We start from the raw sequence: 541005 nt of genomic DNA, 5'->3' as shown, positions 1-541005 counted from the left end.
TCTAATTCCTTCCCTCTTTTATTTATTTCCCCTTTTCCTATAAATAGCCTATTTTTACATAGTTGTTTGCATACTATCTCCTCCATGAGATTGTGAGCTCAGCAAGGGCAGTGACCATCCTTGTACTTAATAAATGCTTATTGAATAAATTGACTAATTGATCAGGGTATGTGCAATAGAACTCCCTATTCCTGGAAATTATGCCCCTCTTAATATAGTCCAGGATCGCATTAGTTTGTTTATCAACAATTCTTCCAAGTTAAAAAATGGCATTCCATAAAAAATTTTTTAAAAAACCCCAAAGACTAATTTAGCTTGCAACTCAACCATTGAGAAAACCATTGGACTTTGGTATACAGCAGAAGTGCTGTATTTGTTCTTCCTGTTTCATCATGCAGAGTATTAAAAAGATATGTTCTCAAGACTCAGGTTTTAATCAAATTAATAATATTTGTTGTTCTTCAAAGCCCTTAAATGAAACCAGCTTTTTTTTGCTTTTAAATTATGAGTACATGGCAGGAAAGAATATAATGATTATTAACAGTTTGTTGCCACTGCCCGGATTTATGCTAAGGCACCAGCAGTTTTATCCACCATTTTTTTCTACTATTATGACAAATGTCAACAGAGTAGTTCCAAGATAAACCACAAGACTCAAAAATTTTATTCAACATTTTGAATATTTCAGCATCACTTCTCTTTGTTGCCAAGCCTTCACATGAAAGAAGTTCTTTTTCAATGATTAGTTGGTGCGGATACTGGATGAATACAAGCAACAAGGCTCATAGATTTCATACATTTGCAAGGCAAATGGATAATTCTGCAGAGGAGCTAGTAGCTTGGTCTTCCTGTTTACAGTTAAATCTTTAATTCTTAGGTCATGCAGCCCCAGGAAAACTCGTCTGTACACTGCGAGAGAATGAGAGTGTTTTAAAAGGGCAAATAATTTCTTAGTATTATTATACCCACTTGAAAGGGTACCCAAGGGTCTGTGGATCACATTTTAATAATCATTGAACTAGATCAGGACTTCTCAAACTCTTTCCACTCTCAACCCTTTTTTTTGGCCAGTTGGCATTGGATGCCCCGAGGGCATGCATGGTGCAAAGTGCACATGCTTTGATTCAGAACCAAAGCTGCAGTAAAACTGTGTGATGCCACATGGGTAAGCGCTGCCAGAAACGCCTCGGATTCATTACACATTTGGTTTTTAATCATTTTTGGTCATTGTGAGTTCAGAAACCTTTTACTGTTGCCAAATTTTTTATGACCCCACATGGGATCATGACCTACAGTTTAAAAAGTACAGAGCTAAATGACCTCTAACGGTGCCTTCTGGCTCTGAATTGATGATCCTATTGTCCGGAGGCAAAAAAAAAAAATCATTGAGAATATGCATGGCAGATTTATTGGGTCATAGGAAATTATAAAAAGGACAGCTTCATAGAAACCTTAGGAAGATTCCTATGAACTGATGAAAAATAAAGTGACCAAGAACAAGGAGAACAATTTTTAAAATATTTTTTCAAGAGGAGCAATATTGTAAAGAAAAACAATTTGGAAAACTTGAGAACTCTAATGAATGCAGGGACTAATCACAGTTCCAGAGGACCAAGCATGCTACCCATCCCCTAAAAGAGAAGTGATGGACAAAAAATGAAGAATAAGGCATACAGTTTTGGAGACAGCTCAATGGGGGAATTTCTTTTGTTGATTATGTATATTTGTAACATTTATTTATCCTCCCTTCCCTTCCTCCCCTCCTCAATGCCTCTCCTCTCTTCTCCTTTCTTCTCCTCTCTTTTAATTTCAGGGTTATGGAAGGGAAGGAGGTAGGTTAGAGACAGGGTAAACAAAATTTTAAAAAAAAGAAAAGGAGGAAAACAGGGACATCAAAACATTTTTTAAAACACAGAAGAGAACAGAAGGGAAGTCAGAAAGAATCACAGACAAGCAGGGAAGCTTTGAAATTACATGTTGAATTTACCACATGTTTTTAAAAGAAAAACAAGCTGTATATAACAGAGATTTGCAGTTATATGTACAATCTTTTTTGGATTATTTTACTATATACATGAAAATACCCATAATGTTTGATGTTTTGTTAAACTAAGAATTAAATTTAAAACAACATTGACAAAGGAGAGTGCATGTAACTGGAAAAGGAGGTGAGTGGGTCACATATGGAGAATGAGAAACTACAAATAGAAAGTTCAAGGGCTACCCTAAGATATGGAAGGGAAACAGAGACAGTCATCTGGGGCCATTAGGTAGATAGTTTATAGAGAATGTATGTAATGACATGGGCAAGAATATCCTAAGAGAAGAAAGCATGGAGGATTTAGGAGCTACACCAATAGAGGGAACATACTATGGAGGAAATCATAGATAGGAAGAAGGGAGGGGAGGAAATAAACATTTATTTAATACCTACCATATCCAGGCACTGTACTAAGAGCTTTTTTTAAAACAATTATCTTCTTTGACCCTTACAACAACCCTGCAAAGTAAGTGCTATGATTATCCCCATTTTACAGCTGAGGAAATTGAGGCAAACAGAAGTGAAGTGACTTGCCCAGGGTCACATGGCTAGCATGTTTCTGAGGTCCAGTTTGAATTTGGTTCTCCATGACTGCAGGCCCAGCTTCTATCCATTGCACTACTAGCTTCTTCCATGAAGGTATCTAAGTGTTTAAGCTGAGTATTTTGAGAATATTTTGACTTTACTTCTATTTCCTGTTAGTATTGTGGTTCACCATTTGATTAATACAGATTCCTAGAGGGACCAAGTTGATCTTTCAGGTCAATTAAGGGTATCAAAGAAATGAAAAAAATGAAGGCCTTGAGACAAAGGTTTCCAAAGCTTGGAATGAAGTTTCTGATTCTTATTCCTTTAATGAGATTCTTCCCTTTGTTGTAGAATCTGATGAAGGAGAGGACATTCTTTGCCTCATTTCTTACCTAGCCTTAATCACTGAATGGGCACTGCCTCAGTCATACTGAGACCCGGGAAAGACCTTAGCTTAAAAAGGCCATGGTCTCCCAGTGCTTCCAGGGCCGTCTCTAGTTATCATGAACTATATTTTACCCATGGACCCAGATGGCTCCTGAGGAGAAATTGAGACTGGTGACTTTGCACAGGCCTCTCTCAAATCCAATTCACTTGCAAATCATGACATCAATTTCCTGATGTCCTTCCAGAAGGAACAACAAACAACCACAGGATCCAGGATGAGAAGGGTTCTTTTGAAATAAGCCACTTTGGTTAGAGGCACAAAGAGGTGTTGATACTAGTGAATTCAAAAGCTTGCTGTTTACACACATGTCCCCTTAGAAGAGACTCTCAAAACAAACTTCAGTCTAGAGGATTTTTACAACTCTCCATAAGAGTTTACCCATAACATTGATATATTTGCAGTCAGAGGCCTAACCTTCCAGTCTACACTGCTCCACTTCCTATTTGTGGGGTTTTTGTCAGGCCATTTAACCTCTGTTCCCCTTTATAAAATGAGGGGGCTGAATTAGATGGCCTCTAAGGTCCCTTTCAGCTTGAATGTGCCAACCCTGTGGTTTTTGTAACACTTCAGAGAGACAGTGATGATCCACATATTATCTCATCAGAGCCTCCTGACAAGCCTATAATAAGTAGGGCAAGAATGATCATCACCAGTGCATAGATTTAGAACCAAGACTCAAAGAGATTGTGACCTGCCCAAAGTCAGACAGTAAGTGATCGCACTCCTCTGGGGCTGACCCTCCTAGCTTCTCCAGTTTTTGTCCATATTGCTGACTCAGACCATGGTGTGGTAAAGCTGAAATGCTACAAAATTGTAGCCATTTCTGACCTCCCAAATCATCATGTTCATTAAAGTCTAAATTTTAATAGGATCGGAATGAAAACTATTAGTCATACAGCCAGAGTCCAATGTCTTCCTATTACTGCTAGGATAATATAACAAATCTTCTGTTTAACCCTGAAGGCCCCTCTAAATTTGGCTCCAACCTATTTTTCCGGGATGATTTCATATTTTTCATTCCTCATATGCCAAGTTGGTCTTCATTTCCCTATTCCTGGTTTGGTTCTTGCTTCTAGATTCAAAATCATGTCTTGTATCATCGTGAAATTTCCCTCAGTTGGTGGGGTCACCTCTCCTTGGAATATCCATCTTCTCTGTGGCCTTCTCAACCTGGATTATCCCTCCCTAAGGTTTGCCCCCTTCTACTGCTGGTGAGTTCTTCCTGGAGCCTCCGTTTTGTGGACTGTCCCAGATCTACCTTTATTATTGTTCTGGACCTGTTCTGGCTTTCTAAACTTAAATCATGTCCCCACATTGAATACCTTCATTTGCCTATTCCTCTTCTCTCTCCCTACCCATCTTTTAATTTTTCTTTTTATGTGTGTGGTCTTTGCCTTGGAATGAAAGCTCCTCAAAGTCAGGGATTGTCTTTCTTCATGCTTATATTTACATCCCCAGAGCTATCACAGTGTCTGGCACATTGTGAGTATTTAATAAATGCCTGCCTGCCTTCTTTCCTTCCTTCCTTCCTTCCTTCCTTCCTTCCTTCCTTCCTTCCTTCCTTCCTTCCTTCCTTCTTTCCTTCCTTCCTTCCTTCCTTTCTTCCTCCCCTCCTTCCCTCCTCCTTTCCTCCCTCATTTACATTATATGCTAGTTAAATATGCTGACCTCCATGCTACAAGGGTACACAATATATCATCTCCCAATCCTGGAGTACCCTTCTTCCTTATCTCTACCTCTTGCAATCCTTTAACACTTATGCCACCTCCTACCTGAGGTCTTTCTTGATCTCACCAGTTGTTATTGCTCTCCTCTCAACCCACTTCCAAATCACCTTTTATATATTTTATATTTTCTTATCTGAACACATGTGATTTTCCCCCAGTAGTATGTAGATTCCTTGAGGACAGGGACTGTTTTGTTTTTCTCTTTGTAACTCTGACACTTAGCACAATGCCTCATGTGTAGTAGATTGCTTAACAGATATAAGTTAAATTGAATTGAAATAGATTGAATTTAGTCTTCTACTGTGGGGATGGTAGAAAAGGCATTATTATCTAATTTTCAGATGAGGAAACTGAGGTACAGAGAGAGTGAGTTTTTGTCACCCCACAAAGAGTTCTTAATTCAATTTCCAGCTGGATCAGTAGTTCTATATGTAACCTCAAGTTCATTCTGTCATCACCACCTTTTTCCTCTTTCTCTGGGAGAGGTACTAATAAGCTTTGGAAAGCAAGAGAACCTAAAGGCAGGAAAATTCACAAACTAGAGAGTCAGGTCCTTAATAACATCTGCCCTTTTTGTGAGGATCTCAAAATGGTAACTTCTCTGGATTAAGAAACAAAAATGGAAATAGAAAGGGTACATTCATTTTGATGCAAAGAGGTAGAGGTCTTGTTTTCTTTTGTTTTGTTTTGTTTTAGTCAATGAACAAAAGTCTACTTTCTTTCTTTTTCACCTCCCTCCCCTTTTCCCTACAGAGAAAGCCAGAAATATAAAACCATTGTTACAAATATGTATATTCAAGTAAAACAAATTCCCACATTGGTCAAGTCCAAAAAATATGACAACCTATGCTCTGAGTCCATCACCGCTTTATCCAGAGGTAATATGTTTCAACTTAATGCCTCTAAATCACTTTGATCAGAGTTCCTAAGTCTTTCAAAGTTGTTTGTCTTTATAAATATTCTTATTACTGCACAAATTGTTCTTCTGGATCTTCTCACTTTATGCTTTATCAGTTCATGCAAGTCTTCCCAGGTTTCTATGAAACCATCCCCTTCATCATTTCTTATATTACATTATTTTTCCATTACATTCCTATAGCATAACGTGTCTAAGTGTTTCCTGGCTGATGGGCACCCCTCCCCTAGTTTCCAATTGCTTGACATCACATATAAAAAGCTGCTATAAATATTTTTGTTCATATGTTTCCCCCACCCCTTTCATCTCTCTCTCTTTCTCTGTCTCTCTCTGTCTCTCTCTCTGTGTCTCTTTCTCTCTCTGTCTCTCTCTGTCTCTCTCTCTGTCTCTCTCTCTCTGTAGTAGCGGTAACACTAGGTCAAAGAGTATATGCACAGTTTAAAAGCTTTTTGGACACAGGTCTAAATTCTATTCCAGAATGACAGGACCAATTTACAACTCCACTTATGCCTTAATATAAGAGGTTAGCTTTGTAAGACACACTCCCAGAGGCTAATACATCTAGCACTTTTGTGCCTCCAAACTGCCACCAAGTGCCTGGTCACAGAATTGCAGAATATCAGAGCTGGAAGGGACTAGGTAGGAATTAACCTAATGAAAAACATAGCTGAACATGAATCAAACCTTAACATCCTCAATACTTACATTTGAACATCTGTTGTCAAGTGATGGGGGAAAGTCACTACTGGAAGAAGGAGCCCATTACATTTTTGGACAGCTCTAAATATTAGGATTTAAATAATAGGCGGCACCTGGGTGGTGCTGGGGATAGAGTGCTGGCCCTAAAGTCAGGTAGACCTGAATTCAAACATCACTTCAAACACTTACAAGCTGTGTGACCCTGAGCAAGTCACTTAACCCTGTTTGCCTCAGTCTCCTCATCTGTAAAATGACCTGGAGAAGGAAGTGGCAAACCACTCCAGTCTCTTTGCCAAGGAAACCCTAAATGGGGTCACAAAGAGTCAGACAGAAATGGACAACAAAATATCAGGAAGCTTTCCCTCACATGAAGACAAAAATCTGTTTCTCAGAAACTCCTACACATTTACTGCTCTTAGTTCTAGTCGGTAGGGACAAGCAGGAAAAAAAATCTAATTTCTCTACTCTAAGACAGATTTTCAAATAATTGAATAAGTTATCACATAATTCAAGCAAAGTGTAGTGTCTGGAGTTTCGACTTTGAAATCAGGAAGCCCTGGGTTCAAATTTTACCTCAAACATTTAACAGTTATGTAAATGTTAATTAGTTCCCTCATTTGGGTAATAGAGATAATAATACCTGTCTTAGATAATACTTAAAGCATTTAGTGGTTCAGCGGATAGAGTGCTGGACTCATCTTCCTGATTTCAAATCTGGCTTCCGATGCTTACTAGCAGTGTGACTCTGGGCAAGTCACTTAACCCTGTTTACCTCAGTTTCCTTATCTGGAAAATGAGCCGGAGAAGGAAATGGCAAGCCACTCTAAAATTTTTGCTAAGAAAACCTTAAATGGGGTCATGAAGAGTCAGAAATAAATTAAATGACTGAGCAACAACTGGGTGATACTGGCATTACCTTATCGGTTGGTGTTAGGATCAAATGAGAGAATGTTCATAAAGTGCTTTCTTTGCATACTTCAAAACATGAAATATAAAATGTCATTTATTTCCAACCAGATTGTTGCTGTTTCCTGTACATGACATTCCACCTCTCATCTTTGTATTGTATTAGACTCTCCTTCCTCACGTCCATCTCTTAGAATCCTTAAGTTTCTATTTTGTATTTTCTTAAGTGTGCAGAGTTTCTTCCTAACAAAATATAATTTTTTTGTTAGTACAGGCAATTGTTTTGGGTTTTTTTGTTTGTTTGTTTTGTCTTTGCATCCCTAGCACCTAGCACAATGCCTGGAACATAGTAGTCAATTAATAAATGCTTGGTGAATGAATAAATGAGTTATTTTTCAAGCTAAGCACATACAGATCCTTCAGTTAATCCTCCTATTGTATGGTCTCCAGCTTTTTATCCAACCTGGTTACTGTTTTTTCCCGACACACTCCACTCTTTCAGTTTCTTCCTATTGAATGGCACCCAAGATTGAATACACTACTGCATTATGGCCGATACAGTAGGATTATCACCTACCTACCTCATGCTGATCCTGCTTCTATTAAAACTGCTAATAATTCTATTATTTTGTTTGGCTACCATTGCATATTGTTGACTCACATCGATATCTTTTTCATATTAACTTGTTTCCTTATATATTTTAGTATTTATTCAATTTTCATTCATTAAACAAAATAATTATTGATTTCCTGTTACCTGTTGTCTGATGTGTTGTAGGAAGGATTCCTTTTCAAATAGAGGTTGGATTGGATGGCTCTGAGGTCCCTTCAAATGCTAAAATTCTTTCATTCTGTAATATTTAACCATGTCTCAGCTAATATCTGGTGACGTGGTAGGCATGCCAATACATAAAACTAATAATCTGTACTTTTGTGAAAATGAACCTCTTTTGAATTTGGAGAATGTGATCTGTCCAAAGTGGAATTTCCTTCCCGATCTGCCAACTTCCATACTCTTGGACATAGTAGGTTCCCTTTGACTAGAAGTCTTCTGAGAGAGGCTAAATGAACATTTCTTAATAATGTTACAAAGATGATTCTTGCTCATTAAAAGGTGGAACTAGATGATCTCTGGGTTCTGTTCTAACTCTGAGAATATGTGATTTTGTATGTAAGTCTTCCTGGGACCTATGTACCACAAAGCAAAGAAACCTTTGGAATTTTAATGACACAATGGAGGTTTCCAGCTCGGCTAGGTGATGATCCCCATAAAAGGCCTCAAATTGAATAATCATTTAAGCCAGAATATTTTCTTTCCTACTCCCAGTGTTTTTTAAAGTATATTTATTCCTGAACAATGAGTATGTGTTTCTTTTTTTAGTTAAAGCACAACCTTAATATTATTTTTAAAAACTCTTTAACCATGCCCAACACTCCCTTTCATAGAAGCAGTCATTTGCTTTCAAGATTTTCTGCATTTCTGCTTCAACAACCAGTACCATTTTTTTGGTCCAGAATCAGCTAAAAACAGCCACTTTTACTGCTTCTCCCTTTGCTTCTTAAATAAATTATTATAAAGGTCAATGAAGATTTAATCAGCTGTTCTGCCTGTAGCAGAGACTGATTGATCTTCAGCTGATGTCTAGAATTCAGGGGTGGGGAAAGCCACAGGTGGCTTTCTCAGTCCTTGTGTGCAGACTTTTGACTGAGTCCAAGTTTTGCAGAACAAATCCTTATATTAAGGGGATTTGTTCTGTGATGTAGGTTCCCCATCCCTGAATGGTTGAAGGTACCCATCACCATTTATATCATGCTTTTACTACAAGTTTGTAATCTGATTATCCAAAACACATTCTTCCACATTTGAATATACTCTCATATATTAACATATTGCATTTTGTTAAAATTACAGTATTAATGAACACTAGTCATACCTGTATAATCAACTTGTAAAATGATTACTTGGAACCAGATTTAAAGATATTCTAAAACAGATATCTTATGGCTTAAAAAAAAAGAAAGATAAACAATACCTTATTATCCACTTAAGTTAACTCTGATTTTTCAAATTATTTTTAGAAAATTATTTAACCTGAATCCCAGGAGTTACCTTCTAACACTTTCTGGTTGCTCCTTCTGTCTCTGTCAGAGGATGTCTAAGCCATCACCTGTTTGTAGTTCTGTGATTATAGTCCTTAGGCTCTCTTTTTTTTTCTAGAAAGTTCCCACTTTCAGATTCTCCCCTATCTCTTTGTACAAAGAGGAATGTCTTTATTTTTCCCACATGGTTTGGTGGCTCCATTCCTGCTGTCCTTTTCCTCCTTACTGGCTAAAAATAGTCTCCCCAAACGTAGGGGTTGTTGTTCAGTGGTGTCCAGTGGTGTATTTGTGCCGCTGTATGGAATCTTCTTGGCAAAGAGACTGGAGGGGTTCTTCCTTTCCTTCTGCAGGAATTAATGCAAACACAGGGTAATCGACTTGCTCAGGGTCACAGAGCTGGAGAGTGTCTGAGGCCAGATTTGAACTCAAGTCTTCTGACTCCAGGCCCAGCACTCTGACCGCTGAATCCCCTAGTTACCTCTCAAACGTAAGGATAGATGCTTTATTGGTCTAAATATTGGCTATGCTCAAATGAACTTTATTTGAAAAGAAAAAAATTAAGTATACACTAAACGTAATTAAAGTACTATTATTGTTGTTGTTCACCATTCTCAAAGAGGACCAATGATATCAGGAGGGTGATGTCTTGACTTGCAAGTGAATTGGATTTAAGTGAGGCAGAGCTGGGCAAAGTCATCAGCCTCACTGTCTCCTGTAGAGTTATTGGAGTATATACATTGACTGTTAAAATATTTTATTTGAATCCAATGAAGATGAAAACTCAACGTTTTCTCCATTTTAATCACTTGCATTGGCATTGTCCTAAATGTAGGCTGGATTCAAGTTTTGTAAGAGCTAGATTTCAAAGTATGTGGGAGGGAAGGGGGAGGGAGAGGAGCACACAACTAAACAGGAGTAAATGGCCAGTTATATAGATAAGAGCTTCACTTCATCACTTCTGTCTAATCTAATCGTAATAAAAAAAAATACTTCTCCATGGCAGCAACTACTACCATGGTCCATCATTTTATCCTGCTTCTAGTCTGACAGTTACCAGCATACAGCCCCATGCAATTACTTATTAACTATTAGCCCAACCTGCATGAGTGTGAGGGTTCGAGAAATATTCCCACCACATTCCAATGTCTTTTTAAAGGGACTTTGCCCTTTCCCTCCATCTCAACTTTTCTTTTTGAAATATATTTTAAATGTAGCAGAACAGGTAAAATTTCAAATGGTGTTTTCCTCTAAATAAAAATAAGAACTAGCATTTATACAGTGCTTACTATGTCCCGGGCACGGTGCTAAGTGCTTTACAGTTATTGTCTCATCTGATCCTCAGAACAACCCTGAGAGATAGGTACTGTTATTATCCCCATTTTACAGTGAGGAAACTGAGGCAAACAAGGGTAAATGACTCACCCAGGGTTACACAACTAGTAAGTGTCTGAGGCTGGATTTGAACTCAGATCTTCCAGACTGTGGGCCTGGTTCTTTATCCACTGCTCTTCAAACAAAACAAAACAATTTTTTTTAAACTGATGAAAAGCCTGATAATTACCACCATTCTTTCCAAGCCCTAATTCACCACTAGGGAGACAAAACATGGCAGAAAGTTTTCTGTAGAAAATAAAAGATGACCCTCTTTTCTGGCTAGTTTTTCTTTAATTGATATTGCCAAGAGGTTAGTAGAACAAGGCCAGAGTATCGCCCCAGCATCTCCCCAGGATTATTTAGCTTCCAGCAATATCTCTGACTGTGGGAGATGTGAACAAAACCATCTCTCTAGGCTGCTCATATAAGCTGTAGCCCAAGTGTGGAAAGCTAAAGAACAAAGATAACCATGCTATATTTAGGTGAGGCTACTGTCAAGGCAGTCCTGAGGGACTCGTGATTTTCTAGAAGTATTTCCTCAGTCAGAGATCCCCTGAGGGTTTTCTTGAATTATGTTTATTGCATATACTCAACTTCTCTCTGCTCCTACCCCCTCCTCTGGTTTTAAAGCTAAATAAGCTCAGCTTTCTGAGATAACATGAGGATTATAGATGTCATAGTAAGGCATAAAGAACACTGGATTTCAAGTCGGGGGGGTCCACCATTTTTTAATTATAACTGTGTTACCTTTATGTTTCTGGGCCAGTTGCTTAACTACTCTGGGTCTGTTTTCTCATCTATAAAATTAGGGCGTTGGGCTAAATAAGTTCTTAAAATCCCCTCCATTTAAAAATCTGTGATATTATGACATAGCCCCTATTTTTTTTTCAGGTCAAAACCTGTGTAGATAGCTCCCATCATGGAAACTCCCTCCACCAGGATAAACTGATAATTCATCCATACAACTAATAGTTTTATGGAGTTATCTGGAATATTCAGAGCCAATTTTATTTTCCCTGGCTTGCAAAGGTCACAAGTATCAGAAGTAAGGATTTGAATATAGATCCTTTGGCTCCAGAACCATTGAACCAGAGCTGACTGAAACACTGAGTGTTTAAGTGACTTGTCCATGATCACAGAATTAATATGTGTCAGAATTAAGACTTTAACCTAGGTCTTCCAAAGTTGTAGGTCAACCTTCTTTCTATTATGTCAGGGCCAATGCTTATTATATTCCCATTCATAAAATCATTAATCCAATGACCTCATGAGTCTTATCATCAGTATTCAGGATCTGAGTGACCTGGGATCACTTAGAATGTAGTGATCCCTTATTTTAAGTTTATTCAAAATATAAAGAATTTCATATTTATAAATAGTGGTCAAATGGGGAACTCATTTATTTTATAAATCCCAAGACTTCAAATTTTATATTAACAAGAGATGTCAGCAATGGTAATAGACTTTAGGGAAGCAACAGTGCTCTATTAGATATTAGAAATGCCCAGAAAAAGAAGGGAAAAAGAAATGAAGCTAAGAGAGACACAGGTGAGAAACCATGCTTTTACCAAGTACGGAAGAAGGGTGAAAAAAAAGATTGTTGAGATAACTTACAGAGAACAGCGGCTGATGAAATCCACTAGGTGGCACTTATGTCGAAAACTATCTCCTACTATTTCAATCCTGGTTGCACCACTGGCAAAAAAGATTTGAGGGGCATGCCAGGCAATGGGCAAGGATAAATTTGGATATTAAAATCTAAATTTTTATTGGGATGGATTTATGATGTCTTTCACTTAATAGGGGTATGCTCTGTGAAAGTATATCCCAACTCATCCCTTCCTCCTCATAACATTCATGGTTCATGGCCATATCTCTCTAGAAATGCTTGGGAGAAGCTGCTTAATATACTAGAAGCCTGTTTCTGGCTCTTTAATAGTGCATGCATATCAATACACTATTCAGGCTGTCCACCTGATATCTACTGCAACGGACAAACCTACTATTCTGGAACCACATCTCTCTCCAAGGACTTTATTCATGTGTGAATCATTGCCAGTAATGTGTTACATTCCACTATCTTCCTACTATTCTTCAAGTCGCTAGTAAATTTGATTCTCTTGAAAATACGTTGCTCCATGATTTGCAACCATAGGGTTATCACCAGGAGAAGAGTTATGTTGCAGAGGAGAGAGGTTTAGGATCATTGGAACTTTTACACAATTTCCTGGATAGAATGCAACCCATTCCATTCTTCCAATTAAATTCTGAAATCAGATAACAACAACAGTGACAACTATTTGTGCTTTAAGGTTTATCAAGTGTCTTACAGCTGTCATCTCATTTGATCCTCATAACAGCCTTAAGGAAGGTGCTATGATATCCTTATTTTACAGATGAGGAAACTGAGGCTGAGAGAGATTTAGGGACTTGCCAAGGGTCACTATTTTGAAGTAGGCCTGTATTTTGTGATAATCTTCTGGCATAAAGGAATCCCTCCTGGAAGGACATAGGGTTGCCCTGTTGATTCTTACCTTCCATAACTGGACTCACAGCTCCATGATCCCCCAGGGTAGATGTGGCTATCATCAGGTTAAGTTCTTGTAAGACTATCCAGTTTATGTCAAGGAGAGGCCCATGGACCAGTCAGAGACATCCCAGGGAAAACAACCCCTTACTGAGTTCAGATGTTGAGAATAACATGTAAAACAATGGGAATCAGTTCAATGCAAAGCTTTATTGCAAGAAATAGGAAGAGTGGGAAAGGAGAGAAGAGGATCCAATTTATAACTCAAGTGCACACAAGAACATAGAATCAGACTCATGAAGAACAGTGCTGTGTTGGGGAGCACAGGGATATGGGCCTATTCAGCAGGAAGGGCAAGCTTCAGTGGGAACATGTGCTCCCGATGGAGGGGATGGTGTGCTCCAAGGTGTCCTGCTGCAAGTGAGGTTCTTATATTCTAATTTTGGGTGCTTCCCTGGAGCTAGCCAATTTGCATTATTTGGGGGCAGGGTGAAATATTATTTTGGGGGTTTGTTAATCAGGGAGAATGGGTAACTAGGTGGCAGAGTGGATATAATGCTGGGCCTGGAGTTAGACAGTAGATAGAGTGCCAGGCTGGCATCAGAAAGACATCTTCCTGAGTTCAAATCCAGCCTCAGACATTTACTAACTGTGCAAGTCACTTAACCCTATTTGTTTCAGTTTCCTCATCTATAAAATGAGCTGGAGAAAGAAATAGCAAACCACTAAAATAACTGACAAGAAAACCCTAAGTGGGGTCAGAAAGAGTCAGATGTGACTGGAAAACAACTGAACAACATTATCAGGGAGAAAAATGAGCTGACGGTAAACAAAATATTATTTTGGGCACACAGCTATACTAACCTTAGAAAAATGTTATTGTCAATATTTTTATATGAGTATATTCTATAAGCTACAGCCTACATTCAAATGAGACTGTCATGGTCTTCTTAAGACCACCAGGGCTAATCTTTATAACAGCCTGACTTGGGAAAGTCCTCTGACCATTTAGGTTAGATACCAGAATGAAATGAGATGCTCTTACGCCTTTCACCACTTAACAAAAGGAGACTTAGCTGTGGCAGGGAAGGATATTCAACAAAAACATGCATCATCAAGTGAAATGAGCAGAGCCAGAAGTACTTGATTCACAGCCTCAGCAACATTGTGTGATAATCAACTATGAATGACTTAGCTCTTCTCAGCAATACAGTGATCCAAGACAACTCCAAAGCACTCATGACTGAAAATGCTGTCCCCCTCCAGAGGAAGAACTGATAGAATCTGAATGCGGATAGAATCATACTATTTTCACTTTTTTTAATCTTTTTTTCTTTTCGGTCCATTTCTTCTTTCCATGACTAATGGAAATATGTTTTACATGATTGCACATATATAACCTATATCAAATTGCTTACTTTTTTTAGGAAGAGACGGGAAAGAAAGAAAAAAGTTTGGAGCTCAAAAATTTTTTAAATGAATGTTAAAAATTGTCTTTACATCTAGTTGGAAAAAATAAAGTACTATTAAAAAACAGAAACAAACAAAAATATGCATCAAAGGTACCATGAGTTGATTCAATTGAATGAAACTTCCTGCCTCTGAGTTATCCATTATGGTCAATCAGAAAAACCTCAGGGGCAGGCTAAAACCTTTCTAAATGTTTTTACTTAGGTGACCTGGAAATGAGGCCAAACACCTAATCCCGTAGATCCATCCAGAGGATGGTCTCAATACCCTTTAAGGAAAACTAGTCCAAGCTACATGGGGTCTGGGCGAGAAGAGATAGTTTTTAGGATATTGTTCTCACCAGAGTCACACAGCTAATAAGGCTGAGGCAGGATTTGAACTTGGGTTCAAATTCTGGCATCCTATCCATCATACCATATAATTGGAGCTCATGGTTCATCTGCCAAGCTTATGTTAATTCCATATACTAATGGATGAACATAGTAGACTTTACCTCCAACTATATGAGACAAACCAAGCAATATACATTTTTCATCCATTTGGTTACTTTCTGCATGGAATTCTAAGACAATCTATCTTAAGTGGCTGTAAGCTTCACTGAGGAGGCCTTTAAGTATTTCAGAGATCAATGATTCTGCAAAATACTTTCTGCAATTGCAAGTATCTGAAGACTATCACTATCTATTCTTTTCCATTAGACTTTGTGTCTACCCTCTATAAAACTGTTCAGCACCTTTGGTGAACATATATTCATTTATATGTCTGCCTCCAAAGTCGTTTCTCTCTATTCTTGAAGTCTGGATCCGTGTCTGCCCTGTCTGGAGGCAGGAAGGATGAACAATTATTCTCTCCGCTTTTGCACAGGCACCTAGCTTAGTGTCATCATTCTCTCTGCCAGTGAGGAGAGTCTTATGCAGATTCTCCAGGTTTGACCCTAGGATTGCATTCATCTCCTTTTTGAAGGTATCACATAATACAAATAATCAGAATCATTGAAGAAAGCCAACTCTATGCTTAATCTATCAGGGAATAATGTATCTTAATAGATTCGTAGCAGAACCTTGGAGACTGTCTTTTGCACTACTAACTCAAATGTGGTTTTATAATCAACAAACATAAAAATATGTTGTGTTTTCTACAAATAGTCAGTTGTGGGACTGTGAAGATGCGGTCTGTTGTAGAAATGGTCTATCTAAGTCCATCTCTTCTCTCCTGTTTTTTCATTAAGGTTACCCTTTATCCATGCATTGACCACTCTGCTCCAATGAGATAATATACCTATAAATGTTTGGTAAGACTATGAAATTTCACCTATCATAAAGCTTTTTCATGGAGATAAGAAAATAAAGCATATGGCTGAGTGGTTGTTAAAGTCTCCTCAGTCACCTTTTTTGGGGGGGGAGGGGAAAGAAACAATGACATCATTCTCTTTTTTCTTTCATTTTTCATTCTTTTCAAGTCTTCCACATTTTGAGTTATCTTTAAGATAAGTAGATGGCAAAGTACCTTTAAATAGTCTTTCTCCCAGTATGAATTTCTTCTGTGATCATTTGTTTGGAAACATCTGCCAGCCCTGACCCCAGCTTCTTAAATGTTGTTTGTGAAACTTGAGTGTGTTTTTAAAAAATTTTAGTGATTAATAAAATGGTGATTACTTTTAATATATTAATGTGTTTTGTGCATTTGTGAAAAAGAGATCAAGACACAAGCTGCCTTCTGTTTTGTTAAGCAACATAAAGTGCCAGGAGGTAGAGGGGGATGTGAAGAACTAAGATTTTTTTTTAGAACTCTGGTATAAGACTGGGGGACAGTGGGAAGTAATAGAATAGCTAAAATGAGCTATCCAGAATCATTTGAGAAATAGTCCAACCACAGAACTTAAGGACAAAAGCAGAAGAATGGGCATACATATCAAGGAAGAAGGAAAGGTGTATCAAGAAGAAAAATTAGTCAGATCTTTTCTGTGGACAGAAACACCAGACCCTGTCATGAAGCAGGTACCTTCAGGTTTATGAGTTTTGACCAGAAATTAAATGGAGTAGACTTGGAGTCCCAACTAGAAGGAACCTTGTTCCTCTAGAAACCAAGAGGACCACAAAGAAATAGCTCAACCTTGGACTGAAGTGGGACCTATGGATCCACTAAAATCAAGAATCTGGACCTAGAATTTGGATATCCAGAATTTAATTGGAAGGTGATAACAGGAAAATACTTCAAAGGGATGTAAGACTTTTAACCTGACCCAGTTCTCATGGAATCAACCATGAGATTGTGCTTTGTGATTTGTCTGCTGTATACAGTTTGGCATTCTGAAGGCTCCGTAAGAAAAGTTCTTTGCTCAACCATGATTCACAGAGGTTTAACTGCTCTTCCACGTTCAGAGACTTTTGCTGTTGACGTCAGAGTATCTAGCAGGAAAGGAATCATGTTCTGGCTTGTAGCCCTTCTGTTATTTACTATTACAATAATTGCATCGTACCATGTGAGGAAATACAGGAAATATATTTTCTCCCTTCTCATTTGTGCCCAGTATCACATCTTGTAGCTATAGTATTTAAACACTTTATATGTTTATGAGTGGCTTTTGCTGCAACACTATATATGTATCATGAGGACACTTGACTTGAGGTAAAGTTACAAAGCCAGCAAAGTTTACCTTAGGGAGTAGGTTTGGAGTCAGAGAAACCTGAGTTCAAATTGTACCTCAGACACTTATTAGTTGCGTTACCCTTGGCAAATCACTTAATTTCTCTGAACCTTAGTTCCCCTCTCTGTAAGATGGTAATTGAACAGCAGCATCTACCGCACAATATTGCTGTGAGCATCAAGAGAAATACTATATGTGAAGCACTTTTCACAACCTGAAACCCCACCTATGTGTTAGGTATTAACATTTTTAGGTGTTCTATTTCTTTTGGTTCCTTTCTCCCTCCCTGCTTCCTCCCTTATATGACCTTTTGCTGTCTTCTGACTGTCTCTCTTATCTTGCTCCTCTCACATCTGAAACAGTTATGAACAGAAAAAAAATAATAACTAGTGATTCTATTTTAAGTTTTAGTTTTAAATATTTTTATTGTTTTAAAATTTTCAAGGCACTATATATAGTTTATCTCATTTGACTTTTGCAATAACTCTGTAAGTCAGTTACCCCAGTTGTTATCTCCATTGTAAAGATGTAGGGAATTGAGGTTCAGGGATGTCAAATTATTCTGTCAGTGGTCACATAGCTATAAAGTGTCGGAAGCTGGATTTGAACCTAGGTATTTATAGCTCTATGAAATTTACCAACTATTTTACATACTTGACAACAGTCTTTCAAAATACTATTTTCCACATGTTACTGATGATGCAACTGTAGCCCAAGCTAAGAAACAAGTAGTGTCACATAAATATAATAGAACATGAATGCCCCATAAGAAATAATGAATATAATGAATGTAGAGAAGCATGGGAGAAAATATGAACTAATGAAAAGTGAAGTAGACAGAGCCAAGGGGAACAACATACAGAATGATTACAATAATAATAATGTGAATGGAGGGAGCAGAGCCAAGATAGCAAAGTAGAAGGATAGACCTACTCTTGGCTCCCCCAAAACCCATAAAATACTGGTAAAAAATAACTTTAAACAAATTCTAGAGCAGCAGAAGCCACAAAACAGAGGGAAAGAGATTTCCAGCCCAAGACAGCCTGTAAGGCCCAAAGGAAAGGTCTATTGCACTGGGCTCAGAGTGGAGTGCAGCCCAGCATGGACTGAGTGGCACAGCAGGGACAGGACCAGAACAGACTTCAGGGTGCCACTGGCAGCAGCAGTTCCCAGATTGCTCAACACACAAATGTCAAAGACAGCCTCAAAGGTCAGTAAGAAAGCTCTTTCACTTGGGTGAGAAGGGAACATGGTCTGGACCTGGCAGCATCCCTTTTGGGAGCCCTCCACCTAAAGCCCCTGGGGGAATCCAGCAGCTGATCTGGGTCTCAGCCCTGAGTGGCTCCCCTGGGTTGAGGAAGTAGAGCTGGTGGAGGCTCTGGAGAGGGAACCCTACTAGAAGATCCAGGACAGAAGAGTGCTTGTGGTTGATCCCAGACCAGAGCTCAGGCCAGGAGAGAAGTAAGCTCCTCTCCCTTGACTGTGCCATCTTGGAGGAATTGAGAACTTGCAGGTCCCCAGAGTATACCCTTCTCTTGACAAGGGACTCAAAAGTCATGTAACTGACTGAGAAAATGCCCAGAAAGGGAAAAAAATAAGACTATAGAAACTTACTTTATGGTGAACAGGTATTCTCCTCCATCCTTTCAGATGAGGAAGAACAATGCATACCATCAGAGGAAAATCTAAAAGTCAAGGCTTCTGCATCCAAAACCTCCAAAAAAAATATGCAATGGTCTCAGGCCATGGAAGAGCTGAAAAATGGATTTTGAAATCAAGTAAGAGAGGTGGAGGAAAAATTGGGAAAATAAATGAGAGTGATGAAAGAAAATCATGAAAAGCAAGTCAACAGCTTGCTAAAGGAGACCCCAAAAAAAGCTGAGGAAAATAACACCTTTAAAAATAGACCATTTCAGTTGGCAAAAGAGATCTAAAAAGCCAATGAGGAGAAGAATGCTTTTAAAAGCAGAACTAGCCAAATGGAAAAGGAAGTTCAAAAGCTCACTGAAGAAAATAGTTCTTTCAAAATTAGAATAGAGCAGATGGAAGCTAATGACTTTATGAGAAACCAAGAAATTACAAAACAAAAACAAAAGAATGAAAAAATAAAAGATAATGTGAAATATCTCATTGGAAAAACAACTGACCTGGAAAATAGATCCAGGAGAGACAATTTAAAAATTATGGGACTACCTTCGCTGATCAAAAAAAGAGGATAGACATGATCTTTCATGAAATTAACAGGAAAACTGCCCTGATATTCTGGAACCAGAGGGCAAAATAAATATTGAAAGAATCCACTGATCACTTCCTGGAAGAGATCCAAAAGGAGAAACTCCTACAAATATTGCAGCCAAATTCCAGAGTTCCCAGATCAAGGAGAAAATATTGCAAGCAGCTAGAAAGAAACAATTCAAGTATTGTGGATATACAATTAGGATAACACAAGATCTAGCAGCTTCTACATTAAGAGATCGAAGGACTTGGAATATGATATTCCAGAAGTCAAAGGAACTAGTATTAAAACCAAGAATCACTTACCGAACAAAACTGAGTGTAATACTTCAGAGGAATACATGGTCATTCAATGAAATAGAGGACTTTCAAGCATTCTTGATGAAAAGACCAGACCTGAATAACAGAAAATTTGACTTTCAAACACAAGAATCAAGAGAAGCATGAAAAGGTAAACAGGAAAGAGAAATCATAAGGGACTTTCTAAAACTGAACTGTTTACATTCCTACATGGAAAGATAATATTTGTAACTCTTGAGAGTTTTCTCAATATTTGAGTAGTTGGAGGGATTATATACATATAGGCAGAGGGCAAAGGGTGAGTTGAATAGGAAGGGATGATATGTAAAAAAATAAAATTAAGGGATGAGAGAGGAATATATTGGGAGGAGAAAGAGAGAAATGGAATGGGACAAATTATTTCTCATAAAAGAGGCAAGAGAAAGCTTTTTCAATGGAGGGGAAAAGTGGGGAGATGAGAGGGAAAAAGTGAAGCTTACTCTCATCACATTTGGCTTAAGGAGGGAATAACGTGCACACTCAATTTGGTATGAAAATCTATCTTACACTACAGGAAAGTAGGGGAGAAGGAGGTAAGTGGAGTATGGGGGGATGATAGAAGGGAAGGCAAATGGGAGGAGGGAGTAATTAGAAGTAAATGCTTTGGGGGAGGGACAAGGTCAAAAGAGAGAATAGAATAAATGGGGGACAGGATAAGATGGAGGGAAATATAGTTAATCTTTAACATAACTATTATGGAAGTCTTTTGCATAACCGCACATGTATAACCTACATTGAATTACTTACCTTCAAAATGGAGATGTGTGGGGAGGGAGGAAGGGACAAAAGTTGGAACTCAAAGTTTTAGGAAAAAATGTTGAGAATTGTTTTTGCATGCAAAAATACATGCAGAAATACAGGTAATGGGGTATAGAAATCTATCTCGTCCTACAAGAAAAGAGAGAAAATGGGGATAAGGGAAGGGAGGAGTGTGATAGAAGAAGGCATACTGGTGTAAGCAGTATTCAGAATGCACAGTATCTTGGTTGGAGGGAGGGAAGAGATGGGGAGGAAATTTGAAACTCAAAACCTTGTGGAAATTAATGTTGAAAACTAAAATAAATAAATTTAAAATAAAATAAAATTTAAAAAAATAATGTAAATGCAAAAAAGTTAAAGTGAAATACTGCAATTTCGCTGACCAAGGTTGGCTCTCAAGAAGAGATAGGACAATGTTCCTCTGACAGATGAGAGACTGTGGCTGTTAAAAGATCCATAGACTATCAGACTTGGTTGATCTGTTGGTCAATTTTGGTGAACTGCTTTTATTTTTCTCTTTAAATAAAACTTTTTTTTTTTTATATGGAGTGGTTGTCTGGGTTAGGGAAAGGTGGTACAAAAACTAAAGATATCAATTAAAATTATTGAAAATGAAAATAGCTGAGCCAGGACTGTAACTCAGGTGTTCCGTTCCATATCTAGAGCTCTTTCCACTAATCAGTGAGATTTCATAGCCCTTTATAATTTACCAGTTGCTTTACATACATTATAAATTAGACCCTCACAATAAGCCTTTGAGGTGTTATTATCCTCATCTTACTGACTAGGAAGCTGATGTTCAGAGAGATTCAATAATTTGACAATTGCTTACACAAGTGGCATTCCCAGGACTAAAGGCTGACTACAAGTCTGACATTTTTTTCTATAACACTATTTTCTCTTTGATGATTTGAGTCTTTTTGTTAAAAAAATTTTTTTTTTAGATTAAACCTATGATTTCACTGTTATAGGGAACTGGGGGCAGTTGGATGGCACAGTGGATAGAGCACCAGACCTAGAGTCAGGAAAACTCATCTTCCTGAGTTCAAATCTGTCCTCATGCTCAGCTGGGTGACCCTGGGCAAGTCACTTTACCCTGTTTGCCTCAGTTTCTCATCCATAAAATGAGTTGGAGAGGGAAATGACAGTATCCAGTATCTTTGTCATCAAAACCCCCAAAAAGGGGTCATGAAGAGTTCGAAACCACAAAACAACAACCGAAAAGGCAGGCCAGTGCTTGCTCTACAACTCAAAGTCTTGGAGAGTTGCCTGGGACCACTGAGGGAGAGGTTAAATGATTTGCCCAGGATCACAGAACCAGCATGTGCTTGAAAAAGGGCCAGAACTTAGGTTTTCCTGACTCTGTGGCCTAATAAAACTAATTACTACTCCACACTGCCTCTCTGATATAACTAAGGCTCTCTGAGATCCTTAATGGGACTTTAATAATTTGTGGTTTGGTTTTTAAAGATTCCAAATTACCTCCTCTCAAGTGAGTTCTACTTCCTTTCCGTGACAGATTTCTTCATAGGTCTTGACCTCTTCCTCCGTCTGAATAGGCAACGTGCCTATTTGTTAGGGTGCTGGTGACAGAAGACTTCAAGCGATTGCTAAGAAAAGCACCTAATATTTCCTTCCCACTTGGGTGGGAGGATTTCTGCAGACGTCACTTGGAGGAAGTACCAGGTGTCAGCATTTATGGTAAGTAACTAGTGACTCAGAGCATTGCATAAAACCAAAGAAAACACAGCTTTTGCTCTTGCTGCTCGAGGAAGGATGTGCGCTCTAAGGATTCAGGGGGTCCTGGGTGGGCGAGTGTTATACGAATTAGTTGAGCTTTTTGGATAAACAGGAAAGTGGACTAGCCTAGCAAAAACTGAAAATACCCACTAGATCCTATCGTTCCCCGGCCAGAGCCAGGGAATGAGGTAGCATTCCATAAAGATTCCTTCACGGTGTTGGAAATTCTTCCATTTCTTTATCCCCCAAGGGAGGTTTTAGGAGCATGGGAAATGAGAACCTGCAAGATTAAGTTACTTGCCCAAGGTCATATAGACAATGCATGGTAGAGCTAGGACTATTGCTATTATTACCGGTAATAATAGCTATCATTTGTATGGTGCTTTAAGGTTTACATTGCACTTTACAACTATTATCTCTTTCATACAAGAACCCTGGGAAGTAAGTGCTATTATTATCATTATTTTACAGATGAGAAAACTGAAGCAGACAGAGATTAATTGATTTGCCCAGGGTCACACAGCTGGTAAATGTCTGAGGCCAGATTTGAACTCAGGAAGATGAGTCTTCCTGTCTCCAGGCCCAGTGCTCTATCCACTGCACCATCTAGCTAGATGCCTTATCTTGTACCTCTATACTATTCCATTTGATTATCTCATCAACTTCCATGGCTTCAGTCACCATCTCTACACAGATAGCTCTCAGATCTCTTTATTTAGCCCTTACATTTTTGACAGTCAGTACTGTATCTCCCACTGCCTTTTGGACAACTCAAACTGGATGTCTTGTGGGCATCTTTAATTCCCACAATTAAAGATCATCTTTAATTCAACATGTCCCAAATTGAATTCATTACCTTTTTCCCCAAATCATCTCCTTTACCAAACTTCTAAGTAGCTATCAAATCAATTCCCATCCTCCCAGTGTCCCATGTGTGAAACCTCAACACTTCACCCTCTCTCACCCCCATATCCAATCTGTTGAAGGGTCCTGTCAATTCTACCTTTACAACATCTCTTATGTGCCCCCTTTCTCTCTGACCTTGCCACCTCCTTGGTTCAGGTCTTCATCACTTGTCCCTTGGACTGTGGCAATCTTGCTCTTTTTACCACAAGACATCATCCGACACTCAGCTTTCAAAGTGCTCTTTCTAAAGGGCAGATCTCACCTTTAGTCTCTTCCCAATTCTATGAATTTCAGCCTTCCCTCAGTACCTCCAGGATCTAATAGAAAATCCTCTATTTGGCTTTTAAAGACCTTCCTAACCTGGCCTCTTCCTACCTTTCCAGTCTTCCTACAATTTATGCCTCTTTCCCCACTCTCAGATACAGGTACACTGCCCTCCTTGCTGCTCTTTGCACATGACACTTGGACTGTGGAGCCTATGCCTGGTTCTTTCTCTTGTCTGGAATACTCTATATCCTCATCTCATCTCCTGGATGCCCTGGCTTCCTTTAAATCTCAGCAGCCTTCCCTGAGAGGGGCAGCTAGGTGGAGCAGTGGATAGAACACCAGTGCAGGAATCAGGAGGACCTGAGTTCAAATCTCACCTCAGACACTTGACACTCACTAGCTGTGTGAACCTTGGGCAAATCACTTAATCCCCATTGCCTCATCCTGGGTCATCTCCAGTCATCCTGATGAATATCTGGTCACTGGATTCAGATGATTCTGGAGGAGAAGTGAGGCTGCTGACATGCACAGCCCTCCCTCACTTAAAACAAAGTCAAGTGCAAGTCATGTCATCATTTCTCTGATGGCATGGTCTTCCTTGGCAACAAAGGATGAATACACACAGCCTTTCCTGATCTCTTTTACAGAATAGTAATATCCTGTCACATGCATGCACTATGATTTGTTTAGACATTTCCACACTGATAAAGTATGTAGTTTGTTTCCAATTCTTTGCCACCATAAAGTGTTGCCATGAATATTTTGTATGTGTATATATGTACATGTGTGTATACATAATACATATACATGTATACAAACATATATCTTTGCTGTCTCAACTTTCTTGGTTCTGCAGTAGGAGTGAGGGGAAGAGGGCATATCTCTAGGTCATATTCAAAGCTGATACCACGATTCCTTTAGCATTGGATTCAGAACTTCCTCAGGCTCTGAGAACAATACTGTCCTTGGGCAGAAGGAATAACTAGAACCCTAGGCTAGATGTTGTTGGAGCTCAGCATAGTTAAGTTTCTTGATAATCCTATGCTAACCAAATTCTCTAAAGAGTTTCTTGTCTTCTGTCACAATTGTAACACTCAAGTTCCTGTCCTGTTCCCCTGTTCCTGAGCACCTGCTTTGGTTGACTGCCTGGTATCCCAATTAAGCTTGCTTTCAGATCTTGCCATCCTCCTTATCTATTGGACTTATGACTAGAGTTTTGCTGAATGCTACTCATCCTCCCCTACTCTGATTAGCCACCTATCTGAACCTTTTAAAAAATAATATTTTATTTTCCCCCAATTACATGTTAAAATGATTTTCTAACTTTTAAAAAAAAAAAGTTGAGTTCCAAATTCCCTTCCTTTTCTACCCCCCTCCCTGAGATGGTAAGCAATTTGATATAGTTCATGCATGCACAATCATGTAAAACATTTCCCTATCAGTCATTTTGTACAAGAAGACTCAAATTTAAAAAATGAAAGAAAGAAAACAAGGTGGAAAATAGCATACTTCAGTTGTCTAGACCTTTTTTAATAAAAGGAAAGAGAAAAATATTTATGTAGTGCCTATTATAATGTGCCATGCACTGTGCTAAGCATCCTACAAGTATTATCTCATCTGATCTCACAACAACCTGGTGAAGTAGATGCAGTTATTATGCTCATTTTATCAATTGGGGAAACTGAGGCATCAAGTAAAGGTTAAATGACTTACCAGGGTCACACAGTTAGTGTCTAAGGCCAGATTTAAACTCACATCTTCCAGACTCCAGAGATAGTGCTCAACTCACTGTGTCACCAGCTGCCCAATAACCTGTTTCTTGTGCCTTCTCAAATTCCCTGCTTTTCATGTCCAACTTGTCCCCATTTTGTCTCTTTCTTCCACTAACTGAGATCCCAAAGTGCACAGATCCCAAGTCCTTTGCCTGAAACTGGCTACTCAGACCAAACAGCAATATGTGCTGGGAAGGAAGAAGGGGATTGAGTTACCCAGAAGAGCCCTCTTGTTAGATGTTATTTTGTTTATTTCAACACATTCTATATTTTCAAAACTTATTTCCTGGTCAAATATTTGACCCTATTATTAATTCTACTTTAATTATTTTTCTCATGTTAAAATCCTATCTGACTCTGAAACATATCACAAAAAGATCTGATAAGTCCTCAGTGTAATAAAATTCAAGGCACAAAAATCAGAGAAAAACCAGATAACCCCAAAGACTGCCATTTCCTTCTGTTTAATACTAGAAAGACCAGGCATGTCCATCGACACAAAATTTTTACTTTGAAACAAAATTTTTCATTCTGTCAGGTTCAGCAATCAAAGAAATTTTTTTCTTTGAAATAAAAATGTTCATCCTATTGTCTTTTCTTTATGGATAAAGATTGGCACTGCATTGACACAGCTAGGTCCTTCCAGGTACTCTTTATCTGCCTCTGCTGGTCACTTCTCGGTCCCAGAGTTCATTCTGTTCTGTATTGCATGCACTCACAGCTAAGGGACTTAGTAGACCTGGGCCTGGATGCCAGCTTTACCACTTACTAGTCTGAGCACTTTCAAGCCTCAGTTTCCTCACCAACAAAATGGAGATAAATATACTTGTATTTGCCTATTCACCTTATGGGGCCACTGTGAGAAAAGTCCTTTTTCATCCTTTCAGGACTATACAAATGACACATTATAAATCCTTCCACCAAGGTCCTACTCTGCTTCTTCATCATAGCATGGAGTTCTTGAAGTTCCTCAGTTCTTGAAGACACAGTGGAGTGCAAGCTCTGGCACGTTCTACTAAACTATTGACACTTTGGATGTGGACCCAGTGACAGATCTTTTTTTTGCCATGTAAAGGCCAGTCTAGACAAGTTTATCTGGTCCCAGCCAAAGGGGTTTTTATTACAGCTGCTCTTGGAGATCTTCGACTAAATTGTAGAGAAGTTGTGATCTGTATCCAGCAGGAGCAGTACTCACCCTGACAAAATCATAGATGCATGAAGTATGTAGATAAATAGGGATATAGATAAATAGGGAGCCAGTGTGGCTTAGTGGGAAAAGCACTGGAGGGAGAAGGGGGGCCTTTGCTTTGAACCTGGGCTCTGTCACTTGACAGCTGTGTGATATTGGGCAAATCACTTAACCAGTCAGTCAATCAATCAACACGTATTTATTACGCACTTTGTTTTCCTGTGTTCCAGGAATTCTGCTAAGTGCTGAGAATACAAAGATAAGCAGGAAGTTAGTCCCCACCCTTAAGGAGCTTATATTCTAGTGAGGCGAGATAGCACACACAAAAAAAGCTGAGGTGGGGGCCACTGAGGAAGGGATGAAGGGACCCAGCCCAAGGGGTATAGTAGAGAAAGTACAGAGTGAAGTCTGGAGTAGCATGAGAATATGACTGGCCAGGATACCCTCCTGGAGGATCTGGGAAGAGCTATCCAATCAGAGAGAGAGTCCAAAGGAGTACAGGTCCTTCCAATGTGTCCATTACAGGGCTAGCGTGAATTTTTAAGATGAAGAGGTTTCAGAGAAATGGTAGAGAAAGTCTGGGGTACAGCTTTGGTTTCCTCATCCGTTAAATGAGAGTCATCCTCTCCTTCTGTCTCCCCCTCCCCTTCCTTTGGGGTTTACTGGCTAGATGTCCTTCCTCCATCCCTCCCTCCCTCCCTCCCTCCCTTCCTCCCTTCCTCCCTTCCTCCCTTCTTCCCCCCTTCCTCCCTTCTTCCCTTCCTCTCTTCCTTCCTTTTTTTCCCCAAAACCTTAAGCCCAGTGTACTCTGAAGCCCATAGGTTGGACAACAATGGGTCCCTGCCCAAGCTCCACTTAATGACTGCCTTAGAGTGATTATCAGTAGTAACAGTTTCTGTTCCCTTCCAGCTTGATTTACTTATCTTTTTCTCTTTTGTTCATTAAAAGGGCCATTCCCTGACTACTTCTTAAAGAGGCCTATTTACTCAATGGCCATTACCTCCCTCTAAGTGAGTACCTGAAAAGGCCAGCCTAAAAAGGCTAAGGTTTCCCATTGCATCCTGGGCTTCTCCAGTCATCCTGATGAATATCTGGACCCAGATGGCTCAGGAGGAGAATGTGAAATTCGTGATCTTGCACAGCCCTCCCTCACTCAAAACAACTTCAAGTGCAAGTCATGTCATCGTTTCTCTGATGGCATGGTCTTCTTCGAAAACGAAGGACGAACACAACAAATGAGGGTATTGCACAAAATGGGCCTCTGAGCTCCCTTTAATCTCTGCATCCAACATCTGATAACTTCTCTGGACCTTAATTTACTCATCTGAAAAATCAGTCATCTGCACTATACTAATCTTTTGTCATTATTACAGTTACAAAGATTGACCAAGAGACAGATGAAGATGTAGGGATGGAGCACAGAAACTGGGGTCAGGAAGACCTATGTTCAAAATGAACCTGGGTTGACCCTCAGTAGTTACATGACCACAAGAAAGTTATCTAACCTCTCTAAACCTCATGCAACTCTCTAAGTATATAAATTCTGGCTAGATTGTCATCCTCCACCAACAAAATCACAGGCTACTGATGCATGGAAAAAGGCAAACCAAAATGACATGTTCAAATTAAAAGGTAAATGTTTTTTCTCCAACTCTGGACACCTTGAAGTATTCACCCCTCTTTTCACACCGTATTTAATCATACCTACCCTTGGTTTGTACCATTCATTAAACAGTGCCCTCTTCTAGTGCAGTGCAGTAGTTAGAGCTATAAAACTGAAAACAGAAAGAGCCTCAGACACTTAATAGCTTTGTTACTTTGGCAAAGTCTCTTAACCTCTCTGGGTCTCAATTGTGTCATCTATAAAATAGATACCTGGAAAGAGAGAGAGACACACAGAGAGACACAGAGAAAGAGAAAAAAAGAGGGGAGGGGGAAGAAAGAGACAGAGAGAGAGAGAGAGAGAGAGAGAGAGAGAGAGAGAGAGAGAGAGAGAGAGAGAGAGAGCACTTATAAAGCATTTATCATGAGCCTGACACCAAGAGCTGGCAATACACATATCAGGAAAGACAATACTTGAACTCAAGGAGCTTACAGTCTGATTAGGAAAAGACAACACAAAGAGAGGGGCAGAAAAGATTCAGGGGACTGAGACAGACTCAGTTCTGAGCTAGATGAGATGTCTAGGAAGTGGGCAGCTAACTGGTGCAATGAATAGAACACTGGACTTGGAATCAGAAGATCAGAGTTCCACTCCGACCTCATATACTACCTATATGACCCCAGACATAACCTCCTCCTGCCTCAGTTTTTTATGTATAAAACGAAGATAATAATGTGTGTGTGTTCGTCCTTTGTTGCCAAGGAAGACCATGCCATCAGAGAAATAATGACATGACTTGAACTTGACTTTGTTTTGAGTGAGGGAGGGCTGTGCAGGTCACCTGTCTCACTTCTCCTCCAGAGCCATATGAATCCAGTGACCAGATATTCATCAGGATGACTGGAGATGACCCAGGATGAGGCAGTTGGCGTTAAGTAGCTTGCCCAAGGTCGCACAGCCAGTGAGTGTCAAGTGTCTGAGGTGAGATTTTGAACTCAGGTCCTCCTGACTCCTGCACTGGTGCTCTAGCCACTGCACCACCTAGCTGCCCCTAAAATGAAGATAATAATAAACCTGCCTTAAAGGATCGTTATGAGAATAAAATGAGTTAATATTTGTAATATTTCACAAAGCTTAAAGTGCCATACAGATTCTAATTGCTGTGGTTTTTGTGGAGGGTTATTGTTAAGATAGGGCAGCTAAGTGGGGCAGTCGATAGAGGACCAGGCCTAGAGTAAGAAAGATTAATCTTGAGTTCAAATTTTACCTCAGACACTAGCTATATGACCCTGGGCAAGTTATTTAACCCTGTTTGCCTCAGTTTCCTCATCTGTAAAATGAGCAGGAGAAGGGAATGGCAAACCACTTCAGTATCTTTGCCAAGAAAATCTTAAATGAGGACAGAAAGAGTTGGACAGGACTGAAAACAACAAAACTTGGCAAGGTAAGATAAAAGCTTACCTCACAGAGCCTGGGGACCCAAGATTGGGTGGAATCCAACATTCTAGTAGGAGGAAGATGAGAATGAAGATTGGAGATCATGGTGGGGGGATGACCAGGTACCTACCTATGGTTATTGTGAGGATCAATCCAATAAATCAAATACTTGTATGTATCCTGAACTGTACTTAGCATAATGTATATAAAGCACTTTGGAAACCCTAAAGCAGATGCTATTAAATTTTAAAGAACTAATATTATAACCTCTAGCTTACATAAACTCTGCCCCACACAAATCACCTCCTTTTGGAGCTTTCTGTCTATAGTCTGCAGCAACACTCTCTCCTAAGCAGCAAGGGCCACTCTTGTTTCCTCATCTGTAAAATGAGCGGGAGAAGGAAATGGCAAACCACTCCAATATCTTTGCCAAGAAAAATCCCAAATAGGGTCATGAAGACATAATTGAACAATTGAACACAACTGAAATGGACACAATTGAAATGACTAAACACCACCAACAACAAAATCTATAGTAAACATTGACTCTCCTCCATAACCAGCAAGGGCCACTCAGTAGGTGCTTAACCAATGTTGGTTGAATGGACCAGAAGGACTAGTTCCTCTTCACTGCAAAGTTTGAGAATGGGGAAGTAGTTATCTATTAGTATAAGATTGTTATCTTAAAAGAAAATGTATGGGCATACCTGATAAATGAGTTGGCACGAACTTGTTCGCTTAAGTCTCAACTTTAAGGTTCTTTCACCTGATTTACATCAGTTCCTTTCCTAATATTACTGCTATGAAATGGGCACTTTAGGAGATCTATTTTTCTCATTTCACTTGAAAGAACTGAGGCACTGAGAGAGGGATTTGACTTCTTCAAAGTGAATCAGGTAGGAGAGGGACTCTGTTCAATTCTTTAGGCGTCATGACATGATGCTACTCTCACATTACTCAAGTCAAAGGTTTGGAAACTTTTGATGAGTGGAAAAAAGAGAATGAGGATCCAAGTCAGTCTCTCCTTTTTCTTCAAGGAATTCAGTGCCTGACTTACCATCTTCCTTTCTTCCTCAGCTCTTGCCTTTATATTAGGGGACTTCAACCTTCATGTGGACACTCCCTCAAACTAACTTCCTAAACCTTTTTTAAATTATATTTTATTTTCTTATTAATAGAAATCTATTTTCTCTCTCTCTTGTTCTCTACCCAACTAGGGAAAAGAAAAAAGAAAAACAAATTATTCGTAATAAATATACATAGTTAAAAAATGATAACTCAGACATGTAAAAAAAAAGTATATATCTCATTCTAGACTCTTAATCCATTACCTCTGTTTCAAGAGGTAGGGAGCATGCCAGTTGGAATCATGGATGGTCATTGTGTTGATCAGAGAGAACTGATAGTTCCAAAGTTGTTTGTATTTACAGCATGGTTGATATTGTGTAAATTGTTCTCCTAGTTTTTATTAATTTCATTTTCTATCAATTTATGTGTCTTTAATTAAAACTGTTCATTTTTATCATATTGATGTTATAGTAATAACTTATTTTTGTGATTCTATTCACATCCTTCTGTATCAGTTCAGATAAGCACAATAATATTCCATCACATTCATATAGAAATCCTCAGCCTCTTTAAATCCTGGGATTTAATCACTACTATTTCATTCTAATTTAGCCACATGTTAGCAGTGGCCATACATGGAATCTCATCATTTCTCATATGTTCCCCCTTCCTAATTAGACATTCTTATGACCATTAATTCTTACCATTCCATGATTCCCTTTGCCTCATCCCTCCTCACCATATTCTTCACACTTGTGGAGATTTCCAGTCCCCCCACTTCTCAGTACTTTCCCAGACCTTTATCCTAGCTCAGACTTCACTTTCCTTCTTTTCTAATTCAGAACCTACAGTTCGTTAATTCAAATCTGCACTGTTTTGTGTTTTCATATCCTTTCTCCCCTTGTCCTGTTGCTACTTGGCCCTTGCCAAACCTCAGCCCTGGATTACTCTAACATCTGATTCCTACCAGAAGTCTTTTAATTGTTGAATCTGATAATCTTTTCTCATTACTCATGACCTCTCCAGATTGACACTCTTAACTACCTTGACCTCCCAAATAATCTCTCCTCTCTGGTTTTATGACTTGCTGTCTACTAGTCTTCCACCTACCTACTTGATTACTCAACCATCTCCTTTGCTGGCTCATCATCCATATCATGACCTCTAACTATGGATTATTTTCTACCAATTTGTCCTAAAGCCCTCTTCTCTGCCCCTTTTCTCACCAACTCCTGTTGACATAATTATCATCTCCATGCAGATGGCTTCTAGATCTATGTACCTGGTCCTAGTCTCTCCCCTGATCTTTAGTCGTACCTCACCAATTCCCTATTAGGAATTTTAATCTGAATGTCCCAGAGACATCTTGAACTCTACATGTCCAAAACTGAACTCATTGTCTTTCCCCCAGATTTTCCCTTCTTCAAAACTTTCCTATTTTTATTGAAGGTACCCCGATGCCTTCAGGTTCATAACGTTGCCATCATCTTTGACTCCTCTCACTCAACCCACGTATATTAATCAAGCAGTTGCCAAATCTTGCTGCTTCTACCTCCCCAATTTCTTTCATATCCCATCCCTTCTCTCCACTCACACCATACGCTTCTCTCCTTGTTCTCCTTGACTCAAGTCTCTCCTCACAACAGACATCCTCCATAGTGCTGTGAAAGTCATTTCCCTTAAATGTAGATCTGACCAGACCCATCCCCTACTCATCTGTGTCTCTAAGATAAAACATTAACTCCATCATTTAGCTTTCAAAATCCTTCACAATCTGTCTCTCATCTATCTTTCCAGCTATATTGAATGTTACTTCCTCCTCCCATGCTCTGTGATTCAGAGAAACTGATCTTCTCTCTGTTCCTGACACAACAGACTCCATCTCCCATCTCTGAAACTTTGCACTGGTCAGCTTTCATGTTTGGATTGTATTCCCTCCTCATCTCCACCTCACCCGTAAAATTCCTCCCTTCCTTCAAGACACCACCTTCTACATGAAACTTTTTCTGATCCTCCAACTGTTAGTTCCCTCCCTTCCAAACTACATTGTATTTGACTACATTGTATTTATCCTTTTCATATTTATTCTGTATGTTCTTGAGGAGCTAGTTTGTATGTTTGTTTGCTTGTTGCCTCCTTCATTTGACTGTGAGCTCCTTGAGGGCAGGGGCAGCTTTTGCATCTTTCTGTATCCCCAGAACTTAAAAGCACAGGGCTGGCACATAGTAGGTGCTGGATAAATGTCTAGTGATTGATGAGCTGTGTTTGACTCTAGAGATGACAGGATCCTCCTAGAGTCCACTGAGTAGTGGAAGGGAGTGAAATCAAAGCTGTGCTTTGAGAAGAGACTAGGTTGAACTGGAAGACTGTTGGCCATTATCCCCCTAGAAGTAGGAGCCTGGACAGACACACACCTTTGCTCCTTCCTTTCCAAGATCTGCAGGTGAGACTGGCTCAGAAACTTCCTCCACATCCCCCTGGAGATCAGAGAGGTCGACAGAGAGAAGGGCCCTGAGACATCAAAGGTGGAAGACTCCAGGGGAGGGCACCTCACCCCTTTCCTTTCCTTTTTCAATCTGTTTGATAAAATATGATGACTGTAGTTGAAGTATATGAGTCTCACCCCTCTCTTGGCTCTCTGCCACTTCCAATCATCCCTTTGTCTGATGCTAAGGAACTTCTTGTTTGTACTCTGCTCTATCTGCCCAGAAATCCTCCAGTCTGGCCCTTGTTGGCCTCATCTTGTTCATTTAATGGGCATTATCTCCCTGTAAGTGAATACCTGAAAAGACCAGTCTAAAAAGGCCAAGGTCTCCCATTGCATCGTGGACCTTCTCCAGTCATCCTGATGAATATCTGGTCATGGGGCCCAGATGGCTTAGGAGGAGAAAGTGAGGTTGGTGACCTTGCACAGCCCTCCCTCACTCAAAACAAAATCAAGTACAAGTCATGTCATCATTTCTCTGATGGTATGGGCTTCTTCAGCAATGAAGGACAAACACAGACAGATAGGTGGCAAAACAATGGATAGAACACAGTAACTACAGTCAGGAAGACCTGAGTTTGAATTCTTTTTTTTTTTTTTCAATTTATTTATTTTTAGTTTTCAATATTTACTTCCATAAGTTTTAAATTTTCTCCCCCTCCCTCAACCATCTCTCCCCAAAATGGCATGCGTTCTGATAAAGGATCTGCACATACATTCCTATCAAACACATTTTCATATTAGTCATGTTGCATAGAAGAACTATAACAAAGTAGAGAAACCATGAGAAAGAAAAAACAAAACAAAACAAAATAAAACAAAAAATAAAATCGTCTGCTTCACTCTGCATTCAGACACCACAGTTCTTTCTCTGGATGTGGATGGCATTTTCCATCTCGAGTCCTTTGGAAATCAAAATTGATAATAAGAGTTAAATATTTTGCCAGTCTTGCATTGATGAGAAGGGCTAAATCTATCAAAATCAGTCAATGCACACTGTGTGTGTCTATGAACAACGTTCTCCTTGCTCTGCTCACTTCACTCCACATCAGTTCATATAAGTCTTTTCAGAAGTCCACCTGTTCATCATTTCTTATAGCACAATAGTATTCCATTACATTCACATACCACAACTTATTCAGCCATTACCCAATTGATGGGCATAACTTCAATTTCCAGTTCTTGGTCACCACAAAAAGAGCTACTATAAATAATTTTGTACATGTACATTTTGTACATGTACATGTGAGTCCTTTTCCCATTTTAATCATCTCTTTGAGATACAGCCCTAGAAGGGGTATTTCTGGGTCAAAGAGTATGCACATTTTTATAATCCTTTGGGCATAGTTCCAAATTGCTCTCCAGAATAGTTGGATCAGCTCACAACTCCACCAACAATGAATTAATGTTCCAACTCTCCCACATCTTCTCCATTATTTATCATCTTCCTGTTCTGTCATGTTAGTCAATCTGATAGGTGTGATGTGGTATCTCGGAGTAATTTTGATTTGCACTTCTCTAATCAATAGTGATTTAGAGTTTTTTTTCATATGACTACAGACAACTTTAATTTCTTCCTCTGGAAACTGTCTGTTCCTATGCTTTGAACATTTATAAACTGGAGAGTGACTTGTATTCTTGTAAATTTAACTCGGTTATCTATATATTTTAGAAATGAAATCTTTATCAGAGACACTAGTTGCAAAATTTCTTTCCCAGTTTTCCGTTTCCCTCCTAATCTTGGTTCCATTGGCTTTGTACAAAATCTTTTCAATTTAATGTAATCAAAATTATCCATTTTGCATAATGTTCTCTATCTCATGTTTGGTCATAAATTCCCCCATTCTCCATAAATCTGACATAAACTATTCCTTGCTCCCCTAATTTGCTTATAGTATCAGCCTTCATACCTAAATTGTATACCCATTTGGACTTTATTTTGGTATATGGTGTCAGACGTTGGTCTGTACCCAGTTTCTTCCATACTATTTTCCAGTTTTCCCAGCAGTTTTTCTCAAATAGTGAGTTCTTCTCCCAGAAGCTGGCTGAGTTTGAATTCTGCCTTAGATGCTTACTTATATGTGTGACCATGATCAAATTGCTTGACCTCTTGACAGCCTTACTTTCTTCATCTGTAAAGTGAGGATAGTAATAAAACCTGCTTCTCACAAGGTTGTTGAGAGGGTCAAATGAGTTAATTCATTCTTCTCCAGATTGTACTACTGACATAGAACTTTGGTCTACTTCACTAGTTAGAGGGCAATAATTACTCATATGTAATGTAATATATATGTGTGTGGGTGTATGTATGTGTATATGGATGCATGGACACTCCCTCTTCTTTCACCTTTTCCAGTTTCCTTTTATGAGTCTTCTCTCCCCTCTACTCCTCCTCCAAAAAGCAAGTTCCTTAAGAGCAGGGGCTTTCTTTTTGTTTGTATCTGGATTCCCAGGGTTTTAGTACAGGGCCTAGTATTTAGTAAGTCCTGGTAGACTCGACTAGATAATGTGTGTAAAGAGCTATGCAAACCTTAAAGGACTACATAAATTTGCTGCTGTTAACATTATAGGCAGGTAGATGGTTCAGGGGATAAAGCGCCAAGCCTGGAGTCAGGAAGACTTACCTTCCTAAGTTCAAATCTGGCCTTAGACATTTACTAGCTATGTGACCCTGGGCAAGTTCCTTAACCTTGTTTGTTTGCCTCTGTTTCCTCATCTGTAAAATGGGCTGGAGAAGGAAATGGCAAGGCACTCCAGTATCTTTGCCAAGAAAACGCCAAATAGGGTCATGAAGAGTCAGATGTGATTGAAACTACTAAACAACAATTAACATTACATTATTATGTCTCCCCTCTTAGAGAACGTAAGCTCCTTATTGGACAGTATCATTTTGTTCTTTGTACTTGTATTCCATTGTAGGTAGGCTTTTGATTATTCATATAATGCTTTTTGATGGATTGACTCTTTGGCTCCTTGGAAGCAATGGATGTCAGCTCTCCTGAGCCATTAAAAATGGGACCCATTAAGGCATATGTGCTATGCTTTATGGACTTCTCCTATATGGGAGGACCACTGAAGAAATATAGAAAAAAGAATGGCATTTAAATGGTATGAATTATCTGGGCAAAAGATTGCTTGGTGAACAAAAAAAGGAGAGAGGCAGCTAGAAGGTGGCTAGACCGCTGTGCCCGAAAGAAGGCTTAAGTTCAAATCCTGCCTCACTTACTTTCTGTGTTACTCTGGGCAAGTTACTTAGTCTCTCTACACCTCAATTTCCTCCTCTGTAAAACTGGGGATAATAATAGCACCTACTTCACAGAGCTGTTGTGATGATCGAAATTGATAATAAGTGTTAAATATTTTGCCACTCTTAAAATGACAAATGAATGCTAGCTATTATTATTTTGGAGATGAAAGAAAGGCTTTGACCTCTCATTGAACTCCAAAAGGAGGTTACATGAAGAGATTTCCTATCATTAGGTTCCTGGAAAAAGAAATGTTACACATAAAATATAATTAATTTGATGAAGGATGGGAAAGGGAAGAATAGGGTACATTTCCAACTTGGGGCACCCAAAATTGGGCAATTGCCCCAAAAGACTCTGCCTGAAAAGCTCCAATTTTTTATCATGGCAAGTTTTATTTACTTTACTACTAACGTGTCTAGGGGATTAGAGATAGGTTGTGTGTCAAATGATTCAAATGCTCCTGGGTCATTTGCTTATTTTTAATACCAGAGAACAATGGTCCAGAATTCTTACTCATTAATATTTTTAATTCCTGCTGCCCATGACCATGACATAATGGCATTTGGAATTCCAGAAACACTCGCCTACTTCAGAAAGTAAAATACTTCCTTTTAAGCAACATGGAGATTCATTCCAAGACGATTGTTTTTTTCTTACAGGAACTTGTCCCTAAAGGATAAGTGCCCTTCACAGAGAGGAGCTGTATCAATCAATCATTCAATTAATCACCATACATTAAGCACTTAATGAGTGCTAGGAATAAGTAGTTTAATACTAAGAATAAAAATAGCTTTCATTTATATGATACTTTTAAGTTTTGCTAAGTGTTTTACATATTGTCTCATCTGATCTTTACAACAACCCTGTGAGGCAGGTGCTGTTTTTATCTCCATTTTATAGATGCAGAACCTGAGGATGAAAGGTTAAATGACTCACCCAGGGTCATACAAGTAGGATTTGAACACAGACCTTTTCCAGCTCCAAGTTTAGCATTTCATCCATTGCACCACTTATAGAACTATTCATAGATATTATAATATGTATGTGTAAGTGTATAAATATGTATGTATATGCATGCATATGTATACATATATACACCACATACACACACATAATAATTGAGATTAAATGACTAACAATTGGGAGAATCAAGAAAGACAGCTAAAAAGAGGTGGATCTTCATTTGAGCCTTCAAGGGGGTCAGGGGTTCATTGATGCAGGGGTGAGGACAGAGAACATTACATCCATGGTGGTGTCCTTAACAGAAATAAAGAAGTAAGGAAAAAAGGTATAGCTACAGAGATATTGGGATGATTACAAGGTCACATAGGAGTTTGGGAAGCAAAAGCAATATAAATTTTCAGGCTATCTATTTCCTTCCCTCTCAGCTAATATTCCCCAAGTCACATGGCAGCTAGGTGGTATAGTGGATAGAGTGCTGGATCTGGAGCTAAGAAGATCTGAGCTGATCTCAGAAACTTACTAGCTGTGTGACCCTGAGCAAGTCACTTAATCTCTGTCTCAGTTTCCTCAACTGTAAAATAGCACCTACTTCCCAGGGTTGTTGTGAGGATTAAATCAGTAGACACTTAAGAAATCCTTCCTTCGTATGAGAATAAAAATAGCTATTGAGTAGTAGAGTCTAGCAGGGGTGGGGAACCTGTGGCCTAGAGACCATAATATGGCCCTCTGGGTCCTCAAGTGCAGTCCTTTGACCGAATCCAAACTTCACAGAACAGATCCCCTTAATAAAAGAATTTGTTCCATAAAAGTTGTTGTTGTTATTGGGTTTGTCCTTCATTTTTGAAGAAGACCTTGACATCAGAGAAATAATGACATGACTTGCACTTGACTTTGTTTTGAGTGAGGGAGGGTTGTGCAAGGTCATCAGCCTCACTTTCTCCTCCTGAGCCATCTGTAAAAGTTGAACTCAGTCAAAAGGCCATAGCGGAGGACTAGAAGGTCATGTGTAGCCTTGAGGCTGCAGGCTCCCCATCCCTGGTCTAGAGAATGTAATGATATAAATAGGTAGAATTCTGCCATGGCAGAGAGTACTTAGGTGAAGGACAGTGCAGAAGCAAAGAGGCAATTTTGTCATCAGAATATAATACAGACCACTTAGACAGAAAGAAGACAGATCAAAGGCTAGAATCATAGGAGACTTTACTTATAAAGACATCTTTGGGGACTCTTTCTGCTAAAATCAAAATGGCTAATTATTTCCTGACTGCTGCCAACAAACATGCCTGTATCTCCCCCAAACTGTTCTAAGTCTATGTTGGGTGTACCACAGGGCTTTGTTTTGGACCATCTTCTCTTAGCATCATAGAATTATAGATTTAGAGAATGAAAACACCCTCCAAGGCCATCCAGTCCGAATCCTTCATTTTTATAGATGAGGAAATGGAGGCCAGAAGAGGTTTAAGTGACTTTCACAAAGTCACACAGATAGCAGGTAGTAGAGCCAGGATTTGAACCCAAGGTTTCTGAATCCAAATTCAACTCTTTTTCCACTCCACTACATTTTTCTATATACAATCCTGCTCAATCAGGTAACATTGTTTTAACTGTCATCTTTATGCATAGGAATCCCAGATTTCCCATCTAACCATCTTTCTCCTGAACTCTACTCCCACATCACCAACTATTTCCTTGGCTTCTCAACCTCGATGGCATCTCAAACTCAACACAATCAAAATGAGCTCAAAAGATATTTGCCCCTATACTCACTTCCCTATTTTTATTGGGACCAATATCCTTGCAGTCATGCTCATTCACTGCCTGTATCTCCCCAACAAATAACAAATTGAAATCTTCGATGACTTTCTTTTCATGATTTTCTTTTTTCTTTTGGGGTCTACTTTTCCCCAACCTCTACCATTTCTCCCATTTCTTCACTCAAAAATGAAACCTTTGTAACAAATCCTCATAGTCAAGGAAAACACATTGCAGTATTTGCCATGTCCAAAAATGTATGTTTTATTCAGCCTCTTGAGTTCATCACTTTTCTTGTCAGAGATGGTTACCATGCTTTGTCATCAGTCCTCTGGAACTGTGTTTGCTCTTTGAATTGTTCTGTATTCGTCTTTTACATATTGTATTTTTTATTTCTCTGTGAACATGATGCAGTCTGCCAGTAGAATATAACTTCCTGATTGGTGACATTGTCTTAGTTTCACATTACTATAGAAGGGAGTGATTGGAGGAAACCCCTGATTTTTTGGACTGGAGCATCTCTTAAGGAGTGTACATACATGGGAAGTATTTCAGTTCAGTTAAGTAAATCAGGAATTTCTTTGATCATCCCTGATATTATTGTGTGCCTAGTGCCTTCTATAGTTTCCGGCACATAGTAGACACCTCAGTCATGTATATAAATTGATTTAATGATCTGTCTTAATTATGATTTCATACTTCAAAATGTGCAGGAAGAAAGGGAAAGGAAAACAAGGGATTCAATAAAGCTAAACTATTTATATTCCTACATGGGAAGATGGCATTTATAACAGATCGGAGAAACATACATAGAGGATATAGATATAAGGTGAATTTGAGGAAAAAGAGGAATAGAAAGGGTACAGAAGAAAGAGAGAGATAGAATGGGATAAATGATCTCACAGGAAGAGGAGAGAAAGATCTTTTACCCTGGAAGGAAAGATGGGAGGGTGGGTTTATATGAGCCCAAGCAAAGTAGAATCTTTTTGCTGTTTTTGTTTATACCAAGAAGTATAATGCCTCTGAATAATGGGATTAAGGAGGACCTTTCCCATGCATTGTTGGGCCTGCCCATGGAGGGAATCTTGATTGGGGGAGTTGTTTTGGAGGAGGGTCCCGAGTACTTTTTCTTTTTTCTATTGAGGCACTGGTCATGCCCTCTGGCTCTGAAAAGTGTGTAAATACTCTGAGAGTGAGGTTTTATTTTAGTGTTTAATTTTTGGAAGAAGGTTTGTGTACTAGATGAGAGACTCTGGGAAGCTGCTAAGCAGCCCCCCAGTTTTGAAAACCCAGGTGATGGTGCTTCCCTCTCTGGTAACTATGGTAAGATAGTTGGACTTGTCTGTTGAATTGTGATGTATGTATTGATTATGATCAGACAGAGGAAATCATGTCTGTTGATCTTTGATTTCTCTTTAACTGAATGATACCTGTGCTTAAATAAAGCTATTATTAACCCCTCAAAAGTTGCCTTTTCTTTTAGAGAAGCAGACCAAAGAACCTGCACTAGATTCTGAAAACAGATTTCAAAAGGGTCAGAGAAAGGATTGGTAGCATCCCATGAATGTAGACAAAACAATCGCCAAAGAGATGAGAAGCCCTTATGAATAAAACTCTGTATATTTCGAAATGAGGAAGAAAAGGAGCTTCTAGAGAGATAAATATGGATGCACAGCGACTCAATGAACAATTTATATTTTAAAAAGATACATAGAAGATGCAAGCAAGACAATTAACAATGGGTGAAAACAAAATCTGACATGTTCTGCAAGAACTATATCAAGAGTATCAAACCTCAAAATGAACTGAGATTAGAAAGAAACGCTAACGAGCACCTAAAAGGGCTGTTTTAAAATAATTTTTTATTGATTTTTTAAAATAATTTTCTCTTGCCAAAATATCTGTCCTTTCTATCTCTCCCAGAGAACCATACCATAGAACAGAAAATTAAAAAGAAAAAAATTCAACAAAAGCAACCATATTAATCAAATCTGACAGTATATGCTGTGTTTCACTTCTATTGTCCCCCATTTCTTCAAAGAATGGAGGAAGGTTCACTTTTATATCTTTATTTTTTAGAGCCAAGTGTGGTCCTTATAATTATAGTGTTTAATATCGATTTTGCTATATTGTTGACTCTGTTTTGTTGTTGTTGAGTCATTTCAGTGATGTTTGACTCTTTGTGACTCCATTTGGGGTTGTCTTGTCAATGACACTGAAATAGTTTGCCATTTCTTTCTCCAGCTCATTTTACAGATGAGAAAATTGAGGCAAACAGGGTCACACAGCTAGGAAGTGTCTGATGTCGGATTTGAACGAAGAAGGAGGCATCTCCCATTGTGGCACCTAGTTGCCCTGATTCTATTGACATTGCTACAATCATTGTGTATATGATTCTCCTGGTTTTGTTTACATTATTTTGCATCAATTCATATAAGTCTTCCCATATTTCCCATATCTCCCATATCTCATTTTGTATTTTGTAGTAATATGGCATTGCACAATCTGCTTAGCCATCCTCTATTCAATAGGCATGTACTTTGTTTTGAGGTCTTTGCTATCACAAGATGTGCTGTTGTAAATATTTTGATATAAATTAGACTTTTCCTGTTTTGTTTTGTTTTTTCCCTTCTTGGAGACTATAAGTGGGATCTCTGGGTCAAAGGATTATTGACATTTTAGCCACTTTTTAGCATTTTTAGCATTTGCTTTCCAGAATGTTTAGGCCAATTCATAGCTTCATTAACAATGTATTAGCATTTCTGTGTTACTACAATCTCTTCAACACTGCCCCTTTTGTCACTTTTTTAAAATAGCTTAGTGTGATGTTAACCCTCAGAGTCATTTTCATTTCCTTTTCTTATATTATTTTGTTTTGCCAGACAATTGGGGTTAAGTGATTTGCCCAGGATCACACAGCTAGTAAATGTCAAGTATCTGAGGCAGGATTTGAACTCAGGTGCTCCTGACTCCAGGGTTGTTGCTCTATCCACTATGCCATGTAGCTACCTCCATTTATTGTATTATTATGTGATTTGCAGCAACCTTTGACCTAGTTGTCAAGTTGGGGGAGTTTAGATATATATGGGAGATAGGAAAACCAAAGAATCAATAAGATTAAATAATAATATTAGAATAGATAGAATAATAATATTAGATGACAGAACTAGACAAAAGCTACATAGCTCTTATTTTGTTTCCTATTTGATTGTTTTGGAGACTTCAACATGTAGAACAAAAATGGACAATGGAGAGTTGAAGCCCAGAATGAGAAGGAAGATGGTAAGAGAAGACCTAGTTACCATTTATAAGTTCAGGCTATTGGGACCAAATTAATTGTATATACTAAGGTAGTAGAAGAAATGACAGAAGTGATTCAGAGCAGTACTCAGCAGTGATTTTTGAAAGATTAGGGAGAACAGGAGATGAATCTTTGTAATGGGGAAACGCAAATGTCTCAATTTTTGACCCAGAGTAATATAATGGCAACTGCAAATGATAGGCAAATGAACTTAATTTTGGTTGGGAGTAGGAGGAGTAGGGGAGGAATTGGGTTATATTGTTAAAAGAATAGTTAGGTAATACTTAGAGAAAAAGTAGTCACCAAGAGCTATCATGGCTTTATCAGGACCAAATCATACTGGTACTATCCAATTTATATTACATATTTAATGTTAAACCAATGTAATCTAGGGCTCAAGTTCCTATGCATAAAACTCTCTTCCTTGGTGGAGATTGATTGCTCAATACTTTCTACTTGTGTGAGGAGAAGAAATTGGTAAGAGGAAGGAGATCTTTGCTTTGGCTTCCAACTTTGAGAGATGAGACACATGGTTTGAAATTTTCTTCTAGGTGATGTCCTGGAAGAAAGAGAAAAACTCAAGGAAAAAGCCAACAAGTAGAAGAAGTGGAGCCTCAATCATGTCCTTATCCCAAGCTTACCATAGTGAAAACTGCAGTGAATTCCCCTTTGTGTTAGATCTGGAACTCTTTTTTCATGTTTGAAATGAGATATTTCACCCCCAGTGCAAGAGTTCATTCATACCGTGCATTGTTTGGTATATTCTAATCTGTATGATTTTCTTGATCTTTGTTTGCTATTGGCTTGGATAAAAGGATGTGTTTATTCTTTACTATATGTGATAGTATGTATGTGGAACTGGCATTTGGTGGGGAGAGAGTCAAGCCTTTGGCTACATAGGTTAGAGCATTCCTTCCCTATTAAGGGATGTAATTATAAGCATAGCTTAAATCTAAAAATAATTTTCCCTACACAAACATTAGTGTGTGTGTGTGTGTGTGTGTGTGTGTGTGTGTGTATGATGGAAGTGGGAAGGGGTAGGAATGATATAATCTTAGTCAAATACCTTTTCTGTCTGAGGAGAACAGAGTAGCCAGCATAGTGGTGCCAATCTCCTACTCCAATTCTGGCAAGAATCAAGGTCTCCTTTGGAGAGGGGTGGTCTGAAGAGACTCTAAAGATCTCTGTTCTCATCTCCCTGTGAATCACATCTAAATAGATCTATATGGATACACATATACTACACTGGCAACATAAACACACACCTACGCAGATACCTCCCTATACACTTCAGCCCCTACCCACACTCCTGACCAATTAAATGTTGTTGTGGCTGATACTCTTTGAGACTCTATTTCCTATTTGGGGTTTTCTTGGTAAAGATACTGGAGTGAGTTACCATTTCCTTCTTTGGTTCATTTTACAGATGAGTAACTGAGGCACAGTGTTAAATGATTTTCCCAGGGGCACACAGCTAGTAAATGAAGCCAGATTTGAACTCAGGAAGATGAGTCTTCCTGACTCCAGGTTCTGTGGTCTATCCATTTCACCACCTAGCTGCCCTGATTGCCACAACCAATTCAGACCCTCATTGCCTCCACCCTAGACTATTGCATTAGCCAATTCATTGGTCTCTAGGCCTCAAGACTCTCAGTACTCTAGCCCTTCCTCCACTCAGCTATCAAATTAATCTGGCTAAAGCATGGATCTGACCATATCACTCTCTTATTCAATAAATTCCAGTGGCTTCCTATTACCTCCAGGATCAAATATGAAATTCTCTGACTTTCAAAGCCCTTACAATCTGGATTCCTCCTGTCTTCCCAGTCTACTTATACCTTACCACAGCCCCTCCCAAGTACTCTGTGATCCAGTGACACCGGCCTCCTTGCTGTTCCTCAAACAAATCATCCTATCTGCAGATTCAAGGCATTTTGACTGGTTGTCCCACAAGCCTGGGATGTTCCCCCTTCTTATTTCTGTTTCCTGGCTTCCCTCAAGTACTAGTTAAATCCTGTCTTCTAGAAGAAGTCTTTCCTGATCCCTCTTAATAGTAAATCTTTCTTTCTATTGATTACTCTAATCTATCAAGTATATATCTTGCTTTGACACAGTAGTTTTTTTTATTTTTTAGATAACAAATATTTTTATTTTTTAAAAAATTTAAAATACATTTTACTGCTGTCTTTTGTTTTAACATCACCAGTTTTCCCCAGTGTCCGTTCCCCTTCTATGTAACAAATAGTATTTTTAAAGACAAAAAAAATAAAAAAAGAAAAGAAAAAGGAGGCAAAAAATCAACATAAACAATGAAGATATTTAAAAGATCCAAAAATATATGCAATGTGCAACGTCGGTTGGCCTCCAACCTTCATGAAGAAATAGGTTGGGGATCTCTAATCATATTCCTTCATTCGAGGCTTGTTTGAGCTTTATAATTTTGCTACATTCACTTCTGATCTCTTGTGTGTTTCTGTTGCAGTTACTGTGTACTTTGGTTTATTGGCTCTGCTTACTTCAGTGCATCAGTTCATATAGATCTTCCATGCTTCTCTGTATTTATCACATTCGTCATTTCTTATGGCACACTAATATTCCATCATATTCATATACCACAATTTGTTTAGCCACAAAATGTGCTGTTATAAATATATAAATAGAATTATTTTGGTGTATGTGGGGATTTTCTTCTTATCAATAGCTTCTTTGGGGCACAAGACCAGTAACGTAACAATATATACAATAACTATAGAAATTTAAATGAAAATAATACTGAAAGGAAGCTGAACTCTGCTTAGCTGTAATGACTAATCTTGAGCAAAGAAACAAGATTGTAAAATACAGTTAGTATCTCTCTGTGGAGAGCAAAGCCGCAAGTGAAGCATGTTCCTGAGTTCTTTCTTTTTCCTGAACTGTTTTTCTTTGTTATAAGGGAGAATTCAGTATTTGCCTGTCTGTGGGAGGAGTGTAAAATCAGGAAATGACTGACATAAAAACAGTGTGTGGATGACTGGTAAAAACAACAGTAATTACCACAAGAGGTCATGCCAGGCTTCTTTTTAGGCAGGGTCATTAGGCAGGTTGGTCAAATCAGAACAAGTTAACAAACACATTAAGCACTTACCATGTGCCAGATAATGTGCTAAATGCTAGAGGTACAAAGAAAGACGAAAAATTGGAGGAGACAATATGTAAACAACCTCGTTAAAACAAGATAGGTACAGTATAACTAAAGATAATCAACAGAGACAATGCATTAGCTTGAAGCAGGGTGAGAAAAGACTTCTTCGTGAGGTGGAGTTTTTAGCTGAGACTCGAAGAAAACCAGAAAAGCCAGGAAGCAGAGATTAAGAGAGAAAATTCCAGGCATGGCGGATAGTGGATGAAAATGCCAGAGTCAGGAGATGGAGTGTCTTGTGCCAGAAGGTCAGTATCATTAGATGTTGCTTCTGTTTTAGCAATTCTTTTTGACAGAGCTTTTCGTAGTATTCTTGAATAGAAGACCGAGAAATGGAGGCTAGATGACTGTGCAGTTTGGTAGATTTGGAATTGTTTGAATGACCAGATGCAAAGAGTAACTATTCATTGTCTGATGGCAGCTAGGAATCCGTTGCTTGCCCCAGTATGGCATGATATTACCAGTTACTTGAATAAAAGCAGGGAACACAAATTTGGGAAGGATAGCTAACCATTTGTTGAATCAACCAAACAATAAGCATTTATTAAACATAAACTACATTCCAGGAACTCTGCTAGATACTGTATATGCTAAGACAAAAATGAAACAGTCCTTGACCTCAAGGAGCTTACATTCTGTAGGGGGAAATATGCATATAAAAGTACATATGGTATGCGTGTATATTTATATACAGTTGTGTCCATAAAATATGGTACTAGGTGGCAAAATGAACAGAATGCTAGGCCCAGAATCAGGAAGACCAAATCCAGTCTCAGGCACTTCCTAGCTATGTGACTTTGGGCAAGTCACTTAACCTTTATCAGTCTCAGTTTCCTCAAATATAAAATGGGAATCATAATGGCACCTACCTCATAAGAGTTGTTGTGAAGATTAAATGAGGTAACATTTGTAAAGTGCTTAGCACACTGAGGCACATGGTGGGTATATAATAAGTCTTCCTTTCCTTCCTTCCTTCCTTCCTTCCTTCCTTCCTTCCTTCCTTCCTTCCTTCCTTCCTTCTTTCCTTCCTTCCTTTCTTCCTTCCTTCCTTCTTCCCTTCCTTCCACATGTATATGAATGCATGTATATGTTTAAATACATATGTGTATAAAAAATATTGTGTGTGTGTGTATGTGTGTGTGTGTGTGTGTCTGTGGAGAGAGAGAGAGAGAGAGAGAGAGAGAGAGAGAAATAATTTCTTTTCAGCTAAATTGGTGACCTGAATTGGTATACAGAGTGTTTTCATCTGAGATCTTTCAATGTCAGTGGAATCCTAGGTTCAGTCTTTCTTCTATCCTATGAAGTTCATGATGAAGAAATTCTGTCTACCACTTTAAGTCAACAATTTATCTGCAACTTACAGTTTCTGAGAATTATCTCGAGCATTGAAAGGTTAAATGATTTATCCTGAGTCACATAGCCAAGATGTGTCAGAAGCAGAACCTGAAACCAGGGCTTCCTGGCTCCTCGACCTGCTCCTTCACTACATCATGTTGCCTTTATAAGGAAAGACATACAAAGATACAATATTTTGTACTGGCCATTCCCCTGTGCCTATAATTTTCTTCTCCCTCACCTCTAGTCCAAAGTAGGCTGGAGCAGCTCCTTATCTGGCTGATTGTCAAAATTTCAGTGTGAGCATTTACACTGTGGAAATCAGCGAACATTACAAACCAGGGCTTGGTTTATTGTTTAGTTGAATGTCTAGACTTTAAAAGGTGACAGAGAAAATAATAGTAATAATAATGCAAATTAAACTTAAAAATTTTGTGTGTGCTTTTTTTTCAGAGGAAGAATTGATTGCTAAATATTTACTAGCATATTCCTATCTCCACCTCTTGTATATCCCTTACTTCCTTCAAAACTTAGATCACATACCACAATCTAGTCTAGAGGCAACCTTATCCAATTCCCCCAGTGGCTAGTGCCCTTCCTCCTCTAATTACCTTGTAGTCTATCTGTCTGTATATACTTATGCATCATAATGCCAGCTCCCCGAGAAGAGGGACTTGTTTCATTTTTGTCTTTTATTACCAATTCTTACTAAGCATAGTGCATATACATGGTGTTCATTCAATAAATGCTTGTTGATTTATTTCCTTAATTGAAATTTTGTCATTTTGATTCAGCTTTTCAGATAATGAAATCATTATTCTTGTTTTTAATAACATATTGTAATTCTGTGAAAAATAGTAAGGATTTGGTGAGAGATTTGTTATAGACAGTTATAGATTTCACCTCATACTTCATTAAGTCAACAGAAGACATGTGCTATCCCTTCCCTGCATCATACAACTCCTCGACATCATTCACCATTCTTTTCTTTACTCCAATCTGTAATGAAGTGGCCATTGACCCAACTAAAGGCAATCCCTTTACACGTACCTTTGAGTCCATCCTTTCCTGACTTTTCCAATAGATCACTCCTCCCTCTACCCCCAATCATCATTCTCTCTCTCTCTCTCTCTCTCTCTCTCTCTCTCTCTCTCTCTCTCTCTCTCTCTCTCTCTCTCTCTCTTTCTCTCTCTCTCGGGCACTTTTTGGCAGCAAGCATAGTCAAGTTTCCCTCACCTTACAAAAAAAAGCCTCACCACTAATCTCATCCAATATCATCATACGTTTCCCTCTTGTTCTTAGCAGAACACCTAGTAAAATATTGCTGCTTTCATTCCCTTTTCTCTCAGTCATCAGCCCTTTAGAATCCAGTTTCAAACTCAAATGGAATTACTTTGGTTAAAATTTTCAGTGATCTCTCATTTGCCAAATACAATAGTCTTCAATCAATACTTATACTTCTTAATCCAGCACTTAGCACAATGCTTGGTATATAGTAGTCCCTCAATAAATGTTGATCTCTCTGCAGCTTCTGACACTTTTGTCCATGTTCTCCTCCTGGAATCTCTTGTCTGGGTTTTCCTGATTGCACTCTCTCCTGTCATCCTACCTAATTACTCCTTCTTAGTTTCCTTTGCTACATCACCATTCAGATCATTCCCACTCAACATGGGTCTACCCCAAAGCTTTGTCCTTAGCCCTCTTCTCTTTGTTGGCTTTCTTTAAGTTCCAACTCAAATCCAGTCTTTCAATAGAAGCCTTTCCTGTTGCTCAGCTTCATGCCTTCACTGTTATCCTCTTATTCTCTCTTATTATCTCCTATTATCTCTTATTCTCCCACCCAACATATTCAGTCGGTGGCCAAAGCTTGTAGGTTGTTCCTCCACATCACTCTCATTTGTCTCCTTCTTTGCACCCACATAGCCACTACCATAGTTCAAAACATTTGCTTCTCAGCTAGATTAAGAGCAATAACCTTAATGAACTGCCTTCCTCAAGTCCCTCCCTGTTCTAATTCATATTCAACATAACTAGCTTCAAAAATAATTTTTCTAAAACATAAGTCAAGTCAAGTCATCCTCCTTTTCAAAAAACTCAGTGACTCCCTATTCTGGAATCAAACAGATGGCTCTGGAGGAGACAGTGAGGCTGGTGACTTTGCACAGCCCTGCCTAACTTAAATCTAATTCACTTGCAAATCAATACATCACCTTCCTGATGTCATTGTTTCTCTTCAACAATGAAGGACAAATGACAATCTGTGAGTAGTAATGATGGGGTCATGGGACCTGAGGCCCTAAAAGGAAAAGACTATGTCTTTGGGACTTGAACCCCTAAAGACCCTGAACTTTCCCACACTGGCATAAGACCATGTTTTTACCTTGAACTTTCCTATACAGTTCAGAGGCCCAGGTCCCTGGCATTCACCTGAAACATCTGGCCCATCCCAGTATAATCCTTTTACCTGGCTTTCATTGTGGCCCTACCACTTAACTCCTTCCATTGTCTGAACCTGGCCCACCCAGGATACTTACCACTCCTTAATCCCATCGAAATCTTTTCAGTCTTTTTCTGTATAAAAGTACCAATCTTACCCCTTCATGGGCAATTTAACGATTACAAGGATTACAATTTAATGATTACACAGATTCTTAGAATCTGACCTGCTTGTATTGGCATCACAAATACAGCAGGCTTACTAGAAATCTTGCCCTCCCAATTGGTGTAAAATAAGGAAGAAGGACTGAGTGGTTGAATTCTTACAAGGCAGACCTGCCCTACCATGACCTTGTATTTTAGGGTTCCAAGCACCCCAAACTTCAACGGTAGTAGCTGCCCCACTGGGAACCCAACCACCCAGTTCCAGTTGGGCAATGCTGCTCCTTTCTTTCCTTCCTTCTTCTTTCTTCCTCCTCTTCCTCCTCTCCCTTCTCATCCTCCTCTTCCTCCTCTCCTGTCTGCATAGGGAATCATACCCTTACCTGTGTGTGGTCTCCCCAAAGGAATATAAATTTTGATTACTGAAACCTCACAAGATTTATGGACTAGATCAAGTTTATGGACTAGATCTCCCTCTTTTTTTTCTCTTACCTATTTATTTATTCCATCATTTAAAAAAAATGGGACAATTAACTCTTTTGCCCCATGTGGTTTCCTTTGTGATTTCTTGCAATACTGTATTGGGAACCTAGGCTTTGATAAAGTCCATTTGAGATTCAAATGTGGCTACTTGACCATACCTCAAACCCAAATCATTCTGGCTCTCACTGATTGGACAATAATAGACCTCAGCTGAAGCCTCACTTGGTCATTGTTTGAGTTTTGATGAGTGTAAATAACAATTGTTTCTGTTTTGGCCAGAAACCCTGAGGATCTTCTCCTCCTAGACTGATTTTTTTTGAAGAGGTGAAAGAGGCCATTTTTTGCCTCATTTCTTATCTAGCCTTAATAACCGAATGCGTGTAGCCTCAGACAGACAGCGACCTGGAGAAAACTTTATCTTAAAAGGCCAAGCTCTCCCACTGCATCCTGATCTATATCTTACCACTGGATGTAGATGACTCTGGAGGAAATAGTGAGGCTGGTAACTTTGTACAGCCCTGCCTCACTTAAATCCAATTCATTTGCAAGTCAAGACAACCTTTTCCTGAAGCTATTGTTCTTCTTTGAGAAGGAGGGGCAAATAACAATAATGAGAACCAAACATAAATGCCTTTTAAAATATGTATATATATATATTTAAAGTCCTTCAAAATCTGACCCCAACCCACTTTTCTAGTTTTCTTATGTATCACTCACCTTTACACTCCTTATGGTCCAGTCAAACTGATTGTCCATTTCCCATCTCCATGCCTATGCTATCTAACATGCCTATCATGCACTGCCTTGTTCCTTCTGCCTCTTAGAGTGTAAACCTAAACTTGGATAAATTCAACCTCTCTGACAAGAGTCATGACCCAGAAAATCAAAGAAAGCTTGAAGTCCCACTTCTCCAAAAGACCCACTTCAGAGGGAAATGATAGGATGACTCACACTATCGCAGCCATCCTGACTGCTATCCATGTGACACATCATACTTGCCTGTTGTGTTAAGAAAATGTTTGTTTTAGTCAATGTCAATGGTAAAGCCCTATCTTTGTCCCTCCCTTCCACAGAATTGGATAGGTGGGGCCAAAGTACCAGGTCTGCTCACCCACTCAGGAGGCTGAATCTTATAAACTCAAAGCTCCATACACATTGGCAACAAGAACTCATATATCTGGCATTCACAGGAATCAGTGACTTTAAGCACCTGGATTACAGCCTGCTGAGTCCCTAGAAGGTATGCTTACTGAGTTCAAATGTGATTAAGATGTTAGTTTAGATTGAGCTGGGTTCTCTACTTATGAGTAGGGAATGAGAGAGGGCAGTTCTGGGTTTATGTTGCCTGAACCTTCAAGGTAGAAATAAAGAGCACTGTTGAAATTTAGTGCCATTATTGGTATTTGTGGATGCATTTACTAAGACCTAGTCTTGTGATAGGAAGTTCTGTGTCTTCTCAGGCTTGTCAATGAGAGACGGTATCATCTAGAAGAAAGAGCTCTGGATCGTGAAAGAGGAGACTAAAGCTCAAGTCTGATCTTTAATAATTATGTGACCTCAGGCAAGTCTTTCTTGGCAGTGGTTTTCCCATCTATGAAATGGGAGTAATAATAAATGTATTGTCTGTCTCATAGGAGTATTGGAAAGACAGGTCAATGTGGTGCAATTGAGTGTTGGTTCTAGGGTCATAGGATCTGGGTTCAAATATTACCTGATATTTCCTAACTGTGTCACCTCAGGCACGTCATTTAACCTCCAGGAGCCTCAGTTTCCTCATCAGTAGTATTAAGGGGTTGAAGTGGATGACCTCTGAGATCGTTTCTTTTGCAACAGTCATATGAAATGTGAAGCATTATCACCTCATAAAGGCAGAGAGAAGCCAGAAAGAGAATCACTAGGGATATCATTCCCAGGAGGCTAAGTATTTGAATTGTGATCTTTGGATACTGATGGGCTGCTGGGCTAGATTTGACTCCCTGTGTGAAAACTGCTTAAGAGTCCCTGGCAAGGGAGAAAGGGCAGGTGAGGTCTCTTACAAGAGATGTGTTCTTGCACATGGGGAGTATTAATGGGATGTGATGCTGGGAAGTGACCCATCACTTAAAAATCAGTAAGACCTACCTAATCATTCTAAATTATTACACTGAGCTGTTAAAAATATTGGGATTGCCTAATAGAGGAGAAGATACTGCCTTGGGAGTTGGAATTTGATTCAATCTCAGATCTACCATCTACCACCTATGTGTCACTGGACAAGAAATTTAACCTCTCTGAGCTTTAGTTTTCTCATTTCTAAAATGCAGAATTTGGATTAGATAGTCTCTAAGGTTCCTTCTAACTTAGCATAGTGCATGTTGCTTGGTCAGTCCTTTATCAAATGCTTTATCATCATCATCGTCAAGTGCATGGTACATGGTAAATTCTTAATAAATGCTTTATCCTTATCATCATCTATTATTATTATCATGGTCATCATCCTTATTCAAAAACACCCCTTTTCTATCACCAAAGGTGAGTTCTAGACAAACTAGAATAGAAATGATTTTGTCTGGCTCTATCATGAATATATTTTGTGGTAGTCCCATCACCTCACAGTTCAATTTGTCATTGTTTTCTGTGGTACAGTGGATGAGCCATTGATGATCAAGGTTTCATTCTATTTGGAAGTGGGCTCAGATTTTGATCAGGTCAGAATTATTGCATGGTTCGATGATTAAGGCTGTGGCCTGGAAGTTGGGATGCTCTGGTCACTTGTCAGCTAGGTAGCGTGGATACAACACACAATATTCAGAGGGAGGCCAGATCACCATTGAAATCTTGACTCAGATATTTAATTAGCTATCTGACCCTGAGCAAGTCACTTACTTTTGTCTACCTTAAATGGGGATAATAATAGTATTCATATCTCAGTGTATTGTGAAGGTCAAAAGGAGATAGAATTACGTTGAAGTGTTATATAAATTCAAACTATTACTATTATTACTACTATATAAATTCAAGCTATTATTATTACTATTATTTCTGAACGATTACAGTATTTCACTTAGGCCTAGAGTCATAATACTTTTCATTTTTAAAAGGTCATTCTTATGATGCACTCAGAGCTATAACTAGAATAACTAGCTCCTGTCATCTAGATCTATAAGCATAATTCTTTTTTTTTTTTTTTTACTTGGGGCAAAACAGATGTTTTGTGGGAAAGAATGAAGGTTGATGAGTAGGGAGTGCATGGAACACAATCTGACCACAGATGTAGTCTGACCAGAAGAGGGAACAGTCCAGGTCTATTCTCTTAAGAGGTTATGGGAAAAGTTGGCCTGGAAATGGGACCCTGTAGGTGGCAGCTGCATTGTGTGATGGTGGGAACTGGTGGTAGAGCATGAGTGCAAGGATGGTAGCTACTGTGGAGGGGAAACAATATCCTGCAGAGAAAGCCTTAGATATGCCCAGCATGTAGTAGCAAGACCTCATTTGTCTTGTAAGAGTTACTGTCCTGTCTTTCACCATCTAGCCCTGTGAAACTCTCCCCAAGAAGCATTTTGACATGCAGGGATAAGGAGCTATGTAGTATAAAATCTGGAACTTTTTTGGGTCACACACACACACACACACAAAACCCTAATGGGACTGGATTACAAAACCATGATTTAGCCAAGGAAGCTAGGGGTGGGAATTCTTCATAATCACCAGTTCATAACCTGCTTAATAATTTTCAGGCAAGGTTAAACCTCCCTGAATCTCCATCTCCTCATTTGTCAGTCAGTCAATAAGCATTTATGAAGCACATACTATGTGCCAGGCACTGTGCTAAGTTCTGGAGATACAAAGAAAGACAATAGACAGTCCTTGCCTTTGAGGAGCTCACATACTAAAGAGAGAGATGACTTGCAAACAGCTATGTACAAACAAAATCTCTACAGGATAAATAGGAAATAACCCACAGGCTGAAGGCACTAGAATTAAGAGGAACTGAAAAGCTAGAAGGTGGGATCTGAGTTGAATCTCGGTGGAAATCTGGGAAGTCAGAAGGTGGAGATGAGAAAGGAGAAAGTTCCAAGCATGGGGGAAATTCCTGGAGCCAAAAGGTGGAGTACTGCAGAAGTTTTAAATCTATCTGTGCCCGTACATATTGCCTCTCCTGACAGAATGTTGGGACTGTTGAAGTTTTGTTTTTGTTACTCCAGTACCTAGCGTCCGGGCAGATAGGTGGCACAGTGGAGAGAGTGCTAGGCCTGAATTCAGGAAGACTCATCCTTCTGAGTTCAAATCTGGTCTCAGACATTTACTAGCTATGGGCTCTGGACAAGTAACTTAATCCTGCTTACCTTAGTTTCCTCATTTGTAAAATGAGCTGGAAAGGGAAATGGCAAATCACTCCAGTATCTTTGCCCAGAAAACCCCAAGAGGTCACAGAGAATTGGATGTGACTGAAATGACTAACAACTACAAAAGGGATTGAACAAATGTTTGTTGATAGATTATTGAGTGCACTACCCATCTTCCAGTAGCCCAGGTTCGACCCTCACTGTCATCCCTGACTCCTCACTCTCATTCACCCCACATATCTAAAAAGTTGCCAAATCATATTTCTACCTCCACAACATGTCTGGTGTCTGTCTCCTCCTCTCCACCCATTGGACCACCATCTCATCTCCTTTGATCTGCACTACTGTAATAGTCTTCCTCATTAGTCTTCCTACTACATTCCACTAAATTCTCCATCCATCTACCAAAGAGATATTTGTAATCATGTTCCTCCCCTGCCCAATAAACTCTAGTCACTACTTATTGTTTCTAGTATCAAATGTAAACTTTTCTCTTTTAAATATAAAAAAAGACTGTCTTGTACCCATTCTAACCTGATTCTATGGCTTTATTACACATTACACTTCTTCATACAACACACACACACACACACACACACACACACACACACACACACACACACACACCCAATCAAGCCAAACTGAACTTCTTACTCCTCATTCAAATCATTGCATCCTTTCTCTCTGAATCTTTATACAAGCTGCATCTCATTTATAGAATATAACTCCCTCTCTTCCTCTGCCTCTTGGAATGCCTACTTTCCTTCAAGGCTCAGCTCAAACAGTACCTTCTACATAAGTCTTTCCTGATTCCCATCCCTTACCTGCTAGTACATTTTCCCCTTCATCCTATCCTATCCCACATAGATGTCGTATACCTCTGTTACATATATGTATTTATATATGTATGCATATGTGTATGTATGTGTGTATGTATATATTATAAGGCTGTGCTGGTGAATATTTAACTGGCTTTCCAGAAAGAAAAGGAGAAAAATGGCATAGATTTTAAGTTTAATCTGTATTATTAACATTTACCCCATCATTTTCTTAAGTCTAGACCATTAACAAAACAATAAATCAAGGCTTGACTTACAGCATTTGTTGATTTTTGGTGTGCAAATATACTGGAAATTTAACAATCTTTCTAGCTGGTAAGAGCTGGTTCCAGCACACCACTTTTCCTATATAGATATTGGTATCTGTGGTCTACTCTCACCTTCCACCTAAATTGTAAGGGCCTTGAGGTCAAGAGTTGTTGCCTTTAGTACCTAGCCTTTATTAAGTGCTTCCTTGCTGTGGATACAGATACAAAAGGAAAACAGTCCCAATACTTGAGACATTTACTTTCTGAGGTGAAACAATACACATGGGAATTGTGGCCAGGAAAGGACAGTGGTCTGGAGAGATTCCAGAGACAGGTGAGAGAGGGTGACAGATTGATGTCTTCCTTCTAGAAACAATGGTGAAATTTATTTGATCAAGTTTTATAGTAACAGAACTGGAATGAAGGTGGAGGGTAGGGAGTGGGTATAGCAAAGGAGGAGTAGGAGATAACCAGAGAGAAGATAATCCTTGGAACATAGTAGGTACTTAATAAATTGACTGATTTATATTTGATCCTAGAGACGTTGTTGTTTTTGTCCTTCATTCTGGAAGAGGACCATGACCTCAGGAAGTTGATGACATGACTTGCAGTTGACTTTGATTTGAGTTAGGAAGGGCCATACAAGGTCACCAGCCTCACTTTCTCCTTTAGAGCCATCTGGATCCAGTGGTCAGATATTCATCAGGATGACTGGAGATGGCCCAGGATGCCATGGGAGACCCTGACCCATTTAAGCTAAGGGTTTTTTTCAGGTTCTCATTTTGAGTTAGGTAACACCCATTCAGGGAATAGGCCTCTTTAAGAGGTGAGTCAAGAGATGGCCCCTTTAATAAAAATAAAATATCAAACTGGAAGGAGAAGACCCTCAGGGTTGCTGGGCACAAGAGAAACAGTTCCTATTTACATTAACTTTGAGCCAAGAGAGCTCCCAAAATAGTCATTAAATAGTGCTTGACCAGGGACCTATTGTGGTCCAATCTATGAGCTCCAGAGTGAATTGGGTTTAAGGTTAGTGTGCCAGGAGTTTATTGAGTTGATTGATAGTGGGGAAAGGAGAAGGAAATAGTAAAGATTATTCCAAGTTTTCAAACTGGCATGACTAGAAAGCCCATAGTCTCATTGTCAGACATGGAGACTTTTAGTGAAGATGCTGTTTTGGGAAGGAAGTTGTCTGTGTCTGTTTCTACCTGAAGTACCAGTGTCAGCAGGGGCCTACATCTCCTCCTTAGCTGATAAACTCATTGGAGGCCTCCAAAAGAACACACACACACACACACACACACACACACACACACACACACACACACACACACACACATACACACACACACACACACACTTGGACCAGCTGGATTATAACCCTGTGCATTCTGTTCTGACTTCTCAAGCCTAAACTTCTCCGGTAACATCAGCCTCTCTGGCTGGAGTCATGACCTGAGAAACCAAAGAAGACTTTGAATTCCATTTCTCAGATGTGCCAATACACTCTGGATTAAAATGATAAGATGATTCACTCCATTTCACCTATCTGTGGAACAAATCTTGCTTTTGTCTTGTGTTAAGATAAAGTCTGGTTTTACATAATCCCAGCAACAAAGCTCTGTGTGTATATGACCCTTCTTTCCAGAGAAGAATTAGCCAGAGCCAAAGTAGCCAGTTTGTCCACTTACTAAGGAGGCCAAAAGTCCCTCCTTGCCACTACCTATTAGGCTCCTTAATCTCCTTCAGAATTCAGGAGTCTTGACGTTAATCCCTAATCCACAAAATTAATCTCTCTTCGGACTGAAGCAGCTGCCTGTATGAGGTCTTCCATGACCTATGTCAGTTTCTAGAGTTTGCCTACCAATACGGTCTTGTTTCAACTTTATATATGCCTATAAATGTATGTATTGTTTCCTCGTTTGTCTGTCAGCTCCTTGAAAGAAGAAAAAGCTTCACTTCTATCTTTTCATCCCTAATACTTGGCCCATAGGAATCAACTTGGGGTCTGTGAACCATACACACACATGCACACACACACCTATACATACACACACACACATACACACACATATAGCTGATTTCCTCTGTAATGCTATGTATTTTATTTTATGCATTTAAAATATTATTTTGAGAAGCAGTTTGCTAGATTACCAATGGAATCCACAACCATAACAAAATAACAATAATAACCCCAACCTGGCCAATAGCAAATAGTAGGTTCTCCATAAATGCTTGTTAATTGGTTGAATCAACAACTAATTATAATACATTGCTAGGCATTGTGAGTTATATAAAGAAGCCTAGTCCCTTCCCTCACACTAAGAGGGATAAGACACATTTTTTAAAAAACTGAAAATGCAATACCGTATGTAATCAGAAACATAGGAGCGACCAAGTTTCCTTAGGAGTCCAGAGGAGGGAGAGCTCAGTGCTGCTGGATTCATTTGGGGAAATTTTATAGATTCATGAATTTAGGCATGAAGGGAGCCTTAGATGCCATCTAGTTCAACCTCCCTCATTTTGCGAATAAGGAAACTGAGGCCCAGAGAAATGACTGGGCCAAGGATACACTGCTGGAAAGTGGCAAAGCCAAAACACCACATCAGAAGTAGTGAGACTGAAAGGTGGAGGCTAGATGATGAGTTTTCAAATCAATTTAATCAAAATTTATTGATATTAGTTTTGCTAATATTGATTGTTCTCACCATCACTTGCCCACTTGTCTAACATAAATGACTTCAATAACAAGTTTAGAAATGCTGATTCCATTACTGAGTTTTCTGGTACTTGTACACAAGGTTATATTTATATCCAAAGAAGGCTATAGATGGGTTACTAGGCTGTAGGGATATATCAGGGCTACTCAACTCAGATCATACAACAACTGAAGACAGGAATAGCAAGGCTGCATGGAGGGCCATGAGCTTTATGGGACGATCCCCTTACTAAAATTAGAGTCTTGACCAAAGGAATAAAAAAGAAAGATATTTATTCAACTTTCTCGAGAAAGGGCACTCCCACCTGCACTCAAGATGGCGATGGCTGAGGAGGGCGAGGGTGTGCCCTACACAGCAGTTCTTATAGACCCTGACCACAATGCCCCCACCCTAACCCCTTTCCTCTTAGCCCATTGACTGAGCCTTGAGGGTACAATTTATCCATGGAAAATCTACCCCCACAACAAGGAATATGTATACAAGAGCCATTTTTGGCAAAGGGGGATAAGGGAGTAAGCAACTTTTGTCAAAGACTGTCACATAGCATAGAGTAATGTCTGGGAAAGGAGATACAGGAGAGAGCAAAGGCAGTCTCTGCCAAGGACTATCTCCTAACACAAAAAGAATTTTAAGAAAAACAGAATCTCTATTATTTGGTTTCTCAGGGCCAGGTGAGACAAACAGGGCTGATGCAAGGAGCCCCTGAGGGGTCTTCACTAAATATACCTGTTCCACTCAAACTGAATGATCCTTTTCTTTCTCAGTGGACCAAAAGCAAAATGCCTCGTAAAGCCTAGAGATTAGCATTAGTCCTCTTTTCTTTGGTTTTTTCTGTGATGGAGCAAAGGGGGTATCTCTAAGGCCAGCAATAATACTCATTTTGGTTAAACATTTTATTGTGTGTGTGTGTGTGTGTGTGTGTTTATATATGTTATTTATAAATATATGTATTTAATATATATAATTAGTGAATACATTGAATATTTGTGTTATGTTTAGTCCAATAGTGTTTGGCTATTTCTAAAACATTTCATTAAGTTGCCACTGTGACGATATTTCCGTGCCCTCGTATTCTGCTCATGCCTTCTCTGCCCACCGTGGACAGAATGGTCCTGGGTTTAAACCTCAGCTCTGGAATTCTGAGCAAGTTAACAATATCTCTAAGTCTCTCTGTCAAATGGGAATTCTGTCTACCTCAAAGCATTGTTGCGAATAAGACTTCCCGCCTTGGCTCACCTTCAAAGATTGGGTGGAGGAAATGTTCGGGGTTTGCTAGAAGGTTCTCTCTAGTGGCCACCCTTTTTTGTACTTTCCCAGCATGGGTAGCCCTTCCCTAATATCTTGGGGAAGTCTGCCAGGCAACAGGGGTATTTGTGTTGTCTGGCTCTGCGGATTTTTTTTTTTTTTTCCTCTGGCAAGGGGAGATGTCTCTGCCTTGAAAGACTTATTCAGAATTGGCTTTTTTCAAACTGCACTGTGGTTCTTTCTATGGGAAAACACCAATAATATAATAAATATTTATATAAGCACTTTAAGGCTTGCGAAGCTATTATACATACAGAGGTATGTATATATAATACATATGTAGTATGTAATACACATATACACATAAACATACGTATCTAATACACACATGTGTGTATATATAATATACATATATTGTATATAACACACACACATACACACACACACATTCCTTTTAGCCTCACAATGACGCCAGGAGGTAGGTAATATTATTCTGTTTACATCACAGATGATGAATTTGAGGTTGAGAGATATTACATGACTTGAATCATATAGCTAGCACTGGCTAAGGCAGGATTTGACGTGTGACTTTTTTTTTCTGATAAACTGGTTTTGGCTGAATGACCCATATACTTGGACAATGCAAAACCACAGCCTAAGAATTTTAATTTCAAAGCGCTTACCTCATCAAATCCTGGGGAGGGCAGGTTCTTGCAGGAACCAGCAAAATATCCTCATTCTTAGATCATTTTTTTTAACAGTCTGACTCTGGTGGAACTGCTGATGTAAAAAAATATTCCAAAAATATCTGTTCCTGAGGCCCTTTTACAGAAGTCCCCAGAAAGTTTAGGAAGAGTTCACAAGCAACTCAGATTTTCTGACACTGTCACTGAGAGCATTGGAGCTGTTTGAGAAAACTTGGGTTTGAGGATTAGCAAAGTGAGGGGAAGAACATCGCAAAGACAGTGCTACAAAGCAACTCCTCCCAAACCCAGCCAATGGGGAAATAAGGAGAACAGGCTTGTACATAAACATCACTTTTGTCTGTCTGTCTGTCTCTGTCTGTGTCTGTTTGTCTATCTATCTATCTGTTTATATTGACAACTGGAAATTCAGGTCATGAGGTCTGGTCCAGGGAGGCTGAGCTGAGCAAAACCATCAGCCTTTCTCCACCTATGGTGCCATATCAGCTATTAGTATATTATTGGAAGACACTGAATCATGATGCTTAGAGGACTGCCATTGGAGTCAGAACTGGATTCAAGTCCTGCTTCAGAAATTTACTAGCTATGTGATCTCTCAGTGTTTGAGACAAGTTGCCAAGAGTATGAGTTACAGATGATTTGCCAAAGTACTTCAGGGGAGGGAGTCTCCACACTGGAAGATTCCTATATCAATGCAATCACAGATCAGGATTCTTATTGTTGTTATATGACTGGGCCATCAAACATGTTTGCTGCTATTATGGAGAACACTCAATGCAGAGTCCCAGTCAAAGAGGGATTCCACAAAGATAGGGAGAACCTTCAGATTCTCCTGTTTGAGGAAGACCTTGATCTGATGACATCAAGCCCTGGAACATTACTGACTTGTCTATAATCACTATAAAGAGTATTGATTGACTATCTAAACAGAAAAAGTAAAATGGATGAATAATGTCTATTGCCCCAGGCTGTGATATGCAGTTGAATGGACAGCCTTATAGTGCCTTACTTACAGTGGCATGGAAGTCACCCAGGGTTCTCAAAGGCTATGGTAGTGGGGCACAGCTTCTGGTAGGTCCAGTTATTATGGAAAGGTTTGGAGTGTAGACATGGCAATAGACAGTCTATTTGTTGTCCAAGGATCAGCCTACTCAAGCTTATAGTAGAGCAGCAAATTTTTCAGCCACAGTAACTTGTTAAGACTATCTACTAACTTGGGGAGATGATGTGCTTTGCATCAATGGAGGAAGTACTCACACAAACATTATTAAGTGTCCAGTTGGTGACCTTGCTGTTGCAGTTGTTTGTTTGTTTGTCCTTCATTTTCAAAGAGGATCAATGACATCCAGAGGGTGATGTCTTGACTGACAAGTGAGTTAGGTGTAAGTGAGGCAGAGCTGTGCAGTCAACAGCCTCACTCTCTTCTCCAGCATCATTGGAGTCCAGTGGCAAGACATAGGTCAGGACACTGGTGATGGCCTGAAATGCAGTATAAGACCTTGACCTCAATTTGTCTAAGGCAATTCCCATTCAGTAATTAAAGGGTAGCTAAGAATTGAGTCAAAAGATGGCCTAGTTTGCCTTCATAAAAGAATCCATCTGGGAGAGGAGGTCCTTAGAGTTTCTGACCAGGACAGAAACAGTTGCTACTTACATTCATTCTGAGCCATCAAAACCCAAAGAATGAGCAAGAGAAACTTGGGCTGGTGATTATTGTTGGCCAATCAGTGAGAACCAGAATGATTTGGATTTAAAGGGATTGTCAAGTAGCTTTGAGTCACCATGATCTTTAACAAAGTCTGTTTTTCAAAGCTATATTTCAAGAAGTCATAAATGAAAACTACATGAGACAAAAGAATTAATTGTCCTAGTTTTTAACCTGGAGCTAATCCAGAAGAGAGCAGTCAGTATGATAAAGGGCCTATTTAGTCTGCGGGAAAGGTGACTTGATAGATATTATGACTACAAGGATTAAACTAGCTCTGCTTAACCCCAGAGGACATAAATAGGGCCACTGCATGGAAGCCAGAAAGAAGGAAATTTGGGCTTACTGTAAAGGAAAACTTCCTAAAATTAAAATTGGTCTTAGCCTGTTTTTAAAGGGAATTCATTCAATGGAGATTTTCAAGCAAAGTTGGGGTGACACTTGTCAAGCATATTATAGATGAGATTCTTCTGGAAGTTCAGGATGGTCTAAATGGCCTCTGGTGATTCTGTGATACTGTGTGCACAGAAGAATTTCACAGAGGGAAGCATTCACATTGAGTTCCTCAAAGCTCCCTGGTGGTGACTCAGAACTGTGGAAGGAGGAGGTGAACCTGGGCTGAATGCTGAACCCAGGACACCTTGCATATTTGGTCACCACACTGAGCCTCAGAAATTTTTGTGTGTGCTCACAAGGCACAAGGAAAAACACTTCATATTCTGGGTATATGCCTTTATAACTTGGGGATGCTTTCTCATAACTGGTTACAAATGTTCATATAACAGGGAGAGAGAGAGACACAGACAGAAATAGAAAAAGACACAGAGAAAAAAGAGATGAAGAGAGGGAGGAAGAGAGAAGAAGAGAGAGCCAGAGGCAGAGACAGAGAGAGTGAAGAAAGAGACAGAGAAAAAAAGAGAGAGAGACAGAGAAAGATAAAGAAAGGGAGGGAGAGATAGAGGAAGAGAAAAGAGAAAGAAAGGGGGTCAGAGAGACAGAGAAAGAGGGAAAGGAATGAGAGAGCTGAAGAAAGTGAGGGAGAGAGGAAGAGAAAAGGAGAGAGAGGAAGACAGAGAAAAAGAGGGAAGGGGAGGGGAGGGGGGGGAGGGAAGGGGAGGGGAGGGGAGGGGGGAGAGAGAGAGAAGGGGTGGAAGAAGGAAGAAAGGAAAAAAAATGGAATCGATCTGGAACAAGCCCTAATAAAGGACCCATATTAGGAATAGAAATTTGGGGGAAATAAGAAGCCCACAGGAATATGATCTGGATTATCTCTCCCATATTGTGGCAGGAGGGGTAGGGGAGGTAGTCAGGTTCTTCTCTTCCTAAGTAGTGTCAACCTGAGAGTTTGGTTAAAACTTTACGGCTAGGTGGCATAGAAATGCATACTGTTTATTCCCTTAAAGCTAGCAGATACATGTACACAGAGTCAAAACTTTAATTCTGACTGACTGATAAAAGAATGAGAAGCCTTAAATACGTTTTAGAACAATCCCAACACAGGATGTCAGTGTCACTCAAATTTATGATCTCCATATATGTTTAACCATAGTATGAGAAAGGAATTTTCTTAATTGAATAGGTCGTAAATACAGTAAGATAAGAAAGCTGATAGAGTGTCCATTGAAATTACAACCCAGGATATCTGTGTTTCCTTTAACATTAACATGACATAATATAATATATGTCCATAAAATATTAAGATAAGAAAAGTCCCATTATTTGAGGTAGTGTCTGGTCAAGTCACCTTGTCTTTGGTAGTCATTAACAGAAGAATGCTCTGGTCACCTTCATCTGGCCCTGAAGTGCTGACATAGGAAGGGGCATTTGGAGTTCACTCAAACAGCAAGGCATGCCTATTACGCAAGAGTATTGCAAAGCATTATGGTAGATTAAGCTCAGAGTGGGCCACGATGCCTTTCCTGATTGGCCATTCCAGGTTTTAGGCCTTTCTCAGTTCTTGGGGGTTCAAAATGGTTTGAGGAAGGGTCTACAATTCTTTGGAACTTTCCAGGGCACAAGGAGATTAGTCTGACCTATCACTGCTTCAGGAGAAAGATCTTAAGGAGCAAGCATTTTTTTGATTCATTTCATTTCAGTTCAATTCAATTCATAAAACTAGACAGCTCGAACTAGAAGAGATTTCTGAAATCATCCAGTACAAAAACTGTCTTGTAGATTAGAAAACTGAGGCCCAGAGTCACCGAAGATCAAAGTTACTCCAACTGTCTGACTCAAAATCCAGCATTCTTTGTAGTATTCCCACACTGTTTCCTTGTCATTTTAACAAGGTTTAACTTTTTTGCCCTGTTAGGTTTTCCTGTTAGGGAGACAACATGGAGTAGTGACTAAAGAGCTGATCTTGAAGTCCAGAAGACTTCTGTTTTAATTAACCCCAGACATGATGGGACCCTAGGCAAGTTATAAGCTATCTGATTAGAAAACCTCAGGTTACTCATTTCTAAAAAAGGAGAATACTTCACAGGGTTGTAAGAGAGCATGTAGATCAAGTGCTTGGCAGACCTCAAAACACTACTTAGATAAGAGCTGTTATCTCGATATTAGCCATTATATCAAAGGCAGATCTACCATGCTCAGGTAGAGTGATTACTATGTGTATGAGGTAATAGAGAATAAGTATCCCATATAGATTATGTAGACAAGATGCAATTAAGTGCCAAAATTTTGCCCAGACAATGAGTATGATAGGATGTCAGAAAGAAGAGAAATAAGTATGAACCAATACAGTCAGGAGGGCAACTAAGCAAGTCAGAGGATACCTGGAATCAGGAAGACTCCTCTTTCTAAATTCAAATCTGGCCTCAGACACTTACTAGTTGTGTGACCCTGAGCAAGTCACTGAACCCTGTTTGTCTCATTTGACTCATCTGTAAAATGAGCTGGAGAAGAAAATAGCAAGCCATTCTAATATCTTTGAAGAAAGACCCCAAAAGGGGTCACTGAGTCAGACATGACTAAAAAATGACTTAATAACTATAACAGTAATGTGATCAGGGAAGGTTTTGTGAAGGAGGTGACGTAGGAGGATGTTAGATTTGGCTAGGTAGACGTGGCAACTGGTAGATTTGACCTTAGATAATAGGAAAATAGAAGGTGAGAAGGTTAGGGAAGTTCAAAGAACCTTTTTCCCACTCCAGTCTGAATCTCTGTGTATTCCACTCTTTTCTATCTTCGTTGGGGTGGAAAGGTGTGAATGGCACTGGGACATAAAGGATAGAGTGCTAGACTTGGGAGTCAGGAAGACATGGGTTAAAATTCTTCCTCACTCATTTATAAGCACTATGACCCCAAGCAAACCCCTTCACATTCTTTGGGTCTCAGCTTTCTCATCCGAAAATGAGAAAGTAGGCCTTGATGAACTCCAAGGTCTCTCCTAGTTTTAATTCTCTGATCCTATGAATAAACCCACTATAGAAAACCAGTTACTGGGAGACAGCTTGGCATAGCTACACCCAGCTGGGCTGAGTGGATGTGATTTAGTCAGTCTTAAAGGGTTCACAGTTTGGGGAGGGCTACTGGTCTTGAATAAGTTTTTCCCGGCATTCCTCCCAAAGACAGTAATTGATGTCAGTATGGTCATATTTGATTTCTATAGCTATAAAATAAAAAGGAAACCAATTATATTGAAATATAATAATCAAGATTTTTTTAAACTTGTTCCTAGACCCTACACTAAGAACTACTGAACTTGAAGATCTTTAAAGTCTCTTCTAATTTCAGTGATGCCAAATATGTGATATTTCAGATGACAGTGGCCAATGAAAACATAACGATAAATTATTAAAACTATGCAAAGTTATACTGGATGTCCCAAAAGACTTAGGGCAGTTTTAAGCCTAACTTCTTTCTTCACACATAAGACGCCATCTCCCATCTCCTTCACCCTAGGTGTTCCCCTGGGCCGTGTCCCCTTCTCCCCTTTGTTTCCTCATATCCCTGGCTTCCTTTAAGACTGAGAACAAATGCCTTTCTGCAGGAGGCCTTTCCTGCACCTTCCCCATCCCCCTAGCTGCTCATGTTGTCCCCCACCTTGTATTGCCCCTCTGTGTATCCTGAATGCCTCTGTTCAATACAGGCAGACCTCGTTTTACGGTGTTTTACCTTACTGAGCTTCACAGATATTGCAGTGTTTTGGTTTTTGTCTTTTTTTTACGAAATGAAGGTTTGTGGCAACCTTGAGTCAAGTAAGGTTTGGGCACCTTATTTATTTATTTTTTTTGTGCTCACATTGTGTCTGTGTCACAATTTGGTAATTTTTGCAATATTTCTAAACTTTTCATTATTATTATTCGTTATGGTGATCTGTGATTTGTGATCTTTGATGTTACTGTCATAATTGTTTTGGGGTGCCACGAGCCATGCCCATGTAAGATGGTGAACTTAATCAATAAATGTTGTATGTGTTCTGACTGCTCCACTGACCTGCAGTTCTCCACCTCTCCCTCTTCTCAGACCTCCCTATTCCCTGAGACACAACAGTATTGAAATTAAACCAATTAATAACCCTACAATGACCTCTACATGTGTAAGTGAAAGGAAAAGCCAACCGATGAGGCAAACTTCGTGGTTATCTTATTTTAAGAAATTTCCACAGCTATCCCATCCTTCAGCAACCACCACCCTGATTAGTCAGAAGCCATCAACATCAAGGCAAGACCCTCCACTAGTAAAAAGATTATAGTTCACTGACACCTCAGATGATAACATTTTTAGGCAATAAAATACGTTTTTAATTAAGGTATGTACATTTTTTAGACATAACACTATCATACACTTAATAGACTACAATATAGTATAAACATAACTTTTTTTTGCGGTGGGTTACCAAAAAATTTGTATGACTTGCCTTCTTACAATATTTGCTTTATTGTGGTGGTCTGGAACTAAACCCATAATATCTCTGAGGTATACCTGTTTATGGTGTCTTTCCCAGTAAAATTTAAGCTCCTTGAGGGCAAGCACTGCTTTTTTAAACTTTTATTTTTTGTATCCCTAGTGCTTAACATAACTCCTGGCTCATTGTAAGGACTTAATAAATATTTATTGATTTATTGGCTGGAGAGAATTTAAGGAAAGAAAGATAGAATTTGGCCCAGAGGATAGGAATGTCACAGAGACTTGGGTTTTTATAACTACCAACTTAGCTGTGTACTGTAGACAAGTCTCATAATCTATCTAAGCCTCAGCTTTCTTATCTATCAACTAAGGAGCGTTACTAAGTTCCCTTCTGGTTCAAAGTTTCCGCGTGAGCTTTGGAGGCAGTGAGGTATCATAGAAAGAGCTTTGGATCTGGAGTCATCCACCCAGGTTAGAACTCTGGTTCTCCTTCTTGTTATCTGGGTCCATGAGAAATTAGCTTCACCTCTTGTATGTGTTCCTTCATCTATAAAATTAAGGGGTTGGATTCTAAGTTGCCATGTAGCTTTAAATGCTATAATCTCATAATTCAAAAGCAGGAGAAGTCAAGTGTTATGTAGGGAGTGAGGCAACATATATTTATTGATTGTTTCCTGTGTGGCAGATACTGTGCTAAGCAAGGAAGATATACATACAAGCTAAAAGAAGGATAATTCCTGACTTTGGATTTATATGCTAATGGGGGAAGCCAATATGTAAAAGGGAGGTAAAAAGATAAAGGGGATAGAGAAAGTATTCTCACTGGGGGTGAAATTCAGAGTCAGGAGAGGTAGAAGCATAGCTAGGAAGGGAGCAAAGCCTGTCTGGCCTGGACCTCTCCTTGTGTACAAAATGGAGGCCCTGGAAGGAACTCATCAAAGGGCAAATGGGGGGCAAGAATAGTGGGAAGTAATTCCAGGGTGACAAAGCCCAGGCCTGAGGGAAGTTTCAGGGTGAGAAGGCAGTTGAGTCATGGCTATAAAGTCTTTAGAGTCAGAAGCACACGGAGAGGTGAAGTAAGAGGAGCCTGAGGATATTCATTCTTCATCACAGACCTAAGCTATACCAACTCTTGCTCAATGATAATTCCTAGGTAGGCCTGGCTCAAACCAACTAAACAAGAGCTCCAACACTGGCTTTCCTGCCTCTTGCCCTAATGGGAGAGTGATCCCCTTACTTTGGAATCATGGAGTAATAAAGGAGAATCTTTCCATTTCAAAAGGTTATTTTGATGGCAACCTGGTGTAGAGGACTAGGTCTGGAATCAAAAGAACTAGGTTTAAAATTTGTCTCTACCACTTTCTACTTGTGTAACTTTGGGCAAGTCACCTAACTTTTGTAGGCATTGGTTTCCTCATCTGAAAAATGAAGGGAATGGATTAAAGAGTCTTAAGTTTCTTTTATGGCATCTAGGTGACAAAGTAGATAGAGTGCCAGGCTGGAGTCAGGAAGACTCATCTTCCTGAGTTCAAATCCAGCCTCAGACACTTACTAGCTAGCTGTATGACCCTGGGCAAGTCTTGTAACCCTCAGTTTACTCATCTGTAAAATGAGCTGGAGAAGAAAATGGCAAATCATTCCAATATCTTTGCCAAGAAAGCCCCAAATGGTTATGGAGAATTAGTAGACATGACTGAAATAACTCAACAACAATAAGCCCACAAGTTTCCTTTCAGCCCTGAATCTATGATCCTGTAAGTAAGGGGGCCTAGCTTTGGTAATCCAATCATTCTACAATCCTTTGGCTTGAGAGCTTTCTCTGATCATACTAACTTGTTCTATGTCATATCAATCATCTGACAGGAACTCCATTATTGTCTAATAAAGTCAAGGATCCTATTACTCTGTCAATGTGTGAAATCTAGACCTCTGGCTGATAAGATCTGAAGTCAGTCTCTTTTAAAATAGCTTTTTCTATAAATAGCTTTTTCTGTCCTCAAGTCATCACTCCTTCTTTCTCCTTCATATCAAACAAAAAATAATTATTTGTGAGAGTAAGGATCTGAATCAGTGATTTCATTAAGGTTAATGAACTTCTAGTATGGTAGCTCCATCCACAATGCTGATAGGTCACTAATTAGTTAACTTAGAGGTATCTGGGGCATCAAGACATTAAATGACTTGCCTATGGTCTCAAAAACAAATTGACCTTTCATAATTCATTTCAGGTACAGATAACAAGTTTCCTTGTGGAGGACCAACTGCCAGAAACAGCTCTCTCAGTCTAGCCAGCCATGTCTTTGTTCTCATGCCTGGAGGGGAAAAGTCAGAGTCCCCGTTATTCCTCTTTTAGGAGGGAATCTTTTGGAAGGCCCTATCAGCAGCCGTACCAAGACTACGAGACCTTGCTGGAAACATGCCTGAGGAACAATTGCCTTTTTGAGGATGACAACTTTCCAGCTGACATGAGCTCCATAGGCAGAGGGTCCCTGCTGCAGAAGCTGCCCCCAACCCTGCAGTGGAAGAGACCTACTGTGAGTGACTGCCTGACTCACCCGAAAGAAGGGTATATCTTTTCAAATGCAACCTATCCAGGACCTTTCTTTGGAGAAGCTTAGGAAATTTCACTTTCCAGTCTTTAGTAGAAACATTAGAGACAGAAGAAAAGAACTAGCTTTGGTGTCAGGTGACTTGGGGCTGAGTTTTCTTTGTTACAAATGACCCGTACCATCTCAGGAAAGCCACTGAATTTTTTGGAGCCTCAGTTTCCTCATCTATAACTAAGGAGTTAATACATATATTACTTACTTCACATAGTTGTGAAAAACACCTTTGTAAATCTTAATATTCTGTAAGTCACGATAGCAGTTGGCATGTGCGATCACAGTTTGATAGCTAACAATTTATATAATTCATTAATATTTATTAAATATCATTTATTTATTAAGTTTATCATTTAAATAATAGTAACAACTATCGAGTGTTTAAAGACTTACAAGATATATTATGTATACTATCTCATTTCACCCTCATGACAATGCTGTGAGTCTCTATTATCCTCATTTTACAGATGAGCAAACTGAGGCAGAGAGGGCTTAAATGATTTGCCGAGGTTGTCTAGCTAGTAAGTCTCAGGGGCAGAATTTGAACTCAGGTATTCCTAAATCCAAGTCCAATACAAGCTATTACACCAAGCTTCCTCTTCTTTGCCAAATATGTTCGATATATTATTTCATTTGTGCCTGACAACAATATTAAGAGGTGAATGCTGTAGCTACTGTTATCCCCCTTTCACAGATGAGAGAACTGAGGCTGAGATAGGCTAATTAACTTACCCATGGTCATATAGCTAGTAAATGTCAGAGACAAGTGATCATTAACTTCTGTTGAAGATCTCCAATAAAGGGGAGCCTATTTTCTGAGGCTGTCCTCATACTTGGCTATAGCTCTGCCTATCAGGAATTTTTTTTTGTCACATACCCACCTGACATCTGCTTCTTGGCAGCTTTCATCCATTGCTTCCAGGGGACCAAGCAGAACAAGTCTAATAATAATCCTTTTTTCACCTGATAGTCCTTCAAATCCTTGAAAATGGTTTGGTGAAAGAGTAATAGTGGACTATCACCTTGACACCTGTCCCATCTCAGAACCACAGAACTTGAAAATTACAGGAGTCTGAAAGGCCATTTAGTCCAACCCTTGTGCAAAAAGGCCCACCCCACAATCCAACACTTGCTGAAAAAGTCAGGGAGGAGGAAAAGGACAATGCAGATCATTCAGAGCAAGGAGAGGTAAAGACCATACGTATGAGAAATGCTTCTGTTATTGCCTGAACCTCCAGGGAAATGAATTTCCAGGGTCAATATGGGATTATAACATCATAGAATACTATAACTAAAAGAGACTTTAGAGATCTATTCTGTCATTTTACAGATGAGGAAACTGAGGACCATAAAATAAGGGCATCAAGGCTGCACTGGTAATAAGTAGTAAAGTCAGGATGTGAACCCAAATCAGCTGACTCCCAGTTTTGTGTGCTTTCCATGACACTCTCTTACCTCCAGAGGTTCTGAAGGACAAAACTGCATATCAAACTTCTGACTTGTACTGGTTATAAGAAGGAAAAAGGAGCTTCTGGTATGTGACTGTTTTCTATCTGTTCTCCCAGGAGCTGCATGACAACCCTTTATTCCATTCAGCCAAAACAGGAAGAGTGGACCTGTGCCAGGGAGTAGTAGGTGAGTCCACTTCTACTCTCTTTCCCCTTTCCTTTGCTCCCAATCCTCTTCTCCAATCTTTTCTTCCCAAGGAACCAGCAGGGATGCATCGAAGGGTTTGGGAGCCAGGAAGAAACTGGGGATGTTAAGAAGAGTTCTGTTTACTTTAGATGGCTTTACTGCTACCCTGCTAAATGTCTGAACACCCTAAGGCTCAGGCCACTCTCTATCCATTGTTTTTTACTCCTCATTCCCCTTAGAAATCCCTCATAACACTCACATAGCTACATCAGTGGGACTGCCCAATCGGCATCTCAGGCTCCAATCTGTCTCCTGAACCTCAGGCCTGCTGGACATTGCCATCAGGATGGACCTCAAACTCAACATGTTGAAATACAAATTTGTCTTCTCTTCATATGAATCGATATTTTGCAATCGTGACACTCTGAACTATCAAGGCTTGAGATTTTGGGATCATCTCAGACTTTCCCCTTTCTTCCCCTCCCAACCTCTTAGTTGACAAGTCCTGTCGAAACTTCTAGGACATTTTTATATCCATCACTTTTACTCCATTCTCACTGTCAGCACCCTAGTTCTGGTCTTTGTTTTTTCTTACTTATCCTATTAAAATTAACCTCTCTAATGAAGAATAATAGCTTACATTTATATGTCAATTTCCTTTAAAGTTTGAGAAGCACTCTCCTTATGATGAGATTAAGAGGTAGGTAGTGCAAACATTATTATCTCCATTTTAAAGAGGAAAAATTGAGGCTCAGAAAAATTATGTGACGCATTTGTATTTTTTTGGAGGCAATTAGAATCATGGGACTTGCTTGATCAAGATCACATATCAAGTAGGGGTCTGAGGCTGGATTTGAACTCAGGTGCTCCAGACTCCAGGGCCAGTGCTCTATCCACCATGCCCACCACCTAGCTGCCTCAAATGACCTGCTTTAAATGAATCTTAGATCTCATTATCTGTATCACAATAGATCATTTAATAGCACCCTTAAATTTGCAAAACACTTTGCATACATTAACTGATCTAAGTTTTGTAACCTCTCTATGAGATGGTTACTATGAGTATCTACAAACATCTTAGAGACAATAAGTGACCTGTTTATGGTCACAGAGATGCTACCTATCAGTTTGCATGTCCAGAGCTGCATCTACTTCATTGGGCTGCCTTGAAGCTCTGGAGTGCTTTTCTTTTTCTGTGATTTCCTTGATGTAGTGAATTTCTAGGGAGGAAACTATTCCTGTTCATGCAGACTGACACCTGCTCAGCAATTTATAATCTGTCTAGGTTTTGCTTTTGCATTACAAACATTCACAGATTATTCCCACTCAGTGACTGGTCTTTTATAAGAGGCCACAAAACATTTCCAACTATATTATTTAATTTGACTTTCATATTAACGCTCTGAAAGGAAAACAAGTAAGCCAACATCCACTACTCCCAATCCCTTCCTAATTTCCTGTAGCAGTATTGTCTAAATCAGATGTCCTTGTGCTGTTACATTTAATTCACTACATATTTTGTTTAAAGAGAGTCAACATGGGGGAAGCTAATTGAGAATTGGCCTCAGAGCCAGCAGGTCCTTGTTCCTAGGCCAGACAGGTAGGTAGTGGTGCAGTGGATAGAGAACCAGTGCAGGAGTCAGGAGGACTTGAGTTCAAATCTCACCTCAGACACTTGACACTCACTAGCTGTGTGACCTTGGGTAAGTCACTTAACCCCAACTGACTCATCCTGAGTCACCTTCAGTTATCCTGATGAATATCTGGTCACTGGATTCAGATGGCTCTGGAGGAGAAGTGAGGCTGGTGACCTGCACAGCCCTCCCTCACTCAAATCAAGGTCAAGTGCAAGTCATGTCATTATTTCTCTGATGACATGGTCTTCTTTGGCAATGAAGGACGAACACACACAGCTTCTAACATATCCTGGCTGTAATGACCCTGGAAAAGTCAGTGCTTGGGGCACTGAGACTATACATTACGGAACAGGTTCATGTTACCTGCCTCTGTAGAAGGAACTTCCTCACTGGGAGTCCCTAAGACTAATGAAATCACTGCTCCGGTTTAAAAAAAATAATGTAGCATATACTGCTTTTGAACATCAGTATCATTTTCCTGTTTGCTAGCTGCCTTACTAATAAGAGGACAAGCTCTTGGAAAGCAAGGATTTGTCATGCAGTTCTCCTATAGGCCACTCGATGGTTTGGTGAATAAAGTACTGAACCTGGATTCAGAAGGTTTGAGTTCAAATCCAGTCTCAGACACTTAATAGCTTGTCATGTAACCTCTATCTGCCTCAGTTTACTAATCTGTAAAATAGGGATAATTGCCCCTATGTCCCAGGGATTGATGTGAGGGTAAAATGAGATCATCTTTGCAAACCTTACAGCTTTGTATAAATGTGAGCCATTGTTATGGTTGTGACTATGGCTGATTATTCTTATTAGTTCAGTGCCTAGTGTCTGAAAGACAATTCACCTCTCAGGTAATTGTGAAGATTAATGATATAATAACTGCAAAACATTTAGTATAGTACCTGGCTAATAATAAGTGCTATATAAATGTTAGTAATTATTATTCTTTTTCCCTATGTTACATTGCCTTGCACAAAACAGATGTTTAGCAAATATTGGTTAAAGGGAAAAAACGTGAATTGTGTGTTGGTTTGGTCCAGGAAATTGCTGGTTCCTGGCTGCCCTAGAAGCTGTCACATTCCACTGGGACATCCTGACCCGGGTGGTGCCTCTGAAGCAGAGTTTCACCAAGAAATATGCTGGCATCTTCCTCTTTCAGGTAAATTTCCTTCCTGAGCCTGTAAGAAGGTGACAGGTGGAGCTCTCCCCTACAAGGGTCTGGCCTGAATGCCACCAGGTGGTGTCTTGGATGGAAGCCTTGTGTAACAGCTGGAATGCTCCATCTTCCCCACAGACCCATTGTCACCAAGCATATCTGGCTCTCTTTCCAGTTCTGGCATTTTGGCGAATGGATTCCTGTTGTGGTTGATGACCGTCTACCTGTGAATGAGGCTGGTCAACTGGTCTTTGTCTCTTCCACCTGCAAGAACTTGTTCTGGCCAGCTCTACTGGAAAAGGCCTATGCCAAGTAAGAGAAGCATTAGAAATCCAGATGGATAGATAGATAAGGATAGATGGATAGATAAATAAAAAGATGGATGGATAATTAGCTAGACAGATGGACAGATGGATGGATATAGATAGAATATTAAGCTCTTGCTAGGTGTCAGGCACTGTGTAAGCACTGAAGACATAATTCAAGCAAGCAAGGACATTCTGGACCTTTAATGGGATAAGGAAGACCACAATTGCTTCCACCCTCTGGGATATTCTTACCAGAACCATAAAAGAGAACTGGGAAGGGAATACAAATGGGATATGGGAAGGACAGAGGAAGGGTACTTGTATGGGTGCCAGACACTATTGAGGAGGAAGTGGATTTCAGAGAGAGTACAGGGATAAATGAGAAATATGGTCAGGGTCCTTCCTAAAATGGTGGACCTTGGGAGGGAGTTGGCAGTAAAGAAAAGCGGACTCCAAGGCAGAAGTTTTACAGGGTGACAATATGGTAAAAGTAGAGAAGGAGAATTCTGGAAGAAGTCTGGTTGTAAGTGGACTCTTATCCCCTTTTCTGTATTTCTCTGTATGTGTCTACATCTGAGTGTCTCTAATTGTCTGTGATTCTCTTTCCCCAGGTCAAAAGATGTTGATTCAAATCCTGGGTCTGATTCTTATTTATGTGGCCTTGGACAAATCACTCAACTACCTCAAGCCTCTGTTTCCTCACCTGTAAAATGAGGGAGTTGAGTTAAATAACCTCTGAGGTGCCTTCCAGCTCTAGATATGGGCTTTGTTATAATCTATGATCTATGCCCTATGTGCTTTCTCTGTCTTTCTTTCCCTGTAATTCTCCAGACTCTGCTTCAGAAGCATAGACGGGAAAATATAGGGAGGAAAACTAGGTCAGTGAGCAGAGAAGTGACTTAAGCAATTCACCAGGGTGATGAGACCCTGGATAAGAATTCCAGAATTGTGATTCATAGTCACTAGATTTCTTCTTTGTTTGTTTTAAAGGGGACTTGTATTTTTTTCAAAATAAATTCACTTTGTTTAATGAGAGTCTTCCTTTTCTCCATTCCTCCTTCCTCCCAGCCTTTCCCTTTTCCATTAAGATAGAAAAAACAAAACCCCTACTACAAATATGTATAGTCTAGAAACAAAACCATGCAGTAGTCAAGTTCCACCTTTATTCCTCAGTCTGGACTCTGAGCCCATTATCTCTTTGTCTGGAGGTGGGTAGCATGCTTCATCACGGCTTCTCTGCAATTGTCCTTGGTCCTTGCTCTGATCCGTGTTCCTAAGTCTTTCAAAGTTGATTGTCTTTAAGGTGCTAATGCCATTGTATAACTGGTTCTGCTCACTTTACTCTTTAGCAATTCATACAAGTCATCCCGTGTTTCTCTGAAACTGTATCTTTCATCATTTCTTTCATGCAGGAAGACTCATATCCGTGAGTTCAAATCTGACCTCAGACACTTACCAGCTGTGTGGCTCTGGCAAGTCACACAGTTTGCCTCAGTTATTCATCTGTCAAATGAGCTGGAGAAGGAAATGGCAAATCACTCCAATAGCTTTGCCGAGAAAACCACCAAACGGGGTCACAAAGAGTCAGACATGACTGAAAATCACTCAATATAATATATATGTATATATACACACATGTATGTGATGAGTGTATGTATGTGTGAGTATATGTGTACACACATATATACACATATGTATATACATATCTATCTATGCAAATATGTGTTCCACTCCTTTTTTTAAAAATCTTTTTGGAGTATAGACCTGTTAGTAGTATTGCTGGGTCAAAGGGTATGTACAGTTTAATAACTTTTTGGCCATAGTTCCAAATTGTTTTCCAAAATGACTGAAAAGGTTCGTAGCCTTGCCAGCAGTACATTGATATAGCTCTTTCCCCACAGACCCTTTGGTATTTGTTATTTTCCTTTTTTATCAACTTTGCCAGTCTGATGGGTGTGAAGTAGAAGCTGGCTCGGAATGCTTAAAATTTATGTTTCTATAATTATTAGTGATTAAGAGTTCATAGGGCTATTGATAGCTTGGATTTCTTCTTCTGAAAACTAGCTGTTAGTACCCTTTGACTGTATAAAAATTGAGGAATAGCTTATTCTTATAAATTTAAGTCAGTTCCTTACATGTTAGAAATTAGATTTTGATCAGAGAAATTTACTGCAAAGATTTTCCCCCACATATCTGTTTCTCATCTAACTTTGACTATACTTAATTTTCAAATTTGATATAATCAAAATTGTTCATTTTACATTCCATCTCTCTCTTACCATTCTCTCTATCTCTTGTCTGGTTATAAACTTTTTCCCTATCCATGGATCTGACAGTTAATTTCTTTCCTCTAATTTGTTTATGATGTCATTCTAGGTCTAAATCTTGTACCCATTTGGAGCTTATCTTGCACAGTGTGAGATGTTGGTCTATATAGACTCTATACCTAGTTTTTGCTAGACTGCTTTCCAAATTTTCCCAGAAGTTTTGTTGCCTGCTTGTTGAGTACTTACCTCAGTAGCTGGGATCTTTGAAATTATCAAATAAAAGGCTGCTGTGTCTTTTAATTCCCTATATTGTGTACCTAATCCATTCCACTGATGAATGTATTTCTTTTTTAACCAGTTGCAAATTGATTTAATGATTATTGCTTTGTAGCATAGTGGTACTACTAGGTTATTTTTCTTATTACTTTTTTAAAAAATTATTTCTCTTGAGATTCTTGAAATTTTAACCCTTCAGATCAATTTTATTATTATTTTTTCTAGCTGTATAAAGTAGCCCTTTGGTAGTTGGAATGATATAGCACCAAATCAGTAAATAAATTTAGGTAGCATTGTCATTTTTATGATATTGACTTGGACTACCCATTAGCAATGACTATATAAAGAATATTTTGTAATTGTATTCATGAGGCTTCTGTGTGTGTCCTGGAAGATAGAGTCTGAAGTAGTCATACTTTCTCTAGTTGTTTTAATTGAAATTTCTCTTTCTAGCTTTTTCTGCTGAATTTTGTTGGTAACATACAAAAATTCTGATGATTTATGTATGCTTATTTTATTGAAGCTGTTAATTGTTTCAATTAATTTTGTAGTTGACTCTCGCAGGTTCTTTAAATAAGCCATCATATCATCAGCTTCTGTTCTCTTTTCCTCTCCTCTTTCCATCACCCTGTGCCCAAACACACATTCTCATCCTATCTTATTTTCCCCTTAAATCCCTGTTTGAGATCCACTCCACTTACAGTTTGTTTTGCTTCAGTGCAATCCCTCGCTTAATCTACTCTTCTTATTCCCCTCTCCCTTTCCCCCTTTGCCTCCTGTTTCCATGTTGAGTGAAATATACTTCAGTACCCAGTTGTGTGTGTATGTGAATTCTTCCCTCCTGTGATGATTTTAGATGAAAGTGACATTCAAGGATCACCCATACCTACCACCCCTTCCTTCTTGTCTATATAATCGTCTACTTGCACATCCTGCTTATGTGAAATAATTTCCCCCACTCTTCCTCTTCCTTCAAAGGAGACTTATTTTTCTGAGTATGCTTTCCCTTCTGTTTCCGGGTAGGAGAGAGTCAAACACATATTCTTAGAGAATCAAAAATAGATTGCAGAATGCAGTCACAGAAAAACAAAGCTGGAAGAGCTCTCTGGAGAGTGCCCAGATACGATGGACAGTTTTTACAAACTGTCTTCTCCATTCTGCTCTTTCGGCAGGCTCTTTGGTTCCTATGAAGACCTGCAGACTGGGCATGTTTCAGAAGCCTTTGTGGACTTCACAGGAGGCGTGACAGCTACAATTCAACTGGCAAAGGCACCTGCCAACCTCTGGAACATTCTCACCAAAGTCTCTTCCAAAGGATCCCTCATTGGCTGTCAGACCCACTCTGGAGTGAGACTGGGTCTTGGACCTGTTCTGATACTACCCTCCCTAGCAACGTCCCTGCTCACAGTCTCTGTGACCTCCAATTACTTCCCTTCTGCTCTAATGCACTTACGCTACGCAAGGTTTCCATGGGATAATAATAAGAAGCTAGCATTTATATAGCACTTTAAGGCTTATGATGCACTTTACAAATATATTCTCACTTAATTCTCACAACAACCCTGGGAAGTAGGTGCTACTGAGATAAAGTGACTTGACCAGGGTCACACAGCTAGTAGGTACCCAATGTCAAATTTGAACTCAGGTCTTCCTGACTCCAGATCCAGACTTCTATCTATTGTACCATTTAGTTGGTATATCGCTGAAAATAGCTCCTATTTTAGCTTTCATATTAGTCTGTCCCACCCTAGCATTGTGGTACAGTATATAGAGCACCAGTCCTGGAATCAGGAGGACCTGAGTTTAAATTTGACCTCAGATTCTCAGGGTTTCTGGCCAAAACAGAAATAATTTCTATTTATATTCATTCTGAGCTAATCAGGGCCCAAACAATGACCAAGTGGGGCTTAGCTGGGTCCTATGGGTCAATCAATGAGAACGAAAGTGATTTGGGTTTAAGGCACTGTCTTTAAGAAAGAAATATAGCCCATAAACCCCAGGATAGCTTGCAAGGTTTCAGGGGTCAAAATTTACATTCCTTTAACTAGAGCACCCACACACAAGGGGCATGATACCCTATGTGAACAGAGGAAAGGGGAAAGAAGAAGAAGAAGAAGAAGAAGAGAGAGAGGGGGGGAGAGAGAGAGAGAGAGAGAGAGAGAGAGAGAGAGAGAGAGAGAGAGAGAGAGAGAGAGAGAGAGAGAGAGAGAGAAAGAGAGAGACAGAGAGAGACAGAGACAGAGAGACAGAGAGAGAGGGAGACAGAGAGAGAAAGGGAGAGGGAAGCTAGGGAGGGAGGAAGAAAGCATTTATTATGAGCTTCCTGTGTGTAAAGCATTGTACTAAGTGGTAGGAATACCAGTGAAAAAGAAAAGTAAGATGACCCCTACTCTAAAGGAGCTCACATTCTCCTCCCAGATTGATTTTTTTTTTGACTAAGTAAAGAAACCATTCTCTGCCACATTTCTAACCTAGTCTTAATCACTAATTGGAGACCAGTTAAAGACCTTAGCTTGAAAAGGCCAAGGTCTTCCACTGTATCCTGGGCCATCTCCAGTCATCCTGATCTATATCTTGCCACTGGACCCAGATGACTCTGGAGAAGAAAGTGAGGCTGGTGACTTTGCACAGCCCTGCCTCATTGAAATCCAATTCTCTTACATGTCATGGCATCACCTCCCTGATGTCATGGTCTTCTTCGAGAATGAAGGACAAACAACAATACATGCATGCAAAATATATACATGTATGTTTATATATATGTATATATATACATATATATATAAAAATAAACACAACATAATTTGAGCAGGGAGGAGGGACTGAAAAGTCTTTGGATCAAGGTTGAGCCTGGCTCTCAAGACTTTGTGAGAATAAACTCCTTGGGCTGATATTCAAGACCTTCCACAATCTAGACTTGATACTATGAATTTATTTAATCTTAACTCCTTTTCTCTCATAGCAATCACTTAACCTATAAGAATCCATTAAGGGTTCTATGAGGACAGAAGAAAAAAGTAAAAATAGTTCCTATCTTTAGGGAGCTTATATTCTAATGGGAAAAACAGTGTGTACATAAATAGGCAAAGAGAAGATACGTATTCATTGCAACCCAACTGGTGGACTCATCCCTTGTACATATTCTGCACCTGACAACTGACAATTTTATTTTGTCTTTGCAGAGGGAAAGAATTCTGAATAATGGACTGGTGGATGGTCATGCCTATACTCTCACTCAAATCAGAAAGGTAGGCAAAAATTATTTCAGCCTTTCTCTACTTTCCCACATGTGGGTTTAGCCCCAAAATCAGTTCTCCCCCTGAACAGAGGCCTCTTTGCTGATTTAAATAGATTCTCTCTAGCAGGTGTGTAAGGGATCAGACAAGGCTTTGGTGGCTTCTATTATCGACCATTTCCTTCTCTCTGGCTACCTTCTTTAATTTTAAGACAAGAAAGTCCTTCTGCTCTAGACAGAGAGCACTGTGGGGAAAAAGATATCACTATTCTCAGTATGTTCATGATCCTTTCCAGAGGTAACAACTGTCTGAAGAGCTACTTCTGAAAATAATATCTGCTGGTCCAGCCCCCACCCCCACCCCTCATCTCTTTCAGTTGTGCATCAAGACAGAGCTACATTGCCAGCAAGCCAATTAACTTTACCAATCTGGGTACCCATCTCTTGAGGATGAACCTATCTAGCCATATTCCACTCTGTCTCTTTCTCCTTATCCATTTCCTGACCACACCTCCAAACTCAGTATTTTTCATTCAAATTTATTATTATTCAATAATCCCATAGTTCTGAAGTATCCCAGTTTCCCTGAAGTTCTGATGTTTTCTACCTTATCCCTATCATCTTAAATCTTCCATTACTGAAACTCCTTCCCATTAAGCTAATATCCTTCAATACTAGCCTCCTTTCTGGAACTTATCCTACCACCAGCTTTCCCCATATTTCTCCATTCCATTGCCTTCCTTTTCTGTCAGTCATGTACTAAACTGATCATCTCTGTTCATCAGTCAGCCTTCAATTTCAGTATCTCTCTTCCATCCACAAACCCCAAGTATACCCAGGCACCTAGAGCCTCCTGCTGACATAAAACTTTTCTTTAACCATGGGCTGGCCTGTCAGATCTGGCTTCTTTCCAGCCAGATTAGAGAATTTTTGAGGCTATTGGAGAGAATAGGGGGTATTATCAGTTTTCCTATGCTGACAGGGAAACAATATAGTCTGCCAAGTGGCACAGGAGATGGCACATGGGAACTAAAGTCAGGTAGATCCGAGTTCAAATCCTGATTTGTATACTTTATTAGTTCTGTGGCTGGGAAAATCACTTAACATCTGCCTTTTTATCTGTACAATGAGGATAATAATAGTATCTATCTCCCAGGTCTGGTGGAGATAAGATGAGGTAGTATTTGCAAAGAATTTGGGGAACCTTAAGGTGATACATAAATGCTAGTTTTTATTAGTGTAGGAAGAATCACAAAGTCATAAATGATTGAAGTTGGAAGGGAAACAGTACAGAATTTGGTACCAGAAGTCATGGCTCGTCTATTTTGGACCTTAGATAAGTCCCATGACCTCTATGAGCTTCCATTTCCTCATTTCAAAAATGAAGATGGAAATGATAATATTAGATAGTATGTTCTAATGGGAATAAAATGGTAGATATGGAGTCAGAGAACTTGGGTTCAAATCTCAAATGTCACTAACTATTTGGTTGACCTTGAATGAGTTATCCTCTTTTTTAACTGAGTTAAAACCTCAGTTTTTCCATCTATAAAATGAAGGGGTGGTCTAGTTGGACTTGAAGGTTCCTTCTGGCTAAATCCATGATATTAGCATTCTACTTTCTCTCCACCGACTTCACAAGACTTTCTGTACAAATTAAATGATCTAATATATGTGAAAATGCTCTATAAATTTTCTAGCCCACATAAGTGAGATTATTAACTCATCTTTTCCTTGTTTTGTACAGGTGACTTGCCAAAGTGGACCTGAATACCTAGTAAGGCTGAGAAACCCTTGGGGAAAAGTTGAATGGAAAGGAGACTGGAGTGACAGGTGAGCTTTATCAATTACAGAAGAGATAGAGGCACAGGTGGTCATAGAGGGAAGGAGAAAATGGAGGATGCTATCACTCCCAGGCAAAAGTCAGAAAACAGCAGCACCTACCTTGGCACAAACACAAAGCATCTAGACTCTGAGAAAGGACCCTTAAAGAAACTTACTGGGCTGGAAAATGCTGATTTGGAGAAATCTGAGCTAAGGTACATCCCTACAATATAGCTCCTGCTGCTGAGGGCCAACCCCTGAAATTTGTTTCTTTATGAAGAAGAATGACAGAATTGGTGGTCAGGAGCTCTCTTTATTAGATCACTTACAAAGAGCCATGTGATTTTACCCGTAAATATAGAAATACATGAATATGCATGTGTTTGTGTATATGTGCACTATATCCACATGCCTATGTGCATGTCTATGTGGACCTATGTATGTGTGTATATATACATGCATACACACATGCGTGCATAGGTATAAGTATATTATATATGTCCATATGCACAAGAATATACATTGTGTATTGTATAGTATATGCATGGACATAAGCATAAAGATATGCATGCACATGAATGTGTATATGTTCACATGTGTTTATGAATGTGCAATACATGTTTATTTGTATAAGCATGCATACATACATATATGTGTGAGTATATGTTATATATGTGTGCTTGTATTATGCATATGTTGGTATCTATACATGTGTCACCTTTCGCAGAGCAGTGAAACTTTGTCATTTATTTCCTTTTCCGAGAGACAGGGGTTTCCTGACTAAAAGAATGACTGAAGAGTGGAGAGTTTAACTCACCAGTTCTAGAACATGTGGCCTTTTTATTCTGGATTCCAGAATCCCGGAATCTCAGAGTTGTAAGGGACCTCAGAGAGCATCTGGTCCAACTCTTATCTGAAAATTAATCCGTTTAGCATTTCTAACAAATGTGTTGTCCTGAGTGGAACTAAAGCTGATTGATAATTGATAATTAGCCTCTGCTCTGTCACTCATATGTGATGTTGGACAAATATCTCTGTCCTTTAGTTTCTTTTTCTATAAAAATGAGGTGGTTAGATTAGATGACTTCAAAGGTCCCTGTCAGTTCTAAATATATGGTTACCTATCCTTTCTGGGAAGGCCCATGGTAATTGTTCATAAGCGGTCAAGTGGCACAATGGAGAGAGTGCTGGGCTTGGAGTCAGGAAGACCTGAGTTCAAATTCATGCTTAGACTTCCTGGCTATGTGACCCTGGGCAAGTCACTTACCTTCTGTCTGCCTTAGCTTGCTCATCTGTAAAGTGAGGCTAATAATAGCTCCTTTCTCCCAAGGTTGTTGTGAGGATAAAATGAGATAATATATTCCAAGCACTGTGCACATCTTAAAGCACTTATCTAAATGCCAGCTATTATTTTTATATGGTGCTTTAAGATTCAAAAAGTTCTTGGCAAGTTATTATTATCCCCATGCAATAGAAAAAACAAACAATCATGAAGGCTCAGAGAGGTTAAGCAATTAACCTGGGACCATATAGCTAAATGGCTGAGGCAGAATTAGAACTCAGGTCTTCCCAACTCAATGTCTGGTACTCTTTCCAACAGGGCATCTGCTACCTTTGGGTTCTATGTATATATGTGCTGCACTGTAAAATGTCAATTTATCTTGGTGAAAAACAATTGGGTTTGCATGGTAGAAAGGGAGAGAAGCAAGTTGGTATGGCAGAAAGGATTTGGAATGAGCAGAAATCTGGCTTGAATCACACCTCTGTGTGATCCCGAGAAAGTCTTCAGCTCTCTGAGTCTCAGTTTCCTCAAGTATAAAACAGAGATAACAGCACCTATAGTAATTACTTCCCAGGATTATGGTGAGGTTCAGATGAGATAAGGCATTTGAAGTATTTATCAGTCATCTCTGCAAGGATACTCAGAGAGCTAAAGCTAGAAGTAACCTCAGAGATCCCATAATCTAATGCCCTCATTTTACAAATGAGGAAACTGAGACTTTAAGGGATGCTGCTGCCAAGGTCACACAGGAAATAAATGCTGGAGCTGAGATTTGAATTTGGGTCTTGTGACTCAAAATTCAGAGTTCTCTCCACTATACCATACCACCTCAAGTACAGTGAACCATTTCCCAAAAGTTTTTTTAATGAGCACATCACCCATAACATTTCATTTCCTTTCCCTCCCATTCCCCAACCTCTTCAGGTCACAAAAATGGGACCTCCTGAGTCCAAAGGAGAAGATTCTGCTTCTGAGGGATGATGAGGATGGAGAGTTCTGGTAAGAGGACTGAGCACAGAGGACTCCACACAACCCAGACCCTGGGTTTTCCCCCATCCATGTTGGTTGTCTTTCATTTCCTTTCTATTACTTTATGGACTAATTCCCTGTTAATGCATATACTGCATTAATGGATCTCTGTCTTCTTAATATCTCTAAGCAGTTCTATGGGGGGCAAGCACTTTGAAATCACATCCTAAAATTTAGAGAGCCCTAACAGGACTTACATTCCTTTAGCATTGCATAACACTGAATTTAGGACCTAGAAAGCAAGAACCATTGGTAAGAATAGGAAGCTACGTAATCTAGTTGTATCCTGGGGACTCTGTTCACTTGAGACTGGTGTCCCAGATTCATTGTCTTCTCAACCTCTTACCTTGCAGTTGAATTTGCTTTTTAAAAGTTGTTTGAAGGGGGATTTTCAAGGCCTTTTGTCAAGGTGGTGGAGAGAGAGGTGGGAGCAATGCTATTCAGGGCTTTGGTTCTAAGAGAGGGAGCAGAGAAAGGTGAAAATAAGTACTTACCCCAATTTTGCCAGTAGCTGATCTGGGAAGTCCTATTCATGTCTCTGTGTGTGTTTATATGTGTATATATATATGTATGTATATATATATAAACACACACACATATATATACACATACATACACATACATATATTTATTAATATGTACGTGTAAAAATTGTACTGCCTTCCTCTACCTCTGCACACTGAGTCTACACACTCTTATTTCCAGACGGGAGTATGTATAGTTGATCTTGACTGTCACAGTGGATGCCTTGGGTTAGGAACTGCTCCTGTTTCCCATTTTCACTGTGCATAGTCACTAGAAATCAGTCAACAAGCATTTATTGAATGCATAATATGAGACAAGCACTGGGCTAAGCCCTGGGGCTACAAAGAAAGGCAAAAACATAGTTCCTGTCCTGCAGAAACTCAGATCATTCTAATGGGGAAGACAGTGTTGTAGAAGATTATGTACATGCAGGGGGAAAGCACCTACTGTGTGCTGGGTGCTGTTGAGATTGGCTTTGAAATCGGGATCTCCTGCAACCAGGTGCACTACCCTATCCACAGTTACACAGAAAAAAAAATATATATATATATATACATGTATATATTCTGCATAGAAAATATATTCCATATTTGTAGATGAAAGGCAATCAGAAAGGGAAGGCACTAGCAACCAGGGGGACCTCTAAAAAGGCATCCTACAAGAGGAGAGACTTAGTCTGAGTCTCTAATCCAGGGAAGCTAAAAAGCAGGGATCAGAAGCAAGACTATGCCAGACATGGGAGACAGCCAACACAGAAACATGAAGATGAGACATGGAGTGTCATGGGGTAAGCAACAACACCATTTTAACTCAGGTCTTCATCACTTTATTGCACCTGTTGCAATAGTCTTTTGGATAGTCTCCCTGTCTATGTCTGTTCCCACTCCAGGTCATTCTCCATTCAGCTGCCAAAATGTTCCTAAAGCATAGGTCTGACCCTATCATTCCCCTACTTAATAAACACCAATGGCTTCCTATTACTTCCAGGCTATGGTAATAGGTGCAGTCAGGTGATGAAGACCTGAGTTAAGACAGTAGCCATGTAAGTAGAGACAAGACATATATGAATTTTGTGAAGGGAGAGATGACAAAATTGACAACAGATTGAACATGTGGGGTGAATGTAAGCAAGGAATCAAGGACAGCACAGAGGTTGCAAACCTGGGTAAGTGGGTGGACGGTGGTAGCATCAATAGTAACAAGAAATTTGGGAAAAGGGAAAGATAATGAATTCTGTTTTGGATATGTTCAAAAGGTAATTGATGAGGCTCTAGAACTCGGAAGAGATTAGGACTAGATATATGAGTCTGAGAATCATCTGCATAGATGATTGAATCCCTCGGAATCTATGAGACCACATGAGATAATATAAAAGGTAAGAGAAAAGGCCTGATACAGAGCCTTGGAATTCACTCACAGAGAGTAGGCATGACAAGATCCAGTGAAGATTGGGAAAGAGGGGTCAGGCAGGTAAGAGGGGAACCAAGAGAGAACAGTACCACAAAAAAAAAAAAAAAAGAAAAAGGAAAGAGTATTCAGAAGAAAATAGTGATCAATAACATAAAAGGTTGAGAAGATTTCAAGAAGGATGATGTTTGAAGATATGGTTATTAAATGTGACGACTAAAAATCATCAATAACTTTAGAGAGAGCAGTTTCACTTAACTGATGAGGTAAGAAGGCAGGTGGTAAATATAATTTGCCAGGGAGACTAAAGAAGAGACCCAAGTGAAAAATATCTCATAGGTAAAATGAACAGCAAGTGCTTGGCGAATTATGAGAAGTGAAGAAGAATATATAGTGGATAGAATGCTGGACCTGGAATCAGGCAGACCCAAGTTCAAGTCTTGCCTCAGACTCTTACTAGGTATATGCCCTGAGCAAATCATTTAACCTCTGTTGGTTTCCTCAGTTTCCTCAAAAATAAAGTCAAGATAATAATGATACCTACCTCCTAAAGCTGTTATGAGCCTTTGAACACATAAGATAAAAAACGCATTTTGCAAATTCTAAAGCATTACGTAAATATGAGCTATTGTTTTTATCATCCTTATTACATGAGATTACCAAGGCAGAGATTTAGAGAGGAAAAGAAGATCCTGAGAAATACCCACATTAAGAAACTGTGAAGATGAACCTTCCAAAAAGGTTGGAGAAGTAGAAGAACCAGGAGAGTGTCTTGTCAGGAGATCCTAGATCTAGGGTTAGAAGGAACCTCGGAGGCCATCTAATTAAACACCCTCAGTTTACAGTTGAAAAAACCGTCAGAGTTGAAGATAGAAATGTTGGCCATGGATAGTAAGTGGTAGAGGCAGCTATGGCCCTGAGACTTCTGCCTGCAGATACAGTCATTTTTTCTGCTGTCCTCATGCTCTTTCTAAAGCCAAGGACAGAGATGGTGCCCAGGAGGAAGGGGGTAGTGACCAACATTGCCGAAAGCTGATGAGAACTCATGGAAGATGAGAACAGAAAATAGTTTTGTTTTGTTTTTTTTTTCAAAAAAGGGCATTGGTATCGATGATCAGTTCACTGATAACCTTTGACAGATTTTCAAGATTTTCATAAACCCTGAAGCCAATGAGGATGTGAGCTATTATTATTGTATGGGGCAACTAAGTAACATAGACTAGAAGTATGGAATATCTGAGTTGGAATCCTACCTCCGATCCTTGTTAACTGTGTGACTCTGGGTAGATTACCTCTCTGTGCATCAATTTCTTCTTTTATAAAATGGGAATTATACTAGCACCAACTTCCCAGAGTTGTTATGAGGATCAAATGAGTTAAGATATGTAAAACACTTTGAAAGCCTTACAGCATTAGATAAATGCTAGCTATTACTGTTATTATCATTATTTTTCTTGTAAACTTTTCATATACAGAAAGATTATCTCTGCCAATCCATGGAAACTTCATGAAAAGCAAATTATGCACATCTTTGTATTCCCCATAGGATTTAGCCTGGGGTCTGGTACAGAGGAGATGCTCCATAAATATTCTTTGGTTGATAGATTACAAAATATTTATGTCCTTTCAAGGTCATGCTACAGGGGAAGGAGAGATATATTGCCTAGGAGCAATCCACATATGTTAAATAGATAATTTAATTCAAAGGGCCCTGATCCTTAGTGTAATATACCAAATGATGAAATCTCACTCTAGATTCACTTAGATCTTTCCTTGCAACACCCAAAGACCTCTGTGGATGGGGAAGTTCAATGAATGTCACAGTTTGGAAAAATGATAACTTGAGTTTATATATATAGTGATAAGAGGGCTGGCTTTCAAGTCAGGAAGACCTCATTCATGTCCCATCTCTGATACATATATTAGCTATGTGAGCCTGGGTAAGCCACTTAATCCCTTAGTATCCCAGACAGCTCTTTAACACTAAGATAGTGAACAATTGGCAATCTTTATCAGTAGAGATGTTCTTCACTGGGAGTTCTCTAAACAAAAGGCAGGTAAGTGACTCAACGAATGGAGTTTGGCATGTGAATTGAAATCCAACCAAGACGCTTGGTAAACACACAACTCTGGATAAGTCATTTAACTTTTCTCTGCCTTAGTTTCCTCATCTATAAAATGGAAGTAATAATAGCACCTACCTCCCAGGATTGTGAGAATAAAATAATATTTGTAAAGCATTTTGCAAACCTTAAAAGTGCTATATAAATGCTATTGTTGTTGTTATGCAAATAAAATCACAGTTCTAGACCTCTACCCCTATGCCCCAAGATGAATATACATGGCTTTAGGGTTACAAAACTCCTTTTCTATTTGTGTCATCCCATTCAATTCTCACAACCAGAACTATAACTAATAATTCAATTGAATTATTCAATCATTCAAGACAAATTCAACTGAATAGGATAGGAAGAAGAGACTGAACATCTTTCCCCATGAGAAGGAACCCTATAGATTATAGATTCCTATTTCAACAAATGATCATTACACCCAATTGTTCCTACATTGTAGGTCTATCAATGCTGTTAGTGCCTTCTAAAACTTAGTGCATTGGGATAGCACCCTTATTGCCCCACCCTAGGTACATTTATGCTTACAATCACTCCTGGGGTCTTGTACAAATATTATCTGTATTTTTCACATGAAGATACTAAAAGGCTATGTAACTTGCCAATGTAAGTAGCAAGTGGCAGAGGTGAAACTGGAATTTTTTGACTCTACATCTTTTGACTCCAGGCCCAATAGTCTTTCCACTGTCAAATGTCAGATTTTGTAGTTTAAACTATAGTTTAGCTTCTCCCCCATGTCCCAGCGTCTTGCCTCATCACAGTTTGGGCTTTGTGTCTATTTCCTCAGGATGTCTCTCCATGACTTTAGATTACATTTTGTGTCTCTGGTCATCTGTCAACTGACGCCAGACCTGATGAGTCAGGAAGTGGGAAAGAAATGGATGTGTTCTCTGAGTACTGGGAGATGGGTGAGGGGCAGCACAGCTGGTGGCAGGCTAAGCCATTACAGAGGTAAGTCATTCCACAGGTCAGGTCACAACTTTGTACAAGGTGTGAGCTGAGGGCTCTAATAGTCCTGAGCAAGAGGGAAGGGACAGCAGCCTGAAGCAGGAATCTCTACTCATGTGATTTTCCCTTAGGAAGTATAATGTATACAACAGTACATAGCCAATGGACTCCCAGATACAAATGCCCTATTTTATGAATATTCTGTTAAACACTCAAAATCCTTCGGATGAATTATCATAGACAAATCATTTCTTCTGCACCATGGTTCAGAGTAGAATCCAGGATTAACATTCAATAGAGAGGGAGCAGGCACTTGCTAATGTCTAATTTAAGAAGTGCAGGAAGGCCCTTCATCTGTTATCCCTCCCCTCCAACTTTCCTATTCAATGACTGAAGCCTAAAATTTGACTTCAGCTCTTTAGCTTAAGATTTTGATTCCAGTTAAAATGTAGGAGGGAGGGAAAGAGGAAGCAAAGATCTAGGACCCCTAAAGATAAACTTGGCTTTCACAATGGTCACAGATGACTCCAGGAAGGCAGAGCTCAATTTAAATCTATCTTAGGGATCAAATTTCAAGGAACATTGTTCTCAGTTCTCTTTTTTAAATATTATAATAATAGGGATACAGGAAGATGAGTCAGATCTTCATTTGTGTTCAGTCATAAAGACCTGTAGTGCCAATGCAATATTCACAGTGCTTACAGCGGCTATGAATATGCCAGCACAATTCTGAATTACAAAATACAACAGACTCTCCACAAGAAATATAGAACCAAAACGTTTACTCAAATACCAGAACGCTGAATCCCAATACCAGAAAACCAAATCCATCATAGCAACAAAGACATCTATGCACCATAACAATGCAGGGGGCACCACCATCCCCCAAGGCTTCCCTCTGCTAGGCTTCCCACAAACCAGCTCCATTAAACAAATCTCAAACAGGCTCCCATAAACAAGCTCTCCCATTCAGACTAGTTGCTGCCTGTGCTCTCTTTTCCAGCTCTGACTCACTTCCTGCTCCACCTGTTCAACACACTCCTCCCACCACAGGCTCCATGGGACTCAGATTTCCATGTGACCCAGGCAGGTCACACAGGCCTAGTAGTAGATGGAAAAGATCTTCCCATTTAAATTACCATTAAAGGACCACATTTTAGGAAGTCTGGGCTGTTCACAGAGCAGCATCACCAAGATAGTAAGGGATCCAAAGATCATGTTCTAGGAGAATTGACAGAGGAAACTTGGGATATTTAGACTAGCTGGGGTTCCTAATTTGTGATGTATGAATTTAAAAAAATTCTGATAACTATTTCAGTGTCATTGATTATCTTTGTAATCTTATGTATTCTGTTTCATGCATTTAAAATTATATTAGGGAAGGGTTCCATAGGTTTCACTAGACTGCCGGGGGATCTATAACACATATGCAAGTATATATGGCATATAAAGAAAATAAATACAAGTGAATATGAGGTCGTTAAATACAAGGCACTATGGGAGAAAGAGCATTAGAATTTGAGGAAATAAGAAAAAGCCCAATATAGGAGTTTACATTCTAATAGAGAAATTACACACATTGGGAATTAGGGAACAGGGAAGGGAAATTTGGTTTGGAAATTTGCAGAGATGGGACCCTCGAGGGGCAGATTGACACAATTTAGGAAGGAACAGTGGCAGAGTGTTGTGATCATGGTTTGTGGTTTCAGAACTGGAGATGGGATAAGGAGGAAGAAAGGAGAAAAGGATAGAGTAGAGGTGGTAAAAGAGTTGGTAAGGAGGCTGTGGAGGAGATGGATAGGAAAAAGTGAATTGCCTTATGGCTACAACTTTTCTAAAATGCCTTTTCATGTGAGGCAGTCACTGTCAGAAGAGTAGGGCCCAAGGGCATTTTTATTAATGTCTATGTTGGACTAGATATCCTCTGAGGTCCCTTCAAATGGGGAGATTCCAAATTCTAGGATTCCAGAGAAATCCAGGATAGATTTACTATTAAATCTCTGATAGGTTTAACCCTTCCTTCCCCAGACACATTTTGGATGAACCCACAATTTCAACTTACTGTCTTAAGTGCTGATGAAAACAAGAAGTCTTCAAACCCCTGTGGTGTGCTTGTTTCACTTCTGCAAAAATCTAAGAGCCGTCACCGGAAAGACATGGTTCGCCTCCCCATTGGCATTTTTCTTTTCAGGGTAGGTAAAGAATTTGGATCAACCAAAGTGAGTGATGCTCAGTGTGGGATCAGAAATACATTGGTTTCACTGTCCCAAAGGGTCTCTAATTCTCTTCTGGGATAATGACCAAACATGAATATGGCCTATTTATTGTCCCTCTTCTCTCTCTTCTTCATCAATATTCCATTTTTGGATAGCACTAACTACAAGTAAACTTTTTAAAATTTCAAGTCAAAGTTTGTTTCTCTTTCGTTTGCCCCCTTTGGAATCAAATAAAAAGGACCTAATCTCTCTTCCAGAGTAGCACACTGAAAATTTTGCCTTCTTGTAAAAATATTTACCAAATATTCATAGTTATAGAAGTGAAAGGGATTTCAGTTATAATCTTGCCCAATCCATACACAAAGAGAATCCCTACTATGACAAACCCAACAAACAAATGGTCAATTGCTGCTTTGAGGTGTTTAAGCAGAGAGGATGGGCAACCACTGTATAGGGTATTTAGTGGTGGGCTACAGATTAGATTAGATGGCTGCAGAGGTCCCTACAAAAAGCAAATTCTGTGATCATGTTTATGGCATAGTCCTCTGGAGAAGTGAAATAAAGTGTTTCCCTCTGAGCAAATTGAATCTTCTCCAATCATGATTTGTCTTCTACTTTCAGATGTACTTATCCATCCTTCATTCTCAGTCCCATTTAGATCTAGTTTCATCTGTGTCTCCCATTTGGATGGACTCTTCTTTAGCAGTGGTCTTTGGCTGGTCATTCCCTTAAGACTAGGCATAGAATCAGAGCCTGTTAGTGCTATAAGGAACCTCAGAGAGCATGTATTCTGATCCCATAACTCTAGAGTTCTATCAACTTGGCCTTTGGGTTTGTAGGTTTGGACTCATAGAAGAACTGAATTCCTTGACTAACCTATTATCTCTCTTCTTGTCCTCCAGGTGAATAAGGTGAGTCTTTGACTTGGAAATCAGTCATTCCTAAGGGCTACACCTATGATATGTCACCAACTGTGAAGCCGCTTAACTCTGATTTAACTCTAGAATACTTGTATAACAAGGTCCCAAAATGATGTCATCTGCTATGGGTTTGTGCAATGAAAAGAATCCTGATTATCCTTTTTTAAAATGATTTTTAACATTCTTCTCTTTTCAAATTTTGAATTCCCAATTCTCTCATTCCCTCCTACTCTCTCTGTCACCCACAGAGAAGGTAAGCAATGTGATGTTAAATTATACATGTAAAATCATGCAAAACATATTTCCATATTAGCCATATTTTTAAAAAAGCAAGGTAAAGAAAATTATACTTCAGTTTGCACTGAATTCATCAGTTCTTTCTTTGGAGGTAGATAACATTTTCTCATCTTGAGTCCTTTGGAATTGTCTGGGATCATCGTATTGATCGGAGTAGCCAAGTCTTTCACAGTTGATCATCATTACAACATTACTGTTACTGTGCTCAGTGATCTCCTGATTTTTCTCACTCCTCTGCATCAGTTTGTAAGTCTGGCCATATTTGTTCTGAAACCACCCTTTCACCATTTCTTATAACAAAATAATACTCCATCATAATTATGTGCCATAATTTGTTCAGCCCTTCCGCAACTGATAAGCATCCCCTCGATTTCCATTTCTTTGCCACCACAAAAAGAGCTGCTATATATATTTTTGGCATATAGCTCCTTTTCTTTTGATCAACTTGGGATACAGATGTAGGACTTGTATTGCTAGGTCAAAGGGTATGCACAGTTTTATGGCTTTTTGAGCATAGTTCAAAATCATTCTCCAGAATGGTAAGACCAGTTCACTACCCCACCAGCAGTCCATTACTGTACCTATTTTTCCTTCATCTCCTACAGCATTTGTCATTTCTGATAGTTATGAGGTGATGCCTCAGAGTTGTTTTAAATGCTTTCCTCTAATCACTAGAGATTTAGAAGGGAGTATAGGGTGTTGAGGGGGACTAGCACCTCTGGTATGAGAACCTGTTGAGCCTTTTGCAAGACTACTCATCTATCTTTTGTGTCTCCCATCACCCAACTCTCACTTTTGACTCCAAGAAGCTGTAGTATGCACTTCAGTCATATCCTGGTAAAACTGTCTCAGCAGATGGGTTAAACAAGGTTGAAGGTAACAAACAGGCCTCAAAAGGACCAGTGAGTTAGGGGGATGTTTACACCAAACATGTGAAGACTTTCCCCAGTAGAATGGGTAGCTGAGAACAATTTGAAGGCAGCTGAAGCAGGCACTATGAAATCCTCTCAGTTGTCTTAAATCTTCTATCCTTAATCCCTATTACTCCTAACAGATCACCTGTCAACAACTGTTGCTCATACCCTTTGGGAGGGCACTAGCCTCTTTCCTACTTTGAGGCTTCATGTAAGTTCAAGACAAAAAGAAGGAGAAGCCTGGCCTTAGGATTTGTGCTCATTGTACCACGACGGGTAGGTTATGTATCTTGGAAGAAGGGAGAGTAAGAGAGGCAGATAAGATATTTTAATGGCAAACCAATGAAGCTCTAGGGAGTTCAGCTATCTGAAATGTTTTTCCTGTGTTTCTGTGTTGGTGGTCTCCTAAGCCATCCTTGTCGCTGAGGGACATCTGACGCATTGAACTATACTATAAACTACTTAAGATATGAAGGCTAGGCTACAATTAAAGCTAGGTAATAATGACTCACTGTCCCGTGATTGGAGATCACAGCATTTTGGAAACCAAGGGGTTATAGAACTATGATCTCAGTGAGGAACTTTCCTCCCAGAAATCCTTTTAGCTGCTCAAGGTGAAATCTGAGTCCCACTCAGACCAGAGTCAGTAGCTACAAGATCCATTTCAGAATTTATTGAACACGTAGATGCATAAGAAGATATAGTATTGAAGACTGTCACAACAAAGGGAGAAAGATAAATCACAGTATTGACTGCATTATAAAACCCATAAAACCTGGGTATGTGATATATGGGCATGTCAAGAAGCCACGCAGCATACCTCTTTAAGCGAGAGATGGATTGTGGCATAAACAGAAGGGATGACAGAGACAGAGAGAGCAAAACAGTGAGATAGCAAGAGAGAGAGGCAGAGGCAGAGACAGAGAGACAGAAAGAAAGAGAGATGATGAAGCAATAGTAATAGTAAATTAGCAAGAATAAGTTAAGAAGCTAAAGAATGACAGGATTCATCCTCTGGGGACATTTATAGATAAAACACAAACTAGGATTGAGTAATACTGTTGGGTTGCTACTACTATTACTCCCCCTCCTCTACCTCCCTCTCTCTCTCTTTCTCTCCACACACACACATATTGTATAAATTATATGAACATATTTTACACACATAAATTATATATAAGTTCATATGTATCAATTTAGGGATTATACATCACTTTCCTCATAATAATTCGCGAGCTTGATAAAGTAAGTATCATTTCCTCTAATTTACAGATATGAAAATCAAGGCTGAGAAAGGTGAAGTGATCTGTCCAGAATCATATCCCTGGTAATTACTGGAGCTAGAATGCAAAGCCAAGTCCAGTGCACTACACCTTTGAGTTACTTTAGATTGGACGAAACTAGGACAAAGTGTTTGAATAATAGTATTATTTTACATCAGTTTTTAGAGGTTTTCAGAATCATCTTTCTGTAGAAACACAAATCATGCTTCAAAGACCTCATAACAATTACTTTAAAAATTCCATCATTTAATAGAATACCAATTTAGCAAGTTACTGAGATCACAGAGCAAAATACTGAAAAAAGCAAAAATCTAATCCAATTCTCCTGCTTCAATCAACCAGTCTTCCTATCTATCAGTAGAGTATTTGCAGTATCATGCTCGTTTCACTAGATCAATAATGCTTAAAACATGCCAATTCACTTTTTATGTGTTGTTCTACATTTCAGACATCTTCCTTACCAGAAAGGACCAACTTTTGTATTACCCCTACCTTGTTCCAACTCTGAAATGACTTGCCTATTTTCTAGTGCCTGAAAACCTATCAGCATTTGGGGGAAAACAAAATACCAAAACTACTTCTACTTGCCCACAATCTTGCTCTCGCCCTCGCTCTTGCCCTTGCCCTCCCCCCACCTCACCATTCTCTCTCTCTGTCTCTCTGTCTCTGTCTCTGTCTCTCTCTCTCTCATCTTGGCATCTAGAAAGAGATATCTGGGGGGGGGGGGGGGAAAGGCTTCTTGAAGTCCTTCCTGGCTCCCTTTCTGACTCTCTACTCCTTACTCTGTCCTTGTCAGTGACAGTCAGAATCTAAATATCCACCTCCATTAACTGTTCTCTTTTCTTTCCCTTGAAAAAAGACTGGCTTAGCATTTCAACCATACCATTGATTTAATCTGAGCTACTGATAATAATTTATATGTCAGTGTATGCTATAACCAACATTTTTAACTAGACTCATAGTTTCATCAAATAACAATGCTTTTTGAAGAACCCCCTATATAAATACAGACTGGCAACTTCTTACAGCTTACAGTCTTTGAAAGTCATCTGGAGACACTGAAAGAGCCCCCAGCTCAAATGACTTGTGGAGGGCCACCTAGCTAGGATTTGTCAGGAGAAAGATTTGATTTCAGGTCTTTCTGTCTCAGAAGTCAGAAGTTGCTCATCTCTATAAGCAGAAGGTATTTCTGCACTGATGAAATTACAGGTCAGAATCCATAGCCTCAAAATGTGTCTCGTGTAATAATGATAATAATAACTAGTATTCACATAGTGTTTTAGGGTTTGCAAAGTGCTTTTATATGTATCATCTCATTTGATTCTCAAAATAATTCTATAAAGTCAGTGCTATTATTATTCCCATTTTTGCCGAAGAGAAAAGTGAGATAAGAGAAGTTAAATGATTTGCCCAGGGTCCCACAGCTAGTGTCAGAAGCAGGATTCAAACTCAGGTCTTTGTCACTCCAAGGTCAGCATTCTACACATTGCACCATCTAACTGCCTCCAATAGTTAATATGTAATTATATACTGCAATATACCCTTTTTTTTTTAAATCACATCGATGATACAGAAGAGGGCCAAGCCTTGTTGTTACAGTCCATATTCAACTTTTCTCTATATAATTGTTACACTTCACTTGGGGTGGAACATAACTTATGTTCAGATTTTTGATAATAACCATTTTTTGAGTCCTCCTCTTCCTCCCCCTCCTCTTCCTCGATTATTTGCTTTCGTTGGTGAATAAGGGCAAAATTTACAAATTTTTCTTTTTTTAATAACTTATTTTATTTTTTAATTTGTGGAATAAAACAAGCATTTCTATGATATAGTATAATAAAAAAGATGATTGCACATGACATTGCAGATCTGCTACGTACAACTTGCTATTCCTTTTAAATATGCAGCAAAGTTATCATGTGAGAATTTCTTTTTTCTTCTTTTCCTTCCCCTCCTTTACTCCTTCCCCCTTCATCCTGGATATAAGTGGGTATATTTATTCTTATTTTTTAAATGAGGAGAATAACGTTCAAGAAGTCAGTCAGTCAATGATTTGCCCAAGGTTGCACAGCTAGTGGTATTTAGAACTCAGATATCCAGACTCAAGGTCCATGCCCTCTATCCTGCTTCTCATTTCATTGCCTTTCCTGACTGCTAACATTTCATTTTCTTTCTAAAAACAAAGCCTCTTGAAGGGAGTTTTACTACCCACCCCACTGCATATGAGCCATTGCTAGTGTTTGACTATGAAAATTTTCCATCCCAGGGAGAAGAGTCAGATGGGCTTTCCAAAAACCCAATATACCTTTCTTCCACCATTCCCAGAAGGGCACTCTGCACACTCCTGTCTTTAAAAAAAAATTTTTTTTAAGTATAAAGGAGGTGGGAAATGTCTTTTTTTTAATTTTTCTGTTTAAAAAATACTTTATAAACTTGAACAGTAAAAAAAAATATACCTTTTTCAAAAGTGATGCTGATAAGGAATAGGAATATATTTGCATTTAGATGATTTTAATTTTTCATTTAATGTCTAAATTGATCAATAAGTATTTATTGAGTACCTAAAGAAAACACCCAAATTCCCAAATGTTCTTTTCACCCCATTATCATCTCTTATTCTCTGCTGTTGTGGCAGGTTTGGCTGGTTTCACTACCAGCTAGCTCGTGTGATACAGTGGATGGTATTTTGACTTAGGTCATAATATAACTGGGTTCTAGTCTCAGCCTGTTACATACTCTCTATATGTGACTTTGGACAAGTCACCTCCCCTTCCTTGATTCTAGCTTCCTCCTTTATAATATGAATAATGGTAACAGCTAGCATTTATATAGAGTTTCAAGGTTTGCAAAATAGTTTACAAATATCTCATTTTGTCCGCACCACCCTGGGAGGCAGGTGCTTTTGTGATCCCCATTTTATATGTGAGGAAACCTAAGCAGACAGAAGTTAAATGACTTGCCCAGGGTCATACAACGAGTAAGTATCTGAGGGTAGATTTGAATTCAGGTCTTCCAGATTCTAATTCTAATGCTTTATCCATTGTAGCCCCTGACTGACAGAAGACCTTGACTTAGGCAGCTTCTGAGCTCTCTGGTTCTAAATTTAGAATCCTCTTTTTAGGCAACTTCTAAGTTCCCTTCCACCTCTGGTGACCTATGAGGTTCTGGATCTATTTTGGCCATAACGTTGTGGGGCAGGGCAGGGCATGGGGAGGGAAGATTCCTGCGATTGCTTTACCTGGATTGTTCCTTTCTCATTCAGCAGCTTTGGGAAGGCAATCATCGGCTACCCCAGGAGTTCTTCCAGAAAACCAACCCATCGTTTGTCCCCAGAGACTTTCAGACAGAGAGAGAAGTGAGCTATGAGTTTTTCCTGGAGCCAGGAACTTACCTCATTGTTCCCTGTACCTCTGAGCCCTGGCAGGAATCTGAATTCGTCCTAAGAGTCTTCTCCAGGAAGCATGCCTTATAGTAAGGAAGCCAGTTGACTGCTGTGTGTGTGTGTATGTGTGTGTAGGAGGGGTGAGGTTTCTGCATGGCCTCTCTAGTGAAAGGATAAAGGAGAGAATAGAATACATAAGATGAGCAAGATGGAAAAGCTAGTGACTAGGAAGGCAAAAGGATGACTTTTGTGGTTTTTAATTCCTATTATATGGTCCCTTGCATATAGCAAGTCACCAGTAAATACTTTCAGATTCATTGGTTGAAATGTGGATCCTAAAAACCTTATAAAACTTACAGGGACTTCACCATAGGTCTCAGAGATTATACACCAAAGACTTCTCAGAATAGGAAAGAAAGGGGGAAGGGAATCTGCTACAATTGAAAAAGAAATGGAAGAAAGATTAGAGAGAAGGCAACATATAGGTGGCAGCTATCTATAGGAGGCAGAAAGAGGAAGAATAAAGGGGACAAAATTGATGGTGGATCAAAACATTCTCTGTAGTTTTCCCTTTCCCACAATGCCCCTGAATCTTTTTTTTTTCTTGTTCTCAGTGAAATGGGCAGCGATTGCACCTTTGTTCTCCCTAAGGTGAGTTGATAGGAGAAAGATTGATCAACTTCAAGTCTCTTTTACCATTTTTAGTTTTGGATGGGAACTTTCTCACTTTGCTATGCATGACACAGCCACTCTGCCATATTGACTAATGACCGTCTATCTCTGATCAGACAGACTGAGAAGGATGGTGGCTGGGCTGCCTACCTCAGGGGAGGTACATCTGGTTTCAGTACCATTTCAAACCATCTCATCCTAGGAATCCTGGTTGGGATGAGTTAAATGTCTTATTTTTTCTCCTTCATCTCCTTATGGTCCATTTTATCCATTTCACTTATTGGTAGGTTCTTAATGAAAGAGAGGGCACAAACTACAGCTGTTTGGGTGCTTGTTAGTGCCCAAGGGGGAAGTAAGCATTGATTAAATGCCCACTATGTGTCAGGCACTGTGCTAAGTGCTTTACAAATAGTATCTCATTTCTACCAAGGTAGAAGAACTATTAAAAGAAAAGCTTGAAAATCATATATTAGCTGAAATTTTTATTTTTTCTTTGAGTTTAGGATCATAGAAAGTCAGAACTACAAGGGACATTAGGGATCTAGGAAAAGAAAGGATTTCAGTGGCCATATAGTTGTACTCCTTCCTTTTAAAGTTGAGGAAACTGAGGCCCAGGGTGAATAATGGATTAGCTCAAAGTCACAGGAACAGCTGGCATCAGAGCCTGGATCACTTAGTCTAATCCCCCCATTTTGCAGATGAAAAGACAGAGACTCAGGGAAGTAAAATAACCAGCCCAAAGTCATACGGCAAATTACTGGTGAAACTAGGACTAGGGCTTGTGCCCCTTGACTTCTGGTCCAATGCATTTCCTTTATTTGTCTGCTTCACTGATATTCTATTACCATGAATAATAAAGAATCAAGGATACTGATGTATTTTTCCCCCTAAAAAATTAAAATACTTTCCAAACTTTCTCTATAGATATTTTCCCTCACAATTCACCTTTTGGAAGCACTAGCCTCCCCTATACAGATGGAAAAACTGAGGGCTAAAAAGTGTTGAGTCTAGATGAGTCAATGTCAGCTCCAGATTCCTTGGACAGAAATCAAGTCCTACTGGCTTGTAGCTTATGGGCCATCCTGAATAAGCATGCCACCTCTCTTTATAATTAATGGAAAGAAAAGGGGAGAATCTGGGTTCAAATTCTCACTGTCATTACCTATCTGTGTAAAGTTGGACAAGTCACTCAAACTCTTGGATTCTCAGTTTCTTCCTTTGGAAAATGAGGGGGCGAGGCTACATCAACTTAAATGTCTCTTCCATCTGTATCATTCATGATGGTATAATCATAGTCCTAACAAACTCTCAGTGCAACTAGGTGATTCCCATCGGTGGAGTTCTAGAACAAATGTGAGGGAAGCAGGATACCAACTCCTAACCAGAGATTTTTGAGTAAGAGGAAAGATTAACTCTTGGCTTTTCAGTAAAAAATAAAATAAAATAAGGACTATGTAAAAAGATAAATAATTGAGAAAGAGGGAAAGTGAAAGGTTAGAGAGGATTTTGAATAGATCACTGCCATCCCTCCTTTTCTCTCGCTGGCAGAGATGGTTGGCAGTTCTGAGGAAAACCAAAATTTCTGTCTCTCAGTATTTACTGCTCTTACCCCCAAAGCATTAAGTGGAAGCAAAAGATGAGGAGCATCTGGGACAGGTGAGGAAGTATAGACATTGTCAGTGAATGAACCCCTGTTTGTATTTCTTCCTGCAGGAGATAGTTGACAGATATGAAAGGGAGGAGGAAGTCTTCTCTAAACTGTTTGAAAAAGTAAGTGGACTTCACATGGATGGACAGAGGGAACAGGGCAGAGGTTAAAGGGGAGCAGCTGTTCTTGCTAAGCTATATGTTTGACCCTAGGTCAAGCTGGACTTACCTACCCTCTCCCAACCTCCCGCAGTTGGAGGGGTATGAGAATAGGGACTGCTAATGGGGTACAGGAACTTTTAAAAATATTGGTTTTTTTTAAAAAATATATAAACACACCATACATATATATACAAAAACACACAATATACATATGATATATTTTAAAATATAAATACATTCTTGAAATATATTTAGGTAACTATTTCAATATCGTTGGTTTCCTTTGTAATCTTATGTATTTTTTATGTATTTAAAAATATCATTTTGGGAAGGGGTCCAGAGTCTTCACCCTTCATTAATAACCCTTTGACTTTTTATCAGATAAGATAACTCACACTTTAGCCCCTGAAGGATGAACTACAATAGGGTATTCTTCAGGGAGAGGAAAATCTTTCAATAAACATTTATTCAGTTCCTACTATGTGCCAGGTATTGTGCTAAGTATTGGGGATATAAATCCAAAAATGAGACCTTCACTTTAGTTTATATGCAACCACTGGATAGTCAAGAAGCACATACTCTTCTAGGATGGGATTATAGCAATGACAGACCTGGGGAATCAGGGGTACACAGCACGAAGGAGCCAGTCTAGGTGCACTACATATAGTCTTTGCTCACTTGGACATTTGCAGAGAATTCCTCAGTCCCAAGGACCTTGTATTAGGCAACCTGGGAAAGGAAATAGCTGTGAAAGTCTAATATATCATTAACTACAGAGAAGCTAAATCTAATTAGGAGAAGAATGGCTAAGAATTCTGCAAGATTGTGACCTGATATTTAAGGATTGTCATCCTAACCAAAAGGTTCATGGATCTCTTCCTTATATTATTAACACAATAGGGCCCTTTACCCATAGGCTCTTAGATTTAAATATACAACGTATTTCTCTCCTATTCAGATATTGATTTGCCTTTGGCATTTCGCTAAATTAATCCCGAGGAACTAAACTTGAAACTTTACCTTATATTTATAGAGAATTTTTTCTGTGCTGCAGCTTTCCTGCTCTAGGCTAACTATCTGCACTTGATTTACAATATAACCTCTCTGGGTCTTTTAATGTAATTTTATTTTTTTAATTGAAAAATCTATTTTTTTTCTCTCTCCCCATTCCTCCCTCCCTCCCCCAAAACAAAGAAAAAAGAAAAACAAAAACCCTTGTAACAAATAAGCATAGTCAAGAAAAACAAATTCCCACATTGGTTATGTCCAAAATACTTTGTCTCATTTTGCACTCTGAGTCGATTACCTCTCTATCAGGAGGTAGGTAGCATACTTCATCATCGGTAGTGGGACCTCTTTGTAAAAGTCCCAACTCTAGATTTCGTTATCAATCAAACCTCAAGTTTGCTGGTTTCTTTCGCTGTAACAAGAAAGCCTGGCTAAACAGATGCTATTACTGTCCAGCTGTTTGCTCTCAAGCACTGAAGAGTTCCTTTTCAGAAAAAGCCTTAAAACCTTGCTGAAGAGCCACTGGAGGGGAAAATTTCAGTGGTTTGATTTGACTCACGATTCCTCATAGTGAGCTCCCAGTAGTCAAATCTGATCCAATTAAGCATCTTTTTAAGAACCTTTTACTTGTGAGGCAGTGCTGGGCACTAAGAACACAAAGGGGAAAAAACGGAAAATGATCCTTGCTTCAGGGAGCTTACATTCTATTGCAGGAATAAAACGTGTGCACAAACATACATGTGATCATTTGTAAAGGAGAAAATGAATGTTAGCAACTAAAGGGATGGGTTAAAAAAGACTTCCCATTATAAATGACAGGATCTTGAAGGAAGGCAGGAATCTTAAGAGGTAGCTGTGAGGAGGGAGTACACAGAGGTGGGAGATGGAGGGCCATGTACAGGGAACAGCAAACAGGCTAGTATGCCCAGAAAATAGCGTTCATAACAGAGTATATAGTAAGCCAGGAAAGGTAGGCTGGAGTCACTCAATTTTTTATTACTTTATGTTCTATCTTCACTAATGATAGATAACTCATTCTTTTCTCTTTTGTCCCTCCTTTCAGAATCCAGAAATAGATGCTATCCAATTGCAGAAGATTCTGAACAGCATGACCTGGAACTGTAAGTGTTCCAATCTCTTTCTGTGTGAAAACAGAGGAGTTCTATCTTCCATGAACCTCTAACTCAGAATGTTCCTTTCTGATGTTGACTTGAACACATATCAGACACCTACACTGGTCCAACAGTGAAGGTTTTCTTAGAATCACAGAAACTCAGAGATAGAAGGGACCTCAGAGCACGTCTAGTCTAAGCCATATCCAAGCTGGAACGTATATGATGTACAAATGCCAGTGCAATTTCTTGTTGTTAAAGGTTTAAAACTGAATTAAGACTTTTGGAATACCCTGTATGTTCCCACTGGAAGACCTCCAGGGATTGAATGCTCCTGACCTCTGTAGGTAGCCCATTCTGTTTTTAAACAGCTCTAATTATTACAAAGCTTTTCTTCATGTCAAGCTAAAATCTGTCGTTCTGTAATTCTCATACTTTGATCAGTGTGATTCTCGTGCTTTCTGACAACAAGGCTAATTCCTTTTTCATATGACTGACAATTTTAAAACAACTATCTTGTCTCTCTTAAGTCTTACCTTTTGTAGGCTAGGTGTTATAGATATGAATATAGATATATTCATAAACATGTATATGTATACATTATATATAGATATATGTATGTATGTATATGTACATGTACATGTATATGTATGTGTACCTAGTTTCTTCCATCAAACATCATACCACCAATCTGTATCAGCCATCTTCTTCTGGATAGGCTCTAGCTTGTCAATGATGTTCAGCATGTAATGAAGATTTGAGAGCAGACTGACATCCTGAGATCTGTAGTTCAGAGGGACAAGACTTCTCCTCTCAGCCCTGAGAGTTCTTTGTTGATTTTTTTTAACCCAAGTGCAGGAATTTACATTTTTCCATATTACATTTTATCTTATTAGATTTAACCTATTGCTCTAGTATATCAGAATCTTTTTTAAAAAATTTTAATGCCATGACTGAACATATTAATTCTTCCTCTAGATTTTGCATCATCTGAAAATTTTATAAGCATGTCATCTATGTCAGGGCCCAACTCATTAATAACAATGTTGAACAGAACAGGGTCAATGAAAGATCACCGCAGCACTCCATAGGAATAAGAGATATCCCTCTGGATTGGCATCAATCTATAAATCCCCTTCTGTGGGTCTGGTTATTCATTGAGTTTCAAATGTGCATAACTATACTACTTTTAAGCGGTGAGGTTAGAAATCTTCACTTGCTTTCTTTGCTAGGACATGTAAATATTTTGATAGATGAATTGTGAAGAATGATTATTTTGTTCATTTTACTACTGCAGGAGATATTACTGTGAGATATAGATATTTTTAAAAATTGAATTGTTGAATTAAGAGCTGACTGGTTAAAGAAGTCTGGGTGGATTGGTAAAGTTTTAATACTTACATGCAACGCTGAATAATGGGAGGTAGTTTTTTTTTACTAAGAATTGATGCCAGCAGATAGGGACTCAAGTCATTCCTTCATTTTTACCATCTTCCAGTAGTTATGAGAAATGAGCTTGAGGACAGCAGTGACTATAACCTGAGAACTGTTGAATGGTGCTTCATCAAAAGGGGCCTTTGTATATGACTGAGAAGTCCAGGTGATAATGTGACTTAAATGTTTTTGTCCCAAGTTCTCTTTAAATCAGTCAGTACACAGATGAAGGTCTTTTGTTATTATTGTTATTAATTATAATTAACATGATTATCTTAAATAATAATAATACATCATTAACTCAGATAACTGATTATAATATGATGGGTAACCCCTGAGTTCGTGAAAACTATGTAATGCTTTGGCAATATATTTATTACCCTACATTTAGTTTAGTTGTTTCGTTTATAATGAACAAATAATACAAAGGTGACATTCTGGTCTGGTAGCTGTTCAAATAAAAAAAATCTAGTGTTATTTGACTAAAGACTTACAATGAGCCAACAGTGGGTGTGAATACTAAAAACAGTTAGCGTCCCAAAGATAGCAACATAGTTTGATAGACAGATTGGTCTTGGAATCAGGAATTCTGAGTTAGAATTTCAGTCGACACTTAGAAAGCTACATGACCAGGGCAAGTCACTTCACTTAATTTAGACTCAGTTTCCTCTTCTATAAAATGAGGATCATCATAATATTTGTGTTTGTACTGCAGATTTCATTGGGCTAGTGTGAGGAAAATGCTTTGTAAACCCTCAAGTGCTGTAGAAATTTGAGCTATTATGGTAATATTTGCATTAATAATAATGGTCTCATAATATGCAGAATGAATCAGACCACATCGACTGTTATGCTTAATTCCGTTTACCATATTTTAAAAGATATACAGTGAACTAGAATGTGTCCAGAGAGGGTGACCAGGGTAATGAGAGATCTAGAAATCATGTCTTCTTTGACTTTTCTCCAGGATCTATTCAGGTTCCATGGTTGCTCAATCAATCAATATTTATTAATATTTATCATGCCAGTACTGTGCTAAGCCTGCTTGCTTTTCCAATGACCTTATCATAATAACTGTCATTTGTAGGGTGTTTTAAAGTTTTCAAAGCATTCTCCATGCGTTATCATTTCACACTCACAATCTTGCAAGATAAGTGCTACAAGGATTATCCAATTCAATCCAACAACACAATTTATAGATGAGTAAACAGTCTCATAACAGTTAGATGACTTGCCTATGGTCACACAGCTACTTAGTACCAGAAGTGAAATTTGAACCTAGGTTTTTTCTGACTTTAAAGGCCAGTACTTTTTCCATAATACTCTCAATGAAGTGCTAGTCAATCCATAAGGCTATCCTCTGTTGTGTGCTCTATTCCAGATAATGATGAGAGGTTGCTGATAATTTATCCAGACTGTCTGGACATCACAGACAGGAGACAGCATCCCTGGATGCTGCTTTTTCTATTTACTATCAGAGCTAATCCTTTTCATACTAATTTTCCCCTTACATGTCCCTCGTTTAAGTGACCAAGACACAATTAAATTACTAGAATACCAAAGGGAATGCCCTCTTCTTTACAAAGGGCTGGCACTGTAGAAACTAGACCAAGGAGAATCCTTATGTAAATTTTCCCCATCTCTTTTCAGACTTGTCCAGCCCGCAGCCCACCTTCAGTATGGATGCTTGCCTAGGGATTCTGGCACTGCTTGATGTATCTTTTCCAACTCCAGGAAAAGGAAGAAGAGGAGAGAGGAGGAGAAGGAGGAGGAATGCTGCTCTCAACTTTCAAGGATTCTTCACAGCTCTGAGACAGCCAAGGGGAGTGAGACATAGTAGCAACAACCTAAGATTCCATCTGTAGTTTTTCTGTGATTCCTCTCCTTTATAGATCAGGTGAAGAGGGCACAGAGAAGTTACTTACCATGTAGAGAGAGGGCCATTGGAATCACAGGATCTGAGAGTTTGAAATAACCTTAAAGATCATCTAATCCAACTTCCTCATTCTTCTTATAAGGAAATAAGCCCATGCCTTCCCCAAGATTCTTCATTTGTAGTTACAGTGTCAATGTTGAATCAGAAGACGTACAGTGGAGTTCTTGCCTCAGATATTTACCAAAAGTGGGATGTGGTCAAGTCACTTAACTTCCCAGTGCCTCAGTTTCTTCATTTATAAAATGGAATCAACACCTGATATATCTGACGCATAGGGTTATTGTGAAGACCAAATGCATTAACACATGTAATGTGTTTTGCAAATCTTAAAGTGCTATGTGAATAAAGAATAATCCCAGTTACTCTTATTAAGAGGAAGACAAGATAAGGACAAGAGTCCTAGACTCTAGAATAAGGAAGACCAACCAGATCCTGCCTTTGGCACTTACTTTGTGACACTGGGCAAGTCGCTTCATTTAGCTGAACCTCAATATCCTGTTCTATAAGATAGGGATATTCATACTTTTAACATTTACCAGACAAGGCTACTGTGGGTCTCTAATGACATGATGTGAGATAATATATGCAAAGATCTTCACAAACTTGAAAATATTGCATAAATGTTATTTGCTATTATCTACTTTTAGTTGGAAGAGGAAGCCAGAGGAGAAATTTAAATGTCACCAGATAATCTCACCAAATGATCAATTAACAAGCATTTAATAAGTGTTTCCTATGGGTCAGGCACAAATATCCTGAGCACTGAGATAAAAAATGGAATAGTGTTGCCCTTAAGGATTTACATTCTGTTGGAAGGAAACAACATGAATACATATATGAAAGCACAGATAAAGTACAAGTACCTATAACACACACACATATATATCAGTACAGGGTAATTTGGGGGGAATGATCAAGGAAGCCAAGTAGACTTTGAGCTAAGCTTTGAAGGAAACCAGAGATTCTAATCTACAAAATAAATGAATGTTCCATGGTTGGTTAAGGGTTGATAATACTGCATCTGTGAAGTTCCATCGTTCTTTTTTGATTTGTCACTCTTGACCTTGACTCTTAGTGCAGCTTAATGCTACAGGCACTGTGAGCATTCAAGAATTCCAGTGCCTTTGGAAGCGACTACTGATCTATCAGGTAAAAACAAATCTTCACCAAACTGAATTTTCTGATTTTATTGTTTCTATAGTTGAAATGATTTAACATTGAGTCTCCTAGTATATCTATTTCTGTCATATAAAAAGATGGCACTTATTCTCAGAGGTTGTGTTGAATACTAAAACTAGCATTGGATTGTGCATCCGGAAACCTGGGATCCATCCAGTTCCGACTCTACCACTACCTAGTTCTGTGACCTCCAGACTTGACTTCTCTGAGTCTTAGGTCCTTCATCTGGAAAAAGGGGAAGTGTCTAAATGATCCTCAAGGCAGGACCCTTCCAGAGAGAGTATTTTATGACTCAGTTTTATGACATGGAAGAATGGTGTTCAGAAGAAGGATTCTAAAACTGTCCTTCCATCATTCCTTTATCCTAAAAAGTAGGACCTTAGACAAATTGAACAATTTGGTTTTCATAGGATCTTCTAGTGATTCTGGTCACAGAATCTTAGACACAGGTCTTAGACATAGTAGTTCCTGTGAAAAAGACAAGGGTACAAGGAGATTGAAATAGAAAGAAAAATCCCAGGAATATAAAAATATTTGTAATGGCACTTCTTTTTAGTAGAAAGAAATAAAAAACAGTGGAAATCCTTCATTTGAGGAATGGCTAAAAAAATTTTGGTACACAAATGTAATGTACTGTTTCAAGAAACAATACGAAGAAATCAGAAAAAACATGGCAAGACTTATAGGAACTGATCAACAAAATGAAGGAAGCAGAACTGAGAAAACAATATATGCAATAACTACAGCAATATGGTATAAACAAAAGCAATGAATGAAGCTTGATGTCATATAATTATGAAGATCAAACCTGGCCGTGAAAAAGAGATAGGAAAATGAAACTCCTTCCCTTCTCAGCAGATGTGAGGAATTATGGGTATGGACCACTGCACATACTATTCTATTTGGCTGATGTACTTTTGGTGGACTGCTTTTCCCTCCTCTCTTTTATATTTTTTGTCATAATGGATAGCTGTCTAGAGAGGAGAAAAGATTGGGATATATTTGGAAATAAAGGTGATATGAAAGTAAAAGTTATTAGTAAAAAAAAAAAGATCAAGTTAAGGACTCAGAAACTATGGCCCATGAGGATTCGATGAAGGAACTGGAGATATTTGCCCTGGAGAAGACTACTTGGGGAAAATAATAACTGCCTTCAAATATATGAAGGGATATGTGGAAGTAGATTTGTTCAGTGTGGCTCCAAAGGGAGGAAATGAGGCTAATAGAGGGAAAACCAGGAAGCAGATTTTTAGTTCCCTAAGAAAAAACTTTTTCATAATGAATGTAATCCCCAAATGAATGGGCCATGCCATATTGTCATAGACTTAAGTGGAAAAAAACCCTTAAAGATGAACAAGTCTAATTGGCTCATTTCATAGGTGAGGAAATGGAGGCACAGAGATTTGTCCAAAATCACATAGGTCAGGGGTGGGGAACCTTCAGCCACACTTGAGGACCTAGAGGGTCACATATGACCTTGAGCTCGAAGGTTCCCCCCCTCTGACATACTTCATAATTGGCAGAGCCAGGATTTAAGCTCAGGTCCTCTGACTCCAAATCCAACATTCTTTCCACTATACCATATTGGTCAAGGTGGCATCCTGGGCCATCTCCAGTCATCCTGATGAATATCTGGTCACTGGATCCATATGGCTCAGGAGAAGAAAATGAGGTTGGTGACCTTGCACTGCCCTCCCTCACTCAAAATAACATCAAGTGCAAGTCATGTCTTCATTTCTCTGGTGTCATGGTCCTCTTCAAAAATGAATGATGAACACAACAACAATTGGTCAAGAAAGAGGAGAGCCTTGCAGCACTGATAAGCATTTCTCCATGGTGCTGTGGAAGGGATTTCTGCATGGGGTGGGAGGCTAAACTGGAGGATTTCCAAGGTCCCATCCAACTCTCAGGTCTAATGATCCTGCTTTGGTTTTGGTTCTTAACAGGAAGTTTTCCATAAACAAGACAACCACAAGTCAGGATTCCTGGAATCAGGACAGCTTCGGGCTGCTGCTCAAGAAGCTGGTGAGTTCTAGTATGGTTAATTCTTTTTTTCTAGATATCATTGATTTCAGCAGCATCCAAGAAAGACCCAGGAGGAGAAGTTTGTAGACTAGTAGATGTGATGCCCTTATCTGCAAGGCTGTTCCATAAATCCAGAGGACTCAGGAAAGGCAGATATATTCAGTCAGGAAAAATTCATGCCATCAGAATTCAGTGCACTTTTTCTATTGGTTTTGCTAAACCTAGAACAACAGACTCATTGGGGAAAGGATTTAATGCAAGAAATATTTATTAAGAACTTACTAAGTATAAGGCACCCTATTAGTCTCCTTGCCATCGATTAACTTATATACTGATAGGGGTTGGTTTATAATGTATCAAGATAAATAAATAAAAGGTCACTTAAGCACCAACAACTGGGAGGATCAAGAAAAGTTCTCTTTAAGAGGTGGCACTTGACATATTTCTCAAAGTAAGGTAAGTATTGTAAGAGGTAAATGTGAAGAGGGAGTATATTCCAGGCATGGGAAACAGCCTGTATGAAGGCACAGAAATGAGAGGTAGAATGCTAGGTTCTCACAGAACTTGGCTGGAATGAAGAGTGTTTGAAGGGGAGCAGTGCCTAAATGAACCTGGAAAGTTTGGTCGGGGTCAAATTGTGGTTGGCTTAATAGCCTCTGTTTTGCTCCAGGGTAGCTAGGTGGCTCAGTGGATAGAGGACTAGACCTAGAATCAAGAAGACTCATCTTTCTGAGTTCAAATGTGCCCTCAGGTACTTATTAGCTGTGTGACCCTGGACAAGTCACTTAACTCTGTTTGCCTTGGTTCCTTATCTGTAAAAATGAGTCAGAGAAGGAAATGGTAAACCACTTCAGTATCTCTGCCCAGAAAACCCCCAACTGGGATCAGGAAGAGTCAGAAATGACTCAACAAAAATTTTACTCTAGAGGCAATAGTAAGTCCCTGAATACTTCTGACAAAGGAGGGATGTGGTTAGAATGGTACTTTAGTAAGATTAATTTGGCAGCTGTATGCAGAATGGATTAGAAGAGGGAGGGACTATAATGAGGGAGGCCAATAGGTGGGATGTGATGAAGACACTCTTTTCCTTCTCTGTATTTCAGTGATCTCCTCAGTTCCTATAGATTTAATTATCATCTCTATGATACATAGATCTATCTAGTCCTAGTTTCTCTCTTGGGTTCCATTCCATCTTCAGTTCAGAATCTCTCATTGGATTGCCCTCAGGCATCTCAAACTCAACATGTCCAAAGCATAATTCATCTCTCCACCCTCCCTCTCCCACCCCAAACCTACACCTTCTTCCTAACTTGCCCATTTCTAGTCAGTGATTCATTATCTTTCCGGGCATCCAGATTCAGATCTTGGAATCATGCTTGACTCTTCCCTCCCCCACCTTTCCAGTTAGTTGCCAAGTGTTGTTGATTCTGCTGACACAACCTCTTACATCTCATCTTTTTCCTGTTTTTGCTATGACCCCCCTACTTTATCATGGCTCCAAGGGAGTATGATTTCTGTTGTTTCCTAATTGGTCGCCTTGTCTCAAATCTTTTGCCTTTCCAATCCTTCACACAGTGGCCAAAGAGAGCCCCAGCAGCTCTCTATGGCCTCTATGATAAAAAAACAGTAACTAATTATAATGAATATATATGTAGCACTTACTGTGAGCCAGTACAAATTCCTGTTTGGTTTTTTAAACCCTTTAGGATATGGCTCTAGCCTCCAGTTTGGCTAATTACCCGTTACTCCCCCTTACACACTCTGTGTTCTGGCTACACTGACCTATTTGCTGTTCAACTTGCTAGGTGGAGAAGTGGGCAGTGAACAACCTCCTATGCAGTCTCAGACACTCACTAGCTGTGTGACCTTGAAAAGTCACTTAACTCCATTTCCCTTGGTTACCTTAAGTGTAAAATGGGGCTAATAATGACACCTACCTCCTAGAGTTATTGTGAGGATAAAGGACATGATATTTTTAAAATGCTTAGCATAGTGCCTGGCACATAGTAGGTACTTAATAAGTGCTTGCTTGCTTTTTATCCCTTGCACACATTCTCCCATCCTCTGTCTCCATGTCAGAATGCTCTCCTTTCTTCAACTGAACCTCTTAGATTCCCTGTTGTTGTTCAGTCATTCAGTGATGTCCAACTATCCATGACCTCATGGACCATACCACATCAGGCCCTTCTGTCCTCCACTATCTCCCAAAGTCAGTCCAAGCTCATATTCATTGTTTCCATGACACTATCTATCCATCTCATTCTTTCTGTCCCCTTTTCCTTTTGTCTTTAATCTTTCCCAACACCAGGGTCTTTTCCAATGAGTCCTGTCTTCTCATTATGTGGCCAAAGTACTTAAGCTTCAGCTTTACTTAGAATCCCTACTTTCTGTCAATACTGAGTCAAGTACCATCTCCTATATGAGATCTTTCCTGGAATCTTCTCCTGCACTTGAAACTACTCTGCACTTATTTTGTGTGTATTTTGCATTTTTCAATGTATATATTAAGACCCCCAATAGGATGTTACTTGAGAGCAGCTCTTGGGAGACGAGCGTGTGAAAGGGAGCAATATGAAATGAGCCTAGAAAGGTAACGAGTTGATATTAAGTTGTTTCTGACTCTCTGTGATCCCCTGGACCATAGCATGCCAATACTGTCCATGGGGTTCTCTTGGCAAAGATACTGGAGTAGTTTGTCATTTCCTTCTCTAGGGAATTAGGACAAACAGAAGTTAAATGATTTGTCCAGGATCACAGAGCTAGTAAGTGCCTGTGGTCAGATTTGAACTCAGGTCTTCCTGACTCCAGAGACAGCATTTTAGTTACCCTCAACCTGGTTTGGTCCATCAGCCCAAACGATTTACCAGGATGTAGCCTCTGAGAATGCTGCAGTTTTTTGGATCCACAAGCGAGAGTTGGGTGGAACAGGTAGACACCAAAGGTGGAAAGCAGCCCTGAAAAGGGCTTGGCAGCTTTCACACCAAAGGTACTGATCCTCTCTGAACACACCTAAACCCATTGGTAGGTTAGGGGGGTGTCTATCCCGAGATGTGAAGACTTCCCCTGGTCTAATGGGCGGATGAGAACAATTTGTTCCAACGGCCATGAAGGAAGCTGAAGCAGGCAATGTGGAGTGCTTAGAGCTTGGTTAGACACCAAAGATGCCAAGGTCATCCACTGCATCCTGAGCCATTGCCAACTGTCTTGACTCTGTCCTGCCACTGGACTGTAACGACTCTGGAGGAAAGAGTGAGGCTGATGACTTCATGCAACTCTGCCTCACTTAAATTCAATTTACGCACGAATCAAAAGACATCACCCACACCATTTTACTATTAAACCTATCTCAAAGTCCTGTGGTGACTGGCAAGTGATAAAGCAGCAGGTGTGGATACACTGGGAGCTATAGTCACAACCCTGCACACAGGCGGCCCAGGCCATAGTGTTGTTTCTCACTGGAAGCAGCAGTGGGACTCGGCAGCCCCCTGGGTGTCTGAGCACCCTTTTAAGGCTCACGCTGCTCACCTCCTGGTGTGAGGAAGGGAGTTAGAAAAGGTGCCCTAAAAATTATCTGTTTACCCAACCCTGGCCTGCTCACCATGGCAGGCATGGAATCCCTCTCTGTGATTGAAAGACAAAAAATTATACAAAATGTACAAAAACATCCGCAAAGATGATTCCACTCACCATTGGCACATGGAAACATGCACACACTTATAGACAACACATAATCCAGTAGATCTGAAAGATCCACCCTAAATATTCACACAGACTATCTGTGTCTAATCTGTGGTAGAGTATTCTGAGCTCATATTAGTCTGATCAGCCATAGATGGACATATTGAAACTTGACTTTATCATGGTGATGTCATTTTGGTCCTCTTCAAGAATGAAGGACAACAACCCACCAACGAACCCAGCATTTTATCCACTGAGTCATCTAGCTGCTTCTTGGTAATGAATGAGAGTCATAGGCCTTGGTTTCAAATACTGGCTCTGGTACTTATCACCTGTGTGATCATGAGTGAGTTTCTCTGGGCCTCAGTTTACTCAAATGTAAAGTGAGAGGGTTGAAATAAATCACCTTAAAGTTCCCTTCCAACTTAAGATCTCAAAAAGGAGAGTTTAATTTTTTTGGCCTTCTATTTCCAGTATCCTTTGCAGTAGCACAGTGTCAGACCTAGACTAAGATCTTAGTAAATAATTGTTATTGATGTATGGAGACAAGAGATGACATAGAGATAGACTAAAAGTTCTCAGCATAATAAGGTGGTATATTGGATAGACAACAGAACCTGGAGTCAAGATGATCTGAGTTTGACTCACTTCTTAGGTGGGTGATCTTGGGTAAGTCACTTAATCTCTTTGTGACTGAATTTCTTTGTCTCTAAGATGGGGGTGACAATAGCACATTCCATACAGGGTGGTCGTGAAGATCAAAGGAGTTAACACACTTAAAGTGCTTCATAAAGCTGAGTGCTATATAAATGTTATTACTATCATCATCATCAGTGTGCTTATCAATGTTTCCTTGTAAAAGGAATTTTACTTAGTGATAAAGTGTGCAACCTAATGGCTATTCGATATGGCAACTCCAACCGGAAGATCGGGTTTGAGAACTTTGTCTACTTCATGCTTCGAGTGGAGAATGTGGAAGGTGAGATACCACGGGCTTGCACTGAACCTTCTACTCTGTCACTTTCTATGTCTTATTCTGGGACCAAATCAGTGTTAACATTGCTATTGGAAAGTGTATGATAATCAATTACCTTGTGGTTCCAGTTACCATCCCTGTGGTTTTTCCAAGCCAACATATATATCCCTCACCAACATTTCTTCATATATGTCTCCTACCTTTTAAAATGTAAGCTCCTTAAAGGCAGGGATTATCTTACTTTTGTACTTGTATCCCTAGGACTTAGCACAATACTTACAAATAGAAAGCTCTTCATACATGCTTTTTCATTTCATTCATCCATCTATCCATCAATCCACCAATTTACCTGTTTGGACTGGAATACAGATGACAGTAACAGTTGGGATATTTTACATAATATGACGGTATGAGGCCAGAGACCTCAAAGACCATGGAAAGAAGATGTAGAGAGAATTCTCTTCTTACCATCATATCCCAGAGGGAGCATCCTTCTGCATGTGAAGGGAAAGAAAAGCACACTTTTCACTTATGAGGAAGAATATGGTAGGAGATTGAATGATTAATCAAAGTGCATCTGATCTCTATTACCCACTTTCCAAGGCAAATTTTAGTATCAGCATTCTACCATCATTGAATCCCTTGTTTTTTTGATTTTGCACAGACGCCTTTCGAAACTTAACCCATGATGACAAAGGAATATACCTTTCGAAGTCTGAGGTAAGATAGTTCCAATTAATCTACTCCCACCCACCTAGATGAACATCATCCTAGGCTCAAGTTGCTATAGGGAAAAGTGTCTTTATTTTGGAAATTCTTTGAATTACAAAAACCTGATGGCTAATACCAAATGCTAACTCTGTCTGTTGCATCAACTCCTGAACCTATTTAAAATAGAAAGAATACACCTCATTTCCAGGGGAATTGCCTTGATCTACTTGCTATAGAGATGTTCTCATCTCCTGGAATGTCCGAAGACCAAAATGAATTGTGATATTCAGCATGGGTTTTAATTGTCCTGGTTCAATAAGGCCAGGAAGATTTCATGGACACCCCAAGATATGGAAGGCTGTAATGTCGGCACTTTAATTTTCTTCTTTATGTAATTTACCATCAATATTGTATGCTTTTTTAAAAAAAATAAGGAAGCAACAAGCCCTTCTCAAACTAAGTACTGGAATTTCTTTTCCTACCCATCACTTGAAGACTGAGTCAGAGAGTTGAAAGGACTTGTCCCAGTCTCTAGGCTACTCCAATTTCTGAATATGATACAACTACTAAAGATCACAGTGGCCTGGAACACTTCATGAATTTCTTTAACATTACTCCTTCATTTCCTGATCTCATCCCTATGGTTCTTAGGATCTCTGTCTAATCTCCATGTCCATTTACATAGAGATAGATACACTGAGGGAGTTAGTAGAACACAAAAATGTTTATATAGTCCACCTCATAGACAGATAGGAAGAGAAATGCCAGGCTTCTGGAAATTAGGCAGCTGGGAACTACTTACCTGCTAAGAGAAGCAAGAATCAGGCAATATAGAATAATGGTTGATAGTTTCTGAGTCAAGAAAACCTGAGTTAAAGGTTTGTCTCTGATACTTGCTGACTGTTTGATTATGGACACATAACTTCTGAGTATCCTGGATAACTCTCCAAGACTGCAAATTTGCTCTGCATTGATAGGATATTCTCACCAGACGTTCCTTCTACCAATGAAATCACAAAGCAAGTCAAAAAGAAATGGACATTTTATCCTGAGTCTTCCTTTGGTTCTGTTATTGTTTCATTATGAATAGTAACAAGAGTAAATACAATCATATTTCACAGGGGATGAGAGAAATGTATTTCATGAATATTGTTTTTTTCTATTGGAATCATCATTTATGTGTGTATATCAATCAGCTGAATGTATCCCATAACCAAATGTTTTTGATGTACAATCTTGGATTTCCACCAGTCTGTATATCAAGTTGAATTCATGAAAAAAATTGACGTTGTGAATGAAGTACAAAATGAACCTGTATCTCAGTTGCCATTATTCATAGGTACCATGTGGGTTGACTGTATTTTGGTTGATTTATCTTTAGTATCAGGTGAGGCTTCCAATATGACTAATATGAAGACATTCAGAGAAACAGTCAGCACCATAACCAAAGAATGTGCTGCAACTAGGGGTAGCTGACTGGTTCAGCACTGAGGTAGCAGATAGCAGCAAAGTCTCCTGGCAGGGCTAAGTTCACTGACACTACAGGGGCATGCTGGAGCAGCATGGCTGGGAACATTTAGGGAAGAGGGACAATCACCAGTACTAATACATTTAATTAAGCTGGCAGCCTTCTGTGCCTTTGGGTGGTTTGGATTGTTCACAAAGTGAGAGTAGGGAGACAATGTGACTCAGTGGAAAAACCACTGACTGGAATCAGAAGACTATCTATATGACCTTGTACTTACTTAACCTCCATGGGCCTCAATGTCCTCATCTATAAAATGGGTGAGGGGCATTTGGACTTGAGAAACTATTAGATTCTTTACAGCTCTAGATTGATCCCCTTAAGGTTTGGATGAATCTCTGAGGAAAGGGAAGGGCACCACTGCAGGACCTAAGTTTTCTAAGGAGGACTTTTCCTGCCATGAATGTGCTATTGTGCACTAACTAGAAGGGAAATGACTGGGAAGAAGGGAGTGATGGAGAGACAGGGACAGGCAGAAAGAATAATAGAGAGAGACAAAGACAGAAGGAGGGAGATAGAGACAAATAGAGCCAGAGTCAGAGAGACAGGGAGACAGAGAGAGAGAGACAGAGAGAGAGAAACAGAGAGACAGAGAGAAAGAGAGAGAGAGTGAGACTGTGAGAAAGAGAATGTGTTCTTCCCTTGGGGATGCCTATTACCTTATAACTATTCTTGGTACTATTGCTCTATGGTAAGGATTCAGTGTTATTATAAGGTCAAAACTTCAGATAAGAAGGCCTTTTAGAGACACCTGAAGTGGCATTTGTGATAATATACAGAGACTCTATCACATCATCCTTTGAGTATGTTTTGAATTGTTGTCAAGTCACGTCCAACCCATTTGGGGTTTTCTTGGCAAAGATACTGGAATTGTTTGCCATTTCCTTCTCCAGCTCATTTTACAGATGAGGAAACTAAGGCAAACAGGGTTAAGTGACTGGTCCAGGGTCACACAGCTAGTAAGTGTCTGAGGCCAGATTCGAAATCAGGACTTCCTGATCCAGGTCCAGTGCTCTATTCACTGTGCTACCTAGCTGCCCACAGCACCTAGAGGCCTGATGCTTAATTACAAAACTATCCATTAACTCCCCTTCCTGGAAGTGTCTCAAGTGTAGTGATCACAGAATTATAGATTTCCAGTTAGAAGTGACTTTAGAGACTACTTAGTCCAACTACCTCATTTTACAGATGAAGACACTAAGTCTTAGAAAAGCTGATTGATTTACTCAGTGTCAACCACAACACAAGCAGCAGAGTCAGGAATTGAACCAAGGTCCTCTATCTTCAAATCCAGTGCTCTTAGGGGATCCCCTGCATCACTGGTCAGGCTTACCATGTTGTGTGTAGGTAATGAATGAGTAACCACTATACTTCCAAGTCTTATCCTTTACAACTTCCATTATTTTTCAGTGGTTGATGATGACTCTATATTGCTGAGAAGTCTGGAGCCCAGCCTGACTGCACCTACCCATGCCATGGATTCCACAGATTTTCTTTGGGTATCTGCATATGTAATAGAACCTAACATTTAACTTATCTGAGATTTAGAAATGTCCAAGATTTTGTCAGTCGGTGTGGATACTCCCCTCCAACAATGCAGATCACAGCTCTTCATGCTCCATGAGTTGCCTTGGTTGAAAACATGATTACTTGATGGCCAACCTGATCACAAGTCCCTTTGCACTTAGCTAGTTTGGCTCTTGTAAACAGTCAATGTCAGATTTATTTCTAGATGGGTGAGGCCTACTAGAGTTTGTACTGTATTGGAGTACTATAAGAATATTTAAGTCCTTTATGATCCATGCTTCCAGGTTGATTACACATCACTTCCCCCCAGTCCCCATACTCTCCATTCCAACCAAACCCACCATTCCAGCCTACCATTCCACTTCTCATATCCTGCCTTTGTGTAGGCTTGAAATGATCTAATTCTGCTGTTTGGTTCCCTTTGGCTGGTTCAAATGTAACCTCAAATTAGAAGCCTTTCCTAATTCTGCCATTTATAGGTACTCTGCTGTTAAAATTATCTTCTGTTTACTTTGTAATATTTTGTAATTATGTATTGTCCCCTCCCCCAGTCGAATGTAAGCTTCATGAAGACAATAATTGCATTTTTTTATCTTTGTAGCCTCAGTGCCTTTTACAGTGCCTATCACATAGTAGATTCTTAATAAATGCTCATTAAATCAAATGGAGAATCCTGGTATGCTTCATGCCATCAGAGTAGGTCATTAACATACGTTGACTTATTTGCCGCTTTTATTTTCAGATCAACATCTCAACAGCACCTGCTTTTGTGCTCATAAGAAATCTGTTTTCAAGATCTCACATTTGGATTGGAAATAAGGGGAAGGAAGGGTGAAAAGACCTCTGAATTTGAAGTTAGAAAGAAATTCTCTCTATCACATGATAATTGTGGGATTGTGGGCAAATCATTTAGTCTTTCTGGGCCTTACTTCCCTCATTTTAATATAAGGACAATCATTTAGGTATTAATAATGTAATGTAATATAATTACTAATATAATTATAAACCTGTAGTATATAGGTTTACTTTAGGATCAAATAAGATAGCGTGCAAATGTTTTGCAAACCTTAAAGTGCTCTATGGATAGACTCTGTGAATAGACTTGACCATTATTATAACTAATAGTATTACTTATAAAAGCATACTTTCTAGAGCCTTGTCTGTCTTTTGGAAGAAACAAACTTTCTCATAAAGACCTTTTGTCCTTCCAAATGTCCTCTATTAGATCCATAAGCTGCTGTATTATCTGATCAATGCAACAGAATAAATTCACTACTTTGCAGACATCTACAGACAACAAATGCAGACTGACATGCCAGAGAATGAGTTTTCAGAAGGACGTGAAATGGCCCATTTGAGTTTCTGTAACAATGTTGAGCACAAGAACTCATTTTATCACTTTTTTTGAGAGTTAAATATCTTTTCTCCTTCTTTGAGGAAGTGCCAAGGACATGTTTGCCATCCCAAGGCAGAATAGTTGACTTACCTCTAAATCACGGATGGTACCCTGAAGTCTGGCCAGTTGTCTTGTGATGTACACTCTTGGTGCCAAGGAGTATTTAAGTGGTCTTCGGAAAAACCCTCCTCCAGAAATGGAAAAGCAATTCAGAGTGTCTGCCCTCTTGATCATCATCTCTCTGATGGTCATAGGTTTTCTGACCATTTTACAATCTTGTGTAAAAGTCTTTAGTGGCTCCCTAGTACCTTTTAGACCTTCTACTATATGGCTCCAATCTACCTTTTCAGCCTTATTTCACATTACTTCCTTTCATATGCTCTATAATCTAGTCAAATTAAGTTACTAGCTGTATTCCAAGCTTAGCATACTATATCTTACATCTATGAATTTTGTGCAGGTCTGAAATACATCCCCCTTCCTGCTTCTCCTCACTTTCAGAATTCCTTTCCTCTAAGGTTCAACTTGGATGTCATTTCTTTCAAGAAGCCTTTCTTGACAGCCCAGGTCAAAGTGTTCTCTTCCTTCTCAAATTTTCCTATATTTTGCTAATACTTTCCTTGATAAGGGGAATACCTACTTTTCATTATAATTATTTGTGTACATGTTGAATCCCTGGCTCCCAGTAGAATGAAGCCTTCTTGAGAGCATAAATGGTCATTTTTCTATTCTATTTTCTAGTCATAACCTATGCACATTATTTCTAGAAAGAAATTCTTTTTATTTCTCATTCTTGTATTTATGTAACAAAGTTCTAAACTTCTCCTGATACTATAGTAATATATATGTTACAAATTTGTAAAGTAAAAGGTAAGAATTCTCAAAATTTGTGTGTGTGTGTTTGTATGTGTGTGTGTACGCATGTGTGTGTGTGTGTGTATGTGTAAGGCAGCTAGGTGATGCAATGGGTAGAACACTCATCTGTATGAGTTTAAATCCAGCCTCAGAAAATTACTAGCTGTGTATTGCTGGGCAAATCACTTAACCCTGTTTGCCTTAGCTCCTCTTCTATAACATGAGTTGGAGAAGGACATGGCAAACCACTCCAGTACCTTTGCCAGGAAAACCCCAAATGAAGTCATGAAGAGTCAGACGTGACTGAAACGACTCAACAACAAAAATAAGTGAATATATATGTACGTATGTATGTATGAAATCATACTACATATAGTAACCATTGATAACAATCTGCCTATAAACTTATCAGTTAAACTCATCGCTAGGTAAATAAAAGTAATAGAAGAATTACAGAGAATTGGCTATTTACAGTTACATAGTTCAGAAATGCTTTTTGGATTGAATGGCGGCTGCTGCCTTTCACTCCTGGATTCAAATCATCTGTTACGACTAGGAAGCACTAGATGGCGATACAGCCTCATTTTGAGGACATCACATTGTGAGGATGACACACTATAATGTGTAAAGGGCTTCTCAAACCTTAAAATGCTATGTAAATGCTAGGTGTCATTATTATCCACTGGTGAATCCTTTGTAATAACAACTGTAATGCCCTCCAAGCCCAGCCCATCATCCATGTTATTGTGAAGAGACAGTAGCAAAGTTAGGGAACACTGACTAGAGGAATAAAAGGGAAACTGAGTGCCCTGAAACCACTGTGGGAGTCATTGGCTGGTACTCTGAAATAGCTGTCACTGGGGCTCTGGTGTCACCTTTGATTGGGTTATCACTCAAGCCCATGTGATGCAATTGCTAGAAGGAAGATAGGAAGGGAAAGAGAAAAGCTTTAGAAAGCACCTACTATGTGTCAGTCACTGTACTTTACAAATATTATTTCCTATGATCTTCACAATTACTCTGTAAGGTAGATTCTGTTTATTATCCTTATTTTACAGTTGAGAAAACTGAGGCAGACAATTTAAATAATTTGCCCAGAGTCACACACCAAGTAAGTATCTGAGGCTGGATTCAAATCAAAGTGATCACCTACCCATCTAGTAGCTGATACATATGCATATACATATAGGGATATGGATATGGACACATGCACACACATATAAACATACATTTACATGCATGTATCATACATGTATACACACACGCATACACATATATACACATATACAAAAGAAATACAAGTAAATACACAATTGACAGATGTATATGTGGTATAAAATTGTCATTATATGTACACACGTATAGATATTGACACACTTGACTTATGTATATGTGTGTATATGTATTTCCATCTCTCTGTCTATCCATCTATCTATATCTGTTGATTGTATACCACAATGGAGCCTGTTTTTATCCCATTGATGATGCAGAACAAGACCAACCCTTGTGCCAGAAACCATATCAAACTTTTCTGTCTGTAGCTGTTAACATTGTGTGGGGCACATAAATTAAGTGTCTGAGGCCAGATTTGAACTCAGGTCTTCCTGACTCCAGATCTAGTCCTAAACTGCCTCAGTGAATCTAAGATATAGGCAAGATAGCATTGTAAGTTGACCATACTCAGAACCTTCAGACCTTCAGGATGGCTAGTGTGACACAGAAGTCAATGGAATAAATGGTGGGGTTTTGTGTTCTGGTACCACAAGAAGGTGAGATATATCAGAACAGATAAAAAATGCCCAAACTCTAGCTGCTAGAAATTCTTTGATGTAGATGGCATTAGAACCCAAGTGAGATACGCACAGGTACACATGAAATTGAAAATATTAGTACCTAGTTACCAGTACTACTTCATAACCAACCTAGAATTAGATCTCAGGAATATAGGCAAGGCCTTTCTCCTTGCCTTTTGTCAGTTATATCCACGGTTCCAAATTTCACAATAACGTATTGCCGATCAGTTCATGGCAATATTAAAAAGAACTTAATTCCTAAATGCAGATTATGTGATAGAAGAGTGTACATTGACAAGTTAATTAAATCACAGAAGGTAAAAATTGAAAAACCTGAAGAATTTGAGGAGTCTTATCTAATATGAAATAAATGAGAAAACAATACCAGCATATTTAATGATTTGGAAAAGAGATGGTTAAACTTAAAATGGAATATTGAAAAGCCCTTTGAAAAGTTAAATGATATAAATATGATTAAAAACAACTATACACAAACAATAATTCAAAATAGTTGATATCTGCTATAGCTATTATTAGCAAATTTATTCCCCTACAGTATTTGATAGAAAATACAAAAATATTTAAGGACCTGTACATAGCTATGTGCTGAAATCATCGTCACAGTAGTGATCATAGAAGGACAGGTCAAGCTGTCTAAGTACACTCCTAGGTACAGGCAGAAGTAGATTGAGAAAAGTATCACAAACTTGTGGAAAGACTTTCAGAGATTATATCAAGCAATATTTAGCCAGCATGGAGAGTAGGAATGCCACATTGTCTGATTAAAGGCAATGAACAAGTAACACGTGGAATGGAATCCGGAAGACAAAACTATGCCAGAAAATCAACAATTTAAAGGCAAAGCCAAAAAGTTAGGACGATACAAGGAGTCAAAACAATTCACAGAACAAAATAATAAGTCAACACAAACAAACAAAAAGCAAATTTTACACTATTAAGGTTTGAGAAGTGAAGAAATTAGAGTATATTAAAAATCACTGGGATAAAAGGAGGATGTAGAATGCTTCTGGTCTTCTACATGGTTGAAAGAAATCTAACACATAGGCACAAGCTGGATCAAATGTAAAACAGAAAACTTGTGTGCCCTTAAAATAATGAACGACAAAAATGGTTACATCAAGGGAGGGAGAGGATTGAAATGCTAGCCTCTCTTTAAAACTGGAAAAGTGACGGGCCATTACATGATTCACAATGATTGGCTCAGATACTTCACAGTAATACATGAATTACAAGGCACTTTGCCAGCTTTCTGTCTTACTCAAGCCTGGTGCCATCTTTCTTAACAGAAGGCAGCACATATTTGTTACCAAAAGATAAGAACGTTGACGTCCTCTCCAAACATAGGACATTTACCTATTTATTTACTGTATTGAAAACACTCACAGCTTGTATCACTTAATATGTATGTATATGTATATCACTCTATATTATATATCATTATATACATATATGTGTATGTGTGTATGTATATATGTATGTATGTATGTATGTGTGTATAAAACGTATATAATTTACATAAAAGTGTTAGAGGAGCAACAAGGCTACTGAAAAATTCCAGGACTATAAAGGACAACTTATCAATTTGGTGATTATTAGATAACTCATCCAAAATATTCATAACATTTAATCTTTTTTTTTTAGCCTCACAAAGCCTTTGATTCAGTCTTACCCTAGTGGCTTGTACATGTATTACAAATATATAAAAAAAACCCAATCAGTGAGAATGCTAAAATAGTTGATGTCCATGTAGAAAGTTGTTTTCTCCTTAAAACACAACACTAATACAATAAGGTCAAAAATAATAAAATATAGTGTGTTTTCTAGGGTAACTAGAAAAGCCTACTATGGTTCTGCCTAGCCTTAAATATATTAGCATCATTCCTGAATAGAGTTGAGCATGACTTTCAATTCCGAGACTGAGTCATGCCACAACATGATAATCATATGTGGTACATGGAAAACATCAGGTTACATGGCTCCTCTGAAAAAGCATACATTAAACATCTACTTCAACTGCTTTCATTTGAATTTAGTAAGGATTGGTTTGTTTTTTTAAAACATATGCCAGAGAAGAATAGAAACTTTGAGCTTGAATTTGGAGACCAAATTGAACGAGTGGATGAAACTGATACTTAAAAATACTTTGGTCAGAACACATCAAGCAGGAGAAAGCTGAGGCTTTGCATGTTGAGACCAAAATCATGAAATCAAAGCTTAATGAGAAGACATTTAGAAAAATTAGCACCTGTGCAAAACCAATTTTAATGTATCCCTTTGGCACAGTAAAATGGAGCACCATGGATTTAGAATGTGTCCAAACAAAAAATATTCATAAAAGAAAGTTCATTACCCCAAGGCAATTTTAGAAAGGTTGATACTATCTTATGAAAAAAAAGAAAAGGATGTATAGCACACAATAAACTGGTTAAAATTTATAAACCACCAGACAACAGAAATTCTTACCACAAATGTGAATCCTAAAATATTTTTGAGTATTCAGCAAATGCATTCTAGTGGAATTAGATCATCAGTATAGACAGAGGTGATACCCACAGCTTCTCAGACATAACATTGATTCACAAAAATTTAAGAATACTTTAAATGTTCTATATACTATACACTGATACATTTATAACCTCCAAAGCATGTGACATAAAAGCTTTCAAAATGTGGTAACTTAAAGAAAGATATTAAAGCCATTATTAAAAGCCAAATTAAAGTCAGTTGAGGAAAGGATGAGATTTATGTCATCCTTGTTATCCTGTTTGACACAGGAGTTGTTACTGAAGATGCTTTCAGTGAGTCTATGGAAGATCCACTTGAACCCCCAAACATTTACTTAGTTATAAGAGATGCTCATTTTATCCACTTGCACAACAGGACAAAAAATATTATGTTTAAAAGGATGACAGGCAGTTATGCAGAGTAGTCGATAGAGCTCTAAGCCTGGAGTCAGAAAAGTGTGAATTGTGGTCAGCTTCAGATACTTGCTAATTGTGTGACCCTGAGCAAGTCACATAACCTCTTTCTGCCTCTTTCCTCAACTGTAAAATGGGAATAAATATAGCACCTACCTCCTAGGGTTCTTGTGTGAAGAAAATATTTATAAAATACTGAACACAGTGCCTGGCACTTGTGAAGGGAACTTGCTTGTTCCCTTTCCCCTTTCATTGTCTTTTGAATCTCATAAAATGAAAAAAAAGATGAGAATGAGTTAACAGTAATAATGATAACAATAATTAATAATAGAGAAAGAAGAGTCAAATGGCTGAAGTGAAATGTTTACTTATTGTCAGCTTTCTTTGTAAAATGATGTCTGAATTTCTATAAATTTTAACCAGTTTATTGTGTGCTATACATCCTTTTCTTTTTTTCATAAGATAGTATCAACCATTCTAAAGTTGCCTTGGGGTAATGAACTTTCTTTTATTAATATTGTTTTTTGTTTGGACACATTCTAAATCCATGGTGCTCCATTTTACTGTGCCAAAGGGATACATTAAAATTGGTTTTACAGAAGTGCTAATTTTTCTAAATGTCTTCTCATTAAGCTTTGATTTCGTGATTTTGGTCTCAACATGCAAAGCCTCAGCTTTCTCCTGCTTGATGTGATCTGCCTGGGGAAGACCATAGTATTTTTAAGTATCAGTTTCATCCACTATTTCTGAAGGCTGCAAAATAATGACTCAGAAGCTTTTATATTTTCATGAACTAAAGGAAAAAACATCTATCTCCATGTTATGAGCCCCAGCTACTAAAGAACCAGAAAAGAAAATTCTCCTCATCAAAATTCTTGACACTGCCAAGTGGTTTGATATCAGAAACTGATATTTTATCAGTAGAAAGGTATAATAAAGAATAATAAAAATATAAAGGAGAATAAAGAAATATTACCCTCTGCTTCATAGCTGCATCCTAAGGACCAGGAGACCTTTCCATCTAACTTGACAGTTGAAACTTTCCATATATGTTTTCTCCTCCTTTAAAACATAAGCTCCATTAGACAAGGAACTGTCTTTTTTTTCTATTTTTATTCTTAGCTCTTCTCAGTAGAACTTTGCAGATAGTAAGTGCTTAATAAATGCGTCATTCCTTCATACAAATAAAAGCCTCAAAATGTCCTCTAGAATTCAACAAATAAACTGAACTAGAGTTAGAATATAATTTAAAATGATCACCAATAATCTCCCAGCCATAATAGCCCACAAACATTTAAGAAAGATTTTCACATAAAAAGATCAATAAAACATTTCAAAAAGAAAGATTTTAATAGACATTGCCATACTGGATACTTATAACCTCCCAACTACAGGAAATGTAAAAATTTCAAATTATTGAGAACTAGCAGAAGTCAAAACTATAGAGCAAAAGAAAAAAGTACACATTGTCCCCATTGTGCTTTGCATTCAATTGGACCAAAGATGATTTCAGTGAGTCTGCAAAAGGTTTATCTGAATCCCCAGTACTTTTAGTCAATTATAAAAATTGGTCATTTTATCTACTTGTGCAACCATTTGTCAAATACCAGAAGTAAAGAAATAATAGAATAGTTCCTGGGTCCAGGGCCATTTCTGAGCTACACTGAACATTAAGAAGAGGAGAATAAAATGATCGTAATATTGGTATGTCACTCTGCAATATAACGTGCTTAAAATTTTCTGGACGTTGTTAAGATATGTCTCCCCCTTCTACAGTGTAAGCTCTTTAAGAGGAAGGTCTCTTTCATTCTTTTTTTTTTCATCTGCCTGTAGTCAGTCAATAAACATTTATTAAGCACCTACTATGTGCCAAGTTCTGGAGATACAAAGAAAGGTAAAAGACAGTCCCTGTTGAGACTCACAACATGAGGGAGAGTTAATACACAAACAACTACTTACAAACACGATATGTACAGAATGAATTTGCAATTATCAATAGAGGAAAGACACTAAAATTAAGACAGATTAAGAAAATTCTTATAGAAGGTGGGATTTTAGACAGGACATGAAGGAAGTCAAGGAAGCCTGGAGGGAGAATGTTCCAGGTATAAAGGACAGGCAGGGGAAATGTCCCGAGCTGAGAGAGAGACAGAATTTTGTTCCAAGAATAGCTAAGAGGCCAGTGTTACTGGATCCCAGAGTATACAGTAGGGGGTGGAGAGGGAAGCTGTTCTCTGGCAAACAGCAGACACAATAAAATGCTTGTTGATTGATCTATTAGATATTTTGACAGGGTTTGTCTAAATTGGACATTTTTAACCTTTTGTACGTGTGTCATAGACCGTTTTGGTAGTGTGGTAAAACTTATGGATCCTTTCTCAGAATAATGTTTTAAATGCTTAAAATGTATGGGTTTACAAAGAAAACCAATTATGCTGAAATTCTGTCATCAAAATACTTTTTAAAATAAGTCCACAGATCTCCCATTAAGAACTCGTTTTCTAAAGAAATTTTTGCTTTTGTTTGAAGGTTAAAAGAGAATTTGGGGGAGTAGGAGGCAGTTTGGCTATATTAGTTTTGTCTTTTGCTACAATAGTTTCTGGCACATGAAGTCTCCATCTCAGTGAAAGCTTGACTGATTTGCTAAGTCAGGAGCCGGCTTTACAATTTTTGCCTCTGATTTGTCCTTCAGTTCTACATCCTCACCTTTACCATCTCTAGCTCTAGTTTCACCTGATTTCCTTCCCAGGAAGCCAAATGAAAAGCAACCTCACTCTGAAGGAGACAGTTGTGACACAAGAGAAAACACAGAACTATTTAGGAATTAGAACTAAAGAGTCCCTGAGTCCCAGAATTTGAGAGGTGAAGGAGGCTCACCAGAAACTTAGTTCAACCCATAGGAATCTCCACTATAACATTACTGTTTGTTGTTATTTCTCAAAGCCAACCAGAACATCAGGGAGGTGATGCCATGACATGCAAGTGAATTGGATTTAAGTAAGGGAGGATTGTGCACAGTCTCCAGCCTCACTTTCTTTCCCACAGCCATCTGGGTCAGTGACAAGATATGGATCAGTAAGACTGGAGATGACCCTAGGTACAGTGGGAGACCTTGGCCGTTTTAAGTTAAAGTCTTTAACAGGTTTTAGTTTGATTGAGGCAACGTCCATTCAAAACAAAAATCCAAAACAAAAGTCAATTTGGGAGGGAAAGACCCTCACAATTTCTGACCAAAATGGAAACAAGTGCTATTTACATTCACTCCGAGCCAGTCAGGGTCCAAACAAAGACAAGTGAGGTGTGGTCTGGGACCTATCGTTGGCCAACCAATGAGTGTCAGAGTGATTTCACCATAACATAGTTGACAAATGAATGACTGTCTTCTGCTCGAAGTCTCCTAAAGGAGAGGATGTCACCCCCTCTTAAGGCTTCCCCTTACACTTTTGGATTGCTCTATTTGGAAGTTTTGGGGTTATTTTTCTCCTGACTTTAAGCCTAGGTTTGTCTCTTTGCAACTTCCTTCCATTCCTCCTTCCATTCCTCTACCCTCTTGGGTCAAACCAAACAAATCAAATCCTTCCTTGATATATGAGCTCTTCAAATACTGGGAGATAATTATCATGCCCCATCTCCCCTCCCTTCTCCTCTACCCCTTTTCCCCCCTCCCCAGTCATCTCCAGGCTAAACATGTCAAATGTCTTCACTAACCTTGAGATAAAGTTCCTTCCCTCTCTGCCACTAACAAGCAATATCTTTGAAAACCACTTAACCAACAGAACTTGTTTTTGTTTTTATTAATCAACAAATGCAGATGGAGTTGAACCAGGTTTTTTGTTTGTTTGTTTCTCCCCAAACTCTAAAATTCCATTTAGTGTTACAATCAGTAGCACCATGGCCCTGCGTGGAGAAGGTTCTCACCTGATAACTGATTGGCTTAGGAAAAAGCTTCAGTCCTCCAACCCTTCTTTCTGCCCTTAGCTCCCCCTCTTCTCTGCCTTGGAGAACCCCATGTTGCCTTTTATCAGGGGTGAATTTGAGGACGAGGGACTCAGCCACATTAGCCCTCCAGCCTCCAATCTGCTTTTAAACTAGTCATTTGGGAGCCTTCAGAACAAAATGCTTTCTTCCCAGCAAGAATCCTTGGGCCAAATGAAATGATCAAAATGATTATTGCCTTTGTTGCAACTCCCTCTTGTGCCTCGCATCAAGTTTCCCCTGAAAGGAAGATTCACCAAGCTTGACGTTCAATTCATCACAGCCGTCGGGATTGATTTGTTACATGGGCAATGCTGGCAGAGTGAATGGCTCCAGTTCAGCTTCCTGCTGACAGAACCAGCAGCTGTACATTCCCCCAAACCCTTGGCTGCCAATAACCTCAATCCATGCATTCTTGACATCATCCTTTCCCTTGAAGAAATTGACCAGAGGCCTAGGGGCCAGATAGCAGCCCTTGAACCACATTCGGAACACTCTCTAGAATATAGATTAGTTAATTGGTTTGTCCCCTCAGTGTAACTGGGTTGGTTTCTCCCTTCTCTATATAATAACTGAGCTGGTAAATTCCTTCCTAGTTTCTGGCTCTAGGTACTAATAATTGAATTGTATATGTCTTAAATTTCTTCTATTCTGTTTTTCTTATTTTTATTTTCTTATTTTGGTTTTGCTGACTTCCAGGATAATCATTAAAATGTATTAACTATATCTGAAAAATACTCTATACCCGTCACCCCTCAGAGGTCATCTAATCCAACTCCCTCATTTTACAACTGAGGGAACAGAAGTCCAGGAAGAATATAATGCTTTGCCCAAAGTCACATAGCTAATAAGAGGTGGAACATGGATTTAAATCACATGTCCTTTGACTCTTACATGTACCATGCATTTCTTTGCTTGAATCCAAGCTTAATCATTATATTCATGCAGCATTTAGCTTCCTTCTAGTGTTCTTTCTGTTTTCATTTTGTGGGGTTTGTGTATGTTATATTTCTAGTTCTGTTTACTTCTCTGATCAACTCATAAAAGTTCCTATATTTCTCAGAATTTCTCATATTAATAATTTCATTTAGTTCAAAGATATTCCATGAGATTCAAATGCTTCAGTTTTTTAGACATTCCCCAACTGATGAGCACCCAATTTGTTTCCCATTTTTTTCTCTCTCACATACACATAAACAAATTCTTTCTTGTGTCATGCATGGAATTGATAAGTAAATTTTGTCATTATGGATGTGGTATAGGTGATATTGATTAGTGAGTTCAGTGAGCCCCCTCTGTTAGACTTAGGAAGCTACACGATAAGAGCTGTCCAAGGTGGGTAAACATGTGTAGGTTGAAATTAGCATTATTAGAGATAACTTCTAAATCAATGGAATCACAGTTCCATTTGAGTATATTTTATAGAAGGCTGCACTTAGGGCTACGTCCTGCTATGGCTGGTCTTTTCCATTACACTCAACTTCAAGCTGATCTAGCTGTTGAGTATCTATCTGCACAAAATGCTTAATAAATGTTGACTGGGTTGGGAATTCTGAGCAGCTAAGTATGAGTTGTAGATTTTTTGCGGGAAACTGCAAGGAACACAAGATTAGATGAGCTTGGCCCTTGGTTTGCAGTGATAGCTTGGGTTTCTTTTTGTTTTATTTTTTTTATTTTTTTTTTTTATTTTTAATGGTTTACAATTGCTGCCATAAAATTAAGATTTTATCCCCTCCACACCTACCCCCACTACCCCCCTCCCCCACGACCGCATACAATTCTTTATAGGTTCTACATATACTTTCCTATTGAGTACATCTTCACTATAGTCATGCTATGTAGTCGAACTAAAATAAATGGAAGAAATCATATAACAAATCAAAACATGATACACAAAAACACACATACACACAAACATGATCTGTTATGTTCTGCGAATGACTTCCATATTTCTTTCTCTGAGTGTGGAAGGCATTTTGCCTTAGAAATCCACCACTGGGATTTTTTTTTTTTTAATAAATTCTTGCATTATTACAAAATTCCAAGTCTACCAGAAAAGACTCTCGCACACTGTGGTCATTGCTGTGCACTAAGTTCTCCTGGTTCTGCTCCTTTCACTCAGCATCAGATCATATAAGTCCTTCCAGGCCTCTCTGAAGTCTTCTTGTTCATCATTTCTTATGGCACAATAGTACTCCATTACATTCATATACCATAATTTATTGATAGCTTGGGTTTCTTAAGACAATCAGATGGATTATAGAGAATAGAACTGGAGACTAAGTTCTCTCTGAAGCACCCAGAATGGAAGCAGCAGGACCAGGGTGACTGCTTATCTCAATTCTAAATATTGGCAATAAGTTTGTTCTTCCATAATCAGGATAGGGTTGATGACATATAATTGGGCCTTACTGGGCCCATTTACCTTTCTACTATTCCCTTTCTAATAGGCTTCCTTCTTTCAAAGTTATCATTTCATCAGTTGACTGCAGTAGAGGATAGGCAGGGCATGTTCTAGAAATGGTCACATTGTATAATTGGCAATTGATTGGTACAAACTGTTATATTTTACATATTTATATCAATATGTAATCTCATCAGTGTGGGTTTTCCTAAAGTTTAACAGGGCAAGGCATAGGACAACCAGGTCTTCCAACCCTGTGAGTTGTTCCCTGAATAGGCCATGCTATCTCCTACCTTAATTCTGTATAAGAAGGGATGATATCTGCAGAAGGGAAAGGGAAATAGAAAGGGAAGTAGGATAAAAAGGGGAAAGAGAAAGAGAAGAATAAAGGAAAGATGAATGGAAGAAAATGCCATGGAAAAGGAGGAGGAGGAGAAAGAAAAAAACGAGAAGGAGGAGGAGAAGAAGGAGAAGAAGAAGATGATGATGATGAAGGAGAAGGAGAAGGAGGAGGAGGAGAAGAAGAAGAAGAAGAGAATGGCTGATGTGATACTCTCTTCAAAATGGAGATATTGCATTGATATTCATGCAGTATCAAAAAGAAGTCATGGTTAGGTTGAGACTGACATTACTAGAAAGACTAACCACCTTGATGAGTTCATAGATCCATTGAAGTAGAGAGGTAAACATTAAAAAGTCATTTAAATTTTCTGAGCCTCAACTTCTCCATCTATAAAATGGACATAGGCACTTGTGTGGCCTTGGGCAAGTAAATCAATGTGCCTGAACCTCAGTTTTCTCAACTGTAAAATTAGGAGGTGGACATGACTAGCTAGCCTCTAAAGTTCTAGTCTATTATCCTTTGATTACAAAATTTGGCACTTAATAAACTCTTATTCATACATAATATCTGCATTGCCTACCTCATAAAGTTGTTATGAAGACGGTGCTTTTATGTAGACTTTAAAAATAAATTATAATATCACAGAATTTTAGCATTAGAAGGGACCTCAGGGGTAATCCAGAACAAATCATGCTCCAAAGGAATCTCATCTCTAAGAAAGTAGTCATCTAGCCTCTCTGCTTAAAAATTTTCAGTGGGAGGAAACCTGCAACTTTCAAGGCAGCACAGTCTACTTTTGTGAGATTCTAATTTGGGGGAAGTTGTTATTGTTGTTTTCTGACATTATCATTATTATATTTAATTGGTGACCTAGACTTTTTTTAAGCTTAAAAAAGGATTCTGTAAAACAAAGGGAGAAGCAAGAAGAGGGGGTGCCTTGACAGTCAATTTCAAGGTCTGGATTTCATCTTGATTTCTCCTTATTTAGTGTTTTTGCTTGATCCATCTTTCGTGAAGATACAGCTATGAGGAAACCCAAGAAGCGAGTAGGCGAGTCAGCCCTGTATGATGGACATTCCCTCCATGGTGTTGGCAGAATCAGATCTTCAGCCCCAAGGCAGGGACTTTTAAAATGCCCTTTTGTAACCATAGAAACTTGAACAATAAAGAGAAGAATCTTCTGAGTGTACACAAGGCTCAAGTAGGAACTGAAGAAATGTTTTTGATTTAGCAGCTAGTTTACAAGCATTCTTCAGAGGAAACCTTTCAGGCCTGGCATGAATGCAGAGAAGCCAGTGGCTATACTTCACATATAAAAGAGGTGGTCAGGCCACCCTAGCCATAATAATAGCCTTGCACTTTGAGGTCGATTTACAAAGGGCTTTCCTCTCAACAATCCTGTGAAGGCACTAGTAAAAATATTATGATTTCCTTTAATAGATGAGGAAATTGAAATTCTGCTTTAACAGATGAGAAAACAAAACGTACCTCAAAAGAATCAAGCTCTAAGGAAGTAATCATCTAGCTTCTCTGCTTACAAATGTCCAATGAGGGGAAACCTACAACTTCCAAGGAAGCCCATTCCATTTTTGTGAGGCTCTAATTTGCAGGGGGAAATTGTTGTCTCTCTCTCTCTCTCTCTCTCTCTCTCTCTCTCTCTCTCTCTCTCTCTCTCTCTCTCTCTCTCTCTCTCTCTCTCTCTCTCTCTCTCTCTCTCTCTCTCTCTCTCTCTCTCACACACACACACACACACACACACACACACACACACACACACACAATTTCCAGTCCCTGGGCAGACTTTCATTTACTCATAGAAGGGGATAATATATGTAATTCTCTAAGACTGAGTGAGGGTTGCTTCTGGGAATTGTTCAGGTTCTTGAAGTTTCCTTAACCTGAAGTGAAGTCAGTAAGCATTTATTAAGCAGTTCTATGATGTGCCAGAAAGTGTGCAAAACACTGAGGATAGGAAGGGGGGCAAAAATGTAATCCTCACTTTCAAGGAGTTAACACTTGAGGTATGGTCTGGTCTGGTGGCTGGTCAGGTCCCCAGAGGGTGGTTGTCTTGACTTCTCTCAGATTAGAACAATAGTCTTGAGGGGTTAGAGGTGTTTTTTTTCTGGTGTTAAACCTTGTTAACCCCCATCCATGTACTTCCTCCCCATGATTACCAGTAGATATGCTAGGTAGTACAGTGGATGGAGCACCAGTGCAGGAGTCAGGAGGACCTGAGTTCAAATCTCACCTCAGACACTTGACATTTACTAGCTGTGTGACCTTGGGCAAGTCACTTAACCTCAATTGCCTCATCTTGGGTCACTTCCAGTCATCCTGATAAATATCTGGTCACTGGATTCAGATGGTTCTGAAGGAGAAGTGAGGCTGGTGACCTGCACAGCCCTCCCTCACTCAAAACAATGCCAAGTGCAAGTCATGTCTTTATTTCTCTGATGGCATGGTCTTCTTCAGCAACGAAGGATGAACACACACACCAGTTGATACCAATTAGTCAGCCAGACTTAATTAGCTTTTAGAAAAGTATATTTACTGAGATGATATAGTAAGAGCAGTAGATACAAAACATTCTGCCTGTGCTCCAAAGTCTATGACATAGTTTCACAACAATATAGGGAATCTGCCATAAAGTGAGATCAGCCTTAGAGAAGATATGTGGCAAAGTGGTAACACAGAACTCCTGGAAGTCCTTTTATTGTAGAGTTCAAGATAATCCCCTTAGGTATGGGTAAATTTTTCTTCTGATATCCTTATAGAGCCTTGAATCTAATGATCCTCATGTCCCATTTATCTCCAGCCCCAGATACAAACAGGCCATTAGCCACTGCTAGAATGCCAATGAAAATGATAAAAATCTTCCAGAGTTCAAGAGGTCCTCTCTCTAGGTGGAGTTGGGATGAGTTTGAAACCCTAGCTGAGGTACAGGTGCTCTCTTCTCTCCCCCAAAGTGATTTCATCACAAAAGGCTTGGTTGGAGGCTTCCATCTTTAAAATGCTAGAGGTTTGACTCCTTGGGTTTTGAATAAGATTTTATAGGAGACCCATAGTATGTGACCAAGTCCTTTAATTCAATCTGAACAAACTACCCAGTCTAGTTGAAATGTTTTTTGTTTACTTGGTTGGTACCCAGGTCTTGTTCACACACGGTTCAAAATCTGGTTTATAAATTCAATGAGGTATCTTATCACCTCTATCAACTGATAGAAGCATAAAAGTTAAATGGGGTGGGATGATTACTGTCCCCATCCTTACTCATTCTAATGGGAGAGACAATATGAAAAAACCCCATCTATATCTACACAAGATAAATACAATGTAAATGGAAGGTAATCTCAGAGGAAAGAAACTAGCCCAGAGAGTGGAGCCTGGGATACACATATTATAGCATGTGGGATTTGAAATTATTCTTATTAAACCAGAAGGTGGCATTGAGGAGGAAAAACATTTCAGGCATGGGGTAGAGCCAGTGAAAAGACAGAGACTTAGGACATGGTGTGTCATGTTCAAAGAACTACAAGTAAGTCAATATAGCTAGAACATAGACTGTATGTAGGACTGGAAAGTATAAGACTGGAAAGTTAAGAAGAGGTCAAATTGGAAAGTGCTTTGAATGCCAAGCATATCGTTTTATATTTATATTTTATATATATATATATATATATACATATATATAATTTTACATTTGTATTTATACACTGGAGGGTAATGGAAGTCAATGGAACTGACTGAACGGAGTTGGGGAGGGAGTTCCTAGTGTCATCATCAGACCTCTACCTTAGGAACATCACTTTGGTATCTTGAGAGTGGAGTAGGGAAATATTTGAAGCAAGGAGAACAATCATAAGGCTGTTGCAATAGTTGAGGCAAGAAGTGATGAAGGCCTGGTGGTGGTATGAGTATGTGAGTAGATAGGTAGATAGATAGATAAACAGATAGGTAGATGGAAAGAGAGATAGAGGTAGAGATATATAGAAATACTCTTTCTATATGTATGTATATAATATATATGCTTCTATCAAACTATAGACTATACATATATGCCAGGCCTAGAGGCCTGTATTGGGCTACCCGAGTCTTTCTTACCTGTCCCAGGTCTTCGGTTGGCCAAACTGGATAAACGTATGAGAGAAAGGACGTTCCAGAGTTGAACAGGGGTTGAGCTTTATTACAGGGTCTAGTTACAAGTGCAGGGGAGTCTTCCTTAGGAGGAAGAGGGGGAGATTTCCTAAGGAGGCTAAGCTTAAGGGATTGGAAGTAGAAGTACAAGTGGGGAGAGAGGGGGAGGGGAGAGAGGAAAGAAGAAAGCGGAGCCTACTGTCCTCTTGGCTCCTTACATGCTAAGAGAGAGCTTTCAGGCTTCCTCAATCCTACTTAACCTTCAGCCGCACAGTTTGCATCTCAATACCGTGCTGTTAGGTAACTAGGTGTGCTCCAATCCGGGACAATCTCGAGGGCAGGGAGACTCAACCCATCACGTATCTCCCGGAGAGAGGCGGAAATACCCGAGCTAGCCGAGCTAGCTCAGTCTGACCTTCTCGAATCCCCGCTGTTCATGGAGGGCCTTGTAAGACTCTAAGATTTAGAAGTCCCACTTTTACTTGCCCGAGACCGTCCACACGGAATTGAGCTTCCAATCCCAACATATCCCCTTCTTTGTTTTGCGCGGAGCGCACCTGGCTCTAGAGCAAACAGTGGCTGGAGGCTGAGTGGATTAGGAAGGCCTTTAGCATATGAGTACCCTACAACAAGACTTCATTCACACAGAAATCTGCAGCTAGCACAACTGACAAAGGGAGGCATCAAATAAAACAAAGATGAAACTAAATGGCTGAGTTACAACAGGGGAAGTGCAATCAACTAATCCCAAAGCATATTTTAAGAGGAGCAGGGGGTGTAGGCGCCTTTCATCACCACTCCCTCAGTCATGCAAATGGATCTCAATGGCCAAGCCTGAATGGCCAAGCCTGTGGTATTCAGGTGAAAAGTTGGTCACCCCTTCCCCCCCCAATGTCCTGGGTTTGTGATATCAAAGTCCTCCTTCAGCCGCTGAAAAAGATGCCTAGATGGAATGGGCAGCAATGTTGGGATGAGTGCTGCTTCCTCTCTGGGCAGCAAGGTTAAAGCTGTTAGCAGCAGACTCAGGTGGTGCATGATCCTTCTCCGGGGTCTCCGGGCTCTCCGACATCGGTTCCCACTTACGGATCCTTCTAATGGGAATCCACGCATTCCCTTTTCCTGTGGAGACACAAACATACCCTCGACCCCATATTAGTATCTTAAAATGTCTCATAGCTGGAGTAGTATGTGCACTCCTTGAGACAGCTGTATCAAGCTCTGATTGTATTAGGCGACCTTTTCCCCTTCTTTGTTTAGCGAGGATCGCCTTCAAGGTAAGATTGATAAGAATGCATACTGGCTCTTTACTTAGGTATAGCTGCTGCCAGGTGCTTACAAATGCTTCATTAACATCTGTAAGGAACCTGACTTTCCAAGATTTTTTCTTTTTAACAAACACAGGAGCATTCCAGGGTGCTAATTGCTCCTTAACCAGTAGTTGTAGTGCCTGGAGTTTTTCTGGAGTCAGGGGCCATTGCTCCACCCAAATCGGGGTGTCTGACTTCCAATTCAAGGGTGGGGACTCCAGAGCAACAGCAATGGCCCTTACTAAAAATTTGATAGCTTCATCCCGAGGCGGCTCATAATGTCCCTGCCCCAGATGTTAAAACTAAGTCCTGGAATCACCAACGGCCATACGGTCCCTTGGCGATCCTCTGCCTCCCACTTTACTGGGTGCATTGTCTCTAAGGTATTTTGGCACCCTCCTATTCCCCACACTGGTCTCTGGCTTTCTTTAAGCTTCCAGTGCCGGGGTACTGAGCGACCGCTAAGGCAGGTCCTATCCGCTCCAGTATGGAGCGTGCTATAAGGAGGCGCAGAGGGAAGACACGGTACATTCTCCCCTGCCTCGCCTTTCCCATCCGCTAGATGGAGCTCCGAACCTATTTTTTCTTTATGCTCCTTAACTTTCTGCTCGCCTTTCTGCTCGCCAAGGTCCTCCCCTCCCCTCTCTCTGCTTCCACTCTCTTTCCAATCCCGCCCTGGCCTCTCTGGCCCTTCCTTACAAAATTCTCGGAGGTCGTTTAACTCTATTGTGACCCCCACCTCCCTGCCTTCCCTGTGAAGTTTCTCAGCCCAGACCTCCTGTTCCTCTGGCTTTATTACTGGCAATAGATTCCCCATCTCCGCCCTTTTCCCCGGGGTTTGGGAAGCTTCTCTCCACTTTCTCTTCTTCCGAATCTAGAATTCAGGACTCGCTTCTTTCACAGCCTCTTCCGGGTGTACCCCAAAAGCACCCAGGATTATCTACGCTCCCAATCCCTGTTGGGGCGCCAACTGCCAAGCCTAGAGGCCTGTATTGGGCTACCCGAGTCTTTCTTACCTGTCCCAGGTCTTCGGTTGGCCAAACTGGATAAACGTATGAGAGAAAGGACGTTCCAGAGTTGAACAGGGGTTGAGCTTTATTACAGGGTCTAGTTACAAGTGCAGGGGAGTCTTCCTTAGGAGGAAGAGGGGGAGATTTCCTAAGGAGGCTAAGCTTAAGGGATTGGAAGTAGAAGTACAAGTGGGGAGAGAGGGGGAGGGGAGAGAGGAAAGAAGAAAGCGGAGCCTACTGTCCTCTTGGCTCCTTACATGCTAAGAGAGAGCTTTCAGGCTTCCTCAATCCTACTTAACCTTCAGCCGCACAGTTTGCATCTCAATACCGTGCTGTTAGGTAACTAGGTGTGCTCCAATCCGGGACAATCTCGAGGGCAGGGAGACTCAACCCATCACGTATCTCCCGGAGAGAGGCGGAAATACCCGAGCTAGCCGAGCTAGCTCAGTCTGACCTTCTCGAATCCCCGCTGTTCATGGAAGGCCTCGTAAAACTCTAAGATTTAGAAGTCCCACTTTTACCTGCCCGAGACCGTCCACACGGAATTGAGCTTCCAATCCCAACACATATATAGTCTATAGATATACATATATACATATGTGTATATAATATATACACATATATATGTGTGTATATATATATGTATATATATATATATATATATATATATATAGAGAGAGAGAGAGAGAGAGAGAGAGAGAGAGAGAGAGAACTGCAAAAATAAAAATGAAATATTTGGAAATGAAATGGATTTAATTTGTGGAGAGAGCACAAGTGATATATCAAGAACAACAGAGCCTAGATAACCGAGAGGATGGTGGTACTCTCAAAAATAGTAAGAAATAAGTAATAAGAAAGCTGGGAATAGGAGAGGGTTGCAGGAGAATGGGATGATGAGTTCTATTTCGGACATGTTGAGTTGGAGGAGAAAGACTGGGGTTGGATATCCAGATTTGGGAAACATCTACATAGAGATTATTGTTCAACTCAGAGGACTTGATGAAATCACTGAGATAGTACAGAGGGAAAAAAAAAAAGAACCCAGGACAGAGCCTTGGGGGACAGCCCCAGCTAGAGATCATGACTCGGATTAAAATCCAGGAGTAGCCAGTTAGGAAGAACTAAATCAAGGAGAGATTAAATCAAGTAAACAAGATCTACTATTAAGTATCTACTATGTGCTTGACGCTGGGCTATGTTCTGTGGATATGAAGAGAGGCCAAACAAAAAGTCTCTTCTTTTAAGACGCTTAGTCAGGGAGGCAACATGCAAACAATTATGTACTTAGAAAACACATAACAGGAAACATTGGAATCAAAAGAGAAGGCACTAGCAGTAAAGGGAACTGAGAAAGGCTTCTTGGTTAATGTAGGATTTTAGCTGAAACTCGAAGGAAACAAGGAGAGTCAAAAAACAGAGATAAGAAAGGAGAGAATTCTTGGTATGGAGAACAGAATTCACATGCTGTCTGGAGATGGAACATCTTATTCAAAGAATAGCAAGGAGACGAATGTCACTGGATTATAGAGTAGTTGGAGGGGATTATGGTATAGGAAGACTGGAAAAAATAGGAAAGGGCCAAGTTGGGAAGAGCTTTAAAAGCTAAGAGTATATATTTGACCCCAGAGGTAATAGGGAACCAATGGAGTTTATTGAAATGGGGTATGGTGGAAGGAGAGGGGGAGAACATGGCTAGATATGTCCTTGACAGATGAACGGAAGATTGATTGGAGTGGGGAGAATCTTGAAGTAAGAAGACCAATGAGAAGACTATTTTAATAGTTCAGGTTTGAGGTGATTGGGGTTTCCACCAAAGTGGTGGCAATAACAGAAGAGATATTGGGAAAGTAGAATCAATAGGACTTGGAAATACATTGGATATGAGAGATGAGAGAGAGCAGTAGAGGATGACACCTAGGATGTAAGCCTGGTGACAGGGAGTATGGTAGTGCCCTTAACAAACATAGGGAAATTGGAAAGAGGGGAAGGGTCTAGAGGAAAGATAACATGTTCAGTTTTGGACATGCTGAGTTTCAGATATCTATAGGATATTCAATTTCGGGTGTATGAAAGACTATTAGAGATGCAAGACTAGAAGTCAGGAGAAAGATTGGGGTTAGATAAGAGTCATTTGCAGAGAGAAATTGCATCATGGGAGCCAATGAGATCACCAAGAGAAATAATATAGAAGACGACAAGACCAGGATAGAGCCTTTGGACATATTCACAGTTAGTGGCAACTGGTTCAATAAAGATTCATCAAACGAGACTGAGAAAGAGCAATCAGAAAGGGAAGAAGAGAACCACAAGGGAGCAGTGCCATGAAAACCTAGAAAAAAGAAAATATGAAGGATGAGGAACATCATTTCAAAGGCTGCAGAGAAGTCAATAAGGAGGAAGACTGAATAAAGGTCATTGACCTTAGCAATTAAGAGACCAGCGGTAACTTTGGAAAAAGCAGTTTTGGTTGAATGATAAGGTTGGAAGTCAGACTGTACAGAGTTAAGAAGAGAATGAGAAGAGAGGAATGTACTGTAGTTGACCTTCTCAAGGGAGAAGTCAAAAGGAAGAAGAAATACAGGAACATAGCTGATAAGGATTGACCGATAAAGTGAGGATTTCTTTGAAGAGGACATGGGCATGTTTGCAAGCAGCAGTAAAAGAACCAGTAAACAGAGAGGTTGAAATTAATGAGTGGGGATGATAGAGGGAACAATATGCTGGAGAAGATGATATGGAATATTTGTTGACATCAAGGAGTTTATATTGGCAAGAAGAGTCTTCTCTTCAAATGAGAGAGGGATGAAAAAAAAGAAGGTAATGGAAGATAGTATCTGAATAACAAGAGATGAGGAAGAGAGGAGACAAGGGAACTCTCAGTAAATAGCTTCAATTATTTTTTTTTTATTATTTGTTTTCAGTGTTATACATTCACTTCCATATAACTTAGATTTTCCCCCTCCCTCCCCCTCTTTCCCTCCTCCTCCCTTCTCCCTCCCCCAGCCAGCATACAACTTTATATAGGTTCTACACATACATTCCTATTAAATACATTTTCACCTTAGTCATGTTGCATAGAAGAATCAAAATTAATGGGAGAAATTATAAAACAAACCAAAACATAATGCAAAAATAAAATGATCTGCTACATTCTGTGATCGAATGCCATAGTTCTTTCTCTGGATGTGGAAGGCATTTTGCCTTAAGAGACCATTGGGGATATTTTAAGTCCTTGCATTGAAATGAAGTTCTAAGTCTACCAGAAAAAATCCTCCCACACTGTGGTTGTTGCTGTGTACAAAGTTCTCTGGTTTCTGCTCCTTTCACTCAGCATCAGTTCATATAAGTCTTTCCAGACTTCTCCTAAGTCTTCCTGTTCATCATTTCTATAGCACAATAGTATTCCATTACATTCATATACCATAGTTTATTCAGCCATTCCCCAATTGATGGGCATCCCCTTAATTTCCAGTTTTTGGCCATCACAAAGAGTGCTGCTATAAATTTTTTTGTATATATGGGACCCTTTCCCATTTTTATGATCTCTTGGGGATACAGTCCTAGAAGTGGTATTGCTGGGTCAAAGGGTTCAATTATTTAAAAAAAAATTATTTTTTTAACAAAATAAGAGGGAATATTTTCAGCTAAGAGGATAAAGGGAAGAAGAGTCTTGGGAGAATGGAAGAGGGATGAGGAGGTTTGGAATAACCCCAGTGGTGCTGGGATAGTAAATTAATTAGGAAGGGGTAAAAGGATTACCTGGATGCAATAAGAGTCCAATTGACACTATGAAAAGTAAATTTGTAGTGGACTCATTCAGCACTGTTCCACAATTTTCCCCAGTTATGATCAACATCTAGGACTGAAGAAGGCAGATGGTGGGAATAGCCCAAGGTTGGAGGTTGAAAGGTTGCTTAAATAAGTTAATCAACGATTATAATGAAGTTAAAGTAAGAATGGGTATGCGTGGGAGTCCAGGAAGTGCATGCTGTTTTAGGTGGGGACTTAAAGAGTTTTACATTCTGTTAAGGAGGACTATCACCTTTGGTGTGAGGACTTTCTGAGCCATGCTAATCCACCTTTTGTATCTCCCATCACCCAACTCTCACACGTGGCTCCAAGAAGATGTAGCATGTGTAGCAGTGACCACACTCTGGTAAAACTCTTGGCAGACAGGCTAAACTATGTTGATGGTAACCGACAGGTCTCAAATTACGTGGTAAGTTAGGGGATGTCTACTCCAAGCATGTGAAGACATCCCCCAGTGGAATGGAAGGATGAGAAGAATTGGTTCCAACAGCCATGAAGGCAGCTAAAGCAAGCACTGTGGAGCACTTAGAGGTTGGTCAGACATCAAAGATGCCAAAACGACCCACTGCATATTGGCGCATCCCCAGTTGTCTTGACTTTTGTTTTCACTGGATTTCACTGGACTTTAATGACTCTGAAGAGAGAGAGTAAGGCTGATGACTTCTGGCAACTCTGCCTCACTTAAATCCAAAGCATGCACAAGTCAAGACATTACCCTGTGATATCACTGGTCCTCTTCCAAAACAAAGGACACCCAATTCATCTTAGTTCAGACCCCATCACTTCTTGCTTAGATTATTGCAAAAACCTTGCAATTGGTTTCCATCTCAGGTCTTCCTCCACTCTAGTATATCCTATACACTGCTGCTAAAATAATTTTTCCTAATTGCAGATCTGCTCTTGTGACCTCTATACTTAACCAACTCCAGTGGTTTTTAATTGCCTCTAGGATAAGATATAAACTCTTCTGTTTAGCTTTAAAGAACCTATATCACCTGACACTAACCAAGCTTCCCAGCCTTGTTAGACATTACTCTCCCACTAGCATTTTGTGACCTAGCCAAGTTGACCTTCTCTCTCTTCCTCACACATGACACTCTGTCTTCTTTCTCATTGCCTTTGCACTGGTCATCTTCCATTGACTTTGTCTTTATCTCGCTTCACAGAGTCCCTCTCTTCAGTTAAGGCAGAGCTCAAGATACAGATTCTGCTTTGAGCTTTTCCTGATTCCCCCACCTGTTAGTGCCCTCTCTCCCAAAATACCTCATATCTTACTATTTTGTATATATTTATATGTATTCACTTTCTATTTATCATGTATATTTTTAGATGTATTTGTTGACTTCCTCATTAAGCTCATTATAGATAAGACTTGTTTCATTCTTGGTACTTGTATCCCTAGTGCCTAACACAGTCCATGGCACATAAAAAGTGCTTAAGAGATTTGATAACTGACTGAATGATTTAGAAAAACTCAGATGAGACTGGTGTATACCAGAAAACCAGTGTATTAATGTACAGAAGGGAAAATTTGCCTAATGTTCAAAGCTCCAACTTTGAGGTATCTCCTACTTGCAGCCTCTCCCTTTCCTCCATGTGGAATGAAAGAAACATTTATTAAGGACTTACTATATACCGGGCACTTGGAGATGGGTTTTGACCTCTATTAGGTAAAGTAGTTTTGGGAAAAGAGGTCACTAACCACTGCAGCAAGGAGGGAATCTAGAAAAGGCTTCATGTAGAAAGGTGGCACTCCAGCTGAATTATATAGGAAACCAGAAGCAAGGAGAGGGAACATCTCAGGCATAAGTTTCAGCATAGGGTATGCTTTGTGCAGAACATACAGAAGCACCTGTATGGCTGGACAGAAGAATGAATAGAGGGAAGTATTATATAAGAAGACTGAAAATATAGGAAGGGCCCAAGTTGTGAAGAGCTTTAAATGTTAGATACAAGAATTTACATTTGATTCACCATAGGGAGTCATTAAAGCTTGTTGATTGCCCCTCCCATCCACTCATTAAACTCCCATGACTCTTTATTACTTGATATGGTTGACATGGTCAGACTTCAGGAAACTTTAGTGGCTTTGTGGAAGACAGATTGGAGTAGGAAGAGATGTGAGGCAGGGAGACCAATTAGGAGGCTATTCTGAAGAAGGAAATGACAAACCACTCTATTATCTTTGACAAGAAAACCTCAAATGGGGTCATGAAAAGTTGGAAATGACTGAAAAACAACACCATGGCACCTGTTTCTCCTATTTGGGGTTAAATAAACACAAACTCTTAATCCTTTTATCCTTATAGATCAAGATAATCATTTATCAATTAATACCACCATTTTATATACATTTTTCATGAACATCACCTGTTTTTACCTAGATACTTAGTGGAAAGAGTGCCAGGCCTAGAGGCCTGTGGGCTACCCGAGTCTTCCCTTACCTCTATCGGAGGTCTTCGGTTGGCCAAACCGGATGCTCGTATGAGAGAAAGGACGTTCCAGAGTCGAACAAGGGTTGAGCTTTATTTCAGGGTCTAGTTACAAGTGCAGGGGAATTCTTCCTTAGGAGGGAGCAAAGAATCTCCCAAGGAGGCAAAGATCTTACAATAAGAGATTGGAAGTAGAAGTATAAGTGGGGAGAGAGGGGGAGGGGAGAGAGGAGAGAGGAAAAGCGGAGCCTTGTGTCCTGTCCGCTCCAGCGCCCCTCCGCCCAAGAGAGCTTTCAGGCTTTCCTGATCCTACTTAAGTTCTCCAGTCGCATAGTTTGCATCTGAATACCGTGCCTGTTAGGTGTGCCCAGATCCGGGACAATCTCGAGGGCGGGGAGAGCTCTCTCCCATCACGTTTCTCACGGGAAGAGGCGGAAATACACGAGATAGCTCAGTTCACCTCGATTCCCAGTCATTTCCTGGGGGGGCCTCGTGAGAACTCTAAGATTTAGAAGTTCCCACCTTTACCCGCCCGAGACTGTCCACATGGAATTGAGCTTCCAACCCCAGCAGAAAGAGTACTGAGGTCACACAACCTGAGACTGAATTCCAGTTCTGCTACTTACTCCTTAAGTCACCCTGGTTTTATTAACCCCACCTGGCATCAGTTTGCTCATTTGTAAAGTGAGAGAGTTGGATTAGATAATCCCTGAGTTCCCTTACAGATCAAAATCTTTGAACCTATGATGTTATGCACTTGACATCATTTGCAAAATGAGAGAATTGGATCACACAACCTCTAGGGTCCCTCCAAGCTCTAAGGATATGATCCTTTGATAATATACATTCTTTATGAGTTATAATTTTCAGTCCATAGAAAACATTACATTGATCCTATTACCTCTTGTCTATTGCCTGATGGGACAAAGGTAGGTGTAGTCATCTCACAATTAAACTATCTGCTCATCTCAAGGTGAGAAAGGTGACTTCTGCAAGATTTCTAGAAACAGCTTCTTTCTCCTTGTTTTGATGCTCTCTTTAAAGACTCCAAGGCTATCAGTTTATGGAAATTAGTGTCACTGTCTTGGGGTTGCTACCAACCTTTAGGGGCCTGATTTGTTAATCCTTCCTTTAAGCTGCTCCTCTAGGTGAAGTAGGTTTGTAGTTAAGATCTTCACTCCTTCAAAGTCTCCTTTATGATAAAGATCTAGTGGTAAGATGCTGGGAATAGGGCTTGGAGAAAGGGATGGCTCAAAATCTTTGAGTGTGCATGACTTTGGAGTCTCCAAAGAGAATCTTTCCTTCCCTAAGAAAGTTATAACCTAAATAATTTAAAGAGTTAGTCAGTCAACAGTCAACAAGCATTTACCAAGCACCTACTATGTGCCATATACTGTGCTAAGTATTGGAGATACAAAGAAAGAGGGGAAAAGATGAAAAACTAAATTAAACATGATAAATGGCAAACTACAAAGTAATGGCAACAATTACCTTAAAGAGGGCCTGAATGCTTATTTCAACATAACTTCCATAAAGGGCTCTGCTAGATATTTGTACTTTCTCAACTGGTTTTACCTTGAGCTTTAGGGTGGCACTATCCAAATGCTGGTCTCTCAATTGCTTGTTTAACTAAAGGTTTATCCTTTGGAGACCTGTTATTAGTTAAAAGTATGTTTGAAATTGCTTTTGTCTGTAAGACAAGAGGCTCTTGATTTGTTTTTTCCTCCTTCTAAATAGAAGACATCTAAGGGCTTGGATTTTTGAGTGCTTAATTTGTATTTCAGGTATTTTAATACAGAGTGTCTAGACTTAGAATCAATTAGATTTAAGTATTTGTTGAGATCTCAGGTGATAGAATTCAACCCAGACCTGAAACAAGGATCTCAACTACACATTTATAATGAATAGACTATTCAATCTTGGCTTAAAGACCTCCAGTAAGGGAGAATTACTGACTTGCTGTGGCAGCCCATTCCAATTTGGGGCAGTTCCAATTGTTAGGAAGTTTTTTTTAATGTCACAGCCAAAATTCACCCCTTTGCAAATTCCACATATGGCTCCATCTTCCATGACCAAAATTAAGAAGTCCCTTTTTATTTAACAGGTCGTTGAATATTTCAAATATTTGAAAATTGCTGTCCTTCCTAACTCTCCTTTTCTCCAATCTAAACATCTTCAGACTCAAGAATCCTGCACCATTTTAGTTGCAGAGACTCTCCAGCTTAGTCATCTTCCCTTTGCCAGTTCTCAACCATTCCAGGTCTCTACCAAGTCTCCCAAGCTAGAATCTGGTGATTTGGTTGGCATCAGGGCGTGAGTACCCTGTGCTAGATGCCTAATAAATGCAATCTCAGGGAAGAAGGAGGGGTAAACATGAGTAATAATGCTATCATTTATATTTCAGTTTTTGAAATCAAGAAACCAGTTCTTTTTTTGACACTTTTCCCACCTCTGCCTTTAGGAGCCCCTAGATCCTTCTGGAAGGATGGAGTTGAGACCATTCCTCTGCATTTCAGCTCAGATGCCTTCACAAGTTAAGAACAGTACTCAGTCAAGCAAACAAGCAAAAATACCTTAGAGTAAGTTTGAACAATCTTTGAACACTACTAGATAAAGTGAAATTATGCCAGGTAGGGAAGTCTGTTTCAATAGGCTATGGAATTTGGTCTTGCCTCCAGGCAGAAAAAGTTAGACCAAGATAACTGGCTATGGTGCATTAGGGCTTTCTGAATGCACTCCTATGAAGCCAAATCAGTCACCTACTCCCTATGAGCAGACCAGAACCAGTAGTAAAATATCAAATCCATGAGGATATTGCATCAGCTGGGTGCTTAGCACATGTTCATAAGGACTGGGCACATTGGCTACTTCCCATCATATTTTCAAGGCTCAGTTCAACAACTTCATAAAAGAAGCCTTTCCTGATTCTTACAGTTATTAGTACCTTATATCTTGTGTTAACTGTTTTGTGTACATGTTGCATCCCTCTAATAGAATGTAAGCTTCTCAGTTGGAGAGATTATCTCACTTCTCCATGACCTTGCACAGTGCTTGGAACATCGTTGGTACTTAATAAATGCTAGTTGAATTGAATTGAATTCCACACTGAGCCCACCAGGCTTTGACTTGCGCATTTTCTCCCAGCTACTTGTTTTAGTGCCCTGGGACAGATGAATCTGAAAGCTAGCTTTGCCCAATAAGCTTGAACCCATATGCAGGGAAAGAATCAATTCTCTGGTTAATCAATGCTAGGCATATACAAATTAACTTCAGGGTCTTCATCTTCCTTGGTAGACAAATCACAGACATTTCCATGAATAGTACTGGCTATTATGCAAATTGACTTTCATCTGCTGGTCTGTTGAGAATAATGTTCTATAATTACATTTATTTACTGATGGGTAATCAGTTTTCTTACCCCAGAGTTCCAGTTATAGAGAAATTCCCAGTCAATGCAAGTGCTCAGGTAAGTGGAGGGGGTTAGAGATGCCAAATAAGTAGGGAGGGATAGGATGAAGGGAGGTAGATGGGAAATAGAGAGAGGCAAATTAGATAGAAGAGCAGAGAGAGGAGAAAGGAGGGGAGGGGAGAAAAAGGAAGAGGGGTGACAGAGAGGGAGACAGAGAGAGAGAGATAGAGAGATGTTAGATTAGATTATTAGAGAGATATAGATTAATAGGAAGAACATTGATAAGAAAGTATACAAAGAAGACCGCATGAGATAGTGAAGCATCTAAAGATCAGCTATTCAGAACTGGGTGAAGCAACTGGGAATATTTAACGAGAGGAGTGAAGATTTGATATAGTGGAGCAGTGCATGATTACCATTTGCAAGTATTTTGTAATTTTGTTATATGAGCTCTTGAGCAATAAACTAGCATGGTGAAGGAAGTGTTTAGGAAAATTAATCAAGCAGTAGTGTGAGTAGGATGGCTCAGATGTGGGAAGTCCCGTGTTTACGTTTTGATATCACTTTTGATTTTTTTTTCAGTGTGCTATAACCTCTTTTACTTTTTTTGAACCAAACAATCACCTCAGAAGGTAGGTGAAGCAGGCCTTATTTTACCTTATCTTACTGATGTGGAGACTGAGGTCCAGAGAGGTTACATGTAGGTTCAGTATCTTTGGAGTTGTATTAAGTAATGCCTTGCAACAAGAAGTAATTCAATAATGCCCCAAGATCTGAAAAAGCTCTTGACAATTCAAAGATATTCAGGATGAGTGCAGAGAAGGTAGTTTACTCATACAGGTCATGACCTTTTGTTTGTACTTATTTACATTCTTAAAAATTATTGAGGATGCCCTAAAGAACTTTTATTTATCTCTATCCATCAATCATATCAATCTATCATCTATTCAACTATCTACATACCCATTATCTCTGTCTTTTTCTGTGTCTCAATATTTACCACATTAGAAATTAAAATATACCAATATTTTTGTGAAAATAGTTTTAATCTTGTGGAGCCCTGAAAAGATTGTGGGAATTTGAAAGGGTCCCCTGGATCACACTTTGAGAATTATTGTTCTAATACAGGATGCTTTAATGCTTCTAGTCGGTGATCCCTGGTGCCCTGGAAACATCTGGACCTCAAGAAAGGGGTCATTGGTTCTAGGCTTATCTCTAGCACTATATCTGGGTGATCATGAGCAAGTCTTCTTAAAATCAAATTTTTATTGCTATTTTTTCTTTTTACATCATGCACATTTCCCAATGGATTCATTCCCCTCCCCTTATCTGAGAGCCATACATTATAACAAACAATAAAAAGAGAAAGAAGTTTAGTAAAACTAACCAAGATATTTTAAAAGTCTGATATCATCTGCAGAACTGAACACCCATAATTCCCCATGTCTATGAAGAAGGGAGGGAAGTACCTTCACAGACTTCTTCTTTAGGATTAAACTTGGTTATTACAATTAAGCAGCATTAGTTATTTTGTTGTGATTTGTTCCATTTACATTGTTTTCACTGTGTGCATGTTACTTTCCTTGTTCTAACTTACTTCAGTTTGCATCAGTTTATTCATAAACTTCTGATGCTTTTCTATATTCATCACAGCCATCATTTCTTCTAGTGCAGCAAGATCTAAGAAGCAAATGCTTTGCCCTCCATGAGACTTAATGTCCTCATCTACAAAAGGGACATAAATTATATGTCTTATCTAATTCACAGAGTTGCTGTGAGGAGCTAAAGAGATACTAAACATGTCACCCCAAAGCATAGGTTACACTCTTAAAATGGGAGCTCATTGAAAAAGAGCTGCTAGGTGACTCAGTGGATAGAATGATAGGTCTGAAGTTAGGAAGACTCCTCTTCCTCAGTTCAAATCTGACCTTAGACAATCACTGTGTGACCCTGAGCAAAACACTTAACCCTGTTTACCTCAGTTTCCCCATATGTAAAATGATTTGGAGAAGTAAATGGCAAATCATTCCATTATCTTTGCCAAGAAAAGTCAGACACAAGTGCCAGGGAGCTATGGTTTTGTCACTAATAAGAAAGCAAGACAAATTACTAGTCTCACTAAGCCACCTTCAGCTTTACTAGGGGAAAATCCTAGATGGATTTGATGAACCACAGTCATGATGAGAATAGAAAAGAGTTAAATGAATTTTCTCATCCTAACTCAGGGTAAACTGAATGCAAAGACTGGCAGCTAAAATTAGAAAAGAAAAAAAAGAAAGAGATTAAAAAAGAAAGAAAAGACAGACGATGCCTAAGGGTTTCTCTGACTGGCTAATGGAAGATTTGAAGTATAGAGGTAGCCCATGGATATCTGAATGGAAAAAGACCACACAGCAGTTGAAATTCAGTAGAGAAGCAACAGATGATAACAGTGAAGGCCCACAGAACAGCTCAGTACGCATGCCAGTGGGTGGCATAAGAGGACCTTAACAGTTTCAATGATGGAAGAAAGCATCTCAGTGACATCACCCATTCAGCAATGACATGATGGCACATAGCTCTAGGGGGAAAGAAATAGTAACATCACAAACAGAAAAGGGCTCCAGCAGGGGCATGGCTGTACTAGCATTAATTACTTGGTTCCATCTGTTCCTTATGCATGTGTCCTCTTGTTGTATGGCATCCTGGTCATGAGTATTCCCTGGCTACATACATCCTATTGCTTGTTCTTTCTTCCATTGGTAGTCTGAAAATTTGCAACAAAGTGTATTCCTGTGTGCGTAGGAGAGAATTTTCCTTGTTTAATTAAAAATCTTTTGACTTAAAATTAGTGTGTCTTTTGGATTACTAAGTAAAATAAACGCCAGAGGGGGCTCCTGAGCTATGACTTTGAGTGGAAAGCTTTGATTGAGGGAGACATGGGATAGACAGTGAAAAACAATTACACAAAATTATTCTGATAAAATATTTATGAGGATCTTTTGCATTTCTTTTAATTCAAATAAAGACATTTTGTTCATTTTTGTCTTCATTGCTGTCTTCATCTTCATCCCTTTCATCATTGTTCCCTCACTAATAGTAGTATTATAAGTGTCTGTCTTTTTGAGAGAAAAATACAGATAATATGTGAAAGCACTTTGGAAGTAGAAAGTGCTATGCAAATAGAAAATATTATTACGATTATTTTATGAAAGCTCAATCCCTGTATTTCCCATTACTATACAGCATGTGTAAGCACTAGTTACTCTAATGAGGAGAGATGCTTGAATAATAGCGCAGCACCTCAAGGATGGGTATTTTTTTTTTGTAGTTGGTAATTGCCACAGAGCCTGAAAATCTTCCAGATCTTCTAGTTCTTGATTATGCTCTCATGCATATACATCAGTTACCCACATGCTCCTACCTTGCTCGTTATGTGCAAAGCAATAAAAAAAAAATTTGGAATGGTTTCCTCAGAATGCATCTCCCTTTGAATATATTCCTGTGAAATATTTCACCTTCAGTGCAATAATCACCTCCAGTTGGAACATGTTTGCTGTGTCATCCCAACACGGAGGAAACAGGTCATCTCTTTTTTCTCATCTGTTCCTGCCCTGGCTCCTGCTCATTCTAGGTAGCAATTCTCCCCTAATGACTCATGACAGCTTCATTGAAGACCAGGTGGCCAGCAAGACCCACTTTCTTTGACCAGACAATAAATGGACATCCATCTCAGTAGGACTTGGGAAGGGGGAGGGGGGTGTGCAATGCTACTGGAATGACTGGGATTGTTTTCATTTGCTAGCTCTGCTGTTCTTGTCCTATTCTAAGGGAGCCTCAGCTTTGACAGACTCTCCAAACTGGGCAAATCGATTCTGTCAGTACCTTTAGTTTAGAACTCTCTTGTGCACTTAGCACTTTAATTGGACATTTCAGGTATTTGTGTGCATGCTATGTGTCTGTCGTATTTGTGTCCATCAATCCTCTTGATTTGATTGTAATCTCAGGATTGACGGAGATTGTAGGATCACAGATTCAGAAGAGGAAAGGATTTTAGAGATCATCTAGTCTCACCTCATTTTACAGATGAGGAAACTGAGACCCAGAAAGGTGACACTGTGACCAAGGTCACACAGCTAAGGAGGGGTAAGTTTGAATTTTGAACCCAAATCTTCTGACTTCAAATTCAGTATTCTTCTTCAGGACTACACCACTCTGTGCCTTATTCTATCTTCTTCTGTCCCCTAATGCCTAGCACTGTACTGCACACATATAAATTTAATGAATCTCTACTAAATTGAATTGAAAATGGAAGTCTGACAGAATCATATTAATGATCACTAATATTTATATAATGCTTTGAAGATTATAAAGAACTTTGCAGTCTTGATCTCATTTGAATAAAGCCATAATCTTATGAGGTAGGTACTGGCAATATGATTGTACCCATTTTACAGATGAGGAAATGTCCCTATAGTAGCAAGCACCCTGACACATCCAGGATGGCCTGCTAGCACAGGTCTTAGAATTACTCTTCTAAAAGGAAAGTAACTTTTGGGTCAATAATCTTCTTTAATCACATATACCAACAGAGAAAATACAAGCAGAGAAATAAAGACCAACAGACAGGGCTTCTAACTGTCTGACCATAAGCAATACATACATCACAGATCAACAGACAGATCCAATGGTCCGACCATTACATACATACATAGTTTCCAGAGAGAAAAGCACTGACATCTGGGTTTTCAAAGGCAGGGGGCTCCTTCCTCTCATGAACCTTCTTCCAAAGAGTAAGCTTCAAAGCAAAACCTTACCTTTGGGTATATAAACACTTTTCAGAGCTGGAGGACATCATGAACATCATGACCTACTGCCTCATTAATTAACAAAAGGTGTGGGTTTTCCTATAAAATAAGCCTCCCCTAATCAAGCTCCACCTGAGGCCTATAAATGGGTGGGGAAGATCTTGAACTCTCATTAACATTATAGAAACACACAGCAAGTAAGTGTCTGAGGGCAGATTTCAAACTTCATTTTCTAGAACCTCAGTCTAGCACTCTTTCTAGTATACCATATAGCCTCCAGAGTAGCTAAGGTGCAGAGCAGAGTAGCAGTGAGATATAAACAGGTTCTGGTTTTGGCTTTAACATACCTGCAGATGTAGATGCAGTATCTGAGTCAGTGGTCTTACTTATGTATCTGAGTCAGAAGGGGACACAGCAAACTGAAGTCTGGCCATACTGACCTAGCAGCAAAAGGCAAGAATGAGAAATATATCTATGCAAATACCCTAAAAGGCCATAGTTTTGGGCACACAGTTTAAGTCATAGACTTCCTGACACTTCACATACCTGGAGTTATGATTTCAGAAACCTAAATCTCATTTCCTGCAAGCATCTCTACTACTCAGATTAGGGGACTTTAAAGAACCCTGGGCTGACCTTTTGGATGATGCTTACTGGGACCCCAATTTATTATACCAAAAGAGGGACTTTGCCCTGTAATTGGGCTTGCCCTAATCACCAGCATGTGCCAGGCCCCAGGTAAGCAAGTACTTAGTGAGGGCAGCAGACAAAAGTCAGAGGAATACTTTGGCATTCTCACATATCCCAGGCTTGTGATGAGCCAGCAAGAGCCGTCAGCAGCAAGGAGCAATGGAACAAGTTTTGGTGTTTTCATTCTGGTCATCAAAATTCTGTGGATGCAGAATAATCAAGTGTGACGAGGGAAAAGAGAAAGGCGAGATATGTGATGCAGAGTATATAGTATCAGTGTGGCTGTACCACTCTGAAGAAGAGGGGCCAAACCCCTGGCCAGAAGCCCTAGAACGCACTCCCAGGTGCAGCCCAAACCAGATTAAAATATAATTGGGAAATATTTAACCAATGAGTAAAAATACAATAAAATAGAGATCACATTACATTTTAATACTAAATCAATATACTTCTGCAAAGATTCTTATGCACAAATTAGCAGCCCCCATATCTATTTGAATTTGACATAGCAGTGGTTTTCAAATGGGATATGATCCATGTTGTATTGCATTTTAATTCATTCTGTTAAATATCTCCCGGTTACATTTTAATCTGATTCTGGCACACCGGTAGTGTCGTAAGCCATATGTAACGCACAGGATGACTATTTGACTCCACACTGGCAAAATAAAGAAAGGAAAAGCCCCAAGAATTTTTCTTCCTATGTGTGCTTCCTTGTTTTGGGCTATGGTCCTGGGAAGGTACACACATGTTCTGAATCTGTGGCCCTGTGAACAAGGGCTTTGAGGTTAAACCGATTAAATAGGTCATTGAGCATTTATTAAGCACCTACTGTGTGCATGCAGGGCACATTTAATCCAACTAGGAAATCTATTTTAATCCCAATGAAAATTTCATATGTCGTAGAAACAATAATAGCTGGCCTTTACATAAAGTTTTAAAGTTTTTAAAACATTTTGCTATAGTAATAATTATGATAACAAGAGCTCACATTTACGTAACGCTTTAAAGTTTGGGGAGAGGTTCAAATCCTGCCTCTGACACTTTTTAGTTTTTTGACTCTCAGTTTCAGTTTCCTCACCTGTAAAATGGGGATAATAACAACACCTATCTCCCAAAGTTATTATGAGAATCAAATTAGATAACTTTTATCAAGTATTTAACAGTGCTTAAAACATAGTGCTTAATAAATGCTTTTTCCAACCATCTAAAGGGCTTTGCAAACTTTAAACTTACTATCCATTTATCAGGTATCTTTAGCCACTCTCTTTTGATCCTTGTTGTTTCAATATGTTGGTTAATCACATTACCCTCCAAAGAACTGCTGGTATACTCTTCTGGTGCTCAGGACATACTATGTATCGTCTGGGATTCTCTCTGCCACTCACATGATGCTTCATCTCCAACCACGTTGCCCTTGCACTTGCTGTCCCTCATGCCTCGAATCCATTCCCTCTTCATTTAGGTCTCATAGAATCTCTCCTTTTCCTTTCAGATGCAGTACAAAGACCATTTTCTTCATGAAGCTTTTCCTGATATTCCTAACTGCTAGTGCTCTCCTTCCCAAACTACTTTGTATTTACTTGATATTATTGGTATATAGAGGCATACCTTGCTTTATTTCACTTCACTTTATTGTGTTTGCAGAAACCGTGTTTTTCCAAACTGAAGGTTTGTGGAGGTTTATGGCAGCCCTTCATTGAGCAAGTCTATCTGCGCCATTTTTCCAACATCAGGTGCTCACATTCTGTCTTTGTGCCACATTTTGGAAATTCTTACAATTCAATCTTTTTCATTGTTATGGTGATTCTGTGATCTGTGACCTTTGATGTGACTACTGTAGTAGTTTTGGGGGTGCCACAAACCACAGAAGACATCAAACTCATTGCATAAATATGTATGTCCTACCTGTTCCACAGACTGGCCATTCCTGTCTTTCTCTCTTTGTCCTCAAGCCTCCCTGTTCCCTGACACACAAAAATATTGAAATTAGGCCAGTTAATAACCCTACGATGGCCTCTAAGTGCTCAAGTAAAAGGAAGAGTCAATCGATAAGGCAAAATTCATCGTTGTCTTATTTCAAGAAATTGCCACAGCCATCCCGACCTTCAGCAATCAGTCAGCACCATCAGCATTGAGGCAAGACCCTCCACAGCAAATATATTACAACTTGCTGAAGGCTCAGGTGATGGCTAGCATTTTCGTTTTTTAGCAATGAAGTATTTTTTAATTAAGTTTATGTACATTGTTTTTGGACATAATACTATTTCATATTTAGTAGACTACAACATAGTATAAACACAACTTTTATATCTATTGGGAAACCAAAAAATTCACATGACTCACTTTACTACAATATTTGTTTCATTGCAGTGGTCTGGAACCAAACCTTCAATGTCTCTGAGGGACTTTGCATTTATCCTATATATTTTTAAGTACGTACTCATCTCTCCCATTAGACTGAACACCTTGAGAGCAGACTCTCTTTATCCTTCTTTGCATTCCCAGTGTTTAGCACTCTTCCTGACACATAGTAGGCACTTAAATATTTGCTGAATATTGTCATGATAATCAACTGTAAGACTTGGCTACTCTGATCAATATAGTGATCCAAGACAACTCCAAAGGATTCATGATGAAAAAAATGCTATCCACTTTCAGAGAGAGAAGTGCTGAACTCCAAGTGTAAATTAAAGTAAAATTTTCTTACTTTCTTTATTTGCTATTGCTTTTGTTTTTGCAATATGGCTAATATGGAAATCTATTTTGCATAATTTCACATGTCTAATTGATATCATTTTGCTTGCCTTCTCAGAGACTTGGGGAGGGGTGGGAAAGACATACAAAATTTGGAACTCAATGTTTAAAAAGAAAAAAATGTTAAAAACAAATAAATATTAAAAAAAATAAAACTTACTAGCTGATTGATTCTCACACCTGTGATTTAGCTACACTATGTTATGGCAAGCATACTACAAAAAGAAAAAATAATTAAGGGTCTTTTGTGTACAGAACACTGCTGTAAAAGTGATAGATAGATATATATGATAGATAGAGAGAAAAAGAGAGAGAGAGCAGGCTGCTAGATAATGCAGTGTATAGAGGTTAGATTTGAACTCAGGTTCTTCCTGACTCCAGGTCAGGCTCTCTATACACTGCATCATCTAGTTGCCTATCTATCTGTCTGCCTAGTGCTATTCATGTGCATATCACATAAACTCTACAGAGAGAAAAGGTTGAATGAATGAATTTTTAAAGTGTTTATTACCTATTTACTATGTGCCAGGCACTGTAGAAAGCACTGCGGACCCAAATACAGAAATAGAGACAGTCTCTGCCCTCAAGGAACTGACATTTTGCTAGGTGAAGACAATATATAGGAGACCAATGATCAGAGAAGGGAGTTTTGGTTTACAGTGTCCCAGGGATAGTGAATTGATGCATAAGGCCAGTTGCTTGACATCACCTTCTGAGAAACAATGATGTTATTACTTTGATTATTACATCTAGAGACAAGAGATGGAAAGTAGTGGTGATGATAGGGAGGGGAACAGCTAGGTATATGACTAGACTTTCAGGATGGATGGATGGATAGATGGACAGATGGATAGATGGATGGATGGATGGATAGATGAACTTGATGGAAAGGTGAAACGTGATCTGAGAACCAACTAGTAGATGCTGTTGCCTAAGGGGGCTACTTTGCATTTACTCAGTCTCCATTCACCCGAGTTGGTCCCTAGGGTAGAAGCTCTAAAGATGAGTGCATTAACTTCCCTAGATCCTCTGTTAGTGGAATGTGAAAGTCCAGGACTTAGAAGTCCAGGCATGGTCCAAAAGCTATTGGTTCGGTGGAAAGATGCAGGGAAGCATTAGATTGTGAGCTCTTTGAGGGCAGGAACTATCTTTTGCCTCTATTTTATCTCCAGAACTTAGCAAAGTGCCTCCACATAGTAGGCTCTTCATAAATCTTTATTGACTGATGGACTGACAATGTTGTTATCAGTCCAAGAATTCAGGAAAGTCATTATAGATAAGATGGCTTTAAAGAATCTTCAGGAATTCAATGGGTAAAGAAGGGGATGGGAGACATTGCAGGTATGGGAAATACCATGAGCAAAGGTAGGTAGCCCTGAGACCGAGACATGTATTCAAGGAGCTAAGTGAGGGCCATCCACTTTGGCTGCAGCTTAGAGGGCAGGGAGGGGAATCATATGAGCTATGGCTGGACAAATGCTAAATGAGAGAGTGCCTGGAATTATACATTTACTTTATAGACAACAGGGGTCATTGAAGATTTCTCAGATAAGAACATGGGCAGATCTGTGGATAAGGAAGACTGTTCTGGAAGAAAAGAAATCACACATCAAAGGGAAGGGGGCATAGAGTATACCCTACTCTTGACAAAGGACCCAAGAGTCAAATAATGGCTTGGGAAAATGTCCAAAAAAGGGAAAAAAAATAAGATTATAGTAGATTACTTTCTTGGTGAACAGGTGTTCTCTCCCATCCTTTTGGATGAGGAAGAACAATGCATACCATCAGAAGAAAACCTAAAAGCCAAGGCTTCTTCATCCAAAACCTCCAAAATAAATATGCAACGGTCCCAGGTCATGGAAGAGCTCAAAAAGGATTTTGAAAATCAAGTAAGAGAGGTGGAGGAAAAATTGGGAAGAGAAATGAGAGTGACACAAGAAAATCATGAAAAGCAAGTCAACAGCTTGCTAAAGGAGACCCAAAAAAGTGCTGAAGAAATTAATATTTTTAAAAATAGGCTAACTCAATTGGCAAAAGAGGTCCAAAAAGCCAATGAGGAGAAGAATGCTTTAAAAAGCAGAACTAGCCAAATGGAAAAGGAGTTTCAAAAGCTCACTGAAGAAAATAGTTCTTTAAAAATTAGAACAGAACAGATGGAAGCTAATGACTTTATGAGAAACCAAGAAATAACAAAATAAAACCAAAAGAATTTTAAAAAATGGAACATAATGTGAAATATCTCATTGGAAAAACAACTGACCTGGAAAATAGATCCAGGAGAGACAATTTTAAAATTATGGAGCTACCTGAAAGCCATGATCAAAAAAAGAGCCTAGACATCATTTTTCATGAAATTATCAAGGGAAATTGCCCTGATATTCTAGAACCAGAGGGCAAAATAAATATTGAAAGAATCCACTGATCACCTCCTGAAAGAGATCCAAAAAGAGAAACTCCTAGGAATATTGTAGCCAAATTCCAGGATTCCCAGGTCAAAGGGAAAATATTGCAAGCAGCTAGAAAGAAACAATTTGAGTACTGTGGAAATACAATCAGGATAACACAAGATCTAGTAGCTTCTACATTAAGGGATTGAAGGGCTTGGAATATGATATTCCAGAAATCAAAGGAACTAGGATTAAAACCAATAATCACCTACCCAACAAAACTGTGTATAATACTTCAGGGGAAAAATGGTTATTCAATGAAATAGAGGACTTTCAAGCATTCTTGATGAAAAGACCAGACCTGAAAAGAAAATTTGACTTTCAAACATAAGAATCAAGAAAAGCATGAAAAGGTAAACAAGAAAGAAAAATCACAAGGGATTTACTAAAGTTGAACTGTTTACATTCCTACATGGAAAGATAATACTTGTATCTCTTGAAACTTTTTTCAGTATCTGGGTAATTGGAGGGATTACACACACACACACACACACACACACACACACACACACACACACACACACACACACATATATATATATATATATATATATATATATATATATATATATATATATATATATATATATGGAGAGAGAGACAGAGACAGAGACAGAGACAGAGAGAGAGAGTACAGGGTGAGTTGAATAGGAAGGGATAATATCTAAAAAAATAAAATTAAGAGGTGACAGAAGAATATATTGGCAGGAGAAAGGGAAAAATGGAATGGGGCAAATTATCTCTCATAAAAGAGGCAAGAAAAAGCTTTTCAAATGGAGGAGAAAAGTGGGGAGGTGAGAAGAAAAAAGTGAAGCTTACTCATCACATTTGGCTCAAGGAAGGAATAACATGCATACTCAATTTGGTATGAAAATCTATCTTACACTACAGGAAAGTAGGGAGGAAGGGGATAAGCAGCGGGGGATGATGAAAGGGAGGGCAAATAGGAGGAGGGAGCAATTTGAAGTCAACACTCTTGGGGATGGACAAGGTCAAAAGAGAGAATAGAAGAAATGGGGGGGGCAGAATAGGATGGAGGGAAATATAGTTAGTCTTATACAACATGACTATTATGGAAGTCATAAACTATACATATATAGCCTATATTGAATTTTTGCTTGCCTTCTCAGTGGGGTGGGTAGGGAGGGGGGAAGAAAGAGAAGTTGCAATCCAAAGTTTTAGGAACAAATGTTGAGAATTGTTTTTGTATACAACTGGAAAATAAGAAATACAGGTAATGGGGTATAGACATTTATCTTGCCCTACAGGACAAAAGAGAAGATAGGGATAAGGGAAGGGAGGAGTGTTAGAAGGGAGGGCACATTGGTGGAAGGGGAAATCAGAATGTATGGCATTTTACAGGGGGAGGGGAGAGATGGGGAGAAAATATGGAACTCAAAATTTTGTTGAAATGAATGTTGAAAACTTCAAATAAATTTTAAAAAAGTAAGCATATATGGCAAAAATATAAAAACAAAGTAGTTAAATATAAGGTGGTTTGTGAGGGAGCTCACTAGCCATTGGGGGACATCAGGAAAAGCTTCATGGAAAAGGTGGCATTTAAGCTGATTCAAAAAAGGAAAAGGAGGCTTTAATGAGGCAGAGATGAGGAAGAAATATATCCTAGTGCAAAGGTCCAGAGGTAGGAGATGGTTTACCCTGTATGAGGCACAAAGACAAAGTCAATTTGTTCGTATCAGAAAATGGGAGAGGGGAAGTAAGATAAAAGGAGGCTGGAAAATGAAGCTGTGGTGGAGGATATAGGTTTAGAGAACTAAACATGTTTTATTCTTAAGGAAATAGGGAGCCACTGTAGTTAATTGAGAAGGGGAGAGATTTTTGAGTAAGGAAAATCACTTTGGAACCACAGGTGTGGGTTGGGCTAGAGTGGGGCAAGGCTTGAAGCAGGGACATCAGTTAGGGGGTCATTGCAATAGCTCAGGCAAGAAGGGATATGGGTTTGAATTAAGGTGTCAGCTGTGTGGGTAGAGTGAAGTGTCCAGATGTGAAAAATGTTGTGGAGATAGAAATGGCAAGATCTGGTAACTGACTTGATATGTACAGTGAGTAAGAGTGCAATATTGAGGCTAGCCTCAATGTTATGAACTAGGTAGACCAGAAGGATGGTGCTTTCTATATAGCTCTTAACATAGTATATTTTGTTTTATAGCCCTTTGTGTACATGTCCTACTCCTTCCACTGGTCTATAAACTACTGAAAAGCAAAGACTATGTCTTTGTTTTAAAAACTTACAAACAAAGTAAAAATACTTAGGGTTGCTTTTAAAAGCAAAGACCATGTTCATATTTATACCCACAACCTTATATTATAGGGTCTTGAAAACAGTAGATGTCCAATTAATATCTGCTGAATTCACTTGTTATAGGGGTTTGGGAATGCTGATTACATAATGAATGGGTCAGAGTGCTGGCAGGTAACAGTTCAATGGGGAAGAAAGATAAGTGGATTTTCCTTAAAGTACAGGATGGTTAAGTAAAGTATCTTGTCTAAAAAAAAACCCCAGCAAATATTTAAATCCAGGAGAAAGTGTCATCCATAGTTCAAGATTTAAGATCTGAGCATGTGTGTACTAGATTAGATCAGTAATGTCTCAACCCCCATCCAGGATGAAATCTTTGCTCTGCAACCACTTGCAACCATACTCTTGGCTATCTTCCAGCTCCAGTGTCCCACCTCCTACCCAACACTCTTCCTTCAATCTTTGAGTTTTGGGTTTCTAATTGGTGCACCCTTTGTAGCCTGACCTAGCCCCACCACACTGTTGCTCCCTGACCCATCTCCATGCTCTGCTGCCATGGGTATATATCCTCTATTGACCATTTTCTCCTGGGAACATTATAATTGAATTCATGTGTAAGTCACCATTAAAAGAGAGCAGGACCCCAGTTCCAGTGAAAGCACTGTATTCAACAAGACATAGATACAGAGCAGGCTTTCTCTCACTTTTTAGAAAATGCAAGAGTCACACTTATAGACATTCACTATATTTCTCTTTGCCCCTTTTCTGTATCTTTCCCTCCCTAAAAATGTATAGTCACTCAGGCTTAATAATAAAAGTTAGTATTTGTAGAGCACTTCAAAGTTTGCAAAGTATTTTGCAAGTGTAATATTGTGTCATCCTGACAACAATGCTGAGAGGTAGGTGCTATCATCTTTGTTTTATCAGATGAGGACACTGAGGTAGAGGAGGTTCATCATATGGCTAACAAATGGATGAGGGAGGATTTGGTCTTGGGTCTTCATGACTCCAGTACTCTAGCCACTAAGCCAACTGGCTGTTTGACTTATACTATTATTCAAGGGCTGAAGGTCACCTTCCCTCCCCTTCCCTGGACAAAAAAAATATGGTTGCCTGAGGGATGACTCCTTCTGCACTGGTGAGCCCCATCTTCCCTGGGACCTATGCATTTCTCCAGACCACGATTCTCTAGACCATGGTGGTTGGTTTCCCATAGAGGAGAAATGATTAAAGGTCTATAAAGAGTTGACCCTCCTGTGCTGGACCTGAACAATCCATACAACTCACAGCACCTGTGAAGGGCAAGATTCATGTTGATTCCTCAATATCAAGGCTCTCTCCCTCACTGCTTTTTGGCTCGGGCACTGGCTTATTACAGGAATTCACTGTGGTCAAGGGACTCCTTTGCTTGGTCCAGTAATACCCTCTTTTAGATCCAGAAGCTCCTTCCCTTGGTCCAGTAACTATGCACTTTTTCAAGACTTTTCACTCTGGTTGTACCTCTTCTACTGTCTCTGAGACCATGGTGTTCCCATTACACCAATGTACAGGTGTTCCCCATTCCCACCCCCAGGATCAATGTATTTCTCTACATTTCTCTCCAATAACTCTCTTCCTGTGTCCTCCAGCCCTCCCCTTTTCTCAGAGACCAATTCTAAGAGAGTCGTGCAGATACTAACTTCCCCAGAAATAAAGTGTCATCTGGTGTCGTAAGTAGCCATGAACTTGAAGTTCATCAAGCTGGAATTTATTGATATCCTCTAGGAAATATCTTGTTATCTTTATCAAAAGATTATAGCTGTTTGCTGATGATTAAGTTCACAGAAAAAAAAGAAATAAAAGAATACATTATTTTAAAAATATTATACATGATAGTATTTAACCTTCAAGCTTCCCCTAAACATCAAAGGCCAATGGTCCAACACTCTCATTTCACAAAAGAAGAAACTAAGGCCCAGAAAAGTTAAGTAACCATCAAGATGACACACACAGTAAGCACCAGAGACAGGATCTGAACTCAGGTCCTCTACTACAGAGCTAGGAAATATTAACTGTCTATGCCAGAGTGAGTGTAAAACAAGAACATCAGTACCTTGAATAAGAAATTCCCCACCTGGACAATGCCTGGGTTCATGGGCTACATCAAAGTAAACATGTCAAGTTGGATTTTGTGACCAAGGTGAACATTGACCCTTATACTGTAATTCTTCATGCTATATAGTAAAGCAGATTTTGATGATTAATGATTGACTTAGTTTCCAATTGGCTGTTTTTCAGTTTTATTATTGTTTTGTGTGTGTGTGTGTGTGTGAGTGCATGTGTGTGAGTATGTGTGTGTTCCAAGGCCATTTGAATCACATGTGGCATTCTGGTAAAAGTGTGTGTGTTTTGGGGAGTAGGGGGCAGCTTTTACAACTCAGTCAACCTGAAGACTCTTGGAAGAACAAATGTGTAGTTCCTTAAAGTACATAAACCCTCAAAACACATACTCATCTGCTCATGAGTGCGTATCAAGGCAGGCTAACCTAATCCAATAGAATTCCACAAGCCTTTTAAAAGGACCCTTTATTTTCAAGGTTCAGTGCTAGGCATAGAGGGGAAAATGACAAAATGAATAATAGTCCCTGCCCTGAAGGAGCTTATATTCTATGAAGAAGATTGAAGATATAACATGCAAATGGATTTGCCTGGCAATTTGAGGAAGGGAAGGGAATCATAAGGATTAGGAAAGGCCTCTTACTGGAGGTGATATGTGAGCTGAATCTGAAATGAGGCTAAGGATTCTAAAATGTTAAAATATGTCAAGAATGGGAGACAGTGCATGCAAAGGCATGGAGGTGGGAGGTAATTCTGAGAAACAGTAAAAGTGGCTAGTTTGGTTAGAACAGAATGGGAATGATGTGAGATAAACCTGAAAACGTAGTCTGGAGCTAGATTGTGAAGGGCTTTAAAATGCCAGGTCAACATGCACTTTCACTAAAATACCCTATTAAGTCCCAGTTGCTACACCCTGAGGGTGGAGGAAGAAGACTCTGGATTTTGTCTCTGGTCTTTGCTAATGCTAGTGAGGTCTTGTGATCAGGGTCACTCTGTTCCTTTCCTTTGTACAATGATGTTAATTAGCTGGTGATGATGAATGATTAATATCCTAATGATTGAAAAGGACCTTTGATGATAAGACTTGCTATGAACACCACTACTGTTACGAAGGACCTCGGAATGGGCAAAATCCAGTTGTAATGAACATGAAGGGCAGCCTTGAAGGAGAAAAGAAGTTATAAAAAGGCAGCACATAGTCTGAGGGGTGTGTCTAGAAGCAAAAAGAGGACATTGTCCTCAATCTGCTAGGCACAGGCTCCATGTCTCTCCCTTCATGATGATTGCATGTACATAAGAATATCAGGGTGTGTGTGCGTGTGTGTGTGTATGTGTGTGAGAGACAGACAGATAGATGGAAACAGAGAGAGAAAGATGGAGACAGAGAGAGGGGAAGAGGGAGAATGAGGAGAGAGAGAAGAAAGAGACAGACAAAGACAGAGGGGGAGAGGGAGATGGAGAGGGAGGAGAAAGAGGAGAAGAAAGAGAGAAAAAGAGAGAGAGAAGAGAAAAGAGAGAGAGAGAGAGAGAATCTGCTGACAATTTCCCTGCCCATTGCCTTGCTACAACTGCAGCCATCTGGTCCCTGGCAGGAGCCTTAGAAAATTTGGAGCCTTGGGCAGTCACCTGATTTGCTGCACCCGGGGGACAGCTCTCTCTGCCACTGATCAGAAAATGAGACGTTTATGATTGACAGCCATCAGCTGTTAACCAGTTAGCTGTGGGTAATAGAATTCAGGGATAGATGGCTTCCTCAAAATTCCTTAGACTGAAGGGTTTTTAAATAGCCAAAGTCATCACCTGTCAGTCCCTGCCCTTCTGGACAGGTTTTAGGGCAAGCTGATGGAAATACATGGTGTTGCTGCATTAGGCCTATGGTCTAATGAGGCAGATTTAACAGGCCTCAAGTTTGTAGTAATTCTGCACTTGAAAGTAGTTATGAAACATATGAATTACTTGTGATGATGGCCCAAGTCTGGAGAGCAATGACTAACAAACCCCAGCCCTGTACTAGGAAAGTTCACATTCTCACTTGTGGCTTCCAGAGCTGTTTAACCCTTCATGCTGCTGACTAAGGGATCCAAGAAAATGCACAGGACAGGGTCAAGCACAGGTGTTGCTGAAAAATACAATTAGATTGGTCAGATGCAGTCTTTAGCACAATAAAAAGGCACTCTTAGAAACAGATCCCAGTCACACTCATCTGAAGTAGAGCAGGAGAAGGGGACAAGGCCTTTAGTTCCCAGCATTTGTTTCATTCCTCCCTTGGTGCTCCCAACACCCGAGTGAACACCTGCAATAAAAAACGCAGTGTTTACCACATGCCCCTTTAGCATTGACCTCTGCAGCTAGGTGGTACAGTGGATAGAATGACAGGCCTGGAGTCAGGAAGATTCCTCTTCCTGAGCTCAAATCTGGCCATAGATACTTATTAGCTGTGTGACCCTATGCAAGTCACTTAATCCTGTTTGCCTCAGTTTCCTCATCTGTAAAATGAATGATAAAAACAAAATGGCAAACCACTCTAGTATCTTTGCCAAATAAGCCCTAAATGGGGTCACAGAGTTAGACGCAACCAACAGAATGGCAAAAACAACCAGAATATCTCTTGGAGGCTCATGTTTGAAGAAAGGAATTGCAGATATTGTGATTGCAATGGTTTCTTATGTGCTGGGGGAACCATGAGACCATTCCCTTCCTTTCTACCTTCTCTAGATCCTCTCTCCTCTCTCTTAGGAGAACCTTTAAACTCCCACTGCAAGGAGGAATCCCCTCCCTCCAATCTTGGTCTTATGTTAGCATCCTATCTTCCTAAACTGAGAAGAAATACAATTTTCAGTCTTTAGCAGCTTAGGTCTATTCAGACCCAGCCTTGACAATAGGACTATTACGTTCACAAAACATAGCAGTTAAAGTTTTAAAATACAAAAACATGATAAAGGTAGGGCAGCTTGGAAATTGGAATGTTTCTAAATCAAACCTATCTGTCTTATTTAGATCCTGATGATTCTGCCTTGGGCAAGCTCTCCTACTGATAATCCTTATGCTTATTACCTAGGTAGTCTGGAGGAAGTAATTTTACCTCCCTAGGCCTTAGTTTCCTCACATGTAAAATGAGGGGGAGGAATTAGATGGCCTCTGAGATCCCTTATAGTTTTAGATATAAATGAAGGATAGGACGGTGTGGACTTTAAAACATCCCTAAAGGCCCATCATCTCCACCATCATAACCTAAAAACTGGTCCAGAAAAGCAAGACAGAGCAGCAGAGAAATTAAAATCAGCTTATTGGCTGCTTTAGCTGCTGAGAAGGGTGAGGAAGGCTTGCTTTGGCTGCTTTCCCAATAGGAAGGTCCACGACACTGTACCATAGCATAGGTTTTAATGGCAGGAGGTTTTCCCTGTCAGTTTACATTGTTTTTCATGCTGCAGGGTGGGATAGAAAACCGGTCATCTTTGGCCTGGTCAAGTAGACCAGTATAATGGAACATTTTGGTCAAATGCTCTCTCATTTCACCAAGGAGGTCATCAAATGGGCTTTCGTTAATCCCTTCCCATTCTATTCCTTCCCATTTTATCCAAGAAGCTTCTGATTAAACTTACAATTGACCTAAATGAAAGTGACATAGGACATAATAGAAAGAGCATTGTAAAACTTGGTGTCAGGTATCTTGCATTCTAATCCTGGCCTCACTGATGACCAGCCAAGTGGTCGTAGGAATGTTGCTTTACTGTCACAATTCCTTTATCTGACTTATAGAGCTGATGCAAGAACACTGCGAAAAGCACAAAGGGATAGGCTCACAAATACAGGGTAAGTTGCAAGTATAAGGAATGATGGTAGCAAATTTCCTTAAATAGTAATAAGCCATATTTCCATAGAGAAATATATCTAGAGCACTAAGAGGTTATGACTTGCCCAAGGGTGTGCTGGTAAGTGTTAAACAACCAGTTCTGTGACACACTTTTAAGCTTAATATGCATTATTAACATTTTCTTCATCATTTGAAGTCCAAACAATGAACAAAACAATAAATTGACCCTTGATTTGTAGTGTTTGTCTCTTCTCCAAGGTGTAAATAGTGTTAATGAAAATTTAACACTTGGGCTATTGAGAGCCAGTATGACCTGGCAATGGAAATCACCTGCCAGGGTTCCCCAACTAGTATGTGTCAGAAGCAGGAAATGAACCCAGATCTTCCTGTTACCCAGTGCCCCCAGGTGACTCTCTATGACAATAATTTTCAGAGAAGATACTGATCTTCACTGGCAGAAGAAATCACCCGAACTCCCTATACTCATGACATTACAAGTCCAGTCCAAAAAAACTATTTTCCTATAATGCTTTATAATTCCACAGTGCTTTGTATCTTTTAACAGTAACAACACCCCTAGTTTTTATAGCACTTTAAAGTTTACAAAGTACTTTTCTCCTTCAACTTCATTTGATCCTTTCTATAACCCCACAAGGTAGCAACTAGTGCAATTTTTATCATTAGTGTTTTTCAGAAAAGGAAAGGGAGGCCCACAGAGGTGAAGCGTCTCATTTAAGGTCATACAGCTAGTAAACAGCAGGGTTGAAAATCACATCCAGGTTTTTTAACTTGAAGTCAGAAGAAGCTCTTTCTACTACACCTCACTTTTCATTACTTAAATGATGGTGAAAAACTCATAGAAACATAGAGATGAAATCAATCTACAATATAATACAGTGGTCTAGGGACCATCATAAGTTGATTAGGGAGATCCATGTAATTCTTCAGATTGTTCCTTTAGGATTGATGTATATTTTAAGAAAATATAATACACTATAATCTCTGAAATGAATAATTTATTTAAGGTGCTTCAATATTTCATTAGATATATGATGATATCAATGTAGTGTTTTATAGAGCTGTGCAAACAGCAACCCATCCCTGCCTGTCATTCTGTGCTACATATCCCATGTTTTCCCCAATATCTTCCAGAGAGGACCAACAGAAAGTGTTGGTGGCTTTGCTCTGGATCAATAAATTGTGGATCTCCTTATCCTCAGTCCTCACTACTTAACCCACCTGCATCCTTTTCAAGTCACAGATAACCTTGATGATGTCTTCAACATCACTTTCATGACTAAGTCATCATTAGTTATACCCTGCGGCTGACTCTCAATCGCCCTGCAACTTTCCATTGCCTTCTGAGTCACTTTCAGTTAGGCTTCTTCTGAGACCAGGTTGTTCCATGATGCATAGCTATAGAGCAGTGCCCAGAATACTAGTTATAAAATGAGGTTTGGGAGACATTTAGAAACTTGGGATCATTGGAAAAGAGGAACAAGTTTCTAAATATGCTCCAGCCTATTTTCTTCTAGGTACTACCTAGCTTGTGGTCAATCTGAAATGCTTGTCCAAGATGAACTAACTCAACAGGTGGCCCATCTAACTGCATATTGTGATCTGTTTTCTCCATCCACTTGGGTTTTTCTGAATGAATTGCTAGGCTGATTGTAATTCTCGTGATATAGATTTCACCAAGAAAATCCTATAATGTTTCAGAGCTCAGTGTAATCAGTATAATATCATCTCTAAACAGTAGGCAGTGAAAGACTTTATGAAGTAGAGTGGATCTCTTTTCTCTTTACATGACACTAGCAAACATATCTTTTGTAAGTATATGTCTTTCTGTTTAATGCCTTGCTTTATATTGATACTTAGAGGCTTGTTGGACAAGATTATCTCTGTGGTTATACCCATTAAGAAATCTTCTATGATTTTAGCATATGAATGGGTGAAAGTGTTCTGGAGTAGAATATTTTGACTGTCTTTGATTTTTCCAAATGAAATACTTTTATTTAATCAATATGGTAGGGTCTTGTATTCTCTCCATCTTTTAGTCAGTTATGTAATTGGAGAGACTTGTTTGGCTGTAGAAAATTGCCTGCAAAAGCATGCAAGTTTCCTTTTGATACTGTTGATAGATAAATAGATTATCTTTTGAATGGTTATGTAGAGATAAGAAATACATGTTAATAGTTGCAGATGTCTTTCAGCTATCTCTTTTAGCAAAAATAGCCTATATCATATCTTCATCATCAAGGTACATGATCTTTTCATCCATTTTTCTTTCAATTTCTCCTTGTTTGAGTGATCATGAAAATCAGTCCTTGAATGTCTTTTAAAATAGCACTGGTTCCAGCATCTGTTTTTTTTTAAAAATACATATTTGGTCAGACCCAGATATTCTTTCTGACTTTATCTTTTCAAGTTTCATTTTATCCTCTTAATACAGCACTAGTACTGAGTTGGTAGAACCCAAATTAGTAGTACCTCTATCACTGATGATAATACTAGATCACAATAGAAATTCTGAAAAAAAACTATTCTGCTTCATGTCTACTTCTTTTTTTACCTTCCAGCTTCGTCTACATGTGCTTTAGAGATGATATGTCTTATTTTAATCCTGTGCCAAGCTTTCCATAAGCTAGTTTTTTTTTCTTCTCTATTGCCTACTATTTCAGGAGAGGATATTGCTTCTTATTCTTCTATCAAGTTCCTCCTTAATATTTTGTGAATTATTTGTATTCTAAATTGATATTTTTATATCTCTCCTTTATCAAGGGGCTGAATGTTTGCTGGCTGATGTAGTCAGTTTGGGAGATCTAATGGCAAGTGTTTTATAACAGTTAAATTTCTTTAAGAAATTATGATAATCAGTCAGATTGTGTCTGTTGTCTAAGGACCAGTCTAGTTAAATTCAGAGACTATTATTAGAAATTTGGCTATCGGGTGACTAATTCTTTGGCCATGGTAATCTATGAAATAGATAATAATATCAATAAAATAATAATAATAGCTAACATTTACATAGCACTCACCATGTTCCAGGCATTGTGTTAAGTTCTATACAGTTATTACCTCATTTGATCTTTACAATAATCCAGAAAGGTATGTGTTATTATTATTCCCACCTTATAGGTGAGGAAACTGAGGTAAATGGAAGTTAAGTGACTTGCCCAGAATCACCCAACTAATAAATAGCTGAGTCTGAATTTGAACTCCAGGTCTGGCATTCTATCATCTGTACCATTTAGCTGTCCCTAGATTAATATATAAAATACCCTTTATTCCTAGTCCTTCCTTCCTTCCCTTTCCCTCTCTGCTACTTCCATAGAGATAGTGGTGTTGTATTAGTAAAAGAGGAAGATTTTGGATCATCTATAAAATTTAATTGAACTGTCTGAACTCTTCATGTGACAGCTTTGTCCAATCAAAGCTGATACACTATTGGAGGAAACAAGCCATATCCATATTGACTTTTCTCACTGTAAATGCAATGAGAATACAGAAAGAAATAGAAACTAAATGCAAAGATAGTTCATGGTTTCTCCCAGGAGAGATAAATAAAGAAGTTGGCAAAGTTAGCTTTTTTGATCACCCAAAGGCAACAACAAAAATTATTTTTATGGGTTACTTGGTCATCTTTCCTTGCAAAGCATATGATAAGCATAAACAGACAGATTACCATCAAGACAACTGCAGTACATATGCCAACATCTGTTGTAGAGTATAAAGTAGAGAAAATCTATATAGAACTTACAAGATCCTCTAAACCACCAAGACTTAGTAACTTCAACGTGAGTGGCCATGTGTCATGTCTGAATCCACCATATGTGGGCAGTCAGACTGATAAGTTGGAGGCAAAGGTAAAAATCTATATGGAAACTATAGAGAATCATGGAACTTTTAGAGTTGGAAGGGAACTCAGCAGCCATGTGATCCAACCTGTTACTGGAAGGGAATATCCGAAGTGGCACACCCAACAAATGGTTGCCTAGCCTTTGCTTCAAGACCCACCTATTCAACTTTTGGTAACACTGATTGTTAGAATGTTAAGGAGGATAAAGATGAGAAGACACAGCATACAGTTTCAATAGCTCCAGGAGACCTATCTAAGCAAATTGTTGACTCTGATAAATGAGAAATTGATAAAAATAAAGTGATCTGTGTCTATAAGTATACCTAATAATTTAAAATGATATCATCACTTTATTGATGTCTCATAATCAGAAGCAGAGTCATTTTCTCCATTGATCCTGGTGATTTTTGTAGGATACAGTGGAGAGAGAAGGGAGGGAATAGATGTTCATTGTAGTTTCTCATTCAAATATTATTCAAAAACTTTTGAATTATCCTCTGGCCTTTTGACCAAACAAGTAGCAACCACAAATGAACTTGAATATATTGATTAGACTATAGTACCAGAGAGGCCAAGGCCATGATTGTCACAGACTTCAGTCCTGCTCTGAAAGATGTAACTTGTTACAGGATGAACCAGATGAGAATGGTCATAATGTGGATGGTGGCATAGAAATATAGAACGTGGAACACAAACAGAAGAGTACAGGAGAGCATGGGAGAGGAGAGGAGGGAGAGGAAAAGGTGAGTAGAACAGAAGAGAGAAGGAACAATCTGATGCAGAGAATAAAAGGCCAACCTCAAGGTAAGAATGAACTGGGTTTAATTATTGCTTTTGACACATACCAGCTTTGTGACCCTGGGCAAGTCACTAGCTTCTCAGTGTCTTGGGTAGGTCTCTAAGATTCCAAGTTGTAGAACAGTTTCAAATCTGCATTGGTTAGGAGAGTTGGAAGGAAGTAAGGTACATTTTCCTAAATGTGTTCCCGCCTGCTCTCTTCTAGGTACCACCCAGCCTGCTGTTAATCTACTTGCCCAAGATTAACGAATTTAGTAGGTTGTCCATCTGGCTGTACATTGCGATCTGAATTCTTCATCCACTTGAGTTTTCTTGAATGAATTGCTAGGCTGATTTTATTTCCATTGACATGGATTTCCTTGTGGAAGCCCTATAGTGTTCCAGAGCTCAATGTGATCAGTAGAATGCCACCCAGTAACAATAGTAGCTGAAAGACTTCATCAGCTTTATCAAGACATCAATAAAATCATAAATTTGGATTAGATAGATAGATGGATAGATAGATGGAAATATACATACATGCATACATGGTTTTATATATATATATATATAAAGATACATAGATAGATAATATAGCGGCTATATTCAACTCAAAAGGTGGTCTATTTTATTGATTAGCATGGCAGACTGTAAAAAGTTCTAAATTTAGAGTCAAAGGACCTGGGTTCAAATCACAACTGTCATTTGCTACTCTTTTGAGCTCAAGCCAGTGGCTTAACCTTCCTAGGCTTCAGTTCCTCATTCTACAAAGTAAGGGAGTTTGATTAGATTTCCTCCAAGATCCCTTCCAGCTCAAAATTCTATGACTCAATGGCATGATATGGGGCCTTTGCCCACAGATCTTCAAATGTATCAACGGCTTTCAGAATTTGGGAAGGAAGACTAAAAGTGCTATCGATGTCATTTTTAATGCATAACTTTAAACAAGAAAAATGGAACTCATAAGAATTAAAACAAAAACAAACCCCTGGGAAATAGAAAATTAACATAGACAATAACCATCTTAAATTAACTTTTAATGGGGCCTCTCATGCCTCTAAAGGTGACACCTATTTTGAAGGAGCATTCTTTATTTCTGCAGTAGAACACAGCAGGGCCCTTCCCTGACTTGCTTTAAGCTACTTCCCTTGTTCTAAGTATAATACTTTTTTGCAGCTTAAACCTTTAATTAACCAGAGATGCCATCAAGAAAAGTTTGCCAAGGAGGAGGATGCCTGGTTTAATTAAAAAGATCTTTAATAGTTATTACAGAAATCAATTTGGAATTCAGGCCTGAAAGCAATGAAGAGGGGAAAAAATCACCCATAGGAACTTTCCCATTTCCCTGGGTAATGATTTTAGCCCTATTAGCCCCTGGGCTTTGAAAGATCTTGCGTGGTTGTATGGGGAATGAAAACTGAAGGCTGTCACTCATCACTTCTGAATCTTAATCTCACACCAGGCTCTGCAGGTCTTGCCTATAAAATGAGAGGGCTAAACCTCCTGGAATGGAGTTACACTGACATTAGAAAGAAATAGGAAACCTTTATAAATTGAAAATCTCCCAACTCATAAGTATAAGCTATTTTTTTCCTCAAAGTGATGCATTATTTCTCCTTGGGGATTTGTGCTTGGACTGTTCATCAGGCTTCTTCCCATTACTATTAAAAACCACCTTCTTCAGAACAGATCAGAGAATGGGATTTGGCTCTTCTGAGCACAAGAGGAATACCACTTTTACTCATCTCCAGAAAAGGGTGACACAAAAGGAGAAATAGTTGAAGATGACCAAAACAGAGGTCTGAGCATGAGAGGGGAAAAACCCTTAAAAGGAAAATGCTTTTGTATATAAAAATAAAACCACTTCTGCCCACGGGGGAATAGCACCAGTGATTCAGCACAGTTCAGTTCAAATTTTACAAATACTTTTCAAATAATCTATTTAATTAATATTTGCCTAGCACTTTGGAAAAGGAAAGAAAAAAAAACATGACAGGCAAAAGATTGGTGATCAAACTGGCTTTACTTTTGTAATCTGATCATTTCATATTCAGGAATCTTATTTACTCATCATAATGATATACAGTAGCTCAATGGATAGGAAGGAAGATTTGGATTCAAGCCATGTGCAGCCAGGGCAAGTCACTGAATTTCTTAGCTCTCTAGGCAGCCCTCTAAGACTGTTAGAGGTGAACTGCCCATCAGTATTGAGTGGGGATAGTTTCCATATGGGGAATTCTCTATACCGATGAAATCATAAGTCTGCACCTCCCTCTACCTTCAAAAAATTATTCTAAAGAGAAGGTAGAGAAGGGAAGGAAATAAGGATTCACTAAACACCTACTATGTTCTAGGTTGGAGGCTGGATAGTGCACTGGACCTGGATTGAGGAAGATCTAAGTCCAAATCTGGCCTCAGATACTTACTAGCTATGTGACCCTGGGCAAATCACTTAAACTCTGTTTGCTTTAATCCACCAGAGAAGGAAATGGCTCTACTATCTTTGCCAAGATAACCCTATGGGCACTTTTGGAGTGATATGGTCCATGGGATCATGAAGAGTTGGACACAACAATGTGCCAGACACTGTACTAAATGCTTTACAAATATTTCATTTGACCCCTACAGCAATCCTGGGATATGGTTGTTATTTTTTCCTCATTGTGCATTTGAGTAAACTGAGGCAGAGGTTCAGTGACCTGCCCAGGGTCAAATAACTGGTAAGTGTCTAAGGTTGGATTTGAACTCAGATCTTCCTAACCCAAGGCCCACTGCCCTAGCTACTATCGGAAAAGGAATGAAAGACTAATCTATATATTCTAAAATTTGATCACTGCATTGCTTGTTCAATCAATAAATACTGAATTCATGTTATATGCAAGGCACCATGCTAGTTGCTAGGAAATACAAAAAAAATTAAGGTATCTCTGCAGTCCTCATGGTGCTTACAATTTCTGAGGAGTGATAGGATGGGTATGAATATATTTAATATAAGGCACACTGAAATTGCAAAGAGAAAAGTCAAGTATTATCTTATTTCAGAGAAGTTAAAATTACTATGGTTGAGGAACATAAGGAAGGACTTGATGGGGAAGGGAGTGTGCTATAATGGAAAGACCAGTGATAACTAAGTTTACATCCTGCTGCCAAAGCCTCTGACCTCTGTGATCTCAGGTATGTTGCTTCAACTCTCAACCTTGGTCAGTTCATCTGGAAAAGGAGAGGGTTGAACTAGATGACTTCAGAGGTCATTTCCAAGTCTCTACTGGGACCTGAGGATCTATATGAGCTGAATGGTAAAAAAGAGTGGGGTAGAAGTGTGGTCAAGGGAAGGAAGGAATTCCAGGTGGTAGGATCACCATGAGCAAAGTATGGAGGCAGAGGCAGAAATCCATAAGGCATATTCAGAAAGCAGCAAGAAATCAAATTGAACTGAAACTTGGGATATGTGAAGGGCAGATTTATTGTTCAGTTTTTTTCGGGAGCTGTCCAGCATCTCTTGACCCCATTTAGGGTTTTCTTGGCAAAGATACTGCAATGGTTTGCCATTTTCTTCTCCAGCTCATTAAAAAAAAAAATTATGTATCTTCAGTCCCAAATTATCTCCCTTCCTCCACAATTTCACACACCCATTGAGAAGGCAAGTTATATGATATTCATTATATGTATGAAGTAATACAAAATGTTTTTCTACATTAGCCTTGTTCTGGAGAGGAAAATAAATAAAAATAAAGGAAAATAAACATGCTTCAGTCTACAATCACAGTCCACCAGTTCTCTGTCCATAGGTGCAGAGCAATTTTCATTATGAGTCCTTGATTGTTGTGGTTGATCACTGCATTTAATCAGTTATTAAATCTTTCACTTTGATAATTTTAAATGTATTGTTGTTACTGTGTACATTGTTCTCCTGGTTCTGCTTACTTCATGTTGCATCAGTTCTTATGAATCTTCCCAGGTTTTTATGAAACTTTTCATTATGTTTTTTATTCTTTTAAAAAAAAATTTCCCCCAAATTAATTAATTTATTTGTTTTCAGTTCTCTACCTCATTTTACAAATGAAAAACTGAGGCAAACAGATTTAAGTGACTTAGGTTAGAACAATATTGTGAGGGGCCTTGAATGACAAGAGAAAAAAGTTTGGAATTTAGAGGGATCATATTTGAAAGGCAGACATATGAAGACCATGTAGGACAATCCCACCATATTATCCTTGAGGAAAATGTGGTCTAGACCCAATCACTCAGGCAGTAAGTGAAAGATAGAATTTAAATCTAGGTGCACTGACTTCAAATTCATCACATTCCCCACTATATCACACTGTTATTTATACATATTATCTCCCCAATAACACTAGAATCTATTAGAAGCAGAGACTATGTCTTATTTATTTTTAAAAGACCTACTGCACCATCAGGCACATAGTAGCTTCCCCCAAAATACTCAATGAATTGGGGTGAATCCAAAGTTCCAGTTCTGGATCCCACATCCTGGGGAGAACATTGACAGCTGAATCATATTCCTAGAGCAGAAAGGAATTCCAGGGCCATCTAGTCACAATCTTCATTTTTCAGATGAGAAAGCTAAGCTTTATAAAGAAAGGATAAATGTACCCCTTTAGAGGGAGAATTTGAACCCAGGACCTCTAACTCCGGAGCAAGTACTTTTCCACTGTATCATGCTTGATGCCTAGATTATAACTTAGCCTTCTTTGTAAACCTAGCTTTGGAGATCATTCTTCCCTGATTCATCTAGGGTAAGAAAGTATGCTGTGCAGGCAGAAAATACTTGATTCCTGTAGCTACAGGGTTATCACCAGGGCTGCTTGTGGGCTTATTTAGTTGTTTTTTGTCATGTTTTTCAATCATGTCTAACTTCATGACCCTTTTTGGGGTTTTCTTGGCAAAGATACTGGAGTGGTTTGCCATTTCCTTCTCCACCTCATTTTACAGATAAGGAAACTGAGGCAAACAGGGTTAAGTGACTTAGGGCTACTCCCACAGTTTAGTGTCTGAGGTCAGATTTGAAGTCTTCCTGATTCCAGGACCAGCACTCTATCCACTGTGCCACCCAGCCACATGAGAGGAGGGAAAAATTTAATGTTATTTATGGAAATGCCTTAACCTTACTTCCTTCTGCTAAAACTTTATCTTTAAAAAGGATACAGTAGGAGAACTGGGACAGATCTGGGTTTGACACTATATGATAAGTACTAAGGAAAAGTGGGAATCAAAGCAGAAAAAGGTTTATAGACTCAAAAGTGAACTGGACCTTAGAGGCCATTTTAATCCAGCCCCCTTATTTTACATATGGAGAAACTGAGGCCAAAGAAGGCTAAATGACTTGTTTAAGGTCACACAGATGATAAAGCATCAGAGGCAACATTTGATTCCAGATCCTCTTACTCCAAAGAGGGCCAGTCTTTCCAGTATTACGGTGTCTCCAGGTGCTATGCTCATATGTTATTGAAACTTTTGGGATCTGGTCAGAACAGGCTACCTGTGACAACTGTCCCAAAACTCCTCTGTTGGAACTACTGTGGAATAAAGAAATGAAGTATTTGAGGCTCACTGATGACCCTCTGACTTCAAGAAAGTCCTTCCTGTGGCTAGCTGGCTAGCTAGTGTTTGTTTTCTTTTACTTCACTCTGTAACAGTCTGTGCTTCCATTAGTGGTAGCTTCTCCTTTAAACCCAGAAGTAGGTGGGTAGGTGGAAGGTGTGTTACCAGGGGGAATGAGTATTGATTGTTTTTATGCCATAGTTAATGAAATTTCATTATGTTGACAAAAAGGACACCTCTCTATTTGTGGCAGACCCAATAAGTATAGATAGAAGGAGACAACACACACACACTCACACACACACACGCACGCAGGCTGCCTGAAGTCATACAGTGGTCAAAGAAAACAAGAACACAGGGGAAATCTGATTAGAAAGGAACAAAAGCTGAAGACCATGCCGGAAACTGTAAATGAGCATGAGGAACAAGGGAACGACTCAAAGGGAATTTTTTAAAAGCATGGTGTCGACAATCCACCATCCGACATATGCATCGGACTTCCCAGCTTTCTGACAGCCTCAGCACACACTCACTCCATATGTTGCTTTACACAGCTTTCACTGGCTTTAATGGGTGCAATTCTATAGTTTTATACTAACATGAATGAGTCACATCTGCTCCAATACCCAATGTGCTCCTAAATGTCTGAGGCTGCAAGGAGAGAGCAGCTCGCTCAGAGCTTGCCAATGGGACCCTTGGAAAGTGATAAACCAGAGAAAAGGTAACAATGCTGAGATGTGATGGGAGGGTATGCCAGGACGGTCCTTCCACAGTCACTCATTCTCTCTAGCTCCATCTGATTTAATCACTCCCTAGAAACTGTTCTATCCCATACTACTAGCGTGAAAGAAATGATTTGGTACTGATTACTCAAGAATAGCTTGTACCTATGAAGGATCATTTGGGATTCGGACTGCTGAAGGTCCTAAGCATTTGACCAATATGTTCTGGCTCAACGCTGAGAGGAATCTGGTGGGGACAGGGTGCCAAAAAAAGGTGTCTGCCAACCTGGCTTGTGATTTAACCGTTCTCCTTCCTCTACTTCCTATCACCTTGTTTCTATTCTAATGAAAGATCATAGGATCTTAGATTGAGAGATAGAAAGGATCTTACAGGCCAGTTAGTCCAACTCCTTAATTATAAAGATGAGAAAACTGAAGTCTGGGAAGTCTTACCCAAGTGCACACAGGTAAGTATCAGAAGCACCAACATTTGAACCTAGGTTATCTGACAGGTAGGGCAGCTAGGTAGCACAGTGGATAGAATGGTGCACCTAGAGTCAGGAAGACTCATCTTCCTAAGTTCAAATCTGGCCTCAGAGATGTCCTAGCTTGTGACCCTGGGCAAGTCACTTAACCCTGTTTGCCTCAGTTTCCTCATCTATAAAATGAATTAGAGAAGGAAATGGCAAACTACTTCAGTATCTCTGCCAAGAAAACCCTAAATGGGGTCACAAAGAGTTGGACATGATTGGAAAACAACTGAACAAATCTCTGAGAAGTATTGTGCTACTGTGGAAAGGTCTAAGAGGTTTGAGTGTTACTGGATCTGGGTTAAAAATCCACCACTACCAGTTTCTATGTCTAAGACCCTGGGCAAGTCACTTCCTTTCCCTCAGCCTCAGTTTTCTCATCTGTAACATAAAAGGTTTGGGAGAGAAGGGTTCTGAGATTTTTCAGCTCTGACTTTGGAGCCAAGGTTTTTTTCACTACGCCAGACAGTAAGGGATTGACAAAACTAGATTTTTTTTTTTTGCAAAATAAGGTAACTACTTTCATTTGGGAATATTAGTTGGCTAAAGAAATCTTCTCTGCTTTGGTTAAGGACAATCAAATCAGGGATCAGGCCCCCAGGATAAGAGTCCTATCCATTCCCTTAGCTTGTCTGCAGCCTCCTCCCTAGATCCAACCCCCTGGTGGTTTGCTTCCCCCAGCTGTCAACCAGTCAGGATGACACATCCCAATCACCTCAATATGCAGTCTGGTGAGTTGTACCATCTAAAAAAGCTTGTTGGTAGTGTTGTATAACTGTCTGCCATCTGTTACAAAGGAGCTTCATCATAAACCATTGTGCAGCTGACTCTATAACATTGCTACTCTGTAGCTCTAGGGGTTGACTGCATTTCAGTCAGACAATCCCTGGGGCGGGGGTGATGGAAGGGGTATTGTGTTTGGTCTATCCAACTGTAAAGTACTTGGCAGTACAGAGGGATGAATGATGCTACCTGAATGGAGAATACCACTGAGACAACACATAGAAGGCATGGGCTTCTTCCTCCTTTCTTTGTGCCTCAGCCCCTCCTTTGGATTGTGAGGAACAGGGGACAGCCTTGCTCTAAGAGGATGTCTTTTTTCCCCTCCTTTTGGGGGGGCGGGTTTGGTGGTGCAGTGACCGAGGTTAAAAGTGAATTGTCCAAGGTCACACAGCTAGTGTCTGAGGCAGAATCTGAACTCAAGTCCTCCTACCTTCAGGGCCAGAGTTCTATCCACTGTGACACGTAGTTGCCCCTGTCTTTTTCCTAACAGTAGATTTTATAATCTTTCAGACAAATCAGAAGCAATGAAGGTTGTCCTTGATGGATTCAGTCAAGAGATGACTTTTATCTGTGTGACCTTTGGCAAGTCACAACCTCTTTGGGAATCAATATCTTTGTCTGCAAATCATAACCAGACCAAGTTTGGACTACATTGCCTCTGAAATTCCTTCTATGTATGTCTGTGATCTTATGATCTTTGAATAGGGTGACTGCAGGTCCTCTAGAATAAAGGTGTTGCTCAAAGTCTCTTGGGATCCTGGGTCAACACATCTTTGGCTGTGGGAGAAGGAAGATTTTTATCTAGAGTTGCCAGTCAAGTAGCTTGTGCTAGGAGTGAAACACATCTGGATGCTTTAAAATCCCAAGCCCAGGGCTTAAGTGACTTGCTTAAGGCCCCACAGATACTTAACAGCAGTATTGGGACAAGAACCTGGGTTTCCTGGCTCTAGGTCCAGGGACCCTCCCATTATGTCAAGGTGCTTACTACACTGAATGTTCAACAGTTCATCTCAGTCTTCTGAGAGCCTGAGGCAAAGAGAAGCTGCTTTCTGGTACCCTTTGAAGGTCATTCTCTTCCTGTCTTTGGCAGCTTTGGCCCCAAATGAGGCAGTTGGTAGCGTATGGAACAAAACATTGGACTTGGAGCCAGGATGACTTAAGTTCCAATGCAGCCTCAGACACTTAATCAATTGTGTGATCTTGGGCAAGTCACTTAAACTCTGCCTCAGTTTCCTCAACTATAAAGTAGGGACAATAATAGCACCTACTTCCCAGAATTGTGATGAGTTTGACACATTGTAGATGAGACATAATTCCCTATTCCCTCCCTCCCCAAATGCGTTAGAGACAATTTAGCCTAAGAGGTTTGGGAGAAGGGCATAAAATAGTACAATCCAGTTTAAAATTGGGGAATTCTGCCATTGTTCTTTCAAAGAAATTGCTTGAATGGAGAGGATAGTTAAGATCCCTTTGCAGATCAGAATCAACCAAGCTCTAAGTATTTGTTAAGCACTCATATTTACCAGGCACTATGGTAATTGCTTGGGGATACAGAGAAAATCAAAAACAAACTCTTACCTTTAGGAGTTTATCCTCGTGGGAGAGATGTGTATAGAAATAGTCACATATAAGATACAAAGTAAATGAAAGGTAACTTTAGAGGGGAAAACAATGGGCCTAGGGGGTGGGGTGAGGATGAACCAGGAAAGCCCTTCTGCCAAAGGTGGCATTTGAGCTGCCTTTTTTTCCCCAAAGCCTGGATCATCCTGTTTTTCCAGGCTCGAAGTACAGTGGCTACTCATGAGCCTGATACTAATACTGATACTTTTAAGAGGTTTGACCTGCTCAGTTTGTGCCACCTTTCTCTATGGAGGGGGATGCCTCCATGCACCTGAAGCCAAAGTTGGCTCCTGTGGGTCCCTGGCTCATGCTGGAAGCTCCTTGGGAGCTCCTGGGTGGGCAGGAGCCAGAGCCGCCTCCAGAAGAGGCCCTTCTTCCTGACCCAAGTGAGTTTCTTTTCCTTCTTCAATTTTTCCCTTCATATTGACTCAGGTTTTTTATTTGTTTGTTTAGTCATCTGACTCTTCATGACCCCTTTTGGGGTTTTCTTGGCAAAGTTGCTGGAGTGGTTTGTCATATATGCTCCTCCAGCTCATTTTACAGATGGGGAAATTGAGGCAGTTGGGGTTAAGTGACTTGCCCAGGGTTACACAGGTGGTAAGTGCCTGAGGACAGATGTGAACTCAGGTCTTCCTGACTCCAGGTCCAGAACTTCATCCACTGTACCACCTAGCTACTCTATTAATACAGAACTTAGTGCTCAACCAACTGCATGCAGTTCAGAACTCTGGAGGTCAAGAGATCTGCTAGCCTCAGCATCCCTGGTTGCTGACATTATAGATTACTACATCAGATTTTGAACGGAGTCTAAGGAGGTGAGAGGCAGAGGTGAAAAGAGGGGGCATCCCAAAGCCTAAAGGACAGCCAGAGCAAATGTAGGGAGTTGGGATAAAATATGAGAAAGAGTAAATAGGATGCTGCTGCTGGGCCAAAATGGGTGTAGAGTGGAGTGAAGTATCAGAAGACTGGAAAGGAAGGAAGGGACTAGGTATACTCAAGAGAGGACTTGATATGACCCAGGAGGTAACAGGGAGACAAGGGAAGCTTTTGAATGGAAATGGTGCTCCTGGTGCTAGAGACACAATCAAACCCGCACTTTAGGAAAATCATTCTGGAGGCCATTCAGAAGGCTATTAAAATGGTATAGGCAGGAGATAATGAAGTCTGAATTAGGGGGGTGCTTATGGGAAGCAAGACACTTAGAGAAGAGATGTTTTGAAGGCAGAAACAGAAAGATGTGACAACTAATTAGATGCATGGGGCAAATTAGAGGGAGGAGTCCAGGATGACAATAAGGCTGAGATTCTGGGCGACTCATTTAACAGTGGTGGCCTGGTGAGTAACAGGAAAGTTCAGGAGATGGGTTGGATTTGGGGAAAAGATAATGAGTTATGTTTTGGACATGCTAAGTTTAAGATGCCTCTAGGACAGCCAGACTGAAATGTCCAAGAGGCAGTTGGTGACTTTGGACTGGAGCTCAGGAGAGAGACTAGAGCTAGATACAGAGATTTGAGAATCTTCTACATACTAAGGATAATTAAACTCATGTGGGCAGATGAGCTCATGAGACAGAATAGAGAAAAGAGAAGAACGTTCCTGATAGAGCCTTGAAGGATACCTACTGAAGATCTAGTGAAAGCTGGCATAGTGAAAACTAGTGGCAGAGTGGATTGGAAGAGCCTTAGTTCAACCCACTTAAGCTCTCTTGGACTCAGTTTCACCAGCAATTAAATGGGGATAACAATAGTGTCTAAGACACACAGTTGTTGTGAGTACCAAGAAAGATAATGCATGTAAAGGGCTTTACAACTCTTCAAGAACTAAATAAATGTTCATCATTGCTGTTCTTATTATCCTTATAAGAATTAGAAGAACCAAGTGAGAGCAGTACCAGGAAATCCCAGAGAGGAGAAGGAAGTTAACCGGGACAAAAGCTGCGAAAAGGTCAGGAAGGATGAAGATTAAGACCAGGCAATGAAGAGAGTCGCATCCCGAGTGGGAGTGGGGGATGAGCCCTGTTAATGACTGTTCAACGGAGGGCCGCTGGACCGCCGGACACACTTTCCTCTGCCCCTTCTGAGAACTCGCTGCGGTCAGCAGGTGGAGCTGGATCGCTGTGCCTGAGACCCCAGTCTTGAAAGAGATGTGAAACCCTAAAACAGTAAGCGACAATTCCGGGGGGGAACTTGGGCGGTACGGTGACATAGGTGTTGCTTTTAAATTAAATATGCACCAGCTCCCTTTGCAACATGTTTCACTGCACCTGAGCGCAGGAAGGGAAGAGGTTGTGCCTCCGTGCATGGGACGCGGCAGAGGCACAGGGCTCTCACTGCAGGGCGCCCGGGCCCTGGGGCGCTGCCGGAGGCACTGCTCTCCAGGGCCAGGACTGTCTCTCCCTGCTGACCCGAGCGGGCTTTTCAGCGGGTGGATGCAGCAGGGGCTGGTGGGCGCTAGGGGGTGCTCCACGCCCCCACCCTACCCCCATCCCTCCCAACAAATAGGGCTTCACTGGGCAGGACTCTCCCGAGCGGCGGGGGCTGGAGCGGGGGAGTGACAGTTAAAACAGCGCAGTCCAAAACTGGTCCGGCGCGCGCGGGAGCGCCCCTCTCCCCGGGGGGTCACTCCGTCCCTCCCCCCGCCCTCTCCTCCGCCCTCCTCCTCCTCCTCCTCCCGGGGAGTCAGGCACTGGCTGCGACTGCTCGGGCTCTGCAGCTCGCGTCGGTTTCCCTCTCCCGCGGCTGGAGCGGCCCGGCGGAGGCGTCCACGGCAGCCGCAGCCCCAGCTCCCCAGGCTCCCGGGCTCCCCGGCCCCCAGCGCGCAGCCCTCCCGCCCCGGTCCCTCCCGCGTCCTCCGCGCGTGTCCTGGAGCGCCCCGGGCAGAGCGGCCGCACGGCGCGCCCCGACTCCCGCCGGCCGCGGGAGGGGGCCCCCCGCCGAAGCCGCCCGCCGCCGGGCTGCGGACCCCGGCCGCGCGGGGGCATCCTCCGGCGGGGAAGCGGCGCGGGACCATGAGGAGGCTGAACCGCCGCCTGGCGCTCACTCTCCTCGGGGTGCTGTGGATCGCGGCGCTGCTGCTGCTGTGGGGAGTGCAGAGGAAGTTGGAGGTGGCGCCGGGACCCGAGGGGCACACGCCCGAGGTAGGCAGCTGCTGCCCCGGCGGCCGTGGGGGCGGGCTGGGCGTGCGGGCTCCGGGGCACCGGGCTGGCCCGCCAAGTGACCGCCCGCGGCGCGGCTGTGCGATGTGTCTGGAGAGTGTGTGAGTGCGTGTGTGAGTGTGTGCGCGTGTGTGAGTGTGCGCGCGTGTGTGTGAGTGTGCGCGCGTGTGTGTGAGTGTGCGCGCGTGTGTGTGAGTGCGCGTGTGAGTGTGTGCGCGTGTGTGTGAGTGTGCGCGCGCGATGTGGACCCGGCGCCGCGGCCACACGAAGTGTGGCCACAACTTGTGCGGCCGCGCGTGTCCGGCCCGGTCGGACCTGCTCCCTGACCCGGCAGCCCGGAGGCGCAGCTGCGCCTTGTCTGACTGGGCCGCCTGTTCACCTCAGGTTCCGTCTTCGCTGGCAGTTAAACTGCCCGGGTGAGGACGCTTGGGGCCGATCCCCATCCTGCCCGACAACTCTCAGAGTCAGCGCTCGGAAGGTGACCGAATGGGGGGGACCCCTGCTGTGACCGCCGCTCCCCTCTCCTCTTCCTCTGCTTTGTGGCTCCCTTCCTGAAACCCGCTCCAGGACCCCCGCGGTGCTGGACCCCGAGGTGGGAGGTGCCCGCCGGCCCCGCCAACTGCGAGTAGGCATGGGCTGGTGGGGAGCTGGGCACGCCTCCGCGCAGGTGCTTTTTCGCCTCAAGCCCCTTCAGTCCCCTCACGGGAGCCAGGCTGCCCCATCCCCGCGTGGCCCCCTCCCCCAGTCCGTAGCCTCCCGGTCACTTTTGTCACTTCTGAGAAGGGGCTGGAAGGTAGGGATGAGCCCCTTTGGAGCAGGCAGCCGGCAGTGAAGAGCAGCCTGAGGGTGCTTTGGGGAGATAGGAGATCGTGTGTGGTGTGTGTGGTGTGTGTATGATGTGTGTGTGGTGTGTGTGTGTGGTGTGTGTGGTGTGTGTGTGGTGCGGGTGTGTGGTGTGTGTGTGGTGTGTGTGTGGTGTATGTGTGTGTGGTGTGTGTGTCTGTGTCTGTGTGTGTGTGGTGTGTGTGTGCATGGGGTGTGTGGTGTGTGTGTGGTGTGTGTAGTGTGTGGTGTGTGTGTGTGGTGTGTGTGGTGTGTGTGTGTGTGTCTGTGTGTGTGTGGTGTGTGTGTGGTGTGTGTGTGTGTGGTGTGTGGTGTGTGTGTGGTGTGTGTGTGTGTGTCTGTGTGTGTGTGGTGTGTGTGTGGTGTGTGTGTGGTGTGTGTGTGTCTGTGTCTGTGTGTGTGTGGTGTGTGTGTGCATGGGGTGTGTGGTGTGTGTGTGTCTGTGTGTGTGTGGTGTGTGTGTGTCTGTGTGTCTGTGTGTGTAGTGTGTGGTGTGTGTGTGTGTAGTGTGTGGTGTGTGTGTGTGGTGTGTGTGTGTGGTGTGTGTGTGTGGTGTGTGTGTGTGGTGTGTGTGTGGTGTGTGTGTGTCTGTGTGTGTGGTGTGTGTGTGTGTGGTGTGTGGTGTGTGTGTGTGTGTGTGGTGTATGTGTGTGTGGTGTGTGTGGTGTGTGTGTCTGTGTGTGTGTGGTGTGTGTGTGGTGTGTGTGTGGTGTATGTGTGTGTGGTGTGTGTGGTGTGTGTGTGGTGTGTGTGTGTCTGTGTGTGTGGTGTGTGGTGTGTGTGTGGTGTATGTGTGTGGTGCGGGTGTGGTGTGTGTGTGTGGTGTGTGTGGTGTGTGTGTGGTGCGGGTGTGTGGTGTGTGTGTGGTGTGTGTGGTGTATGTGTGTGTGTGTGATGTGTGTGTGGTGTGTGGTGTGTGTGTGTGGTGTGTGTGTGTGGTGTGTGTGGTGCGGATGTGTGGTGTGTGTGTGTAGCTGTCCCACTGGGATGGAACTTTAGCCTAACAAGGCAGGCAGGAGGAACACAGGGAGAAAGGATCTGACCCCAGGGAGTTGACGGCTAACCCTCAAATCCAAAACAGTACTCAGCTCCATCCCCTCTGCCCTTCTCCCTGGGATCATTTTTGATCACTTGGATGCTGTTGCTACGAGTATAGATCAGTAGAGTTTTCCTCCTTTTCCCCAGGTTCTCCTGCTCCTTGTAATGTAGTTAATGATGCCTTCAGGGACCTGAACTTTTCTCGTTTGCTTTGTACCTCATTACCTTAAGCTTGCTTATAATGAGCCCCCCCACTCCTTTTTTTTCCTGTTTTACAACTCATAGGTCTCCTCTCTCTCTCTCTTTCTCTCTCCTCTCCACTTTCTCCTCTTCTCCTTCCCCTCTCTTACCCACCCCTTTCTTCCCTCTCCTCCCCTCTTCTGTTCTGTTCTCTCCTCCTCCTCCTCCTCCTTCTTCTCCTTCTCCTCCTCCTCCTTCTCACTTTCTCCTCCTCCTCCTCCTCCTTCTCTTCCTCCTTCTCCTTTTTCTTCTCCTTCTTCCTTGTCTTCTTCTCCTCTTTTTTCTTCTCCTCCTCTTCCTCCTTCTCCTTCTAATTCTCTTCCTCCTTCTTCTCCTCCTTCCTCTTCTTCTCCTTCTCCTCCTCCTTCTTCTTCCCTTTCTTCTTTCCCTTTAAAATTTATTTTGACCATCCCCATGTTTTCCTGTCCATTTTTCTTTCATTTTGCTGTTCTTTCTTCCCCTTATAGTTCATTTTTTTCTCCCTCTTTCCTCTTGTCTCCTCAGATCACTTACCAACTAGAGGGATTTTCCTTCTTTCTTCTCTTGTCTGCTTTATCCTGCTTTTCTGGCTACCCATTTTGATATGCCCTGTAGTGTTTCAATCGTTTTAAAAATTTTTCCCACATCTTATTAAATTCCCTCCTTTTGGGTTTCTCATTTAGGGTTTCTCCTTTTTCTCTCTTTCTTACCTGTGAATGACTGTGACCTTGGACAAATCACTTCACTCCTCAAGGCTGGCTTCCCTTATCTCTTAAATGAGGAGGCTGGACCAAATGGTCTCTGAGGTCTCTTCCAGCTCTTAAGACTCTGAGGCTGCATCCTGTGAATCTTTGTGAGTGTTTTTGTCTGAAAGGTAACTGCTCATATTTGTGCATATATGTGTGACTGACACTTTTGATGGGACTAGAGCAGTTGAATTCACATTGACTGGTCTGTACAGTTAGGCCACACAATGCCTCTTGTATACCTCTCATGATATTAAGGTGATACCTTGTTAATGAGAATCACTGAAACATTCTGATTCCCGTCCACTTGTTTGTCCTTTTCCAATCCCTGCCTGGAAAGAAGGGGATGGGGTTATGCAGCTCTTTGTAATGGAGAGAAACTGTAGGAAGGTGTTTTAAGGCTCTGGACTTTCCTAACACTAAGTGCCCAGACAACTTTCTCTCTCACTCTGATGGCACCTTAAGTGCCTCCTTTAAGAAGAGGACTTTTCCAGTAGTGATTTGGTCTCACCTTCCTCCAAGCTCATTCCCAAGATTTTCCTGGCCTGGTTCTGGTCTCTCATTCAGCCAGCTGTTTTCAGTAACAGGCAGTGGATTGTCACCACACTTTCCCGTGACTTAGCAAAAAGCAGTTTCCCTCTCTCCACTTCATTTTTCTCATTTGTAAAATGGGGGTGGCAGGGGCTTGGACCTCCAACTTAAAACTTCTCTGAATCTGTGAGATGTTAGAAGGAGAGAGAAATGTAGAGGGAAGTTGATGGAAGAAGGAGGGTAGGTCTGTTGTTCTCCAAGTTGTGTTAGGAAAGCCAAGAGAGACCTTCCCTCAAAGGAGAAGAACCACCTTAAAGGAAAGAGAAGACTGATTATCTGTGTCTCTTGGGAGAGAGACAGTTGAAAAGCTGTTAAGGTGAAGGTAATAGGTTGTGTGGTTAAATGGTTAAGGTCGTCTGATAGGATAGGGAAGAATTGAAAAGTGTAGGAGAAATCCTATGGGTACATTAATCATTGGCTTAGGAATAGTTTCTGATTGTCAGCTTGGAGATTGTTTCCTGACCAATGGCAGTCTTGGGTGCCTCAGATGGGAAAATTTGCTTATTAGAGAAAAATAATATAGATTTTTGAATGAATTCAAAACTCCAGGCTTTCATGCTGAGTGCTTATTCATAATTGCCAGGGAAAGTCTTACTTTGCGCATGTAAAAACCTGAGGAGATTTTCATTTCTCAATACTCTCTTCCCCTCTATGCTCCCCCTTCCCAACAGTGGACTCTATTTACTCTGTTTAATTTGTCAAACAGAATATAGGCAGCCCCTCATTAGTGGAATCCATGGAGGCATATGAGAGCTCTGGAAGAAGCCCTTAAAAATCATGTTGTCTATCCCTCTCATGTGACAGATGAGGAAGCTGAGGACTTTGGAGGGGGGTGGGAGGGGTGGGGGGTTTGGGGGTGGGATGGAGGGGGGTGGGAGGTGGTGAAATAATTTACACAAAATACCATGCAGCTCAAGTAAAGGATTCATGAGGGGTCTAGTGTGGAAAGACCACTAAAGTTGGGAATCAGAGGACCCAAACCTTGTTGCTGTCACCTTTGCCTGTGTGACCTTGGGTCAATCAATGTATCTCTTGTTTTTTTGGAGGGGAGAAGGCAAGGAAGTTGGGGTTAGGTGACTTGCCCAAGGTCACTCAGCTAGTAAGTGTCTCAAGGGTCTGAGACTGGATTTGAACTCAGGTCCTCCTGACCCCAGAGCTGGTGCTCTACTTACTGACCACCTAGCTGTCCCCATTGTATCTCTTTATAGAGCAAAGGGGTTAAATCATATGGCCTCTAAGGTCTCCTTCCATCTCTGGGTCTGTAATTTTTGTGATAGTGAGGCTTTATGCACTGGCTGGGAGGTTGGACTGGTCAGCCTCCAAATCTAAGCCTTTCCCCTCTAAGGGTCTGAGCTATTTGAAGTTGTTCTCATTATGGTGGAAGGCCCAGGTTCTTTTCTTTCAAAGTGTTATAGGACTGCACTGTTCATTTGGGAAGAAAAAGGGGAACCTGAGTATAAATAAAACTTCTCATTCGTAATCCAAGTGTCCTATAGAGGATAAACAGTCTTTGTGATTATAAAAAAAGCACGATTATTGGATTTGTTTAATGTGCTATAAAAAAGGCCAGGTAAAGGTTTTTAAAGTATTCTTTTATTCTGAATTGGTCTTTTGGTGTTTACTTTTCCTCCCCTCTAACTCAACCAGTCTCAGATTTCTAATTGAGGAGGGAGCATAATAGAGTTTGAGGTGTTTTTGTAAACTTTATCTTAATGATGAGCAAGCACTGTAGGACCAAAAAGAAAAAAAGGAATCAGAGAATGTTCCTACTTCTCCCCTACTTCCCACTTACTCTGTATCATTTGTTTTCAATTTGGGTAACTTGAAAAACATGAATTAAAACAATCCTTTTTAAAAAAATAAACTAAATTTACTTTGAGACTTAGTAAAAGTAAAAAGAATTTTAGCCTTGAGGGTAATTGAACTTTTTTTTAGGAAGCCAGTGGGAATTTAAAGACTTGAACTAAAATGCTACAGGCTCTTGGAAATATACTTAGATTTTATTAAAATATGTAGCCAATACTATTATAAAAATTCTCTCTGCATGCAGCACTCATATATAGCACTGTCATTAAATTCTTGCATGTACCAAGATAACTTCTCTTCCCAGAATCCACACCCTCTCCTCTCTCATTAGCCCTGTTTTGTTGGTAAACTGAGCCTCAGAGAACTCAAACTGGCCTGCCTGCCACAGTAAGCTCTGTAGCAGCAATACCTAACCTCTCTGTGATAGAAACTTTCTCTTCTCAGTCCTCTGTCTGTGGTGTGGGGGGCAATGCCTTGCAAAGATATGGAGGCAGGAAATGGGAAACAGCAAGTAGTTTTGTTTGCCTTAAATATGAGGAAGATGTCAGGGAAAGGAACATGCCATATCTCTCAAAAGGTAGGCTGGACGTAGTGAGCTTTCAGTGCTACACAGGAGAGTTTGTATTTCGCCTTAGAGATTATTTAATGGAGAGCCACTGAAGGATTTTGAGTAAAGGAGTGACCTGATCGGCCCCATACTTTAGGAATATCAGTTTGGAAGTTTCGTGGAGGATGGTTTGGCGAGAAACTGGACAAATTTTGAGGCAGTTTGTTACATAAGGGCTGGAAGTCTCAAGTAGGTTGTGGCTTGATTAGAGAAAAAGAGACAGATATGGGATGTGGGGGCTACTACCTGGAGATGGGGACTGACTGAGAATGAAGGTAGAGGGTGGTTTCTAAGTTACAAATATGGGTGAATGGAAGGATCGGGGTGCCCTTCTCAGAAATAGCCCAAATGCCTTTCCTCCTCTTTTCTTCTGGGAAAGATGCTTCCCGTTTGTCAAGAACCAGCTAAAATCCTCACCTATCTAGAGAGGGTGTTGGGCTAGACCTTTACTAAGATCCATCCCAGCTCTAAATTCTTCAGTCCCATGAAATCTTGCCACCTTTGTTAAAAGAAACCGTGTTTTAGTGGAAAAAAACAAATAATTTGAAGTTAGAGGAGCTGGTTCTGAATCTTTGCTCTGCTGATTAATTCCTGTGTGATTTGAGGCAAGTGATTTAGCCTGTCTGGGCTTCAGCTTCCTCATCTGTTTCAAAAAAAAAAGTTTGTTGAATTGAATTGAACTGAGGGGGTTGGGCTAGATAATGTCTAAGGTCCTTTAGTGCTCTCAGGTCTGTGATCCCTGAAAACCCCAGGTCAGAGTGACTTCTCCTTCTAAATTCTTTTAATACCATATGTTTAATACCACTATGTTGACTACTCATTTGAGATTGTACTCCTTTTTGTGACAACATAGTTCTCTATCACGTATACAGTTATCTTCTCAGCAAGATAGTAACCTTCCTGAGGGCAGGAATTGGGGTTTAAACATCTTCGTATTCAGGGGAATGCTAGAGCCAGCTCCCAGGAAATTCTGATGGTTAAATTTTCATTGTGAGCATTTATTTTCCTCCGTGGAAATAAGCAAATGCTACAGAGCACGGCTTGCTTTATTGTTTTGTTGATTGTCTAGACTTAGAAAAGTTATGGAGAAAATGTTTATAATGAATATTAAATTTCAAGGTGTATCCCATGTAAAGTTTCTTTTCCAGAGAGCTGGTTATTAAACATTTGTGGGCTAATCCCTGTTTGTAACTCCTCGTTCCCCCAACATTTAGCACAATGTATTTTGTGTTAACGAGGATGTGATAAATAGGCATTGCCTGAGCCTGAAGGATTTTTGAAGAATTCCTCTCTTTCATTTTGGTTTCCTGTTTGTTCAGAAAGATCTAGGATTCTTTGCCTCAATCACGTTTCTCTCCAGTACCTTGCACAGTACTTGACACAAAGTGGGAGTTTAATAAATACTTGTTGATGGATCGTTGTTAAATTTGTTCCCTCAGCCTCTTCTGTATATGATCTTTGCATCTGTAACACTACCTTTCTTTTCTTTCCAGTCTTTCAGCTAAATAGGTCATGTCTTTTTGAGAATCCTAAAAAACGAATAAACATAAGAACAGAAGCATGGAATTACTCTGGGGGCAGGAAAAGAATAATTGAATTGGATTTGAGTCTTACCAGGAATACTAGTTATGTATAGTGGAGGAATGAAGATTTTGAACTGTAGCGTGAAGGCATAAGGCAGGGTCTTATGAATATGGACCAGAAGCCTGTAGATAACAGGATACCCTTTCTTTCCAAAGGACAGAAATAGTGTAGCATTGAATGATGTGCCTATCAGAAGTGGACCAGGAATCAAGAGCTGAGTTCAAATCCTGGCCCTTTGTACAGTTTAAACTGCACTATATTTGCAATAAGTACAGAGCTCAGACTGCCTTTGTTACCTACTGCATGTGTGACCTTGAAAAAGTCATTCCATTTCTCTGGATGTCAATTTTCTCATCTATAAAATAGCCCGTAGCTGGATTTGATGATGTTCAAAGGTTCTTCAGATCTAATGCTCTTGATTTTTTTCACTTACTATTTGGTCTTAAATCATGGCTTGTAATATATTCATGGGGTATTTATTGCTTGTTGAGCTCAGTAGTGTCTGACTCTTTGTGACCCTGTGTGGGATTTTCTTGGCAAAGATACTGGAGTAGTTTGTCATTTTCTTCTCCAGATCATTGTTTTACAGATGAGGAGCTGAGGCAACCAGGGTTAAGTGACTTCCCCAGGGTCACACAACACAGCCTCTCTGAGGCAAGATTTGAACCCAGAAGATGAGTCTTCCTGATGGCAAGCCTAGCACTCTATCCACTGCACCACCTAGCTGCCCTTAATAATAAATAATTGAATGATAATAATAACGAGGAGAAGGATAGGAATAGTTGATATTTGTATAGTTTTAAGTTCCACACATTCTTCACATGTATTATCTTGCTTCATCCTCACAGTGACCGTGTGTGAGAGGTGGTCTAGGCAAACGTCCTGATGTGTTGGAGGATTCTGCTTCAGTTAAGACCCCAGCCCTGCTACTTTCCTGAAGTAATGGGGATAGGCACTGGGCCTGTGATTTCATTGATTTAGGCGGCTCTGATAGTTGTTTGAAGCTCAGAGAAGTGACACTTTCCTGGCTTGGGGCGGGGGGAGGGAACAGCTCTTTGTTTATTGCCATGCTGCCTCTCTTATTATTTTAATAGCCTTGAGCAAGTCGCTTAACTTTCTGAACCTCAGTTTTCCCATCTGTAAAATAAGGGGATTGAATTAGATAGCAATTAGAGAGAACAGTGATCCTGGTGGCCCCATTTTTTCAAATGAGGAAACTGAGGCTGTGGGAGATTGTTCACAGGCACACAGCTAGTAAGTGTAAGAAGCAGGAAATATCCAGCTAACCTAGCTTGATTCCCAGGGTCTAATTGCCTAAATGCCTCTCCTCCATCTGGCTTTCAAAGAAGATTATTTTAAGTGAGTGTATCAGATCTCATTTATCCAGGAAAGAATTTTTATATCAATGTCCTTTAGTTTGTATCTTTAACATTCTTGGTTCTAATGTGCATAATCTTACTACCATGTCATGGCTTTTTTTTTTTTCAGTCTCTTTTGAATTTTTATAAGCAATTAGCAGAATTTGATAGTGTCCTACCCCCCCACAGCTCCTTCCCTGGGGGCTTCCATTTCACTCTTGAGACACAAGAATATATATCTGCCACCTGTTTGGGAAAGAAGTTTTGGATGAAACCCACTTCCTCTTACAGCCAGTTGTTGGCTTTTTTCACTGGGCTAGGAATATTTGGGAGCTTTTATGATCCTCTCTCCTGCAGTCCCTTGGTCCTCCCCTCTTAATTCCACTTCCGTAGAAATACAGAATTTTTTCAGGGTTGGGAGGGACCACAGGGCCATGGGGTCCAGTCCATACGCCAGAGTAATCCCTGATATTGATGTGACTTGACTATCCATCATTCAGTCTCTGCTTGAAGGCTTCAAAGGGGGGAGTGAATATATCACCTTTCCAGAAAACTCATTCTACTCTGGGATAACTGTGGTAGTTAGGAAGTCTTTCCCAACATCAATCCTAAATCTTCGTTGCACATTCCAACCACTGATCCTGGTTCTACCCTCCAGAGCCAAACAGAACTCACCTAATTCTGACTCCATGTGACAGCTTTTCAAATACAGTGGAATGAGTGCAGGCTATGGAGTCAAAGGCTCTGTGTTCAGATTCTACCCCCGACATCTACTGTGTGACCTTGGGTGAGTCACTTAAGCTGTTTTTTCTCATCTGTAAAAACAGGTGGTTGGATTAGTTGACCTCTGGGGTCCTATCTCTGAAATACTTGAAGAAGGCCATCATGTCTCCTAGGAATCTTCTTTTCTCCAGGTTAAACATGCCCAGTTCCTTTAGCTGAATCCTATATGACATGGACTCACTACCCTTCACTATTGTGTTTGCCATCCTCTGGATGCCTTTCAATTTATAAATATCCTTAAACTATGACTCCCAGACCTGCACACCATACTTCAGAGGTGGTCTGATGAGTGTGGAGCCCAATGGAAGCTCTGATTCTCTTAATGAAGCCCTTAAATAGAACTCTTTTATTTTTGTATGGAGGCAGTTGGGTTAAGTGACTTGTCCAGGGTCACATAGCTAGTAAGTGTCTGAGGTGGGATTTGAACTCAGATCCTCCTGACTCCAGGGCTGGTGCTCTATCCACTGCACCACTTAGCTGTCCCTAGAGCTTTCTTAGTAAAGGTCACATTATCTTTCCCCTCCATACCCTTTATCACAGTTAGTGTGCTGTTTCTCTAGTGTAGTGTGCCCCAACCCTGTCTTTGTAGCAGCTAGCCGCCAAGTCAGTCTTCATAGATTTTGATGAGCCAGGTTTCCTTCATTTCGCATGATTTTAGACACATAGTTTCTCTCTTCCTTGCTTTCTTTTGCTGTGAAATGGAGAGAAAAATGCTAGCACTCATTTGTCTCCTACCTGTCTGGAAGGTATGTTGAGAAGCTATGAGTTTTGTGAAATGCTTGGCCAATTAGGTGGTGAGTGGATAGAGCATGCTGAACTTAGACCCTAGGTAGTATGATTTGGAATCCTGCCTCAGACAGCACCTTCTTGTGTGACCCTGGGTGAATTAGTTACCATTTCTCAGCCTCAGTTTCTTCATCTGTAAGATGGAGATAATAATATACCCACCTCCTGGGGTTGTTGTGAATTCAAGGGCTTTTCAAGTCTCTATTAGCTGCTTGATTCTATTGAATGATTCTAGAATGAAACCTCCTATGGATATGACTATGCAGTAGGTACTCGTCTTTTTTTTTAAGTACTTTGCCAAAATTATTAGGTGAAACAAACAATGAATGCATCTCAGAGAACTCTCCAGTCTTGAGCTTAGTAAGAGGAAACCCTTTGAGTTACGGAGGAACACACTTCTCTGGGGAATTCGGCACAAATGCCTAGGATTTCCTTGCTGTGGCATTTCTGAAAGAGTGACCTGATGTGACCTTCTGGGACTCGGCTGTCTTTGCTGCTTGCAGCTGCTGTTTAGATCACAAGGCCCTAATGAATATAGGGAGACTAACTGGGGAAAGAGAATGGGAGTCTTCTCAGGGAGTCCTCTTGAACCTCCTCCCACTTTTCACTAGGTCCAGAAGCAGAGACAAGTTTTGCTTGGAAAAGTCAAGAGGTAAGGCAGGGACAGAGCTGCCTGAGCTGTTATGCTGCTGTCTTGGGAGGGCCAAAGGAAGAATGTTCTCTTACAGAGCTAAGCTGTCCAAGGTCAGCATTAATCTGCAATGAGCTTTGCCTCATGGGTCACTGGAGATGACGTGGCAGCTCTGAATGCTGGGGAAATGCCCTCGAAAAGAAGGAGATGCTTCAGAAAGATGCTCACTCACTCACTCTGGGCATCTCTGAGTGTCACAGATGCTAAGCCCGCCCTGATCCCTGTCCTCCCAAATTATATCACGGTCAGGAATGGCAAGCATTCAGATCCCACCGCTTCCTAGTCTCTGATGATTTCTTGTACTCTGCTGTGCCATTTCACAGAGACAGGATTATGCACTTTAAAAAAAATAATTAAATTCCCTTGCTGTCATCTGTCTTAGCAGGATACCTAAAGAAACCTTTCAAGGGAACATGGGAAGGGAGAGGCTTTCTCTAGTGTTTCTGCCACTGGGTTTGAATCCAGAGATGAAGGGGTGGGGGAAAATGCATACTGAGCTGCCTTCCTTGTATTGATTCACCTGTTCAAAACCTAATTTACATCTCATTCCAAGGCACTAGAAAAGTGGAAAATACCTATAGAGCTAGCATATTCTTCGCATCTTTCTACTCTTTCTCCAGAGAAGATAACTCTCAGCCCTCACTGAAGACTGGAAAACCAGGACTCCGCTTTTTTTCTGCTGGTTTGAGGTGCAGATTTATATAGCATCTCGTGTTCTGTGGAAATGACTATCATTCATTGTTTTCCCCAGCCACAATGAAACCAGTCCAATCAATTTTTATGCCCCTATCAGTTGCAGCAGTGAACATGCAGGTATAATGGGATACAGTGGAAGCAAAATTCCTTGATGGCCATTGAAAAATTAATTGATCCCTGCGTTTTGGTATTTTATGGTTCATTGTTTTTAAGACTATTTTGGGAAGATCCTGGCCACACAGCCCACAGACTAATTAAGGCCCCAAGATAATTGGCTATTATTAAAGAGCTGGCTGATAGCTACCAGCTGGATGGTCAGATAACCCAGCTTTGAGACCAAGCTCAGGAGCCCTGTTTCTCTAGACTTCAGGACTGTGAGTAGGCATTCATAATCAAAGAAATCCATAAAATCAACTAGACGGGTCTTCACCTAGGTGCTTGTTTACATCATGTGGGTACACAAACACACACTTTTATAACTGTAAGTCAACACGTATACACACATCTCTCTCTCTCTATATGTTTATATATATATGTAATATACATATTGACTTACAAATATATGTATTGCAGTGGGATAGTGAAGTCAGGAAGACTCATCTGACTGAGTTCAAATCTGATCTTAGATAGTAGCTATGTGACTATGGGTAAATTACTTAACCCTGTTTGCCTCAGTTTCCTCATCTGTAAAATGAGTTGGAGAAAGAAAGGACAGATCATTCCAATTTGCCAAGAAAACCCCCCAAATGGGGTCATGAAGCGTCAGACACAACTGAAACCACTGAACAACAAAAATGTATGTGTATATGTATATATGTATATATATATGCATACTTAAGGGTATGTATATGTGTATATATGCATACATACATATATTTTTGTGTGTCAACAAAATTTGTTTCTTTTGTAATCCTGCATATTTTATTGTATGTATTTAAAAATATTATTCTGTGATGGGATCCATTGGCTTTACCAGACTGCCAAACAAGGCTGTGATACACAAAAAGTTTAAGGGCTCCTGCCTAGATCCTTAAAGGACCCTTTCCTATCAGCTCAGGCTTTTTTTTAAATGCCTGAGAATTCCTAAAGGATAAAGAAAAAATGGAGAAGGTTCCAAGAAGTCCTCTTCCTCAAATCAAACTTTAATGGTTTTCTCAAAAAAAACTGTGAAGGATTATAGAGTTCTGATGGCTCACTAAACTTTGCATTGAGCGTGAAAACCAGTGTGTTTTGTAGTTACCAATTTGGCCTTCTCCAAATACACGTGTGCCTTGGTATAGACCAGAGATTCCTAACCTGGGGTCTGTGAACTTAACAACAAACAAAACAGAACAATTGCATAGTTGTATTTCAATATGATTGGTTTCCTTTGTGTATTCTGTTTTATGTACTTTAAAGCATTCTTCTGGGAAGGGGTCCATAAGCTTCCCCAGATTGTAAAGAAGGGTCCCATGATACAAGCATGGTTAAGAGCCTTTTAGGATGCAGTGTAGTATTGGATTTGGATTTGTGTTGGAGGGCCTGTGCTCTGATCTCACCTCTCTCACTTTGTATGTGGGCAAGTAACTTAAGCACTCTAGGACTCAGTTTTCTCCTTTGTAAAATGAAGGAGTAGGTTCAGGTGACCTCAAAGGTCCCTCCCTGCTATAAATGGTCAACTGTAAAGTGGAGTCAGGCAGGAAAAGTCAAACTAGACTTCTGTTACTCTGTATCATGTTCTCCAGTGAGGGGCAGAAGCCTTCTCCAGTGGGATGAGACCATTTCTTTTTGTCTGACAGACCAAGATTTAGGGTCCTGCAGGGAATATAAACCATTGCCTGTAATAAATGCCACTGTTGCATTTTCAGACAATTCAGAAAACCACACAGTGGGGTTAGGAGAGTGGAAGCCACCTGGGATTGAAGTCAGTCACCGAGGGCTGCTCAGGCTGTTAGCACCCCTGATTTCCCTCAAGAGTAATCCTGTTCTCCAAGCCTTCAAAAAACAGCCTGATTTTTCTTGTTTTAGACAAGTTGCTGTGGTTGCAATTGCAGAGCTCAGGAATCTTCCTGAGAAATGAAAGAAATTTTTTCCACCCTCCAGGCCATCAACCCAAGTTAGATTCTTGGGGACAGAGTCGGCACCATTTCCAATGCCAGGTACAGAGAGAAGCAGCCTGCATTTTTCAGAGCCCTGCACGAGGTCCACAGGACTTGACAGGGTGAAAATTAGGCTCTCCTGTCACTCACCAAGATCCTCCACCTCAGAAGTCAACAAGATTGGGCAATTAAGACAGAAACCATTGATTTGAGTCCCTTTCTCTGATAAATGTGGTCCTTAAACGATCAGATGTAATTCCCATCAATGAAGAAAAATGTCGTTTGACAGAACTTATCTAATCCTCTATGAAATGTAAAGCAATTTAATGGGGAAAAGACTCACTAGAAAAGTAATAGTCTTGTAGCACACACTGCACCTAGAGAGCAGGAGACATAGTCTATTAGGTTCTGTTTAGATTCGTATAATAACAGGGAGCTAGATTTCTATTTTTCTTCAGTAGAAGGAATATCAGTTCCTTGGTTGCTTGAACACCAACTTATGAGGAGATAGTATCTTCACCTGAAAGGGATTCTTGACCACTCCATTGGCTGTGTGACTGTGTGGCATTTCATTTAACCTCTCTGCCTCATTTTCCTCATCTGTAAAATGGGCACAATAATAAATGAATCATTTCTCTGAGGAATTCTGCAAAGATCAAAAGAGATAAGTTATGTAAAGTAATTTGCCAACCCTAAGCACTATTATATGCTGTTCTCTCTCTCTCATATATGTACATATACATATATCTGCATATATATATGTCTCTATATAAAATACTCTTTTCATTGTAGAAAGTTTATAGGAAAATAGATTCAGAGCTTAAAGAGATTTTAGAGGTCATCTAATCCAACCTCATTATTTTATGGGTAAAGAAATTGAGAACTAGAGAGGTTATGTCATTCAGCCAATAAGCATTTACTTAGTGCCTACTATGTGGCAGGCACTGTACTGTGGTCAATCAGCTAGTAAAGACAGAACCAGAATTTGAACCCAGTCTTCTGACTCTAAATTCAGTGCTCTTTCTACTTTATATTTCTCTCTTATTTTAAAGAGAGAAATGAACTATAGAATGTCAGCGATGGGGTGCTTGGGCCCCAGCCCTAAAATCATGTCTCTGGAAAGTCTCCCAATTTCTCAGTAGACCTCTATCCTCTGAGAAAATTTTCTCTTGTTGCAGAATATATTCTCTTATCAGAACAGACAGAGGGGTGTCTGGTTCAAGGATTTTTGTCCCTGACTGGATCAAGGACTCTTCCTCCTGCCAGATCCCCAAGGTCCATGCTTCTGACAACTCTCTCAGTGTCTGGTATACTCCCTACCCTTTGCTATCCATAGCTCCCAAAGACACCTGGACCCTTAGATGACTTAATTAGGTATCCCTGGCATTCCTTTCCCATGTGCCTTGTCCATATAAGCCCCAGCACCATCCTCAATCTCTCACAGGTTCTTATAAGGACTCTTGGCCACTTTTGCTGAAGTGTTACAATAAACTCTTTGCTACTTGATTAGGAGAAGACTTGAGTGTGTGAATTCATTCCAGGCAGCTCTGCCTTGGCGTTCTCAGGATCCCAGCACCCCCAAACCTTGTTATGAGGTCAGAAAGGATTGTGGGAGCTATGTACTTTCTCACTTGTAAAAAGGAGGTAATAACAGCACGTACCTGGCAGGGTTATTACGAGGATCAAATGAGATAATATTTGTAGAAGGCTTGGCACAGGGCCTGGCACATAGGAGACTGTGTAGTAATACTTATTTCTTTCTCTTCCCTTCCCCTACTTTATTTTCACTCTGATATTTAACAGATGAAGAATCTGAGCCTTAGAAATTTAAAGTGACTTTGATCCAACTTCATTCCAACCAAGGTGGTGGGAGTTCAAATCCAGTGCTTTCTCCATTGCACCATTCTGGTTCAGGTACCTGATTATTTCCTATCCTAAGAATGATATTTTCCCTGTAGCTCTACCCGCTACCCTCCAAACCGGGTTTTCAGAAACCAGGCCTGGGAGGAGCTAAGACACTCAGCTCAGCACTCTTGGGGATCGTGAAACCTCCATTTCAGTTGACTGTTTTCCTCCTTGCCACCATGTTGGTATCCTGTCTTTCCCCACTTTCCCTTTCCTCCCTGAAAAATTCTTTTTTCTGTCATCTGTAATCAAATCAACACTACTATTGCCCTGGTAAGGGAGTGTCCATTGACTTCCCAGTTGTTCACTCATCATCTCCGAGACTGAACCTTGAATCAGGAAAACCTGAGTTCAGATCCAGCTTCAGACATTTGTTAACTGTCTGACCTTGGACAAGTCATTTAGCCTTTCTTAAACTTAGCTTCCTCATCTGTAAAATGGAGATAATAATGGTACTGTCCTCCCAGCATTGTTGGGAGGATAAAGTGTGATAATATTTGTAAAGAGATTTGTGAACCTTAAAATTCTGTATAAGTATTATTGTTATTGTTTTCATTATTGCTTAGACTTTAACTCCCTCCTCTAGCTACTATTGTCCTTTTATAGATTGTCTCCGTCATTATAAGGTAAGCCCCTTGAGGACAACAACTGTCTGTTTCTGTACTTACATTCTTCTTGGCACGTCAAACGTACTTTTTAGTCATCCACTCATTTAGAGAAGATAATTTCTAGTGGGACACGTCTTGGTGTCTTTGAGGTGACAGGTTTCTGATTAAAGAGGGACTGAGAGAAACACAGCAGATGATTACAACACAAAAGGTGAAGTCAAGGATAGAATGCTCCAGATATTGCCTGTGTTTGGGGATAACCCTGTAACCAGCATATTAACACAAATTACAGGACTGTTTGTACCGAGGAGTTGAAAGCCATCATATGCTGAGGAAATACTCAGCATGGAGCAGTAATTATGGTTTAGCTGATGATAAAGGGTGCCTTGGATTGACTGTTAATTAGACTATTAAATGTAGTAACACAAAGACCAAATATCGGCTATTAACCATTTAAGCTTGAATTTACCATTATTCTCTCTCTCTTTTTTTTAAACTGGGGAGAAGGAGACACTGGAAGTGAGTTGGAAGGATTGGCTATCCCTCAAACTCTTCTGTGGGGGAAACAGGTACTGAATTTTTCTTTTCCTTTGTGTGAAGACTTCCCATTTTTGCAGTCATGCTAAACTCATTTGACTGCTAAGTGATGGTTAAAGTAAGGACCTTCTTCTCTCATCCTGTTTTTCTCCTATTCCACTCACCTGGTTCTGGCTTGGTTGAAGAGTTAGCTCAAGATTAAAAAAAAAAGACTGAGCTTCTGTCTCATATATCCAAAATATCTTAAGGCAGGGGCCTGTCCTCTCCTGTTATCTCAAACAGGCAGACAAAGTATTTATAACTAGAATGTCTTTGAGAGCAGGAAATCAACACTGTCTGGCCATGGAAGGCTTTACTGAGCTCAGTGTTAGGATTAATAGGTCAAGAGCAGTCATTGGACCCTGGACCTTTGTCTCAGTGGGACTGAATCCTTACTCTTTCAAATTTAGATGAGGAAAAGGAGGTTTGAGCCTTTTAAGTTTCTGAACTCATGTCAGTCTTTAAGTCTGGGGAATTTAGCATCCAGCTATATTAGGTTGTAGAGCAATCTTAGGTACTTTGTGATTTAGAGTTGATGTCCAAGGTGGAGCTTCTGAGAGGAAAGGTGTGCGTCTTTCTAGTCTCCTGAGATCTACCTGGGAGCCACTGGGATGAAAGAGTTGTGCTATGGCAACAACTGGTAAGATAACAGGTTCCACCAGGATATCTTGTTAATGAAAATGATTCCTTTGGGTTCAGTATATTTCAGAATATTCATTAGAGGTATTCTTTGCAATCGCAAAGAACTAGAAACAAAATGGGTACTCATCATTTGGGGAAAGACTAAAACAAAACAATACAAAACAAAACTCCAGCAACATTGTTTGAAAGTAATAGAATATTATTGTGCAGTAGGAAATGATAAACATAAAGAAAAGATTTGTATGAACTGATGTAAAATGAAATAATCAGAAACAAATATTATGTTTACTGACAAGAATAATGTAAATGGAAGAATTCCTAATAGGAAACTGAATTCTGGGTAATGGAAACAACAGTTTATGGTCCCAGAGAACAGGTGGTGAAACAAACTTTCTTCCATGTGGCAGAAGAGGGTTATTGGGGCAGACTGTTGTATACGTAGTCTAATGTGGTCACTGTATCAGCTGTTTTTTAAAAAAAAACTCTTTCATAGAAAGAATGGTTCAATACGGAGAGACAGGGGACTTCAAATTTTTTTCCCTGGAGATGATTGCTATGATGGCAAATGTCTAGAATAAAATGAATTATAAAGGAAGAAAAGAAAATGCACTATTTATGTAGTTGGGTAAAAAATCATTCCTTTGGATTCCTTTAGGGCTTTTACAAATACTTCTTGAATTATTGAATTTTGTATTTCTGCCTTCATTAATGCATTGGACAATTTTCTAGGTATCTCATAAAAAATCTCCTAAATTGAATGGTGGTGTGGTTATCCTTAGAGGTGTGTGTTTGTGTGTATGTGTGTAGAGGAGGGGAATGGTGGTGGTGTGTGGGTGCCTTTTATAAAGAAAGGGGTGTTTTGAGAGATGGATAAGACATTCTGTGATTCTCTAGAGCAAATTTGCTTAGATTCTGGCCTCTCAGTAGGTTGGTCTGAATCATTTAACATAAAAATTTATAGCACCTTCTACACTCCCTCAGCTCCATCAAGAGCTGCTACTAACAAGCCATGTGACCTTGATTTTGTCACCCTTCCCTTGACTTGTAAAACGAGAGGGTAGGACTTCTCACATCCCTGTAGTTCTGAGATTCTGCGGAACCCCTTATTCCCCTGTCAGTAACCTCCCCCCACACCACTGGACACATGTTGATAGCTCTCTGTATGTCTGCTGGAGGGCATTGTGGTACAATTGCTAGTGTTTTGTTCCTTCTGAGTTCCTGTACCTAAATATTGCAGGGATTTCTAGGGTGCGTGAATCCCAGAGTGATTCTGTATATCAATAAAGGAAATATGAGTGGCAGCATGACATAGCATATAGACAGTCAGCCTGAAAGTCAGGAAGACATCAGTTCAGTTCTCACCACTGATACATACTGGCTGTAACCCTGGCAGGCAAGAGAAGCTCTTGGTGACCCAGGAAGCTCCCAAGGCTCTTAATACTGTTGTGTGATTTTTGCTGATCTGCAGTGGTGAAAGGCGTTTCCTCACTGGAAGTTCCTCACACCACCAAAATCACAGGTAAAGGCCCCACATAAAGGCCAACCCTTGAAGCCCTGTCTATTGCTCCTCTGTTTACTGATATCCAGTCCAGCACACCATGCTTTGGAGTGGTCCCATCTTGTCTAAAGACAGTTCTGAGTGGTCAGAGGATACAGGAGTTGTGAAACTCCAGACATATGCTTGGTAGGGACAAGGTGTACGCTCTCTGAATGAGATGAGTCTGCCCTCTGTGTTTTGGGGACATTCGTTTAGTACCCCTTTTCTCCTTCTGTTGCTATGACGAAGGAAAACCTTGGGATCAGAAAAAACAAAACAATTTAACGGTGTCAGTTCTTGCCAGAAAAAGTGAGGTCCTCCCTTCCCCCACTTGAGTGAAACAAGGGCCTTGAGAGTCTTTGTGGGGTTGGTGGGGAGAGTGTAACCAAGGTCTGAACAGGATCTTGGTTTCCTTGCAGTGTTAAGTTTCTTTCTTTGCTTTAGGAAGCTGTATTTACTTTTACTCTCATCCTTAATTTCTGTTTTTTCCTCAGGAACAGGATATTTCTATCCCACATTGCTCTTCATTAGGAGAAATGGAAACATGTTTTTAATCATTTTCAAATTTTTGGAATAAAAACTCCATCAGTTTATCTGTTTGGAAATCTGAGCAGCTCATCACCCTTCCGGCCCTAGGGATAGTAGAAGGAGAAGTAGGAAGTGATACTACCCTAGAAAAAACTGATCAGTCCAATGTTGCCTTTATCATCCAGCTAAAATTGGCATTCATTGAGTACCTGCTCTGTGCCTTACTCTATGCTAGAAGCTGTTAGGGATACAGAAGTAGGACAAGAAATGATGCTTACCCTCAAAGAACTCACGGTGTAGTAGGGAGAGTACTATCTATCAACTCTGCTGTAATAAGAATAAGAACGAGCTAATCCAGAGCAAAGTGATGTGGCCCATTGAGTAAGTGTTGTAGGGATTTAGAGAACAGACAAGTGAATGAGGGAATTATTCACTTACAAGAAATGGGTCTTGAAAGAAGGAAATAATTTTTGGGGGGAGGTAATAGGAAGTTAAATTACAACACGTAAGGTGGGACCCAGTAACGGAAGACTTAGAAAATCAGACAGTTTAATTTTTCTTGGCCCAAACTGAGAATTAGACTGAAGCTAAAGCAACACCAGTAGGGGAAGAAATTATGCTGTACCCCTTTGGGACTCTGTCATGTGAACATTTTGCATTCGAGGCTGATTCATGACTTACACCATGTAAGATGCCATAATGGGATCATATAAAAATTATTTTGAAAAAAATATATAAAGTTTTCAAATTTCTTCTATATCTGTTCCAAAGGAAGTTTGGTTCAGATCTTCTAAAAGGAGATTTTGTATTTTTTTTTAAAAAAACTTCTCATGTAGCTTGACAGCTGGGCTCCTGTTCTCAGGTGTGTTTTCCTCATTTGTGAAAGGGCTTCAGGAGGTAACAGCACATTAAATAAAAAGTGATGTACTGGCTTGTAAATGAGAGCCTTAGATGAACTGGGAGATATAAACACTGTACACTCTAGTATGGTGTTGAGTAGTCATAAAACAAAGTGCTTTGCAATTATATACATTAGACATTTCTCCCTACAACTGTAAAAAGCAAGGTCAGTAAACCACTTAACCCTCATCTTACAGAGGAGGTAACTGAGGGAGGAGATAGAATAGTGCTCATACCACTTTATTTTTTTAAGATCTGACCTGCTTAGGCTCTCCAGGGTCTCCAGTTTCTAACTTGCCATTTCTTGGGGATGTTTTTAAAAACTTACATAGAATCAGCTTGAAAGCTTCCATTGAAGGAGACTCCCTGTGCTGGGAACTTTGGTCTATGGAACTGATCCGACTCAGGCAGCATCTTTTACCCTCATTTCAGTCAGTGAGATGAGTGGGCTTAATCATGAGCCCCACACAAAGTTCTATATGAGATGGTTTGTCACCCTTCTACTCGAAATCTTCAATGGTTGTACCTTTCCCACCAAATAGAAACACCAAGCTTCTTAGCCTTGTGTTTCCACAAAAGTCCATTCCAGTGTATCATCATCTTGGGAAAATAACCCTGGATTCTGGAAGGCTATGCATACAACGTAAATTGTAGAAGCTTCTGTCAAACTGAAAACCCTTTAAACATAGATCCAATAAGAGCGTCTTGTATCTAAAAAACAGTCAAACCAAGTACAGAAGGTTGACTATGACCACCCATGAAACTGATAAAAAAAATACAGCATGGTTTCCCAGTTCTGTATGACCCCCATTTTATTTCTCTGATATTGGTGGTGGATATGGTATGAAAGGGGTCAGCAAGCACTAAGAATCTCTTAGTTTACAAACATTAATTGAACTGTTGATATATGTGCTTGATGTGTCCTCTTTATCTATTGAATGAATTGATGGACTACTGTATATTCATATTACCATTATTACTGTAAATAAAAACCTAAGAACAGCACAGGTTTATCTCAGGAGGCAGATAAAGAAGATGGTAAAGCTGATGCCATTGATAGTCTCCAAGCCCTATAATTTTATAGGACAGTTGCTCATCTGTCCTTGCAGTACTTCATAATAAGTATAGCAAATAAAGGGAGGGTGCAAAAAGAGGGGCAGCAAAAATGTGTTAGAAAACACAGTTGACATCAAGTGTTGAAGCCTGCCATCTGTACATCATGAATACTTTGTTCAAGAAGGAAGTAGGAAGGTGCTGGCTATAGTAAGTAACAAATTACATTATAAAATAATTAAATTGACTCTATCTGAGTGGGAGTTATTTCAGAATCAGCTGTCTGCATTGTAATCAGATCACGGAATGGTTTGAACAGAGGTCAATGTCAATACTAAATTTGATGAAAGAATGAAGATGAGAAGACACTGTGTGTAATTGGAGTAGCTCCTAAGTGCCATGTACAAGCAAAATGTTGATTTTGAGAAAACAAAATAAAACCGGGCAATGGATATAAGTGAATACATTGACTCTGGTGGCCATGATTTCTTAGAACAGAAAGCTTTGCTGCTTATCACACTCTGAGATTGATTTTCAAGAGATAGCTACGGGGGAGACATTCCCCCTAAATGGGCAAGATCATGGAAAATCTTTTTTGGCCCCTTCCAGGAGCCCATGATGCCATTGGGGTTGATGGTCTTTTTGTCAGGATATGGTTCTGCACCATTATTCCTTCTCATCCTTTGTGATTCTTGTTGATTCATGATAGAGGACCTTTCCTCGGGACCTTTGGATATTTGAGGAGGGTATTTTTGCAGTTGAGATTTTCTTGTTCTCCGTGTAATGAGCCCATCTCATTTTCTAGTTCCTTAGGATGTCTTTTATACAAGTATGACATGAAAAATCATTCCTCACATTTTAAATTGAATCTTGGGTGTTAGAATCCAGATGTTTTGGTTCCACTGTATATGGCTGTAGGAATGCTGGAAAATTTGTTTTGTATCACATATATTTTGTTATATTTTAGGTTTCATCATAAAGGCGCCTGGGAAGTCCTTGAGTTTCATACAAGCTTTCTTTTTGTTTTTTTAATTTGTTGTTGTTCAGTCATTTTTTTAGTGGTATCCAACTCTTTGTGACCCCATTTGAGGTTTTCTTGGCAAAGATACTGGAGTGGTTTGCTATTTCCTTCTCCAGCTCATTTTACAGATGAGGAAACTGAGGCAAACAGGGTGAAGTGACTTTCCCAGGGTCATAAAGTTGGTAAATATCTGAGGTCAAATTTGAACTCAGGTCTTCTTGATTCCAGGCGTGGTGCTCTATCCACTGCACTACTTAGCTGCTTCAGTTTTTTAAAGTAGTTTTATGAATTGAAGTTGCCTCACCAAAAGTACTGTTGCCAAAAAAGCCACCAAAAAGATATGAGCAGTTCCAATCCATGTATTTATTTTCTTACCCTTATAAAATGAGAGTGGTCTATGTACATATTTAAGGTATCCTTGACAAAAAACATAAGAAAAAATAAGCATATTTTCATAGATGATTTTCTTCATCAAGATTATATTTTCAAAGTCACACAATTGAGAATAGAGGATATATATATGTATGTATATATATATATATATATATATATATATATATATATATATATATATATATATATATATATATATATAAGAGAGAGAGAATATTAGAATCCTCTCTGCATCTATTGTTTTCTGATTGCAGAAAAGAATTTTACAGAGTGGAACAAAATATCACCTTAAAGACAATTCTCAAGTAAGGAATGTATCAAGCAGAAGTTATAAAAGCATAAAAAATTCTTTGTCAGATGAAAAGGCAAAGCTAATTTTGCTGAGTAGAAATATCAAATGAGGTGTAAAGTACTTTAGGCATTGGCAAATGCCATAGACAATATCTTGAGCAAGGTACTAATTAATAAAAGAGGAATTCCTTATCAAAGGTAGTATCCTGATGCCTCTGTTGGCATATAACTTCATGCTGATCACGTTAAACCCAGAATGCTACAGGGTCTTTTCAGTTCCACGATTTTTATATATAGATATATATAGCTTAATAATCAGTAAACAGTAAAAGCAAACTGAATGGATAAAATATACATACATATATAGTCCACATTTTTATGGACTTTTGCATGGGAAATCTATTGATTTAGTACATTAGTGTTTTATATATAGATATAATATATTCCTTGGACAGGCACCAGCAATGTATAATAATCCCTAGGTCCAGCATTGAAGAGGAAGAAAGCAGTGGAACAGATCTCATTCGGAAGATTGCACAGTGCTTTTAATAGTGGCAATTGTTTGCTGCCACAAAAGCCATTTTAAAAAAAAAGTATTTTGTTGATATCTATTGTTTTAGCATGATCTACATTTCTCCATTGTGTCCTTCTACTCCTTTCCAGAGATCCTTCTCTTGTAAAAAAAAGATGAAAATGAGGAAGAAAGAAAAGGAAAGTTTCCTCAAATTAACTAATGCATTAAAACTGATGTTATTTTATGGAATTTTCCACACCCATAGACTCCCACTTCTCTACAAGAACAAAAGAAGGAAGACATTGTCTTTTCATACGTACTCTTTGGAACCAAACTTATCATTATAATTTCCCAGTACCTGTATAATGTTTTGGTTATGTTATCTTTTTGTTCTTTCACCTGGCATTATTGTAGTCAACATGTATATTGTTTCCCTGGTTCTGTTTATTTCAGTTTGCATCATTTTATATATATTTTACCATGCTTCTCTGTATTTATATCATTTGTATTTTTTTTACAATGCAGTCATATTCTATTACATTCAAATGCTCCAATTTCTTCCTAGTCCTTTGTTATGATGAAAAGTGCTACTATAAATATTTTGGTGTAATGAGATCTTTCTTTTTGTCTTTGACTTCCTTCGATTATATACCCAGCAGGGGAATTTTGGGGTCAGAGAGCTTGTGTATTTTAGTTACTTTCTTTACATAATTCCACATACAATCCCTTGTCCCTAAAATCCTTGTTTTGAACACCCAATATTACTCTTATGATACTGTATGGTTTTAAATGGAATATTATGATCACAGAAGAAATAAAAATATAGGTAACCCGAAAGGAAATTGATGGAGACCAGTTACTCAACAAGTGTTTATTAAATACCCACCATTTACCAGGCACAAGGCCTAGGGCTGGGGATACAAAGATAGAATGGAAATAATTCCCATCCTCTAAGGGCTTATATTCTATCTGGGGAGAAATACACATAGACACAGGGTTACAGATGTATTGGATGTCATCTAGTCTGATAGCCTCAGGAATTGTTACAGTTGAGAAAACAAAAAATGGTGGAATGACTTGTCCAGGGTCACCCAAGTAATAAAGTGACAGAGCTGGGGTCTAACTTAGAGCCACTGACTCATGGCCAGTGATCTTTTCATGCACTGTGTGGAAAGGAGGGAGGGACGGAGGGAAGGAAGGAAAGGAAGGAAAGGAAAAGAAAGAAGGAAAGAAGCAAGGAAGGAAAAGAGGAAAGAAGTAGGGAGGAAGTAAGTGAGGAAGAAATGAAGGGAGGGAAGGAAAGAGGGAAGGAATAAAGGGAGAGATGAAGGGACTAGGTGCCATAGTGTGTAGTACTGGTGCTGGAGTCAGGAGAACCTGACTTCAAATCTAGCCTCAGACACTGACTAACTGTGGGACCTGGACAAGGGACTTAGTCTCTGTGTGTCTCATTTCCTTCAACTGTGAAATAGGGATAATGGTAGCACCTACCTCACAGGATTGTTGTTCAATCAAATGAGGGAATATTTTTAAAGTGCTGCCACATAGTAAGTGCTTAATAAATGCTTCATTCCTTCCTTCCCTCCTTCCTTCCTCCTTTCCTCTGTCCCTTCCTTCCATGTTCTTCCCAAGTATTGTGCAGTAATCTTTTTGGAGCGAGATACCAGCAGCTGAGAGGAAACAGGCAGAATTTGAGGTGGAAAGGGGCACTTCCAGGCACAAGGACAGTGGATACAAAGAGAAGGCAATAGGAGAATGTGTTATATATGAAGAAATAGGAGAAGGCCAGTGTGGCTGGACTGCAGAGTATGCAAGGGAAGTAACGTATCAAAATTTGGAGCTGGGTTGTGAAGGACTTTAAATGCCAAACAGCAGCATTTTTACTTGATTCTGGAGTTTATTGAGCACGAGAATGATAAGGTCGGCCTCATGCTTTAGGAAAATCACTTTGGCAGCTGTGTGAGGATGGATGGGAGAGGAATTGGGGCGGCACCTGGCAAGCTTAGGTAGGTTGTAGCCATTGACCTCAGAGGGCTTGTGCTTCAGAAGTGGCATCAATTTATCAAAAAATGTAAAGAAGATGAAAAAAGGAGGTGGGTCTGTCATCTAGCGAGTGAGGTACAGTGAATAGATTGAGTCCTGTGTTGGCATCCATAAAACATAGAAAACAAAACAGAGGAAGGCCTACATTTTGTTGTATAAATCTTATTGGAGTATTTTTAGAAAGACATGAACGGAAGTGACAGAAGAAGAGAAAGTAGAAAGATATAGTGATAAGTACTGAAATTGTAATTAAAAGACACCTTCAAATCCTAGCTTTTCATTAGATCTGTGACCTTGGACTGTTACTTAACCTCCCAAGGCCTGTTTTCTTTATCTGTAAAATGAAGAATTCCAACTGAAGGTTGAAGGTCCCTTACAGCCATTTAATTTTTATGATCCTACAAATTATGAATTCGTGAATTAGTTGCAATCTGCTCTGGTGGAGGGAGTACCTACATTGTTGAGGTCATAGATCCTTTGTAAAATCTATGTAGAATGCAAAAGAGATTGAGGTTTTTCTTCTTCCTTCCTTCCTTCCTTCTTTCCTTCCTTCCTTCCTTCCTTCCTTCCTTCCTTCCTTCCTTCCTTCCTTCCTTCCTTCCTTCCTTCCTTCCATCAGGGTAGGGTGCTCCAGAGGTTTGAATTAATGCTGAGGAGGAAGTTAGCAAGAGAGTCGGATTTCTGCTTGTTAGAAAGAACTTTCTACAAGCAGAGTTATTTCACAGTGGAATAGACTGCGATGTAAGTAGAGAGCTCCCCATCATTGAACTTGTTGCAGAAGCTGTATGATCAATTAACTGTCATAGATGTTTATGAAAGGGATTTCTATAATGCACAAGTATTTGAATGAAATAGTCCTTAAGTTTCCATTTGATGTAAAATGTCATGATTCCACCCTTAGAATCATAGAGTTAAAACTGGAAGGGATATCAGGAGGCTTTCTGCTGAACTCTCCCTCTTTTTACAGTTGAGGAAACTGAGGTCCAGAGAGTTTCAGTGATTTGCCTAAGGTCACACACTGCTAGTAGGTAATAGAGCTTAGATTTGAATCCAAGCTATTTGACTCCAAAAGGAGCATGTTTTCCATTGTTCCATGTTTGAGTTCTTTTTGTTTGGTAAACAGCACGGTATTGGAAAAGATGGCTTTATCAAGCCAATTCTACTAAATTCAGGCACTGGAAATTTGGAAGATGCTTTTTCTTGGATCATCTACCTTTAACCCTTTCTTAGGATCATATGTGACCTTTCAGTTCTCTTAACCAGTGACAAAAATGCCTGGAATTGGGGGCAGGGAAAGAATCAATGAATACATCCCATTCTTGAGGGTTTTTTTTTTAGGAGGGTCGTAATGGGGGACAGAGATGGGGAAGCTCTGCCTGGCAATTATGGAGAAATGGCAAGAAAGATAATTCTGAAATTAAATCATCTTGTTGAAAGATGAGGTTCAAAGAGAAGGAAAGAATGGATTTTTTTTTAACGATTTCAAGTAGAATTGAGGCCATTCCTATGATGGTTGGGAATAAAATTGGTTCGAAAATGATGTCGGCTAAGAGTGGGGACCATGAACCACGAAAATAAATGAGCTCTGAAATCACCTTCTATTTTATAAATATTGTTTCAGGAGCTGAGAAAATTGAGACAGATTATTCCCCCCCCCCACCCTCTCTTAAGCTATGGAAGAAAGAAACCCTGAGTACCCCATTTGGCCCTCATAAGGAGCAGCTCATCTTTGTCCTGGCTCTCTAAGTAGCTTTGTCTGCATTTAGACACACTCCATTTCCCTTTCAAGGACCACTATCAGCGGTAGCCAATTACAAACACACCTCATAACACATTATTGAGACACACTGCACGCAAATAAGCCAGAGAGATGTTTAATGGTGTTGCTGCCCGGCGTCAGTCCGTGCTGCTGCTCTGACTGAGGTGGCATTTCCTCTCTCTGTGTGTGTGTGTGTGTGTGTGTGTGTGTGTGTGTGTGTGTGTGTGTGTGTGTGTGTGTGTGTGTGTGTGTGTGTGTGTGTGTGTGTATGTGTGTGTATGCGCTCGTGTGTGTTTCATTTTCCCTGAGTCCTAATTAGACACAATTGAGCCAAACCAGTTTATACATTCAAGGAAGGGAGGAGACATTTTCCAATTTTGACAGGCTCTCTTTGTATCCATGACTCCTTTTTTTCTGTTTCTCCACCCTGCCCCTGGCAGGACTGTAGCTGTTAGCATCCAGAATTAATCTGAGAAATAGCTCGGGTGCATTTCTGGCTCAGTGGGTGGTTGCCTTCTGTTATCTGTTCTTCTCGGTACAGGGAAAGGGTGAGCCATTTAGGGAAAAGTTTCACAAGCAGCAGCTTTCTTGCCCTCCATTCTACTACTGTAAACATTTGGCCTGGAGTTGGTTGGATTTTTTTTCTCCCCTCTTGGTCCCCTCCCTTCACCTGCCATATTTTCCTAAGTCAGGAAGAGGCAAGGTAGTCAATGATTCACAAAGCTCTGGGGGATACATGGCCGTGTATAAACATGAGACCGAGCAGGGAGGTAGTGAGGGGTGGTGGCAAGATCCCTAGAAATGGGAGGCAGGAGACTGGATGGAATTATAGTCCTGGGCCCTGTTGTGAATTAAAGCTGTGTTGTCTTAGCTCTCCTGTCCTTGTTTTCTCATCTGTCAGATGAGTAGATCATAGAATCACATGGAATTCTATCATGGAAAGGCCATCTAATCTAGCCTGTACTTGACCAACTAGAAGTCATGGTAGTTATGGTACTGGGCCTAGAGTCAGGAAGACCAGAGTTCAAATCTGGCCTCAGATATAAATGGCCTATCTGTGTGATTCTGGAAAAGTCACTTAGACACTGTCTGCCTCAGTTTCCTCAACTGTAAAATGGGGATAATAATAGCACCTACCTCCCAGTGTTGTTAGATGAGGTAATGAGATAATATTTATGATTTTTATATTTATTTATAATATCTATAAAGTCCTTAGCACAATGCCTGGCACATAGTAGATGTTTCATAAATGCTTATTCCCTTCCCCTCCCCCATTACTATCAACCAAGAAGCATTTTGTGCCCACTATGTTTTAGGCATTGAGGATACAAAAGCAAAAATGAAACAATCTCTGACCTTGAGGAACCTAGCTTCTACCACACATATGTCTAAGTATATGCAAGTTTAATGTGAGGTATTTTAGGGGTGAAGGAGCTAGCTGCTAGTATCAGGAAAAGCTTCATGCAGAAGGTGAGTTGAGCTTCGAATGAAGTAGACATTCTTAGAACTGTAGGTAAGGAGAGTCTGTCATCCCAACATAATAAGAATAACATGACTTAATAAAATGTGTTAATGTTTACAAAGCTCCTTGCAGGATTTATCTCGATTCTCCCATTGACCCCTGTGGGGTAAGGGCTGTTGTTATTCCCATTTTACAGACTCAGAAAGGTTAAATTACTTTCTGGGGTCTCAAAGCATCTGAGGCACTATTTGAACTGTGGTCTTCCCATCTGGAAGTCTTCTATGACACATTGACACATTGCTTCCATCTTGCTACATACCCAACAAGTATTCATCTAGGTTTTTTTGAAGACTGTTAAGAGACAGATAACTCACCCAACTCCTTTGGAAAATTCTTTCTACTTTCTGAATGGTTCTAACTATTAAAAAATCTCCTTAAAAGGAGCTGAATTCTACCTCTTTGCAAGCCAGCTAATATGTTCCCTTTCCCCCAAGTCTTCTTTCCAAGCTTAACATCCCCAGTTACTTTAAATGATCCTCATGTGGCTGAATTTGGAATCTCCTCACAATCCCACTTGTCCCCTCTGATCACTTTCCAGTTTATCAGTAGCCTTCTGAAATGTGATCTGAAGATGAGGACCCTCTCACCTCTAAGGTTTTAGGATTCAGCCTGGGAATTAAGATATCAAGAATGTGGTGTGAGATATGTTGGAATGGGGAAGAATCTGCCTCTAAGCTTTTCCTGGTAGTATTGCTTCCTTTCTGTCCTCTAACCTCTCCATAACCTGTGCAGAGATGGGGTTGATAGACAGAGATATTTCCAGATCTCTGGACCAGTCAGTATGCTAATCATTGAAATGGATACAAATGATTAACACTGGTAAAGTCAGCATTCCCAGTGGAAATGACTTTCACTTCTACTACCCTTGGAGCACATGGATGCCACAAAGATGAATGGCAGCCTGAGGAGTGCTTTGAAGGAGGCCTTACAAGTTCAAAGGATTATTATATCAAAGGATGATTATTTTTCTTTTCCTTTGGTGAAAAAAAAACCCAAACAAACCTGACTTCTACCCCTCCTATTGGCATGGCTTCTCTAGAGTTCTGGGTATATAGTTCTAGGCCTTACTTGAGCCGGTGGGGGAGGGAGGGCAGGGTTGTCCTCTTGTGTTGGCCTTTCAAGTCAACAAGCAACATTTAGGCTTAATGGAAAACCAGACTTCATCTTTCCTGAATGTGTTTGCATAGTTTGAGTTCTTGACGTTTCCAGCTTCTCAAACCTGGAAAAATTTACTGTTCTTATTTCATTCATATGCTTCTTAGTCCTTGGCAAGGGAATTACTTTTGAAGAATTTATGCTCCCATCTGCCACTTAAATTACCAGGGGCGGTATTTATGACTGGTGTAATAGCTGCAGAGCGCTGGGGGCCCCTTGTGCTTTGGTGTTGCCCATCTGGAGCACAAAATCTTAGAGTTCATCTGGGGTCAGGGGCATGCTTCTTGGCCAGGGCATTTCCAGAACCTTGCCTCTTGGCTGAGGGAAGAGGGTGGGTGTTTTCTGACTGCCAGGCAAGGAGTGCCAAGTAGTGTCACATTTGCATGGTTGCATTCACAGGCAGTGAAAGAAATGAAGCCGATTCTGAAAACTGTCCTTGGCACGATGTGTCTCTGCCTGTTAGGAGCAGGTTTGGGGGAGGGTTGGGTGGTGGTAGAAGATTTGAGAGGGTAGGAACAGTAAGTTGTCATGAAAAGCATCATGTGGGGAAACCAGGGTTCAGATCCAGCCTCTGATGCTTAGTAGTTGATTATGGGCAAATAATGTCCTGCCTCTGTGGTTATTCAGTCATTTTTTTCAGCTGTGTCTGATTCCATGTGGGGTTTTCTTGGCAGAGATACTGGAGTAGTTTGCCATTTCCTTCTCTAGCTCATTTTACAGATGAGGAACTGAGATAAACAGGGTGAAGTGACATGCCCAGGATCATACAGCTAGTAAGCTTGAATTTGAACTCAAGTTTTCAGGACTCTAGGCCAGATAATGCCACCTGACTGAATGTCTCTGAGCCTTAGTCAAATCACTTCATTGTTTTAAATCTAGTTTCCTTATCTGTGAAATGGGGATGATAATACCCATTACAGATTCTGCAAAATAATGATAAAATTCATTTGGAGTATCAAAAGTTCTAGAATTTCAAGAGAAATGATGATGAGAAGTATGAAGGAAGAATGCCATTATCAAATCACAATATATGCTATAAAACATAGTGGGAGGAACAAACGAGATAATCTATGTAAAATATCTTGTAAACCTTAGAGTACTATGTAAATGCTCTCACTTTGGTATAGAAAGAAGGCTGATGAGATGAGAAAACTTGGATTTAGTTCCTGGCTTTGCCATGTAAAGCTGTGTGACCTTGCACAAATCTCAGCCTCTCTGAGCTCCAGTTTCTTTGTCTGCCAAATGAGGCAGATATTGAGACTCCTTACCTTGCAACGTTGTTTTGAGAAAAGTGTTTTATAAGCTTGTATAATTGGGAATTATCCCTTTGTGCCAGCAACATCCTGGCAGAAGAACTGGAATCAGGAGATGGAAAGGAGGAATGTGGAAAAGGAACTGGCTCTGGAGGGAGAATTCTTTTACTCAAATCCTGGCACAGCTACCTGTATGACTGGTGAGCAAGTCATTTTTTTTTTTGGACCTCAGTTTCCTCAAGGATCAAATGAAGGTTTTGGATTAAATGACCTCTTAAAAAACTCATATTCTATTACACGCATACACCAAAGTTCCTTCACCCATTCCCAAGCTGATGGTTTCTCACTTTGCTTCCTGGTTTGTGCTACCAAAAAAAGGTATTGCCATGAATATATTGGCATATAGTCAATATATTTATTAAGTGATGGCTATGTGCCATCTGCCTATGGGCAGCTAGGTGACTCAGTGGATAGAGTGCTGTGTCTGGAATCAGAAAGACTCCTATTCTTGAGTTCAAATTTGTACTAGCAGTGTGACCCTGGCCAAGTCACTTAACCCTATTTGCCTTAGTTTCCTTATTTGTAAAATGAGCTGGAGAAGGAAATGGCAAATCACTGCAATATCTTTGCCAAGAAAACCTCAAATAGGATCGTGAACATGGCTGAAACGAATGAAACAACCAAACAACACCGTTGTATCAGGCACTGTGCTAAACCATGAGGATACAAATACAAAGACAGCCTCAGTCCTCAGGGACCTTACAGTCTAATGGAGAACCTAATAAATAGAACTTTCCTTTTTTGTCTTTGACCTCCTTTTGATATATATACAGAAGTGACATTGCCATCTACAGAGCTACTTTGCTGTTTTCTAATCAATCTCAAATAATTTTGATGACTATTGTTTTATAACATAGATTGCGATTTGATAATGATAGTCTTCCTTCCTTCATATTCTTATCATTTCTCTTGAGATTCTAGAGCTTTTCATACTCCGAATGAATTTTATCATTATTTTGTAGAGTCTGAAATAATTACTAGACAGATTGAATTGGTACAATACTAAATCTTCAAGTTAATTTAAGTACTCTCACTTTTATTATACTGGCAAGACCCAACCAGGACAATAAATATCTCTCTAATTCAAGACTCTCTATTTCTGGGAAGAGTATTTTATAATTGTATTTATGATGGGTCCTGAGAATGGCGGTGCTTATGGTGCAATGCTTGCAAAAAGATCATCGTGAATAGAATTTCAGCTTATGCAGCAGTACGTGTGGCAGAGGATGAAGAATTAGATCAGTTCTGAAGAGGACCAGGTTAATATCATTCACGTTAAACCAACACTCACACTGATACTTGGTGATAGAAATAAGGGACGCTACTGAGAAACAGACTGGGAAAGGGGGGTCAGACTTAAGAAATGAACGAAACCAATGACTTGCAGACTACACAGAAACCTAGAACATCTGTATCATAAATGTTTCTTTGAGAAAAGAATAGATGAGTGCTGGACACAGGCAATGCCTAATGACATCACAGAAAGATGAAACTGGTTATATTTTAATGTCACAAGATGGACTAATAACAAATATGGGAATCATTCCTTAATAAATCTGTCAATAAATGTTTATTGACTGACTGCTGGGTATAGTCAGATCATGAACTTGTTACGGTGGAGATCAAAATGAATACAAAGCTAGAATAAAAAATAAGGGAAAAGATAATGATACTCAGTTGAAATAACTCAATCCTGACCTTTTCAAAGGAGATAATGAAAAATGGTAAAGAATGAGGTAGAGGACATAAACTTAGAATATAATAATTAAACGCACAGAATATAATAATTAAATGCAAAAGTTTAACTGATATAAATCAATTGCCATAACAAAGAAACCAAAGGAGCCTAAAAAGTGTCTTAATAGGCAAATATCTGACTTATTCAGCAGGTGGAGAGAGATGGAAGCCAAGGGCAACACCGGTTTATAATATGTTTGTACATAAAACCTTACAGGGATGGGTGATGGAAGACATTGAACAATGTCACCCTATAAATCAGAGGGAAACAGTGGGGGTAAAGCCTGTTTAAAGAAAGTTTGGCAAGAAAGCCAAATAAGAAAAATTTTCCTAAGGACATTTAAAGACGAAAATGTTAGCAGGGTCATTCAAAGAAAGATAAATGGAGAAGAAAACCTGGTTTGTTTTTTTTTTTTTTTGACAAATCAAGTAACTAATGAACAAGCGTTTACTTTGTAAAGTACCCACTGTGTGCCAAGTACTGCTGCAGGAAGTGGGGAATGTAGAGGCAGAAATGAGACTTTGTACTCAAGGAGCATATATTCTCTCAAGAGAGACAATAGGTTACACATATTAAAATAGGCACAAAATAAATAAGGGTAACTTTGTGGAATGTGAAAACCAATTATTTTTTCTCTCAAGAAGATAATTGTTTTTTAGTTGTGATCTAACATCACGGCTCTCGTGTGTCTAGAGGTGGTAGGAATAATACTAAAGAGATCAAAGATGATTAAAGTAGCCAGAGTAGGTCCAATTTTTTTTGGAGGAGGTTGGTGCAGGAGGTAGATGGTGAATGCTATTGTGAGAACGCTGACAGGGGGATTTACAAGGAATCTGATGGAGACAATGGTACCAGTAGTGTGAAAAAAATCTTAGAACATATTAAGGCAATTGAGAGAATAACTGTTACCAACTTGTATGCCTCCTTTCACGTCTATATCATTTTTTAAAAATGCGAGTTATCTTCTCACCCATTTTTTGTGAGTTATCCATAGGGAAAGGGAAAGCTTTCTCAACTACAGTATTTCAGAACACATCTTTACCATCATATATAGAATGAAAGATGTAGAGAATATAAGGTACCATCATGTTAATTGTTAATGATCTTTAAAAAGCCTTTGATTTGGAGAGTGAAATGTCCTAGTAAGAACCCCCTTCCAAAAAGGCATTACATCCAAATGTAACCCAGGGTTTAAACCTAGAATATATCTAATATATCTAATCTGGTAAAGGACTGTGGGTGCATCCCTGGGACGCTGTTTGACTGTGTGAGAGGTAAAGCTAGTACAAGAGCTGTGATGAGGAGAGATGTTCTTCATTTCTGTTTTGAAAAAGCAACATGTGAGGTTTCAGACAGTCTTTGGAAGAGACCCAAGGAGGGAGCAAAAAGACTGTGGGAAGTACCAGACATATTGAGGAGCCTCAATACACCTTTGATTTTCAATTTGCTTCCGTTGAGATTTTAGGGAGTAAGATGGGGACCTCTCTCTTGGTTAAGCTGAGAAATCTTTCTCCCAATGAGAAAACACTTTCTCTCTCTGTTTTCCAGTATGGTCTAATCTAATCTTCTGTGATATCTGGTCACCTTTTGCCTGAATAATTGTGTGTGTCACTATATCCACCATTTCTTAATTCACTTTAACCTGCATTTGGTGGGAAAGAGTTAAGCCTGAGGATACAAATTTGGGGTTACCTCTTTCTTTAAGGGATAGTGGTCAGAGAAACAAGCAGCTTTGTCATTTCTGAACCTAAAATAAAACTCATGCCCTCAGACCAGCAGTGTCTGGGGAAAGGGGCAGATAGCTATAATTATAGTGCAGTATCCCATCTTGGAGGAGAACAGATTGCCCAGCAATGTGTCTGTCCCCTTCTCTTATTCTCCTTCAGGCAAGAATTAAAGTGTTTGTTGGTGAAGGGAAGGCCAGATTCCCTGCGTCCCTGTGAGCCACATTTAGAGAAGCCTCGTGGATAGACACATCTTAGATGGACAGTGCACCTCTTCACATATATCAAAACCATTCAAGATTCTTTGAAAGATAAAACAACAGAAATAACCCTGTCCAGTAACTCTCTGATCATAAGCATCAAGCAAGGTATACAACAGGGAGAGGTTTTTGCTGATGGAGCAGATATTCAGAGAGCCCAGTGGAACAAAGTGAGGGAGCATAGGTGGAGACTGAATCAGGGAGTGCATCATGAGGGATCTGTGGAGAGTGAGCGAAGAGGGCCTCAGGAAACAGGAGGGGAGATGGGCGTCCTGGAGGCTAGGGAGGCTGGATAAAGCTGAACTGGAGAGCCTGTGGAAAGGGGCCTCTGGAGAAGGAAAAAGGACTGGGGACCCAATGAGTCTTAACAGGGTGTGTAGTGGCAGGACAGATACAGAGGAAGTCTGTTCGATTGTTTGGTCCCATCCTAGCTATTTGAGATAGGAGATATTTAGAGTGTCAGAGGGTGAGTAACAGAGAATCTGCTCTTAAGTGGTGTTGGGAATTGGGGTGCTTTCCTCTAGAAAACAGTTCTTGAAGCCTAAAATCATAAACCTGAAAGTAGCCTACTCTTGAGGCAAGCCCTGCTAGAATTAGACATCTGACACAACCAGGGACTGATACTGTGTAACTGGGTATATAACTCCCTCAGCTGCTACCAGGCACAAGGCACACATACACACACACACACACACACATACCACACACACTTGCACACATAAACTCACACATACATATTCATGCATACACACACATATACACACTCACACATACATATACATTGACACATTCATACACACATAAACACACATACACACTGACACACCCATACACACACTGATACACACATATGTACACATACACACATTCACACACACACACAAAAACAAATACACATTGACACACACATACACACATTCTCATTCTCTGTCTCTCTGCCTCTCTCTTTCTGTCTCTCCCTCTCCCTCTCTCACCATTAAATGCTTTTCAGAGATCACACATTTTTAAGGGTGGACAAACTGCCGTGGCCATCCTAGCCAGAAAAGGGACTCCAGACTTCTGTCAGTTTTTTGTGTCTGTTAGCAATTGGACTAAATAACCAAGAGTTTTTATTGTGAAGGGAAGGGATCTCTTTGTATTTGAGTTTCTGGGGGCCTCCAGGTAGGGTCTTACAACCTGAGTGGAGATCAGTGGAGAAAATTATTAATTGTTTATCAGGTGGATAAGGGATTTGGAAGGAGGTGTAACTGTCATGATTCCTTTGCCCTCCTTCCTTCTCCCCTTTCTCTCACCCCCCTACCCTAACTTAGTTTCTCTGAACGACTGCTTCTTCATAGGTTTTTTTCATCTGGCCACTTGGGGCTTCACAACAGGATGGCTTTATCTGGGGGAAAGTGATGAGGACTTTGATCAGAGCTGTCATTCTGTGGCAAAGGACTCAGTGTTTGTGGTGATAAAAGTACTGGTTTGGGCAGAAGATCTGTGTTCAAATCCTGGTTTTCTGGGAGAGATCTATAATTACTTAACCTAATTTGACCTAACTAGACCCACAGGAAACACCAAGTGGATAAAGAACATCTATTGTCCATGTTGATATTCAGTTAAAGAGATAGATGTGTGTGGGGGCGCGCCCACTCCCCGCACTCAGGAGAGACACAGAGACAGACAGAGAGATGGAGAAAACACATATGGTGTGCAATAGTTGATAGCTAGGTACCATAGGGGATAGAGTGATGGATTTGGAGTCAGGAAGACCTGAGTTCAGAAATCCTGCCTCAGATACTTATTAGTCGTTAGACCCTGGGCAACTCACTTAATCCCTCTGTCTCATTTTTTTCCTTTGTACCGTGTGGATCATTATAGCACCTATTTTCATTGGGTTATCTTGAGAATCACATGAGATAAAGCAGTTTGCAAAAATCTTAACAAATGTAAGTTATCATCATCATTATGTACTTAAATACACACACGTATGTGTGTATACATGACGGTACAAATGGACAATGAGTGAGTTAGAATGAAATAGGAGAAAAAAGTTGGTCAGTCAATGAGCATTTATTAAAGATAGTGATAGGCACTGTGGAATACAGAGAAAGGTTAAAAACTGGAGACAGCAACAAAAGGAACATCAGAAAATTGTGGGCTGAATTGCCTTGGGAAATTGGCAAAAGTTCATTTAATGTTTCCCAGCTTCTCTCAGAAGCAAAGACCTGCTTTCTTTTTCATACCAGTCTTCTTCTGGTGCTGTTATATTGGTGCAGGTGTGGAAGGCAGCATCCTCTAAAGAGCTAGAAATACAGAGCATGCAGATTTATCTTAGGAGACACAAGGAACTTCGGGGAAGAATTTAATTTTTAAAAAGATGTTATCAAGAGAATGGATGATCAAAAAGAAAAAAAAAAAGAGATAGTCTAGTCACATGATGGAAAACCTAAGTGCTCCATTGGCATCCTTGGGATAGCAGGAGAAATAAAAAAAAAAACAAAACACTGAGCTCATTAGGTGGGTGACTCTTATGAATTTATGGGTGACTGTGGTTCAGATTTGTACAGTCAGGGCAGTCACGAGTGCTTTGTGATTTGTAGCTTGGAGAAGACAACCAAATTGAGATCATCATCTAATTTGATTATATGAGTATCATTATTTTTATATCAATATCAGAAATAGTGGAAACAATGGACATCCTTGCTTTATTCCTGACCTCAGTGACTCAGTTTGTAACTTTGGAAAACATTTAACTTTTTTTCTGTGACAGATTATTCCAGCTCACAGTTTTAAATAGATACTATTTATAATATGAAGGCTCTTTTTATATGTTATATGTTTTTAACATGAGTGCTGTATTTTTAGGTCTTTTGTGTCTGTTAATATAATCTTATCAATTTTATTATTTAGTTATTAATAGGATTTATTATGTTTATAATTTTTCCAGTGTTGAGCCATCTTTTCATTTCTAATGTAAACCCAACCTGATCATAAGGAATTTTTTTAAATTAAAAAATCATTATCCATTAGTGGTATTACCTTTTCTATTTTATCTCTCCCAGTTTTTAGTATCAACACATTATTTATCTCAGAATGAATTTGGTTAAGTGCCATCTTTCTCTATTTTGTGAGTAGTTTGCATAGTATATGGGTTAAAGTTTTAAAGATGTTTGCTTGAATTCACTTGTAAATTCATCTGAATATGACTTTTTTAGAATTGGGGATTTTATTGTTTCCTTCCTTTGAGATTCAGTGGTTTAGACTTCATTTTTGTTATCTAGTTAATCTAAATATTTAAATTTTAAAGAATATTTATTTAAAATTTTTATTTTATTTTAAATTTTAAAAAATACTAATTTCATTCACAATTACGTTTTCATTGATACATAGTTGATAAAATAGTTTTTGCCAAATTCTTTTATTTCCTCACAGTTCATCATGAATTTCTGTTCAGTTTTGATTTTGATAATTTAATTTCTTTCCCTCTTTATCTCTTTCTCTGTCTCTCTCTTAGTTATTTAACCATTTGTACCCTCTCAGTATGTCTTAGTTTCATTTATAATCTCAGTAGTCATTTTGTGTGTAGTTCTAATTCACAGAATAGATCTATCTACTATCTATGTATTTGGACTTATTTTAGGTTTATTCATTTATTGATTAATTACAATTGTATTGCATCATGTCTTATAAGGAATGTGTTTTAATAATACTGTTTTTCTGCATCTGTTTACAATTTCTTTATACCTCGTCTATAGTCAGTTTTCTTAACTATGCCAAACCTTGATGAAAATATGTATATTCCTTAAAATTTTCTTTCAGCAATCATTGAAGATCTGTAACATCTAATCTTTCTAATATTCTATTTAGATACTTAGTTCATTTCTTGTTTATCTTTCTGTTAGATTTGTCTAAGTTTAAAAAGGGCTTTTTGAAGTGCCCACCAATTATTGGCTTACTGGCTAAGAAATCATGTAATTTCGTTAACTTTCCCTTGGAGTTGTTTGATGCTACACCATTCAGTTTATATATTAGTATTGTCATGATTTTTCTTCTCTCTGATGTCTTCAAGCATAATGAAATCCCTCTTTGCTTTTATATATCTCAGATTATCTACTTTTATTGTTTCTTTATTTGAGACCATAATTGGCATTACTGGTTTTTGCATTTTGCTGAGGCATAATAAATTCTTCTCCAGTCCCTCATTTTATCACTTCAGATGAATCTTCGTTTGAAGTGTGGGTCTTATTAAATATTGAAATTATTATGTTTTTTCTAATCCATTCCACCAACCTCTTCTGTTATCTGGGAAAGTTAATTCCATTTACATTCATGGTTATGATTTTTTAGTTTATTTTACTGCCTGTCACATTCTGTTCGAATATTTCTTTTCTGTGTCATCATCTTTAGAAGACAAAAAAAGAGAATGAAAATGAGCACTAAGAGACTGTAGTCTTTATTGCTCTGAACAATCTAATTTCAGTTTTTCCCACTCATTTTTCTCCTGTTCCATATCCAAACCACTAGGTCTCGCGTTTTCCTCCCTGCCCCTGCCTTTTTGGGGTTTTTTTTTCCTGCTTTGTAAGCAGTTCTCTAATATCTGTAGTTTCCTTTGCTGGCTCTAATCTCTTTCTCAGAATTCCCCTTTCACCTTTCCTTCCCATCCTATTTACTGCACTATATTTTATTTTGATAGATGTATTTATTTGAATCTTTTTCTTTAAAGAACTTTTAATAGAGTTTGGCTCAAGAGGTACCCACTTTTTTGTTTAAATAATCTTCATGTATTATCTTATTTAATCCTTGAAGCAATACTGTGAGGCAGGTGTTACTATCATGCTCATTTTACAGAAGAGGAAACTGAACCTGACAAAGCTTAAGTGACTCATTTGGCATCACAGAGCTCATAAGTATCGAAAGCAAGATTTGGACCCAGTTCCTCCTGATTGAAATTTACCATTCTGTTCACCACAATACCTGAGTTCATTGAGCGAGCAAGAGGAATGGATGTATGGCACCATGACTGTCTATGATTTTCTCAGCTTAGGGGAGGGACTCTTTCTACCAAAGATAGATCACAACCTATCCATGACTTAACAGAGAAGTCACAGAGGGAGGGAAGAGTAGGTGAGAATAAATGGAGGAGGAAGGGAATAAGCATTTATTAAGTATCTACTGTATGTTATGCACTGTGATAAATGCTTCACAGATCTCTCACTGAGTCCTCACAACTCTGTGAGGTAGGTGCTGTTATTATCCTTATTTTACAGTTGAGGAAACTGAGTCACAAAACGTTAAGAGATTTGTCCAGGGCTGCACAACTAGTAAGCATTTGAGGCCTGAATTCATCCAGACCCAGCACTCTGTCCTCTATTCCACACTTAATAGCTTTGACATTAAGTAATTTACTTAGGGTCACCCAGTTTTTATGGCTTTTGAACCTCCAGGGCTTTGGGACTTCAGTACCAGCCCTCTATGCATTACAGCATATTTCCTCCCTCTGTGGTGCTGAGACCAGCTGTGAAGGTGAAAATAGGGGTGTCTTTCAGAGCTATAAAAGAATGTTCACTACCCAACTTAATCAGATACTCCTCCATTCCCCCCAACTACAAGCCAATTAGTGTAGGAAGTAGGGCAGTTACAAAATCCTATTCGAATGTTAGAGGATTTTTGTTGTCTGAAACCTGACAGTTACAAAATCCTATTTGAATGTTAGAGGATTTTTGTTTACTGAGCATTTTGTGTTTTTTCAAGTGCTTTTCAGACCTTTTGCAATCAACGCCTCCCTGGTGCTAGAGAAATAAAGTGATGTATACGTGCCAGATAATAATAAGAAATACAGTGCTTGTCATTTACAAATAGTGCTATTCATTATCCCTCACTTTCACACAGCACATTAGCCGAGTTCTTTTACAGGGGAAGGAACACACGCAGAGTATCTAGTGAACACGACATATCTATGGTTAGCAGTGCAAATTGGATTAGAATTCCTATTCTCTGACAGTCCTTCTCCCTGCTTCATCTCACATCATCTGACTTTACCCCCAATCTATAATTATCTTCTACAAGGCCAGCCTTATGCTTAGGTGGAACAGGTGCTGTTTTTTTTTGTCTTAGTGTACTTCTGTACGGTGTCTGAAACATAGTAGGCACTAAATACATGGTTATTGAATGAATGAATGAATGAAACATTATCTTGTGCATTTTATATCTACCACCCCTTGTATTCTCCCTGCCACAAGACACTCATCTCCACACCTAACTTTCCTGTTAATTTTCTGTGTGACCTCGGGCAGATAACTACCTTTAAGGACCTCAGTTTCCTTATTTGTGAAAAAGGGGGATTGTAATCAACTCCTCCTGGGGTTCCCCCATACATTGGGGATTCTACTAGTTAACTTAAAGTCTTAGCTCCAAAATTGTTTTAATTTTATGGCATTTTTAATTAGAATAAACAGTGCCCTCCCATGACAGTGTCTATAAGGGAAACTGCAAACTTCTAGGTTGATGATTTCATTCTGGTCTTTACTATTATTCTCCAACCATGTGATTTCCAGCAAACATTTTCACTTTTGCAGGCCCCTCACAATCCAACTCCAAACCACCTTTCCCAGCTTTCTGGATGTTACTTTCCTCTTCAGTGTCCAGCCAAATTGTCCTTCTTGCTGTTTCCAATGCATGCCATTTCATTTCAGCATCTCCACACCTTTCCCCATATAGGGAATGCATTCTTACCTCCACCTTTGGGAATCCCTAATATCTTTCAGACTTCAGCTCAGATAACACCTCCTATGTGAGGGCTTTCCTGGCCACCTTTCTTCCCCATAAATCCATAGAAGGGCTCTTGTACCTCCAACACACACCTATTACTTTGTATTCACTTTTTATATACTTTCCATTTACCTCTCTGTACATTTATCACTTTCTTCCCAAGAGAATATAAGCCTGTTGAGGGCAAGGCTGTTTCCTTTATTTCTTTTCATCACTTACCCAATAATGCACACTAAACACCTAATAATGCTTGTTAAATGAATAAATGAATGAATGAATGGGGGTTGGGGAGGAAATGAAATGGAGGAGGATCCTCTTTCCAAAAATCTCGGGGTAAGGTAACAAAATAAGTTATCATTAATATGTTTTTTTTTTAAAGTCATAGAATCTTAGATTTAGAGCTGGTGAGAATCTAAGAAGAGGTCACTGAGGCCAACCTCATTTTACAGATGAGGAAATTGAGTCTCAGGAAAATGAAGTGACTTGCCCAGGGTGTCATAGGCTATGTCTGAGCAGAACTAGGATTTGATCCAGTTCCCTCTGAATCCAGATACAGCAGTCTTCCATTCTACTGCACCATACTTTCTTCCTTGACAGAAAGCCATTGAGAGGTCTTGGGGTTTTGAAAGGATACATAGGAGAAGCAAAAAGTATGCAGAAAAGATAGGGGGAGGATGGACTGTGGTTCAAATACTGCTTACTTCACGGTTTTTCATAGGGGCTAGCCCTCTCTCCCTGGAGCAGTGCTGTTCTCCAGGCCATGTCCAATTTTCTCTACAAGAGATTTTAGAGTTAGCTGAAGATGAGGGCACCACAGGACTTTCTGAACCATCAGACTGAGACAATTAGATGCAGACTGTCAGCCCAAGAGATCCATGCTACCAATTTGATCCCCACCCAGAAGACAGTGAGAACTCCATCTAGGCTTTGAATCAGTTATAAATAACATATGTGTTATTTGGAACAGAGGGAGCATCACCAGCTGGTTTGTATTCCTGGGATTGCCTGAATGGAATCAGGGTCCTGTTAGCAACTACAAGCACCTGTCAGATGTGGGACTATGGGTTTCATTAAGAAACAACCAACCATCTTCCAAACAGCATCTTAATGAACAGCTGAAAAACGCCTTTTACTCCTTTCCTGGATCCCCTTCCTTTCCATGTATCCAAGGAAGGACTGAGGAAGGAGCTTCTCAGGCAATCTAGAAAACAAAAGAATAAGGCTTTGGAAGGAATTTAAGTGCGAAATAAGGTTTTTAAAAAAGTAATCTTAGAAAATCTGTCTCTAGAAATAATAAGTTGGTGCCTAAACTCTTTTCAGCTACTTTTGTCTGATTTCTTTTGTCTGCAAAATCTGCATGGTAGCACATAGCAAGTGTTTTATAATAAATGCTCATTGATCAATTTTCTAGAAATATAAATGGATCATCTTTTTCCTCTCCCTGCTTGGTCCTTTGGTGAATATCAATTAAATATAGGCATTACCCTTTATTCAAAGAGATTATTTCTTAGTTAAGTAAATGAGACCTATACTATGAAATATCAAGTCAGGAGGTATGATTGTAGCCCCATTTCTATTAACTATATATGTGATATCTAATAAATGACAACTTTCCCAGGTGTTCTTTTCCTCTTTTGTAATGTATAATGTTCAGGAGTTCTTTGATTCTTCAAAATAATAGGGTTAAATTGTGGACTACAGTCTTGTTAAGTGTTAAGAGTTCAGAAAAGAGAAAGCTTTCGTGAGCTGGGATGATCAGGGAAGGTCTCAGGAAAGAAGGTGAGACTTGAGCAGGATTTTAAAGGAAGCATCAGTTTTAAACTGGCAGAGAGAATGGGCATGGGTATTCCAGGGAGCATAAACTGTATGCACAAAGCCACAGAGGTGGAACTGACATTGGTGGCACCAAATTAGGGACACAGGTCTGCTCAGAGAAGAAGGTTAGCTTTGGGGAGCAGTCAGAGGTGAAGATGGGTAAAGTGAGATCAGTGATTGCAGGGCCTTTAATACTTAGGTGAGGCATTTGAACTTTGGCGGTGGAAAGCCATTGTGGCTTGATAGGCAGGGAAATTACATAAGGAAAGTGGGAAAGTAGTGTGTTGGGAAGGGTCCCCTTCCTTGGAGATCCTTAATAAAGGCTGAGCAACCACTTAGTAGGTGTATGTGTGTATTTGTCTGTTGCTGAAGAAGACCATGCCATCAGATAAATGATGACATGACTTGCACTTGACTTTGTTTTGAGTGAGGGAGGGCTGTGCAGGTCACCAGCCTCACTTCTCCTCCAGAGCCATCTGAATCCAGTGACCAGATATTCATCAGGATGACTGGAGATGACCCAGGATGAGGCAATTGGGGTTAAGTGACTTGGCCAAGGTCACACAACTAATGAGTGTCAAGTGTCTGAGGTGAGATTTGAACTCAGGTCGTCCTGACTCTTGCACTGGTGCTCTATCCATTATACCACCTAACTGTCCTTACTTAGTAGGTATGCTATAGTGGAAGTGACTTATTGTGTGGGGCTGGACTGGATCCCACTGAGAACTTTTTCAAATGTCACATTCTTTGATTCTCTGGTTAGGATGGCAGGTCTGTGTAAGACACATTGTGCATATGTTTTGGGGGACAGGGTAGTAGAGACACAACAATAAAATGAATAATTTGCAGCTATTACACTGTCCATATGTAGGGTAATTAGAGACTGCAACAGCATGGTTTCAGTGGGACTTGTTAAAGAAGGGGTGTATCTGAAAGGCATCTCAAACAGTGACAAGTAGTCAAAAAGATGAGGACTGAGAGTAGCCTATATTCCTTATACATAATCCTCTTTTCAACTAAGCACTTTTGTTCAGTTTCCCAGTCTAGAAACATTGGCATTATCTTTTGATTTCTTCCTTTATTTTGTTTGTATAAAATAGTCACCTGAAAAAGAAATTGAAGGAATTAGAATAGGCAGTGAGGAAACAAAACTATTGCTCTTTGCAGATGATACGATGGTATACGTAGAGAATCCTAGTGGATCAACTGAAAAACTACTTGAAATAATGAACAACTTTAGCAAAGTTGCAGGATATAAAATAAACCCACATAAATAATCAGCATTTCTATATATAACCAACCCCAGATGCAAGAGATAGAGAAATTCCATTTAAAGGAATTGTAGACAATATAAAATATTTAGGAGTCTACCTGCCAAGATAAACCCAAGAACTATATGAACACAATTACAAGACACTTTTCACACAAATAAAGTCAGATCTAAACAACTGGAAAATATCAGTTGCTTATGGGTAAGCCAAGTTAATATAATAAAGATGATAATCCTACCTAAATGAGTTTACTTATTCAATGCCATACCAATCAAAATACCAAAAATTATTTTATAGCGCGAGAAAAATAATAACAAAATTCATCTGGAAGAACAAAAGATCAAAGATATCAAGGAAATTAATGAAAGAAAAACAAATGAATATGGCTAGCCATGCCAAATCTAAAACTTTATTATAAAGTGACAGTCATCGAAACTATTTGGTACTGGCTAAGAAATAGAGTGTGGATGAGTGGAATAGGCTAGGTATAGAAAACGCATTAATAAATGACTGTAGCAATCTACCGTTTGATAAACCCAAAGACTCCAGCTTCTGGGAGAAGAACTCACTGTTTGACAGAAACTACTGGGAAAGCTAGAAAATAGTGTGGGAGAAACTAGGCATAGACCACCATCTCACACCATATACCAAAATAAGGTCAAAATGAGTATGATCCAGACATAAAGGATGATACCATAAGCAAATCAGGAGAGCAAGGAATTGTTTACCTGTCAGATTTATGGAGAAGAGAAGAATTTATGACCAAACAAGACACAGTGAACGTTATAAAATGTAAAATGGATGATTTTGATTACATTAAATTAAAAAAGTCTTTGCACAAACAATGTCAATGCAACCATAATTGGAAGGAAAGCCAAAAGCTGGAAAACAATTTTTACTGCCCGTGGCCATTTCCCATTTGATAAATGGTCAAAGGACATGAATAAGGAGTTTTCAAATGAAAAAATCAAAGCTATCTATAGATAAGAAATGCTCTAAATCAACTTTTGATTGGAGAAATGCAAATTAAAACAACTTTGAGGTACCACCTTTCACCTATCAGATTGGCTAATATGACAAAAAAGGAAAATGATAAGTGTTGGAGAAGATGTGGGAACATTGGGATACGGATGCACTGTTGGTGGAGTTGTGAACTCGTCCAACCATTATGGAGAGCAATTCGGAACTATGCCCAAAGGGCAACCAAACTGTGCATACCCTTTGATTTAGCAGTGCCACTACTAGGAATATAATGCAAAGAGATCATAAAAAAGGGAAAATGTACATGTACAAAAGTGTTTATAGCAGCCTTTTTTGTGGTGGCAAAATATTGGAAATCGAGAGAATGGCCATCAATTGGGGAATGGCTGAAGATGCTGTGGTGTAGGAATGTGATGGAATGCTATTGTGCAATAAGAAATAATGAACAGGCAGATTTCAGAAAATCCTGGAAAGACTTGTGCAAATTGATGCAAAGTGAGATGAGCAGAACCAGGAAAACATCCTATACAGTATCAGCAACATTGTGTGATGATCAACTATGAATGACCAGGCTCTTCTCAGCAACCCAGTGATCCAAGACAGATACTAAGGACTTAGAAAGGAAAATGCTGTCCATATGCAGATAAAGAACTGGCGGACTCTAAATGCAGATCGAGGTATGTTTTTTGCTTACTTTATTCTTTTGTGTGTTATTTAATCTATTTAATATGATTTTACAGGTATAGCCTATATCAGATTGCTTGCTATCTTGGGAAGGGGCATAGGGAGGGAGAAAAATTTGGAAACCAAAATCTTATAAAAATGAATGTTGAAACTGAAAAAATAACCCATACACAATGTTAATGGAAACCTTGAAATAAATTTTTCAGCTGTTAAAAAACAAGTAAACAAAGAAAAATCTCCTGTCTTCTCTTTCCTCAATGTGAGAGGAAGCCTATTTCTTGCAAGGGTAACTGCTCTGCTTCTGATCTCCATTCAATCCCCTCTCTTCCCATCTTCTGTACAGTTTCCTCAAACATCATTCTCTCTCCCTTCTCTCTGTCTCTTTCAACTCTCTTTCTTTTCCTCTCTCTCCTCCTCTCTCTTTCCCTCAATTTCTTTCTCTCTTCCTTCCCTCCCCGTCTCTCATCCTTCCCATCCTCTCCCTTTTCTTCTTTTCTCTTTCCATCCCATCCTTCATTGCCCCCTCTGTGTGTACGTACGTATGTTCATTCAGTCTATCTTCCAGCTTTTTTTACACTACATGCAAACATGTTCAGCTTGTCTCCAACCTTAACAAAACCTTAAATTAACTCTGCTGACTTTTCAAGATGTTGCCCTATGTGGTAATGGTGGCATAACGTGGTGAGCTCGGTTGTTCAACCTCTTCTGTCCCTCCCCCTAACTCTACTGGTCAGTCAGTCAGTCAGTCAACAAATAATTTATTAGCTCTTACATCTAATATAATCTAGTATTGTAACGTATGTACTCTAGGTTTGTGTATGAATATATACAAAGTGGTGGAAGTTAATTTCAAAGGGGAGGGCACTAGTAGCTAGGCAAACCAGAGCAGGCTTCCCCAGAAGCTGAATCTTGAATGAGTTAGGGAGATGGAGGAGAGAAGGAAAAGAACATTCCAGACATGAAGGACAGTGAGTAAAGGGCTTGGAGATGGGAAAAGAGCATTGTGGGTACCATGAACTCAAATCAAAGGTCAGCATTGTGAGGTTGTAGAATTTATGAAAGGAAGTAAAGAGTCAGAATACTGGAAAGGTAGGAAGGAGCTAGGTTGTAAGAAGCTTTAAACAATACTGCTAATAAGTCAAAACACTAAACCTGGAGCCTGCTTCAGACACATACTAACTGTGTGACCCTGGGCAAGTCACTTAACTTCTGTTTGCCTCAGTTACCTCATCTGTAAAATGGGGATAATAACAGCACCTACCTGCCAAAGTTGTTGTGAGTATTGAATTACATAATACTTGTAATGCACTTAGCCCAGGGCCTGGCAAATAGTGAACACTATATAAATGTTAGCTATTATTATTCTTGGGTGGCTAGGTGGTACTATGGATAGATTTACTAGGCATGGAGTTAGAAAGACTCATCTTCCTGAGTTCAAATCTGGCCTTGGTCACTGACTAGCTATCTGACCCTGTGTGACGCTCAGTTTCCTGAGCTGGAGAAAGAATCGGCAAACCACTTCAGCATCTCTGCCAAGAAAACTCCAAATGGGGTCACGAAGAGTTGGACATGACTGAAAAGTGACTTTCTTCTTCTCCTTTTTTGTAATTCATAAGAGATTATCTGGTATGACTGCACATTTATAATTAAACAACTCCTTAGTGATTTCTTTCTGTGCTTTGGTCTTGGACTCTGAAATACCAACTCCTTTATGCCTGTATCTCTTCTCCCTTTCACTGCCAAACTTGTAAAAAGTTGTCCACCTGCTTCCCCTCCATTATCCTGGCCACTTAGTTACTTCTTATCCAACCATTGCTTCTGACCCTCCTAAAACTATTTTACTTTACCAGAACCGGGGTCCCTTACCTGCTAAATCCAGTGACCACTTCTTGGTCCTCATGCCCTTTGACTTCTCTGTAACTTTTTTCATTATTTTGTTTCCCTTCCTCCTAAATGCTCTGTCTCCCTGAGAGTCCATGTAGCACAGCAGATAGAGGGTTGGACTTGGAATCAGGAGGAGTCCTTGGCTTAGTTCTATGTGAGACATTACCTAGCTACTGGACTTTGAATAAGGTCCCAGAGAAGGAAGTTGACTTGCCCAATGAAATACAGGGAGCGAATAAGAGAGCTGGGTTGTAAACCTAGATCTTCCAGCTCCAGACAGAATTTCTGTGATTTAGGAACATACATCTAATCTACGGAGGTAAATCATCTCTCTAAGTACAGGAAGAGTAGGAGTTTTTAATAGCTCTGTAAGTGTGCTGGTGCTTTTGAACTTGAGTGCTGCCTAGAAAAATCTTTTCCTGGTAGCTCTATATTTTTCTGAAATATACAGTTACAAGAAGCAGAGGAAGGTCTCTTAGGGAGTTCTTAACCTCTTTCGTGTTTTGGTCCTCTTGGACATTCTGGTGAAGTTTAGAGACCCCTTCTCAAAATAGTATTTTTAAATGCATAAACATATAGGATTGTAAAGGAAACATGATACTAAAATACAGTGATCAATACTATGTATATATCTGAGCATGTATAATTATATATAATGTACTTACAATTAGAGAGAAGAAAGAAAGAGAGAAGAGAGGAGACAGAGAAGGAAGAGAGAAAGAGAGATGGAGGAGAGAGGGAAGAAAGAGAGAAGAGACAGAAGAAGGAAGGGAAAGAGTGGAGAGAGAGAGAGAGAGAGGGGAGAGAGTGGAGACATACATACAGGCACAGAAACAGAGGGAGAGAAAGGGACAGAGAGACAGAGACATAAAGAAAACAAGTTCATGAGTCTTGGTTAAGAATTCCTGTTCCAAAGTGTTTTGTAATTCTTAGTTTCTACATTTGAAAAATAAGAGGATCAGTCCAAGGCATCTTTATGGTCATTTTCAACTCTAAATCCTGTGATTCTGTCACTGCCTTCATGGTCATCTGGAAATTCAAAATGTAAGGGTAAAAATTCCTTCCCTAAATTCTGACATATTTCTCCACAGTCATCCATGGGTTAATCCAGGGGTGGGGAACCTGTGGCCTGATGTGGCCTTCTAGGTCCTTGGGTGTAGCCTTTTGACTGAGCCCAAGTTTTATAGAACAGATCCTTCTATTAAGGGGGATTTGTTCTGTGAAGTTTGGATTCAGTCAAAAGGCCACACTTGAGGACCTAGAGGGCCACATATGGCCTCGGGGCCAGAAGTTCCCTACCTCTGCTAGGAAATTGTAAAATTCTGCATAAATAATTGACGACAGTTCCATAGTAAGCTCCTTGATGATGGAAATGTTTTCCTTTTGTCTTTGATCACCCGTTTCTATCATGCACTAGGTAATGCTCACCTTCAAGTACTTTACGTTTTAGCTACCACTGCATTTCCTGTCTCCATGCCTTTGCACAAGCGATTCCCCTATCCCTGGAGTGCACTCCCTCCACTCCCCAGCCTTTTAAATTCCCTTCAGAATTTAGGTCATGTGCCACCTCCTCCTGGAAGGAAGCATGCCCTACTTTCCTCCAGCTACTAGTTCCCTCTACCACAGGAATTACTTGGTACAAAGTTAGTACTTAATTTTTTGGGTACATGTTATTTTTTTCCCTGATAGAATTTAAGATCCTGAGTGCAGGGACTTGCTTATTTTTTTACATTTTATCTCCAGAGCTTAAGACAGTACCTCGTATGTAGCAATCAATTAATAAGTGCTTGTTGAATGGAACTGTTGAAAAAATGTTTATTGAATTGAATAGAATTGAATACAATATGTGTTTATTGAGCGCCTGCTGTGTTCTTAGAGGTGCTTTTGGGATTAAAAAAAAAACAAGAAGGAACTCAGAGTCAGGAAGACTCATGTTGCTGAGTTCAAATCTGGTCTCAGATGCTCACTAGCTGTGTGACCCTGGGCAAGTCACTTAACCCTGTTTACCTCAGTTTCCTCATCTGTAACATGAACTGGAGAAGGAAATGGCAAACCACTCTGCTATCTTTGTCAAGAAAAACCTGAAAATGGGGTCATGAAGAGATGACATAACTGAAATGACTAAACAACAGTTCAATAAACATTTGTTGCATGCTCCTATGTGTTTGCTTATTTTCAAGCAATAATTTTTTGTATCCATCTGTCCCTCTCACTACTACCCATGAACAGATTTAAAACAAACAAAAACAAACAAATAAAACAAATCCCTCAATACATATTTTCATAGCCCAGAAAATCAAATTCCTACATTACCCGTATTCAAAAATTTGTATCTCCTTTTGGATTTTAAGTTCATTACCTCTTTGTCAAGAGGTAAGTCGTGTGCTTCATCTTCATTCTTTTGGACTCATTGATCATTGCTTTGATCTGATTTCTAAAATCTTGGAAATTGTCTTTTTCTAATTACATAAATTATTCTTCTAGTTCTGCTTACTTTATTCTGCGTCACTTCCTAGAGGTCTTAACAATTTTCTCTGAAATTATACATTTAATCATTTTTTGTGGTGCCACAATATTCTGTTATATTCATTTACCATGATTTGGTTAGCCATTCCCTAGAGAACAGCCTCTTAGCTTCCAATGTGGAATACTAAAAGACCTGCTATAAATGTTTTTTGTATACATAGATTCCTTTTCCTTTTTCTTTGATTTCTTTCGGGGGTATAGGCCTCTCAGTGCTATGACTGAGTCAAAGGATATAAACAGTTTGATAACTTTCTGGCCATAGTTCCAAATTGCTTTACAAAATGGCTGGACTACTACAACTCCACCAGCAGTGCAGTAATAACTTCTCTTTTCAGAGCTCTTCCAAACATGCTATGTTCCTCCTTTGTCATTTTTGCCAGTCTGATAGGTGTGAAGTAGAACTTCAAAGTTGTTTTAATTTGCATTTCTTTAGTTATTAGTGATGTAAAGAATAAACTTGAATTTTTTCCTTTGAAAAATGCCTGTTCATATTCTTTGACCATATATCTGTTGGGGATTATCTCTAAGTCTTATACATTTGAATCAGTTCCTTCTATTTCTTGAATATGAGATCTTTATCAAAGATATTTGTTGGAAACATTTTCTGTTAGTAACTTGCTTTCCTTTTAATTTCTACTACATTAGTTTTATCTGCACAAAACCTTTTTTAATTTTCGGCAATTGAAATCACCTATTTTAAATTTTATGATTCTCTTTATTGTTTCTTTAGTCATGAACCTCTTCCCCTATCCATAGATCTGGCAAGTAATCTCTTCTTTTCTCCTCTCATTTGTTTATGATGTCACCTTTTATATCTAGATCATATATCCCTTTGGAGCTTATTTAACATATAGTATGAGATATTGGTCTCAACTGATTTCTGCCAGATTGCTGTCCTGTTTTCCTAAAAGTTTTACCCAAATAATGTGTATCTTTTCCTTCAGTTTGGGGCTTTATCCAACACAGTGCTCCTGGGTTTGTTTGGATCTGTTTGTTGTGTAGCTCATTTTTTCTACTCATCCTCTGTTTGTCTGTCTCTGTCTCTTTCTCTCTTTCAATACCAAATTGTTTTGATGATTACTGCTTTCTAAAACAATTTTGAGATCCAATTTTTTTTATTGTTGCCCTTGAAATTCTTGAACATTTATCCTTCCCTACACATTTTATCATTATTTTCTAAGCCTATAAAATACTCTTTTGGGAATAGAATTTGTTCAGCCCTGGATCAGTAAGTAAATTTAGGTAGCATTATCATTTTTATTGTGTTGGTTGACCTATTCATTAGCAATTAATGTTTCTCTAGTTATTTAAATCTGTCTTTATTCTGGAAAAAGCATTTTATAGTTAAAGTCATGTAGTCCCTAGGTGAATCTTGGTAGGTGTGCTCCGGCATATTTTATAGCTTGTGTAGTTATTTTGAATGCAATTTCTCTTTTTCTTTCTTCCTACTAGAAGAAAACTTCTCTAACATTTGCTATTTTTCTCTTTTGTTATCTTTTCCAGTTTGGTAGGTATGATGTGGAACCTTAAATTTACTTTAATTTTCATTTCTCTAATGGTTAATGATTTAGAGAATTTTCTTAATGATTATTGATAGCTTGGAATTTTCTTTTTAAAAACTGATTGTTCATATCCTTTGACCATTTATCTATTGAGAAACCATTCAGATATGGAGGAGCTACAGTCAGGATCACACAGGACCTTGCAGCTTCCACATTAAAAGATCGAAGGAATTGTAATATGATATTCTGTAAGGCAAGAGAGCTGGGCCTACAACCAAGGATCAATTACCCAGCAAAGTCCAGCATAACATTTCAGGCAAGGAGATGATGGACATTCAGTGAAATAAGGGATTTCCAGACCTTGCTGACAAAAAGGCGAGAACTCAATAGAAAATTTGATCTTCAAACGCAGGTCTCAAGAGAGGCATGAAAAGGTAAACAGGGGAAAAGAAAAACCTGTTACTCAATTTGGGCAAACTGTTTACCTCTGTATAAGGGAAGATTATACTTGTTAATCCTGAGAATTGTATATCTACTATGAAGTATAAAGAGGATATACATAAATAGAGGAAATGGGTGTAAAGTAAATGATGTGATGATAAAAATGTGATTTAAGCATGTGAAGGGATTGTAACAGGAGATGTGAAAAGGAGGAAGCAGAAAATAGTAAATTACATCACAGGAAGAAGTGCAAAATTATATTACAGTAGAGGGCGAGGGGAGGGAGATGAGCACTGTTTGAGATGTATTCTTATCCGATTTGGTTCAAGGAGGGAACAATAAACTTAAGTATATAAATCTAACTAACTCTAGGAGGGGAAGGGGGAAGAAAGCGGGGAAGTTAAAAGGGAGGGAAGAAGTAGGTAAAGGGTAAACGGGAGTAAGAGAGAGGGAAGTCGAAAGAAGGAAGGGAAGACTGCGGGAGGTGGTGGTCAAAAGTGAAAACTCTTGAGGAGGGGAAGGGAGATGGGAGAACAAAGCACAAATGGTGAGAAAGAGGATGGAGGGAAACACAGATTGTAATCATGACTGTGAATGTGAATGGAATGAACTCTCCCATAAAATGGAGATGGATAGCAGAATGGATTAAAAGCCATAATCCAACAATATGTTGTTTACAAGAAACACATTTGAAACGTGGGGATACTCACAGGGTAAAGATAAAAGGTTGGAGCAGAATATATTGTGCCTCAGCTGATGTAAGAAAAGCAGGGGTAGCAATCCTAATCTCAGACAAAGCAAAAGCAGAAATAGATCTAATCAAGAGAGATAAGGAAGGAAACTACATCCTGCTAAAAGGCACCATAGACAATGAAGCAATATCATTACTAAACATGTATGCCCCAAGTGGTATAGCATCCAAATTCTTAGAGGAGAGGTTGGGGGAGTTGCAGGAAGAAATAGACAGCAAAACTGTACTAGTGGGGGACCTCAACCTCCCCCTCTCTGAACTTGATGAATCTAACCTTAAAACAAACAAGAAACAAATTAAAGAGATGAATAAAACTTTGGATAAGGTAGATATGATAGATCTCTGGAGAAAACTGAATGAGGATAGAAGGGAATTCTCAGCAGCACATGGCACATATACTAAAATTGACCATGTACTAGGGCATAAAAACCTCACAGTCTGGTGCAGAAAGGTAGAGATAGTCAGTGCATCCTTCTCAGATCGTAATGCAATAAAAATTATATATAATAAAAGGCCATGAAAAGATAGACCAAAATTAACTGCAAACTAAATGATCTAATCCTAAAGAAGAAGTGGGTTAAACAAGAAGTCATAGAAACAATCAACAACTTCATTCAAGAGAATGACAATAATGAGACAACATACCAAATCTTATGGGATTCTGCAAAAGCAGTTCTTAGGGGAAGTCTTACATTTTAGAATGCTTACGTGAATAAAATAGAGAAAGAGGAGGTCAATGACTTGGGCATGCACCTGAAAAAGCTCAAAAAAGAACAAATTGAAAATCCTCAAGTAAATACCAAATTAGAAATACTCAAAACCAAAGGAGAGATTGATAAAATTGAAATTAAGAAAATTATTGAACTGATAAATAAAACTAATAGTTGGTTTTATGAAAAAACTAATAAAATTGACCTTTGGTCAATTTGATTAAAAAAAAGAAAGAAAAAAACCAAATTAACAATATCAAAAATGAAAGGGGTGAATTCACCTCCAATGAGGAGGAAATTAAAACAATAATTAGAAATTACTTTGCCCAACTTTATGCCCATAAATTTGACAATCTAAATGAGATGGATGAGTATTTTAAAAAATGTAAATTCCCAGATTAATAGAACAGGAAGTTGAATACTTAAAGAAATTGAACAAGCCATCAATGAACTCCCTAGGAAAAAATCTCCAGGGCTGGATGGATTTTCAGGTGAATTTTATCAAACATTTAAAGAACAATTAATTCCAATACTATATAGACTATTTTTGAAAATTGGGGAAGGAGCCCTCTCAAATTCTTTTTATGATACAAATATGGTTCTGATGCCTAAACCAAGAAGAGCCAAAACAGACAAAGAAAATTATAGACCAATTTCTCTAATGAATGTAGAGGCAAAAGTTTTAAATAAGATTTTAGCAAAAAGAATACAGCAACTTAACATGAGAATAATACATTATGATCAGGTAGAATTCATACCAGGAATTCAGGGCTGGTTCATTATTAGGAGAACTATTAGCATTATTGATCATATCAACAACAAACCTAACAGAAACTACATGATTATCTCAAGAGATGCAGAAAAAGCTTTTGACAAAATACAGCACTCATTCCTATTAAAAACACTGGAGAACATAGGAATAAAGGGAACTTTCCATAAAATAATAAGCAGTATCTACCTAAAACCTTCAGCAAAAATTATACAATGGAGATAAGCTAGATGCATTTCCAGTAAGATCAGGGGTGACACAAAAGGATGTCCTCTATCACCACTATTATTCAATATGGTACTAGAAATGTTAGCTGTAGCAATTAGAGAAGATAAAGAAATTGAAGGAATTAGAATAGGCAAAGAAGAAACTAAGTTATCACTCTTTGCAGATGATATGATGATATACTTAGAAAATCCCAGAGATTCAAGTAAAAAACTATTTGAAATAATAAACAACTTTGGCAAAGTTGCAGGTTACAAAATAAACCTGCACAAATCTTCTGCATTTATATATATATATATATATATATATATATATATATATATTAGTTACAAAGCCCAGCAGCAAGAGATAGAAAGAGAAACTCCATTTAAAGCTACGGTAGACACTATAAAATATTTGGGAGTTTACCCGCCAAAACAAACCCAGGGACTATATGAACACAACTACAAGACGCTTTTCACACAAATAAAGTCAGATCTAAGGAACTGGAAAAACATCAGTTGCTCGTGGGTAGGCCGAGCCAATATAATAAAAATGACAACTGTGCTTAAATTAATTTACTTATTTAGTGCCATACCAATCAAACTATCAGATAATTATTTTCTAGAGCTGGAAAAAAATAATATCATTTATCTATTGAGGTCTATCACTTATCCCTATAAATCTGAATATGTCTTACAAACTTTGGAAATGAATAAATTGAATATATCTTATTTATTAAATAATCAACTATTTAATATATCTTGGAAATAAAACCTTTATCAGAGAAACTGTTGATAAGATTTTTGCCAGTTAGCTGTTTCTTTAAAAAAATTTTGTGCAACAACTTTTAATTTTATATAATCAAAATTGTCCATTTTATTTTGTATGATACTATCACTTATTTAGTAACACTTCCCCTCTCCATAGGTCCAAAAGATAATTTCTTCCTTGCTCCTCTTATTTGTTTATGATTAGGACATGTATCCATTTAGAGCTTATCTTGGTATAGAGTATGAGGTAGTAATTTAAATCTAATCTAATTTCTGCCAAGTTTTCCCTCCCATTTTTTGTTTTTGGAGTCTGGTGGGGTTAAGGTGACTTGCCCAGAGTCACCCAGCTAATAAGTGTGGATTTGAGGCTGGATTTGAACTCAGGTCCTCCAGACTCCAGGGCTGGTCACTGCACCACCTAGCTGCCCCATTCCCATCAGTTTTTGCTAACAATTCATGCTTCCCTTAGTACCTGAGGTCTTTGGGTATATCAAATATGATGATACAACGTTCATTTGCTTCTGTATGTTGTTTATCTAATCTGTTCCACTGATTCTGGTTTGTGTTCTACTAACCAGTTTCAGATCATTTATGGTATAGTACCTATTCAGATACTTGTAGGCTCTCTCTATTCCCACTTTATTACCTTTGAGATTCTTTCATATGAATGCTGTTATTACTTTTTCCTAGCTCTATGAAATATTTTTTGAGAGTTTGGTACAAGGTTGAATAAGTAAATTAATTTAGATGATATTGTAATTTTTATTATATTGGATCAATCTACCCATGAAAAATTAATGTTTTTCCTATTATCTAGATCTGCATTTCTGAAATTAAAAGACAGATAGAGATAGATAGAAAGAGAGAGAGACAGAGAGATTCATGTAGTCTTTGAGTGATTTTTGGGAGATATATTCCCATATACCCTACTGTACTTAAAAATACTGTGCTACACATAGCAGGGGATACAAAGATGAATAAAATAACAAACTCAGTAAACAATAATTAATATTTCAAGACAGCATGCAATTGTGCTAAAACTGAGTGTTGGAGAGTGTAAATGCTATGTATAGTTGGCCAAACTTGAAATTGGGACACTAATACTCTGTTGGCCGTTAGGTGACTCGGGATAAAATACTAGGCTTGGAGTCAGGAAGACCTGAATTTAAATCAGGTTTCAGACACCCTCTAGCTGTGTGACCCTGGACAAGTCACTTAATGTTTGTTTCCCTTAATCCACTGGAGAAGGAAATGGCATTCCAGTCCAGTATTTTTGCCAAGAAAATCTCATGCAGGGTTGGACAGAACTGAAGGACTGAACAACTAAAATCCACCATCTCTTAGAAACACTGGCTTCCCTCAAGACTCAGTTCAAATGCCATGCTCTGCATGAGACCTGCCCTCAAAAATCAACCCCTTCAGCACTAAAACACTGTTGCTGGAGTTGTGAACTGATCCAACCATTTGGAGAACAATTTGGAATTATGCCCAAAGGGTTATAAAACTGTGCACACCCTTTGACCCAGCAGTACCACTTGTATGCCTGTATACCAACGCGATCAAAGGAAAAGGACCTATATGTACAAACATATTTAAAACAATTCTTTATGTGGTGGCAAAAATGAGAAATTGAGGGGATAGTGAACAAGTTGAGGAATATAATTGTGATGGAAGACCATTGTGGTATAAAAATGATGGGCAAGATGCATTCAGAAAAAACATGGGAAGTCTCATATGAACTGATGCAAAGTGAAGTGAGTAGAACAGTATTTATAATAATAGTAAATGGTGTTCTGATAATCATCTGTGAAAGACTCAGCTACTGTGATCAAGACAGTGATCCAAGACAATGTCAAAGGACTTATGATGAAAGGTGCTACCTATCTCCAGAGAGAGAACTGATGAACTCTGAGTGCAGACTGAAGCATATTTTTTTCTTTATTTATTTTTCTTGTTTTTTTGGTGTGTTTTCTTTTTCAACATGGCTAACATGGAAATATGTTTTGTATGATTTCACATGCATAATCAATATCCTAATGCTTGCCTTCTCAAGGGGTTGTGGAGAGGCAGGAGAGAGGGAGAGAATTTTTAAATAAACTTTAAAAATGAATAGTAAATTTTTAAAATGTGATTGGGAAATATTTAACAAAATAAACCTAAGTATATTAAAAAATAAAGCAGGTAATGTTCCTTTTCATATTTAAACTCAAAACTGATTTTGCACCTGTTTCTTGAACTTTCATCTTACTGCATGTTCCAATTCTGTTCTCTAGCTTCTTGTCCTTGCCCACATTACCACCTTTCACTTCTGTGGGCTTTTGTCTCAAATGATCCACTTCATAATCTCTGATATTCATGTAGTGTTTTAAAGTTTGCAAAGCATTTGCATTTAGTCATGTCAGATTCTTCAAGACCCCAGGACCATAGGCAGCCAAGCCCTTTTATCCTCCACTCTCTCTTGAAGTTTGTCCAAATTCATGTTCATGGTTTCCATGACACTATCTATCTATCTCTTCCTCTGCTGTCTCCTTTTCCTTTTGCCTTCAATCTTTCCCAACATCAGACGCTTTTCCAATGAAGTATTTAAGCTTCAGCTTCAGTATTTGACCTTCCAGTGAATAGCCTGAATTCATTTAAGCATTGACTGATTTTATCTCCTTGCTGTCCAAGGGAATCTCAAAAAGTTTCTGCAGCACCACAATTCCGGAGTCGTTTCAGTATGTTCAGCTTTCCTTATACTTCCACTCTCACAGCCAATTTACATTCATTATCTCACCTGAGCCTCACCATAGCCCTATGAGATAGGTACTATAGCTATCATAATCCTCAGTTTGTAAAGGAAGAAGTTGAGGCCCAGAGTGATTAAGGGACTTGGCATCAGTCATAAAGCTAACATAAGTGTCTGAGATGTGATATGAGCTTAGGTATCCCTGACTAAGCCCTGCTTGTTACATATGACACCATGTTTGTTCTCTTGCCCCAAACTAATCAAGATGTTAGCAGTTCACATTTCCGTTGCCCAGTCGAAACTGGCCTGTGGGTGGAACAGCCTTGGTCATGTAGGCTCTCACTCATACTCTCCATCCAGATCTGCCCTTGCCTGTTCCACGAGACCCAGGTAGGGGGACAGGCGCAGCTCAGGAAAACTCGGTAGAGGTGATCTTGAGCAAAGGTAAATTGTCGTAGAGAGAACTGACAGTCAAGTGAGGCTGTTGGATAAAAGCTTAGGGCCAATTATGCTCATTAGTCAACAGTGGAAACAGCAGAAAAGGAAGGCATAAGCTATCGCTTGGAAAGTTCACACTCATTAGAACAAGAAAACTTGAATGATAATGATCCCACTCCACAACTTTCAGACCATCAGCAAGGCTTGGAAAATGTTAATTAGGCCTTATAACATTGTCAAATCATAAGGCTGAAATCGTGTAAGATCACCCAGTCCACCCCTTTGTTTTCAGCTCCCCTTAAAGTTTGAAAGAGATAGTTTTAGGACTAATAAAAAGAAAATGCTACTTTTCTTGTGGATGGTAAATGGAAAGAGCTGTAGGTACCGTTATAGGTTGAATTGATCAACTAATAAACATTTATTAAGCACTTACTATGTGCTAGGCAAGGCAGAGAAGTGGTGTAGTAGATAGAGTGCTGGGCCTATGGTCAGGAAGACTAATCTTCCTGAGTTTAAATTCAGCCTCAAACACATATTAGCTCTGTGACCCTGGGCAAGTCACTTAACCTTGTTTGCCTCAGTTTTAGCATTTGTAAAATGAGCTGGCAAAGGAAATGGAAAACCACTCCAGTATCTTTCTAAGAAAACCTCAAATGGGGACACAAAGAGTCAGACACGATTGAAATGACTAAACAACAAAAAAAATGTTCAGGCACCAGACAGAAGTCCTTGTCCAAAAGCTTACAGTCTGATGGAGGAGACAAGTAACCAAACATATACCTAGCGATTTATTTACAGGCTAAGTAGGGAATAATTAACCAGAAGAGAATAGAATTGAGTGGGGTCAGGGAAGGCTTCCAGTAAAAGATGGCATTTTCATTGAAACTTAAGGGAAGTCTTGGAGGTCAGTAGTCAGAGTGGAGGAAGGAAAGTGTTTAAGGTATAGAGTACAGCCAGAGATAATGTCAGGAGCTGAGAGATGTAGTGTAAAGAGGTTGAATGGGGGATTGAATAGGGAGATTTATAAATGATGGATTGGTAAAAGGTTATTATGGTGATCTTAGGTACATTTGGGATGTATCCCTAAAGTTTTGATAGTAATATTCCTCAAAAGACCCCTTTCAGATGTCTTAAGATCATATATCAGAAACTGGAAGTGACCCCTAGTTTGGTCCAGCCCTCTGACTTTACAAATGAAGGAACTGAAAATCCATGCTGCTAGGTTGAATGGATTTGATTGAGAATGGTATTTTTTAAAATTTGTTTGTTAAAATGCTGTTTGGAAAAAAATAAACCATCAGAAACACTTTACAAAGATAATATTAGGATCATAAAATATTAGAACTCAAGAGATTTCTAGTCCAGCACCTTTGTTTTCACAGATGAAGACGTTGATAGAGACTAAGAGAGCAAGTCTGAGGTTAAGTGGCTTGCCAAACACTACACTACTAATTAATGGCAGAGCTCATGTCTTGTGACTTCGGTCGCAGTGCTCTTTACCCTGTGCCAGACCTCTTCCATTAATTTAAGATGAGGCTTAAAAATAACATGTCAGCTATAAAAAATTCAAATAGTAAGGGTGACCCAAGCAAGAAATGTTTACTAGTGGAGTTTTAAAATAATACTAGTAAACAGGTACAGGGGCCACTTACATGTTATTGAAAAAGAAAATAATACTTTGAACAACAGCCTTTCTTCCATTCAAGTAATAAGCCTGTTTTCTAATTTTGAATAAATTAATCTAAATTAGGAAATCATTTGGGAATTGAAAATGTTAGAAAGCGTATCTTTATTTTTCAATCTTTGAATAAACCAGAGAGGAAATGTATTTCCTTTGTGCAACAGTTTAGTTTTTTCTAATATTAAACTGACAGAAGTAATCTCTTTATTTTACCTTATCAGAAGCATATTTGACATTTATAATTTAAATATGTAAAATTAAAGAAGAAGAAAATATGCTTTTATTTATTTATGCTTATAAATAAAGTAACCTCATTATCAAATTTTAGAACAAAGATTCAAAATTAATTTGGGAAAAATAACCAATTCTAGCTGAAAAAAATGAATAGCATGTAACTTCAGAAAGTGAAAATTACATTTTTTTTTCTGAGTTGTAAGGACTTCACATTAAGGCTTTATGAAAAGATAGTAAAACTTTGCAGGGGAAAAAAAAAACCATTGCATTGATTTCCTCATTAAAAATTTTGACTGAGGATTTAAAGCAGTTAAATCATTTCTATTTTATCAAAAAATATTTTATAATTGATTTTGGAATCCTGATGTCTTTTAACAAAGACAAACATTTAGGAAAAGCCATATAGCATAGTGCCTGCATCTGAAAGTGGCATCGTGGTACACCGGTTTTGGGGGTTTGGCTTTGGACTTCAGCTAGCTCCAGAATTAAAGAAAAGAGATGGGGGTGACCATGATCTAGAATGTGGGGGACCAGCAGAAGGAGAGAAGTGGTAATGTTCATAACAAGAAGGAAGAGATGAAGGGGCAAGATTTCAGCTAAAAGTGAAGAGATCTGGCATCATCTGCATCCGTTTACCAGGATATAGATCTCAATTAGTTTTTGAGAAAAGATAAAATTTTGAATTGCTTTCCATCTTAGGGAGGGGGAAGAAAGGGAGGGAGAATAATTCGGAACTCAGTATCTTTCAACAAATGAATGTTGAAAATTTTTACATGTAATTGGAAAAATGCTATTAAATTTTAAAAAAGAAAAAAGATATAATTTTGAAACTTTGTCTTTTCTCATATCCCTTCCTCCATTTACTTTCTAGCTTTAAAGCAGTAAAATGTCTCAGAAAACCTCAGAAAGACAGACTGTTTTATGCCGGGAAAGGAGGGAAAGGAAGGAACTGTGAGACAGCATCCTTTTCCCTTATTGACCTGGGAGGAGAGAATCCCTGTTGGAAAAATGAATATTTACAGTAAAAGGGAGAAGATAGGCCAATCTTTGTTGCCACAGAGAGATAATAAAGAAATAAAAAGAGTTATCCCAGGACCTATTAAGTATCCTCAGGGATTTTGAAGGCCCCAGTTGTCACAGACTACCCCAAATGAATCCCAGTGAACTTGAGGACCTTCTAGTGGAGATAATGAGCCATCATCTCCCATTAGATTCCAGTGGAGACAGCCCAGGACCTTGTACCCAATAACCTTGGGAATAGATGTGCCTCATATATTACCTTCAGTGCTTCCCACATGAAGCCATCACTGAAGGGAGCAGTCTCTGTGAAGAAGGGACCCACTTTCTTCACCATCATCAACTATTGACCAACTGACCCTGACTGGCAGAGAAGCCAAGTGCCCTGGGAATGGCAGCTCCCCCAGTCCATCCTATCTCTGCAGCCGTCACCCAAGGAATTAGCCCTTGTTGGAGAGGTGACCTGGAACCTGCTTCTGCACATGCCACAGCCCCAGCCTCCTCACAAACCACAGCTGCTGGAAATCCGGAAGAGGAAGCCCTTGGTACTGTCATACGGTTCAACAAATATGATTTTATCAGTGGAAATGCAGTGCCATCTGCTTTGCTGCTATACTTTCACAATTAGAGGGCCTTTCCATCTGACTTGAAGCTAAAACCTTCCCTATCTATCATTTTCCCCATTAGAATGCGACCTTCTTGAGACTATGGACAGGCTTGCTTTTTTATTTGTTTTCCCAGGCTTAGCAAAGTGCTTTGCAAGTAGCAAGTGTTTAATAAATTTTTCTATTCATTCATTTACTCCCGTGGACTGGACAGTTTTTTGTGTTTTCTAATTTTTTTTTTTTACAGTGTAGCTGGTAAAGGGAATAGGAGATCAATGGTCATTAACAAATTACCTAATTGATTGCTTCTTCTGTCAGTTTCTGTTAGTGAGAACAGTGCAAAGTTAGCATTGAGCATGGGGTGGAGCATGCTTGAGACAGGGGTCATTGATTTTCACTCTATTGAGTTTAAGCTCCTCCATGCATCATTTTAATCAGATTCGAATGTTTCCATGGACCTGCCTTACTTGGTGATTCTGCATTGTCCTTTTTGGGTAAGATTTGAAGCAGGGAGATCCATTTAGAAAGCTGTTGCAGTAGTGAAGACAAGAGATGAGGAGGGCCTAAAGTAAGGAGGTTCCTGTAAGAATAGTGAGAAGGGGACAGATGTGTGAGGAATTGTGGAAGTAAGGATGTCATGGTATGGCTGGTTGGATATTTTCATCTTGTTAGGCTTTTTCCAGATGTAGTTTAGAACTTGGGTTAAGAACCCATACTAAAGTTGCTGCTGTAGGAAATATCCTGCCCTAATGCCACAGAGAAGGATTTATTGGGCTCAGAAATCTCACGGGGAGAGAAATCACCTAGGTACTATCTTGGCAAAAAGTGAATTTCAGTACTGTACCCAATCTCTTCTACATCTCCATTTCCAAAAACTGGCTCAATACCTGCTTAGTCTTTATCAGTGAATTAACAAGTATCATCTTAAGTCCCAGGAGAATGAATGGACCTGGATGGAGCTATACCTGCAGTAGATTGACTGGGGCTTCATCTCAGAGCACCAAAATTTAGAGGGTATTGTAAATACCAGTGCCCCTTTAGCAGATGGAAACAACTAAGTTTAATACTTAGCTGGCAAGAATAACTGTTGAACCTAGTAAGCCACCAAAGGGTACTTCCTTTCTTCCTCTCTTCTGCCCTTCCTCCACGCCCCTATCCCCAGCAAATGTACTCACATGAGCTCTTACCTGATTCAGTCTGACACCTCCCTGCTCTTTCCCTGGGTGTTTGTTCTCCATCAGTGGACTCTCAGGGCCTGTGCTAGGGTCTCTGTCTAACCCACCTCCTTCCTTGGTACCTTGTGTTCTGAGCCTTCCTCTGAGGTTTTCCCTCCATCCTGGCATCACTCCAATTTGTCTCCAAGAGTTTCTTTGAACACTGGTTTCCTGCCACTTGATCCTGGTCAAGTTCTGTAGCGCTAACTCTGAGCATCAACATTTCTAGTCACTAGTATGGGTTTGCAAAGGGACCTTTCCTCCCTCTTCAAAGAAAGATAAATGAAATTCCCTTGCCTTAAGGAAACTTAAGATTTGTGCTGTCCTAGTTATATACCCTGCTCTTTATCACAGCATTTCAGAGATAGAGGGGCCTTTTTGAGGTTTTCTAATTCAACTCCCTCATTTATCAGATCAGGAAACTGGCCCAAGGACCTTCCTTAAGGCTACACAAATAACAAGGAGCAGAACCAGACTTTGAATCCAGGTCTCCTGATTTCAAATCTGCTTCTTTATCTCTGTATGACAGTCAGGATCTTGTTAACACCATCCACTGTCACTGATCTCAGTTCTCAGTCTAAATTCCAGAGGGAGTGTGATGTAGTGAGAAGAGTGCAGCAACTACAGTCAGAAAACCTGGGTTCAAATCCCACCTCTCTCATTTACTAGCTGAGTGATCTTGGACAATGCCTTTTTCTTCTTTCTTCTGCCTCAGTTTCCCTATTTGTTAGATGAGGAGGTTGGAGTAGGTGGCCCTTGATGTCCCTTGCAGATCTAAAATTGTAATGATGTTCTGTGCCAGTCAGAGGTTAAATTGACGTGACATTGAATGGAGGTATCACTATCATCATAGCATATATATTTATGTTCGTGTGAATGTGTGTGTACATTGTGTGTGTGTGTGTGTGTGTGTGTGTATGTGTGTATGTAACAAGGGGTTGAAGGCAGCTAAGTGGTGGAGTGGATAGAGTGCCAGGCCTAGAGTCAGAGAGACTTATTTTCCTCAGTTCAAATCCAGTCTTAGATATTACTAGCTATGTGACTCTGACCAAGGCACTTAAACTTCTTTCTACCTCAGTTTACTTATCTGTAAAAAAGATAATAATAGTACCTACCTCATACGTGGGGCAATGAGGTGGCTCAGTGGATAGAGCACAAAACCTGAGTTCAGAACTGGTCTCAGACACTTTACTAGCTGTGCAAACCCGGGCAAGTCACTTAATCCTGTTTGCCTCAGTTTCCTCATCTGTAAAATGAATTGGAGAAGAAAATGGCAAACCTCTTCAGTATCTTTGCCAAGAAAACCCCAAAATGGGGTCATGGAGAGTCAGATAGGACTGATAACGACTGAACATTAACAAATCTTAACACTCTCCCCTCTGACTTTAGGGCTGGAGGGCAGAGCATGAAACTCATCTCAAAGCCTTCCTTTCTAGAAGACTAGGAGTTTTAAGGTAATTCTTCACTTTCTATCAGTAGCTCTACCTAGGGAGTACCCCATGATCCCCCACTCCCATTTTAGCTTCCTTTTGTGTATTGCTTTCCTCCATACAATTGTAAGCTTTTTGAAGGTAGATACTGCTTTTCTCTTCCTTGTATCTCCAGCTCTTAGCACAGTGCCTTTCACATGGTAGCTGTTTACCACACATTTATTGACTAAAGAGGAGTGAGGATGGCAAGGGCTGAGAGAGAAGCGGCCTCCCTGGCCCCTCAGAAGCTTTTTGGCTTTGTTCACTAAGTCTAGGTTTGTTGTTGTTGTTCAGTTGTTTCTGTCTTGTCCAACTCTCTGTGACCCCATCTGAGGTTTTCTTGGGAAAGATACTGGAGTGGTTTGCCATTTCCTTCTCCAGCTAATTTGACAGAGGAGGCAAACAGGGTTAATTGACCTGCCCAGGGTCACACAGCCTGTAAGTGTCTGAGACCAGATTTGAACGCAAGATGAGTCTTCCTGATTCCAGGCCTGGATGTCCTGTGAGTATAGGGGAGGGCTTCATTATATCTCTCTCCATTTCTGCTGCTATAGCTCAGCTCTTCCAGTGCCTGCTCCTTCCTATCACTCTGCCTCCTGAAGATTGTGTGCACCTTTAAGAACTCCAGGGTGTGACTCTGGTCAGCCTATTGCCAGAGTCCCAAATCAGTCTCAGGGCTGGTAAGAAATTCATGGTCCTCTGAACTACAGAGTAGTAGTAGTAGACGGTCAGTTCTCAAACTGCTATTACTTGCATGTGCACATGCACATGTGCACATACACATGCGTGCACATACATATGCACACAAACACATAGGTACAATTTATATCATAATTTTGTGAGAGAATACCCAATGGTGTCTAAAATGGATCCAACAGTGACAGAGAACAAGAGGGACCGCAAGGACCAGAATCCTTGTACTTGGAGTACAAAGAAATAACCTTCCTGATTTCAAAGAATGATGCCTGGGAAGGAAGGAAGCTAACTTGAAGGAGGGGGAATTGTGGTGGGGTGGGAGGGTGTGGAGGGCCTGTCACTGCTGGCTGAGGGCCAGCTGCTATTTTGACTGCTTTATTTATTTATTTTTGGCTGCCTCCCACCCCTTCATTCCTTTCTTCAAGATAAGGCCTGATATGCACCATTTCCACATGCTCCTGAAATCCCTCAGTCATGACTGAGGTTCCAACAAAACCCCCGATCGTATATGGATGGGGGTCCGCAGACAAATCAGAATGATACCTCCTTCCAGTTTCCCCTTCCTCTTCTCTGTCCACCCTCTCCTCCCTAGAGTGCTCATTAGAGATGGCTGCTCATTAGAAGTCACTTCCATTCTGTTAATTTTTTTGACTGCCTGGCACTTTTTTTCTGACTGCTTTGCTTCACACTAATCGAAATTTCCAGCTGTCCACCGAATGTGACATTTCCAGCAAATGGCTCTGGTCTCATGTGTCCAGTTCTGCCTGAGGCAGGACCAGCAGGTGCCAGTAATTATGAAAATCCCTAGGCAGAGAGAACGGATAATCCTTTCCTAGGGCTTGGGAGGTGGGGCTTAAGACACCAGATGTATCAGAATGCCAGGAGGCTCCATTACCAGAAGGACCACTAGGTCCTGATAGCCAATGGTTAAGATGAGCAGAATAAGTGATAGAGTCCAAAATGGAGCTAGGATACAGAAATTTAGAGCCAAATACAAGGAGTTGATATCTTTGTCTTGGATACTGCTGCACCTTGCCACTGGCTGTAATCAATCTCCTTCTGATGACTCAGCCAACCCCATTGATCATAGCATCATAGATTTAATTTAAATGTCATTGATTTTTAAAGTTGTGGACATGTCCGTGACCTTCAAACCCCAAGCCTACTGGGGCAGCTTCTAATGGGAAGTTCTTTTATTTTCTTCTCAGGCCTGTGACCCCACTAGTCCATTAGACACTAGAGGCAGTTCTGATGTTTCTGTGAATTGAGGATTCCAGGCACAACGTGTTCTTTTTGCTCATTTGCCATTAGTAATGAAAGATGGAGATTAAGAGACTATATTTTGGGTTCCAAATGAGGTTATTGTCATGAACACTAGTAACATAGGTATAGATATGGAGTAGGGAGGGTAGATCTTACCAGGAGGCCACGAGTCTTAGGTCGAGGGCTCCCTGGGAGTGACGTTCCGTTTGTGTTCTCTGTTCATTTCTGGTGTGGTGCATAAGGTTGAGTAGCATCCCATGGCCATTGACTCTATAAATGGCTGCACAAATGCTTGGTTAGAAAGCCTAGTGTAGTATATAACCTAAATCAAATCGCTTACCATGCTATGGAGTGGGGAGATGAGGAATGGAGGGGGAAAATTTGGAACTCAAAATTAAAAAAAAAACTATTAAAAATTGTCATTATATGTAATTGAAAAGAAATACTGTCTAGAAAACTTGGTGTATAGAGAAGGGCATGTTCGAAGGGAAGATATAGACCAAGCTATGGGGCAGCTTGGTAGCATAGTATATACGGTTATGGGCTTGGAGTCAGGGAGACCTGAGTTCAAATTCAGCCCCAGATACTTACTAGCTGTGTGTACCTGGGCAAGTTGCTTAACCTCTGTTTGCCTCATTTTCCTCATCTTGTAAAATGGAGATAATAATAGTATTATTGGTGTTATAAGTATTATGGGTGTTATAAAGATTAAGTGAAAAAAAATTGTAAAGTGCTTGACACAGTGCCTGGCACCTGATAAATGCTGTATGAATGTTAGCAGTTGTTGTTAAGTTGTTAAACAGAATTACCAACTCAAGAATATGGTGGCCAAGCTAGAGAATCTGCTGGTGAACTAGTTCTGTTTTTAAGTGTCTAAGGTCTTGTGGGGAAAATTAAATGGGAATAGAAAAGAAAATACATTTTTGTCAGGTACATGGCACCTACACAAAAATTGATCATGTATTAGGACATAAAAACCTCACAACCAAATGATGAAAACCAGAAATATTAAATGCATACTTTTCAGATCATAATGCAATAAAAATTACATTCAATGAAGGACCATAGATTAAAAATTAATTGGAAACTAATGTAATACTGAAGAATGAGTGAGTCAAAAAACAAATCATAGAAACAATAAATAATTTTTATTACAGAGAATAGCAAGGTGTCTAAGACAACTCCAAAAGAATCTTGATGGAAAATGCTATTCCCCATCCAGCAAAAGGATCTGAATGTAGATTGAAGCTTATTATCTGGTCCCATTTTTTTTTGTTTCTTCTTTCTCGTGGTTCCTTCAGTTGGTCTAATTCTTCTTTGCAACAGGACTAATGTGAAAATAGGTTTAATATGAATATATATGTATATATATGTATATATATATATATATATACATATATATATATATATATATATATACATACATATATATATGTTGAGCCTATATAAATTTGCACACCATCTTGGGTGGGGGAGAGGAGAAGTGAGTAGAAAATTTGAAACTCAAAATCTTATGGAATTGAATGTTGAAAATGAAAAATAAATTAATTTTTAAAAAGAATGATGATGAGACAAACTATCAAAATTTATCGGATGCAGCCAAAGCACTATTTAGGGGAAAATTTGTACCTCTAAACACTTACAATAGAGAAAGAGCAGATCAATGAATTGGGCATGCAACAAAAAACCAGAAAAAGAACAAATTAAAAATCCTCAAATTAAACACCAAATTAGAAATACTGAAAATTAAAGGAGAGATTAATAAAATAGAAAGAAAACCATTGAATTAATATGAAATAAAACTAGAAGCTAGTTTTGTGGGGAGGGGGAACAATAAAATAAATAAGCCATTGATTAATTTGATTTAAAAAAAAGAAAAAAATTATCAGTATCAAAAATGAAAAGGGTGAATTCACCACCAATACAGATGAAATTAAAGCAATTTAATTAGGAGCTATTTTGCCCAACTATATGCCAATAGATCTAAAAATCTGAGTGAAATGGATGAATATTTATAAAAAATATATAAATTGTCAAAATTAAATCACAGAAGAGGGAATAGAATATTTAAGTGTCTAAGGTCTTCCAGAGCTCCTGGAGAAACCTTTCACACTGCCCATTATGGAACTGGCATCCATGAATCAGACTGCCCTCCTTGGCGCAGTCTATGAGGAATTCCCAGTAGGTCCACTGGTAACTTGTACTCAGATCAACATGAGAGTACCTTTTCTTGAATGGCCAGAAAAGTTTGGGGAACTCAAGGTGCTCTCGGGGGCTTATGATGCTGTCCCCAAACCTTTCTCCAATAAAGAATTTTTGGAGTTTAGATCTTCTTCTCTACAGTGAAGATAGTTTTTTGGTAGACATGCACTTTTGAAGCTACTTGGTTTTGGGAGCCCCCTAGTGGAGGACTGCCCTGCCATGTTGGCTGGGAGTTTGGACAACAGTATGTCAGCAAAGCCAACACATGCTAATAACCTTTGACTAAGGCTAGGTAATTGAGGTTTGAGAAACCAGGCTGGTCCATCTAAAGGCCAAGCTGATGGCAGTTGGTGGTGCTGTGGATAGCATGCTGGGTCAGGAGGTCATATCTGGCCTCAGATGCTTACTAACTGTGTGACACTGGGCAAATCAGTTAACCCCTGCTGCCTCAGTTTCCTCAACTGTAAAATGGGGATAATAGTAACACCAACCTCACAGAGTTGTTAGATAAAATAGATAATATTTATAAAAACTTTTGGCATGTAGTAGGCGCTATGACCATGTTTATTATCTTTCTCTCCACTTCCTATTGGTTGAGAAGAATACAAGAATTCATATTGATCAGAAGTCAAAGGATTGTGATCCAGTGTTGGGAATGCTTTGACTCTTTGTCTAAATTCAAGAGGCTATCTAGAATCTTAGGTGTTTTAATTCTGGAGATTTGCATGCCATGAACCCTGCTCAAACTGATAACACTGTGTGGTCCTCACTGGATTCTGATGCCTTCTGCTAATGCAACTATCCCCACTCAGTAGCAGGTCTATGCAAACTTAATTTTTCCCAGAACTTGTTTTTCCAGCACATGACTCCTATATTCAGGCATGCTTTCCATGGTAAATATATAACTTGATATTTGGAAACTTTTAACTTCTAAAAAGAAATCTGTTCTCCCTCCACCCTCTTTCCACCCTTGGAAATAAGCCAAATTATCTAGGTCCATTTAAGAAGTTAATATCTAGGACGTTAAGATCAGAGTCCAGTAGTTTTGGAAGCTAGTCCTTAACAGATCTTGGACATATAAATGATCAGGTGGGCACGAATCAGTATGGTAGAAAGAGAACTGCTTAAAAAAAAGAAATATTTCTTGGGTAACATTTTCAAGGTCTTCATACTGATGTTCTAATTTTTTGAAGGATTCTTTGCTCTGCTGGTGTTTAATTAAAAGCTATAGTTTTCTTTTCCTGCTGCCAACAATCTCATCTCTATATGTTTTCCTGACAGCTCAGTTTTGGACTAAGTTCCAAGAGTCAGTCAGAGCAATTATTAAGTGCCAACTGTGTACCAGACATTTGACTAAGCCCTGGAGAGATAAAGACTAACAATAATAATAATAATAATAAAATCCCTTTATTCAAGAACTATACATTCCATTGGGGGAAATACCTCGCACAAAATAGGTACATACAAGGTAGGTGAAAGGCACTAGAGTAGAGAATTAGAGAGTAGAGAAGTCACTAGCCATTGGAGTGACTTGAGGGCAGATTATTTTTGTATATTTCATTTTTTCCAATTACACAAAAAACAATTTTTAACATTAATTTAAAAAATTTTTGAGTTACCAATTCTCTTCCTCCTTCCTTCCCCTTTTCCCTCACTGAGAAAGTAAGCAGTTTAATATAGGATTATATGTGTGCAATCGTGCAAAACATTTCTATATTAGTCATGTTGTGAAAGAAATAATAGGACCAAAAAACCAAGGAAAATAGAGAAAGCTTAAAAAAAGGTGTGCTGTGATCTTCACTCAGACTTCATCAGTGACTTCATCACTCCAGACTTGTCTGGAGGTGGAATTATCTTGGATCATTGTATTGCTGAGAATAGCTAAGTCATGCCTAGTTAATCACTGCACAGTGTTCCTGTAGCTATATGCACTGTTCTGTTTCTGCTCCCTTCACTTTGCGTCAGTTCATGCATGTCTTCCAAGGTGTTTCTGAATACATCCTGCTCATCATCTCTTATTGCACAATAATATTCCATCACAGTCATACACCACAACTTGTTCAGCCATTCCCCAACTGATGGGCATCCCCTCAATTTCTAATTCTTTGCCACCACAAAAAAGAGTTGCTTTAAATATCTTTGTACACATGGGTCCTTTTCCTTTGATCCCTTCGGTGTACAGACCTAGCAGTGGTATTACTGGTTCAAAGGGTATCCACAGTTTCCTAAAGTTGGAACTTTAGGCATAGTTCCAAATCCATAGTTCCAGAATGGTTGTATCAGTTTACAACTCTACCAACAGTGCTTTAGGGTCAAAGAGGTTGTTTTTGAGGGTAGCCTTCCTGCAGAATGTGGCATTTGAGTTGAGATTTGAGGGAAGCCAGGGGTTTCTAAGAGGTGGTGATGAGCAGGCAAAGAATTTCCAGCATGGAGGACAGCCAGTTCAAAGGCATGGGGAGAGGAGACAGTGTTATATGTGAAGAACTTAGTATAGCTGGACCTGAATTGTGGAAGGAATCAATGAAAGAAATCAAAGACTTGAAAGATAGGATAGGGTCAGATTGTAAAGTTTTTAATGCCAAACAGAAGAGTTTATATTTGATCTCTAGAATGATAGGCAGCCGCTGGATTTTGTTGAGTTTAGGGGTGACATGATCAGGCCTATGTAAGAGGAAAGACTCTTTAACAGCCATGGGGAGAGATCTCTTTATTGTGCAGAGACACAAACTCCCTATGTCTCAGTCTCCTCATTAGCAAAATGGGGTTAATAATACTTGTACTACTTAGGGTCAGAGATTCAGAACTCAATGGAGGCTACAGGTCATTGAGTCCTGGGTCACCCTCATATTATAGATGGAGAAACTGAGATACAGAAAGGTGAGATAGATTACTTGGAGTCCTAGCAAGTAAAAGAGGCAAGATTCAAACCCAAGCCCTCTGATGCCAAATCCATTGTTCTTCTCATGGTAGTTGCTGCCTCCTAGGTTTGTTGTAATGTTTTGTAAACTACATACTTACAAATAGAAGGATGCTTATTAAATATCTATTTATGCCTGCCTTGGCCTCAAGCAGCTTATATTCTCCTGGAAGACACTATGATACACACACACACACACACACACACACACACACACACACATATGCATATAGGTAAATATGAAGCAATTTGAGGAAAAAGAGAACAAATTCCAAAGGTAGTGGGTGAGAGAAGATTGTCCTGAAGGCTCCATAGGAAGCAGAGACAGTTGAAGGGAGTTCATTTACATTGCAAGTAGGAGGGACATCTCAGAAGATTGTGAGCTTCTTGATGGCAACGACTGTTGTTTTGATTCTTTTTGTATCCCCCAGAGCTATAGGCACTTAATAAATGTTTTTTGACTAACTGGCTCGCAAAAATATTTGAAGTTACTGAGTCCAGGGAATAGCTAGCTGTTTAGTGTGGCTAGAATGTAGGGTGTGCAAAAGGCAGTGATAATAGTAGCAGACTTTGCAAAGTACTTGACATTTAAAAGCACAGTGCCTAGCAGATAGTAGGTGCTTAATAGATGCTTATTGATTGATTACTGGGGGAATAGATGCTGTTGTTATTGTTCCCATTTTATAGATGACACTCAGAATTTAAATGATCTATAGTTGTGTATGTCAGAAGAGGTTTTGAACCTGAAGTTTCCTGATTCTGCCTCTGGAATTCTAATATGTCATGCTGCCACGTTACATCATACTACCTTAGCAGTGAGAGTTAAAGCTGGAAAGGTGGGTTTGATGCAAATGAGTCAATAGAAGTGGGGTGTGAAAAACACATGCAGATCCAAGGCAGCTGAACTCATATCAAATGTAGTGACTAATCTTGATTCTGGAGAACAAGGATGAAACATGCTTCCCTCTTCTAAGTGGAGAAGTAGAGGACTATGGGTATAGGATAGTCTATATATGGTCAAATAGTCAAACCAAGTCAGTGTGTTAGTCAGTTCTGATTAACTTTTTTTCTTTACTATAAGGAAGGGTTTTATTGGGTTGTGACTTGTGTTGTTATTGTTGTGTTTGTCCTTCGTTCTCCAAGAGGATATCAGGGAGTTGATGACATAACTTGCTTTTGACTTGGATTTGAGTGAGGGAGGTCTGTGCAAGGTCACCAGCCTCACTTATAGGACAACTCAGCTAGTGGCAAAAATGGAAAACAAATGGTCCTGTTTCTAGCTAAAGAAAAGCCAGAAGTAGTACATCCAATTTTTTTTTTCCCTTTGGAGGTTATAAGCAATAGACAGATAAACCTATCCATCCAGTTCTGTGGCCATGTGCTCTCCAGAAATTTGAAATAATTGGGACAGAGAGTCATAGTCTAATAAGTATCTCAGGAGAAGCAAGGGAAGAAAGGAAATCTGGCCAAGATATAATTGTGCTCCAGGAGAATAATGAGGAAACTTGGCATAGGAATCAAGAACTGAAGAATGCCATCACTTTCTGAAGAACATATTAATGTACCTGATTATTCAGCTCCTCCTATTTTGCTGCATACCCCAAGAGGAAGAGTTGGAACTAGATTGGAGGCAACTGAACCTAAGTCCCAGAGTGCCAGATTTTGAGGTTGCTGAAAACATTTATGACCTGTTGGTGCTCTAGAGGTAACTATTTCTTGTTTTTTCTCTCTCCCTCTCAGCCTCGATCTGTTGTGCTTGGATCTCTGATCCTATGCAAAAGGGTAGTTTTAGTCCTTCCCAGAACTGATGGTACTGTTTGCCATGAGCATAAAAATGCATATTTATGTCCATAATGAATGAGTTAATTGAACCTTTAAGCAATACATATTTTGGTACTTCTCAAATATTAGTTGGCCAGTGTCTGTATTGGTTTATTTATACATTTATAGTCTTCTGGTGAGACTGAGGGATAGCGAAGTAGATGGCCAAAACACTCTACTGGTATGCCCACAGTGTCAGGAGAAAGCATAAAAAGGCCTCTCTCCTGTTAGTTAAATCACTCCTCCTACACTTCTGTTAAACGTATGAGAGAATTGGACACAACTTGAATTCAAGATGAGAAGGTGTAGATGAGCCTGAACCTTTTTGCAGTGATCTGCATTGTTGGAAGGACTGCCAAAACTTGAGATCATAGATCCATTTGAGTATTTGACTCTACACACAGACACACAGACATACACACTTTTCATCTTATCTAGGGAACCATTTTCTGTTACAAAGAATATAAAAGAAAGGGAAACAAGCCTGACAGTATCTGCAGTGGTAATAGATGAATTGTAGATTCTCGTGTGCCCTAGTAGTGATAGGAGTATAAACAAAATCTGTAGGGCTCTGGAGAGTTGAGGTGGACTGAAGCAGGAACCCTGAGGGGTGCTACTGGGAGAATGTGACTCAGGCATATTTTGGTAATGTGAAGATTAATTACTCCCAAGGCCCGTTGGACTTGGGGGAAGGCTACCCAGTGTTCTGGCTGATTATATCAGTGCTCCTTGCTCTCATCACAATTGCTGTTGTGACAGAGATACAAAGACCAGAACTAAAAAAAGTGCTTGTAGAAATACATCTCGTTGCGTTATATTAGTAGTCTCTGGGATTTCTGAGGACCTTTCTCTATGTTATTTCCCTCCCTTTCATGTCCAGATGGGATCTAGTCCCCAATAGAGATTGACTCTACTGGAAGTTTGTGGGGAAAATAATTGGTCAACATGAGAGAATTGCAGGTAGTGGAGGGCAGAAAACAGTTCTTGACATAGATTCTTTTCTAAGTCCTAAGTCTGTCTCTTGGCTTCAGGTCAAACCCTGATTTGACAGTGTCCCTGTCCATAGGAATTCTATAAACTTCCTTCCCCCCTGTTCCTGAGCCCATGATCCTGACTTAGCTCAACTTCAAGCCTGTGTCAGCACTTTGTTGGTTATTCTCGGTTTTCTTCAGTTCTCCTTAGCTCTCTATTCTGTCCTTTATAAACCCAGAAGTCCTTTCCTTTTCCTTATCCTGCCATACTGAGTCTACTGGCATCCATTAACATATAAAGAAATTCTCATTAGACCCACACATACTGCCCAGGTTTGAACTGAAAAAGATGTTGAATAAGTACCATCACTCTTCCAGTCATTCACTCTGGAAACCTCAGGAGTCACCCTTGAGCCTTACCTCTCCTTCAGCCTCCACTTCTGATGACTTTGTCAAGTCCTATCAATTCTACCTCTGTAGAAGCATGAAAAGCATCTCATATCCATCTCTCCCTTTCCATTCATGCAACCTCCAATCTGTTACCATTCTGACGGACTTCTTTTTCACGTTCTTTTCAAGCCATTCTTTACACCACCACAGAAGTAATGTATCTAATGTGCAAGCCATCCCCTCCCCTCCCCTCCCACCTAAGAAGCGATGTCTTTCCCTTTGAATCCCCTGGCCACTGAGGTTTGATCTCACATAGGCATTTAATCATATTCTAGTGTGTGTTGTAATTCTTTGTGTATACATGTTTTCTCCTGTACTAGACTATAAACCTCTTGAAGGGAGGGGCTGTGATATCTTTCTTTCTTGAATCATCAGGCCTTATTAATAGGTGCCCTTGAGTTTTACAGAATTGAATTGTCTTTCTTCTTCCAAGATAAATATAATTAGCCACCCCTGCCATTTATATTTTCATTACTTCCACCCCCCAATCAAAGCCCTAGTCAGTTGGCATTGATTTGAAAGCTTCTTCTTTTTTTATATATTAAATTAGAACCTGAAATTAGACTTAAAAAATCAGACTTTTGAAATTTAGATATTTGAAATAAAGTATAAAATGTTCCTTTGTGCTGCATCATGCTGTATTAGCTCACAGCCACTTGTAACTAGAGGTGTACCACCATTAGGATGCTTCTAGTGGGCACCTGAAAATTTTGCAAGATCTGATGGGATGGAGCCTGTCTGCAAGGTTGGTTGGATTTTTATATAAAAAGGAAAAGAAAATACTTTGCTGTTCGGTGCCTCTTGCTTTTTCCAAGGGGCATGAAATGTGAAGTTTTTGGAGCTGGAAAAATTGATGTTATCACTGTAATAATGGTAAGGGAAAAAGGGGAAAGAGCAAATATTTATTAAACATGTCTTATGTGCCAGGCATTGTGCTAAGATGTAAATGTTACTTCACTTTATCCTCACAACAACCCTGGGTGAGGTGAGTGCTTTTATTATCCCCATTTTGTGGTTGTTCATTTGTTAGTTGTGTCTGACTCTTCATGTCCCCATTTGGGGTTTTCTTGGCAAAGATTTGCCATTTCCTTCCCCAGCTTATTTTACAAATGAGGAAGCTGAGGCAAATAGCTGACTTTCCCAGGGTCACTTAGCTAGTAAGTATCTAAGGTCATATTTGAACTCAAGAAAATGAATCTTTATTTTCTTCTCTTCTCTAGTTCATTTTACAGATAAGGAAACTTAAAAAAAAGAAAGAGGTTCTGTTTATTTTTTGAAGGTGAGTTGCCCAGGGTCACATAACTAAGAAGTATCTGAAATCAGATTTGAGCTCAGGTCTCCCTGACTCCAGACCTAGTCCTCTATCTACCGTACCCCCAGCTGCTTCACTAATTAACATATCTATGTAGCAATATTTTGATTTGTAAAATGGTTTTCCCATAAAAATCCTTTGAGATAGTTAGTATTATTATTCCCATCTTAAAAATTTGGGAACAGAGCTCTAGAGATGTGAAGAGACTTGTTCTCAAGCTCCCGGGCTGGGAAAGTCATGATTTAAACCAGGTTTGTGGGTTCAATACTCTTTCTACTGTGACACATTTGACTGTCTTCTTGCTTTTGCCTTTATGTTTCAGGAAAATGGAGCTGTACTTATACTCCCTTCCCCTTCGTAACCTGCACGCAGCAAAACTTCCCCTTCTTTCCATCATGGGCTGTGGGTTCAATGCCAAGCACTGCATGCTCAGTGAATACCTCTTGGCAGATGGGTGGATAAAAGATGAGCAAGCTACTATTGGAATGGAACTGTATTCCTTGCCATGTGTAATGGCAAGGGAATTTGAAGATCTTTCCTGCCCCTTAATAGGCCCATGTGACCTGCTTTGAGTTCTGGCGCAGCCCACAGCTTGAGTCACACTGAGCCGATGGTGGAAGGAGCTTGCCAAATAGGTGGAGCAGGAAGGGTGCAGCAGAAAGAGAGAGTGAAGTGGAGCTGGGAGAGAGCTGGCAGAGCAGAGCAGGGCAGCTAGCCTGGGTGATAGAGACAGTGATTTTGCCTAAGGGAGGCCTGATGGAGGGAAGGCTTGGGGATGGCCATGCTCCCTGCATTGATCGTGTATACAGGTTTCTTTGTTACTATGACGGATTTGGCTTTCTGGTGTTTGAATAAATGTCTTGGTTTCATCTTTGAGGAAGAGTTTATATTTTGGGAATTTTCTCTGGAAATATGCATGCGTATCCATGGTGGCTGCTGTGGGTATCGCATTGTCATTATACCATGTACCATATAAAGGTACAAATCCATGACTCCAGGTGGCTTATCTATTTGTTTTGCTTCTTCCACCTGCAGTTTTGTAGTTGAATTTGTGGGCAGCGTAAGGAAGGACCTTATAGGGAGAGGAAACATGGTATCTTTGCTGTTCTTTGATTAAGCTATTTACCTTTTCTTTGTTGTATTCCGGGGTTGATAGGGTTGATGCATTCTTCTTTTCCCTATAAGTGGCCCTGTGTTCTGTTGATCAAGGCAGCGTTATTGCTCCGGTGGGACAGGAGAAATAAATGACAGCTGTAATGAGTACTGAGGAGGATGAGATTAAAAACAACGGTGGATAGTCATTTAAAAGGAGATTTTTCTCATTCCTTCTCAAGGCCTCCAGTGAGGAAGGGACCTTTCCCTGTTTAGGTCTCGTTATTTTATTATTATTTTTTATACTGTTGAGGAAGAGAAACTCAGAGACTCTGATAGAGAAGCCTGTCACCTTCAGTGCTTTGTTAGTGAGAATTGAATATAGTGTCATATAGACATAAGCACAGTCTGTTTAACCTCTCTATTTACTGTGTTCTTCCAAAAATGCACTATCTGCCTTCTACACGTGCATGGTCATTTTACTTAGAATGCCAGGTGCTGTTGAGAAGGCAGGAATAGAAGCTCGTAGGATTATTGAGTTTTTGGATTGGAAGGGGTCTTACAAATTATCCAAGCATGGACATTTTTATTTTTAAACTTACCAGTTGAAATTTATTCATTAATGCAAGGCTGAATGTTTTTAAACCAAAGTAGATTTTTTGTTTGTTTTTCTTTGTACTGCAGTCATTTCCAGATATACCATTAAACCCTTCCTTGTAACAAAGAACACCAATTAAACAAAATTATCAGACAAGTTATTGTCTGACTGAATAGATATCTTTCTGATCTTGTAGTCCCTAGTTTCATCCTTCTACACCTAGAAGTATAGTTCAACATCTTTTCTGGGAATGAGATTGGAAATTGCAGTTGACCTGAGTTTGTATGCCATTCGTGTTGTTTTTGCTTCCATTGTTGTAGCCATGATATATTGTTCTGCTGTTTGTGCTTACTTTAGTTTGCATCAGTACACAGGTGTCTAACCATGCATCTCTGCTTTCTTCCATGTTTTTCGTTTCTTAGAGGCATTCCATCACATTCTTATGTCAAAAAAAGTATTTAGACGTTCCCCAACTGATAGACACTGAGTTTGTTTACAGTATTTTTTAAAAATTTTGCTTCCATAAAAAGTGTTGCCTAAAATATTTTAGTATATGTGTATCACTCAGTTTGGGTGATAAAGAAATTCTGTATATCTATACATTTTTTAAAGAAAGGGTTGAGAAAAATGACATCTCTTAGAACTGTCCAATAGTGAAAGAGAATATTTTCCTGAAGTAGTGAAGCTTTATTACTGGATGTGTTTGTAGACAAAAGGTGGACTATTCAATCCAGAGGGGCCAGAGATCTTGCTTCTGTATAGGTTTTAAAATTAGACAAGAAATCTCTTCCAGCTTCCAACCTCCATAACTATGAATTGCACTCTGCTCAGCTAGACATAAATAAGTAATAGAAGCATAAATTTAGAACTAGAAGAAACCTCATAGGTCCTTGAATCCAAACCCCTTATTTCATAGATAAGGTAACTGAGAGGTTAAGTGATTTGCCCATGGTCGCAGCTAGTATTGAATCAGGATATGAATTTAGGCCTTCTTGACTCCAAACTCAGTTTTCAGTCCAGTGTGCCACTCCGCTGCCTTAATCAAAACACCTCCAAAGGCGCTTCTTTGTCATATAGTACAGCCTCTACTGTATGAGCAAAAAGTCCCTCTGCCTTGGTTTGCATTTTAAGATGTAGGATCTCTTTTAATTTCTTTCTCTCTCTCTGTTTCTCAGTCTTCATATTAGTCTCTCTCTCTATGTAATATATGTATTTATGTATGTATATAGGCATATACATATGTGTATACATGTGTGCATATGTACACACATATATTCACACATGTGTTTATAACTACATGTGTAATGTGTGTATATATTATATATATGTATATATATTTTATATATATATATATACATATATATATATATATATATATATATATATATATATATATATATATATAAAATCTCCATGTGTTAAATAGTATATTGGAAACTGTTACTAGTTTGTGGAGCAGGGACAGGATAATGACAGGCTGTATGTGAGCATGTTAGCCACAAAAGGCTTCCAGTGCTATGTTATTTTTAGCATCCTCACCAAGCCTCAGCAAGATAAGGCTTGCCTCTGACAACCTTCCATACCCTTGCCTTACTTGAGCTTGGGTATCAAGTTCTCTTCTTCCACCTAAGTTTTTCTCCCACTCCTTCCTTCTTGGATAATTTGGAAGGTGAAGGTGTATGGTGACAGTGACTGTGCCAGCCTGAACTGGCAGGTGTTTGCCCAGGGAAGGACCCCCATATCATCCGGAGTGACAGCATCCTCTCAAGGCAGCTGTAGGATGCACAGACACCAACTTTGGCGGCTGTTTTTATCCTTCTATTGGGATCCTTGGGATGATGATATTTTGGGCCAAGATGTACTTCATGTCCAACACATGTCAGCATTTCCAAGAGGAAGAGCTCTAATTAAAGGCTTCCCTTCTCTATTCCTTCCATCCTCACCCTGAATAGGTGACATAAATAAACCTCTTGTTACTTTTACATGACTGCACAGAGAACTTTAAAGGCTGCTTCTTAGAAGCACTCTGCTGGTGGGACAGTACTGGTGAATAACAGCTGGAGATACAGCCACCTGATTTCTCTGGCTTTCTAAGAGATCTGCAGTGCTTTACAGGCTAGGTGGATACAGCTGAATTCTTTCTCTTGCACCCCTGGCTGTGCGACTCACACTTCTGTTGGTGGGGACACCTACACATGTATAGATGTGTATAGATATGTGTATATGTGCATATATAGGTAATATGTAAATATATATGTATCTGCTAAGTACATGTAGATATAGTCTGTATGTATGTGCACATGTATTAAATTGTGTATGTGAATCAAAAAATTTTATGAAAGGAATCACCATCATAGAATTACTTTAAATAGCAAACTTTCCTTAACCCCGTGTACTTAAAATGTGATTCCAAGTGCAGCAATTCAATTTTAGAGAATCCTGCTATGTAATTGCTTACATCTAAAGGTACATCTAAAAACATGTGAAGTGAGAGCTTTATTAGATTAACCAATGGTTATCATAGCAATTACAAACCTGACTGGAATCCATTCCATGGCAATATTCATTTATTTATCCATTCTTTCTTTCATTAAAACAGAATAATATGGGGTACAGGGGAAAAATAAGAGATCTAGAGTCAGAGAACCCAGAAGCGAATCTTAGTTTGACCTCTCTGTTAAGGTTTCTTAAAAACTGAGATTGCTTAGCTGATATGTGGCAATATTTTGAAATTGTGTAGGAGAATTATGTTTGCGTTCTGCCAGAGGTCAAGCGTTTTAGTATCAGATGAAGTTGATGTCTGTGTCCTTCCAGCTAATAATGAAAAGCAACATCAGATTCTTTCTTGAAGTGCTTGGAATTATGGTATCTGGAAAGCAATTTTACCAACCAGAGAAGATGGAGTATATATGCATGCATGTACATGTACACCCACAGTCACCATCACAACCATATGACTAGGTGTTCAAAAAGAAATTATCCTTTTCTTCAACGGAAAACCTGACTGGATCCAAGATGTACGTATGTATGTATGTGTGTGTGTATGTGTGTATATATATCTACATTAATCTACATTATAGATATATATCTTCTCTTTCACATATCCAGCACCATTCATCTCCAAAACTCTAAATGGAATGTCAGTGTCACTTTGTAAGAGTATCCCAGCTGTTCACTGTTTGGATTTTGTCAAGATATTCAAATATAGATTGGATTTGGTGTCAGATTTTCAAATATAAATGAGCTAATTCAAGGCATCACAAGTCAGATTATATTAACATATTAATCCAGCATCACCACTGCCACCATCACCACCACCTCCATAGATGAACTGTAGTATAGTAGAATGAGCACTGAATTTGGAGGGAGAGGATTTTGGTGCAAGCACTGCACTGAAATTTTTATTACCTGTGTGATTTTGGGCAATTCAGTCTCCAAGTTTTAGTTTTCTCATTGATAAAATGAAATGACTAGACGATGATTTCTGAGCTCTTTTCTGTCTCTAAATTTTTGATCCTATGTCGTGTGTGCCCAGCATTATACTGAACACTATGGATGATGCATAAAGTATGCAACATAGTCCCTTTCCTTAAGGAGCTTATAACCTATTTTGGGAGACAAGACATATATGCATGAAGCAATTAAAAATACAATACAGTCCTTGATTAAATTCCACTTCCATGGATTGAAGATAGGAGTTGGTTTTAATGTAGGAGCTGAAATACGCTGACCTATTGATCTAAGCTGTGCTTCTCCAAGGCCTTAGAGAGACCCCCTGTAATGATCGTGAAAGGAGGGGTCAGTTTTTTGTGTGGTTTCCAGACACAGGCAGATCTCTTTAGATATTCGTCTCTGCTGCTATACTGAGCCAGCCTGCAACTGTAGAGGGTTTAATCTGCCATGGAGAAGAAACAAATCACTTTAAATGGGCTAACAGTTTTTTGCTTCCTGTCCCTGCTCTCTTGCCACCCTCTCCCTTCCCCCAACCCATCCCGTTTCATTCTAAAGATCGCTAAAGACATAGGTTAAGTTATTCCCATGGGAGAACCTGGAGGAGTAGTTTAAAAAGAAATACGCCTTCCAACTCCCTACTGCCATTTAGTTACAGCCGAAAAATTTCTAAGAAGTGATTGAGTATAGTAGTTTTGAACTGGCTGAATTTAACTGCTTTCAACGTAAACTGTTCTGATTGAGGGAGATGCTCAGACTCCTCACAAATAGACGTCTTTCTTCTTTGACTGAGGGAGCTCGCGGTAGGATGTTTACTTCCTGGGAAATTCAATTCAACAAGTATTTATAAGGTCAGCTAGGTGGCACAGTTGGTAGAGTGCCTGGCTTAGAGTTGGGAAGACTCATCTTTGTGAGCAAATCCAGACTCAGATACTTATTAGAAGTGTGCTCTAAGTGCTCTAATCCCGATTGCCTCAGTTTCCCCTCCTGTCAGATGAGTTGGAGAAGGAAATGGCAAACTGTTCCAGTATCTTTGCCAAGAATACACCAAATGGGGTCACGAAGAGTGAAAGGACTAAACAACAGCAGTATGCCAGCCATTGTGCCAAGTACTGGCAATACAAGGTGCACGTGCACACAAAATTCAGATTTCTTAAATTGAATTTTTGAATAGAGGTATTTTTGTCTAATGGACTGTATTTGTGTAGGCTATTCCCAGTTGAATTCTTAGAAATGGGGATAGGTTTTTGTGAGAATCAGATAATTTATATATGTATGTACATATAGCATGCATTGCAGGGCTCTGCAAACCTTAAAGTGCCATGTAAATGTTCACTTTCCTTCTCCTCCTCCTCCTGCTCTTCCTCATAAATATTTTCTTCTGAATCAGGCTCTTTTCTGAGAATGAGTAGGTTTAAGTTTGGGCGATACTGAGTACATACCTTCCCTTTCAAAAGAAATTAACCCAGTGACAACAAGAAGCAATTATCATTCAGGTAGCACTTTCAGGTTTGAAAAGTGCTTTGTGCTCTCTGGACATCTCCTGGGGAAGGCACTGTGATCTTTCTCAGTGTAACTGGTGGGGTTTGGGCATCACTCGCTGTTACTTTATAGTAGCAGGTAATTCGCCTGAATAGGGCTGCATTTGCCTGCCTCCCATCTTCCTGTTCCCAATACAGAGAAGTGACCCTGCTGGGCCAAATCTATTGAAACTAATCGAGAATGCTGTTTAACTTAAATATATCACCTTGGCTGTGTGTGGCATGGCTTACCCCGGGGCGGCCGGCATCCTGGAGTTTCCCTTTGAAAGCAGAGAGCCAGGGAAGCTCCAGATCTGAGTAGCTGTTATTAGCAATAGTTAATAACAGGGCGGTAGTTAATGGTTAGCAAATGTTTTATGAACTGGTATCTTTTGCTCCATGAAGGCTGATTCAATTTATTCATAATGGATTTGCTTTCCTCTATTAAGCTCAGGAGTGTATAATCAGTTTCTTCCCTCTCTCAGATAGGACTTCCTCTTTACCTAGAGAGGGGCGCATTTTAGGCTAAGCTTATTTAAGTTCAGTGGGGCTTGTTTTAAATGGATATTCAGTTTAAGGGGGTGTCCATGTGTGTATGTGTCATGAGTATTATCAAAACTGAAACCTGTATCTTAATCAGTCATTCAGCAAACTCACTCTGGCAGTCAGAATACCAGAATACATTGGCTGTTCACTCTGTCTGCAATATGCTGTGTCTTCACTCCTGCTTCTTTCAAAGCACGGGTCAAATGCCACCTGAGCCATGAGGCTGGGCCCAGCTGCTAGTACCTTCCCCTCAAATTACCTTGTATTTACTGTATTTATATTTTGTATAATGCATGTTATTTCTCCAAAAAATTATAGATTCCTTGAGGGTAGGGACTGTTTGTTTCCTCTCCATCTATTATCCCCTTCACCTAGCATAAGTGCTTTGGCCCATTACTTAGGTACTTAATAAATGCTCACTGATAGATTGTTTGGATAAATGAATGACTACATGTTTCTTGTAGGCAGAATACATGGGCTTGGAAAGGTTCTCTGGGTATGTTAACAGTTTAGTTGAGGGAGATTGCTTACTAATCCTCACTCTATTACTGAACTGCCCATCAGCCATGGCAAAGTCACTTAACCTTTCTGCCTCAAAGTTTCTTCATCTGTGAAGTACAGCTAATAACATCTCCTTTCCTCACCAGAGTCTTGTAGGAATTAATAACCCTAAAGGACTTTAGGGGAGATGGAGGGGGATGACCTGGAACTTTGAAAATGTGAAATACCTATTAAAAACCAAGGAAAGCAAGTTGAGAGAAAGGTAAAAATTCATTTACATCCCTTTAAAATCTGGATGTCAAATTAAATCTAGCTCATTTCTTGAAATCTTCCATTTTGTGGATTTGTAGAAGGACATGGGCAAACATCACAGGGGAGAAGAAGGGGTGAAATGGAAGACCCTGTGCAGGAGAATCTACATTGATGAGGTCCTAGGTCCATTGAAGTATTGAGTCTATTAGAGTAACCTAAAATGGATCTGCAGTGTTAGGAATTTGGATGCTCTCTCCAATATATGGATCTCAGTCTGTCCCTCAATGCTCGTCAGCTCAGGTGACTTGCCCATGTCCTCCATAACATTTGTCCCACCCAGCACTCATTGTGCTGGAGGTCCTTCTTTACTTCTTCCTGACCTTATAGAGACTACAGTGGAGTACTCAGGCATTCCCTTTGTCATCCCTTGCCAGGGACTAGCCTGTCTCCTTTACACATCCCATGTTTCCTCAATGATCCCCATTTTTACTCCTGTTCTTTGAAGTTTTCTTTTGTTACATGTGCAACCTGCTCACATCATATGCTCCTTCACTGCTTTGTGCATTGCTTTTAGTTCTTCAGTGGTTTTATGCGTCTTTGCCATGTGACAAAAAGATGGGCCCCATTTCTAGAAGTCTTAGGAGCTTGACAACCCATCCTACTTATGGCCTCCTTTTAAATGCTTACTAAATTTTGTTAAATTCTGTTAAAATTCTTTAACTTGCTTGTCTGTTTTATACTCTGTCCCAGAGATATGTAGTGACCAGCAAGTTATCTGTCCAACTGAATCAGGAAGTCTCATCTTCATGAGTTCAAATCAGGCCTCAGACACCTAGTAGTTGTGTGACCCTGGGCAAGTTGCTTAATTCTGTTTACCTCAGTTTCCTCATCTGTAAAATGAGCTGGAGAAGGAAGTGACAAAACACTCTAGTATCTTTGTCAAGAAAACACCAAATGAAGCCACAAAGAATTGGACATAATTGAACAGATGCAACAACAACATCCTCAACAGCAGTATCAAAATGTGAATAGAGAGTCAGGCCAAATTGTTTTGAGTTGTTCTGTGTCTCTTTTAGGAGTCTCCAGAGTCTTCTAAGGCTTGATGAAGCTAGCCTGATGTCATCCACAAACATGATTACCTGGAAGAATTCACCATCCACAAGGAATCTTTCTTTAACTTGGGTTCCATGCCAAATGTCCTCTGTCACAGTGATGAATGTCCTTAACAAGCATGTATCTCTATGTTGTGTGCTTCGCTTGATTGTTATGGACATGAGGGCCAAAGGAGAATGTTTTTTTTCTTCTTCTATCTTTTAAGGAATATTGAATGACTTTGATGTATACATCAGAGATACCATTTTGCAAGAGCACCTCCAAAGTGGCATTTGTTCCACAGCATTGAATGTTTTTTCGTAATCATCACACAGTAAGTGTGGTGGGATCTTGTATATCTCTGGATCCTGTAGGAATTGCTTGATGTTAAACATGTGTTCCATTGTGGAATACCACTTGCAGAAGCCTACCTATTCCTCACTAATACCCTGTTTGAGGGTGTCCTTGATGCTTGATTCACATGAAAATGTTTTATAGATTAGTAGAAATACTGATTGGCAATTGTTGGGGTTCACTCTGTCACCACATTTCAGTATTAATAAATTAAGATTTTATCTCTACCTTTGATAGCTTCTCTTACTTCTATACCTACTATATCTTGAAAACTGATATCTTACAGTATCTCGAATATGCCCCATTTTCTCCACTCACAAAGCTGCCTCTCCTGGTGCAGGTCCTATCATCTTATACGTGGACTATTGCAGTGGTCTGTTGGTTGGTCTCCCTCTCTTACGTCTTTTTCCAATCTAGTCTGTCCTACACTCAGTCAGGCTGCATCATTCCCCTGCTCAATAAACTGCAGTGGTCCCTTATTACTTACAGAATCAAATATAAAATCTTCTGTTTGGCTTTTGAAGCCCTTCACCATCTTGTCCCTTCCTACCTTTCCAATCTTCTTATACTTTACTCCTCTTTGTGTGCCCTATGATCCAGTGACACTTTCCTACCCTGTACCCTTTCACTGGCTCTCCTGCAAGCCTTCAGTGCTCTTCTTTCTCAACTGTGTCTCCTAGTCAAATTCCAGCTTCTGCAAGAGCCCTTTCCTCTAACCTCTCCCATTCTACTACTTTCCCCCTGAGATTACTTCCCACATCTTGTGTATGAATGTATATCCTATGTTTGTATATATGATTTATATATCTTGTATGTGAATTATTGTTTGCATGGTGTCTATTAGAATGTGAGCTTCTTGAGAGCAGAGGGAATATGTTTCTTCCTTGTATCTTTAGCGCTCATCACAGTGTGCAACATAGAGTACGTGCTTTATAAATGCTCCTTGACTGGGCAGTGCTTGGTGTTCCTACTCTTCTGTAACATCCAGCAGGGACTTTCTCTGTGTGTAGACTTGGTTCAGTCTGGCTTCTTTTCCCATAGTGCATTCACTCCTCTGTAACTCCATCAATACTTCTAATGTCATAGCTGAGGTATGGTGGTTCTATTTTCTTGATGGTGAAACTGTTATTACTGGTGTTCGTTATGTCCTTTATGGTGGAAACTGCTGCAGATCTTTTCCATTTTTCTTCTGTTTGTTGTCTATCTTCCATTTTCATCCTTTAGTGTCCTTGGAATGACTTTGATAGATCTCTTGCTGAGCTTTCTTTATACTTATTTTATTCTTTGCTGCTTCTTTCTATTTTATGAGGCACTGCTGCTCATAATTGTCCATTATTCTCTTTTATATGATTGCATAAACCAATTCCTGTTCTGAACCAGGGTTGCCTTTGGCCATAACCTCTTAAATCAAGTATTTGCTGAATAAGGTGCTTTTTAGACTTTTTTGGTTTATGGCAAATGAGCTACATCTATTAAACTTCTGTATAAAATTATTGCTATCAGTGTTGATATCCATTGCCAAGTTTTCATTATCAATAATGCGTTTAAATGAATCAAAATTGAACTGTTTCAATTGCATGCCATCTCTTTTGCCATTATTCTTTTTTCTAGTTTTATTCCAATTCTGATCTTTGCTCTAAGAGTTAATGATCTGATTGTACCTAGACAGCTGATTCAGGGATGATTCCCACATCAATAATGAGTCTTTTCTTGTCATTTGTAATACAATCAGCCTTATTGAGAGGGTTTGGGTGGGAGAAGGAATGTTGTCTGGTACTTCTTAAATGTAATGCTTCCCAGTTCCCTTCTTTAAGAAAGTATTCATGTCATAGAAGTGTGTCTTCTATGTCTTTTTGCCTTTCTTATATATTATTCCTGACCTGCAGGTGCTTTGCTGAAAGGAATATAAATTTTGATTGCTGAAACCTAGCAAGATATCTTGAGGTTTATGAGCTAGATTTCTTTCTTAAGGACTATGCCTTAACCCAAATCACTCTGGCTCTCATTGATTGGTCAACAATAGGTCTCAGCCCATGCCTTACTTCGTCATTGTTTGGGACCTGATGTCTCAGAGTGAATGTAAATAGCAATTGTTTCTGTTTTGACCAGAAACCCTGAGGGTCTTCCCCTCCCTGGTTGACTTTTTTTGGGGGGGGAATTACATAAAAGAGGCTATTCTTTGCCTCATTTCTTAATCACTGAATGGGCATTTCCTCAGACAAACTGAGACCTGAGAAAGACCTTAGCATAAAAAGACTATGGTCTGGATTCATATGGCTGTGGAGGAGAGAGTGAGGCTGGTGACTTTTCACAGCCCTCCCTCACTTAAATCCAATGCTCATGCAAGTCCTGGCATCACCTTTGTGATATCACTGTCCTCCTGGAGAACAGGAACAACGTTCCTGATCAATGTTTTCTGATTCATGTAAATACATCATCATTATCACTTTTATGCACCTTTGCATTTCAGTTATTAAAGTCAATTTTAATTTAAAGTCTTATCAAACAGTCTGCCCATTTGATGATGAATTCTTTGGTCACACCAACCTCTAAAACAATGAAAATTACAAAAAGGTCTTCAATTTTTTATAGCTTCCTTCTCCTTCTTGAGTGTCAGTGGCAGAAAATGGGGGAGAGAGTAGTAAGAATCACATTTTTAGACCATCTATTCATTTTAAACAGGCAATTATTAATGTAAAAGTGACATCTTTTCTCATTATTCAGTGATTTTGCATACTTCCGGAAGACCCAAATTGTCCAGTGTTTAGCACAGTTCATGGCACACAAGAAGCACTTAAATACTTATTGACTAAGGATTAATAATGATATTCTGGTTTTAAATGAAATCAGGAGAAAGAAGAAAATGAGTGGTTCACAGTTATATTTCCAAAAAAGAAATTGGTAGAGTTGGTTTGATCATATGTATGAAGTCCATAAGAAATGTCATTTCATGGGACAGTTAGTCATACATTGCTTAGTACTAATGTAAAGTATTTGCAAAGAGATTACCATGAAAACCATTTCAGGTTTTCCTCACTAATATCAGTTGCTAAGGATGAAGAAGTAGATAGAACTTGATTAGATTGCACACCTAATATTTATTCAGGACCAACAGTATTTTAGGAGAGGGGCAGAAAACATTTTATCATTTCTCTTCAGCCTAGAAGTGGATTGTGATTTCTGTTTTTATTGCCAAGTATTACTTTGGGCCTGGGGGTTGGATTGAATCCTGGCTGCTAAAAAAGCAAACAGCTCAGTGTCCAACTAATGCTGGGACAGAGGAAGAAGCAGCCAGAGCCATCAAGTTGTTTTACTCTCCCTGTGGGAACAAAAGTAAATAAAGGGCATCTGCTGTGTAGGAAAGAAGTTGAGATTTTTAAAACTTGAGTAAGCGAAAGCTTTCCGTTTAATCATGAAAACCCAAATTGCCAAAGCAAACCATAGTTAAACCCCAAACCTCAGTCAGGGAATGCCCTCTCGATAAGTATCAGCCCTAGATAACAACAGTGGTAATTTGTGTTATGTATGAGTAGCGATCAAAAGTTACAGCATTTTTTCATAGCCATTGTCTCCTCATAGCCACCCTAGGACAGGAGTGATGCGGCTATATTTGTGGCTGTTTTACAAATGAGAACACTTCATATCAGCAAGTTGAAATGACATTGTTCAAGGTCATCTGCAGTGACACTGAACCCAATCAGATCTTCAGATTCAAGGCTTTCTATCTTTTTTTAACTAGGGCAGCTAGGTGGTGCAGTGGATAGAGCGCTGGGCTTGGAATCAGGAAGACTCCACTTCATGAGTTCAAATCTGGCCTCAGATACTCACTAACTGTGAGCCTGGTCAAGTCACTTAACTCCGTTTGCCTCAGTTTCCTCATCTGGAGAAGAAAATGGCAAACCACTCCAGTCTCTTTGCTGAGAAAACCCCAAATGGGGTCCCAAAGGAGTGGTATGCAACTGAAAATGACAAAATAAAAATCTCTTTTACTAATTGAGTCCAACCTCTGCATGCATTCTGTTTACTCTAGTTTACCCATTTCAGTTGCCTATATCTCTGTGTCCTGCTCACTTTTGAGGGCAGATTTCTTATTTGGCCATTTTATTTTAAAGTGCCAGGGAGATACAGCTGTACAATAATTCATGTTAAAAAGATTTGGTGCAATGAGTTTCCAGTAAAACAAGTAAGCATACTGCTGAGTTGGTTCTGGAAGGACATTATTCATTTGACCTTTTGAGGAGGTGGGTGCTGTTTCATTTCTCAACAAGTACTCTAAACCAGAATTCCAGTTGGTGGTCCTAGATTCAGATTCATCTCTCTTTGGAGCTATAATCACCTTCTGTTTGGTTGGTTCCCAGGGGCCAGAAGCCAGCAGCTTCACTGGCTGGTTTTAGAACTGAGTTCTTTACAGTCTTTACAGGGACCACTCAATTAGCATGCATCAATACATTAGTATATATTCATTTTTTCATACTGAGTATGAGCCCCTTGAAAGCAGCGTCTGCCTTTTTTTGTGGTTGTATCTACAGTACTCAACATGTAGCGTAATCACTTAATAATTTTAAAAATTTCATGTACTTATTTATTTATTTTTAGCTTCCAACATTTGCTTTTATAAAACTTTGAGCTCTAAATTTCCCTTCTTCCTCCCCAAGACAGCAAACAATCTGATATAGGCTGTACATGTATGATCATATTAAACATATTTCCACATTAGTTATGTCATAAAAGAAGAATCAGGAAAAAAAGGGAAAACCACGAGAAAGAAAAAACAACAAAAGAAACCCAGCAACAAAAAGAAAAAATAGCATGCTCTGATCTGCATTTAGACTCCATAGTTCTTTCTCTGGATGTGGATTACATTCTCCATCATGAGTCTTTTGAAATTGTCCTAGATCAATGCATTGCTCAGAAGAGCTAAGTCTACCCGTCATTGCACAATGTTGCTATTACTGTGTACAGTGTTTTCTTGGTTCTGCCCACTTCACTCAGCATCAGTTCATGCAGGTCCTTCCAGATTTTTCTGAAGTCTATCTACTCACCATTTCTTATGGAACAATAGTTTAATAATTTTTTCCCTCATTCCTTGAAAAGAAAAGAAAAACTTGAGGGAGCTGATGGATGAATTATGAGCTCAGATTGAGTCAACTGTGAAACATGGCAGACAAAAGAGTTCTCATAAATTCAGTCTACATTAAGATAGATATAATGTTTTGAACAGGAGACATTACATTCCTTCTGAATTGTGCCCTGGTCAGGCCACATCTAGAGAATTCTGTTCAGTTGCTGCATTTTGGAAGGGGCATTGATCATCTGGAACAGATCCAAAGGAGGATAACTGGTGATGCAATGATCAGTTGAAGCAGCTGGTCAAGTATAGCCTAGAATAGAGAATATAGTGGGGACAAAATAGCTGTCTGAGTGTTTGAAAGGAATTTGGGTGGGAGAGTCAGTCAACAAGGATTTTTAAGTATATACTGTGTCTAGGCAACCTTTAAGCACTGGGAATAAATACAAAGAATGAGAAAAATAAAAAAGAAATAGTTGCTGCTCTCAAGAAGTTTCAAGTCTAATTGGGGAGATAATATACAAGCAGTTATGTATAAAAACCATATATACAAGATAAGTTGGGGGTGATCTCAAAGGGAAGCCACTGAGACTGAGGGGAGGACTGGGAAAAGCTTCTTGCAAAAGGTGGGACCTTATCTGAAATTTGAAAGAAGGTGAAGAAGCTGGGAAGTGGATATGAGTTCCAGGCATGGGGACAGGAATTGCCAATGCTCAGAGTTGGAAGATGGAATGTTGTGAGTGAGGAACCACAAAAAGGTCAGTCACTGGACTCCCAGAGGGGAGGAAGGTACAAAAGGACTTATTTTGCTTGGCCTCAGAGGGTGGAATTAGGGACTAGTAATGAATGGAAGTTGCAGAGAGGCAGATTTGGGCTTTGTAGGAGGAACGATTTCCTAATAAATTAGATATGTCCAAAAGTGTCAAATAGCCCAATTTGACTAGAACAGAGAGTGGGTAAAGGAGAGTGATGTAATGTAGGACAAAGAAGATAATTGGTAGCCAAATTGCATAGCGTTTTACATGTTAGGCTGAGTGATAGGGAGCCATTAGTGATTTTTGAGTAGGAGAATGAGTCTGCTTGTTGGTGATATTACAAGAGGGGATTCTTGTCAGATACAGATCCAGGTATATGATCCCTAAAGTCCCTTCCAACTCTGAATTTCTATAATTCTCCAATCTATGGTTATTGTTCACTATTTTGCTTTTATAACATTCTAATATTCTCTTTAGAAATAACAACAATAACAACAACTAACATTTATATAATGCTTACTATGTGCCAGGCTTTATGCAGAAAGCTTACTATTATGTTATTCATTGTTACATATATATTATCTCATTTGATCCTCACAACAACCCTGGGGAATAGCTGATGTTATTATCCCCATTTGACAGAAGAGGAAACTGAGACAAAAAGAGGTTAAGTAATAGGCTCAGGGTCACATAGCTAGTAACTTTCTGTGGCTGGATTTGAACTCAGGTCTTCCTGATTCCAGGCTTAGTGCTCTATCTCTTTTCCTCCCAAATAAATGTCCTTCCAAAGAACCTGGTGATCTTTGAACAGATTTTGTTGTATTGAGTAATTTTTAGCTTCAGCACTCAGGGGAACGTAACATTGAAAGCCCTCCACTCTCTGCATTGAATCAGTTGGAAAGGATTGCTGGTTCTAGTTGTAGAACGTTCTGGGAAACAGTGGCAGATGATTTAGTACCAGTGCTGTCTAGAAGATGGCACTGTGGGGATGCGTTGATGTAATGGAAGAAGGAAGTAGAATTTTCCCATGCAGTACTTGGTGGTTGACTGATGATTATTTTTTGACTGATGATTATTTTTCAAGCCCAGTAAAGTTATGAAAATGTTACCCAGACTTGTTCTTAGGTTCAATAGAACCTAAGTTCATCTGTGCTTTACTTAGCAACTAACCTCTTATTTGTGGGTTTAGCTTAGTAGGTTTCACTCTACACCAGGGGCAGGGAACCTGCAGCCTCAGGTCCACATGTGGCCCTCTAGGTCCTCAAGTGTGGCCCTTTGACTGATTCAAACTTCACAGAGCAAATCTTCAAAGAGCAAATAACAAAGGGATTTGTTCTATAAAACTTGGACTCAGTCAAAACGCTATACCCAAGGACCTAGAAGGCCACATGTGGCCTCAAAGCCACAAGTTCCCCACCCCTGCTCTACACAAGTCCAGCTAGGAGAATGAGGGGGTGGGTGAGTTGACCTGGGATTACTCATTCTATTTTTTAATTAATTTGAAATCCCAATACTAAGCTTTAGAAAATCATCATATTTTCTAGTTCCCCTTTAGTGTAGATTTTGCTACGGATGACTAGATTTAGGTTTCAAACCTAGCACTATGTTGTGGCTCTTAAAAGTCGGTTTGGGGGGGTGCAGAGCCAAGATGGCAGAGTAGAAGGATGACCTGTAAGAGCTCTCCCCCATAGCCCATAAAATACCTGCAAAAAATAACTCTAAACAAATTCTAGAGGAGCAGAAGTCACAAAACGACAGACTGAAAGAGATTTCCAGTCCAAGGCAACCTGGAAGGTCGACAGAAAAAGTCTATCGCACCAGTCTTGGAGTGGAGTGCAGCACATGGAGCTCAGCCCAGCCTTGCCTGTGTGGCACGGCTCAGACAGGATGGGAGCAGGCCTCAGGGGGCGGAATCCCAGGCAGCAGCTACGGTTCCCAGATTACTCAACCCACCAAATGCCAAAGACAGCTTTAAAAGTTACTGAGAAAGCTCTTTCACCTAGGTGAGAAGGGAATATGGTCTGGACCCGGACTCAGGGCCATGGAGGCAGTCACTGAGGTGGCAGCATCCATTTTGGTAGCCCTCAGCCTAAAGACCCTGGGGAAATCCAGCAGCTGGTCTGGGTCGCAGCCCTGAGTGGTGGCCCTGAGGTGAGGAGGAGCACTGGCATGCTGGAGCTGGAGGCTATTGTTGTGGAGAGGGAATTGTACTTGCAGATCCTGGGCAGAAAAGCTTGGGGTAGCTCCCAGACCAGAGTTTACTCCTCTCCCTTGATTGCGCCACCTCGGAGGAACTGTTAGAGGTCCCCAGAGTATACCCTCCTCTTGACAAAGGACTCAAAAGTCAAGTAACTGTCTGGAAAAATGCCTCAAAAAGGGGAAAAAAAATAAGACTATAGAAGGTTCTTGGTGAACAGGTATTTTCTTTTTTTAAATTTATATATATATATATATATATATATATTTTTTTTAATTTATTTTTTTAATTATTTATTTAACTTTTAACATTCATTTTCACAAAATTTTGGGTTCCAAATTTTCTCCCCTTTTGTCCCCTCCACCCACCCCAAAACACCAAGCATTCTAATTGCCCCTATCACCAATCTTCTCTCTCTTCTATCATCCCTCTCTGCCCTTGTCTCCATCTTCTCTTTTGTCCTGTAGGGCCAAATAACTTTCTATACCCCTTCACCTGTATTTCTTATTTCCTAGTGGCAAGAACATTACTCGACAGTTGTTCCTAAAACTTTGAGTTCCAACTTCTCTTCCTCCCTCCCTCCCCACCCCTTGTCTTTGGAAGGCAAGCAATTCAATATAGGCCAAATCTGTGTAGTTTTGCAAATGACTTCCATAATAGTCGTGTTGCATAAGACTAACTATATTTCCCTCCATCCTATCCTGCCCCCCATTGCTTCTGTTCTCTCTTTTGATCCTGTTCCTCCCCATGAGTGTCGACCTCAAATTGCTTCCACCTCCCTATGCTCTCCCTTCCATCATCCCCCCCACCCTGCTTATCCCCTTATCCCCTACTTTCCTGTATTGTAAGATAGGTTTTCATACCAAAATGAGTGTGCATTTTATTCCTTCCTTTAGTGGAATGTGATGAGAGTAAACTTCATGTTTTTCTCTCACCTCCCCTCTTTATCCCTCCACTAATAAGTCTTTTGCCTGTCTCTTTTATGAGAGATAATTTGCCCCATTCCATTTCTCCCTTTCTCCTCCCAATATATTTCTCTCACTGCTTGATTTCATTTTTTTAAGATATGATCCCATCCTCTTCAATTCACTTTGTGCACTCTGTCTCTATGTGTGTGTGCGTGTGCATGTGTGTGTGTGTGTGTAATCCCACCCAGTACCCAGATACTGAATAGTTTCAAGAGTTACAAATATTGTCTTTCCATGTAGGAATGTAAACAGTTCAACTTTTATAAGTCCCTTATGACTTCTCTTTGCTGTTTACCTTATCATACTTCTCTTCATTCTTGTGTTTGAAAGTCAGATTTTCTTTTCAGCTCTGGTCTTTTCATCAAGAATGCTTGAAAGTCCTCTATTTCATTGAAAGACCAATTTTTCCCCTGAAGTATTATACTCAGTTTTGCTGGGTAGGTGATTCTTGGTTTTAGTCCTAGTTCCTTTGACTTCTGGAATATCCTATTCCACACCCTTCGATCCCTTAATGTAGAAGCTGCTAGATCTTGTGTTATCCTGATTGTATTTCCACGATACTTGAATTGTTTCTTTCTAGCTGCTTGCAATATTTTCTCCTTGACCTGGGAACTCTGGAATTTGGCCACAATGTTCCTAGGAGTTTCTCTTTTTGGATCTCTTTCAGGCAGTGATCTGTGGATTCCTTGAATACTTATTTTTCCCTCTGGTTCTAGAATCTCAGGGCAGCTTTCCTTGATAATTTCATGAAAGGTGATGTCTAGGCCCTTTTTTTGATCATGGCTTTCAGGTAGTCCCATAATTTTTAAATTGTCTCTCCTGGATCTATTTTCCAGGTCAGTTGTTTTTCCAATGAGATATTTCACATTATCTTCCATTTTTTCATTCTTTTGATTTTGTTTTGTGATTTCTTGGTTTCTCATAAAGTCATTAGCCTCCATCTGTTCCATTCTAATTTTGAAAGAACTATTTTCTTCAGTGAGCTTTTGAACCTCCTTTTCCACTTGGCTAATTCTGCTTTTGAAAGCATTCTTCTCCTCATTGGCTTTTTGAACCTCTTTTGCCAGTTGAGTTAGCCTATTTTTCAAGGTGTTATTTTCTTCAACATTTTTTGGGTCTCCTTTAGCAGGGTGTTTACTTGTTTTTCATGCTTTGCTTGTATGTTTCTCATTTCTCTTCCCAGTTTTTCCTCCACCTCTCTAACTTGATTTTCAAAATCCTTTTTGAGCTCTTCCATGGCCTGAGCCCATTAAGTGGGCTGGGATTCTGAAGCCTTGACTTCTGTGTCTTTCCCTGATGGTAAGCATTGTTCTTCCTCATCAGAAAGGAAGGGAGGAAATACCTGTTCACCAAGAAAGTAACCTTCTATAGTCTTATTTTTTTTTCCCTTTTCTGAACATTTTCCCAGCCAGTAACTTCACTTCTGAATATTCTCTTCAACCCGCTTCGTCTCCAGATCTGCCCAGCCAGCACTTGGGGTCTGAGATTCAAATGCTGCTTCCCAGCCTCAGGGCTTTGGCAGGGGCAGAGCTGCTATTCAGTGTGAGATTCAGTTCAGGTGCTCAGGTGGGGGCAGGGCTGCCTCACGGGCTCAGTTCTCTCAGGGGGTTTATGCAGAGACCTTCAACAATGGATCTGGGCTCCTGCCTGCTTGGGGAGCCCTGGTCTGCTCCCGCCTCCGCTGCTGCCTCATGAGGGAGCCTGAGTTATGGGGGCATCCCACTCCCCTCTCGACCCACCAAAGAGACCCTCTCACCAACCCTTGTCGCCTGTGGGTGGAGGGATCTGCACAGCAGCTGGAGATTCCGTCCCTGGAGCCTGCTTGGATCTGCTCCTCTCAGCGCTGCCCGGCCATGGCAGGGCTAGGCTCGGCTCCGGGGTCCGCAGCGTGAAGGACCTTTTGCGAGAGGTTTTCGGGGCTCTCTGGAACAGAAATCTCATCAGCTCCGTTGTTCTGTGGCTTCTGCTGCTCCAGAATTTGTTGGGAATTCTTTTTTACAGATATTTTATGGGCTGTGGGTTCAGAGATAGCGTATGCGTGTCTTTCTACTCTGCCATCTTGGCTCCGCCCCCAAACAGGTATTTTCTTCCATGATTTGGGATAAGAAGAACAATGCTTACCATCAGAGGCCTCCAAAATAAATATGCAGTGGTCTCAGGCCATGGAAGAGCTCAAAAAGGATTTTGAAAATCAAGTAAGAAAGGTGGAAGAACAATTGGGAAGAGAAATGAGAGCAAAGCAAGAAAATCATGAAAAGAGAGTCAACAGCTTGCTAAAGGAGACCCCAGAAAATGCTGAAGAAAATAACACCTTGAAAAATAGACTAAAATGGCAAAAGGGTCCCAAAAACCCAATGAGGAGAAGAATGCTTTAAAAAACAGAATTAGCCAAATAGAAAAGGAGATTCAAAAGCTCACTGAAGAAAATAGTTCTTTAAAAAATAGAATGGAGCAGATAGAAGCTAATGACTTTGTAAGAAACCAAGAAATTCCAAATAAAACCCAAAGAAAGAAAAGAATAGAAGATAATGTGAAATATCTCATTGCAAAAATGACTGACCTGGAAAATAGATCCAGGAGAGACAATTTAAAAATTATGGTACTACCTGAAAGCCATAATCAAAAAAGGGCCTAGACATCATCTTTCATGAAATTATCAAGGAAGACTGCCCTGATATTCTACAACCAAAGGGTAAAATAAATATTTAAAGAATCCACCAATCACTTCCTGAAAGAGATCCATAAAGATCTAGGAATATTGTAGCCAAATTCCAGAGTTCTCAGGTCAAGGAGAAAATATTGCAAGCAGCCAGAAAGAAACGATTCAAGTATTGTGGAAACACAATCAGGATAACCCAAGATCTAGCAGCTTCTACATTAAGGGATCCAAGGACTTGGAGTATGATATTCCAGAAGTCAAAGGAACTAGGACTAAAGCCAGAATCACCAGAAAAATTGAGTATAATACTTCAGGTGGAAAAATGGTCTTTCAATGAAATAGAGGACTTCTAAGCATTCTTGATGAGAAGACCAGAGCGGAATAGAAAATTTGAATCTCAATCATATGAATCAAGAAAAGCATGAAAAGGTAAACAGGTAAGAGAAATCAGAAGGAACTTACTGAAGTTGAACTGTTTACATTCCTACATGGGAAGATAATATTTGTAACTCTTGAGACTTTTCTCAGTATTAGAGTACTTGGAGGGATTATGCACACACACACACACACACACACACACACACACACACATATAGACAGAGGGCACAGGGTGAGTTGAATAGGAAGGGATAATATTTATAAAAATAAAAGTAAGGGGTGAGAGAGGAATATAATGGAAAAAGAAAGGGAGAAATGGAATGAGGCAAATTATCTCTCATAAAAGAGGCAAGAAAAAGCTTTTTCAATGGAGGGGCTAAGGGGAGAGGTGAGAGGGGAAAGTGAAGCTTACTCTCATCATATTTGACTTAAGGAGGGAATAGCATACACACTCAGTTTGGTGTGAAAATGTATCTTACACTACAAAAAAGTAGGGGAGAAGGGGACAAGTGAGGTGGGGGGAATGATAGAAGGGAGGGCAAATAGAAGGAGGGAGTAATTAGAAGTAAACACTTTAGGGAAGGGACAAGGTCTAAAAAAAGAATAGAATAAATAGGGGGGGGCAGGATAGGATGGAGGGAAATATAGTTGGTCTTCCACAGCATGACTGTTATGAAAGTCTTTAGCAAAACTTTACATATATAGCCTATGTTGAATTGATTATTTTCTCAGTGGGGATGGGTGGGGAGGGAGGAAGGGAGAGAAGTTGGAACTCAAAGTTTAAGGAATGAATGTTGAGAATTGTTTTTGCATGAAACTGGGAAATAAGAAATAAAGGTAACGGAATATAGAAATCTATCTTGTCCTATAAGAAAAGAGAGAAGATGGGGGTAAGGGAAGGGAGGGGTATGATAGAAGGGAGAGATATGATAGAAGGGAGGGCAGATTGAGGGAAGGGGCAATCAGAATGCATGTGTTTTGGGGTGGGGGGAGGGGAGAGATGGGGAGAAAATTTGGAACTCAAAATCTTGTGGATATGAATATTGAAATCTAAAAACAAATATTTTTAAAAGTTGGTTTGATTTTTTTTAACTTCAGTTTCCTCATCCATATAAAATGAAGATACCGACCATCAGCCAGTCACTCAGCTGTTCTGTGAAATGATGAGAGAATACTTTGAAATTACTGCGAGGCAAATGTTAACCAATCTCAGTATAATATAAATGGAAAGATTTGCCTCTTAGAACTTACTCATTCATTCAATGAAATTATAGTAAGTGCCTGATATATGTAAAGTCTTAAGGAACTTACAATATAATTGAGTGAAAAACATTCAACAATAGACATTTATTAAATACCTACTATGTGGCAAACACTGTGTATATGTAGTAAGGTACATACTGTGTATAATTGTAAGAGGTAATTGTGATACAAAATCAAATATGAAATAGTCCTTGCTCTCAACGAGCTTAAATTCCACTAGAGGAGTATACATTAAAAATAAAACAAAACTCTGAAATGAAGGGGAAAGAAATAATTACGAAAGAGAGTTTCAGGCAAAGTGAGGAGAGAGAATTTTTATTTTGGTCAGTAGAATTAGAGAAGACTTCATGGAAAATTATAGAGCTACAAGGATAGCTTTCTAAACCATTCCTTTTATAGATGAAGAAACAGATTTTGTTCTTGTTCAATTGTGTCTGACACTTTGTGATCCCATTGGGGTTTTCTTGGCAAAGATGCTGGGTTGGTTTGCCATTTCTTTCTCTGGGTCATTTTACAGATCAGAAATCTGAGGCAAATAGTAAGTGTCTGAGGTCAGATTTGAACTCAGGAAGAGGAGTCTTCTTGACTCTAAGATCAGTTTTCTATCTACTTCTCTATCTATATAGCTCCCCAGGAAACAGACCCAACCAGTTAAAATGACTGCCATGTTCACACGGGCACCAAGTAAGTAGAAGAACCAGATTTCAAACACACATCCTCTAATTCCTAATTCTGATTTTTTTCATCTACTATGTCATAGCTACCTTTTTGTAAATGGAGGAAGTGAGGCAGATGGAGGTGGAGCAGAGTCTATCCCAGATACGGGAGACAATGTGAGCAAAGCCACAGGGACAGCACAGGGCATGACAAGAATAGGAGATGGAGAGTGGTCTACTTAGGCTAGCACTTGGATCTGTCGTAGAGTAGCATTAAATATATCTGGTCATCTGGGTAGGAGTTCCTTTGTAGAATCAGGACTTACAACATTACATGGTAGGCAGTATAGAGGTGGTGGAAGTTTCTGAGGAGAAGAATAACTTGATCAGAGCAGTGCATGAGGAAGGGCTTCTTCAGGAAATGGTGTATAAGGATACACTGGAGAGGCAGATTGATGAGCTGGTAGACTGTAGGCAGGTAGGCCAGTTGGGAGACTGCTATTCTAATCTAGGTGAGGAGAGATGAGGGTCTGAGTGGGTGTGGTGGTAGTGAGAGAGGGGAGGAAGTGAGTGATGAATACAAGGGATGTTGTGGGGTATGTGTGAGATTTGGGAGAGAGAGGATTCAAAAATGATGTTGACGTTAAGATTGTAGGAGTTTGGGACAGAATGGTAATATCGCTGGTAGGAGTATTGGCAGGAGGAGGGGCTAAGTGAACCCATAAGGGCCTGAATTCAGAAACCATTGGCTGAGAAAAATCCAACTGCCTCCATGCAGTTTAGGGATGAGTAACTTCCCCCCTTCCTTTTGGGTTCATTGACCAAATGGCCCCCATATCTGTTAAAGAACCCTGTAGCCAAATCACCAATGGCACAGAAGTGAGTTAGGCAGTCTAATATGCCCCAAATTTGAAGTCATTAACTAGAAGAGGTAATTTTAAGGGTTTTATTTTGCAAAATATTTTACAAAGCATTTTGGAAAAGCATTGTTTTAGTTAGTCGACTCCCCTCATTATTCCCATGACTTCTTTTTCAACAATTTTTTATTTACCTGCAACTTTTCAAGAACATATCTCTCCTAAGTCAAGGTATAGTATTGTTGTTGGATTGCAGAGGAAGAAAAAGTGAGGTGAGTTCTTAATCTTTTGATCCTAAATCTTTCTCTCTCTACAGTATTACAGCTTGGCTGGAGGGTGTGTTTGGGATTTTGGTTTTCATTTGTTTAGGTTTTTATTTGCCTTCTGGTTTTTGTTCAGACCCTTAGACTACTCTCTAGCTCTTCCTTTCCTCTGGCTATGTTAGTTCTCTGAGAGAAATAGAACAGCTGGTTGTCATGCTCATATTGTCCCTCTACTTGACTGCCTGCTGAGGCCAGAGAGGTGATACATTCTTCACTAAAATTCATAGAAGTATCCCACCATCATAACCATCCCAGTAGCATCAATTAACCCTAGGGATCTGCCAGTCACAAAGCTCCATCTTCTTGCCAGTGAACTGTCCAAACCTCTGGAACAGAAAGTCATCTGCTAGAACCCAGCTCACTGTGAAGTGAGCAAAAGAATGTCGTTGTGACAGGGGGAGCAGCATAGCTCACAGATTGGTTAATGGGCTAATGGAATCTTTGGCTTCTGGGACCCAGGGTCTCATGCAGCCTGAGCTCTTACTTTGTAAAGGCCGACTGGTAGCCAAAGTAAAATGACAAGGCTGTGATTTCACACATCTCCTTTAATTGAAGTATTTAAAATGCCATTTAGAGGGCATTCTGCTTTCAAGAGACCAACTACTCATGAAATTTAGCTTGTTTAAAAAAATAGGATAATTCAGAAGCAATCTCCTGAAACCTTGCTAGTCAGTTCATACTTTCCCGATTTCCATTGACCCTTCCCAAGATTATTAATGGTATAGGGATGATATGTTTAATAGCAGTGAGCAGTGAAAAAGAATTTAATTCATAACAGATACTTTATAACTTGGACTTTTGGGACAGGAGGAGATCTTAGATCTTCCTTGTAGTCCAGTCCCATCCTTTGACAGTTTATGATCCTGAGGCCTGGTAAGGTAAAGTAAACTTCATCCAAAGACAAATAGGTAATCAGTGGGAGAGCTAGGATGAGAAAATACAGGTTCCCTGATCTCAATCTTGTGTTCCTTTTTTTTTTTCCAGTATACCTCACTGTTTCCCTGCAAACAGTATTATTGTCAGTTTTTATTCACATTATTGCTTTCCTAGAATGCAATTTCCTTTAAGTCCAGCTTATTCTACTTTTCATTTCTCAGTCCAATACCAATTTTAATGGATGATTCAGTGACTAGATCCTTTCTGATCCACTGATCTGTTGTGTGGCTCCAGGAAAGCTGCTTCCCCTGTCTGAGTCTTAGTTCTGCTGTTGTTGAAGAAACTCTCATTGGGTTTTCAAAAGCTATGCCAATGGATCACAAGCCCTGGGAAATTCTACCATGCCAGAAAAGGCTTCCAGTGTGATACTGGAAACTGTTTATAGATATCTAGCTTTGATTCAAGATATGGTTTCAGAGACCTGACTAAGCTACGTGTGGAAAGACATCACCAATAGGATGGAAATTTGGATTAATTCGTTAGCCATGGCAACTTGTGAAATAGTAATTTAGTCCTGCATCTACCGTTAAAATAATTGCTGCTTATATGCCAACATCACTGACAAAGGGAGAAAGAAAAGAAATTATATGAAGAAATTGATAAAAAAGACCCTATAATTAAATCAGCATGCTAATATCAGTGACTTCATTGCTAACGTGGGCATAGAGGAGGATAATGAAAAATGTATTGGAGAGCGTGGTTCAAGATTTAGAAACCTTAGAGGTAAAAGGCTTGTAGACCATATCGAAGTCCTATACTTGAGTGTAGTGTGCACTTTCTTCTAGGAATGCATCAGGAAGTGGTTGACCTTATAGGTAACAAATAAGATCACAAAAATGAAGTTGTCTGTTGTGAACAGCTGGTTACTGTTGTGGGAGTTGTTTCCAGATCATTTGTCCCTATATCATCAGACTACTCATTTGTTAAAGATAAAAATAAATTACAAACTACAGGAAAGAATAAAAATGAGGGAAAAAATGTAACTTGACCAATATATTCAAGCAAAAATGGGAAAGAGATAAAAGAACAGAAATTGTCTAAGACTTACTATTTTCTGAGGAAGTTTTAACTGGTATAAATCAGTTGATACAGCAGGGAGACCAAAAGAAATTAGAAAATTATCTCCGCAGAAAACACTTCCTTAAGTGAAGATGTCAAAGATATGACAAACTGTGGAGCATAAACTTCTTTGTAAGATCTTGCAGAGGAGGATTGTTGGAGAATGTGTGCAATTCTATTCCATTTAAAAACTAGGAAGAAAATAAGTTTGTAGAGAGTTTTGGGGGAATCATAGCTAAGCAAAATGATCCCAAGGACATTTCAGGATAAAACTGTAAGGAGAAGAAGAGAGAGAGCAAAAGTGGAGAAGTTGTGTGAAGTTTTTAACAATATCAGTGACGGTGGAAGGTAGGAAGAAGGAAAAAAGAAAGAAGAAAGAAAATAAGGAAGAGAGGAGAAAGAAAAAGAAAGAAGCATTCATTGAGCATCTACAATGTTCCAGGCACAGTGATACCACTTTATAAATATCATCTCATTTTATCCTCACAGCAATCCTGGGAGATAGTGCTGTTATTATCTCCATTTTACAGATGAGGTGACTGAGTCAGTCAGAGGTTAAGTGACTTGCCCAAGGTCCCATGTCTAGTAAATGTGTAAGATCAGATCTGAACTCAGGTCTTCCTGACTCTGAGCCTTTCTCTAAATCTCCTATGTCTCCAGCTTCCTCAGTGACTCTACCACATATGAACTTTAATAGCCCAGTCTGTGACGTATGGTCAACAACCAAGTGTGTTCAGGGGAGGCCCTTGCTGGAAGTGACATAATTTTGAAGGCATTGAAAAATGAGTTCTCAAAACATCTGAAAGTGGGGAAGATACCAAAGACTTTGAAAAGATATTGGACCTAAATAAAGGTGGCTAAGAGAATATTACCCGCCATCAACCTTTATGTCTACTTTCCTGTCTACACATTTTACATAAAAAATAATCCTTATGGTCATCCCTGGATAGAAGTGCCATAGGAAATATGCAGGGTTTTGTAAACAATATTGTGTACCAGATTATCTTTACAGTTACACAGTTGACTGAAGGAGGTGGGGAATCACAAGATCCCACTGTGTTTGTTATTTGTTGATGATAGAAAAGCATTTGATATGTATACTACAGAAAAATATCAGCGACAAAGTGTTTCCTATTTGAACATCAAAAGTAGTTTTATTTCTTGAAAGATGTAACAATAGATAAAACTTTGTTTGACGATCATCTATTTATTAATGTCAAGTAAGATGTAAAACTATCAAGCGAGATGTAAAAGAGGAGGATATATGAGTATCAAAGGTGACTGCCACTGTCATGGAGGATGTGCCATATCTAAAGGGCAAAGAAGAGGTACATAGTGGGCATGAGCAAGCTGTAACACATTACCAGCCAATAACTGCATAAGAAAAGCAATAGAAAATGTGCCTTGAGAGGCATATGACCTAACAGTGTACATAATAGTCCATTCCAAACCCGTATTTTTTTGCTCTCTGCAATTAGGGAAGGGAGGTGCATTTTTTAAAACTCTGGAGCCAAGCTTGTTCATTATAATTATACAGTGTTGAACAACTCTTTAAACACCTATTTCACTAACTCCTCCATCATGACCATAAGAAAAGCAAACCTTAATGTTTCTCTTTAAGATCACATGATAGGAAGAAGAAACCATGTGTACTAATCAGGATATCTTGTAAAGAGAATATAATTTTCTGGTGAATTGACTGAACTCCTGCAAAGTGGCAAGGTCAGTTAAGGAAGCCAGGAGTGGGAGAAACCATATTGTCTGGTATTTAGAAGAGTGGGTTGGAAGCTGGCTGTGCAGCCCAGACATTGAAGAAAGTGGATGTCTGAGAAAAGATATTTCTAGCCAGTGCATCCTCTGTCTGTGTGACTGTCTGCTTTATTATAAAGAGCAGACCAGCTCCACTAACAGCTGTTGTACAGTCATCCATGGCTTTCCCCCACTAAAAAGAAACGAATTAAACACCTAAACTAAACCAAACCAACTACACTCTACTTTTGAGTAAAGCCTGAACATGTATACAGGATTTCAATCAATTGGCAAGTATTTATTAAGCACTTTTGTGCCAGGTGCTGAGACAGGCACTGAAAATGTGAGACAGAATGAAACCATCAAGCCACATTCTAATGGGAAAGACAACATTTACTTCTAAAAAGTAAATATAGCATAAAATGAATAAATACACATTTGTACAGAACAGTTAAATACCAGGTTGCTTGGGATTAGAGTGCACTAGCAGTTATGGGAATCAGGAAGAGATCATGAAGATGATGTTGCTAGATCTATGTCTTGAAGGGAAAGGAGCATTCTGTGAGCTAAAAATAAGAAGGAAGTACACTCCAGACTTGGGAGATGACCAATGCAAAGGCTGTTGGTGACATGTGATTGAAGCTTGGGAGAAAGACTGGGAATGAATATGTAGATTGATGATCATCTGTAGAGAAATGATAGTCAAACATTTGGGAACTAATAAGGGTTATCAGGAAAGAAGCATGGGGGAGAAGGGAAGACAGCACAGGACAGAACCTTTGGGGAATGCCTATAGAGATGGGGATCGGTATTTAGATGATGAACCAGCAAAGGATACTGACAGGTAGGAGGTGAACTGGGGAGAGCAGGATAAAAAAAGCACAGAAAGGACAGAGAATATCATTTCAATTCAATAAACATTTATTAAGTGCCCACTATGTGTCAGGAAGGACAGAGTGGTCAGTGTTGTCAAATGCAGCAAATAGGTTGAGAGGCAGCAGGTTGGGAAAAGACTATCAAATTTGACAATTAAGAGATCTTTGGTAACCTTGGAGAAAAAAGCTGTTTTGCTTGTGGGATGAGGTCAGAGCCAGATTGCAAAGAATTAAGGAATGACTGAGATGGGGCAGTGAATGTAGACAGATTTCTCAAGGAGAAAGGAAGAAGAGATAGGATGATAGCTGGAGGGCATGGCAGGGTTTGTGTGTATGTTTAGGATGGAGGAGAGACTTGAGCATGTTTGAAGGCAGTAGAGGAGGAACCAATTAATTGGGAAAGGTGGAAAACTTGTGTGATGATTGAGTATGCTTTCTGCTAGAGAAGACTGGCAGGTATTGGATCAAGTGCACATATAGAAAGTTTGGGAGCCTGGGGGAAAGGGAGGAGATAGTAGGGATTGATGTCAGGGGTTTGGAATGAAGTAAATGAGGGGAGTTTGCATCAGATGTCTCAATTCTCTCGATAAAGTAAGAGGCAAGATCCCAATTATCTTTTCTTTTTGAAAAGAGTGGAGTTTAGCTTTTTTTGTCCTTTTCAGTAAACATTTCTTTTAAATGAGCAACTTAGTTGAGGCAAATGGCCACATTTCAGAAATACCCAGAGAATTAGGGCTCCTTTCTAGTCTGGTTTTAGGTCTATCAGATTAGCTCAGGGATCAAGTTGTGGTGGCTTCCTAAGAAAGGTAAGGGTTATGTTAGTGAGTGCAGAAAGGGACCTGTGTGGCAGAGGGAAGAGTACTGGATTTTGAGTCAGTGTTTTCTCTGGTTTTATTCCCTCTCTGTTGCTTATAACCTGTGTGATCTTGTGGGGAAAAATCTTAACTTTTCTCTGTGTTTCACTTTCTTCTCCTCCCCGAGTCTTCATTTCTTTATCTGTGAAGTGAGAGGGTTTGACTAGTTTCCTCTGGGGTCCCTTCCAGCAATGAATCTATGATCTGATGGTATCCACAGTGCAGATGGGGAAAATACCCATGAGGGATAGTACTTCCTTTTCCCCTTAAAACAGGACTTGCAGCAAATAGTCAACTGCCCTGTAAAGTAATTTGATCCTTGAAATTTCATTTCCTCCACTAGCCAGCATGGTAAAAAGGAAGATGAACAATAACAACAAATCCCAGAAGAATTGTGTCTTAAAAATCTCAAGATCATGGATTTAAAGCTAGAAGAGATCTCAGAGATCATCTTAGGTCAGAAGTGTCAAACACAGCCATGTAGCTCATAGCTGGTAAAACTAGAATCAAATGTAATTGGGGAATATTTAATCCAATTTAAAAAATACAATAGAATATAGACTATGTTAATATGTGGTTTTCTAAGTCAATACAGGGAAGCTAGGTGGCACAGGGGATAGAGTGCCAGACTTGGAGTCAGGAAGACTCATCTTCCTGAGTTCAAATATGGTTTGAGACCCTTACCAGCTGTGTGACCCTGGGCAAGTCACTTACCCCGTTTGCTTCAGTTTCCTCATCTGTAAAATGAGCTGGAGAAGAAAATGACAAAGTACTTCAGTATCTTTGCCAAGAAGATCCCAAAAGGGGTCATGTAGAATTGAATATGACAGAAACTACTGAACAGCCACAAAAAGTCTATGTTTCCTTCAGAGATCTTCAGTATGATTTAGTGACTTCTTTTCTGTTTGAGTTTTACACAACTCATGTAGGCTGTCTTTCAATTTACTGATTAGGAAAGAGAAACTTAGGGAAATTAAGTGACTTTCCCAAACCCACACCCATAGTAAGTATAGACCCAGGATTCAAACTCAGATCCTGTGACTCAGAATCCAGAACTTTCCTTACTTTGTTTTGCTGCCTCTTAAGACCCATGTCTTCTGCTTACTAATTATGTGACAGAAAGCAAGTCACTGCATTTCCTTGACCCTTAGTTTCCTTGTCTACAAAATGAGAATTCTTGTACTTACTCACCATATCAAAGAGCTATGGTAAGAACAATAAAATATTGCACAATATAATGTGACCCTCTATCATGGCCCTTTATAGATAAGATCTTTCCTTTTTTGCCATTTTTGAAAGTTTTGTAGATGTTATTATCATATGGTAGGAAATACTGCAGTTGATATGGCATAGATGGGGATGTGAAAGGTCAAAGAGATGGAGCAAGCATTGATAATGGGAGACAATGGCGTGCAGTGGAAGGAGCACTGGGCTTGGGGTCAATAAACCTGAGTTCAGATCCTGACTCTGCAGCTTATTACTTGTGTGCCCTTGGGCAATTCATCTCACTTTCTTCAACTGTAAAATCGGGGATTGGACTGGATGACCTTAGAGGCCCCTCTGTCTCAAAATCTCCTTTGTTGGATTCCAAACTCCCCAGTTCATACTACTGGAGCTCACTCTCTCTGCTGTACCCTTCTCCTCCTTTTTTTTTGAGGACAACTATTCCAGAAGAAGCCCCATCCATGCTTCATTCATTCTTCCTTCTCTATGGCTTCACCAACCACCTTTTCATCCTGGAGGAAATTCTGGGGTATCATATTGCTCTCTAGATTAGAGACTGCACCTGTAATGCTTCATGTCTGTTTCTGGCCATAACCTCCAAGGCATGGTAGGGAGAGGGGAATGGTGCTAGAAAACTTGGTCAGATCAACCCTGCCACTCTTCCTGGTTTGTCCCAGTAAATTTCCAAACCAGAGTGCCCGCCATTGCTTCCCTATGGAAGTGTATCCCTCTATAGAATGTAAGCTCCTTGGGGGAAGGTATTTTCTTTGCTTTCTGTATTCATATTCTCAGACTTAGCACATAGGAAGCTTTTAATAAATGCTTTTGTCATTAATTTACATTTGTTTATTCGTTTACCTCATTCCCTGCTCAGATGCACTGGGAATGTCAAGACAAGAGGTATCAGTGGAAAGCCCACTGCCAGATCCAAATGAGGTAGTCTCTTTGTGCCTGACTGTTGGCTAAGGTGATGTTCTGAATGAATGAAATGAATGTGTCACCTTGGCAGGAAGAATGTTCATTTTCATTACTGTGAAATTCTGTCAATGCAATGTAGTGAGGAGAGACAGAGAGAGGCAGAGACAAAAAGAGAGTGAGACAGAGGCAGACAAAGACAGAGAGAAAGAGAAGGGAGGGAGAGAGAGACAGACACAGAGAGAGCTTGTGTATCTGTATATGGTTGGGGGTGGGGTGTAAAGGGAATGACAAGATGTTATTTCTCTGTTGGAAATGAGAGGGACAAAAAAAGGTCCACTAAGCTGTTTCTGGAGTGGTTGTCACTTACTGTCAGTTCTGAGTATAAAGAAAGACAAGCTCTCAGGCCAATCAATATAAACTCTTTATTTAGGTGATTATGTGAGGATACTTTGGAGATCCTTCATACCTGGCAGTTAACAGTCACTCTCTCCCCACAGCTGAGAGTCTTGTTTGCTCTGATCTGTAGCCTTTGTACTTGTGCACAATGACTTACACATAAGTGTTTAATACATATTTTCTCTATCTACCTACCCATCTATCCATCTACTTACCATCTATCTATCCATATATCTGTCTAATCTATCTTATCTATCCGTCTATGTGTCCATCCATCTGTCTGTCTGTCTATCTATCTAATGTCTATCCTCAGTGTTTCTAACGTCTATTTATTCCCACAGAGGCTCTGTGGGCTCCTCTTCAGTCTCTGTCCTGGTCTTCCTGTCTCTGCACCATCTGTATTTTACTGTGTGGTCAAGTGGCATAGATTACAATCACAGGGGACTCAGCAGAAGTGGCACCAAGCGGAAGGTCTTGAATCACACGTTACAACTGGGAAAGAGGATCCTAGGCTCCCAGAGCTGGAGAGGACTGAACCAGGCATCAGCCCGACTTATACTAAGGTATATACACTGCCAGCAATGGTCCTCCAGCCTCCACTTGTGGATCTCTGATTAGGGAGGGGTCCACTACCTTTTGAGACAGTCTGTCTCTCTCTTGGACAGTTGTAATAGTAAGGAAATGTTTGCCAACTCATTCAGTCTAAATTTGTCTTCTACCCATCATTCCTAGTTCCACTGGGGCTAAGAAGAGCAGATTAGCTCCTTCCTAGCTATACTCTATGGTCCTTCCTGTTCTTGAAGACTATTGTCACATCCCACTGAGTTTCTCTTCTCCAACCTAAACATTTCTAGGTCCTTCACTGATCCTTGTATGGCATCGTCTCCCTTCTCCTCCCTGTTTATTCAGCTCTCTCCTTGATTCTCTCTAGCTTCATTCATTCAACAAACATTCATTAAGCACCTGTCAGGTGCCAGGCTCTGTGCTAGGCACTGAGGATACAAAGACAAGAACGGCATAGTCCCTGTGAGCCCCAAGGAGCTTATATTCTTATCAATGTCTTTCCTAAAATGTGGCAGCCAGAACTGAACACAATACTCCACACCATAAATGTCAGCTATCCCCTCCTTTATTTTACATATTGGGAAACTGGGAGCCAAAGACATGAAGTGATTGGTTGTTCCAAGATCAGAGCTTCACTTGAATCCAGGTCTCCCCAATCCTGGTCTTTGGTTTTTTTCCACCTGTCATTTCCGAGCCAGAGTCAAGGCCAGGAGTGGGGTTAAAGAAAGTCTTTAAATACAGGCCTAGAACTGGCATGTAGTGAAGGAGGTGGGGGATGGAGTTTTGAGGGATACATTTAGTACAATCACTCATCACTTTACTATCTGCTTGGAGTCTATAATAGGTATAGGATGGGGACCAGGAATGGGGCTGACTCCAGAAAAGGAGTCAGGTCCTGGTTCACAAAAAGCAAGGAATGTCAGCATTTAGAAACCACCCCAGACAATGAGATCACTGCATTTCTTTGATATTCCTTCTTGTTTATACATTCCATTCAACTATACATGACAAAAAATGCACACATATTCCTTTGGAGAGAATCTGTGATGGATGCTGCCCAGATAAAATTCCACAGAGGTTTATACAAAGGCTTCCTTGGTGCAACTCCTGCAGTCTCCCCCAATGCCTGGGGACACTTGGATGGCATATAGTTTTTTCAGTTCCTCTGTTCCATTCCTGTGTCTGACAATTCTCACCTCTTTTCTTTTTTCCTTTTTGATCTATTCCTCTTATCTCATTAAGGTTTTCCTTTTTCTCTGTCACTGCAGAAAACCTCTTTCCTCTTCATTGATTCCAGCGTTCTTTCTCTGTCTCTTTCTTTTAATTTGGCATTGACTTGATTTGACTAATTGTCGTTCAGTTGTGTCTGACTCTTCATGACCCCATTTGGGATTTTCTTGGCAAAGATACTGGAATGGTTTGCCATTTACTTCAGCTCATTTTATAGATGAGGGAACTGAGGCAAACAGAATTAAGTGATTTGCTCAGGGTCACACAGCTAGTAAGCATCTCAGGACGGATTTGATCTCATGAAAAGGAGCTTTCCTCCCTCCAGACCTGGCACTCTATCCACTGTGGCACCTAGCTGCCCTCAGTTTGGTTAAAGTCTCTTCCAATGGTCCCCTCTTCTTATGAGTAGTTCCATGCATAGTACAGAAGTGTATCAGCCTTTATTAGAGACATGACCCAACACTTTTCCCTCCATTAGAAAGAATGAGTACAAAGTTTTGCATTTAGGCTTTGGCTTTTTTTTTTTTTTTTGCATATTACTCCTTAGAGTAACCATTGATTTTGAAACACCGCCCCCCCCCCCCATTTACAAACCAGAAACCTGAGAATAAGAGAGAGTAAATGACTTGTCCAAGTTCACACAGGTATTTCAATGGCAGATCTAGGATTTGAACTCGGGTCCTGCAACTCCTCATCACTTTTCACTTTTTCAAACTTCTACCTCCTGACTTAAATGCCTTTGTTTCGGAGCCTATATATTCCGAACATCCACCAACTGGAAACCCATATCCATCTCAGTTGATTTTTGTCCTCAGGTCTTGCCCTGAGCTTTCTTTCCCTGCTGGAGTTTTTATTCTTTCAGCCTGGGAAAAGAGAGATTTCTCCAGAGCTTGGTAAATATTTTACACCATCTAATGAAATCAAGTTGTTTACTCTGCAGGAAATAGAACAGTATTAGTTAAAGGGTAACAAGGTACTGTGCTGGTGATTCTTCAGGTTTCCAGAGAGCACTGGGAGCTTGAATGATTTTCACTTAAAGGGTTTTAATATCACTCTGCCATTGGAGCATCCTAGAAGTGATTTGCTTCTCCTCTAGTCTGGGCTTTTTTCAAGTTCAAATCAAATACTTCCAAGTATGGAAATCAGGGACTGGTTTCTTCCTGTCTTAGACTTACTGGAGAATTCACCAAACTGGACTCCCAACTCACTACTGACTCCTTAGAAGTCTCTACTGTAGCTGTTCCAAAATATCATTTCCCCTCAGCTTCTTCCTTCCTCACGTTTGCCTTTCCTAGTTACAACTTTGGGGGAAATGACCTAGGAAGGCCCCATCTGGAGTACATAATCATCCAGTTGTTGTTATCATTCATTCCTTATTCTATAGGAAGACCGATGACATCATGAGGGTAGTGTCTTGACTTGCATGCGAATTGGATTTGAATGAGACAGAGCTGCACTAAATCTTCAGTGTCACTCTCCTCCAGGGTCTTTGGAGCTTAGTGCAAGAGAAAGGTCAAAATGACTGGACATAGCCCAGAATGCAGTAGGTGGCCTTGGTCTTTCTAATCTAATGTCTTTCCCATGTCTCAGTTTCATACAATGACTTGAATTGTGAGTCAGCATGGTGTAGTGGATTGAGTACTGGACTTGGTGGCAAGAAAACTTGAGTTCAAATTCTGCCTAAGTGACTTATTAGCTGTGTGGCTATGGGCAAGTGACTTAACCTCTCTCAGCCTCTGTTTCCTCATCAGTAAAATGGGGATAATTGCACCTATTTGAGTCAGTTGCACCTTTGAGAGTCAAATGATAAAACATGAATATAGAACTTTACAAGTTTGTGCTATAAATTTTAGCTGTTATTATTTTCTCTTTGCAAATAACTTGGTGCTTAACCTTTCCAATTATAACTAGACTGATCTTCTGGACCTTAAATGACAGACATACAGTTCGTCACTATGCCCATTCTTAAAGCCTTTCTGACTTTGAGAGTGAGCTGTCGTAACCCAAGAAAACCCAGGATCTCCTTCATGTCAAGTTGGGGAGTCCAAGTAGGATCATAGACTTAGGGCTGGAGGGCATTTCATTGATCACTAAACTGACATATCGCAAAAGTCACCACCCAGCCTTGGCTTGAAAATCTCCAGTGGAAGAGAAACCCATATGACCTCTGAAAGCAGCCCATGGCACTCTTGGACAACGCTCATTGTCAGGAAATTTTCTTTGAAAAAACCTATGACTAACCATGATTCCAGTGGACAGGTGATGAAGAATATTACCTACTTCCTGACAGAGAGGTGATGAACTAAATATGTAGCATTCATTTTTGGATATAACCAGCGTGGAAATGTTTTTGCTTGACTCTCCATAGTTAAGTGTGTGTTTGTGGGGGTGGGGTGTGTGTGTGTGGGGGGGAAGTCAGAATAGAGAAAATATAAATATTTCTCAATTTAAAAAAAAATAAGATTTAATTGGAAAAAAAAAAAAACCAAGCCTAAAGTTTCGTTTTTATAACTTTGGGCTTTTACTACCACTTCTGTCCTTTGGGGCTAATTAAGCCAAATTTAATCCCTGTTTTATCTATGACAAACTTTTAAAGACCTGGACAGCTGTCATTTCTCCTCAGTTTCTCCCTGTGTTCCTCAGCTGCTACTGTATTCCTAAAACAACCCTCTGTTCATTTTTGGTGTGTGTATACATATGTACATATGTGTGTGTGTTTTCAGATTGTTTCTCCCAAGTAGAATAATAAAATATAAGCCCCTTGAAGGCACAGACTACTTCACTGTTGTCTTTCTACCCCAGGTCCTAGCACAATGCCTGAGACTAATACATGTTTAGTAACTTTTTTACCAATTAACGAATTGTTTCAGTCTTCTCAAGTCAAATATCCCCCCTTCAAACTAAAGACCTCAAACATGTACATGTTGTAAGCAGATATGCAGGGATTGTTTCATTTTTTACTTTGTAGCCCGAGTCTCTGCACATTATTTTTGAAATCACTCCTATTTGTGCAGCCAGCCTGGATGAGTCCTCTTTCCCTCAAATGACCCCAGCTTTCCTTTCCCAGGGGGTAAGCAAAAAATAATGCTTCTCCCTTTCCAGAGTCAGCATGAGGAGCAGTTATGCAGAATAATTGGAAAGTACAGGAAGCTGAAAAGCACCAGGAGAATACTTAATATTTATATTATATATAGCTACTTAAAGGCTCTTGATAAATTCTTTTTGATAGAGCTCACTTTTGGGGGAATGCCCTGTGCTGGGTAAATGGTCAAGTACAAGACAGGGAGGAGGATGGGTAGAATTCCAGTTTGGAAGGCCTGTGCTTTTGCATATGCCCAAGGCCTAAGAGGATCTGGAGAGGTTACTAAATTCCTACTCATTCCAGACAGGACTGCACTCAGACTATATTAAAAAAGAATCCTGGGGTTATTTTCCCAGTTCCCGTCTGCTTCTTTTCTTATCCATTTCCCAGATCTTGGCTTAGCTTATTTTGACTGTATCCTAGGCCTGGACCTGAGAATGAATTTCCCATATTGGCTGGTGAAGCCCGGAGCCAGAAGACTTATCTCTCTGTCATTTTCTCTTGTAACGTGAGAACTAAGCTGCCCCACTAGGGTTCAGAGGGGAGATTCATTCTCCTGTCTGACTCTCATGTATCCTTGATGGGGCAAAGCAGCTGACCTCTGTTGGGAATTCTTTGGTGATTTCCCAAAGGTGTAAGAAACTATTTGCCCAGTTGACTTCTTGGCAGCTTTAAGCAAAACTCTGTGCTTTTGGGAGATAGTAATAAGTATCTTTTTGCATAGCTGGGATGGATGGCATTGATGAGTATAGATAGATTTAGGAGTCATTTTATCCAACCCTTTAATTTACAGAGGAGGAAACTGAAGCCCAGAGAAGTTATGTGTCTCACCTAATGTCACACACATAGTGGCAGAGCTGGAGTTCAACCCAAAATCCTCTGAGCTCATATCCAGTGGACTTCCCATTACACTGAGAAGTATAGCAATGAGGGGCAAAGGAGCAGGAAGAGGGGTTGGGGACAAGTATTTATTAAGCACCTACTATGTGCCAGGCATTGTTCTAAGCATTTTACAAATATTATCTCATTTGGTTCTCACAGCAACCCTGGGAAGCAGGTGCTATTATTATCCCCATTATACAATTAAAGAAATTGAGGCAGATAGAGGTTAAGTGACTTGCACAGGGTCATACAGCCAATAAATAGTCAGATGGATTCCCGACCCATGGCCCTATCTACTATATCACCTCACTGAACAAATAAACAGATAATACATTAACATTATAAGTAGAGAGGTGAGTACACATCATTCTGTGGCAAACATGGAGAGTCCTGACAAAGGAATGACAGGCAGTCCTTAAAGTACTTAGTACTTAATGGTCCTGGCAAGAGAGACAGTGGAGATTAACGATGGAGAGCTGCTGCCTCTGACCCACACTGCCTGAGTAACCCTGCATAAGGTCATATAATGTATCAGTGCCCAAGCAAGGAAGACCAGAAACTGCAGAGAAGCTGCCAGCCTTCAGTGGTGGAGGGAGCACCCTACTCTGATGATATCCTGCCTCTGTTCTCTGCCCCCTCCCCCAAATCATGGAAGTGTGGGGTGTTGAGTGTGTGCCAGTGTGATATGGTACATGAAATGCTTTGCTAAGTATCAGTTATCATTTCATTTTTGTTCCCAATAGAATATAAGTTCCCTGAGGGCAGGGGCCATTTGGTTTTGTTTTTCTGTCTCCAGTACCTAACACGCTATCTAGCCCTCATTAGAGACATAATCAATACTTTTTAAAATTCAACTGACATCTGATGCAACACCTCATTTTACAAAGAAGGAAACTGAGTCAGAGAAGGGGTGAAATACTTTGCCCAGGGTCACAGAGGTCACAGGGCTAGAATTTAAATAAATCTTGTCCCATGTCCAGTGTTTCTTTCTCTATTCCATATTTCTTGTGTGACAGTAACCAGGACCTGAACTCTCTTCCATCCATGGAACTGACCCAGAGACCAGCACCTGATCTCTCTGCTTGAGAGAAAGAACCAGTATGGAGTTAGTACCTAAAGCCTCCTCCTACCACAAGAAGACAGTAACTCAAGTGGCAGAGGGAAAGATGACTCAGAATAAGGTTCCACTGATTTAGAAACAAACTATTACCTACTCCATTCTGGAACCCCCTGGCACTGAACCAACCACTCCATCAGATGCTTTCAAAGGGATCAGCATCCAAGTTTGGCATCTGTTTTTTGCCTTGTTGGAATGTGGACACTAAAACCTCCCTTGGATTGAGAGACTGTTGGGGAGGGCTCTAGCTAGCTGCTCCAGCATATCATTGGCTTCACTTTCTTAAGTGATGCTCTTTCTACTTATGATTGACAGAACTGGAGAGAGAGAGAGAAAGAGAGAGAGAGAGAGAGAGAGTGTGTGTGTGTGTGTGTGTGTGTGTGTGTGTGTGTGTGTGTGTACATGGGGGTGAGGGAAGGCACAGGTTGGGATTTTTTCTTTTCCTTTGCCTCTTACCTGCCCTCCACTTTGGTGATAGATATGATAACAGAAGGCTCTTTAAGATATGAGAAGGCTTTATTCTGTGGAGCTTTGCAGTGACTAGAAAATAATGAATTGCCCTGTTCCTGAAGGGCACAATATGCATATGAAGTCAACTTGAAGTGGAAAGTGTGGGGCCAGATATTATACAAAGTGAAATGAATGAACAGCCTGGCCTTCTGGGCATCCTCATTTTGGCTATCCAGGAAAACAGGGAGGGCTGAGGGAGTGAGGGTGGGTCCATGCCTAGGCACATCCTATGATCTTCTCAGCAAGACAGCCTACCTCCCTACTGGGATGATTACATGTGCACTGAAAAAGCTTGTCAGGCAGACGACTGGCTTCACCTAGCCTGGTGACACTCTCCTTACTCATTTCCCTCTTCACTGTAGCTTGAGGAGGATTTTCTGTGCTCTTGCCAGGGCCAGATGCTGTGAGTGTGTGTGGTGGAGAGACACCTGGGGAGCCAAGTAATCATTGCTGAGAGAGGCACAACTGGCCCAGTAGGTAGAACAAGGAAGGACATTTAACTCCATCTTAAGGATATTCAAGGCCCTGGTGACTCCTAGACAGAAATACATCTGCCCAAACCAATGACCGAATTTGTGTCATATTCTGTCCTTTAGGTGTGTATTGGTGCACATACATATGCAGATACTGATGTAATTGTTCATACATATGTATATATATATATACACATATACATATGTCTATACATATATATGACTATGCACACACAAATGTATTCCACAATAACTGTATATATGTAATATATAAACATACTTACGTGCATGCATATCCAGACACACATATATGGACAACTTTATAAATATAACAAATACTTAGATATTTTTCCCCTTCCCCTTTCCTCTTCCATTTGAGTAACTGGCAGAATAGAGTGTGCCTGACAGAAGGCATTCGTGGTGATGGGTGAGGCTGGTAACTTGTTCATACTGAAGAATGGAAAGGGGAAAACTGTCAAGAAGAAAGATTGGTAGAGCAGAGACTGAAGAGGAAGACTCTGGAGGTTTTACCCTCATATTGCTTGGTGAGAAGGCATCAAAGAACTAGAAATCACACACACACACACAAATATATATGTATATAAGAAGGCATCAAAGAACTAGAAATTACATATATATATATATATATATATATATATATATTTGAAACTGGACCAGTTAGCCATGCTGTAAAGCTAGGCATTTTCATCAAAACACCAGAAAATTTGAGAAAAAGAGGAAAAAAAACCCAACCTACTACCTTCCTCAAAGACTGGCAGGGAGAAGAGATAAAGGTAGGACGATTGGGATTAGAGGTGGGGTACCTCTCCTGGAGATGCCTTCATAGGTGGGATTTTAACTCTGAGGATTTACATATGTATTTTGAACTAATGTTCAAAATACTCATGTCTCTTTTTTATTTCTTACTATTATGAACTGTATCTTTACTTATGTGTGTATGAAGAAAGAAACGGCAAATCACTCCCAGTATCTTTGCCAAGAAAACCCCAAATGGGGTCACTAAGTCAGACACAACTGAAAATAACTGAACAGCAGCAGCATCATGTGTGTGTTTTTCCAGGTTTCCTGGTGGGGGGAGGGTTAATAAGTCAAGAAAGTAAGAAAATTCCTCAGTGAACCTGAAGCCTTCCTGTTGTGTCACCTGCAAGCACTGGGCTACCTTCCCCAGTGCATCTCACTTGTGTGACTTGAATGTTGTCTTCCTAAGCCTGCAGTGTGTTACTGTATCTGGAAAGTAAGAGAGGATTTGGATGCCCATGAGGTGGGAACTCATTGGTCTCTTTGGAATCTCTCTGCCACATGTATGGTATAGACTTCCTAAAATGCCATTTTATCCCTGTTGGCCATCAGAGGGCACTCAGTCTGTAGATACTTAGACTGCTTCTCTTACCGCTAAACCAGTTGTTTCTGTCACTCTTACTGCATCCCTGAAGTCAAGGATTTATAGACTTGACAGGCTATGAGAATATCGTTTCTTGCAATTAGTGAACTGGAAGAATATAGGTCATTTGCTCCTTCAGGGAGCCATCTACCTCTAGCTATCTCCTAAACCACCTCCTCCTTGCCCTCAGAGGGAAGAGTGGTGAGAGAAACCAGTCTTCCTCTGAATCTCACAAATCTGACAGGAGTCACAACAGTTGTCAGGGATGGAACTCATGCTGCTCTCTCCTCCTACTCTATCCAGTGTTATAGGCTGCCTCTTTATCACCAATCTCTAGAAGCTACTCTCTTGGGAGCTCTTATTTACCTTGTGGAGTACTAGAAGACCAGTATCCAGGGCAGTGGTCCTGTGTGCCTTATCACTTTCATTCAGGAAGTCTGACCCTTAAGGGACAAGAAAGAGGCTGCTAACCCAGATCATAGCTAATGTATATGAAAAATTTGTGAAGTACTTTAAACTTATTATCTCAATTCTCCCAATAACCCTGTGAGGCAGGTCCTATGATTCCCTCCATTTTATAGATGAGGAAACTGAGGCAGGGAATGGTTAAGTGACTACGCCAAGGTCATAATGTCTGAGATAGGATTTGGACTCTGGTCTTCCTGACTCCAACTCTGGTCTGTGCACCTGCAGTTCTCATACCCCTCTGTCCCATTGCGTGGCATTTTGTCTGTTGCAAATGATTCCTCCCTTAGACTTCCAGTGAAGGAAAGGCAGTTATCCTCTCCCATATGCCTAAACCATTAGAATCTGATTTGTCAGTCTCTCTCCTCAAATCTTCATCACCCTGAGCCCAGAGAACAATAATAATTCAGAAAGATACAAGGCAAAGACATAAGCAAAGCTTCTCTTGTCAAGAGAGTCTCTGGTTCATGTTACATCTTAGGGACTCACCTGGGATTATCCATTGAAATGGTTGTCTTATGCATCCATGGTTTCAAAGCTTGGAGAGCACCTCTTGCAAGTACAATGACAAGGCATAGAACTAGTGGGCCTTAGACCACTGTGTGGTCAGTATGAGCTAAAGAAATGGCTTCTTGGCTGCCAAAAGACTGGTGCCCTGGGATGAATGCAGGCCCCCACAAAGTGTTCTTCATCATGGAAATCCTACTGATCTGGCATGAGAACACTATTGAAAAGATCCTGCAGGCTGCTTCAGATGCCCTGGGCAAATGTGGCATCTATGGAAAGTGTTAGGAGAAAGTACCAGTCACATCGGTGGTAGTTGTTTGAGGTATTATGGTTTTATGAATTCCCTGTAGAGAAATACCTGGAGATAGAGAAGGAATGTGAAAAGTCATTATGACACTTGCTACCTCAGAATCTGAGCACTTGAACAAAACTGACAAAAGGAGAATTATATCAGATATTTAAAACAAACAAACAAACAAGAGAGGTGACATGACAGGATGGATAGAGAACCAGGCTTGGAATCAGGCCAGCCTGGGTTCAAAACCCACTTCTGACCGAAGGGAGACCTAGGCCACTTAATTTCTTGGTACTCTAGAGAATGCTCTAAAATCATAAGATGTAGAGACTAGAATGTGTTTTGTTGGAGGTAGTTTACTCACCCAAGAGTTCTCTATACTAATGAAATCACATGTCCAATCTCTACCCTATGGCAGAACTGTTGGAGTTGAAGATTGTTCCTCCAGCTCTGCAAATAACCATGTCACCAAAAATATGAACCCAGGACCAAGGCCAGGCTCTCTGATCGATATTATAAGTGTACCCAAAGTGGATGCCATATGGGAACTTGGCATTATTTTTCTAAGGCAACAGACTTAGAAAGAAAGGAGCACTTTGAACACTGGCTGGCATCTACTATGGAAATGCTACAGGAGCCTCAGGTTTCAGACACAAAGAAACAAAGATAACTGCTAAGGAGATTATGAAGCTCTGCATTTGATATGTCATGTATGTTAAAAATGGAAAACCCATCTGTTAGAATGCGTCAGTATTTGGGGCCACTGGATAATCATTTGAGGGATGTAGAGTTCTAAGATCCTTCACATCAGGTTTCTAACTAGGGATCTCTGACACTAACCCCTGTCTAGCCACACACAAGGATGAGGAAAGGGATTGCATTAAGTGGCAAGTCAAAGTCCCTTCCTACGTTTCCAATCTTTTTACTCTTTACCCCCCACCACATTCTGCAATCCATTTGTCACTTTCTTTGAACAAGACACTTCATTTCCTGACTCTGGGCTTTTTTACTGACTGTGCCCCAAGTCTGGGACTCTCTCCCTCCTCATCTCCAGCTCTTAGCTTCCTTGCCTTCCTTTGAATCTAGCTAAAACCCTCCCTTCTGCAAGAATCATTTGTCAGTCCTCCTTTATCTTCATACCTTCTGCCTGTTGATTATCTTCAGTTTCTCCTCTCTATACCTTATGTGTACATAGTTGTTTGCATGTTGTCTGCTCCATTAAACTGTGTTTTCCCCCTTTCTTTTTTAAAAATTAATTAATATATTTGTTTTCAGTTTTCTACAATCACTTCCATATATCCTGGATTTTTCCCCCTCCCTCTCTCTATTTCCCTCCTCTCTCCTCATCCCTTTCTGAGACAGCGTGCCATCTTATATAAATTCTACACATACATTCTTATTAAATACATTTTCACCTTAGTCATATTGCATAGAAGAATTAAAATGAATGGGAGAAATCTTGAAAACGAAACAAAAACATAACACGAGAGAAAATGGTCTATTTCTATCTGTGATCCAATTCCATAGTTATTTCTCTGGATGTGGAAGGCATTTTGCTTCAAGAATCCATTGGGAATGGGGTCCTTGCATTGCTGTGAAGGCCTGAGTCTACCAGAATAATTCCTCATACACTGTGGTTGTTGCTGTGTACAAAGTTCTCCTGATTTTTCTCCTGTCACTCTTCATCAGTTCATATAGGTCCTTCCAGGCCTCTATGAAGTCTTCCTGTTAATCATTTCTTATAACACAATAGTATTCTATTACATTCATAAGCCAAAACTTGTTCAGCCATTTCCCAATTGATGGGCATCCCCTTGATATCCAGTTCTTGGCCACCACAAAGAGAGATGCTATAAATATTTTTGTACATGTGGGACCCTTTCCCATTTCTTGATCTGTTGAGAATATAGTCCTAGAAGTGATATTGTTGGGTCAAAGGGTATGCATATTTTTATAGCCCTTTGGGCATTGTTCCAAATTGCTTTCCAGAATGGTTAGATCAACTCACAGCTCCACCAACGAGTGTTCCAACTTTCCCACATCTTCTCCAACATTTATCATCTTCCTGTTTTGTCATGTTAGCCAATCTGATATGTATGATGTGGTACCTCAGAGTTGTTTTGATTTGCATCTCTCTAATCAATAGTGATTTAAAACATTTTTTTCATATGACTATAGATAGCTTTAATTTCTTCCTCTGAAAACTGCCTTTTGACAACTCCTTTGACCATTTATCAATTGGGGAATGATGTATATTCTTGTAAATTTGGCTCCGTTCTCTATTTAAGAAATGAGGTTTTTATCATAGATACTAGTTGCAAAAATTCTTTCCCACTTTTCTGCTTCCCTCCTAATCTTGGTTGCATTGGGTTTGTTTGTGCAAAACCTTTTCAATTTAATGTAATCAAAATTATCCATTTTGCACTTCATAATGTTCTCTATCTTTTGTTTAGTCAAAAATTTCTCCCTTCTCTATAAATCTGAAAAATACACTATTCCTTGCTCCTCTAATTTGTTTATAGTGTCAGTCTTTATATCCCCACTTCTTTATAACTCTGGTGTCCAGCACATAGGAGGTTCAAAAGAAATACCTTTGATTAGACTTCAGAATTTGACTCAAGTGAAATCTTTGACATATCCCAGTTGATAATGACTACCGCCAAAATAATTTACTTTGCATATTTTCATATATACTTATTTGTGTAGATTTTTTCTTCAATAGAATGTAAGTTCCTTGAGGGTAACAACTATTTCATTTTAGTCTTTGTATCCCCTTTGCTTACCACAGAGCCTGGCACGTAGCAGTTACTTAATAAATACTCCCTCATTGATTGGAGATTGAGCTCCTGTATATTTGTCACTTTTGCTGGAATTAAGGAGAGTTAATGTCACAGAGATTAAGTCAGTCATCCATTACCTGGTAAATAATACTGAATCATAGCATACTTCATAGTTGGGAGGGACCTCTGAAGCCATCTAGTCCAATCTGTATCTGAATAAGATTCTCCCTTATGTTGGATTTGACAAGTGGCTGCATAGGCTTTGCTTTAAAGCCCTTCAGCGAGAGGGAACCCTACATTTTCTGAAGCGGCTTATTTCATTTGTGTTAAGTGCTAAGATTTGGATTTTATCTCAAGTCCAAATTTAACTCTTTGTTACTTCCATCTGTTGTTCCTGACTTTGCCCTTTGGGACCAAGCATAATAAACCTATTCTCTCTACTATAGCAATCAATAATTAACACACATTTATTAAGGATCTGCTGTGTTTTGGAGGCAGCTACCATTTACCACTAACCTCCTTCCACCCAAGTCTTCTGTTTTCTAGGTTCTACATCCTTAGTTCAGGTATACTTGGACATCAGTCTATTGATTTATTATCTAACTAGCATCTACCGTTAGACAGAAGTGAATGTTTCTCCTGAACAACTATGAGTTCATTGTATAACTCAAGGAGAAGCATTGACAGATGGCCCTGTCTAGTAGATCTTATGTATCAAAAGTCAAGATGATTCCTGATTTAAGGAAGGAAGGAAAAGTCTATTAAGTAAGAACTGAGTCAAATTTACAAGAATATAAGTCATTCCCCAATTGATAAATGGTCAAAGGATATGAACAGGCAGTTTTCAGAGAAAGAAATTAAAGCTATCTATAGTCATATGAAAACAATGTTCTGTGTGTCATAGCCTTCTAGGAGGTAGGACAATCCCTGCCTTCAAGGAGCTTGCATCCTAATGAGAGCATGAGGTGGGGAGCAGAGATGAAGGTACCTAACACAGGGACTTGCTTTTGAAGTTCAGGAATAGGGCCAGGAGGAGATTAGAGTCTTCCTTTGGAGGCCCAGGAAGAACTCATCAGTGGGAGAAAGGGGAAGATCTTGAGAGGAATATTAATTACAGAATAAGAAGGAAATAGGAGTGGTTGGATGTTCCATGGCAAGGAGACCCCCAGGATCTCAGAGAAGTTCTAGAATGAGATGGCATCAGAGGCATGGTTTTGAAGTCCAGTAAGTCAGGAACAGGGCTCCAAGGGGAAAGGAAGGGAGCAAAGTCAATGTAGAATTCAGATGGAACAGGGTTTCTGACAAAGGAAAAAAATCATAGAAAGCTTGGGGTGTTCCAAGGAAAGTATGTCATCAATAAAGTAAGTAAACTCCATAATTCTAAATCAGTCTTCGAAATTATGTTCATTGTGTTAAGCTGGGCTGATGCTCAACGAGGATGACCAGCAGTGGGCTCAAATGTAAGGTGAAGACCTCCCAGTTGTGCTGACTGGAAAAAATGGGACATGATCACTACAAAATTGGTCCTGGCTCACCAGTAGCCAAACAACTAATATGGAAATGGCAGAAATTAAAAGTCATTACTTAAGTATTACATCATGGGATCATAGATTTGCCATACAAGTTATACCAAGGCCTGTGAATCAGTATCTGTGAAGGTCTTCCATAATGTGTTGGATAGTTAGATCAAAAGAACACTAGTTCCAGAGTAGAATGTATTCTTTTTTGGGGGGGGGGGGTAAGTCTGGAAGGAAGGTTATTATACTGGTACGATTTTTAGGGATCACAATTTTGTTTTAATTTCAGAAGGAGAAGTACAGTAAACGCTAGAGTATTTTTCCTTGTTCCCTTTGAATAACTGAAGAATAAAGTATATTTGAACGAAGGGACATGCATGGAGATAGTTATGGTTGGTAACTGGTGTGGCCTGGAGGAGAGACAAAGGGGAGGAGGTAATAAAAAGGAGAATATTGGCAACGAGGTGAGAGAAAGAATACAGGAAGATCTGCCTTCATCTTGCATGGGGAAATAGTATAGAAAAAAGTAGAAAACACTTGAGATTCATCTTCACTTTGCCTGAGGACCTGGGAGACCCGATAACTGTGCTATCGATCTCAGAACACTATGTACAATGACAGAAAATCAGAGGGAAAAAAAAAAGGATGCGATATGAAAATGCCATCCTCCTTTCAATTAGTAAGATGTAATGGCCCAGGAAAGGATGTTGGGTAGTGGATGGAGAGGGGCAGTCCATCAAGAGCTTTTATATTTGGGACTACAACTCTAGTAATTTACATATCTTTGGTTTTAATGGTCGCACAGTCAAGGGTCTGCACTTTGATTTCATTTTCCTTTTAATAAAATTTTCTTCTGTAATATTGTGAACTATGTATGTCTAAGCATAACTAAATGATATCATACAAAAGCAATTTCCTGGGTGGAAGCCATAAGTCAAAGCAATGAGACAATTTCCCAAATTATACCTGGGCCTTTTGAATGTTAAGAATCTCTGACACTGTTACGTATTTCCTTCATGTCTTTAGGGATCCATGCGTGTTTATACCCTCTCCACTGATATATGTGTGCATATATATATCTATACATAACACATATATACACATATCATATATTGTATTCTATATATATATATATGCATATTGTTCATGTACACTTGAGCTATGCATAGAGAACAAACAACTTGGTGGAGCAGGGAGGAATGATATTGCTGTCTATCTGACAGAAAGAATTAAATCTCAGATTTGGAAGGAACCTCAGAGTTCATCTAGTCCAACGTACACCTAAGCAATAATGGCTTTTATTGGATGATATCCCAATAGGTGGTCTTCCAGCCATTGACTGAAGACTTTCAATAAAATGGAACCCAATACCACTTGACATATGGCATTCTACTTTTGCTTAGCACCAATTCTTAGGAAAATTTTCCTTATGCCAATCTAAATCTGCCGCTGCAAATGTCACCCTTTGTTCTCGAATCTAGTGATAAGAGAAGTGGAATTCTTAGAGATCCCTCTTCCTCTCCAACCTCACCTCCATTGCCTCCTCTGAGTCCATCCATAATATGGCTAAGAGATTGGAATTTTCCAGGAGGGCCTCATGGGAAATTAACAGTAACAGAAGTGATGAAAATTATAATCAAGCCCTTTTTTTATGACTTCTTGGTTCAAAGACCTTTATTAGACAGCCCCAAGTCAACTCAGCTCTCAGATTACCCTCATTCCCTTAGCTGTGAGTTTTTATCTTCCAAGACAAACTTCTGTATCCATACTCTGCTGCTATATCTTCTCTTTAAACATAATATTAATTGTGAGCCCATAGGCAAGTCACACACACTCTCTCTCTCTGCCTCCTTTCTTCATCTATAAAATGGGAATAATAATCCAAGCACTGCCTACCTTACACAGCTTTTTTCTGAGGAAAGGACTGTGTAAAGCCTGAAGAATCTTGTAAGTATGATTTGTTATCATTTTCTTCCATTATTCAAATAGTTCTTCTTATTACAACTTACCCAGACCCCCTGCCGCTCTCTCTCTCTCTCTCTCTCTCTCTCTCATTCTCTCTCTCTCTCTGTTTCTCTGTCTCTATCTCTCTCTGTCTCTCTCCCTCTCCCTCCCCCCCCCCCCCCCACACGCACGTACCGTTGTCTATCTTGTATTCCATTCCTGGACTATCTTCCCTTCTGCTCTCTCTTTGCCTCTAAATCCCCCATACTTTTCTTTGAATTTTAGTTCATAATACACTGTACTTTTCTCATGTACTTAGCACTTTCTAATTTGTTTTATTCGACTCAACAACTGTCTACTAAGTACCTACTGTGTTCAAGGCAACTGTGATAGGCCTGGTTGTACAAATATGAAAAACAACACAGTCTATGTCCCCAGAGAGCATATAATCTAATAGAGGATAAGATATTTATGCAAATAAATATAATGCAAGGTAGATTAATATGAGCAAATAAGAAGTTGAAACAAAAGGCTATTGGTGGAGGGAGAGATCACTTTCAGGTGATAAGATCAGGGAAGGGTTAATAAGGAGGGAAGAAATGGCACCTGAGTTGGGTCTTGTAAGAAGATACAGATTGTTAACATTTCATCCCAGGTATAAGGAAAAGGTTGCATAAATACATAGAGGTTGGAGGTTGGGAAATAACTGGCAATCCAACACAACTAGTAGTCCAAGTCGGTTGGAATATAGAATGTATCAGAATTAGTGGAATGAAATAACTGTTAAAAGGATAGGTTAGAGCCAGAATACGGAGGCATTTTAAAAAGAGTTTATATTTCCTTCTAGAAGCAGTAGGGAGCCACTGAAGTCTTTTGAGTAAGAGAATATGGGCAGTCATAAGGCTGCATTAGGAAGATTATTTTGGCAGCTTTATGAAGAATGATTTGGAAAGTAGACAGACTAGAAGGAGTTCTGTTAGGAGACTTGCAGTAGTTCAGGGGAGAGGTAATGAGGACCTGAACTGGGTGCTGGTTAAGTGAGTGGAGAAGAGAGAGAGATAATGCCAAGGTAGTCCAGCTGGGACTTGGCCACTAATTGGACTTGAGTGAGAAAACTAAGGCTTCAAGCCTGGGAGAATGGTGGTACATAGCAGAAAGAGGGAGTTGGGAATGAGGAGGTTTGGGAGGAAAGAGAATGATTGCATTTTAGACTTTGAATTTGGAGACTTGAATTTGTAGTAACAGTGGGTAGAGATGCCAAGAAGCATTTGGAGATTTGGGCCTAGATTTAAGGAGAGAGATTAAGGGCTGGATATAGACTTAGAAGTCATCTTTAGAGAGATGAAGAACTGCCTCAATAAGATCTCTAAGAGGAGTGTAGAGAAAGAAACGAAGGGCCTAATCATAGAGTCTATGGAGACATAAAGTTAGCAGGGAGAGAAGAATTTTGAATGAACCTGAGAGACTTGAGAGGAAGCACGGGGACAGGTATTAGGAAAACTGTGAGAAAAGTTTCTCAGTAATCAAGGGAGGCGACCCTATCAAGGGAACAAGTGGTCTCTGGTTTATTCATGGAGATTCATCATTTCTACTCTCAAGGATCAGATAGATGTAGCACTCATGGTAGGGAGTCCCAGACCTTCAATAAATTTATAGAATGGTGGTGGAAAATTATATGTAATGATAATTATTAATGATAATCATAATGGATATGACTTTCCTTGCATATGAACCAGCTTCTAGTGCTTTAAGAAAAACACTCTATTAAGAATATTTATTATAAAAGAGCAGGGCGTTGAATTTGTAACTATAATGCAATTGTTTGATAAAATAAATGGTGTATTATTTTACCACTTAGTCCATCAAAATCTTCCTGGGGGCTCTGGTGTCTGACAGTACAAAGAGTCCATCATTTTACAATAGCCTTTTACTACAAAAGGCTTAGTAATAGGAGCATGAAGGGATAATTACATTTTAAAGAAAAAACCCTGATTTTTGAAGGTAAATACTTTTCACTAGGAAGGAGCCTCATAGTTCTTGACTGGTATGTTTCAATAGCGATGTCAGACAATAGAGGACATGGGGTCCTTCAGACAGTTTGGGAGGGGGTGGAGACATGCAGAAGATACAGTCGGATAGCTACATCTCTAGTACTTGTGTGATACCAAAATGGGTTTCCAAAGTGTAAGGTTGGGATTTATAAATAGGTAGAAGGGACTTCACCAGGACATCCTGTCCTGGAGGTGTACCAGCTTCGCCATCTCTCTAACACTCTATCATTCTGCTGTATCAGAATAGGCTGACCCAGACCCAGCCCTAGTCCCAGACCCCACCCCAGTCCCAGATTATGGTTGCCCCTTACATTTCCCTGGCCCATGCTTCTTTCTGAGGAACTTATAACTTATTTGGGGCCCAATTCAGCTTTGCCAATCCACAACCTTCCCGGTTGAGACCTATGATGCCCTGTTTCTTCGGACCTCTATTTACTACCTGTTTCTTCATAATCACGGTGATCATAGGATCATAGATTTGTAAGCATGAATGGATCCTAGAGGCTATCTCTAGTCCAGCCACTTAATTTTACAGATGAAGAAACTGAGGTCCAGAGAGATGAATTACTCCATCAGTCAATCAGCAGTTACTTATTACAGCTGTCACTACTTGTCCTTGAGAAGCTTACATTTTATTGGAATACAACACCTCTAGGGGCGTGGTAGCTAAGGGAAGTAGTTATATCCTACATCAGAGGTCCTTAACCTTTTTGGTATCATAGATCCCTTTGACCCTCTGGTGAACCACTACCCAGAATAATGTTTTTAACTGTATAAAATAAAATCAGAGGATTATGGAAGAAACTCATTATAATGAAATAGTTATCAAAATACTTTTTAAAACTAAGTTCATGGATCCCAGGTTAAAAAATCCTGGCTAGGCAGTTACAGGCACTGTAATGGTAATCTCGATTCGATTAATTTTCCCTAACAAAGAAAAAGAGGTATAGGGGGAGCAGAAGAGGTAGGGAAGAGAAAAGGTAAAGAGTACTAGACATTAGTGCTGGGTTGACCATGTTGTCCTGGTAGAAGGCTAGATGGACTGTGGAACATGGTCTGAAGTGATTTGATATAGTAAGTTGATGTGAGTTTTCTCTTACCTATCATGGAGGGCAGTTCAGGTCCTGAATGGAGCCTCCAAAATGAGTATATTAACTCCTTAATGGAGAACTTGGTTTTTAGAGGTTCTGGTCCACATAGGTGTCCTGATAGGTAGAAAGAGCTAGCCATGGGGAAGATGTCAAGATGTCCATGTTCATTAGACATTGATTTTCTTTTGGAGGGGACAGCTAGGTGGTAGAGAACTGTCTCTGGAGAACTTGAGTTCAAATCTGGCATCAGACCCTTACTAGCTATGCGACCCTGGGTAAGTCACTTAACCCCATTCCCTCAGTTCCTCTTCTGGAAGATAAGTTGGAGAAGGAAATGGCAAACTACTTCAGTATCTTTACCAGGAAGACTCCAGATGAGGTCATGGAGAGTCAGACACAACTGAAATGACTCAACAGTATCAACAGTTCCTTTTGGATGGTGATGTGGGCTCTGAAGTATGGTCTGGGGTTTCCTGGATGTATTAGGAAAACTCACCCAACAGTCAAGTGACTTTCTTAACATTTAAGTGACAAGTTAAGATTTGAGCGTAGGTCTTCTAATTCCAAGCCTTGCTCTCTTAAACTGCATCACACATGAGGACTTTTAGAATGTATTTTACCTGACGTGTCAGTGATTTATTCAATATTCATACATTGGTGTATCTTGCTTAACATAAACCTGAGAGTCTGTCCATCAATCTCTTAAAAACATTGTATCCTATTTCCAATATACTAGCAGAACTGATTATTTAGAGCAGGGGTTCATAATTTGGGATTTATTACCTTTTAAAAAATATTTTTGTAACTAGATTTCAGTAAAATTGGCTTTCTTTGAAATCCTATGCATTTTGTTTTATGCATTTTAAAAACATTATTCTGAGCAAGGGTCCATAGGCTTCACCGGACAGTGCCAAAGCAAACCACCACACATGAACATATATGCATACAACAGTGCTAGAAGAACTTTATCATTAATACTTTTGAATAATAACGTTGTTAATTTTTCAGTTTTGTAAGTTTAAGCTTCCCTGCATTTCATCGACTTCAAATGGGGAAACACACCAACATACACAGACACATATGGGTTGACATTAAAAGGATGGCTAGTGAAGATTGATCATGTACACATTTTGTTTTATCCTCATTATTTACACCCAAGTGTCTTAATCTGTTTCTTCTGTCCTTGACATTAGATGATAAACTCCTCAAGGCCAGAAATGGTATCATCTACTTGTCTTGAGTAACTTTTATCATTTCACACCTGTGCACAGTGCATCTGATGCCAGGCACTGTAGGGGCTTTGGTGTGAGCTGGGGATGGGCATTTGCCATGTCTGCCTCTATCAGCATTCTGTGCTTCAAAGGGTCTAGGCCTCTGATCTAGATATGCAGCTAATTGGAAATGCAGCCCAGGGACTCTGTCCTCTTGTTATCAACTTGTGATGCTGGGCACATCTGAAAGATAAATCTGCCCAGGAGCCGACACAGGGAGATGTTAACCTAAAAGCTCGCTCTCTCCTTTTGCTCCCTCTATCTCTGGATCGAAGCCCCTGAGCATGGTCTAGACTTCACTGTTCCAGGAGCAGAGGGGAGATCAAGGAGAACAAATCCTCAAATGGAAAGGATTAGAAATAAACCATCACCCTGACTCTTCCTGCTTGTAACAGAGGTAGATGGAGACTTGGGAGTTGATGTAAGGAGCCCTGGACTAGGTAGGAATCAAGAGACTAGGATTAGGGGTCCACATCTGTTGCTAACTTACTGTGTGACTTTAGTCAAGGGACCCACCCTCTCTAGGCATTAATTTCCTTATCCATAAAATTAAGGCACTGAAGCAAATGATCCCCCTAAGGTCTCTCTCAGGTCTGATATTCTTTGCTTATTTGATTCTGGAAATTTGAAACTCCAAGAGAATGAGTTGTCATTAGGAGTTGCATAGGTATGGTGAAGTGGGCTGAATGCTGGACCAGGAATAAGGAGACCTGAGTTTTAAGCCTGACACAGGCATAGACTAGGTGCTGGAAGCTACACAAGGCACTTTTATCTCTCCTGGCATCAGCTTTCTCCTCTGTAAAAGGAAGGACTTAGATTCGATGACCTCCAATATCCTTTCCACCTCTAATCCAGGAGACTAGGGACATTCCTGTCTTCCATCCAGTGATGTTTCTTTGAATTTTTGTTTTGTAATGGTCAGTTACCCATCACTGAATGTGGCTTGCCATGGCAGTTTGGGAGGGTTGGGTGGGTAGCCAGCAAGAGAAGTGATAAGGGCTTTAACCTCTGAGTGGAGAAAAATAGCTCCAAAGCAGTGATTTGGACTGGATATCATTGGTGGAAGTGACAGCACTTCACGTTGGCTGTAGAGGACAGCTTGCCAAGTAAGGGATGCCAAAAGTGTGTGAGATCCCGAGCTCTCTCCTAGGCTAAAGGAAAGGGAATGAAGGTAATAGTGTTTTCCTCAGAGCAAGGACTGTATGTGTGTGTGCATGTCTGTGTGGGTGTGTGCATGTATATAGCTAGCATTTGTATAATGTTTTACGGTTTGCAAAGCTTTTTATACATTATATCATTTGATCTTCATAACAGCACTGAGAGGTGTGTGCTGTCGTTCTCATCTTACTGAGACACAGAGAGATAAGTGACTTACCTAGGGTCACATGACCTAGGGTCATCTGGCTGATATGTGATGGAGGCAGAATTCGACCTTAGATCCTGCTAATGCTAAGTCTAGCACTATAGATTAGGTCACCCAGCTGCTTCGTCACTGTGATGAAGTCACCACAACCCCCCAGGATGCTTCCTAATGTGCTTGGCCTGAGAAGACACTGGGAAAAATGAAAGCAGCCAAAGTCTGACCTCTCAGCCCTAAAATGATCACTTGCTTCTTGTACCAGTTTTGTCCTGAGATGGACAGAAACACCCTATCTCTCTTCACCTGCCTCATGAGCACTGGGGAGCCACCAATTGTACTCCTTGCCATGCCTCAGTTACTCTCATTCTCTCCAAGCTCAGCGTCCTCTTTGCAAAATAAAAAGGATAATACCTGGCCCATGACAGGCCTTGGTTGAAAGGAGTAACCCAAAAGTATAAAGCAGAATTCACCTGGGGGGTTCTATTGGGCTGGGGATGGCAGCTGCTGTAGGGTAGGACCATCTGGTTCTCTCTGTTTCTTACTTAAGACTCAATTTACTCCTCTGGGTCTCATTTTCCTCATCTCAAAAAAAAATACTAGTTGACATTTTGATACCCCATTAGGGTTTGACAAAGCACTTCATATGTTCTCTAATTTTTATCCTCACAACAAGTGTGTGAGGTAGGTATATCGGGTATTTTGAGTCCTCTTTTATAAAGTGGGAAACAGAGTTCAGAGACTTGATGACACTTATTACCTACCAATGGTCACATAAGTTGTTGTCATTTAGTCATTTCAGTCCTCTCCTGCCCTTTCCGACCCCATTTGGGGCTTTCTTGGCAAAGATATTGGAGTGGTTTGCTATTGGCTTTTCCAATGGATCCATTTTGTCAGGCAATCAGAGAAGGAAATGGCAAAGCACTTCAGTATCTTTCCCAAGAAAACCCCAAATGGGAGCACAAGGAATCAGAAAGGACTTTAAAAAAATGAACAACAAAGCATGGCATAGGAGAAAGTATCCTGACCCTGGAGTCAGTGAATTTGGGTTTAAATTCCACTTCTGGTACTTAGTTTGTGTGACCTTGGTCCAATCCCATCACCTCCTCGGGCCTCAGTTTCCTGATCTGTAAAATGAGAGTATTGGACTAGATGACCTGTTAGACCTTGCTGTAGATCTGATGGTGTTCCTGTAATGTTAGTATGCTGTCTCATAGCAATTGTTTGAGATCACCCAATAGAACTTTGTGAGCAAATGTATAAAAGCAATTTGATTAAAAAAACCATATTTTCCCTGCTATATTTTCTGACAGTAGTGCTAGGTGACAAGAGAGGACAAGATGCCCTGCTCCCTGTGGCTGCCCATGTGAATGTCTGACTCCTGAGGTTTCCCCAGGGAACATCAAGAAATTCCATGGACTTACTGCAGTGAGTGAATGAGGTGTTCTTTCTAGGTGACCCTGATGTATGAACAGTCCTTTTTGCCTGGAGCCACTTAATATGTCTAGAGCTTTGGGAAGGAGTCAGGAGTCCCTGCCTGTACTGCAATCACTCAGGTAAATGGAGAGAGAACCAGAATGAAGCTGCTGCTGGAGAACACAGAAGCCATGCCTAAAGACGGAGCCTTGTTCTCTTGCCCTATTCCTGAGGTCGACTCTGGAGTCAGTTTTGTCCAGCAGCCAGACCTAGGAGCTGACGAGACCAAATATGACTCACATAAACCAGTGGCTCCTAAAACTGGGAATTCGGGGCAGTGTGAAATGACCTCTCTGAATAAGGTCTGTCGGACTATGCCAGGGTGCAGGCCACCAGGTGGTTTCCAGTAGCCACAGGGCCCCTTTGCTTCCTCTTTCTCTTTTCAATGTGTTCCAAAAGCACAGCCTGTTGCACAAATATTCATTTAACTTCTGGGTGGGAGAGTAGCCTCATTTGGGACTTGCAAAGACACTATGGAGAGATCAGAGGCAGTGTGAGCGTGAAAGTATAGAAAGCGAAATAATGGTAATAACAACCAAAGGTTTATATAGTGCCTGCTATGTGCTCAGCACTGTGTTAAGCACAAAACAAGGCACATCCCAGGAATAGAAGTGTAGACTCAGCAGCTAAGTTTGTTAGGTGGCACCAGGCCTGGAGTCAGGAAGACCAGAGTTCAGATCTAGCCTCATGTACTTACTGTGTGACCCTGGGCAGGTCACTTAATCCTGTTTACCTCAGTTTCCTCATCTGTAAAATGAGCTGGAGAAGGAAATGGCAAAGCGCCCCAGTATCTTTGCCAGGAAAACCTCAAATAGGTTCATGTAACCTGTGTGAGCCTTATTTTCCTCATCTGTATAATGGGGATGATAATGACTCAGCAATGACAACAGCAATCCTTTTTAACTCTAAATGCCAGGACCCTGGTCCAGGCAAGTGAGGAAAGCCTTACTAGAGAAGGTGGACCCTCCCTTCCAGCTCTTCGCTTCCTTCTCAGAAAGCTCTAGTTGTTTTATTTGAAAACAGGAACCATCCCCCTGCTTCCAGTAGCTTTGAGAGGTTGCTACTCTGGCATCCACCTTCCCTCCCTGGCCTGGCACACCTTGTTTCCTCCTCCCTCTCCCCCTGCAGCCTGTCAGTGAAATACCACCTAGACCGAGCCTGTGTATTTGTCATTTTTACATCTCCACATCCAAGTGTCTTCTTTTCCCGCTGACAAATAAATCCCAGTGTTGATAGCTGGCCCTGGTCATTCATTAAGCAAATAAAGCTCCCAAGCTGGAGTCAGAGGCTCGTAAATAAACCCTGGGTGTTTTATCCCCCCCTTGCCTGCTGCCTCCCTGAGCTTTGCATATTTATAATAATAAGAACAGCGTTTTCTGACATGGTATATTATGTGTAGGCAGTCCCTTGCCTAGCTGGGGGAAGGCACGGGGAGCAGCTCTCTACTAGGACTGGGGATGACCCTGTTTTTCACTGTAGACCTGGATGCTGGACAGTTGTTCTGAGACATGTGATGGGAATGAATGAGTTTGGGAGGAGGAAGGGCCAGGCAGGCAGGTGTTTTAAATTGGACGTCTTGGGGATTAGGTATGCTGGTAGGGCAAAGAGGTCTAGGGGAGTAATCTTACCTTGACAAGCAAAAGTCACTTTTACCTAGAGAAAGACAGTGTGGTACAGTGGATAGCACACTGAGCCTGGAGCCAATAGGAACTGGGGTTTCTATCTCACTTCTGGCTCTTTGTGACCATGGGCACAAAAATATATAGTTGGAAAGGGTTCCAGATGTCATCTAGTTTATTGTCTTAAGATCATACATTTAGAGCTGGAGGGAATGTAAGAAGCCATGTAATCTAACACATTTTACAGATAAGGTGACTGAAGCTCAGCGGTAAGTGACTTGCCCAAGGTCACATAAGCTAGTAAGTATTTGTGAAATAGGAATAACAAATGCAGTAGTATCTGCCTAAATCAACCCATCAACAATCATTTTTGTTTTTTAATTATTTTCATGAATTTAAGTTTTGATGATTTTGGTTAATTTATTTTTACTGGGCTCTGACAGTAGTATATGTTAGATACTGTATTAGGTACTAGGGATACAAAGTTAAAGGAGAACTCAATTCCTGCTCTTAAGGAGTTTATGGCTTAATCCAGGGGTTGGGAACCTGTGGCCTCTTAGGTCCTCAGGTATGGCCTTTGGATTGAGTTCAAGTTTTACAGAAACAAATCCCCTTAATAAAAGGATTTGTTCTGTAAAACTTGGAATCAAAGGGCTGTAGGAGGACCTAAAAGGCTTGGAGGCTGCAGGTTACCCACCCCTGGTCTAAGCAAGTACATACATAGGGACATACTACATAGACAGAAAGTGATTTTATGACATAGGTATTATATGATGCATTTCTAGGGGGGAAGGGGATCAAAGAAAAAGAATACTTTACAGAAGGTGACTCTTGAGCAGAACTTTGAAGGCAAGAGACACTCTGAGAGATGGAGGAAGACAGAAGGCCTTCCAGGCATGGTGGGGAGGGCCTGCTGAAGTGGGAGAGGGAGGGTGACATAAGAGTTAAAGCAAGACCGGTTTGGCTGCATCACAGCGCACATAAAGAATATTAACATGCAAGAACACTAGAGAAGGAGGCTTGGAGCAGTCTGAAGGATTCCCATGAGGATCAGTTGTATTAATATTGTGAAGTTCTTTTTTGTCCTTAAAAATATTAAGTAAACATCAGCTAGTTGATACAAAATGTCCCAAAAAGTCTTAGTGGGGTTTTGAACTATTAAAGCTTAAAATAGCACTAAGACTTTTAGGACACCCTCTATATAGCTCTTTGCCTACATTATGTTCTTTGATCCTCTCATAATGCCTATTTTAATGATAGATAAACTAAAGACAATAGATTAAATAATTTGTGGCCAGTAAATGTCTATAAGCCAGGATTTGAATCATTTCTGCTCCTAACTCTAAATTCATTGTTTTTCCCACTATCTCTGCCATATTGCCTCTTAACCTGGGGATGTGGCAAGCCCCTGTGGTTTCTTCAGTTGGGAAACTCACTTAAGGAGATCATAACCCACCAGTCAATTATTGTCAGAGCTGCCTCATGTTTAGAGAGGTTGAATACTTTGCCTATAGTCACACAGCTAGTAAGTATAAGGCACGATTTAAACCCTGGTCCTCTTGAATCCAAATCCACAATCCATTATATTGTACTGCTTCTCCTGGGAATAGAATGACTAGTCTGATAGATTATATAGGTTAACATGTTTCCAGAAAACCAGATGAAACATATTACCTACAGAGAAGGGAAAGATTTAAATGCAAAATGAGACATTTTTTGGACATGGCCAGTTTGGGAATTTGTTTTATTTGAATTAAATAATTTATTTGAATTAAAATTATTTTTAATTGTTCAATGGTGGTGGGCAGGGGAATGGGATGGAAAGGAAAGAAAAGAAATTCTTGTTAACCAGAAAACGTAATAAAATAAAATTTGGGGGAAATGCTCTGGGTTAGTAGTTTAAAAAAAGAATGTATAGGTTAAAATCATTATAAAATTCGTAGCAAATTAAAAGTCATATTAACAGAATGAATAATTGAAAAATCTGTCCACCCAAATTGGCCAAACTCACCCAAGAGGCTTACTGAGTAACATTAGTGATTGAAAGGCCCACCCTAGTATAGCAAGATTGGACTTGCTTTCCAAGAGTGAGGCTGATTGTGTTGCCCCTTGTGATTCTAGGGGTACTTCTCAGCAGTTGGAGGAATTCTTCTCTAATGCCCTCTCCTCAGACTATTCTGTTGTGCTTCTCCAGTTGTTGGCTAGTAGCAATTAGGTTCGATCTCCCATAATCTGTAACATAGCTTTTGTAAGGCATATAGGGATAGTTAGGTGATGGAGTAGATACAGTGCCAAGCTTGGAGTCAGGAAAACTCAAGTTTTTCTTCCTTCCTAAATTCATATCTAGCTTCAGATACTTAGTAGCCATTTGACCCCATTTGCCTTAGTTTCCTCATCTGTAAATGAGTTAGAGAAGGAAATGGCAAACCACTTCAGTATCATTGCCAAGGAAACCCAACTGGGGTCATCAAGAGTAGGACATGACTGAACAACAACAGAAGAATATTTATTATAAAGATATTGCAAGAAGAGAAGTTACAGTATATCACCCCACTCTGAATCTGGAGGCACACTGTTCCCTAGACCACCTCAGCCACTGGAAGGAGTGGGCTTAGACTTAATGTTTTCACATAACATTTGCCCCACAAAGTTCACTTGTACTGTGACATGGCTCATGGATGCATGGATGATGGATACATCTCTGCTGCTTCTGAGATGGATCCATCAGACCACTTGGGGCCTTGCTCCTTACTGTCAGGCTTCCAACAAATCTCAGCCTGAGCTTCAGCTCCTGGAGTGGAGCCCCTGAAACCACTTCTGGTGGCCTGTTCTCTTGACCTTCTGAAGCTCACAAGGTTGTCGCCTCATTCATCTAAAACCCAGAAAGAACAAATACAAAGAGGTAAAGAACAGAGGTCACCTTCATGGGTGTCATGTTGGCCTTGAACCTCATCCCCATCCTGGACCTTACAGACTCTTTTCAGACGAAGACCAGCCTAGTGCCTTTTGAATATCTCCACTTCCCAGTCTTGGCTGCACAATCCATTAAGAAAGCTCCTTTTTAGCACATGGTTAGTGGGCCAAAACCAGTTATAGACTGTGCTCATCTTCAAAGTGCACATGAAGATTCACCAAATATGCTTCTCATGCAGATAAGGCCTGGGGTCATTGACCCTCCTTCTTTCAAAATACCCCCTTCCTTCATAATTGCATATTTTTTAAAAGAGAAGAAAGAATAAAGCCCATCTGAACCTGTGTACCTTCAATATTCTTATTCTTGTTGCTAATCAACTCAACCTCTGAAAATTACAGCATACTAGATAGAATACTGAAGTGGAAAGATATAGATCTGAGTTCCTACTCTGCTATCTACATGACCTTCGGAAACTCACTTAACCTCTGTGGATCTCAGTTTCCTCATGTAAAATGAGAAGGTTAGACTAGATGGCCTCTATTGTCTTTTCCTCTCTAAGTTTATATTCCTATGACCTCTGAGCTCTAAAGTTTTTCTCCTAATAATACTAGAACAAGAGACCACTGGTGATCACCTTCCATGTAAAATGGCCTCTGTTATAGAACACTGACCCATTAAACTCTAGTGACAAGTTTCTGAATCTTCACAACTGTAGGAAAATATTGCTGCATGGGTATATAACCTACAAGTCTTCTCTATGGGAGATCAAAATTTAATTTCAATTCTCCATTTACTATATGGTATATAGAGAGGACATTGTGTTAGTAAACAAAAACACAGATAATGTGAACAGAAACAGAATAATCCCATAAGGAAGGTTTAGACATTCTTAGCTTTAATTCACTGAACTCAGCCTGGCTTCTACCTTTATGGCAGCCAGATATGGTTTCCAATATAAAGGCTTCTTTCCAGCTCTTCAGTTAGAACCGTGCAAGAGGACTGAGGTTGTAAATTTGATGCCTGTATAGAGTCATTTGGCATTTTGGAGAGAAAAATTCTTTTGATTTAGAAACTGCATCCCAATCTCTGGCCCACCCATTGGTTATTATGGGAATTAGGAAGAAGAGTGGTTCAATCAATCACTAATCAATCAGTTGTTACTAGAAAAAAAAACATTAGAACACATTTAGTTGAGGGTGGGCCATGTTTTGACATCTTCTAATGCCAGGGTGAGTACATGAGATGCACAGCAATTAGACCCTTTTACACAGAGGAAGGCAGTCTTGTAGGTAGAAACAGAAAGACAGGCAGAGCATCACTGCATGAAAATAGCCCAAAGAAATGTTTACCCAACCCAGTTGTTTAGCTTTATTTGCTTATCCTAGATTGATGAAGTTTCTTCCTTGTGTCTACCACAGCATAAAACCATATAGCTCCTAACATGTCTTGGCCATCTGGTGGCTGGTATATTATCTGGATAGAACCGGCTTTCTGACAATTGTATGAAGCTTGATTCCCCCAAAACAGACAAAAATAGAGATCTGCTGGTTGTCAAGGAAGTAATTGTTTCCTCCTTCTTATTCCTTTCAGTAGGAAGTTGTAGCATGGCCACATAGTATGCCCTGGCTACTTCTTAAACAGGCCTATTCAATGAATGGGCCTTGCCTCACCCTAAGTGAGAACCTGCAAAGACCTTGGCCTAAAGGGCCCAAAGTCTCCCAGTGCATCCTGGGTCATTTCCAGTCATCCTGATGAATATCTGGTCACTGGATTCAGATGGCTCTGGAGGAGAAGTGAGGTGGTGGCCTGCACAGTCCTCCTTCACTCAAAACAAAGTCAAGTGCAAGTCATGTCATCATTTCTCTGATTGCATGGTCTTCTTCAGCAACAAAAGAAGAACACACTGTTATGATGTAAGCCATATAGGGAGTTCAGGATGGTTATAACTGAGTTTCTGTTTCCTGAAACATTGAACCAATATATTTTATGACTCTTTGACAGTGCCTATATGTGTACTTGTGTATGTATTAGCTCCAAGAGTTAGGGGACTGTGCAAATGAGTCCTAGGCCACGGATCTCATTCCTCCTGTGGACAATCTATTATGTGTCCACTATTCATGATGGGGACCCTGAGAGAATGGAAAAAGGATTAGTAACTTATTTGGCTGGAAAAACAACTGGAAGGAGTGGTTCAGTTTTTAGGCAGCCATGGTATAGTGGGAAGGAAGTTGGATTTGGAATGAGAAAACCTGGGTTCAGATCCAAGCTCTACCACTTACTAGCTGTGTGGCCTAGGATAAATTATTTCAGTGTGAGCTTGATGATCATAACATTTCTTTGTGAGGTAGTGTGGCATGGTGGATAGAGATCTGTCCTCACAACTAGGAAGACCTGAATTCAAGTCTTCCCTCTTACATGTACTGGCTGTATGACCTTGGATGAGTAAATTAACTTTTCAATGCTTTAGGCAACTTTCTAGGAGTATAATTTGCTAAGAAAGTGCTAGCCTGTATTAAAACAGTGAGTTTCCACATTCAGAATTTCCCTATATTAATCAATTCAGTGATCCATTCCCTTTCCTTGTCCTTTTATCACACATAAAATGGGATAATAGTGTCCAAACTATGTACCTCCTAGTGCTTTGGGAAGCAAATATTTTGTAGAACTTAAAGCACAATAAAAAATCTGAATTGTTGAGATCACTATCATGATGACTCAGAAGCCCCATTTTCTAAAAGGAAGAACACTACATATATGTACATGCATGGCCAGCAATAAGCAAAATCATGAAATTTGTCTGTAGAGCCTCCTAGTGTCTCTATGATTCTGCTCCCTTTCCTTTATTTTTTATTTTTTGGCTTTATCTGACCCTTGTTGCTTTCCTACTCTCTCCCTTTATCACTTTTCAAAGACTGCTGAAGATTTTATATCAGTCAGTTCTACTTTAGTATGAATTCAAGTCACAGTATGCACCTATTAGACACGAAGCATTTATTAAATACTTACTATCTACCAAGCACTGTGTTAAATTCTAGAGATACAAGGAAAGAAAACAACAACAACCACAACAATGCAGTCCCTGTCCTCAAAGGAACTCACATTCCAAGGGGGATGACAAAATGCAGATATCCATATATGTGACACACATGACATATCATCTCTAAATGGTGAATTCCTGGGTTAAAAGAATTTTAGGTTCAGATGTAGCTGATTAGGAAGGAAAGATTTTTGGTTTTTAGCTGGGGGTCCCATTCACCCCCTAATATTTCACCAAAAAAGCAGTAAATGCAGGCTAACCCTGTATATACAGGTGAATCATTAATTTATCTCTCTGAAAGTTATTCTAATTAGAAACAAAGTCTTTTCTCAACCTCCAGTCAGGATGACCAGTCTCTGTTCGCCTTAGGGACAGTGTTGCTCAGATTCTCCCACAACTCTATGCAGCTTTACTTGCTTGGGAGACAACGCCAGAAACTCCATATCCAATTAAAAGCAACAGGAGGTTGTAGGGGAGACAGAACATAATTCTCTGTTTTGGAACTCGGCCATCTTCATGCCCAGATTAAGACAAATAATAACAACAGCCATAATAGTGGGAAGAGAAAGCTTATACAAGGCCTTGGAGACTTTGCAAAGTAATAACAAGAGAGGAGAAAATAAAGATAGAGATTGTGACCTCTTCACATCCCTTTTTCTTGAAAAACCAATGACATATCCCCTTTCTGGGGAGAAATCCCTTACTGGAAAGTGGCAGAAGGATGTGTGTTTCTCTAACAAGATGAAGGAATTGGCTGGTGAGCATTCATTCCAGTGCTCCATCTGCAGCTCTGACCTCTCTCCCGGGCTTTAGCTCTTCACTTTCCAACCTTCTGCTATGTATCTCCTTCTGGCACCTGAAACGCATCGTGCCTAAAACAATTTATGTCCCCTTCCCTACCCCACCTCCCCCAAATCCACCCCCTCTCTCTGTATAGGATAACTTCTAGTTTCTCAGGCACTCAACCTCAGAATGTATTTTTGGGTCCAATAGCCTCCCTCTCTATACAATCTCTCACCAAGGTCCATCAGTAATTTCGTCTTAGTATCTCTTGGATCCATCTGTTCTCTGCTTTTCCATTCCCACTGCCATTATCTAAAACTTTAATCACTTCACATTTGAACTACTGAAATAGACTCCTAACTGATTTTATAAATATGGAAATTGAGGCTTCAGGTCCCACAGGTAGTAAGTGTCAAGGGCAGGATTTGAACTCAGGCCTTCTGACTCTTGAGCTGGTGCTCTTTTCCTACCATATCAGCTCTACTGTGAGGGTAAATAGGAGATACCAAGGGATTCTCCAGACACTCTTCTTTGTAGATGATGAGCTGATTGCATCAGGCATATTCCACAGCCTCCTAAAACCTGCAGTCATTTAGAGTTTAGCCTGTCCATCTGTACAGGAAAGACCAAGTGGATGAAGACAGTTGCCCAGATTTCAACATGCAATTGCATGGACACCCTATACAGCTTGTCCAAAAGTATGTAGGTCTTAAACAGGTAGTAGAAGACAAGTTCATCACAGAGTTGAACCAGAGGAGGAGCATGGGTTGGGTTGCTTTCTAGAAACTGCAAGGTGTTTTGTTTTTTTTTTGACCTCAAGATTTCCTTGAAAGCAAAGGTTTATAAATTCAATATGGACATTTTACCTGTGCTGATATGTGGAATACCACTGCCTCTGAATAACTAAATGTAAGAATCACACAGAGGACAATGGAGAGGTGCATGGTAATTGTGAACAGTCTGCAGTTTTAACCCAGAGTTAAGGATGTCATCATGAAATAGTATGATAGAAAGAAAAGATGGACCTGTCATTTGGTAAGAGTGAGAAATAACAAGTGGAAAACCAGAGTCTTCTACTGGCATCCTCTTAATATTGACAACAAGTGAGAAAAACCTCTAGAAGACCCTCTCACAGTAGAAAATTTGAGAGGATCAGAATGGTCATACAGAGTGGGCAAAATGTAACCTAGTATGATGGAAGGAAATCTCCAATCTCCCCAACCAATTGGGATCATTTGAGTATTTGAGTTATCGGTAGCTAGGTGATTCTGTGCTCCTGAAGAAATGTCTAAATACTATCAACGCTCTCTAAATTTTGGTGCCCTGAGCCCCAACTGCCCCTTTCTGCAAAGTATCTTGTATCTGCCCCAAGCCTCTAATACCAAACTTTATTAACACCTGGCTGATCTATTGCATCCTCCTGTATGACATCCTCCCAATCCATCTTTACCAATATCACTTACGGAATGTTCTTTTTTATATAGATGTAGTCATTACTTTAGCCAGAAACTCGTCAGTGATTTCTTATTGTTTGCCAAATATATTTCAAACTGCACCCCCCCCCCATTCAAGGACCTCCACAATATGACGGCACCCTCCCTTCCCAGCCTTGTCTAATATCACTCCTTCACCTCTGCTTGGGCAATACATGCGCTCCTTTTCTTTCCATGTTGAACAGTGAGGAGATGAACTATGTCTAAACATTGCGTTTCCCACTTTTCTTAGCACACGGCTTTCTACAACAAAAACTACTCAATGAATTTTTTTGATTGAGTCATATAAATGTCAGGGATGGTGGAGATGATGGTGATGATGATGGGACAGTGACAATGATAAATATTATGGTGGGGGTGACAAAAATGATGCCTAAGGAAACTAGCTGAAGAGTACATGCTTCATGTGATGGATGGGGACAGAACATCTGGGATACAGTGGAGAAAAAAGGATATCCAAAGACCAGGAACAGAGGAAATCCCAGGTAATGGTGAAGGAGGCATCTGCAAGGTCAGTGCAGACAACCTGAAGTCTAGAGAGCAATGATAGGGCACAGATTTGAATGATTTTTATAGGTCAAGAGAAAGTGAGCAGAGAGCATAACTGCAGAGAAGATTCTGTTTGGTCTGTTGCTATAAGAGTAATAGGCCCAAGTAGTAAAGACCCTTCTAACAAGGATAATAATAGTAACAATAACAACAGAACAAACACTTATTGAACCTCTGCTACATCCCAGGCACCATGCTAAGTGCTTTACAATCATTATCTCATTTTATCTTCAAAACAGCCCTGAGGAATAGATGCTATTATTATCCCGACTTTACAGTGGAGAAAACTGAAGCAGACATAGGGTAAGGGACTTGTTCAAGGTCATACAGCTAGTAAGTATCTGAGGCTGGATTTGAACTCAGGCCTTCCTTTTGATGGCATAGGTGTAGCATAATGGATGCAGCACTGGCCCAGGAGTCTGGAAGACCTGAGTTCAAATTTGACTTGAGATACTTACTAGCTGTGTGATCCTAGGCAAGTCACTTATCCATATTTGCTTCAGTTTCTCATCTATAAAATGAACTGGAGAAAGAAATTCCTAAGCACTTCAGTATCTTTATCAAGAAAACCCCAAATGGGATCATGAAGAGTTAGAAACAACTCAACAACAACTTCTTGCACCCATGCCCAGTGCTCTAGCCATTGTACCACCTAGCTGCCTCTAAAATCAGCAGCTCACATTTCTATAGCACTTTAAGTACATAGTGTACTTTTCTCCTAACCTTTAGAAGTAGAAAATTACAAACATTATAGGATTATAGATTTAGAGCTGAAAGGAGTCTTAGAGGTCATTGAGTTCAACCCTGCCATTTTGCAGGTATGGAATCTCAGAATGGCTCAGTGATTTGCCCAAGTTTGTACTACTATCTCCCAGTCCAGGGTTCTTTCTAAAAAGCTCCCAACCCCTAGGAACTGGAGACTGCGAAGAATAGGTTACCCAAAAAGACAAAAACCAGTAAACACAACAGATATGGGGGAGAGGTTGGGTATTCTTTCCAGTAGGAGACACGGGCTCCAGGATTAGGCATGTTAAGGAGGGTAAAGCATTCCTAGTTTGATCTCTGTGTCTGATGAGTAATGTCAGCCACCAGGAATATGTTCAGTCTCCTGGCATCAGACAGCAGAGAAAAGGCTCACTTTAATGCCCTTGAAGACTATGTATCTTTGCCCTCAGCCCACAACTTGTGGTAGTAAATTAACTAGAAAAATCCAGACTGGCTGACTCTACATTATCTACAAGAGGGGTAAAGTGTTGGAGGGGGAAAAAAACAAACAGCCAAACAAATGTTTTCAGGGGCCTTGATGAAGTAGAGGGTGAGTGTCTCCAGCTGTCTAGTTATAGCAGAGATGCCCTGGCTCTATGGGTATAGCTGTAGCCAAAATGGCAGCTGAGGTCAGACAAAGGCCTGGAATCACAGCCATTCAGCAGCATACTTTCACAGCCCTGCAAAAAGAGACCTTCTTGGGATACAAGGCTGGATATTTTTGTTTGTTGGTTTTTTTTCCTTTTGCTGTGATAATGTTTACATTAAAAAAACCAGGTATATATAAAAGTATCTCTTAACCTATAAGCCTTGTAAAAAAAAGTCACCTGAGAAATTAAAATTAAAAACCAAAATAAATAATATAATTATAAATAAAATTATAATCACCTATATAATTATAAATTATAAATAAAATAAAAATTCAAATAAAATAAAAAATGACTCATTCTCTTCTCCTCTCTGACATATTATGCAGAGACAGGAAGACCATTTTTCTAAGGATTTTGTAGAGGGAATTCATTTCAGGTCAGGGTAGAATAAATGACCTCTTCAACTTCCCTTGTATTTTTCCCCTTCTATCCTCTGGAGGCAGATGAGGTTCATAGGATCCTTACTTAGAACTGGGAGGGACCTCATCAGCCACCAAGGCCAGCTCCTTCATTTTACAGATGAAGAGACCAAGGCCCAGAGATTTTAAGTAGCTTGCCCAAGGTCAGGAAAGGAGATTATTGGGATCCTCTGATTCTATACCCATTCATCAAACTTTGCCAGTGAAATATATTCACAGATATGAAGAGTGACCAACCCCATTAAGACGTGGATAACTTTTGTCCAGCATTGTTGCCCTCTAGGACTAGAACCCTAATTATTTCCAGAACCCTAAGATTTGAGAGATTATTGAAAGACTGTAAACTTATGCGCTGAAAAATAAATTGATCCTCCCTCTCCCTGCCTCATTAATTTAATATATTATTCTGAGGAGGAGAGTCATAGATGCACATGCCTGGCCCCTAACTTGTTCTCTTTCCTCTTTTTTCTTTCTCTCTATCCAGGCTGTGGTGCCAAATGACCACTCTTCCATTGCTCCAAATTAGCCCATCCATCCCTGTTCTTACTGTTGTGTTCAGCTCCTCTCTGTGTATGGCTTTGGCTGCACAGTGGGTCTCTCTGCTCCAGCAGTCCCTCCAGGCCCATTGGCAATTGATTAAGAGCCCAATTCTATGTTTCTGACAGCAGTGGCTGGCAGGAGGCTGGCAGCATTGTGAGTGAGATAAGAAAGCATTGCTGGAGAAAAAGAAACTCGGCTGGTCATGGGGGTGTCTCAGCTGCCCTTCTATGAGAGAAGTAACTAGAATAGAAGTGTGGCTAAGCCAGGTGCAGTAGCAATAGGACTGGGAGCATGTAAGGGGTCCCAGGCTTAATGAGGTCTGGACTGATTCCTCACAATAGCTGATGCATTCTCTCCCCCCTGCGCCCTCCCCTTACCCCCCACAGCCTCCTAGGTAAGAAATAAGGGAGAAAAAGAACAAGGCAGGGAGAACAATTCCAGGGCAATTCTAGAACCTTTGGTGCATTTGAACCAACATTTATTTAGTGCTTCCTATATATGTAGGTAAGGCACGTGGATATCTTGGCTTAGTAGCTATAGAAGGCTGGCCCTGAAGTCAGGAAGACTTGGGTTTAAGTTCTGTCTTTGACCAAGGGCTCATCACTCAGTGCCCCCCAAACATAGTCTAAGACTATACTAAGTCTTCGCTAGAGAACTTGCAGTCTTCTGTAAGCTATGGAAGAATTTCTGATCTGCACTGATGGAGGGACTTTGCATACTGGGCACAAAATCATAAGTACTGACCCTCCCCAAATATGTAGAGCACAGTTGGACACTGGGGAAAATATGGTCCCCTCTCTTTGTGGGTTTCTGTTTAGTCCTTTCAGTCTGACTTTTGTGGATCCCATTTGGGGTTTTCTTGGCAAGGATACTGTAGTGGTTTGCCATTTCCTTATGCAGCTCATTTTTCAGATGGGGAAACTGAGATAGCTAGAGGTTAAATGACTTGCCCAGGGTCACACAGCTAGTAAGTGTTTGAGGCCACATTGGAATTTAGGTCTTCATCCTGACTCAAAGGTTGGGCTCCCTATCTACTGTACTACCTAGCTGCTCTCTCCTTGTGGATTTCCACCAAGTAATATTCAGAATTGGCATTTACAACCCATTTTAAGGTTTGCAGAGTACTTTGCTTACATTTGGTCCTCATGACTAACTTGTGACATAGGTACTTCAGGAATTTTTTGAGGGGGGAAGAGGGAACAAGGGTTGAGGCATGTGATTTCCTTAAAGAAACTCCCTCTACCAGTGCAGATCAGTAACCCTTCTGCATCTTGAATTCTCAGAGAATTAACTTGAGACACTGAGACATTAAATATCTCAGGCCTAAGGCCTCCTCACATGCAATATATTTTAGAGTGAGGACTTAAACCCACCCCTCCCCTCCTGATTCTATGGGCTGTTCTCTGCCCTATGACACACTGCCTCTCATTCCAGGTATTCTTATCCCCATTTATAGGTGAGGAAGCTGAAGCTTGCAGAGAGTGCAGGTTACCTGGGATCACACAGTTATGAGTGTCAGAGGCAGGATTCCAACCCAGACCTCTACTGCTGCCTGTAGTAGTAGACACTTTTTCTGCCCCTTGTGTGGCTCTTCACGCAAAGAAAGGTCATTTCTGATGAGGGAAAGGGGAGAGAAGAATGGGGAAGATTTCCTGGAGGATGCTGAACTGGTGTGTGTGTGTGTGTGTGTGTGTGTATGTGTGTGTGTGTGTGTGTGTGTGTGTATGTGCGTGTGTGTGTGTGTGTGTGTGTGTGTGTGTGTGTGTGTTGGATCAGGAATTTAAACCTACTGAACATTGGCAGCAAAGTCACAGAGGAGGTCTGGATTAACATGAGAGTCATTTCAGGAAGTCCGTATCCATCCCAGGTGTGTTTCAGGGGCCCCATCATGGGGCTTTCTGGACCCAGTGTCTCAAAATTTGTCTGAATTCAATGGAATATAAACTCCTATAGGGATTGTTTCACTCAGTGCATTTGTCAGCCCCCTCCCAATGGGAGGACTGTAAGCACTAAATAAATATTTGATGATTGATTGAAAGCCAGATAAAAGTATGTAGTGGGTTTATCCTAATCAAGGTAGGTTTAGAGCTGTAAAGCACCTTGGAAATCATCGAGTCCTACCCTTTCATTTTACAGATGAGGAAACTGAAGACAAAAAAAGTAAGTGACTTGTCTAAAGCAGTGTGCTTTCTGCTGCACCACAAGGTCTCCAGCCCCTGGATAACACTGTCTAATTTTGAGGTCCATGGTATGAGGACTGAACGCTGTCTTTTGGGTGCAAAGTACAGAGGGCGATTAGCTGCCAGTGCCAGCGACGGTGGCCTGAGCCCCTCCCGGAGTGGGTGGGGAAAATAAAAAAGCAACAGAAAGTTTTGACTTCCATAGGAAGGTCCTTCAATGTGTAGCATTGTGTTAGCTACTAGGAAAGATGGAAAGATTGAAGACGTGGCACCAATAAACATAGCAAACAAGTTGAATGTGAGTCCTTGTTCCTCATTCTCCCTAACTGCCCTTGTACGTGATGTTTCCCACCAAAGAACTGACGTCCCAGAACCTAGCACAGTGCCACCACATAGTAGGCTCTTAATAAAAGATTTTTGTTTGGTTGATTCCCAAGTAACTAACTAGCCCCTAAATTGATAGGTCCAAGGCTAAAGAATTGCATCTGTCTTTTGATGGGAATGTTAACAAACAAGGTATTTACTGAACCCTAGTTATTTACAGCCCGCATGTATGTGTTGTTGTTCAGTGGTGTCGGACTCTTTGTGACCCCATTTGGCATGTTCTTGGCAAAGATACTGGAGTGATTTGCTATTTCCTTCTCTAGCTCATTTGACCTATAAGGAAACTGAGGCAAACAAGATTAAGTGACTTGCCCAGGGTCACACAGTTAGTAAGTGTTTGAGGCTGGATTTGAACTTTCTGACTTCAGCCCTGGAACTCTATTCACGGCACCACCTAGTCATCCTGCATTTATATAGTACCTTAATGTTTGTAAAACCTTTTTACATAAATTATCCCACATGAGCCACACAACAGCCCTGTAAGGTAAGCACCGTACTTTTTTTAGATTTACAGATTAGGAAATAGGCTCACAGTAGCTGAGTGACTTGCTTAGAATTACGTAGCTATTAAGATTCTGTAGTGATATTTGAACCAATCTCCAACTCTAGCCAGAATATTACACTGTCTCTCAATTAAAGATTCTCAATGGGAGGACTCATTAGGTTGGTGGCTCATGGTACGATATGTATTATATGACTTACTCTTCCTAAAATGCACAAACTTTATACTGGAAATGAGTCCCTGAAATGTGATCCAGGTACAAGTATGTTTTCATGACTAGCTTTGGAGCATCTAATTTGATTCAATAGGCTATTTCTATTTCCCATCTGACAGCCCAAGCTAACCCTGCCTTGCTGATGGGGATAGAGGAAATTCTATTAAACAAAACATCCCGTCTGACACATGTTCACAAGTCTCTGTCCACTTAGCAGGCCTGTCTCTTCGGCAGAAATGCTGCTCTGTGGGTGTAGTGTTTGTCCATAACAATTTTATCTGAATGTCAGCACAGTAATGCTTTAACATTCATATAATACCCTATTGCTCACAGAGCACTTTTAGATCTGTTAATTTTTATTGACAACCCATTGTGTGGGGAAGCGTTAATGCCCCCATTTCTCAGCTGTGTCTTAGAGAGGTTAGATAACTTTCATAAGTTCATACAAATAGCAATTATCAGAGCCAGAATTAGAATCTAAGCGTTCAGTCTCCGTGTCTAGTGTTTCCATTGTACCACTGGGCCACTCAGAAGAAATGTTTTTCATGACACTGGGCAAAGAAGCACAGGTGGGGGTGGGATGAAGGCTAAGGTTGTTTCAGAGAAATTCAGAGTAAAGTATACCCCCTCTGTCATCTTGCCATCCAGTCAATCATGTGTAGGCTTTCTAGTTGCAGGACAAAATTCTTTTCAAGAAAGGGGAAAAAAGTTTAAATAAATGTCAGCAAGAGACTTTGAAAACCTTATGAAATGTATTGGTATGATTTCATTATGTTTAAGTACAGTTATAGCAAAAGCAATAAATTCAGGCACAGAAACTATTACCCACCCAGACACCAGGGCTTGCAACAGCTTGCCCATGCTATAGAGGCTTTGCATTCTGCTTTCTAAACAGCCTACACAAACTTCTCTAACGAGAAGCCCTCTGTCCCCGAAAGTTATTAGTTTTTGAATACAACATACCCTAAGCATTTGATTTCCTGTTACTTCAAAGGCATCCCAATTCTACCAGTCACCATGGTTTGCAACCTCATTGTTTGTGTACAGTTCTTCCCTTGAACTTACCCCATGCATCCACATCCAATCCATGCTTAAGTCTTGTCAAAGTATGCTTTCCTTTCTCTTGATTCATACCATCTTGGTGCAAGCCCTCATCACCTCACACCTGGGTTATTGCAATATCTTTCTGGTTGTTCTACTTCTATCAAGTCTCTCCCTGCTCCAGTCTTCATTCAGCTTCATTCAGCTTCCAAAGTGATTTTTTGCAAATCTAACCAGGTTACCTTCTCCCTTCCCCCTTTCAGCAGTGGGTTTCAGTGACTCCCTATTACCTTTGGAATCAAATCTAAAATACGTTGCTTGGCCTTTAAAACCCTTCACAATCGGGTCTCTTCCTACTTTTCTAAGAGTATTACAATTTCCTCCTCTGAGTGCACTCCAGCATCCAGAAACATTGGCCTCCATGCTTCTTGCTCACAATACTCCATTTCCTAGTTCTGTCTTTTCACTGGATGTCCCCCATACCTGGAATGATTTTTCTTATCACATCTGCCGCCTGGCTTTCCTGTCCTCCTTCAGGACTCAGCTCAAATCTCCTATTCCTTCCTCCCCTCCTGTACCTTCTCTCCACCTTCTAGTCTGCTAGTTTCTTTCCTCTGAGATTACCTCCATTTACCGTGTACATATCTGGGAAGCACCAAGTTACTTGCATGTAGTCACACTCCCACCTGCATTTCATTAGAACATGAAGTCCCTTAGCCAAGGGATCAGGATTTTTGCCTTTGTCCATGTTCCCAGCACATAGCATGGTGCCTGGCATATAGTAAGTAGAATACCAAATGCTTGTTGATTGATTAATTTTGGAATATCTTAGATTGAGCTGTTGGCCTGACCTCAGTCAGGGGTTTTATGAATGCTACTTTCTAATGACTGAAGCAGGACTGTGGTGAGGGCCATTTTACCCTCATCAAGATAGCTGCAGGTGCTACTCTTACTCACAGGGATGTCTTATCTTTTGTTTAATAACATATGAAACCATTAATCTCTTTGTGGCAGTAGGTCTTTCAATTCACAGTGGAAAAGCTGATCATTAAATCCCTTTTCTACTACCTAATCTTTTAAACAGGATGCATTTCAATTTAATCACAAGCCCGCCTTCTCTGTGGTTCTGGCCTGGCCTCTGGCTCAGGGCTGCCCTGGTCACTGAGATGAGAATTACTGGTGGTTTTGAGGACTCCACCACATTCACCACTGTGGGTCCCTCAGAGGCTAGAAGGCACGTGGGAGGGCTAGAGGAACTCAGGTCCTCTCTCTGACTTTCTTGCACTGGGTAGAAGAGAAGGAATCATCAACTTTGCTCCCTTTGTAAGAACTTCTGTCTCTGTAGCAGAGAGAATAGTAAGTCACTTAATGTCTGAACCCCCAGGATAGTGGCAGCCAAGTATTCTTATCCATTGACAAAGGCAAGGAAGGAAAAGAATGAACTAAAATACCTACCAAGAGACCAGAGAGCCATGCACCACCATCCTTCTGCTTACTTAAGGGGGAAATCTCAGTATCATTTTGACACCTCCTTCTTTTCACTCTTTGCCTGATCCTCATATTTATATACAGACAGTATCTTTAACATCTGTCCTTTCTTTTCCCTTCCTTCCTTTGCCACTGTCACTTAGGTCTTCATTAACACTCAGTAGGGTAGCTAAGTAGCACAGTAGATAGAGCACTTGCCTTGGAATCAGGAAGACCTTGCTGAGTTCAAATCTGGCCTCAGACCCTTCCTGTGTGACCTTGGGCAAGTGACTTAGACCTATTTGCCTCAGTTTCCTCATCTGTCAAATGAACTGGAGTAGGAAATGGCAAACCACTCCAGGATCTTTGCTAAGAAAACTCCAAATGGGGTCACAAAGAGACTGAAACAACTGAACAAACAACACCCAATTTCACTTCTCTTTCCATAGATCTTCAAGTCTTTAGTATTTTTTTTTTTGCCTTTTGTTTTTTTAAAATTAAATTATTTTGTTTTCGGTGTTCTACAATCACTTCCATATATCTTAGATTTTTCCTCTCCCTCCCTCCTTCCCCCCTACCTCCCCACTCCCTCCCTGAGATAGCATACAGTTTTATATAGGTTCTACACATACATTCCTATTAAATACATTTTCACCTTAGTCATGTTGCATAGAAGAATTGAAATGAATGGGAAAAATAAAAAAAACAAAGCAAAATATAATACAAAAGAAAATGATCTGCTTCATTCTGTGATCGAATTCCATAGTTCTTTCTCTGGATGTGGAAGGCATTTTGCCTTAGAAGACCATTGGGAATTATTTAAGTCCTTGCATTGCAATGAAGTACTAAGTCTACCAGAAAAATTCCTCGCACACTGTGGTTGTTGCTGTGTACAAAATTCTCATGATTCTGCTCCTTTCACTCAGCATCAGTTCATGTAAGTCTTTTCAGGCCTCTCTGAAGTCTTCCTGTTCATCATTTTTTATAGCACAATAGTATTTCATTACATTCATATACCACAATTTATTCAGCCATTCCCGAATTGATAGGCATCCCCTTGATTTCCAGTTTTTGGCCACCACAAAGAGTGCTGCTATAAATATTTTTGTACATCTGAGACCCTTTCCCACTTTTATGATCTCTTGGGGATATAGTCCTAGAGGTGATATTGCTGGGTCAAAGGGTATGCACATTTTTGTAGCCCTTTGGGCATAGTTCCAAATTGCTCTCCAGAATGGTTGGATCAGCTCACAGCTCCACCAATAGTGAATTAGTGTTCCAACTCTCCCACATATTCTCCAACATTTATCCTCTTCCTGTTTTGTCATGTTAGCCAGTCCAATAGGTGTGATGTGGGAGCCATTAATTAACAACCTCAGAGTTGTTTTGATTTGCATATCTCTAATCAATAGTGATTTAGAGCATTTTTTCATATGACTAGTAGTTTTTTTCTAATCCATTTTTAAATTAATTGCTCTAATGGTCAATTCTGATTTGTCATTGGCTCATTCAAAAATGTTTACTGGCTCCCCAATGCCCATCAAATAATGTCTGAACTCCATATCTTGTTATACATACCCTCCACAATGTATCCCCTCAATTACTTATCCCTCACTACTTCCTTTCATGTTATGCCATGCATCTACCAGATAGGGCCTCTTATTTTCCTTATTCTTCTGAATTGTGTACTCTACAGACTATGTGCCTTTGTTCACATGACTTTCTGAAGTGCCTTCTTATCCACCCTCTTTCATCTTTATATGTTGAAACCTACCCTTCTATGCTCTTTTGATCTGTCTTTTACGATGGATGAATGAAAAAGCATTTATTCAGTGCTTACTATGTGCCAAGTGTTTATACTATAAGCTCGATATATAGATACAAAAGTGAGATTGTCTTTGTCCTCAAAGATCTTATTTTCTCTCTGTGTATATATGTATATATATATGAATATATATGTATATATGTAAATATAGGTATATGAATGATACATGTCTCTATATAGGGAGAGGTAACACATATAGAAGAATCATGGTAAAGAAAGAATATTTTGCTCTCAGAAGTCACAGGGATGATGAATAGAACAGCAGGCCGTTCCACGGACACATCCTTCCCGGAGACAAAGAAGAGTAATGTTGATCGGACCACAAATTCTCAAAACTGGGGTTGAGATAGGTGGGATAGGTATGGATGATGGTATGAGTGAAACTGAAAAGGCATGGTTCTAGGGTCCTAAGAGCTGAGAGATTTAAACTCTTCTCATGTCTAATCCCTGGAGATCCATTTTGGAGTTTGGAAGGAGGATGGCAGTAGAGACAGGGCAAAAAAATGGCCAGAGAGAAAATAAGAATGCCTGGTAAGAGTTCATCATTTCTTGGCTGACCCATCACCCTGTTCCTGATTATCTTCATGCCATTTAGCCATAACGGTATGTACCCTGACCTCCAGATCCGCATCTTCTTCTCCTCCAAACTTTCTGCTTCTGCTTCTAGAAACAGTTTTCAAATCTGTGCTATCATTGATGGAAAAGGGATATCAGTGATTTCCCTGGGACTTCACTCATCATTGTTTCTGATGTCCCAAACCAAAGCACTTTTCCTTACCACTCCTTACATGTGCTGTCTTCCTTTAGTGGAGTATAAGCTCCTTGCGGATGGGAACTATCTTCCTTCTTACATTTTTAAAAATGTGTATTTTAAAAATCTCTGACACTTAGCATAAAACTTAGTATATAAGTACTTAATAAATTATTTATTTGTTCATTGCCAGAGTTCTTGGCTCACTGCAATAATTAAAGTCAGACTACAGGATCTGTAAGGTCTCTGGCATTCCATGAAACTTCTGTGATCCCAAATTGGAACAGATAAGCTTTCCAGATAAGCCTTTCTTTGGGTCATAAACTCTGAAGCTACTTTGAGCCTATTGGGCTTGGTAGAGGGGGAAAAGAAGAATGGGATCATAGATTGAGAACCAGAAGGGAGGTCAGAATCCATCTGCTCCAACTTCGCCTAAAAGGAAGGAACTGAGGCTCAGAACGGTGAGATGCCTTGCCCAAATTCATCCCAGTAGTAAGTAGCAGAGTTGGAATTTGAACTCAGATCCCTTGGTTCTAGATATTTTGCTATTCTCACTGTGCCAGCTTCTCCTGGACAGGAGGAAGAGGAATCTGTTTTCTTTCTTTAAATTCTTAAAAAAATTAATTAACATGCATTTATTTTCCCTTCTTCTATCTTTAACCTTGGGGATAAAAAACAAAACAGAACAAAGCAAAGACTCTTTTTAACAAATAGGGATAGTCAAGCAAAACAAATTCCGACGTGAGCAACTTTATATCAAACAAGATATCCGTAAAGTGCTTAGCACCATGTCTGGCACACAGAAGGCACTAAATATGGTTGTTCCCTTCCCCCCCTCATTCCCTCACCTTGCCCTGCCATTGAGATTCACTTGTATCCTTTACAGAGATATGTTCATAGACAGGCAAAACCAGGACTGTAGTTTGTTTGGGGAACACACTCGTCAGTGCAGGGACCAATCACAGGACCCTGGTATGCAGCAGTCCTCATTACTGAGCTCAGAAGGGGATCATGGAATGGGCCAGCCTGGCTAAAGGACATCCATGAATGACTGTGTCCAGACTCACCCTGTGCTTGCCCATCACTGCTCCTAGCTCCGTGCTGTGGATGCAGGGGAGACTGATATCTTCTGACTTCTCTTTCTTCCAGGGACCTCTGTGCATTTCTACCCTCTTCTGTGTAGAAGATGCCTGCGGGCTAACCCTAGGCATAACATGAAAGAATATTTTTCCTAGTCTACCTGGCTGGCTATAATGAACTCTCCCTGCATCCCATGTCATCTGACCTGGCTCTTTCTCATCTTATCACTAACAGCTCCTGAAAAGGAACTCTCCACTTCAGCTAGACTGGAGGAGTGCTCTAGTGTTTAAAGGATCAATCAGTCACTCAACAATCACAGGTATTCATAAAGCACCTACTGTGTGCCAGGTACCTTCTAGGTGCTGGTAATTCTAGTACAAAGAACAAAATAGTCCCTGCTCGCAGGGAGTTCATATTCTAATAGGAAAGACAACAAACATATACACACACAAATATATATATATGTATGTATATGTAATATACATACATATATGAAATACTGAATGAATAACTATAAATGTCATTTGGGAGGGAAAATCAGAACAAGTTTAAACGTTTTAAAGATTGTGTTTGAGGTGCAGTTGCACCTAAAGGGAAGAGCAGGTCTCTTTTAGGTAGACATAAGGAAGAGGTAAATTTGAGGCATTTAGGGGAGTCAGTGCAGAGGTGTAGGGAGGGAGATGAAGCATCTTGTGTGAAGAACATAGAGAAGGCTGGTTTGTCAAATCATAAAGCTCAGGAAGAATGGGGGGAGAAGGAGAGGTGACTTTCAGTGGGGATGGGGAAAAGGTTCTAAGTTGTATAGGGCTTTAAAAACTAAACAGAGGAGTGTATGTTTATCCCAGAGGCAAGCTCCTGTAGTTAGTTGAGTAGAGGAGCCACTTAGTCAGATCTGTGATTAAGGACAGTTATTTTGAAACAGTGTGTACATAGACTGGGGAGACTTGAAGCGAGAATTCAGTTAGGGAGCTGAATGGGGGTGTAAAGGAAGGTGGAAGCTAGGTGACTAAAGAGAAAGGTTTGGATGTGAATGATGCTATGGGAGGTGACAATATTTGGCAATTGAGTAGAAATAAATGTAGGATCTGGGAGAGTGAGAGTCCAGGATGATGCTGAGATTACCAACTGGAAAGATGCTGGTGCCTTTGACAGAAATAGGCAGTTTGGAAGAGGAGAAAGTTCAGGAGGAAAGATAATAAGTTTATGTATCTAGAGCTGAAAGAGGCATCTCCCTAGAGGTGCTAGTGATTAGCTAGATTACTAGAAGTATCTAGTTCTGTCATCTAATTTTACAGATGAGGAAACTCTACCTGAGTGAAGTTAGCATGATTCATCCATAACTGCATGGTAGTAGGTATTTAAGCCTGGATTCAGTTCTTGGTCATCTGACTTTAGTACCGTCTATCTTTGCCCCATGCCACCAGAAATTCTCTGTGCTCATTCTAGCCTTTAGGACAGCTAGGTAGTATAGTGGATAGAGCACTAGGCCTGGAGTCAGGGAAAGCTGAGTCCATATGTAGCCTCAGTCTTACTAGCTATGTGACCTCGGGCAAATCACTTAACCCTGTTTGCCTCAATTTCCTCATCTGTAAAATGGGCTGGAGAAGAAAATGGCAAACCAGTCCATTATCTTTGTCAAGAAAACCCCAGAGGGGGTCATGAAGCATCTGACATGACTGAAATGATTAAACACATTCTAGCCTCTATAGTGCATACTGACAAACATACTCAGAGTGCCTTCTATGCTGGTGGTGTGCTCTAGCCAGCTTGAACTGGCTTTTGAGAGCCCATTGTTAAATTTTCAGGGTGAGCACACATACCTCTGAAATACCTAAAAAGTCAGGGGTTGATTTATTTTATTGTTTTGTTATTTGTCTAGACGGCAAGAAGTGATAGAGAAAAGGTAATAATGCAGATTAAACTTAAAAATCTGTGGTGTATTCATTTCTTCCTCCTGGAAATCTGGTTGTTAAATACATTCCTGTTCCTACTTGTCCAGATCCTACCCATCCTTCAGGGTGGAGCTCTGGGTTTATTACTTCTGAATGTGGGGCAGCTAGGTGGTGCAGTGGATAAAGCACCAGTGCAGGAGTCAGGAGAACCTGAGTTCAAATCTCACCTCAGACACTTGACGCTCAACTAGCTGTGTAACTTTGGACAAGTCACTTAACTCCAGTTGCCTCATCCTGGGTCATCTCCAGTCATCCTGATGAATATCTGGTCACTGGATTCAGATGGCTCTGGAGGAGAAGTGAGGCAGGTGACCTGCACAGCCCTCCCTCACTCAAAACAAAGTCAAGTGCAAGTCATGTCATTATTTCTCTGATGGCATGGTCTTCTTCGGCAGCTAAGGACGAACACATCTCCTGTGACTTCTGCATGTAGATCAAAGCACACTCTTTTTCCATTTTATTTTCTTTGTGTTTTTGTTGTTTTGTTTTTGGTCTTTTCTACAACGTAACTAATATGGAAATATGTTTTGCCTGATTGCACATGGATAACTTCTGCTTACCATCTCAGGGATGGGGGCAGGGAGAGAAAGGAAGGAGATAATTTGGAACTCAAAATTTTTAAAAACTGAATGTTAAAATTGGTTTTTTTATGTAATTAGGAAGAAAATAATTTTTTTTTTTTAAAAAAAAGGTCTACCACTTTCATGAAGTTTCTTCAACCATTTTAACCTTGCCTGAATTCTTGGCAGTTTTAATTTGTAACCACTCATCCTGGTCCTTAAAAAAATGTCTTGCATTGTTATTTAACCGTTTCATGTCTTATCTTCCATGTATAGTAGAGCACCAGAGGACCTGAGTTCAGAGCTTGCCTCAGACACTTACTAGCTGTATGTATGCCTCTGATGGAAACATGACCTCTCAGAGCCTCAGTTTCCTCTTCTTCAAAGTGAGGGTGTCAGACTTGATGGTCTCTAGTTCCTTTCCAGCTTTGAATCTAGTGAGATATCAATCCCTCAGGGGCAGAAACTGTTACTTAAATTTGTATATCTCTCTTTAGTTCCTGGAGGAGAACTAGTCCACAGTCAACACCTAGGAGAAAGTTGTTGAATAAATATATGACTTTCTTAACCTAAGTCTAAGGTGATAGGACCATAGCTTTGGAAGGGATTTAAAAGGTTATCTAGTCCTACTGCCCCATTTTAGAGATGAGGATGCAGACTTTCCCCAGGTGACACAGGTCCTCAGTGGCAAAACCAAGGATTGGAATGAAGGGGCTCTGATCTATATTCATTATGAATCTGTCTGGTTCATATCAGAGCTTCAGGGCCATCTTGCCATTACTTTTGCCCATGGAGTAGATCATAGACATGTGTCCTAGAACTTCAGTGACTTTTCATTGGAGGGCCACCTTGTGAAATGGCATGAGGTTGGGGACCTCATGGGAGGGGTATATGACCCAATGATCATACATGGTTGCTGCAGGTGGCAGACTTGCTGTGTTGCCTTCTCCCAGCAGACAACTGCCTGAGTCTCGTGCTGCCTTCTCTCCCTCCCTGTGCTGTCCTCCGGTGCACTGTAATCACACAATTATGGTGCCATTAAAATGTCACATTTGGAGAAATCCACATAAACAAAGCATTAACAACCGCTTGAAAATTGTAGTCTTTACCACTAATGACCTACTTTCTCCTCACACACCGCCCCCTTCCAGTAATACCCTCTTCCTCCTTCCCTAGCCTTGATTTAAGAGGCAGGCTAGGAAGCATATTTTGCCTCTTATGCTCAGAGAGCCTTAATTTTTAATGCTCAGGGAAAAGCTCTTTATTAGGGGAGGTGAGGAGAGGGGAGAGGGAGTGCAGGCAAATAGAGGGGAAAAAAGCCAAAGAAGGTGGAGGGGATAATGTCAGGAAGCCCACTCAGTGAACTGACCAGAGGAGGGAGAAACGCACCAGACACACGTGAGGTCCTGGAAGGAATGCCAAGCCTCTCACAGGGTTGAGCCTAGCCACAACCATCAGTGGTCCTCTGGCTGTTTGATAAAGTAAGCAGGCTTGGAGTTGGGAAAGAGGTGAAGTAAAGATGAGACGGTTCTTAGTTTCAAGCCTCCTCATCTTCACAAGAAGAAAGTGAACTGGAATTTGCATGCTCCTCTGCTTTGAAACCCACTGATGCAGACTCTAGCTCAAATCCCTTTTCCCTGGCTCTAAGAACAATAATATTCATTGTGTTAGTGTGCATTTATATTATACTGTGATGTTTGAAAGGTTTGAGAGACATAGTTTCTGGGTAATTAATCATTTTATTAATAATGCTAGCATATTTTTAACAAAAGGATCAGTGAAACTCTCATTGCCAAAGACCCTTCATAGAACCGACTAAATGCTTATATGTCATGCCCTTGGGAGAGTGGATGTTCCTGAGAGTACCAATGGATTCTGATTGGTTAACAAGTAATGAGAGAGAATGGATATTATAATGAGAGGTCGACCTATTCTAATGAGGGACTAAGGACTAGATCCTGTTATTTACTTTCAAATCACCCCCAGCCTTGGGCAATTTAATGGAAGAGCTGACCTCCACTGTGACCTGGGTAGACACAATGAGCTTCCCCACATGGGTAGGGTCTGAACATGATTGTTAAGAATTAATCCAGTCTCATTATTAGCAATATCCTTCAGAGACTGAAAAACCAGAGGCTCCTGAAAAAATCCTGGTCCCAGTTCAATAATTGATTATTAATATGGGAGAAATAATCATTTCCCTCATACCTTAAGGTTTATCAGGTGCTTTACTTGTAATATTCCATATATTATATTATTTTATCCTCATAGTTACCTTATGAAGATATATGTGTATATACTTATGTACATATATAATATGTATGTATGAATGATTATAAAAACATGTGCATGTGTGTATACATATATACATGCACGTATGTATTATATATACATATACATATATATTATTGTCCCCATTTTACACATGAAGAAACTGAGGTTCATTGATGGCTTGTCAGTGGTTCCATAATTAATGTTAGAGGTGGGATTTGAATCCAGGTCTCTCTAAGATTCATATCCAATGTTCTCTTCTCACTAGAGTGACCAGACAGTAGCTTTAGGACCTATCTCTGTCGTTTTGGACCAACAGGTAAGGAGGAAGATATTGGTATTCAGAGGGGGGTGGGCTTACAGGATTAGGTTGTTATTTCAATAAAACATCACTGGAGCTCTTGGAGGTCTCTCATTTTACAAAATAGTTGGTTCCTGAAGAGTTGAATGAGTCTTCAGGAGTTAAATCTCTGTAACTTACAGAGTTAAATCTCAGTAAAGTTAAATCTCTGTAAACTGAATCCTCTTTTTGGCATTCTAGGATAGCTGTCAACTAAAAGGAATTCAATGGTATATGAATCCTTGTGTTGAACAAATGACTATTCCCTAATTGGTCTGCTCAATAAGCTGGATTTTAATTGCTGACTTCCTTTAAGATGGGGCTAACTTGAAATTCAGAATAATCAGGACAATCTGAATTAGTGGAAAATGTGAATTACAGAAAGAATTTTGTAATGCAGTTTCATTGTTCAAAAGTTCATAGAGTGATTCAAACTAGGCTAAAATAATTATCTTTTGGAAGAAGTCATTCCAGACTTGTTTTTTCCTGGTTCTGTCATTTAGCTGATTGGTTCCAACTTCACCATCCAAATAAACTTCTCTCTAGGGTTATTAACCATCTCTTAATTGCTAAGTCTAATGCCCTCTTCCTTCTTTACCATCCTACAGTATTTGACAATGGTGCTTATCCATTCTTCTAGGTTTCCCTCTCTTTCCATCAGTCTTTATCTCTCTTCTACTTTTTCTTCCACCTGTATGACCTGGCTTTCTCAGGCTCTTTTACTGAAACATTGATAATATCCTGCCTCTTAATCACAGGGGTGCCTAAAGTAACCTCTTTCTTGGCTAATCACTTCCCCTTACCATACACTCCCTTAGTAATTTCATCAGCTCCCGTGGATCCAGTTCATCATTTCTAGGTTCATCATTTCTAGATATCTGTGTTCTCTCTCTCTTTAGCTCTGGTCCTATTTCATTTGTTTCTTGCCTGAAATCTCCACTTGGATGTCCCACAGACATGTCAAACACAACATATCTCAAAGTTTCCCTATTTCCTCTGCTCTTGTAACCATCCAGGTTTGAAATCTTGTAGCAATTACTACCTTTTCCTCCTTTCTTTCCCTTCTCATAAAATGAGTTGCTGCATCTTGTTGATTTCACCTTCACAATATCCTAGAGTCTTCTTCCAGACTATTCTCACATCTTGTCCGAACTATTTCTGTAGCCTCCTCGTTTGTCTTCCTGCTTCCAGTCTCCTTCTGGTCTGATAGATCCTACGCACAACTTACAGAACAATCTTTCAAAATCCCAAGTCTGATCAAGTAGCTCCCTCTCTCAAGAATCTTCAGTAGCTTCCTATTATCTCTAGGATAAAAATACAAATTCCTCAGCTTGTCTCTTAAAGCTTCTCATGAGCTGATGTCAGCCTACCTTTCCTGCCTTACTTCACATGCTCTGTACTCCTGCCAGACAGACCAACTAAAAGTTTTTCAGACTCAGCATTCCATTTCATCTCCCACTCTGTCTTTTTGTGGTGGTTGTTTTCGCTCTACCTCCACCTCTCCCCTTTCCCTGAAATGCATTCCCATCTTTTAAAATGCTTTGCCTCTCTTTTTTTCAAAAAATTATTTTATTTTTTAATTTATGGAATAAAACAAATATTTTCATAAGATAGTATAATAAAAAAAGATGATTGGACATGAAACTGCAAATTTTTTACGTACAACTTGTTATTCCATTTAAAAATATAATGAAGTTATCATGTAAATGTCATTTTTTTCTTCCCTCCCCACTAATGGCTATAATTAGACACATAGGTGTATATATATATATATATATATACACACATATATATGTATATATATACATATATATACATATATATGTATATACACATATATATGTATATATATGTATATACACACATATATGTATATATGTATATATACATACACATATATATACATGTGTATATATGTATATATACACATATATATTTATATAGATAGATATGTAGAATTATTGTACATATACTCCTATTTATCAGTCCTTTCTCTGGATGCAGATAGCATCTTTTCATTTATTTCAAGCTGTTTTCCTAATTTTCCTAATTGTTAGTATTCTCTCCATTTTCAATTTCTATTTTATTTACTTGTTTGTTACATATTGTATCCTCAGTGGAAGGTGAACTACTTGAAGGCAGGGTTAGTTTTTAATTTTTTGTGGGCTGTTCTTGGACCTCTCACATAATGGTACTTAGTAAGTGCTTCTTAAATTAAATTGCACTAATAGGAATGATTCACAGTTAGAGCATCAATTATTTGTAAATGGTGCTTCTTGAGTCATTAAAAAGTTTGTTTCCTTAAGTGAGATTAAATTCTCCCTTCTGATCTCTTTTACACTAATACTTTGTTTAATAGATTCTGTTTTATGGTACACAAGGAGTGATCATGTATTGCAAATTGAGGTGGGGGGATGTCACAAATTGTGTGTGGTGTAGATCAAGTACCAAGCCCCGAAATCTTACGGTCCCTTAGATGAGACCCATGACCATTTTGTCTTAACTGAACATGTGAAAAACCCCAAACAAATAAAGAATGACTGTTGTGCATATGATGACTGTTACTTTCATCCTTCTATTTCTGTACTTAACTCATGACCCATGCACACTGTCTGTCCAAAGTAGATATTATATTTGATGAGTCCTCTAGAAGCAATATGTACAGGCAATGAGTTGGACCCAGAAACAGAAGGGAGAGTGTAAGTCAGACTGCCTTTGGGCAATGGCAGGGTTCTTTTAATGATGCCAAATGTTTTAATACCAATAGTCTGCTGGTGTTATTTGGCTACAAGTCATAGATGCTGCAGTCTTTGAAAAATTAAAAAGGAATTATACCCAGAGGGTGAAGAAGAGGTGCATTATGGGTATGCTCATGATGCAACCTAGCATAAATAAAGAACTCTGAAGAAAAAGCAGTGAAGGAATGATGGAACAAAGAAGATGGCAGACTACATAGTGAGAGTGAGGGACCGTCACAAGATGACCTTTCTGTTCCACTACTATTTTCACTATGTCAAGAAAAATTGTGGAAAGTCTCCAGCAATGTTGGCCCCCCTACCATAGCCCCTACCTTTTGCATACTTATGGGAGAAGGTGGACAAGACTTGTTTAGGTTGGATAGGCATAGTTGGGTTGCACCCTGAATCATTGCAGGAATATCCACATCTGTAAAATCCCCAAGTAGAATCTGGCATCTGATGATCTGAGTTCAGTTGCTGACTCTGCTGCCACTTACCATCATTGTGATATTGGACAAGTCTCTTAGTTTCTCAAGGTATTATTTCCCTCGTCTAGAATATGAGGAGCTTGGACTTGAGTAATGTCTAAGGTAATTTCTGGCTCTAAATCTATGATCCTGTGCAGTTTTCTATGATATTTTTTTGTTTTTGTCTTTATGTCCCCATTTCCTGGCACATAGTAGGTATTTATTGATTGATGGATTGACATTAGAACATTCAGTATCTAGGATGGTCCAGTGCACAGTTTTCCCAAATCTGCCCACTCACCCAGTTTTTCACTTGCTGTGATCACATTTTGCATTTGGCACTGGTATTCCTTCCAGCCCCAACACATATTCTCTGGCATATGCCAATGTGCTGTACCTCCTTTAATATAAAAATGAGGCACTTCCATTTCAAAGCCAGTGCTAACTCCCACAGAGGTAAGTTAAAGTTAATGTCATTTTTTCCAGTTTTCCACCTGAATATTCACCAGGCTGACCTAGTTTTTTAGGTAGCCACAGGGTATATGGGTGCTGTGTTATTTACTGAGCTGATGAAAAATGTACTGAGATCTGGGCACTGCACAAAATCTGATGAGACTCAGTCTCTACCATGAGGACATAAAGAAGAGGGAGAGGAAACAATGAGGTGCCCCTTTCATGACTGAGAGCCAGCAGCCCTCCTGCTTGCTACTGGTGTCATTGGGAACAGTTCAAAAGCATAGAAAGTGCTTGAATCTTCAGACAATTTCCTTATCACCTCTTAGAGTTTAGATTCAGGTGTGGGAAGCAAGAGCCATTTGAATTTTTTTAAAAGACCTTGGGTTTTCTGTTTCCAGGAGGAAGTTAAGTCTGAGTCTACACCATTTCTATCAATCAGTTTAATTATTAACTGCCCACAATGTGCCAGGCAGTGTTCTAAGATCTTATAATATTTTGCAAACTCCTGTTCTCATCATTCACTCAACAAGCATATGTAAAGTGCTTACTACATGCTAGGCACTGTGCTGGGTGCTGGGGATATAAGAAGAACCAAATACAATAAATGAATTCATCTCTGTTCACTTGGAGCTTACATTCTAATAATGGAGATGATAAAAACACATATATTTATGTGAAGAATAATTATAAAGAAAACAAATAAAAGTGGCCAAACCCAAGGTCATTTGGGAGAGAGGGCACTAGCCCTTGGGGAGAACAGCTCAGGAGAGATTTAATGTAGAAGGTCTTGTTTGAGCTGAGCCTTGAAGGAAGAGAGGGACTCCAGGGGATAGAGTACATTCCAGGAATAGGAGAAATCCAATGGAAAGGCATGGCGATGGGACATAGTGTAAGTACTATGTGTGAGGAACAGAGAGAGGGACCATTTGACTGGATCACAGGATGTGGGAGGGCTAGTAATAGCTTATGAGGTTAGAAAAAGAATTCAAGGCAAGGTTGCGAAGGCCTTTAAAACCTGAACATTGGCCATATGTATTTAAATCTAGAGGCAGCAGGAAGTCACTGCAGTTGCTGGAGTAGGAGAATGACATAGCCAGATTCCTCCTCCTCCTCGTCCTCCTTTTTCTTCTCTTCCTTCTCCTCCTCTTTCTTTTTCTCCTTTTCCTTCTTCTCCTTCTTCCTCTTCTTCACCTGTGAATCAGATTTATTTATTCTTTTTATTTAGTATTTTGTTTTTCCCCAGTTACATGAAAAAAGTTTTTAGCATTTGTTTGTAACACTTTGAGTTCTAAATTCTGTCCCTTCTTTCCTCCCCATTTCCCTCTCATTGAAAAGGTAAGGAATTCAATATAGGTTTTACATGTGTAGTTATGCAAAACATTTCCATAATAGTCATGTTGTGAAAGAAAACATAGATAAAAAAAAACTTAGGAAAAATATTGAAAGCTAAAAAACTACCTTTCAATCTGTATTCAAACACCATCAGTTCTTATTCTAGAGATGGATAGTATTTTTCATCTTAAGTCCTTCAGAATTGTCTTGCATCACTATTGCTGAGAATCGCTAACTTGTTCATTTTACAAAATTGCTGTTACTTTGTACACAGTACATTTCACTTTGCATCAGCTCATATAAGTCTTTCTAGGTTTTTCTGAGAGCATGCTATTCATTTCTTATAGCACAATAGAATTCCATCATGGTCATATACCACAATTTGTTCAGCCAATTGATGAGCATCCCTTCAATTTCCAATTCTTTGGCATCAGAAAAGAGCTGCAATAACTATTTTTGTACTTATAGGTCTCTTTTCTTTTTGTTTTTTATCTCTTTTGTGATATAGACCTAATAGTGGTATTGCTAGCTCAAAGGGTATGCATGGTTTTATAGCCCTTTGGGCATAGTTCCAAATTGCTCTACAGAATGGTTGAAATAGTTCAGAACTCTACCAACAATGCTTTATTGTCATATTTCCCACATACTCTCCAAAAATAGTCGTTTTTCTTTTCTATTCTATTAGTTAATCTAATAGATATGAGGTAGTATCTTAGAATTGGTTTAATTTGCATTTCTTGAATCAATGGTGAGTTAGAACATTTTTTCATATGGCTGCAGATAACTTTAACTGCTTCATCTGAAAACTTCTTCTTTTGATCATTTATCAATTGGAAATGGTACTTATTTTTATAAATTTGACAGTTCTTTATATATTTGAGAAATGAGGCCTTTATCAGAGAAACTTGCTTTAAAATTTTTTCAGCTACTACTGCTAACTATATTTTCCTCCATCCAGTCCCCCCCATTTATTCTATTCTCTCTCTCCTTTCACCTTGTCCCACCTCAAAAGTGTTTTACTTCTGACTACCCCCTCCCCCAGTCTGCCCTCTTTTTCTGTCACTTCCCCCTACCCTTATCCTTTTTCCCCTTCTACTTTCCTTTAGGGTAAAATAGATTTCTATATCCAATTGCATGTGTGTGTTATTCCCTCTTTAAGTTGATTCTAATGAGAGTAAGATTCACTGACTCACCCTCACCTCCTTCCTCTTCTTTTTCACTGTAAAAATTTTTTCTTGCCTCTTTACTTTGAGACAATTCTCTTCATTCTGCCTCTCCCTTTCACTTTCTTCAAGTACATTCCTCTCTCACACCTTAATTTGATTTTTTAAAAATCTCTTTATATTCAACTCATATCTGTGCCTTTTGCCTATATATACTCCTAACTGCCCTAATAATGGGAAAGTTCTTATGTGTTGTAAGTATCATCTTCTCATGTAGGAATGTAAACAGATTAACCTTATTAAGTCCCTTATGATTCCCTTGCCTGTTTTCCTTTTTATGCTTCTCTTGAGTTTTTTATTTGAAAGTCATATTTTCTGTTCTGGTCTTTTCATCAAGAATGCTTGAAAGTCCTCTGTTTCATTGAGCATCCATTTTTCTCCCTGAAGGATTATACTCAGTTTTGCTGGGTAGGTGATTCTTGGTTGTAATCCTAGCTTCTTTGCCCTTTAGAATATCATATTCCAATACCTCTGATCCTTTAAGGAACTGATAAATTTTGTGTTATTCTGATTGTGACTGCTTACAATATTTTCTCCTTGACCTGGGGCTCTGAAATTTTGCTATAATATTCATGGGAATTGTCATTTTAGGATCTCTTTGATGTGGTGATCATTGGATTCTTTCAGTTTCTATTTTATTCTCTGGTTTTAGAATATCAGGGTAGTTTTCCTTGATAATTTCTTGAAAGATGATGTCTAGGGCTCTTTTTTTATCATGACTTTCAGGTAGTCCAGTAATTTTAAAATTATCTGTCCTGTATCTTCCAGGTCAGTTGTTTCTCCAAAGAGATATTTCACATTATCTTCCAATTTTTCATTGTTTTGTTTTTGTTTTATTGTTTATTGATTTCTCATGAAGTCATTAAGTTATATTTGTTCAGTTTTAATTTTTAAGGAATTATTTTCTTCAATGATCTTTTGTATGTCCTTTTCCATTTAGCCAATTCTTTTTCATTCGTATAAAATTATTTATTTTCAGTTTTCAGTATTTACTTCCAAAAAATTTTGAATTTCAGATTTTTTCCCCATTTCTCTCCTACTCCTACCCCAGTACAGAATGTATTCTGATTGCCTTTTCCTCTAATCTACCTTCCCTTCTATCACCCCCACCCCGTTATCCCCTTCTCTTCTGTTTTTCTGCAGGGTAAGATAGATTTCTATACCCCATTGCTTATATATCTTATTTTCTAGTTGCATGTAAAAACAACCTCTAACATTCATTTTTAAAACTTTGAATTCCACATTCTCTCCCTTCCACCACTCCCTATTCACCTTTACTGAGAAGGCAAGCAATTCTATAAAGGTTACACATGTGTGGTCTTGCAAAACCTCCATAACAGTGATATTGTGAAAGACTAATAACTATATTTCCCTCTGTCATGTCCTGCCCCCCATTTATTCAGTTCTTTCCTTTGACCTGTGCCTCTACCAAAGTATTTGCTTCCAATTGCCCCTTCCCTCAATCTGGCATCCTTTCTATCATCCCCCCTCTCTTATCCCCTTCACCTCTGTTTTCCCGTAGGGCAAGATAAACTTTCATACCCAATTGAGTGTTTATGTTATTCCCTCCTGAAGCCAAATCCAATGAAAGGAAGGTTATTTATTCCCTCTTACCTTCCCCTTCTTCCCCTCCATTGTAAAAGCTTTTTCTTGCCTCTTTTATGTGAGATGATTTACTACATTCTACCTCTCCCTTTCTCTTTCTCCTAGTATATTCCTCTCAACCCTTAATTTTCTTTTTTAGATACAATCCTTCATATTCAGCTCACCCTGTGCCCTCTGTCTGTATCTCTGTGTCTGTCTTTATGTGTGTGCGTATATATATATATATATATATATATACGCACACACACACAAACTTATATACATACACACAAATATATATATGCATATATATATGTATATACGCATATATATATATATTTCCTCCAATGATCCTAATACTGTGAAAGGTCTTATGAGTTACAAATATCGCCTTTCCATGTTGGAATGTAAACAGTTCAACTTTAATAAGTCCCTTATGGTTTCTCTTTCATGTTTACCTTTTCATGCTTCTCTTGATTCTTGTATTTGAAAGTCAGATTTTTTATTCAGCTTGGGTCTTTTCAACAAGAATGCTTGGAAGTCCTCTGTTTCATTGAAGTTCACTTTTTTTCCCCTGAAGTATTATACTCAGTTTTACTGGGTAGGTGATTCTTGGTTTTAATTCTATCTTCCTTTGACCTCTGGAATATCATATTTCAAGCCCTCTGATCCCTTAGTGTAGAGGTCATTAGCTTCCATTTTCTCCATTCTAATTTTTAAAGAATTATTTTCTTCAGTGAGCTTTTGGACCTCCTCTTCCATTTGGCTCATTCTGCTTTTTAAGGCATTCTTCTCCTCATTGGCTTTTTGGATTTCTTTTGTCATTTGGGTTAGTCTAATTTTAAAGGTGTTATTTTCTTCAGCATTTTTGGGGGTTTCCCTTAGCAAGTTGCTGACTCATTTTTCATGATTTTCTTACATCACTCTCATTTCTTTTACTTGATTTTCAAAATCCTTTTTGAGCTTCTCCATGGCCTGAGACCAATTCCTATTTTTCTTGGAAGCTTTGGATGTAGGAGCTTTGATTTTGTTATCATCCTCTGATAGCATATTTTGATCTTCCTTGTCATGATAGTAACTTTCTATGATCAGAATGGTTTTTCTGTTGTTTACTCATTTTCTAAGCCAGTTACTTGATTTTTAACTCTTTGTTAAAGCAGGGATCTGCTTCCAGGGTAGAAGGTGCACTGTCCCAAGCTTCAGGGGTTTGGTGCAGCTGTTTTCAGAGATATTCCTAGGGACCTGTAAGTTTTTAGTTCTTCCATGGTGGTATGATCTAAGTAGACATGTATTTACTGCTCTCTTTGCCTGTGCTCTGGTCTTTGAGTAACCACAAGCACTCTTTTCTGTCCTGGAACTGTGATGAGGGTCCCTGCTCCATTGTGGCTGCAAGCTCTGGTGTGCTAGTGCTCTTCCTGGCCCTAGGATTGCCACCCAGGACTGTGACCCAGATCCAGATATGGGCAAAGCAACAGAGTCCTGTCTCAGTGCTAGTGAAGAGACTGTAATCTCCTTGTGACCAGTTGTTTGACCTCCTTGCTATCTGTAGGCTGAGAGCTCTTGGGAGCAGCCGTTGCTGCTGCTGATTCAGTGGCTTCCAAGGCCTGCTGCTGGTTTACTGGGGCCACGTCTGTGCCAGCATGACCTGAGGCTAGATTGTACTCCATTTTCACCCAGGTGTGGCAGACCTTCCCTGCTGACCTTCTAATCTGTTGTGGGCTGGAAAGTTGTTTCACTTTGTCTTTTTGTGGATTCTGCTGCTCGAAAGTTTGTTTCGAGTCATTATTTAAAGGTATATGAATAGGCTTGTGGGAAAGCTCAGGCAAGTTCCTACCTTTACTCTACCATCTTGGCTCCACCTCCCTGACATCAGTCCTGTGAATTCCAGATTTTTTCTTAACAAAATAATTTTGGCAGCAGAGTCAAGGGTGAATTGTCCTTGAGGCAAGGAGATTAATTGTTGCAAAGCTCTAGGTAAGAAGTGATAAGAACTTGAGCTAAGGTGGTGGTTGTATGAGAGAGAAGGGGTTAGGTGTCAGAGGTGTTATGGAAATGTTCTGTGACAGTCTATGGAGAAATAATCTTGCATTTTCTTTGTCCCTAGATCCAGATGGCCTCCTGCATCCTGAATTTCCATAGGTTTCCTTGGTCTGAAAGGAACACAACTTAGGGAAACAGTGGCCTTGAGATATCTTCAGAAGGAAGGATTTTCCTGGATGTAAGAGTGTTATTTCAGGGACCAGAGGACTGTTGGAGAAGAGGGAGTGTTCTAAAATTTTGTCTTGGTGGTCTGTAATGCAGACTTATGCCACAAACCAGACAGAAAGTTTGATAAATCGATCAGCCTCAGTGTTCTGGCTATGCCCGTTGGCCGTCTTCATTTCTCCTTGCCTGATTTGGGTTTCCTCTAGACCTGTTTTTCTGTAGTTCCAGTTTTTGCACATTTAGAAAAACTGATCACTTTAGAGGTCACACAAAGCCTCTTTCTAGGCCTCCCAGGCTGGGTAATAATGTACTGCACTGCTTATCTTAAAATGTTTTCTCTCCTTTATCAGTTGCATGATAATTATTTTTGCTGTGCTCTCTCTGCCTAGGGGCTGTTGTGTGACTCAAGTTTTTATAAAGTGTTTGGAGGTCCTGAGTAGAAGGACTTCACAGATACCAATTTTCCTTATCATCAGTTCTATCTCTATAGCATCTCTCAAACCTATCCCCCTTCTCTTCCCTCTCGTGTTACTACCCCAGTTCAGGCCTTTGTCACATGGACTATTGTACCAACCTGCCAACTTGTCTTCTTGTTTTGAATCTCTTTTTTCTCTAATTCCAAAGTGACCTTAATACATAGATCTCACCAGGGCATGCCCCTCCTGGGAAACCTTCGGTGGAGGATGGCTTTTTGATCAGAGGCAAGCCAGTTCCTACACTACTCCAGTAAAAACCTAAAAATAACAACTGACCAAATGATTAAGAAATCCAATGAGAAACCATAGCAAATGACTTTGCCGACTCCTATACTGCATTAAAAAACAAAAGCAAAAAACCCCCACCACTATTTACAGCCATAAGCCAAAAGTCCATAGGCAATAGGAAAGGCTGATGGCCAGAAATGCTAGTACCAGAACAGATAAACAAGAAAGCCTCTCAGAAGAACCAGAGACAGGCCAGACATACTTGTAGCCTTCAAGATTCTGTATCCAGAGACAGCAAGTGTAGAGGGCGTCCACTGGAAAACCTTGAGATGTTCAGAAATCTATAGCATGGACTATGAAAGTGACCAGGAGTGACAGTTAACAGTTTATATGTGCAGGCTGGGTCATCACAAGCCTAGGAGTTGTTGGGTTCCTATACTACTGTGTCCTGAGATGTCATCAAGGGACTCAAAGATCCAGTGATCTGAACTTCAAAGATGGCAGTGGGGTGGGGCAGGATAAAGGATGGGGAAAACCTGTCAGTAATGTTTGTGTGCACATATCCCAAGGGGAGGTCAGTGCCTAAACTCTAGTGACCTACCATAAGACAAATCAGGGCTTAACATTCCACCCAAAAGCACAGTAGAGGGTGGAGCCTTCTCTTGGCACAAAGCCATAATTCAGGAAATAAAACTGAGGATATGATTAAATAGAAGACACCGACTACTATAAAGAATTATTGTAGGTACAGAGATACCTGAAAATCAAATCTAAAAGAAGAGAATACTTTCACAATAACTGTGAGCAGAGATTCAGAGGGAAGATGGATTTTTCACAAGGACTCTATAAATAACCAAGAAGAAATGAAGCAGGAGGGGGAAAAATGAAATAAAAGTTCCAGAAGAAAGAATTGGAAGATGAATAAATAGTTTAAAGCACATAGTGATAAACCTTACCCAAGTAACCTACTTTATCAGACTTAGAATGGACTAAATAAAGATCCGCATCTCCATGAGACTACAAGAAATATTAGAATGAATCAAACTATTGAAAAAAATAGAGGAAAATAAAAGATAAGATATTCTGCTATCAAAAAACAACTGACCTAGAAAACATGTCAAGGGGAGATAATGTAAGAATGACTGAACTCCCTGAAAGCCATAATAAAATGTGTAGACACTATATTTCAATAAATTATAAATGAAAACTCCCCAGATCATTTAAAATCAGAGCAAAAAGTGAAAATATAAGAAATCCATTGAGCACCCACATAAAGAAACCCCAAAAAGAAAAGCCCCAGTAATGTCATAGTTGAATCCAGAACGTCAGTATTGACCAAACAAACTAACAAGCAAACAAAATACTGCAAGCATCCAGAAAGGAAGAATTTGGAGCCAGTCAGTATCACACAAAGCCTGGCAGGTTCTACTATAAATGAAAGGAGAACTGAGAATACAGTATTCCAAAAGGCAAAATATCTAGGATTGCAACCAATAATAACTTATCCTGAAAAGCTGAGGAGAATCCTATAAGGGAAAAAATGGATCTTTAATGGAATAGGTGACTTGCAAGCATTGTTGGCAGAAAGATTGTAGCTGAGTGACACTGAGTGAGTTACTTCAAGCTCTTTCAGTTTTCCGCATCTATAGCATAAAGGAGTTTGACTAGGTGTCTTTTGAGGACCCTTTTGGCTCAAGATCACACAACTAGTAAGAGTGAGAGAAGGGATATAAACCAACATCCTCCAGCTCCATATCCAGCCTGCTTTCCATTGCACCAAATTGCTTTCTTATTCCAATATTAATGAAAATTTTCTTAGAGGCCAGTTTTCTAGAGAATAACGAAAACCAACTTTTTACTGTAGGGTAGAGTGATAGAGAGAGGAGCCTTAGGAAGACATTGATATAGAAAATACAGGTAACATAATTCCATCTTTGTCAGTCATTTGATTGTATATGATCCTTCTCCGACTCTCTTGGAATTTTCTTTTCTCTTTCTAGTTTCAGGTGACTGAATTCCTCACTACTTAGCCATTCAGGAAGACGTTGGTTCTGTTCTAGCTTCAAACGCTTACTAAGCTCTGTGACCCTAGGCAAGTCACTTTACCTTGGGTCTGCTTCAGTTTATTCAACTTTGAAATGGGGATAGCACCTACCTCCTAGGGATATTGTGAGCACCAAATGAGATAATATTTGTAAAACACTTGGCATGGTACCTGGCACTAGCAGGAATTTCATATATACTTTCTTGTTCTCTAGTTCCTATTTTTCATCTGGGGCAAGGTGCTAACTAGTTAGATAGCAGGTCTTCTGTTGTATCCCACCTTCTTTTGTAATTCATCTTTTCCCATTCTGTTCTGCCCAGCTGCAGGCAAACACACCATCTTGATAACCAGGTTCCCCTTTATTTAGTATTCATTGAAACCAAAAGTCATTCTTTCTCTCCTGGAGTGGATGTTAACATCTTTTGTTTGTCTGGTATCAGTTGTTAGACTACTTAACATTCAGGCACATGGAGTGGATATAGAAGATGGGGGAAATACAGTCATTAAATACTCCAGTCCTTCAGCCACAAACATACTTTTGGAGTACTTCTCATTTCTGTCAATTAGTGGTTAGATGAATTAAACTCCAAATCTGTGAGAGGGTTTCTTCAGTCAGAAACTGACCCCTTGTCCACTAGGCAAGGCGTGTTGAATTTCATAGTTGGGATTATCTAGGAAGTCCAGTTGAATTTAACCCATCATTTATGATGCTCTTGCTTTGTGCCTGGAATCATGCTAGTCTCTCCCACTGCTCTCTATCCCTGTTGCAATAGTTTTTAGGAAGACAGCCTTACCTCTATATTCCATTCCAATCAATTAGTCAATTAACAAATGCTTATTAGGTACTTATGGTGTGCCAAGGGGGCGGCTAGGTGGCACAGCAGATAAGAGTACAGGTCCTGGAGTCAGGAAGACCTGAGTTCAAATTTGGCCTCAGACACTTACTAGCTGTGTGACCCAGGGCAAGTCACTTAACCCTGCTTGCCTTCATTTCTTTGTCTGTAAAATGACCTGGAAAAGGAAATGGTAAACCACTCCTGTATCTTTGCCAAGAAAACCCCAAATGAGGTCATGAAGAATTAGACACATCTGAAAAAATAACTGAATGACAAAATTTATCAAGGACTGTATTAAACTTTGTGAATACAGTGGCAAAGATAAACCAGCCCCTATATGATATATATATATATATATAATATATATGTATATGTATGTGTATGTATATATGACATGTATTTTTATGTATATATACATAAATTTAAATATTTATGAAGCCATTTTGGAGGGGTTAAACTTGGTTCGTTTCTACACTGGAGTCCCACTTCTGTATCTCACCATATCATGGAAGTCATTCTAGGTTCTCAAAGGGTACTACAACGGAGGACATGCTATGGCAGCTGATTGCAATAAAAAGGCTGCTATGTTTGCTGTCAATCAGCAAGAATGTATTACACTCTTACAGTCTGCCAGGTACTCTTCTAGGCTCTGGGGATACAAGGACAAAAGCAGAAACATTCCCTGCCCCCAAAGAGTTGACAGTTTAATCAGGGAGATGCATTTGCAGGTATATGTAAGATTGATGCAAGGTGATATGGGTGGGGGTGGAGGGGAAGCAGTAGCAGCTGTGAGGTTCAAGAAAGGCTTTGTGCAGAACATAGTATGTGAGCAGAGCTTTTAAGGAAACAATTGGCTCTCACAGGTAGAACCGAGGGGAGAATTTACTCTACAGGTAGGGGATAGCCCATAGATGGAACCTCACCTGTGAAGACAGAGAGACCAATATGACTGGATCACAGAGTGTATAATAAGGTTGGAGAGGTGGTTTGGGGCGAGGTCATGAAGTGAGAAAAACCATAGATGAGCTGAGTATCCAGGAAGGAGATGGCAGTCAGTGGTGCCAAATACCTGAGAGAATGCAAGAAGAATGAGGACTGAGAAAAAAAATATTAGAGTGGACAATTAAGAAATCATTGGTTAATTTGGAGATAGCAGTTCCATTTAAGACTATATCTAATTTGTCATTCATTGACTGATCTAGCCAAGTTCAGTCCTAATGATGGAGGAGCAAGAGATATTTTTTAAGGCCATAGTAACCCCCAAAGACTTCACACGTAACTGTAAAGAGGAGAGGTACAATCGCAGTCACACTGATTAGAATTTTTCTTTTTCTAAAACTTAGTAAATAAGCTTTTATTAAATGGCTGCTGTACATCAAGCACTAGGGATAAAGAGATACTCCAAACTTTTTATAAGTTGGGGCCTAGAGTGAGGAGAGTAAATGTTTTTGTTCACATCTGCAAATGAATGTGCCAAGGACTGTATTAACTTCTAGGAATACCAAGGGAAAGATAAAACACTTCCCAGAGAAATTATATGACTTGCCCATTAAATTGGTGAGAGCATTGAATTGAACCCATGCATTTTATGTGCACACTCTCCAGGAAGTCAGTTAAGTTGAATGGGAAGTCAGTGTGGTTTAGCAGAAAAGAGCCATTAACACGGAGTTAGGAGACCTGAGTTCAAATCTCATCGCTGTCACTATTTGTAACCTGAGTGATACCTTGAGTTAAGTCACATCCTCTCTGCCTCTCTGTTTGTTGGTTTGTAAAATAAATAGATTGGCCTAAATGTTCTGTAAGGCCTGAATCTATGACCCTGCAGATACGTTGTCCATGTGGCTTCCAGACAGCCCATTTTCTAACCATTAGGCTCTAAAGTAAGAGAAAGCACAAACTCAGCCTCTGAATTATGTGCCTCCTAATTTGGTCTGAGAAATAGCTTTTTTTTCCCCTTCCCCTCCTCTATTATATGTTCATTCCATCTATCAAACTCTTTAAGAAGTGACTGTTTCATATAATTAATATCAACCATTAAACTACAACATTGAAGGAGCAATTGCCTAATTCTGAGGAAAATTAAAATTTATCACCAGCACATGAGATAAAATGAATACTAAAGAGAAGGACGGAACACCGTGCAGAAGATAAATAGAAAACCAAGAGGAATATTGACTTGAGCCTTCTCCAGCGCAGGGTAATTTGGCTTCTAAAGTGAGTTGGATCATAATAAATTAAATTTAGATTTTTGCACATCAGTTAAATAACTCCCCAGACAGAATTCTAGGGAGAAGAAGAGGTGATAATACATGGTGGAAATATTAAAATGAAGATCTTATCTAATAATCCATAATTTATGTGCTGTCCCTGAAAGAGTGAAGAGGATTTTCTAGCTCAGATATAAAGTCCTTTCCCTGTCACTGGCCTGGCATGAGCAATAGGTTTGTTTGCCTGCCTCTTATCCTTCACTTTTAAAGGGAGCTTAGCTCCACTAAGCTCAACATTTTTTCTGGTGTGGGTTTTCCATAGTTGGCAGATAGATCTTGAGTTGCCATATTTATGGGGATGAGAAATTGTGGGATACCATCACTACTCATATTTACTATCAGTGTAACCTTGGGCATGTCATTACATTTTTCTGGACCCTGGCTTTGTCTTCTGTACAAGGGTGTTGGAGTGATGACCTCTAAGGTAGCTTCCAAATCTCAATTTATATTCCTCCCTTTATCCCCCTCCCCCAAAAATTCTGGAGCCTTGTAATTATCCCAGGTAACCATTTACTTTGTGAGTTGCTGAATGAGGTATAGAGGAACTCTTTGGGGGGGGGGTGATTTAAATTAAATGTCATCTGAGATCCTTTCCAACTCAGATAGTTTGTGATAATGGAAACAGTAAGATTTCAGTTGTGCCCGAATAGCATGGGGACACCATTGAAAACCAGTTGTTAGGTCCATCATGCATTTCTCCCATCTCTCTAAGCTTGAAAGATTGCCTCGAAGCTTTGTGATTGGTTCCTGGGCACAGGTTGAGACTTACAAGCCCCATTTATATCTTATATATGATAGGAGCCTAACATCTAACTTCATTTTTATGTTATTTTAGATATTCCATGGACCAAATCCTTTCCCTTAGACAAGAAGCATTCTGATATAGTAGGAAGAATACTGAAGTTAGAAAACTGGGTCCAAGTTTGGGTTTGCCCACTACTTCCTAGTGGTGTGACCTTGGGCAAGTCACTTCACCTTTAAAACTGTTTGTTTCCTCATCTGCAAATGGGGTTACTCCACAAATTTTCACAGAGTTGTAAAGATCAATCATATAATGCTAGGTGAATGTCAGTGATCCTTATTGCTTCAAGGAATCATAAAAATGCTAATGCTGGTGGAGACATGAGAACTCATCTAATTGTATCCCTGTCCTAAGCTCAGAGAGATGTAGACATTGGGATAAGGTCACACAACTAGTTAGTGATGAAGATGGGGTAGAATCTAAATCTCTGGACTCTTCTAGGAGTCATTTCATTATATTTATTTCTCTCCTTACCTCTTATTGAACAAAATCTGATCAGAAAATAAATTGAGTATCATTTGGGACAATGGGTTGGCAATAATCAGCACTGAATAAGAAACCAAGTGACATTAAAGATTTTCTAAGGAAATTCCTTATAAATAAACTCCTCTGGCATTTAAAGCCCTTCACAATCACATTACTTTTCTTTCTAAACTCTATGCTCAGATCAAAGTAGCCATGATGTTTTTACACACACACACACACACACACACACACACACACGCACACTGTTCTATATTTTGAATTGGCTCTTCCCCATGCCTGGAATACCCTCCCTCCCCACCTTTTGGAAACCCTCTTTTCCTTCCAAACTTAACTTGAGCACCATCTTCTGTGAGGCCTTTCTTGATTCCCCTGGCTGCTAGAGCTCTCCTTCCCCGAATGACCTTGTACTTGTTCTGCATTTATTCTCCAATCTATACTTGTTGTCTCCCACGATAAAATGTAAGCTTCTTGAGGATGGAGACTGTTTCACTTCTGTCTTCATAACCCCAGTGTCTGATAGACACTTAACAAGTGATGCCTGACTGGTTTTGAACTTCTTGAAACAAGCCTCAAGCTTTTGTGGATTTGTATTTGTGATTTCTTAGCTCTAAGGAAAAAGGGGAGTAAATGACTATATTTCAAAGAAGAGATTAGAAAGGTTCTCAGACAGTAAATTTTTAAAGAAATAGAGTTCTCAGGAACTAGGAGTAAAGGACTTGAAAACATATTCTCAAATTTTCTTCAACATATGAAAAAAGAAAATCAGGAGCTATTGATGTTTGGGTCATTGAATTGAAAGATTTGCTCATGGGTGCCAGTACTAAGCTGGAGCACATATAGGTGGGTGTGGGGTGGTGATGGTGGTCTATACCTGGAGGCTGTGGCCACTCAATCTCTGAGCCTCAATTTTCCTCATCTGCAAAACAGAGGCAGTAATGTTTGCAGAAGGACGTCACAGGATTGTGTTGAGGAGAGCTCTACTCTCTAAGTGTGAGCTGTTAGTAGGACTCAGAGATACTGCATTCAGCACAGGTGGAATGAATAGGAAGACTTTTGAAGTGAGCTCCTAATTTAGCACTGAAAGCCAGTAGATAAGACTGCTGCCTTCCAGAGCCCTGAGCAGATTCTAGAGAAAATCCATTCTCTGGGTGAGGAGAGAGGGAAACCGCCTTTTGTTCCCTCACTTTAATATTCTCTCCTCTTGATCCAGGGCTATTCCTGGTGCTCTGGCAGGGCCCTGCACCAGCATGTAATGAAGACAGAGCAAGGAGCCAAAGTGGGAGGTCTTGTGGGGTGCAGCAGGCAGTGGGGGTGGAGGAATGCAATGGCATTTCAATATCATTCTAAAAATGCACATTTTAATGCCAGAAAATTCCCCTCTCCATGGTACCGAAGTATTAATTTTGTAAGAAGTCAAGTCCCATATGTTACAGAGAAGACTCCAAGCCTCAGGCAGCTGCATGGTAACACACAAAGGACCACTGGAATTTTTCGAATAAGGAAGGGGGACTGCCATTTTCAAAACTTGCCTTGGGTGAACTAAAGTCTTGGCTTTCCCCTACCATCCCTGCATCCAGCAGCAATCTTGGCCATAGACCAGATCCATAGGACTCATCCCTGACTGATGAGGTGTTTCACTAATGGGACCTGGGAGCAGAACAGAGCTCTCTTTTCCTCCTCCTCCTTTCTTTCTCTTCTCTTTCTCTCCCCCCTCTCCCCTTCTCCCTCTCCCTTCTCTCCCCTTTCCCTTTTCCCCTCTCTCCTCTTTCCCTTTTCCCCTCTCTCCTCTGTCTCTGCCCCTGCCATTAATGGAAGAGATCCCTTTAACTCTAAGGACCCTCTTTCTCAGGTGTCCTCTGTCATTGTGGGTAACAGAAGATGGGAACTTTGAGTTTCAACCAGATACTTTCTCTGATTAAAGATGCTTGACTGTGCTTGCTGGGAAAGAATTCTTGGGGAAGGTCTTCCAAGCTCCCAATACAGGGAGCTTCCTTCAGGGCCCCAGAATAGTGGAGCCAAAAGGTGCTCTGTGTAAGTGATGATTGGGGGCAATATTTTGCTTGCTCATGTCATCTCTGTTGGCCTGTTTCTGCAATTTCTTTTGTCAACTTTATTGCTGCTGCTGAGAGCTTTCTTGGGATTTGGATCTCAGCTGAGCTTGGGATGCCTCTGGTGATGCTTCTGAGGAAATAGATTCTGTAGGGGTAGGAATGGTTTGCCTCATTATCCCTGAAGTTAAAAACATCAAGCTGTCTTTATTGGCTTCCTGTAGTGAATGGAGATATGGGGCCCTTGGGAATTCAGGCCAAGTCAAGGGGCTCTCTTCTTGGGTCCTCAGGCAGCTAGGTGACATAGTAGATAGAGCTCTGGGCTTGGAATCCGGAATACCTGAGTTCAAATCCAGCTGTGTAACCCTAGGCCACTCTCTCTGCCTCAGTTTCTTCAGTGATAAAATGAGGATAATCATAGCCCCTACCTCCCATTGTTGTGAGGATTAAATGAGATGTTTTAAAATGCTTGTTTCCTTCCTTCCTCTCCATGTTGCTGACTATGTCTGCCCAGCTGTCCACCTTCAGGTGCCTCCTGAGCCACCTGAGGACTATACACATACCCCAGAAAGCAGCTTTTTTCCATTGCTCCCTAATGCAGATGGGCAAAGTGTTCATAACATATACAGTCTTTTAGAATTGCCTAGGGGCATGGAGCAGTTTAATAACTTGCCTAGGGAATGTGTAAGAGGCAGTCCTTGATCCCAGGTCTTCCTGGAATCAGGACCAATGTTCTATCCACTACAGCATGCTGCCCCTCTCCCATATTACGTTGCCCTGACTAATATTAATTTATAATAACCTTGCTTGGATCCATTATAACCCAAATCCCACCAACAGAGTTTCCAAACCCTGCTGCAAACCCTACTGTGTACACTTAGATAGTGGTTCCCACAGAACTAATTATCCCCTTGTGATACAGTTTTACCTAATGCCATATTTTCAGGGATCCAATTAATAAAATTAGGCTGGGCATGTCTGTAGTGGGAAATCATTCAGGACAGCACACATATTCCTCTTGGGGACAAAATGATTATGACAGACTTGAAATTAAACAAAAAACAAAAAAACAAAAATAAATGCTTGATGTTAACAACTGGGCAAATCCCCTCCTGTCTAAGCCTTCCAGCTTCTTCATGCAGATTATGTGGGGGTGGACTAGGTGATACCTGAGGTTTCTTCCAGACTTAAAGGTTTGTGTTTCTATGATTCTGACTGGTAGTGACAGCTTTGGGAATTGAAACCTAGTCCTTCCTTTGCAGCCCAGTACAATGAGAGAACAGCCTCCAGGAAGTACCACATCCATTCGCTGCCCTCCATTTGCCCACATTCTCTGTTCCTCCAAGCCAATACAGCAGCTCTGTCATCCAACATTAATAAAATCCATCATTGGATGAAAATCACTGGATTCAAAAGCCTCATTTTGTGCTATTAGCAGGAGCGCCCTGGTTCCCAAAGGAGTTAACAAAGAGGGAGAGATCAATTATTAGATAAGGTCACAACTTTCTTTAGACCTGAAATAAACGAACAAGTTGGGATCTGGCTCTGTTGTCAACCATCGCCTGTGGTTGTCCTGAGTAGCAAGACAGCTGTCTGGCTGCCATCTTTCTTGTGGATTTCACCTTGTTTAGGTCCTTGAGGTGTGGCAGATATACCCTGGTCGTTGATGAGATGGGACTGACTCCCTTTCAATTACAGAGCCATAGATTTTAGAGTAGAAAGGCTCCTAGAAGTCCTCATAGTCTAACTGTGTGATTTCTTATAGGAGTTGGAGAATGGTATCTCATCCAAGGTCATGCAGGAAGTAAGCTGCAGAACCAGAACTCAAACCTAGGCCCCCTGACTCCAAAGCCAACATTCTTTCTGTTGAGTCACTCTGCACCTGCTTCTCTTGGTTGCCTCTTGGGATAGAGGTAGCTGCAGATAAATCCAACAGTATTATAGAAGATTTAAGTTAGTCAATAGGCATCTTGGGGGGATTTATGATGTATCAGCACTGTGCTGAGTGCTATGGGTATAAAGTAAGGCCAAAATGTGGTTCCTACCCTGAAAGAGCTCACAACGTGCAAAACACAATTAATAATGTGTGTAAAATTTATATATGTGTATATGTTTTTATTTATATATGTGTGTCTGTATTGTTTAAGTGTATCTATAGTGGCATGTGTATTAATATGTGAATGAGAACTCCATTATCTATAATGATAATTAGAGGCAATTAAATGTGGCACTGGATAGAGCAGAGTGATGTGTCTAGAGTCAGAAAGCCCCAAGTTCAAATCCACCCTCTTGCTAGCCATGTGACCATTGGCAAGTCATTTAAACTGTCTGACTTAGTTTCATCAGCTGTAAAATAAGGATAATAAGGGTACCTACCTCACAGGGTTATTGTGAGAATCAAATGAGATAATAAATTAATAATATATTATTATAATATAATAATTTAAATATATTTAAATAAATATATAATAATGTATTATTATAAAATAATAAATTTTAAAAGGCGCTTAGCATAAGTGCATAGTAAGTGCTTAATAAGATAATAAGCATCAATAATAATAAGCATCTTTCCTTTCCTTATAATGATGTCAGATCCCAGGCTATTCTCCCTCCTGTTTTGGGACAGAACTCAGCCATCAACTCGTGGCTGTGGGAATATGCTTTCTTCTCAGCGTGTTGATTTTCTTAGTTGTCCTAATGTAACCAAAGGCTCAGGGCCCCTTCTGAATCATCCATTATCTAAAAGAGACCACTTGTACCCTCAGGATAGCTTTCTTGGGGCAGGAGCAAAGGTGTGGATGGCAGGCAAGTTGTCTGCACTGAGATTAATTGGAGAGATTCCCTTCATTGGATTGTTGATTAAGGTAAGGAGACGAAGAATCCATGAAAGTATAGCTAATAAGTCAGTGACCTTAGCCGACCTTGACTTAAAGACTTTTGATTTAAAAACTGTAGAAATGTCCTATATTATGTATCAGCCACTCCTACATTTGTACTCACTTTCCTCTACCCTTCATGTTTGTCCTTCGTTGCCGAAGAAGACCATGTCATCAGAGAAATGATGACATGACTTGCACTTGACTTTGTTTTGAGTGAGGGAGGACTGTGCAGATCACCAGCCTGACTTCTCCTCCAGAGCCATCTGAATCCAGTGACCTGATATTCATCAGGATGACTGGAGATGACCTAGAATGCGTAAGGAGACCTTGGGCCCTTTAGGCCAAGGTCTTTGCAGGTACTAACTTAGGGTGAGGCAACGCCCATTCCTTGAATAGGCTTGTTTAAGAAGTAGCCAGGGCCTGGCCCCTTTAATGAAGTCAAGAAAACAAAGACATAAGGCTTGGAGTTCCAGTTTCAGAGTGTCCTGTCCTAAAACCTTAAACCTACTGCACTCTGAGAGTTGGACTCCAATGGGCCCCAGCCTAAGGGCTCCTGGACCCCCTTAGTTTTAGAGTGATTATCAATAGTAATTGTTGCTGTTTCTCACCCAGCCTGATGTCTTTGTTTTTCTTGACCTCTTTAAAGAGGTCATGCCCTGGCTACTTCTTAAACAGGCATATTCAAGGAATGGGTGTTGCCTCACCCTAAGTGAGTACCTGCAAAGACCTTGGCCTAAAGGGCCCAAGGTCTCCCAGTGCATCCTGGGCCATCTCCAGTCATCCTGAAGAATATCAAGTCATGGGATTCAGATGGCTCTGGAGGAGAAGTGAGGCTGGTGACCTGCACAGCCCTCCCTCACCCAAAACAAAGTCAAGTGCAACTCATGTCATCATTTCTCTGATGGCATGGTCTTCCTCTACACTTACTGGTTTTGTAGACCTGTAAAAGTTCCTGAGTTGGTGGTGGAAGGCATATTCCAGAGACTTTGTTCATAAAAGGTTTGCATACAGTGGCCACTGCTTTTGATCACTGTCTTCTCTTCTGTGCTGCCAAGGATAGGCTAGAGATTGCTGAAAGGGGCAACTCTGCATCCTACCTGGGACCCCACAGTCTGTGAGGCAACTCCTACCTGCCTAACTCTGTGAACCATTTGATGTTGCTCCTAAGGTTGGGTGATGAGGGATAGTCAAGGCGGGTGAGTGAGGAAGACACCTGGGGATCATTGAGCAGTTCTCACCAAGTGCATGTTCATGTCACACAGGCCTTGGATAGTGATTGGGGTGACTTGTGGGACGAGTTTGAGGAGCGGCGGTACCTGAGTGCTAAGAAGTGGCAAGTCGGCCAGGATCCCTACAAACTGTACTCCTTCAACCAGCGGGAGAGCGATCGGATCCCCAGTAACCGGGCTATCCGGGACACCCGCCCTGACAGGTATTTCCTCCTCCCTCTTTTCTGCTCCCTCTGGTGCGTCTGATCACTGCATAGAGGTGACAAATCAAATCCGCCAGTCACTAGCTGAGTGACTTTGGGGAAGTCATCTGTCCTCTCCCAATTTCAGTTTCCTCATCTGTAAAGTGGCATTGTTCATAATACCAACCCTGCCAATCCTGTAGAGTGACTTTGACAAAAAAGATTTTGTGAACATTTTAGATGGCATTCTAAATCCTACATAAATGGCAGTTATTATTATTTTACATATTAGAAAACTGCATCTCAGACAGATGAAATAACCATCATACCTTGTGATTTAATAACACAACTGAGACTATAACCCAAGTGTTCTGGAACCCAGTTCAGTGCTCTCTTCGAAGACATGTTTTCCATCCTCACTGACTGTCTTCACTCTAATTTAAGCTCTCATTACTTCCTTCATGACCAGACTATTAAAATAGCTTCCTAACTCATCCTCTTGCATTTAGTCTCTTCCCTATGCAATCAATCCTATATGCTGCTGTTGGATTCATCTTCCTGAACAACACTACGTCACTCCCCACCTTATCTCCCCATTAGCTACTAAACAAACACCAAACTCTTCAAGACCCTTCATGATGTAGCACCAACGTATTTTCAAGTATCATTTCTTACTATTTTCCCACACAGACCCTTGGGCTTCTTACAAAAATCTGTCTCATTTTTTGTTCGTTTTCTTCTTTCTGTTTTCTGAGTTGGCTGGCCGTTAGTGTCAGTTCCACTGTCCTGTTACTCAGGTCTCTCTCTTCCATTTAGTAGGGCAGATAGCAAAATCTGTGCTGAAAGCAAGACTCATCAAAAGGTAGTGTCAAGGATGCTTAGCCCAGTAGTCTGGAAGCCTGTCTCTATCTGTGTGGCTAAACATTCTTATCGATGAAACAGAGGAGGTAATATAATCATAGAGTTTAGAGTGAAAAAGACTTTGGGGGGTCACTGAGTCTAATTCCTTCATTTTATAGATGAAGATATTGAGGTCCATGATGGTGAAGTGAGTCACCTGAGGTCACACTACTGAATTAGTGCTAGAGATGGCTCTAGAATTCATTTCCTCAGACTCTTAGTCTAGTCTCTTTTTTCCTCTTTCTATTCAGAGGGTAGGATCTACTGAAAGAAGATAAGATGCTTAATTAGAACTTCAGACACCTTAAAACACACAAAAGGAAATGGTGTTGCACCCACCTACAAGGCACTAGCCATCACCCTGAAGTGAGCAAAGATCACTTATGGCCTTCGGGCAGTTATGATGACAGGCCTGAATCATGGGATCTAATTGTAATGGAGGAAGAGACAAGTGCTCCAGGCAACACATGGGACCAATGAGCTAACAGATATTTATTGAATGCCAACCATGTACAAGGTTACTAGGACGACTACTTTAAAAAAAGTAGATCTGTAAATTAATTGTTGAATTTGAGTGTGTTCCCTCCAGCTTCTCCCAGAGTCTATTTGTTGTAATAACCTTGCTAGGTCAATGTCTTTGTCTCTGAGTGGTTAGTGTCATCTGGCCAGTGACCTGAACCCATGAAAGGATGCTGACCATCAAACTACATTTTCTAATAATAATAATCATAATAGCAAATTTTCTTAGATTTCTGATTTCATTGGTATAGGAAACTGCATTGGAATAGAAGTTTCTCACTGGAATTTCCTATACTAATGGAATCATAAGACTGTTAAAAAGGGGCTATTATTATCATAATTATCACTATTATTAATTACTCTAATTGTACATTATAAATAATAGTAACAGTAACAAGTAATAAATAATAGTAATAGTAACAATGATTATTGTTTTAATGACAATGATCATTTTAATAATTGTAATGATTTATTATTAGTTATTAATAGAACAGCTTATATTGATTTAATATTTTATGGTTACAAAGTCCTTTCTCATTTGGTGCTCATCCTAATCTTAGAGGTAGAGAGGGTAGACAGGTCAGCTAAATGGCTCAGTGGATAGAGTCAGGGAGACTTATTCAAATGAGTTCAAATCCAGCCTCAGACACTTAGTAACTCTGATTCTGGACAAGTCACTTAACCTTGTTTGCTTCAGTTTCCTCATCTGTCAAATGAGTTTGAAAAGGAAATGGCAAACTACTCCAATATCTCTGCCAAGAAAATCCCAAATGGAGTTCTAAAGAATAGGACACAAATGAAAATGACTGAACAAGAAGAGAAGGTAGGTATTAATATTCTCAAGTAACAGATGATAATGAGCTCCATCATGGCTCAAAAGGTGTCCTGGCTGTCCACGCAGGAAAAACAAGTGGAGGAGGATCACATATTGTCTGAACTATGGGTTAGTCCATCCATGAACTTGGAAAGGCTTCACACACGAATGATGAGCTAGCCCCAGAGGTGAATATGAAGAAGAATCACAGAATTTGAGCATCTGAAGAGAAATCAGAAATCTGAACAAAACCCCTCCTACAACAATGCTGATGTCGTCCTTCCTTGAAAACGTGTAGTTTGAAAGAAATTGGGTTGGATTACATTTGGGAAGCTGCGGAGTGCTCTCAGTCATACCAAACTCCTCACAACCACACACACAGACACATACACCACACACACACACACACACAGACACACACACACACACACACATACCCCCCTTATCTCCAACACTTTCATACTAATGCTCTGTGGCCACAAATCATGGAACACGGCCACCTCAAAAGAATCATAATTTTAGTTGAATCAAAGGACATTAGAAGGCTTCACAATCCTGGACCAGCCCTAACTCAGGGCAGTCTGATTCAGGCTTGAGATTAGAATGCAATGAAACCTTCCTGGATCTTGAAATACAATCAGAATGACTTGATTTACAACAAGGTATTAAAAAGATGTTATTACTGAAAACCAGACACTACTCCCCTCTACCTCTGCCTTCTCTAGGACAGGAATATTAGGTCATAATGACATTCCACAGGGCAAGGGGAATTGCCATACTTTTGGAAAACCATAAGACTGGCTTTTTTTTTTTTTTTACCCCTTAGTCTTTTGGAACAACCAAATTCTTAAGATAGCTTTTTTGCTACCTTAAAAAGAAACCTTACCCACCTACACAAAGTAAATGTTACTCTTTTCATAACACATCACATACCATCCCTTGCTGGTAAGGTCCCCCAAATCCTCTTGTGACTTTTTACCCCTTAAAAAACCCTAAAACATTTCTGACCCTAGAAGAAGCACATGAAGAGGAGCCCGATGTAAATAATAAAAAACAACAAAAAATATAAAATTTCTGAAAAAAAACTACAGCCCATGGTGGGCGGGGGAGGGGGGAGGAGGAAGTTCAAAGTATGTCTCCCAGTGTGAACCAATAATGATGGACAAAAGCAGTGCCAGAAGCATGAGGACCCTAGCACCAAGAATAACACCTTTAGCAAGTTCCCAGTCCTCATTATGGGACAGGATCATCTGTAGCAAAGTAGTTAAGAGGTCGTAAGCCTCTTGCACACAATCTCTCTTAGTATTTCTGTAGATATTGAGACTTAAATTGTAGTACCACCAATTTAATGTTCCCTGGTCCACCAGACAAACGATCCCCGCCCACACCTCTGTTATCCCCAGCAGGCAGGTGACACAAAATTTTTGTCCCTTTAAGGCCTCCTCCAGTAGGTTGCCCTCCTCTTCTGCAGGGTATAAATGAAGACTCCCTTTCATTTCACATTCATCCAACGTCTCAAGATTGCCAATAAGTCAGTTAAAGGATCCCCTTTCTTCCATGTGAATTTGGTAATCAGTCATCCACTTTAACATCTCGTTTCAAGAGCCAGTCAAGGCTTCTTATGGGACAGGGCATCATCACTCTCCACCTAACATGGCAGTGCACACATTGCCTCTTCCCTTCATCTCCAGAGCATCTTTTTGTGTTGGCAATCATATTTTCCCAGCTAGCCAGTGGAATTGTCCCAGTTTCTTGCTTGAATTTCACAAATTACTCTGCTCAAACCTTTATGGTCTTGTGACAAAGGATTCCCATAGCTAAAACCTGACACCACTCAGGTGTGGCACCTTCCAAAGGACAGGATCTAATTATTCCTAACATAGCCTAGGTGGTAGGGATCAGAGGTTGGCGTGGATCCAGTTCACTAAACCCATTTCTTTTAGAAATTTTACTCTCTCCTTTACTGACCTATAGTTTAGCTGCAGAGGAAAATCCTATGGAGTCGGTGGGAGTCCCCTTTTTTTTCCCCATTGAGAGAGATCCCTACATATGCTTAAAAGCATGGCAGCTATAAAGTACTGGAATCCTGGCCATCCACTTAAAGAATCACAGAATTTAAGAGCTTTAAGATACCTCACTGGCCGTCTAGTCCAACCCATAGACAGAAAGAGTCTTTGCTTTAATATGCCTCAGTAATCATGCAGCCTCTACTTGAACCCTATCTTGGAGGGGGAACTCATTACCTTATGATGCAGACCATTATACTTTTATTCATTTCTAATTATTAGGAAGTTGTCATCATCATCACCATTGTTGTCTTCTCTGATATCAAACCTAAATTTGACTTTTTGTCACTTCTTTGCTTCTGATTTGGCTTTCTAAGGCCAAGGGGAATAAGCCTAATCCTTTTTCCATATGACAGTCCTACAAGTACTTGAAGAGAGCTCTCATATCTTTTCTTGAGTTGTCTTCTCTTTTTCATATGCCTTATTCCTTCAAATAATTCCTATCTATTAGGAGTCAAGGCCTTTAACCATCCTAGTTGCCCTCCTATGTATATTCCAGCTCATCAAAGTCTTTTTTAGGCTGTGGCATGCAAAAGTGAACCCAGTCCTCTAGGTGAAGTCTGGCAAGAGCTAAGTGCCCTATTCCTGGAAGCTCTTAATGCAAAAGCATGGCAGCTTTTCTTGGCTACCACGTCACACTGCGGTCTTGTATTGGGCTTGTGGTCTACTAAAACACCCCTGAGTGTTATAGAACAACTGATAATCGATTATTCTCTTGCATCTCCTGCTCATGACGTTTCTTTGTTTTGGTGTACCCAGGTGTAGAATTTTACACATAGGTAGCCCTTTTGAATTTCATCTTATTAGATTCATCTGAATGGAGCAACCTGTCAAGATCTTGACCCTGCCATTTCCTGTGTTTGTTCTCTCCAACCATCTGCAAATTTGTTGAGAATTCCATCTGTGTTTTTATCTAAGTCACTTTTAAAAATGTTAAATGGCATAGATCCTAAAACATCAGATGCCTTGGGTCCTCCTGCCACATTGACACTGAACCATTAACTGTTTGGGTCCAACCATCCAACCAATTCTGAATCCATCTCTATTCCATATTTCTTCATCTTCTCCACAAGAATAACATCACCATCTTTGCTAAAATGTAGGAAAACTATATCAATAACATTACCCCTCATCTACTATTTTAATAATCACATCTGACAAAGGAAACGAGGTTAGGCTGGCAGGACTTGCTATTTATGAAGCCAAGCTGGCTTTTTGTAATGATCCATTCCCTTTTGATATGTTTGGCACATATTTCTTAAATCATGTATTCTAGAATTTTCCCAGGAACCAAAATCAAGTTCACTGACCTATAGTCTGCACACTGACCTTTTTTTGAAATAACCTGAAACTCTCTTTTTTACCCCCTAGCATTGCCTTTTCCCCACTTCAACCAGGACATTTAGCACAGAGTCTTTGTAATTCAATTCTTTTGACTAACACCAAATATATTGGGCTAGGCTTAACTCAGACCACTCCAGTGATTCAGATTTGGGATTGGAATGCAGCAAGATACTCCTTGCCCATAAAATGTCATTAAAAGGACTTTATTTATACCAAAGGATTAAAAGGATATAATTACTAAAAAGAGATACTGCTCTGCTCTGACCCTGTACTCTTTAGGGCAGCAGTGCTGGGTCTGATAGATATTTTACAGGGTAATTGAAACTCTGCCTGACCTCAGGAACACTAGTTCCCTATTGGCTGGGCATTTTCTAATTTTCATCTTCTGAATATCTTTAGCTGTTTTTACACACATGATGGGTATAAATAGACTACAGCATATAACTAACAATTACTGGCACTGAAGCCGTGATCTTGAGTGAACTCATCAGGGAAGGATGGCAGATGGGTCATGTATCAAGAGGGAGGGATACTTTCAGTCTGAGTATATTGACTTGGTATGCCTCACCAGGATGACATTTTATCATTTGAGGTTATCTTTGGCTGAGTGTGGTAGTGTGCATAAGTAGATCTTGCTGCTGGAGAGGCTGAGGCTGGTGGATTGCTTGAGTTAGGGTGTTCTGAGCTTTTGCCAGTTTGGTATCCATCCTAAATCTAGCAGAATATGGTGGGTCCTGCAGAGTGGAAGGTCACCAAGCTGCCTGAGGTGAAGTGAACCAAACCAAGTTAGAAAAATGGAGCAGATTAAAGCGTCCATGCTGATCAATATTGGGTCCAGTCCCATGAATAGTCCTTGTATTTCCAGCCCAGATGAGATAAGAAGACTCAGTCTCAAAAAAAAAAAAAAAAAGGTCAAGCTATACCAACTTAATATAGAGTATCTCAAAGTTGTTTTAGCTTGCATTTTTCTCATTATTATTTTTCTTTATCTGTACTTATGTATCTATTTATAGCACCAGTGCAATATTCACAGCAGCCTCATTTCCATGTAAAATTCGCAAAATATAAACTTTCTTCCTTAAAGTCAGAGCCAAAATATTTATTCAGATGCTAGAAAGCTAATTCTACCATGTTAACAAGGAAGTTTGTAGACAAGGAAGACTGCCATCCCCAAGCCTTCCCTTACTTAGGCCTCCCCACAGACAAGATTCCTTAGGCAAAATACCCCTGTCTTACCAGGCTAGTGGCTCTGCTGTGCTCTGCTCTGCCTACTCTATCTCGGCTCTACGTCACTTCTCTTTCTGCTGCATCCTTCCTGCTCTACCCATTCAGCAAGGCTCCTGCCACCATCAGCTCCATGTGACTCAGGTTGTGGACTGGACCAAAGCTCAAAGAAGGTCACATGGGCCTATTAAGGGGCAGAGAAGATCTTCAAATTCCCTTAATATTGCACCATTGCTGGAGGAAGTTACCTATACCCAAGCCAAGGGTCACAGAGCCTATATAAATACATACATACACACGTGTGTATGTGTGTGTATGCTTATACAGATATACATATATATTCTGAAGCTGACCCTCTAGCCTCTGAGCCATGGTGCTTCTCTCTCTGATTGTTAGAATTTAGATAATTATTGAAGCATTTATGGGTAATTCCCTCTTTCAAGAACTGACCACTTCTCAGTTAGATCATTGTAAATCCACTGGACAGGACCTCAGAAGCTAAGTGGTATCTCCACCTCATTTTATTTATAAATTAACAGCCCCAAAAGGTTGGCTGACTTGCGTGCAGTCACACAGGAAGAGAGGTAGGAAAGAAGTAACTATTTATTAAGCACACATGAGTGTCAGTGCTTTAAAATATTATCTCATTTGATCCCCACAATGACTCTGGGAAGTAGTTGCTATTATTATTTTCATTTTACAGTTGAAGAAACTGAGGCAGACTTGTTAAGTGACTTGTCTAAGACCACATAGCTAGGAAGTATTTGAGGCCAGATTTGAATTTAAGTTTTCTTAACTCAGGTCCAGAGTTCTTATCCACCAAACCACTTAGTTTTCTCCACAGCACAAGTAATGAGTGTCACAGGCAGGATTTGGACCTAGGTTTTGGACTCCACAGTCAGTGTTCTATTCAGTGGAGAAGGTACCTTACTCTTAAGAACTGTAAGATATCTCATTGTCCATTAAGTCTAACCCATATACAGAAAGAATCCTTACTTTAATATGCCTAAGTAACCACACAGCCTCTGTTTGGAGCCTTCCATGGAGAGGAACTCACTACTTTCTGATATAGACCATTATATTTTTATTCAGCTCTAATTATTAGGAAGTTGTCATCATCATCACCATTGTTGTCTTCTCTGATAATCAAGCCTAAATTTTCCTTTTTGTCACTTCTTTGCTTCTGGTTTGGTTTTCTAGGGCCAAGTGGGATAAGCCTCATCCTTCTTCCATATAGCAGCCCTTGAAGTACTTGAAGAGAGCTCTCCTATCCCCCCTTGAGTCTTCTTCACATGCTCTGCCCTTCAAACATTTCCTATCTATTAGGATCAAGGCCTTTAACCATTCCTAGTTGTCCTCCTACATATATTCCACCTCATCAATGTCTTTTTAAAGCTGTTCTCCTAGTTCCTTATAAATTTGGGGAATTTTCATTTTTATCAGGTCTATTTCTTGTAAACTCCACAAAAGTCTTGCTGTTATATGTTGTTTTGGTGTGAAAATGATTCTGACTTCTCAAAATTATTCCAAGGGAACACAGGTCCATGCATCTAGAAAGGGTATGAGTACAATCCTGCTAGCTGAGTACCACTCTAGGTAAGTACAGTGAGGTTCATTGTCATCTAGCTGGTCACTCAATGATGAATCCTTTATCTATGGCAACTCATGAAACAAATAAAAATTAAAAACAATACAGTGCTTAGTTCTGCACTGAGATCTCTCTGCCTCTGGAGTAAATGTGCCTGAATGGCAGGGAAGTTTTAAAATAGACTAAGAATACAAAATGCTTATTTATTTTTGAAATAAGCTGTTTGTTTACAGTTTATTAACTGTTGCTATTTTCAGTGTGAGATCCCCATCTAACAACCAGTGGCTAAACCATTGAGGAAATGAACCATGTTAATGTTCATATTAACATTCTCGTCATAAATGGAATCGGGTGAGGCAGAAAGACAAATGACTTAAAAAAGACAAGCATGTTAGGAACTGCCAGACCAGACCCAGTATAGAAGAAATCCATGCTGGGCATGACACAACTTTATAAACATCAAGGGATCAATTTTCAAGACATTCAAAGGAGGAGAAGGGGCAGAACAGTTGGAAAAAAATTGTTTATGGTATCATTATTCATTAAATCCCCAAAGATGATCAAGTGATCATGTCTACCAACCCTTGGACCTACCTTCTTATCTCTATGGTAGTTTTTGAGAAAGAACCAGAGAACTCTGAGGGTGGCCATTAACTGGGGATTAGCTGGATAAATGATGGGGTATGAGTATAATGTAATGTTACTGTTATGTAAGAAATTAGGAAAGAGTTTCAGAAAAACCTGGAAGAACTAGTATGAACTGATCAAGAGTGAAGTGAGCAGGATCAGGAGAATGATTTGTTCTGTATCAATTACATTGTAAAACAATTTTGAAAGATAACTCTGATTAATGCAGTGATCATCTGTGATTCCAGAGGACTAATGACTTTCCTGACAGAGAGATAACAGACTAAATTCGCAATGTGACGCTTGAACTTTTTGGATGTGTGGAAATTTGTTTTGCTCGAAGCATATTTGTTACAAAGATTTGTTTTTATTTTTTTTCCAAGGATAGAGGGAAAGAAGGGAAAAAAGTTTGATGATTATTTTTTTAAAAAGAAAATGAACCATCCACATTTCAAGGGTGACCTTGATAAAAATATGAGAAGGGAATCTATTCAGGTTTTCATAAACAATTTTCTACAGCAGACCAAATCTTTGGTCACACAGTTGACTGAAAAGTATAGAAAATTCAAGATCCAACTGTGTTTATTGTTTACTGATTGGGAAAAATGAATTTGACTCAGAAAAAAGAATCAGTCCTAAAAGTTCTCTTCCAACAAGATGATTTTTGTGCATATCTTAATATGATAGAATATTCTTTGGTAGTTGTAACTAGTTTATTAATGATCCTTTGCTAAGCAACCTCAGGGAAGGCATAGAAGAAACTTATGCTTAAAAATATTCACTGCTATCACAGAGGATGATTCAAGTGAAGATCAAATGGAAGGGGGATTATTCCCAAGAGATGGTGAGATCCTCCAGATTCTCTTGTTTTTTGAATGACACACTGCTCACTGCATCAGGACACAAAATACTACAAGGTCCCCACAAGGATAAATACAACCACTCAAAAGAGATTGATCTTACAACCCAGAAGGGGAAAAAAATCAGCAAAAAATGCCTTATTGCCCAAACTATGACATACAGTGGGATGGGTTGTCTGTTGCCTCTTAGTCCAGTGTTTGGAAAAACATTGAGGATGCACTTGATTAAATAGGAGAAAGAGATAAGGTCAGATTAGATTTGGGTAATTGCACAATATTTCCAAAGATAAAAAGTTTCTCCCTGGTAACAAGAAAAAGCCCTTCACAACATAGGCCCTCCCTACCTTTCTAATCTTTTTACACTTGATTCTTCTCCACATACTCTAGAATCCAGGTATGCTGAGCACCTTCTTGTTCCTCAAACAGGACACTCCATATACCACATCCATGTATTTCACTTGGCGTTGCCATGCCTGGAAAGCTGTCTTCCTTGTCTCCACCTCCTTTTTTCTCTATGACTTCCTTCAAGTCTCAGCTAAAAATCCCACCTTTTTCAAGAAGTAGTTCCTCATTCCCCTTAATGCTAGTGCCTTCCCCCTGAAATAACTCCAGATTTATGTGTGTGCTTATGTATGTGTCTATATATATGTATATATGTATATATATATATACATATATATATATATACATATATACATATATATGCCCGTGTGTGTGTATCTATATATCTATATATCCATATATATCCATATATATAATATTGCTTGCATATCATCTCCACCATTATTGTGAGCTCCTTTCCCCAGTTCCCAGCACAGGAACTGGTGTGTAGGAAGAGTTTAACAATGTTTCTTGACTTGACTTTAATAACAACATTTTTCTGGTGCTATGATGCCTTAAATCATGGAATACCATAGCATCTGAAGAATCAAAATTATAGGTGGCCAAAAGGTCAATGGAGAGACATATGGCAGGGTAAGTAAGATCAGGAATCTTGTTAATGATGATTTATTCAGAAGTGGTATACAAGATTTCCATAAAATATATCATCAGAAAAGGAGATGGGCAGGTCATATAACGAGAGCAAGGGATAATAGATTAATAACTTGTGTGCTGCACAAGTATGCATAAAATAGTCGAATTGTCTGGAGGGTGGTCTCCAGTAAATTGGGCAGATATTTGAGGCAGAAATTATGAGAAGACATGGAAAAGAATTATACCAGATGAAAAGGCATGGATGACTTGTACCCTTGAAGGGAGTACCTTAATCAGTGAGATAGATCTATTGAAATATAAAATATTGAAGTATTTTTCACAAATATTTTTTCTTATCTGTTACTTTATTTTTTATTCTGTATGCATCACTTTTGTTGTTCAGAAACTCCACTTTTGTAAAATTATTATTATAGATTTAGAACTGAAAAAGAGGTCTAATCTATTTATTTTCCGTTTTGTCATTTCATCTATTTGTTTGATAGATTAAAAAAAATTCATCTTCTCTACAATTGTGATAAATAGATCAGATAAGTGCATCCCTTTTCTTCTCATATTTTTGTGAATTAAAAAAGAATTTTGATCTTGGTCGGATCCATTTGGAATATTTTAAAGAATCTCACTTGCTTTAGTGTAGAAGAGAAGAAAAATGGGCTAAAACAAGTTTTATTTCCCTCACCCTGACATGCAAGGGAACAAGAGAATACGCTCAGGGAAATTTTAAGCATTTTCCCTCTTAAGTTCTCATTAATGTTGAGAGAAAAGCAAAGAAACAGTATGTGGGAGGGGTCTGAGCTTATTAAATTTGCTTCCAATTTTCTTACTGTGGAAATTAGAATTAGATTTATACACTATATTTGAACAACACCAAGGCTACATTATTAGCTAAGCATTAGAGCAGGTGCTGTAGGGAGGGGTGGGCATGGGGGGAGGAACGGGGGTGGTGGTTAGAAATCCAAAGTTGCTACATGAGAGAGGGAGGGAGCTAGTAGGTGGGGAAAGGGGGTGGGTGGGGTGGGAAGAAGGAAAGCAGTCAGTGTTTGCTCCCAGAAGACAGCTGTTATGGGTGGGTAGCTGAACAGTGCCAGCACGGTGGTGTACAAGCCAATGATGTCCTGGCATTCCATTAGAGAGAAACCGTGGGGAAACCTAGGCTGTGAAGCAGCTCAGAGCAGCCAAAAGGCTCCTTCTAGCTAGATTCTTCTTACCCCACCCCCAACACACTATCAGCCTGGGGCTAGAGCAAATGTCCACCTTTCTGGGTTTGTTAGAGGTTTGTTCTGCTGATCATAGGTACTGATGAGTGTATTTTCTTTAGGGTTGCAGAAATAACTTTACCCTCATTTGAAAGTGACTCTTAACTTTAGTATTGATTTAGGATAGAGAGGTTGGGGTGGGAGTGAGGTTTAAATGTTAAATTGTTCAAATGGGGATATATTAGAGTGGTCTTTAATGTTTTCATGTGTTTTCCTTGACAAAGTAAAATACAGTATTCCTTTGATTCACTACAGCCCACTCAACTTTTCTGTAAAACTAGGTGGCACTTTCTACTCAAGGATATCACTAGGCAAAATTGGGAAATTTTGTACCCCAGGTTCCAGTAACTTCTGGTGTGCAGTTGCTTCCCCTTAATGAAAAACTGCTGTCAAGGAGTCACTGAAGTCAGCCTGAGTGGAAGAGATCTGGGATAATACATTTAGAATGAAAAGGGACCTTAGAGGTTGTTGTTCAGTCATTTCAGTTGTATCTGACTCTTCATGACCCCTTTTGGGGTTTTCTTGGCAGAGATATGGGAGTGCTTCGCCATTTCCTTCTCCAGTTCATTTTACAGACAAGGAACTGAGGCAAACAGGGTTAAATGACTGGTCCAGTAAGTGTTAGAGGTCAGGTTTGAACTCAGGAAAATTATTCTTCCTGATTACAGACCCAGTGTTCTATCTACTTTGCCACCTAGCTATTCGGTCTAATCTAATCCACTGTTTTTATAGTTGAGAGAATTGAGTGGCCGAGGGATGGGTTTGAGGTCACAGAGGTAGTAAATAATACAGGCAGAATTTGAATTCAGATCCCCTGACTTAAAATCTGTCGGTCTTTCCTCTGGACCACAACAGAGACACACATTCCTTAGGATGAGTATGTCTATGCATTACTTATCAGTCCCAGGAAAATTTCTAGCTTTATTTATGAAATTAAAGGTTTGATTCTGTGCAGACAGCAGTCCAGGGTCAGGTAAAGGAGAATATGAGGAGTTCTTCCAATTGTGAATCAACAAGCCTTTCTCAGATGTCTTCAAACATATATAGGGATGGAGATCCAAAGCTGGAAAGGACCTTAGATTGGAGGTCACTGAGTCCAGCCTCCTCAGTTTAAAGGTGAATAAACTGAACCAAGGCCACACTGATAGTAAACAGCACAGAGAGAGTTGAAACCTAGGTCCTCTGAGTCCAATGCTCTTTCCACTGCACCATATCTTAATATGACATGCAAAGTGCCTCTGCCTTCTGAAATCACACCATATAAAAGCCTCCTTAGTGTAAACCATGGAGGCAGTGTAGTTAAAAAGGGAGTCAATAAACAGGATTTGGATGTGGAAGATTTGGCCTGAAATCCCCTCTGCCAACTCCTTGGTAACTAGCCCTTTTCCTTCAACTGTAAAATGAAAGGGTTAGACTAGATCAGTGGTTGTTACTCCAGGGTCTGTAAACTTATTTTAAAAAATATTTTGATAACTATCAAAATAATTGGTTTCTTTTATAATAATATGCATTTTACTGAATGCGTTCAAAAACATTATTTTGAGAAGAGATACTTAGACTTCACCAGACTGCCAAAAGGGTCCATGAAACAACAATGTTCAGAACCCCAGGAGTAGATGGACCTATAAGGTTCCTTCCAATTCAAAATCCTGTGATATTTCTCCTGGCAATTCTGTATAGAAGATAGGAGTTTAAAAAAAAAATAGAAGAATTGATGGGTAAAAATCTGGAGTATAAAAACTAGAGGCTTCATGTCTGAAAAATCACTCTGGTGTGTGAGTGTGAGCATGTGAGTTTGTGTATGTGTGTGCATGTGACTGGATGTGCACACATGCGCATCTTAAGTTTAGCAAGCACAGTTCATGGTCACATGTGCATGAATTCATGCTTCCCTAAGCTAGCTTTCTCCTCCTCCCTAGTCATGCCTAGACACCCAAGGGCCCAAGTCAGTAAATGACTAGCAGCAGACTTTGCCTCTGAGACAAAGGAAGAATCAGAATATTCTCCTAGTTGTGACTTTTCTAAATTCCGTATGTTTCCAGAACTCTGCTGAGGTCCAGATATGTGTCTTTTCTCTTTATCTTATGGGATGAAAGCCAGTATTCCTTTAATTTTTTTTTCCCTCTTGTCTGGCTTGAACAGCTGTTCATCTGCCATCCCTGCCATCACCTGCCATCCCTGAAATAACATGTAAAATGTCTGACCGCCATGAATACTCGGAGGGGAGCCCCTACTTCCCCACCTTCCGCATCCAGTCAGTTGCTGTCTTGTCAATGCCTTGCCTTGGCTGCTCTTAACCTGCTGCTTCTTGACATTCATGCCACAAACACTGTTTGTGGTCCTCACCATCTCTTGAGTGGACCAGTGCTTCACCCTCCTCATTGGTCTTCCTGCATCCAGCCTGTCCCCTCTTCAGCCCATCCTTTACTCAGTTGCCAATGTACTGTTCTTGATATTTAGCTCTCTACCTGACCCTACCCTCCTCCAAAAAGCTGAACTGGTTACCACGTGCCTCTAGGATAAAAGACAGATTGACGTTTAAAGCTCTTTCTCATCTGGCACTAATGTGCTTTTCTAGGCTGCTTACACATTTTTCCCCTCACACATACTAGGTTCTAGCCAAATTGGCCTAGTTGCTGATCCCTCTACACATTTCATCTCCAGTGTCCTTTCTTTGCCTCATGTCCTTTCCCTCCTCACCTCCACCTCTTGGAATGCCTGACCCCCTTTAAGGAGCAGGTCAAGTATTGCCTCGTAAAGAAGGCCTTCACTGGCTCTCCCAGGAATTAGTGCTCCTGACTAAAGTGCATTTCATTAATTTTTTTACATAGTAAATAGAGAACTGTATTTACAATCTAATCTGAATTCTGATGAGGATACCTTCTAGCTATGTGACCATAGACATCCCATTTAAATGCTTTCAGTCTTAGTTTCCTCATCTGGAAAAGGGGGATAATGATAATATCTATCTCATAGGGTTGTTGTGAAGATCAAATGATATAATATACGTAAAGTGCTTTAAAAATCTTAAAGTGTTATGGAAATGTGTGACGACGATGACGACGATGATGACGATGATGACGATGATGACAATGCTTGAATTTAGTCGAATGTGAGTTCGTTTGGGCTAGGACGCTTTCATTTTGTCTTACTTCTCCAGTACCTAACAAAGTACTTAATACTTAACATTGTTTGTTGTTGTTCACTCTTTTCAGTTGTCTCCAGTTTTCTGTGGCCCCATTTGGGGTTTTCTTGGTAAGGATACTGGAGAGGTTTTTCAGTTCATTTGACAGATGAAGAATATGAGGCAAAGAGGGTTAAGTGAGTTGCCCAAGGTCACACAACTACTAAGTGTCCAAGGACAGATTTTTACTCCTGGCATTCTATCCACTGTGCCACCAAGCTGCTCTTTCTAGGACCTGATAAGTGCTTAATAAATGGTTCTTTGAAAAATGATGCAACAGAAGGTATATCGGCTCTGGAATCAGAGTTCAAAGAGAACTCTCAAATGAGTTCAAATCCTGCTTCTAATTTTTGACTTTGGGCACTTAAACCTCCTTGTGCCTCAGTTGATTCTTCTGTAAAATGAGGGGTTTGGATTATATGACTTCTGAGGTCACCTCCGGTTTTAGGTCTATAATCCTGTGAAGTAAAAGGGATCATTACCTTGATTAAACAAAAACATAACTTCACTGTTGCCCCCATGATGCTTATTTGGGTGTTCTGTTTGTTTTGTTTTGTTTTGTCTTTTTGATTGTGGTTCTGTGCAGGCTCAGAACCAAAGCTCAGGAGTAATAGAAATTAGAGCTATAAATGACCCATGAGGTCAGCCTCCCTCTCCTCCCATCGGAGGGCAGCGGTTCCCTTGCGTATATTCCCCAGGCCTTTGAGCAGCCTGGAGTTAAATGATTCAGACAGTGGGGCTCCCATCACTTGCCTGGAGGGAAAATTCCATGGTCCAATACATCTCGCTGGGAAGACATTTTCCCTTGCTCTTTTCCATCCTGCTAGATGAAAGGGCACTGGCCCCATGTCCAAACATTTTTCTCCCTTCTTGGTATTTACCCTGCTAGAGTGGCTGCAAAAGATCGTCATCATTTCTCTCTCTTTACTCATCATTTAGCTGTAATGGGATAAAAATCTTTACAGTTGGAATAGCTAAACATAAGAAATGTTCACACTCCCACAGGGTAAAGACATTTCCACTAGCTCAGCCCTGGAGTTAGTAATTCCATATCAAGGGGAGAGAGCGGAGGGGGTGAGGGAAGCCCATCACAGATACTTAGCTTTCACAAACAAGCTCTCCCTGTCTCCTCCAACCTGGTCTCTCCTGTGGAACCATTTTTCAACCTAAGAGTTTGTGAGCCGTTGTCAGCTGCTCTGAATGTTTTTCATGCTGGAGCAGGCAGCTGCATAAGAATCTTTCCAGGGGAAGATAACAGGAGGGCTTCTGAATGTCAGACAACTGGGGGTTGCCCCCTGCTCTTTCACTCACCCCCATACAGTTGTTTGCTGCTATTACCTACTGATATGCTAGCCAAGCACCTTCGGCATTGACTCCGGAAAAAATCTCAAGTCTTGTGCTAACAGAAGGGACCCTTGATATGACAGATGGAGTATAAGACTCAAAGTCTTGAGAACTTGGGTTTGAATCCTGCCTTTAACACTTATAAGCTATGTGACCATGGGCAAATTACTTAACCTCTCTGGGCCTCAGTTCTCTCCTCTGTAAAATGGAGGGGTTGGATTAAATGGTCTTTGGATTCCCTTTCAGCTCTAAATCTATGATTCTGTGATCTCTGATTTTATCAGTGTAGATACTCCCTCCAACAAGGCAAATTCCAACCCATCCATGCCTACCCATCCTTCATGGACTTGGTATGCTCATTTGATTGGCTTTAGCTCCCTGGCTGTTCAGAACTCTTGCACTGTGGCTATCTACCAGCCTTAGCCTCCACAGCCACAGGTACTACAAGCAGCCACTGCCATGCCCAGCTCTGCTTCCCTTAATTTCCTCAACTTTTGATCTCCATTGCAAGGGGGTGGCACATGAAGAAGGTGGGGAACAGGTGGGTAAGCCTGTATTTTCACTCTTGGAAGAAGAGGTAAAGCCAGAGTGAAATTGTCATTCTTTACTCTCTAATAAAGGAGTGGGAGTATGAATGTATGATTGATGGAGAGGTGATGCCAAGGAGGAGAGGAAGTTTTATACAGATTTCCTTGTTAAGATTGTTTGTTTTCTAGACTTCGTTTGAAGTATTGGAAGTATCATGTTTCAATCAATTAATGGAATCAAAAATCAATTTTTGATTTTTCAAGTTCTTTTTCAGCTGTGTCAAACTCTTTGTGACTCTATTTGGGGTTTTCTTGGCAAAGCTCTTGGAGTGGTTTGCCATTTCCTTCTTCAGGTTGTTTTACAGATAAGGAAATTGAGGCTAATAGGGTTAAATGACTTGCCCAGAGTCACATGACCAGTAAGTGTCTGAGGCTAGATTTCAACTTAGGTCTTCTGGACTCCAGGCCTGCTCTCCATTCACGGTGCCCACCTCCCTGGTCCAATATTTTTGATTACTCAGGCGAATAAAAGGGAACTATAGCACAGTTAATGCAAAATGGCAGATAACTGAAGAAATTAAATTCCACTTGGCTTGGTCATCTTTTTTTTAATATAGACTTGTGATTTCATTAATGTGAAGGACTTCTAATATGGAAACTCCTTCTCCTTAAGCAAATGGACACCTTGCCTGTAATTTAGATCATCAATCTAGAGCCAGAAGGGAACTCAGAGGCCATCTAATCGAATCTCCTCTTTCTACAGATGAGAAAAATGAGGTCTAGCAAGGTTAAGTGACTTATCTAAGGTCACATGAGTAATAAGCATGAGCATTTGATTGGGATTTGAATCTAGATCTTCCTGACTTCAAAGTTGGCCCTTTATTCCCTCAGTCATGCTAACTCTTGTAATATACTATATAATTTTTAATAGTCAATTTCCCTTAATAATTCAGTTCATATATGATCTTAGACTATCATCAGTATTTTCTTGCCTCCTACATCAATAGGTGGTCAAATATAGCCCAGAAACATTTCAGGTAACTGGGCAGGAAAGGTAGTTTGGGACTAAACAACTTTTACCCATAATTCACCTAAGTGAGTATGCCACCTAGATGGGTGATGGGGTGTGCTTTTCACTATAGGAATCACTAATCTCAAGCACGATATAATCTGGCCATTGGGACCAGCATAGGGGCAGAGAGAAGCCTGTTTCATTATGTTAGACTGTCCTGGAAAATAAGTATTGATCCTTATTATTGGGAAAAAACCTTAAAATCCTATGAGATTTTTGCTATTCTACCTCATCACCATCCTCTGTTCATCTGAACCATGAGCTCCAAAATCTCCTTTTAAGAAGGAATCCAGGTATTTCATTTCTTACCTGGTTGCACTACTTGGAACTTCTCTGACTTTTTTACCATGCCATGACAGTGGTTACCTTCTCCAGCAGTACCCCCACCCTCCACCATACCCATTTTCGGTTTTCTGTTGCTTATGATCTCCTTCCCTCATTAGATTATAAGCTCCCTGGAGGCAGGGACTTCTAAAAAAAATATATTTGTAGCCCCATCTATTAGTATAGTGCCTGGTACATAGTAGGTACTTAATAAACGCTTATTGATTGACTGAATGACCCTTGTGTCCAAAGTCTCTGTGAAATCATGACAGGTCCAAAAGCATCATGATATAGTCAACTTTAGCCTCAACTCTCCATCTTTTTAGTAATCAATCAATTAGTTAATTTAGTGGGTGAAGTTAAAGAGTTTGGGGTGAGTGAATGAATGAGTGAAAAGACATTTTAAAAGGATTTTCTATTCACCATTCACGATCCCTGTAACTTTCCTTTTCATTAACTACCATTCTCCAATATATGTTGCCTTAGCATCTCAAGGTCAGGGACCATTTTATTTTTGTCTTTGTAACATGAGCTTGGCACAGTGTCTGCCGCATAGTAGGTGCCAATGAAAGTTAATTGATTATCAGGCACTGTGCTAAAGTTCAAGGACTTCAGATACTAAAACCTATAGCTGCTACCTTCAAGAATCTTATACTCTAATCAGAGGAGATAGGACATATAAGAGAATGATAGACAGGGAAGGAGGTGGTTAGCGGGTGGGTAAAGAGAACCATAGAGCAGTTGATCAGCATGTCTTTTGTAGAAGCAATGGTAATATTGACTCAATTGATTACTCTTCTCTAGGTCATATCGCTTTGCTTTCTTAGCCTACTCCCCATAAAACCAAGCTGAGAGTAGGCCATGAAGGAAGTGGGGCAAATGGATATCCTTGAGTAAAGCCACTACAAATTTTATGAATTGTATTTAACTTTTTGCCACCCAGTGCCTTCTGGAATAGGGGAAGAAGATAGGGAGACAACAGTCCTTTGGTCTTCATAATGCTCCCTTGGCCAAAAATCTCCCTTCTTGCATCAGCCAGTTCTCCAGTTTGATTTTTGCCTTGTTCCCTCAAGGAGTTGTCCTCCCTGCCGGGGATGTGCTGAAGCCTGGTTAGGCGCCTGAATCAGAAGGGACATTATTTCCAGAAACCAGAAGTACTCACAGCTCTGTCATGGAAGGCAGTTGATTAGTCCTTTTCTCCTCTCTGTACTTTTTCCATCATGACAGCTCTTTCTAAACTTACTGCTGGCCCTCCTGAGATCTTGTAGGATCATTAAAACTGTCACATTTTTTATGGCTGTCTCTTTCATTTTCTTACCAATGGGCTGTTCCTGTTCCCCAAGCATAGTGGGACTAAAATACTAGAGGATCTCACAGATTTCCTCAGGAATGGGGTCTGACCTGTCAAAGCATATTTCCCTATAAATATAAATTGATTTGACAGCATCGTTTTTATTAATTTTTTACAATATTACATGCAAAACCAAAGAATTCATATCCAGCTAGTGTGGGAACATCAAATGAATGGCAGTAGAATTCCAAACAGTGATGACCTGCTCACATTTTTACAAAGTCTAAAAAAGAATTTGGAACATATGGGCTTTCCCTCCACCCCTTACTTTCAGTCTCTTCAAAACACAGAACATCATAATATCTGGCTATTTTTTCTAACTTCAGCTAAAAAATGATCGACATAGTGTGATATAATAATTCCCTTCTGTACCAGGAAAGGGATAGGATTTCAGAGACAGTAGCAGGGTAGGTCTAGGACCTTGAACAGGCTCTGGATTGGAAAAATAGTGGGGCATCTGCCAGGTTGAGAAGATGGACATTGGCAGAACCTCCTGGGAAAGAAGGGCATGACACAATTCATGGAAAGGGGCAGAGGAACAGCTTGGAGGGGCCCAGACCCGGTTGTCTTTGGGATTCCAGGCTTGGGAAGCTGAAGATGGCTGTGCATTGCTGCTGAACCAAAGATAGGCATGGGGGTGGAGGGAAGCAGGCTTCACAAAATAGCTTCCTGCCCCAGGCTTGGCTCAGACTTGTGTATTGTATGTACTTGTCTGAATGTCAAACCTGGGAACCTTGAAAGCCTGAGAGTTAAAATAAGTAATGAAATGATTCTGACCCCCAAGTCTCACTTGGCAGTTGGTTATTCAAGTCTCTGGTCAGATGTGGGGGAGGGAAGAAATAAGAGCAGAGTGTCCGATTTTTAAGGGACGAACAACTGGAAGTAAGTATGTTGTAAATGAGATTTTAAGGAAAAAAAATGAAAGATGTCATTTGTAGGTGGGAGAAGTTTAGAAGAAAAGTCTTTTATACAGCCCATGGTGAGAGACAGTGGGATGGAAAGATGAGGAGGTGTGCACTGATGCTATGTTTCTGATTGGTTTGAAAACAAGGGAAAATAAAAGATATGACTTGAATCTTTTCTGTGAGAACACACACACACACACATACACATACACACACATACACACACATACACACACACACACACACACACACACACACACACACACACACACACACACACACACCCATGTTGGGTCAGATTTAGGTGGATTTAACCACATATTTCATCTCAGACAATGGCACCAAAGACTGATTTTGGAGATGGCTTAGTAGTAGTCCTTCAAGATACTTTCCCTGTTTAGAGATGTTCCTCTTATGACCCTGCCCTAATTTTTTAGCCCATTATTTTTCTAACAGTCATTGACTAGTCTTCTTAAATTATATTTCCAACCTCAGCTCTTCTCCTAAATGTTTCCTTTTTTTTTTTAACCTTTTCTACTTTTCAAGATAGTAGGTCATATTTGTTGTATCAAAACATATTTCCTTTAATTTGTCCTAAAAATACTTCCCCTCTGCCCTTAAAGATACCAAAGGGCTAAATCTCCAAATGACTGCAGACAGAAAAAAGTCAAACTACCTGAAATGTAAAACATATTTCATCGGACAAGCAGAGATCATAGTTAATCTACAATCCAAACTCAGTACCCAACCAGTCAATAGTTTATGCCTTCTTCATCAAACTTTGTGCACTTGTATATGATGGCACTATCCTAGAAAACAGAGATACAAAGAGATATAAAATGGGGGTCTTGCCCATGGGAAACTTAATTTCCAACTGTGGAGATAGGAAATGTGCACAAAGAAATAAAGAGACCAAGACAGCATGTAAGTGGCATATGAGTGGATTTTTTTGTTTGTTTTTCTTTTTAGTCTGGACTTGTGATTTCAGTGGTTCAGGAAGATTCCAGTGTGAAAGTTTGCTCCATCTTTGCAGCATCAGAGCAGCTTGGAACCCTGAGAGGTTAAGTCATGTGCACATGATCACCCATCTAAAGTATGCCAGAGGAAGTACTTGAAATCAGGTTTTTCAAACTCCAGGAGTGTTCTCTACCTGCCATGTCACCATGCTTCTTGTAAAAAGAATGCAGAGAGTGATGATTGCAAAATGGGAAGATTGGTGAGAATTCTAGGACAGATAGGACTTAGGAACATGAAAGGATATTCTGATCAGGAGTAGAGGTCAAGAGACAGACAGAGAGCCAAAGAGAGATAGAGGAAAGAAAGAGAAAGGAGAGAGAAAAAACAGAGAAGAGGCAGAGAGAAAGAAGGGAGAGGAAAGAGAAAAAAGAGACAAAAAGAAAGGAAAGAGAAGAAGAGAGAGAGGGAAATAGAGAAGAAAGAAAAAGAGAGAGAAAAACAGAGAAGAGACAGAGAGAAGAAAGAGAAAAAAACAAGAGACAAAAGATAGAAAGAGGAGAGAGAGGAGAAGAGAGCGGAGGAGAGGATATCAAGTAAGCCCCAAGAACCCTAAAGTAGAATGTCTTGGCCAGAGCTGGGGATTCTTATACTGACATGGCAGGAAATAGTATTGAAAAAGTTTGATTGGGACCAGATTGTAAGGTAACAGAATCATAGATTTAGATCCAGAAGGCCCTTAGAGGACATCTTGTCCAGCACCTTCCTTTTACAGAGGAAGGAAGTGAGGTCTAGAGAAGGCTTCTCAAGGTCATAAGGGAGGGAGGAACAAGTATTTATTTTTTAAAAGTTTTTGAACATTTTTATTTAGTTTTGAGTTCAAAATTCTATCCTTCCTTCCTTCCCTCTCCTCCTCTCTCCTTAAGATGGTAAGCAATCAGAAATAGGTTATACTTGTGCAATTATGTAAAACATTTCCATACTAGTCATTTTGTACAAGAAGACTCAAATAAAAGGAAAAAAAAGAAAGAAAACAGTGAACAATAGCACACTTCAGTCTGTATTCAAATAATATCGCTTCTTTCTTTGGAGGCAGACAGTATGCGTCATCATTAGTCTTGTGGATCATTATATTGCCGAGAATAGCTAAGTCATTCACAGTTCTTCATCATACAATATTGCTGTTACTGTGTACAATGTTCTCCTGATTCTGTTCGCTTCACTATGTATCATGATGCTCATGTAAGTCTTTCCAGGTTTTTTGAAATCATACTGCTTGTCATTTCTCATAGCATAATAATATTTCATTACAATCATATATGACAGCTTGTTTAGCCATTCCCCAATTGATGGGCATCCTTTTGATTTCCAATTCTTAGCCATCACAAAAAGAGCTGCTATAAATATTTTTGTTCAAATAGGTCCCTTTCCCTCTTTTTAGATGCCTTTGGGATATAGACCAGCTTTGGTATTACTGGATCAAAAGGTATGCACAGTTCTATAGCCCTTTGGGCATAGTTTCAAATTGCTCTCCAGAATGATTAGATCAGTTCACAATTCCACCAATAGTGCATTAGTATCCCACCTTTCTCATATCCCCTCCAATATCCAATGTTTTCCATTTTTGTTGTATTAGCCACTCTGATAGGTGTGAGCTAGTGCCTCGGAGTTGTTTTAATTTGCATTTCTTTGGTCCATAGTGATTTTTCATGTGATTGTAGGTAGCTTTGATTTCTTTGTCTGAAAACTTCCTAAAATAAGCATTTATTAACCACTATTATGCCAGTTGCTTTAAAATAGCATCTCATTTGATCCTCACAACAATTCTGGGTGGTAGGTACAATTTTGTCCCTATTTTACTTTTGAAGAAACTGAGGCGAAGAGAGGTTAAATACCTTGTCCAAGGTCTTACAACTAGTCTCTGAGGTTAAATTTGAACTTAGGTGTTCCTGATTTAAGGCCTAGCTCTCCATTCACTGTACCATCTAGTAGTGCATAAAAAGTAGTAAGAGTTGGGATTGGAGCCCAGATCTTCTGTCTTTTTTCTATCATACCATGAAGGCTGAACAAGCTGAACTTTATTTTATTGGCAATTTGGAGCCATTAAAAGTTTTTGAGCAAGTCAATGGCATGTATAAAGCAGAATTTTAGGAAGATTTATTTCAGCAACTGTGAGTAAGATGGATTAAAAGGAGAGATACCAGTCACAGGGAGACCATTTAAGAGATGATTCTGAGTCCTGGCACAAGGTGGTTATAGCCTGGGCTAGATTGGTGCCAATACAGAAACAAAGAAAGGGATAATATAGAGGGTATTACTTATTAGAGAAAAATTATCAGGATTTAATGACTGGAATTGAGGAAGTGAGGGGTTGAAGTAAGAGTCAGAAATCTCTGTGATCTTCACAGAGAGTAAATGACAAGGAGAATGATGGTCCTACAGACCCTACAGTGTGGGGGAAGGTAGGAGATGGGAGGAGATGAGATCACTTTTACTTAGGTTAACTTTGAGGTGACAGTGGGGCTGCAAAGTAGAGATGCCCACAGGCAATTAGGGATTCCAGACCTGAGTTGTCTTTTGTTAGATCAAAGCCAGAGAATTCGTTTTTGGCAGTCATCCATGTAGAGGTGACAGTTGAAGCCATGAGCTTGGATATTGTTTCTTGGTGGGAAAGATAGAGAGAACAGAGGCCAGAGAAGTCTGAGCTTTGTGAAATATTCCCCTTGAATAAGGTACTCATCATGCATGCCAGCAAGCATTTATTGACACAAACTAGGAGTGAGACACTGAAGGCTTCATGCTCCATGGATCCATCACTCCCTCCCCAACTCTTCTCCTGGGCTTCCTTTCCTCTTCCCTACTTTACCCAGTGACATTGGCCTTGGTGCTATTTCTCCCACATAACACTGCACTTCACATGGTGCCTTTTCCCTAGTTGTCTCCCATGTCCACAATATTCTCCCTCCTTGTCTCCACCTCCTGGTTTCCATCCATTCTCAGTTTAAAACCCATCTTCTGGTCCCTCTCAATGTTGGTGCCTGGGATAACCTGCCCTTTACACAATATATATCTAGTATGTACCAGGTTCTTACTGTTTCCTCCATTAGAATATGAACACCTTGAGGGCAGGAATCCTGTTTTTACCATTCTTATATACTTAGTATCCATGCATAATATGCACTTACATTCTTGTTGATTGACTGATGGACTATCACTCCCCCACCCCAAATGTCCAGGCCTTCATAAGTACCCTTTACAAATCCTTTGAAAGAGCAGATTAGTCATCCCTACTCCCCTCAAAGACTCTCTTCTTGGGCTCAGACTGCTATAAGATAGCATATGTTCCCAGAGTGCTAATCTGTTGGCCCAGTTCCTGCTTCAAGAATCTCCTTGTTTTCCTTCATACTGAAAGGGAAGAGATTTATCATTCCTGTCCTTCAAGTTTGGTGTGCCCCAAGTAATCAGTGTCCCAAGAAACGTCAGGGCAAGAACTCATCCTTCGTCTTCATCTGTGGTTTCTCAGCCTTTCCCCCTTCCCAATCCACAGCCCAGAGTCTCAAGAATAAAGAACCAACTGGAAGACAAAGATATGTATGGAGGCATCGAGTCTAGTTTGGCATCTTGACTCACATAGAGGTTAAAAGAAGACACAAAGGTGCATGAGCTCCTGAACACAAAAGCAAACTTTTTTTTTCTAGGAGATATGGCAAGAATAAAATCTGTCCTCTCTCTGTGTTTCCTCGTCCCAGCCAATCTCTGTATTTGACTTTCAAGAATACTGCCTTGCATTCACTCACCATCTGTGATGATGCTTCCCACCAACTGACACTGGCAACATCCCAAGAAAGCCTCTTTGCAGCCTTCATAGAGCTTCTGGTAATTTAATAGATAGGCCTAGCAGCTCCTTTCCTCCCTATCTCCTTCTAGGTCCCTAGCCCAATCTCAGCTTCCTACCACCCACAAAGGGGACTCGAGTAGAAGGAAAGGTCAGGGCCAGGAATCTGGAAAGACAGGCTCTGGTGCATACTGAATGTCTGAGCAAACCAGCAGGCAGTCATTCATTGCAGGAAGCCTGCCAATCTAGAAAAGGGTGTGCAAGTACCAGAAGTCCAGGTGTAAGGAGCCAAGCCTAGAGTCTAAGAGATCAGCCGAGGCTTTAAGAGTGAACAAATGAGTGGAAATCACAATGGCTCACATTTCTGTAGTGCTTTAAGAATTATGAAGCACTTTCCTCCTATCTGCCATGAAAAAGTCTTTTTATTCTCATTTTAAAGATGAGGAAATTGAGGTTCAGGACGGTTCAGTCACCTGGACAGAGTTGAACAACTGATTGGTCTTGAAATTGTCTTTCACAGAGAGAGGGATCCTAGGTTTCTGTCAATTTTAGTATACCCAACTGGCTTCAAGTAAGAGAATTAGAAATCCAAATAAGGAAAACAATCTTAGCGTCCAAATATCCATATGGACAAGTTTATGTAAGTGCTACTAACATAGAATATAGTCTCCCTGAGCGCAAGGATCTTCTTACATTTGTGTTAGCTCTTAGCCCTTAACCCCTTAACACACAGCAGATGCATAATAAATGTTTATTGAATTGACTTGAGAGTGGATTTTGGTTACTCATTAATCCAAAAGGTAGTATATAGGTAACTACTTATCCTCTACCTTGTCCTGGTTTTATGCTTCTTTGGGCAGTATGGGAAGGAAGGAGCTCCTAGCCACGTGCCTTAAGGTAGTAACAGAAAGAGTTCTCTGGGGATGGGGTGGGGGTATTGGCTTCTGATTGCAGCAAAATGAATGATGGGATGAATGAATGAAAATGCATCCATAAAGTGATCTTATGTACTAAACAGGGCAGCTAGGTGGTACAGTGGATAAAGTGCTGGACTGGAGTCAAGAAGACTCATCTTTCTGAGTTCAGATCTGGTCTCCCACACTTCCTAGCTGTCACTTAACCCTGTTTGCCTCGGTTTCCTCATCTGTCAAATGAGCTGGAGAAGGAAATGGCAAACAACTCCAGTAGCTCTGCCAAGAAAACCCCACATAGGGTCATGAAGAGTCAAGCCCAATTGAAAACGACTGAATAACAACAAAACATATTAAGAACTGGGCACTTAAATTTAAAAAATGAGATAATCTCAAGAAGCTGCCCTCAAGGAGCTCACACTTTGACTGGGAGAGACACCTCATAGAAGGAGAGTCAGGGAAAATCTCAGGGAACTCTGATATCACGTATCTCAATCTTAGACGTAGCAAGGTCATGTGGTACATGCTTAAAACAATTTTAATGCCTTTTTTTCATATCGCAGTTATTTCTAGATACACCATCCCCCCAACCCCATCTGATGAATCTTTTCTTCTAACAACAACAACAAAACAAACAAACAAACAAAAACAGTTAAGTAAAATCCCCTCAAACAGTGATCACATCTGACAGCACAGGCAGTGTTCCATACCCATGGTCCCTGTAGCTAGGAGGCCCAATGGATAGAGTGCTAGTCCTAGGGTGAGGAAGACTCATCTTCCTGAATTTAAGTCCGACCTCAGACACTTCTTAGCTGTGTGACCCTAGGTGAGTCATTTAACCCCATTTTCTGCCTCAGTTTCCTCTTCTGTCAAATGAGTTGGTAATGGAGATGGCAAATCACTCCAGTATCTGCCAAAAAACCCCAAATAGAGTCATGAAGAGTCAGACCCGACTAAAATAACAACAAAACACTCCTAGCTCTAATATATTTCCTTATCTGTTCTTTAGAGGTATAATTGGTCTTTACAATCATATAGCATTCAACTTTATTTTATGTATGATTAATTGACTTGGGGCAAGTCAATTAAACTCTCTGGGCCTCAGTTTCCTTATCTATAAAATGAGATGGTTGGACTACATGGTCTTTTTGGCCCCTTCTTGGTCAAAAATTTATGATCTTGTGATTTGACACAAGACGCTATACCATTTGTTTTCTCTCTGAAAGAAAGGGAAGGAATTGTTGCTTTTCATTGGGCTAAGCGAAATGGTTTTAAGTCACTATAGTGCAATATGAGTTACTTGAGTCAAAGTGAAATAGTTATGTTTATTTATACAATGAACCTTATAATTTCTGACATCTTTAAAAACTTTTAATATGCAACATGCCGTCCTTTAGCAGCAATGACTAGTTTTGCAATTTGACAGACTAATTCTTCATCATGAAACCATACTTTTATTACATTGGATATTAAACATTTGCTCATTTTGTTGTTCATTTTTCCAAGTCTAGCCTTAATTATAAACCATAGGTTTTTCATTTTAATGCAGTTGAGATCAGTTCCCAGGCCATTGTATTTATTGGAGTTTGGCATTCCTTCAATGGGAACAAGACTTCCAGGTCCACTAGAAATAAAATATCCTCAAAATATCTAGGGAAGATGAATGTTTTAGTCATGGAATTTTCCAGATTTTGTGGGTTCACCTTAACTTCTGGAAAAGGGCTTATTAAAGTCTTGATTGGAAAATTGAGTTTCATCAGTAAAAATTATATTTTTTTCAATCTTCAGTACTCCAGTCTTTGTATTTATATTTTTATCAGTCTTTTGCCTCTTTTTCTATGCCCAGCACTGAGCACAGTGCCTGGTATATAGAAGGCTTTAATAAATGTTTATTGACGGACTGGCTGAGTGATATTGTCATGCTCAGGACAAGCATTTTTTCTTTATAGCAATAGTTAATAGTTGTTTTGTTTTCTGTTGGTTTTGTTTTTCCAATTTTAAGAAGTCTATAAAAGGACTCATTATCAACCCCTCTAGGTGCCAGGGGTCTCCAAAGGTATTTGAAGTTTTCAACTAGACTGCTTTGCAGTAGCTTAGGGGGCAGGCTGGCATGGTGGATAGAGATCCAACTGAGAGCTCAGGAAGCCCTGGATTCAAATTCCCCTCAGTCTTCAGATTTTGTGACTGTAGACAAGTCATTTAGTCTAGCTCATGCTCTAGGCAACTTTCTAGGACCGTAACGTGATGACCTCAATTGGTAGAGTGTCTCCCACCTGGAAGTTCCCTATGGAATCATGGGATGCCATTAGGTACTCCTTTTCCTCCAACTCTCATCACAGCCCAGAACTTCAACTAGGATTACTTCCCCAGAAAAAGTCATCCTTTCAGGTATCAAGGGCACCACTGCCTGGGATTTCACCCCTGAGGACGTAGCCTCAGTATAATTTCCTAGATACCCATTCAGTACAAGGGCTTATCATCATTTATCTCTGAATCACTACGAACTAAATTTCAGGTAAGATGTTATGCAAATTTCTTGGAACAAATGATAATTTTTATATGGTTTCATTCTGTAACCTATTTTTTTTTCAAGGACATTCATCGTCTGGGTACAGCCTACATTTCTAGGCTTATTACACGTTCTCCTCACGGATTCTACAATCAAGCTAACTGGCTGACTTGTTCTTCCTTCACTCAGCATTCTGTCTCCATCTCTGTGTTCAGAGGATCCAATACAAACTCCTCTGTTTGACATTAAAACCCTTTACAATCTGTCTCCAGCCTACCCCTCCAGGCTTATTACACAGTGCTCTCTTTGATGCACTCTGTTCCAACTCCCCGGTTTTGTAGATGACAGAACTGAGGTCATGGAATCATTAGTAGGGACCTCAAAGACCATCTAAGCCAACTCCCAAGTTGAGGAAACTGGGGCATAAGTCACTTGCTCAAGCTCATACCAGAGAAGTCCAGTAACTTATCCAAGGTCTATAGTGAGTTGGTCATAAACCAAAATCTTGATTCTCAGTCTCATGTCCTTCCTCCCACAATTCACTGCTCTATCATTAATTTTACTTCTGAAAGAAAGGGAATGAAAGTGTTTGTCTCCACAGTTTGAGGAGATGAAATTTTAATTAGTTGGAAATTAATTAGTTGTTATTCATAGCCAATAGATATCCCAATTGCTTCATTCCATTGATTTGTAAGTAATGGAAGTGGATTTAAAGGAAAGCTCCCAGTTCATTGAACGGACCCTCTTGTGAATTTATGGGAGAGAAGGTGCAGTGGACAAAAATCATAAAAAGTGAATTGACACGGATGGGTCATGAATCATTGTGAGGAGTACCCGCATTGCTAAGATCAGAAGAGCATTGAAATGGCTGGGTTTTATTTCTGCCAGGATGGATCTCATCAAGTCCTTTTCTCTGTCTTTGCTCCTTATCCCATATCCAACACTGGATTTTGTAAACATGTTCAGTTCTTTGGAAATGGAAAAGATATCTCATCATTATTTAAATCTCAGAGATTCTGGCCTTCTGTAATGCCCTGGTAAGGTCAGTTGTTGAGACAGGAGATGGGAGTAATGTGTGTTTGTATGGAAGAACAAATTAACCTGCATGTGAAATTCCAGTGAAATTGACATGAAATTGAATTTCACGCCTTACAGTGAATCAGGGTTGCCCGTGAAATGAGATTAAGGGGAGTTTCTGATTTTACGGTTTAGTTGTTGATGTTTTTTCTACTCTTATTGGTAGCAGCTGTGGATGCTTTTTAAATTTTTGTTTTTAATCTGTTCCATGATCATCTTTCTCATCATTAAGTGCTCATAGGGAGTGAGGTTCCATGTGACAGGACAGAATCTGGGTTTGGACCAGATCACACTTTAGATTTCTTCCACCTCCAGCATTTTGTGATCCTGCAAATTTTTTACTAAAGAAACTGGGACGTTTTCATAGAAACGTACATTTAGAAGAACTCAAATACCGAATGGACGGTTTCCTCTTTTCTACACACTTTTATTCGTAAAATAATTGATATTGAACAAATACTGTTTTCATTCTTTGCATCTGTATCTCTGCTGCCTAGCACCATACTTGGAACATAGTTTGTTATTTTTGTTTAGTTGTTTCAGCTTTGTCTGACTCTTTGTGACCCCTTCTTGAAGGGTTTTCTTGACAGAGATACTGCACTGGTTTGCCATTTCCTTCTCTGGCATATATTACAGATGAGGAAACTGAGGCAAGCAGGGGTAAGTGACTTACTCAGGGTCACACAGCTGGTAAATATGTGAGGCTGGATTTGAACTCAAGAAGGTGAGTCTTCCTGCTTCCAAGCCCACTGAGCTGTCCCTTGAACATAGTAGGTGCTTAATAAATACTTGCTTGACTAATTGGAGATTCTAGTCTTCATGTGGCTTGGTTATTGCTTTCAGGGCAAGTCTTTTGATGAGAAATGATGATCAGGAGTTGGGAAGAATTAGAATTACAGGATTTTGTAACTTTATGTTTTCCCTTTCAACCATGCACATTTTCCAGATAAGGAAAAAGACCCAGTGGTATGAAGTGACTTATCAAAGGTCACACTACTAGGAGTTAAGTGGCAGGCCAGGGTCCCAGCCTCTCATGCCTGGCATAAACACATGTTGTGCCCACAAGATTGGGTGCTAGATATTGCTCCAGCTCTGGAGTAAGCCTTAGGACAGCTAGGTGGTACAGTAGATAGAGTGCCAGGCCTGGAGTCAGGAAGACTCATCTTTCTGAGTTCAAATCTGACCTTAGACACATACTGGCTGTGTGACCCTAGGCAAGTCACTTTCCTCATCTGTAAAATGAGCTGGAGAAGAAAATGGCAAATCACTTCAGCATCTTTGCCAAGAAAAGCCCAAATGGGGTCACAAAGAGTTGGATAGGAGTGAAAAATGACTGAAAACCAATAAAAAAAAAACCTGAGTTCATGTCTCTTCTCTATAGATGGCTGCCTGTGTGACCTTGGATGAATCATTTCATTTCCCTAGGCCTCAGTTTCTTCATCTGTAAAATTGGTAGGAGGAGTGGGATGGGATTAGACTAGACAGTCTCTGAGGTCCCTTCCAACACTAAATCTATGATCCTGTGAGGTTTTACCTTCTATGGTGAGAGAAATTCAATCTGCAGTACACTTTCTGCAGTCTTATCTTTGTTGCTTATATTTGGAGTCAGGGAGTTGGGGAGAAGCTGTAAAGTGGAGGGAATGCTTTGATTAAATCTTGGATGATGATCTATTGCAAGAGGGCAGAAAGTAGCCTAGAATAATAGTGACATCTCCCCTTCTTTTAATATTCTCAAGGTCAGCCTCCCATGGTCAGGCTGGGGAATAAATGATGCCATATGAGCTGTCAGGCACAGCAGACTCCTTGCTCCTCCAACCACGTTTCTAAGGCTAGGGGATCTTTTTCATTTGGGATGGTAGCCCCAGAAACCTAGTTCCTTCTTGGTAGCCCCCCCGCAACTTCTCTATTTTCTTTTTCCTCTTAATAATCCACTTTATTGTTAATCTAGGTCATTCCCTTGTAACCAGTTGATGTCCTGATATGACTTCCTCCTTTCCAGTATACTTTTATGTGGTCACCTGTCAGTCTCCAGGCCTGTCATTGTGAGGCTGTGCTGCTCTGGGTCGTCCTTGGATTGAAGTTAGAAGGGGAATGGTAGTGATGGAGACAAATGGAAGAAGGGAGAGGAGACAGACAGGTCTACATGTTAAATGGGAGGCAATGGACAGCTAGGTCTATCTGGAGTCAAATGATCTAGCTTCTGGTCTTAGTCTGATCACTTATCAGGGTGTAATTTTGGACCAGTTACATCCCCCTCCTATGGCCTTAGTTTTCTTATCTGTAAAATGAGAGAGTTAGACTAGCTCCTATCTGAGATTTCTTCCTATACTAACATTTTTGGGTTTATCTAGGAACACATAGATAGCACAGTACAGAGAACCCTGGGCAGAGTCCAGGAAGACCTGAGGGCAAATCTGGCCTTGGGCATTCACTAGATTTGTAACTTTACATAAGTTGCTTACTCTCTTTGACTCATTTTCTTGAAATAGCCTCCTATTTCCCAGGGTTGTTGTGAGGATCAGATGAGTTATTGGTAAAGCACTTAGCATAGTGCCTGGTGCATAGTAGGTACTTACAAGATGAGTCCTCCCTCCCTCCCTCCCTCCCTCCCTCCCTCCCTCCCTCCCTCCCTCCCTCCCTCCCTCCCTCCCTCCCTCCTTCCTTCCTTCCTTCCTTCCTTCCTTCCTTCCTTCCTTCCTTCCTTCCTTCCTTCCTTCCTTCCTTCCTATCTACTTTGCTGTGATGGGAAGATTTTGTGGTTTCTTCATATAGGCAGTGCCTGCTAGGAGAACTCCCTCTAACAAGCTATGACTTAATTGTTCCTTAAGGCCACATAGACATTGTGATTTGCTCAGTCTTGTACAGTTAGGAAGTGTCAGAAGCAGAATTTGAACCCATCTTCTGAATCCCAAACCCATCATTCTATCTATTTTGCCATATTGCCTCTTTAGGAAGCACGTTATATATGGTGTATGTATATATATATTTATGTTATACATGCTATAAATGTGTATATCTTGATATCTGTATATACATATATCATGTTATATGCAGATATACATACAGTGTATGTTTAGACATACACATGTGTATGTGCATGTGTGTATGTATGTATAGGTGTAATGTGTATATATGTGTGCATGTATATACACATGCATGTAACCATACATACATACATATGTATTAGCTAGGTGATCTTTCTTGCCTAGGACTTTAAGCCTGAAACATGATTTGTTTCCCCTTATTTCCTCTCTCTCGTCTTCATGTGTGTATATGTATGTGAATAATATATATACTTTATCTACATACATATAAACTGTACAATACATAAATACTATGTATTTTATATAAAATGTATATATCTAATCATATGATATCTATATATACATATATATATACACACATTTATATATAAAATCACTGTTACACGCCTGTTGCAAAGATGGATATTTCTCATTCCATTACTACTAATAGTGTCATAATAGCAGCTGGGACACCCCTCCTTTCACGCATCAGGCGCACCTATTAAAAAATCTCAATCCATAACTCATAAGTCTCCATCAGTGTGTTTTAATAGACAGAACATGCAGTTAATTAAAATCACAAGCCTTAATGAATTATTTTGGTCTGGTGCCCTGTGATTTCATTGATGCTAGGAGCTTCTAGTAAGGAAACTCCCTCAACCAAAGCAGATTACCATATTAGAGAGCCACCTTGGGCAGTGAGAGGTTAAGTGACCAAGGTCACACAGCCAGCATTTGTCAGAAATGGGACTTGAACTTGTCTTATGAATAGAAATGTGTGTGTAGCAATAGAACATTTTTCCCATCAACCTGGGGTGCGCTCTTCGTATAGATACATATAAGTTCAGAGGAAAGAATGAACATATGCCTGGCAGAGAAACTCAGGTTGCTGATGCTATGAGAGACCACTGATATCTTCATTGTGGACTAGCATGGCACATGGTATCTGCCAGATGTGTCGGCTCAGCTGGGTGTTACTGCTTGCCTGCCTCAGATATTTGTTCCTTGGTTGTGCTCCGCTCACTTCATGGTGGGTGCTGGTCACTACCAAGTATGGTCTCTACCATGTTTGAGGTGGTGAAGCTTTTCTTTGTTTCCAGCCTCTAACCTGAGCTGGCATCCTTTACTGAGGTTCTCCCTCCCATAAGTGGAAGAGTGGGTTTAGCTTCTATCTTTTAAATCTTTTAGAGCTGAAGGGCTCCTTTGCACAGGTTGTCCCCTATGGCTCAAATGTTCTCTTCCCTTGTGTTTCATAGAATACCCATTTTTTCTCCAAAGCTCAGCTCAGATACTACCTCCTAGAGCATAGGTGCTCAGCTGGGATCCATGGATAGATTTCAGTGAACTTAGATGGGAAAAAAATTACATCTTTAATTTCACTAACTTTTGGTTTCCTATATAATCGTATGTGTTTTATGTATTTAAAGTTGTTATTCTGAAAGTGTGTTCATAGGTTTCACCATACTGCCAAAGGGGCCAAAGGCAACAGAAAAGGTCAAGAACCTATGATCTAGACAGAAAAATGTCTGTCTCTTACTATCTTCCAGCCTTACCCCTTGTTACTGAACTCACATTGGAACTTAATTTGCATACATTTTGAATTTAATTTTTCATTTACATATTGTTTTCTTCCAATACAACATAAGCACCTTGAGGGTCAGGACTATTTTGGTCTTTGGATCCCCATGTCTGACACACAGTAGGCACTTGATGCCTATTGAATGAATAAATGAAGAGGATTATGCGCTCTCCCCCCCCCTCCTCACTGTCTCTCTCTCGCTGTGTCTTTATCTCTCTCTGTTTCTGTCTCTCTCTATTTTCTGTCGCTGTCTCTCCTTAGAGGTTAAACTTTAGCTAGTTAGAAGGGCAGGGCCCTTTAATACTCAGTAATTGGACTAGATTAAAAAACAAAAAATGATCAACCAAAAACTCTTTTCCTTTCCAGAATGTAGAGGCTTTGCCTCCAGGGGCCAAACACATCCAAACACAGAAACAGCCATTTGACTTATTATTTTCCAAAAACATTAGCTTATTTTTTAATCTGTTTCCTGCTTATCTCATGCTTTTGACTTGGGGTTAATCAATCAACAATAAACATTTATTAAGTACCTATTATGTGCCAGACACTATGCTAAATATTGTGTTAGAAAGTCCTTGTAACTCCCTCTTAATAACTACCAAACTACACAGGCTGAAAATCATTTTAGGGGCTATCCTTTCAACAAACCACCAAGGGCTATATAACTATAAGTACCATGTCCCCTACCCCCAGTTTATCAGTCCCAAGATTCTTCTTGGCCTTCCATAAAAATGAATGGGGGGAAGCAAAATCGCTAAACCCCCACCGTGGAAGCACTTCACAGTATTTCCTACTCCCTCTATTACTTCAAATCTTTGTTCCAAATTCCTGCCCTTATTATGTATATTTGGCTGTCAACACACCTTAGCACCTTCCCTGTGATCTAGAGAAGGTATAATAGGAATATCTAAAAATGAATGAGTGTTTATGTGATTCTTACTCTGCTGAGAGCTACGTACACACATACAAGAAAGTCTCTATTCTCAGGGAGTTTACTTTCTAATGAGGGTAAACAACACATATAGGAATTTTATTTTGGTCCCTGAAAGTCACACAGGTGGTGAGTAAAGCCATGGGACAATTGTTTGTCATGATGTTTCCAGAAATAATAGAACAGTCTAGAATAGGGGTTCATAATCAAGTGTCGTGGACCCTTTTGGCACAGTCTGGTGAAGCCTGTGGACCTTTTTTAGAATCATGGGTTTTAAATGCATAAAGTAAAACATATACAATTACAAAGGAAATCAATTATTTTGAAATACAATTATCAAAATGTTTTTGTTGTTTTTTCTTAGTTCGTGGCCTCCAGGTTAAAAAAGCCTGGTCTAAATGAATGATGTGGGCATATATGGTCTCTCACATTTCCTGGCCTTTCTTTGAGCTCTTCTGATCCCCCCCAGCCCTAACTAATGCAATAGCCTGGGGAGGCTAGTGGGTGAGGTAGGACCTTGGAGAAAAGCATCCTTTTCTCCTCTGATTGACCTCTGCCTCAGATCCGAATGCAGGATTTCCCCTTTGACATAATGTTCTCTTTGACCTAGTGTTGCTTGTGACATCCTAGATGTGAGTAAACAAGGTTGTGTTTACTCATTACTGTAATCATTAAAAATCACAGTCATTTCACATGTACACTCTGATTATAGGAAAGATATCTATCACATATTCTGTTGCACCTAATGGAAGTTGGGGGTGGGAGACAGGGAAGGGAGTCTTTTCTAGCAGTGCCTAGGGAGATTTTCATCCCCGAAGCCATCCATCAGCAGCATGATTCTCCATAATAGGAATTGTTCAAGGAAGTCGTCACATGTATATAAGTATGACAGACACCAAAATCTTTGATTCTCCCCTCTCTAGAACTTGACAATCCAGGAAGTACTTTTGGTCCCAATCTAACTTCAACCTCTTAAAAAAATAAAAAATAAATAAAAAGCAAAAACAGATCAGAGGAACCTGAATTATTCATGAACGTCTTTGCCAATCAGGGCACATGGTCCTGGGAGTCTGGTTTTAAATACAGCTGTGTTTTCTTCCTGAATGCTTCTGGAGGGTTGTTTGGATTTTCTTTTTTAACTCCTCTTTTCTCCATAGGAAAAGCCATTGAATTTTTAATAAACTGAAAATATGCCTTTGGGCCTCAGTTTCCTCATCTGTAAAATCATGGGGTTGGAGCAGATGATTTGTGAGCTCCCCCTGGGCTCTCAAGCCTATGATTCTCTGATGTTCAGCATGCAGATGTCAGATCACAAGGCTGGCAGCCTTTTCCTTCTTCCTCTGTGCCCTTAATATATCTAGCTGTTTGATGAATCTTTTAGATTCCCCGCCCCCCCCGCCAAAGTATACTGTCAGAGTGCAGCTAGCCTTATAGATTTGAGCTTTGAAGATTTTCACACTGCCTTTCAGTCTTGATGTTTTCCATTTCCAATTCTGGTCCTTAACTTCTGGGTCTATGTTAGTTAGACTGAAGCTCTTAGGTCCAATATAATTTCTGTAATGGGGCTGAGAGACAAGCTGGTGGCTGTCCATCCTGGCCAAGCTATAGGCCTCTGCTCTGTTCTAGATAATCCCCAAGGATATTCATAGAAGTGCTTTGATAATGGGCCAGTAATCGTGCCCTGGATCTTCCTAGTCCCCATCCCTCCCCAAAGAAAGAAAGCAGGGTTTGGATCTTAAAGGATTACACCTTCTGGGCCTGACATAGAAATAAATGACCGTGCCAGTCAGGAAGACTTGGACTCAAATCCCACATCAGATGCTTGCAAGTGATAAGACTTTTGAGCAGTCTCTTAACATTTCTGAGCCTTGTTTTCCTCATCTGTAAAATGGGGATAATAATAGCACCTGTCCCAAAGGTAATTGTGTGCAAACCTCAAAACACTTACATGAATGTCAACTATTATCATTATTGCTGTGAACAGTCATTATTATTGTCTGGAATAAGGCTTTCATGGCAGCCCTTCAACAGATAGGAGGATAGAGGTGGTTCAGTGGCAATAAACTTAGTAGGCAGTTTGGTGGTGAAGTGGTTAGATTGTTGGACTTAAAGGAAGATCTGAGTTCAAATCCAGCCTCATATACTTATTAGCTATGTGACTGCCTCAGTTTCTTCAACTGTACAGTAAGGATCAAAGTAGCACCTACCTCCCAGGGTTGTTGTGAGGGTCAAATATTTATAAAGCACTTAGCACAGTTCTTTGTGCATAGTAGGTGCTTAATACATGCTTGTTCCTCCCCTCATTGTACAGAGGAGAAAACTGAAACCTAGGAAGGTGACTTCCCCAGTGTCCCACCTGGAGTAAGCATGAGAGGCAAGAAGGCCTGGATTGAAATCTTGCTTTGAAGATACTAGCTGTGTGACCCTAAAAAAGGCTGGACACCTCTGGGTGCTTCCACTAATCTACTCTAGCAGGGGAATTTTCTTCACTGAGGGTTGCCGATACTAATGAAATCACAGGACTTGAACAAATAATAATTGTAATTAACATGCTCAGCATGATATTAAGTGCTGTGGGAATTATTGAAAAGTGTAACACATGGTCCCTAACCTCAAGAACCTGTAGGCAAGGAGTTGGCTCCATGTGTTTATCCTCTCCCCAGACAGCCATCCCTGAAGAATATAAATTCTCAAGGCCCACCGGATGAGAGCCGTTTCTGTCCTCCTGCAGTGATGTATTAGAGAGGTGAACGTCTTGGTAGCTTATTCCATGTTCCTCTGGGGACTTCTGCTCTGGCTGGGGCCAAGAACCTAGCAGGAAGAAGAGAGAGGACCTGGGCTTCCGGAGAGTTATTATCCCAGTCAGCTTTCAGAATCAGCTGAGTTTCACTTTCCTAATTACAGCTCATTTTCTCCCCTTGCCATGCCAACGCACAGCGCTGCCTGCCGCTGATCTCCCCACGCTCCAGCATGTTTGTACAGAAACAGAGAGGCCCCCACTCCTGTTTCTGTGTTGTTGCCTTCTTTTAAAGAAATGGATGATTATCCTGCCTGCTTCCCCTACTCGAGACTGGTTCTTTGTTCTGCCAGTGAAGTGTGGTCAAGTGGTCTGGCTGGATGTCCTACACACAGTCTCCTTCACTGGCTTAGGTCTAGCAGTCAGTTATCTATGGTGGTGCCCAAGGGATCCCTGAATGGGAAGGGAATCTCATCTTCCTCGTGTCTCACCCCCAGGACTCACTTCCTCCCTCTCTACTCTTTTCCCGACCTTTATCCTAGTCAAAGTCCAAGACTAGAAATATGTGCCCTTGAGAAACTTAGGGCCTTGTCTTAAGCTATGAAGAAATAATAAATAGTATTTATATGTGCCAGGCACTTATGTTAAGTGCTTTATAATTATTATGTGATCTTCAGGACAGCTTTGGGAGATAGATGTTATTATGATCCCCATTTTACAGATGAGGAAACTGAGGCTGAGGTTAAGTGATTTGCCCTAGATTTGAACTCAGGACTTTCTGACTTCTGCCCCAGTACTCTATTCACCACTTTTAATGGCTGCTTCCATTAATTTCTGCTCCTCTTATGCAACACCCCCGCCTATGGTTTTTTTCCATTTCTAGGCCTTAATTTTTTCTTTGGTGAATGGGAGGTGCCCCATTTTTTTTTTCTCTTACAAGGCTCCCAAGAGGCATTAAGAGGTTAGACAGCAACCTGGCCTAAGAGTAAGAGCACAGGTTTTAGAATCTGAAGGACTGTGAAGTGAGTGGTTTAAACAAGATGGTCTCTTGTCTCTTTTAGCACCAAGCATATGACATAGCAACTATGTAGTATTTAGCATCATTAGCTGGGAGGTAGTGCAGCCTAATAGAGCCTTGACATCAGGAAGACCTGCATTCAGATTTCACCTGAAAGCGATAGCACATGGACAGGTTTCTTAAACTCCCAATGCCCTAGGTAATCCCTTCATACTATAAATTATAGATCTGAATTGATAGAGGCAATTTCCCTACGCTAATTTAAAAAAGTACAGATCCAGACTTTAAAAAAAATCCATACAAGCTTTGGATAAGTTTATTTCCCTTAATCCTCAGCACCTAAAATGAAAATATCATAATACTCATACTGTCTACCTCGTAGGGTTGTAAGGATCAAATAAGGTGGGGTCTGATCAGTTATCTGATCAGCTACTTACTACTCAAAGAGAGACCAAATGCTTTTGGTGGGATCCATTGCAGGGTGGGAAAGGACGATGTTGCCTTGTCCGGTGCTCTGCTCACCACTTCTCATCCTTATCCCAGCAATTTTCCTCTGCTACCTTCTTTGTCATCCCCTGCCCTCTCACTTAATGCCCCCAATCTAAACCTCATCTGTGCTTTGGGACCACTGTTGGAAAGCAGAGCCCATTGATACCTTTATGACTGTTTTCTCTTGGTTAAACCCTCTGGACCACTTTTGGAGTTCTTTCCTGGTTGTTTCTGGCCTGGAACAATATATTTCAAATGGCCAGCTAGGGAGAAGAGGCTTTTTCTGGCTCTCACTGGCCCAGGATTGAAGAAGTAAACACAGCTTTTCTATTCCCAAACCTCTGTTGTTTCCTTTTCTAGTTCTCCTTCTCCCCACCTCCCTCTCCTCATCTCTCCCACCCTGCCCCAAACAAGCCCACAGGAGCGCCGGACACCTGAACCAGCAAGAAGCAGGAAACATTTACTTAGAGTTAGCTCCTGGTGGCACCAGCCACACTTAGTGGGTTTATTTTCATTATTATAGAAATTTTCAGGCTGCAGGCTGCAATTTTCACTTGCAGTGAGGTATTAAATTGAAATTACCCCAGCTGTAATTGTCACGCAGAATAGTCCTGGACATGCTGAATGGAATACTTTTTTCTAGCTGAGGTTTTGTTGCACCAGCCGGGTTAGAAAGACTCTTCCTGCAGTGCCAGGAAGAGCAGAGTCCGTCCTGGGTGGCCCTGGAGGGCAGAGATGCCAGGTGGCTGGGTGGAATAGAGCCGCAGGAGACCTTCACTGGCACAATCCGAGAATATGGAAGGGCTCAGAGCAGAGGAATGCTCTAGGGACCAGAAGGTATTTACAAATAGCCTAGGGAGAGACAGAGACTTAGCACTAGGCCTGCTGATCCTGTCTTACAGCTGGGATCATATCCATTGACTGCTCATTTCTCAACTTAGGTCACAGAAAAGCTTCATTCAAATCATATACCTGCATGTAATATGCTTAAAAGCAACTCATTGCCTTGTGGTCTGGCCTTATACAGGATGAGGAGAAATTCATACAGGTATCCTGCTTCTTCATAGAAAAATAGCTTTGTGATAGGTGAATTGACAAGGGAAAGACTAGTCCATCAGACAGCCAGTGAAGCAGGCAATGTGTATTCATTGCGTGCTTATTGTAAGCCAGGCACCATGAGACTCACAGGGGATACAAAGAAAGATGAAAATAGGGTCTCTGCCCTCAAGGAGGCCACATTCTAATGAGGGAGACAATATATAAATAACTGTTTACATACAAGATACAGTGAAAATGGAAGGCAGTCTCCAAGAAGAGCAACTGAAGTAAGTGGGGAGGGGACCAGGAAAGGTCTCCTGCAGAAGATGGAATTTGGAATAAATCTTTTGGAGGTAGAGAAGCTAGGAGAATAAGCCAGATATATCCTGTAATCAGGGAGAGCACTTAGAAGGCTATTTGTGACTCAGTGGATAGAGGGCAAGGCCTGGAGTCAGAAAGGCCTGAGCTCAAGTCTGACCTCTGACACTCACAAGCTCTGTGTCCCTGGGCAAGTCACTTAACCTCTTTGCCTCAGCTTCCTCATCTGTGAAAATGGGACAATATAATAATAGCATCTATCTTACAGGGCAGTTGTGAGGATAAATTGAAATAACTGAAAAGCACTTAGTACAACACCTAACACATAGTTAACACTATATTAATGTTAATTATTATTATCTAATCAATCAATGAGCATTTATTAAGCACCAGGTACTGTGATGGCACATTATGTATAGAGATGCAAATACAAAGAATGAAGCAACCCTGATTCTCAAGGAACTTATTCTTCTGGGGAAGACAGATTCTTATGCAAGTTTATTTGTTGTTATTGTTCATTTGTTTCAGTCTTGTCTGACTCTTCCTGACCCCATTTGAGGTTTTCTTGGCAAAGATGCCAGAGCACTTTGCCATTTCTTTTTCCAGTTCATTTTACAAAGGAGGAAACTGAGGCAGGGTTAAGTGGTTTGCTCAGGGTCACACAGCTAGTAAGTCTCTGAGGCCAGATTGGAACTCTGGAAGATAAGTCTTCCTAACTGCAGGCCTGGTTCCCTGTCCGCTGTGCTGCCTGGCTGCCTATAGAAGTTTATACTCAACAGATATAAAGAGAATAAAGAGATATATATAATAAATAAATATAGCAAGAATAAATAGAAGGTAGTTCAATATAAGGTAGTTTGGGAAAGAAGGATCTTTACAGTTGGGAGAAAGGAAAAGAAAAGACTCCATGTGGATATTTGTGTCTGAGTTACCTCCTGAAGAAAAAGGGATTCCATGAGGGCGAGGTGAGGGTAAGTGCTCATGACATGAGCTGAGCAGAATGGACAGTATGAAGGTCCAGGCTTAGAAGATGAGCTTTTGGCCATGGTACAGGTGAGAGATGATGAGGCTTGCATTAAGGAGGGGATCGTGTGAGTAGAGCAAGAGGCAGATAGATGCCAGACACATTGGAGAGGTTACACTTGGCTTCCCATCCTGGACCACTATGGCACTCTCAGGCTTGGGATCTTTAATAGATCATCTCAGAGTCAGGTGAATGTGGGTCCTCTGGCAGATAAGCCCTATGGTTTTTCTGATTCCTTGAGGATCAGCGTCTCATAGATTTAAGTCCCCCTCGGCACAAATCTTGTGCTGGCCTAGGGCATTTACAACTGCTGCCAAGGATCAGCCTTGCCAGTAGCCGATGAAGTGCTTATGATGATGTAGCCGTTAGGGAGCATACCTGCTCCTATTACAGTTGGGACTGCCAGCTCTCTGGGGCATCCACTCTGGGAACAGGGAACAGCCTTTGTCTAGGGACAAATGAAGATGCAATTTTTTAGGAAAAGAGAAAAAGAGGGACCTGGGAGTTTGGTTCGGGCTCCCACAAAGCTATTGAAAGTACATTGCACAGTGGACTTCTCTACGTTTGGGAAATTACCCATTTAAGAGTCAGTGCCTTTTGGGAACTAAATTATTATCTATTGTTCATGATAGAAATAAGGACTCTGGCCTCTGCTTGGAGTAATCCCTTCTTCTGTAACTGAGGAAAAAGGCTCACTTCATCCTTTTCCTTCTCCCCAGTGAGGTCAGTATCCCTGTTGTATTCCTGAATCTAAAGTCTTCCCACCAGGAAATAATCCTGCACAGTTATAGAGCACTTGAAGGATTATTGAGCACTGGCCACAACCCTGGGAGGTAGGTAGTGCAAATATTATTATCTCCATTTTGCAGATGTGCAAACTGAGACTGAGGTCATCTAGAGCTCGAAGGTCTAGATCTAGATTAGTAGCCAGAAAAGGAAACTGAGGCACAGAGAGGTGAAGAGATTATTTGCCTGAGGTCACGCAGGTAATAAGTACCAGAGAAAGGATTTGAACCCAAGTCTTTTGATCCCAGAACAAGTGCTCTTTCCATTATATATCATGCTACCTAAGGGAAATGACTTGCCCAAGATCACAGAGATAACATATGCCAAAGTTCAGCTCTCTTGTGTAGTGGAAATGACTCAGCATTCAGAGTCGAAGGACCAGGGCTCAAATCCTGACTTAGCTATTTATTACTTATGTGATCTTGGCCAAATTTCAGTATCTCTGACCTCAGTTTCTTCTTCTGTTCAGTGAGGTGATTTCATTTTTGATATTATGATTCTACGGCCCCAACCAAGTCTAGCAAGCAATAGGCAACAAGCATTTATTAAGCACTTACTGCATGGGATACAAATACAAGCAAAAAGAAAGATAATTATTCCCCTCAAAGAACTTCTAGGGCAGCACGGTGGCACAATGGATAGAATGGTAGTTCTGGACTCTGGAGGACTCAAATTCATATCCATCTCAGAAACTTACTAACTGTATGACCCTGGGCAAGTCACTTAACCCTGTTTGCCTCAGTTCTTCATCTATAAAACAAGTTGGAGAAGAATATGGCAAACCACTCCAGTATCTTTGTCAAGAAAACCCTAAATGGGGTCACAAAGAGTCAGACACAGCTAAACCTACTGAACAACAACAAAGAGCTTACATTTTACTAGGGGAAGACAACACACAAAACAGAAATGAGAAGTTGAGGAAGGAAGCTATGTGGAGATGTGGCTGTGAATTCTAGAGTCAGAAACAGAGCCAGGGGTGAATGAAGAATGACAGACCTGAGTCCCTCAGCAGAATGGCTGCCCTGAGAGTCACTCATCCATGGGAAGACACTCCAGGTTGAAAAGACCCCAGACACTGAGGAAAGTCCTAGGGTAAAACAACAGCTGAGGCATGGAAATGAAGTGTGGAGTCACTCTCTGATGTATTTCTTTCTGATCTTCCACTCAGGGCTCTTCTCTTCCCTCTAAATGTAAGTGCTCTTGCTACATCCCTGGCAGTCATCCATTGTGTGATGCAGCAAACCATTCAGCTGGAGAGTCTTCTCTCTTTTACCTAGTTAAGATCATTTTCAAGAGGAAAACTTGCCCTCGTAATTTCCTCTTCCTTATTTTAAACTTCGAGTGTCCACAAAAGAGGGAGAGGGTAAATTTATAGAGGAAAATACAGCATTGACACTGGTCCTGGAGCCACTTCAAATACTCCGGAAGAAGGCGAAAAAACCCAACCTTCTTTCTCATGGCACTGGAGGGGGCTGGCTACAAAAGAGGCTTCTGGTTCTGGAGGCAGAAGCTTAGGGCAACGCATGAAGATTGCTGGTCTCAAGGGTTGGCTGGGCTGCAAAAATGTGAAGGTTAAGGGTGAGACGCACTAGGGAGGCTCAGGATCTGTTCTGTCCAAACACTGTTGGAGCATGAAACAGAGCCCCAGGTGATGTGGTTTCTAAACTATTCTTTATTCTACCAGGTTTCATCACAAATTTAGCATCTTTTTTCTCCTGACACACAAGGCCTTCCAGGAGGAGAAAGACAAGCTACAAAGGACCTCTACCGGAAAAAGAAGGGAGAGATAGAATACTTCCTATGTATATACCTGCCAAAGTACCTACCGGAGAAAATAACTATACTGTAAGAAGACAGAAGTAGAGATTCCCAGAAAGTCATAGGAGCAAAACCAAACTAAGACAAATACCAGGAAAGGGAAGGGAAGGAAAGATAAAGGAAGGCACAGGAATGCAAGGCAAGCAAGAGAAAGAAAGGGAAGGGAAAGGAAAGCAAGAGAAAGCAAGGGGAGGGAAAGGAAAGGAAAGAAGAGAAGGGAAGGGAAGGGAAGGAAAGAAAGGAAAGGAAAGCTCTCTGTCTCCAAATCAGAGCTTTTATTTTTAACTTGACTTAAGGAATGGTTCACCTTTCAAAAATTAGAGAGACCAACAAGGGGAAATCCTATTCTGTAGCTACATGGTCACTGGAGCAAAAATGTTCAGAATGTTGGCAGAAATTACTTTTCCTTTTTCACATTTGTGATAGAGGAGACAAAAGCCAGGCATAACCAGTCAAGTAATCTAAATTGGGGAGGTATCTATTTAAAAGCTAATAAGGAGGTTTCAGAAAGCAGAGTAAGGAGAATTGGACTAAAATTCCACACAAGTCAGTCCAGGCTGGATGGGAAGTTCTTGAGAACAAAATTCCTAGCACAAAAAAGAGAAATAATTTTAAAAAGGAAGAAGAGAGAGGTGTCCAGAGATATCAGTGTGAATAGACAGGTAAGTCATCAGCCAGTTTAAAAGACAATTTGGGGCTAGGTAGGGTAGCACACACTTGCCTTTACTACTAGTAGAGTCTGAGGCTGGTACATCCCAGGAGCTCAGGAGTTTCTGAGCTGACTGGATGTCCTCCCTAAGTCCAGAGCTACTAGAGTGAGACCCTGAGCCTGGGCCAACCAAAGGAGGGACAGACTAGGCCAAGTAAGAAAAACGGAACAGATCAAAGCTAATTAGTAAGGGAATCAACGCCTCCTTTCCCCCAACCCCTGCCTGCCCAATGCCCCTGCACTTCTAGCCTCAGTGAGATAAAGGGATCTATAAATAAAATAAAAAAGGCAACTCTAAAGTATGAAATCAAGGGCAGGTAACGGAAGATGGATACAACAGTATTCTTGACAAACGGTATCAATAGTTTTAAAATGCAGAATAAGCTGAGGCTGGTGAAACATGCTATGGAAAACAATAAGGTGTTTTTTTATTTGTTTGTTTTAGCTATATATTACAGAAAAGAATGTTACAAAAAAAAGGATAACATGTTGCCCTGAGTGGATGAATGACACTAAGCAATGTTAGAGAGAAGATAGAGAAACACAATCCTTCTTTTGCTCTAGTTTTCTCTGCCAAGGAAAACTGTCTTCCAATGAAAAGTGTTAAGGACTGTTAAGGGGTCCCCAGAACTTGTCTTTTTGAGTTGCCATATTTTCCAGAACACTGCATTCAAAGCAAAAAAGGGAGTGCGTATATCTGGAAGGGCCATTAGGGGCTATCTGGTCCAACCCTCTCATTTTACAGTCAAGGAAATCAAGATTGAGGGCAGTTAAGGACATTGCTAAAGGTCCCACAGATAGTAAATGGGAGAGCTGGGATTTAAATTCAGGTCCATCTGACTCCAAATCCATCCCTCTTTCTACTGAACCACAGAGCCAAAGAGAGAGTAAGAGAGCATCAAGCTGCATTTGCTAAGCTCGTTACCTGCCTTGAGGGAAATATATCCTCGTGTACTCTAAGAACAATCAGTAATGAAAGAGCATGAAGGGAAACACTTCTCCGATTGGAAGGATACGTATAATTTTTATTAAAGGGAAGAGAATGAAGTCTGCAAACTCTAAGGTAGTGACTTCTAAGTTAACCTTGATTTCTGGCAGAATTCTAGGACATGTTATTATCAGGATGGTTCGAAAAACTAGAAAAGGAAATGAACATCACAAAAGAACCAGATAGCTTCAAGAAGTGGTCATGTCAAACTCACCTCTTTCTCTCTTTTGACAGGGTTATGGTCAGGGCAATGCTACAGATAGAGTTTTATCTAGGTTTTAGTAAAACATTTAGCAAAAGTCTCACCTTTTTATGGAAAAAATTTTTTTGGTTTTTTTTTTTAAATATAGGCTCAGTTATACAAGCTAGTAAAGCTTAAAACTGCACTAAGATTTTTTGGTACAACCTGTAGCACAGTTAGGTAGATTCCAAGCTAATGAAATGCCTGGACCCAAAAAAGAGGCAGTGATAGTTCAGTGACAGCTTGGAAGGAAATCTCTAGTGAATGGAATATCCTGGGAAACTTTGTTGGGCTTTGTATTATGTAATGTTTTCATTAGTGACTTAGAAAAAAACAACACATTTAACAAACTTGCTGCTGACAGAGTAGTGAGGGTTAGATAATACACTAGATGACAAAGTCAGGACTCAAAAAAGTCTTGACAGGCTAGAACACAAGCTAATTTAATAAGACGAAATTTTACAGCAATAGATATGAAGTTTTACACTTGGGTTTATGTAAATATAAGAGGAGAGAGGCGTGGCTAACTGGCAGTTTGTCTGAAAACAATTCATGGGTCCTAGCGTACTGCAAAGTCATGCCTCAGCATAGGGATGCTGAAACCAAGAAGGCTAGAATGATCCTAGGCTACATAAAGGAGGGGGTAATGTACAGGATTAGGGAGGTGACCACCTTTTACAGTGGCCTCAGACATATAGGAGCAGATCCATTCAGGTCACATTTTTTTTGGCATTGTATTTGAAGTTTTGTGTTCCAAATTCTGTCCCTGTCTTCCTTCCCCCTCCTTCCCCCCAGACAGTAAGCAGTCATGTTTAGGTTATACGTGTGCAATTATGTATAACATTTTCTTGTCAATCATTTTGTACAAGAAGACTCAAATAAAAGAAAAAAGTGACAGGCTTCAGTGTCTATCCAAACAGTATCAGTTCTTTCTCTGGAAGTGGATAGTAAAGCTTCATCATTAGTCCTTTAGAATGGTCTTGGGTCATTGTATTGATGAGAATAGGTAAATCATTCATAGTTCTTCATCATATAATGTTGTTGTTATTGTGTGTAACATTCTGGTTCTGTTCACTTTACTTTGCATCAGTTCTCGTAAGTCTTTACAGGTTTTTCTGGAATCATTCTGCTTGTCATTTCTTAGGGCACAATAATATTTCATTACAATTACATATACAGCTTGTTTACCCGTCCCCCAAATAAGGGACATCCCTTCTATTTCCAGTTCTTAGGCACTACAAAAAGAACTGCTATAAATTTTTTGTACAGATAGGTCCTTTTCCCTTTTTTTGGTTGTTTTGGCATGTAGACCTAGCGCTGGTATTGCTGGGTCAAGGGTGTTCATAGCTATGTAGCCCTTTGGCAGTTCATATATTGACTTAGAAAACTACAAATTAATATTATCTATGTTGTATTGTATTTTTATTTATTCTGTTAAACCTTCTTCAATTTAATCTGGTAGCCTCCCAAGAAATGAATTTGACACCTCTGATCTGTTGTACTATTCTCTGCTTAGACTACATATAAAATATTGCATTTTGCTCTGGGTGCTACCTTATGGGAAGAACATTGATAAGTTGAAAAGCATCCACAAGAGGATAACTTGGATAGTGAAGGTCCTTGAGTCCAGGCCCTGTGAGGACTAATGAAAGAAAATCGGGATGATAAGTATGAAGAAAGGGGGACTTGGGAGGGCCTTGATGAAGTCTTCAAGAATATAAAGGACTAAAGTCTGGAAAACAGAGATTAAACTTATTCTTTTTGGGTTTTAGAGTAAGGGTCCTTAACCTTTTGTGGGTACATGTCATGGCAGGTAGTTGGCACAGTGAATAGGGTACTGGGCCTGTAGTGAGGAAGACCTGAGTTTAAATCCAGCGTCAGATACTTAGTAGCTTTGTGATCCTAGACAAGTCATTTTACTTCTGTCATCAGTTTCTTCAACTGTAAAATGAGTTTAATAGCACCCATCTCCCAGGGTTGTTAGGAGAATCAGATGAGATAGTATTTGTGAAGTGCTTAGCATAGAGCCTGACACAGAGTAAGAGCTTAATAAATACTCGTGTGCCCCCTACTCCTGCCTCCACACATAGGCTTTGGTGAAGCCTATGGGACTCTTTTCAGAAGAACATATTTAAATACAAAAAATTCAAAAGAAACCAATTATGTTGAAATACAATTATAAAAAAATGTTCATGGACTCTGCCAGGTTAAGAATCCTTGATCTATTTCAATCCCTTTCATACTTTATTTCTTTTGAAAAAATTAATATATTTAGGCTTCTCATAATTATGTTTTTAAATGCATAAAATAAAATACAAAGAAAACCAATTATATTGAAAGGAATAATGCAAAATACCAAAGAAACCAATTCTATTGAAATAGTTATTTTAAAAAAATAAGTTCACAGACCTCAGATTAAGAATCCCTGATTGTGTTCAATCCCTTTTATACTTTCTTTTTAAAAAAATTAATATATTTATTGATATTTTATTTTTACATACATGAATATATCTCCCCCATTTCCCTTATTCAATGATTCATTCCATGTAACAAAGAATTGTTTTTACAAAGAGATGGGAAAAAAACCAAACAGTTCTGCAAAATCATCCAACCATCAGCTATGCCTGATGGTATACGCAGTATTCTGCACCTATAGTCCCCCACCTCTCCAAAGAATGGAAGGAAGTGCATTTTCTTATCTCTTATGGGTGACTTCTAGTACTATTGCCACTCTACCTTCCAAAGCAGACTCTAGAGGCTATGCCTTAGAGGAGCCAAGCCACTTGGCGCTGCATTCCATGGGGATGTGAAGCCTCATCTTTCCTCTGGCAGGTTTCTTTCCTGCTGCTTGCATATCCCTTCCCACCCCTCCCTTTCCACTTCTTACTCTGAGAATTGTAATCAAAGTCACCATTGCACCTGGAAAGGACATGCCAATGGACTGCCCTGTTGTTCACTTACATCTTGTGACTTCCTATGCTATAACTCCTTTCCCTAGACACCATAGGTGGTGTCTCCTTCCTTAGAATACAGGTTAAAAGGACAAGGACTGCCTGGGATGCTTTTGTATTTGCAACATAAATCATAACCAGCATAATAGAGGTTTAATGTTTTTAATTCAGTTGTCATCAGAGTGACAATACCCATATATATGTTTTTGGTTCTTTTTTCCATTCATAGTCATTGTGTATGGTGTCTTCTTGGTTAGGTTTCCTTCACTCTGCATCAATTCATATAAGCCTTTCCATGCTTCTCAATTCTCCCAATTTGTCATTTTTTAAAATGTGTGACAGAGGTGAGGTATTGATCTCAACCAACAGAGAGGGAGTCCCATACCAATAGGCTTTGGGATGGGTTATATTTATATTCCATATTGAAGTATTTATGTCCCAAGGAGTTAATCGATTCTTTTAATAAAGGAAAGGAATAAGCATTTACATAGCAATTACTATGTGCTAGGCATTGTTCTAAGCATTCTATGTTATTTTCTCATTTGATCTCCCCAACAGTGCTGTAAAGTAGGTGCATTTTGCAGATGACGAAGCTAAAGCAAGCAAAGGTTAAGTTACTTGCCCAGGGTTACACAACTAGTAAGTGACTGAGGCCAGATTTGAACTCAGGCCTTTCTGGCTTCATGCCTAGCACTCTGTCCACTGTACCAACTAGCTGAATGAATGAATACCGTTTCTTTTTTTCTCCCCAGATGTGCAACTTTGCACTATGGTCCAGACCTTCCTCCAACCAGCATCATCATCACCTTCCACAATGAAGCCAGGTCTACCCTTCTAAGGACCATCCGGAGGTAAGGCAAGTTCATTCAGTCAGTCAATCAAAAGTGTTTATTGGGCACCTACTGTGTACCCTCTATTGTGGTAGGTGCAATGAGGAGGGAGTGCTCAGAAACATAGGTCCTAATTTCTGTCCCCAGGAATATTGTCATCTTATCAGGAAAATTCTAATTCACAACCATATCACATCCCCAAATGTGGGCCATGAGGGACAAGGAGAAATACAGACTTTTTTCTTTTACTGCTTCCATGCAAAGCCCTCTGTGCTATTTTCTTCTTACAATTCAGGAAAGATTAGCCATCTTTCACATGAGGAAGTAGAAAAATCCCTGTGAATTAAGAAACCACTGCAGAGTCAAAGACATGTCTTTCATAAGGGCTTCCCCTCCAGAAGCCTTTTAGAGAGATCAGAAACTGTCTGATCTTTGTCACAAATCACAAAGCCCCAGAGGTTAAAAGGATCTCATGTTTGAAAACAGGAAGCCCTTCATCCCCACAAGGAATCTTCCAGCCTATACTTGAAAGCTTCCAAAGAGGGGGAACCCATTACCTCACCCCATACCTCGTTCTGTTTTTGGACGACTCTCATTGTTGAGAAACGTTTCCTTGCATTGAGTTGAAGATGGTACTTTGGCCCATTGCACCTGCAGGACCCCATAGAATAAGACCAAGCCTTCTACATGATGAGCCTTCAAGTACCTGTAGATGACTATCCCACCCCCACAATATCTTCTCTCCAAGCTAAGCATACCTGTCCCTTCAGCTGATCTTCTCATAGCTCAGTCATGATTTCTTCACCATTCTGGAGGCTTCCCTCCAGACACTCTCCAAAAGTGGTGCCCAGACCTTAGCACAATTCCTGATGTGTTCTGACCAAGGCATGGGGAAGTGGAATAGGTTGGGGAAAGCAAAAAGAAGGACAACAGCAACGACACATCTATTAAGTGTTTGCTATGGATCGGGCACTGTGCTAGATGCCAGGGGAATGGCATCTAAATGTATAAGTACCTACCCTCGGTGAGCTTCTGTTCTAATAAGGCAGTACACATGGAGGAGAGTGGTGGCCAGGGAAGTGCGATTTGTTAGTGGTGATTTGATTAACTATCCTCAGAGCTGGAATATGAAAGGAGAAATTGGGAGAGAGGGGCAGGAATTGGGGTGGGGGTACATGCTCTGTAGCATGGGCAACCGTAGTTACATAGGGCAGAGTTCAGGTTACATATGGTGAGCATGCCTCACAATCCTAGCTCACAAGTGCCCAGGCACTTTGCTTCTCTTTGCAGTGTAAAACATGATCAATTTTGTTCTGTTATATTACACTGTAGACTAATTCTGTATGTTCAGGTCACTAAAATCTCTAAGTATTTTTTTTTTAAACACAATTGTCTAGTCATGCCTTCTTGTGATCAAAGGAGAGTTCTCATTTCCCCAAACAAGGCTTAGATTTCCCTAAAAGAAAACAAAACTGTCCCTGAGACTTGATTGGTCCCTGCCTTCCTTGAGGCAGCTTCTGAGTCACTAAAAAGATATTACAAAGTCCCCTACATAGGGGATCAGGACCCCTCCAACTTGGTAGACTTCTGAGGTCCACTCAAGTCTTACACAAGGACACAGCAGGTACTTCAGTTATGGACTTGGCCTTTCATATGGAAACAAGTCTGTTGGGCAGGGTAGGTAAGGTGACTTGAGTGGTCCTCAGAAATCTTCCACATTGGAGGACCCGACCCCATGTATAGGGGACATTTTCTGTTTTTGTTGTTGTTGTTATGGGGAAATGAGAACTCATCGATGGGTAATACAAAGTGGTGATACAAAGAAGCAGAAACAAAAGTCAAACAGCCTTTGTCCAAAATGAGATAACAGGTACCTATATAGGCATAGACAAAGCACAGGGAAAGCAGCTACACGGGAAGCCTAGAGGGAACAGCATTATCATCTAGGGGTGTCAGCAATGATGCAGGAAGTGACTCTCCAGCTCAGTCTTGAAGGAAACAAGAGATTCTGAGAAGCAGAGGTGAGTAGGGAGAGAGTTCCAGGAATGGGAGATACTTGTGCATACAAGACACAGATTCAGCTTTCTTCATGAGGAACAAGTAAAGGCAGCATGATGTAGTAAATAGTAATAACAGTTAGGTGGCACAGTGCCTAGAGCAGCAGCCCTGGAGTCAGGAGGACATGAGTTCAAATCCAGTCTCAGATATTTATCAACTCTGTTGTGTGACCCTGGGCAAGTCACTTAACCCCCATTGTCTCCATGAGAAGTATTGCCATGCAGGGGACCTCTCAAAAAGACGATTTTCAATTTTGACCTTCTTCAGGCATGAGTCAGGCTGAACCTGCCCATGACTGGGCATTTAGACCTGCTCAGCAGTGACCTAAGATGGCTTCTTCACTTTGACACATGCTGTCAGCATAGACAGAGATTTATAATACCCCATTAAAGCCAGGCCCTTGTTGAGAAAGAAAAATGCATCACTCATTTGGGCACTTGGCAGGACAAATTAATCCCCAATCTCGAAGGAAACAAGATTAAATTCAGGTCAAAGAAAGTGCATCAAATATGGGGAATCTTCAGGCATTCCTATCAAGTAACCACATAATCTAAGACTCATGTTTTTCCTTTCCCTTTTAGATAGCATGTAATAGTAGAATAGGTATCTACAGAAAACATCATGAATGAGAAGAATTGGGGGAAGGAAAAACAACCCCAAGAGCCTAATTTCTTATTAATATTAATTTAAGCACCAAGCTTTGTCCTAATGAAGAGATGAAAAAACAATTCCTTCTTTGCAGATATGGGGGACTTTGAGTGTGGAGCTGTACATGTGCCATTAGATTTGGTTGATGTTACAGTTAGTTTTACTAAACTGCCCCTCCCATTTTAAAAATTATTTGTTATGAGAATGGCCCTCTGGTTAGGGAGGAAAGATGAATAAAATTGGAAATGAGGATGATTTAAAAGGAAAAGATATAAATAAAAAATAAATAATAAAACGAAAATAAAATAATCTTTTAAAAATAAAATTAACATGAGCCATCAGATTAGTCAGAAACATCAGTAAAGAGGAGAGATAGGGATTTGTCCTAGGGTGATGAATTTGAGGATACTGAATATATTGTTTCGGTGTGTTCTGATAGCTCTTGTAGTCTTTTAGTAGCCTGGAACCTACTTAACAAGATTAATTAGTGAACACATGAATTTGTCGAATAGTTGAGTTGAGTAAGCTCCTTTTCCCTTTCATTGAAGTATCTAGAGGAGCGGCCTCATGCTGGTGTCCTAGAATCTTTGTCTTGTAGCTACAAGTTACAGTCTCTTTTTCTCCCTAACTCCTCAACCCATGCAGACACTCCTAGGAGGCAGAGTTCTGGATTCAAATCCGGTCTCAGATTATTATTTGTTTACCCTTGAGCAAATCACATAACTACTCTTAGCTTCAGTTTCCTTACCCTGTACAAAGAGGGAGATATGACGTACAGAGGACCTCAAATCCCTTTTTGTGCTGTATCTGTGATCTAGTTATGACTTTGTAGATAGCAGTGAGACATAGAAGAGTAACATTAGAGATTACTAGGGACATTCTGAACAGAAGATAAGAACAGAAGAAGTTTATTTGAATAGGTTTTGAGTGTTAGCTTCAAGATTGGGAAAAAAAATTGTCATTGAGGTCCTAGTGTTAGCTGAGGAGAATACCTTGGCTAACCCTAGGACCTGTTTGGTCTAGTTGCCAGGTAGATACCTAGCCTGGAGAAGACTTCCCATCAGGTTACCATACTTTAGAGCCATTGTCTCACTTCTTTGTTTCTGTCTACGTTCACCTAGAGGTCTAATGTCACAAATAATACTTCTGAGCCTCAGTTTGTACATCTCTGAATTTCTCTGTTCTTCTAACATTCCATTCATTGTAATTCTGTGTTCACTAAGATTTTTATTTGGGGGTGGTGGTGGTGGTGATGGACAAAAATATGAGGAGAGAGAGAGAAACAGAGAGAGAGAGAGAGAGAGAGAGAGAGAGAGAGAGAGACATGGTCTACTTGGTGACTAGTGCCTGCTGTCAGTGCATAAGTTGACATTCTAGTTTATAGATCAGTGTCCTTTGAGTTGGGTCTGTATGATCCATTTTTCCAGGATATGAACCCCTCTGATTAAGCAGAGAGTAGAATTTATAGACCTTTTGGACAGAGCAACAAGAACCTAAAATAGAAGTGATTGATCCTGAGACTACCTGAAACCACTTAATGTGACAACCAAGACCATAATTAATATTTAGACATAAGTCCTTATGTATACATGTATGTATATTGCAATATGCATGTGATACATGTATATGCTGCATGATACACATACATGTGTATACACACACATATAACATACATGTTTGCATTGTGCATACATGCTTATTATACACTGTGTCAATGCATATATGCATATTCGAAATCTGTAAATTCACATCTGGATATGCACACATATGTGTGCCATGCATGTGTTTACATATATACATAAATACACATGTATTTATATAAAAATGCAAGGTCTACTCATGGACCTGATACCACTACTGAACAACATGGGAGCTTTGATTTGCTCCATTTCCAACCTAGGCTGGTCTGTCTCTCCTTAGGCAGCTCAGTAGCCCCTCACTTCTGAGGCCAGACTTGGTACTTACCACAAACCATTTCAGCCCATTGTGGCTCAAATTCCTGAGCTTGAGAGCTCTGCTGGTCCCAGTCTCTAGTAGCTAAGATTATGCACATGAGCTACCATACCCAGTTTGCAATCAGAGTTCTGTCCCTTTTCCTCTCATTTTGCTTTTTTTTTCAAGAGAAAGAATCTAATCCATAGCTCTCGTATGTTGAAACAAGTATTGGACCCTGAAATTTGAATGATACTGGCTTTAAGTCATGTGGTCATAGACAAGTCTCTTTAATCTCTCTGTGCCTCAGTTTCCTCATCTGTACGATAGGGATACTACTGTTTGCACTAGTAGGACAAATTAAGCAGCCTCATCATCATCTCAAAGAACAGGATCAATCAAGTGGAGAGGGAAGAGAAGAGGAGCTTCCTGCTGTCAAAAAACAACATGCCTGTCAGCTTTCATTTAATCACTTGTGATACAGAACTGAATTATAAAGTCAAGATTTGCATTCTTTTGTTCTTTAAAAACTAAAAATATTTGTATTTGAAAGTGCAGTTTGGAAAATGATTTGTAAATCAGAGTATACAAAAATGTTATTTTGTCATATTGCTATCAGGCAGTATATATATATATATACATATATATATACATGTGTGTGTGTGTATATAGATAGATAGATAGATAGATAGATAGATAGATAGATAGATAGATAGATAGATAGATAGATAGGTAGGTACACATATATATAGGAAAATCCACTCACTGAGCTTCACTGGTGCTCAGTTTCCTCAATAGCTATGATAATACATGTCACGAATTTATTGTATTTATTGTAATATTGTGTAACATTGTGTCCTCCATTAGACAGTGAGCTAGTTGAGGGCAGGAACTGCCAATTGCCTCTTTTTGTATCTCCAGTACTTAGCACAACGCCTGACACACTGTAGGTGCTTAATAAATGAGTATGTTCATATATGTATATATATATATATATGTATATGTCCTCAATGCCCGGCATATAGTGGGCACTTAATCAATGCTACTTAAATGATTAATTGTGCAAGGAAGGGCAGAGGGAACACCTAGAAATTTCCGTAGGTGAAGATGGCTCATAATTGAGGAGGCCTCCTTCTTACTGTCCCCAGTGTCTTGCCACTGATACAATAAGGGAGCTCATCTTATAAAGAGCCATTTTTGGAATTCTAGAAAAGAAGCATTCCACATTCTCTTTTATTGCTATCTCAGGGTTTCTGACCTCTTCTAAGACCTAGGACAGTTCCCAGCCTATTCAGAACTCTCTACATATATTTCCAGGCAATTCTAAAGAAATTATAAAATGACTGGACAAGAACACTAGAGACCCTCTACTCAAGCCTGTTTCACTTTACAGATGAGAAATCTAAGTCCCAGAGAGAAGGGTGCAGCTTGTCTAAGGTCTCTAAGCTACCCACCAGCAGAAACTGGACTGGAAACCAGGCCCTCTGATTCCCAATCTCAGCTTTCCCCAATTTTTTTGCTGAAGTGCTAATTATATTTTGAGCATCCAAGCCCTCCTCTCAGCCTGGGCATGCAGCCATGCTTCCTAAGGCTATAATGGAGCTTGTTTTTTCCCCATCCAAGTCTTATAGAAGACTCTTGGTCTGAATCCCCTAATCTCCCTTCTTACCCTTTGCTATTCAGCTTCAGGGCACAGCAGCCTATGACCAACCTCTGACCAAAAGGCTGCTGAGCCCAGATCAGTGTTTATTTCATTAAGCTAACATTGGTTGAGTGCCTTCTGCTACAAGGAGTTTGGTGGGGCTCCAAAGGAAGTAGAGGGCACAGTGCTTGCCTCTGGGGAGTTTGCTGCCTAACTGTGGAGCTAAGAAACAATTGATGATGATGGTGGTGGTGGTGGTGGTAGTGGTGGTGATGATAACAACCGTGAGAGATAGGTTTTATCATTATCCTCATTTTACAAATGAGGAAACTGAGGCTGAGAGAGGTAAAGTGATTTAACAAGGATTTGTTGCTATTTTTTGAGTCGTTGCAGTTGTGTTCGATTCTTGTGGCCTTATTTGGGGTTTTCTTGGCAGAGATACCAGAGTGGTTTGCCATTTCCTTCTTCAGCTCATTTTACAGATGAGAAAACTGAGGTAAACAGCGTTGAGTAACTTGCCCAGGGTCACACAGCTAGTACATTCCTGAGGCCAGATTTGGCACTGTATCCACTGTGCCACCTGGCTACCCCATTGTGTGGGGAGTAAGGCAGGATTAGAATTCAGGTTTTCTTGACTCTAACTTCAGCACTTCCACCACCTGGGCTCCTCATTATTTAAATTAGAAGCAGTTAAATGCTAACTCTAGGAGATAGACAAGCAGATGTTTGCTGGTCTAATAACATGTGGTTTATACATATGATTACAGATGGAGGGGATCTTAGATCCTGTAGTCTAACCCCCATCTTTTTTACAAATGATGAAAATGAGGACCAGGGAGAGAACAGAGGGACAGTGCCCAATAAGATTTGAACACAGATCTTCTGATACTAAGTCCACGATGCCATGTTTTTATGTGTCAAAGGAGTTCAAAGCATGGGGAAAGAGAAACTTGGGTTTGGGTAAGTCAAAGAAGATGTCAATCTGAAGGTGATTTAAGAGCTAGGCCTAGAAGAAAGAGAAGGATTTAGTGGAAAGAGTGGTGGGCATAGTTCTTCATCTGGAAAGTCCAGCCAGGAGAATCAACATAAGCCAAGAGATGGAGGCAGAAACTCAAGGAGAATAATCATTGGTCTAGACCTGGAATGGACCTCTGAGGCCATCTAGTCCTATCCCCACCCTCATTTTACAGATCAGGAAACTAAGGCCTAGGGAGATTGAATGATCTGCTTATCATCACACAAGTAGTAAGTTGTAGTTAAAATTAAAATTCTGTTCCAGTGTGTTTTCTACTACCCAAGGCTGGCAGGTGGAGGAAGGGGAAGTCCAAGAAAGTGACCCCCTTGATAAGAGGCCAAATGTATCATTTAGTGGTAAATCATTCAGGGAAGGTCTGTTTGTAGAATCTTGGTTGCCTTTATAGCTTTGACCCTTGGGATACCAAGAAGCCCAGAGCCCCATCCTAGGTCTCCTAAGCCCTCAGCCACTTTGCATGAGACCCTACCGTTGCTCAAATTGTCCTGATTAAAAGAGCAAAAACAAGCCAGGTGTTAGCTGGAAATGGTATAATTAGCACTTAGTGCTGACGACTCTCTCTCTCTTTTTTTTAAACCTTGGACATTTTTTATTCACTAATCATCTCCCAGTACGGCTGAGCTCCAAGCTCGCACACGATTTACCTTTTGATGTTCACATAAGAGAACTCTTGAATTTCAAAGAGCCGGCGGGGATTTGCGGGAGTAAAATGCCGAAACTGCAGCTGTAATCAAACCTCATTAAAGGTTATTCTTTAAGCAATTTTTTCCCTCCCGTTTTTCCTTTCTCTCCCCTCCATAATTAGAGGGTTGGCTGTTGGGGGTGGTTAGGTTCCCCTCATCCCCAGTAGTGATCACGGTAAGGTTTCCTCCTCCATTCACCCTAACTGGGGCTGGTTTCACATGATGGCAACCTCTGGCTCCTTCTTCAGTGAATTTGACGATGGGGCTTGGGTCTTTTTGGTGGGGTTCTCTTCTCCACTTTGTCCTAGTTGCCATGGAGAGAACTAATATTTCACAAATAAACGGAACTACAAGAATAAAGTTCTCACTGTGGATTGCTGAACACCCAACACAAAGGAAAATTCTGCAAAGGGTAGTCTGGGAAGGAAAGACCCACTCATTTCCCATCCTCCTTCTACTGTTCACATCAGGGCACATCTTAGAGTCAGCACCGTGGTCAAGGGAACTGCCATGTATTTAAGTAGTGTGATTGGATTTGCTCCAAGAGACTAATGATACCACCATTAACATTAGCTATTATTTCTTTAGTTGCATTATTTCATTTGAGCTTTGTAACCACCCTGTGAGATGGATACTCCAGGTATCTAAAACGTGCTAATTAAGACTTGAGAGGTCAAGTTGTCAATATAAACTCAGCTAATAGATTTTGGAAGCAAGACTTTAACCCAGGACTTCTTGACTTTAACACTGTTAAAATCTATTGTGCCATGTTGCCTGTCATAACATCCAGTATCTCCTGAAATGCAGGTGATTGCCTGTTCAGAGTATCTGTCTTTTCTTGAACCCCTAATATTTTTGTCTTTTACTTCCCTTCATGCTTATATAGTATCTATCTACTTTAGCATCTTTCTTGGCTCTTTCTCCCCTTTTTGCCTGCTGACTGTGAGTCATCACTGTGCTCCCTGCTCCCTCTTCTCCCACTCACTTGGCAATCCTTATCCATTCTCACAACTTTTCCTGTTGATTTCTATCAGAAACATTCTTAAATTCACATAGTTTTATCATTCACCTAGAATGGCCAGCGAGGATTCTCATCCTATGTCTACCACCGTATAACAAACTTTGTGTGATCTTGAGCAAGTCACTTAACTTTCCCCATCTGTAAAATTTGGGGATTGAACTAGATTATTTCTAAGAACTCTTCTAGCTTTGACCTTCTGGATTCTAGGATTCTATCTCACTTATGCAAACATGGTTCTCATAACAAAATTACATCATTATTGCATCTAACTATCTTTCTAGACCCATATTTCTTTCTTCTTGTAGAAGCTTTCTATTTTGAATAACTCGTTATCACTCAAAATGGAATATGTTTAAAACTTCATTCAGAATCTCTTCCCTATCCTACCTTCCCAACCTTGAGAATATGTGTAAGTTTCCCCAGTAGAATGTAAGCTTCTCAAAGGCAAGAACTATGTCTTTTTTGTCTTTATATCCCTAATACTTGGCAAAGTGATCAACATAAAGCAGGCAATTAATAAATACTTGTTGAGTTGTGGTGAATGTCTCCTGGCTCTTCCATTACCATCATTGGCACTACTACAGTTCATCTTAGAGTAATCCAACATTCCTCCTTCTCTGTTATCAGTCTGGGTGATTCCTTCATCATAATATTTAAATTATAAAGCATTTATTAAGTATGCCCTCCTCTTTTTAGCCATGCCAATGGACAGTGACATCCCATGACAGTCCTAGTCATCCCAAAGCCATGCCTTTTATCATCCCTCAGCCTAAATATTGGTAATTTTTACACATTTAAAGTCTGTGACCCCTTTTTTCTCCTTGATATAATTCTGATACTACCTTAATTTACCTTAACTCATATGGAGAGGCTCGGTTCCTATCTTTCCTATTTTGGCAACAGTTTGGTATAATTTCAACTCGTCAGAAGATACCTTTAAAATAGAACCTGAAAGGCTTAGATTGATTAACCCTGAATACAAAACAAGAGCCAAAGGTTTCAACCGTGCCCCCCCATTTCTTAACAAAATAAACCTAGTGTATTCTTTCCTTTAGTTGATATCACCCACTACCCACCCTGGCACAGATCCGTTCTCAACCCCCCCACCTCCTTCCTCTAACAATGTGTGCCTTTGTTTGTCTTCCTATTTCTGCCACCAGAAGCTGTAATGGTTTTTCCTCTCTCCATCTCACAGCGTGTCAAACCGAACTCCAGTGCATCTGGTCCATGAGATCATCTTAGTGGATGACTTCAGTGATGACCGTAAGTATTGCCATTTACCTTCTTTCTTATTTGGGTCCAAAGCTGAGGAGTGACGCTCAGCACTGCATGGGTTCCCAGGGGACCAGGAAAGTCTAAGCAGGCTTGGAGAATTTCCATCTGAATGAGAGAAGAGAATTGAGCTTATGAATCTTTTATAACTTCTTTTGTGACCCCATGGACACAAGTCTAAGTGTGCAGCAACTTTTTTTTTTTTTGGTGCCAACTTGGTGTAGCGGGGAAAGCCCTGAAGTTGGAATCAGGATACTTTATCTGTGTGTGACCCTGGACAAGTCACTGTGAGCTTCAGTTTCCTCATTTGCAAAAATGGGAATATTGATAACATTACCTCTTAGGGGTGTTGTGAGGTCATACAAGATAATTTATGAAAAAATGCTTTGCAAACCTGAAAGCACTTTATACATGTGAGCTATTGCTACATATCTGGGCCTGTAACTATGTGAGTCTGTTTGATCGTACACTTGACAAGGTGTGCTTCCCTCCCTCTCTGACCTGAACTTCTGCTTCTACCTGGACCATTGATTGCAGTGGCATCTTAATTGACCTCCCTGGCTTAAGTCTCTCTTTCACCAGTCTAAGTATCCCTCTTTTCCAGTCACTCTTACACTCAGTGGAGTGATTTTCCTAAAGCACAAGACTGACCTTACTTAACAAGCTCTTGTGGTTCCCTATTGCCCCTAGAAACAAATAGAGACTTATGTGTTTGACATTCAAAATTTTTCACAACTTGCCCATATATGTGTGTGTGTGTATACACTCATATACATATGTATGTGTATGCATATATACACATGCACGTGTATATATGCATACAGTGCATACACATATGTATATATGTACGTGTATACACATATATGCATGTATCTGCACATGTACATGTATGTATATACACACATGTTATTGTTCAGTCATTTCTGTCATACCCAATTCTTCGTGGCCCCATTTGAGGTTTTCTTTAACAGAGATACTGGAGTGATTTGCTATTTCCTTCTCCAGCTCATTTTACAGATGAGGAAACTGCGGCAAACTGGGTTAAGTGACTTGCCCAGGGTCACACAACTGGTAAGTGTCTGTGGCTGGATTTGAACTAATGAAGATGAGTCTTTCTGACTCCAGGCCCAGCACTGTTATCCACTTTGCCATCTAGCTGCCATACATATCTATGTGTATGTGTATATTATGCACATTCATTCAACAGTCCAGCCAAATTGTCCTTCCCGGTGTTCCTCAAATATAACCTTCCATCATCCTTGCCTCCCTACTAACCTCCCTGTTTGTAAAAATGCACTTCTCCTCATCACCACCATAGTTTCCTTTATGGCTCAGCTCAGCTAAGGCCTTTATGGCCTCAATATGGCTCAGTACTACCTTTGGCATGAAGTTTTTCCTAAACCTGTTAACATCTAGTGCTCTCTCAAAACTGCATTGTATGTATTCTGTGTATATTCTGCATTTGTTGTATACTTATGTAAATGTTGTCTCCAATGGAAGGCAAGATCCTTGAGGGTAGGAATTGTTTCCTTTCTGTCTTCATTCCTCCATTGTCTAGCTGAGTACCTAGTATATAGTGGGTAAATGTATGTGGATTGTTTATAAATGGCTACCCTGTCCCTTTAAAGATTTTAACCTAGAGCTCACTTCAGTGTGAGTAAATATGATTTCCTTACTCTTACTCTGTGTGAAGACATCTCAACCAAAGTTTGCCCTGGAATGAAAGGGTTCCCCTGATTTCCTAAATACCCAGTTTAGTATCATCTTATCCCCCTTACATCCCACACCTCTTCCCCCATCCCATACCCAGTAGGCCTATCTAGGCCATGCTTCTACGCTTCACAGATAAATTTCTGTTGCCCAGTTAGTGAGTAAACAATCATTTATTTAAGAGCTCATTATGTGCCAGACACTGTGCTAAGTACTAGAGCTACAAAAAAGAGACCAAAAACAATCCTGGACTTCAAGGAGCTTACAATCTATTAGGGGAGATAATGTGCAAACAAATATATACAAAGAAAGCTACGTACAGGATAAACAGGAGAAACTGAATAGAAAGAAGGCACTGTAATTACGAGGGGTTGGAGAAGGCTTCCGGTCAAAGGTGAGATTTTTAACTGGCATTTGAAGAAAGCCAGGGAAGCCAGAGGGCAAGATGAGGAGGGAGAGTGTGCCAAGCCTGCAGGACCTGCAGAGAAGATGTCCAGAGATAAGAAATGCAGTGTCTTCTTTGTGGAACAGCGAGGAGAGGAGTGTCGTTAAATCAAAGAGAATGAGGCACAATCCCTGTCCTGAGGGAGCTTACAGTTCTAATACGGGAGACACTATGTAAATAACTGTGCACATATAAGACATTGAAGGTGTTCTACAATTCTACATGCAGTCTTGAACTATTATAGCCTGGAAATGGGTCACCCTTTATACAGAATAGATGGAAGGTAATCTCAGAGGGGCAGGCCCTAGAAGCTGTGGAACCAGGAAACACGTCCTGCATTGATGGGCACTGAGCTAATTCTGGTAGGAAGCCACTGATTCCAGGCGCAGAGGTGATCTCAGCCCTTCCCCTCCTTCCACATGGTCTTTACCAGACACACCCAGGCATGATAAGAATCCCTTGGACTCCCTGATCTATAGAGAAGGAGGCTCCATAGTTTTCTTGTGTGGCCAAGCCCCGCAGACTTAGAAGAGTTTTAGCAGAAGGTGTCAGGGTACCCTAGTTCAGGCTAGAAAACCAAAATTACTCCCCACTCAAACTTGAATTAGGAATTTTTTTTTTTTAATTGCCAGCCTTGTCATTTCTGTGATGTAGGGAACTTCTAGCTAGGAAATTGACTCTACAAGGCAGTATGAGCAATTGGTCAGTAAAATTTGGTCTCAGAGCACAGAGCACTGAAAGATTAAGCAGTTTACCCGGGGTCCCACAGTCAGAGATACAACTTGAACCCAGGTTTTCTGATTCTACTTGCAGCTCTCTGTCCTCTAGGGTGGGCCACTTCTGAGCCACTTTTCATAACGATTGTGATTAGGATTCAGCTTCTTCCTCTCCTGTTTTCTTGCTATTCTAAGCCAAGAATAGGAAGTCATCAGAATTGAGTAGTCAGGGAAATTGGAAATAGGTCAGGGGATTGCGCTTTCAGGAAGGCTCACCTGCTGCTCATATCCCCTCTGCAGTGCCAAGGTGCCCTCCCCCCCCACCCCGAACAGGGAGGCCAGGATGCTCACTCATCATCCCTTTTTGTCTCTTTCAAGCTGACGACTGCCAGTTGCTGAGCAAGCTACCCAAAGTGAAATGCTTACGGAACGAACAGCGAGAAGGTAAGAGAAAAACAGCTTCCTGAGGGACACTCCCTAGGACAGGGGGCAAAGGGATGGTGATGCAGGGAGCAGGGAGGTTGGCTGCTCTGTCACAGCCTTAAAGATTTCTAGAGGGACTGTGAGTCCCAAGGGGTACTTGCATGGCTATTTGTCCTCATTCTACAGGGCTGATCCGTTCTCGGATCCGGGGAGCAGACCTAGCCCAGGCCAGCATCCTGACTTTTCTTGACAGCCACTGTGAGGTAAATAAAGATTGGCTTCTGCCCCTCCTGCATAGGATCAAAGAGGTGAGTAGAGCCCAGGAGCACCCTCTATGGCACTTTTCTTATACCAGATGGGGGCCTAAGGAGGCTGGTTGGTACAAAGTACGGTTTAGGCTTCTGGAGTATGAACAAGGTACAGTTGCAGTGAAACATTTGGGGTAGGGGTGATAGGGCTGATCCAGTGGGTTTAGTTAGTGTTTAACACCTGACTCTTCAAAAAAAAAGTGAATGCCAGACTCATTTTCAACCTTAATCTGCATCATTAAAATTTTATCCACTACATTCTGTAGTCTGGCCTGGAGGTCAGCAAACTATAGTCCATAGGCCAAATGCTAACCACTGCCTGCTTTTGCACAGCCCAAGAGCTAAGAATGGTTTTTACGTGTTTAGATGTAAACCGTTTTTACATGTTTAAACATAATGTAAAATATTTAAATGCAATTTTTTTAAAAAACATTTTTAAATAAAGGGTTGCACAGTAGCCAGCAGTGAGCCAGATTTGGCCCGTTGGCTGTCATATATCAGAGGTGCAAATGCTCACAGTAAAAATTTAACAACTGGCTCTCACAAATTGGCACACGCAGGGGTTGACCACTCTTGTGGGACAGTTTAGTGATCTCTGGGGAGCACACATCTTACTTTCATCATGGATAGAAAGCAGTTGAGCCAGCCACACCTGAGAATATAAACTTTTTTCACCTGTGCTTTAGTGAGAGAGTCCTGGCCTTGGTGTTAGGCGAGTCTTGGGTTCAAATTGGGACAAATCATTTGTGTCTCTGAGCCTTAGTTTTCTCACTGGATGATAATGCCTGAATGACCTGCCCTACAGAATGGTCATGAGGATCAAAAAGGAAAATGAATATAAAGTGCTTTCAAAACTTCTACCTCTTATTGATTTGTTGTTATTGAATCATTTTAATTGTGTTCAGTTCTTGGTGACCTTATTTTGGTATTTTCTCAGCAAAGACACTAGAGATGAGGAAACTGAGGCAAACAGAGTTAAGTGATTCGCTTGGGTCACACGGCTGATAAGTCTGAGGTCAGATTTGGTGTGTCCCTGTTCTATCCACTGTGCCGCCTAGCTGCCACTGTTAGTGACACAAAAGAAGAAAAGACACAGTCTTTGTCGAGCAAGGGCTATTCTGATATTTACTACCCTGGACAAATCATTTAACTGTCTGTTCCTCAGTTTCCACATCTGGAAAAGGAACTTGGATCAGAGTCTCTGATGTCCCTTTCAGCCCTAGCTAGATCTCTGATTCTGTGATTATTATTTATCTGTTGTCCACTACCACCACAAAGTAGAGTAGTCTGACCCTGTCAGCCAGCACTTGGGGACGAGATGGACTGAACTAGATGGCAGGAAATCTGAATGAAAAACTCTTCATCCCAGACCCAGACCAAAAAAGGTGGGGGAGAGAGGGGCAGACTGAGGAGACCAAAGACAGGATTTGTAGCAGCATGTCAAGTCAAGGTAAAGCGAGAGAAACCTGTTCAGAAGCTCTGTCCCTTTTCAGCCTCACTGCTAGAAGGAAATTTCTCAGCCTTCTGTGGGGTGGGTACCCTGGCTTTGGTGTCAGGGTGCCTGTATGGTTGGTATTATATCTGGCCCCTCTGGATAGATACATACTCTCTCTGTAGTAACTAAGCTTAGCGCGGCCAACAATTTGTTCTCATTGAATAATTTTAAATTTTAATTATCAAACACAGTATGTGCACTTACAGAAGAATCAATGTTAATCAGATGACATGAATGTAGACTCCTAGAATACAAAGTGATGAGGTGGGGAGCTTTGTTTCATAGGGAATTTTCCTTTCCAGCTAAAGCCTTTGAAGGGGCTCTGCTTTGTTGCCAGCTTTCTATCCACCTAGAGACTCCCAGTCATATCCAGAAGGTCTCTCTATACCTTCGTGGTGCCATGTAATGGCAGTAGATTCTGTAGGGGTTTTGCTTCTGAAATCAGTAAAGAGATGACAGTGTTGGAGGATGAGAGATACCCAGCCCTGATAATGAGAGTGGAGCAGTTTGACATGGAAAAACCAGAATGGCATAGCATCTAACAGTAGGCCAGATTTAATATGAGGAGAAACACTAGCAGTTGTTCACCAGGGCCAGGACAGGCTGGACAGTAACATTAGGACAAAACAGTTTGTGTGTCACTAATAGATACCTCACCAGCAGGTATCACTAGGGATATGAGCATCACCAGTATTATGGGGAGGATGCGTGTCATTAACAGCATGATTTAGAACTTTCTCCTTGTGATGAACAGGTCATTCAAGGGCTGGAAATGAGGAAACAACTAAGCCCCAAGTCTTCCATTGGAGGTCTTTCACAGTCTTGTATAGGCAGGGCTGTTGTTTGTCCTCCATTCTCAAAGAGGACAGGGACATCAGGAAGGAGATGCTATTACTTGCAAGTAAATTGAATTTAAGTGAGGGAGGGGTGTGTAAAGTCACCAGCCTCACTTTCTCCTCCAGAGCCATCTGGGTCCAATTGCAAGATATAGATCAGGATGACTGGAGATGGCCCCATATGCAATGGGGGACTTTGGGCTTTTTAAGCTAATGTCTTTCTCAGGTCTCATTTTTTCTGAGGTGATGCTCCTTCAGTGATTAAGCTTAGGAAGAAATGAGGCAAAGAATGACCTCTTTCACCTAGTGGAAAAAATCAGTCTGTGAGGGGAAGACCCTCAGAATTTCTGGCCAAAACAGAAACAATTGCTGTTTATATTCACCCTGAGCTACCAGAATCCAAAAAATATCACCAAGTAAGATTTCGTCTGGAACCTATTGTTGGCCAACGAAAGAGAGCCAGAGTGATTTGGGTTTAAGGCATGGTTCATAAAAAAGAAATCTAGCCCATAAACCCCAAAATATCTTGCTAAGTTTCAGCAGTCAAAATTTATATTACTTTGGGCAGAGTGGCCACAGGTGAGGGTATGATTCCCTATGTGGACAGAGGGAGAGGAAGAAGGAAGGAAGGAAGAGGAAAGGAAAGGAAAGTAAAAGGAAAGGAAAAGGGAAAGAAAAGAAAAAATAAAGGATCTGGAACTTGACCTTAGGGCTCATATTTAGTTATGAGAAAGAAATTTTGCTAAGCCCAAATCAGATTCACTTTGTAAAGGAGATCATAAAGCCTTTTTAGAGCCTCTCTGAAGACCTTTGGATAGTAGACTTTGAATGAGTAGTAGGAGCTGCTCCACTGGGGAATTCCAACAGCATAAATTTGTTGTCAGAAACTTTACAAGAGGTAAAAAACAATATAAAATAAAAGTCTAGGGGTCAGCTAGTACAGTGGGTAGAATACTGGCCTAGGGTTGGGAAGACCTGAGTTCAAGTTTTGTCTCAGCTGTGGGTATAATCACTTAACTGCTATTTGTCTCAGTTTCTAATCTGTAAAGTGGGGACACACTGGAAGAGGAAATGGCAAAGCTACTTCATTTGATTTGCAAGAAAACCCTATGGATGAAGTCCATGGGGTCACGTAGAGTTGGACATGACTGAACAACATTAGACTCCTTACCTTCTCACCATGTATGACTAAATGTATCTCCTTGAAAGCAAGGATTATTTCTTCATTTGTTTCTTTCCTCCTCCCATCTTCCCTCCCTTCCCCGCCCCCCTCTCTCTTTCTTCTTGGTTTCCCCACATAGCTTTAGGCCTTGAGGCCTCCTACTGTTCCTAGGGGGTCTTTCAATTAAAATCTTTAGTTTCCATTTCATGGTTGGATCTAGTTATTGACCCAAATTCAAGAAGTCTGGAAATGGACTTTCTGGTGGTCTTAGCTTACTAGTCTAGTATTGAGTACTGGACTTCCCCTAGAACTCTCCATAGATAGACCAACTTTGTGGAAAGTGTCCCTTGTTTTCAAAGAAAATCCTTTCCTGCTCAATGTTTTTGAGTCTGTCGTAGGTCTCCTCTCTAGTGAAATCTCTCATTCCTTTTTCCTTCAAAAAAAGAGTATCTCACAGTTTCCCAGACCTAGATATGTAAGGGACCGATCCATCAGAGCTTCATTTCTCCTCAAGGCATAAGAACCCTTCAGCTCCATCAAACCTAAGTCTGAGACGGAGTATTTACTTAGGTCCAAACTGCTCCTTCCCTCTGTGAATTCAGCACTTATTAAGACAGCCAGGAATCCTAGCATTGGATCCATTCCATTCACATTGCTCTGATGATGCCTTTCTTTTTGTCTCTTCTAGATTGTGGGGCTCTTGCTAAAAAGCTTTCATTGCAGAGAAAATATAGTCGAGCAGACCAAGTACGGTCTGGTTGGCTCTGTCCCTCCCAGGTCAATTCATGACTGGATTCAAACCTCTGAAAACCATAAAGAACATGTGATGGTACTTCTAAAGTCTGTCATTTCAGAGATTAGAGCATTGTGTGTATCTATATGTGTGTATGTGCACATGCACATAAGTTGTCTTGGGACAAAAAGTGACTTGATCTTTTTCAGTCATTTTTCAGTCATGTCTGATTCTTCATGACCCTATTTCTTGGCAAATATGCTGGAGTGGTTTGCCAGTTTCTGTTCCAGCTCATTTTACAGATGAGGAAACTGAGGCAAACAGGGTTAAGTGACTTGTCCAGGGTCACACAGCTAGAAAGTATCTGAGGCCAAATTTGAACTCAGGTCTTCCTGAATCCAGGTCTGGCACTCTATCCACTGCTCCACCTAGTTGCCCAGATTTGATCTTGAAAGTGACAGTAAAAATTGAGAATTGTAACTGGAGTTTGAGGTTTTCAAAAACAGAGATAAGAGGACCAGATGAAGCTATCAAAAGCTCTTCCTAGACTAGTGATTCAAGTATTGAAAAATCCCCTTGTTTCTCCAGCTCTCCCTTTCAATTGCATGCTGTTTCTTGAAATAAGTGACAGCTTTTATATATCTACCTCCTTTTTCCTCCTTATTTTGCTCTTTTTTTTGTGGGGGTGTGGCAGAGGGAAGCACAGTTTGGAGGAAGGAGAGTTGTTAGCTGTTTGCAACATCATGAAGGCCATGATTCTTGAGTTGGGCCTTAACAGAGTTAGAATTTTGGTAGTTGACAAGGGAAAGGCATTCTAGGGGTAGAAAGCAAGATGGGCAGAGACAGAGAAGTAAGAAGTCAACACACATGGTTGTGATCAACAAATAGTCTAATTTTTCCCAAAGGGCATATGCAATCTGGGAGGGTGAGGGCTAGACCTGTGATTTCTTAGATATAGAGGCCTCCCAATGAAGAAACTCCCTCCACAAATGTAGATTGGCACCTTCTTTGCACCTTAGAGATACTATTCACAGGTTGAGTGACTTGTCCAGAGTTACACAGCCCATATGCGTCAAAGACAGGACTTCAAACCCAGTCTTTCTGACTCTAAGACCAGATCTTTATCCACTCTGACATATTGTTGTTTTATTGCTATGCGGGGTCATGTGAAAAAAAGCCTGGAAAAGCATGTTGGAGCTATGTAGTTGAAGACCTTGAGTTTTGACTGAATTTAGCAGGTGACAGTGAGGCATTGAAGGATGTTGAGCATAGTGGCTGATTTGGAGTCAGAGGAATTGGGTTCATATTATGGTTCGGCCCATTTGTTCCTCTGTTAATGAGGACAAATCATTTAAATCTCTCTGAGCTTTGGCTTTCTAATCTATAAAATGAGAGAGTAGGAGTGTCATATGACCCTATGATTGGCATTGTTACTAGACCCTAAGGGACAGCTTAGCCTGTTGATTCTACGTGTGTGTGTGAGAGAGAGACAGAGAGAGAGACAGAGAGACAGAGAGAGAGTGTCTACACCTTTGGAGGTAGCCCTGTACATTTTCCCAAATTCAGCAATGACTACAGTGAGAATACTTATGAATGAGCTACACACACACACACACACTCTTGAGAGAAAGGAGCATCACGTCAAAAATGAGTATTTCTTTTCATTTAGGCCCATTTTGGATTTCAAAGTCACTCAGTGACTCGATTCTGCTAGAATGAATGACTGGTGAGAACCTAAGGAACAAATTAAGTGAATCGTCTACAAATGAGGGGTTCTGCAACTCTATATCTTAAAGCAAGAAAACAGCTTAATTTGGGGAGAGATGAATTGGTCCAATAAAATGACTTTGAGTAGAGAAAAGGTCCTTTCCTGTGAGATGAAAAGTGACCCCGAGGCATAAAGCAGTCTGTCTTTGGTGATTAATTTGAGGAATTCTGGACTCTGCTAGTCCTCTTTGCTTCAACTCATCATTCAATCAACAAACATTTATTCAGCATCTACAAAGTGCTAAGTATTGTGCTAGGTGCTAGGGATACACAGACAGAAAACACATATTCCCTGTCCTCAGGGAATTTACATTCTCTTAGGAGACACCAAGTAGGCAGATACGTAAATAGAAAACCCATACAAACAACTCACAGTCATTTCCTGGGGGTGTGAGATGTAATCTTACAAGAGATGGTACTTGAGTTAAGCTTTGAAAGAAGCTAGAGATTCTGAGGTCCAGGTACAGAAGGACATTCCAGGCATGGGGTGGAGGGAGGGCTCCTGTACAAAGATGGGTAGACAAGGCAGAGCAATTAGGTCAGTTTGGCAAGAAGAAAGAGTTTGTGAAGGGGAGTAATGTTCAGTAATCCTGGAACACTGGGCTGGAGTCAAATTGTGAAGCGTTTTAAATGCCTGACAGGGAAATAGAGGAGTTTGTATTTTGTCTTAAAGAAAAGAATGAGTTTCTTGACATGGTGAGAGCTGTACATATTTTATTAATAAATAAATTTTGAAAATCTCCTTTATTTTCTTTTTTACCATTGTCCTTCCAACTAAATGAAAAAAAAGAAAAAAGAAAAACCATTATAACAAACCTGCATAGTTCAGAGAAACAAATTCCCATGTTGGCCATGTCTAAAAATGTAGGTGTACTTATGCATTGTAAGTCCATCACCTCTCTGGCAGGAGGTTGGTAACATGTTTCATTCTCACTCCTCTGAAATTATGACTTAGCATTATGTTGATAGAGCTGCAGAGTCTTTCAAGGTTTTTCTCTTCATAGCTTCATTACCATTGTGGAAATTTTTCTCTGGGTTCTGCTCACTTCTCTCTGTATCAATTCAAGGAAGACTCCCAGGTTTTCTCTAAAATTGTCCGCTTCATCATTTCCTATAGGGCAAGAAGAGTCTATATCACATTCACATGCCATTCTTTGTTTAGCCCTGACTCTTAGGCAATCCCTTCATTTCTAGTTTAGACTGTTATGGAAAAAAAATGCTGCCGAATTTTTGAATCTATAAGTCCTTTTTCTTTTCTTTTTCCCAGAACTACAGAGGGTGGGATTTTTTCTGTCTCCCTTTCTGTCCCTGAGGCAGTGTAATTCATATGCAGAAAACTAATTCATCACCAATGTGCTTCCAGTTATACAGTAACCAAGTGGAAGCTTTTCTCCATCCTGAAAGTCAGAATAAAAACAAGCCACAACAGAGCCAGGAACACCAGAGGAGAAGCTCAACTCTTCACATATCCCCTTTTTCATCCCAGGATAAGCAGTTCCCCGATGAAAACAGTGCCCGATTTAGAGTTAGAAAACCCAAGCTGAAATCCTGTCTCTTCCACTTACTCCTTGAGTTACCTTTGCCAAGTCACTTAAAACCTCTGTGCCTCAGTTTCTTCATTTGTAAAATAAGATTAGCCTAGATGACCTCGATGGGGCCTTCTAGTTCAAATCTCAGAATCTGTGAGCCGGTAGAAACATAGGAGCTGTCCAGCACCTGAGCAGTGAATTGCTCTAATTTATTACTGGGGGGAAGAAAGGCATGTATGTTGACATTGGTGATCTTGAGAAAAGACAGGTGTACATGGAAGCCACAGGGTTCATACAGTTAGTGGAAGAGCTGAGATTCAAACTCAGATCCTCAGAGTTTGCCTCTCTTCCTTCTCTTTCCTTCCATTATTTACCCTGCTTAATTCTCTCTCAATTCCCCAAACTATTTAATGCTATTAAAAGGTGGCCATCCCAGCTATTGACAGTGCCAGGTACCTACAAATTCTACATGAATCAGCTGTTACTGTTTGGTGGAGTTTATGAAGGTGCCAGTTAGAAATGACTCGGGTGATGTTACTGTGAGAATCTGCTCACCTCTCACCTGATGTCGGGATCCCATGGACTCCACAACAGATAATCTCAACAGAAGGGGGAAGGATAATGTTTGGTACTGAGGACATATTTCTCGATGACCTTGTTAGACAGGGGAAGGGAAGTGAATAAATATTTATGTAGTACAGTACCTATATGATGTACAGGGGATGGATTAATGAAAATAGGTTTTAAAAAGAAATATTCAGAAAATGAAAAGGAGGACAGGTAATGGACAATGGATACAATAGTATGGTGTGGGAACAGAAGTACCAAAGCTCAGGGAAAAACACATGGGGACTGGTTTTTTAAAGCATTATTAGGGGAACAAATAGTACCCCTGCTAAGTGCAGATAGATTCATGAAAACAGATTGTAGGACTGTAGATTCAGGGCTCAGAGGGATCTTAGACATCATCCAGTTAAGCCCCCTTCATTTTAGAAATGAGGAGATGAGGTCCAAAGAGATTAAGTGGGAAGTAAGTAGGGATGTTAGGATGCAAACCCAGTTCTACTTCTTCTGACTCCAGTTCCACTTTTTCCCACTGTACCACATTGTTTTGTAGGCGAGAAACAGCAGAGCTGCTCAATTCATACTTTCCTTCTGTTTTCTCTGCAAGGATAATGATCTTTGGACTCTAAGGGACAAAACAAAAATAGCTAATAGGCAACTGATACTCATATTAAATAGGAAGGCAGTTAGAAAGCACCCAGCTTCCCCACATGAGTTCACTTTACCAGACCCAGATGAATGACTTTCTATGGTACTAAAATGACTCAGATAGGAGCCCTGAGCCACTGTCTAGCAACTCTGCAAGGTCTTAGTCAATGGGGGGTTGTAATGGAGGATTGGAGCATGCCAACACTGACCCAATAATGAAGTAAAGGGAATAGAAGTCTTCAAACTGGGCCAATGTGATGGACTTCACTTCTTGTCAAAATACTAGAGCGTTTATTAAAGGGATGGTTTTTGAATATGTAGAAAAGGAAGTAGTGATCTTTAGAAGTAGTGAGTAGTGAGCTTGGAACAGGCTATTCCAGATTAACCTACTTTCCTTTATTGACAGTTTGGTAGACTGGTAGGTCCCAGGACTGCTGTAGATAGAGAACCATTAGGATCATAAGAGGACATCAAGTCAGTCTAACTCTTTTATTTTTCCAAGACCCAGTTTAAGTGACTTTGCCAAGGATATGTAAAAAGTAAGTATCTGAGGTGGAATTTGAACCCAGTCTTCCTGACTCTGGGACCATCATTTTCCATTCCACCGCAGGGGTTCTAGAATTTGGCTGTAGTTTCTTTAGATCAAAGGAATGTATTTAACATCATGTCACATTCTCTCCTTGATTTTTTTTTACAACAGTGTACTTACTTTGTTTGTCTATGTACCAGCTATGTCCCTTCCAGTACAATGTAAATTCCTTGAAGGAAGGAACTATTTCACTATTGTCTTTCTATCTCCAGCATCTAATTTAGCACCTTATAAATAAAATGTATTTAATAAATGCTTATTGAATTAAATTCAGTTATGGAAAAATGGAGAGATATGAGTGAGACAATAGTATAATTATTAAAGTTGGATACAGAATTGATTGAATACGCAGAACGAAGAATCTACCAAAGAATCAGCAATTTATTCATAATCTGTTAATGGTTTGATTTCAACTTCAAAGGAAGTCATTACTGGAGAATCCCATGAATCTGTGTTTGGTCCTGTGCTTTTTAGCATTTTTTGTCAGTGACTTGGACAAAGGCAAGGTGTTACCACAGGAAGAGACTGGACCTGTGTTCAGATCCTGATTTTTGATGCTTATTACTTGGGTGACAATGGAAAATCATTTAATCTCCCTGAGCCTCAGTTTCCTCATCTTTAAGATGAAAGGGCAAGACAGGATACCCCCTAAGGTCTTTTCCAGCTCAAATTCCACAATCCTAAACTCTTGGATGTTTTGCCTATGAAATTCTAAGGTGACAAAGTTGCCAGGGATAGCTAAATACTTGATAAAAGTCATGATTGATTCAAAAAATCTTGACATATTAGGCCAAAGCTAATGAGTCAAAATTCAATAGGGATAAATGTCAAGTCGTATACTGAGATTCAAAAAGCAAGCCTCTCACATAGAAGATGGGAGATCATGATTATTTAGCACTTATTCTGAGAAAGATCTGGCGTTTTAATGGACTTTTTAATATACTATGACATTCAAAAAAGCTAATAGAAGGAGATAATTGTAATATACTCCACCCTGGTCACACCAAATCTAGAATATTATGTTCTGTTCCTGGTGCCACATTTTGGGGAGAACATTGGTAAACTAAGGAGTATACAAAGGACAAACAGGATTGTAAAGGACCTAAACATGCCATGGTAATAATTGTTTATCTTGGAAAAGACTTAAAGGAGGGATAAGAGCTTTTGTCAAATATATGAAGCATTGTGATATAGAAAAATTTTAGGTGTGACATAAGGAAAGACTTCTTAATGTCTTATTTTATCAAGCTTAAAGAATGACTGCCTCAGAAGGCAGGTCTTCAAGAAAAGGCTGGATAGCCACATGTTGATTTTTTGAATTTTGTTAAATAGCATTTTATATTTTCCTCTAGTTACATGTCAAGAAAATTTTTAGCATTCATTTTTACAAGGTTTAGAGTTCCAAATTTTTCTTCTTCCCCCCTTTGCCTTCACTCTTCTGAAAATGTAGGCAGTTTGATATAGTTTAAACGTGCTATCATGTAAAAATTATTTCATATTAGTCATTATTGTAAAAGAAGGAATAGATCAAAAGGGAAAAAGAATATTGGAAAGAATAAAGTAAATGAAAAAATATGCTTTAATCTACATTCAGAGTCAATCAGTTCTGTATCTAGATTGGATAACATTTTCCTCTGTAAGTCCTTTGTACTTGTCTTCGATCATTGTATTGCTGAGAAGAGCTGAGTCATTCATTGTTGATCATCACACAATGTTGCTGATACTGGGTTCACTGTTTTTTCTGGCTCTGCTCATTTCACTTTGCATCAGTTTGTATAAGTCTTTCCAGGTTTTTTCTGAAATCTGCCTGTTCATCATTTCTTATTGCACAATACTATTCCATTACACTCATATGCCACAGCTTGTTCAGTTATTCCCCAACTGATGTGCATCCCCACAATTTCCAATATTTTGCCACCATGCAAAGAGCTGCTATAAATATTTTTGCACAAGTAGGGCCTTTCCACTTTCTATAATCTCTTTAGGATACAGACTTAGTAGTTGTATTGAAGGATCAAAGGGTATGCTCAGTTTGTTTGCCCATTGGACATGGTTCTAAATTTTGCTCTTCAGAATGGTTGGATCAATTCACAACTTCACCAGTTATGCATTAGTGTCCCAATTTTCCCATATCCTCTCTAACATTTATCATTTACCTTTTCTTGCCATATTAACCAATCTGATTGGTGTGAGATGGTACCTCAGAGTTGTTTTAATTTAGATCATATGCCTATAAATAGCTTTGATTTCTTCATCTGAAAACTACTTGTTCATATCCTTTGACCACTTATCAATTGGGGAATGGCTTGTACTCTCATAAATTTGATTCATTTCTCTATATATTTGAGAAATGAGACCTTTATCAGAGACGTTTGCTATAAAGATTGTTTCCCAGCTTCTGTTTCCTTTTAATCTTCATTGTATTGGTTTTGTTTGTACAAAAGCTTTCTAATTTAATGTAATAGAAATTATCTACTTTACATTTTGTAATGCTCTTGATCTCTTGTTTGGTCATGAATTCTTTCCCTTCTCATTTATCTGACAGATAGACTATTCCTTGCTCTTCTAATTTGTTTATGGTATCACCCTTTTTGTCCAAATCATACCAAAGGTTTGTCATATCTAACTTTTCTAATATTCCATTTACCTTCTTAGTCTCTTTCTTGTTTGTTTTTTCAGTTGGATTTATTTAGTCTGATTGAGGACGATTGAAATCCCCCAGTAATATATTTGTGCTGTCTATTTCTTCCTGTAACTCACTTAACTTCTCCTTTAAGAATTTGAATACTGTATCACTTGGTGCATATATGTTTAGTTTTGATATCATTTCATTGTTTACCTTCCTTATCTCTTTTTATTAGTTAATTAGTTTGTCTAAGATCAAGATTGCTACCCCAGCTTTTTTTTTTTTTTACGTCAGCTGAAGCATAATAGAATCTGTTCTAGCCTCCTAACTTTGCTCTGTATGTGTGTCTCTGCTTGAAGTGTGTTTCTTGTAAACACCATATTATAGGATTCTGGTTTTTTTTTCTACTCTGCTGTCTGCTTCTGTTTTATGGGAGAGTTCGGCCCATTGACATTCACAATTGTGGTTACTACCTGTGTAGTTCCCTCTATCATACTCTTCCTTCTGTTTTTCTTTTCTCTCTTTTCTCTCCATTTCAAATCAACCAATTTGTTGATTGGTTCTTGATAGCTCATATCAGTTTCCAGTAGCCCAATTTTAACTTTGAAGGTATTGTTTTCCTCAATTCCAAATTATCTCAGGGTCCCCTGTAATCCACCCCAAACCTTCCTTTAATATCATTTAATTGAGGAAATTTTCTAAATTCCTCATTCAATTTTAAGGTGTACTTTCTTCTTCATTTGGCCAATTGTGTTCTTTAAGGAGTTGCATTCTTCAGTGGATTTTTGCATCTCCTTTTCTATTTGGCCAATTCTACTTTTTAAGCAGTTTTCCAAGCTTTTTTTCATAATTCTCTTGCATTATTCCAATTCCTTTTCACATTTTTTCTTCTACTTCTGTGATTGTTAAGCTCCTTTTTTGAGCTTTTCCATGAGTTCTTTCTTGGCTTGAGACCATTTCTCATTCTTCTTTGAGGTTTTTGCCCATATACGTTTTGACATTGTTGTCCTCTTTTGAGTTTGTATCTTGGTCTTCCCACCATAATAACTTTTATGGTCAAATTCTTTTGTTGTTGTTGTTATTGTTATTGTTTGCTCATTTTATTGGGGGGGGGGTCCTTTTTCCTTTCTTTTAATTTTGAACTCTGCACCTGAGGAAGAAGGGGAACTGTCTCAGGCTTCTTGTGCTAGTGGCTGCAGCTCCTGGCTGTTTACCTGATCTTGCATTGATGTTGCCTGTACACCCTCAGGGGCGTTTTTCTGATGATGTGCTGTGGGTGTGGGATGGGGGTTGGCTGAGCTGCTAGAAGTCATAGGGGTCTGTCAGCTTACTTAGTGCTGAGCTGGGGTCCAAATGGTGGTGTCTGGTGTGTACTAAGGCCCAGTCAGGTGTTTCTGCATTTCTCTGGGGTTATACTGAAGCATGTAGAGGTCTGGCCATTGGAGGATCCCTGTTTCCTTGGAGCTGTGCTGAAGCATGTGATGGTTCTTGGAGCTGGAGTCTGCTGACTATACTAAGGCACATGATGGGTCCTGCTGTTGGTGTTTGCCTGCTCCACTGCACTGGGATTTAGCATCTCTCCCACTGGTTTCCTGAGGTGGGACTTGCTGATGGCTTGTTGGGACACTTCCTGGAATGTGCTCCTCTTTTACTCAAGTAAGATGGATCTTTCTTGCTGATCTTCCAAGTTTCTTGGACTAAGAGATTGTTTTACCCCATCTTTTTGCTGGTTCTGCTGTCACAGGATTTGTTTTGGGGTGCTATTTCATGGTTGTTTAAAGGTGAATATGGTAGAGTTACAGCGATTTACTGCTTATTCCACCATTTTGACAGAGTCTAGTCTCTCTCTTGTTGAGTGTGTTATAGTTGGCCCCAATGGTCTTTTTTGACACTGAGATTCTGTGATTATCTGACCCTAAGGGGGCCTCTGCCCAATATCTCAGGCAGCTTGAAGCAGAGCCCAGTATACAGTCTTTTTCCAGGAATATAAACAATACATGGGAACACATAGAGAAATGCCCAGGAATACCATTTCTTTGGAGCCTTACTGCTACACCAAAGAAGTCTAACTTGGCTGCTCTTCTTCTAATATGGTTAATTTTGCAACCATGATATAATGGGTCATCCTGTAATAAACATCAGCCCAGTGGTTCTGTTTCACAGCTTTTATGTACTCCTGAAGGTGGCCTTAACCTGGAAGATAAATAGGTGACTTCCTTAGGACTTTTGGCAACACCTATTGTCTTCTTGATGCCACAGCTCCACTGACCTACCACCCTGATGGTGTTCACATAAAGTGATTCAAGCATAAAACAATATAGAGGTATGTGTATTATTTTTCAGAATCCTACACGGGTGGTGTGTCCAGTAATTGACATCATTAACCGGGACACTTTTGCCTACGTGTCCTCTTCCCCGGACATGAGAGGTGGTGAGTGGGGCTGTCTTCTTTTCCCAGTAAGAAATTTTCTTGTCACCAAATGATTGATCATAGAAAAATATAGTAAGGAAAGACAAAAAAAACTATCAATGTCATAACTTGGATGCTTAACCCCATTCTGGCCATGGGTTCTACCCTTTCACCTTAGAATCATAAAGGCATGGGTAAAGTTTTGGAAACCTCAGTATAACCTAACCAAAGAGAACAGGGGCTGAAATAAGGATTCCCTGATAACTGGGGTCCTGAGTTTAGTTCCTAACAACCTCTAGCTCTAATACTACTTTTCCCTTAGTAATTATCCAAGTCCTGTGCTAGGGGAATGGGATAAGGGTTCTTTTTTGAGAAAGGCCAGATTATCTCAGGGTTTCCTGAAATCCACCCTAAACCTTCCTTTAATATCATTTAATTTCAGGGTTGGGGATCAGGGCTCTGATAACCCTGTCCACAGAAAATGAGGAAAATGCCCCAGCTACAGGGATCTCAGTTGTGCTCATTTTAACATACCATTATATGACTTATGTAAGCTTATGACTCATTGCTTTGACCCCTTTTATTTACTCTTGTTCGAAGACCCTGCCCTTGAGGTATTTATGCATGCCTGGCTCTTTGTGGTATGGAACCAACCTTGCTTCAAAGAGGGCATGGCTGGTAGAGGAGGCTGCAAACTTAAATTGGTATGCCTCTCAAAGAGCTAATAATTTTTCCCATTGCATAGGCCAAGTGAACACTTCCTTACCAAATCCTGCCGCTCCTACTGGGTGCATTTAAGCACTTCCAAGAAAATGCATAAAGGCAGCCAATGGGGGGATGGTATGTTTGTTTCTTATGTATCTCAAGGTTTAAAGGGGACACATATACATTTATATTATGAAATACACATGTGTATATAAACATGTATATGTATTTGTGTATGTGTACCTACTTGCATATACATATATATTTTTTTGCTATGGTTTAGGCTTTGATTGGACACTCCATTTCAAGTGGGAGGAGCTTTCCCTCAGGGAAAAGGCCCTACGTGTGGATCCCATTCAGCCCATCAAGTAAGTAAAAATCTTTACATCTATTATCACTTTAAAAAAATTATTCTGAACTTAAGAAATAAAACAAACATTTCCATAGCATAGTAGAATAGAAAAAAAGATGATCACACATGAAAACATACATCTAATATTACTCATAAAAGTTCAAAATCTCAGGTCTATGGGCAACTAACAGAAATGTGTTAAATGTCAAAAGATATTTTCCAATAATGAAGTGATCAAATGATATGAATATTTTCAAATGAATTTCAAAATATTCAGTATATGAAAAATCCTCCAGTTAATGAAGAAGGGAATTATAAACTTAAGAAACTATGAGGTTTACTGCATATCCTAAAAATTTGCAAAGAATAGAAAAAAAACTGAGATATGTTGGAGGGACTATGGAAAAACAGGCACACTAATATACTGATCTGAAAACAATTTGGAACTATATATGGAAAGTGAATTATCCATTCACATACTTCAACCCAGTGATCTCACTACTGGGCACATATCCTAAAGGACTTTGAAGACAAAAACAGAAGTCTAGTATTTACCAAATAATTCATAACAACACTCTCATGGTAGCAAAAGACATGAAAGAAAGTGTACAGTGTTCATTGACTGGGAAATGACTGAATAATCTGTAGTACATAGAATGGAATTTGGAGAAGTAGGGGAAGATCTGTGTGACTGATGGAGAGAACCATGAAATCAGAACCAGAAAAATTATGCACAGTGACAACCATGTAAACTGCAAGATCCCCAGAAGGAGACTAAGTGAAAAATCAGTAATGGTCCCAAAGAGGAGATAATGAATAATAATATCTCCTTTCTGTCATCAGAGTCAAGGGATTACAAGAGCAGGGTGATACGTACATGCATACACACACACACACACACACACACACACATACACACATATATTGATAGACAAGGTCGTTGTATCACTCGACTTGGTGCAGCTTAAAGTGTTCTTGTTCTTCTGGCTTCCATCCTTGTATAGTATGTGATCTCAAGAAAGGCGGGTCAGTGTGATGGAAAAAGTACTGCCACTTATGGACAGGGTGCTGCTACTTAACCTCTCACCTGCAGTATCCCCTCAAAAGCAGGGGTGAAAGTTCATCCCCTTCCTTTTCAGAGAAGAAAATGCTTTGTCAAACTCAAGCACTACATTACTGAGTTCTTAGTGCAAATATTATCATCCACATTTTGGAGCTGAGAGAACTGAGACACAACATCTAGGTGACTTAAACCCACAAGCATTTACACTATCATATGTAAATATATACACACTTATATATGAATATACATGTATTTATATTTATATCAATACATGCCAGAGACTGTGCTAAACTTTTGAGATACAAAGATAAAAATGAAGCAATTTACTTTTTTTTGGGAGAGAGAGCATTTATATGTACAAGTATTTTTAAAGTAGGTACAAAGTACACAATGTATTGTGGAATGTGGGATACCAGCAACTAGAGGGATCAGAAAAGTCTTCACATCTGAATTGACTTTTGAAAGAAATGAAGGATTAATTCTAAGAAATGAAGTGAGAAGGGAACATTTTGCAGGCTTGCCCAAGATTGTGTAGTTCCTATGTAGTGGATCCAGGAATCAAACCATTCTCTTAAGAATATCCACCATCATGCCATGTAGACAGAAGTCCCATTTTTGCCATTTGCATGCTGTTTAGACAGACTGCATGTAGCAGTGGAGGAATTTTTGACAATTCAGTTTGAACCCCTGAGAATGTCCTGGGACAAAATGAGTCTACATTTCCTCCTCTGGGGACCTGCTGCTTGTTGATGCATATACGATGCACAGGACAATCCTTTCAAGGGCCTGGAGTGTTATAGCAAGAGAATGACAGTAATTACCAGGCTATGTCAGTATGGAGTCAAGTACTGGGAAAGAAAATATAGATTAATCATAAACGTTGCCATGAGTAGATAATTATGGTGAAACATGTTGTCATTTGCCTATGAATATGATGCTGTGTGTTGACTTTTTTTTAAATCTATGAATTGGATTGTATTTGAACTGAGTCCCTTTAATCCAACCTCCATGTTCTAGGATCACAGAATTAGAGATGGTGTAGGGTCTCTGAGATTGAGAGAGAGGCTAAGTGATTTGCTCAGAGTCATTTAGCCAGTACAGGGCAGCTAGGTGATGCCAAGCCTGGAATCAGGAGGACTCATCTTTTTGAGTTCAAATCTAGTCACAGACACTAACTAGCTGTGTTTGCCTCGGTTTCCTCATCTGTAAAATGAGCTGGAGAAGGAAATGGCAAATCACTCTAGTAACTTTGCCAAGAAAACCCCAAATGGGATCATGAAAAGTTCGACACGACTAAAAATGATTCAACAGCAGTTCAGCTAGTAGGTGAAAGAGGCAGGATTTAAATTTAATTCTTCCTGACTCCATTGCCCTGTCTCCTGCGCCACCAAGGGCAAACATTTGCAAAACTGGGATTAGAGGTTCATCCTGATCTAAAATTAGGTTCATTTTGAATACCCAAGGACTGGTCTTTAGGACTGCAGCATCACCAGCAGAATTAATGATGTCCGTGAGGTACATAGCACTCTACAAGCACATAGAATGTGAAATGTGCGGTATTCACTGCCCACTAGGTGCTTGTATTTTAAAATGTGTGACTACCTTAAAAATGGCATCAGGAAGATACAAATGATAAGAAGATAGTTATCTTTGAGATCTACAAATGAATGCTGCCTGATGAGTGTTTCTCAAAGCAAAAGGTGGGAACTTGTAAGAGGGACCCAAGGAATCCATAAAAATGGGTCATATAGAACAGACAGGAGCCACTAACCCATATATAAGGGTTCTTGCAGCGCCATATTGACTTTGTTTTAAAATGTAATATTATCTATGTCTTATTGCGTTTTTATTTATCTTGTTAAATATTCCCAATTACATTTTCATCTGAATCAAGCTTCACTCAGGATTATTGTGGGCAGCATGTGGCCCCCTGGCCAAGTATTTGGCACCCAGGATATAGAGCACAACCATCAAGCTCCAGACAGTTAGGGTTGATATAAACTGAGGCTTAAACTAATATGTTCAGAATCAGCCCCTCATGATTCCATTTTCTCACTCCTGGCATCCCTCCCTTCCAGCCTTTAAATTCTTCAGTGATGCTGAGAAGGAAACCAAAGCTACAAAATATCTAAGAGCTGCTTGTGGCAGTAAAGTATAGCTATTTATGTATGTATGTATTTATTCATTTATCTATTTATCATCTATCTTTATCCTCATTCATTAACTCATTCATTTATCCATATCTATTTCTGTCTATATTACTCTCCATTTTTCACCTATCTATTAAGGGATGATGGTACATTGGCCTTTGCTGTGCTGAGCACAGGGGATATTCTCAATAAATGGATAATTAATCAATCACTGATTGATATGGGCCATAGGAGTAGAAGGTGCTTGTGGGGAAAGGGAATAGGTGAAAAAAATGGCAAGCCATCCATCTAGACATTCCAGAAGGATGATCATTACAAAATCAAGGACAAACCCAGCAGCCTGTCTGCCTCTCCTCTTTAAGGGCAAATGTTTCTTGCTCTCTTTGGGAAAATGGCCTCTCCCTGGAATCATTTTGATAATCAGAGAAGCAGGACTCAACAGGAAGGTGTCCGACTTAGGAAGAACCCAGTCAGTACACTTGCCGTCTTGGGATCACTGACATAGGTGACACACAGATGTCCCTAAAGTCTAAGACTAGTGATACTGTGTGCCCGGCACTGTGCTGAATGCTTTTACAATTACCATCTCATGTAATCCTTAAAACAACCCTACAAGGTAGATATTATTATCGTCCTCATTTTCCACTTGAGGAAACTGAAACAATCAGAGCTTTAAGTGACTTGCCCAGGGTCTCACAGCTCTATGTGACTGAGACTGAATTTGAACTAGGTCTTTCTTGTGATGCTCTCTCTCTTCTGTGCCACCAGCTTCCTCTTGTTGAAATTAGTGACTAGCCCAGGGTCACATTCATGGTAAACATCAGAGGGTGGCTTTGAATTCAGGTGTTCCTGACTCTAGGTACAATATGCTATCTAGCAGATTAGAAGTTAAGATACCTGAGTTTTATTCTCAGTCAAAGAGTGACTAGTTGGGAGACCTAGAGTAAGTCACTAACCATCCCCAGGCCTTAGCTGGACATTTAGGGGAACTCAATGAGTTCTTCACTCCCTTCCAGCCCTAGTGTTCTCTGATTCTCAGAATAAATCTTTGGCTCTACCCAACAGAAAGCATTTTTGGTCCCATGGTGCTCTCCTTCCTCAAGCTTCTCTCACTCCTTGGATTTGAATTCAGAGGACTTAGGTTCAAATCCTAAATCACCTAGGTGGTCTCAGGCCAGTCACAGAAACGTGGAATTTCAGAGTTGGAAGGAACCCCAGCTAGTCCATCCACCCTCCCCTTAAAAGAACTCCTCTCACCACACACCTGAAAAGTAGCCTTTCAGCCTTTGCTTGGAAAACCTCCAAAGCGGGGAGACCTAGCACCTCCTGGGACAACCCATGGGATAGCTCTGGTTGTAAGGACATTTCCCCTTACATCTAGAGTATCCTTCAGGTACGTGGCTCCACTGTGCCCCTTCGTCTCCATTTCATAATCCCTATTCCCTTCAAAGGCAGTTGTTGGCACAATGGATAGAACCACGGGCCTGGAATCAGGAAGACGAGTTCAAATGTGGCCTCAGACACTTACTCACCTGGGCAAGTCACTGTCTTAGTGTTTCCAACTATAAAACAGGGACAATAAGAATACCTACCTTGCAGGGTTGTTGTGAGAATCAAAAGAGATCATATTTGTAAAACACTTAGTACAGTACCTGGCATATAGAAGGTGCTTAATAAATTCTGGTTTCCTTCCTTCCTTCAACCAGCTATCACATCAATGGACTCAAGGCCTTTTTGCATCCTAATTGCCCTCCCCTGGACTCTCCTTAGATGATCAATTAGTTCATCTGTCAGAGCCTCAGATGCCTCAATTGTAAATGAAGGAGTTGGATTAGATTGTTTTTCTGGCTCTGAATGCCATGATCCTTCCTCCTGCTCACATGTGTCTTCTAGCCCCACTACTAGGCTGTCAGGAAATAAAGATTAATAATACTGATGATAGCTAACATTTATAGAATACTCACTATATGCCAGGCACCATGCTAAGCACTTCATAGCTATTTCATTGAACCAGAATAAAAGACAGAGCTATGAAAGATCGGAGAGATGCTTTATGAAGATCCTGTTTCCCAGTGATGATTAGTGGATAAAGCAGCTTTCCTAAGATTTTTGCTTCCTTCTCCTTTAAGTGACCAGGCATCTTATCCCTTTACTGATGTAGTTCTTAAGAGAGTCTTCCAAGTCAGGATCCTTCTGAGAGAATGTGTAAATTTTCACCAAGTGCTTCTCTGTTTGGAAGCCTGCAGTCCATGCCATGAACCCTGGGCCTTGGGGAAAAGGCATACCGATGGGTGTAGTCTGCCAGTGAGACCCAGGATATTTATGAGCAACAGTACAATGCCCAGGCAATACCACATGTCAAGGTGCATGTCCTTATTCCAGGTAAAGTGGAAATTTATTAGTCCTTCTGTAAGAGGAACAGAAAGGATGAGGGCAATGGCCTTGGTCTCTGGGTTCTGAAGAAAAGAGATTCTGAGAGCTTCTGCCTTCTTCTGACACTCTCTTCTCCCTTTTCCTGATGCGCAGGACCCCAATCATTTCTGGAGGGCTATTTGTAATGAACAAATCCTGGTTTAATCACCTGGGGAAGTATGATGCAGCGATGGACATCTGGGGTGGAGAAAACTTTGGTGAGTGCCCAGCCTCTGCCTGGTCAAACCTTGGCACCAAATGGAGCCTTAGGCCTGAGGGCCTTAGAACGAGACAAAAAAAAATTCAGATGGACCTTGGGAATGGCCTCCCATCTCAGCAGCTGTGTGAGAGTGGGGTGAGTAAATGAGCTTGGACAAGCTGAGACAGTGAGGAAGAGGCAGAATAGATTGGGACCACTCTGGATTTTAGTTGGTAGCTAAAGCTATAAGGTGCTGCCAGTGAGAGCCAGGAGTTTGTGCAAAAGAAAGTTAAGAGGGTGAGGAATTATGATGAAAAGACCTGGTCAGGCATCAGAAAAGCCAGGGTTCAAGCCCTGTATTTGATTCATAGGAGCATCCTGGGCATCCTTTTGGTGGGACTGGCAGCCATCTCACCAGCACTTCAGTTCAGAGGGCTTGCCCCTACACCGATAAAATCGCAGGGCTGGACAGTGAAAGGGAGAGGAAGAGGAGGCAGAACTATGGGGCGTCAGGCAAGGGCTTCTAAGCTCACTTTGCTACTTTCTCAGCATGTGGTTGCATGCCCGCTGAATGGCAGCATCACTGAGCAGACGTGCTGGCTCCAGGAATGATCTACAGGGCCAGGGTCTAGCGTTTAGCAGTAATCTCATCCATTGTCAGGCTGCTATTGTTTTCTTCCATCCCTGCCTCCTTTGTGCTTTATGGTTTTCTTCCTCAGTCAGTAAGAGTTATTTTCCCCAAATTGATTGCCTCTGGCCTGACCTGCAGCATCTGCTCTTTTCAACCGGCCAGTGGAAAGAAATCTATCAGAAAAAAAGTGCAGGCCAGATCGAAGGCCCAACAAATGCCATGGAAAATGAAAACAATCATAAAACAAACATTCTAACCCACTCCTGGTCCAGGCAGATCCATCACTGTCTGAAGGAGGCACAGTCTTCTCTCACCCTTCACCCTTTCTGGACCCCAAGAAGCCAGCTCCCCACTCCTCAAGCCTTTACTGGCCCTGCTGGGGCCTCATCTTACTGCTTTAGGGTTTCTGCCAGGATCACATTATGGAGGCTGAAGTGATGATGAATAAGGCTGAGGCCACATGTGCTGCTGCTGTTCAGGCTAACATCAGGACATCTCCTTCAGTGGACAGGACAGAAAGGGCTTTCCAGAACTCACTAAGCATCAGAGAGGTCCATGGAATGTCTACACTGGGGGAAAGCTCAAGGTCATCTAGTCCAGGGGTCCTCTCTCCTAAAAACCCCTACAGATGATCATGCAACCTAAGGAAAGAGGAGACCTACAGTCTGACTAGCATGTGGGTGTTAACTACTTATATGTGAATATGCACATACATCCATGTGCATACATAGATACATTATAGAAGCGTGTGTACATGTGTGAGTGTGTGTGTATACTGTATATGTACATGCACACAGATGGTTAACAGTTGCATGAGAGGCTACCTTGTGAGGCAGCAAGTTCCCTATCTCCTTAGGTGTTTATACATACATACATATATGTACATATCATACATATAACACACACGTATTTTATACATGTACATGTATATACATATATTTCATACATATAGTTCCTATTACATTGGTATGTGTGTCTTAGTATAAACATTTTATATACGTATGTATAGATTGTATTGCTACATGTGTAGGTATACACACATATGTATGTGTATGTATGGGTGGAAAGAGAGGGTTTTTTTGTTGAGTAGTTTTTAAGTCATGGCTGACTCTCCATGATAACCCAATTGGGATTTTTTTGGCAAAGTTACTGGAATAGTTTGCCATTTCCTTCTCCAGCTCATTTTATAGATGAGGAAACTAAGTGACTTGCCCAGGGTCACAAAACTAGTAAGTATCTAAGACCAGCTTTGAAATCAGGTCCTCCTGACTCCAGGACTGACACTCTAGACACTGAGCCACCGTGTGTGTGTGTGTGTGTGTGTGTGTGTGTGTGTGTGTGTATCTATATCTATAGATACATCTACACCTCTATAGATATGCACACACACACACATATATATGTATATATACATGCACAGTCGCTAACATTTCTATAGCACTTAAAAATTTGTAAAGTACTTTTATTTGTTAGTTCTTTCTCTGAATGCAGATAGCGTCTCCCTTCATAGGTCCTTTGTAGTCAATTTGGGTGTTTGTAATAACCAAAATGATTTCGTTGCTCAGAGTTGTTCTTAAAACAGTATTGCTGTTACTGTATACAAAGTTCATCTGGTTCTGCACATTTCATACTTCATTATTTTGTGCAAGTCTATCCATGTTTTTCTAACATCATTAAGCTCCTCACTTCTTAGAGCACGCTAGTATTCTATCATAATCATATACCACAACTTGTTCAGCATTTCCACAATTGTACAAGTATGTATAGAATGATTTTACATATATACATACATACATGTATGTATATATGTATGTGTGTGTAATAATAACTATGTCTACGGTTGGGAAGGGAAGAAAAAAATTTGCATAATAACTTTATTATATATTTTAAAGGAATAGCAAGTTGTACATAATAGATTTGCAGTTTCATATGCAGTCATCTTTTTTTATTATACTGTGTTATGGGAAAAATTGCAAAGTCCTTTACATTTTATTTATTTTACCTTATGCATTCCTCACAAGAGCACTATGAAGAAGGCATTCTTAATATCCCTGTATTACAAATGAGGAGACCAATACAGAGAGAGGTTAAGTGAATTCAAGTTCACACAGCGAGAAAACGTTTGTCCCCCTGACTCTTGGAGCAGTTAGGTAGCACAATGGATAAGAGTGCCAGCCCTGGAGTTAGGAAGATCCATCTTCCTGACTTCAAATCTGGCCTCAGACACTTACTAGCTGTGTGACCGTAGGTAAGTCACTTAACCTTGTTCGCCTCAGTTTCCTCATCTGTAAAATGATCTGGAGAACGAAATGGCAAACCACTACAGTAGCTTTGCCAAGAAAACCTCAAAGAGGGTCACAAATAGTTGGACATGACCAAACAGCAACTTCCTGACTCTCAGTCCAACATTCTCTTCACTAGACTACCTCCCTACCAATCATCACTCTTTGTCTTTGTCTGTCTTTCCTGTATATCTCTCCATCTCTCTCTGTCAATCTATCCATCTATCATAGTTGACTTTTACATGAAATTTTAGATTTTATGAAAAAGCAATACAGTTACCTCATGTATAGGTTCTCATGGTCTTAAAAAAACTATATGAGGTTAATAGACACTATAATTATTATCCCCTTTTTTTCAGATGAGGAAATTGAGGCTTAGAGAAGGGTTAAATAACTTGACCGTACTCATGTGTTGAGTAAACGTTGGTACTAATTCCATATAACACACATCATGTTGCTCCATGTGGCCCCTCTTCCATTGTTCTGGACATCATATGGATGAGGTAATGGAAGGAAGGCAAGCACTAGCAGGTGGTGGAAATCATGAAAGACTTCAAATGAAATGTGACTGTAGAGGGTGAGGATAAGGTTGGAAGGATTCTAGGGATTTGAGATGAGGAGGGAGTGGGTTCCAGGGAGGGAACTCACTTTTTTCTTTAACTTGTGCAAAGTCATTGAGACAGAAGATGGAGTGCCATGTGTTAGAAATGGGAAGAAGGCTACTTTGGCTGAATTGTAGAGTGTGGGAAAAGGAAGTAATATATGTAATAAGGGTAGAAAAGCACGTTGAGCCTAGGTTATAAAGAATTTCAAATGACATGGAAGTTTTATATTTGACCCCAGGAGTTTGTTGAGTAGCAGAATAACGTGGTCAAATCAGTGCTTTAAGAAAATTCCTTCAATAGCTGGATGATTAGAAAGGGGAGAGATTTGCAGCAGGGAGACCAATTAGGAAGCTATTATCATGGTCCAGGCAGGATATGATAAGAGCCTGAGCTAGGTGGGTAGCTTTGTGAATGGAGAGAAGAAACAGGTGCAAGAGATGTTGTGGAAATAGTAACAAGAGTTGGTGGCTGATTATATGTGGGGACTGAGGGAAAAAGGCAGAGTTGAGGATTACTTTTGAGGTTCTGAACCTGGGTGAATGGATGGAGGGTCATACCCTTTACGTAAATATGGAAGTTCAAAAGAGAAGATTTGGGCGGGGGGGAGGATAACAAGTTCTGGTTTGGTTATGTTAAGTTTAGGATGCCTATTTGACATCCAATTCAAAACATCTACTAGCCCAGGAATGAGGAACCTTGTGACCTTGAGGCAGTCTTGTCAAAGATTCAGTCAAAGGGCCACATTTGAGGACCTAGAGGGACACATGTGGCCTTGAGGCTTCAGTTCCCCATCCCTGTCTATCCATTTGGTGATGTGGGACTGGAACACAGGAGGGAAACTAGGCTTAGACAGATAGATCTGGGAAACATGTATAGTGATATCAACTCCATGGAGATTAACTCCCCAAGAGATGGAGTGTAGAGAGAAGATAGAGAGATCCCAGGATAAAATCTTGAGTAACATCCACAGAAGTTGCAGTTGATGACCCAGCAAAAGTAAATGAAAAAGGAATAGTCAGACAGGAAAGAGAACAAGGTCCCCAAATCCAGGGCAGCTAGGTGGTGCGGTGAATAAAACACCTGGCCTAGAGTCAGGAACACTGAGTTCAAATCTGGCCTCAGACCACTTACAAGCTGTGTGACCCTGGGTAAGTCATTTAACCTTGTTTGCCTCAGTTTCCTCATCTGTAAGATGAGCTGGAGAAGGAAATGGCAAACCACTCCGGTATCTTTGCCAAGAAAACCCCAAATCAGATCACAAAGAGTTGGACATGACTGAAACAATTGAACAGTAAATTCAAAAAACTCAAAGAGAGAGCATCTAGAAGAGGACACTGGTCAATAGTGTCAAATGCTGCAGAGAAGTAAAGAGAGATAAGTATGCAGGAAAGCCTATTAAATTTAGCAATTAAATTTACTTGAAAAAGAAGTTTCAGTTAAGTGATGAGGTCAGAACCTAGATTGTGAAAGGTTGAGAAGCAAATTCAAGGGAAGGAAGTGGAAGCAGTGAGTATAGGCAATTTTTCCCCTAGGAATTTGGCTGTGAAAGGGAGAAGACATATATAGGATGTTAGCTTGATGGTGGGGTCATGTGCAGGGCTTTGTTTTTGTTTTTTATGGATGGAAATACTTAGGCATATTTATAGTCATGAAAGGAAAAAATAGATACAGGTCAGAGATTAGAGACTGTAAGACACTCTACTGGGGGAGAATGGAGCAGATGAGATCTCGGGTACCTGTGGATGGGCTTTGCCTCCTCAAGGGAAGGCCCAGTTCTTCATCGTCATACTCTCTTCCATTCTTAGAGCCCCTGATTTCCTTCAAAGCTCAGCTCAAATCCTGCTTCTTTACTATCTGTGTGATCCTGGGCAAGTCACTTAATCTGTTTGCCTTCATTTCCTTGTCTGTTAAATGGGGAAAATATTACCGCCCAGGTTGTAGTAAGGATCAGATAATACATGTAAAGTGTTCCATATACATAAAGTGCTATTAGGGTGATTATGGTTTAAAATTGCAAGGGACCTCAGAGGCATTCTAGTCTCCTCCTTTCCTCATTTTATAGATAATGAAATTGAGGCCTAGGGAGGTTAAGTGAGGTGGGATTTGAACCCACAGCACATGTTCTTACCACTGTACCATGTTGCCTCTCCTTTATATGTAAAAGGAGTTTTGCTTTCTTATTTTAACATCATCTGGAAGTAGTTCCCTCTTCTCTGGTACTCTCCAGGCTTGTCATCCGTCTGAAATAAAAATTCATTACAAGTTGACCAATCAGCAGGTATTAAATGGTTAACAGGTCTCTGCCTGGCAGAGCAGATTCCCCTGTTGCATCTGTCTAGGCTGCCCTTGCCTTATTTCATCTCTCCCTTCGTCTGAGGAGAAAACACCTGATTTTTAGGTTGCCTTGCCTGTGTGGGAGGCATGTAACTGACCAGTCCCTTTCATTCCCACCCCTGTCCCCCTTCCTGTTTTCACTAAAGGCCAATGATATGGATGCCTTTTATTTTTTTTTCTTTTCCCCACAACGTGCTTCTGCAACAGACTGAATGGCTCAGATAATTACCTCTCCTCTTCAGCATATGAAGAGATTTTAGGAAAAGTGACTTTCAAGGTTTTTTTTTCCCAGTGACTCATTTGCATAAAAATTGGGTGCTTAAACTCCAATTTTTGCAACATGTGATACATGTAATCTATCTGCTAACTTCAGGCTGCATCTCACTTATAGGTGTTGATCTCTGGAGAATAAAGGCATCTGTTGCCTAGCAAGCTAGGAGGTGGGACAAGCCAGCGTACAGATATTCTGACAGGAGGCTGGGGAGCTTCCTGAATACAGTATGGTATATTTCCAGAGTACACCTGGTTGATGTTTCTTGAGGTTAATGCTGACAAGGAAGAGGAGTAATGCTAATATTAACAATGATAACTTTCTCAAAGCCCCTCATTGTGGAGAATTCCAACAAATAAGCTCACCTGGTCACAAAGCATTCCCACCAAGAGAGCTGTTTCCCACAGTCGATCTATAAACATTTAAGAACAATGTTGAATAGATGTGACTGAAGCATGTACTTATGACCTTGCATTTACACGGAATGGAAAGCTTTCAAATTACAGAGACCTAGCTGAAGGAATCAGGGTCAGGATGGGCTGCGCGCCATCCGTTTGCTCCTGCCACTGTCCCAAATGTGGTTTCATGGAGCCCATGAAAAGATGCATTCATATCCTAGTATGTTTATTCAGTTACGAAAAGCATTTCTTTTGTCCATGCATGCATAGTATACAGAACATTAAATAGAAGAGAATAAAAGGATGCCAGCTTGTCCCAAAGACATTTCTATTTAAGCTTCTTTAAAAAGATCAGAATGAAATTATTGATAATAGTAATAAATGTGTGTATTATTTTACAGACAAAACAGATGATTTCTTGATCTTTACAGCTGCAAAGAGGCAACTTTAGACATAGGGTATATTTAAATGTATATAGGTACATATATATGCTAAATATATATATTTTGCACACATAGATCTGTGTGTATATACATGTACACATATCTACACATGCATATGTATATATACACATGTATACACCTATAAAATGTGTACATATAGATACATACATGTGTGTGAATACATAAATATATTTACATATGCTTGCACTTATTCCCTTTTCACAGGTGAGGAAGCTGAGGTTCAGACATGTGATGAATTTCTCAAGACCACATAGGTAGCATGGGGCAGTAGGGTTTATTGGAAAGAACAAAGGACTTGGAGCCAGAAGAGCCGGGCTGGAAATCCGGCTCGACCACTTCTTAGCTGTGTGACTTTCGATAAACCACGTCACCTCTTTGTCACCTGTAGAGACAATTAGGTGGCAGAGTGGATGGAGTGCTGGGCCTGGAATCAGAAAGACATGAATACAAATCTGACCTCAGTCACTTACTAGCTCTGTGACCCTGGATACCTTACTTCACTATCTGCCTCAATTACCTCATCTGTAAAATAAAGATAATAATAGCACCCACCTCACAGGGTTGATATGGAGACCAAAAGAAATAATATTTGTAAAGCACTTATCACAATGCCTGGTACCTAGTAGGTACTTAATAAATTATTTTTTCCTTCCTGCCTGTCTGCCTACCTAGGCAGTGGGTCACAAGCTGTGGCAAGTCTTAGAGAGATTGAAGGTGTCAAATAGAAGCCTGGGCACAGCCTGACCAAGTGTGGAGGGGCTTGGTACTAGAAAGCTGGTCATCAGGTGATCTAGCCTATTATGGCCATGGCAGAACATGAAACAAAAGTTATACAAAAGCCTATCAGTCTTATGTGGTCTCACTTGTCTTTGACAGTGATGGTAGTGAGGTCTCCAAAATTAAAAGTCTTCAAATAGAGCTAGATGACTGACTACTTGGTAGGGTATGCTAAGGGATTCCTGCTCAGATACATGGTAGACTAGAGTCTGGGACATAGTAGGTGCTTAATAAACGCATGTTGATTGATTGATCAATAACCTCTGAAATCACTTCCTATTCTGAAATTTTATGTCTCAGACACATTTTTATATTTCTGAGGGCAGCTTGTCACTATGGTGAAACCATCCTCAAACATTTTAACTAGAGCTGCCTGTTTACTGAGAAAGAGAGCTGCAGGTTTAAGCAAGAAAAGCTAGAGATGCTGGGGTGGGGATGAGGATGGGGACACCATTCACACACACACACAGATACACACACAGATACACACACACACACACACACACATTGGTGCCTAGTGGTAGCCATCTCTAGGGTGAAGGGGAAAGAAAGAGGGAAGAAAAAGAGCTGCCAAATAGCTTCAATAGACACGTTATATCTTTACGTATATATATATATACATGTATGTGTATATGTATATATATATATATATGTATGTGTACTTATTGAACACTGAATGGACTAAAAGGCAGGAGAGACCTGGATTTAAATCCCACTTCTAACATTTCCTAACTGTGGGATCATGGGCAAGTTACTTAACCTTTCTCATTGAAAATGAAGACAATGATAGCTCTAGGACTTGTCTCACAGAAGGGCTTTGACGCTCAAATGAGATAATGAATGAAAAGGTTTTTATTTAAAGTACCCTAGAAATGTCAGTTATTATGTGACCATAGGGGCTCTCCTATCCCAAGCTGGCTCTCCCTCTAAGGGACTGTACTGCACATGTTTTTCACAGAAATTATCTGTAACCAGATGTAGCTTTATAATTTGGTCTGAATTTAAGGCTTGGCACCAACATTTGGAAGGGACCCAGCACCCTAAAGTAGTCCAATCAGATTCTTCCAAACCTGGAAGTCCTCCAACAGCCCAAAAAATTTGAGCCAGTTTAATTACTCCGTAATACTTGTTCCTGTCTGCCAGTCATCAAGGAGATACCTTGTCAGGGAAGCTGGAATATTTCCCCACTAACCCAGGGAAGTGATGCCATATTTTTCTGCCACCTAACCCTATTTAGATCTCATCTGGTTGGTTCAGCAATTACAAGCATAACTCTGCTCCACCCAAAACAGGAGGGACCCTCATACATATACCAGACCCCAGCAGGAGGAAAAAGGCTAATATCTGATGAATGGTGCCATCCATAGTCAGGGATACATGTCCTCCCTAAGGATGCTCAGTACCATATTATTGACTACTCAGGACTCTTCAAGAATGTTCATGCCTTCACATAAGATTCCCCATAGCTGTGTCTTACAGCTTATGGAGTAGGTACTCCAGAAAAGGACCCAATAGCTCAGTGTCCCAAGACAGCAGTTACAGTGAACTTGGTCACTGGACTGTTGCCTTCACAAGTCAATGATAACAGTGACCAGAAGCAGCCTTGTAAAAAGGGTTCACTTCATTGCACAATCATTTAACAAGCATTTATTAAGATCCTACTATATACTTCCAGGGGTGGGGAACCTGTGGTCTCAAGGCCACATGTGGCCACACTTGAGAACCAGAGGGCCTCATGTGGCCTCGAGGCTGCAAATTCTCCACCCCTGTGTAAGCTAGACACTGAGAATAGAAAGACAAGAAAGAGTGAAACAGCCCCTGCCCTCAAGGAACTTACATTCTCTTAAAGAAGACAGCACGTGCACAGGTAGAATACAGTACAGTTTGATTATTTCCCTAGTTATTAGTTCCTGCATTTGCCTCCTATAGATTCTTTCCATGGTACTGAGGCCCCTAATTTATCATAGTTTTAAGCTTTCTCCTTTTTCGTTGCCTCCAGGTTAGATTTCATCTACCTGTTACTCTCAATCCAATGACGTGTCAGAACCAACAGCTCCACTGTTGTACTTGGTTGACTGCTTAGATGTTCTAGTCATATCCTACAGTTCTGCTAGAGGAACTAGATGGTGCAACAATGGAGCACTGGGCCTGGAGTTAGGAAGACCTGAGTTCAAATCCAGCCTCATATGCTTGTGAGTCATCAGACGTTAGACAAGTCACTTAACCTGTGTTTGTCTCAATTTCCTCAACCATAAAATGGGGGTAATAATAGCAGAACAACCCAAGGTTGTTGTAAGAATCAAGTGGAATAATATTTGAAAAACGTTTAGCACATTACCTGGCTGTTAAGGACAAGGTGCTTAATCAATGATTCTTTCCTTCCTCCTTTCCAGCTATAATAACTCATCCCTCTCCTCTAAGTCCAACAATCCCTCTCCATAAAATGACATATTTTCTTCTTTGCTTCTTCCTGCATCTTGTCTCCCCCCATCCCCATTTGAACATCTCAGTGTCAATGGAACTAGTGGCCTGAGGACTTGGAGACAGTATAGGATTGTAGGGGCATAGAGAGGTCAACTAGTCCAACTCTCATTTTCCACATGAGGAAATGGAGACCCAGAGAGATGAAGTAAGTTGCCCAAGGTCAGATAGCTAGTAAATAACAGAACCAGGCTATGAATTCAGATTCTCCTTTCTCTGTATCCAAAGCATTCTTCCCACAATCATCTTTCCGTTATGCACACCCAGAGAGGCCTACAGAAAGTTAGCAAATAGCCATAGAATTCCTGGAGAGTCAGGGTAATAGAATCATAGGATACAGAGTTCAAATTAAACAAGTTTTAGAATTTATCTAGCCCAACCCACTCATTTTAGAGAGAAAGAGACTGAATCCAAAGAGATTCAAATGTGCCTAAGTATCTAAGTACCTGGGTGACACAAGAAGTGGAGGAGCCACAATTCAAATCCAGGTCTTCTGACTATAAATCTAACTTTTCCCCAAGGCAACAAGATGGGCTGAGCCCAAGGAAGATCAGAGCTGAGACTCTCAAAGAGGTTAGCTGTCAAAGGATTGGGGAACCTGCGACCTCCTTTTATTAAGGGGATTTGTTCTGTGAAGTTTAGATTCAGGCAAAGGACCTCACCCAAGAATCTATGGGGCCACATGGGGCCTTGATGCTACAGATTCCTCACCCCTGAAGCAGATCAAGTGTCAGGAGTCTTCTCCATTGTTCAGACTACATGTCAGTGACCTAGCTCCTACCTATGCTCCTCGTCTCATTGTTCAGTCTTACACATACTGATCCAGTCTTGCTCTAGTCAGACCTGCCCCAAACCCCAGTGCTCATGGGCAGAGAGAATTCCTAGGGATAAAAATCCTCTACCACTAGAGGCTTAGGAGTTACCTCCAGTATTCACTGGGCTGAGGAGGAGACCAGCCAGAGGAGAGGACCTAGAAGTTTGCTCATGCCTCATAAATGGGGGATGACTTCCTTCAGTGACATTCTAACAATGATGATGCTAACAGTAAAGGTGACAGCAGCTAGCATTTGTATAGCACTTTGAGGCTTGAAAAGTGCTTATATATTTTGTGTTCTTTGATCCTCTCAACAATCATGTTACTGTTATCCCCATTTTGTAGATGAAAGAGGTTAAGTGACATACAGAGACACAGAGCTCAGAAGTGTCTAGGACAGGGTTCGGGTTCCTTGGGGACTCCTCAAGGGAGAGCAGTGGTGTTTGCCCCACCCTCCATTCACTGGAAGCTAAATGAATGGGCTGTGGAAACAAGAGGAACGGGCCAGCTGATAACATTATGAATAAATAAGCCTGCCTCGTTGTATGTCACATGGAGGTTATTGAAGAAAGCAGGAGCAAAATCTCTCCAGCTGACCAGGGCTTTTAGTTAAGTTGGAAGGTTGGCTGGCCCCTGGGCAGGCTTACAACATCTGTGCTCCATCAGGCAATTGCCCATATTTGATGAAATTATGAGCTACTTTATTTCAGAATCCCACAGCTTCCATTTGGGTCTTGGCCTTATGTGAAATGTATTTGTTATACCATGAGTATGAAGCTGCTTTCCAGAGCAAGGAGGACAACATCCTATCTCACTGTGTGTACCACACCATTATGTGCCATATAAACCAGGCAGAGAAATGGATGGGTGTGTGTGCAACCTGCCTGCCCACAGTCACCTAGCACTCTTCTAGTAAAGAATTTGAAGCCCTGGACAGAGAGGGTTTTAATGGTGATGGTAAAGGTGAGTATGTGAGTATGTCTTGTGTTATTAAAAGGGTAGCATTTAAATGTCCCATTGCATTAAATTTTTCATGGCCAACTGTCACGATATATGGACCACTCTAACTTATAGAATTGATATGGTGCTGTTGTTCTCGAGTTGTTTCAGTTACGTTTGATTCTTTGTGGTCCCATTTGGGTTTTCTTGTCAAAAATACTGGAGTGGTTCTCCATTTCCCTCCCCAGGCCCATTTTACAGATGAGGAAATTGAGGCAAAGAGGGTTAAGTGACTTGCCCTGGGTCATACAGCTGGTATGTGTCTGAGGCTGGATTTGAACTCAGGTGCTTATATGGAGCATAGTGCAAAGATGGAACAGTGAATTTGCAGCCAAAAGACCTGAATTCAAATCTCAGCTCTTCCCTTTACTATTTGGGCAAATCATTTAATGTTTCTAGTCCTCACTTTTTTCATCTATAAAATGAAATTGGACTAGAAAATCTCTTAACGTCTCTTGGGAATCTAAAATGCCACAGTCCCATGGAATCAGAAAGGGTATTTTTATTCTGTATCTATGCATGCCACCTGCCCTGAGGGCAGAACCTGTTTCATTTTTTTATATGACTAGAGCCCAATACAGTCTTAGCATGTCATAGATACTCAATGAACGCCTGTTGATTGCTTTTTGGCCTCCCAGAAGCCTTAAATTCTTGGACACCAGGCTATTTGTACAAAGAGAAAAATGACAGCTATAGGATTACCATTTCTGTTCACAGCTCATAGATTTAGAGCTGGAAGGGACCTTTGAGGCTATGTATCCCAATTCCTCTCCCAGTTTACAGATGAGGAAATTGATGACCAAAGAAGTGAAGCAAATGGAAGAATTCCAACCCAGGTCCTACAACTTTAGATCCAATCAGCTTCCATTACATCAGTTGCCCTCATCATGATAAGTAACTAGAAATCTGAAGGTGAATGTAAACTTTATATCAATCCAGGAGCCAGCCTAAAAAAAATGAATGCGCAGGTAAAAGGTGGTATGCAAGTAGAAGTGACATTTTAATATTTAGGATCAGGCCCTTGATCTCTCACTGGGAGATGGCATTGATCTGGGGAATCAGAGGAGACCTGAATTCAGATCCTACTTCTGACACACCCATGTGACCTCAAGCAAGCTGCTTAGCCTCACTGGGCCTCAGTTTTCCTATCTATAAAATAAGAAGATTGGTCTGAGTTCCTTCCAACTCTCTGGCCTTGAGCTTCTGGCTAATCATGCAGCTGATGTTTCTGGGGGAGGCTGCCCTGGTCTAGCAAAAATAAGTGGAGATTTTTGATGAGGAGATGTTAGAGATAAGCAGGGGATGAGATGAGATTTAGTTTGTGGGAGGGGGTGTCTGTGGAACAGACAATTTAGCTCTCAGATGTTAATCTGAGGTTTAAAGAAAATAAGCAGATAAAACCTTGTGCCTGATGGAAGAACAATTACACATCTCCCTGCTTGGAATTCAGAGTGGCTTTGGGTCTGCATGGAATTTATCACAAGGGAGATTATGCTCCTGCTGATTCAGCAAGAACCCCCATGCTAACTCCCCATAAAAAGTCTTTTCTGATCCCTCCTCTGCCCGCCTAACAGAAGCAGTGGAGTGAAAGTGATGACTTGGCAGTTGCTGCCAGTGCTGAGAGCTAAGATTGTAAGCCCTACCTGGGAAACCAGCTGCTGCTCATCTCAGCTGACTGCAGTCCCAGTGGTCACAGCACCAACTCGCACTGCCCCCGGGCAAATCTTACAGAGTGTCTTTTAAAGGTGACAGCAGAGCTCTGGGATGCGTCCGGCCCAGCAATTTATCAGAGCTCCCAGAAAGTGACACTGAGTGATGTCTAGAAAAAAAAGAAAAAACAACAACAAACCATATGCGCAAGAAAGTCTGTTATCCTAGCTGACTTCTGGGCATGACCAATCATCCTGTACTCAGCAGTTTTATGGGAACTGAGGCCTTAACCTTTTCCAAGTCATAGCATTATGCAGGCTACATCTACTCAGTTAGCTTTCTGGAATAGGGATAGGTACATTTCCTGGCCAAGCAGTCCCATGCTTCCAGAAAGGGCAAAACCTAAAACATGGATGAAATTCCCAAATGAATGAAATTCTTTTCCTTTCTCTTCTTAAAAAGTGTCCTTGCTATATTGTTTTTTTTTTCTTTTCTCTGAAATTTGCAAAACACTGTGTGATAAATGCTTTAAACCAGTTGACTGCCTTCTCTAGTTTCATGTCTCCATTTATCTCAGGAAGTAAAGAGCCAGTTTACATAAACCTTTACTGGTGCTCAAGAACCTGGGTTTGAGTCTTACCTAAGACACTTAATAAATGTGTGACCCCAGGCAAGACTGATCTGTGCCTCCCTTTCCTCATCTATAAAAAGGATATAATAGTAATTTCTACCACACTGGGTTGTTGGGAGAGTCAAATAAAATACTGTATGGAAAGCAATTGTAAACCTTAAAGTGATATATGAATATATATATGATATATAAAACAGTCCAAAGGATCAGAAGCATAACTGAAAAGGGAAAAGGTGACCCTTGTAGTAGCAGAATGATCAGTCAATAAATCTGAAGTGAATATGGTAACAAATTCAATAAATTCCAGTGGTGTCCCATTGACCAACCCAAAGATAAAATGCAAACTTTCCTGTTTATCTTGTAAAGCTCTTCACAATGAGGAACAACTCATTGGACACTACTCTCCGTCCTACACCTTGTGACCCAGCCAAACTGACCTTTCCTCTGTTTTTCACACAGTTCATTCCTTCTGTCTCCATGCCTTTCCACCGTGTCTTGAATGCACTCTCTCTTCACCTCCACCTCATGGAAACACTCTCTTCCTTCAAAACACAACTCATATGTGAAGTCTCTCCTGACCCCCCCACCCCCAGATTGCTAGGGTTCTCCTCAAGTTTTCTTATGTTTAATTACTTTATGTTTATTTCCTTCATATTTATTCTGTATATACTTATATGTAATATGTATCCTTATTGTATGTCTGTGTGTATATATGTGCACACATACACAATGTTATATTCATATGTGTGTGTCTACTTATTGTCTCTCCTGTTAAAATGTAAACTCCCAAGGTCCTTACAAGTAGGGATTGTTTCATTTATTATATTTAAATTCCCAGTCTCTTAAACTAGTGTTTAGTACATAGTAGCAGATTAATTGTGTCCGTCCTTCATTGCCGAAGAAGACCATAATATCAGAGAAATAATGACATGACTTGCCCTTGACTTTGTTTTGAGTGAGGGAGGGCTGTGTGGGTCACCAGCCTCACTTCTCCTCCAGAGCCATCTGAATCCAGTGACCAGATATTCCTCAGGATGACTGGAGATGACCCAGGATGCACTGGGAGACGATACATTTCCACTTTTCTATGCTGAACATAACTAAACAAAACTTTCTGGGGAAGAAATGTTGATGGAAATGTAGATAGCAGCACCATCCCAGCCTCATAAGGATGATGCAGTTAGAACACTCAGCACAGTTTTGTGTAGGCCAACAAGTGCGTAAATGCCCATTTCCTTCCCATCTCTCCTCACTCGTTCATTTAGCAGCAGATATGAAATTTAGTCCCTACCCATAAAAAGTCCTATGTTGTAGGAGATAAATGATGTATAAGATGCAATTTCTACCTTGAAAAACTTATACTCTAATAGGGCAGATGAGACAAACACACAGATAACCACAACTGAGGAGAATGACATACGAGAAACATATAGAAAGTAGCTTATGAGTTATACCAACATTTATTCAGAATGTGGGGAGATCACTTCCAGCTCAGCTAATCAGGGAAAGTTGGCACTTTCATTATGCCCATGCAGAGGAGGGGTAGCAGGTATGGTATAAAATACACACACACACAAATATATGTGTGTGTATTTGTATATGCATGTATGCACACAAATTATGCCATACAATATGTTATATATACGCTATGTTATATAAATACACATACATATATTTCATATACTTGTATTTTAAAATACATATATATTATATAAATATATGTTTTAATTAGATACAAGGAAATAGAGATATAAGCATTGGAGAAGTGCCTCAGTAACTGACAGGAGAAAATAAAAGCAAATTTGGTAGAGGGAAAAACACTGATGGCCTCATTTGTCTATATGCCAGTGTACAGAATTTGATCAGTAAGCAAAGACAACTTGAAATTTTAACACAAGGATATAAATATAACTTCAGAGGTATCACCAAAACTTGGTGTGAAGGGACTTATTCCTTGGAAATGATAGTGGAAGCTATACCTTTTTTCCCCAAAGAAACAGGATGAAAAGGAGAGGAAAGCAGCACTATGTGTCAAGTAACTATACACCTGACAATCCGTGAACCTGAGCTTAAAAGCAAGAAAAAGACCATTTGGGTGAGAATAAAAATAGAAATATGAATGACAGCTATGAGAAAATGAAGCCTAAAACTAACCTCTGTCTGTGGTGCTAATGTTGCCAAGCCCTCAGCTGTTCCAAGAATCATCAGCCGGAAGGGAAGATTAGACATCTATGGAGATTACTACATTAATTACACCTGAGCTCTGAAGGAAAACAATAAATAGGTGCCACTATTACTAAGAGTAAAATATATGAGAGAATGCATAGACTATATGGGGAGGTGATAGCCATAAAAAAGCAACTTAAATTAATCAGAGTTTTGCAGTTCTGACTTGAGTAACTGAGAACTAGTCATTACAGGTCCTAATGTTCTAAGGAGCCTCATTTCCAGGGTCCTGTGATGCCCTGCTTCATTGTCATGGTTGTGGGTTCTGCCTTTCTTCTGGGCTTGCTCACTGGACATTCCTTGCAAGCCTTTCCTATCTGTGTTGGCTTGGGTGGACTTTGATTCTGTTCAACAAAGATTTTAAAACCCAGACTGTATGCAACGTGTTGTGATGGCACCTGGCTGTGCAAAGCTAGTTACAATACAGACCCTGTTTTCAAATTTTTACATTCTAGTAGAAGAAAAGACGTACATCAGTAACTAGGATTCAGGGAACAGTGAGATAATCACAAAGAAGAAAGGTCCAGACCAAGTGCTATGAGTCAGTTTGATGAAGAAGGTGAGAGATTATATTTACTCAGGCAAGAGGGCGTAGAAGGATTCAAGGCTCTGAAATGGGTTTTAAAGACAGGAAAGAACCTTAAGAAATAACGATAGCAGGAGGGGGAATCTCTGCAGAAACACATGGGGGAAATAAACGTGCCCACATGGGCCCAGTGGTTAGTTCATGGACAGTAACCTTCTATGATTCTCTAGGCATTATAATTCTAGAACCTATCTTGTATTTATCTTATTTATTCATTTTATAAGTATACATATGCTTTTAAATATATATGTATATACACACAGATATATAACATAAATATAAGTTTAATATATAAATATATTTTTATACATCTTGTGTAGAAATTTAATATATAAATATATATTTATGTATAAACATATAAAAATATATTTATAAATACATGAACATATTTATATATGTAAATATAAAGTATCCTCAGTTACTGGAAACCTGTCAAGATCTTGTGTTCTTAACAAGGACTCAGTGTAATTGTCCATAACCATAAGGGGGAAAATGTGCTGAAATTGATGACAGAGGGAATTTCTCTTCCTGCCCACCACCATCAGCACCTTCCACGTGGAAGTGTGTACCATCTTAAATATCATGTGAGGCTGGCAGAGAAAGAACATGTCCTCAGGGCAGTGGGTATGGTAGAACTCTCAGGTGGCCCCAGAAGGCCTTCTGTAGGCTGTACTCATTCCATTAAGCAAGATTCTCAGATAGCCACACTTGCCTATGGCAGAAAAGGAAAAGCTGAAAGATTCATACCCCTGCCAACTTGGACACAGCTGGCTCTGCTAATTAAACCTTGCCAGCCTCTCCAGGGCCTCTTTCAGCAGCAGCCAGCCAGGAAGAATATGCGGCTGGGCACACGTGTCAGGTGGGAAGTCCCCTGGCAAAAGCTTTGGGGCTTCAAGTCCCTGTTCTAATCGTTAAGCTGCCAAATCCTGATTCCCTCCTAGACTGATCAACGTGACTCTCAGAATGGCCTGGAAGCCCCAGGTAGGGGCTTCAACAGAAAGATTGTAGTGACCATATGGCCCAGATTTTCTAGGGCAGTCAGAGTTTCAAATCATCTGTCCCTCTGTCCTCTTAAACCATTAGAGTGTCCTAGTCATTCCAATAATCCAGCAAAAAATAACTGCCTGAATCAAGTTGATAATCATTACAATAAAAATATACATAAGCCACAAAAGATGGAGAATTATAGACTGAAGAAGCAGAGGGATAATTTCACAACCATTTGAACTTACTGTCATGCCTCATATTCATCTTTTGCTACAACTGTCCTGTGTATGACAGGGCTATATGTGATACAGTGCTGGTAACAAATCAGCCACATTCAATAACTGTAAGTCATCTATTAATCAACAAGCCTACTATGTGCCAGGCACTATGCTAAGTAACAGGAATATAAATGCAAAGAATGAAGCAGTCCCTAACCACAAAGAGCTTATGTTCTAACAAAGAGACAACAAATACATATGTAACTGGATATAGAATAAACCTAAGAGAATGTATTTTAAAAGAGTTAACTCTGAGATAGCTGAATTACCAGATGGGGGATCAGGAAATGATTCATTTAAAATAGCATGGACACATAGAATACAATAGAAAGGACATAAGTCCATTGTATGGACTTGTGTACGTGTGTATGTGTGTGTGTTCATTTTAATTGGTATATTTCAACATAATTGATTGGTAATCTGTTGCATTTTATTTTATGCATTTAAAAGTATTCTGAGGAGTCTGCAGACTGTACCAAACTGCCAAAGGGGTTCATAACTCCTTATTTAGAAAGTAGTAATTAAACTGCTCTTTGAATGAATTCTATGTGATAGGGAGGAAGTACATTGCATGGGAGAAGACCAATCACAGAGACAAGAAATGGAGTGTCGCATGTGAGGGAGAGTGAAGAGGTCAGATTGACTGGATCTCAAAGTATAGGAGAGGGAGTAAGATATAAGGAAGTTGGAAAGATGGGTTGAGTCCAGGTTGTAAAAGACTTTAAGAGCTAAACAGAGGAGTTTGTATTTTATACAAAAGAGGATAGGAAGACTTCGGTGTTTACTGAGTAGGGGAGTGATATGATCAGATCTACTTCTTAGGGCTTGGAACTAAAGTGATTGCTATGAGAATAGAGAAGGGGTCAGAGAGTAAAGATATGGATTTGGCAGGTGATAGAGTATGTAGGGTGAGTGAGTGTGATGATTTCAGGATAATGCTTAAGTTATAAGCTTGGAAACTGAAGAACAGTAATACCTTCACTACAAATAGGCAAGTTTTGAAGAGGTCTGGCTTTGAGGGGAGAGATGAGTTCTGTTTTAGATACATTTAGTTTGAGTCAAGTAGGTAATTGGTGGTGTGAGACTGAAATTCAAGGGAAAGACTGATACAAAGATCTGTAAGTCATCTGAATAGAGATAACATATATCCATGGAAAATGATGAGGTCAACAAGAAAGTGCAGAGAGAGGAGAAGAGCACCTAGGACAGAGACAGCTAAACACAATTAGGGGCAGTGATACGATTGATAAGTCAGCAAAGCAGATTGAAAAGGTATGATTAGACAGTAGGGGAATAGGGTCATGAAAACATAGGAGAAGAGGGAGGTCAATAAATAAATGAATGAATAAGCACTTATTAAGAACTTAGTACGTTCCAAGAACACTGAAGATAAACATTCAAAGACAGTCTCTACCCTCAGGAAACTTAATTTTTAATTAGAGAAGACGACAAAGACAAGAGAGTGGTTGCCTGGAAGAAGTAATTTGGTCTGGGAAATCATAGGGGATGGTCTCTGTGGTTTTGCATGGCAACCATAGGGCTGTTGATTGACGTCCTTTCCAGAAATGGTAGTGCTGATGATTTGGTTACTCTTCTGAGCACTAGAGGTGGAAATCCAGTGGAGATAAAGTAGGGATGACGTGACATCAGGGAATGGTGGATCTGGGTTTATCGGTTTAAAATGAAGCCAAGTCAATAAAGACGAGGAGTGAGACAAGACTATTTCCACTGTATTGTTTGTGCTGGAAGTAAATTTATTAAATGTTCACTCAGAATAAAGCACTGACTTGCTAATACAGAGTTCAAATCCAGCCTCAGATGCTTTACTAGTTGTGTGACTCTAGGCAAGTCACTTAGCCTCTATCTGTCTCAATTTCCTCAACTTTAAGGATAATGTATATATTTCTTCTTAAAAAAGAATGAGGGTAATAACAGCACCTACCTCCCAGGATCATTTTAAGGATCACATGAGATATTTGTAAAGCATTTAGCACAGTGTCTGGAACATAATAAGAGCTTAATAAAAGTTTGCTTCTATCCTGTGTGGCCCTGGGCAGGTCATTTAACACTTTTGAGCCTCAGTTTTCCCATCTGTAAAATGGAGATTATCCCTCCAGTACCTATGTCACAGGGTTGTTATAAGGATCAAATCAGATAATTCATGTGAAGTATTTTACAAACCTTTTAGTCCGACATAAATGTCAGCCTTTGCTATTATCATTGGTTCAGAAAAAAAGGCCATAAAACACATGAATAAGCAAAAGGGCCACTTGGTAGGAATCCTGACTAAGCTCCTCTTCTTTCGTCACTCTTAGTTCTGGAGAAGACAGAATAAAAAGGGGGACATGACTTTTTTGCAGAAATTTCCTTCCGGGTGTGGATGTGTGGAGGCAGCCTGGAAATCCTCCCCTGCAGCCGAGTGGGGCATGTGTTCCGGAAGAAGCATCCCTATACTTTTCCAGAAGGCAACCTCAACACCTATATAAAGTAAGTTCGCTTCTTGAGGGGATGCTTCATGGGAGTGGGTCAGCAAAAGATCTTCTTTTGAACTCAGCTTGACTCACAGTAGGCACTTAATAGCTACTTGTTGATTAACTGATGGACTGCAGTCTTCCCACAGATTTGATTGTGCATGGCAGCCTCCCAGGTTGACCATGAATTTGATGGCTGAACTGACTGCTCAGACTTTGGATCTATGCATGTGAGGGAAGGAAACTGCTTTTTTGGAGTCTGAAAATGGAAATAAATGTGGTGTATTGGAAAGCACATTGGAACCTTCAGCTCTCTAGGTCTCAGGTTGTTTATTAGGAAAATGAGAGAATTGAGCTAGATGACATAAGAATTTTTCCAGTTGATAAAAAAAAAAAATTGAAATTCTCACTTGTTTCTTTGGGCTTTGAGAAGAGGCCCTGGTTTAAACCTTAAATGATTATAGGTCACTAGATAGTCTTCTCACTGTATTTCTTTCCCTGATAAGTGGCTAGATCAGTTGCGATTTTGGTACAATGACATTTTGGAAGATTCCATGTTCCTGCCTTTGGACAGTATCCTAGAGGGAGCTGTCCAAATGAAGGGCATCTGAGAACAACAGTCCTGATACCTGTCAGAACAGTAGTCAATGGTAATAAACTTGGTTCCCCAAAGTGAATCATTTCTTTTTCCTCTGTTGGGAAAAACTATGGAAAGAACTGAGAGATTAACAGCCACAAGTAGGATGATTTCTCCATTCTCCATGCTTTAAAAACTGTCATTATTCCTTTTCTGCCTTTCCTTTGTCTTTTTTTTTCTCTGTGGGAAAATAAAATGTTCTGCTTTTTCTCTGTTGTTGTCCTAGTTCTTCCCTCTCCTCACATGGTCTTCTAGTCTCTCTCCTCTTTTTTCTCATCTACCTGCCTCTCTCCCATTCACTGAGTTAGGGTTAGGGCTATGATTCAGGTTCACTTCTGAGTGCACTTCTTGCTGTGTTTTTCTGCATTTGGTTTTCTCTCTTTGTCCTTCTCTTTTCACTCTTTTCACATGCAGCTTGAGTTGGGGCATATGTGAAGCAATGTAATTGTGTAGAGATCAGTTTTTAAGAATTAAGAAAATAAATTGGAACAATATTGGAAATACAAGAGAGAGGGAGAGAGAAAACAGGAGAGGAGGGGGGAGGAGAGAGGAAAAGTAAGAGGAAGAGAGGAAAGGAAAAGGAGAGAGAGGAAGAAAGAGAGGGAGACAGAATTAACAAATGAGGAAAACTATTCAGTGAATAAATGAAGCATTTATCAAGTACTTTCTGTGTGCGTAACACTATGCTAAGCACTGAGGGGACAAATAGAAAATTAAGACAGTCCCTGCTCTCAATTCAATAACTGTAAGAGCTTACTACATGTAGAACAACATAGTAGGTTTAGATATGATGAGATATGATTGAACCTTACAGTCTAATTGAGGGGCAGGACATAAACAAATTCTTCACATGATAAACACACATATGAGCTATAAACACAGTGATCAAGAATGAAGAGTATGCCAGTTCCTCCTCCTGGTCCCACATACAAGGGGATGTGAGAGAATGAACAACCAGCCTAGGAAAGGATGCCAAGAGATGACATGTTGTGCCTGAGGGGAGAGAGCCCTTGAAAGGATTTATTTATTTAATCTTTTAACCATAAACCAAGCTGCTTGAGGGACAGTAGACTGTATGTGTGATTAGATTAGTTGGTTATAGCTTGGATCATCAGTCCTAAAAATATTCTCTTCCAATGTCACAGGTTTAGCCGTTTGCTTGAAATGGCTTTTTGTGCTATGCAAAAGGTGACAGAAAAGATTGTGGAAAGAATAGAGAAGAAACAGACAGTGGAAAAAGGCCAGTGGTATGGTCCTTAAGAGAGAAAAGTTTTCTTTCTTTCACCCTCGCTACTGGCAGTAATTCAGTCCAATAATGGGACAGATTAACCTGCATACTTTCTCTTCTTGACTTTTTGGCTGCCTTTATTGGATCCTCATGCAGGTTGTGCCTGCTGTCTGTGGGTGTCTGCCAAGACTCTCTCCTGGGTCTTCTTATCTCCCCCCCACACCAGATAGATAGAGATAGAGAAATATAGATATATGTAACTTCACTTGGTGATCTCATCAACTTTAGTGGATTTAATTGTCATCTCTATAAAAAAGATTCTCAGATCAGTTGATCCAGCCCTAACCTCTGACCTTCAGTCTTGACTCCCTGTCTACTGGACATCTCGAACTGGGTGTCCCATAGTTGTCTTAAGCTCAATATATCCAAAACTAAATTCATTATATTTTGCCCAAATCCATCATTTCTTCCAAATTTCCCCATTAACATCCATCCTCCCATTCACTTAGGCTCACAATCTAGGAGTCATCCTCAATTCCTCACCCTCCATATCCATGTTGCCAGATCCCATTATCTGTACCTTTACAACGTCTTCCCTATGCATATCCTTCCTTCCTTTTACATTGACACCACCCTAGTGTGGCCTTCATCACTTTAATCTGGAATATTGCCGAAGCCTGCTGGTTGTACTTCCTGCCCAGGTCTCTCACCCACTCCAGTACATCCTCCGCTCAACTATCAAATCTGTCTTCCAAATGCATAGTTCTGATCATGTTACTCTCCTATTCAGTAAACTGCAGAGACTTCCTTTCACCTCCAGGATCAAATATAAAATCCCCTTTGGCTTTAAACTCTTCTAATCTGGCTCTTCTTACCTTTCCAGTATTCTTATACCTGACTTCCCCGTACATACTTTGAGGTCCAGTGATGCTTGCAGCCTTTCTGTTTTTCACACAAGACACTCCATCTCCTGATCCCAAGCATTTTTACTGAATGTCCTCCAGTTCTGGATTCTCTGCCTCCTTGTCTTCATCTCCTAGTCTCTCTGGTTTCCTTTGAATATCAGCTAAAACTCCACCTTTTACAAGAAACTTTTCCCAGTTCCCCTTAATGCTAGTGCCTTCCCTTTGAGAATATCTCTGATTTATACTATATGCAGCGCATCTTGTTTGTGCATAGTTTTGTTTCATGTTATTTCCCACATTTGACTGTTATCCTGCTGGGAGAAGGGACGGATTTTTTCTTTATTTGTATCATTAGAGCTTAGCGTAATACTCATCATAGAGAAGATTCTTAATAAGTGCTTATTAACTTGACTTAACCCCTTTCATCAATCACATTTCTCTTTCCACAAACACAGAAGATAGGTTCTAAAAATACAGCCAGTCCAGTCTGGCATATATCTTTTAAGAAAAGGGTTACTTATTATTGTTACCTAGATCTTTTGAGCAGAATTATTCATATCACTTCACCATTTCAGAATCCTTCTTTCCCTCAATCCATTCAATGAACCCTCCTAGTAACAAAAAATAAAAAGGAAAGAAGAAGAAAAAGCAGTTCAGAAAACTAACCAATATACTAATAGAGTGTGACAGTGTATAGAATATTTCATACCCATAGTCCCCTTGCCTTTTGCAAAAACGGGAGAGTAGTGCATCTGGAGAGGATTATTTTAAACCATTGAGATCTTATGTTCATGTGGAAAATCTTCACAGGACTTTAAGCTTTCTGTTTTGAGTTGGGCAGGGTCTAGTACCTATACAGTAGAAAGATGAGAAACAGCAGGGCAAGACAGTATTTGCCGGTGGTTTAGCCAACAGTACCTAAGCCTCTTTTCTAAGCTGGATAAGTCCATGGTCCCTATGAGTGCCTCCCTGGGGTAGAGTGGAAAGGTCAGTGGATTGAGAATGAGCAGACCTGGATTTAGACCTTGGCTCAAGGCTACTAGTGTATGACCTTGGACAAGCTATTTGTCTTTTTTTGGGGGGGAGGGGGTGGTGCTTGGTTTCCTCCTCTATAGAATGAGGAGATTATTTTAAAATTTCTATGACACCTCCCGCTTGGTGCCTAGCCCCTCCCTCTTTTTTTCAGGAATACCAAGCGTACAGCAGAGGTATGGATGGATGAGTTCAAGCATTACTTTTATGCCGCCAGACCTGTGGCCCAGGGACGACCTTTTGGAAAGTAAGTCACCTTCAAGTGGTAGTTGAGAAGGAACCTCAGTCTCCTACTTTCAGAGCTTCTGAAGTCTTGTCCTACAATTGTTTCCACAGGTCATGGTTCTATCCCTCCAGTTAGAAGATGTGCTGCTCCAGGAGAAGGGCTTTGTTTTGGACTTCCCCCAGTGTTAGACACAGAAGTGTTTAGGCTATACCTCTTAATTGATTCTTTCTTAACTTATCCGAGGCTCCAGCAAAGGGAAATGAAACCTAATAACAGTGCTATCTTTCTAAAGTTAAGAAGTATCCCTAAGAAATGACCACCCCAGTTCTTCCTCTACTCTGATCTCCTTTATTTAAATTTTGATTCCCCACATAAGGGATCAGTTGCCAGAGCCTACCCGAAATTATAATGTAATTCTTTTCCTTCAACTCAGGTTCAACCTAAAATCAGGTTCTTTTTAGCCTGTTTTAAAGGTAGGCTTTAATGAACACCCTGTTCATTTGTTGTATTGAGGGATTGGGGGAATAAGAGGAAGCTGATAAAATACCTTGGTTGAAGATAATTTCTTCTTAGAAAAATTAGTGAATGACCCAGCTTCTAGAGATGTAGGGAGTAATGGGGTGTTGTAGCAATATTAAGCTGCATCTGTAAAACAGTGTGACCTGAAGAAAAAAGAGTGGTCTAAAATTCAGAAAACTAAGCCCTGACTTTGCCCCTAAACTCACTGTGCTGTTCTGTGTAGGTCTGGGGTAAACTTCTGTCTCCCTGCTCTTGGCCTCTCTTGAAGAATGACCATTATAAATGGAGATGGCAGTCATAGTAGAAATAATAATGATAAAAATAGGCATTTATTTGGGTTTTAGAGCTTACAAAGAATTTTCTGTGTATTGTTATTTGAGCCTCACAACATCCCTGTGAAGTCAGTCCTGCCTATATTATTATCTCCATTCTACAGGTGAGGAGACAAGAGGCTCTGAGAGGTTAAGTAATTTGCCTACAAGTATGTAGCTAGTAAGTGTCAGTAGCATGCTGGTGTGGTACAGTGGTACCAGTGCTTCAGTTTAAAGAGTCCAAGAAAGATAGTGGTAGGCCCTTTTCTTGGATCCACAAGCAACTGGAGCATGTCCAGCAACTGACTCGTTTCTTTGATCATTCACCAACCACACTGAAGTGGTTAGGTATCACTGACCATCTCTCCCCACAATCAGTCCATCAACCGGTATTTATTAAGGTTCTAATAGATGTCAGGCACTGTGTTAGGTGCTGGAGAGACACTGCAACAAAACTCAAACATTTCCTGCCCTCAAGGAGTTAACATTTTGTTGGGACTCCATCCAGAGCATCTTTTTTCCTCTGAATTTTTTATTTATTTTATTCTGAACTTAAGAAATAAAACAAGCATTTCCATAACATAGTAGAATAAAAAAAAGATGATTGCACATAAAATAGCACATCTATTATGTACAACTTGCTATTCCTTTTTAAAAAATTTAGTATTTTATTTTTCCTCAGTTACATGTACCAAACAATTTTTAACATTAGTTTTTAAAACTTTGAGTTCCAAATTCTTTCCGTTCCTCCCTCCACACCCCCTCATTGAGAAGTCAAGCAATTTGATATAGGTTATACATGTGCATTCATGCAAATGACTTTTCCTTTTAAATATATAATTGTTATCTTGCAACTTTCTTTTTTTTTTTCTAATTTTTTTCTTTCTTCTTCCCCCACTTCCCCCCTAGAGATGGCTGCCATTAGAGGCAAATATGTGTGTGTGTATATACATTATATACATATATATATATATGTATATGTAAAACCATTTTATACCTACTTCTATTTATCAGTTCTTTCTCTGGATGCAGAGAGCATCTTTTTTCATAGGTCCTTTGTAATTAATTTGAGTATTCATAAAAGTCAAAATGATTTAGTCATTCAAAGTTGTCCTTAAAGCAATATCGCTTTGGTTCAAACAACACTCTCTTGGTTCTTCTGCCCATCTGACTCTCCATTATTTTGTACAAGTCATTCTGTGCTTTGCTAAGATCATCAAACTCATTTCTTTTAGTACAGTAGCATTCCATCACAATCACACACCACAAATTGCTTAGCCATTTCAGAGCATCTTAAGGATTAGGGTGTGAGGGAGGAGATTTGGGTCCCAATCATCAGAGGGGCTGGTTTCAGGGAACAGGCTCATTCGACCTTAAAGGAACATGGATGGTTCAGTCTGTAGGTTCAGACCTAGACAGGTCCAGAGATCTATGTGGTATGCTAACCCTGATGAAACCATAGTCCTAGCAAGGGAACATGGTACAATAGATCCAAAGTCAGAGGCCCTGGGTTCAAATCCTGGTTCTGCTATTGACTAACTGTATAAACTTAGATAAATTGCTTAACTTCTCTCAGTTTCCTCATCAGAGAAGTTAGGGTTGTACTAGATGACCTACCTGTAAGGTCCCTTCCAGCTCTGAACAAGGACACTGGGATAGCTATGTACCCTGAATGTTATCATCCTGTTACTTTTTTTAAACAAAAATGGAAACTATCTCTCAGGTTCTAGTTTCAAGGTGAGATAAGGTTCCCTGAGCTATCACTGCTGACTGTTCCCAACGTTACTAAGTGTTTCTGTAGCTCTACAGAGCGCTGTGTTTCACCCTCTCTTTTTAGCTTCTTTCTTCAGTATGCCAGGGGGAGGTGGGTGCTAAGTGTGGGCACTTGTGTTCCGTAACCTCTGCAGATTTCATCAGCTTCAGTAGTTGAGACTATTGTAAAACCATCTGTGTACAGTCATGATTTTCTTGCCCCTTTTCCCTCTTTGGTACAACCCAGCATACAAAGCCGAGTGGAGCTGAGGAAGCGCCTGAAGTGTCGTACCTTCAAGTGGTACTTGGAGAATGTTTATCCAGAACTCAGGTATCCACCTTTCCTTTCAGAGATTTAAGGGCGATTTTTCTTAACCTTTGGCAAAAACCATTGGTGGGGGTGGGGATATAGAAACAAATACAGAGGATAGTCCAATGGCAGGTGCAGTTATTTTGGGAGGGCTCAGCCCACGCTATGAAAGAAGTTTGGGAGAAATATGATGCCCTGACAGAGGGGCTGACAATGACAGGACTCTGAAGCCCAAGACTGAGCAAGGTAGTATAGGCTTACAGAGTTACAGGGGGGCCCTGGGAAGAAGCATGCTAACCCCCCTATCCCTACCCCTGCCCCCATTGTCACTAGAAATGACTTTGCACCCTTTGTATTCTTATCAGTGGAGCAGCTAGGTATCCAAGTGGGATAGAGGCTAGGCCTGGAGTCAGAAAGGCCTAAGTTCAAATCCAGTTTCAGACACTTACTAGCTGTGTGACCCTGGGCAAGTCACTTACTCTATTTGCCTCAGTTTCTTCATCTGTAAAATGAGCTGGAGAAGGAAAAGGCAGACTACTTCAGTATCTCTGCCAAGAAAACCCCAAATGGGGTCATGGAGAGCCGGACACGGCTGAAATGACTAAACAGCAACAACAACAATTCCTATCAAAGCCATTACCCAAAAGGGGAAGAGAAAACATGAAGGAAATCTAGAAGAGAACCTCAGAGGAGATCTTAATACTGAAGAACTGGGTCTGCAAGGAATGACTAAAGATTATTAGATTACTTGGGATAAATGAAGGCTGACTGGCAACTTAATAATGGCAGTTATTTATAGTAGATGAGGATTGCTTACATGAAAGGTGACCTATTAATCTCTTTCTATTAAGGATGGAGAAAGAAACCTGCTTAAATAATAACATAAGGGATTTAATTTAGAACAAAATTCTAAATTACCTAAGAAAGAACTTCTTTACCATGTTTTTAGAAGCTGGAATGGGTAACTAGAAAGAGACTGGAATCTTGTCTCTAAAGACAGGATAGACTCTTATTCAACTAAGGCAGTTCAGCTCTAGTGTTACCCTAAGGCAGGGGAATAGACTTAAAGACCTCCTAATACCCTTCCCAGCCCTGAAGTATTCTTTTTTTGTTATAAGTGGGGGTACGGTGAAAAGAACATTAACTTTGTGAGCAGAGAAAACATGAGTTCAGAATCTACCCCCAGACACTTAATGCCTGTGTAACCTTGGTTGAGTTTTTGGATGAGATAGCCTTTCCCAGGTTCTTAGTTTTCTCATCTGTAAAAAGAGGGGTTTGTACTATTTGGCCTCCAGACTTACTTCGAGCCCTAACTCTGTGATCCTATTCTATGATTCTTTTATTACGCCTTTGAATATCCCTTTAAGCCTTAGGGAATGCCAGTCCTCAGTTCAAGCCTTCCTGCTCCTAGGTTATATAAGACAAAACCCCTGGACTTGATGAGCAGGGGGCTAACATCTCTCTGTCCCTTTTCTTTAGAATTCCTGAAGAGTCCTTGTTCCAGAAGGGAATCATCCGGCAGAAGCAGAAGTGCCTACAGTCCCGAAAGCAGGAAGGCCAAGAGTTCCCATCCCTGATCCTCAGTCCTTGTATTGATGGTGATGGAGAAGCAGCAGAACCCCAGGTAAAGATACAGACTTGGGGATTTGCGATGGTGCTTGTATCCCTGGGTGGTGGTGTTGGTGGTGTTGGTGGTGTTGGTGGTGGTGGTGGGGAGATAATGAGATCACACAGCCCAGATCGTCTGTTTTTAGAGATGTCAGATGATTTTCATGTCCAATTCTATGCAGAGATCAGAGGCAGAAAAATGATAATTCCCAGGCTTTTAGCAGCTGTATTTACTGCTTTTTAGGTTTCTGAATGCATAGAGTTTCTCTGAAAGAACAGCCTAATGTTCACATGTATGCCATTGTTAAATCAGTCATTAAAATAGCAGGAGCTTAATGAATATGACCTCTGTGCTTCACTTGCTGGGAGAGGAAAGTCCACCTTGTTGCTCCGAACAGGTCGTCTCTCTACCTCTCAAACTGTAAATGCAAACAAAGAAAAACAGTTCAATGGATAATATAGCGTGCAGGCTAAAGTGCCAAGTCCATGAAATTCATACTTTCATGGTTCCTACTGCAATTTTAACTCTTGACTTGTAAATGTTCACATTACTTTAGGTGAGACCCTCATATATTGAGTTTTCTAAGCCACCTGTCTCTTAGCCTTGATGTATTCTTGTCCCCGACCTCCATCCCCTCATCATCCTGCATCCATCAGTCCCAGAGGAACAGTGATCCTTCCTCTCCTCTAAACATAACCTTTAACCTCATCCCTTTCTGGCTCGTAGGTCTCACTACGCCAATATCCCCTCTTTTTCCAGTGTCTTCAATCCCTTAATCCCCTTCTGTCTCCTTCCCCTCCTGAATTAATTAACAACAATAAAAAACACATTTATTAAGTGCTCACTAAGTGCCAGGGCAGCTAAGTGACACAGTGGATAGAGTGCCAGGTCTGAAGTCTGGAACACCTGATGCTTATTAGCTGTGTGACCCTGGGCAAGTCACTGAACCCTGTTTGCCTCAGTTTCCTCATCTGTAAAATGAGCTAGAGAAGGAAATGACAGACTGCTCCTGTATCTTTGCCAAGAAAACCCCAAATGGAGTCACAGAGAGTCAGACATGATTGAAAGGACTCAGCAAGAGTAACAGTGTGCCAAGCATTTTGCCATGGTCTATTGATAAAAATACAAAAAACAAGACCATCCCTGTCAGCGAAGAGTTTATATTGTAATAGAAGGAAATGGCACATAAAGAGAATGGTGGCTAGGGCAGATTGCTGTTGATCATCCTTCATTCTCAGAGAGGACCAGTGACATCTGAAGGGTGATGTCCTGACTTGGAAGTGAGTTGGACTTAAGTGAGGAAGGGCTGTGCAAAGTCATCAGCCTCCAGAGTCATTGGAGTCAAGTGGCAGGACGTAGATAAGGGCAACTGGTGATGGCCTCAGATACAGTGGGAGACCTTGGCCTTCTTAAGCTAAGGTCTTTCCCTGCTCTCGGTTTGTTTGGGGCAAGACCATTCAGGAATTGAAGTCTAGGTAAGAATTGAGGCAAAAGATGGCCCAGTTTGTCTTCATAAAAAAAAATCAGTCTAGGAGAGAAAGTCTGTCCAGAGTGTCTGTCCAGAACAGAAACAATTGCTATTTACACTCAGTCTGAGCCATCAAAACTCAAAACAATGAGCAAAGGCCAGGGGAAGAGTGCTTTGGCTTTAGAAGAGCCTTAGATGGTAACTGGAACAAGTGGCCCATCATTAGCACAGTCTCTTCCAAGGCATTGCTAGGGTTTTTTTGATTACAGTTCTCAGAGTAAGTGGTGGAAGGAGGGGTAGTGTTGATAGTTACTAGCATTTGGAAGGGAGCATGACATACTAGAATGGGTGCTAAATATGGAGTCAGAAGATACAGGTCGAAATCTTGGTTCTACCACCTACAGGTAGGGCCAGTTTGGGCAATTTACTTAATCTCTCTGGGTTTCCATTTCCCCAAGTGTACAATGAGGAAACTAGATTAGATGACCTTGGAGGACCCTGCTATCACTACTCTACCCTTCAGCAAGCATTTATGAAGCCAGCAATGTTCTAGACTCAGCACCAGGGTACTATGGATAAAATAAAAAAGAATAAAGCAATCTCTACTCTTAAGAAGATTGCATATTATTTAGGGAAATAACACATCCATCCATCCATCCATCCATCCATCCATCCATCCGTATATATACATAAGTATATGAAAGATAAATCATAGGATCTCAGATTTAGAGATTTAAGGTTTGCAGAGTTCTTTAGATACTTTATCTTATTTGATCCCATAATAACCCATTTGAGGGAAGTACTACAGGTCTTTCCTTTTATCTTATAGATGAGGAAACTAAGTTTCAGAATGACTAAGTTACTTAGCCAGGGTCATTTAATTAGTGAGTGTCAGAGGTCATTCACATATGCACGTATCTCTTCCTCTTGAAATAATTTTCTTTCATTTAAAAGAAAGTTATTATGTATTTTTGTTTTTCATTGCTTAATTTCCCCCGAGTCCATCCCCTCCGCTTTCCCAAAGAGCTAGCTCTTATAACAGAGATTTGAAAACAGAAAAAAGAGGAGGAAAATCATTTGAACTAATCAACACATCAAAAAAGGTGGCATTATATGGATGTTTCATACCTCTGAAGCCCAGCCTCTGAAGAAGAGTCAGATGAGATGTCTCCCTATATCTCCTCTTTGGAGATTAAGATGACTTTTTTATAATTTCAAAACATTCAGTATCAATTGGTTTGGGATTTTTTTTCCTCTCATTCACATTGGTGCAGTCATTGGAGATATTGTTTTCTCAACCCTGCTTACTTCACTATAAGACTTTCCACACCTCCCCTTAGTGATTGCACTCATCATTTCATACAACACAATAATATCACATTATTGTCATGTGTCACAGGTGGTTTAGATCCTCCCCCAAAGATGGACATCTGCTTTGTTGATAATTCTTTGCTACTATGAAAATATTGCTATATATATTTATTCTTTTTGTCCAATAACGTCTTCAGGCTATATACCCAGTAGTGGAATCTCTGAATCAAAAGATATAGACATTTTAGCCTCTTTATTTGCATAATTCCAAATCACCTTCCAGAATGGTTGTGTTAATTCCTAGATCCACTGACAATGCATTAGTATGCCTGTCTTTTCACAATCCCTATCATATTGACTATTCTAATTTTTATCATCATTATCCATTTCCTACCACTTGGGTGAAACTTCATGTTTTTTTAATTTGCATTTCTCTGATTATTAGTGATTTGAAAGAATTTCAAATGGTTATAATTCTGAAATTTTTCTTTTGAGAATTATTTATTCATATCCTTTGGTCATTTATCTATTGGGGAATGGGTTTGGATCATATATTTCTGTCGATTATCTATATATCTTGTATGTCACACCCTTTTCAGAGATATTTGATACTGAACATAGCTTTTACTCCCATCCTCCAGAGACTCACAAAATGTTAGAGCTATAAGGCACCTTAGGGATTAGCTACTCCGGACTCTTAATTTTACAACTTTGCCCTTTAGTGGCTACCCAGTTTCTTTTGTTCCTTTATCTGCCAGATATCTTAAACGAGTTGGTGCGAAGTGTCTCTATTTCCTTACCACCCACTCCCCCCATTAACTCTCTGTAGTGTTGCTTCCTTGCCTCCCACTCTTCTAAAAGTGGTCACTTAATGCCTTGTAGTAACCTTATCAAATCCAAGGAACTTCATTCCATGCACATTCTCCTTATATAACAATAAAACTGGGCTCTCACCCTCTTTACTAAGGCCCCCTCTCAACTCTGGGTTTACATGTTTATGAACCAAATTCATCCCTACAGGTACCTGAACACCTAAATTGAGGGTCAGACTCCCTTTTTCCTAATGCTTTTTGGCTCTGTAAACCCCCACCTTGGAATCCTGGAAAGAATTGCTTGAAGTATAGGTTCGTATCTTTGTTCTCCCCAAAGGGAGTAGAAAAATGCTCAGTGTACAGCTTAGGTCAGGTATAGAGCAGCTATTTACTTCCTCTGCACAAAACAAAACAAACAGAAACACAGCGCATGATATGTATAAGACCCACAAGCATACATTGACATAAAAACCTAAGCAGCAGCACCAACATAACCAATGTTATTCTCTTCAGAGAATTTGATACTTAAAACGTCAGGAAATTATGCAGCACTGCCAAGTAAGCATTTTACATTCTTCCTTACCTCTGCCCTGTCTGAACAATCCTCCCAAGGTCCATGCCTTTTGGTGAGCTAGGCTGGAGCTTGGGCTTATCTTGCTGTCTACATTCATTTTCTCCAAAAAACTCTGTAGTATATGTAGTGGGAATGTTCCATAGTGTCTCCCACCCCCACTAAGGAGCCTGGGAACTCTGACCTCTCTAAATCATAAGGGTGCCTCCAGAGTTGGGCATCTCCTTCTCTTGGTCATCTGTGTTCAAGGAAGGAAATACAAATCCTTCAAGGAAGCCAGGGGACACTAACTGAGCTTTGTCTCTAGTAGCTAGATAAGAGGAGTCATCATGATGCCTCATGAGAAGCCCTAGAATTACATGATGCCCCAGAGCTAGAGGTGAAACCAAATGGTCTCTTTTGAAGGGGCACTGATAGGTCATTCTTCCTGGGTTAGTTGCCAATCCTATCTGCAGCCTCTCTTTCTTTCAGCCAGAAAATAGTAAAGGACCAAGAGACAATCTCAGCTTTGTTGTGTCATCCCAAAGGTACAAGTTCTTCTGAGGCAAGCACATGTTTCCCCAGGGGTGAGCAGAACAGATCAGGACACACTCTATGGGATGACTTCTACAGACCCATCCCATGATTATGCACCACACGGTCACTGAAGATTTAGGAAAAAGGGAGTATCCTGGCAAAAGTAATCTTTGAGAAGGTTAATATGATGATAGTTTGCAGAATAGAATGGGGAGGGATAGCAAAACTGGATAAAGTGCAACTAATTAAGAGTCTGTGGCAGTAATCAAAGCATGAGGTGGTGAGGACAGGGATTATTGTGGTGGCAATGGAAATAGACGAGTAGGGATGTAATCCACGCAAGAGATATTTTGAATTAACAGTCTACAGAAGTTGGTAGACTAAATTTGGAGAGTGAAGGAGGAGAAGCCAAAGATAACTTAAAAGTCTTGAGTTTGGAGATCTGGTGCTTTCACTAAAAGACTTAGAAAACAAGGGGAGACAATCTGTGGGATAGCAAAGGGAGAGGATTAGCTAGTGAACTCATAGGATCGTAGATTTTAGAGTTATAAAGAACTTTAGGGGTTAGCCAATCCAATCTTCCCCCCTCTCCCATTTTATGCATGAAGTGACTGAGACCAAGATAAGTGACTTGTCCAAGGTCACAGAGGTAGAAAATAGCACAGGCAGTATCTGAAATCAGGTCTATAGCTCCAAATCAAGCTTTCTTTCCATTTTACAACATTGCCTTTATATGTAGTTTGAGGTGATGAGACCTTCATCTTAGTCATTGATTTTAAAAAATTGCAAAGAGTAGGGAGGGAGAAAGGGAAGGAGAATAGTTTGGAACTCAGAATTTCGTAAAATTGAATATCAAAAATTGTCTTACATGTAATTGGAAAAAATAAAACCCTAGAAAAATTGTTTTAAAAGATGGCACAGGGACAAACACAGGTCTTTGTATTACTTCCTTCCACATCCATATTGATTTACTAACGACTACTCTTTGAGTTCAGTCATTTAATGAGTTCTGTAGTCACCTAACTATATTATCCTCTAGTCCTTATCCCTTTAGAAGAATTCTTTGGGATACTTCATCAATTGCTTTTCAATGTCTGTGGTATTCACCTAGTCCTCTCATCCACGCCTGTCAAGAAAATGAGGCTAGTCTAAGATGACCTCTTCTGGACAAAGGCATTGAGCCTTTTAATGATCACTACTCTTTTTTTCTAAAAGTTAACATACTCTCCCTTTAATTCCACCTTTTAGAATTTTTCCAAGGATAAATGTTAAGGTCCTCGGTTTAGTTTTCAGACTGAACCTTCTTTCTTTTCCTTGAAAATCAGGATATTTTTTCTTTACCTTGTCTTGTAATACTCCTTCCATTTCCCATAATCTTTCAAAAATCCACCAACAGAGGTTCACCATACCCATCTCTCAGATTTGTCAGTCCTCTAAAGAATATTTTATCCAATATTGGTAACATGAACTCAATGAGGGCAAAGTGCTTTCAACCATTTCCTTACTTTGAGTTTCATCTCCCTTTTAATGATTTTTGATTATTTCCATTCAAAAATTATTCTTTTTGAAAAAAAACCAGAAGTACATTAATGAGTAGTTGCATCTTCTCATCTTTATCATCATTTGCACCACACTCAATAGTGCCCTGTCCTTCCTTTAATCTTTCTCTTGCCCCTGATACAGATGTAAAACTAAGACCTTTTTGTTGCCCAAATTGAACTGATTCTGAGTATAGCATTCCTAACCATCGTCTTTCTCTTTTGTATTTCTATACTGTCCTCTCTCCCAAAACTATCTTGTAATCACTTTGCAATTTTCTTTATCATATGTACATATTGCTTCTCATGATGCAATGTAAGCTGCTCGAAGGCAAGATTCATTTCATTTTTGCCTTTGAATCCCCAGCACCTAAAAAAGTACCTGGCACATAATAGTCCTTTGGCAAATGCTTTTTGATTAATTGATCACTTAATTGTGTTCATCCTTCTTTACTTGACCTTGTGTCTATATTCTATACACATCTTTTTAATTCTGAGTCAGTTGCTTTAAACAGCTCTCCATTTCCTCCTGATAAGAATTATTCCTGCTTATGTCTTCAGAATTTCAGTCTTGAAGTTTTCTTTATAGAATTTAGGCCACTGGATCCATTTCTCCCTTCTTTGAATCCTTTTAAATTCACTCTCCCCAATCCTAGTCTGCTTGAATTTGCTCTTCTTCTTTGTGACAAATTCTAAGATGGATTTAGAAAAATATCAGATGAAATAACACAGTTCCATGAAGGATTTGCAAGCAAAAAAGGCCTATGTACCTGAAGGTTCTAATCAACCCCTATCTTTCTGTTTCCTTTACTTCATACCCTAGCTAACCTTCTCTTTCATTTATACCATATCTGGTCCTCCTATCAAATCCATTACCTGTCTGTCCTCTTCAGTCCTGAGCATCACCATGGGCTTCTTCTTCAGCTGTAATCACCATTCAGCCTCACTTTGTCCTGTCATTTCTCCTCAATTCCTTGTTCAGTGAGTATTCCCTATTCTCTGTTGCTCCCTGTCATCTTTGCCCTTTGACCTATGGTATTCTGGCCTCTTAGGCCCTCCACTTCCTGCTTCACAAGATTATAGAAGCAAAGACCTCAGAGGTCATTCGATCTAACTCAAGCATCTTTGAACCCTTTGTCCTAGACCTTTTTCTCTAGGTGATTTCATCAGGTCCCATGGGTTCAATTACTATCTGTATTTGAGGGACTCCCAAATACACATATCCAGCTTTCATCTTTCTCCTGAGTTCTAGGCCCATGTTCCCCATATTGGTGCCCTATATGTACAGAACAGAAATTATCATCTCTCTACCAAAAAACCCACAGCTCTCCCCTTCCTTACCTTCCTTAGAACCCCAGAATCATCCTCAAGTCCTCACTGTCCATCATCTCCCATATTCAATCATTTGCCAAGTGTTGTCGATTCTGCCTCCACTTTTCCTCTTCTCTCCAGTCAAACAATCACCCCCTCTAGGTTAGGCCCTCATCACTACTTCCCTAAAACTATTGCACTAGCCTCCTAATTAGTCTCATCTCTAGCCTTTCCCTCTCTCCAATCCATCCTCTACAGAGCTGCAAAACTGATATTCCTAACGTCCACATCTGACCATGTCACCCCCCCCCCACACACACACACCCTGTTCAATAAGTTTCAGAGGATTCCTACTATGCCCTGGGTAAAATTATAAACTCTTTTATTTGGCATTTGAAACCTACCTCCATCCTGTGTTTCTTGGCTTTTTTTCACCTTAATTCACTTTATATACCCTAAATTCCAACCAAAGTGGTCAGCTTGCTCTTCCCTTAAATGACTTTGCATCCCTGAACCCTGGACTTTGCACAGGCTATTTCTTATTCTTGGGATATTCTATCTCCTCTCTTCTAATGAGAAAATTTCCCACCTTCCTTCAAAGCACAGCTTAAGTATTCCCTGCCTTGGGAGCCTTCTCCTGATCTCCCCAGGTATTAATACTATCTCCCACTCCAGAAATTACTTTGTTTTTACTCCATGTATTTTGTACATGTCTCGCTGTGTATGTGTTTTCTCCCAATAGGATATAAGCTTTTTGAGGGAAGGAATTGTTCCTCTTTAGTCATTGACTTCCCAGTACCTGGCAGGGTGCCAAGCACACAATGGTAAACTCTCCATAAAATGCTTATTGAATTGAATTTGGAGAGGGATTACAAGAGAGGTAGATTTTACAGATGGGTAATGAAAGGTTGCTTGAGCAGGAGCCAAAGTCTTCTTTCACTGATCCAGAGAATTTCTTCAGGACCATCAGTTTTCTTGGCATATATTAGAAAATATCTGATAGATTTAACTCAGTCTATCAGATATTCCCCCTTGAAGTATTTTTATAGAACCTAGATGTCTCAAATACAGGCTGTTTTCAGCTATAAAATGAGCAGGTCATGACATGGCTGATCCATTTATTTCATCCTTCATTATGATTGATATGGATCGCTATCCAATCAATTTAACTGTAGTGGTTTGTATTGATCCTGAAAGCCATCAAAATAAGTCAGTTAGTTTTACTGTGAACTGGTTCATCTATTGCAGGTAGGTGTTGACCCCTAATGTCTCATTTACTTTCAGACTAAACCATTACCCAGTCATGGAGTTCTGTCCCAACAATGACCAGTATTACCTGAAGAGTCCCTTTGGAAAACAGCTTTGTCTAGGGTGGTTTATGATGGTCACAAAAGAAACTTTTCCCTTCTGAGATTTGCTTCTCATTTTCCTTGCTACCTCCTGTCTACTGGTCCTTCTTATATTCCTTAGCTGAATTATTTCTCTCTCTCTCCCTCTCTCTCTCCCTCTCTCTCTCCCTCTCCCTCTCTCTCTCCCTCTCCCTCTCTCTCTCTCTCTCTCTCTCTCTCTCTCTCTCTCTCTTTCTCTCTCTCTCTCTGTCTCTATCCCTCCCTCCCTCTCTTCCTCCCTCCCTCTTTCTCTCTTTCCCTCCCTCCCTGCATTCTTCCCTTCCTTTCTATCTACATCTTTGTCTGTCTGTCTGTCTCCACACCAGCACTCTTGGGGTCTCCCCTGTCTACCCTAACCCACAAAATTTGTCCATAATTCAAGAAATGTCTGAAAACTCACCTTCTTGAGGGAAGAAATGCATAGAAGAGAGATGGTGAATATCCTCCATCTGTTCCTATCTAAACATACAATTTATATGGTTCTCATTATGTACTTGCTAATCCCCAGTGCGTCCTAAATAATAATAATATACCCACAAGGAAAACTGTTCCCTATGTAAAATATAAGACCAACACAGTAATGCCAAGAACAGTCAACATAAGATGTAGCATTTTTCAGGAAGATAGTTTAAGACCAGTATAGTCCTGTCCAACCTTAAATACATCATTATCCCTTCAAAATTAAATGAGATATGTCCTCAGCATTAAAGAAGGAACATCTTAATAGCCAATTATTTGATGTAATTATAATCATAATGAAAAACACATTAAATAGCCCTTTCATATCATGGAATTATTCTTAAATGATATACAAATGATATTTTCACTTGCTCAGTATAAAATTCTTTATGTATGCCAGAGAAAGACAGAGACAAAAGACTTTGAGCTTGAATCCAGAGGTCTTATTGAACTAATGGATGAAGGCAATACCTACAAATATCTTGTTCTGCTCTAGGCAAGGCACATGAGGATATCACCAAGAAGGCTGTGCCTGACGACATTAAGTTCAACTTACTAGCATCTTGAAATCACCCATTTAAAGCAATTAACACCTACATAATATTAGTCTTAATATACACTTTTGGGACTAAAAAATACCCTCCACGTCCAGAAAGTATTACATAACAATCTGTACAATATAAACTCATCGCAGAGTCCATCTTCCTAAAGCAGTCATGGAAAGGTTAATATTTTCTTTTGAAAAAAGAAGGGAGAGGATTACTAGACATCCTTGGAGCACATGATAAACAAGTCAGAAATCTCTAGAAATACTTTGGAACCAAGCAAGTATTACTTCACTTAACAATGATAAAGGATAATGACAAGAAAGTGGTTTATCTCTCTGTGGTTCCTATGAGGAAGCTAAGATCCAAGCTTGGAATCAAAAGGCCCTCCATGGTTGACACCCTCATGAACTCTCAGTGACTAAAAAGTGGCTTATTCACATAGATTTGTGTTTTTTTAAATAGAGGAGTTTCCACACTCCAATTCAGAACCAGGCCATTACTACCAAAAATTACAGAAACGTTATCCTTCAGAAACCTAGACTTATGCAAGAGAAACAAGAAGAACCATTGCTAGACCCTAGGGAGCTGGGGTGCTGTACCCTGATGCCCTCCACTAAAGAGCCCTTCTCAACACTGGATGCGCACACATGGATTATGTTCAATTCTGGAGGAGTTTGACCATCTAAAATAAGGGTCAGGGTATTGTTTGTACTTTGGTTTGGTTCTTTATACTTCTAAGCCAGTACTGCAAGGAAAAGTTTAGGTTTACTATACTTAAAACTTAGGTTTCATTTATGCCTAGTGTCTCCCCTAAAAGGGAGGAATGAAAGCACCTGCTCAGTGAATTATGTAAATCATATATGATAGCTATTTATTTCATTTTCACATGAGTACTTAATACAAAGACTCCTGAGCATCCTTTGACTAAAGACTTAAAATAGAATACAGTAATTTATAATTATTATCATATTCTCCAAAGAAGGCAAGACTTAAAGACATCATAAAAATCATAAATCATTTTTCTGGAATACGGACCAGACATCTTACATTTCACTTTAGCCGTGTATTGTCCAAATAGTTTCCTCCAGATTTTTGTCTTCTACCTGGACCAGACTGGTGGTTATCTCCTCCATGAAGCGCAAATGAAGTTATAGAGGGTTCCTCTCAAAGTGCATCAAGTACTGACTGAGAACCCAGGAGCTATGAACCTCTAGAACTCAAAATATAGCCTGCAAGGTTGGACACGTCCATCACAGGACCACTCTTCAGTCACCTATACTCAGAAAAGAAATAAAGTGGAAGAAACAGCCAAAGCCCAGACTTGCTCAAGTCTTCAACTGCCATCTGCTTATAGTCCACCATTTCTAACCTGGTGGGGGAAAGTGAATCAACTCTCAGAGATAGGCTTGAATAGTCCTGATCCAGTCTTCAAATAGGAAGAGAAGAAAAATAGCGTTTCTTTTCTTTATGAAAGACCCACTGAGTTAACAGCTTTGCTGCTCAGTCATCAATAAAGTCACTACATTGTCATTTCAAAGAATTAAGCCCTTTGAGCATTGAGTCTTAAATGTCCCTGGAGTCCTTCGTTGAAATGTTTCCTCCCCTTAGAATGCTTGTGAATAGGAAGGAATGAGAGGTCATTACAAAAGAAGGCTGCGCTGACATGCAAACCTGTGTATTCGTGTTGGCAGCTCCTGATGTCTGAAACATACTCCTTCCATATCTGTCTGATAAAAACAATTTCTTTCCTTCAAGGCTCAGTTCAGATCCCACCTTCTCCATGACACTTTCCCTGATTACTCACCCCCTCACCCCTTGAAAGTGATGTTTTCTCATCAAATTCCTTTATCCCTTGTTTTTCTGAACTTTCCTTAGCTCTTTATATTTTTGCCACAGTTATTTATGGACATACCTTCCCTCTTTTTTCCCATTAGACCTTCAGGTCTTTATTGGAAGGTGTGGCATGGTTGCTTATCTTTACATGGGCATCAGCTAGCAGTGTCCTGAACATAGGTGTTCAAGCACTGTTTGTTGAGTGAAAAAAAAAATCACAGTGAGTCATTTTTTTCCAGACCAGGTCAACTTAAGGAGACAAGGCTGTGGTCATTGGATATAAGGTTGAGTCAGGCATAGCCATGTAGAATATTCCTGAGCAAGGAGAGGATGTTACCAGGGCTGTTACCAGATGCCAGTTGTCAACTCTTGTGCTCAATGCCCAATCCTGAGTCACGGATCCAGACATGACTAAGAAAAGGACCTGCCTTTAGGCATGGCACTCCAGGGTAAGAAACAGCTGCTCACCATCTGCTGTGTACTAAATAAGAAGCAAGTTCAGAAGGAAGCAGCAGCTGTGCAGCCTTGACCTGGGAAGCAGAGTGGACAGTAAAAAAGGGACTAAAGAGAGAATAGGTAAAGATGATACACGAGGCCCCCCAGAACTCTGTTATCATCAGGGGTCATAGAGGGAGTCTAATTAAACAAAGGGCCTGGCAATAGTTCTAGTGTGTTTTAATGATCCTAAAAGATGAATGGAGAGGGAAGGGAAAATAAATATGCTAAAGAGGAAAGGGAAAGGAAGGATGAGGGAAATTATCTCACATAATTGAGGTGTACTACTAAAAGTCTTCACAAACCAGGAGGAGGGAGTGGACAGAGCAGATAACGCTTGTACTCCACTTTCACTGAACTGGTCAAAGACTACACACACACCCAGAGAGAGAGAGAGTTGGGCATAGAAATATAAATATATTCCATTCACTAAGGAAACAGGAGGAAAAGGGGAAAAAGGAGAAGGGGAAATAAAGGGAAGGATAGATCAAGGGAGAGATTAGTCCTAAGCAAAACAAACACTAAACAGGTACAAAAATATTTATAGCAGCTCTTGTTGTGATGGCAAAGAATTGGAAACTAAGGGATGCCCATCAAATTAGGAAATCTTGGAAGAAGTTATGGTATATAAATGTGATAGAATACTGTTTTGCTATAAGAAATGATGAAGGGAATGGCTCAGAGAAGCCTTAGAAAACTTGTATGAACTGATACAGAGTGAGGGGAGAAGAACCAAAAGAGAATGTGTACAATACCAGCAGCACTGTGATGACAAACAACCTTGAAAACTTAGGAACTTTGATTGGCTGAATGACTGACCATGATTCCAGAGTATTGATGATGAAACATGCTGTCTACCTCCTGATGACGAAGTGATGGATTCAGCGTACAAAGGAGACATGTTTTTTGGACATAGCCAATGGGGGAATTTGTTTTGCTTGACCATATATGTCTGTAATGGGATTTTTTTTTTGTTTCTCGGTTGGAAGGGAAGGAGATAAGAGTTGAGAGGTGGAGTTTTGTTTGTTGAAAAAAATTAATAGAATGGAAAAACAAAACAAAAAGAAATGAAAATAAAATGAATGAAAAGGAAGGGCATTGATGGTGAATGTGTCCAGCTCCTGACCTCCTCTGCTCTTACTTGCTCCCGCTGACTGAGGGGACAGCTTCCTCCCTGGCTGGGCTCCCAGGAGTGTTCTCCCTCTGGTCTTGCATTTGCTAAAGAATTTCATTTTTATTTCAACAACATATAGGTGTTTGTATTGATGTCTATGTGCACTCACGTAATTGTACATGTATGTGCAGGGACAAGAGGGGACACTAATAACTGATTGTAATTTGACCAATTTTCCCCAATATAAAGATGTTGTAGTCAGCTTCAGGTCAGTTGCCAGTTGGAACTAAGCCAGAGACAACACCAGATAGTGCAGGCACTGTTGTCTTCCTGGAGTCAATTTCTGACTCCGGGATTCATTTAATAAACCCATTCATCATGGGCCATTCCAGGAAGCTTGACAAGCTGCAGAATGAGAATCGGAAACCTCTTAGACTGCAGGCCCTCTGCCTCGTGTCCTGGGCCATGAGCACAGCTCCTTTCTTCCCTCCCTTCCTCGCAGTGTGGCCACTGATCAATGTTTCTCAGGAGTGTGGTCAGGCTGAATTATGTAATTGCCAGTAAAGTACCTACTGATGGGAAACCAAGTGCAAGGGCTGAGATCAGTGCTTCATGTATCTTTTCATACAGGCAGCCAATCAGACTTTGAAAAATGCCACTGGTGCATTCTCCTTCTCAACCTAACAGGAGTGTCCTAGCTTCCTTTATTTTCCTCTTTGAGACATGGCATCTTTGCCTTAGTTTCTCTCTTTGCAGTGGCTGCCATGAGAGGAGAAGAGATTTGCCAATGGGCTTGACTCAAGATAAAGGCATTCCAGTATTTCATTTAATACTGGAGTCCCCAGAAGAGGCATCCCAGTGACAAGTGTCCTCTCCCAGGGAAGGCCTTCTTCCAAAAACAGCCCCAAGTCATGATTTCAATTCTGTTTGCCAGCTTAAATAAAAAGTCTTCACAAGCCAAGGATTCATCTTGACATTCTCAGGTTTCTCACTGTCTTCATACCCATGGAAGCAGTCTCTGTGTGGGTGTGGGTGTTAAAATGACACTCAGACTTTGGAGAGCTCCTTGGCACCTTTTTATGGGACACTGCCAACATATAGGCTTCCCTACTGAAGCAGGCAGATCTGAAAGGGAAGCTGGGAAGAAACTGGGCACAGACAAAAACTTTGGATGTTTAGACCCCTAGGTTTCTTTTTTCTGACTGATGATTGATTGAAGATACAGAACGAATTGTTATGTAGATCTCTTATGAGGTCCCTCCCAGTATGAGTGTGGTCATAGCACTCCCCTACACTAGAGTCAATACTGTTACATTTCAGATTCTATATACACTCTGTAAAATATTTAAAGCCCTTCACAACCTAGCCTTAACCTACCAGCCTGATCACACCTTACGCCTTTCCAAGTATTGTAGTCAAACTGATCACCTTTCTGACCCTCATGCATGACATTCTTCATCCTCTTTCTGCCCTTTCATTGGTTGTCCTTCATGCCTGGAATATACTCCCTCCTAACCTCTACCTCCTGGGATCCCTAAATTCCATCACAACTCAGCTCAAGCTATATGAAGCCTTTCCTAATATCCCCAGCTACTAGTGACTTCCAGAGCAGATAAGTGGTAAAGTGGATAGAACTCAGGACCTGGAGTCAGGAAGACCAGAATTCATATCTGTCCTCAGACTCTCAGTAGCTGTGTGACCCTGGGCAAGTCACTTAACCCTGTTTGCCTCGGTTTCCTCATCTGTAAAATAAACTGGAGACAGAAATGGCAAACCACTCCAGTATCTTTGCCAAGAAAACCCCAAATGGAATCATGAAGAGTCAGACATGACTGAAAATGACTGAACAAAAACAACTAGTGACTTGCCCTCTAAAATTATGATTTTCTGTCTGTTGTGTATATTCTTAAGTTTGCACACATTAGTTCCACAAAAAGAATAAAAACTCTTAGAAGAAAAGGACTGCTTCACTTCTGCTTTGAATATCTGGCACTTGCCACAGTGCCCAGCACATAGTAGGCACTTAATGAATGGTTGGTGATTGACTATTTACGTGGGAATTTTTAAAGTAAGGAACCTAGATTTTAAATCCTATCTCTTTTACTTAACTAGCTGTGTGGCAACCCTCTTAATCTCTCTGAATCTTGGGTTCCCCATCTAAAAAAAAGGTCGGGTTGGAGTAGATGTTTGTCAGGTCATTTCCAGCGCCTATGATCCAATACTGCCTACATGTTGGCCCAGAAGATGTTCATGTTCAGAGACTAAGACCCCACACTGGGCTTTCTACCCAGAGGGTTCAAGAATTGGGGAGAAGAAGCAAGAAAGGATACAGTTAGGCTATTGTTTCAGGAGCCTGAAAATCCAAAAGATATTTCAGAGCTTGTGAGAAAGTCTGGGTTCAGAGCTGCAGAGGAAGACAGACCAAGTGAATTAGCAGCCTCTGGGTCCAGAGGTTCAATCTCTTGATTCAACCACTGCCTTGCCCTGTAACTTCAAATGAGCTATTCCACTTGTTTCATCATCTGTTAAATTGGAATTGTGAGACTGTCCCACATCATAGAGGAGTGAAGGGAGTAAACTAGCAAGCTTTACAAGGGACTGTGGCTCAGTGAAGCCCTATCCTGATGGGATAGAATGTGTATTTTTGGAGTAAGATGATTCATGATGATGAAGACAATAATGGTGATGATGAAGATGAAAAATATCTACAGACTGGTTATTTTGGAGACCTAAAGTTAGGTTGGAGGGCAGTATCAAATAGATCAGTATGCACCAGGGTGGCCTGTAATGAAGGAGATCAAGAGGCAAATGAATGCAAGTGAAGGTTCATACCTAAAGGTCGAATAGACAAGAGAATCCACTGGCCAGAAGGTCAGGATTGGGGATGTCAACAAAAATGGAATGAGAAGCAGATTGACAGCGTGTCCAATTCAAGAAAGACTTATTGATCAAAGCAGCTTTCTGCCCCAGCTTCTGAATTGGAAAGAGCCAAGGCCAGAACAATCTAGGCTCAGGGCTCAGAGGAGAGCCCTTGAACAAATGGCTGAGCTGAGAAAACAATGACAAAATGAAAAATAGGACCTGCTCTCAAGAAATTTGCATTTTTATAGTGGGAACAATATCCTAGCCTTTATCTTCAAGCAACTTAGGCTAAATTTTCTTTGAAAAGGTATTGAAACCATTCTCAAGATTTGTTTGGTTCAGGTTTTTGATATCACTTCCTGGTCACTCAAGTACCCAAGAGCCACAACAGGCTACCCAGGGACAAAGGACCTTTCCTTAGTGGAATTGGCTCAAGGCCCACAAGTGACATAGCCTCACTGAATATCCTTCTCCTCTTATGGCTAAGCAAGTCTCCTTTTGTTAACTTTTTATTAAAAAAAAAATAGCTGACTGGGCAAGAAGTACATGGATTAAGGAGTTATAGTTCCTGACAACTTCCCTTCCTTCATCTGAGAGGGAAAGAGGGGGTGGGAGAGCTTGGAAAAGTCCATTCATGAGGTTTCCAGGAACCAAAATGACAGAGTGAAGTCAGCATTTTTGCCAAGCTTTCCCAACACATTCCTCTACAATTTTAAAAAGCATGTCAAACTGAATTCTGAGTATATATGCACCAAATGTCATACCATCTAAATTCTTGAAGAAAAAGTTAAATTAATTACAAGAGGAAATAGTAAAGCTATACTAGTGGGGGACCTCAGTTTACCTCTCTGAGATTTGATAAATCTAACTATAAAATAAATAAGAAAGAAATGAAGAACATGAATAGAATTTCAGAACAGTTAGGTATGATAGCTCTCTGGAGAATACTAAGTGGGAATACAAAGTCGTATGCCTTTTTTGGCTGGACATGGCACCTTTATAAAAATTGACCTAAGTAGAAGGCATAAGACACTCTGAATAATTGGAAAATATTAACTACTCATAGGTAGACTGAACCAATGTAATAAAAATGATAATACTACCTAAATTAATTTACTTATTTAGTGTCATACCAGACAAACCACCAAAGAATTACTTTATAGAGCCAGGAGAATGATAACAGAACTCATCTGGAGGAAGAAAAGGTCAAGACTGTCAAGGGAATTAATGCAAAAAAAAAGTGTGAAACTGGAAAATAGAAACTGGGCGTAGACCAGTACCTCATTCTGTATACCAAGGTAAGCTCAAAATGAGTACATGATTTAGATATAAAGGATGCTATCATAAGCAAGTTAGGGGAACATGGAAGAAATTATCTCAAATTTATGGACTGGGAAGAGCAAACAAGAGACCAAACAAGCAATAATATTGAGGTTCATAAAGGGTAAAATGGATGATTTTAATTACACAAAATTAAAAAGATTTTGTACAAGCAAAATCAATAGAGTCAAAATTAGAAGAGAAGCAGGAAACTGGAGAAGGGAGAGGGGGAATTTTGCAGCAAGTTTCTTTGATAAAGGTCTCTTTTCTCAAATATATAAGGAATTGAATCAAATTTATAAAAATTTATTAAAAAATAGGAGCCATTCCCCAACTAATAAATTGTCAAAGTATATGAACAGGCAGTTTTTGGAGGAAGAAATCAAAGCTATCAATAGTCGTATAAAAATTCTCTACAACACTAATAATTAGAGAAATGCAAATTAAAAACAACTTTGAGGTACCAACTCATATTCATCACATTGGCTAAGATGACAGAAAAGGAGAATAACGTTCTGGAGGGAATGTAGGAAGATAGGCATACTAATGTACTGTTGGTAGAGCTGTGTACTAGTCCAACTAATCTGGAGAACAATTTGGAACTATGCCCAAAGGATTATAAAACTGTACATAACCTTATACCCAACAATACCACTGGTAGTGCTATACCCCAAGGAAATCAAAGGACAAGGAAAAATATCCATATATAGAAAAATATTTATAGCACTTCTTTTTCTGGGATGGCAAAGAATTGGGAACTGAAGGGATGCCCATCAATTGGGGGATGGCTGAATAAGTTATGGTATATAATGTGATGGTATATGTACTATTATTCCATAAGAAATGAAGAAGATGGCTTAAAAAACATGGGAAGACATATGAAATAGTACAATATGAAGTGAGTAAAACTAGGAGAATAATCTACAGTAACAGCAATATTGGAAATATTGGAAAGACAATCAACTGTGAAAGACTTATCAATACAATGGTCCACCAAATCCAAAGGACTCATGGTGTAAATTGCTGTCATTCTCCAGATTATTGCAGTTTGTCTGAGACCTGATGGACACAAAGTGCAGGTTAAAGCATTCTTTCCCTTTATTTTGCTTGCTGTTTTTTCCCTAGGACATGGCTGATACAGAATAATTATTTTGCATAACTTCATATATATACTAGAAAGGATATTTCTTGCCTTCTCAATGGTGGGGGAGAGAGTGAAGGGATGGAGACAATTTGAAACTGGAAATAAAAATACAATTTCCTCTCTTGATGTCATTTTCCTCAATATTAGGAGAGTGGACCAGATGACCTCAAAGAGTCCCTTTTAGTGTATAATCCTGGATTACTTATTCTAATCTCACCAGTGTAAGGAAAAAAATGGGCAGTTCCCTGAATTATCCACATTTTATAGGAAGAAAGGAAGAATCTTGTCAAGATTTCCCATGGTACCAGCTACGTCCCCCTTCTCATCTCACCAGAGTTAAGAACAGTGAACCATTTAAAGAGAATTGGGCATTTTCGCATGAAAGATGTAGTATAAATATAACTATTTGTCTTGATAAACTACACAAATTTCTCTTTCAGGCTGTCAAAAAATCTTTTACCAATTCTTAGGCTTAGCTGTGAAAAAGGAATTAAGGGGATGAAATGTATCAACTTGGAATTGTGAGAGAATTTTCAGAGAACCTGGGTTTAGATCTTAATTATGCAGCTGGGTGCTGCAGTAGATGAGAGTGCTTGGCCTAGAGTTAAGAAGACCTGAGTTCAGATCCAGCCTTGGACATGTCTTAGCCTTGTGACCTTGGGCAAGTCACTTAATCTCACGTAGCCTCACTTTCTTTATATATAAAATTGGGATAATATTAGCACCTACCTCCCAGGTGTATTTGTGAAGATCGAATGAGAGTATATTGAAAGGACTTTGCAAACCTGAAAAGTGTGATATAAATGCCAGCTATTTGTTCTAATTCTTATTGACAATAGTAATACTTGTAGTAATAATAATATTTATATGAGTGTATGTAAATAATTTAATCCTTTTTCTCATTTTCTTCATCTGTCAAAGAATAGGTTTGTACTCTATGGCCTTTAAGGTTCCTCTAGCCCTTAGTTCAATTAAATTCAGTTCATAAGGACTTTCTATGTGCAGTGCCCTGTTCTAAATTCTAGGTATACAGAGACAAAAAAGAAACTGTCCCTAACCTCAGGGAGCTTACTTACATTCAACTAGGCAGGGATTCAACAGCACATAGATAAAGAAATACAAAGTAGTTTTATGGATGAACATTAACAAATGGGGAGTGAGATCAGGAAAGGCTTCCTGGATGAGATGGTACCTGAGCTGAGCCTTAAAGGAACCTATGAACTCTGAGGCAGTGGTGAAGAGGGGAACATTCCAGGTCTGGAAGGGAGCCCATGCAAAGATACAGAGGCAAGAGAGGGAATTCTAAATTCAGGGATTAGCGAGTTGGCCAGCTTCCTTGGAGAGAACATACGAATGAGAGTAAAGTGAAGTAAATGTAGAAAGATGGATTGAAGTCTGATTGTTAAGGGCTTTAAATGCCAAACAAAAGAGATCCTATTTTATAGGAGAGGTAATAGGGAGCCACTAGAGTTTCTTGAGCAAGAGAGTGATATGGTCTGGTTTATGCTTCAGAAATGAAAATTTGGCAGCTGTGTGGAGAATGTATTAGAGAGGAGAAAAACTTGAAGAGAAAGGAGGTGTGGGTTTAAATCCATTGCTCTTTCCTATTTATTGTGGTTCATAGGTGTAATCTCTTCTCCCCATTCCCTTTCTCTCTTCCCTCAGTCTCTCACCTCTCTCTGTCCCTGTCTCTCTCTTCCTCCCTCTCCTCTTTTTCTCTGTTTTCTTTCTCTGTCCTTCCCTTTGATGAATACTTCTCATCATGTGACCCATGTCACTACTTAAAACCTTGATTTGGGGCAAGACTATTAAAAGAACAGGAAGGGGAAATAGAATAGGAATACTGCCTGGTATTGATAACTATTGATAGCCCTCTAAATGCAAAGACCTTCTCAAACTCAAGTCTGAGCCATCATCACTATCGCCCTTATCACCATTTCCATCCCCCCTTTGTCTCCTTCTCTTGCCCCTCCTCTTCCTTCTACTTCTCCTTCTCATTGGGATATTCCAGTCTTTAGGATCCCAGTGTTTCCAAATTTGAGTCCTCTTCCATTTCTTTCTCCTCTCTTTCAGGAATGGGCTTATACCTATGCCCAGCAGATCTGCCAGCAGCAGTTGTGTTTGTCAGTACACATGCTTTTTCCTGGCTCTCAGGTGCAGCTCTCTCCTTGCAAGGAAGGAGATGATAAACAGGTGAGAGCCAAGTGGGTCTGTTACAGCCCTGCAGCTTCTTAAGAAATGTGAATATCAGATTGCTTGCCTTCTTGGGGAAAGGAGAGGGAAAGGAGGGAGGGAGAAAAATTTGGAACTCAAAAACTTATAAAAATGATTGTTGAAAACTGTCTTTACATTTAATTGGAAAAAACAAAAAATTATATTGGTTTCTACCAGTGAACTTTTGTCATAGACTTGGAGAAGGAAAGGAAAGGAAAGATGACAGTATTAGAAGAGGAAAGAGGGAAAATTAAAAGTTAAAGGGCGTACTATAGATGTTAGTCCACCAAAGGAGACGGAGAAAGTTCAGTCAGAGATGAAGAGGAGAACCAGGAGAAAATAGAGTAATGGAAACCCAAAGAGGAAAGAGAATACAGGAAGAGAGTGTGGCACACAGTATCAAATGTGATCAAGAAAATTTGGCAACTAAGAGATTTCATTTGAGCAATGATGCTAAAAGTCAAATTGCAAAACACTGAGAAGAGGAAGCCAGGGTAGCAGGTATAGACAACTTTTTCAAGCAGTTTGGCTGAGAATGGGAAAAAAGACATGGACAATAGCTTGAGGGAATTATAGGGCCCAGTGAAAGTATTTTAGGAATCAGGAGACTCAGGCATGTTTTAAAGTCTTAGGGACAGAACCAATAGATAGGGAGAGATTGAAGATTAGAGAGAGGGAATGACTGAGGGCTCAATCTGGCAGAGAAGATGGAAGAGATAGTATCAAAAGCACATGGAGAAAAACTGGTTTTAGGAAGAAGGACCATCTCATTATCAGAGACTAGAGAAAAGAAAGAGAAAACGGAGTGAGCTCAAGGTGTTTTATAATGAAGAGAAGGAGATCAAGGCAAAAGAGCTCAGTTTCCTAAGTAAAGCAGGATGTGGGGCCCTCAGCTGAGAGGTGGGGGAAGGTGGCATGTGAGAGGCTTGAGGAGAAAAAGGGTCTGAAACAACTTCTGTGTAGTGTGATAGGGAGATCTGGCTTCAGGTTCCACCCTCTGAGCAATGGTGGCTTTGTGACTGTAGAGAAGTCATTTTACCGCTCAGTAGCTAGGCAACCAAGACTCAAGTCATTGAATAGTTTCTGACTTACTGATTTATTGAATAGTTACCAATGACTTACATTGGTAGATGGAGTTGTCTACACTGGTGGTGTAAAACTCTACTAGAAATGAGGGCCACTCAACCATACATAAGAATCTCTGTTGCTCACTGTTTTTTCCTGGCCATTATCTCTCCCTTTTGAAATTTTCTTTTATTTCTAATTTGTGGAATATAACAAATATTTTCATTGAGTGAATGAGTCATTTTGACTATTGTAAATACCCAAAGTAGCAACAAAAGACATAGGAAGGAAGATGCTATCTGCAATCCAGAGAAGAAATTGGTAACACTCACCATATCTCAGAGCATGTTGCAATGTAAAGGCTTCAGAGTCCAGGGACCTGAGTTCACTTCCTTCTCTACCTCTTAATCCCACCATGGCCTTGGGAAAATCACATAATTTCTTTAAGCCTCAGTTTCCTCATCTGTAAAATGAGGGGGCTGAATTAGATGATTTCCAATGTTCCTTCCAGGTCTAAATCAAGTCTTCTCCCCCCCATCTCCCACGTACTTACTGATATAAAGTTTCTTTGAATGTTTTTTTGTGAATTACTTTCCACCCCCCAAAGCCTATTCCCAGGTAAGAGATCTTCTGCTCATAAGCTTTCCTGGCAGACATATTGACTTTGTATGAGTGTGTATTTTAATTTTAAAAAAGGAAAACAGTAACTCACATGTGCGTGAACAATTAATTTCCATTTTATTACTGTGTGAGATCAATACCCTAGAAGGTGTCAGCCAAATACCTTAAGTGTTTTTGTTTAGGCCGTTAGGTCATGAAGTTGTTGAAAGGGAAAAGGGCCATTAATCAGCAAAATCCCAACTCATTCTCTGTCTTCTTTACTTTTGTTAGAGATGGGCTAAATCTGGCCCCCGCATTAAGCACATGGCCTCCCGCCTCTGCCTAGACACAGACATACTGGGAGATGGCAGTGAGGACAGCAGGGAGATGGTCATCAACCCCTGCGAGACATCAGTAATGAGCCAGCGTTGGGACATGGTGTTCTTATGAGCAGATCTCCACAGACAAACTCAGTTGGAGCCAACTCTGGGCAGGCATGAAACCCTTGCCCAGAAGGGAATAATTCAAGATATGGAAAGCTGTGGGAGGCCTAGAAAAGCATCTTGGAGCGCCAGGTAGAAACAGGGCCACATGCAGAGAAGTGGAGTGGCCCTCTTTTCCATCGGAGAGGATAGAAGAACAGATGACATGCTGAGTGGTGCCTCAGAGATCACAAACTACAGGGGGGAATCCTCTATGTTCTCAACCATAATGAAATTCATTCTAGCACAAGCTAGTGCCTTCTCCTGGTTCAGAGAGGGGAGAGAGAGAGAGAGAGAGAGAGAGAGAGAGAGAGAGAGAGAGAGAGAGAGAGAGAGAGAGAGAGAGAGAGAAACTGGAAGTTGCACATTTGTTGTTTGTTTTTCTTTTCCTTTTATTTTTCCCTTTGTAACAGAAAAAGAGCCAATGGGAAAACCTCTGGGTGTCTTCTGGCTGCCATGACACCAGACTGAACCAGAGATGAGGAGGGAGAACTGTTTGCAGACCAAATAAAGACTATTAGAAGTCAACAGATTCTGTTTGTATATATGGACAAAGCTTTGACTTGTGCTAGGAAAAGATATTGTTAATACAGTAAAATTTCCATTTACCAGGATATTCTGGGAATGGGATGTTGTGATTATTTGGATGGTCTGGTTTCCTGCTTTAGTAAAGAGACTATATTCTGTTTAGTAAGTAGAGTCTACTGAGTATAATTGAAGCTGCCTTGGGTTTAGAAAGCCTCCAGTATACACATTCACCATGATGAACCTCAATCAATCAATCAGCAAGCATTTATTAAATGCCTACTATATGCCTGGTACTCTGTTAGGCCCTGGAAATACAAAGGCAAAAGGAAATAGTTTCTACCTATGGGAATCTTATATTTCATCAAGAAACAATATGTATACATATATCTACATACAAAGTAGATGCAAGGTAGTTTTTTGTAGCAGGGTATGCACTGTAGCTAGAAGATCAGAAAAGGCTACATGCAGAAGGTGGCACTTCAACTGAAATTTGAAGGAAATTAGGGATTTTAAAGAAAAGGCAGAGGTGAAGAGAGAGGGCATTTCAGAATTGGGGAATGGGGAGGGGGGCCACTACTATAAAGACATAGAAATAGGAAATGGAGTTATGGTGGGGAGCAGCAGGAAGATCAGTCCTTCCTTTGTGCAAAGGGGAAAAATGTATAATAAATTATGTAGGATTATAGATGCTGAAAACCCTAAGTGGGCTCATAAAGGGTCAGACTTGACTGAAGTGACTGAACAACAAAAAATAGATGTTGAAGATACAGGGTTCAGTATATACTGATCTTATGACAACTCCAGGAATTTATTAGTTAAATCCCAATGGCTTGCCTATCTCCTGCATCTGTGTATCTGTATATGTGTGTGTACACATATACATATGTGTTGTATGTATATTATATATTGTATGTTACATTGTATATATACATGTACATATATATTTCCACTCAACAAAGCCCAAATAATTTGAAATATATGTGTGTATACATACTAATATATTCACCTTATATAGACATTCAGTAATTTAAATGTATACATATGTGTATTTGTGTATAAATATTTTTTCAAGTTAGTTGGGTTTTGTTGAATGAAAGCTTTTTGTACTTGTTTTCTGGGAAGTGAGTACAGTTCTGATACCTGATTCCTTGGGCCTTCCAAGAGCCTTTCAAACAAGAAGAGAACATTGCCTGTCTCAGACTGATGCACCTCACCTTGTTTCACTTCTCGAGTTGGGGCACAGGGAAATAATGAAATATAGCAGAAACTAAATGGAGTCACTGTCCTGGAATATACCACATCAGGCACAAGGACTCACGGTTCATCAATCTAAACCCAGAAGGCCATCTGTCCAATCCAGGGGTGGGCAAACTGCAGCCGGAGGCCAAATCTGGCCAGCTGCCTATTTCTGTGTAACCCATCCACTAAGGATGGCTTTTACATTTTAAAATAAAATTTTAGTGTATTTTTAAGCGTAATGATCATTCGTAGCTAGAAGGCCTCACAAAAACAGGCTGCAGCAGATTTGGCCCTCAGACCACAGTTTGCCAAAGCCTTGATCTAGTCCAACCCCCTACTTCTTTTTACAGAGGAGCAAACTGAGGTGACGCGTTTGGGTCTCAGCAAGGGATATTTCTGCAATAGACATTACAGTGGTAATCATATTACGTCTTGTTCCTACTACAGAAATCAAAGTGATAAGGAGATGGTGGTTCCTCTGTAAGACAGTGCGGGGGCAGGTGACAGAGTGCCAGGCCTACTCAGGAAGACTCATCTTCCTGAGTTCAAATCTGGCCTCAGACACTTACTAGCTGTGTGACCCTGGGCGAGTCACTTAACCCTGTTTGTCTCCGTTTTCTCATCTGTAAAATGAGCTGGGGAAGGAAATGGCAAATCCAATATCATTGCCAAGAAAACCCAAATGGGGTCACAAAGTATCAGACACAACTGAAATGACTGAACAGCAAGAAAAACAATAAAAGGAGTATGTTAATAAGAATAGGAACTCATAGAAATGACTGTTAGACCAAGTAAGGCAGTGTGGTCTAGTGGAAAGAGCTCTTGTCTTGGAATTTGAGCCTGGGCACCAATACTTATTAACCTGTATGGCCATGGGTTAGTCACTTGATCTTTGAGTCTCAGTTTTGTCTTCTGCAAAATGGGAATAACTTGAGAAGCTTCTTTATAGGATGTAATGGGGGTCAGACGAGTCAATGGATCTTAAATGTTTGAGGCATCTTAAAATATTATATAACTAAGAGATGGAAAGGTTATAATCGATAGTCCTATCAGCCCACTTTCCCTCTCCCATCCCCAAAACAGTGGGTCAATAGGGGAATGATAAGGCGAGATGATTGACCTATGTGAATATGGGGCTTCAGTAGCTTAATGGTACAAAAGTCAATGCTACAGGCAGGGAAGCAGGATTATGAAGTGAATAAATCACAGGTTTAAGGATTCTGATGTTCTCCATGAGGTACGTGAGATCTCTGTCTGGCTCCTGGACCCAGATGGCTTCAGAGGAGAAAATGAGTCTGGTGACTTTGCAGTCTTCCCTCACTTAAATCCAATTCACTTGCATGTCATGGCATCAATTCCCTGATGTCGTGGTCCTCTTCAGGAATGAAGGACAAACAGCAAGGAGCAATCAGTGGCTTATAGGGGTTAGTAGTCCCATTCTGGTGGTGATGAGGTTGGAAGGAAGGGGAGAGAGCTGTGATCCTGCATCCTGAAGAATAACACCCCCATCCACCATTACAGTTCCCAAGAGGGCGACAAGAAGAAAAGGTAGGAACCAAGCCGGAAGACCTTCTGTTTGGAAGCTTTCCTTAGGAGTGTCCATTTTTTATCATCACAGCTTAAATTCAGAACAAATGAGAGGAAACGATGCTTGGTGAAACCATTCCTCAAGGCTGAATTAAACATTGAGCAGCTCGAGGCACCACAGTAATCAAAGTGACAGGGCATTTGTACCTTTTCTTCCCAAGAGGAACTTTTTAGATCTCCCAGCAGTAAAATGAGGCTAAAACAAAACAAAAACACAGTAATGAGGGTTTAAGATTAAGTGAAAGTATCAAGATCTTTTTGCCTTGGGCTGATAGTCAGTACTCAGGTCTAAGGTGTGGCAGTCTTGCCCTCACGTAGAATGAGGGCAAGTTCCTTTGATCTAGGGCTTGGTCCTCAGTATTGTAGGTCAAGAGCACTATTTAATCAGTTCATCCAAGTACCCGGAGGGAAATTAGCTCATGTTAACCAAACTCTAAAGAAACAGAGTTGTAAGCCAGAATGTCAATTTAACAATTTACAATGGGGAATATACCTGACTATCAAAATGGAATGCTAATGACTGGGCTTTGAGGAGCTCCTTCCAGCACATAGCCTGCATGAGGACATAAATCATTTATTTAATTCAACATTAATCACTTGTCTACTAAGAGACAAAATGGCGCAGCTCCTGCCCTCAAGGAGTTTATCTTCTACTTCCAGAATAATAAGTATGAAGATTATTTATTCCACAAAGAAGTGTGATGGGGTAATCAATCTTGCAAATATTAAGTGTCTACTATGTGCTAGGCACTGTGCTAAAGGCCAGGGATAAAAAGATGAAAGAGAAATAGTCGCTGCCCTTGAGGAGCTTCTATTCTAATGGGGAGACAACATGTACGTATATAAAGCATATAAAGACTATATATATATATATATGTGTGTGTGTGTGTGTGTGTGTGTGTGTGTGTGTGTGTGTGTGTGTGTGTGTGTGTGTGTGTATGTATGTATATGTATATATATATATATGTGTGTATGTATGTATATGTATATATATATATATATATATATATATATATATATATATATATATATATATATATAAAATGTAGCCAAAGTAGTTTTAGAAGTATTATAGTACATAGAATACTGGACCTGGAGTCAAGGAAACCTGAGTTTGAATATCCTTTCAGCCTAGCTGTGTGTCCCTGGGCAAGTAATTTAACCTTTTTAAGCTTCAGTTTCCTCCTCTGTAAAGTAGAATAAAAATAGCACCTATCAAAGGAGATAATATGTGCAAAACATTTTGCAAAACTTAAAGTATTTTTAAAATGTCAGCCCTTATGATTGGCAACAGCAGCTGGAGCCAAGAGGGGTCTCAAGGAATCAGGAGAATCTTGGTGCAGAAGGTAATGCTTGGTCTTTGCCTCGAAGGAGACCAGAAATCCCAGGATACTGAGATGAAGAGAGAGAGCATTGTAGGCATGGAGGCAGCCAGTTCAAAGATGCAGAGATGGAGAATCATGTGTGAAGAATGGCAAATATGGTTGGACTGTAGAAATCTTAGAAGAGATTAGTTAAGTAGCTAAGTTGTGAAGAGCTTTAAATGCTAAGTCAAGGTGTTGGTATTTGATAGCCTATGAAATAGGGAGTCATTGGAGTTTAAGCATGGGAATGACCTGGTCAGACATATACCTTGCAGTACTCTGAGAAAATGTAAGAAAGGAGAAAACATTTGAAAGTGGGGAGGGAGAATTATGGAATTCTTCACAAAAGTGGTGTCCAATGACTCTAACTTTGAAGGGAGAGAAGGAAAGATTCTGAAAATCAAAGAAGGAAGGAGTCTATTCTAGGCATGTGGGACAGTCAACTTTAATACACAGAAGAGGTGGAAGACAGAATGTCACACTCAAGGGGCACTCAAAAAAGTCTAGGTGAAATATAAAATGCACAAAGGAGAAAAGCATGAAATAAGGATGGATAGCATAGGATCCCAGGTCTAAAGCAGACTTCAAAAATTATATAGTCCATTTCTTATCTAACAGATGAGGAAATGGAGGCCCTTGGAGATTTAAGTTACCCAAGGATATACAAGGAGTAATGAACAAAGGTAGATTTTGAACCTCAACCCTCTAACTCCTAGACCAGGAAACATTCAACTGTACCAGTGTAACAACCTGGTGGATCAGATTGTAGAGGGGATTGACTATCAGACTAAAGAGACTGTCTTTTCTCCCGTATTAGCAATAAGGAGACATTGAACATTTTTAGCAGGGTTGTGACATGGTCGGATTTGCTCCTTAGGAAGATAATTAGTATGAAAGATGGATTGAAGGAAAAAGATACTGGAAGTGGAGAAACCAGTTTAGAGGCACTTATGATTGTCTAGGGGAAAGATGATGAGGGTCAGAACTTGGGTGATATGTGTAAGCACAGAAAGTGGATGAAAGTGGTATGGAAATAGTATCTATAAGATTTGACAACTTGATTAGAATGTAGGATGAAGGAGAGGAAAACGTTAATTACCTAGGCTTAGAGCCTAGGTAATTAGGACAACAGTGGTATCAACCATAGAAATAAGGAAGTTAGGTGGTGCAGTGTATAAAGCACCAGCCCTGGAGTCAACAGAACCTGAGTTCAAATACAGCTTCAGACCAGACACTTACTAGCTGTGTGACCTTGGGCAAGTCACTTAACTCCAGTTGCCTGGAAAGAAAGAAGTTAGAAAAGCCCTTCCTTTTTAGACGTTTTGAGTTTGAGGTACTGGAGTATATCTAGGTGAAGTAATAGTGTAGCTTGGGAGAGACTAAGTATGGACATATAAATTTGTGGCTATCTACAGAAAGAATAAATGTTCACATAAGATTGATGAAAGAAAGACTAGTGAAATAGAAGTCTTTATGGGTCTTATGGGATAGCTACACTTAGGGAACAGGAGGAGAATAAAGCAGAAGTGGAAAGGACTCTCAGACAGATAAAATATCCAGGATAGGACAGTAGAAAAGAAGCCAAGGGAGGAGATGATAACCAAGGGGAGGAGTGGTCAGTAGTATCAAATGCTACACAAAAGCCAAGAAGAATTAGGCCTGAGAAATCTCTCAGATTTATAAAAATTAAGATGTCACTGGTGACTTTTTAAAGAGTTGTTTCAGTATAATGATGGGAGTAATCAGAAGATAGATTATAGTAAGCAAAAGGGTGGAGAAGAGCTAGTGTGATTATCTACTGCTCTTTCTAGGATTGTAGCCATGATAATATGGCAGAAATGAAACAATAATTTAATTGAATGCCAGAGCAAAGGGAAGAATTTTTAAGAGGGAAATAGAGTCAAGCATGTTTATAGGAAGTAGAAAAGAAGTCAGGAGGTAGGGAAATATGAGAAGATGAGAGAGAGAGAGAGAGAGAGAGAGAGAGAGAGAGAGAGAGAGAGAGAGAGAAAGAGAGAGAGAGAGAGAGAGAGAGAGATACCAGTTCCCAGTGAGTCAAGCTGGAGACATGAGGGGAAAGGATCAAAGGTACATATAGAAGTTAGCATTGACACAGTGAAGAGCTATCTTAACCTCTGAGACTGGAGCAGGGAAATGTAGTATAGAGCCCTCTCTCAAGTCACTTCCTGACTTTCAATCAAAATGGCAAGATGGCTCCCCCTGAGAGGAGCTAACTACTTTCCCCCTCAGGGTATCAGGGTTAATTTTGAGGGCCTGAGGATTTTCTTTCTAGCAGTGTCACAGGTCCCCATCTTGTGTGCTCCCCTCCATTGATTATCAGTCAGACGATTACCTTGGAAAGGGTATTTTCTTAGCAGGTATAGCAAAGACATTTGTTATTCAAATATCCCTCAAACCAAGGACATATTCTCCCTTTGTATACACAAGGTCCCAGGAGAAAGCTGGCTCAAACTTAGGGAATTTATGGAGCATAAAGGGCCAACCATAGCTCTTGATTACTAGGAGTCCTTTTCTTCCTTCATGCAGTCCTCATGAAACTCGTGTTAGCTATAGCTCTCTTCTGGACTCCAAGGGTCGGTTTTCTTATAAAGCACTAAAGCCGCTTTCTTCAATGTCTGGTTTGTCCTCAGTATATCTCTTAACTCCTAATGAAAATGCTGCCATCAGTCACTTCTGCTTCTGGGGACACTCATTGTCTCCCAGTCTTCAAAGTTCACTTGGTCATTTGAAGGGGGAAAGAGAGAAACTCCATCTTTCCTCTCCCCTAATGTAATTCCCTCTCAGGAGTCCTTCACCCCTGAACTGAGCTGCTGCTGGAATATGTGCTTCTAAACTCAATTACTGTGTTATAGTGATCAGTCCAGAGATACATTTAATTCATTCAAGCTATTATAAGATATTTCCTGTGTAGTTTTGGCTGTCTTTATCCAATGATTGAGTCACTCTGTTAAGGAATTGTTAAACCTAGTTTACATCAAGGATTGATTGATTGATTGATTCAAGGATTGATTGGTCCTTCTGTGTTTAGACTGATTAGATTATAGACTTAGAATTTCCATAGACCTCACAAAGGCCAAGTTCACATGGATAGTTAACAGCAGATCAGAATTTGAACTTAGTCCTATGACTTCATGTTCTGCCCTCTTCCTGTTCCACACTGCAAAAGAGGATAAAGATGTAGAGAGGAGTATTAAGGTGTGGAGGAAGGGAGATGAGGGACCTCCAAATGACTGTCTTCAATTTGCTCAGTTCATTAGGGGGAGAGGTCATCTTTTACTAGAGGACAACCCAGCAAGTGGTATTGATGATTTTAGGGGAATATGTCTTCACTTAGCCAATCACTGTTAAGTACATCCAGCTGGGGGCACTGTGGTCTTATTCAGATATTTCTATTAAAGACCTGTTATATAACACCGAATTAGATTAAGTAAAAGGTCTTACAAGGAGAAACATTGCTTTCCTATAATATGCCATCCAGAGACCTAGTGTTTCCTGAAGATGGAAATCCTTTCTGGGTTAAAATCAGTCTTTCTCTCTTTCTCTTCTCCTGCTTAGGAATTAAAACTAATATGTAATTTCAGTTCTTTGATGCTTCTGGCAAGGAGCTGAGCAAGGAAAATTCACTTCCAAACAGGACTGTGTTGATCTGTTCAGAAATTGTGAACACCTAGTCTTTCCAAAAGGCTCCCTACACCAGGGCAACTGGACTTGACTTGATTTTCCCAAGCTCTGAAGGTCTTCTTCAAATCATCAAGTAAGATAACATTTGTAAAGCCCTTGGTATGGTGCCTGGTCCACAGTAGATATTTAATAAATGCATATTCCTTTCCCTTTCCCCTTCCCCTTCTTCTCCCCCAACCTTGTCTTGGTCCTTGCTTTCACTAGAAATCAGAACAGGACATCAATCTATATTTCTATCCTTTTAGTCCCAGAACAAAGTCTGTTGGGGGTATTGTTGGGGGAATTTCTGGGACACAATGACTGGTTCTTCCTCTCCCAATCTCCTTTTACTGGTTAAATGGTCCTGGTTTCTGTTATTCTCTAATCATACATCCTAATTAGCTCCTGGCTACAATTATCAGACATCAGCATATTAGAAATAGGACATCAGAGGCAGGAATAGAAAGCAAAAGAAGACAAATTTACAACAATGAGATCTTGTTACAGCATGCATAGGTTTTAGGGATCATGCATATTTTACCTCATAATGACAGATTTTAATATTGCAAATGCTAACAAGAAAGAAAAACATCTGACAGTAATGGAAATCTTTAATACTTCCATCATGTCTAGGAAGAAATAATTTGTTCAAATAATGCACTTATTTTAATCTTAGGATTTAGAATGTGGGGAGAAAAGGATATGCATCCTCCGTTTTGCTGCAAAATGTCTAACAACATAGCTCCTTGAAGGTCTATGGGATTTTGTAAATTTCCTGAAAGAAATTTTTTTTGTTTCTTTGGCCTTTCACCATGACCTTGGGCAAGTCTTTTGTCTCTTTGGGACTCAGTTTCCTGTTTGGAAAAGGGATCTCCAAAAGGATCTCCAAAAGATCCTGCCTGTTCTATATACATTCTCTAAGTGTTTCTGTTTTCCTGTTTCATTTCTCCTCCACTGTCCAAACCCTTTAATGGTTTTGAGGTTCTGCACTGATCTCTACATTACCTTAAATCCCTACCATAAGCTTATTAGCTGCCATATATAGTCTAGTACTTTCCTTTCCCACTGTGCCTCAGGGCAGACAATTAAATAGATAGCTATCACATTCCTATATCGCTTAGAAGATTAAATAGCTATATCTGAAATAGAGCTGTCTAAACAAGCCATCAACAATTGGGGTGAGGATCTAGAGATGAAAGAGACCTCAGAGACCATCTAATTCAAACCGCTCATTTTGCAGAAAAGTGAAACAGACAACCGTTTGCCTCAGTTTCCTCATCTGTAAAATGAGCTGGAGAAGTAAATGACAAACCACTCCAGTATCTTTGCCAAAAGAAAACCTAAAAGAGCTCATGAAGAGTCAGACACAATGGAAATGACTGAACAACCACAACCCAAGGAGGTTGACTTTTCCAATATCACACAGGAAGCAAATGGCCCAGAATTTTAACTCTGAACCTTTAACTCCAGATATTCCTACTTATACAGTTTCCTGGAACCCTCTCCAGGGTGCTGATTAATGAAGAGACAGAAGTACCTTCCTACCATCTGAATGAGCAGGGTTAACTTTAAAGGGCCTCACTTGTTTCATTCATCTGTTCTTTCATTCATCATGTATAAAATTTTGAGTTCCCCATTAAATGTTGAGGTAGAGGCTTGGAGGCCACCTTTTACAACTTTGTAGAAGGGATTTCTGAAGGATATGAGGGGCTGTGCTAGAATCCTAAACCCATATCTAATTTGTAGCAACAGGCAGCCCATGCTGGATTAATAAAAGGTCCAAAGCTAAAAGAGGTATTCCATTTGCTGTGGATCTGATTAATTTAATGAAGCCATCATGGTGCAAACCTCAAGGGTTTATGGGGAAGAGACTCTAGAACAATATTATTTCACAGCAGTAGATTGCATCATTTCCATTTCACAGCTTTGCAGCAGGAAATAATAAAACAAAATTACAAACATAATGAAGAAAAGGAGAAAAAGAAAAAAATGCCCTGAAAAAATAACTGCATCTTGGTGCAGGGATAGAGTTGGTTACTTTATTCCACTGAGCCAATGGATAGTACCCAGCCTTATACTGGTGGAAGGAGAAAACCCCAGGATACCTTCAATCATTACAGAAGATAATCAATGATAATAATTCACCATCCAGTAGCAGTTTGAGATTTCTGGAGATCCTGTAGCTGTCGGACATGTTTGAGAACCTCTTGACCCCAAGAAGGGGCTTCCATAATGGTAGAGGGAATCATTGTCATTAATAATAATAATGCCGGATGAACATAAACACTTTTTCCTTCCCCACCCTACACCTAAAAAGCAAAAACAAACAAGGAAACAAAAAACCCTTGCACAGCTACATTTACGATGGGTATGTAGAAAAAAATGAAGGAAGAGAAGGTCTTTCATATGTCTCCCAGTTGTATTTGAGATGTACCTTTTGTCAGCAGCTGAACATGAATGGCCAAGGTAACATGGATGAAGAAAAAGCAATAAAGCTAATGCCATCCTGGACATCATGATGGCTTCATTAAATTAATAAGTATAGAGTGTATCCCCAAAGATCCTGTAACCCATTATTTCCCCAGAATGAATGTGGGGAATGTGCCAAATCACATGGATGGAAACATGACTCAACTGCTATGCAGATAATTCTCTGCTAACAAATCAGGGATCATAAATTAAAAGGAAAAACTTTTCATTAGGACAAAGTAGAAAAATAACTAACAAGGAAAAATCACCTTGCACACAAATTCATGACTTTAGGTTGTATTTGAAATAAAATATCTCCATCTCCCAACAACTAATTTGTGCTTCATCACAACACCACTCTGCCCCCAGTGCTGCCGTTCTCATCTGAGATGCTGCTCTCATCTATTGCTGGCTTTTCTCTTCACTGAGCTACTTATGCCACCTGATGAAATGGTCTTCTGTTGCTAGGATTTCTTCCTCAAAGGAATTGGGGATTATTAATCTTTTGTTATACTTCCTGGCCAACATGCCTTGGGTTAATCAATATATTTTCAGTCTTTTTTTTTTTTTTTTAAGTCAAACCCACGTATACATCTAGTCATCGTAGAAAAGGGACCCTTCGGCTAAGTTACATTTTTCTTGCTATAGCCATAGCTCCTCCCCATAAACAGGAAACTTCACAAGCTCTTTATGTTGAGATAACTAAATTTCTTTTACCTCTTGCCCCCCACTCACCCCAGTATTTAAAAGCAAGGCTATTAAAGTCACATGGAAACATGAATAAACCTCAAAGCAGCACTTAGGAGCATTGAAGAGGGAGGGAACAATGCTGCAAACCTCTTGCCCTTCATGTTTGCTATTATCTTCTGGTCTCTGTCCTACTTGGCATAGGGCCAATAATCAATGGAGGCGATAGTCCTGCTTTCCTTGGCTTTAATCATCCACATCCAGTTGTAGTATATCAGGGCCACATTCTAAAAGATTCACTGATGAGAGCTAAGGTAAAGGCAAGGAAATTTGAAATTATGTCATTTGAGAATCAATTAAATGATCTGGAGGTATTTAACCTAGAAAAAGCATAAAGATAGAGAGGGAGAACTGAGATATTTGAAGATCTATCTTGTAAAGGAGTAGAATTATTCTGTATGGATTCAGAGGGCAGACAGTAGAAATAAATAGAAATTATAGTTATACAGTTGACCTGATTACTAGAACTGTCCAACAATGGAATGGGTTTTCTCCTTAAGTAGTAAGCTCTACATCAATGGAAATACTCATGCAAAAGTTGAATGACCTTCTGCCAAGGATTATGTAAAGGAAATTCTTGAGTGAATTGAGATATAAGCCTAGAATCTTAGAGTCAAAAGGAATCTTAGTGATCTTCTAACTCAATCTTTCACCCAATGCAATATTCACTCCTATAGCATCTCTGACTGGGACCTTCTACCTCAGAACACACTAGTATTAATGGCAAAATTAAAACATCACTTGGCAGTGCATTCCAGTTTTCAAATGCTCTTGTTGTTGTTAGAAGGTTATATTGAAATAGGATCTGCTTCCTTATCATTTCCACCTATTTATTCTATTTTTCCATTATGGAATTGGAAGAGAGTATAAGAATACAAATTTCTGGATGCATATTCTAGAACATTTTCACTAAGGACTCAGAAAAAAATGTGAATTTATGAAAGCCAAAATAGATAAATTCCAAGGTCTTTTCCCACACTAAAATTCATTGATGGGTAAGGCAGGTCACAGTAAAGGACAGAAAATGATATAATGAATCCAGTAGCTATTTCATAGTGGAAAATGCTTTGCTTGCAATGATATGAGATCATTACAATTTGATCTTTACAGAGTAAAACTTGGGTATGTTGGGGAATATTAGTCTGGGGAGATAATATAGAGGGGAAAGAGGAAGACCATGGAGTCAGTAGACCCAGAGGATTACCTCTTCTCAGAATTGTATTAAACTAGAGTGGTAGCCCTGAGACCTAACATAATGTCTTTCACATAGTAGATAATCAATCAATGATGTGCTAGGTATACAAGGGGTTTCTACCCTCAAGGAGCTTACAGTTTAATGGGGGAGATGACATGGAAACAAACATATTCAAAGCAAGCTATATCCAGTACAATTAGAAAATAACTAACAAAGGGAAAACACTAGAATTAACAGAGTTTTGGGGAAAGCTTCTTTTAAAAGATAGGCTTTTAGTCAAAACTTAAAGGAAACTGAAGAGTGGAGGACAATAGGTATAGCAGGAGGGAGAATTTCCCAGGCATGGAAAAAAAAACCCAAAAATGCCAAATGATGGAATGTCTTATTTGTGGAACAGTCAGAGGACCAGTGTCACTGAATCAAAGAGCACATGAGGAGTGAGGGATGAGGAGAATGAAAAGGTAGGAAGAGGTTAGGTTATAAAGGGTTAAATTATAATCTGAATGAGTCTGGACGAATGAAACTCTTGAAAGATGAGTTTACTACCTAAGCAGAAGAACTAAAGATAACTGATATTTCCATAGCACATCAAGGTTTATAGGAGCAAACTATCTTTAATGTCTAATTATGGTATTGAGGTTACCCTAGGCATGGACATGCTAGATGAGTTCCAAGTTCTAGGTGATGTACCATCCTGGAAAGGTCTTGAGTATGACCCTGGCTTAAGACTATCTACTGCCCTGAGATTAGTCAAGCTAACTGTAGAGTTCTTATTCTCATGAAGCTGGCTACTAAACAAGGAATTCTTTGTCCATTGTAACCCATGAAATCGATAAAAATATATGATGATCTACAATCCAGTGCTGTCTCTTTCAATTTCTGACTAATGGTGGTAGATGAGAAGAGCAAGGGGACAAAGAATCAAAGTTACTAATTTATCTGTTGGTACTTTTTCTGTAAGCTCTTTTTCCAATCACAAATAGTCAATAGAATATAGGAAGAATTGAGCCACATCCTTATTATCTTTCTCACCATAAATGAAACTGAAAAATATAAAAAGGTTGCAACTTGATAATACTAATGATATTAGCTAAAACATTTATATAGTGCTTACTATGTACTAGCATTTTATAATTATCTCATTTGATCCTCACAACATCCCTAGGAGGTAAGGGCTATTATTATTATCTCCAATTTATAGATAAGAAAATAGAAGTAAGCAGAAGTTAAGTGACTTGTCCAGGATCATGTCTTTGCCTTTCTTTGTTTTTCCAGCTCTTAGTACAGTGTCCAACATATAATAAATGTTTGTTGACTGCCTTTTAAACTAAGTCATCATATACCTTAATACTCTCTGACTTCAGTGAATGATGGAAACAAAAAAAGCTGGCAAAAAAGGAATATTTTAAAAAAATAGCTTGGAATTAAGGAAGGAAAGAGGCTGGACTGTTGAAAATAACTCAGAAGCTTCACATTTAGAATCATTAAATATCTCTGAGAATCAGAAATCCCAAGGCATGGAGGGCACTGAATAGAATTCCCCAAAACAAACAAAAGCAAAAACAATGAAACTGACTACATCTTAACATACAAGGATCAGCTAGTTATTGATATGGGAGTCATTTCAAAATCAATTGTTCATATACAGGCAAATTTTGGGCTATTTAAGGAAAAGTTCAGAATCAACACCAAATTAGAAAAATCAAGTCAACCAGCATTTGTTAAGCTCCTGTAACATGCTAGGTACTGTGATAAGCACAAGGTATGTAAAGCCTAATTGGAAAGATAATATGCAAACCATGCACAAATAAGATACTTACAGGATGAATTAAATGTAATTTCAGAGAGAAGATACCAACATTAAGGAGTACTGAGGAGAGCAGAAGGTGGGCCTTTAGCTAGGATTTGAAAGAAACTAAGAGACCTAGGTAAGAAGAAAGAGAATTCCATCCATTAAGGGACAAGGTAGAGTCAGGAGTATCATGCAAAGAATAACAAGGAGTTATTTGGCCACAAAGTACATGGAAGGGAAGTATAAGAAGATCTAAAATGTTGGAAGGGATACATTTTGAAGGTCTTTAAAAATCAAACAGAGGATTTTATATTTTGTCATGGATGTAAAAGGGAACCATTTGAAATGTATTGAACAGGATGATGACATGGTCAGACTTGAACATCAGGAAGATCACTTTGATAGCTGAATGGAGGGTGGATTGGAGTGGGAAGGGACTTTTGAGGCAGGTAAACCAACCAGAAGCTATTTTAATAAGCCAGGTGGGAAGGGATGAGGCCCTGAACCAGGGTAGTAGCTCTGTCAAAGGAAGGAAGGAGCATATACATGACATATTATGAAGATAAAATATATAGAACTTCGTATATAAGGGGCAAGTAAGAAATTTCGAGGGAAATTTAGCAAGCCTGAGTGATTGTAAGGATGGTGGTTCTACTTCTCTAAGTTCAGTCTTCTTTGAACCAAACCACATTGTACTTCTTCTTAAACAAAGGATAAAGATAAGAAGATGCTAAGTGCATCTACAAGAGCTCCAATATGATCAGTTTAAACAAGCTATTGACACTGACCAATGGGAAATGGATAAAGATTAAGACGTTGACTCTGATTATCACTATATTTATAAAAATCTAAATTGATGTAAAGCAAAAACTATATTTTCTAAGGTTTAAAATAGCCTCCAAATTGCAAACACTCTCCTGGCCAACTGAGTAGACGTGACTATCAAAGGCAACACCAATTTAGAGTACAAGCTCATTTGTAAAACATTGCAGAGGAGGATGGTAGAATGTTATGAGCAGTACTTCTTAATATACATCAAAAAACAGTAAAGGGGAAAGTGAGTGTGTAGAAAGCTTGGGATGAGATGCAAATAAATCACAACATACCAGGAGCATTTTTAGATGAAACTGAAAGGATAACAATAAATAGAAGTGACATGGAATAGATTTGCCAGTATCTCTCTAGATCTATTCTCATCAGTAACAGTGAAAACACCACATTTGGATTACACCACCTCAGCACCCAATGTGCTGTGTGATGAAGCAGAAATTACTTTAATAAGATGGAAACAGGAAAAGCTGAAGTGGACTCTCTGTCTCTCTCTGTCTCTCTGTCTCTCTGTCTCTCTGTCTCTCTCTCTCTCTTTCTCTCTCTCTCTCCTCCCCCACCCCCCAAAAACAAATTTGTGGTGTGAGGTCCTAGCGCATATACCAGGTCCATCCTACTCTTGGCTACAGTAGTGCATTGCCCCCATCCCTAAACCTCATTTCACCCAAAAATAAAAACAAATAAAAATTTCATATATATATTATACACACACACACACACACACACACACACATAGAGAGAGAGAAAGAAAAAGAGAAAGTTAAATCAGATGTGATACAATCTTAAAGGTACTCAGTAACTAATTTTCAAAATATTTCAAGTCTGAAAAGATGGGAATGACCTTATTACAAAACTATTTTAACTTAGAAGACATGTTGAACTATTGACCTACACTCCTACTCTCTCAACTCTGTAAAATTTTTAAGAGATTAGTCTCTGAATGCATCAAGGTTATCCTTGATAAAAAAACATGATAAGGAAATAGGCAATTTTCTACAGCAGACAACATTTTCACAGTCACACAATTAACTAAGTATAGAGAATATGAGATCCTGCTGTGTTTATTGTTTGTTGATTACAAAAAACACAAGAACAAAGACAAAAAACCCTCCAAACATTTTATTCAATAGAGCAAAATACAGCCTGAAAGGTTTTCCTTCAACATGATGTTTATTATATGTATATGTTAATATCATGTAAGATTCTATGATAGATGAGACTTTGTTCACTGAGCCTCTGAGAATCACCATCAAGACATAAAACGGAGGCATGCTTAACAAAGTTTTTGCAAGTGTCTGGGAGGATATCCAAGTCTAAGTTGAAATGAGAGAGAAATTTTCTATGGATTCTGAAGTTCTCCCAATGTTGAATGAATTTGTTCCGATTTCATTGAATGCCAAAACACCACAGTGCCTCTTCGGTGAGATCTATGATCACTATAAAGACATCAAACTGGAAATCTTCATAGGAAAATAAAATAGATAAAGAATACATATTGCTCAGATTATGACACACTGTGAAATGGGCAATCCCTTGAGCTAGTCAATAACCCTTGGTCAGGCATTGCCAATGGACAATGGACTAGATAGGCAATTGAATAGGAATGTGGGCTGGATCACGTTAAAGGAAGGACAGAACATTTTTAGTGTTTCCAACCTGCCCTTTACTATCAAGGCCTTCCTTCTTTAATGCCAACATTTGCCCTGTGATGTTATATAGCACACAGATCTTGGAAGAATAAAAATTGCAAAGGACACAAAAGCAATGAAAAGATGCATGGTGGGTCTAAGTGACAGTAGCAGACTACCAGTGATGATGTGCATTACAAGAAGAGGAGTAAAAGGCATCTCTGAGGTTAAGTGGGGAGGCAGCATGGTACAGTAGAAAGACCATTCAGTGACTCTGGAGTCAAATCTTACCTCTGACCATTTCTACTTGTGTGACCTTGAGCAAGTTGATTATCCTTTACAGATCTGCCTGATCTGTAAAATGAGACAGTTGGACCAGATGGTCTCTGAGGTCCCTTCTAAATCTACATCTATAATCCTATCCTCTATGATCCTATTTATGTATGACTACGGTGGCCAGGGAGGACTAGCACCTCTAGTGTGAAGGATTGCTGAACCCTTTTCAGGGCTGCACATCTACCTTTTGTGTCTACCTGGCACTTAGCTCTCAGCTGTGGCTCCAAGAAACTGTAGCATGTGCAGGGACCACACCCCAGCAAAATTATCTCAGCAGAGGAGCTATACTAGGTCAAGCATAACTGAATAGACCTCAAACCAATTGGCGAGTTAGGATATCTACCCTGAGCATGTGAAGACTCCCTCTGGCAGAATGAGCAGATGACAATAATTTGTTCCAATTCCATGAAGGTGGATGCAGCAGGGACTATGGAGCACGTACATCTTGGTCAGACATCAAAGATGCCAAGGTCATCCACTGCATCCCAGGCCATTGCCAGTTATCTTGACTTTAGTCCTGCCACTAGACTAGACTTTGATGATTCTGGAAGAGAAAGGGAGGCTGAGGACTTTGTGCCTCACTGAAATCCAATTCATTCACACATGAGTCAAGACATCACCCCATGACGTCATTCATCCTCTTTGAAAATGGATGAATAACAACTGGGAAAAGAGGTGTTCCAGTCACATAGTGAAAGAGAAGGTCTCAGCAATGCAGTTGTGTCCACAAAAAAAGAGACCTGGAGGAAGACACTAGCTTCTTGATCTCTTGATCTCTCTCCCTTCCCCTAGTTTACTGGTCACCCTGGTTGCTCCAGTTTCCAAAGTTTTATTTTCCAACACCTGCTTACTACCAGATCTCTCTGATCCTAATGGGCTGATATTTGTACCTCTACTAATTATCTGTCTCACTCCTGCTTTGAGTAATAGTGTGGCTTTTGGAGTCTGCTTCAATTTTGGCTTATGTATAGGAGGGTATTCCCAATCTAGCTCTCCTTTCCTCCTGGTCTGATCTTCCAGTATTCACATGACTATAGTTAGAGCAAGGATTCAAGGATACTATAGACTGCCCTTGCCTTTTGGCCTCATCCTGAATCTAACTTTGCTTGGTTTGGTTTGCTCAGCACCAAAACTCTGGCTATGACAAATAGAAATGGGGATAAAGGGTGAGGGAAGGGTATTGAGAGAAGGCTGGGTGGCCATTTGTTAGGGGTGATATAAATACAAGCTATGATTTGCTGAAGGTTGGAACAGATGTCCTCTGGCGTCCCTTCCCATCAGGCTCAATGAACCTAAGAATTGTTGCCAAATCTGTTGCTCTATCTTGTTTCAATTTTACAGAACAAGATGCCCCCATGGCAGGTAACCCCATGCCTCCCCCTTCCCCTGTCTCCTTTTGTGTGTTGTCTCCTTGTATTAGATTGTGAGTTCCTTGAGGGCAGAAACACTTTCTTTTTATGAACTATATCCCCAGCATTTAGCAAGGTATCTGGTACATAGTAGGTATATAATAAATGTTGATTGGATTGGATCATGGATTTGGAGCTGGGAAAGAAGGACCTTAGAAGTCATCTAATTCATTCCCTCATTTTATAGTGAGCATCTCATAAGAAGACCTGAGTTCTAGTCTCCACTTCTCTAATTGTTAGCAGTATGATTGTGGTCAAACCATTTCATCTCTGCTCATGTCTGCTTCCTCCTAGTCACTTACGCAGAATTTACTTACAATGACTCCCTCACTGGGGCTGTTATGAAGGAAAACACCACAAAAAATATAGCAGGTGCCATAAATACATGTGAGCTATGCTGATAATTCTTCTCTCAGAGGGAGACCCTCTCCTTTCTCTTTCCTCAGTAATGCTTCTGCAAAGAAATCGAAAATAAAATTGCATTTGTCTCCCCTACAACCCTCTCCCCACATGCCCAAACTTGAAACTTTGCAGACTCATATCTAATTTGTGTTCCATTATTCTGGTGGTTGAAGTGTAGCAAAATGTTATATTGATAATTAAGGTGTTCACGGTGGGTTCAAGTAAAGCAAACTTGGATAGCAAGGTTGCAAGCTCTTTTCATTATAAATCCCTTTCGTTCCTCATAGCTTTGAGACATTCTCCTCTGAGACTAAAAATACGCACGGTTCATTGCCGCCCAGGGCTGAATTATTTTGTAAAACGTGAGCAAAATCGGTTAAGTGTTTTTAGAGTTAGGCAAGCAAGATAATATTTGGGTTTTGTTCCTTATTTAATGAAAGTTATTTTTTGTAATAAAGTGTAAAACTTTTTTGGTGGCATTTCTTTCTTAACAAAAGTTTCTAGAAGAAGCAGAAAGCTACAGTTTGTACTCTAGATCCAAGTGACTGAATGCTTGGCACACTACGGGTGTGAGGTTGGCTTTAACTCAATATAGGCAAAGTCAGATCTGTAAACCATATGGCTCTGGTGTGCTCTTCATCTTATGGAGGTAGCCTCACCAACACTTCTGTTAATAGCTATTGCCCTGGTCCTTTTGAAATAGAATTTCCATATGGAAGTTCTCAATTGTGACTTCATTCAGACAGCCTTTCGTCATCCCTCTCCAACCACCCTGGTACAATGAACATTTTGTTTGGGCCTTTGTTGAGTCATCTGTAAAAATAAAAGGAATATAGAGTTGTTGTTTGGTCCAACTCTTTGTGACCCCATTTGAGTTTTTTTTTGACAAAGATACTGGAGTGGTTTGCCATTTCCTTCTCCAGCTTGATAGATGAGGAAACTGAGGCAAATTGGGTTTCGTGGCTTGCCCAAAGTCACACAGCTAGTAAATAACTGAGTCTAGATTCAAAGTCAGAAACTCCTTGACTCCAGGACCAGCACTCTATCAACTGTGCTGCCTAGCTGCTCTGGTATAGAATTAAATGACTACTAATATCTCTTTGATTTCTAAATCTGTGATGCAGATATGAGTTATACTTCCTCTGGACCCCTGTGGTATTATGTTGGTACCTATGTCACAGGAGGATGACGATAAATGTTTAACAATTTCTGAGGTTTAAAGTCTCACACTGAAAATTTAATAATTATTTCTCCTGAGCTGGCCCCAGATGGCTCCATCACATTCCCACCTGTTGTGACATAGTAGATACCATGCTGAACTCAAACTCAGGAAGGAACATTTAAATCCAAACTCAGGATCTTATTAACTCAGGTTTTTATCAACAAAATCACCTGAAGCAAGTCGTTTAACCTTTATGGCTTATCCACTTGGAGAGAAAAGGGAGAGGAAATTGGGGAGGGAATATTGATACTGGGAGTCTCTTTTACCTTGCCACCTCCACCAACACACCGCAGAAATCACTTCATGTATCTGCATTTTCTCTTATGACCCTAATCATATTCTATCTTGTATTATAGTTACTCTTGTACTAACCATATCCTCAACTAAATTATAATCTCCTTAAAGGTAGGGACTATGTCTTCTTTTATTTTTGAATGTGCTTCTCTTCCAGCCTCCAGCCTCACCCCAGATGCATAAATTCTCAGGAATTCTTAAATTTTCAAGTATTTGTTGAATTTCACACTTTTGAAGAGCTTCAGTTGTATAAAGTGAGGTCTATCTTTAAATGAGATGTGTCCTCTTCCAAACTTGATTTTCTTTGTTATATAAAAGCAAAGCCAACTCCCTTCTTCTCCTCCCCAGTCAAGTTTAACTCTGGTGATTTATAGTGACATTGAGGTAACTGGGTTTTGGAGGGCTATGTCAGCTGAATGAAGCCCTGACTGGTCTTCCCTAAGTGGAAAGGCTTGGAGCCAGGGTTTAGTGATGGACAGTACGTCAACTGCCTCACAACCAGCTTAACCAAGATGGAAAGGCTTATCAACAGTTTGATGGAAGAGTAATGAATTTCTTTAGCCATAGCAGCTCTAGAAGACAGCATTCTTCATTTGTGGTCAGGAGAAACATGGCTTCACATCCCAGCTTAGACACTTATTAACTGTGTGACCATAGGCAAAAGTCACTTCATGAAAACTTGGGAAGAATTATATGAACTGATGCAGAGTGAAATGAGCAGAACCAGGAAAACAGGGTGCCCAGTAACAGCAATATTGTATGATGGTCAACTGTGAATAACTTATTCTCAGCAATACAACGATCCAAGACAATTCTGAAGGACCTATGATGAAAAATGCTATCTACTTCTAGAAAAAGAACTAATGGCATATGCATGTAGACCGAAACATACCTTTAAAAATTTTATTATTGTTGTTTTTTGGTTTGTGTTTTCTTTTACAACATGACTGTTATGAAAACATATTTTGCCTGACTACACAGGTATAATCTATATCAAATTGCTTGCCTTCTCAAGGAGTGGGGAATGGAATGGATGGAGAAAGAGAATTTGGAACTCAAAATTAAAAAAAACAAATGTTAGCAATTTTTGTTTACATGTAATTGATAAAAATGAAAATTAAAAGAATAATAATAAACTCACTTAATATCTCTGAACACCTGTTGCCTTATCTATAAAATGAGGACAATAATACTTATCTCCTAGGGTTCCTGTGAGGATCAAATCTCAACCAGTCAACAAAAATAACATTTATAAAGAGCTATGTAAACCTTAAAGTGTTATATAAAGGTTCCTGATTACCTTTACCACTATCACTGCCGCACTTATCTCTATCAGTAGAGAGAATACCTATACCCAACCTTTTGAAGGCTTGAATTCTTGAAGTATGGAAGGAATAAAGCAAAGTCCAGCTTGCATTCTTGAAGATCCAGGGGAACATAGCAAAAAAAAAAAAATGCTTAAGAAGGAGTGAGAAGGCTGAGGTTCAAATCAGTTCTATCAGTTGCTGACTATTGATCCTGGGCAAGAGGCTTCATCTCTCTAGGTCTTAGTTTTCTCATCTATAAAATGGGTATAATAATTCTCACCTATCTCAGAGGGGTAATATGAGATGACAGCATTTTATAACTGTCCAATTTAATATATACCTAAACTGAAAGTTATGGACCTGGGTTCAGCTGGCAGACAAAAAAGATGTCACATTAGAAGTGTCCAAGCTAGGCAGACTAGGCAGACATGCAAGAAACACTGTTCTTGTATTCCACAGATTGGGATTTGAGTCCCTGCTATAACAGTGATGCCTTGTATAGAATTAGAGAGCTAGAAGGTACCTCAGGCACCATACCCCCAAAAAATCTCTGCTACAACATTTTGGATGAATGATCAACTGGTCTCTTCATAAAGACTTCAAAAGAAACAGAAAACATGCCCTCTCAAGGCAACCAATATACTTTCAGACAGTTTTATTTGTTGAAGGATCACATCTCCAAACACTTGAACTTGGGGTAACTTATGAGGCAACCAAGTTGTCTAAGGATTCCCCTCTGGGTGCCTGTGGTTGAATATGTTCAGCTTCTATACAATTTTTCAGAAGACCACAACTGGCTGTTACTTGGGGCTGAGAAAGTCCATTCTTTGGTCCTCTCAGGCCACATGGTAATCTCATACTTCTCCCATATATGTCTCTACCAAGGCAGCCATTAATGATTTCCTGGAAGAGAGACTGAATTCATGGACAGACTTCCTTCTGCCAAGAACCCTAGACCCTTCAGGATCTCCAAAATAATGTTAGCCACAAAAAAGAGCTGATTAGATCTAGCAGTTTGCTTTTTTTTTTTACAGACACTCAGCTAGAAGGTAACTGGGCAGTGCAAAATTTAGAGTCCTGGGCCTAGAGTCAGGAAAACCTGAGTCCAAATCTCACTTTAGACGCTTACTAGCTGTGTGACTCTGGCCAAGTCATTTAATCTCTTTCTCTTCAATTTTCTTCAGTGTAGAATGGGGATGCTACTATCACATACCTCCTAGTGTTATTGAGTGGATCAAATGAGCTTTCATTTTTTGGAGCATTTAGCACAGTGCCTGGAAGGCAATAGATGATTAGCAAATCCTTGTTTCCTTGCTTGCTTCCTCCCTCCTTTCCTCAGAGATGTGTCTTCTTCCAGTAGAGTCTGTCTTATGCCTGAACTGATCAAATCATCTTGGGAGCAGCCCCAGTCATTGAAACTTAATCAGGAGTTGTGTTCTCTGAACCAGAAGCCATAGGCAGACTGAATGGATAAAGTGGATAAAGAGACAGTATCTGAAGCCCTGCCACACTTGTGTAGAACCCACCTTTGACAAAGTATAAAGTAAGTCAAAAGTAAATCTCTCTAATAATTTAAGTTGGTTTTTTTTAAGAGTTTCTGAGAGGCAGCCTAATGCAGTGGCAAAAGTCAGGATTTGGAGTCACAAGTACTGGGTTCAAATTACATCTCTACAATTTAGAATGTAACATGGGTAAGTCATCTAGCCTCTCTTGACCTCAGTTTCCTCATCTGTAAAATGAGAAGTTTGGATTAGATGACCTCTAAGTTCCCTTCAAACTCCAGACCTATGATCCTAAAGCCATACTCCCTAGTTGACATCCACCCACCATCACTCACTTCCTCATTTTTTTCTTAATCCTTAACTATTGTAGTGAATGAATAACGTGGAATTAAAGTAAGATTTAGTGTTAAAAAAGGGAGATCTGGAATGATATTTTTATTAGAATAATGTAATTCTTTAGATTGTCTACCTTGACCAAATCTTCATTCTTCTTATAGACCTACCACCCACTCGATCCATATGCAGATATGTACAGAATTCTGAATCTTTTGTGTGGGTTACCTAAAGGAAAGGGAGAGAAGAGAAAGGAAAAGGTGAAAAAAAAGGATGTTCATGGAAGGTAAAATAAAATCAAAGAGGAAAAGGTAAGGGAAGAGAAAGAAAAGAAGGCAGCATGGTACAGTGGAAAGAACACTAGTTCAGAAGTCAAAAAATAGGGGTTCTGATCTTACCTCTCACACTTAACTACTTGGGTGACCTCAATTAAGTCACTGAAGCTCCTTGTGCCTTGGTTTCTTCATCTACTCAGTGGGGGAGATGGCCTACATAACCACTGAGTTCCCTTTCAGCTCTATATCCACGATGCTATGAGAAGGACATCCTGGAGTAATTCATTGCTTATAGGAATAGACATAGAGATGCACTCTTCTGTCTAACTGAAGGTCCAAAATTGAAGGTATCTAATTATATAGTTCATTTATATTCTACCCATCGATTGTAAAAAGGCCTCAGGGGCAGATTTCCAAGGACAAAGAACCAGTTCCAGCTGTAGTGGACAGAGTACTGGGCATGACGTCAGAAAGATCTAGGTTCATATCCTGCCTTAGGCATTGAATAAGTTTGTGACCCTAGGCAAGTTGTTTTACTTCTATGGGCCTCAGTTTCCCCATTTGTAAAATGAAGTTAGTCCTAAGGACCTCTCTAAAGTCCCTGTGAGCTCTAAACTTATGATCCTATGGAGGAAACATGTATTTAGAAGTACTTCCTATACAACAGTCACTGTGCTAAATTGGATCCTCACAAGCCCAGGAGATAGGTACTCTTATAACCCCCACTTCACAGCTGAGAAAACTGAGGCAAACAAAGGTTAAGTGACTGCCCAGGGTCACATAGCTAGTAAGGCTGGATTTGAACTCAGGTCTTCATGACTCCTGTCCCAGTGCTCCATCCACTGAGCCACTCACCTACAGAAACAGCAAACAACAGGATCCAGTAACTGAATTCAGAGGTAGATATGTGTTCACGTAACCTGCCTAAGAGAGTCCATCATCAGTTCCCTCTGAACAATAGCTGCTCTGTTTTCCATTAAACATGAACTATTCTCACCCAGCAGCCCTGCAACTGAATTAAACAGCACTGCTCCCAAATATACTGCAATTTCTGATCATTAGTTATGTTTCCTGGTTAATTTTGATTCAGCAAATTTTCTGAGAAAACAGTTCCTTTTTTGGGTAGTTCCACGCAGACTATAAAGGAAGACAATAAATCAGGGTGCTTCATCTCCTTCCTAGTGATGAATCAGCTTTGTCCTTTGAAAAGGACAAAGATAAGAGAGTGGGGGGAGGGGGTCTCTTCTCTAGGAGAGGCTGGTCTCATGAGAATTCTTGGAACTTGGAATCATTTAAGGACATCTTTATGAAGAGCTTCCAGAGGCAGACCATGGCCGTAATGGCATTTGATGAAAAGATAGTCCATGAACTCAAGAGCAGGCTGATGGAGGGAAAATGATAATATTAATAATAATAGTGTGTACATTTATAGAGAGCTTTAAGGTTTGCAAAGTGCTCTCTTTCTAAGGTGAGATTTGAGCCTACATCTTGCAGATTTCACACCTAAGCACTCTATGCACTATCTATGCCAGGTCGTCTCTTTTGATATTTGGTTCAGATCAGCAAAAGGCATTTCTGTCCAAAGGGTATCATCAGTTTCCATGGATGGGATATAGTTGAATCTCATTCATTTTAACTCCTTTGTGAATTCATCTAATATGGAAGGCACGGGGCAGAGCTGTCCTTAGGCAAAATTGTGAAGCAGGCAAAGTTGGTCTTTGATTTTCCAATACTCCATAAGTTTTCCCCTTTCAGTGATATCCCCAACTTCCACTCCTGACATCCATTGCTTTCTTGCTACCAGTGTGGTAGAAAAACAACACACACTCATACTGAGGTGGTAGGAATTTAGGATAATGGGATGGAGAGATCATGGGATCGCAAAGGCAGCATGGACCGTATACTTATGTGAGTATATGGAATTTTATTTCACGAGAGACCTGAATTTGAGTATTATTTTGAATATTTATTATCCACCATGTTCCAGGCACTGTGCTAAGTTCTGGGGCTGTCAAGACATAAATGAAACAGTTCATGACCTCAAGGAGCTTACATTCTATCCAGCCCAAAGTCATAGAGATTGAATGTTAACCTGATACTTAAACCCAGATTTCTTTTCTCCCCATTCAGTAATCTTGCCCAAGTACCAGTATCCTGCCAGAGTTAGTGACTGAACCAAGACCAGAACCCAGGTCTCTGGGGGTCCCCATCCACAGTTCTTTCTGTTGTTCTACACATACATCTGCGAATTGTCTGAAAATGTATATTTAGCTGACAATGAATTAAAAAAATTCTAAACCCCCAAATTAGGAAAGGGGGGAGGTGGGAAGATGGAGAGATTATTCTGTTACTGTTTTGGGAAAAGAGCAAAGCAGCTGGGGGTAGGGTTTATTTTATCGGCTGCTGTCTCTGATTCATGCAGTCTTTATAATCCGAGCCAAAGTTCGAGCAGGCTGGAAAGACTGATTACCCACTCACTCCACCACATGGATCAGCATGGGGTTTATTAGAAGCAGGGTATCATTTCACAATGTCAAGAGTGTATTTATTATTAAGCAGGACATTCAACAGTCTAAATGGAAAGACATTAGTCCCTTCAGATGCTGAGGAAGAAAGTACTTAGAAAGTCAGAGGGCCAAGCTAGCTTGTGCTGGAAGAAATCCAAGTAGCCCCATGGGTGCTCCCCCAGGAGAGGAAGGTGAAGCAAGTAACTGAGCTCTCCCTCCCTTAGCTCCACAGGTGGAGCGAGAGGCTGAAGGAACCCAGGGACCAGAAAGAAGCTGCTCAGTGTTCAGGAGAAATTTTGGCCTGTTGCAAGGCAAGAATCAAACAGTTCTATGCTTTGATCCTTGGTCCTTCTATTTAAAAGTAGCTGACACACTAAGTGTTTGCCTGTACTTATTCACAAGTAATTCTGTAGAGAGAGAGATTGAGAACTCATGGTAAATGCACTCTGGGATTAAATGAATGAAGCATTTTAAGTAGGGCTGAGCTATACCTAGGGTGGGGTATGCCTTTAGCTAGCAGAAATAACTGAGTTTAGCACTTAACAAGAACAATGAGTTCCTGATGTGTGCACACCAAGTGAGCTCATCCATGGCCAAGCCCAGGTCAGTCCTGCTCTCTCCTCCTGCAGTGGCATGCCTCCCAAGCCAAAGGTGGGAGTCTCAGGTCTTTATCCTCATGAGGGTTTGTGATCTGAGATCATCTTCCTGAGGTCTCTTGAGCATTGTGACCCTACTTTTGTTCCTTATTAATTTTGTGATGCTTGTGGAGCAGTGGATAGGGTGCTGGGCCTCGAGTCAGGAAGACTCATCTTACTGAATTCAAAAAAAGTGACCTCAGACACTTATTAGCTGTGTTAAACTGGGTAAGTCATTTAACCGTATTTGCCTCAATTTTCTTATCTGTAAAATAAGCTGGAGAAAGAAATAGCAAACCACTCCAGGATCTTTGCTGAGATGATCCCAAATGGGGTCATCAAGAGTCAGACATGACTGAAAAATGACTAAAAAAAAAAAAACAACCTCAGATAAGAATTGCTAATTAGGATTTCAATATAGACAAGGAGAGAAGCAAGACAAACTTAGCAAAAATAGTTCTCCTTTCAATGAATATTATCACTATTTGATAGATGAGGAAATGGAACTCATAGAGTTGAAATGACTTCCCACTGACCTCAGGTCTTTATTTTGAACAAAGTTTTCAGTGCTTTCAGAAAAATGAGCAGATCTCCTAGGACTATTACCAGGTGCCCCAAATACATGTGAGAGGAAATATACCCATGTAGGTATAGACAAATAGCTACAAAATTATTTTGGAGGGAGAAGGCATGAGCAGCTGGGGTGGAGAGGGAATCTTGAGTAGGACTAATGTAGAGATTGATGCCTGAGTTGAGTTTTGCATCAATAAGTACCCCAACATGCACAAGGGGGACCTGTTATCACAGGTTCTTTGATCTGTTTTTCTAAAAGGAAAGGCAACTTTTGAAGGGTTAACAATCTCCTTTAATCAAGTACATACATCATTCACTTAGTTCAGGAAATCAACAGAAAGTACTTCTAAAGTGTCTAACATAAGCAATACATATATCACAAATCAACAGACAGGTCCAACTGTCTGACCATAGCTGCCAGAGAGGGAAGCACCAATATCTGGGTTTTCAAAGTCCGAGGGGTTCTTAGCAGCTTCTCAGAGTCTCATTTGGCACACAAAGCTTCTTCCAAAAACTAAGCCCCAAAGTAAAACCTCAGTTCAGAGTATTTATACCCTTTTTAGAGCCAGAGGGCATCCCAACCCTTGAGAACCAGTGCCTCATTAACAAAAGATGTGGATCTTCCTACAAATCTTCCCATTAATAGGTCCATTAATGGGTGGGGAAGATCTTTAATCACATTAACAATACAAATACATACAAGATTTCTAGTCAAAGAAACTCTTGTTTCTATACTTTACTCCTAGTAAAGACTCTTGGTTGATAAAGGCAAGATTCAATCAGAGGCATTACACTTCTTGATTGTACTAAGACAAAAACAGCAAAAGATTCTACTCTACTTGGCATCACAAGTTTTGTAGGGAATTCTGAAAGGTGAAGTTGAGGGGTGAGTTCATTCCAGGCATAGGGAGCAGTCAGAAAATTGAGTGATGCTATTGAGAAACCTAGAGTACAGGAGGTATGACTCTGGACTTTTGAGACAAGAGGATATAAAAGCAAATACCCTGACACATCCAGGATGGTCTGCTATTACAGGTTCTTAGATCTGTTTTCCTAAAAGAAAAGCAACTTTTGAGGGGTCAACAATCTAATTTAATCAAGCACATGTATTACTCACTTAGTTCTGGGGGGAAAGTCAGCACCCTGAACTTCAGAGAAAATACAAACAGAAATCAGAAGCAGAAATTACAAACAGAAAGACCAACAGACAGGGATTCCAACTGTCTGACCATAGACAATACATACATCATTACTAGAGAGAGAAGCACCAACATCTGGGCTTTCAAAGCCAGGGACCTTCTTAAAATGGCTACCCAGAGTCTCTGACACACCAACCTTCTTCCAGAAAATAAGCCCCAAAGTAAAACCTCACCTCAGAGTATTTACACACTTTTCAGAGTCAGAGGGTACAACCTTCTGACCCAGTGCCTCATTAGAAATTAAAAGTATTGAGGCCTATTAATGAGCAGGGAAAATCTTTAACTCTTTCCCTTCACGCACCATTAACCTTACCTTAACATTACAAAGATTCAAAGATAAATATTAAGACCACATTTCTCAGGAACTTTGATTTGAGGAGGCAAAGTCTAAACCCACAGGAAAGACCAGTCTTCTGGATCTGATGGCATAGACCCTACCCCCATGGCTTCAGCTCATTCTTAGCCAAATTGCCAGCCCAAGTAGACTTGCCAGACATTAAAGTTCAATCCAACAAATTCAGGACTAATTCAGGAAATAGAAGGGAATGGGAAAGGAAGACAGTCAATCAACAAGCAGTTATTAAGAGCTTGCTATATGTTAGGTTCTGTGTTAACATGAAGCAAAAAGAATTAGGGTTGCATGACAGAAGGAGCAAGTGGGTCAATATCTATTTTTTAGGCAAGCTGGGTCCATTGTGGATGAGTAATAAATGTTATTATCCAATTAGTTGATGCAAATCATTAGGCAAATCAAAAGCTTTTATTAAGCTACTACTTTGTGTCAAGCACTCTACTAAACACTCTCGACTGTGGCTTTAAGAAGTTGTAGCAGGTGGTGAACACACCCCAGTAAAATATTCTTGGCAGTTGGGCCTCCAGCTCCTCAGTGAGTTAGTGAGACATCTACCTCAAGCATGTGAAGACATCGCCAAGCAGAATGGACTGATGAGAAAAATTTGTTCCAAAGTCCATGATGGTGACTGAAGCAGGTACTGTGGAGCATTTAGAACTTGCTTAGATATCAAAGATGCCAAGGTTGTCCATGGAATCCTGGGACATCACCAGCTGTCTTAACTTTTGTCCTGCCATTGGATTTTGGTCACCCTGGAAGAGAGAGTGAGACTGACAACTTTATGCAACTCTGCTTCACGTAAATCTAATTCACACACAAATCAAGATATCACTCTGTGATTGGTCCTTTTTGGAAATGAAGAATTAGGGGGCACAGCGGAGGATGTGGAGCCAAAAGGGCAGAGTAGAAACATGAACCTGCTCAATCTCTCCTCCCAAAACCTTTGAAATACCAGTAAAAATGACTCTAAACAAATTCTAGAGCAACAGAGGCCACAAAATGACAGTGTGAAACAGATTTCCAACCCAAGATAACCAGGAAGGTGGACAGGAACGGTCTATTGCACCCAGCTCATAGTGGAGCACAGCCCAGCATGGACTATGCCAGCACAGATGGGACTGGAGATGGCTTCAGGTCCCTGAATCAGAGGCAACTGCTGCAGTTTTCAGATTTCTCAACTCACAAACACCAAAGTTAGTTTCAAAGGTCAATGGGAAAACGTTTTCACTTGGAAGAGAGGGGAGCGTGGTCTGACCCTAGCTGCAGCCCCAAGGTGGCTGCACTTACTACTGCAGTAGCAACTGCTTCTGCAGCACTCAGACTACAGATAGTGAGGGAATGAAGAGGCTGGTCTAGGTCCCAGTCCTGAGTGGCCGTCCTGGGATGAAGAGGAGCTCTGGTGCGGTGGAGCTGGTGGTGACTATGGAGAGGGAATCCTACTCCTAGATCCAGGGCAAAAAAGAGTGTTTGTGGTTTCTCACAGACAAGAGTGCAGGCCAGGAGAGGAGTAAACACCTCTCTCCTGACTATGCCACTTTGGAGGAACTGTAAACTTACAGGTCCCTAGAGATATCTCAGAGAACAGTTGCACAAAATCTCTGAAGCCTGGGGTAGTATACCCTGCAGCTGACAAAGGACTCAGAAGTAAAATAATTGACTGGGAAAATTTCCCAAAGGGGGAAAATAGGACTATAGAAGGTTACTTTCTTGGTGAAAAGGTATTTTCTCCCATCCTTTCAGATAAGGAAGATCAAAGCATACAACCAGAGGAAGACAGCAAGGTTAAGCCTCCTACATCCAAAACCTCCAAAAAATATGCAATGGTCTGAGGCCATGGAAGAGCTCAAAAAGGATTTTGAAAATCAAGTAAGAGAGGTGGAGGAAAAATTGGAAAGAGAAATGAGAGCGATGCAAGAAAATCATGAAAAATGAGTCAACAGCTTGCTAAAGGAAACCCAAAAGGATGCTAAATAAAATAACACCTTTAAAAATAGACTAAACCAAATGGTAAAAGAGGTACAAAAAGCCAATGAGGAGAAGAATGTTTTAAAAAGCAGAATGGGCTAAATGGAAAAAGAGGTCCAAAAGTGTGTGAGAGTAAAGTATAAGAGTAAGAAAGGTAGAAAGGAAGCCAGATTGTGAAATGCTTAAAATCTAAACAGATATTTGTTTCCAGTTATTCAAGAGGTAATCGGGAACTACTACAGTTCATTGAGTATGGTCAGACATGCTTTAGGAAAATCACTTTGTTTAGTCTGTCAAGGATGGATTGTAATGGGGAGAAACTTGAGAAGGAGCTATCAAATAGGGGACTACTACAGTAGTCTACATGAGAAATGATAAGAGCCTGAACTAGGCTGTGTGAGCAAATAAGGGGATGTTATAGAGACAGAATTGATAAGATTTGTAAACGATTGTCAATGTGGAATTGGTGAGGGTGAGGATGAAACTGGGGTTTCTAACCTTGGGGACTAGAAGATTGGTAGCACTCTTGAGTAATAGAGAAATTTGAACGAAGGCTGGGCTTAAAGGTAAAGTTAATAGGGCAAGGTCAGCCTAGGATCATCTGCATAAAATAGGAGGGAATTTCTGAGGTTTTTTAGTTAAATTCCTGATATTATAGATGAGGGAACTGAGTCAAAGAGAGTCCATGTCGTTTGTCAAAGGTCTTACAGAGAGCCATAGATTTGAATCCAGCCAGGTCTGTAAGTCTAGATTCACAATCCTTCCCTCTGAACTACATTATGGTACACCACACTTCAAAGGAAGAAAGAGGGGAAGAGAGAGGAGTTATGCACAGATCATTGCTTTCCTCACAGGAATAGTTTGCTGTTGTCCAGTTGTTCCCCAGGGATTTGAGAAGGGGTGCCATGATTCCATTTCACTCTTTCATCTCCATACATTGACACCTAATTTAAATCCTTCTCGCTTGTGAGATAGAGTAGTATAGCAATCTCCTTATTAATCTCCCTGACTCTTGTTTCTCTCCTCTCCAATCTACCCTTCACATTTCTGTCAAACTGCAATTCCTAAAGTGAAGTTTAGGTCAGTCATTTCTCTGCTCAAGATGCTCCAATGGCTCCCCATTTCCTTTCCCTTCTCAGTTTGGATCTAACCTATGCTGACATGTGGATAAACACTTCTCTCCCTCCCACATTCTACATTCCAGTCAAATTGTAATTCTTCCTGCCAGACAATCCATCTCTTGCCTTTGGGATGCTGCACAAGCTGTCCCCTGTGTCTGGTGTGCCCTCCCTTCTCACCTCATCTTGTAGAATCCCTCTCTTTCTTCAAAGCACAGCTCATGTGGCATCTTCTCCAGGAAGCCTTTCATCTTCCCTTTAGATGCTATTGTTCTCCCCTCCTCCCCTGAAATCCCTTTGTATTTGTTCTGTATATAGAGTAGAAGGTAAACTTTTCCAGGCACAGTCTCATTTTTTAAAATTTTTGTATCACCCGCACTTAGCACATTGTCTGGGGTATAGTACTTGCTCAGTAAATGCCTGCTGAAGTTGCTCTTCAGTAAAATTTACTCTTGTGGCCCTGTCAAAAGGCCAGCAAACGTATCCTGTGCTGGAAGAAATACAAATAGAGATGCTTCTGGAAGCTGAACAGTTAGAATCTATCAGCCAGGGGCCCACTCGGGTTCATCTCCCTGAAGCTCATCTGTAATATCTCTTCTAGAAAGTGCATGAAAAGTGGCTGACTGAATCTTCTGGGAACCCAATCCTTGCTACTAATAGGCCTTTGCTTGGCATTTAGTCTTGTCAGAGGGAAACCAGAGCTTGAGAGGAGAGATAAAAAAGGACTCTTCCCATTTCCTACTACCTTCTTTTTCCTCTTCCACCACTTAGGGTCCTAGGGAGGGGGATTGGGAGAAAGGAGAAAAGGAAGGGGAGGAAGAAGAAGTAGGAGAAACAAAAGTTAGGTAGAAAGGTGGGAAAAAGTTCAGAAATCACATTTTTCCCATCATCATCTGCAGCATGGTCCATAACTAGACAGCATAGGTTGGCAAGCATTTACCTTCTTTCCTCATCCAGTTTAAAACTCTGCTCTGTATTGCATGTGTGTAACAACCTTAATATTAGGTTTGAAAACAATTGCAATCAGTTGCACTAATTAATCTAATTTAATTTAATTTCCCATTCCAGGAGCTAGGGTTGTGTGAACTCCATATGCCAACTTATGCAAAACAACATGTAAATTTCTATCTTGAGCCCAGAGACCTGAACACTTTTAATTTTAAAAAGTATTTATTTTATAAGACTGCATCAACGTGTGGGAGGGCACGAGTGACTCTAACCATAGAGTGTGATGTGATGAGAAAGATGCTGAATTTTTAATCAGAAGCCCTTCATTCAAATCCCAACTCTGCTGCTGTGGGACCTTGGCAATACATTACACCTCCAGAGGCATATGTTCCCTAATGTATAAGAGTTAAACTAGATTGTTCCAAAAATTCCTTTCCTGTCTCCCCATCAGCCCTTCCAGAGAAGCTAGATGCAAGGTCCTGCTGTATGGCATGTGTTGTTTTGATGCAGTTCTCTTTCCTCCCATCTGTTTTTCTTCTCACCAGACCCTTCTGATCCTCTCAGTACACATAAGCTTTTTCTATAGATCTCTTTCAAAAATTTGGTCTTCCTTCTCTTCATGTACCTTTCTTCCCTAATACTTCTTCCCTAGTCCAAGGCTCAAAAGAGGGTTCCAAACAAACACAGATGTCCAACATCTTCCAGGAAGCAGCCTGATAACCCACCTCTTCTCTTGGATATTCTCTCTTCTCTGTATTTTGGGTAACACTGCTCTCTCTATCAGTTCTTTCCTTTTCTGTCTGATCACTCCTGACATGTTTTTGCTTTATATATCATGCCACCTAATACAGGTGTACCTCTTTGCTCTGTCCTGGGCCTCTTTTCTTCCCTCTTTACAATCTTTCCCTTGGTGACCTAAAGATCACTTCCCATTTATCTGTACATATCTTTGTAAATATAATTCTTTGTATGCCATCTCCCTTAGAATGTGAGAATCTTAAGGGTAGGGACTGTATTTTTTGTTGCCTTTCTTTCTATCCCTTGCACTTAGCACAGTGTCATGCTTAATATGAAGGGCACCACTATTTTTTCAGTCACCCAAATTCACAACCTCAATGTTATCTTCAACTTCTCACATTTCCTCATCCTATAAATCTAATTGGTTGCCAATTTTTCCTGTTTCTACCTTCACAACATCTTTCATATCCATCTCCTTACTATTCACATAGCTATCATCTTAGTTAAGAGACAGAGATGAGAAGGGAAGGAAATAGTTCACTGTAGTTCAGAGCTTCCTCACCTCTCAACTAGACTATTACAGACCTCATGGGACTCCATA

At 40.0% G+C, this 541005-nt stretch overlaps 2 protein-coding genes across 4 annotated transcripts; both read left to right on the top strand.

Annotated features, from left to right (window-relative positions):
* The first annotated feature begins 45510 nt into the window (after nucleotides 1-45510).
* CAPN14 (calpain 14) lies at nucleotides 45511-118207 on the top strand. The gene is made up of 23 exons (XM_072634111.1): nucleotides 45511-45873; nucleotides 51115-51281; nucleotides 68910-69215; nucleotides 70850-70919; nucleotides 73594-73712; nucleotides 73885-74021; nucleotides 77733-77907; nucleotides 79743-79808; nucleotides 81543-81628; nucleotides 83826-83900; nucleotides 88779-88942; nucleotides 90968-91131; nucleotides 92058-92066; nucleotides 97835-98040; nucleotides 98566-98602; nucleotides 100337-100393; nucleotides 102504-102561; nucleotides 105637-105701; nucleotides 107003-107071; nucleotides 109048-109126; nucleotides 113667-113783; nucleotides 114445-114500; nucleotides 117427-118207. Exons 3-23 carry the CDS (start codon nucleotides 68976-68978, stop codon nucleotides 117451-117453), a joined length of 2076 nt encoding a protein of 691 aa, XP_072490212.1. The 5' UTR covers nucleotides 45511-45873; nucleotides 51115-51281; nucleotides 68910-68975; the 3' UTR covers nucleotides 117454-118207.
* A 64765-nt stretch (nucleotides 118208-182972) lies between these two features.
* GALNT14 (polypeptide N-acetylgalactosaminyltransferase 14) lies at nucleotides 182973-506759 on the top strand. Of its 3 annotated transcripts, XM_072634105.1 has the most exons (15): nucleotides 182973-183191; nucleotides 367823-367992; nucleotides 418558-418656; nucleotides 428848-428915; nucleotides 432174-432239; nucleotides 432405-432526; nucleotides 446819-446906; nucleotides 447874-447958; nucleotides 453682-453785; nucleotides 474541-474667; nucleotides 478608-478700; nucleotides 481509-481592; nucleotides 483051-483195; nucleotides 503944-504063; nucleotides 506041-506759. In XM_072634105.1, the coding sequence occupies exons 1-15, from the start codon at nucleotides 183063-183065 to the stop codon at nucleotides 506197-506199; spliced, it is 1659 nt and encodes a 552-aa protein (XP_072490206.1). In that variant the 5' UTR covers nucleotides 182973-183062; the 3' UTR covers nucleotides 506200-506759. The 3 variants fall into 3 exon arrangements, with proteins under 3 accessions (XP_072490206.1, XP_072490207.1, XP_072490208.1); XM_072634106.1 differs by lacking the exon at nucleotides 503944-504063; XM_072634107.1 differs by lacking the exons at nucleotides 503944-504063; nucleotides 506041-506759 and adding an exon at nucleotides 500532-500693.
* Nucleotides 506760-541005: the final 34246 nt, after the last annotated feature.

Source organism: Notamacropus eugenii, chromosome 1 (assembly GCF_028372415.1).
Source record: "Notamacropus eugenii isolate mMacEug1 chromosome 1, mMacEug1.pri_v2, whole genome shotgun sequence".
NCBI classification, from domain to species: Eukaryota; Metazoa; Chordata; class Mammalia; order Diprotodontia; family Macropodidae; genus Notamacropus; species Notamacropus eugenii.
The sequence above is the reverse complement of the archived record's forward strand: the minus strand, read 5'-3'. Positions and strand labels throughout refer to the sequence as shown.

Excerpts from the sequence above, each read along its gene's own strand:
- GALNT14 (XM_072634105.1), top strand. The coding sequence starts at position 183,063 with ATGAGGAGGCTGAACCGCCGCCTGGCGCTCACTCTCCTCGGGGTGCTG. Across the intron at positions 447,959-453,681 it reads GATCCCATTCAGCCCATCAA|GACCCCAATCATTTCTGGAG; the intron begins GTAAGTAAAAAT and ends CCTGATGCGCAG. Across the intron at positions 474,668-478,607 it reads AACCTCAACACCTATATAAA|GAATACCAAGCGTACAGCAG; the intron begins GTAAGTTCGCTT and ends TCTTTTTTTCAG.
- CAPN14 (XM_072634111.1), top strand. The coding sequence starts at position 68,976 with ATGTCTTTGTTCTCATGCCTGGAGGGGAAAAGTCAGAGTCCCCGTTAT. Across the intron at positions 88,943-90,967 it reads CAGGCTAAGCCATTACAGAG|ACACATTTTGGATGAACCCA; the intron begins GTAAGTCATTCC and ends TTCCTTCCCCAG. Across the intron at positions 113,784-114,444 it reads TCGAGTGGAGAATGTGGAAG|ACGCCTTTCGAAACTTAACC; the intron begins GTGAGATACCAC and ends GATTTTGCACAG.